The 446,640-nt window shown below is 43.8% G+C and overlaps 10 protein-coding genes and 3 long non-coding RNA genes across 44 annotated transcripts; 6 read left to right on the top strand and 7 right to left on the bottom strand.

Annotated features, from left to right (window-relative positions):
- The first annotated feature begins 40,747 nt into the window (after nucleotides 1-40,747).
- LOC137844410 (uncharacterized) lies at nucleotides 40,748-45,554 on the top strand. Its single transcript, XR_011089894.1, has 2 exons — nucleotides 40,748-43,577; nucleotides 44,050-45,554. It is a non-coding gene; the product is annotated as an uncharacterized lncRNA (long non-coding RNA).
- Nucleotides 45,555-85,609: 40,055 nt separating this feature from the next.
- On the bottom strand, nucleotides 85,610-87,760 carry FAM181B (family with sequence similarity 181 member B). Its single transcript, XM_068660696.1, has one exon. It carries the CDS (start codon nucleotides 87,660-87,662, stop codon nucleotides 86,577-86,579), a length of 1,086 nt encoding a protein of 361 aa, XP_068516797.1. The 5' UTR covers nucleotides 87,663-87,760; the 3' UTR covers nucleotides 85,610-86,576.
- Nucleotides 87,761-110,973: 23,213 nt separating this feature from the next.
- PRCP (prolylcarboxypeptidase) lies at nucleotides 110,974-142,328 on the bottom strand. Its single transcript, XM_068659853.1, has 9 exons — nucleotides 142,061-142,328; nucleotides 126,193-126,333; nucleotides 125,009-125,110; nucleotides 124,522-124,703; nucleotides 123,599-123,756; nucleotides 122,487-122,659; nucleotides 121,909-122,073; nucleotides 120,341-120,528; nucleotides 110,974-113,074 (listed from the first exon to the last, which is right to left on the bottom strand). The coding sequence occupies exons 1-9, from the start codon at nucleotides 142,196-142,198 to the stop codon at nucleotides 112,870-112,872; spliced, it is 1,452 nt and encodes a 483-aa protein (XP_068515954.1). The 5' UTR covers nucleotides 142,199-142,328; the 3' UTR covers nucleotides 110,974-112,869.
- A 280-nt stretch (nucleotides 142,329-142,608) lies between these two features.
- DDIAS (DNA damage induced apoptosis suppressor) lies at nucleotides 142,609-152,236 on the top strand. Of its 2 annotated transcripts, none has more exons than XM_068658646.1 (5): nucleotides 142,609-142,961; nucleotides 144,612-144,740; nucleotides 145,660-145,821; nucleotides 147,584-147,701; nucleotides 149,561-152,236. In XM_068658646.1, the coding sequence occupies exons 2-5, from the start codon at nucleotides 144,628-144,630 to the stop codon at nucleotides 152,003-152,005; spliced, it is 2,838 nt and encodes a 945-aa protein (XP_068514747.1). In that variant the 5' UTR covers nucleotides 142,609-142,961; nucleotides 144,612-144,627; the 3' UTR covers nucleotides 152,006-152,236. The 2 variants fall into 2 exon arrangements, with proteins under 2 accessions (XP_068514747.1, XP_068514820.1); XM_068658719.1 differs by lacking the exon at nucleotides 142,609-142,961 and adding an exon at nucleotides 142,994-143,079.
- Nucleotides 152,237-155,598: 3,362 nt separating this feature from the next.
- On the bottom strand, nucleotides 155,599-203,192 carry RAB30 (RAB30, member RAS oncogene family). 4 transcript variants are annotated; one of them, XR_011089839.1, is made up of 6 exons: nucleotides 202,832-203,192; nucleotides 170,332-170,432; nucleotides 168,772-168,855; nucleotides 164,925-165,108; nucleotides 161,345-162,840; nucleotides 155,599-156,392 (listed from the first exon to the last, which is right to left on the bottom strand). XR_011089839.1 is itself a non-coding variant. In XM_068660176.1 (5 exons), the coding sequence occupies exons 2-5, from the start codon at nucleotides 170,422-170,424 to the stop codon at nucleotides 162,590-162,592; spliced, it is 612 nt and encodes a 203-aa protein (XP_068516277.1). In that variant the 5' UTR covers nucleotides 170,425-170,432; nucleotides 202,832-203,192; the 3' UTR covers nucleotides 160,865-162,589. The 4 variants fall into 4 exon arrangements, 3 of the variants coding, with proteins under 3 accessions (XP_068516277.1, XP_068516512.1, XP_068516377.1); XM_068660176.1 differs by lacking the exon at nucleotides 155,599-156,392 and having other exon boundaries at nucleotides 160,865-162,840; XM_068660411.1 differs by lacking the exons at nucleotides 155,599-156,392; nucleotides 202,832-203,192 and adding an exon at nucleotides 173,825-173,966 and having other exon boundaries at nucleotides 160,865-162,840.
- Nucleotides 203,193-203,195: 3 nt separating this feature from the next.
- LOC137844272 (uncharacterized) lies at nucleotides 203,196-215,889 on the top strand. Its single transcript, XR_011089863.1, has 2 exons — nucleotides 203,196-203,688; nucleotides 204,202-215,889. It is a non-coding gene; the product is annotated as an uncharacterized lncRNA (long non-coding RNA).
- A 10,448-nt stretch (nucleotides 215,890-226,337) lies between these two features.
- LOC137844317 (uncharacterized) lies at nucleotides 226,338-230,559 on the bottom strand. Its single transcript, XR_011089882.1, has 2 exons — nucleotides 227,348-230,559; nucleotides 226,338-227,093 (listed from the first exon to the last, which is right to left on the bottom strand). It is a non-coding gene; the product is annotated as an uncharacterized lncRNA (long non-coding RNA).
- Nucleotides 230,560-230,753: 194 nt separating this feature from the next.
- On the top strand, nucleotides 230,754-251,932 carry PCF11 (PCF11 cleavage and polyadenylation factor subunit). Of its 2 annotated transcripts, none has more exons than XM_068658522.1 (16): nucleotides 230,754-231,317; nucleotides 236,230-236,355; nucleotides 238,599-238,787; nucleotides 239,182-239,373; nucleotides 240,219-241,327; nucleotides 241,591-241,780; nucleotides 241,871-242,513; nucleotides 242,596-244,037; nucleotides 245,340-245,427; nucleotides 246,215-246,334; nucleotides 246,906-247,008; nucleotides 247,659-247,842; nucleotides 248,300-248,455; nucleotides 249,470-249,562; nucleotides 250,209-250,244; nucleotides 250,838-251,932. In XM_068658522.1, exons 1-16 carry the CDS (start codon nucleotides 231,126-231,128, stop codon nucleotides 251,045-251,047), a joined length of 5,073 nt encoding a protein of 1,690 aa, XP_068514623.1. In that variant the 5' UTR covers nucleotides 230,754-231,125; the 3' UTR covers nucleotides 251,048-251,932. The 2 variants fall into 2 exon arrangements, with proteins under 2 accessions (XP_068514623.1, XP_068514540.1); XM_068658439.1 differs by having other exon boundaries at nucleotides 230,755-231,317; nucleotides 246,903-247,008.
- Nucleotides 251,933-252,103: 171 nt separating this feature from the next.
- Nucleotides 252,104-272,457, top strand: ANKRD42 (ankyrin repeat domain 42). 12 transcript variants are annotated; one of them, XM_068658911.1, is made up of 14 exons: nucleotides 252,128-253,237; nucleotides 254,461-254,700; nucleotides 254,848-255,001; nucleotides 256,046-256,209; nucleotides 257,792-257,899; nucleotides 258,213-258,332; nucleotides 258,954-259,089; nucleotides 261,907-262,107; nucleotides 263,137-263,262; nucleotides 265,444-265,549; nucleotides 266,171-266,346; nucleotides 266,748-266,874; nucleotides 269,124-269,265; nucleotides 271,593-272,457. In XM_068658911.1, the coding sequence occupies exons 3-14, from the start codon at nucleotides 254,983-254,985 to the stop codon at nucleotides 271,686-271,688; spliced, it is 1,521 nt and encodes a 506-aa protein (XP_068515012.1). In that variant the 5' UTR covers nucleotides 252,128-253,237; nucleotides 254,461-254,700; nucleotides 254,848-254,982; the 3' UTR covers nucleotides 271,689-272,457. The 12 variants fall into 12 exon arrangements, with proteins under 12 accessions (XP_068515827.1, XP_068515737.1, XP_068515669.1 ...); XM_068659001.1 differs by lacking the exons at nucleotides 254,461-254,700; nucleotides 271,593-272,457 and adding an exon at nucleotides 269,566-270,304 and having other exon boundaries at nucleotides 252,123-253,237; XM_068658828.1 differs by lacking the exon at nucleotides 254,461-254,700.
- A 2,568-nt stretch (nucleotides 272,458-275,025) lies between these two features.
- On the bottom strand, nucleotides 275,026-281,709 carry CCDC89 (coiled-coil domain containing 89). Its single transcript, XM_068657197.1, has 2 exons — nucleotides 278,426-281,709; nucleotides 275,026-277,798 (listed from the first exon to the last, which is right to left on the bottom strand). Exon 2 carries the CDS (start codon nucleotides 277,785-277,787, stop codon nucleotides 276,723-276,725), a length of 1,065 nt encoding a protein of 354 aa, XP_068513298.1. The 5' UTR covers nucleotides 277,788-277,798; nucleotides 278,426-281,709; the 3' UTR covers nucleotides 275,026-276,722.
- Nucleotides 281,710-281,854: 145 nt separating this feature from the next.
- SYTL2 (synaptotagmin like 2) lies at nucleotides 281,855-338,331 on the bottom strand. 13 transcript variants are annotated; one of them, XM_068658149.1, is made up of 21 exons: nucleotides 338,138-338,283; nucleotides 329,683-329,834; nucleotides 324,921-325,342; nucleotides 314,273-314,421; nucleotides 310,761-310,896; nucleotides 304,986-305,058; nucleotides 304,307-304,406; nucleotides 302,423-303,301; nucleotides 301,614-301,685; nucleotides 295,786-295,887; nucleotides 294,736-294,789; nucleotides 293,507-293,554; nucleotides 292,126-292,220; nucleotides 288,743-288,862; nucleotides 287,504-287,673; nucleotides 287,028-287,130; nucleotides 286,449-286,619; nucleotides 286,093-286,171; nucleotides 285,074-285,173; nucleotides 284,098-284,303; nucleotides 281,855-283,093 (listed from the first exon to the last, which is right to left on the bottom strand). In XM_068658149.1, the coding sequence occupies exons 3-21, from the start codon at nucleotides 325,019-325,021 to the stop codon at nucleotides 282,948-282,950; spliced, it is 2,904 nt and encodes a 967-aa protein (XP_068514250.1). In that variant the 5' UTR covers nucleotides 325,022-325,342; nucleotides 329,683-329,834; nucleotides 338,138-338,283; the 3' UTR covers nucleotides 281,855-282,947. The 13 variants fall into 13 exon arrangements, with proteins under 13 accessions (XP_068514250.1, XP_068514330.1, XP_068514081.1 ...); XM_068658229.1 differs by having other exon boundaries at nucleotides 338,177-338,281; XM_068657980.1 differs by lacking the exon at nucleotides 329,683-329,834 and having other exon boundaries at nucleotides 338,177-338,331.
- CCDC83 (coiled-coil domain containing 83) lies at nucleotides 316,283-361,890 on the top strand. 2 transcript variants are annotated; one of them, XM_068659979.1, is made up of 12 exons: nucleotides 316,283-316,724; nucleotides 343,476-343,598; nucleotides 344,803-344,917; nucleotides 348,696-348,780; nucleotides 350,659-350,827; nucleotides 351,513-351,680; nucleotides 354,414-354,505; nucleotides 355,370-355,438; nucleotides 357,398-357,519; nucleotides 358,563-358,648; nucleotides 360,085-360,266; nucleotides 361,630-361,890. In XM_068659979.1, the coding sequence occupies exons 3-12, from the start codon at nucleotides 344,835-344,837 to the stop codon at nucleotides 361,813-361,815; spliced, it is 1,242 nt and encodes a 413-aa protein (XP_068516080.1). In that variant the 5' UTR covers nucleotides 316,283-316,724; nucleotides 343,476-343,598; nucleotides 344,803-344,834; the 3' UTR covers nucleotides 361,816-361,890. The 2 variants fall into 2 exon arrangements, with proteins under 2 accessions (XP_068516080.1, XP_068516156.1); XM_068660055.1 differs by lacking the exon at nucleotides 316,283-316,724 and adding an exon at nucleotides 341,421-341,512.
- Nucleotides 361,891-371,809: 9,919 nt separating this feature from the next.
- On the bottom strand, nucleotides 371,810-436,554 carry PICALM (phosphatidylinositol binding clathrin assembly protein). Of its 3 annotated transcripts, XM_068656921.1 has the most exons (21): nucleotides 436,130-436,554; nucleotides 408,372-408,514; nucleotides 406,188-406,263; nucleotides 404,785-404,887; nucleotides 402,637-402,730; nucleotides 402,011-402,122; nucleotides 400,579-400,685; nucleotides 399,421-399,462; nucleotides 398,617-398,702; nucleotides 397,259-397,382; nucleotides 396,785-396,921; nucleotides 394,550-394,650; nucleotides 384,938-385,045; nucleotides 383,897-384,028; nucleotides 383,776-383,806; nucleotides 383,239-383,338; nucleotides 381,775-381,798; nucleotides 379,540-379,599; nucleotides 377,749-377,853; nucleotides 374,106-374,208; nucleotides 371,810-373,191 (listed from the first exon to the last, which is right to left on the bottom strand). In XM_068656921.1, the coding sequence occupies exons 1-20, from the start codon at nucleotides 436,257-436,259 to the stop codon at nucleotides 374,116-374,118; spliced, it is 1,908 nt and encodes a 635-aa protein (XP_068513022.1). In that variant the 5' UTR covers nucleotides 436,260-436,554; the 3' UTR covers nucleotides 371,810-373,191; nucleotides 374,106-374,115. The 3 variants fall into 3 exon arrangements, with proteins under 3 accessions (XP_068513022.1, XP_068513086.1, XP_068513171.1); XM_068656985.1 differs by lacking the exon at nucleotides 381,775-381,798; XM_068657070.1 differs by lacking the exon at nucleotides 374,106-374,208 and having other exon boundaries at nucleotides 436,130-436,552.
- Between the last annotated feature and the right edge of the window lie 10,086 nt (nucleotides 436,555-446,640).

Raw genomic sequence — 446,640 nt, 5'->3', positions numbered from 1 at the left:
ACTTTTCCCTGCTCTGGGGGGACCGAGCTGGAAAGAGGGATGCTGCCTGATGTTGTTGTTTTGGATCGAGGCGATAATAAAGATAACAATAAGTGGTGGCTGGAGAAGCAGATCTGGGAGCTTGGTGGGAGGACATCAGCAGTGTCCTGGGGGGGCTGCTGCTGCATGCATGGTGCATGTAGCATGGTGCAGGTAGCATTGTGCATGTGGCCATGAGCTCCCAAAAATATGCCAAATAAATAGGCAGAATCATAGTGTCCTCTAGGGGAATAAGGATGCCACCTTACCCAATCCTCCAACCTTTCTCTTCACAAGTTATTCCAGTGACAAGTAATTACCATTTTAGAGCTAATTACACCTTTATACCATGGCTGTTGGGCAAGCTATTGCATTGAAGAACAGAGGGCAGTGACAGCAGCAAATATCAAAGTCCACCACACTGATGAGAAAGCCAAGCTGCAGCTGCCCTATCGGCATGTGGATTTGTGCATGGCCAGGGGTGACACTGGATGGCCACAGGGGAGCCAGGGCAGGGAGGTGGCAGTGGGACAAGTGAGCTGTCCCTGTTAGGCTCACAGAGATGTTTTGTGGAGCTACGTGGTGGGGGTCAAGGAGCTCAGCAAAAACAGTGCATCCGTGTCACTGCCGTGGTGATGGGTACAGGAGCATGCTCCGCTTAGTGCAACTTGTGACCAAGAGCTGATGGAGATTTCAGAATGGAACTGGAGGATATTTTCTTGACAAAATAGGAAATTATTTTTTTCAGTTTCCTACTTTTTCATTTTTCTTACTCTCACTTACTCTTTTTTTTTTTTTTAAAGCAAAAGTATATTAATGTGTATGGTGGGTGGAAAACTGGAAAATGTGGGTAAAATTGTAAAAAGTTCCTTAAGTATTTGGGGATTTTGATGTGTCATTAAAGAGATATATATATTTATATTTCTTCATTTTGATTTGCTTTAGTTGGAAGGGGTTGTACCTGAATAAGCATGCCATGTTCTCCTTTGAGTATCACAGCCCTGAATACCATTACCATCATGGCTTGCACCTGAATTTAGGCAATATTCCCTGAGTTACAACAGAAACTGGTAGGCTAATCAACACCTTCATGGGGGTGAGCCTCAAGGTTTGGCCCAGCATGAAACAACAAATGGATAAAATATCCTTCTCTTTGGGGCTCATCCTCAAGGCAGAATTTTATTTTCATGGTCATTGCTAACCAAAGTAGTGCTCAATCTAGTTCCTCCCCAAGGTATCCACTATGGCCTGTGACTGTCAGTTGTCTTTGTGCTCTGTGCCATGTTATTCAATACTCAGTGTATTTTGCATTTAGATCAGTTAAAATGCCAGATATTTCTCTGATGACATCATTTACCCCAACAGAGTAGCCTGGGAAGCAGAAAATATAAAAGACAGGAAGGGAAGAATGTTGTGCATAGGGTAGATAATGTCACAAAAGAGATCAGATGGGAAGAAACTTGCTATGTGGAAGACCTAAAAAATGCACAGTTGTGAGGAAGAAGGCTCAGATCCCTTCTTTCTTTCTCCAGTGCAGCAAAGGAGGAGGTCAGTCTGTCTGGGTTCAAGTTTGGCAGCTGCTGATCTGGTGCTGGACCATCTGACACAGTGATCAGATGTTGTTTGCAAAGCCTGCATAAATTAAACTCCATGTACACCAAAAAAAAAAAAAAAAAAAAAATTAAACGGGATCCCTTGGTGCCAGAAGCTCCTCTTATCGCTTTGTAGCCTGTTTGCTTTCCCTGGCAGATAATCACCACGACTAGCAGTTATCTGACACAGCCAATTTTGCCACCAAAATCTGTTTTCTGACCTTAACTGACTATTCACAAAAATGACAGTGCCCCTCCCAACACACAATATAATGCTAACAAAGTCCTCGAACCTTCCTGGGAAATGGGTTTCGGGAACACTTCATAAATTCAAACTAAGATACAGAGAGTGCTCCAGAGAGCTGGATGGAGGGGCTGAGTACCTTTTATTTCTCCATATTATTATTTGCGGTGGTTTCCTTCATCTGATTTGTCTCTTTTTGCCATTGTGTGTTATGTCTTCACAAACAGAAGAGTTTGTGCAATTGGATGGCCAAGTTGGAGAAGGAGTGTCCTGCCATGCTCTTCATGCTGATTTGACTCCTGCTCTTTCTTTCTCTGCTTTCTAACATGATTTGAGAAGTCTGTAAGCTAGGAAAAGATGGTGCAAGAGTTTGTTTGCCAATATGGTGAAGGTACCAGGGAATTGATCTGCATTCAAATGAACCTGGCAAGATCAAAAAAGGAGAGTTTTATCTTTGAGCACCTCCTGAAGCTGTTTGCCTGGGGCCACACATGATCCTGGCCCCAGGCAAGGTGATGAGATCTGGGACTGAGACCAGGGAAGGAAGAAAGACTGGGGCAGTTGCACACGGGTTTGCCTGGGGCTCTTAGACCCTTCATTACCAAATATCTAATCTAAAGGACTCTGCTGCCCATTTACTGACCTGTGCTTCCACAGAAGTCCATTCAAGTCATGCTCTTGTGGGATAAACTGGGCAGGAGGGCAACGAGCACTCACTGGCTTGATACAGGAACCTTTAAATCCAGTGATTTATTTAAGCACTCGAGAGTTAGCATGTCTTTCTCAAGAACTGAATTAATATGGTAGATATGTCCATTCCTTCCAAAAACCTGTTTTTTGTTTCTCTTTGGATCCTTCTGCCCTGGTTCTCCTTCTGATGTTTCCTACATGAAGCCCATACCGTCCCATGATCTCACACCACACTTCTAAGGAAAATCCACTAAGGAAATCCTCTTCTAAGGAAAATAGTGAGTCTGAGCTCTGTGTTCACATTGCAGTGGTCCAGATCTAGTGAAGAGCAGAGCTGAAGGCCCAGAACTGCGGAGTGTTGGCTTAAAGATGGTCCCTTGTGGGAATAACCACCGCCCTCCAAGCAGGACCAAATAAACTGCCTCAGGGCAAACCTGAGTGCACAACATTTGTATTTCGATACCTTGTTTGTAAAGGGTGCCAGGCTCAGAACTGGTTCAAGTCATTGGCAAAAGTGACCATCCTGCTCATGTGTGAGGGCACTTTTGTAGCCTGTGTCTCTTCATCCCTCAGGGTTTCTCAGTTGTTTCTCTTCTTTCTCCATGTGCTGCCACTTCAAGACCGAATTTTGCCTATATTGATGACCCTTCTCACCCAAGCTGAATGGATTCTTCATGTTCCTATTCAAATCCCTATGAACATTCCATTTCATAGCCCCAGAGCCAATAATTAAATCTCCTTCCAAGAGAATAATATTTTGCCTTTAATTTTTCTAGAGCATCCAGCCGTACACAGGGGGCTTACCAGATCTGCAGCTTTCCAAGGCAAAGCTGTAGTGCCTGCATGTTCTTGGCATGAGGCTAATCACAGATATTTTGAGATCTTATTAAGGTTATTTAAGTTTGTTATGTTTCTGGGAGTGGGAGAGATTAGACAACATGGAGAATCCACAGTGTGATGTCCTGCATTTTCTCTTTCAAGTTTTGGTCCCAGCCCAGCCTAAACTTGCAATGAACAGTTACCAGCTGAGAATTTGCCCCCTCAGAAAGGAGAGTGGTGATCTCCAAGTAGCAAAGAAGCATTTTCAGGACGTTTTGGGCAACTGTCTTGCACTGTTTTGATGACTGTAGCTCCTAAGGAAGGTGAGCAGTGTTGGCAGGTGTCCTGACTTTATGTATCTGGGTGGGTTTAGTTGAATTAGGTTGATCGTGGGGATTCTCCTTCTGATCAGTGGGAAAACAAGCAGTCACAAGGCAGGATTCAGCTCTAAAGCAGATCACTAAACTGGGACAGAAAAGTTGTACTGGAACTGCCTGTTCCTCTCCATCAACAAGGCAAGGAGCCTGTCCTCCAGCTGGGACTGCCTCAGGAGCACCAAGAAGAAGAGCAAAAAGGTAAAAGCTTCATAAATCCTTATGGAAACCCAAGCCCCTCGAAGGGCACTGTCACAATCCACCTGGTGCCTTGTGGGGACCCCATGAGGCTGGCAGTGCCAGCAGCCCTGACACGTGTGGCAGTTTGGACATGTTAAGCAGGAGTGGCCGTGTTCCCACTGCCGGGTGCTTAGGGATGTGATAGTGTGCCAGAGGGTCTGCAGGGGCTGAGGGGGGAAAAACCCCTGGTGCAGAATTTAAAATGTGCTCTAACCTTTTCTGCAAACTGAAAGCAAGAAAAATGCTCATAAAACTACTCTTTGTGCACAGAAAGAAGTCCGTTTTTATACTGTTGCTAAGTTCCTTATTGTTTTCTGGCTGTTTTTTGTGTTTCTGTGGCAGCCTTTTCTGTGGGCCTCTTTCAGTGACTTAGCTATATTGGCCTGCAGATAATTAGATCAGTGCTATCATTTTCACTGTCCTTTTTCCTTTGGGGCTATTTGCATGATAATGGCAGTTTGTGCTACTCTCTCTTGGTCCCCCTCTCCCTTTTAACAAGGCACCATTTCTAAACATGAAATAATTCAGGGGGCAATCTGTGAGTGGCTCTGTTAAGAAAAGACTGAAAACATCTGGTTAAGAAAGTATTTCTGGTAACAAAAATGGAACATTATCAGCTATGGCTTTCCAAACAATTTTTTTTTTTTTTTTTTTTTTTTTTTTACAGTATTTTCAGTCTGTGTGTATTTGCTGTATGCAAACATAGCAGAATGCTCCCACTCTGGGTATATATGTGTATACAATGATTTATTGTGTATATAATGATTTATTATGTATTTATCTAGATAAATTATGGGTAAGTGAGTCATTAGGATTTCTGTCTTAAACTCCTAATAGACATTTAAAAGGCTTCTCTGTGCCACCAAATGACTTTGAACCCTTCCTGCTGTGAACGAAGATTTCTGTCCAGCAAGAAAGATGTGCCCAAATCTCGCCCTGTGAGTAATCCCATTGAGGTTAAGCCGGGTGGATGACGTTAGGCACTGGCTTGCATTCTGCTGATTTAGGGTGTAGGACTTCCTGTGCAAGATCATATCTGGGTGTAGGGTCGGTCAAATAAACACTGTTTGGGAGCAGGGACTGCTGTCATCCCTAACTGGTGCAGACTGGTACCCATCTCAGCTTGTACTTGCTGGAGATGCAATGGGCCACATGTCTGCAGACTGTGCTGCATCAACAGAAAGGTTATTTTTGCTGAAAAAAAGGGAATCTTGGGCCCAGTTCCTGCTCCTGAAATGATTAAACTCACTGCAGACATACCTCAGCAGGGTAGAAAATAAATGGTGAATAAAATAAAAGGAGTTAACAAAATTGGTGTTCGTATCAGGAAACCAGGGAATTCATTGGAAATAAGACCTGGGTTTGTCTCTCAGAGAAGCTACTGGGGGAGGGGGTGCAGGAGGGGATTAATGAGACCTGGATTTACCCGCAGCAGTCTTGTGTTGTCTGTCCTGTTCCCAAGGGACCCATCTGCTGACGGATCTTCATATCATCCTGGACCAGCTCCAGTCCTCTTTGGAGTAGACCAGTCCTGCAGTGGATGGCAGGTGAGACTGTGAACAGAAAATCATATTAGTCTGTTTAGTTAAGCAAGTAAAAAAAAAGTCTTATATGAAGGTGTTTGCTAAGGGAAATTACCTTTCTAAGGGTCAGTTTTCAATAGGTGCAACTGGAAAGAGTTTTGATAGTGTGTTCAATTAAAAATAAGGCAATCAAAAATTCCACAATGTCTTTTTCTTAAAAAATAAAAAAAAATCTTGGAAAGAAACAGAACTTAACCGTTTAAACACTGGGACACAGTGCTGACCAACATCCAAAGATGTCCCCACAGCACAGGGGACGAGAGTGACCGAGAAGGAGTGGAAGAGAAGCGCTGTAGACTGACCATAACCCCCATTCCCCCATTCCCCTGCACTGATCGGGGGGAGGAGGTGGAAGAGGGTGGATGGGGGGGATAGGTGCTTTTGGTTTCTTTCCTTTGTTGCTCGCTTTTCTAGCTGGTTAGTAATAGGCAATAAATCTTAATGTCTCCCTATGCTGAGTCTGTTTTGCCAGTCACAATAATTACTGCGAGATCTCCATGTCCTTATCTCAACCCTTGAGCCCTTTTCATTGTATTTTCTCCCTGTTCCTCTTTTTCAGGAGGGGGAGTGAGGGAGTGGTTGTGGTGGAGCTTGGCTGCCCACCTGAGTAAAACCACCACACTGTGTAAGGAGAAAAGCAAGGCAGAGTACACATACCCACACTTCAGGTCACATAGCAATCCAGGTGGCCATACTGTGACCTGTGTTGTTTATGCATGTATCTCTACTCCTTGCTATTTTTCCCCTAAAATATTGTTCCTTTCAGGGAAAGGGTTACATACTGCTTTTTCTATTTAATCATCAACTTGGTGATGAGCTTGAGACCTTCAGAAGCTGCTTAGAGAACCAAAATTTTATATCAAACTTTGACTTAAAAGTTGGACATGCAAAATCTACAGATCCAAAGGTAGATGCAGGGATAAAACTGTATGGAAACTGACTGTTAGATCAATAAAACTCACACATACTTTGTTGTTGTTAGTATTAAAAGTCCATGCAATGGCCAATTGTACAAATTGTCAACTGCCAATTGTAGAAAACTGGAGAGCAGCTAAAACTGAGCCATATGAGGAAGTTAATAAGAGTAAATTTACTCAATATATGATGAAGAGTTTTGAGATACATGGTCTTAGTTCCCAGTATGATGCCTGGGAGCTACTTAATAAATGTTTAACCTGACTTAACAACTGCATGTGTGAATATTTTTGTGTGGCTAAACTTCCAAATAATAAATACAATTACTTTTTATAAAATGAACTTTTTTTAAAAAGGTTTTTTTTTTTTTTTTTTGTTAAGAAATAGCTTCCTCGGAGAACTGAGTCCAATCTTTGTTAGCCAAAATATGGTCTTGAATCTAAGTTCCTCACATTGGCGTGAGTGTCTGCCTGTAATGTGCAGTGGAGGTTCGCTATTAGGCTTTGTGCATGGCAGCAAGGTCATTTGTGAACCTCATTCACTGGAAACAGGGAAATGTCAGAGAAACTATTTAAACATGTATCATTTCTCTCTTCACACCTAGTCTCTACTTTTCATCTGCAGTCTCTTCCCTTGTACTCACATTTTTCTTTCAGCACAAGTAGCAAAACAGATGGGCTCACAGGTCATGGGGAATTTATGCTGTTTCAAACATGTGTTACTGGACACAAGATCCTTCTTTTCCTATTGTTCAGTGAATGGGACTAGATAAAGCACTACACTTCCCTGATACAATTGCAGTTTTTTTTCCTGGCTTCATCCCTGATGAATTACTTGTATTTTGAAAATATGTTCTTAAATATATCTCAGATTTTTCCCTGCATTTCCTTTGGTGAAGCTTGGTTCTTTTGGGCTACTTTTTATTTATTTAATGTTCAGGAAAGGTCTGATTTTATTTAACATGCAAGTGCAATTTACCCCACCCCCCCAGTCTTAATGGCATTGCAACCACATGTACTGCACTATATATTTATTGTAATACTCCTCCCAGCTTTCATTGTATTCATCGTGTCTAGTTTATTTCTAGTCACTATATCCACATTACCCTTTTCCTGTGGCCTGAGTGGCTTTTGAGCATATTCCGTAAGGAAGCAATTCTGTATTACTCTTATAATCATGCTTACTTGATAGTTTTTCCCACTAACATTTTCCTAGGAAATGTCTAGGTAATTGAACTCCTACACTGGATCATTACGCTGGATTCGATACAGACTTCCTTCATCTGTAAAAACATTTCCTGATATGCTTTCTCATCCTCTCCTGAAAGTCTCTGGCAAGGTCCAAGGACTAACTTTTTCCATATCGCATTCTTCAGTTTACTTCAAATAGTCCCTGTTGTGTCAGCCAAAATCCTAGTGTCATTTATTTCTGTTTATTCAGTATTCTCCCTGTACGCAAATTACTCCCTCCCTCATTACTTTTGTTTTACCTCACCCATCCGCAAACTTTATACCTTGGTAATTTTATCTCCCAGTTGATAGCTTGATTTAACCAAGTCTCTGTCATTCCAATGTAATCATAATTTTCCCTCAACATATGTTTCTAATACAGCAATCTTGTTACATATGTTTCTAGCATTTGTAAAACACATTCATCCTGTTCTTTGTCCTTTATGTTCACTTTTTTTTTTTGAATGTGTAGAAAGAAAGGGTTTCCACATTGACTTAATTTACAAATTCAGTGCCCCTTTCTCTAACCATTAAAGTCCTTATCTTTTTTGTCTGTATGAACTCTGGCTTCTGAGCAATAAAAGAAAATTAAGACTCTTTAAATTACTTTTCTCATCTCAGTCTGAAAGTGTTTCTGCAAAGTCAATCTCTTTTGATTTTGAAGGGTTGTTAACCCTTCTCTTTAGGTAAGAGACCTCAAACTTCTCTTCACAGAGGATTTTGAACCAGTATACCAGTAGTTAGCCTATAAGATCAATCCTTTGCCTCCTTTATTCAGATTGCCCTTTGAAAGTTACTTAAATGGTAGACCCACGTGATTAGTTCTTTCTATGTCAAGCAGACAGTCATGCTGTCGGTCTTCTCTGGGTGCCAATACCTTCAGTGTGGACTAAAATTCCTGGAAGCTTTCTGACACCCTTTCAGTATTTTGAACTTTTGTCTGGTTGAGAATTGGAATATTGATTTACTTGTCTGGGTTGCTTATACCACGTGTCCCCCCCCCCCCTTTTTTTTTTCTTCATTGTTCTCCTTTTCTGATAAAGATAGGGTGATACAGAAGAGTTTGGATGCTTATCAATCAAAAATAAATCTAATTTTGGAAATGGAAAAAAATCACTTATCTATCTGTAAATGGCAGAGAGCTGCTCTCTAGCTATCTTGCAGCTGCCCATGGAAAGTACAAATCTGGGCTCAGAGGACTGAAATAATTACACCCTGTTCTGGTTTGAACCAGTCTAATCTTCACTCCAGCTGCTTCTGCCTAAACACAGGGCAGCACCTTAACTATCCAAATGGCTGATTAAATTATAGATTTACCACTTTTCCTAATCTGTGAAAAGCACAGTTCAAAAATATGCGTTTCTTAGTTGAATAAAGCCTGAAGAAAAAGTGATTCTTCTGTAATTCAGATTTACAGCTTCGCTCTTCCTTTCCTCCTTTCTCACTTTCACTATGTCCTATTGTCAGCTGTTCCTCTCCAGTTGCCTTATTTTACAGTTATTGCTTCCCACTTCTTTTTATATATTTACCTATAACCCATGTCTACATCTGCACACCAACCTTCTCTTGTCTAGCTAACCTGAGACATATTTCACTGCAGTTCTGTGAGCTGCATTAACTATTATGATTCTGCCAGCTGATGAAGATTGACCTGTTGTAGAGGGAGTGAAAAACTGGAATGTCGTTTCATTCTTCCTGTCAGTAAAACACCTGCTTCTAAGCCTTCCATTAAGAAAAATAATAATAAAAAAAGTCAACCATATTATATTACAGTAAAACTACACAGTGCAGGGAGATTGATTTAGGCAATATGTGTTTATCCAGATTGGAATATACTTCGAAGTCTGAGGGTGAGGGCCTCATACTTCAAAGAGCTCTAAGGATTTATGGAACAGATTGTAAGCCTGAGAGTGCCGTGTGAACCCATCAGCGTGGACAGATCTTGGAATCTAGATGTTCGTGTTTGACACATGATTGAACACATGAAACATAAATAACACTGATCCCTGTTTGTAGGAGATGAGCCTTTGATGAGTGGAAGTAGTTATATTTTGCTGTATCATGTGATAGAGAGCATGGGAAGGAGTGCATCACTAATTAGCGATTCAGAACTGACTGATAGATAGGGTGGACCTTGCTAGCTCTTGTGTAATCTGTTTGCTACTTGGAGAACTCCTTTCTGCAGTGAGATACATTTTCCTCAGAACTAAATGGAATCTAATTGTTTGTGGGCTGAAATAAGAACAAATTGAGATATAGGAAGAACTATGTCTAGATCAGCAGAGCAATGAAGAAGTCCAAGAGAGGAAAAAGGTAATTCAGAATGCAAGTGAATGCATGTAGGAGAATAAACTAAACAAAATTACACAAAACTATTGTAGAAATAGATTAAGAATATAGACATAAAAGATAAGTAATAGAGAGTGAAAACATGATTACACCAAGAAAACTGTGTTTAAAAACATGCATTTACCTAACTTACTACTTTAACTTGCAAAATAACATGGCATCAGTGCCAAAGATTACTTTACTACTGTTAGCTTGTGCAGCACTAAAAGCATAATCACGTCAATTGCTTATTTGCATGATTTTTCATATTTCTAAGAGTTGATATGGAAATGATCCGTTATGTATCAGTACAATTTCTGAACACTTGAAAAGAGATACTGTGGCTTACCCTTCAGAAAAGAATCTCCAGGATAATAGTCTGCTGGCTTTTACTTTCTATCATCAAAGGAGAGAAGTGGGGGTAAGATGATATTCTGAGGGTGTGTTTATTTCTAATATATTAGATGACTAATGATTGTATACGTGAAATGTTATATGCATACTTTTAAACTTGATACAAGCTGCTTATAAGGAACCATATGATCTCATCTCATTCAAAAGCTAAGTGGTCTTGGACATTACGATCACGCATTTGGTCAAAATCTCCTGTCACCCCATTGAGCTAAATAGTAACAGAGGGAGCTTAGCACCTTCCATAAGAGTTGTGGGTATTTAACAGGATCAAGCCAAGAATGTGCAAGAGGTGAATTGAGAATGAGGTGTCGCCATGAACCAGGAAATATCCATGGCTGTCTTTCTCGTTCTATACACAGCTTTTCAGAATAAACTCATATAAATCAGGATGGCAATATGAGGTAAAAATTGACCTAAGGTATGATTATATGGTTACATATTACTGTCAGTTAGCACTGCACGTTTTCCTGTGGGGAGAAGTTAGCTAGTAATGTCCTGGTTTAATGAAAACTATCACACTCACTTTGGAATATTCAAATGTTCTGCAAACACCAGTATAGACATTTAGAACAAATACAGATTTTCTTCAAAGTTTAGTTAATATTCCATGTAGGCTGCTTGCCATGATGACTAATGTACTGCAACCTTGCTGTTATGCATTAAACATCATGAAAATGTACATCTGCACTGGATTTTTTTCTTTCCTTTGTTTCTAAAATGCTGAGTTCTGCTAAAAAAATTGGATAGAAATCAAATATAAGAAGCTTAGCCAACTTTAGTAAAATAATATCAGAGTTATATTATCGCTTAATGAAACAAGTATAGAAGGCTGATTGATTTATGGAACAATTTTTTGCACCATTACCTAACTTGATTGTGTACAAATAGTTTCCTATATTCACAACCATCTTGTCCCTGCATTTCTTTTAGTATGTGCATTTCAAAAGCCAATGTCTTTGGATAAAGGACTGAAAGATCTGAAGTTTTCAGCTGAATGATGTTCATGACATATGAAGCTGTTTACTGAACTTCATACATTTTAACACTTTTCTGTAAGGATGACAGACAAATAGATTCCTCTTTCCTGATATGAGTAGTATCTCTTTGGAACAGAGGGAAACTTCTATATCTAGTCTAAGTTGTACAGTTGTGATATGTTATGTTTTCTTTCCCTAGGAATTGTTGTGTCTTCTTTTCAACAGACTGTGTGTTGTTCTACCCATACATTTATCTTGTCTCCATCCACAAAGACTTTGAACTGTAACTTCAAGAGGTTATTGTTTTAAATAGCATTTCAACTGACTCCTGATTCCTTCTCTTCTGGTTTTAGATCTCATGAAGTAATATTGTCACAAGGATTCACAGCAAAGCAGTGTTTTTTCTCTCAAGGAGCACAGTGTGACCGTCACTTAGTTGAGTATCAGACATTCAGACACTCATGCAGTGCAAGCAAAACATGTATGTCTAGCTCCTAACTTACATCCCTGAATCTGTGTTCATATTCCAACCACTTGCTGATCTACTTTCTCAGCAATTTTCAGAGCAGCCACCTCTGGAATGTTGGGTGAGCGTACAGGAGGAGGGTCATGGTCTTGCTCTTCACTTCGGAGACATTTTCTCAAGATGGTCTGAGAAATGACAAAATGTGACTTGAGCACCTTCCTATTACATTATTTAGGTAACCAGCACACATTATATTGACATGTGACTTAAGCATTAGAACAGAAGAAAAAATAATCAGAGGTCAAGACCTGGGAAATTAGGCTTTAGTTAACTACATCTCCTTCAACATAATCTTTGGATGCTCAAAGGCTTTGATTCTGTTCAGAACACATGCTGTTCTCTTGGGAGTATAATAACATAATGGAAAGAAGCTTTTTGAAGGGAAAAAATCCCATGTGCTGCTATGCATGACTGAATATAAAATGTCTGTTCTCAAGAAGTTATATTCAAGCCATTCAATTACAACACATCCCGTGATTTTGATGAAGGTTTTCTTATGCAGGCAGATGTTTGAAATAATGGATTTTCGTGTATTTTTCCATTTTCAGTATTCTAAGAAATCTAATTTGGAAAAGGAACCTCCTGCACTGGCTGATTTCCTCTCCATGGGGGTCTAAGTGTAATTGATACTGTACTCTGGTACAACAACAATCAGGCTGTTTTCAGCCTCAGATCTTGCACATCTAAGTGAGAGAAGGAAATATTTAAATGAGGGGGATGGAGACTGTGATCATATAAATATTTAAATATAATAGGCCAAAATAATTTCTAGTGTAATTATATGGTTATTACATTGGTTACATCTATAATTCAAAAATTAATCTGATAAGTACTAGTCTTAGTTGAGCTAAAGCAGAAATTATCTGGTGTTAGAAAGTATCGAAGTAAACACAATCTGAATTGCATACTAGAGAGCACTACAGTAGATGCTTCTGCTCTGATACCTTAGACCAGTTTAGACACAGAAGAAAGAGTACGATAAATACGGCATGGCTGGGACACTGGGTGCAAATGAGAGAATAAAACAGCACATCTACCTTTTCAGGCATGTCACCCTTACAGTGTATTTCCTGCATGCAAGTTCCTTTTGGCATAAGTGACTCCATGGAAACCTGGTCTTACTGCTTCTGAATGCTCAGGGACCATCCACCCAGTCTTTGAAATGTAGGAAGCCAACACAAAGCACAGAAGAAACATTTGTGTTATTTGCTGTTAAAAATTAAGCATTCAAAACAATTTTGATGCAACCATCACCAGCAGTTTGATAAGTGATTCACAGAAAGCAGTCTGAAGCCATCTCCTCTTCACAGAAAGAAGCAGTAACACTTGGGCATTTTGTTCAACAAAGACAGAGATACCTGACTCTGTGTACCACAAAATCTAGTCATTAGGGCCTCCTTCAACATTAACTTAATGACTTAATTGGCACCTTTTAAAGAAAAGAAAAATCTGCTGATACTTTTTCCACCTAGTGAAATGAAACTAAACTAAACCAAAACAAAATGACAGGATCTGCAGAGGTAGAAGTCCCTCAGAGAACACATCTGGCAACAGAGACAATCAGGAAGATTTCTTTGGAGAACTCTGTTTGGAAGAGTATTCAGGGACAAGAGTTTGTGGTGAATGACTATCAGCAACCACAACTGCTAGCTGAAGATGATCCAGCCATTTCCAAAGTATCTTCTCATTCACTGGAGGGCAGGGCTCTCTATTCCTCCGAAAAGGGTCCTCGATGCAACTGTTTTGCCAAATATTTTATTCTGTTGGACCAGAACCTTTGCTCATGTAGACCTAGTCAAAGGCACCAAGTCATGTTTCAGTCTTGTTCTGGAGTCTCAAAGCAGTATTTACTAGACCTGCACAATATTAAGCTGATGTTTTCAGTGGAATCTTTGAGTTAGAATTATTAATCGCGAAATATTATTAACATAGTGACTTCTCAGAAAGTATTTTGCACACTTCAGTGAGACAAGGAAAGGTAGACCCCTAAGTCAGAATGATATTTATGTTCAAGGAACCAGGGCAGCAGCTGGAAAACTGAAAAAGTTTGAAAAGTAGCACGGAAACCTTGGTAAACTGGTATGTTTTTCAAGCACTCACACTTCACCTAAGCTAACAGGTGAACTTTATATTCAGTCATGCATAGCAGCACACTCTTTATAAAATAGGTAGTACATATTGTATCTTTAAGGACAAGAACAGTGGACACATAAAGGACTATAAATACGGTCAGGCAGCTTTAGGAAATCTATGTAATAAGCATTACCAAAATCAGTCTTGGAACAAATAAAGATCTCGCAATAGGTTCTCTGCATTGGTAGTATCAGTTTCTAAACAATGTTGTGCCTCCTGGGATTTAATGAATGGATGCACTGTATATTGTCTTAGAAACCAAGCAGAGGCGGAACTGACTGATCTTGATAAAATAAGCATTGAATAAATGTAAGGAAGAGATTGTCAGTAGGACTTACGGGGATATATGATTAAAATATATTATCTTCTGAAACGTAACAGCTCAAAGTTGTCATAAGTGGGGGCGAGAAGACAATGTCAAAAGATCCAAGTGAAAAACAGTTACTTAAGCATTTCAGTGTGTATTGAAAAAAACATAGAATTTTGGACAATAAAGGTCTCTGAGCCAGGCCTCAGATATCAGTAAAACAGGCTTATAGTGCCTAATAAATTTATAGAAATACCAGTAAATGGCATGAAAATTGTAAGAATCTAAATGTTTTAATTTTACCTCATTTGCATATGAATTTTAATTCCTGTTTGGTCTCCCACAATATATTACATTGCTGTCTGCAGAAGCAGGGTAGGTTGGTCATCAGACAGCAGATACTAAATAAAGGCTTGGTTATGTCAAGCATGAAATACATTATTGGCATTCAATTGTTTGCAGTCTTGATTTTTCTAAAATTCATCTTTCTGCTGAGGAATCAGCAATTACATTTCAAGCCATTTGAGGTGAAATGGGGCCTCACGTGGCATGACTCTTCCATGGTAAGTTAAAATGATTCATTGGTGTTCATGTCCACATTCTATTACTTTCTTCTCACAGTGCTTTCTGAGAGTGAAATCTTTATCTCCTCTGTCCTTGCATTTTCTCTTGAATCTACCAAATATAATGATAATGTAGGCAGTAAATTTTATTTTTCTTTCAAATGTGTCTTGCTTCAAATGCACAATAACCTCTATTTTGACCACATAAAACCTGTTAAAAAGCCCCAAACTAAAATCTTACCTAATAACACTTAATACTTGCAACAACACTTCTTTTCTTTGCCTTTGAATAACAATTAATCTAAACACTAGAGCTAAATCCAAAATAAAACCATCACTCCATCACCACAGGTTAAGCTGTTGCATAGATGACCTTGAGATATTTTTTTTTGAGAAGGTAATACATAGACTGAAATTGTTGATGTTCTTATGGCCATGTGATGCTGCGATACTTCACAGGCTGTTTTTACCAATTTCTCCCCTTCCAGTTGTCCTTAGTTTTTATTCAAAGAGTCTCTGCTGTTCATCTCAGTTGTTATATCTACATTTTACCAATTATCTTTGCTTATCAGCTTTTGCTCCTTTTTTTCAGATTGCCAGACTCTTCATTCTTAGAATTTCCAGATCGGTGGGCCATATCAATAGTCCTTAGTCAGTAGCATTATAGAGCTATGTATGAGATCAGTTTTAATGTTGTTCTAGCCTTTCTGTTTTTTAGTTTTTCTCTCCTAACCACTTAACCAGGCTGAAGTTGCCTGGGGCTACTAAGTATTTGTTGATTAATATAACCCCTTTATTTTTAAGTCCGTCACATTTTGACCTGTTTGGAGATTCAGGCCTCTGACTTCACTTACTGAGTGTTTTAAAACGTGAATGGCTTTGAAGCCACTCCCTGTGAATGCTACAGCCTGGACAGGGGAACATGCAAGGTCTCAAGTCGGTGCTGTACAGCACTGACAATTTTTAAGCTTGAATGTTGGACTGGCTGTTTGTGTAGACATGGCTTCAAATATTCCTTGTCAGCACAATGATATCCCTTTTGTGTTGACCCTTAGTCTATTAAATAGCCCTCCACCTTCTCATTTCCTCCAAGAGTCCTTTGTATACGTAATGACTGGATAAGTTTTTTTTTTTCTTTTCCTGTGGTGGTGTTTTTTTTTCCCTCTCTATTTTCTGATCCAAATAAGACAGATGAAAATTGTTTCCTTTTTTTTTTTTTTGGTCACCATTACAATGATCATATAATATCCTCAGATGTCTGTTCCGTTATTTCTTCGTAAAAAATGGTTTGGATTTTGTTAGCACAGTGATAACGGTTGAAAAAACACTGAAAGTGATTAATCATTCATTAGACGTCCTTAGCTACATTTATTTTTCTTAATACTTTTCCCATGTATGGAAATTCAGGTGTCAAATATACATTTTTTTTTTTCTACCAGCATTTCTGCCAACTCAGAGGGGATCAGGAGAGGGTTCATTGCTACATGGCAGATAACTCTATTCCCTAATAATCTGTTCTCTCTGCTTGTTCTTTCACTGCTCTGTTCTGTTTATTCCGCTATTATTGCATTACATTTCTCCTCTGTCTAATAATCCTGTGGGACAGAACCTGCTCATATTCTTACATACAGCCTGCAAATTAAAGAAGCAAGAAGCAATTTCCACAAACATGTAATGTTCAATATTGTGGTAGCTGGGAATTTAAAAGTATCTGAGGCTTTGTTTGTTCACTTCAATTCACTTAATTAAACTAAAAGGAATGAAAGAGTAAAGAAAAACAAACTACGTGATGCAGCAGGCATAAAAGTAGGAAGTAAAACAAAACAAAATGAAGCAAAGCCCTGCTCAGAAGTGGCATTGTGGTTCCCAGAAACATTCACTACGCTAAATGCTTATTTCTGCTCCGGCAGAGGCGGCAAATTTAGTCCCATATAACTGGGACTTCAGTCCCATATAACTACTCAAGAAACCTCCTACGGATATTAATAATGACTGCTAACAATAATAGTTGTCCAGAGAGGCTTTTTTTTATATTTTTTAAATATAAAATTTGAACCCACATATTAGCCCTTCAGGTGTATGACGAGTCATATCTCTGCATAAACACTTGATTTGATGGCACATAGGTGTTTGCTTACAATTGTGTATTCTAATGATACAAACACATTTGCACATGCTTGGCTTAAAATGTTTTCAGGTTCAATTACCCAGCTTACACCATGCAATGAACCAGTGACAGTAAACACCTGGTATTTAACAGTGATGTTAGGGTCAAAGCTTCCACTGACTTCAGTAGATGTGATAGTGCTGCTCTTCCCAAGCTCCAGGTAAGACAGACCACTCTGACTTATCCTGAACTACTCCTGTAGATCAAGGAACATTTTATGATACCAATTCCAAAGGGAACAGAAAAAACATATTATATGTCTTGTTACTAAGTCTAGAACTGCATCAGAGTTCTCGTCAGGGAGACTATGGAAAATATCAGGTCTTTTACACAGACTTTGCTCAGGAGTTTGTGGGAGAACTTTGCTTGTACCAAATCCTGTGCTGCATTTGTAAGGATTCTGTGGTTTAAAATGCCTCTGACTTGCACAGAATCATAGAATCATCTAGTTTGAAAGAGACCTCCAAGATCACCTAGTGCGACCTCTGACCTAACACTAACAAGTCCTGGACTAAACCATATCACTAAGCTCTACATCTAAATGTCTTTTAAAGACCTCCAGGGATGGTGACTCCACCACTTCCCTGGGCAACCCATTCCAATGCCTAACAACCCTTTCAGTAAAGAAGTTCTTCCTAATACCCAACCTAAACCTCCCTTGGCACAACTTTAGCCCGTTCCCCCTCATCCTGTCACCAGGCACGTGGGAGAACAGACCAACCCCCACCTCGCTACAGCCTCCTTTGAAGCACCTGTAGAGTGTGATAAGGTTGCCCATGAGCCTTCTCTTCTCCAGGCTGCACAATCCCAGCTCCCTCCTCCCTCAGCTGCTCCTTGTAAGACTTGTTCTCCAGACCCCTCACCAGCTTCTTTGTCCTTCTCTGGACTCAGTCGAGCAACTCGATGTCCTTGTAGTGAGGGGCCCAAAACTGAACACAGAACTCAAGGTGCAGCCTCACCAGAGCCGAGTACATGGGGACAATCACTTCCCTAGACCTGCTGGCCACACTGCTTCTTATACAAGCCAGGATGCCGTTGGCCTTCTTGGCCACCTGAGCACACTGCTGGCTCATATTCAGCCGACTGTCCACCATCACTCCCAGGTCCTTCTCTGCCTGGCAGCTTTCCAACCACTCATCTCCCAGTCTGTAGCTCTGCATGGGGTTATTGCACCCCAGGTGCAGGACCCGGCACTTGGCCTTATTGAACTTCATACAGTTGACCTCAGCCCATCGGTGCAGCCTATCCAGATCCTCCTGCAGAGCCTTCCTACCCTCGAGCAGATTGACACACGCACCTAACTTGGTGTCATCTGCGAACTTACTGAGGGTGCACTCAATCTCCTCATCCAGATCATCGATAAAGATATTAAAGAGGACTGGCCCCAGTACTGAGCCCTGGGGGACACCACTAGTGACTGGCCTCCAATTGGCTTTAACTCCAGTGAAATTTAACTGGATTACAACAGCAGGCATGCTTCTAGCCACACATGCCTTTTTCCAGACAGAAAGCTGAAGAACATAGCAAACCACAGCCTGCTGCACCCTGAGGGGCAAGGGCAGAGCAAACCCCAGGCTGGCACAGCCAGGAGCGTCCCTGCAGAGAGCTGCACCGTCCCTGACAGCAGTTTTGTTCAGGGGAACCTGGGGCCAGGTAGGACAGCCTCAGGTGTGCCTCCGACTGTGCACTGCAACCTCTCTCACCTCCAGATTGGTCACACTTTCCCCCTCTTTTTCTTGGGGAAGAAACGTCTGACTCCTTTTATGTGTTTGGTATTTGTGGGTAGGGAAAGGAGGAGAAAATACAGGGTGCTCTGTGTACAAATGCCTTCTCTTCCTTATGGGGAGGCAGCAGGCCATCCAGGCAGTGTTCCATCTATTACAACTGCCTGCTTTATTCTAACCTGGTTCTCTGCAAGAACACGGGCTGAAGTTCCCAACGACCTGATGTGCTCATGCAGCAACATGGAAGCTGCTCTGCAAGCTCTGTGCATTTACTTATGGTCAAACGAAGCCAAATGCCACTTTGTCCTTGTAAGTGACCAACGAAGGTCACTGATGTCTGTCGCTGGGACTGGGGACCCACTGCATGGGGAACTCCACTGGCTTCAGATGAGCCCTCCTACACGACGTCAGGCAGAATTCTGACCCAAAATTGGACTGATTTCGGTCACGCTGAGACTAAAGGTCAGACTGATCTTAACGATGTTCTTCAGAGTTTCCTTTAGGAGTATCTTTTCTGTTAAGGGAAGTGTCCCTGCAAGTGGTGTATAAAATTGACACCACTTCATCTGCTTTTATTTTTAGTAGAGTTTTGGGGTTTCTTATCTTTTCCTCAACTTTGCTCTTTAGCCGAAATAAAGTTCATTTCAATGAACTTATTTTGCTTTTGCTGAGTAGCTGCTCTTGCAATTGCTGCTCCAGATACTTGATTCCCCTTTCCAGAATCAGAACCTGTGGCTTTGGGCTTTTCAATGATTATTTTTTATTTATTTCTTCTTGTGTTGGGCAGGAACAGACTTGTCACCCTGTACGGTGATGAGGACAAGCAGGAGGCTCCCCTCTGCTGGCCTCTCCTCTTTCATCCGCACGCACAGGCAGCGACGGGACCGAACTGGGGCATGCTCCTGGCCTCTTTCCCTCAGCAGGGAGCTCTCAGAGCTCTTCAGGGCAGGCAGCACAGCCCCAGACAGACCCCAGCATGCTCCCCCAGACTGCTGCCCTGGAATTAATGCCCCGCCCATGCCACAGCAGGCAGGGTGTGCCCCATGTCACAAGGCATTGGGGACGGCCTTGGTGCGGAATGTTGTCCCCAGCGGCGGTTGGGCGGTTGGGCAGGCTGGTAATGGCTGCCCGTGCTGACGGGGAGGCTGCTCGGCTGCCTGCTCCTCCTGCTGCAGCCTCCGCTCCAGGCACAAACTCAACCAGAGGAATTCAGCTTCTCTTTCCTCTCTCTTCAGGCCCTCACCTCAAATGGCTCTCAGCGCCCTGCAGGACACTGAGTGAGGCGATCGAGTGCACACTCCTAGTCAATCCTTTTCAGCACTGTGCCGGACAATGGTCCACGCACTACGAAAGAGGTAAGATTGCCCCAAACCACACTCGCCATGGTCCACAGGAAGCAGGAAGGTGAAGTGATCTGGGCAGGACAGGAGTGACAGCTACATTGGGCTGAAGGGACACAGACAGCCTCGGTGAGTCGCAAGAGAGACTTGAGCAACGCAAGTAGGGGCTGCCCATGGTCACAGGGGGATGCTGCTCAATTTCGTGCTTTTCCTCTTTCTTTCTTTCAGAAACGGCAGAATCCTGGCCTCTCTGCCCTCGAGCACTCAGCTGGAAGGAAGAGCCAACGCTCTCCAGGAAAGGTAAGATCGGCCCAACCCAGAGCCACCAGGTTCTGTTAGCAAGCAGGACGGTGACATGATCGGGGTAGGACGGGAGTGACTGCTGGATCAGGATGTTGGAACACGGAGAGCGTGGGTGAGTCATTGGAGACCGTCAGGCACAGAAGTAGGGGCAGCCTGTGGTCTCCTGGGGGATGCTGCTCGGTTTGGTGTTTCTCCTTTTGCAGCCAGATTCCCACAGCGATGGGACCAAAGCACAGCACGCTCCTGGCCACTCTCCCCCTGAGAAATCAGGTGGAAGAAGAGCTGCCAACACTCTCCAGGACAGGTAAGATGTCCCGAAGCTAGGCCCAGCAGGCTGAAACAGCAAGCAGGATGGTGAGACGCTCGGGCCAGGAGGGCAGTGAGCGCTTCATGAGGACGACGGGCCACGGACAGCCTGGGTGAGTCGCTAGCTGCTCTTGAGCAGAGAGGCAGGGGCTGCCCATAGTCCCAGGGGTTTGCTGCTTAGTTTGGTGCTTTCTCTCTTTCAGGCAGAAAAGGCGAATGCTGGCCTCTGTCCTCGAGCACTCAGCTGGAAGGAAGAGCTGCCAATGCTCTCCAGGACAGGTAAGATCGGCTGAACCCACAGCCACCAGGTGCTGTTAGCAAGCAGGACGGTGACATGATCGGGCCAGGACGGGAGTGACTGCTGGATCAGGATGTCGGAACAAGGAGAGCGTGGGTGAGTCGTTGGAGACAGTCGGGCATAGAAGTAGGGGCAGCCTGTAGTCTCAGGTGGATGCTGCTGCGTTTGGTGGCATGCTCCTGGCCTCTTTCCTTCAGCAGGGAGCTCTCAGAGATTTCAGGGTAGGCAGCACATCCCGAGACAGACCCCAGCATGCTCCCCCAGACTGCTGCCCCGGAATTAATGCCCTGCCCATGCCACAGCAGGCAGGGTGTGCCCCATGTCACAAGGCGTTGGGGACGGCCTTGGTGCGGAATGTTGTCCCCAGCGGCGGTTGGGCGGTTGGGCAGGCTGGTAATGGCTGCCCGTGCTGACGGGGAGGCTGCTCGGCTGCCTGCTCCTCCTGCTGCAGCCTCCGCTCCAGGCACAAACTCAACCAGAGGAATTCAGCTTCTCTTTCCTCTCTCTATTCAGGCCCTCACCTCAAATGGCTCTCAGCGCCCTGCAGGACACTGAGTGAGGCGATCGAGTGCACACTCCTAGTCAATCCTTTTCAGCACTGTGCCGGACAATGGTCCACGCACTACGAAAGAGGTAAGATTGCCCCAAACCACACTCGCCATGGTCCACAGGAAGCAGGAAGGTGAAGTGATCTGGGCAGGACAGGAGTGACAGCTACATTGGGCTGAAGGGACTCAGACAGCCTCGGTGAGTCGCAAGAGAGACTTGAGCAACGCAAGTAGGGGCTGCCCATGGTCACAGGGGGATGCTGCTCCATTTCGTGCTTTTCCTCTTTCTTTCTTTCAGAAACGGCAGAATCCTGGCCTCTCTGCCCTCGAGCACTCAGCTGGAAGGAAGAGCTCGCAACGGTCTCCAGGACAGGTAAGATTGCCCCATCCCACACCCACCAGGCTGTAACTGCAAGCAGGACGGTGACCTGATCGGGCCAGGATGGCAGTGAGCGCTCCATGAGGACGATGGGACATGGACAGCCTGGGTGAGTTGATAGATCCTCTTGAGGAGAGAGGCAGGGGCTGCCCGTGGTCACAGGGAGGTGCTGCTTTGTTTTGTGCTTCTTGTCTTTCAGCCAGACACACACAGCGATGAGAGCAGAGCACGGCAAAGTTGTGTCCTCTCTGCCCTGGAGCACTCATCTGGGAGGAAGAGCTGCCAACGCTCTCCAGGACAGGTAAGATTTCCCCAAAGCAAACCCACCAGGTTCTAACAGCAAGGAGGACGGTGACATGATCGGGGTAGGACGGGAGTGACTGCTGGATCAGGATGTCGGAACAAGGAGAGCGTGGGTGAGTCGTTGGAGACCCTCGGGCGTAGAAGTAGGGGCAGCCTGTGGTCTCCTGGGGGATGCTGCTGCGTTTGGTGCTTTTTGTCTTTCAGACAGAAACATACCTAGCGATGAGAGCGGACCATGGCACACTCCTGGCCACTCTCCCGTTGAGAAATCAGGTGGAAGGAAGAGGTGCCAAGGCTCTCCAGGACAGGTAAGATTGCCCCAACGCACAGCCCCGATTGTCCACAGCAAGCAGGAAGCTGATGGAATGGGGGCAGGACGGCAGCGAATGCTGCATCAGGAAGACGGGCCACAGACAGCCTGGGTGAGTCGCTAGCTACTCTTGAGCAGAGAGGCAGGGGCTGCCCATAGTCCCAGGGGTTTGCTGCTTAGTTTGGTGCTTTCTCTCTTTCAGGCAGAAAAGGCGAATGCTGGCCTCTGTCCTCGAGCACTCAGCTGGAAGGAAGAGCTGCCAACGCTCTCCAGGACAGGTATGATCGGCCCAACCCAGAGCCACCAGGTTCTGTTAGCAAGCAGGACGGTGACATGATCGGGCCAGGACGGGAGTGACTGCTGGATCAGGATGTCGGAACACGGAGAGCGTGGGTGAGTCGTTGGAGACCGTCGGGCACAGAAGTAGGGGCAGCCTGTGGTCTCCTGGAGGATGCTGCTCCGTTTGGTGTTTCTCCTTTTGCAGCCAGATTCCCACAGCGATGGGACCAAAGCACAGCACGCTCCTGGCCACTCTCCCCCTGAGAAATCAGGTGGAAGAAGAGCTGCCAACACTCTCCAGGACAGGTAAGATGTCCCGAAGCTACGCCCAGCAGGCTGTAACAGCAAGCAGGATGGTGAGACGCTCGGGCCAGGAGGGCAGTGAGCGCTCCATGAGGACGACGGGCCACGGACAGCCTGGGTGAGTCGCTAGCTACTCTTGAGCAGAGAGGCAGGGGCTGCCCATAGTCCCAGAGGTTTGCTGCTTAGTTTGGTGCTTTCTCTCTTTCAGCCAGAAAAGGCAGAATGCTGGCCTCTCTCCATGAGGATGACGGAACAGTGATAGCCTCGGTGAGTCGCTGGAGACCCTCTTGCACAGCGGCAGGGGCTGCCCGTGTTCACAGAGGGATGCTGCTCTGTTTGGTGCTTCTTCTCTTTCAGCCAGAATCACACGGCCGTTGGAGCAGAGCACGGCACAACCTTGGCCGCTCTCCTCTTGAAAAGTCATCTGGGAGGAAGAGTTGCCAACGCTCTCCAGGACAGGTAAGATTGCCCCAAAGCAAACCCACCAGGTTCTAACAGCAAGGAGGACGGTGACATGATCGGGGTAGGACGGGAGTGACTGCTGCATCAGGATGTCGGAACAAGGAGAGCGTGGGTGAGTCGTTGGAGACCCTCGGGCGTAGAAGTAGGGGCAGCCTGTGGTCTCCTGGGGGATGCTGCTGCGTTTGGTGCTTTTTGTCTTTCAGACAGAAACATACCTAGCGATGAGAGCGGACCATGGCACACTCCTGGCCACTCTCCCGTTGAGAAATCAGCTGGAAGGAAGAGGTGCCAAGGCTCTCCAGGACAGGTAAGATTGCCCCAACGCACAGCCCCGATTGTCCACAGCAAGCAGGAAGCTGATGGAATGGGGGCAGGACGGCAGCGAATGCTGCATCAGGAAGACGGGCCACAGACAGCCTGGGTGAGTCGCTAGCTACTCTTGAGCAGAGAGGCAGGGGCTGCCCATAGTCCCAGGGGTTTGCTGCTTAGTTTGGTGCTTTCTCTCTTTCAGGCAGAAAAGGCGAATGCTGGCCTCTGTCCTCGAGCACTCAGCTGGAAGTAAGAGCTGCCAACGCTCTCCAGGACAGGTATGATCGGCCCAACCCAGAGCCACCAGGTTCTGTTAGCAAGCAGGACGGTGACATGATCGGGCCAGGACGGGAGTGACTGCTGGATCAGGATGTCGGAACACGGAGAGCGTGCGTGAGTCGTTGGAGACCGTCGGGCACAGAAATAGGGGCAGCCAGTGGTCTCCTAGAGGATGCTGCTCGGTTTGGTGTTTCTCCTTTTGCAGCCAGATTCCCACAGCGATGGGACCAAAGCACAGCACGCTCCTGGCCACTCTCCCCCTGAGAAATCAGGTGGAAGAAGAGCTGCCAACACTCTCCAGGACAGGTAAGATGTCCCGAAGCTACGCCCAGCAGGCTGTAACAGCAAGCAGGATGGTGAGACGCTCGGGCCAGGAGGGCAGTGAGCGCTCCATGAGGACGACGGGCCACGGACAGCCTGGGTGAGTCGCTAGCTACTCTTGAGCAGAGAGGCAGGGGCTGCCCATAGTCCCAGGGGTTTGCTGCTTAGTTTGGTGCTTTCTCTCTTTCAGCCAGAAAAGGCAGAATGCTGGCCTCTCTCCATGAGGATGACGGAACAATGATAGCCTCGGTGAGTCGCTGGAGACCCTCGGGCACAGCGGCAGGGGCTGCCCGTGTTCACAGAGGGATGCTGCTCCGTTTGGTGCTTCTTCTCTTTCAGGCAGAATCACACGGCCGTTGGAGCAGAGCACGGCACAACCTTGGCCGCTCTCCTCTTGAGAAGTCATCTGGGAGGAAGAGTTGCCAACGCTCTCCAGGACAGGTAAGATTGCCCCATCCCACACCCACCAGGCTGTAACTGCAAGCAGGACGGTGACCTGATCGGGCCAGGATGGCAGTGAGCGCTCCATGAGGACGATGGGACATGGACAGCCTGGGTGAGTTGATAGATCCTCTTGAGGAGAGAGGCAGGGGCTGCCCGTGGTCACAGGAAGGTGCTGCTTTGTTTTGTGCTTCTTGTCTTTCAGCCAGACACACACAGCGATGAGAGCAGAGCACGGCAAAGTTGTGTCCTCTCTGCCCTGGAGCACTCATCTGGGAGGAAGAGCTGCCAACGCTCTCCAGGACAGGTAAGATTGCCCCAAACCAAACCCACCAGGTTCTAACAGCAAGGAGGACGGTGACATGATCGGGGTAGGACGGGAGTGACTGCTGGATCAGGATGTCGGAACAAGGAGAGCGTGGGTGAGTCGTTGGAGACCCTCGGGCGTAGAAGTAGGGGCAGCCTGTGGTCTCCTGGGGGATGCTGCTGCGTTTGGTGCTTTTTGTCTTTCAGACAGAAACATACCTAGCGATGAGAGCGGACCATGGCACACTCCTAGCCACTCTCCCGTTGAGAAATCAGCTGGAAGGAAGAGTTGCCAACGCTCTCCAGGACAGGTAAGATTGCCCCATCCCACACCCACCAGGCTGTAACTGCAAGCAGGACGGTGACCTGATCGGGCCAGGATGGCAGTGAGCGCTCCATGAGGACGATGGGACATGGACAGCCTGGGTGAGTTGATAGATCCTCTTGAGGAGAGAGGCAGGGGCTGCCCGTGGTCACAGGGAGGTGCTGCTTTGTTTTGTGCTTCTTCTCTTTCAGCCAGACACACACAGCGATGAGAGCAGAGCACGGCAAAGTTGTGTCCTCTCTGCCCTGGAGCACTCATCTGGGAGGAAGAGCTGCCAACGCTCTCCAGGACAGGTAAGATTGCCCCAAAGCAAACCCACCAGGTTCTAACAGCAAGGAGGACGGTGACATGATCGGGGTAGGACGGGAGTGACTGCTGGATCAGGATGTCGGAACAAGGAGAGCGTGGGTGAGTCGTTGGAGACCCTCGGGCGTAGAAGTAGGGGCAGCCTGTGGTCTCCTGGGGGATGCTGCTGCGTTTGGTGCTTTTTGTCTTTCAGACAGAAACATACCTAGCGATGAGAGCGGACCATGGCACACTCCTGGCCACTCTCCCGTTGAGAAATCAGCTGGAAGGAAGAGGTGCCAAGGCTCTCCAGGACAGGTAAGATTGCCCCAACGCACAGCCCCGATTGTCCACAGCAAGCAGGAAGCTGATGGAATGGGGGCAGGACGGCAGCGAATGCTGCATCAGGAAGACGGGCCACAGACAGCCTGGGTGAGTCGCTAGCTACTCTTGAGCAGAGAGGCAGGGGCTGCCCATAGTCCCAGGGGTTTGCTGCTTAGTTTGGTGCTTTCTCTCTTTCAGGCAGAAAAGGCGAATGCTGGCCTCTGTCCTCGAGCACTCAGCTGGAAGTAAGAGCTGCCAACGCTCTCCAGGACAGGTATGATCGGCCCAACCCAGAGCCACCAGGTTCTGTTAGCAAGCAGGACGGTGACATGATCGGGCCAGGACGGGAGTGACTGCTGGATCAGGATGTCGGAACACGGAGAGCGTGGGTGAGTCGTTGGAGACCGTCGGGCACAGAAATAGGGGCAGCCAGTGGTCTCCTAGAGGATGCTGCTCAGTTTGGTGTTTCTCCTTTTGCAGCCAGATTCCCACAGCGATGGGACCAAAGCACAGCACGCTCCTGGCCACTCTCCCCCTGAGAAATCAGGTGGAAGAAGAGCTGCCAACACTCTCCAGGACAGGTAAGATGTCCCGAAGCTAGGCCCAGCAGGCTGTAACAGCAAGCAGGATGGTGAGACGCTCGGGCCAGGAGGGCAGTGAGCGCTCCATGAGGACGACGGGCCACGGACAGCCTGGGTGAGTCGCTAGCTACTCTTGAGCAGAGAGGCAGGGGCTGCCCATAGTCCCAGGGGTTTGCTGCTTAGTTTGGTGCTTTCTCTCTTTCAGCCAGAAAAGGCAGAATGCTGGCCTCTCTCCCTGAGGCTGACGGAACAGTGATAGCCTCGGTGAGTCGCTGGAGACCCTCGGGCACAGCGGCAGGGGCTGCCCGTGGTCACAGGGAGGTGCTGCTTTGTTTTGTGCTTCTTGTCTTTCAGCCAGACACACACAGCGATGAGAGCAGAGCACGGCAAAGTTGTGTCCTCTCTGCCCTGGAGCACTCATCTGGGAGGAAGAGCTGCCAACGCTCTCCAGGACAGGTAAGATTTCCCCAAAGCAAACCCACCAGGTTCTAACAGCAAGGAGGACGGTGACATGATCGGGGTAGGACGGGAGTGACTGCTGGATCAGGATGTCGGAACAAGGAGAGCGTGGGTGAGTCGTTGGAGACCCTCGGGCGTAGAAGTAGGGGCAGCCTGTGGTCTCAGGTGGATGCTGCTGCGTTTGGTGGCATGCTCCTGGCCTCTTTCCTTCAGCAGGGAGCTCTCAGAGCTCTTCAGGGCAGGCAGCACAGTCCCAGACAGACCCCAGCATGCTCCCCCAGACTGCTGCTCTTGAATTAATGCCCCGCCCATGCCACAGCAGGCAGGGTGTGCCCCATGTCACAAGGCATTGGGGACGGCCTTGGTGCGGAATGTTGTCCCCAGCGGCGGTTGGGCGGTTGGGCAGGCTGGTAATGGCTGCCCGTGCTGACGGGGAGGCTGCTCGGCTGCCTGCTCCTCCTGCTGCAGCCTCCGCTCCAGGCACAAACTCAACCAGAGGAATTCAGCTTCTCTTTCCTCTCTCTATTCAGGCCCTCACCTCAAATGGCTCTCAGCGCCCTGCAGGACACTGAGTGAGGCGATCGAGTGCACACTCCTAGTCAATCCTTTTCAGCACTGTGCCGGACAATGGTCCACGCACTACGAAAGAGGTAAGATTGCCCCAAACCACACTCGCCATGGTCCACAGGAAGCAGGAAGGTGAAGTGATCTGGGCAGGACAGGAGTGACAGCTACATTGGGCTGAAGGGACACAGACAGCCTCGGTGAGTCGCAAGAGAGACTTGAGCAACGCAAGTAGGGGCTGCCCATGGTCACAGGGGGATGCTGCTCCATTTCGTGCTTTTCCTCTTTCTTTCTTTCAGAAACGGCAGAATCCTGGCCTCTCTGCCCTCGAGCACTCAGCTGGAAGGAAGAGCTGCCAACGCTCTCCAGGACAGGTAAGATTGCCCCAAACCAAACCCACCAGGTTCTAACAGCAAGGAGGACGGTGACCTGATCGGGGTAGGACGGGAGTGACTGCTGGATCAGGATGTCGGAACAAGGAGAGCGTGGGTGAGTCGTTGGAGACCCTCGGGCGTAGAAGTAGGGGCAGCCTGTGGTCTCCTGGGGGATGCTGCTGCGTTTGGTGCTTTTTGTCTTTCAGACAGAAACATACCTAGCGATGAGAGGGGACCATGGCACACTCCTGGCCACTCTCCCGTTGAGAAATCAGCTGGAAGGAAGAGGTGCCAAGGCTCTCCAGGACAGGTAAGATTGCCCCAACGCACAGCCCCGATTGTCCACAGCCAGCAGGAAGCTGATGGAATGGGGGCAGGACGGCAGCGAATGCTGCATCAGGAAGACGGGCCACAGACAGCCTGGGTGAGTCGCTAGCTACTCTTGAGCAGAGAGGCAGGGGCTGCCCATAGTCCCAGGGGTTTGCTGCTTAGTTTGGTGCTTTCTCTCTTTCAGGCAGAGAAGGCGAATGCTGGCCTCTGTCCTCGAGCACTCAGCTGGAAGGAAGAGCTGCCACCGCTCTCCAGGACAGGTATGATCTGCCCAACCCACAGCCACCAGGTTCTAAGAGCAAGGAGGACGGTGACCTGATCGGGCCAGGATGGCAGTGAGCGCTCCATGAGGACGATAGGATATGGACAGCCTGGGTGAGTTGATAGATCCTCTTGAGGAGAGAGGCAGGGGCTGCCCGTGGTCACAGGAAGGCGCTGCTTTGTTTTGTGCTTCTTGTCTTTCAGCCAGACACACACAGCGATGAGAGCAGAGCACGGCAAAGTTGTGTCCTCTCTACCCTGGAGCACTCATCTGGGAGGAAGAGCTGCCAACGCTCTCCAGGACAGGTAAGATTGCCCCAAACCAAACCCACCAGTTTCTAACAGCAAGGAGGACGGTGACATGATCGGGGTAGGACGGGAGTGACTGCTGGATCAGGATGTCGGAACAAGGAGAGCGTGGGTGAGTCGTTGGAGACCCTCGGGCATAGAAGTAGGGGCAGCCTGTGGTCTCCTGGGGGATGCTGCTGCGTTTGGTGCTTTTTGTCTTTCAGACAGAAACATACCTAGCGATGAGAGCGGACCATGGCACACTCCTGGCCACTCTCCCGTTGAGAAATCAGCTGGAAGGAAGAGGTGCCAAGGCTCTCCAGGACAGGTAAGATTGCCCCAACGCACAGCCCCGATTGTCCACAGCAAGCAGGAAGCTGATGGAATGGGGGCAGGACGGCAGCGAATGCTGCATCAGGAAGACGGGCCACAGACAGCCTGGGTGAGTCGCTAGCTACTCTTGAGCAGAGAGGCAGGGGCTGCCCATAGTCCCAGGGGTTTGCTGCTTAGTTTGGTGCTTTCTCTCTTTCAGGCAGAAAAGGCGAATGCTGGCCTCTGTCCTTGAGCACTCAGCTGGAAGTTGAGCCAACGCTCTCCAGGACAGGTATGATCGGCCCAACCCAGAGCCACCAGGTTCTGTTAGCAAGCAGGACGGTGACATGATCGGGCCAGGACGGGAGTGACTGCTGGATCAGGATGTCGGAACACGGAGAGCGTGGGTGAGTCGTTGGAGACCGTCGGGCACAGAAGTAGGGGCAGCCTGTGGTCTCCTGGAGGATGCTGCTCCGTTTGGTGTTTCTCCTTTTGCAGCCAGATTCCCACAGCGATGGGACCAAAGCACAGCACGCTCCTTGCCACTCTCCCCCTGAGAAATCAGGTGGAAGAAGAGCTGCCAACACTCTCCAGGACAGGTAAGATGTCCCGAAGCTACGCCCAGCAGGCTGTAACAGCAAGCAGGATGGTGAGACGCTCGGGCCAGGAGGGCAGTGAGCGCTCCATGAGGACGACGGGCCACGGACAGCCTGGGTGAGTCGCTAGCTACTCTTGAGCAGAGAGGCAGGGGCTGCCCATAGTCCCAGGGGTTTGCTGCTTAGTTTGGTGCTTTCTCTCTTTCAGCCAGAAAAGGCAGAATGCTGGCCTCTCTCCCTGAGGATGACGGAACAATGATAGCCTCGGTGAGTCGCTGGAGACCCTCGGGCACAGCGGCAGGGGCTGCCCGTGTTCACAGAGGGATGCTGCTCCGTTTGGTGCTTCTTCTCTTTCAGGCAGAATCACACGGCCGTTGGAGCAGAGCACGGCACAACCTTGGCCGCTCTCCTCTTGAGAAGTCATCTGGGAGGAAGAGTTGCCAACGCTCTCCAGGACAGGTAAGATTGCCCCAAAGCAAACCCACCAGGTTCTAACAGCAAGGAGGACGGTGACATGATCGGGGTAGGACGGGAGTGACTGCTGCATCAGGATGTCGGAACAAGGAGAGCGTGGGTGAGTCGTTGGAGACCCTTGGGCGTAGAAGTAGGGGCAGCCTGTGGTCTCAGGTGGATGCTGCTGCGTTTGGTGGCATGCTCCTGGCCTCTTTCCTTCAGCAGGGAGCTCTCAGAGCTCTTCAGGGCAGGCAGCACAGTCCCAGACAGACCCCAGCATGCTCCCCCAGACTGCTGCTCCTGAATTAATGCCCCGCCCATGCCACAGCAGGTAGGGTGTGCCCCATGTCACAAGGCATTGGGGACGGCCTTGGTGCGGAATGTTGTCCCCAGCGGCGGTTGGGCGGTTGGGCAGGCTGGTAATGGCTGCCCGTGCTGACGGGGAGGCTGCTCGGCTGCCTGCTCCTCCTGCTGCAGCCTCCGCTCCAGGCACAAACTCAACCAGAGGAATTCAGCTTCTCTTTCCTCTCTCTTCAGGCCCTCACCTCAAATGGCTCTCAGCGCCCTGCAGGACACTGAGTGAGGCGATCGAGTGCACACTCCTAGTCAATCCTTTTCAGCACTGTGCCAGACAATGGTCCACGCACTACGAAAGAGGTAAGATTGCCCCAAACCACACTCGCCATGGTCCACAGGAAGCAGGAAGGTGAAGTGATCTGGGCAGGACAGGAGTGACAGCTACATTGGGCTGAAGGGACACAGACAGCCTCGGTGAGTCGCAAGAGAGACTTGAGCAACGCAAGTAGGGGCTGCCCATGGTCACAGGGGGATGCTGCTCCATTTCGTGCTTTTCCTCTTTCTTTCTTTCAGAAACGGCAGAATCCTGGCCTCTCTGCCCTCGAGCACTCAGCTGGAAGGAAGAGCTCGCAACGCTCTCCAGGACAGGTAAGATTGCCCCAAACCAAACCCACCAGGTTCTAACAGCAAGGAGGACGGTGACATGATCGGGCCAGGACGGGAGTGACTGCTGGATCAGGATGTCGGAACAAGGAGAGCGTGGGTGAGTCGTTGGAGACCCTCGGGCGTAGAAGTAGGGGCAGCCTGTGGTCTCCTGGGGGATGCTGCTGCGTTTGGTGCTTTTTGTCTTTCAGACAGAAACATACCTAGCGATGAGAGGGGACCATGGCACACTCCTGGCCACTCTCCCGTTGAGAAATCAGCTGGAAGGAAGAGGTGCCAAGGCTCTCCAGGACAGGTAAGATTGCCCCAACGCACAGCCCCGATTGTCCACAGCAAGCAGGAAGCTGATGGAATGGGGGCAGGACGGCAGCGAATGCTGCATCAGGAAGACGGGCCACGGACAGCCTGGGTGAGTCGCTAGCTACTCTTGAGCAGAGAGGCAGGGGCTGCCCATAGTCCCAGGGGTTTGCTGCTTAGTTTGGTGCTTTCTCTCTTTCAGGCAGAAAAGGCGAATGCTGGCCTCTGTCCTCGAGCACTCAGCTGGAAGTTGAGCCAACGCTCTCCAGGACAGGTATGAATACCAGGACAGGTATTCGCTGCAGGAGGGCAGCGAATGCTGCATCAGGAAGACGGGCCACAGACAGCCTGGGTGAGTCGCTAGCTACTCTTGAGCAGAGAGGCAGGGGCTGCCCATAGTCCCAGGGGTTTGCTGCTTAGTTTGGTGCTTTCTCTCTTTCAGGCAGAAAAGGCGAATGCTGGCCTCTGTCCTCGAGCACTCAGCTGGAAGTTGAGCCAACGCTCTCCAGGACAGGTATGATCGGCCCAACCCAGAGCCACCAGGTTCTGTTAGCAAGCAGGACGGTGACATGATCGGGCCAGGACGGGAGTGACTGCTGGATCAGGATGTTGGAACACGGAGAGCGTGGGTGAGTCGTTGGAGACCGTCGGGCACAGAAGTAGTGGCAGCCTGTGGTCTCCTGGAGGATGCTGCTCCGTTTGGTGTTTCTCCTTTTGCAGCCAGATTCCCACAGCGATGGGACCAAAGCACAGCACGCTCCTGGCCACTCTCCCCCTGAGAAATCAGGTGGAAGAAGAGCTGCCAACACTCTCCAGGACAGGTAAGATGTCCCGAAGCTAGGCCCAGCAGGCTGTAACAGCAAGCAGGATGGTGAGACGCTCGGGCCAGGAGGGCAGTGAGCGCTCCATGAGGACGACGGGCCACGGACAGCCTGGGTGAATCGCTAGCTACTCTTGAGCAGAGAGGCAGGGGCTGCTAATAGTCCCAGGGGTTTGCTGCTTAGTTTGGTGCTTTCTCTCTTTCAGCCAGAAAAGGCAGAATGCTGGCCTCTCTCCCTGAGGATGACGGAACAATGATAGCCTCGGTGAGTCGCTGGAGACCCTCGGGCACAGCGGCAGGGGCTGCCCGTGTTCACAGAGGGATGCTGCTCCGTTTGGTGCTTCTTCTCTTTCAGGCAGAATCACACGGCCGTTGGAGCAGAGCACGGCACAACCTTGGCCGCTCTCCTCTTGAGAAGTCATCTGGGAGGAAGAGTTGCCAACGCTCTCCAGGACAGGTAAGATTGCCCCAACCCACACCCACCAGGCTGTAACTGCAAGCAGGACGGTGACCTGATCGGGCCAGGATGGCAGTGAGCGCTCCATGAGGACGATGGGACATGGACAGCCTGGGTGAGTTGATAGATCCTCTTGAGGAGAGAGGCAGGGGCTGCCCGTGGTCACAGGGAGGTGCTGCTTTGTTTTGTGCTTCTTCTCTTTCAGCCAGACACACACAGCGATGAGAGCAGAGCACGGCAAAGTTGTGTCCTCTCTGCCCTGGAGCACTCATCTGGGAGGAAGAGCTGCCAACGCTCTCCAGGACAGGTAAGATTGCCCCAAACCAAACCCACCAGGTTCTAACAGCAAGGAGGACGGTGACATGATCGGGCCAGGACGGGAGTGACTGCTGGATCAGGATGTCGGAACAAGGAGAGCGTGGGTGAGTCGTTGGAGACCCTCGGGCGTAGAAGTAGGGGCAGCCTGTGGTCTCCTGGGGGATGCTGCTGCGTTTGGTGCTTTTTGTCTTTCAGACAGAAACATACCTAGCGATGAGAGCGGACCATGGCACACTCCTGGCCACTCTCCCGTTGAGAAATCAGCTGGAAGGAAGAGGTGCCAAGGCTCTCCAGGACAGGTAAGATTGCCCCAACGCACAGCCCCGATTGTCCACAGCAAGCAGGAAGCTGATGGAATGGGGGCAGGAGGGCAGCGAATGCTGCATCAGGAAGACGGGCCACAGACAGCCTGGGTGAGTCGCTAGCTACTCTTGAGCAGAGAGGCAGGGGCTGCCCATAGTCCCAGGGGTTTGCTGCTTAGTTTGGTGCTTTCTCTCTTTCAGGCAGAAAAGGCGAATGCTGGCCTCTGTCCTCGAGCACTCAGCTGGAAGTTGAGCCAACGCTCTCCAGGACAGGTATGATCGGCCCAACCCAGAGCCACCAGGTTCTGTTAGCAAGCAGGACGGTGACATGATCGGGCCAGGACGGGAGTGACTGCTGGATCAGGATGTCGGAACAAGGAGAGCGTGGGTGAGTCGTTGGAGACCCTCGGGCGTAGATTTAGGGGCAGCCTGTGGTCTCCTGGGGGATGCTGCTGCGTTTGGTGCTTTTTGTCTTTCAGACAGAAACATACCTAGCGATGAGAGCGGACCATGGCACACTCCTGGCCACTCTCCCGTTGAGAAATCAGCTGGAAGGAAGAGGTGCCAAGGCTCTCCAGGACAGGTAAGATTGCCCCAACGCACAGCCCCGATTGTCCACAGCAAGCAGGAAGCTGATGGAATGGGGGCAGGACGGCAGCGAATGCTCATCAGGAAGACGGGCCACAGACAGCCTGGGTGAGTCGCTAGCTACTCTTGAGCAGAGAGGCAGGGGCTGCCCATAGTCCCAGGGGTTTGCTGCTTAGTTTGGTGCTTTCTCTCTTTCAGGCAGAAAAGGCGAATGCTGGCCTCTGTCCTCGAGCACTCAGCTGGAAGTTGAGCCAACGCTCTCCAGGACAGGTATGATCGGCCCAACCCAGAGCCACCAGGTTCTATTAGCAAGCAGGACAGTGACATGATCGAGCCAGGATGGGAGTGACTGCTGGATCAGGATGTTGGAACACGGAGAGCGTGGGTGAGTCGTTGGAGACCGTCGGGCACAGAAGTAGGGGCAGCCTGTGGTCTCCTGGAGGATGCTGCTCCGTTTGGTGTTTCTCCTTTTGCAGCCAGATTCCCACAGCGATGGGACCAAAGCACAGCACGCTCCTGGCCACTCTCCCCCTGAGAAATCAGGTGGAAGAAGAGCTGCCAACACTCTCCAGGACAGGTAAGATGTCCCGAAGCTAGGCCCAGCAGGCTGTAACAGCAAGCAGGATGGTGAGACGCTCGGGCCAGGAGGGCAGTGAGCGCTCCATGAGGACGACGGGCCACGGACAGCCTGGGTGAATCGCTAGCTACTCTTGAGCAGAGAGGCAGGGGCTGTCCATAGTCCCAGGGGTTTGCTGCTTAGTTTGGTGCTTTCTCTCTTTCAGCCAGAAAAGGCAGAATGCTGGCCTCTCTCCCTGAGGATGACGGAACAATGATAGCCTCGGTGAGTCGCTGGAGACCCTCGGGCACAGCGGCAGGGGCTGCCCGTGTTCACAGAGGGATGCTGCTCCGTTTGGTGCTTCTTCTCTTTCAGGCAGAATCACACGGCCGTTGGAGCAGAGCACGGCACAACCTTGGCCGCTCTCCTCTTGAGAAGTCATCTGGGAGGAAGAGTTGCCAACGCTCTCCAGGACAGGTAAGATTGCCCCAAAGCAAACCCACCAGGTTCTAACAGCAAGGAGGACGGTGACATGATCGGGGTAGGACAGGAGTGACTGCTGGATCAGGATGTCGGAACAAGGAGAGCGTGGGTGAGTCGTTGGAGACCCTCGGGCGTAGAAGTAGGGGCAGCCTGTGGTCTCAGGTGGATGCTGCTGCGTTTGGTGGCATGCTCCTGGCCTCTTTCCTTCAGCAGGGAGCTCTCAGTGCTCTTCAGGGCAGGCAGCACAGCCCCAGACAGACCCCAGCATGCTCCCCCAGACTGCTGCTCCTGAATTAATGCCCCGCCCATGCCACAGCAGGCAGGGTGTGCCCCATGTCACAAGGCACTGGGGACGGCCTTGGTGCGGAATGTTGTCCCCAGCGGCGGTTGGGCGGTTGGGCAGGCTGGTAATGGCTGCCCGTGCTGACGGGGAGGCTGCTCGGCTGCCTGCTCCTCCTGCTGCAGCCTCCGCTCCAGGCACAAACTCAACCAGAGGAATTCAGCTTCTCTTTCCTCTCTCTTCAGGCCCTCACCTCAAATGGCTCTCAGCGCCCTGCAGGACACTGAGTGAGGCGATCGAGTGCACACTCCTAGTCAATCCTTTTCAGCACTGTGCCGGACAATGGTCCACGCACTACGAAAGAGGTAAGATTGCCCCAAACCACACTCGCCATGGTCCACAGGAAGCAGGAAGGTGAAGTGATCTGGGCAGGACAGGAGTGACAGCTACATTGGGCTGAAGGGACACAGACAGCCTCGGTGAGTCGCAAGAGAGACTTGAGCAACGCAAGTAGGGGCTGCCCATGGTCACAGGGGGATGCTGCTCCATTTCGTGCTTTTCCTCTTTCTTTCTTTCAGAAACGGCAGAATCCTGGCCTCTCTGCCCTCGAGCACTCAGCTGGAAGGAAGAGCTCGCAACGGTCTCCAGGACAGGTAAGATTGCCCCAAAGCAAACCCACCAGGTTCTAACAGCAAGGAGGACGGTGACCTGATCGGGGTAGGACGGGAGTGACTGCTGGATCAGGATGTCGGAACAAGGAGAGCGTGGGTGAGTCGTTGGAGACCCTCGGGCATAGAAGTAGGGGCAGCCTGTGGTCTCCTGGGGGATGCTGCTGCGTTTGGTGCTTTTTGTCTTTCAGACAGAAACATACCTAGCGATGAGAGCGGACCATGGCACACTCCTGGCCACTCTCCCGTTGAGAAATCAGCTGGAAGGAAGAGGTGCCAAGGCTCTCCAGGACAGGTAAGATTGCCCCAACGCACAGCCCCGATTGTCCACAGCAAGCAGGAAGCTGATGGAATGGGGGCAGGACGGCAGCGAATGCTGCATCAGGAAGACGGGCCACAGACAGCCTGGGTGAGTCGCTAGCTACTCTTGAGCAGAGAGGCAGGGGCTGCCCATAGTCCCAGGGGTTTGCTGCTTAGTTTGGTGCTTTCTCTCTTTCAGGCAGAAAAGGCGAATGCTGGCCTCTGTCCTTGAGCACTCAGCTGGAAGGAAGAGCTGCCAATGCTCTCCAGGACAGGTATGATCTGCCCAACCCACAGCCACCAGGTTCTATTAGCAAGCAGGACGGTGACATGATCGGGCCAGGACGGGAGTGACTGCTGGATCAGGATGTTGGAACACGGAGAGCGTGGGTGAGTCGTTGGAGACCGTCGGGCACAGAAGTAGGGGCAGCCTGTGGTCTCCTGGAGGATGCTGCTCCGTTTGGTGTTTCTCCTTTTGCAGCCAGATTCCCACAGCGATGGGACCAAAGCACAGCACGCTCCTGGCCACTCTCCCCCTGAGAAATCAGGTGGAAGAAGAGCTGCCAACACTCTCCAGGACAGGTAAGATGTCCCGAAGCTAGGCCCAGCAGGCTGTAACAGCAAGCAGGATGGTGAGACGCTCGGGCCAGGAGGGCAGTGAGCGCTCCATGAGGACGACGGGCCACGGACAGCCTGGGTGAATCGCTAGCTACTCTTGAGCAGAGAGGCAGGGGCTGCCCATAGTCCCAGGGGTTTGCTGCTTAGTTTGGTGCTTTCTCTCTTTCAGCCAGAAAAGGCAGAATGCTGGCCTCTCTCCCTGAGGATGACGGAACAATGATAGCCTCGGTGAGTCGCTGGAGACCCTCGGGCACAGCGGCAGGGGCTGCCCGTGTTCACAGAGGGATGCTGCTCCGTTTGGTGCTTCTTCTCTTTCAGGCAGAATCACACGGCCGTTGGAGCAGAGCACGGCACAACCTTGGCCACTCTCCTCTTGAGAAGTCATCTGGGAGGAAGAGTTGCCAATGCTCTCCAGGACAGGTAAGATTGCCCCAACCCACACCCACCAGGCTGTAACTGCAAGCAGGACGGTGACCTGATCGGGCCAGGATGGCAGTGAGCGCTCCATGAGGACGATGGGACATGGACAGCCTGGGTGAGTTGATAGATCCTCTTGAGGAGAGAGGCAGGGGCTGCCCGTGGTCACAGGGAGGTGCTGCTTTGTTTTGTGCTTCTTCTCTTTCAGCCAGACACACACAGCGATGAGAGCAGAGCACGGCAAAGTTGTGTCCTCTCTGCCCTGGAGCACTCATCTGGGAGGAAGAGCTGCCAACGCTCTCCAGGACAGGTAAGATTGCCCCAAAGCAAACCCACCAGGTTCTAACAGCAAGGAGGACGGTGACATGATCGGGGTAGGACGGGAGTGACTGCTGGATCAGGATGTCGGAACAAGGAGAGCGTGGGTGAGTCGTTGGAGACCCTCGGGCGTAGAAGTAGGGGCAGCCTGTGGTCTCCTGGGGGATGCTGCTGCGTTTGGTGCTTTTTGTCTTTCAGACAGAAACATACCTAGTGTGAGGAATGTTTTAACAATTCCAATTCGTGTCCATAAATTCGTGTCCATAAATTCGTGTCCATAAAGAATAATTCTGTTTGAATCCTGTCTGCCTGGGCCCTGCACTGGCAATTTAGTTCTTGAACCACAGATGCAGTGTGTCCCAGTCTCCCCCTCATTCCAGTCAATTTATCAAGTCTTCAGAAAACACTCCTTAAATTTGTGAACCTGTTTGCTTTTGTTATTCCGGACTTCTATTTCTAACAGTTACAGCCTTTTTTCCTGTCTTCTTCGAGATTAACTTAACACTGCTATAGATGTGTCTGTGAATGGCTGGGGAAGAATGTTTTAATTACTCGTGAAGCGTCAAATAAGAAAGCTGTTTGTGTTTGATGTCTGGGAGTTTTAGAACAACTGATAACAACTAGTGACTGTTATGAAATACTATGTGGATCCTTGGTATCTGGCCAGGGGGGCCAAGAGATTAAGAGGAAGAAAAAAGAAGCTGAAGGACGGTTGGGAGACAAGACCTGCGGAGAGTGTACAGAGAGTGTTCCATAAACTTGGAATAGTGCCGAGTAAGTACAAAGGGTGAGAGGAAGACTACGAGCCTTCAGCATGAAAGACCCCTAGAGACCCCCAGAGGAGACTGATGCGCATGCTCCAGTAGGAGGGACTGGACCCCGGAAGCTAATTATAATAATCTACTTTTTTAGAAGTAGTAATGAATATGTATTAGTCTAGGTGCATAAAAATCAGCTGCTTGATGTAACTGGTGTGCGTCCTGGTGGAGCAGAGACTCCCGGTGCACCCAGCGCTGTTTGCTTACCTCTATTCCTTTATATTCTTTTAATAAATCCTATTTTTTTATTTAATCCTAATTTGAATCCTGAGCCATTTATAACAATTTGGGGGCTCGTCCGGGATGGCTATAGTTCCTGAATTCTGATTTAATCTAGGAGAGGCGCCCCACCATTTGGTGGCTCCTGTTTGAGTCAGATCGGGACTAATGCCATCCTGAACCTGAATAAAGGTAAGCAAAGAATTTGATTTTTTTTGAGCTCCCTTGTTGCCGGCTGTTTTTTGCCCGTAATTCTGCGCGCGAAGATCCGGACGAAGACGACAGAGTCGTTTGGATACCGTTCGGTTGGATTCCGGTGTCCGGAATCGAACCGGATGAAGACGACAGTCGTTTGGATACCGTCTGGTTCGATCCCAGACGAAGACAGCAGAGACGCTGGTGGATACCGTCCGATTGGAGTCTGGACGAAGACGACTGATTCGTAAGATACCGTCCGGTTGGGTAAGGGTACGGTTGCCATTTTTTGTGTGTGTGAGTGTAACTGAGACTTCTAAAGTCAGCGTGGAGGTCTTTTTGTTTTCTCACTGGTTCTAATCTCCTGTCGGGGGGGCTGGGCTGGTGAGAAGAGGGATACGTGGGTGGGTGATAGGTCCTAAACCCCCTGCAAGACACTCTCACTGGGCAGCCAAGGGCTGTGGGAATTGCCACTAGTAAAATTCCCGGATGGGTCAGATAAAATCGAAGACCAAGGACCAGAAAGGGAGCAAATTACCAGATATATGACCAAAAAGTCCATTATGAATAATTATTAGAAATTGGAACAATAGGGGCCCCAGGAAATTAAAGAGTAAATTAAAAATGATCCAGTATTTTATGATAGAACGACCAAAAGAACCCTTAAGACCCCCTGTATTTTGATCCACGGAGGACGGGGTCTGTCAGGCTTTGAACATTAATAGTAGAATACCCGTGGATCCAGAAAAGAGCAAGCTGAAACATTGGAATTAGAAATTAGAGAGCAATTGATTAAGAATGAATATGTGCTACATTTGTGCCTGTGCTGCACTTATACCACCAGATAACAGGAGCCTCTCGGGCCCCGAGAACCAGATTAAAAACCTCATGGTTCAGAGTTTAACCGAGGTGTCTGAAATAAGGAGGAGTGTTCACAAAGGGACAGGTTATGCATATGTATAGGAATGTTTATGTATATGTAACTTCTTACTAAAGCAATTTGTCACGTTAGGCCTGCACGACTTTGGGGGGACTACCCGCCCCGTGCTGCACGGAACTGAGTAAACATACCTACTTTACAATCCTACTGATTGTGGAGTCAGCTTTCTGTGAGTCATTTTGGTGAGCCAGGCAGGAGACACTCTGCTCGGCTGTGGGATCGGCTGCAGCGTGGACGCCCCTAGGTGCACCCTGAGCGTTTTGCTCGGAGGGGACTCCACTCTCAGCTGCTCACCGCAGGAGCAAAGATCTCCTGAAACTGCAGACAAACGGTATGTTTTCAGCTGCTGGAGGGATACTAACTGGAGTGTTAATAATTGTATGTGTTTTTATGTATGTATTTTGTGTTGAAAGTATTTGTGTAAATGTAAGGGTTTGAAACAAAGTGTTACAAGTCACTTCACGAAGAACACAGTCAGAGACAATACTTATTTGGTTGGTTATCATTCTAAATTATATTCCTGTGGTATGAATGAGATGTGCTGGAGGCCTCCGTGTGCGAGTGTGCTGTGTGAGTGAGACGCAGCGTTGCTGCAAAGCGAGTGCAGAGTTCCGATCCGTGGTTCTGTACTCTCCGCAAGGGGAGTGGGCAGAGACAAACAAAGTGCTTGACAGACTGAAAAGAAGTGCTGTTTTATCCAAGTTTTGAGGTTTTGAGTGGTGGTGCCTAATATATGGGCCCGGTGTATCTTGTGTATCTTGTGTATCCTATTTTTGCTCTTAAATGTTTTGACTGTGACAAGAAAAAGGCAGGAGCATGATATGACATGCTTCCTGCAACATATGAGGCCCGCACAGGCCGAGACCTGGACTCACTGAGACCCAGACTCGCTGAGACCTGAACAGGCCGAGAGACCTGAGCGGCGCCGAGAGACCGGAGCGGCGCTGGGAGGCCCGAGACACTACAGAGGGACTACCGCTGGACGGAGAGAGCCCTGAGAGATGCTGCAGAGCCACGGACGGCTCTGAGAGACACAGAATAGACCTGACAGAAGCTGCAAAACGCGGGGAAATTGAAGTAATTGCAGAACATCCGAGATCGAGTTGCTACGGGAGACCAGAGGCGTCAGTGGACACCGGTAGCTGACCCTCAGCGTGTGGCGAGTCCGCACATAGCAGAGGGGCGGACATCAGGACCCTGCAGCCTGTCTGACATAACCATGGAGGCAGCGGCAGCAGCGGCTGTGCTGCTTCACTCTGGCATTCTTTTTATAAAAGGTTTATCTTGCAAAAAAAAGACTATTCGTCCCCAGATCGGTGTTATAACTATTACTAATGACGACTTAGCTCTATCGCAGGGCAGGAGTGCAGAGACGCAGATTACACTACCAAATGACCACCGGCAGGCTCTTTCACTAACCTAACGTTGCAGCTGGCACTGCCTGCAGCCGTATAGCAGACGTTACACTCTCTTTCCTAACTAGTAATCATGTGTCTCATCCATTTGTGGTGAATGGCCAGTGACAAAAAGAAAAGGGGGGAGACAAAGACAGAAACGGTACAAGGAGGATGCCACTGACACTAACAGCATGGGTAATAGGAGTAGTATAAGTGACACAGGTGACGGTGCAGGGCACTCTGCCTGCTGCTCGCCCTCACCTGACTGTGCACTGCTGCCAACGGTGCTAGAGTAAAATGTGAAGACTGCTTAGATGGCAGTGATGAGAGTGCTTGTGTGAAGAAGATATGTGAAAAAGATGTGTGCTGAATCTGACTTTGTGTGCAACAGTGGTCAGTGTGTGCCAAACAGATGGCAGTGTGATGGGGATTCGGATTGTGAAGATGGGTCTGACGAAAGTGCTGAGCTGTGTCATATGAGAACATGCCAGGTAAATGAAATCAGCTGTGGTCAGCTGTGGTCCTCAGTCGACCCAGTGTATCCCAGTGTCGTGGAAATGTGATGGTGAAAGAGACTGTGACAGTGGAGAAGATGAAGAGAATTGTGGCAATGTGACTTGTAGTGCAGCAGAGTTCACATGCAGTAGTGGACAATGTATTTCCAAAAGCTTTGTCTGCAATGGTCAAGGTGGTCAAGGTGACTGCTCCGACCACTCGGATGAATCTTTGGAGCAGTGTGGCTGCCAGCCTGCACCTCTGGTGAAGTGTTCTGTGAGTGAGGTGCAGTGCGGCTCAGGTGAATGTATCCACAAGAAGTGGTGATGTGACAGAGATCCTTATTGCAAGGATGGAAGTGATGAAATTAACTGCCCTTCCTGGACCAGTTCAGATGTGAAGGTGGGGTCCATAGGAGTAGGCAGTGCAGTGGTGTGAGAGACTGTCTGGATGGCACTGATGAAGCAAACTGTAACAATGTTATTCAGTGCTCTGGACCTGGCAAATTCAAGTGCAGATCAATTAAGTGTGTAACCAGCAGAGAGACTGCAAGGACTGGGGTGATGAGCCCCTGAAGGAATGCAACATAAATGAATGTGACTGTCCAGCTGGGTTTGACTTTGTAGAAAAGAGAAACTGTGGAATTGATGAATGTCAAAACCCTGGTATCTGTAGTCAAATCTGTATCAACCTGAAAGGTGGCTACAAATGTGAACGTAGCCGTGGCTATCAGATGAATCCTGCTACAGGAACTGGGAAAGGGCCATACTGGTACAAAAACACAAATAACACCTGTGATTACAATGACGCTGCTAAGCAGGGTTTAGGGGTTCATAACATGGAGACAAGGGGTAACAACTACAGTGTTTGGAACAATTGTACAGCTTTGGCCTTACCTCCTGATGTGCTTCTGATTTGTGGGGATGGGGCCTGGCAAGGTATCGCTGCAAATGCCATCAGATGTCCATGTTACTTAGATAAACTCATTGTATTTGCTCCTAGCTTGTTACAGTTGCGTGAGATCACCAGACATAAATGGGCATTGCTTGCATCGGATTGCAATGATAATGTTGAATTGTGTGGGGTTGCAGCTAGAGCAGCATTGGCAATTTTAGTGCTTGGAGTGGCATCTGCGGCCGCACGTAACAACTTAGAAAAATTGGTATGCTGGGCCAAGAAGCAAGCCTATGCCATGACAGAGATACTTGAGGAGATGTTACCAGATCAAAATAGTCTGCGACATGCGCTCTTACAGGATCAAGCTGCTATTGACTTTTTGCTTTTGGCTCAAGGGCATGGGTGTGAGGGACTGTACCTTGTTTTACTGACTACTGAAACAGCTGTGAGAACCGCAGAAAGGGACCCATGCATCCAGAATAAAAGGACCAGTAACTACTGAAACTTGGAGGGTTGAGTCCACTCCTGGGAAACTGAAACTCAAGCTAAGGAAGAACTAATATTCTGGCAACGAGGCTCTGCATGAATTAAGGATGCCAAATAAAGGGGACAAGCCTGAAGGGAGGAAAGGGAGAAGGCAAGACCAGGGCAGGACCCTCCACTGCGGTGTGTATGGTCTACCGAGGGAAGCAACCCCTATGGGTATTGACTGCCGAGTGAGAGGGCCTCGACTGGACTTCTCCCCCACTAAGGTCAGGTTGTCCTGAGAAAATAACATAAGACCCTTTTTTTTTAACCTATATAAAATTGTGATTCGTTTTCCAGGAGCTGGATCACCCTGACAGGCCGAACGGTAACACAAGCCTGAATCAACCCTGAAGGTGTTTGCCTATTATGATCCAGATACGTGGACAGAAGACAGATCGTGGGACTATAGGACCCCAGTATATATACTTAATAGAATAATTAGGTTATTAGCTGTAATAGAAATAGTTATAAAGATGAGAACTGCTTTGTATCAAAATTGCCTAGCTTTGGATTATTTACTAGCACAAGAAGGAGAAGTCTGTGGAAAATTTAGCTTTAGTAATTGCTGTTTAAAGATTGATAAAAAGGGTAGTAGCTAATACTCTTCCTAGTAGCTGATAGAATGTTATGTTCTGGTTTAGGATGAGAAGAATGTTAATAATATGCTGATGTTTTAATTGTTTTTAATTGTTACAGAGCAGTGCTTACATCAAGCCAAGGACCAAGCCAAATTCAGCTTCTCACTGTCCTGCTAGCAGGCAGGCTGGGAGGAGGGCCGGACTGCTCGGGGTTAGGTTGGGCATCGGACAGCAGGTGGTGAGCAATTGCATTGTGCATCACTTGTTTCATACACATTATTACTAGTAGTACTATTATAATCATTATTGTTATTATTATTATTATTGTTATTATCTTCTTGTTTTTATCTCAACTCACAGGCTTCACTTTCCCATTTCTCTCTCCCATCCCAGAGAAGGAGAGGGGGGAGGTGAGCGAGCAAACACAAACCTGAAAGGATATGGAATGGGATTTATTTTCATTTATTTTCATTTATTTTTATTTTCATGGCTGCCTGGTGGACCATGGGTTAAAAGAGTGTTATTTTTATTGTTATGTGGTGTAAAGATGTTATTGTTTATACCTTGTATGATACCTTGTCTTACATTATTAATACACCGGGTAATAAATAGTACATTGGTAATAACTTCATTAAAAAAAGAAGGGAATATGTTAATTATGATGCTTAAGGATTGGACCCTCCAAGAACAAACTGATGAAATCCAATTATTAATAACAGAAGAGACACGAATTGGGGATATTAAAAAGAAGATAAGGGATTGTGAGGAATGTTTTAACAATTCCAATTCGTGTCCATAAATTCGTGTCCATAAATTCGTGTCCATAAAGAATAATTCTGTTTGAATCCTGTCTGCCTGGGCCCTGCACTGGCAATTTAGTTCTTGAACCACAGATGCAGTGTGTCCCAGTCTCCCCCTCATTCCAGTCAATTTATCAAGTCTTCAGAAAACACTCCTTAAATTTGTGAACCTGTTTGCTTTTGTTATTCCGGACTTCTATTTCTAACAGTTACAGCCTTTTTTCCTGTCTTCTTCGAGATTAACTTAACACTGCTATAGATGTGTCTGTGAATGGCTGGGGAAGAATGTTTTAATTACTCGTGAAGCGTCAAATAAGAAAGCTGTTTGTGTTTGATGTCTGGGAGTTTTAGAACAACTGATAACAACTAGTGACTGTTATGAAATACTATGTGGATCCTTGGTATCTGGCCAGGGGGGCCAAGAGATTAAGAGGAAGAAAAAAGAAGCTGAAGGACGGTTGGGAGACAAGACCTGCGGAGAGTGTACAGAGAGTGTTCCATAAACTTGGAATAGTGCCGAGTAAGTACAAAGGGTGAGAGGAAGACTACGAGCCTTCAGCATGAAAGACCCCTAGAGACCCCCAGAGGAGACTGATGCGCATGCTCCAGTAGGAGGGACTGGACCCCGGAAGCTAATTATAATAATCTACTTTTTTAGAAGTAGTAATGAATATGTATTAGTCTAGGTGCATAAAAATCAGCTGCTTGATGTAACTGGTGTGCGTCCTGGTGGAGCAGAGACTCCCGGTGCACCCAGCGCTGTTTGCTTACCTCTATTCCTTTATATTCTTTTAATAAATCCTATTTTTTTATTTAATCCTAATTTGAATCCTGAGCCATTTATAACACTAGCGATGAGAGCGGACCATGGCACACTCCTGGCCACTCTCCCGTTGAGAAATCAGCTGGAAGGAAGAGGTGCCAAGGCTCTCCAGGACAGGTAAGATTGCCCCAACGCACAGCCCCGATTGTCCACAGCAAGCAGGAAGCTGATGGAATGGGGGCAGGACGGCAGCGAATGCTGCATCAGGAAGACGGGCCACAGACAGCCTGGGTGAGTCGCTAGCTACTCTTGAGCAGAGAGGCAGGGGCTGCCCATAGTCCCAGGGGTTTGCTGCTTAGTTTGGTGCTTTCTCTCTTTCAGGCAGAAAAGGCGAATGCTGGCCTCTGTCCTCGAGCACTCAGCTGGAAGTTGAGCCAACGCTCTCCAGGACAGGTATGATCGGCCCAACCCAGAGCCACCAGGTTCTGTTAGCAAGCAGGACGGTGACATGATCGGGCCAGGACGGGAGTGACTGCTGGATCAGGATGTCGGAACAAGGAGAGCGTGGGTGAGTCGTTGGAGACCCTCGGGCGTAGAAGTAGGGGCAGCCTGTGGTCTCCTGGGGGATGCTGCTGCATTTGGTGCTTTTTGTCTTTCAGACAGAAACATACCTAGCGATGAGAGCGGACCATGGCACACTCCTGGCCACTCTCCCGTTGAGAAATCAGGTGGAAGGAAGAGGTGCCAAGGCTCTCCAGGACAGGTAAGATTGCCCCAACGCACAGCCCCGATTGTCCACAGCAAGCAGGAAGCTGATGGAATGGGGGCAGGACGGCAGCGAATGCTGCATCAGGAAGACGGGCCACAGACAGCCTGGGTGAGTCGCTAGCTACTCTTGAGCAGAGAGGCAGGGGCTGCCCATAGTCCCAGGGGTTTGCTGCTTAGTTTGGTGCTTTCTCTCTTTCAGGCAGAAAAGGCGAATGCTGGCCTCTGTCCTCGAGCACTCAGCTGGAAGTAAGAGCTGCCAACGCTCTCCAGGACAGGTATGATCTGCCCAACCCAGAGCCACCAGGTTCTATTAGCAAGCAGGACAGTGACATGATCGAGCCAGGATGGGAGTGACTGCTGGATCAGGATGTTGGAACACGGAGAGCGTGGGTGAGTCATTGGAGAACGTCGGGCACAGAAGTAGGGGCAGCCTGTGGTCTCCTGGGGGATGCTGCTCCGTTTGGTGTTTCTCCTTTTGCAGCCAGATTCCCACAGCGATGGGACCAAAGCACAGCACGCTCCTGGCCACTCTCCCCCTGAGAAATCAGGTGGAAGAAGAGCTGCCAACACTCTCCAGGACAGGTAAGATGTCCCGAAGCTAGGCCCAGCAGGCTGTAACAGCAAGCAGGATGGTGAGACTCTCGGGCCAGGAGGGCAGTGAGCGCTCCTTGAGGGCGACGGGCCACGGACAGCCTGGGTGAATCGCTAGCTACTCTTGAGCAGAAAGGCAGGGGCTGCCCATAGTCCCAGGGGTTTGCTGCTTAGTTTGGTGCTTTCTCTCTTTCAGCCAGAAAAGGCAGAATGCTGGCCTCTCTCCCTGAGGATGACGGAACAATGATAGCCTCGGTGAGTCGCTGGAGACCCTCGGGCACAGCGGCAGGGGCTGCCCGTGTTCACAGAGGGATGCTGCTCCGTTTGGTGCTTCTTCTCTTTCAGGCAGAATCACACGGCCGTTGGAGCAGAGCACGGCACAACCTTGGCCACTCTCCTCTTGAGAAGTCATCTGGGAGGAAGAGTTGCCAATGCTCTCCAGGACAGGTAAGATTGCCCCAACCCACACCCACCAGGCTGTAACTGCAAGCAGGACGGTGACCTGATCGGGCCAGGATGGCAGTGAGCGCTCCATGAGGACGATGGGACATGGACAGCCTGGGTGAGTTGATAGATCCTCTTGAGGAGAGAGGCAGGGGCTGCCCGTGGTCACAGGGAGGTGCTGCTTTGTTTTGTGCTTCTTCTCTTTCAGCCAGACACACACAGCGATGAGAGCAGAGCACGGCAAAGTTGTGTCCTCTCTGCCCTGGAGCACTCATCTGGGAGGAAGAGCTGCCAACGCTCTCCAGGACAGGTAAGATTGCCCCAAAGCAAACCCACCAGGTTCTAACAGCAAGGAGGACGGTGACATGATCGGGGTAGGACGGGAGTGACTGCTGGATCAGGATGTCGGAACAAGGAGAGCGTGGGTGAGTCGTTGGAGACCCTCGGGCGTAGAAGTAGGGGCAGCCTGTGGTCTCCTGGGGGATGCTGCTGCGTTTGGTGCTTTTTGTCTTTCAGACAGAAACATACCTAGCGATGAGAGCGGACCATGGCACACTCCTGGCCACTCTCCCGTTGAGAAATCAGCTGGAAGGAAGAGGTGCCAAGGCTCTCCAGGACAGGTAAGATTGCCCCAACGCACAGCCCCGATTGTCCACAGCAAGCAGGAAGCTGATGGAATGGGGGCAGGACGGCAGCGAATGCTCATCAGGAAGACGGGCCACAGACAGCCTGGGTGAGTCGCTAGCTACTCTTGAGCAGAGAGGCAGGGGCTGCCCATAGTCCCAGGGGTTTGCTGCTTAGTTTGGTGCTTTCTCTCTTTCAGCCAGAAAAGGCAGAATGCTCTCCTCTCTCCCTGAGGATGACGGAACAGTGTGGTGGTTTTACCGTACTGGGCAGCTAAACCCCACAACCGCTCTCTCACTCCCCCTCCTTTAGATGAGGAGGGGGAGAAGTAAAGCAAAGAACAACTCACGGGTTGAGATAAGGATAATTTAATTAAAGGGAAATAATTATAATAATTAAATAAAGACTACCATGAACTAACAATTTAACTAAGGGGAAAATAAAAAGGGAAAGGGGAAAGGGAGGGGAAAAAAAAGGAAAATAAAAAGAAGGGAGGAAAACAAATAAACAAAATAAATGAAGGCTATATGGAAGTGCAGAGGAAAGAAATTACTCTCTACTTCCCACAAATGAGCGATGATTGACCACGTCCTTGAAGCAAGGCCTCAACGCACGCAGCCGGTGTTCGAGAGGAGGACCGACGTCTTCCAAACGAGAGCCCACCCCTCCCCTCTTCTTCCTGTTTCCACCTTTTATTGCTGAGTGTGACATCACATGGTATGGAATATCCCTTTGATTGGTTTAGGCCAGCTGCCCTAGTGATGTTTCTCTCCTCACCTTTTGCCCACCCCCTAAGAGGGTTAGAGAAAGGCCTAATACTGTGCCACTGCTGCTCAGCAGTAGACACAACACTGGTGTGATAACACTGCTGTTCCAGCTACAACTGCAGAGTACGGCACTGTATGGGCTGCTGCTGGGAAAGTTAACATTCCAGCCAGACCCAATACAACCTCCACCCCTTATTCCATAACATTTGTGTCACACTCAGATCCCCATACTTTAGCATACAAGCATCCTCATCATTATTCCTTGTCTTTTAACAGGACAAGGATTTAATAGGACAAGATTGATAGGCAGGTGTATCTTCTCATTCCATAGGTCTTTCTTGGAAAACGTTCATAAGAACTGTTGATGATTAGGTCTTCATCTGCCAAAGTGGCCACTCAAGGCAGGTGGAGTTGGATGTCTGGACGCGAGCACCAGCTTAGCTCAAGTCCTTGTTGCACTGCCCGGCTCCTTGCAACGTTGACCTGTCGTTGATCCTACAGCATCTTCCTACAACATATAACTTAGATTACAGATTAGTTTTCTCTCAGTGTCAAATCTCCTTGAGGCACACACTTGATATCCCCATTCCTTTGCATGACCCACCAGGTATACCCTGGTCCTTGGGCGAAGACAATCCCACGAGTGGGTTTGCCTTTTCCCGAGGCAGGAGCAACCCACACTGCCTTCCCCATCCACCTTCCTACATGCACTACGGGAACTTTAGCTCCTTTCACAGTGTGTAGGGGTTTTGTTTCGGCAGGACCAGCACGGCTGTCAGACCCCCTATTGTTAACTAGCCAAGTGGCTTCTGGTAGATTTGTGTCCCATTGTTTCCATGTCCCAGCACCTAATGCTCGTAACATAGTCTTTAACAGTCCATCGTATCTCTCAACCTTCCCAGAGGCTTGTGGGTGATAAGGGATGTGGTATACCCACTCAATACCATGCCTCTTTGCCCAGGAGGTAACAAGATTGTTTCGAAAATGACTCCCATTGTCAGACTCAATTCTCTCTGGTGTACCATGACGCCACAATACTTGTCTTTCCAGGCCCAAGATAGTATTTCGGGCCGTGGCATGGTTTACAGGGTATGTTTCCAACCACCCAGTAGTTGCTTCTACCATGGTGAGTATGTACCGTTTGCCTTGGCGGGTTTTTGGAAGTGGTCCAATATAGTCAATTTGCCAGGCCTCACCATATTGAAACCCTAGCCATCTCCCCCTGTTCCAGGGAGATTTTACCTTCATGGCTTTCTTGATTGCAGCACAGGTCTCACACTCATGGGTAACCTGTGTGATGGCTTCAATGGTCAAGTCCACCCCTCGATCACGAGCCCATCTGTAAGTGGCATCCCTCCCCCGATGTCCTGATGTTTCATGGGCCCATCGAGCTACAAACAGCTCACCCTTACGTTCCCAGTCTAGGTCCACCTGAGCCACTTCAATTTTCGAAGCTCGATCCACTTCTTCGTTGTTCCGATGTTCTACAGTAGCGCGACTCTTGGGCATGTGGGCATCTACATGACGTACTTTAACATCCAGGTTTCCTACCCGGGCAGCAATATCTTGCCACAGGGTAGCAGCCCAGATAGGTTTACCTCTGCGCTGCCAGTTGCTCTCTTTCCATTGCTGCAGCCACCCCCACAGAGCATTTGCCACCATCCATGAGTCAGTATAAAGATACAATACTGGCCAATTTTCTCTTTCGGCGATATCTAGGGCTAGTTGTATGGCTTTTACTTCTGCATACTGACTCGACTCACCTTCCCCTTCCATGGCCTCCACAACTCGTCGTGTGGGATTCCACACAGCAGCTTTCCATTTCCGATGACTCCCTATCACACGGCAGGATCCGTCAGTAAACAACGCATACCGCTTTCTGTCCTCTGGCAACTCATTGTATGGTGGTGCCTCTTCAGCACGGGTTACCTCTTCTGTTGGTACTCCGAAATCTCTACCTTCCGGCCAGTCCATAATCTCTTCCAGGATTCCTGGGCGATTGGGTTTTCCCATTCGAGCCCGCTGTGTAATTAGCGCTATCCACTTACTCCATGTAGCATCAGTTGCATGGTGTGTAGTGGGAATTTTCTCTTTGAACATCCAATGTAACACAGGTAACCGCGGTGCCAAGAGGAGCTGTGCCTCTGTACCCACAACTTCTGAAGCAGCTCGAACACCCTCATATGCTGTGAGTATTTCTTTTTCAGTTGGGGTGTAATTGGCTTCTGATCCTCGATAGCCCCGACTCCAGAAGCCCAGAGGTCGGCCTCGGGTTTCTTCTGGGGTTTTCTGCCAAAGGCTCCAGGTGAGTCCATGCTCCCCAGCTGCAGTGTACAGTATATTTTGCACAGCTGGTCCAGTACGGACAGGCCCAAGGGCTACTGCACGAGCTATTTCTTGTTTGATTTGTTCAAATGCCTGTTGTTGCTCAGGGCCCCACTCGAAATAGTTTCTCTTTCGAGTCACTCGATATAGAGGATTCACAAGCTGACTATAGCCTGGCACATGCATTCTCCAGAATCCCACGAGGCCTAGGAAAGCTTGCGTTTCTTTTTTGCTAGTTGGCGGAGACATTGCTGTTATTTTATTGATCACATCCATTGGAATATGGCGACGTCCATCCTGCCATTTTACCCCCAAGAACTGGATTTCCTGTGCAGGCCCCTTGACCTTGCTCTGTTTAATGGCAAAACCAGCTTTCAGGAGAATTTGGATTATTTTCTTCCCTTTCTCGAAAACTTCTTCTGCTGTGTTGCCCCACACGAGGATGTCGTCAATGTACTGAAGGTGCTCAGGGGCTCCCCCTTGCTCCAGTGCAGACTGGATCAGTCCATGGCAAATGGTAGGGCTGTGTTTCCACCCCTGGGGCAGCCGATTCCAGGTGTATTGGATGCCCCTCCAAGTGAAAGCAAACTGCGGCCTGCATGCTGCTGCCAAAGGGATGGAGAAAAATGCATTAGCAATATCAATTGTGGCGTACCACTTGGCTGCCTTTGACTCTAGTTCGTACTGAAGTTCCAGCATGTCCGGCACTGCAGCACTCAGTGGTGGCGTGACTTCATTCAGGCCGCGGTAGTCCACTGTTAGCCTCCACTCGCCATTAGACTTTCGTACTGGCCATATAGGACTATTAAAGGGTGAGCGAGTCTTGCTGATTACTCCCTGACTCTCCAGTCGGTGAATCAACTCATGGATGGGAATCAGGGAGTCTCGGTTGGTGCGATATTGCCGTCGGTGCACCGTTGTAGTAGCAATTGGTACCTGTTGTTCTTTAACCTTCAGCAATCCTACAACAGAAGGGTCTTCTGAAAGGCCAGGCAAGGTAGACAGCTGCCTAATCTTTTCTGTGCTCAAAGCAGCTATGCCAAAAGCCCACCGGTATCCTTTTGGATCCTTGAAGTACCCTCTCTTGAGATAGTCTATGCCAAGGATACATGGAGCCTCTGGGCCAGTCACAATGGGATGCTTTTGCCACTCATTCCCAGTTAGACTCACTTCAGCTTCCAGTACAGATAGTTGTTGGGATCCCCCTGTCACTCCGGAGATACAGGTGAGTTCTGTCCCTTGGTAGCCTGATGGCATTATGGTACATTGTGCGCCAGTGTCCACTAAAGCTTTGTATTCTTGTGGTTCTGATGTTCCAGGCCATCGGATCCACACAGTCCAATAAATCCGGTTATCCCTCTCCTCTACCTGGCCAGAGGCAGGGCCCCTCTAGTCCTGGCTGGAGCATCTGCCACTTAATTCTTGCAAATGAGAGGTAGAGGTCTCTTCATCAGGGTCAAGAATAACATCAGCTCTTCTACTGCCTCTGGGGTACTGCCCCATGGAAACTGGAGCAGCATTTCTCTTAGGAACCCCTCTTCTTGCTGCTGTATTTCCTTTCAGTTCACGTACCCGAGCAGCTAGGGTTGAAGTAGGTACACCATCCCATTTCCTCATATCTTCCCCATGGTCACGCAGAAAAAACCACAAGGTGCCACGTGGTGTACGTCTTGGGTACTCTCTCTCTTGAGCGCGCGAATGCTGATTCTTAGTGGCTGAAGTATCACTCTGTCTAAATGAGGGGGAATATACTCGTTCCACTCGTTCCACGAGCTTGTCAAGTCCTTTTGACAGTTTCTCCACAGCTGAGACACTGGACTGTAGCGGAGCAGAGAGATTGTCTTCATATTTTTGAAGCTGGCAGGACATATCATACAATGTTGGTCCCATCCCCTCATCCCAGTTAATTGATGCCAGGGTACTGGCATGTGCTGGTGGTGCACTCCGCACAAATCTACGCCACATGGATGTTGTGCACTGGACTTCATCGGGGTCTTGAGGTGTCTGGGCATTGTCCAAATCACTATAAATCATCTCCCGCACAGCTAATTCCCGCAGATGCTGGAGACCTTTATCTATAGTGGTCCACTTGCCTATTTGATATACAATATCTTCCTTATGGGGATATCTTTCTCTCACAGCCACCAGGAGTCGTCTCCAGAGGCTGAGGGCCTGTGCTCCTCTCCCGATTACTTTGTCGATTACCCTTTCTCTAGAGAGGGATCCCAGCTGCTTGGCTTCATTGCCTTCTAATTGTAGGCTATTGGCCCCAGCATCCCATCATCGAAGCAGCCAAGTGAGGATGTGTTCACCTGGGCGTCGACCATAATCCTTTCGTATTTCTCGCATCTCACTCAGGGATAAGGATCGAGTGATTTCTGATTCCTTTATGATTTCTGTCTCGTCTTCCTGCTGTTTTTGTGATGGCCCTGCTTTAGAGGTGCCTGCCATTTCCCCTTCTTCCTCCTCCTTAGGAGAGCCTTCTTCCCTTACTAAACGAGCTGACCTCCGTTTCCATTTTTTTGACTTGACTATGGGGGCGACTGATACCATAGTTGGTTGGTCTTTTGGGTCAGCCACATCGTGTGTTACTTGGTCATCATATTCAGAGACTTCCTCCCTCTCTTCAAGTTGCTGGATGATGTTAAACAGTGTTTGATAGGAATAAGCCAGGACCTAGCACAATGCTGCAAGCTGTCGTTCTCCGGCATTATCAGGGTCAGGACATACAACTCTCAAACATTCTACTAATTTTTTAGGATTTAGCACTTGCTCAGGGGTGAAGTTCAAAACTATTGGAGGAGACACTCGTGACAGGTATCTGCTAACATCATCCAACACACCTAGCCACTCACCACAAGACTGTTTCGGGACAGATTCCCAAGTAAGTTTTCTAAACAATCGACTAATCTTAGAGAGAAAATGAAACTGGTTGTTCAGAATTAGAAATAGCAATACATGGGTTACAGATGGATCTTCAAAATACTCCCAAACGGTTGTAATTAGCCCACTGTGAAAGGAGGGAAAGGTACCATTCTTAATATTATTAATAAACTGGTGTCCAGATGAGAAAAGGAAGGCAGTGTAGTTCTGAATATTCTCTGAAAGATAGTTTCCATGGGACCCAAATGATAACAGTGCAGAGCCTGAATTCCAGATTAAAACCAAGGTCAGTGCTTGGCAGCACAGCGAATTAAAAAAAGTGAACACAGATTGTAGCACTTTGTCGGATCGGATATATAGGAGAAAGGAGAATATGACACGGATTGCATGACATAGGAACAAAGCTATTATTATTAACAGGGCAATGTACATGGTTACTAGCAAGCAAGTGTGTTAGTTATATGCGTTTAATCAATTCTATTGTTATCTCAACCCTTCGAGCCCCACGTTGGGCGCCAAAAAGGACTGTGGTGGTTTTACCGTACTGGGCAGCTAAACCCCACAACCGCTCTCTCACTCCCCCTCCTTTAGATGAGGAGGGGGAGAAGTAAAGCAAAGAACAACTCACGGGTTGAGATAAGGATAATTTAATTAAAGGGAAATAATTATAATAATTAAATAAAGACTACCATGAACTAACAATTTAACTAAGGGGAAAATAAAAAGGGAAAGGGGAAAGGGAGGGGAAAAAAAAGGAAAATAAAAAGAAGGGAGGAAAACAAATAAACAAAATAAATGAAGGCTATATGGAAGTGCAGAGGAAAGAAATTACTCTCTACTTCCCACAAATGAGCGATGATTGACCACGTCCTTGAAGCAAGGCCTCAACGCACGCAGCCGGTGTTCAAGAGGAGGACCGACGTCTTCCAAACGAGAGCCCACCCCTCCCCTCTTCTTCCTGTTTCCACCTTTTATTGCTGAGTGTGACATCACATGGTATGGAATATCCCTTTGATTGGTTTAGGCCAGCTGCCCTAGTGATGTTTCTCTCCTCACCTTTTGCCCACCCCCTAAGAGGGTTAGAGAAAGGCCTAATACTGTGCCACTGCTGCTCAGCAGCAGACACAACGCTGGTGTGATAACGCTGCTGTTCCAGCTACAACTGCAGAGTACGGCACTGTATGGGCTGCTGCTGGGAAAGTTAACATTCCAGCCAGACCCAATACAGTCCCCTTTTCCCGAAGGGGTCTTTCAAGCTTCAAGATCACAGTTCCCGAATATGGTGGGGCTATTCTTGAACCCCTGTGGTAACACTGACCAAGTAAGCTGAGTTTTCCATCCTCTATTATTATTTTCCCACTCAAAGGCAAAGAGTTTCTGGTTTTCAGTTGCCACGGGCAGGCAGAAAAGGGCATCCTTTAAATCTAGTACCATGAACCAAACTTGACTGTTTTTCTCATTTTGTAATTCCCATCCTTTTTCCCATTTTAAATTTCAAGCATTGCAAAAAATGCCTTTTCCTGTTGGCCAGTTGCTCCTATTACATTTACGGACTAATTAACACAGAGAAAGAAGCGCCCGTAACCAACAAAAAATTCAAGCTTCACTTCTTCATTCCCTAGCTTTATTTCAATCAGTGGACCTGCCAGGGTAGATGCCCCAGGTCCCCATCATTCCTGACTGTTGTAAGTTTATCCTGCAAACTAAGACAATTTCTTTCCGAAATCAGGGGCTGATTGCCCTGGAAAGAGGCTAACCAATTGCCTCTGTTTGTTTTCTGAAGCCAGGTCCAGTTTTTTGTTTTTTTATTATTATTTTTCTCTTTGAAAGTTCAGTCCCATTAGCAATCTGAGCTCACACATGAACTCAGGTTGTTTTAAGAGTTAGCTGCTTTTTTGTTTCCATGTCAACTCTCTGGGACCCATCAGGGTCCCTCTGCCCCAGAGGGCTCACACCCGTGATTTTGAGATCTCAGCCTCGGGCTGAGGCAGACCTATTAACATTCCTACATCCTCTTTCCCCGCTCATTGGACTTCAAACAGCTTTGTCAGATACTACATGCCACACCTTTAACACCTTCAACAACCCTTTTAGCACTTCCTGTATCTTTCTCCAGCCTGTACTTTTCTAATGCCAGCACCAAAAGCTCAGTCAGGGGCCAACTTAATTCCATACCTTTTCCCTCCAAGATACTGAAACAACATATCAATATACAACATCTCATCCCATTTTCCTTCTCTCCTCAAAAACATTAATTGCAAGATAGTGTTATAGTCGATTGATCCGTAAAGTGGCCATTTAGCTTATATAGTGGCCACCATTGATTGCAATACTTAGTGAAAGTCCTCTTGCTTTGCGCTGCCCCAGGCGTTTGGAGCTCTGTCTTTCAGAGATTCTCTTCCTCCAGACAAGCAGTCAGCAAGACAGCTCTGTAGCAATGCTGGAGGGTCCAGCAGAGGCCCAGAGGTGACTGCCCTCCTGTGCAGGCCTGTGTAGTTACTTTGCTCCTTGCTTCTTTTCCGTTAGGTGTATCCCGTTTTCTTTTCCTGAATTATGCCTGTCTGTTCTTGGACACCGGCATTCCTCGGGACACGGTGCAGCGCCGCATTCAAGAGACCCTGCTCTTTCTCTCTTGCACCCTTAGAAAGAAGCAGGCTGTTGATTTCGTCTTCAAGGACATTGGCCATCTGGTGTTCCACAAGGGCTGAGTCCAAATGCAGTTTTCCACCGACTGCGTTCCTCAGCACACCATGGCAGAGCAGCAGGATCATGACTTCAGCTTTAAGGCCACTGGCTGTGTGGTTCTCTGGAAACCTGTCTCAGTGTAAGTTTCTGAGGGCTTCAACACTGCTCAGGGTTCTTGGGAAGTCCCGAGGCCATCCAGAAGGACTTGCGGTGGGTGTGACTTATCTCCTGTCTGAGGCAGTTGAGTCTCACCTACGCACAAAGTCAGGCAATGTTATACCTGGGTGTGCATGCTAGCCGAGCAGCTTCTGTTGTTTCTAAGGAAGGGAGGAAGGTTTGTTTTTTTTTGCCTGAGCAGCCTGAAGGTTAGCTGATTTTGCTGTGAAGGGGATCCTGTCCTGGATGGGATCTCACCCAGGGCTGCTTCTCTTGCAGAGGCGAGGGATGATGCGTTCAGCCACATCTGGCCCTCTCACAGATGAGCTCTGGTAGCATAGTTATCTTTCCCAAGTGAGTATGCTTGCTTCTGTGGCCCCTGACTGACCACATAGAATCTGGAGGGGTTGGAGATGAACAGCTCCTCAGACAGCCCGGGGGACATAGAGAAAATGAACAAGGGAGTAGTAGTGAGGATGGAGAAAGACACTAAGAGCAGGCAGTGTGAGAGCTGGCTCCTGGCAGTGCTTGCAGGTCCAGCTTTTGCTCTACCTATAAAAATGTCGTCCCATTAACCTGCATCTTTTCTCACTTTGACCCATCTGATTCTCTTACTCACCCCACTGCAGGGGAGTGAGCGAGCAGCTGTGGGGCTCATTTTATAACCTATTGGGGTTAACTGACAGGAGATGGCAGCAGTGTTCGGGGCTGAGTTCATGAGATGAGGACAGGTCTAAGGAAACCTCAGTTTTGGGGTGTCTTGCTGAAAAAGGCAAGTATTTGTGAGTATGTCTCCATCAACCTAGAACCTTCCTCCTTTCTCTTCCCTTCCTTAGGCTGAGTGAGAAGACTTGCATATGGAACGAATGTGAAAGGTGCTGGCATGTACAAGCTAAATATTACTGAATAAAGACAGTGGTAACCAGCCTCAGCCGTGCTGCATATGAGCTGTGAGAAACGGGAAGAGAAGAGCTGGCAGCTGTCTCCTCTGTTCTTTCCCATTTCTGGCTGGGAGCACGAGAAGCCCATCGGGACAGTGTTTGCAGGGGCCATGACAATTTTGCTGGGCTAGGGGAAGCCTCCGCTCCTACGGGTGGAGAAGAGACAGAGAGAGATGGAGGCCAGGAGTGCTGCCATCCTGTGCAGCAGCCACCTCATGTTCCCAACTCTCATGCACCTCCCAGATGATGGTGAGCCCGACAGGAGTTGCCTCAAGAAAAAGCACCCGCACAGCCCTCTCGAGCCACAGTTTCTTGTGGGAAGAGAGAGGGAGGGTCTCGGGACATGGGCACCAGTCCACACGGCCACCAGGGCTGTGCTGCAGGAGCAGGCTGGCTTGCAGCATGACCTCTCTTTCCCTTGCTTTTCAGGGATTGTGAAAGTTTGGGATGCAGTATCCCACTACATCCCAGCAACGCCTAGCACCTTCTGGCCGGTAGCGGCTCCTGGAAACGTCCCTCTCCGTGCTGTTGGCACCCTGATGGCTGCGTTGGTGGTTGACTTCTCCTCTTGGCAGCTGGCGCGGCTGCAGGTGCAGAGCAGCAGCAGGGCATCAGTGCTGGAGGGTCCAGCCGCTGCCCAAACGGGACTGCCCTCCTCTGCAGGCCTGTCTTAGTTCCTTTGCTCCTTGCTTCTTTTCCCTCAGGTGTACCTCCAGCTGCTGTCCTGAATTATGCCTGGCTGTTCTTGCACACCAGCATTCCTAGGGACACCATGCAGTGCTGCCTTCAGGAGACCCTGCTCTTTCTCTCCTACAGCCTTGCAAAGAAGCAGGGTGTGGACTTCATCTTCAAGGACATTGGCCGTCTGGTCTTCTGCAAGAGCAGAGTCCAAAGGCAATTTTCCACAGACTTTGTTCACAGCCTAAGTAACAACGTCCAGCTGCTGAAATCTCAGATGAATGACCAAGTGACAGGACCAAGAGAAGAGCTGTGGGCATCCCTGGGAAGACTGCAGAGGATCTTCTGATCTCCTGCGTTTTGGAAGGAGGCTGTGCTCCGGGCTCTTGGGACAGGCAGAGGTGGCGATCTTCAGAGCCCACCCGAGAGGTTTCTTCTCCGTTGCTGCAGCTGCCTTTAGTGCGGAGTGTGCGGGTGAGGAAACATCTGGAGAAGAGACAGGAGGACAGTTCTTAAACACACGCAGCCTTGACCAATATATACAAGCACAGTCCTCCTGCACCAAAGATACACCAGCAGACGAGCCAGCAACGTGCCAGAAACAAGAGCCGTCCCAGGGACTCTTGGATGGGCCTGTTCAGAGCAGCGAGCAGGAGCAAGGGCTAGGAAAACGCAGGGGGGCTGGCTGGTCCTGGGCCACCCCTCCCCTTGGGTGCTGGTGCGGGGGGAAGGCAGGGGCTTGCCCATCACCCGCTCAGGCCCTAACCTACACCTCTCTGTCTCCCACAGGCATCCGTGACCTCACACAAGCCCCGGCACACCAGCCACGGCCCGCCCACATCAGGAGACAGGCGCTTCGGGCTCTGCACAGTGCTTTGTGCTGCAGCTTCATCGCAGAAGAGTGGGAGTAGCAGCGCCCAGCTGCCAGCACCAGGAGGGCGCTCGGAGCTGTACGCTGACATCACTGATAGGAACAGGACAGTGCCCCAGGAATTCAGATGCCCCACCACACCCTGCCCCCAGCCTCAGCTCAGCTGCGGCTGAGAATTCTGCTGTGAATAAAATCTCAGGCAGAGTTTTGCCCCCAGTGCTCCTCTCTGTGTCATTGATCTCAGGAGAAAGAGTGGTGCAGGCCATGCCAACCTGGCGCCCTGGGCCTCTCACAGTCATAGAATTATAGAACCATGGAATCGTTTAGGTTGGAAAGCACCTCAAAGATCATCACGTCCAACCGTTATATACACATAGCAACTGGCAACGCTCCTCCTGTGAGGCTGAATGTACCATGCCAGTTCTCGTGGGCGAGGAATGTTCTAGCATGTCGCAGGAAGCACGACCGAAAGCACAACAGACACCAGTATGGTCAGAACATGCTCCATTCTATTGCCCGAATAGCCTAACTTTTATAGTGAACTTAGCAGGGGCGGATCGTGTCTCACACAAGATTATTGGTCAAAAGCACTCAGACAAACAACTACAAGAAAACAACCCCACCTGCAAGAAAACAAGCCCCTTGTGATTAACTGTCAGGTGGACCTTGTCCTTGAAGCCAGATGCTGGTAACAATGTTTTTCTAAATTCCTCAATTGGGCGATGTGGGAACACTGTCATGGGAACTTCTCATAGTTGCCCTGGTAGCTTGGTTTTCTCAGCTGCAGCAAGCCATGGGATTTTTGCTGTTTCAAAAAATCCTTCAACAATACCCCCCCCCTTTTTTTTTTCTTTTTTTTTTCTTTTTCTTTGAGCAAACCAAGCCTGATGTAACAGTTTTGCAAGTAACCCTTTAACCACATTTATTACAATACAACACGCAATGATGATTAACACCACAACAAACAGAATCCTTAATCCCTCTTTGACTAATCTCAGTAACCACCTATGCATCGTTTCAAACAAATCAGTGAACCATTGATTGAAAGGATTGATATCATATTGAATCTTTCTCATGTGCTCTTTCAGGAAAATAATGGATTTGTGAATTGATTCATTATGATCAAAAAGGTTTAAACAGCACATTCCATCAAAGTCCTCACACCCATGCCTTTGAGCCAAAAGCAAGAAGTCAATAGCAGCTTGATCCTGTAAAAGCACATGTTGCAGACTGTTTTGATCTGGTAACACCTCCTCAAGTATCTCTGTCGCGGCATGGGCTTGCTTCTTGGCGCAGCATAACAATTTTTCTAAGTTATTAAGTGCGGCCGCAGAGGCCACTTCGGCACTAAAATTGCCAATACCTCTCTAGCTGCAACACCAAGCAAGTCAACATTATCATTGCAATCCGGTGTGAGCAATGCTCATTTATGTCTGGTGATCTCACGCAACTGCGACAAGCTAGGAGCAAATATAATGAGTTTATCTAAGCAACATGGACCTCCGATAGCATTTGTAGGGATACCTTGCCAAGCCCTATCCCTGCAAATCAGAAAAAACGTCAGGAGGTAAGGCCATAGCTGTATAATTGTTCCAAACACTACAGTTGTTACCCCTTGTCTCCGTGCCATAAACCCCTAAACCCTGCCTAGCAGTGTCATTGTAATCACAGGTGTTATTTGTATTTCTGTACCGGTATGGCCCTTTCCAAGTTCCTGTAGCAGGATCTCGGTAATTCATTCTTATTTGTGGTAACACATTTGGTGCTGCTATATTTATTGTTTGAAAATGAATACTTGCAGGAGGGTCTTCTTGGTCCCTAGTCAAACATAAGTGATTGAAGACAGCCAATGCCTTGGACAACCGTTCATCGATGTTCTTGATCTCTTTTAATCTCACTAGTTGTTCCTTTCAAACCTGATGTGACGCTAGCAAGACCTTGCAGTCTTGTGTCTTGGTGAAGGATGAGGATGACATTTTGCAGGAAGAACACACGGGTTGGTGAGAGGTTAGTTACTACGGAAACACCCGAGTATGGTCAAGACGGTACTAGGGCTTCTCCCGCCCAAAAGGTGGCCCAGCTGCGGTGCATTTACACTAATGCACACAGTATGGGTAACAAACAGGAGGAGCTGGAGGCCATGGTGCTAGAAGGAAACTATGACGTAGCTGCCATCACGGAAACCTGGTGGGATGATTCCCATGACTGGAGTGCGGCTGTTGATGGCTACAAACTGTTCAGAAGGGATAGGCGAGGAAGGAGGGCAGGAGGAGTTGCCCTCTGTGTTAGGAAGTGGATAGATTGTGAAGAGCTCTGCCTGAGAAACAGCCATGACCAGGTTGAGAGCTTGTGGCTGAAAATCAAGGATCGGTCCAGTAAAGGACATCCAGTGGCTGGGGTCTGCTACAGGCCACCTGATCAGGGGGAGTCTGTTGACGAGGCCTTCTTGCTTCAGCTGCAAGAACTGTCGCGCTCGCAAGCTCTTGTCCTGATGGGGGATTTCAACCACCCGGATATCTGCTGGGGGTCTGCTGGTGGCAGCAGCACGGTGGGTTCCAGACAATCCAGGAGATTCCTGGATTCTGTTGAGGATAACTTCCCAATCCAGGCAATAGACGGACCGACCCGAGGTGAAGCCTTACTAGACCTGGTGCTCACCAACGTGGAAGAGAGCACTAGAGAGGTTAAGACTGGAGGCTGCCTGAGATGTAGCGACTATGCCCTGGTGGAGTTGTGATCTTGAGGACTATGGATCTGGCAAAAAACAGAGTCACGACCCTGAACTTCAGGAGAGCAAACCTCCAGCTGCTTAAGGAATTACTGGCTGGGATCCCCTGGGAAACTCTCCTGAAGGGTGTAGGAACGGAACAGAGCTGGTGGTTCTTTAAGGACACGCTTCCGAGAGTGCACGAGCTCTCCATCCCCCAGCAGAAGAAATCGAGCAGAGGAGGCGGGTGACTGGCATGGCTGAGCAAGGACCTGCAGCTGCAACTGAGGGAAAGGAGGGAAATGTACAGGAAGTAGAAGCAGGGTTGAGTAGCCTGGCAGGAATACAGGCATGTCGTCTGAATGTGTAGAGATGGGATCAGGAAAGCCAAGGATCAGATGGAGCTGAACTCGGCACGGGACATGAAAAATAGCAAGAAGGGGTTCTACAGATACATAGGTAGGAGGAGACAGGCCAAGGAGAGTGTTCCCCCATTGATAAATGAGACGGGAAAGCTGGCCTCCTCAGACATGGAGAAAGCTGAGGTACTCAATAAGTGCTTTGCTTCCGTCTTCACTGGTGGTCAAGTTTCCTATGTCTGTCAGTACCCTGAAGCTCCAGGAGAGGGTGAGAGGAGCAGACTCCATCCCACTGTGACAGTGGAACAAGTCTGGGACCGCCTAATGAAATGGGATGTGTATAGAGAGGTGGCTGACGTGGTTGCCGAGCTGCTCTCCATCATATTTGAAAAATCATGGCTGTCAGGTGAGGTCCCTGGTGACTGGAAAACATGACTCCCATTTTTGAGAAAGGCCTGCAAGGAAGACCTGGGGAGCTACGGGCCGGTGAGCCTCACCTGTGTGCCTGGGAAGATCATGGAGCAGATCCTCCTGGAAGACATGCTAAGGCATGCACGAGATAAAGAGGTGATCCAAGACAGCCAGCACGGCTTTGTCCTGTCACGGAATCGTCCACACCCAGGCTCAGTTCTATATTATAAATAGATATTATATATATGTATATATGTAATATATACATATAAATATATAATATTATATCATATAAATATATTATATTGTATTATCTATATTATCTATAATATATAAATATTATATATTATTTATAATATTATATATTATAATACATAATTATTACAATAATTAATTTTATTATATAATTATTTATTAATATAATTATATATTCTATAGTTATTATATATAATATATATACTAATATATAAATATTATATATTATCTATAATATATAAATATTATAGTTAAAATCTATATATTTACAAATAGTTTTGAGACCAGTCAAATTCGCCCCTTTTGATGTACATACATACAGCAATTAGCATTAATTACAATACGTGCTCCTCCTGTGAGGCTAGTAATAAATTGAATACCATTTGTTTCTGGACTACTATTTTTGTCAAGCTTGTAACCTCCTCTTGTAGTGCCTGAACTGCATGCAGAGTCTTATTTTCTAGTATGAGAAACTAAGTTGTATTTTTGCAGTAGAACATGTTTTTGAAGTAGAATGTGTTTTTGCAGTAGAAAAATAACCTCGTGTATTGAAGGGTAGTTGTGTAGTCATAACAAAGAGAATTCCACGTAGGTAAGTGGACAGTAAAAGGCCTCACTGTTCCAAAATAAGATAGAAGCTTGAGAAAAACTGGATGAGCAGTGTGAGAAAAAAAAAAAATAAATAAAAAATAAAAAAAAAATCACAAGTTCTCTAAACATAAGAAAGGAGAAATTAAAGGTTTAATAAAAAAAAAAAAAAGTGCATATATAGTATAGAAGAGCATTGAGTAGCTTGTGAACCTGTAGTTCTAAGCCAATGAGGAAAAGAGGGAAGGTGATCAGGTGTCAGGTAATAGGGAATAGAAGGTTATGATATGTTTATTATAATGTGCTCCTATTTTGCAGGACGCCCGCCATTGCAATCATGAATGAAATAGCTTAACGGAAGGTTCTGTCTGAAGAAAATTATTGAGATTTTTCTCAGACTGTTTCTACAATTAGTGAAATTTCCTGTTTTATTTCCCTAGAGGACTATCTGGAGTCCTCTTAATTCTCAATGGGGTCTCAATAGAGCTTTGGCTTTGTGTAGGCACTCTGTCCTTCAGAGTGCCTACAGTCAAAGGCCTCTGGCTGCCCGGACATGGGAGGAATCCTGGCTCTGGCTGCTGCTAAGATTCACTGCCAGGGCTGCCTGATGGGCATCCAAGATCAAACATTGTCTCTGCTGAACTGCAGGGAGTCTACCACTCCCAAGTTCATCCAGAGTGGGAGTCAATCCCTGGTTCCCCAGCCTCTTCCAGGAACCACAGGCCTTTCTCCAGGAAGTGTGCAGCTCACCCAGCAGTGTGGACTGGGTGACTGCAGCAGAAGAAGCTGAAAACCCAACAAGTGCCTCTCTTGGCTCATTGGACACTGCACCATCAGCTGCTTCCCTGGCAGAAGGTCCAGAGGAAGAGAGGCACAGCACGCATCTCACCACATCATCACCAGTAGAGAGCAGGCCAGCAAGTCTTCCATTAGACCCTGCTTGTGAAGATGAGGGGTACAGAGCGCTTCCCCCCACACCAGTGTCTCAAGACTCAAAGCCATCATCATGTCCCATCCCCAGTGAGTACAGCACTGGGGCAATAGTTGAGAGCCAGGGACATGCCCAATATGCTTTCAGTGTCTCTGACAAAGATCTGCATGAAACAGCCAAGATCTGCAGTCCTACACCATGCTGTAGCCATCATCCAGGGAGCCACGAGCAAGGCACCAACTGCTCCCTTGGCCACAGGGCCCAGGGTGCCTCCTCCCACAACAGAGCCCATAGACTGTACATCCTCAGCCTCTGCCTTGGCTGGAGGCCCTGTGGGAGAGGCCAGCAAAGCCCCTGTTGTTGCAGAAGCAATGCCACATGAAGGAGAAGTGGCTTCTCCCTGGCCTGGAGACCCTGTGTGGGAGGCCAGTGAAGCCCCTCATGCTGAATCCGCAGCTTCAGCATCCTCTGCGAGAACCCACAGGCCTGTCCCCAGGAAGTGTGCAGCTCACCCAGCAGCGTGGACAGGGAGGCTGCAGCACAAGAAACAGAACCCCCAACAAGTGCCTCTCTTGGCTCTCTAGACCATTTGTTCCAACCATCTCCCAGAGGCTGATGTTTGATATAAACAGATTTTTCTTTTTCCCTGACCAACCAACTCCTTCAGAATCTTGCTCTCAGGCGATGTCCATCCTTGCAGCAGGGTTGCAGTATTGGTCAGAAAAAGCCCTGACTGCCCTGGGACTGCTGCAAGCAGGCTGTCTGTCTTGTGAACCTCAAGATCCCTTCCCACCGGCCTTTCCATGACTTGCATCAAGGACCCTGAAAATTTCAGTGCTATTCTTGATTTGCACTGCTTTACATCATATTTGCACCACATTGTATTATGGTGGTTGAGTGAGGAACCTTGTCATGCTGTTGGAGCAGGGACCTCCAAGGAGCACCTCCAAGATCCATCTGCTCCCTGGATTTTTGAGACCCTCCTTTGCTGCTCTGGTTTTCCCCCATCTGTCAGTGACACCTGTCTAATTCTGAAGACAGAGAAGGACTTTTCATTTTTTTGTTTTATTTCTTTTTCATTGCAGAAGTGAAAAGGGGGGTTGTATCTCAGCAGAGGGGTGCTGAGTGCCTGCCCACCACCCAGGGAGGGATGAGCAAGGCACTGCCTTCTCCCTCAGCTGCAGGGACCCTGTGGGAGAAACCAGCAAAGCCCTTCTTGCCTAAGCAGCAGCAGCAGCAGAAGTGGCTTCTCCTTTGACTGCAGAGCCTCTCAGGGAGGACTGCATGGATCTTCTCAGCCCAGCAGCAGCTGAGGAAAGAGGAGCAGTGGCTTCTCCCTTGGTTCCTGGGCACCAGGTAAGCACAGCACACATGGTGGGCACGAGGCCCTCAGGAAGCTTTGCAGCACCCACAGAAACATCACAGGGAGGCACAGAACCGTGTCCCATTGTGAGAAAAATCTCAATAAATATTTTCAGTCAGGGTCTTCTGTGAAGCTATTTTATTCACCGTTGCAATGGTGGGCCTCTTGCAAGCAGGAGCACACACTAAAGTATACCATAACCTTATATTCCCTATTACCCGACACCTGACCTCTCCCGTTTCCTCATGGACTGAGTACTATGGGTTTACAAACTACTCGACGCCTTTCTATACCATATATGTACAATTTTCTTTGACCAACCTTTAATTTCTCTTTTTCCTATGTTTTTCTTCATCTCTCATGACTAGAGGTTATATTTGTTTCTACTTCCCGTTATATTTGTTTCTACTCATTTTGCGCAGCTCATCCTGTTTTTCTTAGCTATCCTCCCCACTGCTTTGCTACAGCCATGCCTGCACAATCACTTTTGAATATGCAAGGTTAGTGTAATTCTCCTCTGCAAAAACACCTGCTATTACAAAAACACAACTTTGTTTCTCACAATTCCCCCCTCTTCTTTTCTTATTCCTCTTGTTGTTTCTGCATCTCTTCACATCCTCCATTCTTGATGTTTTCCAATATTAGGGTGCAATATTTTTCTTCCAGTGTCACGGGTCATAACAGATATGCAATGCCTTTATCTTTATAATACCAACAAAGAGCTGTATGAGCCAATTCCATTCAGGTAACCACAAAAGTCAGTTATTCCCAAATGTTTCTAAATCCCCAGGAAGTGTCATCTTGAGCCACTCTGTATAGGATCTTGTTTCTTTCCCAAATATTTTTGAGAGCAGTCAAATTTGTCCCGTTTGATCTACATACATACAGCAACTAGCATTAATTACAGTATATGCTCTCCTGTGAAGCTGATAATAAATCAAATATCATTTGGTTCTGGAGTACTATTTTTGACAAACTTGTTACCTCCTCTTGTAGTGCATAGACTGCATGCAGAGTGTTATTTTCTAGTTCTACAATGAGTGAAATTCACTGTTTCATTTTACTGGAGGATTATCTGGAGTCCTCTTGATTCTGTGTGGGGTCTCAAGGGAGCTTTGGCTTTGTTGGTCTTCAATAATAGTTACATTTGGAATTATTGCCCCCAGGGTGCAAGCTCCCTTCCAGCCTAGCGGCAACACCTTCCTGGATTTATTGCCACATATCCAGTACCAACACTCTAATTCTGTGTAATTCAATCCCTTTTATGCAATAATTCATTAAGAATTCTCCTAAGGAGAAGCTGACAGTTTACAATAGTTAGTTTCAATGGTTTTAACCTTAAAAGCATTTGTAAAGGCTCATGCTTTGATTGGCCAAGTTGAAGAACTAGAATTTTATTGGTCTCCCCCACAGGGAGAAGAGGCTAACAAAGTGTCTTCTTGTTGGTCTGTGGGTCCTGGCAGGGGCTGGAGAACCTGGGGTTGATCCAGAATTTGAGGCAGATGATTTCTTCATCTTCATGCCATCTCAGAGGACTCCTTTATTTCTTGCCCCAGCAGTGGCTTGTCCCATCCTCACCACTCTCCTGTCTGGGTTTGACATTTAGCTGTCTCTTTTGCACTTGCTTCTCACCCCTGCCTGGGCTAGCTGGTACATGGGCTCTGCCAGCAGCCTTTGTCTCTGGCAGCTGATGCCAACTTGGTGACTGCACATTGGGCTTGGCAGCCCAGGATCAGTGGGCCATGACACCTGTGACATGGCATTGGCAGCTTTGTTGCCATCCCCAGGGCATGGCTGAAAGGGGATTTTAGGGATTTGCTTTCCAGGGACTGGGAAAGTTGGGGACGCAGTATCCCACCACATGCACAGGCAGTTCGCACTGAACAAGGTGGGCTTTGCAGCCTTGTCCTCCCCTCGTACCCTGCTCCTTCCTGCAGCTGCCACCCCACAGCCCACCTCCTCAAGCAAAAGAAACACCCCAGCAGTAGCTTGCAAACTGTAGATGTGCCAGGGGCCTCTTGCTGCTCTGGCAATATGCACAAAAGAAGAGCCCAGCTACAGCAGAAGGATGGGATCTGTACTGTCTGGTGCTTGTGTGTTGCCTATGGCCAGATTGGGCAAGCCAGTGTAATACACCATAAATGTTTGCTCATTTTCTTTTGTATTGTAAAAACAAGGAGTTCTGTTTGAGGAGCGGGAGTTGCACAAGCTCCCTACTGACGCTGTATAATGCTTGGCTAGACACTATGAAATTCTTTTGCTTAATGTAACAAAAAAGAGAGCCCCCTCCCCTTCCCTCTTTCTGCATCTCAGTTGTCTCTTTTGTTTAAAGACACTGCTGCAAAGCTCATGTAACCACCTCCTGATAAGTTGCTAAACTAGTGTATCAACATCCTGCCTTCCTGTCTCACGCTGGGCCAACATGACCAAATAAAGAAAAGAAGTTGAACCACAATGACGAGGAAGACTACGGCCTTCATCTTCACGACCACCAGAGGGACAGAGACGACCCCCTAGCAACAGTGCGCGCAGTCGCAGAACATACCCGGACGTGCTGCGTAATCCCGGAATTACCAAGATATAAAAAGGGACCCTGGCGGGGGTGAGGCGCGTGCCGTTGGCAGAGCCGAGACTCCCCGGCCGCCCAGCACTGTTTTGCTTGCTGTTTGCTTACTCAATAAATTCCTTTCTATGATTAATACAATGCTCTCTGAAAATTAATTAAGGGGGCAGCTTATAACAGCCAGCATGTAGCTGGTGCTGGTACTCAAGGCTTTCCCTATTAGTTGGGAACCCCGTGGAGGGATTTTACTGAGCTGAGGGTGTCAGCTCTGCTCTTCCTAGCCCAGCTCCACGTTAGAGGGCAAAAAGGAGGGAGCTGGGAAGCTCCCAGACACTGAGGCCATCTCCAGGGCTCTCCAGAGTGACGCCGTCTGGCACCTTCCCATGAGCAGTGGCCAAAGCACAAGGGCCCATCTTCTTTGTTGGGGAAGCCCCGCGCTGCATTTCCAGTGCCAGAAATGCTTAAATACTGCTCCTCCTTTCTTGCTTTTCAGCGTGTCTTAGTACCTGGGCTGGGTGCCTCCTTCCTTATTAAACTGGGGCTGGCCATGGGGGGCTTTGAGCTCCTCCATGTAAAGAAGCCTGTCTTTCATCTCTCAAGAGTATTTTGCCTGTCTTCACAGAATCCCACATAAGAAAGAAATATTTCCTGTTTCTTTCTTATGTGAATTCTTGCCCTTAGCTTCAAAGGCGAGAGCTGGAACCTCTCATGCTGCCTTTCTAAAAGAAAGAAGGCTGCATTGAAACTGCCCTGAGCATGGGGAAACCCTGCTGGGAAGCCTACCATGCTGCCAAGTGACTGCTCCACCTTTTGCTCTTCAGTCTAAACATGATCCTTGTTTGTGCTTCCCCCCTGGAGCAGAAGATGGAGATGGAAAAGCAGAAGCCACAGACAGACAGTCCTTCCTCTCTGGGGCTTGTGGATCTAAAAAGTACAGGTCTGCAGAAGGCAACAGCAGAGCTGAAGCAGCAGTATGTCCTAATCCCTCATCGTGCAGAGAAGAAGGCTGAGGCAGCTTCTCTGGATGAGACATGCCTCCTGCTGACACATGCCGGCTGTTCACACACCATAGTCTCTCTCCAGCCACACTCCAGGCCGATGGTTGAGGCCGAGCTGTTCCAGACTGCCAGGGGAAAGGAGCCTTCTCCCATGTGGGGCTGCAGTGGAGCTGGAGGAGGCAACCTGGGCTCTTGTCCTCATCTCTCGCCCCTCTGTGAAGAAGACTGAGCTAACTCCTCTGGACGAGTCAAGCTGAAGGCACAGGTGGAAAAGCAGAGGCTGCACACAGACAGTGCTTCTTCCTCCATGGCACTTGTGGAACTGAAAAAGAAGTCTCAGCAGATGGAACCAGTGGATATGAAGCAGCCTCATCCCTCACCTCCCAAAGAAGGCTGAGGCAGCTCCTCTGGACAAGTCAAGTGCCAAGTAAGTCTGGGCCAGCTCCCACAAAGGCCGGGAAAAGCTGAGCTGCAGCAGGCTGCCCGAGGGATTCAGCATGTGGGTTGCTCAGCTCTGGGCTTTGGCTCTCCATCCCCTGGCTGCTTCAGGGAGGGAATGACCATGGAGAGGCTCTGACTCCTGCCATCCCGCTGCACACTTGAAGTCCTAAAGCTCCCTGCAGCTGACAGTCACATACCTACAGTGGAAGGAGACTGTACTCCCTGCTCCTGGGGCTGGGGCCAGGCAGAGGTGAGGACATTCAGAGCCTACATGAGTCTTGCTCTTTGAGCTACCCTTCAGTGTGGAGTGTGCGAGTGAGAAAAGTGCTGGAGAAGATAAAGGAGGCCATGCAGGAAGACAGGAGCAAGAACAGAGGTTTGGACATCCCCGGGAAGATTGCATGAATACCCACTGTTTTCTGCATACTCATATATTTACAAGGATTCTTGAAAGGTGATTACAGGGATTCTTGAGAGGTACCTTCATATCTATTTTACCATTAAATTATTTCATGTGCACCTACATTAGGAGACTCCACTGGTTGTCACATTTTAGAGTACACTGATCACATGTACTTTTTCATGTTTAACAAGGGACCCCTGTACCTGAGAATTGTCAGAACTACAAATATGACCATTGAGGCTTTTATGTACTAGAAAAAAAGACAATTATATTCTCAGCATATGATGATCAGGTTGTTAGTGGAAATTATTTTCACTAGCACGTACCTAAAGCAAGTCACTCAATTTATCTGAATTACTCTGCTTTCCCAACAGAAACCAGAGCCCCAGTGAAGTTTTGACCATCATTGGGGGTGCAGAATTCAAAGCAAGTCACTTGAGGACAGTAGAGGACTTTTATCACAAAATCACAGAAACACAGAATTTCTAGGTTGGAAGAGACCTCAAGATCATCGAGTCCAACCTCTGACCTAACACTAACAAGTCCTCCACTAAACCATATAACTAAGCTCTACATCTGAACAGCTTTTAAAGACCTACAGGGATGGTGACTCCACCACTTCCCTGGGCAGCCCGTTCCAATGTCTAACAATCCTTTCGGTAAAGAAGTTCTTCCTAACATCCAACCTAAAACTCCCCTGATGCAACTTAAACCCATTCCCCCTCATCCTGTCACCAGGCATGTGGGAGAATAGACCAATCCCCACCTCGTTACAGCCTCCTTTGAGGTACCTGTAGAGAGCAATAAGGTCGCCCCTGAGCCTCCTCTTCTCCAGGCTGAACAAGCCCAGCTCCCTCAGCCGCTCCTCATAGGACTTGTTCTCCAGGCCCCTCAACAGCTTTGTCGCCCTTCTCTGGACTTGCTTGAGCACCTCGATGTCCTTCTTGTAGCGAGGGGCCCAAAACTGAACACAGTACTCGAGGTGCGGCCTCACCAGAGCTGAGTACAAGGGGACAATCACTTCCCTAGACCTGCTGGCCACACTGCTTCTTATACAAGCCAGGATCCTGTTGGCCTCCGTGGCCACCTGAACACCTCAGCTGGCTCATATTCAGCCAACTATCAACCTTCACTCCCAGGTCCTTCTGTGCCAGGCAGCTTTCCAACCACTCATCTCCCAGCCTGTAGCTCTGCTTGGGGTTATTGCGCCCCAGGTGCAGGACCCGGCACTTCGCCTTGTTGAACTTCATGCAGTTGACCTCAGCCCATCGGTGCAGCCTATCCAGATCCTCCTGCAGAGCCTTCCTACCCTCGAGCAGATTGACACACGCACCTAGCTTGGTGTCATCTGCAAACTTACTGAGGGTGCACTCAATGCCCTCATCCAGATCATCAATAAAGATATTAAAGAGGACTGTCCCCAGTACTGAGCCCTGGGGAATGCCACTAGTGACCAGCCTCCAACTGGATTTGACTCCATTTACCACAACTCTTTGGGCCCGGCTATCCATCCAGTTTCTAACCCAACAAAGCGTACGCCAGTCCAAGCCAAGAGCAGCCAGTTTCTTGAGGAGAATGCTGTGGGAAATGGTGTCAAAAGCCTTGCTGAAGTCAAGGTAGACCGCATCCACAGCCTTTCCCTCATCCACCCAGCATGTCATTTTGTCGTAGAAGGAGATCAGGTTCGTCAAGCAGGACCTGCCTTCCATAAACCCATGCTGACTGGGCCTGATCGCCTGCTTGCCCTGCAAGTGCTGCGTGATGACTCTCAAGATAATCTGCTCCATGAGCTTCCCTGGCACTGAGGTCAAACTGACAGGCCTGTAGTTCGCCAGGTCTGCCCTCCAGCCCTTCTTGTAGATGGGCGTCACGTTTGCTAGCCACCAGTCAACTGGGACCTCCCCCGATAGCCAGGACTGCTGATAAATGATGGATAGTGGCTTGGCCAGCTCCTCTGCCAGTTCTCTCAGTACCCTTGGGTGGATCCCATCTGGCCCCATCGACTTGTTCACATCCAAGTGCCGTACCAGGTCACCAACCACTTCTTCGTGGATAGTGAAGGCCACATCCTGCTCCCCATCCCCTTCCACCAGCTCAGGGTACTGGGTATCCAGAGAACAACCGGTATTGCCGCTAAAGACTGAGGCAAAGAAGCCATTAAGCACCTCAGCCTTTTCCTCATCTTTTGTAACTAGGTTTCCCCTACATCCAGTAAAGGATAGAGATTCTCCTTCGTCCTCCGTTTTGCATTGATGTATTTGTAAAAAGATTTTTTGTTGTCTTTAATGGCAGTAGCTAGATTGAGCTCCAGATGAGCTTTGGCCTTTCTAATTTTGTACCTGCACAGCCTCGCAACATCCTTATAGTCCTCCTCAGTGGCCTGCCCTTTTTTCCAAAGATTATAAACCCTCTTTTTTCTCCTAAGCTCAAGCTGCAACTCTCTGTTGAGCCAGGCTGGTCTTCCATGCTGGCTCGTCTTTGGGCATGTGGGGACGGACCACTCCTGTGCCATTAAGATTTCCTTCTTGAAGAGCACCCAGCCTTCCAGGACTCCTCTGCCCTTCAGAACCACCTCCCAAGGGACTCTACTAACCAGTGTCCTGAGCAGCTCAAAGTCAGCCCTCCAGAAGTCCAATATAGCAGTTTTACTGGTCTCCTTCCTGGCCTCGCCAAGAATAGTGAACTCCACCATTTCATGGTCACTCTGCCCAAGACAGCTTCCAACCACCACATCTCCCACCAGTCCTTCTCTGTTTGTGAAGAGAAGGTCTAGCGGGGCACCACCCCTGGTAGGCTCACTAACCAGCTGCGTCAAGAAGCTATCTTCCACGCTCTCCAGAAACCTCCTAGATTGCTTTCTCTGGGCTGTGTTGTGTTTCCAGGATATGTCAGGGAAGTTGAAGTCCCCCACGAGAACAAGTGCCAACGATTTTGCAACTTCTGTCAGCTGCCTGTAGAACTCCTCATCCGTCTCCTCATCCTGGTTCTGCGGTCTATAACAGACCCCAACAAGGATGCTAGCAATAACGTTTGACTTACTGTCAGTGGTAGATCACAGTTTGCCAGGGTTTTAAGCAGTGGCATTTAATATTTTTTTGACTAATCTAGTAAAAGAAAAACCTTCTGTTTAGTGACACTTCACTGAAACCCGAAATTGCTGTGTAACTGCCATACAGGATACCTTAACTAGTAGAACAGATCATATCAGTCCAGGAAAAACAGAAGTAGACTATTGTGGGAATTTGAGCTTCTGGCTATGTGTTCTGTGTTCTAATTTAAAATAAGGATATTAATAGTAGATCATGTTGGATTTCTTTGTTTACTCCCACTTTTTCTAACAGCAACAGATTAAGTCCTCTATTCCTAAGTTCTTCCTTTTTTCTTCCTTTGAAAAAATAATGAAGTGTCTTGAAACCAGTAGTAAAACAGCATAAATACAGGAAAAATATACCAATACATGTAATAATATGGCAGTGTTGATATCTATTTCAAGCCCAGAAAGGATCATTATGGCATTCTAACACAACGCTAAACCTAGCAATTGATTGATGTCTGAACTACCTCTGCAGGAAAAGCCCTTCACTTCCCTTTGTGAACTTTCCTGAGACTCACGTCTCTCCTCCTGTTTAACAAAATTGTATCTTATTTGTAAATTCTACTGGTCTGGGTTAGTCAAGTAGAGTAATCCAGGTTGTCCCATAAGTTAACATGCTCCTCCTTCCATGGCAGGGCCCATCTATCGGCAAAGCCAGTGCATTGCTCGAAGCAGGCTGCAGCTGGTCCTCAGCATCCGAGAGCCAGCCCATGACTCAGACAGCCAAAAGGTGTCTGCACATTATAGTAAAAATAAATTGTATGAAGGTCAGAACCATGTTTCTTTGGTGTTCTTTTTAATTCAGCCATTGTGCCTAGTGTTTCTGTCAGAATGAAATGCAGGCTATCTTACCATCACATTAGTGCTTATCATAACAGGCATGTTCTTAAGCACACATCGCAAATTAAACCTCTACCCTTCGAGTTGTTCTCTGAGGTTTCTTTGTCACAAGCCTTGGCTTCATGTGCAAATCAGATAAATTTGTTTTGCTAGAATTTCAAGGATGTGCTGACCTTTTTGTCCTGAAAGGAAAATATTGATAAAATCACTAATTAATGATTGACTTTGAATCACTTGTCCCAGATATGTGGATAAACAAAGAAGCTAAAGGTCTAGCTATTAAACAGGAAATAAAGGTTTTTCTTTGTAGAGCAAGCTTGGCTGTTAAAATACCTAAAATGGTGGTAATTGATTTATATTCAATTATTTCAGTGCACAGAAGCAATTATAGCCAATCCTTAAAGCCTAGTTCTACTGTGAAGTTTAACTACACTAAAAAAGATGCTGTATTTGTTACCCGCTGATAAAAAGGGATGGTAGGAGGATGGAATTTTACTTTTATTTATAATTCACACTCAATTTTGTCTATCTGATCTTTGCTTTTTATGCATTGAGAACAATCACAGAATCATTTGGGTTGGAAGAGACCTCCAAGATCTCCTAGTCCAACCTCTGACCTGATACTAACAAGTCCTCCACTAAACCACTAAACCATATCACTAAGCTCTACATCTAAACAGCTTTTAAAGACCTACAGGGATGGTGACTCCACCACTGCCCTGGGCAGCCTGTTCCAATGCCTAACAATCCTTTCGGTAAAGAAGTTCTTCCTAACATCCAACCTAAAACTCCCCTGATGCAACTTAAACCCATTCCCCCTCATCCTGTCACCAGGCATGTGGGAGAATAGACCAACCCCCACCTCACTACAGCCTCCTTTGAGGTACCTGTAGAGAGCGATAAGGTCGCCCCTGAGCCTCCTCTTCTCCAGGCTGAACAAGCCCAGCTCCCTCAGCCGCTCCTCATAGGACTTGTTCTCCAGGCCCCTCAACAGCTTTGTCGCCCTTCTCTGGACTTGCTTGAGCACCTCCATGTCCTTCTTGTAGCGAGGGGCCCAAAACTGAACACAGTACTCAAGGTGCGGCCTCACAAGAGCTGAGTACAGGGGGACAATCACTTCCCTAGACCTGCTGGCCACACTGCTTCTTATACAAGCCAGGATCCTGTTGGCCTCCGTGGCCACCTGAATACCTCAGCTGCCTCATATTCAGCCAACTATCAACCATCACTCCCAGGTCCTTCTCTGCCAGGCAGCTTTCCAACCACTCATCTCCCAGCCTGTAGCTCTGCTTGGGGTTGTTTACTCCAGACCTAATGAATTTAGCTGACAAATCAATGACAGGGAAGAGTGCTAGAACTTGAAGAAGGATAATTGTAATATAGACTGGTAATATTCAAATGAAATTTGTCTGAGTCCAGCTTGATTCACAGTCACCAAGGCTGAATTCGTATAGCCAGCAGTCATGACAATAAACTGTGTTTTCATACATACTTCCTTCAGATTGTTTTGAAAAAGCTGAGATTTCCTGCAATCACACAAATTCATCATTAATCACATTTTTAACTTTTTGAAGAAAAGAGCATATTTCAAGCACCAAATAAGCATTCCAGATAGCTTATAAGTTGAACATATCAGAGACCTGGGAGGAGAAGGAAATATTATTGTGGATGTCATACCAAGGGAGGTTCCAGAGCAACTCTCAAGGCCATCTTGAAGCATTGTTTTGGCCACGCTGGAGACCTGAACACAGCACAGGCTCAAGCTCTTCACCATCAGGTCTGGATGACTGCTTGCAGGAAGTGCCATTTCTGCTAAATGACATCAATGGAGGGATCATGGAGATCAGTTCATACAAACTTATTCTTTACGTTTTAGTAACAATCAATATCACTGTTTGCAATTAAGAAAATGAGGAAGACAACAAAATCTGTGTCACTGCCTCTTCAATGCTGCCACCCCTGGTCCAGACAACCTTGGACAGGTTTCTTTACCTTTGAAAAACAAATTAAAATTATTCATGGAGTTTTCACTACTGTGCAGGCACACAGAGTTTTAAGAAATGGGCCTATACCTTTTATAAAGCTAAGCAAAATTATGCTCATCTGCTACTCAAGAAACAGCAGTATTCCCTATCTACAGTTTCTCATAAAGTATTCTTATTGTTGCCCCATCTTAGGTTTAACTCAATACCACCCCACAAGCTGATTTGCTTAGCTGAGCTTTGGCCAAAACCGCTGAGCTGAACAACCCCCCAATTCACTCCAAACCCTCCATGAAGATGCACTCAGGCAAAGATCACAGGCTGAAATAACAGAGGCAGAGGTTGTGGTGGTTCCACTCGAGTGGGCAGCCGAGCTCCACCACAGCCGCTCTCTCACTCCCCCTCCTCAAAGAGGAATGGGGAGAAAATATGATGAAAGGGGCTCAAAGGTTGAGATAAGGACGAGAAAATCACACAGTAATTATTGTAACGGGCAAAACAGACTTGGCATAGGGAGACAGTAAGATTTATTGCTTATTACTAACAAGCTAGAGAAGTGAGAAACGAAGGAAAGAAACCAAAAGCACCTTCCCCCCCCATCCACCCTCTTCCACCTCCTCCCCCCGAGCGGTGCAGGGAAACGGGGGAATGGGGGTTATGGTCAGTCTACGGCGCTTCTTCTCTGCCGCTCCTTCTCGGTCACTCTCGTCCCCTGTGCTGTGGGGTCCCACCCACAGGATGCAGTCCTTGATGAACTGATCCGGCGTGGGCTTCCCACAGGCAGCAGCTCTTCCAGAACTGCTCCAGATATGGGTCCGTACCACGAGGTCCATCCCTCAGGAGAAAACTGCTCCAACCTGGCTCCCCCACGGGCAGCAGCTCCTGCCAGGTCACCTGCTCCTGCGTGGGCTCCTCTCCACAGGCTACAGGTCTGGCCCGGAATCTGCTCCGGCAGGGGTCTTCCACAGGCGGCAGCCTTCGTCAGTGCAGGGCCACCTGCTCCACCGTGGTCTCCTCCACGGGCTGCAGCGTGGAACCCTGCTCCACCGTGGTACTCCATGGGCTGCAGGGGGACATCCTGCTTCACCATGGTCCTCACCACAGGCTGCAGGGGACTTCTGCTCCAGCACCTGGAGCACCTCTCCCCCTCCTTCTTCACTGACCTTGGCACCTGCAAGGCTGTTCCTCACTCCTCTCACTCTCCCAGCTGCTGTGTGTGGCACAGCATTTTTTTTCCCTTTCTTTCCCTGTCTTTTCCCTGCTCTCACAGAGGCGCAAAACAACATCGCGTATTGGTTCAACTCTGGTCAGCAGTGGGGCCCTTACCAAATATGGGGCAGCTTCTAGATCCTTCTCACAGAAACCACCCCTATGTTACCAAAACCACCCCCTGTTACCAAAACCTTGCCATGTAAACCCACTACAGAGGTGCAGTTCTCTTCAGCGCACACTGCCAAGGGATGGCACCTGTAGTCGAGGTCGGCTGCCTCGGAGCTGGCACAGCCGCAGCTGCAGCACCCGACCATGCATTTGGGGGGATCTCGGGCCCTTGCTTCTCCAGGAGTGGTCTGGGACAGCAGCACAACCAGGCAGCACCTGCTGGCTCTCACAAGAGAAGCTGACGGAGAGTGGGCATTGCCAGGGCAACAGTGACTGCACCCAGGCCCTCTGCCTAGAAAAAACCTCCAGGAGGGTGATGACGCATTGCTGCCCACCAGGCACCGGGAAGGGTGACCAGCACATGAGAACCACCCTCAGCATGCTGCAGTGGTGGGTGTGGGAGCTCGTGCAGCAGGGCACAGGGAGTCTGTCCCTCCTCCCTTTTGAGTCCATCCTATCTACTGGCGGTCTCTATGACCACAATTTTTGCAATGGTCTCCACCTGGCAGAGAGCTTGACCCAAAAAGACCGTGGCAACACAAACAGAGGGCCTGCCCAGAACCATGGCTGTACAGGACTCTGGTTGCAGGGAGTGCCAGAACCTGCTGCTGCCAGGGGAAGGCAGCAGGTATTCCACCAGTGTGAGGTGCGAACAGGTGAAAGATCTGGTTCAGAGCTGAAAGAGCAGGTTGAGAGACTGAGGGCCATCAGGGTTCTGTGAGCAGGAGATTGACCGGTGGAGTAGCTTTCTGGAGTGCCAGAGGGAAAGGTGCCAGGAAAATACCCCACAACTGGTGGTGGACCCCTTCCCCTGTCCCTGTCAGGCAGAGGAGGGGGACCTGAAGGATGAGGAGGGTTGGGAGAGGGTCCCTGCTCAGCATCATGGGCAAACCCCCGCTCTGCTTCCTTTGTGTCCCCAGGTCCCTCTAAGTGTTGTGTTTGTAGCATTGGACATTGAAGGGGAGGTAAAAGGGGAGTTGCATAAAAGTTCCCCAAAGAGGTTATCAGTTGACTCCATGCATTCAGACTGCCTCTACCAGGAAAGAAAGAAGGGTGGTTGTGTTAGGCAACTCCCTTCTCAGAGGAACAGAGGACCCCATTTGCAGACAAGACCTGAACCGTAGGGAAGTGTGCTGCCTACCTGGGGCCCAGATCAGGGACATAACTAGAAAACTCTCAGAGCTGGTTCACCCCACTTATTACTACCCATTACAGTGATGAAATCACTCAGAGAAGCCTGCAAACTATGAAAAGAAATTTCAAGGGTTTAGAGCGAATAGCTAAAGGAGTGGGAGCACAAATGGTGTTTTGTTCTATACCTTCTGGGGAGCTGAAGGACACGGAGTGGGCTAGGAAAACACAGGTAATGATTAATTGAGTGAGAGGCTGGTGTCAAGACAGGAACTTTGGATTCTTTAACCATGGGACAGTTTACTTGACCCCTGGCCTATTGACAATGGATGAAACTCACTTGTCTCAAATGGGAAATGAATCCTAGCTCAGCAGCTAGCAGAACTCATCAAGAGAGCTTTAAACCAGCTATGACAGGGGAGGGGCATAAAACAGGGCTCACCAGAGAAGTGCCTGGGGGAACAATGCTGAAGCTGGGGGTGAGACAGATATCTCATCTGAAGTGCATCTCTGCCAATGCACGCAGCATGGCCAACAAACAGGAGGAGCTGGAAGCGATTGTGCTGAAGAACCAGTCCAGGAGGTTTCTAGTGTGTAGAAGATAGCTTTCTGACACAGCTGGTTCAAGAGCCTACCAGGGGAGGTGTCCCACTAGACCTGCTCTTCACTAACAGAAAAAGACCGGTGGGAGATGTGAAAGTTGGGGACTATCTTGGGCAGAGTGATCGTGAAATTGTAGAATTTTCTATTCTTGGTGATATCAAAAGGGTAACTAGCAAAACTGCTATCTTGAACTTCCAGAGGGCAGACTTTGACCTGCTCAGGATACTTGTTGCAGGGGTCCCTTGGGAGTCACTCCTGAAGGACAAAGGGATCCAGGAAGCCTGGACGCTCCTCAAGACAGAAATCTTAAAGGCACAGGAGCAGGCTGCTCCTGTGTCCCATAAGGCAAGCTGGAGGGGAAGAAGACTGGCGTGGATGAACCGGGAACTATTGTTGAGACTCCAGGAGAAATAGAGAGTCTATGTGCTCAGGAAGAAAGGACAGGCTACTTGGGGCGACTACAAAGAATTTGCTAAGATATGCAGAGAGGAAGTTAGAAAGGCAAAAGCCCAGCTTGAATTCAGATTGGCCACTGCAGTAAAAGAGGACAAGAAATCCTTTTACAAATATATTAACAGCAAGGGAAGAACCAAGGAAAACTTCCATCCTCTACTTGATGCATCAGGGAATGAGATCACTGCGGATAAGGAAAAGGCTGAGGTTCTCAACGCCTTCTTTACATGTCTTTAATAGTCAGATCAGTTATCCTCAGGGTACTCAATACCCTGACCTGGAATTCCCAGGAACACCCTGTGATTCAGGTAGAGAATCACCCCCTGTGATCCAGGAAGAGACAGTTAGAGTCCTGCTCCTCCATCTGTAATGTCACAAGTCCATGGGACCAGATGGGCTCCACCCGAGGGTGCTCAGGGGGCTGGCAGAGGTGATTGCCAAGATGCTTTCCACCATCCACCAGTGTTCCTGGCTATCTGGAGAGGTCCCAGACATTTGGAGGCTTACCGACATGACTCCCATCTCCAAGAAGGGATTAGGCCCAGCCAGCACAGGTTCATGAAAGGCAGGTCATGCTGGCCACCTAGAGATGTAGTCTACTTAGACTTCAGCAAAGCCTTTGACACAGTCTCCCACAGTGTTCTCCTGGGGAAACCACACATGGCCTTGACAGGTATATTCTTCTCTGGTAAAGAACTGGCTGTAGGGTCGTGCCCAGCATGTAGTGGTTAATGGAGTTAATTCCAGCTGGCATCCCATTACAAGTGGTGTCCCCCAGGAGTCAGTACTGGGGCCTATATCTTGTTTAATGTCTTTATTGATGACCTAGAAGAAGGGATTGAGTGTACCCTCGGTAAGTTTGCAGATGACACCAAGTTGGGAGATAGTGTCAATCTGCCTAAGGGTTGGCCCTTCAGAGGGATCTGGATAGGCTGGACTGCTGGGCTGAGGTGAATGGGATGACGTTCAACAAGGCCAAATGCCAGGTCCTGCACTTTGGCCACAATAACCCCATGCAACGCTATGGGCTTGGGGCAGATTGGCTAGAAGACTATGAAGAGGAAAAGGACCTGGGAGTGTTGATCAATGCTCAGCTGAACATGAGCCAGCAATGTGCCCAGGTGGCCAAGAAGGCCAATGGCATCCTGGCCTGTATTAGAAATAGCGTAGCCACCAGGACCAGGGAGGTGATCATCCCCCAGTACTCAGCTTTGAAGAGGCCACACCGAGTACTGTGCTCATTTTTGGGCCCCTCACAACAAGAGAGATATCGAGGCCCTGGAGCATGTCCAGAGAAGGACAACAAAACTGATGAAGGGTCTGGAGCACAAGTCTTATGAGGAGCAGCTGAGGGAGCTGGGATTGTTTAGTCTGGAGAAGAGCAGGTTCAGAGGAGACATCATTGCACTCTACAACTTCCTGAAGGGAGGTTGTAATGAGGAGGGGGTCCACCTCTTCTCCCAGATAACTAAAGATAGGACTCAAGAATATGACCACAAGTTGCACCTGGGGAGATTTAGATTAGATATCAGGAAAAACTTTTTTCTCTCAAAGATTGGTCGGGCACTGGAATGGCCTGCCCAGGGAGGTGGTGGAGTCACCATCCCTCACAGTGTTCAAGAACACCTGGATGAGCTGCTATGAGATATGATTTAGTAGCTTAGTGGGTATTATTGGTGATAGGAGGATGGTTGGACTAGATGATCTTGTAGGTCCTTTCCAACCTTGTGTTTCTATGATTCTATGGCAAAGAGGTGGTATAGCAAATGCGCTCAGTTATCTGCCACAGCAGCATTTGTCAGAATTTGTTCAGAGCCCACAGACTGATCAACAATTAGCTGCAAAGGCTAGAACAGTCTGAAATGCCCAACAGGAGACATCCTGACACACAAAACATGCACTAACAGGAACATCAGAGCACTTCAGAACCAAGATGGAATCCTGTCCTTCTTCCCTCTCTTATTACAGTCCAATCCACATTTTATGTCCCAGGGATACCAGAACAGGAGGAGCACACAGGGTAAAGTATTTAATTGTATCTGCCTTTGAAGAGAGCACAGGGTAAATTGTGTAGTTGTAGCTGCCTTTGAGGAGATCACAGAGATTTCATAATCAGACATGATTTCCCCCATCTCAGAGAAGGACTAGTGAAGGGTTGTTTAGGAGAAGAGCTGCATGTTCCTTAAGTCCTGCATTTGCCAATTCAAGCAATGAAAAATGCAATTAAAAAGCAATTGAAATGTTCTTAGTGATGGATCTATGATATACAGACAGACATGAGTCTGTGGGCTACAGCCAAAACAACCAAGAAAGATAAGGCTTTGACAATACATTTCCTTTTATAGGAAGGGATCTAAAACACATAAAAGGCTAAAACCCCACAGTCTAGTGGAATACTTCTCTGACAGTGAGGGAGGGGAGTCACCAAGGATAATCAAAGTTACAGTGAGGTATTAAAAAACATAACAAAATTGGAAATAAAAGTTCTCCCCTCACCTTTTAGTAATGATCTGTCAGTGTTTACCCACACAGATTTTGGAAGGGATCACTGCTTATAACATACGTCTTTTTTTTTTTTTTTTTTTTTTTGCTCTTACATAAATGCATTACAAATAACATTGGATTTTAAATAAGCATTTACCAATCTTTTAAAAAAAAAAAAGAGATGAGTTATTTGTAGAGAAGGTAAGCTGTAGTCTCTTGAGTAAACCTAAAGACATTCCAAATTCCTGTTTCAGATAGTCAGGCTTGTAGGCTTGAACAACTCATGTTGCCACCTTTGTTGCTTGCATGTCTGCAGAATTACCTTCAGTTTTTGCACTGTTGACAAAAGCAGTTTATTCACAAAGTCATAACGCAAACAAACTTTACAATAAACTTCTGTATCTTTACTAACATTGTTTGAACAACTACATAAGCTCATCAAAGATGACTTCTTATTATCGGGGTCAGACTGTATTAGAACAACCCCAAGCTCAGGTTCTTAGCAGGTTAGTAAGCCAGTTTCAAAAGTCCATCCAAGAAAATGAGAGAATATTTCAGTTTTCTTGAAGGGGTACAAACTGTTTAAGTCACAAAATAGTGAGATGCAGCAATAGCCATTCATTGTGAACCCTTTGCTATTTGTCAATAAAACACCATTCAAGAAAGGTGTGATTCCCTCATTTTAAAAGAGAGAAAAGCACTCTTTTTATTCTGCTTTTATCATCTTGACTGCATAGGAAGTTATTAAGATGTGTACATTTTCATTTTCCCACCAAAAAAAAAAAAAATGCAGTAAAAGCAGGTAATATGTGTAAAATTCACCAGCAACAAAATTGTATTTAGAATATCTGAGAAACTCAGTGAAAACTTTGTAGAATTAAATATTGCAATAGTCTGAACTTGATCTGACAAACCAAAACCCAATTTCAAAGAACAAACTTATTTTAAGACAGAAATAATTAAATATGACAAGATTTCATTCTTAGGGACAGACTCCTTGGAAAAGTGCACCAGATAAACCAAATTATCCCGCTCAATTCCAAAAGGTTTTATTCTTACAGGTGCTTAAAAAAATACAGAAAGCTATTTCCCAAGGGCATTTACAAGTGAGACTCCTATGTGACATTTTCTGTGCCCGCACTATTCAAACTGGGAGAAAAAAGAAAAAAAAAAAAGCTCCCACATGCACAAAAAAGCTGCAGTTCCGCTAGATGGCAACCCTGGGTCTGGTAAGGGTTCCCTCGCCTCCTCTGCAGCACAGAGAGGAGCTCCAGCACCTCTCAGGAGTTGCACAGAAGTCTTTTGTTTGGCCTGTGCTGTGGGAAAAGCTGTGGGAGCAGCCCAGCCATTGTGAGCTCCTTCCCCGAGCTTCCCTCACCACTTACTCCTCAAATACATCCTCTAGCAGAAATGCAGCAGTACTGCAAGGTTTAACAATGCTATTTGTTATTATTATTTATTTTATATTTTTCCAGTGTAAGCACCTATAAACTGAAAACCCCGTTTAATGAACTATTACAGGACACAGGCTAAGCTGAAGCAATATCTGCAGCTGCTGCTCAGTCAGGCTGGTTCCTGGAGATGCCCCAACTTCTGGCAAGTCCATCAAGAACTGCTCTGATCTGGGCAGCAGATGGAGCAGGCTGCCACACTGGTTTTACACCAGCTCAGCTCTACTGACACCCACAGAACTGCTTCTCCCTCTTGTCTGAGACAAAATTGAACCCAAGAAGACTGATGCCGTGCTCCTGAGCATCCCTGAACACCATCTACAAGGGAGCAGAGCACCCAACAAGTGAGAAACACTGGCAGATCAGATTTGTGCTACTTTACAGCTACCTAAAATAAAAGGGTGGGACTTGTGGTGAACCACGCTATTCAGGTTTGCAGAGTCTACCTAGCATATCCCTGAGTCTATTCCTGAAGATCAATTTGAGACTTTTTTTCAAGCGAAGTCCCACTGAAGTCTGTGAAACAGCTGAGAGATTCGGATGACTCTAAGGTTTTCAGGACTAGGTCCCTGACTGAGACCTATTTGCACGCTGAGCTTGTGAAATGAATACATTGCTTGGTGAAACCCTAAATGAAAAAAGGCGTTATTTTTCCCTTGACAGAACATTGCATTATAAACTTCCCCTTCATCTGCTTGGCCTCCTGCAAGCACAGATCTGATATGCACAGCTCAGGTGAGAAAGCTGAACAGTAAGGTCTGTTAGCAAACACCATCGAGCCACAATACTCCCAACAGCTCCTGCTAATATGTGCTACAAATTCATACTTGCAGTGATGAGAAAAAAAAAAAAAAAAAAAAACTCTCCAACCAAAATACCCTCCCAGTAAGTCTTTCTGGACAATCTAAGATGTAGTTATACATAAGCTATGTTTGGACCTGGCAGCATGCTGATCACAAATGCAAACTCGCACTCTCTTCCCTGGGAGATCTGCCAAGGACGGAAGACAGCGGGACGGAATCCATGGGGTACGACATTGTCCAGTCAACCAAACCAGCAGCGGGGCAGGATTAACCTAATTTGTAGCTACCTTGGCTGGACTGGCTGCCCATTGTTCCTCATACATGCTCTCATGAAGCTTAGTTAAATAAACTACTGCAGAATTATACTTGAAAAGTGTGTTTCCTTAACAGCACACAGCTGGGCTCAGTCCAGATAATGGATGCTGGAGTATCATGGCTGTTCATCCATCATGGTTCCTTTCCATAAAGCTTGTACAGATCTTGGGCAACTTTTGGGAAGGAAAGAAATGGTGTAAGTTACACGTACATTACAGTTCTTGCTATTAAAAAGTAAAATTAAGGCAATTTCAGATACAAATTATCTCAAGGTTTATTTCCATATCTTGTTTCACTTCTCTGTATATCTCAACTTCTTGAGCCTAAGTCTCTTAAATCTGGCTTGATGAATGAATAAAAAAAAATAAAAAATAATAATAATTAAAAAAAAAAAAAGCTTTACCTTTCACGTCTTGTAAAGATAGAAGGCACATGGATTTATCACCACCAAGGGTAAAACTCAGGCTTATCCATATGTGAATCCCGTTTCAAAAACAAACAATCAGCTTGGGACTGGCAGGGAGCCAAGCTGCAGGATTGCCTTTTAAGACTTGCATCTCAATAGGAAACCTCCAAGTATTTTGATCTGTTTTTATAACTGTAACAATTTTCATCCCCTGGCTTTAGTAAGGTATTATCAGTCCCTTCTTTCTAGTAAATTAAAGAAACAGTCGCTACAAATGAAGGCAAAACAAGCACGGGTCGCTGTGGATAAAATACAGTGTTTCAAAAGATTTAGGAAAGACAATAACCACTGCCTGTCTTAACTGCTGCCAAGAAACACTTAGAGAGGATGGACATGCAATGAAAAACACGGGAACACTGCATTTCAACAGCAGTAAGAACCACAGGTCTTAGATCTACTGTGTAGCTTTATTTTTATAGGACCTATCATAAACTCTTTTACATAACTTAAACAATTATCAAATAATCTCCTGTACACAATGAGACTGAGCCACATTGCTTTCCGAGCTTTGACACATTCCTGAAAGAAATCCAACAGTCTGTAGGAATCACATAGCTGGAGCAGCTACAGTACAGTTTTGTCCAGAACTTATGCTGTCTGTTAACTTAAATTGCTGTTTGCAAGATCCTGCAAGACATCGTTAAATTTCAGGACACCTAAGATTTGGTAGCAGCATTTGTTTTCAAATTTTGCTTCATTGAATTTTTTTTACTCGCCTTTTGTGTCCTCAGCTGAAAATCTGCCAGCACTCAGGATGCACACACTGCTGTGAAAGACGTTAAACACACCACAAGAGTTGACTGAGTTTTACTTCCAAACTGAAATCAATTACAAGTGGTCATGGCTGCTTTCAAGGAGAGCAGACCCCATTGCAATGTCACGCCGGACACGTAAATCAAGTCGCGTCTGCCTACAGTAACACAAAACCTGACCCCTAATGAACGCTAACGCACTGTAGTCACTGTGCACTATAAAAACACCTGAAGGAATCGAGTATTTCACGTTTTTATTGGCACACCGCAGCATCTCCCAGGCTGCAGGAGGAGGAGGCGACTTGCCAGGCACTGAGACATCCCAGATCCCAGTGCTCTTCCAACAGGAGCTGTGGCCAGCTTTCAGGGGGCTGGCAGGGTGAGCGCAGCCCCCAGCCACTCCAAGGTGGTGGAACCCAACTCTTCCCTCACCACCGTGAGCATCCACTGGGTCCCATCCTGAGCCCTCACCCAGGACTCAGCCACCCCATGGGAGGTGGGCTCGCCCGCTCCCTCCTTCCCCCTGCGTTACGGTCCGTGTTCGAGGCCCAGGGGGCCAAGCCCACCAGCCTTGCCCTACAGGCCGGAGTAGGTGGCCCGGTGGTAGCCGGTGCTGTAGTCGTAGGGCACCTGTGGCGGGGCCAAGGGGCACTCAGGGAAGAAGGAGCCGAAGGTCTCGCTGCCGGACTCCGCTCCACCGGAGTAGAGCGGGCGTAGCGCCTCGGGAGGAGATTTTTTTGGGGGGCTGCAGGGCCCGGCCGGGCTCCAGGGCGGCTCGGGATACAGCAGCCCACCCAACAGCGGGTGGTGGGCGGCGGGCAGCGAAGGCAGCGGAGCCTCGTAGAGGCCGTGCTCCAGCCCCAGCTCGGCGGGCAGGCGGGCGGCGGGGAAGGCGTCCTGCGGGGCGGCGTGCTCAGGCAGCAGCGCTCCGTAGTCGGGGCCCAGCAGCTCAAAAAACTCGGCTGCCTCCGCCCCACCGCCTTTCTCCGTCTCCTTGGAGGCCGGCGGAGGCCCGCGGGGCGGCAGAGCCGGCTCGGTGAAGAAGGAGGGCGGCAGGTTGCGGGCCCGCAGAGGCACCTTCCGAGGGCCACCCGCAGCCGCCGACCCTCCGCTGCTTCCTCCTCCTCCTCCTCCTCCCGCCGCCCCGCAGCCGCTCGCCGAGCCCCTTCCCGGCTGCAGGGAGCCGAAAAGGGCCGCCAGGCTCTTGCTCTGGAGGCTGCTGGCCGCCGTCGAGGCTTCCCGGCGAGGTGGCGGCGGCTGCTTGGCCGGGCAAGCGGCGGCGGCCGGGGAGGAGGAGGAGGAGGAGGAGGAGGAGGAGGAGGAGGAGGGCGGCGGGGCGGCGGCGGCGATGATGCCGGTGCAACGCTTGATCTGCTTCTGCAGGTATTTCCTGTGGTTCACCTTCCTCTTCGACTTCACCGGCTTGTCCAGCGCCAGCTTGATGTTGCTGGAGGCCGAGTCGATGAAGCTCAGCAGGTCCCTGGTGGCTTCCTTAAAGTCCCCCGCCTCGCCGCCGCCGCCGCCGCCGCCGCCACCTCCTCCTCCTCCTCCTCCGCCCTCGTAGCCCTTCTCCAGGTCGGCATAGCCCAGCAGGCCGCCGGCGGGGAAGCAGAAGGAGAGGAGGTGGTGGTGGGGGCTGAGCAGGGCGGCTGGCACGGCCATGGCCGGCCGCGGGGCGCCGCCGCGCCGAGCTCCGCAGGGCAGCGCCGGGCTGCGGGCGGCGGCGGCGGGGAAAAGGCGGCGGCCGGGGGAGGAGGAGGAGGAGGAGGAGGAGGCGGAGGAGGTGGAGGAGCAGGAGGAGAAGGAGGGCTCAGGCGCGGGGCTGGCCCCGGACCCTCCCCGCCTCCCCGCTGTGAGCACGGGAGCCGGGCCGGGCTGCGCGCTCCCGGCCGGGGACAGCGGCGGCGGGGTGGGAACACGGGCGTCAGCTCCTGGACAGGTGCATCGCTGCCCCCCTCCCCCCCCCCCCCGGGTACACAGATCACAAACACCCCCCCAAAGCATGTACACAGCACCCCCAGATCACAAAGCCCTCCCCGGGCCAGCAGCACAGCACGGCCAGGTCACACAGCATCCCCCAGACCACCCCCTCCGGGCCAGCTCTGGGATGCCCATCACCACCCCAAGCACCGTCCCCACTCCTGCAGCCACGGCCCCGCTGGCACAAAATGTGGGATCGTGCCCGGCACCGTCCGTCAGGGTCTGGAGATGCACTCCGGCTGTGGCACCAGGCGGGACGAGGGCACGGCGCCAGCCTGAATTAGTTTGCAGTGAGTTTTCTTCCAAGCATAGTTATGCACTTGTCTTGGGATAATCCAGCGCTGTGATTCGGGAGAGATTTTAACAACTGCTTATTTATGTATGCTTCAAGAAGCGTTTGGGCAATGCTCTCAGGCGCATGCTTTGATTCTTAGGTAGTCCTGTGTGGAGCCAGGAGGTGGAGTCGATGACCCTTGTGGGTCCCTGACAACTCAGGAAATGTTGTCATTCTAAGTGCTTAGTGAGACAGCCCTATAAATCTTTCATATTCCAGGTACATGGAGAAAAAAAAAAAAAAAAAAAAAAAAAAAAAAAAAAAAAAAAAAAAAAAACTTTTACCTTTAGAAAATTGCACATGTATTTTTAATGATGCAGAATAGCATCATACCCTGTGAGGTACAGATTTATCTTTAGTGATTTTGTATGTCCAAATATGAACAAAGACACATATCTGATTTTGACTGAAATGAAGTGAGTTTTCTTGGGATGCACCAATTCATTAGAAACACAGCAGGAAGGACAAACCAGAAAGCAAAACTTTGTGGAAGAAAAGGGAAGCAGGCTGCTTCCTCAGAATGTACTTAGTGGTGAAAAGAAAAAATCAGCCAAATTCACCCCACTGTTATTTCAAACACTGATTGAATGCAAAACAAACAAGCATTGGAATGAGAAAAGAGGGGAAAACACATATTTCATGTGAGAAAAAAAGGCTCAATATCCTCTACAAAACAAAAATGCCGATTTTCTCAGTCTCTCACGCAGTGCCTCGCAGCAGCAGACCTTGCTCACAGCGAGTTTCTGAGCTGACTGAAAACACTCAGATTATTTCCAAAGGTCCAGTCCTAGCTTGGTGGTAATGTTTGGCTGCAACTGAAATCTTCTCATGGGAAGGATCCATCTCTGCTTCAGAGGAGGAGCAGCCCAGCATCAGCAACAGCTCTTTCCCAAAGCATGGGCTCATACTGAGTTTCTGGCCATGCAAACACATCTGGGAGCTCTGTGTTGGGTATTGGCCACATCTCAGCAGGTCTCAGCAGCAGCGCATCTGGGACAGGCTCACAAAGCCGGCTCCATGTTCTGCAGGAGCCTCCCTGAGCCTCTTTTTGAGGGGAGTTGCCCTGAGTGCAACTGTGTAATTGAAGCAAAAAAAAAAAAATCATATAGAGAGCTATGGGAAATCTATATATCTCTACATATAAGAATGTCTACATAAGGGGTGGATTTAAACTGCTTAGCTGGAGTACAACCGACACGGATTAGCTGCCCTCGGGTCCTGTCAAGCCCTGTCAAGCTTTGCAGCCTGCTCTGAGCTCCCTTATTGATGGGGAAATGTAAAGAACAACATATACATCCCCTGCCTTCTCCACTGCATAGTTTTACATCCACTTTGAGGCTGCTCCAAATTGCACAAGGACCTGGAAAACAGGCATCTCTATCTCCCCAGTTTGGGGCCATCTGGCCAATGTGAGCCAACACAGTAACAGCAGCAGTGGGGTTGTCCTCAAGTTTTTAGCTGCTTCGGCATTACAGCAACGATATTTCATAGCAGCTCTAAAGGGGGTTGCTAATGAGGCTGGGTGGTATTATATGCAGAGTGGCTAAATATCCGGTGGCTTAGAGAAAGAAGCTGAAAGCCCTGGCTTGTCTTCTGTAAAGCTGAATTCATTCAATTAAACAGCTTTGAGAGCTCAGATACGGTTTAGTGGGAGACTTTATTACCTCCTAAAAATTGGAGAGTATTAAAACAATTGTCAGGCATGCAAAGCAAACTTTGCATTCATTCGTGCTAAGCGGCCAAATTTACATATTCTAGACCAGATCTGGAGATTTAGAAAGCTTTCATAATTGCATTAAACATGCTTATTCTCTGTGTTCTCTCAAGCAGAGCTGATTACCCCAAGTTGGGCAATGCCTGGAGGGAAATTTGCTAAGCCACATGATGTCAACAACTTGCAAAGAAGCCTAATTTTTTTCCAAGGAAATAGCCGTTTGGTTATTCCTGCAAAACGTCTCTTTTGCCCTTCAGCCATATGAGCCAATGCTTGTCTTCTGCCTGCGCTTGCTCAGGATTGCGCTGCTCAGCCTGAGCATGGTGGCAAGCACTGAAGCTTCCTCTGTGGGCTGGGATTAGACATGGAAATGCTTGGACCAGATGTCCAGGTCCCTCCGCTCGCTCCTGGGGGAGTGAACTGGCTGCAGTCCCCCAGCCCACACCTCTATCCTACTGGGAAGCATTCAGTGCTCAGTAAGGGGCTCCACTGCTGTTTTCTTGCCCTCTTTCACATAGGAGATGTATCTGTCTTGTTCTGATTTCTTGTTCATCCTCACATAGGTAGCAGCAGCATCTTGAGAGGCTTTGAGAATTAAACCAAGGCTTTACAGGCAGCAGACCTGGCTCCCATAGTGACACATTCTCAGCCTGAACTGAAGGGAGCAGGGTCATACAATGCTCACTGGCTCAGGCGTTGCACAGCCCACAAATCCAGCTCTTAGCCACAAAATCAAGCCTTTAGTGAGGAGAACAATTTGTTATCCCTATGGGCTGAGTGGGCCAGAAAAGAGAGATTGTCTTAGGCAGCAGAGGCGTTAGCAAGCAAGCAAGCCTTGCCCAGCATTACAGTGTCAGCTCTGCACTGGAGGCACTTGCAGAAGCAGTGCCCTCCCAATGCTCATGGCACCACCTCGGGGTCCAAACCCAGAGTAAATCCACCACAACACAGGGATAGGTGTGAGATCCAGCCCGAAGGAAACATCTCATGCCAAGAACATGGGCAAGGAACAACCCCTGCTTCACCCCGTCACCAGCCAAACCCTCCCTGGGGGAAGGCAAACCAAGCCCCTAATCTCCAGTGCTCCTTTTCCCTTCACCGCAGCATTGGTAAGGCAGCATGAAAGCAGGACCATCTCTGTGGCAGGGGAAGGAGGACTTTTTTTCCTGCTTGGTTGTACAGGCCCATATGGTTATGAAGTTATGGGAAAGTCTCGCTTCCCAAACAGGTGTCACTATCCGAAACCTACAGTCTCATTTCCTGATCGTGTCTTAATCTGCGAGTTGGTTGTGCAAGTTGATTTCTTGCACATTCTTATATCAGTGGGAATTTCTGCCCTTCCCTGACAAGTATTATAGGCAGCCTTTGACATACAGCCCTACAGGACCTAAATAGGCTGCTATTCTTTCCCTACACTGAAAGGGAGCTTTGTGCCAGGGATTCATTAAACTGCACTGCACAGCCCTTCATAAATGGGCTCAATAATGAACAGTCGATTTAACTGGAAAAGCTGCTGGAGCTGTTAAATTAAAGGGAAATAAAGTGCACTTCAGGCTCAGTCTGCCAGAAGAAAATGTTGACCTAAAAAAAATCTTCATTTTACTGAATCTCTGCAAACAGGCTAAAATCCTCAGGAAGTTAATACTGACAACAGTTAGAGAAATTTTAAAACATACCAGTTTGCTTCCCTGCTAATAAAGAAAGAAAAACTAACAATAAAACATTTAGTAAAATCAGAAGTGGGGATGAAGGGGCATATTCCACGTAAGCCAGGAAGAGTGAATATATCTTCCTAAATTTAGTGTATGTGCATAGATATAAAGCGGTGTGGCTCACCCAGTCCTTACCTGCCTTAAATCACTACATACTGTAGAAAGTCTCGGCTTCATAAGATGCTATTTTATTCAAATTAGTTTATTAGCAGACACAGGAACACAGGCTTGGCACCCTGCAAATGAAGCCCTTTTTACCTCTTGAGGCCTCTGGATGCCCCTCTCTCAGTTTTACCTTCCCTCTCTTCACCTCATTGTGCATTTCATGCTCTCCTGGAATACATTCCTCCACAAAGAAAGGGCAGGGAAGTTTCTGGTCACTCTTCTGGCACTGGTGAGCAGGTACCATGTGTTCCTGTCACACTGGGAAGAGCTGTGCAAGGACAAAGGCCAAAACCCCTTGTTGAGGGGATTGGCCCTCCATGGGCCCCCACCCAGGCCATGCTAACTTCTGAGATGCCACTGGAGACTTTAGGATCTCAGCAAAGTGCTTACTGAGATAGATAAGGGTGTCTGAGTTGGGATGAGAGTATTTATATGCTTATCTTAAGCAAACAGAGGGGGAAAAAAAAAAAACCACCCACATGTAAGGATTAGAACTGGTAAAGAAATAGTTGACTTAGGCCCTCTCACCCATTTGACTTTGTATATCCAAGGTTTCCACTGGAACCAAGTGTATAAATTAATCAGTGAGAGATTTATTTCCTGTTTGCCAATATTTTCTGAAATCTTTGGGATTTCTGAAATGTTTGGGCCCAGTCCCGCAGCACCCTGTTCTGGGATCAAGTTGTGTGCCAAACAGATTGGTAGTTTGCCCACGTGAGCAGTGAAGGACTCAGTTGAAACATGGGCCATGCACTGGGGGACTGCATTTAATCTCCTAGATGATTAGAAAAGCCCATCACTCAGCGCAACCTGACTCACCTCCTGGTTTTATGAATGGAAGTCTTTATTTCAGTGAGGTAACTCTCACGTAAAACTGGGGTGGCTTAGTGGTGCATCAACGCTTCCATGGGAGCTATCTTGTCCTTCTTCACCTGAACAGTGTTAAATATGTTTCCACAGCTGTGTCACACACTTTGCATACAATTTCACTTGAGGGAAATGTGTCTATGAGAACACAGTCTGGAAGCTTCAGGGCAAGAAGATGAAACAAAGCACACAATGGAGAAGAGAGATGTCCAAATTCTCCAAATTCACTTTTTGGGGCACTTCCTCTGGAAAAAAAAAAAAACAGCACCAGATTCAAAAGTTTTTTCAGTTTTGTCTTGCTTTGACTGGTTCAGGTTATTGCTGTTTTTCCATTCTTTAAGGTTTCCTTTTAGAGAAAAGTTATGGTTATATTCTTCATAGTGTGGTGACTTTTCTCCAAATCTGCATAATTTTAAAGGTGATGGCAGCAGGCTTTCAGTTCACCTCTGCAGTTGCCTTTAGTGGGTTGAATATTTTTTTTCGTATTTTCTGAAAACATGAGCATTCAGCAAGAGTATTCGCTGTAATGTCTTCTACCTACATTTTGCATAATTATTCATGGGTTGATTACAAATGCCCTGGTATAGGTTAAAATCCCATGAAAGTTGTAAAGCCATTAACTTTATTATCTGCTGCAAAATATTGCATTTTGTAACTTTAAGTGGCTTATTTCTTGAATGCAGAACTTGAATGCATTGTCAGCAGCTTTATGCCACCTCTGTAAGAGCTATGCAAAAAACTTTGCCAATTTAGAAAAATGTTTTAAGGGTTAAAATTGTAATTTCATTTCATTATCTCCTACTCACAGTTCTGCTTTTAGCTACAGGTAGAAATATGCATTAAGAAAACACAGATATTAAAAAAATAAGTAAGAATATAATTTTCATATTATTGAGAAATATTTTTATTTTTCTTCCCTGGCTCCTATGTTGCAGTGTTTTATCTCCACTCAGAAACATTTCTGCAAGTAAATGTGCGTGTTTTGTGATCAAATTCATTCCTTCATGTTTTATCTTTCATGCGGTGCTGCTTGGAAATCCTTTGTTGTGTGGAAATAAGGTGTCAAATCCAAACAAAAAACAGCTAAGGTCCAGCACCATCATTTGCTGCACACTGTCCTTCCATTAAGCACTGTTTGCTTGAGAGCAACCAGTTGAGGTGACTTCATGGCTCCCCGACAGTTTTATGTACATGGTTTGGGGGAGGAAAGAAGCTCCCTGAATCTTACCAATGCAAACAGTGTGTGTTTAGGAAATGTTGCAAAAATAGTCCTTATTTGTGTGCTGCTTGGTTGCCTGTACACAGCCTGGCACCAGTGTCTTCTTATTCATTATTTTACACCCTGAAATAAGGGCCTGGTCCAACTCCCAGTGAAGCCATTCCCATTGAATTTCACTGAGTGAGTCACTGAGAGTCCCAATCTCTCTGCCTGACATTTGGGAATAACCCCTTTTTTTTTTTTTTTTTTGAGCCTGGAAACCCTATGCCAAAATCTTCATATGATGTATGGCATCTTCCCCCTGTATATCTACAAGCTAGGCACAGCTTTTTCTCCCAGGTCTCCCATGGCCTGGGCTCAGCCCTTTCTGCACGTCCAGCTGTCTCTCAGATGATGTTTCAACCATGCTGGAGAGCCCTGACTTGGAGGTGACTTCAGCTACCCGAGACCACAGTAATGCTACTATACAACCTCTTTGTGTCTCTGAAGCACACCTGGTGCAGTATCAGCTCATCCAATGCACCTGCCAAAATATGACCTCAGCCTCTGGAGCTGCTCTGTCACTGCCACGTATACTGGGGCTCAGATACTGAAATGGTGGGAGCCATATGACGCAATGGCATAAAAAAACAGAGCCCAATTATTCACTATATATTAGCATTCACTAAAGAAAACCTTTATTTTCTGGTGTGTTATAATTGTTATGAGATATTTGCATTGCAGGATCATCTTTGGATGTTGGTCAGCACTGTGTCCCAGTGTTTAAATGGTTAAGTTCTGTTTCTTTCCAAGATTTTTTTTTATTTTTTAAGAAAAAGACATTGTGGAATTTTTGATTGCCTTATTTTTAATTGAACACACTATCAAAACTCTTTCCAGTTGCACCTATTGAAAACTGACCCTTAGAAAGGTAATTTCCCTTAGCAAACACCTTCATATAAGACTTTTTTTTTACTTGCTTGACTAAACAGACTAATATGATTTTCTGTTCACAGTCTCACCTGCCATCCACTGCAGGACTGGTCTACTCCAAAGAGGACTGGAGCTGGCCCAGGATGATATGAAGATCCGTCAGCAGATGGGTCCCTTGGGAACAGGACAGACAACACAAGACTGCTGCGGGTAAATCCAGGTCTCATTAATCCCCTCCTGCACCCCCTCCCCCAGTAGCTTCTCTGAGAGACAAACCCAGGCCTTATTTCCAATGAATTCCCTGGTTTCCTGATACGAACACCAATTTTGTTAACTCCTTTTATTTTATTCACCATTTATTTTCTACCCTGCTGAGGTATGTCTGCAGTGAGTTTAATCATTTCAGGAGCAGGAACTGGGCCCAAGATTCCCTTTTTTTCAGCAAAAATAACCTTTCTGTTGATGCAGCACAGTCTGCAGACATGTGGCCCATTGCATCTCCAGCAAGTACAAGCTGAGATGGGTACCAGTCTGCACCAGTTAGGGATGACAGCAGTCCCTGCTCCCAAACAGTGTTTATTTGACCGACCCTACACCCAGATATGATCTTGCACAGAAAGTCCTACACCCTAAATCAGCAGAATGCAAGCCAGTGCCTAACGTCATCCACCCGGCTTAACCTCAATGGGATTACTCACAGGGCGAGATTTGGGCACATCTTTCTTGCTGGACAGAAATCTTCGTTCACAGCAGGAAGGGTTCAAAGTCATTTGGTGGCACAGAGAAGCCTTTTAAATGTCTATTAGGAGTTTAAGACAGAAATCCTAATGACTCACTTACCCATAATTTATCTAGATAAATACATAATAAATCATTATATACACAATAAATCATTGTATACACATATATACCCAGAGTGGGAGCATTCTGCTATGTTTGCATACAGCAAATACACACAGGCTGAAAATACTGTAAAAAAAAAAAAAAAAAAAAAAAAATTGTTTGGAAAGCCATAGCTGATAATGTTCCATTTTTGTTACCAGAAATACTTTCTTAACCAGATGTTTTCAGTCTTTTCTTAACAGAGCCACTCACAGATTGCCCCCTGAATTATTTCATGTTTAGAAATGGTGCCTTGTTAAAAGGGAGAGGGGGACCAAGAGAGAGTAGCACAAACTGCCATTATCATGCAAATAGCCCCAAAGGAAAAAGGACAGTGAAAATGATAGCACTGATCTAATTATCTGCAGGCCAATATAGCTAAGTCACTGAAAGAGGCCCACAGAAAAGGCTGCCACAGAAACACAAAAAACAGCCAGAAAACAATAAGGAACTTAGCAACAGTATAAAAACGGACTTCTTTCTGTGCACAAAGAGTAGTTTTATGAGCATTTTTCTTGCTTTCAGTTTGCAGAAAAGGTTAGAGCACATTTTAAATTCTGCACCAGGGGTTTTTCCCCCCTCAGCCCCTGCAGACCCTCTGGCATACTATCACATCCCTAAGCACCCGGCAGTGGGAACACGGCCACTCCTGCTTAACATGTCCAAACTGCCACACGTGTCAGGGCTGCTGGCACTGCCAGCCTCATGGGGTCCCCACAAGGCACCAGGTGGATTGTGGCAGTGCCCTTCGAGGGGCTTGGGTTTCCATAAGGATTTATGAAGCTTTTACCTTTTTGCTCTTCTTCTTGGTGCTCCTGAGGCAGTCCCAGCTGGAGGACAGGCTCCTTGCCTTGTTGATGGAGAGGAACAGGCAGTTCCAGTACAACTTTTCTGTCCCAGTTTAGTGATCTGCTTTAGAGCTGAATCCTGCCTTGTGACTGCTTGTTTTCCCACTGATCAGAAGGAGAATCCCCACGATCAACCTAATTCAACTAAACCCACCCAGATACATAAAGTCAGGACACCTGCCAACACTGCTCACCTTCCTTAGGAGCTACAGTCATCAAAACAGTGCAAGACAGTTGCCCAAAACGTCCTGAAAATGCTTCTTTGCTACTTGGAGATCACCACTCTCCTTTCTGAGGGGGCAAATTCTCAGCTGGTAACTGTTCATTGCAAGTTTAGGCTGGGCTGGGACCAAAACTTGAAAGAGAAAATGCAGGACATCACACTGTGGATTCTCCATGTTGTCTAATCTCTCCCACTCCCAGAAACATAACAAACTTAAATAACCTTAATAAGATCTCAAAATGTCTGTGATTAGCCTCATGCCAAGAACATGCAGGCACTACAGCTTTGCCTTGGAAAGCTGCAGATCTGGTAAGCCCCCTGTGTACGGCTGGATGCTCTAGAAAAATTAAAGGCAAAATATTATTCTCTTGGAAGGAGATTTAATTATTGGCTCTGGGCCTATGAAATGGAATGTTCATAGGGATTTGAATAGGAACATGAAGAATCCATTCAGCTTGGGTGAGAAGGGTCATCAATATAGGCAAAATTCGGTCTTGAAGTGGCAGCACATGGAGAAAGAAGAGAAACAACTGAGAAACCCTGAGGGATGAAGAGACACAGGCTACAAAAGTGCCCTCACACATGAGCAGGATGGTCACTTTTGCCAATGACTTGAACCAGTTCTGAGCCTGGCACCCTTTACAAACAAGGTATGGAAATACAAATGTTGTGCACTCAGGTTTGCCCTGAGGCAGTTTATTTGGTCCTGCTTGGAGGGCGGTGGTTATTCCCACAAGGGACCATCTTTAAGCCAACACTCCGCAGTTCTGGGCCTTCAGCTCTGCTCTTCACTAGATCTGGACCACTGCAATGTGAACACAGACCTCAGACTCACTATTTTCCTTAGAAGAGGATTTCCTTAGTGGATTTTCCTTAGAAGTGTGGTGTGAGATCATGGGACGGTATGGGCTTCATGTAGGAAACATCAGAAGGAGAACCAGGGCAGAAGGATCCAAAGAGAAACAAAAACCAGGTTTTTGGAAGGAATGGACATATCTGCCATATTAATTCAGTTCTTGAGAAAGACATGCTAACTCTCGAGTGCTTAAATAAATCACTGGATTTAAAGGTTCCTGTATCAAGCCAGTGAGTGCTCGTTGCCCTCCTGCCCAGTTTATCCCACAAGAGCATGACTTGAATGGACTTCTGTGGAAGCACAGGTCAGTAAATGGGCAGCAGAGTCCTTTAGATTAGATATTTGGTAATGAAGGGTCTAAGAGCCCCAGGCAAACCCGTGTGCAACTGCCCCAGTCTTTCTTCCTTCCCTGGTCTCAGTCCCAGATCTCATCACTTTGCCTGGGGCCAGGATCATGTGTGGCCCCAGGCAAACATCTTCAGGAGGTCCTCAAAGATAAAACTCTCCTTTTTTGATCTTGCCAGGTTCATTTGAATGCAGATCAATTCCCTGGTACCTTCACCATATTGGCAAACAAACTCTTGCACCATCTTTTCCTAGCTTACAGACTTCTCAAATCATGTTAGAAAGCAGAGAAAGAAAGAGCAGGAGTCAAATCAGCATGAAGAGCATGGCAGGACACTCCTTCTCCAACTTGGCCATCCAATTGCACAAACTCTTCTGTTTGTGAAGACATAACACACAATGGCAAAAAGAGACAAATCAGATGAAGGAAACCACCGCAAATAATAATATGGAGAAATAAAAGGTACTCAGCCCCTCCATCCAGCTCTCTGGAGCACTCTCTGCATCTTAGTTTGAATTTATGAAGTGTCCCCGAAACCCATCTATTTCCCAGGAAGGTTCGAGGACTTTGTTAGCATTATATTGTGTGTTGGGAGGGGCACTGTCATTTTTGTGAATAGTCAGTTAAGGTCAGAAAACAGATTTTGGTGGCAAAATTGGCTGTGTCAGATAACTGTTAGTCATGGTGATTATCTGCCAGGGAAAGCAAACAGGCTACAAAGCGATAAGAGGAGCTTCTGGCACCAAGGGATCCCGTTTAATTTTTTATTTTTTTTTTTTGGTGTACACGGAGTTTAATTTATGCAGGCTTTGCAAACAACATCTGATCACTGTGTCAGATGGTCCAGCACCAGATCAGCAGCTGCCAAACTTGAACCCAGACAGACTGACCTCCTCCTTTGCTGCACTGGAGAAAGAAAGAAGGGATCTGAGCCTTCTTCCTCACAACTGTGCATTTTTTAGGTCTGCCACATAGCAAGTTTCTTCCCATCTGATTTCTTTTGTGACATTATCTACCCTATGCACAACATTCTTCCCTTCCTGTCTTTTATATTTTCTGCTTCCCAGGCTACTCTGTTGGGGTAAATGATGTCATCAGAGAAATATCTGGCATTTTAACTGATCTAAATGCAAAATACACTGAGTATTGAATAACATGGCACAGAGCACAAAGACAACTGACAGTCACAAGCCATAGTGGATACCTTGGGGAGGAACTAGATTGAGCACTACTTTGGTTAGCAATGACCATGAAAATAAAATTCTGCCTTGAGGATGAGCCCCAAAGAGAAGGATATTTTATCCATTTGTTGTTTCATGCTGGGCCAAACCTTGAGGCTCACCCCCATGAAGGTGTTGATTAGCCTACCAGTTTCTGTTGTAACTCAGGGAATATTGCCTAAATTCAGGTGCAAGCCATGATGGTAATGGTATTCAGGGTTGTGATACTCAAAGGAGAACATGGCATGCTTATTCAGGTACAACCCCTTCCAACTAAAGCAAATCAAAATGAAGAAATATAAATATATATATCTATTTCATGACACATCAAAATCCCCAAATACTTAAGGAACTTTTTACAATTTTACCCACATTTTCCAGTTTTCCACCCACCATACACATTAATATACTTTTGCTTTAAAAAAAAAAAAAAAAGAGTAAGTGAGAGTAAGAAAAATGAAAAAGTAGGAAACTGAAAAAAATAATTTCCTATTTTGTCAAGAAAATATCCTCCAGTTCCATTCTGAAATCTCCATCAGCTCTTGGTCACAAGCTGCACTAAGCGGAGCATGCTCCTGTACCCATCACCACGGCAGTGACACGGATGCACTGTTTTTGCTGAGCTCCTTGACCCCCACCACGTAGCTCCACAAAACATCTCTGTGAGCCTAACAGGGACAGCTCACTTGTCCCACTGCCACCTCCCTGCCCTGGCTCCCCTGTGGCCATCCAGTGTCACCCCTGGCCATGCACAAATCCACATGCCGATAGGGCAGCTGCAGCTTGGCTTTCTCATCAGTGTGGTGGACTTTGATATTTGCTGCTGTCACTGTCCTCTGTTCTTCAATGCAATAGCTTGCCCAACAGCCATGGTATAAAGGTGTAATTAGCTCTAAAATGGTAATTACTTGTCACTGGAATAACTTGTGAAGAGAAAGGTTGGAGGATTGGGTAAGGTGGCATCCTTATTCCCCTAGAGGACACTATGATTCTGCCTATTTTTTTGGCCCAAAGCTGCTGGCATATTTTTGGGAGCTCATGGCCACATGCACAATGCTACCTGCACCATGCTACATGCACCATGCATGCAGCAGCAGCCCCCCCAAGGACACTGCTGATGTCCCCCCACCAAGCTCCCAGATCTGCTTCTCCAGCCACCACTTATTGTTATCTTTATTATCGCCTCGATCCAAAACAACAACATCAGGCAGCATCCCTCTTTCCAGCTCGGTCCCCCCAGAGCAGGGAAAAGTGCCGAATAATCTCCCTGCATTCGGTGTGTGGTCTGGTTTTCCGTGTCCTCCTGCAGACAGTACAGAGACGGGGGTCGCGCAGGTCATCAGAATGCTAATAAGAAATCTGATTGATGAGCCGGTGCCTCGGGGTTGAATGGGATACTTAATTAATGACTTCTGCTCTGCTTAAGGAAAAAAAGTTTCCCTCAACTCCCATCCCTCTTTTTCTTTAAAAAAAAAAAAAAAAAAAAAAAAAAGGAACCTCTATAATCCTAAGTTTTCCAAACAGCATAAAGGGAACTTCAAAGACAGACATGGCCAGTTTTTATGTGTCGGGTTGGTTCACTGATTCTTTCCTTTCTTTGTTTACAAGGGCAGCCAGGCTTGATTCCAAGGCTGAAAAATAAAAGGCCACATTGTTCAACCAGATTCTGGATTTTTACAAGAAATTTCCTCTTTCCCAGTAGGGCAATTAACTGCTTCATCTCTGGGTTCATGAGCACCAAACCGCACCATTGGCCCTGTGAAAAGCTGCAGTGGTCGGTTCCTGCCAAAATGCGGCTCTGCTTCGGAAACAAGACGTACTGTGGAGATGCTATTGTCTCACTAAAAGCTAACTGGGAGCCAGGATTGTGTTTTGTAGGGAAATAAAAGCCTGTGAGGGAAAATACCTGGTAGGCACTTAGCTTAGGAACATCAGGCTGTGCATTCAGAGCGATTCCAATGGGATTTCAGACCAGCAATTAGCAATGGGAAAACAGCAACAGTTTCAAACGATCTCTTCCGGATTGATTTGGAGGGTTATTTCATGCTAACTGAATAGCAGCAGGAAAGAAAATGAAAAGAAAAGGAAAAAAAAAAAAAAAAAAAAAAAAAGGAAACCCACACAAATGAATTTTTTAACTCTGAGGTCTTTTTTAGGACATGGCTCAGCTGCAGCATTCAGCGCAGAGCAGGCTGCTTGGCATCAGTGCTGGGCTGCTGGAGGGGGACGGAGGGTGACACATCAGGTCTGGGTGGCTCCTAATGTCCATCCTTCACCACGGGCAGCTCGGGCCATCCCCAAGCCCCTAGCACAGCATGTCCTCAACCCTCTTGGTGGAGCTGAGCAGGGAAGGAAGCGGCTTCCCCATGCATTGGGACAGGGCAGGCGCTTCCCAGCCTTTTGCCAGGGTTTCACCCCACAGTTGGCCTGACCCCATTTGGGGAACATCCTGGTAAGCAGGAGCTGGTGACGTGCTTGCAGTTATGTGCCTTTATAAGAGCTCTGTTGGTGTGAAAGCCGTGGGAGGACGCGATGACTCTGAGCTGGTGGCCGCACGTGATGGTGGTGCTCAGCACGGGCAGGCAGGATCTGCTGGGCTGCTGGAGAGCTGTTTGGATGCTGCAGCATAGATCTTGTTTGCAGCTTTTCCTTGTGGTTGGTATCACCTGTAGGTCTCCTCAGCTATACCTTTAAATACAATTCAAAATCATCTATTTAAAAAAAAAAAGTAGCATTAAGAATCTGTCTGAAATTTGGGCAGGTAAGAAAATGTGCCAACTCCAGAAGAAATGGCAGGCAAGGTTTTAACCTATCAGCCTAATTTACACACCATCAGCCTAATTTACACACTGCTTGCACTTTTCAAGGAATAGTGCACAAATTTTCGAGGTGACCAGACATCAGATTTGGCCGCAGGGCTTGGAGCACCTGCTACTCTCTCTGGTCAGCGTTTAAAACCCCACTTGGGGGCATTTAGGAGTCCCTCCTTTAGCTATTTTATTACCTGAGTACCACTGCCCTACTTAAAGCCACAGACAAATTCAGAGCCACCTTCCTCCATCCAGACTTGGCTTGCAGCCCGCCGTCATCACCTCCTATTTGATTTTGTCCAGGATACAAACACTGCAAAGCAGAGAGGCAACAAAGCAACAGCATAAAATGCCCAAATATTCTCCGCTGGGATTGGTGTGGCCCACTTGACCATTATTCTAGGATATTCGAGTGAGTGCTGCTTTACTTTTAGCCTGTCAGCACTCTCTGCTGAAGGAGAAAACCTTGTAAAGGGTTAATAAGCAAAGGGGCTTTAACCAAGCTGCAGCAGCGGGAGGAGGAGGAGGCAGAGGTGTGGGAATGGAGCAGGTCTCTGACCCTGCTGCAGACACAAGAGTGAAGGGACCGGGAGGAAAACAAGTGAGCAAAGCCCGCCAGCCGATGGGCAGCCAGGAAAAAAACAAACCAACATTTACACCCAGAGCTGATTTGCATTTGTATCGGGCACTTGGGGAATACGGATAAAACACGCTTTATTTTTCAGTGGGATACAGGGAATATCAGCAGCAACATCTGTGCATAAGCACAAAAGGGAAAATCAAGGTATTTTGGTGATCTTGTTCTTAGGCTGTGATGGTGCAAGCAGCAGGAAAACACATGGCTTGCTCCTTCTTCCTGGGTGCCACCAGCAAGAAAAGCAGCCCAGGCACGGAACCACAGCAGCTTCTGGAGTTGGTGCGTGCATGGGATGCAAGAGTACACGGGGGATGGATGTCACCAGCAATGTATAGCTAAACGGTGAACAAGATGAAGGGCCCAGAGTGTAAGAGGAACATCAGAGTCCTCTGAACTGCCTCTCTGCCTACCAGGCACTGATAGGGTAAAAGCAAAGCCAAAAAAAACCACCCTTGAAATAGAGATCTGGCCAAATGTTGAAAAAGGCCATGAAAAGATGAGCCATTTGTGTCCACTGAAACATTTTGTATGGCCAAGCCTCTTCGCAGGCTGTGGCTGCTCTCCGTGGGTGTAAGACACTGGCTGATCCTTGATAACCCCAGCTCCCAGATGAGATCCCATCCACATGTGTTCTGGCACAGCCTATCCCTCTACGCCCTCAATACGTCCAGTGCTTTGCTTCTGGACTTTTGGGGCTCTCTGGTCTAGTGCCTTTGAAGGTTCTCCCCCTTGGAGGATGAGCAGGCCCACTGGTGTGGCAGTCTGGGGCACTGCCTACTGCTCCATGTGGCCAACAAAATCTCCTCCACCCCTGAGATAACATCCAGGAGAGCTTTGCTGATCTCTGACCCTTCAGATGCCCTCAGGAAGCCTCGTTATTTGCTCCCACAAACTACCTGCTCCTCCACATGAAGAAGAGTCGCCCACAACTCTTTGCTTCCACCCATAAAGACAAGTTCCCTAAGGGAATTTCTTGCTGTTTTGAGATGTTTTGGAGAATGGGGCAGGATGAGAAGGGAGGGATGGAGATTGAGCCCCTGGCTTACTGTGCCGATCAGGTCCCAGGTTGGGCACTACCTTCCTTTTCGGCTGACCCAGTTCAAGCGTTGTGATCACTTATTCCCACGCCACGTCAAAGAGAAGGTTGACATTGTTCACTGGATATTAATTTAAATTATTCTGGGGTGCTTGGAAACCACCTCCCCCCCTGTCAGTCTCCATGGGGACTATCACAGAGGCTGGGAGGTAGAAATGGAGGCGACCGACACACTGATCTTTCTCCCTTCTGCTGCAAACTGCCAGGAGCAATTTTCACTGTCAGAAGGGGAAACACTCAGATTTAGTTGAACGACTCGCTAGGACAAGACAGGCAGATAGACAGATAGATTTTTCACTCGTTAGGGAGCGGTACAATATCCTATTGATACCAGTTTCCATTTGTTCCTTGGGTTCACGCGCTTGTGTTGTGGTTCTTTTCTTCGCACCAACATCCTGCTGCTTGTTGATGGTATTAATAATGCAGCCAGCGGGAGGCTGTGCCCCCTGGGCTCCAGGCTGCCTGAATAATTATTGAATGACACTTGGGTTGTTCTGTAAATTACTTTGTGACCTAGGAATTCAGCAGGTTACTGCTATAACTCAGGCTCTTGCACTTGATTGCACTCACCTCCCGCTGCCCCGACATTTATTAGTCTAGTTTGCGTAGCAAGGACTGACTTAATCTGCTGGGAGGAAAGGTGGGAACCTCTGCTATCCTCCCGCCTGACCCAAGAGGGCCTGGCTTCTGTTAGTGGCCCTGTTCATGGTAAATAAGAATGTGGCACTGGTCATTGCAAGGAAATAGCATCCTTCGCTTCCTTCCCACCCCCTGGGGCACACGGTGAAGGTTGAGAAAGGAGAAGGTTGTCCCTCTCTTTTTGTAGGAGGTATCCTATTTTTTCACATGCATGCTTGCACATACATACACATTCCGTGGAGCTGGGTACCACCGTTCTCCAGCTCTTCTTCCCCATCCCATTTTTTTCTGGGATGGGGCTTCACTGTCAAAGGGTACACAGACTCTTGCAGAAATGACTGAGTTTGTTTTCATCACAGCACTGAGATAGTGCTGACTGAATGACGCTTCTAAAATCAATCACCATGACCTCTGAAAGCCCTGCTGCACTCAGGGCTGTGTGAGCAGAGTGGTGTGGGGCTTCCCCTTGTCCTGCCAGCTGGTCAGAGCTCTGCTGCAGAGCCTACAGCAGGACTCACGTAGGGATGCAGGCAGCAAGAAGCTAGTCAGGAAAGATGTCATTCAGCATCCTTTCAATGTTGCAAATACTGTAGAGAACAAGAGCTTTTAGGAATTGTCCAAGCATATCCTCTATAACAGAGAGAGAAGAAAAAAAAAGAAAAAAAAAAAAGCATTGTTTTCAGGTTTAAAGTTCTTCAGCATTTCTTAGTCTTGCAGATGACACCAAGTTGGAGGAAACAGTCAAAATGCTCAAGGAAGGGCTGTCACTCAGACAATCTGAAGGCAGGAGACAAGAAGAAGCTCATGATGTTCAAGCAGAATAAGCACAAAGTCCTGCCCTTGGGAAGGAAGAGCTCCTTGCAGAAGTGCAGGTGGGCTGAGGAGCAGCTCTGCAGAAGAGGCCTTAGGCCTTCTGGTGGACAATCAGCTGAGCACGGGCCAGCTGTGTGTCCTGGCAGCAAAGACACCTCCTGGGCTGAACATACAGGAGCAGAGCCAGGAGATCCAAGGAGGTATCATGTCCCTCTAGTAGGCTCTTGGTGACCACAAATCAAATACTGCATCTGCTTTGGGATCTCCCACTAGAAGAAAGACATCGATGGATTGGAGTGAGTTCAGGTGAGGCTACCAGGATGGTCAGGGCTGGAGCACTTGTTCTGTGAGAGGATGGGGGAGCTGGGCTTGCTCAGCCTGCAGAAGAGACAGACCTGGGGGCACCTAACAGCAACCCCCAGTGCCTACAGGGGTCATCAAGGACACAGGGCCAGGCTCTGGTGCATGGCAGGGGGATAAGAGACAAGACACGTAAACTGAAACAAGAAATTCAGACTAGATGAGACACTTTTCCACCATGTGGGCAGTGCAGGAGGTTGCCTGTAGAGGCTGCACAAGTTCCTTCCTCGGAGGCTTCCAGGAGCCAGCTGGAGACATCCCTGAGCAGCCTGGTCTGACCCCACAGCTGACCCTGCAGCGAGCAGGACATTGGGCCAGAGACCTGCCAAGGCCCCTCCAACCTGAACCTTCCTGCAATTGCTGACCATGCAGCAGCCTGCTGGGGAGATGCCAAGGCCTCTGCTCTTCCATCCTTGAGAAAATTCCCTCCATGATAGAAGCTGGGACTGGTTCGTAGACTCTGCACTGAGCCCTTGCACGCTGTCTCTCTCCACTGCAGAGAACCCAGCACGACTCCGCAGCCTGGAGTAGACAGACAAGCAAGCAGGGTTAGCTCGGTGCCCATCTCCACAAAGAGGCTACACCAATTTTGAGGCACCTCTTTTCTCTGTATTTCACATGATCATAGAATCACAAAGTGGTTTGGTTTGGAGGGGACTTCAAAGATCACCAAATTCCAACCCCCTGCCATGGGCAGGGACACCTCCCACCAGACCAGGTTGCCCAAAGCCCCATCCAGCCTGGCCTTGAACACCTCCAGGGATGGGGCATCCACAGCTTCTCTGAGGAACCTGTGCCAGGGCCTCACCACCCTCTGAGTGAAGAATTTCTTCCAAATATCTAACCTAAACCTACCCTCTTGTAGTTTAAAGAACTGTTTCTGCAGTGGGTGGCCAAAGGAGGCAGCTCGTTTCACTCCAGCAGAAAAGGGCAGCAGCTCAGCATGCTTTTTCTCCTTATGTGCTGTTTTGAGAGTGTTTGGATAACTAGTTACAAAATACAACCTGTTTGCCCCTGCTATATGGCCAAATCTATGTACTGAACAGCCCCAGAGCAAACACTTGCTTTGGTAAATACTTCAGCAAGGTGAGGGGGGTTCTGTGTATCTTGCTAACCACTGCAGACAACAGGATTGCCTAACATTTCAGAGATCTGTGCACACAGATGGATGCAGGGAGATCACAGATCCACATCCACAGCCCTTCAGACAGCAGAGCAGCTGAGCGATGCCAGGCTGGTGCCAGCTGAGAGCATCCTGCATCCCGCAGCACCTCTCCTTGTGTGTGTACGAACTTTCCAAAGGGTTGATGTAGAAAACGTGCCCCTTGGAGAATTCCCCAAAAGCCAGTGGGTCTGCGTGGGAAGTGTTGTGTTGCTGGCACACAGACCCAGAAAGGGGACAGTGCTTCTGCGTGTCGTGTTGTGGGGACATGGTTTTGCAGGACAGAAAAAGGAGAGCCCCACATTCACATCGCAGTCAAAGGGAGCGGAGGGTGCTCAGCAGCCTGCAGGATGGGCCCAGGGCTGGTTACACCCCCAGCTATTTGAGGAAAATCTTGGCCTCTCACAGCTCCCTGCCTCTCTCCTGTGCCTTTGTGTTCTCTAGAAGGTGAAGCGTAAGGGTATAAAAAGCTGCAAACAGTTCCTACCTCTGGAGACCAGGCATTTACTCAAGAAAGAAAGACCAATTGCTTCCCAGAGCATTGTCCACCCACATTAGAGAAAGGATTAAGCAGATACATTCAGCTATTCTAACAGATTTTCTTTAAACCTTGAATACGCCTCTCACACTCGGTAAGATAATCACATTAGTTTTGTCATTAAAAGATCCCCTTTATAGAAAGTACCTAAACCGCTTAAACCACCCAGAGAGGTCGCATACATTAGAAAACAACAAGACAAACGGAAGGGATTTGCTATCCCCCCTCGTAGTGTTTCGCTGCCCTTGCTTTCTAAACCAGGGGATTGAGCTAAAAGATTGTGCAGATCGTCAGCGCTCCCCAAGGAGCACTTGCTCCCCGCCGAGGGAACACCCCGCTACCGCACGGAGAGCCACGGAGAGCACATTTCCCACTGCAGGGATGCCCACGCCTCATGACCAGAGCACCCCAACAGCCTGCTGATTTTCCTGGGCACCCAAAAAAAGAGGTGACTGCCTTGGGGAGCACAAGTAAGGGCCAGGTTCCTGCTCTTTGCTGCTGTGGGTGTTTGCAGTCCCTGCATCGTGCCCTGGGACAGGTGGGGATCCCAAGCACAAGGCTGCAGAGGGGACAGAGCAGGTCCCCGCTTGGCCAGGGGAATTTGGGCTCCCTCAGATGAGCCCTACAGTCAGCTGATGGCAGCAGAACTCATGCTACAACCAGCAAATTCTTCACTCATCCTACTGCAAGGAATGGCTCTAAAGCACAAGGAGCAATTTCAGATTTGATGTTGATAACGAGACAGGCTGGGGAAAAAGGAAAGGCTGACTCGGGGCGCATAGGCTCACGTCTCAGCACCTAGAGGCAGTGAAATCGAGGAACCAGAATGATGCAGGAGCGCAGGTCACTCATTTCAGTGGAAGTTGCAAGCAGACGCTCAGCATCTTTAAAATGATAAAATAGTTGTCCCAGATGATAAAATGATAAAATGTTTATCCCAGATATCCTCAGTTCCGACCTTTTGCTGTTGCCTTACTGCTCGGGTAACACAAGGTAACACATGTTTTCTGTGAACCTGCATTGCCAAAACAGACTATTTTATTTGTTTAACAATGACAGTCTTAAAGAAGCTGGATTTGTGAGCAGTTATTTTTGTAAAACTAAGGTTGTGATTTAAAAACATACAGGGAAAGATTTTCAAAATATTAAAACAAGTAGTAACACGCTAAACAGATGGCAGTTGCCGCAAATGACAGAGATGGAAGCACAATGGGTTTCAAACAAATTCCTCCAATGACCATTTATAAACTGCTTTTAGGCAGTAAAAATCACATACATAGTTTCAGCTCCAGAAAGATTTATATTTTAAGGAGCAGCTGTTCAGCAGTGCATTTTAAGGAAAATGACAAATGTATTGCTCGCTCAGCTCTGCGAGCACCTACTCTGTTGTTCCAGCAGCACAGATCTCCCCCCACTGCAGTCTTTTAGTACGGTTAATTCCTTCAGCTGGTCAAGACTGAGTGCAAATGCCATCAGTCTAAGCAGTTTCAGATGGTATCTTTAAAAAATATTTTTAATGTATTTTTTATGGTAGTTGGAAGTTTCTCCTACATGCTTGGTGTCACAAACATGTGCCACCTCTTACAGTGGCTGAGGACAGCACAGCAGTGATACACTCCTGGCTCAACAGGGAAGAGAAAAAACTGGCACCCACTGCCTATCAAGAACATTTAAGGCAACTTAGGGGGTCCTTCCCTGAGGTAGTCTCATAGTATGTGGTTCCTCATGTTCTCTCCCAACCCTGTGTTCATGGGACTGATGCCACCCTCCTCACTGTCAGACAGACAAGGATCCCACCACTAGTCCTGGAAGGTGCTAACGTATCTGTCAGGAAGCAGGTCTGTGAGGTACAGAAAGCTCTCTAGGTCATCGATGACTCCTTTTGATTCATTTAGAGGTTAGGTTCAAACAACAAAATAGTCTTTTTAAAAGCAGAAATAGAAAAAAATCCATTTAAGTAAAGCACATTGACATTTATCTGTAACATAGCTGATACACAGCTAGCCTGGGAAGCAAAACTTGCCCTGCATTAACACTTTGTGTACACTTTTCTTCCGATACAGAAATTGCAATCCCGGTTCCCGAAGGGGCTTTCCTTTCTATAGCTTCCTTTGATGACACAATATTTATCTTCAAAGCTGAAATTACCTACAAACACAACATGTAGTGGCCAAAAGGCACTTAGCACCTCCCAAGACACTGCAGCCTCAGCCTCCCCAATGATCTCCGTGAACTGCACAGCCCCGTCCAGCCCAGCAAATGCCTTGGCCCCGCTGTCTGACACTCATCATCGCTGGCACGTGGGAAGCACTTACTTGGTTGGGACTGAAATAAGCTTCCAAAACTAAAACAGTTTATTTTTGTTAACAGCTAACATCCTGACTGCTGTGTGTGTAGCTTGGTGATTTCCTTAACTACTGCTTTCCTGCCGCTCCATCCCAGTTGAGCACAAACACAAACATGTATTTACAGAGCTCCAAATCTGCCATGAGACAAAAGTTTATGTCCTTGCAAAATAAAAGCCAATCCCAGAAACTCACATTTGATTTTTTTTAAATGTATTTTTATTGATACAAACTGCAACTTCACCAGCAAGATTCATGCTTTGGATAAATCTTTTTTTTTTTTTTTTTTTTTTTAATTTTCCTAAATCAGCAGGAAACATAAATTTTAAATTCAAAACATTCAAAGCCAAGTGCCTGAGACAAAGTATACCAATAAGCCTGAGATGAAGTACGGCCCATCACCACATGCCTGGAAAAAGAAATCAGCAATTTCCTAAGGCCCATTTTGTTCTCACCTGCATTTCACAAGCAGGAAAGCTAACATTTAGATGAGGTAGTTAAACATATACAGTCCCTCACTAGCACACATAGAAGTGTGCATAGTTCTTCAGATGAGGTCTGACTGGTTGTTATAATACCTTTAAGGTTTCAACTACTCAAGGAAAAAAAAAAGTAAAAATGAAGAATGATTAATAAAAGCAGGAAGTCAGTCACCTAATTCATAAACTGGTCCAAGCAGTAAAAACCTGATCCAAAGTGCACTGGAATCAGACCATCTCAGACCAAAGCTGAGTGGATAGTAAGATTTAGGGGGAAAATGGACAAAAAACAAACAATTTTTGGCTTTAAATGTAACTTCTCACAATTCAAGGCAGCAGGGTTTTTTTGATTTTTTTTTTTAAGAGAAGTTTCCCTGAAGGCACATTTTTCTGCTTATGAAAGGAGGAATGAAAGCTTAAATTACTTATTCTGATTGAAACTATGAAGTGTTTTCCAAACAACAAACAACAAATTGTTTCCTGAGACAATAAGTTGCTAGCAAGGGAAAGAGAGGAGGAGGAGACATGAGCTGATTAAGACAGACAATGGCTGTTAATTTGGCTGTTCACAGCCCACTGCATGAATATCCCCACATCCTTCTCCACTCAACATATGAGTTTATCCCAGAACTGGCACTCAGAGCAGTCAGTGGGAGCAGTTGGACCAGGCTCTTGCTTGCCCATTTTCAAACCATCTGTAACTCCCAAATTTATGTCTACCCTTGTAAATTCCATTCCTTGCCTTTCAGTTAACTATTACTATGCATTAATTAACACATACAGGTACAATGGTGTTTTTAAGAACTTGACTGTAGCTCCTTTTTTCATAAACATTTAATTTGTCAAAATTAAATTGACAAAAAAATTCAAGGCCACAATGTCATTGCAAAGTACGCAAGAGACTGGCATACATTTACATCACAGTACCAAAAAAAAAAAAAAAGGACTTACTAGAACATAGATTACCAAAAGTTTTCAAGCCAACAGGTTTCAAGCAAGTTCTTACATAGCTCTTCCTCTTCCCCCGTTGTCCTTCTCTCATCTTGCTCTCCATATTCTCTGAAGTAATTACCTTGCTCAAGACAGAGCATGAGAAGTTCAGATTCAGCAAACCTGAACATAAACACTGCTTTTAACACATTAGAGCAAGATGAGGGAATGCCAGGAACTCTGTTGGGAAGAGAAGATGCCCAAGAGTGTATGCAAATATAAGATTTCGGTGTTGGGTTTGGTTTGTTCCCAAAGGGTGAGAGGAGACTAGAAACAGAAAAGGCCACCTGGTGTCTTCAGAAAATACTCAACCATCAGGCACATCATCAAAGCTGAGAAAACTTTTCAACAGAGTTGGAATTTTAAGAGCCTGGGGACAACAAGCCTTGCCCGAGTCTTTCTGAAATGGCGTTGTCCTTTAAACCGCAAAGAAGCCTTTCTGAAGAAGGGCTCCAGTGTGAATGAAGCCAAAGCTGGAAAACGAGGGGACTGCCCCAGCCATTTATTAATGTCAAATATGCTGTCTCATGAATCAGGGCAGTTTGTCTGTTTTGGAAGCCTTACAGAAAGCCCAGTGCACCTGGCTTGTTGAGCTCAGCATCATGCTTTAGGCTGCTCCAAGAGGATAGTTGCATTCTGTGTTTTGAATAGTTTGTCCTGCAAACATTTTTTTTTTTTTTTTTTAAAAAAAAAAGCTTTTATTGAAGAGCCATCAGCAAACAGATCATGCAGAATTTGAACAATACACAGAACGGGGGGGAGGGGGAAACCCACACAAGGCACAGCCCCAATTATTTGTCACTTCATAAGATCTGGCCAGCACAAGTGTCACATTTGATCTTCAAGAGAATAGCTTCAAAAGCTTCCTGATTTGAAAAAAGCTAAATGGTTGTGGGACACACACATACAAAATACACAAAGTTTATTCTTTGGCAACTGTTATCACAGTGGCAGATATTCCAGGATTAGGACGAACAGCAAAGGAAGAAATAAAACCCTGATACAGACTGTGCAGGCTCAGCCAGTTATCGGCAGAGGCAGTCTGGGCCCAGCCCTGACCATTCAACACGGCACAGAATGGAAAAGCTACCAAAGGCAGCTTTGATTAGTAAACTGCCAGAAAATTAAAATATTTATTTTCCAGCACTGATTCCAAAGGGTAGGGGCTGTTCAGTTTCCTTACAAACTGCACAGCCAGTTTTCATCCATGCCTTCACTACCTCTCCATCGAACATCACAGCAAGATGTGACTTCTGTTCCCTCGGTCTCTCTGTGCCCCTGCCATGACAATTTACACCAGCAGAGGATGTCCAAAATTTAATACCACTGAATGCAGTGGGAGTTCGACCATCAGCGTAAACAGCACTGTCATTTAATCCATTCTATACACCAGCAGTCAGGACAGTAACCTAGCGAGCAAGGAAGGCATCAAGCCTAGAAGAGGCACTCTACCCTAAGGTACAGCATTTGGGAAGAACAGAAGAGGAAAGCAAGGCACAGCAGGCAGCTCAATCCATGCGCTTTATCCACTAAAGGTTGTTCTCTGATAACGCCCTCCCATCTGTCTACTGCCTGCTTCTCCCATGGGCACAAGCAATGGCCAGCGCTGCAGCACGGATGAGGAAGCGGGAGTGAAATGTTTTGAGTGTCTGCGATAAGGCCTGGCCCTGCCCCCAGCAAAGCCAGCAGAGGTATAAAGGCCACAATTGTCACAGTACCACTTCAGTGCTCGCGCCTGGCCTTTTCAATCCACTGCTTCATGTAGTGGACTTCCAAGACCCGAGCTTGCTTCACAGATTTGGGGTCACAAGGGTTGCGGCTGCGCAGGTCCAGGTGATGAGCTCCATCTGGGATCATGATAGCCACAAGGGAATCGCTGATGTTCTGGGTCACCCCACCTGCAGACCATGGATCCAGGCCACCATTGCTGTAAGGAAACCATGCTTCATTAGGGTATATTTGCACAGAAGTCAGCAATCCATCCATGCTGACTTTCAACCATACATACCAACAGGAACAGACCTCAGCCTTGCCTCCAAGCCCCGTGCCCACCTCTCTTCAGAGGCCCTCTTGCCAGTTACACAGCTATGAGTAGCTTGAACAAGGCTATGCTGCCATCACCAGTCATCTGCTGATTCCAGTAATAACCTCTAATAGTGTCACAGCCTCTGGAGATATACATGTACACCTACAGCTACCAATCTTTGTCATGAAAAGGTCCAGGACCCCTGTAGGAAGACATGCTCAGTTCCCAAATCAAAGCTTTTTGCTTTCCTTCTTCACAATCTGCTGTAAGCTAATAACCAACCCTTCAGAGCAGAATTTTCAACTTTCAGGAACTTCTACCTTTTGTTCTCAGCTAGGTACCAAACTCTTTCTGTAGAGAAATTCTTGGACCTTTCATTACTCACTTTATTGCTAATAACCAAATTACTATTTAACATTTATCCCACAAAATTCTGTCTCCAACAACTTTCTCTGTGACGGAAAGAACCTGATGCAATTTACTTCTCATCCCCAGGTCCATGAAAGCATTTCTGGCAGTGAAGACCTGGTTCCATATGGTGCCTGTTCTACGGAGCAAGCCAATGGTTGAACTGGGAATAGATTTGCATCTTTTTTTTTTCCCTACCTCTGGACTTAGCCCAGTAATCCCTACTACCTCTTATTTTCCTTTATTTCAGTGTTCTTCCTCATGTGCAGCCCATCTTTCTGCACGAAGAAAGCAACTTCTGTGTACTTAGGAAACTATACACAAACCTAGATCGGTTCCTCGCATAACACACTGACCTGCTCACACAAGGAAACATTAAGTATAGGCTACTGTATGCCAGTTTCCAGAAGGATCTAAGAAATCAAAACACCCTGGGACACAGCTAGAAAAACACTACAGTGGTAGCACTGCAAATCACAGACAAAACAAGTGAAAAAAGTGTTTGTAGAAATACTAAGTAAAAGCCTGATCGAGTCTAATAGTTCGTTTGCTTCTCCAATGAATAAAACAAGAAGCTTGAATCTTCACAGGTCTTATTTTTCAGTGGTTCTAAATATGGCTGCAAGTAAGAGAAACATTTTGTAACTGCAAAACAAGAAGCATACACAGCTGCCCAATAACTATAAAGCATTTGATTTAAAAGGTCGTCTGAATCAGCAGAGCACCTTGGCAACAGGGGGATGAGTTGCTGAGAGACCCAAGATGTGCATGGACTTGGATCTTTTGGTCCCAGTCATGTGGAAACTAAGCATGCTGCAAGAAAACAATCTCTGGCTTTTTTAGGAGCTGCTGGCTGCATCCTCTGCAGCTCCTGCCAAACGATGGCAACAGAGGCACTGACGCACTTTGAAAAGTGATACTTGCTGAGGGGAGGGGGAATGCAGCGCTCACCCCAAAGTCATCCTGAGGCTTAAAGTCTTACAGGACAATGTAATTCAGTACCAACTGGAATGGATTATTTATATGTTAAAGTTAAAAATGCAAGTGAGTAATCAGTTGCCCATCTCGCAAGACAGAAGTTTCCTGATGTATTCAGAAGTAGAAAAAGAATTCAACATTTCCTTTCTAGCAGTGGTCAGGCAAGAACAGCTTCAGAATGATACATTTCAATGCAAAATATCAGCACACTGGTCCTGTTTTCAATTCATCATACTTTCCTGAGAGCATAAACAGGGTCCCACATATCCCCCAGCAAGAAGTCTCCTTTCTGATCATCTCTTTAGAGCCTCCTCAGCCCTCCAGCTCTACCCAGCACCAGAGAGGTATTGCACAATCAGCACTGTTTGTGCATTTCTTTAATATGTACATCCACCATGGTTCTGTTTTCTGAACTTTTCTCACCTTTGTCTTCAGCCAGACATTTTGGCTTTTTTCTGATTTTTTTCCCCTCAAAAAAGTGCTTCTTCTGCAAACAGCTCTAGCATCTCTCAAAACAGAGACCTCACTTTCTGCCTTTCCCTCTCCAGTACAGAACTGGATAGGTGGGCACCTCAATTTCAAAGTCTACAAGCCCAAGTATGATCTGCAGATTGAAAAAAATGAGTTTTTAGACTGTACATAAGTCTGTAGTGTTTGATAAAAGTTGGGGTGTTTCTGAATGCAAGGTACAAGAAATGCAAGCCCAGTTCATCTAAATACATTCAACCTGTCACTTTCCAAGGCTATAGCACAGAAAATTTTCTAAACCTCCCTAAAAGAAAAAGTCTGTTTCTACCAGAGTTTGTGATCTCAAATCAAATTCCCATTCACACCTGGGCCAATTTTGACTACCACTGGTTATTGATGAGATGCTACCAACTGCTCCAAGCTCTCTGCCACTACAAGCACAGAGGGCATTAAAGCATCATTTCCCCTGCTCTGCAGCATTTCCACACCAAGCATGTGCCGCTAAGAGCATCAGGAGTAGAAGCTGCTGGAGAAGAAATGGGAGTTCTGAAAATCCCATCTCCTCAAACCAATGTTTTAATAAAAATGTTCTGCCCAGGATAGGCAAGCAGTATCTGTCTACAGCTTAATTAAGCACTCACATGCTAAGAAAAGCTCAGTAAGGTGTCTCCAAGAAGGTACTGAAGAGGTGCAATGCCTAGACCTCACCACGGGTCTGCAGAGAGATGCATTACTCCTGGAGGGAGGAACAGCAACAAGAGCTGGAGTATCCTAAGCAAATGCCACTGCAGATAAATCCACCCCAGAGTGGTTCCACCCCAGAGTGGTTCTGTTGAGATGCAGTATTCTTCCCTTCCTGTGGGAAACTGCTGTGCAGCAAGTTCCTCAACATTAATGCAGTGCTTTTTACCCCACAAGGAGGCTCATCCTCTGGTAGACATAGGGTGTTTTTTTTGCCTTTTTTTTTTTTGGTAAAGCACTCTGTGGTGTTTGGGGATAAAAGGCTCTTATATAAAATGTACTGTGATGACAATGTGTTTGCTTGAAGAGAAACAACCCAGCTTGAGATCCAAAGCTTTGTGTGTACAGCACTACTTTTTCATTCAGTTGGTTGTTTTCAAACTTTTCTCATTTCAACCTCCTTTGGCTAGCATAAATTCTTAACCACTAGATTTGTTTGCTTGTCTATCGCTTACAAAGCCAATTTCTGCTGTACAGATCTGTAAAGCCTAGGAAATAAACACTGCAAAAGTTAAAATTAGTTAAAAATAGAGAAAAATGACCTAAAGAGAAATTCTACCCTTTTTGGCAATTTTTTTCCTCACTCTAGAGAATATATCCTGCTGGTACAGAAACAGTAAGAATCAAACGAGAGGAAAGCAACAGGCTTTTGGAGCCAGACAGACCAACGTTAACAGATCCAGAGACTAATCCCTAATTCCACTGAGGACTCTTACTTTAAAATACACAGCTGTTTACCAAGTCCAACAGACTAATTCTGATTTTCGTTTTATGTGTTTTTCTCTGAAAAGGCCTTGCACAATGTGAGGCAGAGCACAGAGGAATATATCCAGGAGCTGCCTGCCATGGGCAATCAGTACAGAGTCAGAACTCCTGAGGGCACAGGCTTTGACTGCATTTATTAAAAGCCTCTCTACCACATAACAGCATCACAAACAGCCAGTATTAAGCTGTTCAAAATAAGCATCGCCTCACAGCAGACGTCTAACTGTATAAACCTTCCATTATAGAAAGCTGAGCAGAGTTTAACTTTAAAAATAAGTAATGGTTTTGAGTAGACAGCAAACAGCATTGACTAGTTTTTGTACTAGACAAACATTTTACATTTTGTCCATTTAAAAACATTTTCAGACTTTCAGACAAACTTGAAATCAAAGAGAAAGGGGAACATCACACCAGCCTTCCACAAGGCTATCACCCACAGCAACAACTTCAGTGACCAAGATCCTGTGTTATATCTAGAGCTTGATTAGACTTTCCTTTTATGTGGAAGAGACTGTGCTTTGGCTTCTTAAAAGCTAGGCAGATTTACCAGCATGGGAAACCTGGACTTTGGCCACAAGATAAGAAGGAATCAACAGGGGAAGAAAATTACATTTGGCAGAATCCCAGCCCAGACTCTTCTTTTAGAGCTCCCCAGGCAGTGACAGAACAGTTGGCTTCTTTGGCCACTGTAGATTGACTATTTTACTCTCAAGAGCAATACAAAGCACTCCCATCATTTATTCAGCTGGGAGGCTAGAGACAGATCCTTTTGCTACTCAGTAAGTGGTGGGAGGAATGGGTTAAAAGTACCCAAATACGGCAAATTCCAAAATAGTAGAAATGAAAATTTGGCAGGTCCCCCAGAATTGCCACCGCTGTACCTTCCTAAGGTAAGGGGGACTGACACCCCTCCATTCCTGCAACTATAAAGCAGCAGTCTTGAGGGATTTTGTGTGCATTAGCTCCGGTGGATAGTGGAGCTGAAGTTACTTTAGTACACAGTAATGTGAGTTGTAAAGAAGCTACGTCACAGATCTGTGGATTGGAAGAAATCCCACCCCCACCATCCCAGCTAAGGTTAGTTTAACAGTAGGAAGTTCCACCCTGTTTGCCACAACAGTGTTAACAGATATACTTGTGGTATTAATGTGTTGGCAGGACAAACAGTTGAAACTAAATGGTCATTTTTGCTTCGGAACACTGCAAGGAGGATTTATTATTTCATCTATAATGGCTTTGCATTGATTCCCAAAATGGGATCTTCTTGTGCTGCCCATGCCTACCAAGGTGGTAACTCTAAAACAGTATCACATTACTCAAGAATTACTCAAATTACTCAAACTATTCAGACACAAGAAGTGGGAATTGTTAAAGAAACCATGATTGCTTCTAATAGTCCTATTTGGCCTGTTCAAAAATCAGCACTTGGGGGGATGATTGCAGACTACAGAGAATTGAATGAAGTCACTCCCTCCACTTGCAGTTACGGTCTCCAGACACGATTACTCTCATAGACAAAATTAGTGAAAATTTACAGCCCTGGAATGTGGTGATATATCTTGCTAATGCTTTCTTTTCAATAGCCATTGCTTCACTAAGCCAAGACCAGTTTGCCCTTACCTGGTAACAAAAGCAATATACTTTTCAAATATTGCCTCAGGGATATAAACACAGTCTCTATTTGCCACCAAATGATAGTAGGTGATATAAAGCCATGGTAAGGTACCATTGACATAATGATAAGTAACAATCTGTTGATTACTACAGCATAACTACAAGGAATTAAAGTCCTGCTGGCCACACTTTCTGGTACAAGCCAGAATGCTGCTGCACCTGAGCACACTGCTGGCTCCTACTCAGCTGGCCATCAGCTACTACTCCAGGTCCATTCCCAAAGGGCAGCTTTCCAGCCACCACTCCTCCCCCAGCCTGTGGTGCTGCATGGGGTTGTTGTGCCTCAAGTGCAGGACCCGGCACTTGGCCTTCTTCAACCTCATACAGTTGGCCTCAGCCCATCAATCCAGCCTATCCAGATCCCCCTGCAGAGCCCTCCTACCCTGAAGTAGATCCACACTTGCACCTCTTCTGCTCCCTGTCAGTATCTATCAGCTCAGGGGGCTGAGTACCCAGAGAACTGGTCTTGCTGCTAAAGACTGAGGCAAGGAAGGCATTAAGTTCCTCAGCCTTTTTCTCATCTCTTGTCACTATATATCCCCCCTTATCCAATACAGGATGCAGTTTCTCCATAGTCAGACATCTGGTAAGTTGAAGTCCTCCATGAGAACAAGGGCTAGCTATTGTGAGACTTCTCCTAGCTGTTGTAGAATGTTTTGTCTGCCTCTTTGGCCTGGTTAGGTGGCCTATAACAGACACCCACCAGGACATCTGCCTCACTGGCCTTCCCCCCGATTCTTACCCATAAACATTCAATCCTGTCATCACCATTATTACTCTCAAGGCAATCCAAACACTCCCAAACATCCAGTGCTACTGCACCAGGTAGCACAACAGCATCCAGTTCCTTCTGTTTGTTGCTCATGATGCATGCATTAGTGTAGATGCACTTCAGCTGGGCTAACAACCCCAGCACCTCTTGGAAGGTGTGTGTGTGGAAGCCCCAATTCCTACAGAAACATTCTCAGGCACTTCTGTGATTTCTAACCCATCAATACCCCTTGTCTTTGCTGTGACATGGCTCTTAATCTCCTGCCTCCACTGGGAAAGGGGACCAAAGGACTTTGCTAACACACTGTCCCACAAACATCGGTGTGTCACCCACCAGGTTTGTTTCTAGCAAGTCTGGATTTATCTCATTTTCCCCCTTCAAATCTCCCCTCTTTCTCCCCTCTTGGAGACAGGTCTATCCCATCTGCTGTCAGCAGGCCTGGTATCATGTAGAATGACCCATGGTCAAAAAAAACAAGTTCTGACAGTGACACCAGGCCTGGAACTAGATATTGGTCTGCTGGCTCTTCCTGTTTCTCTCCTCATCACTTACTGTAACTGGAGGAATGGAGGAGAACACTACTTGTGCTCCTGATCCCTTAAACCAGTTTCATGAGGGCAAGAGGGCCTTGGGACTTCGTGTTGGAACTTCATTGCTACCTACCCAAAAAAACAGTAACAGATGGGCCTGCACCAGGGTAGGAAGCTTTCTCTTCCTATCTTTAACCCCAGGGAGGCAGCAGAATTCCCTGTGAAGTGTGTTCAACCTGCATATCAGGCCTTCTGTTCCCTTCAGAGGGGAGTCTCCTATGACAATGACCTGTCTTTTTTAATTTGCTGAAGCTGTTTAACCTTTATGAGGCCTCCAAGCCAAGATGAACTGTCATCCTCAGTATTGTTCAGTTCCACTTACGGAGTCTCATACCTATTGCACATTGGCATCTGGGAAGGCAGGATAGTCACTGAGATGTGCCTGCTGCCCTGGGCAGGAACTTGTCACCATTGCCCCTTACCTTTTAGGCCACTGTGGTCAGCCATTTATTTTCTTCAAGGTTTCCCTTTTTTTCCCCCAGCTTTGGGACTACACTGGTCTTTTGGGCCTGCCTCAGGGAGTAAAGGAAGTGATTCTAGTAGTCTCTCCCTCTCATGCTCCCTGATACTCCCCATCTTACCTCCTCCCAGAGCTGTCACTAAGCAGAGGAGTATCTCAGTGCACCTTCCATGTTTGGAAAGGTAACAAAAATAAATTTACTCTCCACATTTTAGCCATAGGTCTGTGGTTGTTCCTGCTGCCTGCGCCGACCCACACAGTTAGTACTGACAGCCCAAACTGGTGGAAGACAACTCTAAAACAAGGCTCACCTGAAAATGATGTTGCTGTGTGAGCTGATGTTCTTCCCTCCGTACATAGAAAGAACCCAAGAGGGGCGAGGTCTCACTCCCCATAACCTGAAGCATTCTTCTGAAAGTGCATCAAAGTCCCATTTCTGAGGTTCAAACATGTCATTGACACCATCTGTACACATGGGCATCACCATCTCTGTGCAAACCTGGAAGAGAGCAGGGCAACAAGATGCGTTCATGAGACTGTCCCATAACTATGTGTGTAGCATTTAAAAAGCACAAACAGAACAGTTTGGTAATTACCAATCATATCACAACACACGTATCAAGCAAAAGCTTCATCTTCCATGCAAGAACCATTTCCTGACCTTAGCAATACTAGAGAGGAAGAACAAAAAGTTGTAGCCTGGAAGCCACATAAATTAATTGCCATGGTGGGGGCTAACTCAGTCTATTCCTACTTGTGTCTTTCCCTCCAAGCCTTCAGAAGCACGCCATCTGCAACAAGCTGCAGATTGGATGTATTTTTGAGTCCAGCTGCCATATTCTTTGTTACCCACATGGTGTCCCCACTGCCTATCTCAGAGTAACTTCAGAGCCTGCACATCTGGTGCTGTCTGGAGCACAGGAGAAACAGTAGACAGTAGCCATAAGCAGATGGTGACAGCCTGAACACTGATTTTTATACCTTTTTTCTGGCATCGCTAGCTCTTCTCAGCAGAGCAGCTGAACACTAAGTGCTACGTGTGCTTCCTTAGTAAATGAGACAGGAAGCACAGAATGCCCTGGACACCTTAACAAAATTACAGATCCCTGTGGTATGTGAAGGGAAAGGTTGCATCTCAGTGAGCTGCAGGATAAATAGCTTTAGTTGAAAGAAATCAGTATCAACATCTCCTGACATATTTGCACAGACAGTGGGCTTGAAGGGTGCAGTTCAAGGAGAATAGAAAACTAAAATGCTGCTTCTTCATGTTGACTAGAAAGGGATGTACAGAACTGAAACTCTGCAATCAAAGACAACCTAAACCTCCTGGGAAGGTAGCTTCTCTTTCATGCCTTGCCCTCCTCACTACAGTCATACTTGCCTCAAGCTCTCTATCACCAGGAAATAAGTTGCTTTACTATAGTAGTACTTATTTCCTCCCCCCCACCCCCATGTTTTCTACAGAGCAAACATTAGTAGCAATATTTCAACCGGTTACCCTATTTTCCACAGTGATTGCTTGTTTATAGGACTAACAATAAAAATCATGCATAAGAAAGAGTTCAAGTTCTAAACCAGACAGAGAAAGAGATACAGCTTGTGATTTTGTTTAGAGGACATCTGAAAACATGACACATCCTTGATGTGTTGAAATGTTATTGTAATCCCATTAATTTTCAGTTCTAAATCCAACCCTTTTTTATTTTCAAAGACCTGGGTTCTGTTTAAAGCAGTGTATAAACAGGCAGAGTCCTTACTGATGCTTGTGCAGCACAGCCCCATCAATTTATATCTGGTCCAACGTATTGACATGGCGATTCCCATCACCTCTAGTCCAAAAAACCTCACTGAGTTACAAATGAAAGGATAGAGCGCATACCTGATAGTACCAACCCAACTGACCAAGATTCTTTGTCGCAGTCTCAGACATGTCAAAGCATGAAGCTTCCCCTGAATAATTGTAGTAGACATTCACTGCCTGGTAAACATTCTGCAGCAACAGTTTGTCAGAGAGACTGGGATCCTTCAAGAACTTGCAAACTTCCTACAATGAAGAGGAGAGATGGGGTCTCAGTCAGCAAGAAATACAGTTAAATACACAACACCTGACAGGACATCAGTTTCATCTTCAAAGTATATCCAAACCACCACCAGAAAGCATCTGTGATGACATACCCTGAGCATTATCATTAAGCCATATTCCATTTGTGCAGTGCATGTAATGCAAGCAAACAAACTTTACATTTCCCAATTAAAATTCTTGGCTCTTGATACAACCTGTGTCAGTCAACAAACAGCTGATGCACAAGAATGATGCTCATTCCCCTTTTTCAGCCATGTTGGCTATACAGATCCAAAAATACAAGAAAAGATACGGGCAAGAAGAGAATTAAACTAAGTGGAAAAGACTTCAACAGTCCAAGCTTTAATCAATCCTCCAAGACAGTCCTCAATTACCTGTACAGGCCAAGCTGGCAGAGGCTGTAAGAAGTCAGCTTTATAGGGATAGTCCACCATAGCCAAGTCTACCCATGTTTCACTCAGCCAGCTTTTCAACATAGAAGCATCCTGAAGATTTTTTAATGGGCTGCACAAATGAAATGTGTTGGAAAGCCATTGTAAACCTGCATCTTTAATATAAAAAAAATAAAAAGTAATGTATTAATAGTAGCACAACTGACCTATGTTAAGTATTTTCACCAGATCAGTTATACTGAGTGAAGTTACCCCACATGTATACAAGCAGAGCAGATCAAAGTTTAGTCAGCATCTTTAAGCAAAGGGAAACATAACCTGAATGGACGTTATGATAATGTTATCTAAAAAAAGGGATGTACAAGTCACTTGGCATCTTTTTGACAGGAAACATCAGGGCTCTCTTCTTCCAGAAAGAGAAAAGCTTCAAACAAGCTAGCTCAAAGCAATCAGATCTCTCAGGAGTCTCCTTGCCTTTGCTGTCATTATATTATCTGGTCTAGAACCCCTCCAGTTCAGCTTCTCTGACTTGAACAGGTTAACTCAGCATACCAGGATCTCTGTAGGATGCTGAAGTGGCAAGTTTTTTTTGTTTGTTTGTTTTGCTGTTGTTTGTTTTTTTTATACTTTTTTCCCACAAGCCAGAGACCTCATCTGAAATATTCACCTTAGCACTAAAACTAGTGCTATAAAGACTGTAGGAATTTCCTATACTTGATTGCCTCAGTTGGTTGTTAATTTTTTTGTTTGTTTTATAATTTTTAGAAACAAAACATCTGTTCTACTTTGTCAGAAAGGAATACAAACATTGAGGTTCTAGCTCATTAGATCTCAGGAGTGTTTGACCCTGGATTCCAAGACCTGCCACGTGTGAATAAAGCACATGATCCAACAAAACAGACATTCATAAAATAACACTGAACATAATTAACAGGTTTTATTACTGAGAATATGGTTTAACAAAAACTTATCACCACCCACCACCACAAATACATCTACACACTGAAGTTATGATGCAAACTCACTGATTTTATGAAGTCATAACATAATCCTGAACATTATGACCCTTTAAACATATATTGGTGAGGTCTCACCTGTTGAGGAAAGGTGGTTAATTGCACTCCAGGAATTCCGGATACTTTCTGAGCAGCCAGTCCCACTCTTCTTGAAATCATTAGTTACTATAGTGAAGTAAGCACCACAGGGAACCAAATCACCAAACTGCCAGATTGGGGCAGAGGCTGCCAGAGCTCTACAAACAGATATAAAACAGATTTATTTTTTTTTGAGAAACATACGCATCCTGAACCCCTGCAAAGTGAATTTCTATCCTCTGGGCAACGCTTTCCCTACAGTCACTGTTTAAGTAGCATTTATAATTCAGCCAGGCACTCACCCCTTCCTGAATGTTGCAAAATTCTTCTGTAGGCCTGTATGCAAAGGCTGTTGAAGGTTACACGTTTTGGATAGTAGCACAAAGACTCAGTAAATACATTGAGTATAAGTTCAGACAGACATGATTGTTACATGAGAATAAAGTAAGCTTTCTCACTAGGCACTGTACTAATTCAACTGAAGACAGCCCTTGCCCACAAGTAACTGCTCTCTAGCAGAGAAAGGTGAGAAGATTACTATTTGTGTTTGCTAGAGAATAACTAAGGCACTCAAGAGATTACACACCTGCAACAAGTCACTAGAAATTTTAGTGACCCTAGAGAAATTAGGGCAAGAGTTAGTGTTCAGAATTATTACTTAAAGATCTTAATACTCTGAAAGTACACACCATTCTGTACCTGCTGGCCTACAGCTATCATTTTTTGGTAGACAGCACCTAGTCCCAAATTCAGAGTGACTTACCCTGTCCTCCCAAAAGTGAAAAATTCAAGCTGGTTTGAATTACAGTCCTTATCCCACTAACTCAAGTGCAGTGGGATAAGGTTAGCACTTCAGTGCTAACACTTATAGCACTGAAGCAACAAACACCTGCTGGGTGTTTGAGCAGAACAAGTACACTCACCCAACCACCACATGGGGGTATTTCATCCGAAACCAGGCTGCAAGCATCCCTCCATAAGATCCTCCAATAGCTATGACAGGACTGTAACGGGCTCCTGCAATGGTCTCCTTTAAGTATTCAATTAGTACTGCAAAGTCTGCCAGAGCTTGTTCTGATGTCAGGTAGTTCAGATGCTTGGAATCCTGAGGCAAAGAACACAGGTTACATACAGCATGGGAGTGATATCCAGCAGCAATCTTTCTCCCCCTGAATAGATGTTGAGTTGGAGAGCTGCCTGATAAACTAAACATTTGTTACAGGTGTCCTTTGAAGTGCTAAAAGATTCTAGCTTGTTGTTTGTTCATTTAGAATTAGTAATAAAAATAGGATAGTTGTGTGCTTCTAGCACATCTTATTCAGGCAAGCAGTCATTGCACTGACAAGTATAACAGGTAGAATTATTTTGATATAGAACATATGTAAAGAAGAAAGTAAAGACGACACTTACACTGAAAGATTCATTTCCAAATGGCAATGATTCTCCATAATATCTGTGTTCAGCAAATACTAACATGGCATTAAGTTCTTCAGCCACATCCCACATAAAACCCTGGTTGGGGGAAAACACACATTTAAACACAATGAGTTAATCACTTGCAAAGTCTTTACTTTCAATCTACTGTACCTCAAATCTTATTCTTTGATTAGCAAAATATCACTATCAAAATACAACCAGAAAAGCAGACTGCAGTTTGGTTTTAAAGCATCTTTGCAGAAAGAAAATATAGAAGACAAACCCTGAGCTAAGGCAAGTGTACCAAAAAATGCTGCAAAGTATTAAGCAACGTTGTTTTGTGAGTATACTTGGGCAGTCCTGCCAGAACTCCTATGGCAGGATTAACAAGCTTAATCCACAGGACATCAAAAAACACAACAGGAAAAAAGCATGCATTTGAGTTAGGACTGTATTACAGAAAGAAGTGTTTGGCAATAAACAATCTAGAGCACTGAAACACTTATTTTCAACTAATAAATAATTAGGACAACTTATAACTTTTTGACAGAAGCATGTTACCACCCACCAGCTATCACCTGCTGACAAAGCAGTGCGTAAGCAGCCCTCACTTCCCTCAGGCCCAGGACATCACCTCTGTTGTGGCAGTGGACTTTGTATTGAAGTGGCTAAAAACTGCCCACACACTGCATCCTGCATTTGTCAGGAAAGCAAATCTTTTCTATGGATTTTGTGAGGGAACATGCATCATCTCATCTATCCTTGATGTCTGGCCAGATGAATCTCACTTCATACTTTTCTCAGATAAACACAAAACAACCATCAAAACCTCTCATTTCATTCATTTCTGAAGTAATGGTATTAATGCAATGGGTCCAAACTTTTACATCCTTCGGCTGAGGCACCACAGAGTGTTTCCCCTAGAAGATTTCTTCACAGCTCAAGGAAGTGTTCCCCTTTGATTTCTGTGGAGTTCAAATAGGACCCCCAAATCCCCTAAAACTTGTCCTATACTTTTTTCAGCTTACTTTCTCCTGTAGCTGTCATAAAGCCATTGCAAATTTCTCTTTAAATAATGTTCTGATATTGTCCTCCTCCTCCTTCCTTATTTTTCCACTAGCCCACTGCTGGAAAGAAGGACTCTTAATTCAAAAATCAAGGATCTGTTTCATACATACTGTGTTGTTGCAGAACCACGTGATGTCTCCTTCATTGCCTGTATAGAACAGTATCGGTCCATTGTCTTTCTTCCAGTGCTGATCTGCTATCAGGTATCGCTGCTGGAACGTAAGGTTTTCATCAAAGCCAAAGTGATCGATCTGTCAAAAACAAGGAATAACATCACACTCAAAGCTAGAAGTGATCACAGAGTCCACTGTAAGTGCTGACAGTCACTTTGCAGAGGGGAAAAAAAAATGTTTCAATAAGACAAAAAGTGACAGTAAGTTCATTCATATTCTTAGATTCCTAATGCATCAAAATTCTTCAGCCTTATGAGGAAGCCAACAAAAATCACAGGTCTGTACAATGAAGGCAAAATTTAGAGATCAGAACATTTTTATAGTATCATTCTTAACATGATATCCAAATACATTCAGGAGAACAAACAAATCATAACAGATCAAAGTCTAACTTAATAAAAGTTAACAAGCAAAAACAGTCACTGTCCTGCAGTGTTGAACGTCTTAGGAAAATTCATTAATAACCTTACCATTTATTTAAAAAACCTCCCCCTTTCAGCATAAGACTGAATTTTAAAAATATTCCTGTTAGAATGTGTCTTTATTATTCTTAGAAAAACATTAATCCTCTGCAGATAATGTATAATTGACAGATTTTTCAGATAGTTTTTTCAAGTTCTTCTCCTTTTCTCCTTAGAATTTTCAGTAAGTCACATCACTTCTCCAACTCTCCTTCTTTCTACTGCCCTAGAAACACTGGAAGAATATATACACACAACTTGCGACGATAAAGCTAACACTGTGTTTTGACTTAGAAATTTATTCTCAATTCATAAGATCAGTTTTTTCAGTTTTATTCATATTGCTTCGTATGCACTACCCCCCTTGACTCTTCCCCAAGCATTCATCTGTACTGGAAAGTTTATCAAAATAGCTTTTACAAGTTAGCTCCCTGCACCAGCAGGTTCTTATTCTGCAACCAAAACACCCACACAAGCATTTAATCAATTGACTAGCCTCCCCAAGAGCTATGCTGCCTAATTTCCATGTATTCACAAGTCACCACTATTTTTACCCATCAGCTGAAGATGACCTGTACTTCCCCAACTTCGACTTCCATCAGCACAAAGCAGCACCTTTTCCTTTTGTGCTGCTTCCTGCAGATGTCAGGCTGTTGCCATCTGCTGGCTTGAGCATCTCTGCTCACCCAACTGCTTTTACACAGACAACCGCCAAACCTCTCAGATGATCCAGGAACCAGCCTGCCACATTCTGTTTTGAAAATACTTTCAAGTTAAGGTTAAGAAGCAGACCAGGAGCAAATCGAAGCACATGCTGCTAACACAGTGAACTAACTGCTGGGCAGATTTCTCCCGGCAACTCAGGAAAGACAGCCCAACTCCTGACCTGCAGGATCCAGCTAATCCATACCACGTATATACACATTCTTTGCGACAGAGTACAGAAACTTAAGATACACACTGCTGCAAAGTCTTACCAAACTCTCTCAAAGCTCACTCACTCTTGGACCAAAGGATCAGACTTGCTGCTGAAGTGAGAGGGCAGCTGTGCTGTAGCTCACTGAACAGCTGAAGGTCTGTGCATTGTAATCCTGACATGAGACAGGGTCTTCATGCTGAATAAGCTCACTCCAGTGTCTGGTGCTGGACCTAAATAAAGCTATGTTCTACAGTTCTGCTTTGTGGGACAACCCACTACTTAAGCATATGGTGGTTATTTCACTGAATTCAAGTAATGACAACACATGCCAGGCTTATTTCACACAAATAACTTACCTGCTGCTTCTACGTTTGCATGTTACTGTTCCTTTTAAGTTCACTTTCTGTATCAACAATGATTTGTAGCAAGGCAGAACAAATGAAAGTCCTTGGTCCAATTAAAGAGAGATTAGATAAGGCTGAGCTAAAAAAAATACTGCAGTTATTAAACTCCAATACTATTAGGAAGTACAACTCAAGCATCTTTTGTTCTATGTCTGTCTGCAAGAGGGGAAAGCATCTTCCTATTTAACCTTTCTGGTTAGTCTGCTAGTCAGAAATCGTTGCGAAAAACAACATAAGACACGTACCCCATCTGTCTTTTATGGAAGAAATTAAACATCTAACATTGAAATTTGATTATTTTCCTGCAGGAAGCCAGAGTGCAGGAGACTGCACAAAGCATTCAATTTTCCTGACCTATGAAGTTATATACCAAAATCTTCTCAGTGCAGACAGCTTAGTGCACAACAGACAAAAACAGTGGGGGAAAAATTACAATAGGTGAACACATCAGCAACCTTTGGTGAGGCAGGTTGAGGCTATCCAGTGGGCTATTGTGCAGAACTGATTCAAAAGCCCTTCACATCATTCTCATTCCACAGAAACTGTAAGGTCTAGATAGTAATATTCAAATAGAAATGTTTTCCGGAATGATAGATAATACTCCGTACATAAAGGATTTACAACAGTTTACTTATGATGCAACCCATTGGTCTGTTGCCACAAAACTGAAAGAAATCCCAGTGCTTTAGGAATTCTGCCTCTCAGTCATGAGAGGGAGAGAAGTACAGGAACTAAAGCTTCCCTCTGCCAGTTTTAGCGACCATGGTGACTGCAGTAGCACAATTCTCCACCGTGATTCTGAACTATGCTGCAGACCAACTCATTTCCAGTCCCTTTTTCTCCTCCTTCCCTCCACCTATCAAACTTGGATAGCCTCTACAGGTAAACTGCCTTACTGTCCTGTTTCAGTTAGGACAAAGTTAGTTTTCCTCCTAGTAGCTGGTAGGGTGCTATGTTTTGGCTTTTCATGAAGAGTGCTGATAATATGCTGATGTTTTAATTGTTGCAGAGCAGTGCTTACACCAAGCCAAGGTCATTTCAGCTTCTCACTCTGTCCTGCCAACGGGCAGGCTGGGGGTGCAGCAAGAGCTGGGAGGGGACAGACCCAGGACAGCTGACCCAAACTAGCCAAAGGGGTATTCCATCCCATCAGAGGTCATGCTAAACAATATATAAACAATATATATATACACACACACAATAAACAAACAATAGATAGGGGTGGCTAGCCAGGGTAGGAGGGCTGGACTGCTCGGGGTTAGGCTGGGCATCGGTCAGCAGGTGGTGAGCAACTGCATTGTGCATCACTTGTTTCACGTACATTATTAGTAGTACTATTATTGATATTATTATTATTTTCCTGTCTTAAACTGTTTTTATCTCAACTCACAGGCTGCACTTTCCCATTTTTCTCCCCCATTCCAGAGAGGGAGGGGGGAGGGTTGGCGAGCGGCTGTGTGGTGTTCAGCTGCCAGCCAGGTTAAACCACATCACTTACGTTCATAAAAAGTCAAACCACAGACACATGCAGAATCCCAGACAGCACAGACAAGTCCAGACTTCTTCACAAAAATCATAAGTACCTATTACTCAACTGAACAGCAAAAACTCTTACTGCTAGATGATGGGGCTTCTTACCTTGCAGTAACTTGTCTTTGCAGGAATAAGACATAACATGAATAGCAAAGAAAGCCTCATGTTTGTAAAGCAAATGGATGTCACAGCTACCAGTTAGTGCCAAGACATTTAAAGAACTTAGAAGAATCCAGGACTGCAAAATGAAAGTCAGGAACATCCCAAGCAATGCCTCCTCCCAAGAGTAAGGGCTGTCTGAAGATATGTATGAAGTCGGAGAGAAGAAGCACATGAACCACTATGAAATTGTGAAATGGGAGGTTCAGGCACAAAGGGAAAGTTGTAGCCCAGGAACAGCAGATGGAGCTGTCGTGTAGCCAAAGCACTGCAGGATCGCACATGAGAGCTGCCTGGTCTCATTCAGCAGGTGGTTTCTTCCCCCTGCCTTTTTTTTTTTTTTTTTAAAAAAAAAAAGCATGTTAAAAAAACTCCATGTAAAGTGCACCTCAACACAGAGTAACTCTGATCACCCATTCAGATTTTATTAAGATGTTGAACCAGAAAAATTTTTTTCTACTCCTATGCCCAAAAGGAACGTGTACGACAAAAGCAATTTGACTTTCACGATCACACTCAATTGGACACAACAGACCATACCAGCAAAATAAAAGTTTAATATATGGGTACAATACCTTAATTGCTGGTTAACAGTAACATTAGTTAGGGTACATCATCATACATTATTTTTATTTTTTATTATGTTTTCATTATTACAATTACTGCCAGCAGGTCAGCAGCAACTACAAGGCCCAGAGCAGCCAATTTGGCCCTGATTTGAGCAGGTTGCAGGGCCAATCCAGGCTGCATTCAGAGCTCCCTTCCAAACTATTCCAGGATTTATCCAAAGCAGTTACACAGGCTAGAATTTTAAGCTTCTGTAAACGCTACCTGGCAGATTTGGTTAGAATTAAGAAAACAGCCTTTAGCAACAACACAACAGCTGCCTCTTACAAATGGAGCTATGATGTACACACAACACCATCTCTGTCACAGAATCAGATGTTGTAATCAAAGGAAAGACTAGAATAGGAAGAGAAGGAGTGGAAGCAAGAAGTTATAAGTTTAAGGCAAGTTTTTGTCACCTGAGGTAGGCAGGATGTGAAAGCTTTGGAGAGCTACATCTCAGAGGCAAAGAAAGCAAAAGCAACGTTTCAGTTCCACATACAAAAACCCCTGTCAACCTTGTTTCAGTAAGAAGTGGAATCCCCCTGTATTTCCCCCCCCCAATTTGTCCTAGAGGCTGGTGAGAACTTCAGCCTGAAGCCTTGAGCAAGCAGCTTTCATCCTTCAGCACAGGGACTTTCTACAGTGCAGCTCAGGATGAAGAGCTCTCTCCAGACTGGTGTCTGCCTCTCTGCTTTCCGCTCCAAGCATGTGGCACAGTTTTGACCTTACCTTGTACATGCATGTGCCACGTGCTTATGTTGACCTCTCAAAGATGACTTACCTCCTTTATGTGATTTTTTTTTTGTCGTTGTTTTATTTTAGATGTACTTCCCAAAACAAGCTGCCCTGCTATACGCATCTCCCTCAGGGAGGAGACAAAAAAGGCACAGCAGCTGTTTGTTATTGTACAGCTGTTTGTCTGCTTAATGCTCTCCTGGAAATATTATGAACCCATGATACCAAGTGAAGTACAAAGACAAAACAGGACACATGGGATAAAACCCACTTCCTTCTCAGCAGCACCTTAAGGTCATTAAGGACTACAGGGACAGGACAGCACCATTAAGTCTTTTCCAAAAGGGGCTGATTCATAGGGTAGCATCTAACAAAACACATTTAATGTCATCCAGGGTGGTACATCTAACTGGCTTTATGCTTTTGAGATTCTGGAAAGACTGAAAGCATTAAAGCCTTCATAGAGTCACAGAATGTTTTGGGCTGGAAGGGACCCGAAAGCCCATCCATTTCCACCCCCCTGCCATGGGCAGGGACACCCCCCACCAGACCAGGCTGCCCAAAGCCCCATCCAGCCTGGCCTTGAACACCTCCAGGGATGGGGCATCCACAGCTCCTCTGGGCAGCCTGGGACAGGGCCTCCTGGCACAGAATTTCCTCCTAACATCCAACCCCCATCTCCCTTCTTTTAGTTTAAAACCATTCCCCTTGTCCTATCATTATCTGATTGAATAAAGAATTACTCTCCATCTTTTTTGTAAGATGCCTTTAAGTACTGAAAGGCTGCAATGAGGTCTCCCTGGAACCTTTGGCTCACGTTGAGCTTTTCATCCACCAGAACCCGTAAGTCCTTCTCTGCAGGGCTGCTCTGAAAGGGTTCTTCTCCCAGTCTGTGCTTATGTCTGGGATTGCCGAACCCAGGTGCAGCACCCTGCATTTAGACTTGTTGAACCTGGTTAGATTCACATGGGCCCTGTCCAGGTCCCTTTGGATGGCATCCATTCCTTCTGCAACCACTTCCAACTGCACCACTCAGCTTGGCATCACCTCATTTTAACATTGTTTCATAGCTTTCTTTTCCCAAATTTGGTTATCCCATTTGAGATTGAGTCAGTTATTTTACTGGTGAAAAGCCAGAGGATTAAGAGGCATGCTCCACCCTCTAAGAGTTCATGGAGTTGTTTTGAGTGCTCATCCTGTCTGAATTGTTTCCTGAGGACAGGAAGATGCAGGATGGTCTGAGGATATCCTCCTGCGTGAACAGCAGTGTGGGCACCAGCCTCCCTGGGATTTCACTGGTGTGTTTCTATTCATGGCTGTACTCCTGGCAGGCTGTGGGGCTCCTCTCCAGTTCGCTGGCCCTATTCTATTAGCTTTGTTTCCTCTTCTAATCTTTGCTTCCTCCATCTGAGTTGGATGTTCACAAGGGCAGAGACTGCCTTGCCATCTTTGTACAGCATCATATTCAAAGACACCCCAAATTTTCCTACAAGTGCTGCTTGTAAACAAAGTCAAGCTCAAAAACCATGGCAGCACAGGAGTACCACCAGAAATGTGCTCACACACTACTTACCTCCCCATAGCAGTGGAGACACAGTAGCAGAAATGGAATCTAAATAAAACATCAGTTAAAAACTGTATCTCCCTAACATTATTCCCATTGCTTTGCTTCCTCCTGTTGTGTTTTCTGTATTACAGCCTTTGAGGCTTCATCTCATTCACTGCTGGGCAGATTCTCTCAACTCCCAACAGGCTTATTGACTTAACACTACTAGCTTTATTTCCTTATCTTTTTCACCTGATATGCATGGAATGAGGTATTCTGCAAGGTATTCAACAGCTGAGTTCTGCATTCCTTGCTCAGCAGACTGATACTTGGGCAAGGGACAGCTAAGACTGGAGACTAGCACCAGTCCATCAGAATACCTAATTGTTTGACGCTCAGTGGAAGAGCATGCAGATGTGAACTGCACCTTCTTGCATCAGGCTACACTGATCCTCTAATCTGAAAGTCCCAAAAATAACAAAATTGCCTTTCAGAGACAGAATCTTGATGCCATTGTAATCTTTTGTATTCCCCATGATTCAGAAGTCTCATAGCAATTTAGAGGTTTTGGTCCATGGCTTTAGTTTTTATCTAATTTATCACACTTAACATGACACAGACATAACACGCAAGCTTTCTGCCTATTAATTCCAGCTTCCATTTTACTAGTGGTGGTCTAGGAAACTACTTTGTAATTTTTCCATTGCTAGAGTTAGCTCTCAGTCCAAGAAACTCCTCAAAAGCAAATCCTGACTTAAGATCCTTGGATTGGAAGTATCTCCATTGTGATTATGTCCCTGTGAACACGTTACCCTTTGACTGTAATCATGAGTTGTGTATTTTGCTGAAGCTTCCTTTACACTGCAGGAACTGTCTCATCTGCTCTAGGGAGGCTGCAACTGTTTAAGGAAGTCTGCTTTTGGCACTCATTTATCACTTCAGTGATTAAAAAGAAGTGACAAGCAGAGTCTCAGACAGGAACTGTACCCCCTGCCCTGTGTTGCACAGCTTGGATGAAGCACTTAGATGAAACAGACCAAAGAACATTTAAACAGCTACAGGATATGCTGTAGGGAAGCACCAGGCTACTCAGGTCAGCCCTCGTTAGAAATAAACAGTTCCAAAACGCTACATGATGAGGGGTTATTTTTATGTTAGAAACCAGAGCAACCGAATAGAACACAAACAAATTGGTTTTGACTTCCACAAACCATTAGTAGCATCTTACCACAACCCAAACTCCAGATGCCCCAACCACGTAAAGAACACCACCACAGTCACGCTTAGGCTTGGACTATTTGGGTGAGAAATTCTCCAGCAGTGAGTCAGGACATAATTTGTTCCCGTTTCTGAGAGGTCCCAGGCCCCCCACAATTTTCTGCCCCAGACTCCAGGGTGGCAAAGCTCCAGCAGAAGGGAGAGCATGTGATGAGAACAGCTTGGTTCAGCTTTCCTGCTGAAGCCTTAATCAAGCTCTCAATTGCACCCACACCTCACTCTTCTCAAAGCAGTGGGGGCTTGTGCTGCTGATAATCAGTCAGCTACGTGAATTTAAACAAGCTGGCGATAACACACTGATGCTTCCAGTTAAGGCACCAATATCCTGGAGAAATTCTTCCACAGGACAAGGGATGGAGCAAGGGGTAGGGAACAAACAGGTCAGGGCTATATTACCTAAAACATGTGATTTCATAAAGCATTAAGATGCACAACACCAGCACAAATGAAGTTACTCTGGTGAAAGGTCTCTCAGACCCATAACAGGCAAAGGTCTCTCATTTTTTCCCCCCCATCTGCCTGCCAGATGATTACAAATCCATCACAGTTGGAGGACTGACTGCAGAGGGAAAGAAGTTGTACAGAGCCTCTCAATATGTCTCTGATTAAGCAGTACATGACACTGGATATCCAGTTTTGCTGAGAACACCCGACACCTTGAATACAGATAAACATTTAAACAAACCTTCCAAAAATAAATTCAAGACTATTTTGATTTGGTCAAACTAGAACACCTCTACCCCTCCTCCAAGAGAGATAGAACTTTAAAAAAAAATTATTTGGCAATTTAGAAAGTTCAACTCAAGCTGCAACTGTTTTACCTCCCAGACTTGCAGAGCAGCAAAGTGCCGCTCAGTCACTACCGAGTATCTTGAGCAGGGAAGGAAGAAGCATTTTGGAAAACAAAGCACGAAAGCCGCAGTTAGTCATACAGCCCTTGTGCAATACCAAAATGCCACAAGCAATTGCTCCTCTGGCAAGCTTGCAACACATCTGGACAGAAGAACTGCCTACCTGCTGGGCTCCGACACACTGGTAGAGGGGCTGATGGGGAGATAGCTGCAGTCAGGGAATTCGCACCCTTGGCTCTCTGCAGGTCAATAGGTTTCCTATAAATTGCTCTACTTCCAAGCAGAAACACACAGGTCTCTTGTTCCAGCTGTTACAGAAGTGCTCCAGTAGCTGAGAAGGTCTACGAAGCGGATGAGTACTTACCAAGTCTCCACACCAGTAGAATTAACTCCCACAACTGACCTGGACTTATGCTTTTCTCATGGCAAAGACATGTCTTTCCCTTCTAAACAGAGGCCCTCAGATTTTAGCTGAAAAATATTTTTCTATTTCCATTTTTATTTCTCAAAAAGAGGCAAGAACATCTTTTCACAAACTACCCCTTTCAGAACAGACCCTGAACCAGAGACATTTGCAAAAAGCAATTTGCCATCAGCTTGTAGGACAGGAGCCTCTGCTTACAAGTTGAAGGAACTCTACATTTTACCCCGGTAACTGTGACTTGAAGGAATGAGAACTGTACATTTGTAGGTGGTCAGCTATTTATCACTGTGGAAGAGTGGAGAAAAGTCAGCATTTCCAGAGCAGCATGTGGCTTTGAAGAGCTTTTGTTCAAAGACTCCATTTTCAGGTAGCCAGGCAGTAAGGAGAAGCAAGCTGCTGGTTTGAGGCATAAATCAAACGTTTTGTTAATGTTAGTTTTGCTTTCACCCACTTCCTTTAATTCAGCCTGGCCTCAGTCCAAGTCCAGCTGAAGTCAAAGAGTTCAATACCCGCCACTTTCTGTTCCTGTTGTCTTGATGGGAAGTTTCTGCATGCAAACTGCCATCTCAGCCTACCTCCTACCTTCTCAGTTCCTTTGTCAATGCTTTTAGAAAGTTTTTGTTGCATCATGTTGAAGCAAAAAAAAAAAAAAGAGACAAATTTACTCTTTAGAAGTAGAATAAATTAACCAGAAATGAAAGAAGATGCACCAAGTGAGTCCATATCAGCAGTCAGAGGTAGAAGCTACAGCAGTGTACCACAGCTCCCTGCGAACTCACATCCCATGCAGGCAGGCCCTTTGCTGGCCACCCTCCTCTCTTCTGAAGTGATCTCTTTGATCTTGCTCCACCATCACCTTTTCCAGATGAGGTGATCTTCACTTAACCACTCTCAGCCAGGCTGATGCAAGGACAAGCTTGTATATAAGGTTTATGCTGTGACCGAGTAACTGAATAAAGGAAACATCTGTTAAGTCACTCTGACAATAGAAACAACAGCCCAAAAGAGTGCATGGCTTTTTGCTCACTGTGTGCATTTAGAGAGCTGCCACCACAGTGCAGCACCACTTAAGAGTACCAATGCCACTTGGCAGTAGCGCTGTAACTGCACTGAGGACCAGCTTTGCCACGTATTTTAGGGCTGAACCAAGCCTAGAGGTCAGTGCCAAAAAATTTAAAGAAAGAAAATTAACTCCTTACTCCACAGGCAAGGAAGACTGTCTACAAACTGTTCTGAAAAGAAACAGCATTCCCATTCTTTCATCCACATTTAATTCTGACTTCAAGGGCGTACAAAACAAAAAAGTTAATAATTTTACAAGTGTATGGAAGATCACTGATGGCAGCCTGGTTTTCCCATTAATTTCTCACCAACATTCACTGCCCTAGCTATAAAAACCTACATATTCCAGAACATATGAAGTAAAGAAAATTAAGGTGTTTCTCCAGTTTTTGAAGACTTAAAGAAATAATCTAATCTAGTGCCAGAAGTAATCTACTCTCACCTGTTTGGCACATGTTACAAATTATCTGTACTGTCTCTGACTATGCTTTTGGCTGTTTTGATGGCCTTGATCTCTTCAAAGTATCCATGCAGAACACATGAGCATTGAATTCTGCTTTGAACTTCATTTCCACCCCCCTCTCCCTCAAAAGCAAGAAACACAGCTGGCAGCTCAGGCAATGGGTGCAAGTTAAAGTAACTTCAACAAAGCTAACAGAATTTCTTTCTGCTGCTTACTACTTCAGCCACGTGCCATTTTGTTTAGTCTTTAGTTCTTCAGGCTTTCTTTAATAAAAAGCCTTACAGAAGTATTTCAGCCTTTCTTACTGCAGCTTTTTAATGTTTAAAGCTAGAGATAAAAGTGCTTATTTTCAGACAGAGCAGTGATTATTGATGCTTTTCGTAGCCTTCAGAATTAACTTCTCACTCAAAGGAAGAGACTGCAAGTTGTGAGGAAATTAAGTGTTTCCTGCTTAATTTGAGAAGCTGATGCCTGCATTGTGACCCACAGATAAGCAGTGCATAAAAATAAAAATGCACTGACGAGCTTTAACAAGTACTTCCCTGCTTTCCTGTCCACTGAATAAGAGCTATTGTTTTGCTTATAGAGCTGGTTTATAGCTTACAGCTCGTGTTTTAAATCACACTATGATATCACAGAGCAAGAGCTGCCAAGTGCTCTTGAACTCCTTGATGAGTAAAACATATACGCCAAGTAATTCACCTCAAAGACAAACATCAGCATCACTTCTCTGACCACTGACATAACTACTAATGGGTACCAAGGGGCCACGTAAAAAGCACTTTGTTTTTTCCTTCACCAGAAGTGGAAGGTGCTCTTGCATTGTGTTGCCAGACTGGAAAAACAAACCCTTCTTAACCATTCCTGCCATGTGTTACTATTCTGAGACACCACCCTGAGTCACCATAAACTGCCGAAAAATTTACTTACCACAATTAAAGCTATTAAACCAGATTGAAATCAGCTTTATAAGGAAATTTGAGGCCTAAAGTTAAAAATTACTCCATTAGCATTACAGCAACTTGTACAGCACCAGTATATGTACGTATGAATATACTTCATGCCACTCATTTGCACACAATATTAAAAAAACTTTAAAAGACTGTATTAAACTGGATTAAAAGATAGTTTGTTCCTTAATTGTAAGCTTCCTTCTTGCGGATACAGTAGATGCAACATTCAATGCAAAACTGCACCTTTGGTTTGGATTCAATCAAGATAGCACTGTCAGAGAGGTGATCCAGTCTCTTGACCTCACTTCCCTTACACTGCTCATTCATACAGTTACCTGAAGGCCTTTTTTTTTTTTTTGCTGTAGCACTGATATTCAGAGCAGGAAAATTCTAGGATTCACAGGTTTCCCCTAAATTGGTCCTTCCCATAAAACAGAAAGGACCGCATCAGGTCTTCTTCCTTCGCTGACAGGTGTTCTTTTGCCTGTTGCTGTCCTTCTCAACTTTTATTTTCTTACCTGAAAATTTGCATTCAAGTTTTCACACACTTTCTAAATTTGCTTCTGATTTTTGCACCTTCAATCAAAGCTTTCATTTTCTATGCCTCAAAACTTCAGTCTGTAACACAAAATAGGGCATTAAAGAAACATGATAGAGCTAGAAGAAATCAAACTGCATTACTTCTCAAACTTTAGGAGGTTCCTTTTACATATACACAATGTGAAGCACGGATAAGTTTTAGAGCACAGAGATTGGCATATGAGTTTGCTAAGCTATGACATAGTGATGTGTATGACATCTAGAAAATGATTAAAAGCAACCAGAGCTCATCTTCTGGAAATGGCCACATCACTGACGTGTTAGTACCAATGATAATCAGTTGAAGGACCATGCTCAGGAACTCGCTGAACAAGAGTTTATTTGTACACGGTCGCTGGTTCTTAGACCAATTCACAACTGTTTACAGAGTGAGTGACGTGCACACAAAGTAGGATTGTGCAGAAGAGCCCCACCACCACATTAAGTCTTGCACAACCACCAATTATCATACGGAGTGAAGAGACATCACTGTTTTCTGAGGAGGCAGGCTATCACCGAGACGCCGTTAATGCAGCTCTGCATTTAGAGCAACAAACTTTTTGTTGTTGTTTTCCCCCCAACACTAGTGATTGAAGACAGAAATGATGCAGATGCAAGACAAGGCTCCCTAAAGGTCAGAAAAAGCAGCCTGACTCCAGACACTCCCCACTGTGGGATTATTTCTACTTGGGTAAAGAGGAGACAGCCCTCAGGTGCCTCAAAGCCCTTTCTGTTAGTTGTCATTGTTGTCACTGACACAGCTGCTTACAGAGGCCATTCAGAGCAGTCTTGTGCTTGCAGCTCCATACATCCTACACACCTCTCAGTGAAGGTCAGTTTTACATGGATTGATTTAACACACACGCCTCAATTCTGAGAGCAAGATACGAAAGCAGAAGCAAGCACCATCTTGTCTACAGAAGTCTCAACAGTCAATCACAAAAGCTAAAAAGGGGACTAACTCCCCCGTGACAGGTATGGTTTGCTGGTATAAAGATGTGGGTGATGGCAGTTCCTCCTACAAGGGCTGTGTACCAGCCCATGGCAGCATCAGGTACCTTTAGATCAGGTAATGTCACTCACGCATTGGAGAAGTAGAGAGCTTAAAGGCAACCTTTACTTACTGAAGGGGAAAAAAGTCACACCCCCAAGCCAAAATAATACGGAACACCAAGGACAAACAGTTCAGTACATCTGACACGCAAGCTGAGGTCCCAGTCACACTGACATGGGCATCGTGTGACTTATTTCTCCCGTTCTAGACTTTAGCCCTGCTGTCAGGGGTGTCAGACATTTAAAGTGGCAAACAGAAGGAAGTTTAGCCTAAACTACTCTCAAGCTGAACTCTGACCCTGTTTCTCCCCCGTTTTTCTGAAAGCAGACACATACCAGACTCATCACAGACTCAGACATCAGTAAGTGCTGACGCTGACCCCTCAAGCAATGTCCTAGGTCTCCAGGCTTCCACGACAAGCAGCTCTGATTAGGAACTGTAACTCCACAAGGAAATTTCCAGCTTTTGCAATTCTGTTCTGTAGTGTACAATGTTAATGAACTGTTCACAGTGCTCAAGAGGTAACTTGCTAAGCAACAGGATTCATGCAAGCTATCTAGATAGACTTTTCAAAATTGTCTTTCATGGAAATATTGAATATTTAAAGACTATTCAAATAATTTTGCTTTTTAACAGAAGTGTAAATGTTTCCTTTGTGACAGCATAATAGTTTGCCATATTGCAAAAACATTTTTATATTGTTTATATTTATATAAACCGATAACAGAAAAGCTATAATCAAAACAGCAACTTTAACTATGGAAGAACAGAGGCTGATGATTCAAGCCCTACGCAACTTTCATGTAAACAAACATCATCAGCCCTCAGAGGTGGCAAAGTATCACCACCCCTATTTAATATGGTAATCACAGTATTTATGTTCCACTACAGAATCATAATGTAATTACAAATTCCCAGACAGCTGTGCTCAGCACACGTTTCATAAAGGCTGGAGAGCTGCCTGTTAGTTCTGCACGCCGTGCCACTGATAAAAAAAGTTTTACGCCTCCATGTGATTAGACCTTTTATGCTAGCCCTACATCTTTCAGGTGACAGGCAACAACATCCAAATCTGATGATAGGAAAACACCCAAACACCCAAAACGTGAATAGGCACACATCTCCCACCATGTGCTGTGATATTTGTAAGCCTTTGGGCAGCAAAGTCGAGGATTTCAGAACCTGTCAGCAGGATCCAATTGCCACAGCAGGTACTCATAGCCAACAGGATTTGCTTAAGGTAAGGGAAGAAGAAAAACAAGGATGAGGTTGAAGGGATCGAGATCTGGCATCACCTTTACAACAGTGCCACTGGGATTTCCCCTTCCCTCCTCTCAAAATGTATTTACCTCCCCAAATCCACAGATCCCAGGCACATGGCAGCTCCAAAAGGAGACATCTCCAAAATGGGATGAGGACAGAGGTGTGAACATGGTGACAGAGGGCAGATCAGGCCACAGGATGACTACCACTGATATGATGGCAGCAACGCGTAACAGCCGGTGTGCTACAACTGGGTGTCACACAGCGAGATACACCACAGAGCTGATATCCTGGCCAACACCAACACGCACTGCAGAAGGCATCTGCAGTATGAGGTAAAGGGCTAGCAGGAGAGCTGGTGAAGGGACTCAAGCCTCCAATCGCTCCCTGAGCAACTTGAAAGTGTTCATTAGGTGGAGATGTTCTCAACCCTCAGGAATTCCATAGGTTTTACAGGCAGACCCCTGGAAGAAGACCACTCACAAGCAGAAACAGACCACAGTAGTATAATCTCAGTGCATGGATGCACCCTTAAATGCAGCACACTCACCTCTCAACTCTAACGAGGAGAACTTTGACTCTAAAATTATCTTGTATCTAATTCAGGATGACCTTATGCAGCTTACCTGTTTTCTTCAACTCTGTTCTCTCTGAAAGCATATCCCTCCCATTTTCATCTTCCCATGAAGAGTTCACCATCTCCAACACTGAGATGTTCAATCCCCACGCCACCACACAAGATGTGGTGCCTGTGCATTAAATATCTCCCTCCCACAGCTCTCCCGTTTAGACCAAGGCACGAGACTCAGAACCAGGCTGCATGCTGCCTCCAACCACAGCCAGACAGTGGCAGAAGTGTCTTCTCCTCTCACCACACCTCCAGGCAAGAGGATCCATTACCTCCCCAACAAAGTCTGGGATAGCGAAGGTCAAGATGCAAACCTTCCCTGATGCATCAGGAGAAACTGGTGACTGCTTTGGGAAAACTTAAGGGGAAAAAAATGTTTTTGAGGTTTCTGCAAGGGGACTGCACCAGCGTTTGTTATCAAAGATCACAGTGACTTCTGCTCTGTGCACATGCTAAGGATTTCACAAACACATTGAGTTCGAACCACCAGCAAAATAAAGCTGAGGTTAGTAACAAGAATCAGATTCCCATTTTAAAGAAACAAATCACCCAGGGGGTGTATGCAGGTATCACTGGAGGTGCAGCTGACCAAGCCACAGCAGGGCAGGCACCTTGTGGCTGCAGCCAGCTGCTTCGCCTACAGGAGGAACACGCAACAAGAACCTTACCTGAGGAATTCAGCACCGCAGCGCTCAGAAAGCTACAAAAACACGCTAATTAGCTAGATTAGGCACTGAAGAGCAGCAAACACCCCTCGATCCCCATGGAAACGACCCGGCTGAGGACCCAGCCCTCTGCCAAGCCCCGCCAGGCTTCCCCTCAGCCAGAGCAGCGCCCGGGCAGGGAGGGAAGGGATATTTTACTGCAAAACCCGCAGCTCCTACCTGCTGCGAGAGGTAACGCGTCAGGTAAGGGGCTGGAGACGGCGGCGGGGCACCCCGGCGGCGGCGGGGCGCCAGTAAGGCACTGAGCTGGCCGAGGAAAAGGAGAAGCAGCAGGAGGGGGAGGAGGAGGCGCGGCATGGCGAGGCCTTGGGGTGCTGCCCGCCGCCCCGCCGCTTTATGGCGGCCCCACCGCCCCCTCCCCTGCCGGTGCCGGCAGGAGCCGGCGGAGGGGTGTGTCCACGCCTGCGCCCCGCGCGGGGCGCTCTGAGGGACTGTGCCGGAAGGGGAGGGGTTTCCGCTTCGGTGGGCGGGCACTGAGGGGGTTGGGCGGCTGCGATTGGTTGAGATGAACGCGGACGGCGCGCGCGCCCTCTCGCGGTTGGCCGGCCGCCGTGGCGGGCGTGAAGTGGGAGGGGCTGGGTGGCACGTGCGGTCGGCAATCCTCGCATGTCATTGGGTGGAGCCGGGGGAGGTCTCACGCCGCGCTGCGCCGCCATTGGCTGAGCGCATCCTCGTCCCCGCCCTTAGCAACGGCCCTTGGCAACCACCCGCACTTCCGCCTTCTCCTCAGGGGCCGCGCCAGGCCCTGAGGCGGCGGGGACCGGGCCGGGGCCCCCGCGGCGGGGGGTAGGGGGCCTGGGGGGGGGTGCGGGGAGCCCTCCGGCTCCCTCCGGCTCCCTCCGGCTCCCTCCGGCTCCCTCCGGCTCCCTCCGGCTCCCTCCGGCTCCCTCCGGCTCCCTCCGGCTCCCTCCGGCTCCCTCCGGCTCCCTCCGGCTCCCTCCGGCTCCCTCCGGCCCTTGGTGTCCTCTGGGAGCTGGAGGCGGCGGCTGCGCTAGGGTAAAAGCAGCGGTGCGAGCCCTGGGAGCCGCCAGGGGGCAGCGGGCGCCCGTGGAAAGCGGCGGTGAGGAGCGGCGGGGGGGGGGTGGGGCAGGAGCTGGGGGTCGTTTTTTTGTGGTAGAAAACTGCCCGTCTGTGTGCAAATGTAGCTGTGCGGTGACATGAATAGAGGTGCTCAGTAGGTGAGTGGGCAATAGAAGGCCTCGCTGTTCCAAATGAGGTAGAAGCTAGAGGAAAACAGGGTGAGCAGCGTGAGTACGGTAAAAATAATGAAGATCACAAGTTCTCAAAACATAAGAAATGAGAAATGAAAACAGGGAAAAAGGAGAAATTAAAGGCATGATTTAAAGAGAAAAAACGTACATATATGTTATAGAAAAACATTGAGTATACTCAATATTAAAAGTTATAAATATTAAATAAAATAAAAATAGTACTCAGCCAGTGAGGAAAGAGGGGAGGTGATCAGGTGTGGGCTAATAGGAAATAAAAGGTTATGATTTGTTTGCATAAAATATGCTCCTGATTGACAGGACGCTCGGCATTACAATCGCAAATAAAATAGCTTCACGGAAGATCCTGTCTGAAGAGAATTATTGAGAGTTTTCTCACAGTATGAAAGGCCAGAAAACCTTATGCGTTTGGGCTGTGTTCGCTTCCAGCCTTCTGGTGGACGTTATTTATACCATAGAAAGCGTTACTGGGATTGAGCCCCTTGCTCTAAAGGGGTCTCCTAACATAACCCGTGGAAAAATACAATTTTTCTATGCTTTAATTCCGAATTTTCAGCAGAATACTTAAAATATTTGCTGTACTTTCAGGAATCTCTTTAGTTCTTTCAATAAAAAGTTCAGATAGGTAGGAGCATGCTTTGTTTATATAGTTCTGAGTTGAAAAGCAATTGGAATGTGGAGCATCTGCTGATTGATCTAAATCCACCTTTGGGGGTGCTTCTGTTACTTCTTTTTATTACTTCTTTATGCAGTGTTGCTGTGTTTTATTCATACTGTGTGGTGGTGTCTTGTACTGCAAGTAAAACAAAAGAGTTCTATTTAAGCACAAATTGAATATGGGCACCACTTAATCTGTCAAATGAGTTCCTGCTAATTTATGTTCTGAAGAGAAATGTTTCATTTTGGTTGACCCTCCAGTAAAGCTTTTGCCTTTTATTGCATTTTTTTTTTTTCTCCAGGCCTTTCTGGCATAGGGAATATTTGGTTATCTGATTTTGTTTTTTCTCTGAACTACTCAGAATAATGACTTCAGTCACTCACATTTTTCTAGTATGTGTGTTACAGTTCTTGTTTTTACCAGAATGCTGAGAACAGTGCCCCTAAGGGCCAAGGAATTGGCCAAGACTTGAACTATTTTGTAGCAAAGTATGAACACAATGTCAGTGTTGATTATAAAACAACTTTTAACTTACAAAAGCCATATTCAAGTCTCCTTTATCTCCTTAGCCCTCGACTTCCCTGAGGGAGTTATGGGGTGAAGAAGTGGAATTCACTTCCTATTCTGGGTTTGTTCTGCAGTATACATCGAAAGGAGATTTATAAATAATTATTACTGTAATAAATGTGCTTTTTCAAAGAAGGATTTATAAAGCCGTGTTTACATCAGCTGTAGAGAACATTTTGGTAGCTAACATTGGAACTCTCTGATTAACATTTCATAAAACCAGAAGTAATTAAACATTTTGACTTGGCTGTTTCAGATGATTCTGTGAGCACATGAACAAAGCGAGAAGACTCCTGGCTGCCTCTGTAATTTCTGTCCAGAACTCCTGCTTCATTTATCCTGCTTGTCAGAGCTGCTTTTCTAGGCTGGTGCTGAACCCCAAGAGGTACGTGCTGTAAGCTGTTCCATCCCGCTGGCTGTTTGCTGTCAGAGGCCTTGCAGGTCTCTGATTGCTGAGCACAAAGTTACCACTAACTACTCAGAGAAATAAATGATAACTAACAAATATCTGAAATTAACACCATTTGGATTTCTTTAAAGTCCTGTAACAGTTTAGAGATCATTAAGAATCAAGAGTTACATTGTGCCACGTGAAGTCAAAGGACTGTTCAGGAGAATGCAGATGTGTGTTAACATCTTCCACCTGCATCCATTGCACTTCGATTCTTTGGTGCTGTTCTGAAGTTAGAATGCATTATTTCTTCTTATTCTGTGTGTTCAATGCATGATGTAATTCAGTATGATTCTTCCACTTGCTGTGTGTCCAGGTAGAGATGAGCTTTCCTTTTTTTCCTCCCACTGTTAATGTCAAACAGATGACACAACAAATCAATGAGTATCAGCACAGAATGGAAGGAGCTGGCTTTGCAAAGGAAGGATATCTGCTGTTTGACATGCTGAAGTCAAAGATACAACAGTGCTGTTTCCTGATGATTTTTTTAATCTAGGTTTTATACTAAACTTCAGAAAAAAAAAATCCCAGAAGACAGCAAAACGCAAACAGACAGAGGTGCCAAGGAGTTCAGAATCCCCCAAAGGTCATTCAAAGCCCGCTGTGTCTCTCCAGCTTGACAACAGACTAGCATTTAATCCACCTACCAAGGAAGCCAGAGTGATACAGGCCCCTTGCTGAGCTTATGTTAATATTCATACCTCAGGGGGTAAAGACCAAGAAATAATCTTATAATTTGCAATGGAATATTAAGTGCATTATTCTAGTGGCATTTAAACTGCAGATAAGTTCTTAGCTCCGCAGTGAAGTTCATGTGTTCAATTTGGTTTTTATTATTTTCCTGTCTTGTCAGGTTTAACTGTCCAAAGTGTGGCTGCACAGGTGAAGTTAAAGATGCAGGGTACAGATATAGATTGTCCCTGAAGATTGCTGACACAAATGATTTGTTTGACATTACTGTGTTTGGAAGTTGCTTAGATCCATTCTTTGGTGTCACTGCAGGAAATCTGCAAAGGTAAGGAATGCGTTTCTTCTGCCTATATAACTACTGCTTTTTTGTCAACCTCAAAAAAAAACAAATGAGACGAGCTTGGATTGTGGGGAGACAAATGGGGAAAAAAGCTGTTAAAACACTCCCTTCAAGCTTTTCCCTGGTACCCATCACCTTGAGAAAATGGTTGAGTTTGGTTTCCTGCTGAAATCTTGAAATTTTGATATGTATTACTTTTATGTAAGAAATCTCTGCTTTTCTGCTGAAGATACATTAGAGCAAGTCTGGAGGAGGCCACAAGGATGATCAGAGGGATGGAGCACCTCTCCTGTGAAGACAGGCTGAGGGGGTTGGGGTTGTTCAGCCTGGAGAAGAGAAGGCTCAGGGGAGACCTCGCAGCAGCCTGCCAGTACCTAAAGAGGGCTACAGGAAAGCTGGGGAGGGACTCTGTCAGGGGGTGCAGTGATAGGACAAGGGGGAATAGTTTTAAATTACAAGAGAGTAGGTTTAGATTAGATACAAGGAAGAAATTCTTCCCTCAGAGGGCGGTGAGGCACTGGCACAGGTTGCCCAGAGGATCTGTGGATGCCCCATCCCTGGAGGTGTTCAAGGCCAGTTGGGCAACCTGGTCTGGTGGGAGTTGTCCCTGCCCATGGCAGGGGGTTGGGACTTGGTGGGCTTTAAGGTCCCTTCCAACCCAAACCATTCTGTGATTTCTGTGATTTCCATTACTTAGATGGTACTAAGTGAGTTTCACCATTTAGTTGGGCCCTTGGGTGGATCCTTCCACCTAAATTTGAGATGATGTAATTTTCTTCATCTAATGGCAAATTACGAAGTAAGTTGACTTTTTTCAGAAATGTAAACATATTTTCAAATCTTACGGCAAAATTAAGTCTTAAGGTAAAAAGAGCCTGTCAGGTTTGTGGGGTTGTTCATTTATTTTTGGTGTTCGGATTGGGGTTTTTGGTTGTTTTTTTTTTGGTTAGTTTGTTTTTCTTGTCAAATTTTTTTTTGGTTTGGTTTTGGAAGGGATGGATTTTTGGTTGTGTTGTTGTTGTATTTTGTTCTTATTGTTAGGATTAAGAAAAAAATGCCTCTTACAGCTTTTTTATTAATGAGACCAGATTTTCCTTTAGCATTGAGGGATTTCTAAGAAAGGCTGTTAATCCTTAGAGCCTGACCACCCACATTAAAAGCTTCAGACTTTCTGATACATCAAACTGCAATGATAAGATATTTAGATACGTTCCCTTTTTCTTTTTCTGTTTTTATTTTCCACTGATTGATGTTATCATCGGGTCAAAGATAACTCTTTTTAAATCCTGTATTAACAACATTAAAAATACTCTTATGGGAGTCATTCTCCACTAGACCGCTGTACTACTGTGAACTGTGAAAAGCAAAACTACTTGCATGGCTTAATATGGATGCTGCCATTGCTGTAAAGATGCAGGCAGAAAGGATGTGTAAGTAACAGCAGCATACATGGCAGCATTATAATCTGTAAATCATGGTGCTGATCCAAAAACTGGAGCCACGCAAGGAACACCCAAGTGTTGTATGCATATTAAACCTATATGAAGTATTGTTTACTTTTATTTCACTGTAACAAATTAAGTGAACTAAACAATTAATTTTAGAGGCTCACGATTTCCTGTGTTCTTTCTGTTTAGTTTAAGCTACCACAGTATCTTCTCTTTAGTCTGTTCTACCAACACGACAGCTGAACTGCTGTGTAAATCTTACTGCATCAATGCATTATTTCTGTATGTTTTTACTCCAGGTGTATTGAAGACTTTAATCAGCTGTCAGGAGAAACAAACAGAGATCCATCTCCAAGAGTGTTAGTTGAAGCAGTTGAAAGCTGTTTCATTGGAAAAAGATTTATATTTGGAGTGAAGGTAATTTTTAATCCATATTACATTCTTATAATGAGTTTTTTCATTAAGTTGTAGCCAGCTGGGGGTATAGACTTATCAAGACATTTTTTTCAGAATGTCAGTATCCTGAGGAGAAAATTTGGGGCTAGAATATGTGAATGATTCTGCTCCTCTTCCTCAAATTCTTCTGTTATTTTAAATGAGTCACATTCAAAAGCCATCTTGAATGGCAGTAGTCAGCTTGACAGCTTGTCAGGGCTGCTTTTCAGAGAGGCTGAGCAATGCCAGCTCCTGTGTATGTCAGTAACAGCTTGGAATCTGTATTTAAAAAAAAAAAAAAAAAAAAGCATATACAGTTCAAGCATGAAACAGACTGCCTTTGCAAGCCTTGCCTTACCTTTCCCATGCTGCATAGTCTTCTGGTTTCTGAAATGTAGGGAGATGCACACATCCCCTTGCAACATTTTGACCTTTCTGGATTTAAGAGTGTTTAAAAATGCTGATAAAGTACAGCTGCTGAATATACGCATCTGTGCTTTGCCTGTGTGCTTAACAGACCCCGAAATATTAGCTGTTTGTAATATTTCCATGGGAAATGTCTTTTAAGTTCTCTTAAAATGCTGCTTTTGAGGGTCATTCATATTTTGAAGTCTGCTGACAAAATCTTACCTGGCTCAGGTGTTTTTCCTCACCCACAAAACTTGTATCTCAGCCGAGATTTTCTTCATGTTGTGTCTTATGCAATGGAAATTGGAGAACCTTGTGGATTAACTTTATTGAGCTAGAACCATTCACCAGCTCTCTAGGTTTAATACCTTTACAAATATGAGTAATCCTTCTGTATATCAACAGCCTTGTTGCTGCTTTTGCACACACAATGCCTGAACACGTATGCAAAGACCATTTGCTCAGCCTGTAGCTACAGACATTTCTATATCATTTTGTTCAGCTGTGCCTACAGTTGCACTCTCCCAGACATAATTCAAAATCAACACAATATACTTTTTTAAAAAATACGGAGAGGGATGTATAAACATACATATGTATTTTAAGACTTATATAGAAAGTCATTGTGCTTGGCTAACAGTCTTCAATTTCAATCTTTGCACCCTGCATGGATTCAGGGAATAGAAGGGTGGATGAATTTGAAGACAACTATATTTGCTTTTGTCCTCTCTGGTATTGTCAGACCTTCAGGGGGAGATAAAAGAAGGTTTATCCACTTCTCAAAACATTAGATGCTCCCTCTGCTTTTAATATCATTTTCTACCCGTTGTTTCTTTGGAGAGTGGAGCAGGTGTTACAAGGAATTGCTGCTGAAACTCCTTTGAAATACTACTCTCTAAATATATCTGAGAAGATAACGGTTGTAAATTACTCCATGAAATGGAAATATCGCATAGAAAATAACATGCTGGCTTTGGTAGCTGAGCTGCCAAGTCAGGTAGCTGGTACCAGAGTGCTTCACTTCAAGTACTACCCAGTGCCTCCTAGACAAAAGAAAAGCATTGGCATCAGGCAGCTCACCAGTTGCACAGAACTGTACTGGAGGAAGCTGTGGAGCACCCAGTGCCCTAATGGGAGGAAGAAAATTTCTGGGAAGTTCTTGCTTAGAATTCTTGGTTGTTTTTCCAGCTCCAAAACTCTGCATAATTGCAGCAAGCAAAGTGCCTCTCACTGTGATGCCCTTTATAGCCCTTGCCAGTTCTTATTTCCCAGGGAGTGCTGCTTTGTGTGACAGACTGTTTTGTCTTCTCTTTGCTGCAGATTCTGACCTAAAAGGGATACCTAAATTTAAGCCTGACTTAAAAGGCGTGCCTTAATTATTTTCTTTTGTCTTAAACCAGAGCATTATACTAATTTTTCCTTTCCCCCCTCAGGGTTGTGCAAGTGAGGATGGAGGGTGTTCTTTTGCCAGCAGCATCTTGCAAAACTGTTCCAGAATTAACAGAGGTACAAAAACCCTTACAGCTTGCCAGATCTTCCTGCCAAATGCTGCTGTTACTGGCTTTACTGTTATCACCTACTTCCATCGACTCCTGCAGTCCAGGAAATTCGGGAACCATAATAACAGCTCACACTTACCTGATTCATTGTCACCTCCAATAGATGAACCTGTCGGCGAGCTCAGCAGCTTGTCTAGCTGGAACAGAAACTCCTGTTTTGTTCAGTCTAGTGGCGGAGAAAGTTTTTTAGGGTGCTGGCAGCAGTCCTTCAGCCTGACTTCATCTGTTGCTTGGGTAACAGCGGAAGACTTTCCCACTCTGGAAGTGGGAAAGCTGGTGAGTGAACAGCATGAAGAAGAGGGAAGGCCTGTCTCTGCAGAATCGTGCAGTGTAAGCCTTAACAATCAAACTCTTTGGGAGTCACAGTGTTGCAGCTCTTCAGTGAGGGAAGAGAATAAAGAGGAGGAGGATGAATTAAATTCACAGCCTAGTCAGACTGACAGAATCTCTGCGACTGATAAATTAGAGAGAATTTCCTTCTCAGGGACTAACTGTTCACCTCCAAACAATTCCAGGTTGTTAAAAAATCCCTCAGAGTTTGGAGTAAAAAGCATTTACCCAAAGACTAGTATTGGAAATGATTCTTACAAAGAAAAATCCCCAAACTCCCTTTTTTACAACAGACGTACCTCAACTTCTAATCATGTAAATGTAACTAGAGTGTCTCAGACAGATTCTGTGCTTTGGGAGGAGCTCCCGTTCTCAGAAAGTCTGAATGAATTTTTAGCCAGAATAGAAGGTGAGAGCTTTGTAACTCCACCCAGTCTTGAGGCAGGCCAACGTACCGCCCTTGAAAGCAGCAAGTTGAGTGTAAATCTTAACAAATCATGTCCCAGGCAAGCCCCAGGAGCTGGTGGTTTACCTGAAGGGAGCATATCAGGGAGGTTCTTGCCACCAGCAGAGAAAGATATTTGGGAGAGTATATCATTTGCTTGGCAGCAGTCAAATCCAAATTCTGAGAGTGATGAGGTGTCACAACATGAGTCTTTCTGTAGCATTTCATCTTCAGCTGACAAGGAACGGGGGGCATCTTGCGTTATACCTAGCTCTCATCTACTTACTCCATCACAGTCCTTACTGGTTACATCAGAGTATTCTGCTTCCAAAAGAAACAGACAGCCCAAAGAAGCAGATACTGAAATTTCAAAGTCAGCTTGTCCTTTTATCAATCTGCAGCGTGCTGCTGAACGTGAAGAAAGCTTCTGTTTACAAAGAAGCAAGAGGGCTACCTGCATGCAGTCTGTGCGTGATAGCTGTTTAGCTGGTAGTGGAAATAAAGAAAATTGTTCTTATGAAGCAAACCAAAGAAAAGATCTTACATTCACAGGGATACGGAACTCTGATCCAGCAACTCCCAACAACACAAGGAGGATGTATGAAAGAGAATTAAAAACATCGACAGAACTGCAAGAAAATGCTTTCAAAAGTATAAATAAGAGAGAGATGATACAGAACAGTAGCTGCCCTGAAGGCAGCTACAATGCTTCTGCTGATCTCTTTGATACAAGTGAGGTAGCAAAAACTGTAGAGTTCTTAAATAAGTCATGTAACTCTTTGATACAGGAAGGTAGGTTGACAGGAAAGGTCACAACTCCTGAACTGGGGCTTTTTCCTTTGGATGTTCACTGTAACAGTTTAAAACACACCCCTTCCCTACATAGGTCCCCTCTTGCTTTTCGTAAGCACAGTACACCAGTAGCGTACTCCTTTTATGATTCAGAATGCAATTCAGTTAGTGCTCAAGACTTTGTTCCTTATTCTGAGTCAACTCCTGTGGCAAAACCTGTCCAAAAACTGTGGCCTTTGGGGGAACAAAGCTCTCTTGTCACTTTATTCACCCCTAAAAATCCTGCTAAAGTCCATTCCAAATGCAAGCGATCAAGGTCTTCCTTTCAAAACACTCTGTTACAGCAGCTTACTGGCAAGTTAGTGAAACGTCAGAAGCTGTGTAACGGGGAAGAAAAAGAAAGTAATAGCTCTGTTTCACAGCTGTTCCAAAACAGCCAGTTGCCTGCCGACTTTGAAGAGTGGATCCCAATTTCTGGAAGCAAAGAGAACAGTGAAAAAGATGCATGCTTCAGAAGTGAGGGGTTAAACTCTGAGAATACAGCTGGGATTCTAGCAACTCCTGTGTCTGCAGGTACCACCAAGGCCTTGTTTTTAAATGATTCAATCCTGGAAACTTGTTCCTCTTCAGAAGGAAAGAATCATCTCTCACGTGCAAATTATTCAGGGGTTATATTGGAAGGGGCAACAGGCTGGTCTCCTGAGTTGTTCTTCCAAGCACAGAGCCCCTTTTTCTGTAAGCCAAAACAGTAAAAAATGATTATTTTATGCTGTGTTATTTTAAATTATTTTTAAGATTTTTTTTTTAGAATGACTCATATAAAGAAAAGAGATGTTTAAAAACCATTTTTATACACTTTTAGGCATATGTCTTCCTAAGATTATTTTCAGAACTTTGTACCATAGAGATGGGGAAAAGAGAATTCTGCTGTTAGTTTATTTTACTGTAAATTAAAACATGCAATAAACACTTATGTAAATGTGTGAGTGTTTAATAATCTCACTTTTTCACGTACAAATAGGTGAAGTATTCTCTGGTTCACTATTGTCTCGTCCTCGCTAGAAGAGCCCCTGAGTCCGTGTCCCTTCCAGGTTCTTACTGGATGACTCTGGGGATCGATCTGAGATCGAACACACAGCTTCTGCAGTCGAGCAGGATATTGGTGAGCTGCGCCCCAAGAGCACAGGCGTGCTGAGACTGCAGCAGTCCTGCAGGCTGTGTGGAGACAACAGTTTCTCATGGCTACACAGTGAGTCTGCATAGGTAAATAGGCTACAAAAAAGTTCTTCCATAGCTGTTGGTGGTTGTTTTCTTCCTGTTGTTGTTGTCCATTTCCCTATTTGTCCTTTCCCCCCGCCTTACAGTTCAGGAAATTGAGGCACAGGTTCGGATTTGTCCAGTATTAAGAAAGCCTGAAGCCTAGTTCTGGATATAACTGAAAGACCCTAGGCAGCAAACCATTTTTTCTCCTTGCTGTCCGAGATACTCGAGCACAGCCCAGAATTTCTTCCTGGTGTTTGAGGCTGCTGCAACAGTAGGTGGCAGTGCAAGAGGCTAGGCTGGGCTGGGTAGCCAAAGCCCAGATCTCTGTGGTCCCTGGGTCCTAAGCATAAATGGAAGAAAAGAAACATCCAGTTATTGATGAAAATGATGAATATGATGGGGGGAGGGGGGGGAAGGCAGAATTAAAGGTAGTTAGATGAGATGACTAAAATAATGACGAACATCGTACCTGTGAGTGGGGTCACTTGTTAAGTGCTGTGCCAGTGATGCCAACCTAAACCACTGTGGCAGATTGCAGCAGTGACATGCTCTGACACACAGCCCCCTGCGCAGGACTTCCTGACCCGTCTGAAGCGCCATGCCAGTACCAGAAGAGGACAGATAGTTGTTATATGCTGGTGGTGAGTTGCCCAGCTGAGCTGCAGGCCTGCACTTTGCAGCAAGTCAGAGCCCCAGAACTGCTCTGTGGTTGCTCCAGGACAGTGCAGGGCTGTAGGGTGAGCCAGCCTAGGTCTGTGTGTGCCTGCGTTTACTGATGTTCAAATAAAATCCTATACAATGAGTCTGTTAAGGGGAAGTGGAAAGGGAGTAAGAAATGCAGCCTACTTGGAGATGGTAAATCTGAATTTATGTCTTCTGTGGAAGAAATAAAGGGAAAGACAGCATTACGCACATTGACATCACTGAGTACAGGAAGGATCTGTTGAAAGGTTTTTTAAGAGATTGGTGCCCTAACCAATAAAGCACATGATTAATTAAAACTACAGTCTCCCACATAAGATGAGACTGGTGCCACTGGCTCTTAAAGCACTCGCTTGTGATGAGCTGGACAAACACCCAGCTGGACAAAAACCCTATCGTGGGGGTTTGATCTCATCTGAGTGATATGCCAGACCTGATGCATCTAGCACTAAAACACTGCCAGAACTTCTACGTTGTATACCTGACCATGCCTTGACACGAATGAAGCGTTTCATCCAAAGTAAGTGCTTTTATTCAGTGGCAAATTTATCCCTGTACTACACTTAGAAGTAGTTTCATACAAGCTGATATGATGCAATTATGGGGGGGGGGGGAATAATTAAAAAAAAAAAATAAAATAAAATCAAACAGCATATTTAACACTGAAGGTAATTAACAGAACATCTGAAAAAAAAAAAAAAAAAAAAAAACACCAAGTTTGTGATTGATTCCCTAACCTTAGAAAGACATAAATGGAGATTAGATTTTAAATTAGAGGGGACTGTCTGTAAGATAGTATTGACATTCACGCAGGGCAGTCCTGTTTTATGCAAGAGGACTGCACCAGTAAGACCAAAAAGTACTGGTGTGTGACAAATGCTGGTCAGTGAGCTGACATCTGGGCAGAGTTCCCCAGGTGCTCTAGAGGAAGGATTTGTACACGAGAGGATGAAGGCAGGCAGCAAGTTGTGTTGTTTCCACTCTTGCAGCCTGTGGGGCTTGCATTTCTCCCCCTGTGCAGGTTGTTCCCTTTTTGTTGGGAGCCTTTGTGCTCCTGCAGTGTTTCCAGCCCCATCTACATGTAGCAAAGCCTGGCACAAGCTTCCTTCTGTAGCGTGACTTTGCTGCTACACCTTCCAGTCTAATCTATTCTGTTCTGTTCTACTTATCAAGGAGAAGGTTGCACATCCCAGAGGTTGTGTGGTTCTTGCAAGGAGGAGCAGCCCCTCCAGCCCACGGAGCAGCACGTATGTCCCTGCAGTCCTGGGCTGGGCCAGTAACAAATCCTGCACACGCAGACTTTCTCCGTACCCCAGCTCATCTCTTACTCTCCCCAGGAGGAAGCTGGCCGGGCTTCTCCAGCCGTCTTCCCCACAGGGAGCACACTCCAGCCCTCACCTCTTTCAGTAAATGCTTGGTTCCCAAACTGTCTGAGCTTCAAGGATGTTTTCTTCCCCTCCCTTTGCCCAGTTCCTGCTTAGAAGCACGCAGGGACCTTTCCCTCTGCAAATACCTTTTCCTGTTTTAGTGCTGACTCAGAGTGCCAGCTTCCTGGGGAAACGCAGAACAGATGGTCCGGCCCTCATGGCAGACATTTACTGAGGAAAGACTTTCAAGGTCGGTGGAAGAGGCAATAAAAGACACATGGTGTCTTCAAGCTTCACAGCTCATTTCTCACCGTAAGTGTTAGCAGAAGGGAGGAAATCTGATCTCCAGGATGTCAGAGCACAAACTTTATATACGGACCAAAAGGCTTAAAATGGGAGATCTCCTGTTTGGATCCCAACCCCAGAGAAAGGCAGATCATTAGGGAAGTCCAGCAGAAGAAGCTGTCTGCTGTGGGCATGAAGAGCATCTTGAATGCTGAAGAGAACTAGAATCAAAAAAAAAAAAAAAAAGACAAAAAAAGACAGTAGGGCAAAGAATATGAACCAACTCAAGCATCATCCAAACATCACCTTCATCCACACAGCCCTAGCATCCTGCTAGGACAAGAGTTTAACCAGCTACAGGTTTCAATACCCTGGAGTGAGGATGCTCCAGGATGTTCCCTCTGTGAAATACCACCCTCTGCTGACTGCAATTTGCATTTCTTTGGCATTTCCAACATGGCTATGAAGTCTCTGGTTGTGATTTTTTTTTTCTTTTGCTCTAGTGCAAATGGACAGTGCTCCCATGGACAACAGCTCTGCCTCTGCTCTTGCTACCCTGAACCCAAGCAGAAAGTCCTCAGCAGCCATCCAGCTGTAAGTCCAAATTAAATCACATCCTCCTAAAGGAATCAGTTTGTCTGATGTTAAAGGCAACTTTGCTTTGCAGATCAAATTGAAACAAAACTCAAACCTCACAATCAAGCAAATCAGATGCTTTAAACGCCAGCTGGAAAGGATTAAACATTTATTTACATACAGATACATATGTAAGCAAGTTCTAAGTATAAAAAGGACATTACAAATAAACATGAAGCATCATACATTCATCATCCTGGTCATCCAAAATACATTCCTTTCACAACCCCACTGTACCACACTTGACAACAGGAACTTAAAAAAAAAAAAAAAAAAAAAAACAGGTCCAATGCTTCTGACAGTCTATGGTTCACAGGGTTCACAGTTTGGCGATTTGCTAACACCTACACCCTTTCCAAAGACAGCACTATCCCAGCAACTCGAGATAAATGGTCTGACCAAATGTAGGGCATTTTCTCCACTGAAACAGTTGTGCTTGATCATCACAAAACATGTCCGCTCCTCATCCTTTTGGCCATGTGTTTAGGACACTTAAGCAACCAGGGTTCTTGCTAGAATTCTGTACATTGTGCTAAATTCACAGTTGTTGGGGAAAAACACAGCAGGTCTTTGCAAAACAGCTGAAAGTGTGGGAAAAACTCCAGTCCAGGATATTCCTTTAATGCTGTGACTTCACTGGCATGGAAGTTGCAAACAAAATGCTGCTTTTAGTGCCTAAGCAAGCTTCTAAACTACAATTCAAGCTACAGATGATGGTATAAAATGTACTTTGTTTGTGGTGTAAAAAGAATTACGTGCTTCAGTATTGATTTGTTAGTAATCAAAGCTGAGAGTAATTCAGTTTCTCTTCTGTGGAAATGAAAACACCTTTATAACTTTTCTAAAAATTATCACAGCTTTTCAGGAAAGAGGAAACATTTTAGACCTGAAAAAAAAAAATAAACGTAAGACTGAGTACGGAGAACTTGTCAGTTAGATAACATTACAAAGGGAAACAAGCCAGTAAACATAAAATTAAAATGCCTACTCAATGTATTAATGAATTCAAATGGGATCTGGGTGAGTCTTTCTGTATAGATCAAAGGCAGTTGGGGAAAAAAAAAAAAAAACTCATAATCTGAAAATTCACAGAAGAGCCAAATGTGTGCAGCAGAACAGAGTGAAGTGGAAATAAAAGAGGAGCAGAAAGAGGCTTGTCCCATATTGACAGCTGAGTGACTGCAGCTGCTCCAGTCCCAGGGGGTTTATTTATTTATTTTTCTTTTGTAAACAGCTGTGGGGAGTGAAATGGATGTGACATATCTGCAGTGCATCTTGTTGTGCTAAAAAATATGGCACATTTTAAACTATTCCTCTAAAACCCAGTGAGAGACTTGTTGCTCAAAGCCAGCATAGCACCAAGCAGTGGTGTTCCCCACTCCCCTCATTAAATGGCCTTTTCTCCCCCAAAATATTGGCTTAGGAAGTTGTTATTTTTTTCCTTCAGTGCTATGTGGAAGCCCGTGCTAAGGCTTTCTTCCAAACAGCTTGCAAGAGTGGAGGCAACAGCAGTGCCTGAAATCACCACCGCCCTCCCTGTCATAAACCAAACATTTCATCCTCACTCCATTAAAACGTCAAAACAATGTTCCCCACTCCTCCACTCCCCTCTCCATAAAGGCTCAGCTGCTGGGGATGCTGTGGCTGCTGCATTTACTACAGCTTATGCCCGCAGTGTAACCCAGAGCCTGGGTGATACCAGAGCACTCCCCAGGCAGAGCATCCCAATCCTGGAGCATCTCCCCACGAGGAGAGCAGCGTCCGCCTGCGTGTTGGTGACGTACTCGCCTGCACCATCCACCCCTGATTCTTCACACCTGAATCTCTCCTGCTGGTCCCACAAAAAGGAAACTCCTCACAGGCTGCACTGGCTGAGAATAGGCTTGTTGAACTAGTTAGGTTTATGCTTTCCCAATAAGAAAGTCAGGGTGGCCCAGATGACAAGCCATGGATGCTGATGTAAACTGCATCTTCTCAGAATCATGGGATCACAGAATATCCCAAGCTGGAAGGGACCCTCAAGGATCATCAAGTCCGACCCCAGGCTCCACACAGCACCACCAAAAGATCAGGCCCTATGTCTCAGAGCATTGTCCAAACACTTCTTGAACTTGGGCAGGCTCAGCGCCATGACCACTGCCCTGGGGAACCTGTCCCAGTGCGCAACCACCCTAACCCTACTTCTAACAACCCATCTTCCCTGGAGAACCTTTTAGCACAGCTGAAAGTGTGACTCACACAAGCCATGTCATGTCCCTAGGCACCAAGGCTGGACTCCAGAAGATGCTCAGCAGGGACAACTCCGTGGTGCCCTCAGAAGCATGCATGTCCTTGGGAGCGGTGTCCCAAGATAAGCAGTGGAAAAAGCATTGGCAAAGGTGGCATCTGCTGCTTCAGCTGAAGACTCGGTTATTTAATTATAGCACTAACCAGAGCTAAAATTATCTTCTGAACTTGCTGGAAAAGGAGAACGGCTTCAAAGAATGTGATCACATCCAGGAAGTGCTAATAGCTAGATATTAATGTGAAAACAGCATCAGAGAACAGCACGGCCAGCTCCTGTTTATCCACAGCTGGGAGAACTGAGCTCTTAACCCTGGCAGTACTCTTAAAACCAGAACAACCTTTCCCTGACAGCATTTACTCATTGTTGTCTCGGTTTCAGCTATATCTGGGTTTTCTTTGCCCAGTTACCCAGCTGACTGTGCTCAGAGGGGCACGTAACGTGACATTTGCTCTGGATCTGTGACTCCCAGTTTGTAGGGGGGAAAAAAGAAAAAAAAAAAAACACAACCACACCCTTAACTCCCATGGCATAGTTTTCACTTCTGCTTTAAGTTACAGCTCATTCACACGAGGGGAAAAGGTGCGATTGCATCCACGGGTGATGACAGCCGGCCACCTATCTGGGCTGGATATAGCGCAAAGGCGGCTTTGGGTCAGTTCAGCTTGGTGGTGAGCAAGGCAGCAGGCTGATGTGGGAGTCTGGCATCTCAGCCAGCACAATTACCCTGTCGTCTGTTCTTCCAGCCAAGATAAATCCTAAACAGAGGCAGATGGGAGATCTGTAACCTTTACGGGACATTCAGCTACAGTTCAAGGGGGTGATCAGATTTCGAAGACACAATGGGTTCCAGTTTGGGCTGCTTTCTTCGGGATGCACTCATCACCCATGGGAGATCAAGCAAGCAGCTCCCCACCGCTCAGCCTCAGTTGATACGAGCAAAGAGAAGCTGGCTTCAAGAGCCATGTTCATTCAAAAAGCTTATAAAAGATCTGAGGAAGAAAACATTTTGATATTAACACCTTTCACTGGGCTGTCACTATTAGAATTGCCCAGAGCATTTCCTTTGGCTCCAATGAGTTTTCTTGTGAGCCCTAATGTACATCAGTTTTTGGGAGAGTTCCCACGCTTGCTCACCGGGAATACAAAGTGTCCTCTAGAAACACATTCTCTAACTGAATAAACCCAAAAAGGTCTTCTGCTTGGTAGATGTTGGTAGGAGCAGCACGTGTAAGGGAATGGGGTACTTTGACACTGCAGGTGACAATACAGGAGTCTCAGGTAAGACTCAAATTCATAATTATTAAAATCCAGAGCAATCAAAAGCTAAGTCATAGATGCATTTTGTAAAAGGATGGGATTGAGGAAATCCCGAGGGAATATAACCATCTCTTTATGTTGCATCTTCAGCTCCACCCAGCCATCTTTCCCCTGGCACAAAGGGCTGTACACGGTACACACTGCTGGGAGAGGCTTTCTGGGACTGCGTCTCCAGTCCCATCCGACCATGATGGCACCACAGCCCCCCAAAGGGCAGCACATCCCATATGTTTGCTTGGCATATTTTAATTGGTGGAGAATTTCACCTGTTTTCCAAGTGAATTCAGTCTCTGACTACAGAAATTATGTAAGCTCAACATCTCAGCATGATTTACGGACAGTTCTTCAATGCTGGAAAGGCAAGACAAGCAGAAAAACAGCTGATACAAAACCCAGAGGGTCTGACCATAACCAATTGCATCCCTTGTAAGCAAAATCTCGGGCAAGCCTGTTGTCCCACGTGTGCGCACCGACAATGCTTCTGCATCACGAATTCCAACTTTCCCTCTTTTCAAATCACTGTCTGCTGCATCAACCTCAGCCTGCTGCTATTATTACTGATGCTGAAGGAATTCAATAGCCATTAACCGCTAAACGTAGACTAGCAGGAGCCCGCTGTTACCGATACAGATATTTCCAAAAAGACAAACAGCACCAGCAGGCTCACAGATTGTAACGGCTGTTTCACACGTTCTACAGCAAAGAACAAAGTGTCTTGTCTGACAATTCATGACATGTGGTTTTCATTAAATAATGATCACAGAGCCACTTAGCATTCAGCACAAATATGTATCCAACTGCATACTCCAACAACTTACCTGTAGATCAAATTGAGATTTCAGTATTAGAGGTAGGAAGAGGCACCCAGTGTCCCCTTCTTCTATAGAGTTCATAATTTCACATTTTCTATCATAACTCTCTTGGAGGAAAGTTTGGACATCTTTTTTTTTCTTTTTTTTCTTTTTTTTCTTTTTTTTTCTTTTTTCCCCAGCACTTGCTCTCTGATTGGGAACCCAAATAAGAACAGAAGGGAATCACAGCTTGTGCCAGCAAACTTGCGTTGCAAACATCTAACACAAAATACTCCTGCAAGTACCTCACAAACAGTGCGCAGAAGCACAGAACATTTAGTGTTTTACCCCAGATCATCTCAATCTACCAGTAAGAGCTTTGACAAATTAAATATGAGTAACATTGATTTTTAACTCAAGTGTTACCCTATGTGCAACGCCCCGAGTCTTGCTCTAAACAACCTCAAAGCTGTGCAGAACCAGCTGTGTCAGGGTCAGGTTGTCTTCACGAGCTCACATCAGGCTGCATTTGGCAATCTGGGGAATGCTCAAGGAAGACAACGCTCTCCAGCACAGGCTGTACCACACAATCCAGAACAGCAGAAGCCACCAAATCCCACACGTTTCTAAATCCTCTAGGTTACATCATGAGCAGAGACCAAAAAGGACCCTGACAGGCCAGTGCGTCAGATGACATTTCCCCAACATCTAACGCTTACAGCAGCACTTTGCAAAGTGTTACCTAAATGACAAGCAAGATTTGTACCACAATTTCTACATCTTCATTTTTAGCACTAGTCACAAACGAAGTGACCTAAAAATAGCAAGAAAATATTAAAAATTGACATATGATACACCAGTCCCTCCTCTCTCAAAGACACGTGGAGTCAGCTCACCATTGCAGATCAAAGGCACGCCATGATACAGCCCAAGGAAGTCTTTTCAGGAAAATGTGAAAAAGCATTTTAAAATGCTACTTTTTTATTATTATTATTGTTTTCAGGATGAACTTACTGGCAACTTTTATGTCAATACAAAAGTTCTGTTAATAATCTCCAGTAAATACCAAATGATATTAAGGTGATTAACTTTAAATTACATCATATCACAGTCACGTAACTGCCAGGAGAGATTTATCCAGATCAGCTAAACTGAACTCAAACTTCTAAAACTCATTTTCCATGAGTGCATTCACTATCTCTCAATTTTGCTTTAATGTCAGTGTGTAAATTTACAATGCATTATTCGCATATGGCACTAGAGGTGTAGTAATAAATTCCATAATGCTTCCACTTCAGGGGTTTTGTAGAAAGAAATTGCCTAAGAGTTACACATACAGTGGAGTCTGAGATTAAGAGTACAAAGCATCGAGTAAATTAAATGACTCTACAGCCCTGAATGTGAAACCTACTCAAGCAGAGAGGAGAGAGGCCAAGAAGATACCTTCAAGAGCTCCTCAGAGAACAGTTCCATAAGGTGATTGCTGGATGGGTCAGACACAAAATGATGCCACCTGCAACCTGCTGCTATTTCCACTTCACGTAAGGAAAAAAAAAAAAAAAAAAAAAAGAAAAGAAAAACTTCTGCAAAATTGTATGCCTGCCTTTCAACAGGAACTGTATCTACAAGCTTTATTTTTATCCCAGACATATTGCAGGCTGCCACTTCAAACTGTGCTCTCTTTGAACCCTTATGCACAATCAGTGCACACAAAAGATTTTGGTCGTGCCTGGTGCATTTTTTCAATTCCACCAATAACTTTTCCCAAGGTTAATTTTTCACTTTAGGACAATACTGATTAGAAGTGGGACAGTTCATTTTCTTATTTATTTATTTATTTATTTTATTTCTGGGAAGTCCTTTCATCCTGTGTTGGATATCAAAGAAGCACAGTCCTTTCTCACTATGTTCAAGCCTAGAAAAAGAGGTAATGGGATTTTAATGAACAGTGCTTATTAGCGTTCTTTTCCTAATCAGTCTAAGTTACACATTCAGAGGACAGCAATGTAGTAAGACTACGCTTGGTCTATGGAATATTTGCTGAACTGCTAGCACCAAAGGAAGCAATGGAGCTGTAGCCTTGTCTTCTCAAATCCTTGTCTGAAAATGTTGACATATAACTTCTCTTTTTTTTTTTTTTAATTCCATGTTTATGAAAGTGCCTATAGATGAGAGACGTAACACTATTTCAAACACCAGTCCTCCATGAAGACACGTGGGCAGACACTATGTACACGTCCTAAGAATTCACTTGGCTGGCAGTCTAGATGATTGCCAGTGTAGTCCAGGTTCAGTACTCATTGTTGTGTTGTTTTTTTTCTTTTACAAAGGACCAAACACATTGTTCTGTAAGAGAGATCTTAAACTCTTCAGTGTCTTCTCCAAGAGAGGTTGATCTCATCACCTGCAGAAGGAAATGCTCACATTCTGCATTACACGAACCACTTGTCCAACTCTCCTTTTTCCTTTCCCACTCCAGAAACTGCAAGAAAAAATTAAATTTAAACCATGTTATATTCTGCTACGTTGCCATGCAGCTGGAGCTGTCAGCCTGCCATGCTTCTAGGTCTGCAACCTGACTCAGGGGAAGTCAGATGGGTCAAAGTGGCAGGAATTCCCTCCGAGGAGATAAATCCCGGCAAAAAATCCTGTGGGCCCATGGCGGATGGAGAATCACATGCCAGCTCTTTAATTAAAATTACAGCAAGTCAAATAGCTGATACTTTTCCCCTCTCCTGGTAAGGGGGATGAGACATTGTTCACAAGGGTGTTCTGCCGTGCCTCGCTGATCAGCCGGCAGGCTAAGTCCAGGAAGAGTTTTTCCACATTATCCGATTCTTTCGCTGAGGTTTCCAGATAGTACATGTCCTGTGCTTCGGAGAACTCTGCAGCTCTTTGCTGGGAGACTTCCCTCTTATCGGCTAAATCAATCTTATTACCTGCATTGAGGGAAAATTGTAGAAAGGGAATTAATTTGACTTCCAAAACAAAAGAAACAGAAGTTGATACAGGACGAAGGAGAGTTTGGTGCTGTACGTATGCATGGGTAGGGCTTTCGATGTGAAACTCAGTGCTTGCTCTCCCCTCCAAATAATGGATTCTCTGATACACAGGCCAGGTTCATTTAATATCAGCTCACTTAACGGAACATGCCCTGTGAACATTCAAGTCCGTCAGCTTTAATTTAGTATCAGTGCATCTGTTTGCTGCTATCAACTGACATTAAAGAATTTCCATTCTAATACCTATTGAAAATTCTCCTGCTCTGGCTCTGAGGAGCACTTAAAATGTCAATTATAGCACGTGAGACACTAAGTGTGATATTTCTCATGTCGTTACAAGCTTTAAAGGCAGTCTGGTGCAGAAGGCTGCTTTCCTATCTTAATTAAATATCCCTGCGACTGATTTGGCTGCTGAGGCTGAAGCACAGACGGGCTCGGGGGCACTCACAGAGCGAGGTGGGGCAAGGAACCAGCCCCCTCCTTCAGAGAGCTCATTTTAGCAGGGAGTTGATTAATGCCTCCAGCAACCATCTGATATGATTACAGCCTATTACAGGCCACTTCACTTCAAACGTGATGTCTTTGCCATAAATTAATCTTACAAAGAAGGTAACAGAGCAGGGCCTGTGATAACAAGGGGCTGTGTCCAGGGACTCATCAGGTTCAGGAGGAAATCCCTCCTGGCCTTGTGTCTGGAGCTGGTGTGAGAACCATCAGGAGAAGACTGCACTAGCAAACCATTTCCCATTGCCCTTCTTTCATCCAATATTCCCCTTCTTTCCTGATGAAGCAATTTCTTGGACCCACTGTATCCACTGCAGTTACTCTTTCTAAACAAATTCTCACTCAACGTAAGTAAGCACTTTATAGGTGTTACCATGATTAAAGTGTGTGCTGTGGAAGTTATTTATATTTTATGCTGTAGATGCTAATAATTAACTTAATGTTCCCTAAAAAATCTTATGTACATTTGTTAGTCATTTATTATGTATTTCTGAGCCATTTGTACATGTGCCATACTCTTCTTCTGGAGTGTAGTGAGTTTCTTGTATGGCAGCTCCTTAAATCCCAAGACTCACCTGCAATACCACTGGGGCACGTAAAGCTCAAAAGACCTTTAAAGACACCTTAAACATGTTTTGTAATCCTCTAGATTTTTCTTTTAAACAGCAAACTATTAAAGGAAATAATGACACTGCAATAGGAAACTTTCCAGCTTTCCCCAACTTATTTTTCTGTTGTTCTTTGTATATTCTTGGGCCTTTAAAAGCCAAGTCCTGACTATCAGATACTGAGAGCAGAGCACACAGAAGCACGGGTAAGCAAAATAACCTTCACCTCGCATATAGCAGACAGATGGCCTGGGGTCTGTTTTAGCTTGAGTTGAAGCTGCTAGATTAACATGGCATTCAGTATTTATTTTTAGGTTTCCTAAAATCCAGGCAAAAATAACCAGTTTTCCAGCTCTGTCTTACCCATGAATGCTAAGATCCACAGAGCCATTGCATCCTGGTCTGCTTCCCACATCTTGTCCCACTTAAGCCGAGACTCCAGGTGTCCACAGCTATGGGGTGCATCAACCCACAGCCATCACCAGCTTGAGCAGATCCTCATATATTTGTGGAGATCTGAGCTGGGAGTCACAAGGGATAAGTCTGCATTCTTAGCTCTGCCATGATCAGTGCTTCAGTCCCCTATGGGACCAGCCCAAGGGAAGTATCCACCTCTGCACTCAACAGCCTTAAGGCTTGAGATGGGACCAGATTTGAGAAGCAGCTAGGGTGCCCTGAACATCTCCATCAGCATGGTGGGGTTGTCTGCAGGAGGAATGGTCCAAGCGGGTGTGTTTAAGGCACCAGCTGCACCCACACACGGTTACAGCTCTGCTTTATTTGCACCAGTTTGAGCCTCCTGCATCTCCACGTCACACAGATACCGCTTCTTCCTCCCCCCAACACCTCCATCTGTCACCAAGTGCCCACCATCGCTGCACCACCCCGCCAGGGAGGCCCCTGACTTACCCACTAGCACAGTGATGACCTTATTGCTGGCGTACTGCTCGATTTCTCGCAGCCACTCGGGGAGGCATCGGAAGGACTCCTCGCAGGTGATGTCGTAGGTGAGTATCAAGGCGTTGGCGCTGCGGTAGTAACTCTGCGTTATGGACCGGAACCGCTCCTGTCCTGCCGTGTCCCAGATCTGCAGCTTTTGGCACAACGAGGGGGAGCAGGGAGAGGAGAAAAAAAATCATTTTAAGTTTTTTTTTGCTTTGGTAGAAGCACTGTTTTGACCTAAATGCCTCCAGGGTACAACCACTGCTGGGAAAACACTTAGCTCTTCTCCCGTTTGGCTTTCCATCCCCCAACATTTTTTGCTTGTTTGTTTCCATTTCTGCCTTTGCAAATTGAAATGCAAGGCACAAAGTCAGCTGGCATTGCTGCCGACTTCCCCAGCAAGCTGCAGGTCCATCAGTGTTCACGGGACTTGCAGCATCTCCCTTGGCCGGAGCTGCTGGCCTGGAATTACAGCACAGGCACCAGAGGCAGGAGGTCTCCTCTCTCCTCCTTGCCCTGCAGTCCAACCCACAGCAAGGTCTGTCCCAGAAGGAATAAGGAAGCCACTCCTGTAGCTCCCAAGGTTAGTTAGTTATCCCGAGATGAAGCACTGAAGGGTGGAAACCACAGGAGTGGACAAAGCTCAGGTTTGCAGCTGGAGGCTCATCCAAGGACTCCGACACGTTTCCTCTGCAAAACTTCAGACATCCCGCCCAGCTGCTTGCCGCCTTCCTTCCTGATGTGTAGAAGTGGCTGGCAGGTCCCTAACTATAGCTAAGAGGTCATGAGCTTAACCGCTGTTTGGCAAACTCCCTGGGTCCAGAAAAAACAACATTCATTTCCCAATATGAAACAAACACGTACCGTTTTTGTAACAACCATCTGACAGCTTTTGGTGGCTCATCAAAACCACAACTTTTCAAAAAGCAGGCAAAGAAAAGCATCCAAAAAGAAAATATTTCAGCATAGAAGAGCATTTCTCTGCTTCAGCTTTTATTTTTTAAGCACCCCTCCCTGGAACTTAGTATGCGAAAGGCTGATTTCTAGCCAGAATCCTGTGTACTTTGGGAAGAACAAGTTAAAAGTATTTGAAATTTTTTCCGTATTTACAGCTACCCATAACAGAGCAAGCCTTGTTCTTGCCCAGTTCCAATGTCAAACTATGTCAGCTACTCATCATAAATATGTGAGATTGAAACAAGAGCCCCCATTAGCAGCTTTCAGATGTGGGGTATGATTCTGAAAAAGTACATTTTTGCAGAGGAAGGAATTTGCTGCTGGCTCCCAGCTCCTGGCACCTTTGAGCTTAATTTCTCAGCATAGCTGTGTTTAAATAGCTGAATATGGCACCTGCAGTTAAGGGCCACACGAAACCATGTGTGACATTACTTGCATACAAAATTTAGATAACAAACGAGTTCTGTTCAAAACAAACCAGCCTACAAACTTCAGTGGATAGAAAAATTACAGATAATTTTGCTGCTGTTGTTGTGCAGCTATTTCCCAGGAAAAATATATACAGCTTTGTCTAGTGGCTAACTCTAGTTTGCATTTCATTTATTGAAAAGATCTCTGGCAGATTAAAACTTGATGTGACCATGCTTTTCCACCGCTTTAATGTAAGGGACTTTGAAATCAAACAGGGGAGAGGGTTTGTTGCTGGCCAGGCCTGTGACTCTACCTGCAGAAAACAGTTACCTGGATGTTAATTTTCTAGGAGCCAGATGATTCTTTCCTCTCCCCCAGCATTTTCAGGTATGTTTAGCTTTCTGCACATGGACATTTCCACCAAGTGCAGTAAGAGTACAGGTACATGCAGCAGAGCCTTGTGTTTGTAGCAGTGAGGATGCTTATCTTTGACTGGCACTATAATTACTATCGAATGTGTGTAGCCTCTCAGTACATACATTGCACATATTTTTGGTTTTGTTAGAAATGATCACACACATATATATAAATAAAATAAAATGCAAAGGGCTGTCTCAGTTTATCTGCCAGCGAGTCTTAGTAGCCACTCATATCTGAAATGGCTTGCACAGAACTCTCATGCTAGCAAGGCTCTCTCCTCTGACTTTCAAATGCAATTTTAAAGCTAGAAAGTATTTTTCCCAGAAATTCATTCACACACACACGTATTTTTTAAATCTTAAAACCTCCTTGGTGAATGGCTCTGCTCTGACCCTGGATCCCAATGCCATACAGGAGATGCTGCCCGGCACTGCTTGGCACTGTTCCATGAGCTGGTGCCTTGTTTGACTGAGATGTCATTTTTTCCCCTCTCAGCTCTGAGTCATCCCTGCTTTTCCCACTTATTAAATGTTTACTCTCACTGGCGCTGCTTGCTCAGAAAGTTTCAGCTACAAGCTCAGTCCTTGCCTGCACCAGTGCAAGAGACAGAAAGGAATCATTTTGCCTTTCAGACTCTATAAGACTTGTTCAAATACCAAAATGTGTCCTACTAAGCTTCTTCCCACACTGCTCTCATTGTGGCTCTCCAACTTACTCCAGTGGTGGGCATTGGGAGTGGGCTTTTAAGGCTGTCCTCCACCTGCTCAGGCTGCAAGGCCTTTTGGTCAAGGACCATCACTTGCCATAGCAAACGTACAGCTCTTCACACAGCAACTTGTGCAGCAGGGTGGCAGCCTCTTGATATGCTTTTAAAATCTGATTTCCATCTGATTTTCTACTCAAAAAGCCTCTGCACTGAAACACAGGTGGAAAGAAAATACAGGGCTAAAAATCTGCGCAAGTCCACTGCTTCCATCCCATCACTTGCACACCCTTAAAAATGAGTCTCTGTTCACCCAGCCACTGTCACACTGCTGCCATTCTCCCACCTGCTCATCACTAGAGAAGATGAAGGCATCAAAAAAATGTTGTTTTTTCACTTCAATGCCCATGGGTTTAATGCAGGAAAAACAATTCCAGGTGTCAGGGACCCTGTACACCTTGACATCAGAGGCTCATTCTCTTCTCCCAACTCTCAAATGCCACAATAGCTCTGGTGAAAGCTCTGCTAATGACTTAAGTGGTGCCAGCCAACATCTCTGAGCACTAGAACTGAACCATGGATCCTGGGCCGTGTGTTATGGCCCAGACAAACTAGCTCCCTGCCAAGCAATCCCCAAGCTAGGGGACAAGGAGTTTCCCAGTGATGATTTGGTTGCAACCACCCTATCTTGGAAGCTGAAAGAGTCAATAGTGAGACACTGCCCAACACAGGTTGAGTAAAACCCATTGACCAAAGCACCAGCAAGCATAACATATATTCTTTCAGGTCTATAACTCAACAGAAGTGGGAAACAAGCCTTCATTCTGCAGAACCACACCATCCCAGGAACCGGCCATCTCAGGAGCAGGAGAAAACCTTTATCAGGCACATCCCAGTGGGAACTCAACAGATTCCATCTTACCAGCAGTGCAGTAAATGGAAGCTGCATTGAAATGTTTCTTTGTGCTTTCTCAACCCCTGCCAGGCGCCATCTCTGTGCCTTCTGAGCAAGAACAGAGCTTTGCAAGATCTCACAGAACCACAGAATGGTTTGGGTTGGAAGGCACTTTAAAGATCACCTAATTACAAGCCCCTGCCATGGACAAGGACACCTCCCACCACACCAGGTTGCTCCAAGCCCCATCCAAGCTGGCCTTGAACACTTCCAGGGATGGGGCATCTCCCCTTTCCATGCTCCTGATGGTGCATTTTCGAAGACATGACAGGCAGCTCTGGACCTTCCAGCAGCAGGCATGCTGCAGCAAGAAACCCAAACTACAGTGCCACCGTATGAGTTTATACTGAAAACCATCAGGTTCCTACCTTTACTTTTTCACCATTTATCTCCACGGTTTTAATCATAAAGTCAACTCCAATCGTGGCACCTTGGCCTGGTGGGAAAAGCCCCTGAAAGAAAACACAGTTTTGTTAAACAAGTTGTGTAGCAAGGAAAACTTCCCTCTGGGTGCCCATCCTTACTTTTTCCCATCCCTACTCCTCTCTTGCTCCCTAGACAGGAGAACACCTCTAAAGGAATTGCACTGAAAGACGTGCCCGCTTCCTTCACCACACAAAGCAGGGGGGACAGAGTCCAGGGCAGGTTCTGCACACTGATCCGTCTCCACAGCATCCATCAGAAGAAGCCACAAAATCCACTACCATCTCCTTGTTATGAGAAAAGGAAAACGTATGAAGTGAAAACGGAGAGAGGAAAAACCCTTCTGCTTCTGTGCACTCAGAAGAGGCAGGGGAAAGGCAGGTTGGGTCCCTCTGATCCAATTCTCCATCGCCTTGAAAGAGATGAGAGCCTTCCCTCTGCCCTCTGCCACAGTGAGGAAAGGGATCCCCAGGGCACTCCCAGCAGCTCCTGAGTGGCCAGATCCTGCCCTGGCAGGCAGTGCTCGATTTTGAGAAAGGAGCAACAGCCAACTGAACGAAAACAAGCAGAGCTTTCTGATTTCTGGTGTCCCAGCCTGCAAAGCCGTGTTGTTTTTCGGGCACATCCATCCCCTGTAGCAGCAGCAGCGTTGCCGAAGCACAGGCAGCAGTGGCGGCTGCAGACTTGGTGGTTAACCCTTTGGGACTAACCAGCTTCATTGCCAGCAGCTGGTACAGGCAGAGAGCATGTTTAACATCACTACAGTTTTAAAACTTAAACTGATGATTCCCAGTAGGGATTGCAACAACAGCAACAAAAGAAACATAACTTGCATTTTATAGTACACCATGCAAACTCTTCTCTGAGCCCAAATCACAGGTGCCTAGTCCTCTTCCTGCTGTTCTGTTACACGGAAGAAGGGAAAACAGTCCTCAAACCTTTGGATTTGATTCATTTTCCCCAATCAGGCAGATATGGGCTCAGCTGGCCCCCACTGTTACTGCAAGCTTTTCAGGATCCGCTGTACGTAAAGCCACAAACACAGGGAGCACAGAATTTTCCCAGGCAGTGCAACATCTCATTTTGCTGCCAGAATCACACTCCACTGCTTCAAACCATCATTAAACGCCCCTGGTAACGTTTCAGGTGCAATCCCTGGCCTGATGTTTAACAGAAGACCCTGGGCTGACAGCCCAGGACCCGGATTATTTAATCATCTACTAATGGACAACACAAGAGAGAGCTCAGTACAGCAGCAGGCTGGTCCACCCTGGAGGGATGGGATGAGAGTTCCATAGGAAATGCAACAGGAGGTCCTAATAAACCAGAACCCCAGGAAAGCCACGCACAGCACTAGTTACTGATGCAGTGCTCATGCTGGTACTTCAGTACAGATGACACAGATGCTGCAAGCATGGATAATAAAAGCCTGTGGAGCGCGGGTGCTGGTGGAGACCACCGTGCTCCCACGCAATGCCCCACGTCTGGCAGGTGCCCGACCTTACCTGCGTGAAGCGTCGGACCAAGCAGGTCTTCCCCACACCAGCGTTGCCAATTAAAACAATTTTGAAGAGGAAATCATAATCTTCCATACTCATTTACGCAGCTGCAAGAGAGAGAGGAGGTGAGACAGCGTGAACCAAGGGCAGCAGTGGCCAAAGCTGCGTCTCCCACGCTGAACGTCCAGCTCTGCCACAGGACAGCTCTGATTTTTGACTCCCTCCCGCTAGAGAAATGTCCTTTCATTCCCACTGAACTTTATTCCTCCAACTATCAGCACAAAGGTCTTCCCAGCACGCGTGTGGCTCCCCAGATAAGGGACAAGAGCCCCTCCCACCCCGCCCCAGTGGCAACACGCAGGCAGAGTCCACCTGGGCCAGCAACGTCAGCCACTGCACAGCCGCGACCAGTTTTTGGCTTTTGTGCCATCCCACAAGTCATCGATGCTGCATTTCAGCAGAGCAGGGATGGGGGAGGACACGGGTGTAGAACAAACAGGGCAATTGGTTAGAAATAAAAGCAGTGGTGTTTGCTGTAAAGAAAAGTTCATTTGCTACAATATTAGTAGGGAGTGGGGGTAACAGTTTGGCTGAAGTATGTTAACAGAGGGCTTTAAAAAAAAGAAGAAATAATTCATACTGCTAATAATGTTGCAATTATGATGATTTTTTTTTTTTTTAATTTTGTGAGGATAGCTTGGTATAGAAATATCAAATGGGAAGAGAAAACAGGAGGTTCAGGGGAACCCAGCACACACACATCCTGTGCAACCCCCTTGCCAGGATGCACAGACTGGCTTTTTGGCAATGTGTCAGGACACAGGCAGCATTGCCTACATGGGGGAAGACCTGTCAGGCTTCCTTCAGCCCCATAAAGCACAGAGAAGGCCAAGCAGACCCATGCAGCTTGCTGCAGCTGGGCAAGGAGCGAGGGATGCACCTCCATCTCCACAGCACCCAAGGGTGCTGCAGGCACTGTGGCCAGAGGAGGGAGTTGTAGCCATCGAGACAGGCAGAAGAGATTCGGTCAGAGATTTGGGACAGACAGAAAACCCACAGTACTAAGGGACGTGGTTTTGTGATGGGACTCGGCAGGTCAGGTGGACAGTTGGACTTGATGATCTTGAAGGTCGTTTGCAACTGAGGTGACTCCATGATTCTGATTCTATGACAAGGGAGCAGAAGGGCAGTGTCCCAGAGCGGTTGTGTCCAAGAAAATACTGGTGTTAAAGACCTGTCCTCAGGACTGGTCTGGAGTAATGGCATAGGGCAGTAAAGAGACAGATCCATGAGCCATCAGTTGGGATATCTGAGCACGGTACCTAACCTACCAGCACATACAGATTATGGATGAGGAGACAGAGCCAAAGCTGGGAAGCACAGAAGATGGAGGGCGGTGAGGAAAAGGCAAAAATACGGGGAAAAATAGTATTAGGGAATTGCTATCCCCAGTCAAGCCCCAGATTGGTCACAGAGTTGGGTCAACCCAACAGAGCACACCAAAACAGCTCTCCAAGCACCACCAAGCACCTGATGGACCTGAAGGCAAAAGAGGGGTAACACTGATGCAACTGCTTGGTGTCTATGTGACCCTTGACCTCTCCAGGAGCCTAAAAAAAGGCTAACCTCACCAATCAGTGACTAATGACCTGCATCACGTTGGCAGGCGGTCAGAAGGGATGCAGCTGAGTCACTACAGGGATGCCTCATCGCTGAGCTGGAGATGCAGTCACCTGCATGGTGCCCCCACACAGCAGCAGCTGGAGCAGCTCTGAGGATGCTTCAACCTCGCAGGAGCAGGACCCTAAAAGAGCAGGCTTTAAAAATGCTCTGGTTTGTTTTCTGGGACTGTTATGCTGTGTGATAGCTTTGTACTTCCCATGCCTGGCTTTCCCTGGATGATAAAGACAGTCTTAAGAACATGCTGATGGTACTTATAATCAAGGCTAAATGTTAATGCACGGCTTCAAGCTTTCAGACAAGCCAACATGAAGAAAAATGCGATCATCTACTAAAAGCTATTTCAAGACTAACGAGACTTGCTCAGCACTAGATAATTATCCCTGGGATTCTTCAAATCCCAGAGGGCATTGCTTCCCTGGAGCAATTTCATTTATATTACTTGTACCCTAAACAATCCAACATTCAAATTTATCTTCTCAGGAAGCTTAAAAATAAACTTCCTCTGCAGATCTTTGAGCTCAGAAACACTAAATGGCTCAGACATACCCTAGAGTTATGTCTGATCCCCTTCATTAGGCTCCAAGACTAATCATATGTGATAACGACCCCAAACTGGAACTGAAAGAGAAGCCAGGGACATAAAGCAAACGGTGCAACGATGAGATGAAATGCCGGAGCTAAAGCAACATAAAAAGGGTACAGTGGAAGTGGGGGCATGGGACGGGAGGGGGGAAAGTAAAGGAGGGGTAATTTGGAGGGAGAGCAGGCAGCCGAAGCTGACCATTGCTGCCCTATCACCCCCAGCCACAAAAACTGCTGTTCCTCCCTCGTGCATGCCCACAGCCGCAGACAGGCAGCCCCGAACAGAAAGGCATTGCATCAGTTACCGTTACGAAATCGCCTCCTTCGCAACTCAGCCTTTCAGCCAAGTGACCTTTCCTGCTGACTCAGCCTCCCGCAGCCCTCCCGCTCCCCGGGGAAGATGTGTCTCAACCTCTGCCCGCTCTCTGCGCTCCTGCTGGGAATGCGGGTCTCAGCAATACATCACACGTCACTTCTTTTTTTTTTTTAAAAGGATATTATTTTCTTCTTTTTTCTTTTTATTTTTCTCCCTTTTTTCTTCTCTGTTTTTTTTTTTTGTGCTTCTAGGCACGGGGCTCTGCCTTGCATCAGGACACTGCTTTAGGGCGCTGGGGCCGCAGCTGCCTGTCCCACCCTTTGGCACAGACAAAACCCTGCAGCAAGGGCAGGGAACAGGATGCCCACCCATGCCTCAGCAACCCTTCACCACCAGAACATTTGTTTAAACCACCACTCTCATCAGAAACTGGGCCAGCTATGGCACAGAGACATGCTCTAGCTTGCGGCAGGACAGAAAACCAAGTTTCATGTTTTTTGTTTTTTTTTTCTTTTTTTTTCCCGGAGGCAGTTTGTACATCTCGCACCCCAGCCAAGCCCCAGCCGCTTGTGCCTGCCATGTGCTGCTCCCACCACTTGCAGGTCAGGCACGGATCTCAAAATGAAGGAGTTTTGCAGGGTTTTATTTAACCGGGGTCACTGCTCTGCTCCATTTCAGCACTCAGCCCCTCACGTGGATTTCGTAGGGCAGGAACAAGTGGCCAGGATGGATGACTCGAAGCTGGGTGACCACATATTTAATCCTAATTCAACCAAAAGGCTGTTGAGATCCCTCCGTAACGAAAGCGCACAGCAGGGATGGGTGCTTTCACCCCTCCTTCCCCCTCTGCAAGCTCCCACAAGCAAGCTGACACGGAGACACCCAGAAAAGGACACGCAGAAGCCACGGGCTGCCTACCCTGTGCAGTGAGCACCGGTGAGATCCAGCAGTCCTTCCCCCTTCACCCAGAGCCCCAGTGAGAGAAACTCTCCTGTAAGCGTGGTCAGCAGGACCTGGCCTTTTGCTTTACCTTGCTGTGGGCTCTAAATGTGAAAGCACAGCTGATAGAGAAGGGAAATACACCCCCACCTGCTTCTGATCACCACATGCCACAAGGCAAGGAGCTTATCTGCAGCAAAGACATGCTTTACAGAACACAGGCTTGATTTAATTTATTCCCCACATGATGTCCTCTCCCTGCATTTGTTCTGTTCACCTATTAGTTCTTCCTGTTCCAATTCAGTTTACTTCACAGTGTTTCCCATTGCCCTCCCTACCATCTGAAGTATTTTTCTTCTTTTTGCAGTGATTTTTCACCCATTACCTCAGATGGGCACAGAGGGTTCCTCATCTCTGAATGGCTTTGACCGTGGCGTGCTCAATCTCTTTGAGGAACAAATAAGCAGCAAAAACATGAGGCAGAGGTTTAAAAACTATCTGGGAGATGCTAATGGCTTTAGAGTGATCAAGTTCTCCTTCAAATGGATGAAATTCCTACCCTGCCTGTCCCACACCATTTTTTTACTGGTGAGTCTTTGTAGTCACTGCACAGAACACAAGTATGAATGAGGTTTTCAGTTGGTGAAGAAATCCCTGGCACTTTTCTCTCAACTCCTTTGCTTGAAGAAGAATTTTCACCTCTAGGCTTGACAAGAGCAGGTTCTAGGACAATGGTTTTGCCTCAGCTGTTTTGGCCCACGAAGCCAAAAGTGAAGTGGGAGACTTCAAAAGAGCAAGCCTGTCTTGGTCAGCCACAAGGTGTGCCAACCTCTGCCTGCAACCTCTCCCTGAAGATTACCAGATAACGCGTCCTCAGGAAACATGAACAGCCTTCATCTGAAGTCAAAAATCTTTTATGTCTTAGAGAATGTTTCAACACCTTTGTTTTAGAAAAGCAAAACAGAAATAACTTCTTGTTTCTTCATCCCCACAACATTTCAGTCCCTTCTGAGTTGCAGAGGCTGGTGAGTCCGTGGAACCACGGTTCCAGCTTTGTAGGGCCAGGTAACAACCAGAGCAAGGAGCACATTGCAGAGCACGGCATCATCATCTCTCCCTACCACTTCCACTTGTGGATTTTCAGTTCCTACAGCCTGCAGGGGTGTCAGAGACATGGGTATGTTCAGCAGCGGTCAGGGGACCACTGTCTCCAAATCCGAGCAGGCTTAGTGCAGCCAGCTGATGCAGATCCACGCATGGTGTTTGGTCATGCATGGCTATCCACAGCCTAGGGTTCAATCCCCACTGCAAGGGCTTCTCCCCGTTTAGGGATAACGAGTGAAACTGAAGCACTATGTTAAGCCAGGCACTGCACTAATATGCATCCCAGCCTTATCCCACCTCACATCCTCACAACACACATTTACCGATTAGACACAGAGAAGAATCTGAAGCCTCTTCCACCTGCTGTATCTATCTAGTAGGCCAGGGTGGGTTTTGATGTATTTACACAACTCAAAGAAGAAAGATTTTCTGCTCTTCATCATCCAACAGCTATAAACAAAAATAAATTTACCTAAACAACTGAAGTTCAAACAGTAACTGTTTTGTATACAGATATTACATTGAAGGCACATGCCATATGACCCAGAAAATTCATCACTAAGGCTAAGATTTCAAGCAGAAAATTATTCCTTGCAGGCCAGAAAATTGCAGGGGACTCAGCTCTGGACATGCTACTGCATTACGTAAGGCAGGATAAAATATTTTCATTTCCAGAGCACCTGCCAACCCAAGCAGCATGTGCCTGCCAAGCATGAGCCCAGCTCATGCCCTTCTGAGAAGCAGCAGCCTGGACTTCCTCCCACCCCCTTGCCCAAGTTCCTCACTCCTTCTTTTCACAAGGTTTAATTTTTTTCCACCCAAACAGAAAGAATTAAGAGAGACTTCATCCCCATTCAAACCTGGATCAGCACAGCCCTACTCTATGCTCTCTCTGCAGAGGCAAAGCCACTTGCAGGCGGGATCCGTGCTCTCATTTAGGTAGGATATTAAAATTCCAGGGCCGTTTTTCCTAATTCTACAGAAAAAGATTTATCGCTTACACATAGGGCTGCACGGTCTGGCATTTCTCATCTCCTCCCACCACACTTTCTGTTCCAGGGGAGCAGCATGCAGCTGCCTGCACACTGGCAACCCTAAAGGTGTCTCTTCATCAAGGCTAGTCCCTCGCAGGAAGGGAGAAGGTTTCAAATGCAGAAATGCCGTACTTTTAAGTGTGATTTCCCATGCAGAAACACAGATTAATTTAGTCCATGAGCCACCTACTACACCCAGCACGTCCAGGGTGCGTGGGGCTTACAGTGCACTCACACCGCCACTGACAAATTCAGGGTCAGTAAGTCCATCTCACCCTTCCAGGAGACACTGAACTACTATAAAAGTAGTGCAGGGAAAATTGGGGGGTTGCTGCCCTGCATGCTGCACCCTCATCAGCATTGGCTGACATCTGCTAGCCATCCAGAAGTCTAGACAAATATTGGGGAGAAAAAAAAAAAATCGGCAAATTGCATCCAAGGCTTCCAGCTGGAAAAAGCAGCGTATTGTGAAAACCTCAGCCCTACACAAAGTTATTTGGACAGATTGCTGGCCTTAAGCCTCTGCTCAGGATATTTCTTTTGCAGAAACAAAGTGAGCTAAGTGGCACAGTGGCTAGTTCTTGCGTCTCACAGAGCCGTTTCTATACATAATAGAAAAGCTAAAGCTGAGGGGCTTGCATCAAGGACTGCACAGAGCACACAGGCTTTCCCCTACCTCTTTTGCCACCAGGTAAAATTTGGAGCTCAGGGAACTACTTCAGTCAGGTCATGGTTTATATGTTGCTTCTCCATAAGCCAGCAGGTAAATCCAGCACCAGTATCATTCATTCCCACATGCCCATTTCTAGTGCTCTTCAGCACTGGGAATGGCCACAGAGGTGCAAGATACCACACACTGACAATAAGTTATATTCCATCAAATGTATTTGAGGACTGACCTGTTAATCAGTGATAATGTTACTCACATAGACAAACTCTCTAATTTCTGCATTACTTAGGAAAAATCTCACATGCACATTACCTGAAAAAAATAACAAATAGAAAATCCATTTCTTTAGGACTGAAAAAAAAAAAGTGCTGACGTGCACATCCACCATTCCAAAAACCAAGCTGTGTACTACACAGCAACACATTTTTGCATGGAAGAGATTAAAGAATCAACCATCACAGCAGACAGGCTGACTTCCAAGTGTGGAAAACTGCACTGCCAGAAATACAGCCAAAAATGCTGTTTTATCCACTCAAAAACAAGTCTTTTCCCAAACGAAAAAAAAATACAAAATGATTTTTATTTTTTCTAAGCTACAGCCAAGCATTAACTGAAATGTGCCTTGCATGGAAAAGCCAGAAAAGTTTTTTAAGTCCAGCCTACTGCAACTGGGAGCTGTATTTTAAGCAGATGCCCCCCACCACAGCTGAACCAGAGGGAGAAGCAGCAACACCAGCTACGTGTGGCAACTCCAAAGGAGGAATGATTCATCTTTGATGCCGAAGAAAAGTTTGTGTGTGTCAACTGGGTAAAATGCAAAGAAGTCTCATGATGTGTGAGTTCGCGGGGTTGGCATGGTTTCAGTGATGTCGCAGTTGTACGTGGAGATATCTTGGCGCTGGGTGACAGGGTTCTGATAAACATTTGCTAGATTAGACTGACACCACCATTTTTGATAAGATAAGGGAAAAGCTATCATAAATATAGGATTTGGATATTTACCAGAACATCATGACTCATATGAGGTTTCAAATGCGGAAGTAGCATAGCTGTATGTCATTAACCAATGACATAAGATGTACCGTGAAATATGAATGTGTACAATAGATGTTTGGGGTTATAAATGCTTGTCCAAGAAAACTTGAGTTTTAACTATAATGATGTATCTTACTGCTGTTGATCACTGGGCTTTGTTTGTGTCAGAGACCATGATATGAGATTTTTTTTTCAAAAAAATGCTAATAAGATTTTGTTTTGTAAGAATGCTTTTTTAATTTAAAAAGAGGAGTTATTTCCACCTCTTGCTTTCTGCTCAAGTCAACTTGTGATTTACTGGCATTTACGTCACTTCATCAAACCTAGCAGAAGTAACAAGGAATTAAGCCTCATCTAATCTTGCTTTCATGTGGCTGAGATCAGTGTCCGCAGGGCTGTGCACCCTGTGGCACCCAGGCACCCTGAGGCCTGGACTGTGGGGTCCACATGGCACCAAGCTCCTGTGTTGTGCTGTTCCACGCTGTGCTATGTCATGCCACATAACTGGTGAGGACATGCTGGGCCAGCACAATGGCATCCCATGGTTTCAGGTGTTCCATAGACCTACTGGCAATGCTTTGCCTAATGCAGCCCATTTCCACAGCCTGTTAAGGTCCCTCTGGAAGGTAGCACGACCCTCTGTCAGTGACTCATCCCAGTTTTGTGTCATTTGCAAACTTTTTGAGGGCACACTTTGCCCCATCATCTAGATCATCAGTGAGGATGTTGAACAGAACTGGATCCAGTACCAACCCCTTAGATACTCCACTTGTCACAGGCCTCACACTAGACTTTGCTCCACTGATGCCACCCTCTAGGCTTGGTCATCCAGCCAGTTTTCAATCCCCCAAGCTGTCTGCCCATCCAGCCCATACATCAACAGTTTGTCTATGAGGATCTTATGGGGCACAATTTCAAAGACCCTACTGAAGTCTATGAGGACAATATCCACTGCTCCCCTATCACCTACCAGGCCAGTTATTTCGTCACAGAAACTTATCAAGTTGATCGAGCATGACTTCCACCTGGTGAATCCCATGCTGACTACTACTGATAATTTTCTTGTCCTACATGTGCTCGGAAATGGTTTCTAACATCAGTGCTCCATCATCATCCCAAGGATCAAGGTGAGGCAGACCAGCCTGTCATTTCTTGGTTCCTTATTCTTGCCCTTCCTGAATGTAGAATTGTTTGTATTTCTCCTGTCCTCAGGCACTTCTCCAAGTCACCATGAACAACCAAAGATTATTGAGTAGCTTTGCAATGACATCTGCCAGCTCCCTCAGCACTCTTGGGTGCATCCCATCAGCATCCATGGACTTCTGTATGTCCACTTTGCTTATTATATTCCCTGCCCTGATCCTCTTCCTCTAAGGGTACATATTCTTTACTCCAGACTTTCTCCTGGTCTTCCTGAAGGTGGTTCTGCTAGTAAAGACTGAGGCAAAAAAGATGTTCAGTAGCTCAGCTCACATTTGGTTTTGTCATTAGAAGAAGAAAGAAAAAAAAAAAAAAAAGCTTTGTATATGGAGGAGATACTTTGGAAATATGGAAATAACTATTGAACATAGAATCACAGAATCATAGAATATCCTGAGTTGGAAGGGACCCACAAAGATCATCAAGTCCAACTCCTGGCTCCACACTGGATCACTCAGAAATAAAGCCATATGTCTCAGAGTGTTGTCCAAATACTTCTGGAACTCCAGCAGGCTTGGTGCCATGACCACTGCCCTGGGGAGCCTGTCCCAGTGCCTGACCACCCTCTGGGTGCAGAACCTTTCCCTAACCCCCAGCCTGACCCTCCCCTGTCCTAGCTCCATGCCATTCCCTCGGGTCCTGTCGCTGTCCCCAGAGAGCAGAGCTCAGCACCTTCCCCTCTGCTCCCCTTGTGAGGGAGCTGCAGGGCGCCATGAGGCCTCCCCTTGGCCTGCTCTGCTCTGGGCTGAACAAACCAAGGGACGTCAGCCGCTCCTCATAAGTCTTCCCCTCTAGACCCTTCCCCATTTTTGTAGACCTCCTTTGGACACTCTAACAGTTTTATGTCCTTCTTATACTGTGGCACCAAAAACTGCACACAGTACTTGAAGTGAAGATACAACAGCACAGCCTCAAGGACGACAATTCACTGACCACCTAGCAATGCTGTCCCTGATGCACCCCAGGGTGCAGTTGGCTCTTTTGGCTGTCAGGGCACACTGTTGGCTCACGTTCAACTTGCTGGCAACCAGAACCTCCAGATCCTTTTCTGTGAGGCTGCTCTCCAGCCTCTCATCCCCTACTCTGTATGTACAGCCAGGGTTGCCCCTTCCCAGGTGCAGAATCCAGCACTTGCTCGTTAAACTTCATGCAGCTGGTGATTGCCCAGCACTCTAGACTGTCAAGATCTCTCTGCAAGGACTCTACACCCATGTCTGAGGGCTTCACACCTTGAGCCCAAGTAACAGCACAGACAGCAAATCCCACATTTATGGCAAACCAGGGTCTTCTAACAGTACAAGCACCTATGGTGAGAAATGCAGATGACAGGGTGGTCATACACCAATAGGGGCTGCAGCCCCAGGATGATGTTGTGAGAACACTGCTCACCTGCTTCAGCACCAAGTCACTGCTCACACAAAATAATCGCTGAGCAATGAGAAACACATGGTGCTGCAAAACTTTCATGTGTATCACCACAACCAAAAATGGGTAGAAATAAAGTATTTACACTGCTTACACAGTGACTAGGCCCCAAGGCGATATGTCTGTGAACCAGATTGACAAATACATGCCACAGAGATGTCCACCTCAGGGTGGCAACAGGACCTTGATCTCTACTGAGAGTGAGCCCCACCAAACCTCCGCTAATGGGCATGAAGTAACGGTTCAGCAACACTGACAGCAAGATCATAGAATCACAAAATAGTTTGGGTTGGAAGGGACCTTAAAGCCCATCAGTTCCAACCCCCTGCCATGGACAGGGACGCCTGCCACCAGACCAGGTTGCTCAAAGTCCCATCCAGCCTGGCCTTGAACATCTTCAGGGATGGGGCATCCACAGCTCCTCTGGGCAGCCTGTGCCAGTGCCTCACCACCCATTGTGGTGATGTGGCATCACTAAAGGCTTTGGTAACAAAAAGAGAAATTGCGGCTTATGATGGGGCAATAATTAATGTGGGTGAATGGTAAAGGATCTTTGCCTATTTGAGGCAATCAAAAAGCTAACTGTTATATTAAAATGAAAGTTTGCTGCTTGTTCAAAATGGACAACAGTATCCACAAATATATATATGTGTACGTATATAGGCTTCTGGATTGGTGGCTTGGGGCAGATATATCAGACTTACAAGCAACATTTCCAAAATATAATAATAAATCAGCAATACCAGCAGTAAAGGGAAGAATTGATAAGCAAGATGAAAATCATTCTTGACGTCATACTTCATCCATTAAGTTGATCTTATTAATATTCTGTCAGACTCACCTCCTGAGGAACAGACACAGTACCTGTTAATCATCTCTGCCACGTACAGTCTGCGTCCTGTTTCACCAAATTTCCAAAGAGAAGATGCATGCCCTTCCACTACAGTTACATGCTCTTGTGCTAGTTCTCTTAAAACAGTAAGAATCAAAGCCGAGACTGCAAAAAACAAGACACTGCAGCTGTAATGTGCATGCACTGTAGAAACTGATGAAGGGACGAAGGGAGGAAGATAGATCACAATCCTCTGGAAATAAATAAATCACATCCTTCTTATTTGGACAGATAATGTTTCAATGAGGATCTCAATCCTTAAACAGCACCTCTCATATGTTTTAAATCACAGTCTGAAGCACAGTAACAAAGTCTTCCCAAGCCAATTGAAGAGGTTTTTTTTTCCAGGAAGAAGCACAAAATTATTAGGGCAATTATTAGCAGCATGCAGGTAAGTTGCCTTAAGTGGGTCATCTGCATATGGATTTTGTGAGGCAGCATCTCCTTGAGGACCAAGGGAGAGGCTAGCATCTCCAGGGCTATGTGCTGCTCTGCTGCTGCCTTGGCACATGGCCTCAGGCAGGCCATTTAGCTGCCCAGCACTTCCATGTACCCAGAGGTAGGAGAGAACAAGGCAATTACAAGAAGGATTTCAGAAAGCAGTAGCATTTGCCACTTTGCAGCACTTTACCTTGAAGATGCAAGAGTCTCAGATGAGGTGTAAGAGCAGGCAAGTCAAAAGGCACTTAAAAATAAACCATCTGTGTTTGTTTCTGTCTCGTTTGTCCCAGCCCTCAGCATTTGTACAGTGCTAAGAGAAACCTCCTGAGTGCCATTGCCCGGCAAAGAGCAATTCAAGAGTACAGCCTATTATTGCAGAGCAGGGTTGTTAAAAAAAAGTTTTATTTTGTTTTGTGTTTAACAAACACTTGCATGAGGATACAAAGCAGTAATGTTTCAAGCAGAGGCTTCTTTCTCAGCCACACACTCGTCACAAGCCAGCCACACTGCGTTACGCATCTGTGCAACCATAATGGGAAAAGTGGCAACTTGCAGCCAAGACCTTTGTCTTTAAGGAATTCTGCCTTTGTTAGGCACTTTAAAGGAAAAATTCTCTTCCAGAAATTAATACTTTTTGAAAATGAAGTGATGGAGGAGTACCATAAAACAGTTAAGAGCTACAGACCCCTGTGAAGATGGCAGAGGAAATGCCATAGCATCAGCTAACAGAGACAATTAATAAAATCCTATTATTTCCATAAGGAAAACACCTTTTACCTGTAGCATCATATATGCTTGTGCGTTGGAAGACGCAGAAGGGCACACACAAACATTTCTTCCTCGTAACAAAACCATGCCACCAGTACAAGTGTTTTCCCCTCTAAAAAATGCTGTCATTTGACAGCAAACCTTCAGCTGAGCTGACAGGGAATATGCAGGCAGCTGCACTTCTGCAAGGAAAGGCGCCAGAACATTTTTAACTGCAGGAATCTGCCAGAGCAGCAGATGTTTCATGAAAACAAATTGTTCAGAGGGAGGAGAAAAGGGGAAATAACAGAGACTTGGGTGTAGCTTCATGACTGGTTTAAGTTGATCTAAGCCCTGCTGCCTCCAAGGGAAGGTCCCCAGCTATTCCCAGCCCTGCCAGCTGGGACCTGTTCCAGATGGGAAAGAATTTGGGGATGGGAGAGCAGAATTAGATTTTACTTGGCTCAGATCTCGGGTGTAGGTGACTGCAGGGCCCCAGATGCAGGGGAGGCAGCAGGAGCCCAGGACAAAGGACAGGCAGCAGTTCCTGCTGGCCCAAATAGCCTGAAGCAAAGTGCAAAACTGCAACTTTAGTGAAAACCCAAAAAGCTTGGCTAGAAGAAGTGCAGTCCTGATCCCTATCCTGCAACGATGCATGTATATGCACAGCAATGCAGGTAAAATATACTTCCCATATGGAAAGTCATAGAATCAGTCATTTAGGTTGGAAAAGAGCTTCAGGATCATTAAGTTCAACCATCAACCTGCCACACCACTCAACTATGTCCCTTAGTGCCATGTCCACATGTCCCTTAAATACCTCCAGAGATGGGGACTCCACCATTTCTCTGAGCAGCCTGTTCCGATGCCTGAAGTAATGGCAGGTTATGAACTATTGCATCTATTCATCATTTCAGGATTTGTTGCAAATTAACAAAAAAGCCTGCTCCAATTATACTTGCAATATAGTTTTGTTTTCAGTGGAGCAGCTCCCAGATGGAAAAGGGGGAACAAAACAGGACTGATACACAAAACCATCCCAACTCTGCAGGTAATGGCCATACAGGCACCCCCAGAATTTCATTTCTATAGAAAAGTATTTTTATCATCACTACTATGTCTGTAATGGTAATTTCTCATCAAGATGGCTCCTGTGTAAGGGCTTTATAAGGATATCATCAGTCTCTTCAAACAGTAAGGAATGGACTTCATGATGTTGAAGGTCTTTTCCAGCCTAGACTACAATTCTGTTTTCATGTTCTGGCAAAATTTTAGCTCACATACTAACACGTAGGCAACTTTCAATTCCCCTTATAGTTGGTTAAAGTACTTTTTGCATGTCCTAAACCGCTGCCAAAGTATAGTTTCCCATGTAGGGTGGCTGGCTACAATTCAAGAGTCTGTGCGGGTTAAAAATGACACTAAAAGAAATCCCCAAAAGCAAAAAAGCAGCTCTTGGTGGAAGCTTTCTGCTCAAGGTCTCCTACCTCTGCAGAGACATTACTCAAATAGCTTACCTAAAGGCCTGAAATCTGTGCAGGGATGACGGGGGGGGGGGGGGGGGGGGGGGGGGAGTGTTCCAGAGGCAAGATCCTTTAGATTTATTATTTAGAGGTGGTACAGCAAGTGGTACCTTGAGGCCCACAAAAAAAATGCTTTGCATATGCATGATGTGCATGCACACATTAAACTACAGCGCTGGTCACAGCAGTCTCTAGCCCACATAAATCACGTCCTCACCTCTGCTCACCTCTGCTCCCTGCTCAGCTTCTCCATGTCTCCAGCCACCCAGGTTAATAAATTATTGCAGAGATTTGCTGATAGAGATTTGCATTTGTAGAGAACAAGAAGGAGCAACTGCAGCTTCTGCAGCACTGATGCTCACCCTTCTGATGCTGTCCACATACAACAGCCCTATGACACAGCCCAAGATCTTCCAATGCCCAGCACACGCACACCCTTTGCTCAGAAATATATTCCTATCACACACATAATCTCTCAGGGCTTTTCCAATATAGACATTGCTGGGCTACACATCAAAATTCAGAACTTGTCCTTTACTCATCCAGATCTGGCAGTGGCTGACTTGAGTTTTGACCTCTTCAGGGCTAATATTAGGAAGCAGGAAATTATTTCCTTTTGTTTACCTAGAGCAAACAGACAGCCCTCCTTAGGCACCGATGCCCACACGACGCGTGCAGCCTGGGAAGTGCTTGCTGTCACCCAGCTACAGAACTCGCACGCACACAGCTTCATGGTCATGGAGAAGCTGGATGCATGTCAGCTCTGTATTTGTGACCACTTATTTTTATTCCTTAGCAACAGAGCTGCTCTCAGTTTTCTTTTTTCTTTTATTTTTTTTTTCAGTGTCAAATCTATATTTGGCACCCTGGGGAAAGTCCTGACAGAAGATAGCAATTTTTAAAAGAGAGGATAAATGCCGGCACTCGAGCCTGCTGACAGTAACACCAGCCCTAGGCTTTAGGTTCACGTGAAGTGTTCAGAACTGGAGCCAGGGGATCCAAGGTCCAAACCTTGCATGGATTTCCGTGGCAGTAGGACTAGGCACCGAATGCTGTGCGTGTCCATTCACTCTTTATATTTTCAGAAACCTTTCCCCAGCATAAGAATGAGACGATATTTATTGGGTCATAAAGTCTCTCTCTGATCTGTCTGTATGACACATAAAAAGCATCCCCAAGGCTTAGGTCTCTGGACCTCACCACTGTTCCGCAGCATTCCTAGGTCCCATGGTGGTTTTTGTCCTGCAGCAGCCAGGACACCATTAAGAATACCAGAGTGTCAGGAAAGAGCAAAAAAAATGATGCTTCAGTACAAAATAGTAATTCTGAACTAAGACACTGTTCATAACATGAATCACGGAAATATCAATATCCCCCGGCTCACTCAGGCTCCCAAGTAAACGTGCAAATTAAATCCTGCCTAATCTACATGAGAAAAACAAATAACACCTGATGTTTCCCAACTCTGCTGGCAACATGGCCCTTAAAAAAAAAAAAAAAAAAAAAAAAAGATTTAATCATAGGAAGGATAGAGAAATCACGTGGCTCTGCAGTTTCATTGGTTGTCATGGCAAAAGAAAATCCCTGACTCTCCAACTTGTGTGTTTTGGAGGAGAGGAGACAACAGAAATGCCTTTTTTCATGGCTAGAAGGGAATGTTTTCCTAATAACTGCTCGTGAACTCGAGACATTCAGCGAACCCTGCACCACCAGCAATGCACACATTTCATCAGAGCAGATTTGCTGAATAGAGGCAGGAGCTAATTTGGCTGTAACTTCAGGAGCAGGGCCCCAGAGAGCCGGCTCCTTCCAGCCGTGCTCGCTGCCTTTTGTTCTTGGGCTGCACGCTACAAGCCTGGGAAGCGCAGGATGCCCACACAGGAGCTTTACGTCACCGATTTTCACCACCACGGCTTCTTCTGCTGGTTTTATGTGCAGCCCTTCCCCTCCTGCGAGCCTTCCTCTGCAATCCCAGGCTCCGGCTCTTTTGTCTGGGAGGAACAACAGGACCCTAAGGAATCGTGTTTGTTATAAGCTGCTGGAAGCGATGCTCCTCTGTGGGTTAGGCTTTTTCCTGCCACATTTCCCACCCCCATCCGCCGGGATTGCAAAAGTTGCACAACCGCGCCCTGGAAAGCAGTCCCTTCACTAATGAAAACCACAAGCGCCTGCGCTTAAACTCTCCGAAAAGCGGCTAGGGTACAACACTGCAGCATCGCACTCAAACTCACTGAGTACATATACTGAGGGCCACATCCGAGCAAAGCAATGGGCACTGGGGGGTTGTTCGCCCTGCGGATCCTTCACAGCTACAACAAACCACACCAGGCCATGCTTCAGCCTGACACTGAGCTGAGATCAGGGGTGCCCTAGCAAATTAGCTCAAGGCAATGGGATGTACAAGGGTAACTAGTTTGGATCCTTCATCTTTTATATATGTGGTAAAAGGAAGGCGTTCCCTCATCTTCCTTCTCCCTGACCAAGGACAGGCTGTGTTTGCAGAGCTGCAGATCAGACCCTGCAGCATGAACATCCAAAAAAAAAAAAAACCTCATTTTGCATCCAGGATGGGATAAACAGATTTCCACAATATTTTTTCAGCTCAGAAACACTGGATTGTGTAACAAAAGACTCACACATTAACCCTTACCCACACCACAGTGCTGCAATTTTGAGGTTGCTAGAGTTATTGCAATTACAGCCACGACAAGGAGAATCAGCACTTTCACCCAGAAAATAAGCCAAAAGCACAGACAACAGGGCTTTCCAGGTCAGGGAGCTGCAGCCCGTGGAGCGGAGCCCATGCAGGAGCAGGGGATCTGGGGGGAGCTGCTGCCCGTGGGGGACCCGTGCTGCAGCAGTGTGCTCCTGGGGGATGGACCCCATGGGACGGAGCCGTGTGGGAGCAGTTCCTGAAGAGCTGCAGCCTGTGGGCAGCCTCTACAGGCTCAATTCGGGAAGGATGGCATCCCATGGGAGGGACCCCACAGGGAGCAGGGGCAGAGAGTGACCGTGAAGGAGCAGTGGAGATAAAGTGTCAGGGACGGACTGCAGCCCCCACTGACCTGCACTGCTCAGGAGGTGGAAGAGGATGCATATGAGGAAAGGTGTTTGTAGTTTGCTTTTAGTTCTCACATCCCTAGTCTGTTTGTAATAGGCACTAAATTGTATTAATCTACCTTATGCTGAGTTTGTTTTGCCCGTGACAGTAACTGGTCAGCAATCTCCCTGTCCTCACCTCAGCCATGGAGCCCTTTCTATTATATTTTCTCCCCCTCTTCCTTTTGGGATGTGGAGTGGGAGAGCAGTGTGGTGGTGCTCAGCTGCCCTGTGGTGTGAAACCACCACAAAGGGCTGCTGCCCTCTGGCCATCTGGGGTGCAGAGCTTTCCTGAACTGCTGTGTGAGGGGGTGGATACTGGGAGGGACAGGCAAAGGACAAAACACAGGCAAAAAGGGAGTTAAAGGTAGGCTGAGAAGAAAAAAGGAAATCAAAGAACACCAAAGCAAGTTAAAAGAATTGTCTGTAAGTTGCTGTGTTGCAGAGGGCTGACGCTGGGACACCACCCAATTTTAGTCCGTTAAGGATGTTGCAGAGAAAATGTTTTTCATCCTGGCTAGGAGACTTTGTCCTGACACTAATACCAGCTAGTCACATTCAGGAGCTCACGATCTTGACACACAATCCTGAAAGAAAAGTGTGGTTTAAATAAGTCACAGAAAAAAAAAGGCTGCCATTATCAGCTTCTTAAATACACATACACTTTGACATTTTTCTTTAGGATATGGCTTATCAGAGGAAATGGCAGGAGACAAACAGACTGTGCTTGTGCCTTTGTGTGGGTATGTAACATCTCGCATTGATTCCTTCTTTGCCGTTCCCTAACTTGATACAAAATTATTTGGACTGCCACCATTTGTTCCTTAACAGAACGGGCTGTCTACCCAATAACAATAATTGTAACTCAAAGCTGAACATAAGGCATTTTCATTTAACAAAACACAGTTTTCCCTCTTAACGTTTCAATTTGCCATTTAATTCCACGAAACAGAAGGGCAGCCTTGCTGTCCCCAGCCCACTCCCACGCAGTGTCAGGCCATGCACAAGCGCCAGCTCAAGCTGCAGAGCAAGCTGCCATGAGCTGTGGACAGCTTTCACGTCTGATGCAGCATCCCTGAAGCAAAGAAAGAACTGCTCTTGAAGCATTGCCCTGAAGTGGCACCGTAAGACCAAACTCACCCACTCCGTAATGTTCTGTGTAAGGGACTTTTCCAGAAGTATCACCTTAAAAGTTAACTTTGAAAGCAGATTTACAAAGTCAGTGTTATTCTCCCCAACTTCTCTCTCTCAGTTATAAGGGAATTTGCAAAGACTTGCACTAATTTATTGTAGTGAGGCAATTCTAGCAAAAAAAAAAAAAAAAAGCAAATTCCAGCTTTGAAACACCTTTTCAAACTCCTCTGCTTTTCCTTTTTTTAGCTCCTTTCCAAGGGATGACCCTAAACGCCAACTATTTTAATGACTGACATCTTTACCACTAATAGCTCCCTTTTAGCACAAATGTAATAGTCGCCTGCAGAACTGAAATGTAATCAGCTTGAAGAACTGGATAGACACATGATAAAAAGCAAAAGTGGTAACAGAGCTTGAAAACTGTGTTCATCAAGACTGGGATATTTGCTTAGCTGGCAGTACCCAGAATTGCTAGAGATTATGGTTAAAAGAAACACATTTTAATTCTAAAATCTAAGTTTACAAGGGAAAAAAAAAAAAAGTGGTGGAAAGAAACTGTAAGGCAGTTTTGGTTATAGTTATAAAAAAAAAAAAAAAGGTTTCAGGGTGCAAAGACAGGATCTTGGATAAAGATGCCTCGCAGAGGCTGTTGGAGCACCGCAAGCATGGCTGGCACCTCTGCAGAGAGGAGCGTCAGCACCTGGTGCAGCATGGCCAAAACAAGAGAAATGCAGCCAGGAGGGGGCAAGGATGAAATGGCAAAACGTGTCCCTAATCCCTGACAGACACAGCCAGATACCTACAGAGACAAGGTCAAGAGCCTTAGGGTCACCTCTGCCAAAAATTAGAAAATATTTCATTGTTAAAATTACAAAGGCCATGTATATTCTGGTGAAATTGTGCATCAGACCCAGGAATCTGAATTCAACCGGGCATAAAACGGGTTAGAGTACAGATCTCCATGCCAATCCGAACAGGAGTCACCACTTCCCACAGCTGAGCCATGCATCTGTAATAAACCACGCTCTTGTAAATTCCAAATAAGCTTTGGGTTTGCTGTCAAAAGCACAAAACAGCCTAGGGGAATCGTGGAAATTTAGGCATTAAGTGTCAAGTACCCCATTTGTGGTGCAACACAAGCAGACAGGTTTAAGCACCATTTTGGCATCGAGATGTGGGCTGGCTTGTGGCAAAAAACAAATGCTCCACATCAAAAAAAAAAAGAAAGAAAGCGGCAATGAAATAATTAAAAAAAAAAAAAAAAAAGTCTTTTTGTAGCCTTTGCAGTGAAGAACTTTATTTCCAGCGAAGAAATCTGGGTTTTCACTGCGTGCTCTCTAATCCGCTGCCTGGGTTGCTGGCTCTGTTTCTGCTGCTCTGCAGTGGCCTCATGCCCTGCATGGGGTGAAGGCTGGCAGCTCCAGGTTCCCACTTAAATTGGTTCGAGTTTCTTCTCTTGGCATCCAACAGCCTCTCTTCCCCCTCCATGAAATTGGGTTAGCACAGAGGGAGGCTTCCCAGGTAGGACTACAGGAGTTGCAGATAATGAAGATCACAGAAAGCACCATTTGTATATTTATTAAACAGTCAGTGAAGACAGCACATGCTCTTTGGAGTAGGTCTGTGTCATCTTGTGTTTGCCCCAAAGGCAGCAAAATAAAGCCCAAGCATGGCTATGAACATCATCTTCTTCACACTTAGCATAAATGCATTTTTAGGACAATCCAGATCTGTCCTAAATGAGTGTTGTATGCTGTAATGAATGTGTACGAAGCCACGATTAAAAATATAATATTGCACTGAGGTTAAATTATTCATTCATCGTGTATTACAACAACCAGCAAGTCAAACATGAAAGTCACTCAATCATCAGCTTGGTTCTTTAAGAAAACAAGAGCAGTGCTACAGATCCCACACATGTGGCTTCCCTACCTCACACACTCAGCTTTTCCTTCTTGCTCCTGGTGTTTGCTGCTTGGCTCTATTTTGGCTTGCACGATGCGAGCTTTATATATACCAGGCTCTACAGAAGGTTGTACAGATTCCAACAACATAAAAATGAGTTCTGCTTTGAAATAATATATTATAATTTGGTGGGGGCTACCATGTTGAAAGAGGAAAGTCTGGGAAGTCTGACTTACGACTCAAAAAAATCACTCAGCATTTAACTCCTGTGAGGAGCATAAAAGCACGCTTTCCACCACGCACATGTGCCCACACGTACATCCTTTAGACTTCAAAGAAAGAACAAGTTGTGCACAACCAGTATGTGCATTTTTCCTGTTTCTTCCTTCTTAAAAGTAACTTCTAATCTGGGTAGGGGTAACACTCAAGCCAGGCTGATGACCTCACTGTACTCCTTACTACATAAAAATCCCTTAGTAAGCATTATTTTCCACCTCAGGGCTATCGCTACACACAGGCAAGATGAGAAAAAAGTAACAGATGAAGGGACATCAGGAGAGCAGGGAGTTTGGAGGGATTTGAAGAAGCGTCATAACATGCATTTTTGATATTCACAGGGATTTCTGTAACTGTTCAGAGCGAGTCCTTCCCACGTAAAAGCAGGAGTGGTGGGGAGTACCATGGCTTTGCCAGCTATGGTCAAAACAACCATTAGGAGTTTGTCCCTTTTTAAGAAGAAAAATGACCTCAGCCACACAGTGAGGTATGTAACACTGGGAACCATTTCAGGCTTAGGATAAAATACAAGATGTTCCTTTTTAAAATCGTAAGTTTGAGGGTAAAACATCTTAGACAAAGCCCTCTAAGCCAAACTAACTTCACAAGATAGCCTGTACACCAGCACTTCACTGCAGTTACTGAGAATAACCCACATTTCCAGCAACATGCTCACCTTACACATGAGAAACCCAGCTAGTTTCAGTGTGTAACATTTTCCAATGCGTCCTTCTGTGGCACATCACACATTAAGACCCAATTAATACATCCTCACCGTTGAAAGGGCATGCAAATTACGAGCTCTTCCTTCCTAGGAGGAGATAGATGCTGATTATGGGAAGGTGTTCTCCGGGATAATTCTCTTCCTAAATCACGCCGATTGCCTTGTCTATTTGAAAGGTGCATTTGAAATATCAGAAGAAAAAGGCCCTAATTATTAGCAATATCTGAACAGCTATCCATCAAAGTTGATTCCATACCGGACACGTTATCTTTTTCTGCACTGCACTGCTTGAATCCCCATAACACCTTTCCAGACAAAGTGCCATTAACATGCAAATGAAAAGTTCACGCTCCTCCTTCGTTCAGAGCACAACCAGCAGGTCCTACTCGAGATGGTACACAATTAAAGTCATAAGCAGAGGTAATGAAAGGATCAAAATAAGACAGGTTGGTTATACATGTCACAGTAATGCTTGCAAATCAGCCTCTCCTCTAATTACCACAGTATTTCTAGGAGGGATCAATTGCAGCAATATGGATGAATGAGATCCTAAAGCTGAAAAATGTACTGGATTAAACATTAATGCAGTCATTGACTGTCATCACTACATATATTCAATGGGGTCTAGGGTTTAGCAAAATATAGAATTTATTGGGTTTTAAATATCTAGAAAGACCAGAATCCATGACTCAGAGGCTTTCAGAGTCCCAGCGACACAATATACCAAAAATATAAACTCAGCCAGCAGGCTATAATTACTGTGTTTTGTTTTTATTGTAAAGATCAGTGTAAGCATATAACTGGGAGGCACAGGCAGGAAGCCAAGCCTCAAGCTCTGCTCTATCGACTAATGTGGTCTCCATTAGCCCAGGGGTAATGGTGCTCCAAACAGAAATACTGGTTTGCCGGGACCAAGCCTAAAGATACAATGCAAGCTCTTCTCCATAACAAGGTGAGTTTTGGATGAACACTGCCAAACAAGCACCTGAAGTCAACAAGCTCCCCTTTCATTAGAAGTGTTATGCACACCTAACTCCATGTTGTAAGGAAAGCAGGCTTTAGCAATCACCTAACCTGGCTGGCCAGCAGGCTCAGAATTCCCTGAAGGAAAGACTGTTTCAGCAAAAATTACAAAAATAATCCAATTTCTATAAGTTTTTTGACCAACCAGCACCTAGGAGGAGGCCAAATGAGTGTTTGCACTGTAGTGAAGGTGCACAATCCCTTACCCTTGCCATTTCTGTTTGGCTGCAGCTGCCTGGTTGCTCAGGACACTCATCCCTGTCCAGCAAGAGCACACACAACAGCCACACATTTCTTCCCCACATATTCCCATCGTAGCTCCTTCCAGACATCACTACTAATTTGCATTATCTACTTTCTGAACCTCTTTGGCTTGGTTTTTAGTGGTTCTGAGCCTCTGAAGCTACAGCACTTCCTGAAGTGCTCAAAACCTCTCTGAAAAGTGTTCTCACATGGCATCCACAGAAGCTGATGAATCTCTTGTTAATAAATCGTTTGACAGCTTGAACCTTTTGTCAAGTCTTTAAAAGCAGTAACACGTGATACAGCCATGGAAGACTACACTGTGGCACTGTTTCTTCTTACCTACCTTTGAGGAGCTTACTGAAACGTCCACGTTAGTTTTATAAAAGGTCTGGACTCCTTATCTCATCTGTGAATAAGACAAGCATTTCAGAGCACTTCCAAATCTCTTTCCAGTAACAGTGTTTGGCATCTACAACAACATTTAACTTCAGATAACCCATCCTAGGTGTCTCCAACTCAGGGAAGAAGGCGAGGCTCCATCACTCAGGGAACAAACCTAACTGAACTTAACAAGCCCCTTAGCCAACATCTTTGCTAAGGGATTTGCACTTTGTAAAAGGATTTAGGGTTAATGGGAACTTCAGTTGGAGTGCAAATTGCTTGGGCTTGGCTTTCAACTTTTTTAGATGAACAAACAGCAAGTGACTGTGCCTTCTGTCTCCGTAAGAGGACATGATATGTGCAGTCATCCAGGCTGAGGAATCCCTGAAATAACACTGTTGTACCGCAGTATTTGAATGCAGATCTCCAGAAAAGCACGTGCTCTGCAAGAAGGAGCCCCCTGAGAGCAAACAGTGCTCTTTCTGCTTGAATGGAATTGAACCCAAATCACAGCACAGTGGGACTGCAACAAAAATGCCTCGTTTCGCATGACAGTCACTTGAGCTCTAGGAATCACAGATCATCTCAAAGCTATAATTCACAATTCGGGTAGTACTAGTTTGTCTCCTTATTTGCCTGCCTGTGCCATCCCCACCGCATGCAGCATTATTCCTCTTTTGCTCTCCTCTCACACACAGCTGCCAACTGTGTTACAATACCCATCACGCAGCACCTCGCCAAGAGCTGGTGGCTGCAAAGGCAATAGTTACACCATGGCTCGCATGACAGCTTATAAAATTCTTTGGAGTTCTTCCAAAGGAAAAGCCTTGCATAAATCGGAGTTATTATTGTCATCTACAGTCTGAGTCCAGTTAAGAATTTGCTAGTGCTCGGTGTGGAGACTGTGGATGTCTGAAATACTGATCAATGCTGAGCTATAAACTTCATTAACATTGCCTGTAACACTTTTCATCAGCAGCAAACAATAAATCACTGATGAATATTCAAGGCATCCCTCTGAGGTTATCTCCATTTTACAGATGGAGGCAACCGAGAGACAGAAAGTTTGGGAATGCCTTGCCTCTAACCATAAAGCAGTTGGATGCAGAATTCAACCATCTTGCCTTCAAAGTCCTTCTAGAGAAAGATGCAAATTATATACAGATTTCCTCGCAGTGAAACAGAAGAGACTGCATTCCCTAAATAACTAATGGTATTTATTCCCCATGCACTGGTTACCTTTGCTACTGTAGCACCTCCACGATACAGGTAATTCCATATTCTCACAGTATGAAATGGGGACTATCAGAAAAAACGCCCTATGTCAAAGACTTCACCACTGGTAATAAGATCTGAGTGATAAATAAAACACAAGAATGGCCAAAAAGAAATGAATGACTCAAACCCTGCATCAGAGGCAGAGCCAGGCATGGACAATCCCTCCAGACTACCAGACACAGACATTCATTAACTAAGCATCACCCGGCATCGCACAGGAGGTATTTACGGCATTCTGGCATCTCCGAGAACTGATGTCATCAAGCAAAACCAAGGAATATTGTGAAAGATGTGTTAACACGATGGAAAGAATTTTGTATGCAGTTTCACACATTTTTCAGCAAGGCGTTTGACATTGAAGCGGGATGCCCTGGTTACTGACGGCTACTCTACGAGCTGATGCAGCACGCTCGCCGCCGCGATGACTGACAGCTGAAGTAAACAAACAATAATTCACGCCAGGTTTTTCCTCCCTGTGGCGACAGCTTTTGTAAAGCTGCACAACTTAATGAGACACGTTATTTAATATTTATTTCACAATCAGCCTCCTTTACCCTAACAGAATTAGCCTCAGCCCACAGTGAATGTATTCCTTGGTTGTTTACTTGAACAAGTCAATACTCAATTAATTTTGAATTTCTTCAGTTCTGAGTTTCTAACTAGAGGGGATTTGTTTTAAAAACTTTTTTTTTTAATTAAATACCAGCTGTATTTAAATTAAATACCATACGTATGGATGCAAAGTGAACTAGTTTGGGGGCACTGTCCCAAGAAAATTAACTTGGAAAAAGAAAATCACAGAATCACAGGGGTTGGAAGGGACCTCGAGAGATCATTGAGTCCAATCCCAAATCATAACATTAACATTAAGACTTGCTTTAAGCAGGTAGTTTCTTGATCTAGAGGCACACCAGGTTAGAGACAACACTGATATAAATGGGATGGCCACTGACAAAAGATTTTAGGTTTATGATGTATATGGCAAAATGATTAATGGTGAAAGCACAAATGTGTCTGACAGTGCAGCAACTCCACGAGGAGCTTTAAAAACTCCCTGGGCTTTTTTCATGGCTGCAGCAGAAAGTTCAGGCATGGCCACCACGCAACAGGGCAGGGAAAAGCACAAACATCCCAGCAGACACTTGTCAGAGGCTGTGTATTCGAAGACACTTTAGTAACTGCTTTCTGGTGCCATGTGGGGACTGACTACCTGTGCAGTCAAGCGCAAATGCACCAACACGATTTTTCTGCAGGACTGTGATAACAGAACTGCTACTTAAAATATATATATATATATATATATATGTATACGCACACACATAAAGAGAAGAAATAAGAAATATAAAATGAGAAGAAAAAGATTTCCTAATATAGGACAACTCTATACATTAACAAAATTAGTTTCTGAGGTTTACAAACCTAATGAAAACATCAAGAATTACCTAAAGATCACAGTATTGATATACTTACAATTGTTTTCCAGTTTTGGGGGGAGGTAGAAGAGACCAGATGTGGGGTTACTGACTGTGAAAAGGCACAGCTCGATCCTGCACCAGGTACATGCTATATCCATACAAGGAATGGTCAGTACATGGCAGCATCCAAGAACCCAAGAAGAAACCTCATTCCTACAGATACCACAGAGCAGTTTCCAACCAAGCCACACACTCACGGTTCTCCCTAAGTAGGTCAAGCGCAAATCCGTTAGCCTGAATTTTAAGACCTCAACTCCAGAGTTCCCATTCAGCTGCTGAAATTAGAGAGTTAACAGAAATCTGGGTTTATCTGGGGGTTTCAACATGTGCGCACACACACGTCCATCTCTCTGAGTAAAATGCTACTACCATATTTTTGAAATGCGAGTACTGGTAGCTGGAAGAAAATGGGCACGGTTCCCTTTTTAGAAGGAACAAATTGTTCAGAACAAGGACAAATGCAATAGAGAAATCAGGCACCGGCTTCACTTCTGATGTTTTAGGCTTCTGGTACGTGCAATTCAGATACAGCCTCTGCAGGATTTATCTTTATATGCACACCCCCAGGGTTGTTCAAGAATTGCCCCATAACAACATAATACTCTCAAGAGCAAGTATTTCCAGTGGGATTTGAATATTATCAGATGCATATGTAAGAAATTAGAGGGTACCACGATCTTGTTGGTTACAGTATGGGGAGACTCTGGAGGCCGCTATTGCCGCAGGGCTGGTGGAACCGAGGATGGCGCAGACATTGGCTTTACTCGAGCAGATTTTAGATAGAGGACATGGAATTAGCTGCAAGCTGTGTTAAAATGACCCCTTTCTAGTGAAATCTCTTTTCTGTAGTCGTGCCACAGAACCAGAGGGATTTTAGGGAAGAGGAGCAAAGCCCAAAGCCATCGTCACACAGGTTGAACTTTCAGCCTATAAAACCCATCCGTACCGTGAGGTGACCGGTCCTACGGGAAACCAAATGCTGGGAACAGCCTTCCCCCAGTGTCCTTGGGAGCCCAGAGATGTTTGTCAACCCCAAGCCTGCCCCTGCTGCCTTGCGAAAGCTACAGATCACTTCAGTCTTTGCTGAGATTTTAATTAAACTCATTACCGCAGGTTTATCGAAGTTAATACCTTTTCTCCACAGGACATGACGCACCACAGACGTCAGGGAAGATGCACGAATAAAATGCCTGTTGTTTCTCTTAATCTCCCTCTTGATGCACAAAAATTAACCGATATCCCCACAGCAATTTCAGGATGAAGGACAGAGGCTACCTGATTCTCACATCCAAATATTTTATTCATCTCCAAATGGAATAATCTGATTTCTCTCGAGATTCTAAATAAGCCAGTAAAGCTTTCTCAACCCTAGGTTTATTTTTTCAGGTATTTGAATTAATAGCTATAGAGCAAGAACAAACAAAAGGATTATTTTCTTCAAGTGGTAGTCTCTACTTCTCTTTCGATCAGGTTCAGCAGCCATTGTAATAAATCCTGAAGCTCCTGAGCTAGAGAAGGTAAAAACTCCCTTTGTCATCAGAAAGCAACAGGAAAATAAGCCAACAAAGAGCTCTGTTTGCAGCATGGAGACCCCTAACTGGATATCTTGAGGCTACTAACAGGAAATCAGGTTGTCCAAGAAATAAGTTTATATACAAGTTTGTCTTACTGTGTTTTTAAGAAAGGATGTTCTTTGAAATAAATATCCTCAGTGCTGCATCCACAAGCGTCACAAGTACACCATGCATTAGACCTGGGAAGCACAAAAGATAGCCCCACAGAGAACTTCTCACTAATTAGAAATGAAGCTGGCTCCCTTTATAAACTTGTTAGATAAAAAGCTTTGACTGATCTATTTTCCATTACTGAGTTCAGGCAATGAAATTTAAATCACAGAGAAGCGCTAATGATTATTTTTCAAGTCAGCTTTTTATTACTGAAAGCATTCTCTGCAACACAGCAAAACCAAAATCTGGGCGTCTAGAAACATGACTTCTTTTCTAATCTCGGCAACCTTTCCACTTGTTCTTTGACTGTAAATCTGAACGTTGGCATTCACCTTCAAAACAAAGGCACTGGTCTAAATCCTTAACACGGATGGATCTTGGCTTCTACCGCAGTTCCCATCACTTTGGTATCTACGGGTGAATGGTTATTCAGAGCAGAAGAGCGATTGCTAGAAAGACAGGAGGGCTCAACAAGTTCCCATGCCTTACAATTCACCCAACACAGGGCAGAGTGTAGGGGGACCAGTTTGCTAATCAGACACACATCCTTCTTTCCACCCAACATCTTTAGCAGCCCATTCCCTATTGGTGTCACATTTTCTGCAGCTAAGAGTCACTGTTTCTGCCCATTCACAGCATTCCCCAGATTCATTTGTGGTCGGGGAGTACCCAAAGCTCCCCAGGGCTATTGCTGAGCATCACTACCTAGAAATGCAGTGGGAGGGTGGCTGCAGTGGAGTGGGTGGCAAAGAAAGGCTCAGGCAGAGGAAAATCCTCCACTGGAGAAAGCGGATGGGCACAAGCACGTCAACAGTCCCCTTTGAGCCAGTGCCATCTCAGTAGGGCCAGCCCAGCTGAGACAGCCCTTACAACCAGCTGGCTGCTCTGAGAAGCGGCTGCATCCTTCCACAGCCAGGCAAAGGGGCAATCCCAGCTGCTCCTTTCCTTCCATGGGTGCACAGATCAGCCAAAAATACCTGAAAGCACATGGACTGATCACGTACAGGCTCTCACATCCCAACAAACCAGTGCCAAAGCTCAGCACCATCCCACAGGACCAGGATCCGTGATGATTCCCTTGTGAGAATAACAGGATGGATTTGTATCGAGAAATACTCCCACTTTAAATGCACACACACTGCCCTTCGAGCAACTGATTTTTCGCTGAATGCACAATCAAAAAGCACAATTTTGGTTTCTGTGACTTTATTGCAGATGAGGAGCAGCCCAAGGCAGCCGTGGGTCAGGCTGCTGGGGCCCTGCATCGTGTTCCTCTCTTCGTGGACAGCATCTCTAGCAGGCCTGAGTTACCCAGGCGCTATTTGGCTTCTGTACACTTTGGCATCTCTAACATCTTTTTTTTTTTCCTCCTTCCTTTTCTAAACTCACCCTGCAGGATACAGTCTTTTGGGAAACCATGTGCAAGCTCATCTTTTTTCATGCCAGCACAGCTTTCCTTCTCCTTCCTCTTCTGTCTTTTCAAGGTCTAAAAGAAAACACCATTCAGATACTTAAAGGTTACAGTTAGCTTTTACTTCATCAGTGCCTTAAAAAGGAAGTATTTCTTCCAGAGGGAGAGTAAGTAAGTAGGGTATTCACAGATCTTGAACAGGACAGTAGCAAATTTCAGTGGAACTCCATACAGCTTGAGCAATATAAAAATCTTACTGAAGGTTTCTTCCTCTGTTTGTACAAGTATTCCCTAATTATCTCTGGAAAGTAATAGCTAGGTTAGTTTAAACAGGTGGTTTAAATTTTGCCTGAAGTACATCAGGGAACAGTCCACGTCTGCACAAAGAGAAGTGGGAGAGCAGTAACTCCGGGCGAGACAGGATGACAAACAGCAATTAACTCTCAAGCTGTTTGCAGCCTCTATAACTATCTAGAGCTCAATGCAACAAAGCTCTCCAATGATTTTTATCTATGCAGGGCAAAGTCAAATGACACTACAACACACATCTCACTAATACCTTGCTTTTGCCCTATATTCAGGGCCAACCCTAAATAGCACGGATGAGTTATGAAACTACTATAACAGTGACATACTTTCACGGGGTCTTCATTCTGTCTAAATATTGACAAGGGACATGTTCATCCCTGTTCTGCCCTAATTAATTCAACATATTAGCACCTAAGAAATGTTTGACCCAACTCCCTCAATTGAAATTCATAATTTAAGCAGAAGCTGACCAAAAGGTACCGGGATTGCATGGCAAACAGGACAGGACAGTTGTCTCACACTGTAAGAGAGCCATTAAAAATAAAATGAAGATTTAGTCAGTTATTGACAGAATCAATGGGGGGGGCAGGAAGCTAAATGACTTGCTGCAAAATGAAATCACAGGAACTGAAGAGTAAATCAAAGCACTGCCTGAGGTCATGTAATCTGTCCTCCAGCCAGAGGTGGGCTGGTGCTGAGCATCTCTGCCCCAAGCCCTGTCCAAACGGGTGGATGTTTTTAGCATTGGAAACCCACCTGTAATACAAAAGATGATTTTATTGCCTACCAAGTCTCCTGCCCTGAAGTTTTGCAAGCATTCATGCAAGCCTTCTGGTTTAAACAGCCTCATCACTGCTAGGTACACCTACCCAGTGTGCTTCTGCCATGCCAATCCCACTACTGCAATGAATCTCAAACTTTCCTATTGCCTGGGCAGTTGTTTAGCAAAGTGCACAAACCAGCCCCTACCACAAATTTTCTCACTCCTGTCTTTGTACTTGCTGACAGCAAGGCTTGCACTCACGCTGCTGGTCCTGCCCTAAAAAAAAATAAGACTTTTTTTTTTTAATTAGAAAATGAATTTATCTAATTCCCAGCTATAACAATTTCTTGCTTGGCTATATTTCATGTAAAAATAAGAAAAGGGGGGAAAAAAAGTTGCTGGTGAAGCACTTGCTCAGCCCCTGCACAGGGCCCTCCTCACCCACCCGCTGCTTCTCCAGGAACTCCAACTTCCTCACCAGGCCCTGACTCCCAGCTAGAAAATCCACAGCCTCCCATTGTTCTGTAGCAAAGACTTAAAAAAGACTTAAAAGACAGCAAGTCTGCTGCAGCTCTGGGTCTCCCCAAGTTCCTCACATCTCCCCAGCCCTTTGGTCCTCCAAACATAAGGCTGGGAGACACCACAGCCTCCAGGGAGGCTCGCACCTCTCTGTGCAGCAGCTCTGGGCTGTGGATGATGTTAGTGATAAAGCCAGTTTTGCCTTTTACCAGTACACCAGCCAATGACACCAAATGCAGTTTGATCCAGAAATGAACTAAAACCAACCAGCCAAAAAAAAAACTGGATAGGGTACAGCCAAGAGAACAATCTAGCCCTGAAGCCCTTTTCAGATGCTGGACACAAATAAGAAATTAAGGGGGAAAAATAAAATAGAGGAAATTTTTAGTGCTGCCTTGCTGGAAGAGTCCCTCTGCTTCCAGCAATTGGCATCTTGGGGGCTTCCTGAAGCACAGCGAATGCAAACATTGCATTTAGCTCCTTGCAGGATCAGGACACAAATTACTCAGGAGGAAGGGCCACTTCGCTCGTCTTTGTGGTGTCGCTGGAATCACTCATCTCATGAGCGATTTGCAGCTTTTGATCCATTTTTTTCCCTCAATTTCTGTCGCTGCAAAGCAAATTTTCATCTTATTAATAGTGTAGATTTCTGGACTACATCTTTAATCCACTTATTGCTGTAGTATCACATAGCTTGAAAATGCTAGCACACAAAACAACGCTGCTAGAAGTCTTCCTAAATTCAAGAGACCTAATAATTGGAGTAGTGATTAGACAAGCATAAATAGCAATACGCATGGAATGACACACAGGTATATAAAGATGAAAGCAGAATGAAATGGTGACATCACAAAAATGTCATTGCTTTTAAACTACAAAAATCCCTGGCCACGGACATCCTGTTCCTTCTCTACACCGTCTGCATCACTATTTCCCAGCACAATTCCCAGGCAAATTATCACTTCATTTCCAGTGCCTTCACTTCACAGCTACCAAAATTGCTGCTATAAAACTTCTCCTTTTACAGCCAGGAAGGGAAACCCTGGATCAGATTGCCGGTTCCCTCCCTTATAAAATAAAGGGGAAAATGCTATTCCAGGAAATAAATACATTAAAAAAAAAAAATAGCTAAACAAAGGCACCTCCTGCACACACTGGTGTTCTTCCCCTTTGAGTCTGTACCAGAGAGGAAGGAAAATGAAGCGATGAAAGGGATGCCAGGAGGGGGGGGGGGGATGCTGCGTGCGTCCCTCGGGAGCTCACTGCAAGAAGGGAGGCTACGAAGTGCTGCTCAGGGGCACCCCAAGCCCAGAGTGTTTACAAGCGGGTGCTGGACCCAAACAGGGAGGCTCATTGTCCCCGCTGCACTCATGTCACCCATCCCCAGAGCTGCAGCTCAGGGACAGCCTGCCAGAGGACACCCAGTGCCAACTACACGAGGGAAGGGCAGAAGCAAATACGCAGGAGAAAGGAGGAAAAAAATAAAATATTAAATACCCGCTCAGCTCTACGCTCTCTTCCTGCCCTCGGGACAGGCTCCAAGGAGTTTTAGGGTGGATTCAGTTTAAAGGGCACGGAGAGATGCGAGGAGCAGCACCCCTCTGCCCTCGCCCCTTTTCCAGCCACCAGTACCAAGGCAGAGGTCTGTGCTCCGCAAGGGGCTGCAGAAATACGAGAGGGGAAAGCACCCTGATGTCATGCTAGGGAAAATGCCTCGGATCTTGCACCAATATCGCAGCAGCGGTCACGCGAAGATCCCAGAGAGAGCAAGGAGCAAGCAAAGCTGCACCACGGCAGAGATTTGCTGGGGCACAAAGTTTTTCAGAAGTTCAAAATATCTGCCCTTATCGCGTTTCTGAACAGAAGGGAAAAGAAAAAAAAAAAAAAATCATTCAACAGTTTGTGAGTTGAAATAAAACATCAGGCTGTCCAACTGACAGCTTTGAAAATCTGCACTCCTGACACGGCTCAGAGAAAAAAAAAACAAAAACGAAAAAGCCACTCGCAGACGGATGCACAGCTCCACCGGACCCCTCTTTATGGGCAAGGACTTGGGAATGAGGGGGACAAACAGGAGAAACCCCAAGGCAACGCACACCAGCAACCACAAGCCCCATCCTTTATAAAAATAATAATAATAATAATAAAAAAACCTTATGTGACTTTTTGAAAAGCTTTTATTTTTTCCCCATCTCAGCAGCAAAGTACAGCGAAGAAAAGCCCACCCCATTGATTTTTCACCGCTGCACCGTATGGGATGCAAACAGGGCAGGGTCCCCCAGCATCCCGGTACCCGGCACGAACCATCCCGCATCGCCCCCAAAGGACCGGGGAGGGGTCCGCTAATCAGTGCTCTAATTAGGCTTTTTTTTAAAGAAAAAAAAAAAAAATTGCTTTTTTTTTTTTTTCAATAGCAGTAACCCGGGAGAGCCGGCACAGCACAGCCCCGCGTTGGGAAACGCGCCGTGCGGGTAAAGGTATTGGGGTGCGAATAAAAAAAAAAGGAGAAATGAAATAAAATAGAAGAGAATAACTAAAATAAAATAGAATAATTAAAAGAACAATTAAAATAAGACAGAATAATTAAAATAGAAGAGAACAAAATAGAAGAGAACCGGATAGAATAAAACAAGAGCAGAACTCACCTGGTTCGGGATTTTTCCTCCCCCTCCACGACCACAAAACCAGGCGGGAGCCGGGCGCTGCTCCCCGGCGGTGGGGTGGTTTTGTGTTTTTTTTTTTGGGGGGGGGGGATGTGGTGCAGCCCCCCGGGGGTCGGTGCCGGGCGCCCCCCGGTGCTGTGCTCCCCCCCCGGGGCTGGGGGCCGGGCTGCGAGCACCCCACAGGGCGCCGACCCCCCCCGGACCCCCCTGCGGTGCCCCGCGGCTCCCCGGGCTGGGCGCGCAGCCACCCCCGGGGCAGCCCCCCCCCTCTTATTATATATATATATATATTTTTTCCCCGTTATGCACGCAGCGAGGCACTCCCCCCCTCAAAGGCTCGGTGCGGGAGGACCCCCCCGAGGGGCTGGGCGCGAGGGAACCCCCCCGAGGGGCTCGGTGCGAGGCCGCCCCCGGTGCCGGGGCTGCAGGAGCGGAGCCCCCCCCCTCGGGCCCCCCCCTCCCCTCCCGGCAGGGGGAGGCGGTGCCAGCGGAGCACAATGCCCGGGCGATGACATCACCCCTCTCCCCCATTGGCCGAAGCCGGCCCGCAGCGCAGGCTTCTGGGAGTTGTAGTCACCCTCGCTATTCCCTCCTATAGGGAGGGGGTGAAGGCGGACTCGCTTTCCCGGCAGGCCCCGCGCCGCGCAGCCGCATGGAGGAGGAGGAGGGGGGCGGTGGCGGGCGCCATGTTGGTGGCGTGAGGGTGGTGGCGGTGCGGGAGGGGAGCCGGGCTAAGATGTCGGAAAGGGGGGCGGAGGGGGGGCGCTGGGTGCCTTCTGAGCAGGGGGAGGCTCCGCGAGCCCTCCGCGGCGGGGCCCTGAGGAGCGACGCCCGCTGAGGTGGGTGTGAGGGGGGAGCCTGGGAGCTGGAGGCAGCTCGGTGAGGTGAGGTGGGGTTGGGGCATTTTGGGGGGGGGGGGGGTTGGGAGGTGTTTTGGGGGGGTGGTGGTGGAGGCCGCCTGGGGTTGTGCAGGAAGGCGGCGTGGCTCTGGGATAAGGGCTGAGTGCTGGGCTGTGGTGCAGGAGTCACGGCACCTGGCGTGGGGCGAAGCGCAGGGGGTGGTTTGAGGAGCCTCGGGGTGGTTGCAGGGGACGCGGCCTTGTCACGCAGCTGGCGGTGCCCTGAGCTGCCGCCGCCGCTGGGCTCTTGCAGGGGTCGGGCTGGTTGTGGCCGTGCTGGCGGTTCGGGGGGCGGAAATAAGTGGCAGAGTGTGCCCAGCAGGAGGAGCTGTGCCGCCTCCCAAGGGCAGCTCTCCTCACTGCCGTACGCACGGAATGGGTAAGGTGGTGTTAAGGCCTCTCTGTGTGGCCTGGAAGTAGCCCAGTTAATGTGTTTCCCTGTCTTCTTATCAGGGCTTAAGGAGCTGACCGGTTCCAGGTGCTGTCTTGGGTTCAGCATACTCGCTGCCTGGCTTGGAGGATGCCAGCTAGATTTTTTTTAATGGCTGTAGAATTTCCTGTACTGACAATAAGCTCTGCTTGTGCTGTTCTTTGTGAGAGAATAGAAAATTAGCCATTTATCAAATGAGAAGCTCATCTCTGGTAAGGGGACTGGAGTTCTCTTGTTATTGCTGAAATGATTTTTTCTCTAAACTGGGAGGAAAGGCAATGATGTATTGTATGGTTTGTGAAATTATATGGTTTTTAATTACAGCTCATTCCTGTGAAATAAAGTTCTTTATTACTTCAAGAGGACACTCCATTGAAAGGAGTTGAAGAGTTTTGTAGGCTCCCTGCAAGAGTGAGCCTAAGTCGAATAATGGTGTAGGTCAGGAAAAAGGATTTAAAAGGTTTTATTTCTAAAATACTTTGGCCCCTCCTGGAGGTAAGTACAATGCGTTTGCTCAGGGTAATACCTCACAGTAACTATGCAGGTATGGAAGTTGTTTGCCTAAGGGTACATCCAGATGGTGGAGGAAGGGTGTCATGAGATATAATTCCTAACCACATCATTAAACCTAAATGTTGGAGTCTTTCAGGATTTGTTGATACTACAGCAATGCGTGCCATTCTTCCATCTCTTTAAATCCAGATCCATCTAGTTAAAGAATCTGAACTAATTCCTAGCTTTTCCCATCCTCTTGCAAAAGACCAGGTGTCTTTGGAGGTGCGCCTTACATAGTTCTCCCTACCCCAGTTTATCCCTTTTGCCATCTTCATCACTGAAGGAAAGGAGAATATAATGCTCTGTTGGCGCTATAACTTTCAGTAGTAGTTGTAAACATCTGAAGAATCCTGAATTACAGGCATCCCCGCCTTTGTCTTCTTTCTCTGTGCCGCTGTGGCAGTTGTGCCATGGAAAAAAAAAGGCAGTGGCATGATGATATGTTACAACAGTTGCTCTCTTTAAACTTCAAACCTGTGCTTATATCTGTGTAGCTGATGCCAAATAATAATGGTAAGTATTGCAATGTCTTCTCTATAACCGGCAGAAAACATGGATGTGAAATCCTCATCCAAGGTTCAAATATATACTTTTAAACTGGTTTAGAAACAATTCCACTGGCATTGGCCCTTCTCTTTCTGTCCTTCCTCTCTGATCCAATGCTGCTGCTCAGGGCAGAAAGCAAGGATGCATCCTGCTTTACAAGTAAAATTACTTCACTATTTTACTATTCTTCGTTATCTGAAGGTGCTGCAGATGTCTCAGCTAAGAGTTGCTTTAGGAGATTGAAATGTAGAAATAAAGAATTAATGTAAGAAAGTACCCAGATGAATACATGATGCAGCAGACAAGTAAAATACTCCTGTGTTGTATGGTTTACTTTCATGATTCTGGGGTGGTCTAATATTTGTCACCATGAATTTTACTGATCACAACTTGCAAGAGTTTTTAATCGTAAAACCTTTGTTGTCTCAAATTTAGATACTTTTTGTACAGTGTTTGTTTGAAAATGATCGTGTCTGCTTACCTTCTGACTCAACAGGTCCTAATTGCAAGATCTGCAACAAGCTTATAACCCTTATAGCCACGCTGTGGAAATAAGTGTTGTCGCTGTTGTCACAGTGTTTCACACCAGAAGACTTAAGGTGACAATAGAATCAAATGCCTGCCTTTGCCATTTCTAGAATGCATGGGTATACTCTGGTTTAATAGTTTATGAAAGCTTGTTCAAGTCTCTGAAAGGTGCCGAGCCTGCTAAGCTGCCATGGTTGTTTATACTTCAGTTATTTTGTCAAAATTCTACACGATAGGAGCTACAACTCCCATGTTAGAAAAATGATTTTGGTCACAGTAAACTCAGGTAAGCAACTACTCAGTGCCCTGAAATAGGGAGAAGCAGTTGGAAGTCCCAGAAGATGGGTAAAGAAGACATAGAAGGATAAGTAGGAATGTGTGATGCCTGTTCGCTGTTTTTCTTAAAGAAGAAATTAATGCATTTTCATACATGGAAACTTCCTATCTCAGCTTTCATTCTGAAAGGTTCTTTCTCTTCCTTAAAACCTAAAGGATTTGCATGCTATAAATTCAACCTTCCCTGGATAGTATGCAAAAACGGGTCTACAGTCTGTATGAGAAATACACAGGTCTACAAGATGAAGCGTGAAGTTGGTCCTATATAACTTCAGCCATCAAACCTGCTGGGTGGAAACATTTTCATGTGCACTCAAACAGGAAGTGGAGGATGGTTTCTAAAGGTAACTGATAAAATCTGTACTAGTCTTGGCACTTAAAAAAAAAAAAAATCAATTCTCTTACTATCCCAGCTACAAAACTTAGTTGTCCACAGTTCCCATGGGGAAAGGGGTTAAGCTGAAGAGTCACAGCCAGATTACTTGCTTTAGAGCTTATGAGGAAAGGGGGGTAAAGACTTTCAAATTACTGCTCTGATTTTGGGGTTTAAGCAGTTGCTGTGAGCTTTCTTGTTTGTAATGATCTCCAACAGAGCTGCATCCTGAAGAGTTTACAGCTGCAGGGTGAGAGAGTGGATTGAGCTGGGCATAGCAGGTAAAAACTATATGGTGTTACTGTTCTCAAGAATCTTAATGGTAACTCAGGAAAATAATCTTAAATACATTATTTATTCTACTTTGTTCTTAAACAGAACTTGAAAAGGCACAGGTAAGAGCAGAAGGATTCTGTACCTCAAGTGTTCATAAATTATGGGGACACAGTTAAATATCCAGGAGACCCTAGAATTCCTGCATTAACTTTTTTTTATTTTTCAGTGCAAGAAGAGTGCTTTGAGAGCAGTTGAGAACCTCTTCAGGTGTCCTAAGCATGTTCTCCAACTGAAACGTGGCAGCAGTTCAATAGCAGTTACACAACAGAAGGGGGTTTGCACAGTACTGCAAGTCCTGGATTCATAGGAACTGGTTTTAGTAGAGAGAAGACCTCAGGTTTCTCCAGAACTTTTAACTCCTGTGAACGTAAATGAGGACTCATCCGCAGTACTGAAGAGGAAACTTACTCCTACTGTTGACACTGGACAGGAGGATTAGGATAGGGGACTTATTTCATTCTAGGCAGAGCGCTGCCTTTGAAAAACTGCAGGCAGTCCTAAGTACAGGAGATTCCAGTTGTGGGAAAATCCCCCTTGGGAGGGCACACTAACAACCAGGAGAACTTGGTAAACAAGGGAAACACAAGTTAAGCATGCTGCTTCTCAGCTAAGTGCAGGCATTTCTCTTCAGGTGATGTGACTTAAGGTGTCCTTTGAAGACCACAGAGTTACTGCCAGACTACATTCCCATTTCTCTTAAGAACTTAAATGCAGTTGCACAGTCCAGGGCCACCCAAGTAGTTTTAGTCTCGGTCAAGTGAGAGAATACTTATTGATTTAAAAATAAGAGTACTTTTTGGTCCCCTTGAGTCCTGCAGAGCTATTGGAGCGGTGCACTGAAGGTAAGCTTTCCCCACCCACATGTTGCAAGAGACTGGCACACAGATCACTTGGGGGTCCAGGGCTGAACATAAAGCCTTTGGCTGGCTGTGATCTAGCTGTCATGTACCCAACAAGCACACCTCAGCAATTCCACGTGGAACGAGAAAGTTAACACTGGGGCTGCACTGGTTCAGATGTGCTCTGTGTGCGCACTGTGCTCATTGGCACAACACTTGATTTCATACTGTGTTGCATAAAGCACGCAGAGTATCATGCTGAGGTTACACTGAGTACAGACCCTGCTCTCATGCCAGTAATCCTGGGAAGGTCTATTTTTGTTGTGTAGTGGTAAACCTGGGTTTGTAAATGATACTGGCTCACTCAGGTGCCAGTGTGCCTGTCCATGCCAGAGCAGTACTCCATGAGCTGGCAAATCCTTAAGCATGGTACTAGTTTTCAGTTATTTAAAAAAAAATAAAAGGGAGGGGAGGTATGAGGGGGTTAGGCAGGGATTTTTTTTTCTGATGGGTGACACCAAATTTAAAAGCTGACTAAAAATATCTCTTTGGGAAAGTACATTTTAGGAAAATATAAATGCTGTGATTAGGGTAATGTGACCCACCGGTTATGGCCATTGTCCAGCACGGTTCCTCATCCCTGGTTGTGTATAGTTTTTTGTTTTGTTTTGTGGTTTACGTGAAAAAGCACGTTGGACATAGGGAGACTGTGAAAACTATAACCATAGGTAAAAATGTCACAGCTGCTTTTTTGTTAAATCACACACCATTTATTTTCTAAGAAAGTCCTGCAACTAAATTGCTGGAGTCCCAGGTTATGCGTGTGTTCCCACTTCTCTGGCTACTTAGGTGCAATGGCACAAAATTACTCCTTGCTTTCTACACAATTCAGTTTAAAATACAAGTCTTTCCAGTGTGAGTACTGTGCAGCAGTATCATTGGAGCATTCCTTAACATGCACAAGCCGTTTCCATGTCGGTATGTAACACTGCAGTGTGAAAAAGCACCCAGCTGCAGGGATGGTGCCATTTGATAGTGTCTCCTGTGCTGGAATTCCCTGGTTTTACTCCCCTTGCCTTGGACTCTGGTGACTGGTGTTTTTCTGAACTTTTTCTGTGTGTTCTCGCTCTATCATGTACCTGATTATTTTTTGTTTGTTTTTGCCATTTCTCTGCAAATACCTTTTCATGGAAAACGGGGAACAACAGTAAGTACCTAGGTTCCTGGCCAAGTTTCCATTTGCATGGTTTCACTTGCTCCATTCTGCCAAGTTACATGCAGTGTCCGAAGGATATAATTTAGTGGACTGCTGGTAAGAAGCTAACCTTTACATCTTGGCCCCAGCCCACGTAGGTCAGGTTTATACAAGCCTGCTTCCTTAGGATGAATCCAGTGGCTAGTCTTTTACAGCCTTTGGTTTTCTGTTGCACTGCTTTATGACAAAATAATGTTATGCTGCTCTTGCAGACCCTTAAAAAGGGGTAATGTTGGGGGTGATTGCATTATACCTGCTGAGTTGCACAGCCCAGAATCTTCTGAGCATTGCTCTTCTATTTACACAAGACCTCGGGCTCTCAAGTGTCCTAACTGCTCAGGTTCTGGGTTCATCTGTACCAGGGTGGCTTTGTATCCAGCAGAGCCTTTTGGGGCATGCATTCCCAGAAGGTCCACAACCCGAGCTTTGCATTCTCAGAAAATGTAGCTGTGTGATGTGGGCTTGGTGGCACGGCTCATTTAAGGTGCTTGCTGTTATCTTTTGCCCCTTGCACTCCTGTTCCACAGTACACGGTTCCCTGGCATGCCAACGCTGCCATCTGTAGCGGCACAGAGATTAGTCAGGATGTTATGTGCCCTGCCCTGTGTGCTTTTCTTTGGCCTGGAGTGGAAGCAGGAGGGGTTTGTAGTTCTGTGGCTCTTTTTTAAACCTGGATCAGGTCAGTGAGGTGGTTGAGAGCATTTCAAACACGGCAGTAAAAATCAGCGATCAGGTGCACAGCAGAAGTTGGCCTTTGGGCTGGTTGCTGAAGCTTCTATCTCATTAAACCATGTACCTAAAGATGCAGTTCATTTTGTGGGGGAGGAGCAGCACCGTGTCCCTTGTGTATGATTGCTATTGTTAACTGTGTTTTTTCTGCTTTAGGTCCCTGATACAGGACGCAGCCAAATGTTTGCTGCATGTAGCCTTCTGACTAGGGAGTGGCAGCTTGAGAAACCCCGATGCCTGTAAGTGTAGGGGGAGAAGAGATTTAGAGATGTGGAGGAGTTTTCCCAAAGTGTTGCCTTTTATAACTGCTACGGAGAGTACTAACTTCTTACCTTATAATGTAAGTATCTCTCACGGTTAAGGAGTTCTGTCGCCCCTGCACACCTAGCCAAATACACCTCTTATATTTAATGACAGAGTAGATCTACACAAAGAATTAAGTACTGAAATGATTCACGTGATAGATGTTTTTCATGTCAATATTTTCCAGTGGTCCTGATAAAAGTGAATCAGTTTCATTACAGTGGACGTCTTTACTATGTAAATACGATTTACTGCCTCCACTCTGGTAATGGTGAATCTTATCCTCTGGTGAGCCTGTCTCTCAAAGTGAGCCTGGTGAGGATGACGCAGTGGCAGCCATTTCAGAATGAAATGTGCAGTGGTTTTACTGTTATGGTTCTGCTTTAGTCAATGTCAGCTATAATAGTAATTGCATCCCTAAAGAGATTATTGCTGCTGTTAAACTTTCTGGAAAAACAAATAGGTAGAGGCAGATGCAGTCCTCATGTGAATTGGCCGGAGGGTGTTGCACAGCCAAGTGGGTACTGCATCTCATGTGAGATGAAGGACATCGGTGCTTTATGAGTCTGTGGCAGTGAAGTCCATTGACCTCCCTGCAAATTCCTGCCTGCTGAAAGCTCCTCTTGCCTCTTGGTTTTGTGAGTGGAGCAACTACTGGCCTAATGCTTCCCGCTGGAAACAAGCAGGTAAGGAAAGGGAGTTGATTTAGTGGGTACCCTGAACCAATGAAAATGAATTATTTTGTTTACTCTTAATTTATAAATATTACTCACATATTTATAAACCAATGTATCATATTGTAAATATTCATAAATGTGGACATAATATATGTGTATATATTTGTATAATATGTATCACCCATATTTATAGGTATATAAGACTGCAGTTTATACGTATATAAATCAATAAGCCAGGGGAATCAAGGAAAAATAGAGAAGTGTGTTGCCAACGGGATCCTGGGATGGAGCAGCTGTTCCTGTTGAGAACAAGTCAAAGGTGACAGTCTGGTCCCAGGTAAGTATGGCTTGTGCAAATTTTCTTGTTTTGTTAAAATTTCTAATTATTTCTCTCTTTCCAGCTCTCATCCTTCAGCAGGTTCTTTGGCTGTGGGTTAACCTTGTCAGGAATATCAAGGCATGTGACATGCTTGGCCACAGAAGTCGGTACGTGTGGGGTCTCTCACAAGTTCCTGTCAACACTTCAGCAGTGCAGCTCTCCAGAATGGATAACGTTGCTGCCATTCATTCTGAGTGGCATCATGGTCTCTTTTACATGGGTTTTACACTATCTCAGTTATCTCAACCTTTTGCTACAGTCAGTTTTTCATTATCTGAAGGTAAATTTAGGTACAAGTCATGACAGGCAAGGTCCTGGCTTGGAATATGCCTGCCTTCCTGTAGCACTCAGTCACACTCTGGTATGGGTGGATTTTCCTCTTAGGTACAGTCAATTTGCCAGTCTTATTCCTCCCAAAGCCATTATGCAGCTGAATTTTCTATCTTTTCCAGTTCTTTATCTGCACAGCTTCCAGGTAATGTGTACCTTTGGGGCACAGTGGGATGGCTACCCCGGGCTTCCCCAAAATTACTGCTCAGCAGTCAGGCAGTGATATAAATACAAGATGTTATTTTGCTCGTGCCCACCAACCATGAATGGTTTTTTGATTTGTCACCACTTAATTTCTAAGTAACACCCAGGTTATCCAAACTTTGTTCTCCCTGCCATATGCAGCACCATGCACTCTGTATTCACTCTGTAGGTTACACCCTGATACTGGTAATACTGGTGGCTACAGAATTCCAGCTATTACATCCCGTCATTAGAAGAAAGGAGGGGAAAAATAAATCTTTCCCTTTTCTTTTAGGATTCCCTGACTGGCTCCAGAGCTGGTGCATGAGGTTGTGAGCAGCTGCTGCCCTCTGTCCTGTTTTCTCCTGCCCTGGATGGTGGGACAGCAGCACCCTATGGTGAGGGGGCACCACTCTCACAAGCTGCTCCCGTCTCTGTCTGAACAGGCATGGTGCTTCTGTCCCTGTCTGTTCCTAGGTCTGTGTCCCCCTTCCTGAAGCTCACTTCTTTTACTGTTTGAAAACAGCTCTTCTAACGAATATGACCCTTTTAGCACATGCAGTCCTTAGGTACAGGAGGGCTTGAATGTGTCTTGGCATGCCACCAGAAGACTTTTTTTTCATGGGTGACTGAAGAAATCTGCTCTTCCATATATAGTTTGTAACAGAGGGGACATGAATGTGGACAAAACCAAAGAAATACCTTTGTAGAGACTTGATGAGCTTGCAACATGAAGATGGGCCTAACCTTTTTCAAAGGGTCCTTCAGAGGAAGTGTTAGGTGAGGGGAGGGGAGAAACTTCTGACCTATTTCTACTTTCTAGTGAATGTTTGAGCAAAATAATAGCTAGAGAAGCCCTGCATGTTATGTGTAGTAATCAATTAGAGCAAGGGCTGGATGCAGCTGCAATGGGAGGGAACGGCACGGTTCCCCCATCACAGAACCATGGCACCCATAACACTAATGGGCAGGGAGACAGGCTTGGTCCCTCCACCTCTCACTCAGGTCACACATCTGAAGCCTTCAAATACTACATGGTGCTGCAAAATGCAAGTCAGAGGTGTTTTGAAGTTGGAGAGGCTACTCTAGCTGCTGGGCTGTTGTACTGGTGGGCCTCCAGCAGAGGGGAGCTCTAAGAGTGTTCAGGCATTGCTTTAGTGCTTTAGTGTTTGCTTTTCCAGAATCACAGAATGGCTTGGGCTGGAAGGGACATAAAAGATCACGTAGTTCCAAACCCCCTGCCCTGGGCAGAGATGCCACCCACGAGATCAGATTGCCCCAGGCCATGTCCAACCTCGCCTTGAACATCTCCGGGGATGGGGCATCTCCACAACCTCTCTGGGCAGCCTGTGCCAGGGCCTCACCACCCTCTGAGTGAAGAATTTCCTCCTACTCTCAAATCTAAATCTCCCCTCTTTTAGTTTAAAGTTATCCCCCTTGTCCTATCGTTATCTGTGTGAGCAAAGAGTCACTCCATCTTTTTTTTTTTTTTTTTTTTTAAGCCCCCCATAAGTACTGAAAGGCTGCAATGAGATCTCCCTGGAGCCTTCTCTTCTCCAGGTTGAACAACCCCAGCTCTCTCAGCCTTCCTTCACAGGAGAGGTGTTCCAGCCCCTTGATCATCCTTGTGGCCCTCCTCTGGACCTGCTCTGACAGCCCCACATTCTTGTGCTGGAGGCCCCAGACCTGGATGCATTACTCCAGGTGGGGCCTCACAAGGGCAGAGCAGAGGGGGACAATCACCTCCCTCCACCTGCTGGCTGCTCCTCTGTTGGTGCAGCCCAGAACACAGTTGGCCTTCTGGGCTGCAAGCATGCACTGCCAGCTCATGTCAAGCTTTCTGTCCACCAGAACCCCAAGTCCTTCTCTGCAGGGCTGCTCTCAGTGATTTTTTCTCCCAGTCTGTACTCTGGGCCAGGATTGCCCTGTTCCAGGTGCAGCAGCCTGAATATGGAATCTTTCCGTTGTTATCATAGAATCATCTAAGTTGGAAAAGACCTTCAAGATCACCAAGTCCCATTACTAAACCACATCCCTTAGTGCCACATCCACACATTTCCTAAATACCTCCAGGGTTGGGTATTCACACGGTCTCTGTGAAGAAATCCTCGCTAATGTCCAAACTAAGCCTCCCGTTGAGAACTTCCAGTTGCATCCTATCGCTTGACATCTAACTAAGCAGCCCAAATTCCCCCAGCTGCTCCTCATAAGTCTTATTTTCCAGTCCCTTCACCAGTTACATTGCTCTTTCTGCACATGCTCAATCTGTTCCACATCCTTGCAGGGCAGGCCCAAAACTGAGCACGAAATTCAAGGTGCAGTCTCACCAGGGCAGCATGCAAGGGGACGATCACTTCCCTAGTCCTGTTGGCCACACTAGTTCTAATCCAGGCCAGAATGCCATTGGTCTTCTTGGTCACCTGGGCATGCTGCTGGCTCGTGTTCATAGATGTTCTTCCAGACAAGAATAGCCAAATATCATAATATAGGAAGAGAGATTTGAGATGTTGTTACCATTGATTAGTAACTTTCAGTCCAGGACCAAAATACATGGAAGAAATAACTGAATACGTTGTAAGTGTTCTAGCATTTATTATGGATTGAAACTAAAACACTTACTGGGTTTGTGTGTAGAGTGAAACAGATTCATCTCACCAGAATTCAGGCATGCAACAGATGCCCAGCCCTTGCCTAGACCTTGCTTACAATCCATGGAGGGGACAGTGTACATCACAAGGGTTATCCATCCAATCCCTCTTTTCTTGATTTGGGAATCTAAGTTTGCAGAACACAGGCTAGCCAGAGCCTGATCCCAAACATTATTTGTGCATATATAATTATTCTCATGTGTAGTCCCCTATTTTTGACAGTTAATGACTAGACAGTTAATTATGTGAGTAACTATTATGCAGGAATGGGCTCAATTCTCATTGCTTGTGTTACAGAGAGACTAATTTGTCTCTGGAGATGTCTGTTCCTCCAACAGAGGAACTACAGAGGGAGCAGAGGCTAGAGCAGTTCATAGGTAGACTTCTAACCTACACACGTAGCTTAGGTAAATCTAACCCATCATGTCTACCGCTTATGTTACTAATATTGGGTAATACCTGCTTCATCTCTAAAGGTCTGTAGGTACTTATCAGATTTTATGGGATCTGATTTCACAGCTGATGGCATAAGGTATAACAGTTACTTATATAATTAGTAGGTAGCCAATAGCTTTTCTAAAATCAGAAGAATTCCACATGGGAGCAATTGCATGTGTGTAGGTAGGTTAGGGTGTTGTTGGCTGGAGATCTGTTAGGAAGCACTACATAAAAACAGTCACTGTAAGCGATGATGGAAAATGTATCGTGTTCTAATATATAGTGATTCTGTATTACATGTTCTGTTGGGAACTCTCCTACACAATAATTGTTTTTAACAAAAACTGAAAAAAAGTGTTTGAAAAAAAATCAAAAATTCCTGTCCTTGATTTCAGGACAGTCATTTACTACTCAGGACCTGTATTTTCAAAACTGAAATTTTCAAAACTCCTATCAGTTTGCAGAAACAGAGCAAACTAGTGACCAACTCAAGCAAAAGACTTCCATGGTCCAATCCAAGATTTCCATGGCATTTGCCATAAATGGCTACAAAGAGCAGATAATTTCTGTCTACCCTTTCCACAAAATATAGGCAATATCAAAAACACGAGTAGGATTTACATCCTCCTCTTCTGCAGGAATAAACCCTTTTGAACCAGTTTCCAAAACTGTGTCCACAGCACAAGAAGTGTGATTTATTTGAAGGCAGAGAAACACCACAAGAATGACTAAAGGATTAGAGGAACACGGTTGGGAAGATAAGACAAGGTTATTACAGGTATGGGGACATATTCATGGCATCAGCATATACTGTGGCTCTTCCAGAACAGTTTCCAGTCTACACAAGACTGTATAGAGCTATCTGCATGGTTTTAAGTGTGATCAGCACTTGAGCTCTGTTTTGAGTTAATAATATGGAAAACCTGCTGTGTGATTCCTTGCCGTAATGACCTGTTAGTATACACATGGGCTTTCAGGCTATGAAAATGACCCATGATTTATAAAATATCTTCTTCCTGTTTGCAGTGATGCAGTAAAATACTGAGTCATCTCTAACCCTTTAGCTTTCCCTGTACAGGGTTGTTCTTGTTTGCTATGTCTCCTACTGTTTGGGTTGATGATAACGCACAGCAGTTTTCACTTGAACTAGTTCCAGTGGTATCACTTCTGGATGAATTATTACCCTTTCTTAGGGAAAAAATTTTGAGTTACATCACTGTTGATTTGAATTACAATAAAATACAAAACAATGAGCAGTCTGTGTAGTTTTGATGAAATTATTGAGCTTTGACTTGGGGGATTAATTACCTGCATTCACTGCAAGCTCTATTTTTTGATTCCCTAAAGCAAGGTTAAATTATGTCAGTATTATAGTCCTTATCTTTTCCACAGAGGAGGCTCTGATTTGCTTTTATTTTTCCCTGTGATGACCAATCCATGTATACAGATAGATAAGTACAGGAAGGTCAAGGTCTAGTCTCATCTTGATGAGAATGTTTCTTGCTTTGTTTAAACAAAGCCAAGCTGTAAAGAAAGTATGCCCTAGATCTCTGTTTCAGATCTACTGTTATCAAGACTCACATCAAGAATTCATTCCATTCTGAAATTATATCCCTTACTCTTACAATCTAGTTCAACTCCTAGAATGGTTTGGGTTCCATCTACTAAAATAGTTTTTTTGTTTGTTTGTTTGTTTTTCTAGTAACAAAACCCTGTCATCCAAAATTCTATTTGTCTATGAATTTGTCCATCACCTTACAGATCATGGTCCCTTATGAAGATCTTTTCAGCCGTCTACACAAACGGCTCTGATTTTCTAGGACTTGCACTGATTTGTTTGTATGTCCTAACTCTATGCCTTAAGCATGTCATGGCAGCAACCACTCCTGTCCTCATCTTTTCCAACATAATATGGGCAACTTCCCATTTTGCATATCGACTTGAAGTGGCTTCTTGCCCAACAGATTGCTTTGCATGGCATGCCAAGGCACCTAATTCTCTTCCTACAGTGTAATGAGCCCAGGGGCCCAAGTTCTGGCTTTAGCTAGAATGTGGCTATGCAATGCTCCACCAGACTGTATTTCTGACGTTTGGAGCAAGTCCCTAATGCCACTGAAATCTCAGCAGTGTGCTATCTGACCCTTCAGTGGGTCAGATCTGACCCTATCTGACCCCTACTCCTTCAGTGGAGTAGGTGTGTGAAAACCGAACGTAAATCCTTTCATCAGGCTAGCGCAGTTGGGAATTGTATCCCTTGTCTACAGATTATAGTGCAAGTTTGAATAAAGCGTGATGGTAGCTCCCATTTCTCATTCAGAGCTTAGTTTAGTTTAGCTTTGTCTGAAAACATTCACAGTGGCCGTGCTGTCTGATGAGTGTGCTGACAAAAAGCTGGAGACCGCAGAGGTTTGTTGTTGATTCCTTCCTGCCACCAAGACATTCCTGCTCATCTCTTGCCCGGTGTCACAAGCAACTTATTGGTCTTGCCTATCACTGGGTTCAGCTGCTTCAGAGCAAATTCCCGTATGAGCTGTGCCACTGTAAAGTCATCACACCTTCCTACAACCAAGTCTTTTTCGGATATTTTCCCCCAGAGAAAGAGGAAAGAAGATGGAACAACCAAAATGACAGAATGAGGTAAAAGAGCCAGCAATTTTCCAGATTTGAAAGGCAGTGCCTCTGGATCCCCACAATTTGCAATTGCTTTGTCAAGACATAGAATTTTTCAAAATCTTTGGCAAGGGAAACATGCATGTGACATGTTGTTTCTCCTCGTGGAACATTTTAATGGCTATGTTCAGCTCTCCCAGTGGGATCTTACTTTCTTAGAGCAGGAATTTGTCACCACTTACTTGACTCGGATGAACTCTCTGCCAAAATCAACAAGGAAGGAATTGGCAGGACGGACGTTAGCAATAGGGAAATTGTGACATGTTTGAAGAGAACACAGGCTCGGAGGAGGAGCTACTTCTGTTTCAAAATGCAACTTCTTATCTTCAAAACAAGCTTTACTCTTTCATGCAGATGTCTCGCCCCTGCCTTGCAGCAATGCTAGGATGTTTTATCTTGTGAAAAGCCAAGGGAAAGAGATCTTACTACAGTGAAAATACCTACTCACATGCTATTTAAACACCGGTCATTCTATTCAGCTGAACTAAAACAAGCATTACAGTCAGGTGGGACTGTGATGATTAGAAGTCTCAGCAGTTATTACAGGGTTTGTTTTTCTACTGAATCAACACATGCTGCAGACTCTAAGCTGAAGGGAGGGAGGACATACTTGTACAACAGCAGACAAAAATACCACTCATTACCCTTCTGCTTACCGGCCAGGGGTGACTTGGGACAGACGAGTCTGTCTTCCAGGAGAAATCAGCAGTGCAAAAGCTGAGTGGATGAAAAATCCCAGTTCTTAACACACAAAGATGAAACTTAAAGCAGTAGAGATGCTAAGCAGTGTGCAGAGCGCTGGTATTTCTCAGAAATTTAACTGAAGACAAGTGCCCAAGAGCCCAAGAGCTGACTTCAGGTGGCAGTGAAGCTGCAATCTTCTCCTCAGTTGCCCCTGAAACACCCCAACCAAAATTAATAGTGTTCTATGTCTGTACAAGGCTGAATAGTCACTCACACACAAAGAGGAATATGTAGGGGGCTTTTAAAAAAGTTGATAACTAGGAGAAGAAAACTTGAATTGTTGAGCTATGAGTGGAATGTCCTCTTCTAAAATGCCAAACAGCCGTGTGTTTTTTAGGCCAAAAGCTAACCAGATGAGCTATGAGCTCTTGTAACTTCTTCTGTTCCTTCACAGTAAAAATCCAGAGTGCTTTTAAAATGCTGAGAACACAGCAGCAATTGAAAAGAAGGGGTGTGAGGAAAGGCTGTAGCGAGTAAATGTTAAATATTTTTATAAAGCCAAATGGATGCTGATGGTGGTCTTGCATTTGCAATCTCAGCCAAAAGCCAGTGGTAAGTTTTCTCAACCAAGACCTTTATACACTCTGCCTTTCAGACTGGTGGAAGAACACCTGGCCTGGTAAAATCCAAGAGTGGCTTTAAGGAGAGAGGGAGGAATAACTTAAACAGCTGCTTGAATGTCTTATTTTCAGCTTTGTTGCAGTGAAAGCATGTCTCACTGCCAGCGTGTGCAGTGCACGTGTACGTGTGAGGCTGTTCCTACCATTGCTGTTACTGGATCTGTGCACTACAGGATCACCATGCACATGGGTTTTGTTCCAGCTAGGTGTGGGCACATGACTGCATTTCTCCTGAATCACTCCAAATCTCAGCTTTGGAGTTCAAAGGAGTTTTGCCACAGCTGGCACCTGATCTGACATAAAGTGATGGTGTCACAGAGAGACAGTTGCTGTAATTTCATTAAGTGTCTCGGTACAAAATTAAATTTAAAAACTTTTGAAATTTGAACTGCATGAATAAGGGCTGTGTCTGCACCTTGGGTGGTGGAGCTATGTGGTGTGGATTGTAGCATATCTGGTCTGGTAGAAGGGACCCCCATGTCACGCTTATTGTGCTACCTAGCCATAGGCAGAGAGGAGGAGGGTGAGCCTTGTCTTTTATAGCTGCTGAGAATGGAAAGCCATCCCTGGTAGTGAAAAAGCCAGTGCTATTTGAAAACTGCTGTTGGAGATGATTTAACCATCATCTGCATGTTAAATCTCTGTAAAGATCCTGCATTATTGCATAAAGTAATGACAAAGAGCAACATCAAACTGCTACCATGTATTAACAGTGAGATTTAAACGAGATGTGGCACAGGCATTTGTATAACTGTACATTGCTGAGCTGAGCCAGGGTACAACTATTGTCTGCTCGGATCTTTTAACTGGCCCGAGACCAAAATATACTCTTAATACCCAACAGACTCCAATGCCCATTAATGACAGGGTCCTCCAGTGAAATGTTAACCACATCAGTAAACAATTAGCTAAATATGTGCTGGGTTCTTCTGGTTAAAAGAAAACTAGACCTTCATTAAATTCTAAGATAAGGGTAGAAAAATAATTTTCTTTATGTAATCTGGTTATCTGCCATATCTGCTTGTAGACTGGACAATTTGGACCTGTTAATTTATTGACATAACTGAAATTGCAGTCTATGTTATATAAAATACAGGTCATTGCTTTGTTTTTGTTTTTGTTTTAATCAGTTTGGTGAAATTAAAAGTAAATCAGGTAAGCAATGCACTTTGTGAGATCTCTGTTTGTGCACTCTCCCTTTGCGTGCAGTCCAAACAAGGAACACAAGATCTGTTTTACTTCATCATGTTGCAACCTGGCTCATGGACTCAGAAAGCAGACAGCAGCTCTGGTGTGAAATCTCGAGCCTCTTCTTGCTTCTGCCTCCAGAGCGACTGCCTACGTCCCTCACACTGCGCAGGCTGCAACATCCCCGAAAACAAAGACCAGCAGAGTTATCCATCTCACCGTACTCAGAACGTAGCTCGTTATCAAGTATAAATATGCATATGTGGATGTGCTTGAACACCTTTATTCACCTGCATAAATCAACACAAGACACACAACTGCCAAATGTATTCACCTATAATGAACACCTACCTGGATACACAGCTGGTTTGAAACAAGACCAAGCAGGCGATTATGTAGAGCAATAACCAACCTCTGCAAAGCAGAACAGCCACAGCCATTTGGCCTACTTTTTCAACCTGCAGAAGTGGTACCTCTTCTGCTCATGTCTATACATTTCCTCTACATATTTCTGTTCATTGCTATGTATTGTGTTCCTTTGAAGATTTATTTAGAAACTTTGTGTTTCTGTTCTACCTCATTGGAAGGATTCTCTATTTAAAATAAAAGTATTTTTATGTTCTAATAAAAATCTACTTTCTAGAGTTAAAAGCTTTATGCTCTTGGACATTTGTTTCAAGGGGAAACTGGAGGTAAGTCCACCTCAGATATCTGCTGATTCTACCATGGTGCTAATATCATTACATATGTTTATTACCTCCAAAATAAACTTGCCTGTCTTTAGATGTCTTGCAGCATTATAATGTGAATTCATTACTTAAAAGCTGGAAACAGTGTTGTGCTGCCCAGTGCTTAGTGTATTGATTTGCACATTTATAAAGCAAGAGCAAATTGCACAATGTAGTGATTTGAATTTAAACCCATTGCTAAACTTTGGCCTGGAAGCATCAAATTGCACTTATGATCATTCATATTTACATAAGCTGAGTGCAGAGGTAAAGAGTACTATAAGGGCAAGGCAGAGGAGAAAGACTCAAAAAGCACTTCCCTAGTGCTGGGTTGAATTGGTGTGCATTAATCAGTCTGATTTTTGCACTTGTAAACACTAGGGTTTTTGCAAAATTTGCTGCATGGGGCCCTTTGCAACAGGTGCAGGGCTTGACCACAGCATATTTGCTTCCCCTATATCTATTAATGTGCCACTGTGTAATTTTTGCAGTGTTTCACATAGCGTGGATTAAACAAATAGGAACACGTGCCTCCCTATTCCTTCTGCAGTAGCAGCAAGGGGGGAGGAAGGGCAAAAGAAGAAGCGAGTATTTCTGCTGGCAGAAATTATAAACAGCTACAGAACACCCAAAGAGCTTTTCTTTGAACAACATACTGATGTGTCTGTCTACTGCTGAGTCCCACTGCACTATAACAACTCCTGTATACACATAAGTACACACATACGTATATACAGAATATCTAGGGTAGGTTTTCTTATGAAGATAGTTTCTGTCTCCTTACACAGCACTGAAATAGTTAGTGACAGAATATATGCCTTTCACCCTTTGTCTACATGTATATACACAGCTATGCCAAACTCCCCAAACACTGTAAACCTTACTCAAGGCATGAACTGACTGCGACTGGGTGAGGAACCCGACCTGATTCTTGCCTCCCTGGGCACACCTCCACCCAGTGATCCTCATGGTATATCCCAACCTACCAGATGCTCCCAATGCAAAGAGAGCACCTCCTTAATTCATTATGGATTGTTTATGATTGGCAAGTTGAATAACACTTACTGGAAGCCTTTTATTGAACAAGCACAGTGCTGCAGACAGACAGGGATATTAGGCAGCTCTATGTTCCTTTCCTTCTATAGCACGTAGATAAACTGTTGGAATATTTTCCTTGCTTGCAACTCAGTCAAATGGATTGTAAAAGCACTTGGGAATTAGCCCAGGATTTTTTATGATGGTCTTGAAGAAGAACACTGTGAGTACTTCTTTAAACATCCCAGCTCAGGTCAGTGAGTGAATTGCTTTTCTTAGTGCCTATGGAGTCCTTAAAAAGATCCCACTTCAGTTTGGCATTACTGGGGACTGGCTGGAGAGGCGCAGGCTTTAGGCGCCACCAGTATGTGAAGCAGACACTGTGCCTTTATTTGTCTTGTGGCCTTGGGGAGCAGGCTGTGAGGCACAGATCTGCTGCAAGGCCCCTCTTTCAGGGCCATACGCCCTGTCCTCTCCGTGTCCCGCACCAATGTGCCAGTATAGCACCGGTGTGGTGCATGGGGTCAAGGTGCTGGTTCACCTCCCTGTGCAGGAGCCCTCAGGCAGGTAAGCTGGGCCTTGCCTTCACCTGCCCCATCCCTCCCACCCCCCAGGCACTTTGAACCTCCTCAAAACCTTTGCAGCACAGCCAGGGTGGCTCCTCTTCGCATATTGCGATAACTACTCTACTAAAGCCAAACCAGGATTTTCAGTTTGTTCTTTTTTTTTTTTTTTTTTTTTTTTTTTAATCCAAAAACCTCTGGATGGTGGCATGTGAATGCAACCACAAAGCTTTGGAGATCCTCTGGAGGTGGATGTGGACAGGGCATTGCACCTTGGAAGTCCTCAAGAGCAACATAACAGGTGTGTAAGGATGTCCTTCTGCTCATTCTGGCCTTTTGTAAGATGAAGCTATGTGTCATATGCTTAATATTAAATGGACTAAACAGGTCACTTGGTTCCTCTTTAATTCTTTTAATCTTCTTATGAGATACAAAATAGGATTAGGTCAGAAACTGTTTTTTAATATAAAGGGTTGGCAGGGGGTTACTTGCTTTGCTGTTTTGGGATGTCGAAAGCTGTCCCTTAGGAAGACTATTCTCCCTAGCAGGTTTATGCCTCCTTACTCAATATCCATGAAGATTCCTGGGAGTCAATTACAATCATAGCAGCAGGAAGAGTCAGACTGCAGTTAAACCTTCCAGCCCCCACACAGTAACAGGAAAATCCTGTTTGAAGAATAAGGGAAGAGCCTATTCTACACCACAAGAGATAACGTGCGGATAAAGCTGCCATCCCTCCACCCTCTACATGGCTACCAGGCTGTAAATGACCGCAGAGTCCGACCCAATGGGTGTTTTCACATTTTTTTATGTTCATTTATACAAGGAGGGCTGCCCAAGATGGGATTAGGAGAGATGGGTTTCTTAGAAGCTTTTACCCGTTTGAGCTAGCAATAGTTTTGCTTAATGACCATACAAGCTCAAATCACTGCAGAAATAATTGTTTTGTAGCCCACGCTTTTTTATTTTTTGTCTAGACTGAAAACCAGGGAGGGACAAGAACTGTTGGTAGGGAGATGAACAGCAGCACAAGCCACCCAGTATAGGAGTGGGAAAAGAGAGTGTGTCTGTTATGGCTCTGCTCAGGGTCCCATGAGTGTTGATGCTGCTGGCACATAGCTGTGTTGAGTAAGTACATCTACTACATCCCGAGGGCAGATTTTCCCAGGAGAGGTGCTGGAAACTTTTGCAACACTGTGCGTGGTCTCAAGTTGCACTGGGGGGGGGGGGGGGTTCAGCCTGGATTTCAGGATGAATTTTTTCACTGAGAGGGTGGTCAAACGTTGGGCTGCCCAGGGAAGCCATGGAGTTTCTGTCCCTGGAGGTATTTCAAGAGACGCGTGGATGTGGCCCTGAGGGACACAGCTTAGGGATGGGACTTTGTAGGTCAGGCTGACAGCTGGACTTGGTGATCTTGAAGGTCTTTTCCAACCTGAATGTTTCTGTGGTTCCATACACCAACAATGTAAAGCTAGTGTTGGTCGAACAGTGTAAGTAGGACCCCTATAACTGACACTTCCCAGCATATAGGCAAATTAGTAGGGATTTTTAGCCAAGAATCACAACTTTTTTTCCCAGAAAAACACCCTGAGGTGCAACATCAAATTCACAGAGCTTCCTTCTAATCTGAGGAGCCACAAAGAACAAACACCACCCATCTTATCTGCTGACTTCAGGGAAAACTGCTTTGCATCTCACTGCCAAACCATGCACTTTCTGGTAGATAGTGTTCTTCTGTTAAATTAAAGAGAATCTTAAACTTTGTTTTTACTTAGGAAAAATACACATACATATACATTTAAATATTTTCCAAATTTCTGCAGACATTTTAATTTCTTTATCCTTTTTAATTTTTTTTTACAGTAGCGTCAAAGTGATTAGAAATTGGCAACAAAAATTTATCTGAAAAAAAAAAATCAAAACAATCAAAAGCCTTGTTTGGGTAAGAAGACACTTGGAGAGGAAAAAAAGCACTAAAGATGGCCAATTCATTAGGGCTTTTCTCTCACACAACATTCCTGTAAGCAAAGCAGTTGAAATGTCTTTAAGGTTGGTGCTAGACTGTTGTATAACTGTTCTCAGAAGATATTTATCAGTGATTCACTGGCAGAACAGAGTTATCTACCTGCAGGGGTCTTTCTTGGGTCTCCTTCTACCTTCTATACACAAATAAAGGAACTGCTCTTTGTTTTCGGGTCTATATTTATTTATTTATTTATTTTTCCCCAAGGGATTTTAAAGTGTTGGGCAAAGATCAGATGCTTCTCTGCTAGTCAGATGCTCTTCACGGAGAGCACGTGGTTGCGCTGGCTGTGTGTTCATTATGTAAATGACTTCCAGTTTTTCCAGTGGGTTAATGTAAGGCAAGTGTCTATAATACCATCAATGAGGAGTTAGATCTGATGGATTTGGTCCTGGCAAGTAATAAGTTAAAGGCCAGTCATCTTCAATTTGGAGTATATAAAAGGTTGTTTCTGAGCATTTGGAAAATAACAAGAAGAGGAATAGCAACTACCATGAAATTGTATCAGGTAAAAATAACAATCAAAATTCTTTCTATGAATGACTTAGAAGATTCATAAATAAGCAAAAAGAAATAGATATCAGATATCTGGACTTCAGTAAAATATTTGTCTCATGATGCATTCACATAATCTAGCTAAAATACCTACAGGGTCAGTACAACGTGGCTTCATTCCTTGTCAAGATAGAGAAGTGGCTACAGGGGTCTAGCCTACCTATGGGTTTGTTTAATGTTTTCACTAAAAGTATGGATGACGGAATAGAAAACGCATGTACAAAAATTGCTGATAGTGCAAAACTGCAAAGACTGTGAGTATCATGGAGGATGGTTTGAATTCACTATACTCTCAACACTTGGAGCAATGCTTTGAAGAATGAAACTCAGTAGGGACCAGTTCAAAATCGGACACTCAGGCATGAATGATCAGTGGCACTACTACAGGATGAGAAGGAGATGGGGAGGCAGTTGTTTTTTCTCAAAGGATCAAGAAAATAAAATGGATCACAGCAAGCATCTATCATTCCTCATACCCTGCCACTGCTTTTGGTGCCAGAAATAGCACACGCATTGATCCCAGTGGCTGGAACAGGTCTTTACACTGACGTGGATCCATAGGCTGCTGATGTTTGGAGGGGAGACCAGAAAGAGAAATCCAGAGCATTTCAAGCTCTGTATAGTTTGCTTCACAGAGCTGGCAGGTTAAAAATATTTTGCAAAGGGGACTTAGGAAAAGCAGATACATTCCCCCAAACAAACAAGCAGACAAAAACAAACAAAAAACTTCACAACCTTTAGAAAGCTGATGCAATGCACAGAAATGCCAAAAAAAAAAAAAAAAAGATCCCACAGCCAGATGCAGGTGTGATCAGGAACGGGAAGGCAGGAGGGGCTGCACATTTGGGTGGCAGCCCCCAGCACCCACAACCTCCAACAGATGCAGCTGACTACAAAAGATGACAAATGATATCTAACAGCTTTTTTTCTTTTTTTTTTTCTTTTTTTTTTTTTTATATAGAGATTACATATTATAGACCATAGAGTGTGATTATTATCAGACTGCACTGAAACATAACAGAAAGGTTGGTCAATGATTTTAGCAGATGTCAAGCTAGCTACAGTCACATTAAACACAGATACAACCTAAATACTATTTCACTACACGAATTTTACTCACAAGGTTCTCAGGTGACTGAATTGCAAAAGGTGGATGAGAACTTGGATTGCCCAAACACTGCTGCAGATTCTCCCATGTTCATTGGCATCTATCCCAAATTCATTGAAACCAGCTGCAAAAGTGGAGGTTGTTGCTGCAGGAGGAAGAGCTGAACTCCCAGATCAGAAGAGCAGAAGCTGAGCTGGGGGGGGGGTAGGTGGATGAAACACTGGACTGATCGCCTGCACGTGACTGTGCTTTATCAGTCAGGAAACCAGCTGCCTCCTTGGCTGTGGTGCTGCAGCAAAGGGTAACTGGAAGCATGTGATGTGATGTGATAGGGACAGTTCTGGTTCAAAGAAGAGCTTCTCCCGTTATCTTTCAGAAAAAAAAAAAAAAAAAAAACAACTGTTGATCATCTTGCTCCTCTCCTAAAAACAAAAAATAGGCTCTGAGTCAAAACATTTTGAAAATGCATCTTAGTAAATACACCTTTAATTCTGAGCTCTGTGTTCCAGCTAATCACAGCTGCTTTCCTTGGAGCCATTAGTCTGCTTGCAGGGAAGGCAAGGAGAGCAGGCCAGCAAAAATGTGAATTATTTATGTTCCTGCTGAAAGCACGAGTCTTGTCACTAGAGCCTTGCTTGATTGAATGGATCTGTAGAGACAGTTTCTGTAGCAACCCAGAACCTCACCCAGCAAAATGTCACCCAGGCAGTCACAGGTAGCTCAGAACAGTAATAAATACATGCCTGGGTAGCTGCAGATGACACAGATGTGCCAAAGTAAAATATATCTGGGTTTTGAGTCCTTCATTCTCCCAAGACCCAAGAAGATGCCATTTCAGACCTACTAGGGTACTGGTAACAACCCAGCTGTGACAACACAGGGTTTTGAAAGGTTACACAAGCCTTTGTGGGAACTCAGAAAGTCTTTAGCATCTGCTCAGGCAGTTGCTTACCATAGAAGCTGCTTTGGTCAGGCTCTTACAGGTAGTCCAGCTAGCTGGAGTTGGCAGAAAGAAAGATGTGGTTATCCATCACAATGCCAGGTGTTATGTATGCATACCAGGCACTGGGTTTGATAATGTTGTCCAAAATGTCTCAGAGGTTGGGTTTTTATGCCACTTCATTTAGTGTATATTGACAAAGGCAGGGATATGCGGATTCAACAGTTTTTCCCCTGTCGTTAGCCTTTGATCTTGTCCTGTTGCTGTTTGCAGCCTGCCTGCCCTCCTGTAAAGACAAACCCATCACAATTAAAAGGTTACAAATTACAAGCTGTCAGGACTATCTTGCAAAGCTTGGCTACAGGTTAGAATAGACGTACAGGTCTAGACATACTAAACATCTTTTTCAGTCAGTATTTGAATTTTTCCTAATTATCAACATATCAAATTGTCTGTTACTGAATATATTCATGTTGACTTCATTTTTGAGGCTGTGAAATACAGATCACTTTAGAAAAAATCCAATACGCAGAATTTCACCTGTACTGCAATGTTAGCAGATGGTTCCTTCACCATGCATCTCCAGTGGAGTCCTGTCCACCACCAGACACTATAAGAGCAAGCCAAAAGTTTGTTATGCTTTCCAGGGTCTGCATTTCCAACGTTTTCTACCGTTTGACCTTACAAACAAAACTAGACTCTCTGCATCCAGAGTAACTGGAGTGCTTAGCTCTGAAGAGGAGATAATCCAGTTATAAAAAGCTTATGGTTAGTTGGTCAGAGGTCACCAAGGTACAACTCTGAACGTGAATAAAAGTGTGAGAAGCTGCATGAGTCCTGCATGACCTGGACAAAGAGTGATCGGACTGGCAGGGCTGGGAGGCAGGGTTTATATTTAAAGGTTTTGCTGACTTGGCAACACCAGGATTAAAACAACATTCAATAATCAATACGTTTGCTGGCAAAATCCTGTCAATGTACTTTCAAGAAAAACATCCGTTGCTGTTTTGATATAAGCAATATATAGTAATATATTGTAGTCATCTAAACTTGATCCTGTCTAGGAGGCTTTACGAGCTCTTCCACTGTAGCTGTGCTGGCAAACTTTCCAGTCGAGACTGCTGTGCAAATGAAGTACTGAAGAGCGTGATGCTCATGACAGCAGAGCTGCTTCTGAGGCTTGAGGAGGGAGTAAAACTTTTCACCCTTCGGGAGGAACCACAAAGAAACACTGTCTGCTTCCTTAAGTGAATCTCGGCTGGAGAACAAAGGACTTCAGCTGTGTACAGTGAGGTAATTTACATCTCATTAAAACAATCTTTAAAAATCTACACTGTGTTTGTTTCTTTTGTATCTGTGTTTTTCTTTCTTAAACATGTGAAAAACGTGTGTTTTTTTTTTTCTTCACTAGAATAAAAGCAAGAACATTTCTATGTGCCTAGAAATTTTTTTTTCTATACTTGTCTAGCTCTAAAACAGTTCAAAGGAATTTTATTAAACTTCCCAGAAAAATTCAGCTCAAGCATAACCACAAGGAGAAGCATTTTCAAGCACAACTATAGATAGTTGGGAATGTAATAAATTCTTGAAGGCTACTTACCCTGATATATTTTTTGACATAGCACTATACCATCACAATTATCCCACAAGATTAATTATCATTTGCTGGTGCATGTGCTACAACTAGGTTTATTCTAAATGCTTTTTGGTGAGTGTATACCAGCAAAAAACTCCATCTGTACAGAAAGACTTTAACCAACATCCATGCCAACTGGGATAGGAAGAGGTGGAACACATTTGTCCCAGAAGCATTTTTGAACGATTTCAGCAAAGCTATGCTGTGATGGGATATGCTTTTACAAGGTGGCTTCAAAAATGCAGGTAATGACGCATGCTTTTGCAGGTGTGGATAAATCCACACTCTGGCCTTACTGTTGGCATGGCAATTTCCATAGTGATATACAACTTTTAGGCAGCCCAACGATAGACTCAATGTGGGTTTCTGTACCACTCCTAATGAGCTGTGCCACTAATCTCTTGCAGCATGGAGTGTTCCCACAACTCGTTAGCATGGGGCCTCACGGGCTAACAGTCAGTAGACCTCAAGGAGGTACTAGTGGCTGCGTACTACAACCAGTAAAGACAAACTAATAACACGCTCAAATACTGGATGCGCTCAGGCATGCAGGGCGTGCGTGAATTCAGGGATCCTAGGGGCATGCTCCGGAGGGCTGATAACTGCTTCACCTCACACCAGCCTCCGTTGATTGCTGACTTAAAAACAGCAAATCTGCTTTTGAGGGTGGCCTTGGTCTACATGACATCCTCATCAAAGCAGTTGTGCTTGTTTTCTTGGTTTTACTCCAGTAATTAGTATGAGGGAGCTTTCTAACTTACAAATATAGTACTTTGGGGAGGAGCTCAATTTCCTCACCCCCACATTTTTCCCCTAGGAGCTGAACGCTATATACTGTTTTTGCCAAATAAACTGAGTTTACATGCTTGTCACAGGCAGCGTGTCTTCAAATAGCTGGCTAACATTTACACTGAGAAAAAGCCTTGCAGTCCTAGCTTCAGTTGGACGGAAACAAAAACTTTAGTTTCATTTTCTGGTCATATGATGGCACACTGCAAAGGAGAAGTGGTGTGTGCAACGTACAGCATTTCGAGGTGTACCGGAACAAACACAAATGTCCAATTAAACAGGCAGATTCAAGACGCCAGTGCGTTTCCTGCTCCCTCTTTCCCATTTTGAAGGTCTCATTTTTCAGAAAAGGATGCAAACACCGAGGTAGAAACTAAAACGTGCATTTATGAGATAAAAGGGCAATCAGCTGTTTTTACCACAGACCTGCCAGGTCTCAACTTTTGCTGTCTTTCTGCTGCACTTGCAGACATCCTTTAAAAACGATTTTGTGACAGGACCGTTTTGCAAGTGTACTTTAATTTGCAAGTATATGTTAACGAAGCATTTGCCCATGGCCTCCTTTGCCCTGCTGACGGCTCCTCACAGTTAATAAGTAATGTGAAGAGAAGGAAGAACTGGACCTTAAACACATTAAGAACTGAGTGTTATCATTTTTGGACAAATATCATGATAAAAGAGCAGGTTTTGCTACCTCCAAACCTTGGGTTTGCAAACCCCAAACACTGCTCCTTGACGCCTTGAGTGGGACAACTGAACTAAGAAGAAACGTCTCCTAATTTCTGACCTAAACCCTGCCTGTTTTTTAGGTGTGATTGGCACAAGGACCTAAACCCCTGTTTTTTTGGGGGGGTGACTGGGACAATGACCTAAATCCCTGTTTTTTAGGGGTAAAAAGGCACAAGGCAGGCGGACGGGGGATGGAGCAGGGGTGGCTGCCTCCCTCCCGATGAGGGAAGGGAATTCCCGGGCCGCACAAATCCCCTGGGTTCCATCGCCACAAGCTGCCCGTTAGGGGACGAGGCGGGTGCGGAGTGGGGCGGGGCCCTGCGGGGCCACCAGGCCGCGGCCTCTCCCCGGGGCCTAGGCCGCAGGGGTGGTGGCGGGTAGGCCGCGTTGCTATGGCAACCACGAGCCAATAGAGAACGCGGCGCGGGTGGGGCCTCGCCGGGAGCGCAAATCAGCATCGAGGGCCGGGAGGAAGAGGCGGGACCGAGCGCGGGGGCCCAATCGGAGCAAGGGGCGGAAAGGGAAGGCGGGAGGAGAGGGCCGAGGGAGCCGTGAGCGAAGCGGGTAGGGAAGCGCGGCCAATCGCGAGCCGCCCTTCAGGGGGCGAGCGCGGGCCTTGAGCGCATCAACCAATCAGCGGAGAGAAAGGGCGTTCCCAACCGCCCGAAGGCGGCCGTTCTTCCGGGCGGACCAATCCCCGCGCGAGCCGGGGGCCCGCCAGCCAATCGGGAGGCGGTGAGGGAACAAAAGGGGCTTTCCAAGCCGCCGGCCCCTTTCCGCTCAGCGCAATTTCACATGACGCAACGGTTGGAGGAAGAGGGCCGCGGGCCGTAGCCGCCGCCATTTTGTGAGCGCCCGGGAACGGAGCCGGCGGCCGGCCGAGCGGAGGCGCGGCGGCACCCGCGGCACCGGCACCAGCACCTCAAGCAGCGCCGGCGGCGGCGGCGGCGGGAGGGAGCCGCGGCCCGAAGGATGCGGTAGAGGAAGCCCAGCGGCAGCGGCGGGGGGGGCGGCATCGCTCGGCGGCGGAGGCGGCGGCAGCATAAAAAAAAAAAAAAAAAAAAGAGAGAGAGAAAAAAAAAAAAAAAAAGAAAGGGGGGAGATCTCGCGGGGAGGGGGCTGTCTGTCGGTCGGTGGGGGTCGGGGCGCCCCGGTCGGAGGAACATGTCGGCCCCGCCGGAGGGCAGCGCTGGTAGCAGCGAGGCCCGGGAGGACGCGTGTCGCGATTACCAGTCGTCGCTGGAGGACCTGACGTTCAACAGCAAGCCGCACATCAACATGCTGACCATCCTGGCTGAGGAGAACGTGCCCTTCGCCAAGGACATCGTCTCCCTGATCGAGGCGCAAATCGCCAAGGTTTTTATATTCCACCGACTCCTACTCCTACCTATACTGCTGGGGGGATAAACCGGCCCCGGGGGCTGAGGGATAGGGGCGGCCTCCGGGGAGGGGGTGGGGGGGGGGAAAGGAGGAGAAGGGTGTGGGGGAGATGGCCCGAGGAGGGGTGGAGGGGTGAAGCTGACCCGGAGGAGGAGGAAAGGGGGGAGATGAGGGCCTGGAGGAGGGGAATTAGGGCAGGAGAGGGGGAGGAGGAGGGGCCGAGGAAGGGTGGGGGCGGTTGGGCTGAGGGCTCGCAGGCAAACAGGGAGAGGGGTGGGCTAGGTAGGGGTGAGCAGCGAGGGCATGGCTTTCCCGGAAAACAGGAAGCCTGGAGTTTTTTTATTATTATTTATTACTGGGGAGAAGATCAGGACTTGGGGTCGCTGCGAGGGGAGCGGGGCTCAGGCGGGGTCAGGGAGCACGGGAGCTCGTCCTAAGCACCGCGGGGCTTCAGTAACAAGGCTGCTGCTTCCCCCCAAACCCCATCCACCCCAAAGAAAAACCATAGGGAGCAGGGGACTCGAGGGAGGGGAAGGGCCCCCCCAGCACCCAGCCACAGAGGAGGGGTGTCGGTAGCAGGGGGGGGAGGGTTTGGGACTTGCCCCCACTAAAAGCCGCTGGGGGGGGGGGGGGGAGGGAAAAAAAAAAAAAGAAAAATAAAGAGGGCAAAGCGTGGCTGGCGAGCGGAGGAACCCCGTGGAAATAAATAGCAGGCAGCACAACATGGCGGCCCGGCAGTGACTGGGCAGCAGCACCTCGCCCTCCTCCATGGGTTTCCCCCTTCCCCGGAGCCAGCGTTGAGTGTCTGGAAGCTGGTGGTATAGTCCCCAGGCCTTGCATTTAAGCGATTTTCTACCCTTAGATGAGTACCGCGATTAGTAGGGAGGGCCTGGGCGGGAGATATTGTGGAGTTGTTTCTTTTTATTTTCTGAGTAGTTCGAAGGAACGGAAATAAGATGGAGTTTGTAGCACGGGAGTTGTCCGCTTTAGAAGGACTAAATTTAACCATTAAGTATCGCTTTAAGCATCATTTTAAGTATAAAATACATTTAAGTATATTATAGTTCAGAAGATAAGGTTATTTTCCCAGTGTGGTCCCTATGGGATATTAACTGGGGGGTGTGGGGGGAGGCACGACACTTATCTGTCAGAAAAGTTTGTGGGTGAAAGGTGATCATCTGCTCCTGGTAGAGAAGTGTGTGCGTGGTGGTGATGGGGGTTGTTTTGCTCTGCCTGCTTAGAGAAACTTAGAGAAAATTATGTGGGCTTGGGATGACCTGTTTGGATTTCAGGTGATCTGTGCCCAGAGTAAAAGCTAGTATTGTGTGTGGATCTAATTCATCGTGGCTAGAGAAGTTTATCGGTTGAGGATGGGGAAGAAGTAATTCTCCCTGACTGTAGAAACTGCAGCAGCCTGTAGGATCCTAACATGGCGTCTGAAAGGCACATGATATAAAAAGAAGGGAAAGAGGAGGCTCCCTCTGAGCCCAGCCCAGGCAGTTGCTGACATCAGTCAGCCACAGCACATGGATGGGGGTTTGCCGCACCTTTTTACCAGGACCTTTTTATAAGAAAAGCGTTCTTCTTTCAGTCCGCCCCGATTCCTGCCAGTCACCCCTCCCCCGTTGTGTCCCTTGCTCCCTCTGATACCAGGTGTTCGTAGGCTTTTTTTCCTTTTGGCTTTAAATCATGGTTTATAATGGTGAGAATTGTACTATCTAATGACGGGGAGGGAAGGATCTCTTACGTTATTTAATCTATCTTTCTATCAATGCAGGATGGCTCTTTAGTGTTCCACAGACCTCTTCCAGTCTAGTTTTAAATGCTGCCAGTGGCCAAGTTTTGCCATTCCTTGGGGAGGTGACCTCAATCTAATAGATCTCACCATTATATCTCCTAAAGGGCAGTGGATGTATATAACGTAACTTGTGATAATATCAATGCTGTCAAATTTCTTCATTTCTGGGTGATTTAGAGCCTGCCCTGAAGTGTGTTTTTAAAGATGTCTTAAATCCTGTATCAATGGATAGTTTTGCCTAGTTACTGTTTGTGACTGTGGTTTATTCAAGGCAAGTTCTTAGTTGTTTTTGGGAAAGTGATCTCCTTTACTAAGCCACTTTTAAAAAGTGTTGCCTGGAGACAGTTTGTTTAGTGTAAAACTTGAGTGGTCTGCTTTACAATTTAATAAATGGTTCTGAAATGTGTGACTGGTATTATAAAATCTGTAAATAAAAAGTGTGAAATATGTATTTGTCTTTTTATTTACCATTGTATAGTGCAGAATTTGTTTCCAAGACCCATTCTGTATACAAGGTTATTTTTTAAACAAATTTTTTCACAAGTTTGTGACTTGGGGTTCAATTACCAGATATGATTTTTTTAAAGGTTGAAACCTTTGAGGAAACTAATAATAATAATAAAAAAAAAGCCACACATTTCCAACAATAGCTTTCATACATTTTTTGAAAGAACAGTGGGAATTATGTGATGAAGTTTTTAATATCAAGCTGAGAAACACAGAGTTAGCATTCTTCTGTGTTCTGGTGGTTATGTGGAGCCTCCCTGCCTTTTGGTTAGCGTCATGTGGGTCTCTTTCTTGCTAGGGGATGCTGTGTAGATCGCCTAAAAACAAAATACATTCAAATCTGGGACTCTGTTGTGTGGTTATTGGAATGTGTGCTAGATAGCTTGACATAATAAACATTTCCAGAAGTGAAGGCTTAAATATTTAAGTCCTGGTTCTTAAAATGTAACACCTGAGTAGCATATCTTTGAAGCAGGAGACCCTGCTGAACTTGTGATTCTGTGTCATATTTTGAAGTAGGCGTCCTCACTAGATTCAGTGTTTCCCTGTATGTTTGTTTTTAAACAGTCTGATGGGTAATGAAGGTGACAGTTAAACTTGCTACCGTGCCTTTGCTACTAAGTGAATGCCTTTGCTACTAAGTGAATGCCCCAGCGTCTCAAACTCTAAACTTAGTGGAGGGTAGTGAGCTACTTCCATGCGCTGGTGAAATGGAAGAATATAGTGTGCTATGCCAGTAGCTCTTGGGCATTGGTGCTGCTGAGACAGTTCTTTGTTTCCCTAAAAGCTGACTTTGAAAGTCAGAAACTCTGCGCTTTTTTTTTTTTTTAATAAAGGAAGGCATTCAGAACTTAGTGTTTTTAATGTGCCATTGTGTAGGCTGCATTAAAGAAGAAACCAGTATTTCACAGCCATTTTAATATTAATAGTTTTACAGCCAGGGTTGGAGCGTTGAGGCTAGAGAGGTGCCCTTATTCTAACCACTTGCATAGTAGCTTGTTTACAGCTCAGTATTAAGTCAGTATGCTCAGCTCTGTGGTAATACAAGTGGTGTAAAATATTTTTATGTACCACAATTAATTGTAGGTAGCTTAACTGCACTTTTCTTTCCACATCCAAAAAATGCCACCTGCCTATTACGTTTTTCAGTATGCTCAGAGGCAGTGATCCCCCCCCAGTTAACAAGAAACCAACCTTTCCAATGTAAGTTTCAGGCCATGGTAAATTAATACACATGTAGGGGTGAGGAAACAATGTGATTTACCCCTATAAAAGTACTGTTGCCCTTCTGTGAACCACCTTAATGGGGAAGGAAGAATTGTAAAGCAAGAGCACTTCACACACTTGTCTGGACAATGGGGCTGTGAAGTAAGGCACTAACAGGGTAGCCTGTCCTGTTTAAAATGAGTGGTGAAGTTATTCTGGTTTCATCCTGAGTTTACTGGATGGTGAATGGGACTTAAAAGTTGGAGTGGATGCTCCTCTAAGGGGATCGCGGTCAACACGCAGCTTGTGGTGTTGTCTTTCACGTTGTCCTCTTCAACAAGTCTGTGTACTTGCTGGTGCTTTCTGGAACTTTGCTGCGCCTTCTGCTTGTGAAAGCCCATGGTGGGCATTAAAAACACCTTGATTTGGGCCAGTAGTGCTTGGTGTACATTAGAAGTTGCTGTAGCAGTCCAGTGTCACCACACTTCTAACACACAAACTTGCTACAAGTTTTGAATGTGGATTTAAAAACAAACAAACAAAAAACCAAACCAAGCTGCCTCTTGTAGCAAAGATGTGTCCAGAATATGAAGACTCCCGTCTGTGAAAATCATGGTTGCAGTTCCTGAGCTTCTCTGTGTCTTTACCGGGTCGACTTGATGATTGAGTTCTGTCTGGATTTAGAACTTTGTTCTTACTGCACATCTAACTGAAAACCTGACTGTTGCTATCAACAAGTGTCAAGAAAGAATGGGACTCGTTGCTCTGTTCGTTTGGATTACAATGCAATAGTTGCGACCTATTCTACGTGTAGTATATAAAAAGACTGTGATACTCAACATATAATCTACGGCTGCAGAAGTTCACTAATTTGGGCTGTTTGCCGGAAGTCTGACTTGTGTTCTGTGAAATCCCAAAAAGCAAGCATTCAGGAGGTCCGAATTATAAACAATTTTTAGAAGTTCCTTGAAGTTCTAACAATGTTTTCCTGCTAACTTAAAATTACTTTCTCAAGTGGGTTTTGAGAGGTTACACTCAGTACACTAGCAGTAATACTGTCTTTTGGGCTTATTTTTTTCTTTTTTCCTTTTTTTTTTTTTTTTTTCCCCAAAGCTTTGAGACAAACAGAATAACCTAAGGTGTTCCTTTTTTTTTTTTCCTGTGATAGACCCACTGCATTGTACTTTGAACTGAGTATTGATTTTCCAAATTAAGTTTTTGTATATAAAAAAAAAAAATCCCAAGCAAATCCCTTGGTGTTTATAGTGGCAACCAAAATGAGAGGTCTGTATTTCTGGGATTGGTAATCCCTTTATTTAAATAGCTTAAAATATGTTTTGTTGTACTAAACTTCTCAGTTTCTTCTTATTACTCCAGGCTCCTGCATCAGAGAAGCTCCCTGTTATGTACCTTATGGATTCCATTGTCAAGAATGTGGGAAGAGAGTATCTTACTGCATTTACTAAAAACCTAGTTGCAACATTTATTTGTGTATTTGAAAAGGTATATATGCTTTCAGAAAAGTTCTGTATTCTAAGCAATATTGTTCCTGGTAAAATAAATACCTGCTTTCAGTTTTGGGTTTTCTTGGGTGGTAAACCATAAGAATTAATCGGTTTTTATTAATCTCAGTATGTATCTATAATGTGGATGGGTATTTCTGTTGTAAGTTAAGTTAGCCAAAAATATAAAGTCTTACTTAATTTGGTTCCTATACTTCTGTAATTTTTCTATCCAGGCAAGATTTTTCTAATTTGTTTTGGTTACTGTTACCTGGATGGAGTTTTTGTAATGTACAGAGCAATTAATTATGAATTGATTTTTTTTTTAAGATAGTAAATAGCCTTTATGTCAGGAGTATACTGAGAATCAGTTTCACAGAGATTTCTCAGAGCTCTCTTCCCGCTCCTGTAGTTAGATTTGTCTGATGTACATAATTTTTGATGTACAAAATGAGTGTGTGAACTATGGAGAATATCACTAACACCTGCTACTCTTTTGGTGGTCTGTGATTTAAATATTAAATATATATATGTGGGGGAGAAGGCCCTAAGAGTGTATTGCTGTTACATTACAAATACATTCTAATTTAATTCAAACTGCCACATTTTTTTTTCTCAGTTTTTAACCACAGAAAAGTAATTGCTTATTCTTCAGTGAGGAAGGCAAATCCAAGTCCATTTTTTGAAAGATTGGACTTAAAAGGCTTTATGTTGGATCTGAAATGAAGGGTTAACTTCTGTGGTATGCTGTATGCTCTAAGAATGCAGTGTCTCATATGAATGAGATGAGTGGAGCTTTGCATATTTATTTTTACATACCAGGGAGTATCTGTGATCCTAGTATGTTTTCTATACGGTTTTCACATGTATAATGCATGGCTAAATAAGGAATAGATTTTAATAATGACCACAGAAAATTTAAACTCCTGTGTGTAGTGTAGCTAGATAGACATTCACTTGTTTTTCCAGTATTAGGTTGTGTTCTTCACTGAGTTGCATTTAAATTTCTTGCAGCTGAAGCTCTGGATAATAACTGATTTTCTGAGTTTGGTAGCGTAACTGTCTACTAAGCAAACTAGAGCCATTGAATTTGTATTAATTGTGTAGAGTGGCAGTCACTTCAGATAACTTAATTGATGGTATTACAAGGTGGAATTCTAGTTACTGACATTGTTAAAAGCATTTGTTTTATCAGTAAATGGTCACTAAGGTATCTTTAAACACGTAATGAAATCAGAAACTTGCTCAGTCACTACAGCACCTGTCGTGGTCTACTTCGTACCCACTCATTGAAAATTGTATAGATGCATCCTCCCACTCCCTGTAGCTACGTATGAATTATTTTTGTTGATACACCCTCCCTCTTCAAAGAACCTCTGAACTTTCTGAACTTCTGGACAGTATGTCTTGCTGTAAAATGTTAACACACAACTGCAGCAACAAAGGGTCTCCCGGGTCAATACTTCATGATTGAATTAGAATATTCACAGTAGGACAGCTTTTGTCTTCCAGTGTTTTAAATTTATTTAAATTAACTACTTGAGTTATGAGATGAACAGAATTTTGCTTTGATGTAAATTTCTGACTTACCTGCCAGGAGATGATTCAATGTAATTGTGAAGAGAGAAAAAATGGGAGGCAGTACTGCAAATATGCTTGATTTGTGGCTCAGATAGTTCTACTGCAAAATCAGACCTGAAATGTAGTTGAGTTCATTTTAGCTAATATACATTTTGTTGGATTTGTTAGGGAAAAAAGCAAAAACCTTCAGCGATTAAACAGCTGAACAAAACACCTTTTCTGTTCAGAAAATTCGTTGTTCTCTGACTTGTTTGCCATTGATCTATGCCATTCAGCACAAACACTTGAATAATGTATCATCTCAGAGGCTGCTGCCTTTCGATATTTTTGTTACTGTATTTTCTTTTTCACAGAAATTGGCCAAGTAAAGTGAGAATTTTGGTAATGGAAAAGTTGAAAGAAAATTCTCAGAGAAATGGTAATACGCAATAAAACTTTCAAATGGCCTTGAAATGACAATTCCACATCTGAGTTTGTTACCGATTCTGTTGGTGTAGATGTAAAAATCTGCTTTGCTTATAAGTTCTGTATAGCCAGTTCATGGTGTTAAAATGATAAAACTGATAAGAATATTAAACAAATGAAGCCTTAAGTTCTACAGAAAAGTTTTAGAAGTTGTTTTATATTAACTTAACAAGCCATAGAATTGTTTTATTGTTTTAGGTGGATGAAAATACTAGGAAAAGTTTATTTAAATTACGCTCCACATGGGATGATATTTTTCCTTTGAAGAAACTATATGCCCTTGATGTCAGAGTCAACTCATTAGATCCTGCTTGGCCAATTAAACCTCTGCCCCCAAATGTGAATACTTCTAGCATCCATGTGAATCCTAAGTTTTTAAATAAATCGGTAAGTTTTTATTCCTACTGTATGAGCAGATGGTAATATATGTAGTTTTCATTGTTTGTATGCTGTTTTTTTGACAATTTAGTATATTAAGAATGAAGCATCTGATCTTTGTAGACAGGTAAGAGCAATTTCTTAACTAAGAATATTTGATGGGTTTGTTTTTTTGTATTTCAAAACTGAATCCTAGATTTCTGAACATTGATATACTAAATAGCATATTTAAACTTGTCACACCGGGGAATTTCTCACGGAGCAAAAGTTCTTAAAATGTTTTATATTTTGCATTAGAAAAGCAATACACAAAGTCCCAGTGTTGGGTCACAATAACAGAGGAGATAGTTAGCTGATTCCATTAAGATTTTATGTGTAACTTTTTTCTTATGTTTGTTTTTAGCCAGAAGAATCTACTGCACCTACCTCTGCTGTCACTTCTGGTGCCTCTACTCCTCCAGCTGTTCCTGAAATACAGAAGAATTTGACACAAGAGCAACTGATAAGGCAGCAATTGCTTGCAAAGCAAAAACAGTTGTTAGAACTTCAGCAAAAAAAATTAGAGCTGGAGCTGGAACAGACTAAAGCACAGTTGGTGAGTAGGGTAGTTGATGAAATGTCCATACTTGGGTCTCACTTGGATAGCACCTTAGCTATACAGGTAACTGCAGTAAATTACGTTAGAAAAGTGTAGCTCTTGTAGGACTAGAGCAATGCAACTTGTTCTGGTGTTCTAGACCAGTATTTGTTACCTACAAATTGTAAGAATTGCACTCAAAACAGGTTTAAAAGAAGCTTTTGTGTTCTGTTAATAACTTCTCTCCAAAATAATGTGTGTTTGTGATCCTAGTTTTGCACCTCTTCCTGTGATTCACCACAAGACAGACTTTTTCAAATATATTTGCTTTAAAAGGAATAGCATTTCTTTATAGAACAAGGAATTCTGTTCGTTAGCAATACAAAGGCAGTTTCCTCACTGGCTCAGTTTTGTTTAATGCCAACATCTGAAGGTGGTGGTGAAGTTGTGTTTTTTTACATTCATAATAGAAAGTCCACTTGTTATGAGTGTTAATGATAGAAAATAAACATCTTAGAAGTTTAGGAAAAAAAAAATCAGATCTGTCAGTTTAGTTGTCATGAATATGTTGAATATATAGAAAAACTAATGCTGTAATGAGAACATGTGCTTAGGTTATGTATTTTGCTGCATTGACATTGCATTGATTTTGCATTGTAACTTGATCTTCTCTGAAGGTACTGCATTCTTTTAATGCCTGTGATTAGCAATTAATTGGTCATTTTCAGTTAAATGGCTGAATCTTACATAACTACCTTACAAGTGTTTTCTATTTATAGTTTTGTTTTCAAGTCTGAATATGAGTATCTCTGGGTAGGAGTTGTATCATGCAGGTTAATGCTGTTTTTTCCCCCCTGTTTCAGGCTGTTTCTCTTAGCGTTCAACAAGGATCATCTACTATAGCTTCAGTTCCAGCACCTTCCAAGCCACACGTGTCTCAGACACCTCATATGACAGTTAAACCACCTCATCAGACTTCTGTGCAATCCGAAAAAATCAAACCATCCCCAAGTCCTCCACTTCATGATATCAAAATAGTAAATAGGGATCCTCGACTTAATAGGATGGCTCAACATTCTTCTCATGCTAAAGATCAATCTCATAGGAAAGAATTTCCACCAAACACAACCAGTCAGTCCGATACCAAGGCAAGCAAAACATCACAGGCTGAAAAACAAAACTCCACAAAGCAAGAGAAATTGAAAGCAGGTGAAAAAATACAGAAGAAAGAGCTTGATCAGTCAGAAGCAAAATCTAAATCACCATCTCCTTTGAAAAACAAGTTACCCAGTACTAAAGATACTAAAAACCAGGAAAGTGAAAGCACAAAAGTATCTGAAATCAGTAAACGGGATCCAAGACTGAAAAGACATCTTCAGGAAAAGCCAGAGGGCAAGGAGGATGAGGTGAAAGAGAAGAGGAGAAATGTAGAGAAAAAAGAAAAAGAGGAACATAAGACATGTGAACATAGACCAGTAGGCAGCAGAAATAAAGTAGTTAATGGTGTTGTTCAGAAACAAGACACACCTACAGAAGAATCAGAAAAACAGGGTGGAAAACAAGGGAGATCAAGTAACAGAAAACGGTCACGGTCACGCTCTCCTAAGTCACGGTCACCATCTACACATTCTCCAAAAAGAAGAGAGAGGAGATCACCCAAAAGAAGACTCAGAAGCTTATCTCCCACTTCGTCAACTCCTAAAATTGGAAAGATACGTCAGATAGGTCCTAAGCAGTCTCATGTTGAAGAACCCACACAGGCAGCAAGAGATGAAAGAAATTCTAATAAGCGGAACGTGAAACAAGAGGTGCGAGATCCACGGAGAGTGAAAAAAGCCCAAGAAGACAGGCCTCAAGAAACAGCAAGTCAGCATTCTACAAAAGCTTCTCCCGATCCAAAGGAGAATGCAGAAAACTGGCAGGGATCCAAAGCAGGCAAGAGGTGGAAATCTGGTTGGGAAGAAAACAAAAAGTAAGTTACCATCTTTTAAACAGGTTATGTCTGAAGTCAGTGGAAATTCTACTTACTGCTGCCTTCAGTGTAGTCAGATTTTAAGAGGAAATGTTCAGGTTGTCAAAAATTGTCGATGAAGTTTCTTATCTTATTTGTAGTTAGAGAAATTATGCCTACTAAGATGATTGTGATGTTTTGCCATGATCATTTCTAATAGGGATGTAACAGGCATGTCCTGAATAAAGAAATAATTTATATTTTAAATATGTTCCTGTTTTCAGCTCGCAGCAGAGTGAAGAGCACCAAGCACTTGGTAAAGCTCCTCACCAAAGACACCGGGAAAACTGGACTGCTGCTAAAGGAATTTTATCACCCCGAGCACCAAAGCAGCAGCACAGGTTAAGTGTGGATGCCAATTTACAAATTCCCAAAGAATTGACATCTGCAAGCAAGAGAGAATTACTTAAAAAGGTAATGCTAATTAGCTTGTCTTCGTAGAAGAGTCCTGGATGTAGCTCTGCTTTTCTTTTTAGAAATCTAAACTTCAACTTTATGTTACAGGCCAATGATCGCTTAGCATCTGGTGAAATAACTCAAGATGAATTCCTCATGGTAGCTCATCAGATTCGACAGCTGTTCCAGTACCAGGAAGGGAAGCACAGATGTAATGTGTGGGATAGCCCTACAGAGGAGAAATGTGTTTTGAAAAAGAAACCTCTTCTATCTGATGCAGAATTAACATACTACGAACACAAAGCTAAATTAAAAAGAACCCAAGTTCAGCATTCATTATCAAGGCTTGATCTGTTGGATCCCGATGATATTTTGGATTATCATTTACCTGATGCGTTGCTTTCTGGAATAGAATGTGAGCAAGCAAAAGCAAAGCGTGGAGTACAGTTTGACAGAAAAGAGCCATTTGGAGAAAGATCTAGGAGGCATTCTCCTGTAAGTGGCACTAACAGACCTTTTCCTGATAACCTTTCACCGCTTGAGAGTCGACGAAGACTTGAGGAACAAAATGCTACTAAAGGAGCAAGAGGTTCTAAAACATTCGATCCTTATGACAGCTGGGGAGAATCAGAGGAATTTAGAGATGGTCTCAGACAACAGGGAAAAGGCACACCGGAGTTCCAGAAAATAGATGGTGATGCAATCTGCAGATTTGATAATCGTGAAGAAAGACAGCTTCTCGGGCAAGCTGGTATGTTTTTTTGCCTTATTTTGCAGATGTTAAATAATCTCAACGTTTTGGTGGGTGGTTATATGTTGCTTTTTTTTTTCAGGTGTTCGAGAGGAACCAAGATCGCCATTCAGTGAGCGTTTCAAAAGAGCTAGATATGAAGATCTGGAGAAAGCACCATTTCCAGAAAGTCCAGTAGCAAGATTTGGAGGCATTGAAGCCAAGCAGAGAATAAGTGCACTAATGGAAGACAGACCTCTATTCGATGGCTCACCTAGACAACCTCCTGCAAGGGTTGGGGTAGATGGACCGGGAAGTCCTTTTGGTGATGGTCCTGCTGCTGGTTCAGCTTCTCGAATTGATGGGCCACCTGGACAGGCTGCTCTGAGATTTGAGGGGCCGTTGGTCGGAGCAGGTGCATCACAGTTCGATGGACCGCTGGCGGGGGCAGGGGGAGCAGGAGCCCTGAGATTTGAGGGGCCACCAGGGCAGCTGGCAGGGGCTCTCAGATTTGAAGGACCCCCAGGACAGGTTGGAGGAGGAGGTCCACTGAGGTTTGAGGGACCTCTTGGGCCTTTGCGCTTTGAGGGTCCTGCAGGCCAGCCTGTAGGTGGTCCTAGATTTGAAGGACCTGGAGTTGGTCTCAGGTTTGATGGACCCCGTGGTCAGCCTTCAGGTGGTCTCAGGTTTGAGGGACCCCATGGTCAACCTCTGGGGCCTCGAGGTCAACCAGGGGGTGGTCTCAGGTTTGAGGGACCCCATGGTCAGCCCTTGGGGCCTCATGGTCAACCAGGGGGTGGTCTCAGGTTTGAGGGGCCACATTTACAGCCCTTGGGGCCCCATGGTCAACCTGGAGGTGGCCTCAGATTTGAGGGGCCACATGGGCAGCCTATGGGGCCACATGGACCATCAGGGGGTGGGCTCAGGTTTGAGGGGCCACATGGACCTCCAGGTGTAGGTCCTAGGTTGATTGACGGACCAGTACACCAGGGAGCTGGTGGACTTAGATTTGATGGTCCTCTGGGACGGACGGGTCCAAGATTCGATGGCTGTCACGCTGGATTTGATGGTCAGCCTGGACAGCTATCTCTTTTGCAAAGATTTGACGGAATTCATGGACAGCCTGGCCCAAGATTTGAAAGGGCACCTGGCCAGCAGGGACAGGCACGATTCGATACAGCCATACCTCAAAGATTTGATGGTCCTCACCAGCCAGCCTCAAGGTTTGACCTGCCCCTTGGCCTTCAAGGTGCACGGTTCGAAAATGTAGCTAACCATCCTGCCTCAAGATTAGAAATGTCGCCATATGGACAAGGTGGTCCGTTCAGTGATCATCCCAGCCAGGGCTACAATGGACCATCTCATGGGATGCAGTTCCAGAGGCCTGACATATTTGATGGTTCGCCAGGACCAAATTTCAATGGGCCAGCTGGCCCAGGAGCACAGAATTTCTCATTGAGAGCATCTGGACATTATTTTGACGAAAAAAACCTTCAGGGTCCTCAGTATGGAGGCTTCAATAGTATGGCAGTGGGAAGTAATCAGGTAAGAATTATTGTTGTAAATAGTTTGCTTGCAGAAGTATTTATGTGTAGATAATTAGCAGCTTTTCTTTCTCTAAAAAACATATTTTTTTTGAAGAGCTGGCACACTGGGAGACAGTTTCAGACTTAAAATGTCATCCTTATGTAGTATCTGGATGAGTCAAGAAGGGCATGCACTGTTATTCTAAGATTTTATTTTTTTTTAAATTAACAGATCTAATCATTTTGTAGGTGAGAATATGAATGAAATTAGCATTTTTAGTTTGAAAACAAATCTAGGTAATTGGAAGTCTGGCATTTTCATTAAACTTGAACAGGGCGAGCGCTATAAATCATGACTGATGATACAAGTGAATATAAATAATTAATTTTTCTAAAGAGGTGTAGAATTAGGATGGACCAGAAATAATCTTACTGTCTTTTTGGAGATTATAGTGCAGGTGACAAGCCAGTAGTAACAGACACCCATAATTTGGGGGAACTGAGAAAGATGCAGACATTGTTAAATACAGTTTTTGAAAAACAATCTTGGCATCAGCATGCTTTGAGTTTAGTTGTCTTTCCTACTGCCAGTTAGAAATGCTTTCTTCAAAAGGAGAATATAACCGTACATCAATCAAAATGATAACATTTCTTCCAGTAGACCGCAGATTTTAGAGGGTGTTTTTCATTTGGGGTATAACTGAACACAGAGAGTTAACAACAGCAGGTAAAATGTCCGTCTAACCTCAAACAGGATCAAATTTTAATCAATGTAAACCTTTTCTAGTAAATCCAGAAAGCAATTTCAGGAAAAAAAATACAATCTCTAAAATTATTTTTGTGCATGTAGTTTGCTGCAGCTGGGTTGCTGCAACCTTCAGAATGCATTTCATACAGTAAATACTATTTCAGTTATAGAAAAAAATAATAGTGACCTTTATTGATGGTTGTTTATCAGTTTAACTTTTCTGATGAGCTCTGTTTTTGTGAAAAGGATCAACTTGAATTATTGTGCTTGGAAAAACGTGTTTAAAGGCTGGATAAGCAGAAAGAAGAAAAGTTTTTTGTTTTTTTTTTTTTCTTCTTTTCGTTTAAATGTTAGGCAAAGTAAATATGCTTTTTGATTTTTTTTTTTCTGACGGGAAATGAAAACAATGGAAAGGTTACTTAGCCATTTGTGGACCCTTCAATACTGAATTGACATAGTTCACTAATGGAAGGATTTTAATATTTATAACAGTATTGAGAAATTTGTAGAAATTACCCTTATTTTGGAAAAAAAAATACAATTCAAAGAGTGCTTAAATGTTTACTTTTACAGGTTTCGCTCATGTCTGCTCAGCTAGGACCGTATGGCCAAGGTCAGCAGTATTTGCCAAATCCTGGAAGCTTTGTTCAGAACCCTGCAGGTACCAAACAGTTAACTTCCTTTTGTTTCTTTCGGACTGTTCTGTTTGCTAGTGGACACAAAAAAAATAGCTTTCTGGTTTGTGGTGGTGTACTGGGTCTGTGTGGACTAAGGGAAATCCTAGTGAGGTGGCAGTAGATGTTGTTTCTGGAGTACTTTAATCTCGTTAGGGGCTTCCCTCAAACCGTGAAGGCTTTCATTAGTTTTTCATTAACCATATGGCTTTAGTATGTAGTTGTGCTAAAACAAAGCAAAACAAAGTTTTGGTCTGCTTTTCTGATGGCAGAAAGGTACCAGTTTGTAGGTCTGGCTTGCATTTGTCAGGTTGTATAAATTGTCAGGTTGTATAAACTTTCCAAGTGTATGAATTGGTTAGTAAAAATCTTGAAACAAGTCATAAATAATTGAAGTACATTGGTCCTGGTGAAATATTCAAGGATAAAATGAGAAAATACTGTGTTTCAACAAGCAGTATCCAGTAGAAGTCTCTTTACAAGGCTGTGAGCATAGAGAGCACTTCAGAAAACTTGCATTACAAAGGAAGTTGTTGAAAGGGAAGAAGTAAGTCCAAAAATAGATATGAAGCAAACAGTGGATAAATAGTTTGAAATAAACAGTAAAAAAAAAAAAAAGTAAAAAGTAGATAAAGAATTTTATTTTTTTTTTTTAAGTAAAAAAAAGTAATAAAAGACATAAGGAAAAATGTGTTGTCAAATGTGCTGATAGAAGTTGAAGTAAATTCTTGATGTTAACGTTTAGTCTCCTTGAATATCGATATTTTTCTCTAGGAGGCCTTCCACATTCATATCCTGATAACCACCTTGGCCAGCTTGATGTCAATGAATTGTTTGCTAAACTGTTGTCAACAGGAATTCTCAAACTGTCAAAAACTGATTCCACTTCAGCACGTATGTAGATCCATTATATTCTAACTACTTGGGCTATCCATAGCTGAATTGTAAAGCTAAGTGTGAGAACTTTTGAGTTCTTGCATCTGTTTTTGTGTTTGTTTTTTTGAACTGAGCTTTGTAGGAAAGGATTTGGTGTATGTGAAAGTGAATTACTAACTTTCTAAAACGTGTATTACTTCATGTGTATGCTTAAGCGATTTAGAGCAGCCTATTGTGGTTTTGATACCCTGCCTCAGTAACTCGTTCTTGATTATAATCGATGATTCTTGTCAATTTCTGAAATACTTCTGTCTGAATATTGAGGTTTAATGCTGAAAGCTTAGCTGAAACACAGTTTTCCTAAATTGAAATGATGAGTAGCGTACTGTTTTGTGTGTTTTTTAATGTTACAATATGAGACTGACTCAGCTATTATTTATTAATAATATTTATTCATTCATATCATATTTATTAATAAAATAATATTTATTAATTTTTGAGTAAAACAAAAGTAAGGTTCATCAGCACCTTACTTCTTTCTGATAATGTACTGAAATTTTGATGAACTTGCCTTTATTCTTTCTAGAAGTGAATGAAACATCAGCCCAGCCAGCTGCTGAAGAGGAGGATGATGACCAGAGTGATCAAGATGTCCCAGACCTCACAAACTTTACAGTTGAAGAACTCAGACAGTGCGTATAGTAGCATGAGCTTACACTGCAGTAAGAATAATGGCATGGAAGTATCTAAATAGTGGAACCCAAGACAGTTGAGAGCTTTTAAAAGATGTTATGCCATTTTATGACTAAGAGGATCTGCAAGTTTTGCTTGTTACTTCATGACTAAGGATGTGCAGTTTCTGATTGTTGTTAGTCTTGGAGAACTTCAGGAAGGAAAAAGAGGGAAAATGAATGACAGAAAACTTCCCTTTATGCAAATGGCGATGTTGTCATTTAAGCAGCGAGGCTGTGATACAAAATTAAGTCAGTGTTACTTTGTTATTACTAACTTTGCTACTAACTTTGCTTTTTGGTAGTTTGCAAAGCTGAGTCAAATGCTAGTGTTACCATTTTATGCCCTATTAGGTGATGAAGTTAGTAGGCATGACACTACTAATAGTAGCATATTTCTTATGAATAGTTCATATGAGCCTATTATTTATTCAGATGTTTTCAATTAACTGTTACAAAAATCAGGAATAATTAACTATGTTGCATGCCCTAACCTTATATTAGATTCATGCTTTTCTTCTGCTTCTGCAGTCCTACAAATCAACTTCCTGATAAAGTTCCTACCTGTTTCTTTTCATAAAGATGTTAAAATTTTTTTCCCCTTTTTGTAGGCGTTATGATAGTGTTATTAATCGACTATACACTGGAATTCAGTGTTACTCGTGTGGAATGAGATTTACTACTTCACAGACAGATGTTTATGCCGATCATTTAGATTGGCATTATCGCCAGAACCGCACGGAAAAAGATGTTAGCAGAAAAATTACACACAGAAGGTGGTACTACAGTTTAACAGTAAGTAATGCAGCATATGTCTTACTACATTAAAGGCTGGATTCAGTGTTATACTTTATGTATGTACTTTAGGATTGCAGTTGAAATTGCATTCTCACAGGATTTTTCCTATGGTAAACAATGTTGTATTTGATATTTCAAGCAGTTTTTATAAATGCCTGTCAGAACACAAAAGGCAATTATATGATGAACAATAAGCAGCTGGAAGCTGTTGGTACTGCTTTGGTTGCACCGAGAATGGAATAGAAATAGAAGGAAAAGGTTTTCTGAGTAGTGTAGCAGTGTAGCATTGTTGGAAAACATGCACTCTGCTGCATGTTAAAGCATTTTAGTTTCAACGAAGTAAGACCTTCTAAATAAGGTACTTTGGGGATGTCATTTCTCTTTCCCTTAAATTTGTTTTAAATATTTCTGGCTATTTGTAAGTGTCTGAGTATGAATGAAAACTTTTCCTTAGGATTGGATTGAATTTGAAGAAATAGCTGATCTAGAGGAACGTGCAAAAAGCCAATTTTTTGAAAAAGCCCATGAAGAAGTTGTGCTCAAGACACAAGAAGCTGCAAAAGAGAAAGAGTTTCAGAGTGTCCCTGCTGGACCAGCTGGAGCAGTTGAAGTAAGTTTCAGCTTGCCTGCATTACCCTATGGGCAATTAGGTAGAGTGAAGTCTTGCTGTTGGACCTGTATGCAGCCACTTCATAGGTGTTGCGTTTGTGTTTGTGTCAGATAGCATTAATAACCAGTAGTACAAAAACTTACATGCCTATTGGCATGCAGTCTTTTTAGTGAAATCGAAATGGGGGAAAGCATGTCAATTTACTGAATGCGTCCACAGGGGGAGTAAGTTCAGTGAGTTGGAAATGATCCCTTGTGATTTAAGTAATGATTTTTACTGGATTTTTGCTACATTTACGCATTCTTTTTCATTAGATGATAGGCATTAGGACATTAAGTGTTAGGACAAAGAACTATCTGAATCTTCTGACTTGAAAATAATCAACAGATATGTATTTAGGTAGGCAAAATAGTTAAGAAATTAACTACAAATGTTTTATATGGTAAACCTATAAGAAACTAGCTAGTGAGTCATATAGACCTTTGCTTTATTTTTTAAAAGGTACTTGTGCTTGTTATCAGAGTTGACTTACGTATTTTACACAGAAGCATTAAAGGTGTTAATACTTCGTGTAAGAGTTCTCCCTCTAACTTGAAACTCAAAAGTTGAGTTATGGGGAAAAGTGAAGATGATGCCATAAAAAAAATAAAATAAATCTCCATACTGGATTATTTTACCTAAATCCCTGTACTGGATTGTCTTACCTGAGTAAAACAGCATTAGATTGTTAAAGTGTTTTGCAGAGAGTTTCTAGTTGAAAGTGCAAAGCTTGCCTTTCTCAAATGATAACAGCATTCAAGGTCAGATGATTGTTGCTAAATTTACAAACTGTACTCAATTTTTATTAATATTTTCTAAAGTTACTTTTAAAATGTAGAGGAAAGATCATCTTTTAGTCCACTATAGATATCTTAATTTAAAAGAGCGTTATTTAGCTGTTACTTGTCAATTTCCTGAAGTTCATGTGTTTTATTTTAATAATGTCATATGTCTGTTATTTCAATACCTTTTCAGAGCTGTGAAATTTGCCAAGAGCAATTTGAACAATACTGGGACGAGGAAGAGGAAGAGTGGCACCTAAAGAATGCTATACGAGTAGATGAAAAGGTAATCTGATTTTAATACACATGATACTTGTTGATACTTTAAACAAAAAACAAGCTGCGCCCCCCCCCCCCCATCATAGTTAAAAACAAACAAACAAACAAAAAACCTCAGCTGAAGATTTGTAGTTAGAAAGTGAGACAGGAAATTGATCTGTCTCTCCTGAAGGGATTCCCATGGTAGTTTTCCTGACTTCCAAGTACATAAATATCTCAATCTTTGGAAAAGCTTGAAGTCCTGGTACTGTTAGTACAGGCTTGCTATGTTTCCTTCATACTGCTGTGCTAAAAGAAAAATGAAGGTGATCCTTCCTCTCTGCCAGAGGGGTTGAACCAGATGGACCCAGAGGTCCCTTCCAACCTCAAGCATTCTGTGATTGTGCAAATGTTTTTATATGTGGTGTAGGCCTTTGTTCAGTTCTTTCTATATGCAGCTATCCACATTATGTGATTTCCAATACTTAACAGGCTTTTTGTCTGATAACGTTTCCTAAAGATCTTTACCTAGTTACATTTGACACCATAGTTTGCCTACTTGTAACTTTGTTGTTCTAGAGGAATTGTGTGATCCATAATTGACACTGTTCTGTTCATGACCTGTGCACCTACTCTATTCTTAGGCATTTAAATTTACAACTTTTATTTTCCAGATTTACCATCCATCTTGTTATGAAGACTACCAAAATGTAAGTGAACCCTTTTTATTTTTGAAGCATTTTGCTTTCAGTTTGTTCACTGACTTTACAGGGAGCAGATGTCTTCAAAATCCATCTTTCTCTTGCATTTGACCAGACAAAGAATCAAAGGGCGCTGGGCATGGCCAGTTTATAATACAGAAGTTGCTAGGATACATTTCTCATAGTGATGTATCATGACAGCTTGTGTGTCATACATGACTAAAGCAAAACCATTATTTGAAAACACATCATGAATTTGAGTAACATGCATACTCTTAGGAATTTGAAATGGGTGTTTAGTGTGTGTTAAGTTTTTAATGATTTGGGAGTACAGTTCATTTGTGGAGAGATGGGAATATTGTATGGTAATGTGTTAAGCATTTCATTGCTACGTGAATGATACATTTTCAAAATAATTGTGAAAAAGTAATGCTATTAAACAGCGAATTTGCTTTATATGAATCTTGACAAAGTAGAATTTTGGATTTTGAGCGCTTTACTGTCAACATGTTTGCATTTTAGGAAAGACTAAAAGGGAAAAGGATTTAAAAGTGGCTGCTATTGTAATGATGTGTTAATGCTACATTAACATTATTTTGCAGACATCATCATTTGATTGCACACCATCTCCCAGCAAGAATCCTGTAGAAAGTCCTCTAAATATTATGTTGAACATTGTTAAACAAGAAACACAAGAGTCCTGTGACTCGCCTAAAGTCAAAGAAGAACCTGATGACACCCCTCCTGCCTGTGCAGAAGAGAGCACACCTGCATCTACAGATATTAAAACAGAACCTGATGAGTCTGTTTAAATAAACTGAGGTATGTTTTTTTTTTTTTACAGAAAAGCTGCTGTGTTATCTCTGGAAGGCAAATACTTTTTATATGAAATAAAAACATTCAGCTGAGGCAGGGCCTTAGCTACTGTTTGGTTAATAAATACATTTTTGTATTTGTATTTCTTACTGCCTGCACAGTTTCAGGTGTCATTGTGTGAAAGTTCTGTAGATGCGTGAAAATTTAATGGAATGAAATTGTATATGTAAAAATGTACAATTTTCACTTGTGGAAATGTAAATTATAAATAAAAGATATTTTTGCTATATATGGAGTGTAATGTTTATGCACACCATCAAATGAAGACAGTGTTTCTGTAGTTTTTTCAGTTTAAATGGAATTAAAAAGACCTCTGTTTTAGACCTCTTGCTGAATAAGATTCAGGAAAATGAAAGCAAGTAACTTCCTTCAGTTATCTCATAGGTGGGTTATCAAGGGAAGCGATGCAGGAACTTCTCAAGACACAACCCTATATTTTTTCTTTTTAAACTTATTTGAACAAACTTACATATCCAGATATTAAAAATAAAAAGTAACCAAAAAGTTCTGGGTAGAAGGGGAAAATTTAACAAAGGAACCAGAGTGCTTGATTGTGAACACAAGTGCCAACAAACAATTAACAAACCAGGATGCCTGGTAGCTGAGACATTTTAATGACTTTTTTTCCTTTAGTCACACATAAGAATTTAATACAGCTGAACAAACTTTTCTTTACGTTACAGGGGGAAACGAATGTAAGAATGCTCATTTGAAAAATGGTTAAGCGTTTTTTTTTTGTTGTTTATGACTGGACTTAGATGGTAAACCAGATATCCTGAGATGTTAATATTTCTTAAATGTAATAAATAAAATTAAGCATATATTTGTGTAAATCTCTTCCTTTCAGTAATGGGTTTGCGTGGCTGGCATGGTTGTGGGATTGCAAATAAAGATTCATACAATGTTTGTTTGGGATAGTATGTCACCTGCATTTAAGGTTTTATTCACTCTGCTATGTGGGGAGTGCATACTTTTAAAGCTGCTGGGAGTAAGACACAAAACAGTAAGTGAAAGAGTAGTCCTAGTGTATTGCTCTTGTGGTGTGGATACTCAGAAGATCAGAATTAGACTTAGTGTGTGATATAAGTAGAAATAATCAGCTGTAAGTAGAAAATCAGCTGTGAATGTGCTGTTAGTTGCAATGTTCCCAGTTTTCTCACTCAGGTTTCAAGGCATAGGCTGAGACATCCTTGTGCAGTAAGAGGATTGACAGCAACTTTCTAACAAGGATAATTAAGCTCGAAATGGATTTTATTTAGATGTAATTATCAGTGCACACCTGTAAATCTGATTTGGGAATGGGCCTTCAAATGCAGAGTGCTTTTTTGGCCCCATCAAAGGAACCCAGTTTCCCTCCAGGGTATTGGATTCTTCTGGCTAATGGGGCTGAAGAACAGGACTTCTGAACTGCAGGAAAAAAAAAAAAACAAAAGAAAAAAACAAACAACTTGTACCCTGAAACATCTCAGTGCAGAGAGGTTACAAGCACAAGAATTGTGGTTAGTCAGATTATCCCACAGATAAGAGCACAAGCGGTTTGAATAGTTCTTGGTTAATACATGGATGACAGTCTGAGGATGATGATAGTGATTGGTGTGATTGGTTTGTGCCTCTCTTTGGGGAATGCCACAAAGGTGGTAAGCCAGGGCATTGGAAACAAACAAAAACCAACAACAAATAGCTCGGGATACCCTTTTCCTGCCAACCTGCCCAGCGATCCCCAGGCAGCTTTATCCCAGCTCTCACAGAGGAACCGTCCTTTACAGACGGAACATACACCTGCAGCCCAGCATCAGTTACTCCACGCTGCTGCCTCAGGCAGTCCCACACCTCCCCCTTCAGCTGCAGCCCCCTCACAGCGCCCCAGCCCCGAGGCTCCATCCCTCGGTGCCCAAAATGCCTCAGGGCCGCTGAGGTGCCATGGCCGCCGCTCCCGGCCCGCCATTTTCTTGCGGCCCGCCGGGAGCGCGGGCCCTGTGCCCATGGCAACACCGCTGCGACGGTTGGCAGAAGGGGGAGGAAGAGGAGGAGGAGGAGGAGGGCGCAACGAGTGAGGCTGCTTGTGCCGTGAGGGGCTGCCATGCCAACAGCAGCTGCGGCGCTGCCTCCTACTCCGGCTGGTGAAGGTGCTTTGCCCGCAGTTTCCCTTCCCTTCCCTTCCCTTCCCTTCCCTTCCCTTCCCTTCCCTTCCCTTCCCTTCCCTTCCCTTCCCTTCCCTTCCCTTCCCTTCCCTTCCCTTCCCTTCCCTTCCCTTCCCTTCCCTTCCCTTCCCTTCCCTTCCCTTCCCTTCCCTTCCCCCTCAGTTATTTTGCCCGAGGTGCCCCTATCTGTTAACATATCCATTTCACGTGAGGCTCATATAAAATATCAGGCTTGATCGATATTTGCCAAGCATTTGGTAAAAGGTGGCACAGCCCTGAGGTCATCCCCAAACTGGTATTTTTAACCCCCCAGCCCAATAACTGTGCCTTCGCCTACTGTGGGGCTTGGGTCCTTGTTGCCTTGAGCTACTGCTAAGAAGCGTAGCACTGGATTCTTTTTGTGTTAGAGAAATATAGGGAAAACCTAAAACTGACCCTTTTCCCCATGCTGAGTAAATTCTTTAGTGAATTTTGGTCAGGTACTGTTGCCACAATATTTACCTAACTCTACAGGGGAATTTTTCCTTAGTGAATGAGCATTTGATAACAGTTTCAATTTTAAAAAAATGCACTAAAATTATGAAAGATGTCATTCGCTGACTGAACAAATATATTTCGTACAAAATTCTTGTTAACAGCTGTTTGTCAAATTTCAATCGCAGCCTACAGCTTGCTCTTGCTGGCCTGAGTCAAGAAGCTGTGCAGCAGCATTTGGCATCCATCTCCGTGGAGCTGTAGGTCACTGATCCTTCCAGAGGGGGAAAGGAGGCAAAATTCCTTCTGCTGGGGGCTGGGAGTGTGTGTTGCTATTTGTATTACTTCTGGGAAAAAAAAAAAAAAAAAAAAAAAAAAAAAAAAAAAAAAAAAAAAAAAAAAGCTTGAACTTGTTGCACTGGAAAGTCGTGTTAAACACATTAGTACTTTGGCAAGTAGTGTAATTGACCAGATTTCCTCTGATGTAAGGCTGCCTAATTGTGCTGAAGTCTGTAACCCTCACTTGACATAATGAGAAATGACTCCCCTGTGGGAAAATTATGCCCTGGTGATATTTTCTGTTTAAAAAGAAGCAAATAAAAACAACAACAAAACAAAGAACCCGAAATGCAAAATGTAATTATTATTTAAAAACATGAACTAGATTACTTTCTGACGTCCCTTCCAACCTGAATTATTCTCTGTTTCAGTGCTGCTGCTGTTTGTTCTTACAGCATTTTGCATAGTAAGAGTCCCAGCTCCTAACGGAAGCTGCTTTGTGCAGGGCAATGATACAGCCTGTCTCTTGGGCAAGTGGGAGTGAAGTGATGATACACAGCCACAAGATCAAGAAGTGTGTGTTAATCTCCGTCTGTATTACAGCAACAGTTTAACCCCTCTTTTCTTCTCTGTGGCAACCCCAAATCTACTAGAGCACTATAATCCTGCTGCAGATTACATGAAATTAGGCACAGGTAAACTGTGAAGGCTGCTTTTCATCATATTAGCACTTTTTTTACATGTGTCAGTAGCCTTTTCACAGAGCATCTCATTGATATCTAATATTTTTGGTCAGAAAACGCTTAACAGTTTGAACTATTACCACCATTTCTTCTCTACAGGCAGGGAAACTGAGGCACTAATACCTTAAGATCAACCTTTTCCCACATGCTTGATTTGCCGAACAGTAGCCTACTTCTTCAAGACTTCTTAGAGTGTGAAATCTAATCCAAGTGTTAGTGCATTTTGCTGCTGGAATGATGACTACTCTAGAAGGTAATTAATAATTGTTTTGAGTTACTCATACACTTAGCTATCTGTTGTTCAGCCATTAGATCTACTTACATCACTTATTTCTGTTGACCAATTCAGGCAAAGTGCCAAGATGTTGCAAGGGAGTTTGGATATCTGACTCCCAGTGCTCCCAGTTATCCTGTTAATCAGTGAAAAGGCCTGAAGGAGAATACAGTTTATCCCGGTGACAGATACTTTTGTACCACGCTGCCTTTACCTAAGTTCAGAGTTTTATTCCATGCTACTGAAGTCAATGAAAATGCTACTGACTTTGGTGGGGGCAAAACTTTAGGCCAACAAAGCAACCTGTGCCAGAGCAATGCTATAGATACAGCAAGGGAACGACACGGAATGACTAACACATTGTATAAATAATTGTTTTTGTGATGTAGCAGCTTTCATTTTGACATGAGCTTGTAATGAAGCTGATTTGTGCAGCTCAGTCAAGAGCAATTACACGCTATGCTTAATTGGTAAAGGCTCTGGTGCCCTCAACACAGTATGCCATGGTATGCTGAGTCCTCAGGCAGCAGTGGGAGCACGGCCACGTGGAGCACTTGAAAAGTGATGGCTGAGAGCTTGTTCGCCCAAGAGAGAAGCCCCCCTGGTGATGCACTTGAAGATGTGATGGATGAAAGAGTTTGTGATGCCCACAATTTTGGAAGAGAGCCAGTGTTGCGGTGGACCTGCTCCAGTATTTGCATATGTAGATGGAGTAGCTCTGCTTTCCTGCTCTTGCCATGTTTCTTGTCATCTTTCTTCTGGCTCTTATTCATGGCTTCTTTTGGTCCATTTTCTGAGGCTGGAGATGACATGGCTGTTTCACATTTTTGAGTATTGCTTTGTTTCTGACAAACAGAGGCTAAGGATTCCTGCTGATACAAGGCTCACTCTCAGAAGTTACTCTGAACATGTTGGGTTGGTTCCTATAAAGCTGTCACCCTGATGATTCTTAGACTCATCACTTGTTTACTCTCTCTGAAATGTTACTGGACTGGCTAATGCCCTTTTATTATTCCTCACTAGCTGTCAAGAAGCAGCAAAAGTACACTAGTGTACACGAGGCAGTGAAAGCCGGTGATGTAGAACAACTTGCGTCAATGATAAAAAGAGGAGCTAGTATTAACGAGGTGGATTTAGTCCACGAGTTCACACCTTTGCACTGTGCTGCACACTCTGGAAGTCTGGAGGTAAAATATGATGTTGGTGTTCAGACACAGCAATGTTTTTGTGAGTTAATGTTTTCCTTCTTTAGGAGAGGCTGGACACAAAGTCGTTGGCTTTGATCAAGCTAAATTAATAATCTCTGTCTGATTTTCTCAGTAAATATATTCACTGAGAACAGAAGTACAGTTTTTAGTATCTTATTTTGCCTTTCTGAAGTCCCAGCCACAGTTTACATAGTTAACACTGCCAGATTTTACAAAATCGGCGATTTTCTTACTCTGAGAAAAGTGTGCCTTATGGCCTCCCTTCTAGATTTATGACCTTCTTTTGTTTCTGTTGTGTTTCTCCTTCTCTCAGGACACCTAGAAACTCTGCTAGGATGTATACAATGAGAAAATCCTCTAGGACATGTACACATTCTCTAGGCACGAAGGTGATTGAACCAAGTGAGAAGTGACATGAGAGCCTGTTCATTCTGTTTACCAGTGTTCTGTCCTGTGCCTCATTCTCTAGAAACAGTGCTAACACATTTTATTTTAAGAAATAAAAGCATTGAATGTTGATGCAGAAATCAGCAGGTACTTGGTACATGAACGTTTGAATTTCCAAAAGGACCGAGCTGCTGTATTCAGCACAACACTTATCTCCTTGTTACAGTCTTCTTGCATAATATTTTTGCAATCTAACTTTGAAACAGTAAGGTCATGTATAACCATATAAAAATCATGTCCCAAAGGAAAAAATGTAAAATTATTGCTAAACTCAAGAAATGCAGTTCTGTTACTGGAATGAACAGAAACTGTCAAAAAATGCTGATGATCATGCTGTCAACCCTAAAAACAGATTGCTTGCCCACCCTTTTCTACATGTGTAAATTCTGCCACTTCTCATTTGACTCTCCTACTTTGCAGTTAATGTATAAGGCTTTATTGGATTATCTGTCATCTGTTTGTTACTAAGCTCCTTGGTGGAAACAATGAAGGAACCAGAGGTGGAGCTTGGCCTAAAAGAATATATTAAATAATGATAATATATAACAAAACATTTTAACTAGTTCTCTTGCCTTTTTTTTTTATAATTTTTTAAAGCTTTCCATTGAAAGCAATAACTTGTGGTGGAAAAAGGTGAATAAAGCTAAACTAAGCTATGAAAGGATGAGAAGAGAGGTGGGATTACATGCACCCTAAGGAGCTTAATAACTGAAATGAGGCATTACATTTAGTTCATGGTGTTTTTCCTGCCAGTAATTTTAGCTGGAGTTCAAGTGAGCATGTTTGCACCATTTTTCCAATGCTTTTACCTTATGCCATGTGTATGTTCTCACGGATTACATTTTAAATCTGGAAGAGTAAAATGAAGAAGCCATTCTGTAAAACCAGTGCTAGGGTCTGAGTTAGTAGTTATTTCTACTTTTGTGCCCTTGGATGAAGCCTTGAAACTGTCTACCTCACCTGCTAGTCCATGCTCTGAGGTGTCATGTTTCCATAAAGAAGTACTCTGATGCAGTTTTGAAATATAACATCTACTGTTAACTTATAGTTAAAATGTGCCTCAGACACATAGTAAGAATAGTTAAATAACAAGATTTTGGTTTTGGTTGAGCAGTGTCTTCACTGGTTGCTCTGGCACGGAGCTGACATAACACAGGTAACTGTCAGAGGCTGGACTGCAGCTCACCTTGCGGCTATCCGAGGACAGGATGCTTGCATGCAGGTATGTGTAAATATTTACTCTCAAGCAAAAGTAAGGCAGGCTGCAGTTTGGACACAGTCATTATGAAGATCAGCTGAGAGGGCTCCTAATAGAGCTGTGAGTATCTCATCTTCACAACATTAGAGCTGGAACTGAGTTGCTGTTAAAAGCAGTGCACCTATTTGTTCCATCTGCGCAAAAAGATTTATTTTGTGTAGTGACAATGCTTTGACGTTACCCCAGAGTTACCCAGCTGATCATTTTAAGTCATCCTGCTAGGCTATGTTTGCTTTTTCAGCTTGCTTTCTGAACTTAGGCTTTGTGTTTCTTTTAGGCTTTGTTATCAAATGGAGCAAACCTAGAAGCTCGAGACGACCGTGGGTGCACCCCGGCACACTTAGCTGCAGCCCATGGGCAGTCGTACACTTTACAAACCATACTGCAAAGTGGAGCGGTGAGACTTTTACCTGCAGATTCCTAGTGCGGAGTCAAAGTCTGCTGTCCTTTTCCAACAAAACTCATTAGTTTAACTGAGATTTGGGACTGTAGGTTAATCTTTGTTGGCATATTCTTGTTGGCAGGTGTGGGAATTTATTCTTAGGTTAAACTTCTTTCTTTTTTTTTTTTTTTTTTTTTTGAATGTAAGACATGTTAGAGAAATGTTCCAAAAATCTAAAGAGAATCAATAATGTGGAACACCATTTGACAGGGGATGTCACCAAATGAAGATCAGGCACTGAGGTTGTTGTGATTTTTTGTGATTGTACAAATCCTATACAGTAAACGACATAGACTGAAAAAAATACAGATGTATATTTAAGAATAATCATCAACACATCAATAGAAGTATTTCTGAACATCTACCTTTTCTGCATATATTATTTCAATACAACCAAGAAACAGTGAAAAATACCCATCTTGGAATGGGAACTATTTATATGACATGAACTTTGAAAAATATTATTTGATTTGATGGAAATAATTTAACACAATGAACAGCTGGTTCCTGCTTATAAAATTTGTTCCGTGTCTAAGATTTGTAAGTGAATGAATTAACCTGCTGTTTTCATTTCAGAATGCAAATGTTTCAGACAGGAATGACTGGAAGCCTGTTCATTATGCTGCTTTTCATGGTCGCTTGGGGTGTTTGCAGCTTCTTGTTAGATGGGGAGCATGCATAGATGATGTGGATAACAATGGAAACCTTCCAGGTATGTCAGGATAAATCGTATACTTAATCTTTGGATTACAGTTGTTGTGATATATGATAATCTTAGCACACCTTAAGCAAAGGACACCTATCAGCGTTGGTTGGACAAGAGATACTGTTTTGATAGAACAAGGTGTAACAGTTTTAAACTGAAAGAGAGTAGGTTTAGATTAGATATAAGGAAAAAATTCTTCACTCAGACGGTGGTGAGGCACTGGCACAGGCTGCCCAGAGGAGCTGTGGATGCCCCATCCCTGGAGGTGTTCAAGGCCAGGCTGGATGGGGCTTTGGGCAACCTGGTCTGGTGGGAGGTGTCCCTGCCCATGGCAGGGGGGTGGAACTGGGTGGGCTTTAAGGTCCCTTCCAACCCAAACCATTCTGTGATGCTATGCTATAATTTGCTAGTTGGTTCCATGCAATACACATGGTTGCTCTATTTTTATAGCGATGAGGGAATTCATAAAATCCCAAGTAGCTGTCAGTTGGCACCAGCATCCTATTCAGCTCCTGCTGTTCCTTGCAAGGCTCAGAGCTAAGGGTGCTGGAACAGCTCATGTTGGGAGCAGGCTCGTTTTGAGAGGGCAGCATCCCCTGAGCATGTGGTGGAGCACGTGTGCCAGTGGAGGTCACAGGAGGGGAAGGGTAGGTGGGGCAGCAGGCAGGTCCAGCTGCTACCTGCTCTTTGTTGAATGTGTGCCAGCTGTGCCAGTGTGAGCAGATTCTGGCACGTTCATATGCAGGTTTTGGTATCCAAATGTTTCTTAACTAGGTTGGTAAAACCCTTGTTCTCATTAACCTCTGATTTCCTCATCTTGATTTCTGGAATACCAGAATTTCTATATTATCTGCAGTCTGTACTCTTTTCGTAATCATGTGCACAGTCACCTTAGCACAAAAAAATGGGCACTCTCTTCATAGTCTCTCCACCATCCCTCTGCCTAGCACACCACTGCCTCAGTCCTCTGTAAGTTGAATGCTGTTGCTCATACCCTTTGTTCCTGTTGCATCCTTTCCCTTTTAACATGTTTTCTTATGGTCAGTCATATTATTTGTTCCAAATAGCATATTTTTCCATCAATAACTTGTTTAGAGGTTTAGAGTTATCCTTTTAAATCTACTTTCAAAATCTTTTATCCTCTATTAAGCACTATTTAACCAGTAAACCAATATCTATGTTTTGTTTTTCAAACGTGGGTTTTGTTGAAGGATGTGAGGCTCTTACATCCCGGTAGGACATGTGGTGTATTGGCTCAAGCGATAAAGGTTTGTGATATTAGGCACCCTGGGGGCAGCATAGAAGGTAGCTTTGTTTGCATTTGGGAACACTTCCCTGATGTCACAATCTAGTATGGAGATATGGTGAATACCAGCACAGTTCCACTTAAATGCTCTGTATATACATGTTAGTAGAAAATTGCTTTTGTTACTCTTCTGACATTTACAGAAGCTGGTTTGTTCAGCCTTTGTTCTGTTTCATTTGATCCTCCTATCATCCAGAGGAAAGAAATTGCTTTGTAATACTCCTAATAAATGATTAACAGGAGTGTTATGCTGTACAGATTAGAGTATTTTCCTCAGCTTCTGAAACAGTCAAGTAAATTTAAATCATTTTTACATAATTCAGCTTCAAGATTAGCTGGCCAGTGCTGTAATAATTACTTGAGTATACTAAAAGGAGTTTACTGAGGTTGCAATTCCATGCTCCTAAAACTTAAGAAATGTAAGACTGCACCTTGTCATAGAATCATATTTGTATTATGGCAGAGGCTTTAATTATGTAAAAAGATACTTTTTTTTTTTTTTTTTTTGAAGAACACTGTCTCATTCAGTGCCCTGAATACTCTGCATTCTTTAATTCAACATTTTGTTTTCTAACTGTATTCAGGTTTTGGCCATGCTTCACTTATTTCTTACCAGTTAAGCCTGTTCTAAATGTAATAATAATTTAATCATAGTGTGACACCTGAATTTTTCACAGACATAGTTCTTCCACTCACTGCTTGGAGAAGAGAGAATAGTGTTAGCTTGATTTTATAACAGGTGAGATGAAACACCGAGAAGTGTGCCTGCAGATCACATACAGCAGTTAAACATTGGGCACTCAGCAACACACAGGTTAAAAGCTGTCTGTAAAAAATTCCTGTATGTGTCTTCCATAGCATCCCACTGAAACTGCAGAAAGACATGGACAGAATCCAACTCTTTTCCATTTTTGCAGAAAGCCTCAAGCTTTTTTGACTGCTTTCTGCATAGGGCATACATTTAATATGATTTCATTCCAAAAGGTGAAGTTTCATCCCTGAGATTCTTGCTTATCTGGAAGAGGATTTGTAAGAGTTGGATCAGTTTTGCACCATCTGACTAATAAACAGAAGTTAACCTTAAGATACCGTTTCTTTTCACTTTGTCACTTTTGTCCATGAGTCCACCTAGGAGAATGAAGTCAGATCAGAGCTGCTGAGCAGTGAGATTTCAGTTCATGGGGAACAGGGCACCCCAGCAGTGCACTCTCCTAGCTAGAGCTCAAAGGTCTCTTGGCAGTGTTGTGTTGTCTCCCGCCGTCAGCTCTGCCAGGGAATTTTATTTGCAGATCCCACCCTTGACAGCTTTCTTCTACCTCCTTTGCATACAGCTGGACTCTATCCTGGATAGGAGCTGAGCATCCCCTGACCAACTGGAGCTGCTCCCTCTTGTTGTGCAGTGTTGGATGGCTCAGGTGCTGGTGGAGGAGCTAGATCTAACTGGTAGCGAGAGCACTGCTTTCTTGGTAGTCAGCAGTGCTTTGCTCTAACCTACTTTGTTTTACTTTGGGCTACAGCACATCTGGCAGCAATGGAAGGACATCTGTACTGCTTTAAGTTCTTGGTCAGTAAAATGGCCAGTGTCATGGACATGCTGAAAGCCAGGAATGACCATGGAGAGACTCCAAGGGACTTGGCTGAGCGCTTCTATAAAGATAATATTCTGCAATATATTAACAGTATGGAAAAAGAGGAGGAGCATCCAGAGACACAGGAAGGTGAGTGTGGATCGAACACTAAAATGTTGTTAAAATTTATACTGTTAAAATAGGTGTCATTTCATAAAACACTTGATTCTGAAAACTTACACGAGAATTGCAACCTTCATATCATCAATGTAAGGAACAGCTACTGCTTTCAATAGTTACTGCACTTACTGATAGCTACAGTCTGGGATTCTCAATGTGATTTTATAAATATCTTAGATTTATAATAATCAAAATAAAACTTGTCGCACTGTTGCGCTATGAATACCAAGTTATGCACGTTCTTAGACTCCAGCAGAAATCCAGAATAGCTGTATAATTTTCATGAATTTTCAGATTTGCCTGCTCGGAATTCTTTACTTATACTGAATAACAGTTCAGCCTGGAAATGTTCTACTAAAATTAAGGTTACTTGTTAACCAGCAGTACTACTGCAGTCAGAACTGCCAAAAGATGCAAGTGTGGCAAGCTTCATAAGGACAACATTCCACAGAGCACAGATATAAGAACTGCTCCTTCACCTTTCTACTTTTTCCAGGCACTTATTTTCCTTATCCACTAGTCTTTTGTCATTATACTTATATATATATATATATATATATATTTTTTTTTTTTTTCAATACTCTCTCTCTCTCTCTAAATATAACTGGAAAAATCCAACTTTCTTTATGAGTAGTTTTTTTTACCAAGAAATAAACTAGTTTATATATTTGGTTAGACTGTGGAATTCAAAATAGGCATATGACTCTAGTTACCACCAGTAATAGAACAGTAACTGTGAAACAAAGGTATTCCAGGTCTTTGAAATTCATCTCCAAGCTGTATAAGATGCCTGTAGCCATAACCGAGACATGTTTAGTCAAGTCTGTGATGAACAGTGCTAGTAATGCAGCTGTGTTTTAACTGATTAAAGATGCGTTAACCTGCCTATGAAATTTCCATGAATAAGTTGTTATGAGAGAAGTAAGCTGTATGAGACAAATATGAACATGTTTAGAGGAATTACTGGTATCTGTTTGGAAACACGTGTTTCGTTTTCAGTTTTAGCTTTCCCAGCCCATAGCGCTGCTTTCAAAGGGGACATTTTGGTACTTAGAAGATTAGTGAAAACTGGAGTAGTCAATATTAATGAGCGGGATGATAAGGGATCCACTCTCATGCACAAAGGTCAGTAATTATGATTTGTGTTTCAGCTTGTTACCGTTCGTTGCTGGCTTGTTTACTTAGTTTTTCAAGTGGCTGCTCATCAGATAAACTTAATGAAAAACAGTGTCTCATTTCCTGAGGGCTTGAAAGGGCAGCCTGAAAAACATATTTTGTGATGCATGTATGTGTAGGTGTCACTTTTAAAACAAGCTGAAGTCAATACAGAAAATTTATACATGCATGAAAAAGAAAACAGCATCTAAACTGAAATTTATTATTTTTTTAATCAGGTGAGATGTCAGTTTTAGAAACATGGGCTAGTCGTTCATAACAGTGATCTGTGTTATGGTCTGGGCCATTATTTGGTGAACATATTGCTACCATGGAGATGTGTTATAAAAAACACAACAAAGTAATTTGCTATACGCTGTGGAGGAAGCTTAACTTCTTGTATCTAACACCTTGATTTGCAGTGGAGTGCTAGCACTACAGAAGAACAGTCCTCTTGTGTCTGGGGTTTTCTTAGTAATGCCTGAAAGATGAATCACAGAGTTGTAGGGGTTGGAAGGGACCTCAAGAGATCAGTGGGTCCAACCCCCCTGCCAAAGCAGGTTCCCTAGAGCAGGCTGCCCAGATAGTCATCCAGATGGGACTTTAATATCTCCAGAGAAGGAGACTCCACAACCTCCCTGGGAAGCCTGTTTCAGTGCTCCGTCACCCTCACCGTGAAGAAGTCCTTTCACATGTTAGTGCGGAACTTCCTGGGCTCCATTTTGTGGCCATTGCCCCTTGTCCTGTCCCCAAAAAACACTGAAAAGAGGATGGCCAAATCCCTCTGTCTCCCACACCTCAGGTATTTATACACATTGATAAGATCCCCTCTCAGTCTTGTCTTCTCAAGGCTGAACAGACCCAGGTCTCTCAGCCTTTCTTCATAGGATGCTCCAGGCCCCATATCATCTTTGTGGCCCTCCACTGGACTCTTTCCAGGTGATCCCTGTCTTTTTTGTACCGGGGAGCCCAGAACTGGACCCAGTACTCCAGGTGAGGCCTGACCAGGGCAGAGTAGAGGGGGAGGATCACCTCCCTTGACCTGCTGGCCACGCTCCTTTTTATGAATGCCAGGATCCCATTGGCCTCCTTGGCCACCAGAGCACATTTCTGGCTCATGGTCAACCTGTCCCATGAAATGGGAGAGAAAAAATAGTGGGAAGTATTCTTGTAATACACTTTTAACACTATTTTCTACAATTCTTTTTGATTAGATAACAATAGATTTTTTAAAAAGATAACTGAAGTTCCCGTTATAAAAAAATATATGAAGGGATTTTAAAAGTGTTTTCTACATTCCTTCCTACTCCTTTTCGTGGAATGTTGCTACTTGTTTCGTCCAATCTTTACATGCAGTGTTGATGAAATGTTGAGGGAAAATTTATGGCTGATTGTCTTTGCATTTCCTTATTTTTTATATATGAAAACAAACATGACAATTATCCAAATGGGTTGCTGTGACAGACAGAATTATTCTTCCCTGAGAAAAAGGGCTGGCTGTTTTCAGCCAGATATGCCAAATACCATCCTGTGAGACATCGTTCCTGGGGACCACACGGCATGGGCAGTAGCTGTGCTAGATCACACAACTAGGCAAAGCCGTTGCGTTGGGCTGCAGCTGAGAGGCATTGCCTTAAGGATGTGGCCCAAAAAGTGTGCCTGTAGCTCCAGCACAAAGCTCCTGTTTCTCTTGTTCTGTGTGAGCCAGCACTGTATGCCATGGATTGGTCCAATCGACCCTGTGTGAGGTGTGGGAGCCCAGAGCCAGGAAAAGATGACAGCACTTTGCTGCAAATGGGTGAGATGCAGACCTCAAAGCAAGAGCATGCGAGGCAGCAGGTATTTGTGTGTCTTGTGCTCAATGCCTGAGACTGCGCAAGTTTAGTTTAGCTCCTCTCCAGCAAGAGTTGCAAGTAAATTTCCAGGACTAGGGGCAGGCACAAAAACACATTGCAGAATCTTCCCTAAAAATGGGCATGCCCATATGACTTGATCATCTAGAAATGCAGGCTTCTCTGAAACAGCATCTCACCTGTGGGGTCTTAATCAACCCACCCTCTGGCACATTGAACTGTGTCAAGAGGGGGATGTATGAGGTTTGAAACACTTCAGCTGAATACAACTGACTTGTGTGCACCTTCCTTTCCCCAGCTGCTGAACAGGGGCACGTCCATTGCTTACAGTGGTTGCTTGAAAGGGGAGCTGACTGTTACATTACAGATGATGCTGGAGAGACTCCAAAGGATGTGGCCAAGAGGTAGCAATACATATCATGTAGCGCAGTCATTTATTTGCTTACTATTTATATATCAATCTCAAGTCAGCTTAGTTGTAATTACTTCTGATTTTCAGTGATGGAGGGAGGAAAAGGTCAAGTCCGTGAATTCCAGTTCTGAGTAACAAGCAAAGCAGTACTGTAGCTGTAAAAGGATTTATGTTTACCTTGTTTTTTCTGAACGTGGCAAGACATAAAGGATGAAAAGTAACTGATTTGCAAAAGGAAGGTCGTAAGCCTGTATGCTCCAACTGCACAAAGTAAATGAGAACTAGAGAAAGCTGTCTGATTTTTTGCATTAATAAAAATAATGCAGTTGCTGATGAGATTCAGTTAAGAAATCCTACACAGGAAAAGATCTCTCTGATGTGGGAGTCATTGCCATAGGATTTCAGTGAGGCAGAGCTCATGCTGGGAGAATACTGCAGAAAGCAGATCAGCTGCTCGTAGTTTGTGTACCAATGCTTCCTGTAACCCTGAAACTCCCTCTTGTAAATGGGAACATGAAGAGTTTCAGAGAGTTTCCATCATATGTGGGGAGCATGGCTATGCTTTTACAGATTACGGGGATGTATCAGTGTAGGTTAACTGTTCTCTCTGCAGATTTGCCCAGCTGGCAGCTGTGGAACTTTTGACACAAAGAACTGGAGACAGTAACTCCAGTGATGAAGAGCTAGATGCAAACAATGCAAAATTTTTTGAAAGACATGGTGTGGAAGGGAGTACGGATAGCAAAGAAGATTTAATCCTGAACAAAGCAGAGAAAAGGAACGCACGCAGTAAGCATTTTCATCACTCCTTATTCAAAAAGGTAGTCTCGAGACATTCTGTTCCTACTTGCACAGTTTCTGCTAACTGATGCGACTTTGTTGCAGGATGAGTTTGGTGACAGGGTATCTGTACTGATGAGTATTCAAACAAATTGTGGAAAATTAGGAAGCATAGTGCAGGACAGTCAGAACGTATCTGTTCCAGTGTTTTAATCTGTGTTGGTGAAACTGCATTGTATTGCTCCTTGTTTCTGGGAGCTGTCTGTTGTGTGGGTGTCAGATACATCTCAGTATCTGCTGAGCAGTGTGATTTCTGTCTTTGTGAGACTTTTCCAGACTATTGGATTTCAGCATGACTGTCTTCAGTTCTCTCTGTGCATTTTACCTACCTGGAGGTCTCTGTCTTACAGTAAGGGCCTATCGCAAGATTCAAGAACTTCAGCATCTTCTAGAAATTGCCTACAGCAACTACAGACAACTGGGAGGAATAACGGAGGAGGAGAAGAAGATGAAAAAAGAACAAAGGGATGTTGAGAAGTAAGGTTAACTTCCTCTGGTAATGTTTAACTCAGCAAGGCCCATTTTAAAGCCTTCTTTAAGGCTACCTTACACTCAAATTGCTTTGGCCATTTTGTCTTTTCCACTTACCAACTTTAGCCAGGCCAAAAAGAAAAGGACTTCAGTGATTTTCCTGGCCATTTCTGGACTTCTGTGACCAGGATCAGCCTTACAGTACAACACAAATTATTATGTGTATGTACTTCTTTTACTTGTGCAGGGCTACCTGTTCTGCCTTCAGGTTTTCCTGCAGTGTATGTGCAGTAGTCTCTACATAAATCCTGACTATGCTTTTTTTTTTTTTTTTTTTTTTTAAAGGATGCTGAATACATGTATGCACTTTAATAAGTCTGAATAGAAGCATTAGTCTTAGCATGGCTTGCATGGAAGTGCATATACAGGAGGAGTTATTTAATGACCTGTTATATTTCTTTGTCAAGAGCAGTGTATTTCTGTGCTCATGAAGACATTAGGTCATTTTCAGACCACAAAAATAGAAATCTCAGCAAACCTCCCTTTGCATGTGAAGCACTTTACATAGTTTCTGCCTAATTCTCAGGGTCTCCATTAAATAAAAGGTTTCTGTTAGATGAGTTAGATGTTTAGATGGGCAGACTGTCTAAGTTTTAAAGAAATGCCTCTATTTCTCTTAAAGATTCAGACCTCAAACAAGAAAGCAACATCCTGTCCCTATTCTATCTGTCAAACCTTTGGTTGCATTTTGTTCTTAATTCTTGTAGACAAGCGTGTCCATGTCCACGTTTGGGCCACTGCAAACCAAACGTGTTACTAGAGCAACATGTTTGCAGCACTGGAAAAGTCACTGTTGACTAACAGCAGAAATGAGAGCTCATTTTGGATACAGCAGCTACTGAAAAGCTGGCAGTGCCTGTTAGAGGGCTCTTGTAAGGGATTTTGCTTTCCATGGCATGTGGGGCTAAACTAGTAAAACAGTAATTGTGAGGGTCTCTGAGGGATGTCATCTGTGGAGGCTAGAGAGCATCCCTAGATCCTGTCTGGCCTTTTGAAACCGAAATACTGCTCCTCAGGATACTGACAGACACCTGTGTATAAACCCCAAGATGCTTGTGTCATATGCTAGAAAACCTCATTATTTAAAAATATTTATCAACAGCATCATTTTACTAGATGAAAAGCAGGAATTGCCACTTGGGAAGGTTGCTCTTTCAGATTTTGCTGTTAGAGGCCTGATGGGAGCTGCTGTGCAGGGCCAGGCTGCATAGCATGGAAACAAATGCCACCGCATGTGTGCCACACCGTGCTGGAGCTGTGCCCCACAAATCCGGAGTGTGCAAGAAGTCACCTTGTTCCCCCAGGCACTGAGTTCCCTGCAAAAGCACAGGTCATTCTTTTAGTGTCAGTAAGGCTGACACAGGCCGGTCGCTTTGGACTGTGAGTCAGGAATGTTTTGGTCTGGGCAATGCAGTAGCTCTTCTGTCAGCTTTTTTTCCTGCCCTGCTATTTGAATCCACATGGCAGACATCTCCCTTTTCCTTTAACCACTATTCTGTCTTTGTAGCTGTGCTAACTCATGCTACAGATGAGAGCCAGCTCAACTCCACATGACTCAGCTGTTGAGGTCAATTGTTGTTATAAGAATATATCTGAATTATGTCTCAGCTAACCAGTTCCAGGAATCTCAGTTAATTTAGTAGCCACTGTGGGGGTGACTGATGAGGACTTGTGCAACTGTTTATCAGCCAGTGCTTCCGCTTTCCTTTAGTCGGTGCCATGCAGGCTGTCATTTGATCATTCCTCATCTGTGGTTAACCCAATCACTTTAGGAAGGATGTGGAGGAACCAGCCATAAATGAAGAAACTGCCCCTGGCCTGTCCAGAAAACCAGTTTTATGCCTGTTCTCTGTTTCCTGCCAACTCTTCTACCTCTTGGGCATTTCTCCCTCTTCAGCAGCTGGAGAAAGACCTGGGTTGCAGCCTGCTCAAAACCCTGGAGCTGGCTCAATGTGTGGGAAAACGTCGCCATCTCGCGGTGGAGATGGTCATGCGCTGAGCACAGCTGATTTGTGGAGAAAGAAAAACAGTACATTCTGAAGCTTTTGCAAAGGGTCTTAAGCCAGGAGCACACTGGAACTGCAGTTTTCTGCTGTGACTAACCTGCTCCTGAAAAAAAAAAAGCCAACACGTGGAGTAGCCAGGACATGCTTGGATGTGCTTTATGCTCCGTTTGTCTCCTTTGCTTTTGGCAGGGCTGTGAAGGAGCTGGAGGCTCAGCTGGAATTCGAGCGAGTCAGGCGGGAGAAGCTGGAGAGCCAGCTGGATGACTACCGTGCTGAGATAAGCCACCTGAGAGAGAGACTGGAGGAAACCTGCAAGCCACCTGCAGCCCTGGTGCGTGCCACCCGAACGGCCCCTTTCCCAGAGTGTGGGACAGAGACTTGTCCCACTGCTTGTGCACATCCATTCTTGCTAAGATTCCACAGCATGGTGCTAGGAAATACCAGAGTAAATGTGTCAGCAGCTTTCAGCTTGGGACACTGAGGGAAGCAGCAGCCTTTGCTGCATCCTGACAGTGTCTCTGCTCTGAAAAGATAGCAGTTTCTCCTTGTGCCCTGGCAGAGAAGCATCTGTATTCTTTCAGGATAGCTCTTCTCCTTGTCATTAGGTTTGTTTTCCTTCCTTTTACTCCAGACTGGCAAGTGAATGGGCAGAGTGCTGTACTGCTGTGTGCAATGACTGATTTCAGCAAGTGGTCTCGTGTCATCTTAATTACCAAGTCCACTGACAGCAAAGCAGATACTGGCATGAACGATTGGTTGACTTAGCAGGCAAAGACAGAAAACGTATAGACACATTTTTCATCACATCTGAGGACAGATCAGAAGTTCACATGCTAAGTTTGGGGACAGGAGAGCTGGCTTTTCAGGTCTCCCTCTGCCACATATAATCTCCCACAAGACAATGTGATAAGTCAATGTCCTGTTTCTCAGATCTTTGCCATGCAGTCCAGCCTTTGGTGAGGCACCTGGGCTCCTGCTGCTACGGCAGGTGGGAAGCGGTGTGCAGTGACACTGCTGGGTTGTCCAAAGATAGAGCCAGTGTGAAAGGTGCACGGCCTGGCTGTTCAATGCTGTTCTTGGACCTTTGTTTACCGGCTGTTTTGGCCATTGCACTGCCTTGGCCATGCAACTGGTTGCTGGTCCTGCTATAACCAGTCTAAAAGTCAGCTGAGGAGTTACTGACAACATGGGGCACTTGGATTTAGGGCCTTCCTCTGCCAAAGAGGGGCCTGAAGATGCGTCCCCAGGGGCTGCTTCAGCCAGCACAGTGTCAGCTCTACTGAGATGGTGCCATAGTCACCCCCCCTGCTTATGGTTGTGTGGCCACTGTAACTCAATATTCACAGATCCAGAGGGAGGGAGGGAGGGAAAACAGGTGTACAGGCTGTTGGGGCAGTCATATGGGATGGGGAAGCTGGTCTGTGCTTCACATGGAACATTTACTTATTTCTTGGAGGAGAAATTGGGTTGCTGGATAAGCACTGATATCTTCAGCCAGGTTTGGATGACAGCCTGGTATTTGGAGCATCTCTACTGGGCAAGGGTCCTTTTCCAAGCGTGATGGGAAAAAATGCTTAGTGAGTGCATTGGGCAGGAAACAGGCAGCTAGAGCTCAGTTTTCCGACTGTTTAAGCCACGTGTGGGTTTAGCCTTCGCTTGAGTAGTTAAATGTGGACTGTGGGACCCTTTGGCTGTACCAAGTCTCCTACTGGATGGCCAGTACAAATGGTGCTTTTGCAGATACCATCCTTCCAGCATGGCCTGCTTACCATCTGCTGAGTCAAATGGCTTTAAAGGACACTGAGACATTTCTAAGAAATTATGAATTGCTTCCAAAAATACCTTTTTTGTTGTTGTTGTTGTTGTTGCTTTGAGGGCTTCTGAGCCACAGAGCAGTCAGGGAATTGCTGTTGTTTTCTTGCAGCTTTCCCTTGGAACTTGCATTACACAGCTTGTTCCATCTCTGTCTACCCCATTCCATGGTTTCTTCCTCCTGCCCTCCCTTGCAGGACTGTTTCTGCACCCCTCCTGCGTACAGTTTCCCCTCTCTGTTACCTGTCCCTGTTTTCCTTGCCACCACATACACACTGTGAAGCTCCCACAGCTGTTTGCTTTCTGTTATGTCCTCAGAGCTGAGCAATTCCCTGCTGCTGCCACCCTCTGGCTGGCCAAGTGCTTTCTCCTTTTGAAAAAAAAAAAAAAAGTCACTTTCTGCTTCCACAGCACACTGTAGGATGTTACCCATTCTACTCACCTGGCAGGTTTAAAAATCTGAGATAACTACGACATAGTGCCCTCATTCCTACGGTGGAGGAGTGGCTGTAGGTAGTTTGCTACCAGTAGCAGTCTGGGAAAGCCCCACTGGCCGTTAATGGTGATCAATCAGATTGACACGTGATTACGTGTCAATAGCTGAGGCAGGAGGCAACTTCTACTGAGGCAGATTTTCAAAAACTGCTGTGACTGCTGTAACCAAGGGACCTTCACATTTTGCCTTGCTGTGACTGCTATCTCATGCCCTGCCACTATATTCTACCCCGGCTTCAGCACAAATACAGTATTCTGTGGTTATTAAAGCCATGGATTTCTAAAGCCTGTCTTGGGAGGTAGCAAGTTTCAGTGATGGCTGTTTAATGGCTGTAACATCCTTTGTTTCAGAAAACTGAAACTATCTCCAATCCTCACAAAGAGAAAAAGAAAGTAAAGAAGAAACCAGCCTGCAACTCTGGCAGAGTGTTTGTGAGACCACGCTGAGGACTGAACATCAGACAAGGGGCTGGAAGACCTGAGGAGGTAGTGGCAATATTTTACACTGTGCAGTGTTTGCGAAGCCCAGTTCCACAGATGTGCTGTGGTTCACTGAATTTCATTAAATACTCTCCTAGTTTTCTGGCATAGAATATACTGTTAGATCACTGCAACAGCATAAAAACCAAACCAAAACAACAAAAATAAAAAAATTAAAAAATAAAAAAACCCCACACTGTCAGACTTCTGTTCCTGTCCAGGTAGTAGTTAAGAGTTTTACAAACTGTAGCATTTGAGAGAAAACTGCAGCCATGTCATGCGACCTCAGTCAGACGCAGCAGCCATGTCATGAGAGAAAACTGCAGCCATGTCATGGGACCTCAGTCAGAGGCAGCAACATGGTCCTGAAGCAGTGTCTGGGGCAAGTACTTGCTGAACTGCGGGGACAGGTGCCAGGCCCCTCACTTTCCACCTTCAAGCCGTTCCTAAATAAGCCCTGAAGCTATTCCTTTGTGAGGTGCCAGATAAACTGCAGCGGTGGGCCCCTGACTCTAAATCAAGGCTGAGGATGTCACTAGGTTACAGGGCATGTTGTGGTTAGAAATAGCAATCCTGACATCCCTGCCTAAAAAAACATTTAATGGCTTTACATATAATACAGATTTTTTTCTCTTATCTGCATGCTATTGTGAAGTTATTTTCCTCTGGAGCTCCCACCATGCATTAACATTTTGGCTGTCTCTGTTCCAATAAATCTTTGTATGATAGACGGTAATTTGCTAGTGCCTCGCCATTTGCCGAGGCGATCGGCTCCGGGGCAGACGCGTTCTGCAGCGGAGCGGGGGATCGGGCCAGGCAGGGCTAACTTTCGGGCATCGAGCCGACTTCAGGGAGCCGCCAGGACCCGGCAGCCCTCGTGAGGGAGGCTGACGAGGCGAAGGCGGAGCCAAAAGCAGCCCCTAGGGAGCGCGGCGAACAGGGCGGGCAAACAGGGCGTGGCGCGGCAGAGGGGAGTGGCGCGGCAGTTAGCGCAGGCAGGGCGAGCAGGAAGGGCGGAGAGCAACGCCCTGCCCACACGAACACCTGTTAACGACAGCCGTTAGCTAGGTGATAATGGTCTCCACCAGGCACGGTGCGCTCTCCAGGAGGTCGGTACACACCCAGACCGACTGCCCGTTAAAGAATGCAGCGGTTCAGGTCACCGGATGCAGGGAGTGTCAGAGCCTGCTGCTGCCATCGGCGGGAGGCAGAGACGCTGCGTGCGTCAGGTGCGAGCAGGTGGATGACCTGATCCGCATGGTGGCGGAGCTCAAGGAGGAGGTGGAGAGGTTGAGGGCCATGAGGGAGTGTGAGCGGGAGATAGACTTGTGGAGTAACTCCCTGCAGGGCCTCAAGGAGAGGTACCGGGGTGAGACACCCCAAATGGGGGTGGACCCCCTGCCGTGTCGCCGCTGACGGAGCCAACTAGGAAAGGTGCCCTCCTAGACCTGTTGCTAGAAAACAGAGAGGGTCTGGTGGGAGATGTGGTGATTGGTGGCCGCCTCGGTCATAGTGACCATGAAGTGGTTGAGTTCAAAATTTACGGTGACAGAAGGAGAAGTGCCACCAAAACCTCATCCCTAGATATGGGGAAAGCGTACTTCAGGCTGCTCGGGGAACTAGTCAGCAAGGTCCCCTGGGAAGCTGCTCTTGAAGGCCTCGATGTCCACCAGTGCTGGTCATTCTTTAAGCGATGCCTCCTAGAAGCACAAGATCAGGCAATTCCTAAATATCGCAAGTCAGGCAGGCGGGGCAGGAGGCCAGCGTGGCTGACCAGGAACATTCTGATGGAGATTAGGCAGAAACAGAGAGTGTTTCGCTACTGGAAGGAGGGCCAGGTGTCATGGAAAGAATACAGGGATGCTGTTCGTGTTTGTAGGGAGAAAATTCGTGTGGCTAAAGCACACCTAGAGTTGAAGCTGGCTGTGTCTGTGAGAGAAAATAAAAAGGGTTTTTTTAGATATGTGAATGGAAAAAGGAGAACTAAAGAATACATAGGGCCGCTCCTTGATAGGGAAGGTCTCCTCACAGACAATGACATAGGCAAAGCAGAGACGCTTAACGCTTTCTTTGCCTCTGTCTTCAATGCCCATGATGGGCTTCGGGACCCAGGGTGCCCCGAGCTGGAGGACCGGGACGGTGGGGATGACAAACTCCCAACCGACCCTGAACGTGTGCGGGATTTGCTACTCCACCTGGATCCCTACAAGTCCATGGGTCCGGATGGGATTCATCCCCGGGTGCTGAAAGAGCTGGTGGACGTCATCGCGGAACCTCTCTCAATTATTTTTCAACGATCCTGGGAGTCTGGAGAGGTCCCGGTAGACTGGAAGCTGGCAAATGTTGTGCCGATTTTCAAGAAGGGTCAGAAAGAAGACCCTAGCAATTACAGGCCTGTCAGTCTCACGTCAGTGCCTGGTAAAATCATGGAGAAGATGGTTCTCGAACTTATTGAGGCGCACCTGGGGGACAAAGCAGTCGTTGGTCCCAGCCAGCATGGGTTTGTGAAGGGTAGGTCCTGCCTAACTAACCTGATTTCCTTTTATGATAAGATCACCCCACCCGTATGGTGGACCAAGGGAAACCAGCTGATGTGATTTTTTTGGACTTCAGCAAGGCTTTTGACACGGTTTCCCATAGGATCCTACTGGACAAAATGTCCACCATACAGCTAAATAAAAACATCATACAATGGGTGAGCAATTGGCTAACGGGCAGGGCCCAAAGGGTTATGGTAAATGGGGCTGCGTCAGGCTGGCGGGCGGTCACTAGTGGGGTCCCTCAAGGCTCCATTTTAGGGCCGGTATTTTCAATATTTTTATAAATGATCTGGATATAGGAATAGAAGGTATTTTGAGCAAGTTTGCTGATGACACCAAACTTGGAGGAGTTGTGGACTCGAATGAGGGTGGAAAGGCCTTGCAGAGGGATCTGGATAGGTTGGAGAGCTGGGCGATCGCCAACCGCATGAAGTTCAATAAGAGCAAGTGCCGGGTCCTGCACCTGGGACGGGGAAACCCTGGCTGCACGTACAGACTGGGCGATGAGACGCTGGAGAGCAGCCTAGAAGAGAGGGATCTGGGGGTCATGGTAGACAACAAGTTGAATATGAGCCAGCAGTGTGCCCTGGCAGCCAGGAGGGCCAACCGTGTCCTGGGGTGCATCAAGCACGGCATCGCTAGTAGGTCAAGGGAGGTGATTGTCCCGCTCTACTCTGCGCTGGTGCGGCCTCACCTCGAGTACTGTGTGCAGTTCTGGGCACCACAGTATAAAAAGGACATGAAACTGTTGGAGAGTGTCCAGAGGAGGGCTACGAAGATGGTGAAAGGCCTGGAGGGGAAGACGTACGAGGAACGGCTGAGGGCACTGGGCCTGTTCAGCCTGGAGAAGAGGAGGCTGAGGGGAGACCTCATCGCAGTCTACAACTTCCTCGTAAGGGGGTGTCGAGAGGCAGGAGACCTTTTCTCCATTAACACCAGTGACAGGACCCGCGGGAACGGGGTTAAGCTGAGGCAGGGGAAATTTAGGCTTGACATAAGGAGGGGGGTCTTCACAGAGAGGGTGGTTGCACACTGGAACAGGCTCCCCAGGGAAGCGGTCACTGCACCGAGCCTGTCTGAATTTAAGAAGAGATTGGACTGTGCACTTAGTCACATGGTCTGAACTTCTGGGTAGACCTGTGCGGTGTCAAGAGTTGGACTTGATGATCCTTAAGGGTCCCTTCCAACTCAGGATATTCTATGATTCTATAAGTGCTCTCGCTGAATTCTGGAAAAATACTGATTCAATACTCCGTTTCATACCTGGGACACAACATACCTTGTTCTCCAACTCAAGTCAAAGGAGGAGCTGTGGCTAGTTCCTGGCTTCCTGCCAGCCTGAACAAACTCCTCGCAAACACTGCCTCCCGCTTTGAAAAGCTCTGAGTTAAGATGGGTCTCGGTTGTACTCTGCCACTATTCCAGCAGCAAGGAACCAGTCACAGCCTGTGCATCACAGGGCTGCCTTTTACTGCTTCCTTAACATACCTGCCTAATACATATACCCTATATACCAATATATATAATATGTATCAATATACAGATATATATTGGTATATGGGGTATATACCAATATATAATATATATCAATATATTAATATATATTTTGATATCAAATATATTGGTATATGATATCAATACCCTATATTGATGGACTTCAGACAACTAAAAGTCTGAACTGCTTCCCAAAGGATGCCAAGACTGGCTGTAGAGATTAAGATAAATTCTAAAAAACAAAACAAAACAAACAAACAAAAAAAAACACTAAATTTATCTTCTCTGTTTACCATTTTTGATGGCAAACGTCAATACTACGTTCAGTTCCACAGACCCCTGCCAATGACCCCCTCCTCTCCCCATCACCCACCATGTACTGTTCCTGGCCTCCTGAGGCCATTGATCAGAGGCACTGTTACTTCTCCACGTCTGTATATCCCATTTAAATTTAGTGAAAAAATGTAGAATCGGCTACTGCCAAGGTGCAGTTTTACACTGTTAATCCATGGGGACTTCTTTAAACTCTTTGTGGGTTTAAAAGTTTACTCTTTAAATACAGCCTATTTGAATAGCCACCATAACTAAGAAATCTGAAGTATTTACAGGCTAACTGGTAGCAAACACAACCCTATAAATAGAAGATTGTTGATGCTCACAGAAAAACTTTACAAGCTTTTGTGAACAGTTTTAAAAACTTTTCCGTGCTAATCCTTCATGTTAAACATCTGACGTGGTTTGGTTAGTGTGACAACGCCTGCTCAGATTTAATGGTGTCGAGCTCTTACTTATGTAAAAGTAACAAAAAAATAACAGGCTACAGAACATTTTTTTTCAGAAGGATTTAAGCTGGTAAGTACATTACAGAGCGACCTGCTGGAAGATGGTTGCATGAAAAGGAACAAAAAGAAGCGCTGTGCTACACCAGAGGCACCTGCTGAGATGAGAAGAGAGCAGAAAGCTGAAGTCACACCTTAAAGTGACGGAGTTTGACGTTGAGCTCTTTCTCTTTGGCCAGTAAATCCATGCTGTGCTTTTTGTAGGCATCAAACTGCAGCGAGAGCTCGCTGTACGCCTGCTTGCTGCTCTCTAGCTCCTGCTGGAGCTCCTGGAGCATCCGATCATAGTTTGCTGCTGCGCCTTTCATAAAGCGCTTTTCTGCTCGCAGCCTGGCCCTCTCCGCGCTCTCCAGCCTCCTCCCCAGCTGCATGATCTCCTGCTGCTTGTCCTGCAGGGCTTTGCCCCTCTCCATGGCCAGGTTCAGCAGCTGCTCTTTCTCCTCGTTTGCCCTCTCCAGCTTGGCCTGCAGCTCGCTGTCCTGAGCCTTCTGCTGGTTCTCTCCGTCCTCTACCCGCGCAGCGACTTGTTGGTGCTCCTCCTGGAGGCACTGCAGCTGCTGCTTCAGCAAATCAACCTCCGAGGCGTGGGCGTTCGCCTGCTGGCTCTGAGCTTCCAGCAGCTCCTTTTCACGCTCCTGGGCTCTGCGACTCTCGTAAGCACATTTCTCATGTAAGGAGTCCAACTGCTGCGAGAGATTTCGGGCCTGGGCAGCGAGCTGGAACACTTCGGCTTCCTTCTCCTGGACGGTTTGGCTGAAGAGAGCCTCGTTCTCCTGCCGCAGGCGCTGATTCTCCTCCCGCAGCTGTGTGTTCTGCTTCTTGTGCTCGTTCTTGAAGTAGATCATTTTCTCGTGGTTGCTGGCCAGGTCCGTGAAGAGCCCCTCCAAGTGCTGGATGCGTTGGCTCTGCACCTTCAGTTTCACGGCGTCCTCCAGCCTCAGCTTCTCCAGCTCCATGTTGAGCTGCTCCAGGCCTTTGCAGCGCTTGCGTGCGTCATCTGCTTTCTTCTTCAGCATGCAGATAAGGCGATGCTGTTCCTCCAGGCGCGCCCGCAGCAGAGCCTTCTCACTCTTCTCCTCTTCAGGGCCTTCGCAGAGCACCTCCAGGCCTTTTGTCAGATCTTCCTCGTCCCTGTCCAACTCTGGATCGCTTGTGGGGCTGCCCATCCCTGCTTCTCTCTCCTTCTGAGCCATGGAGCCACTGTCTGACACAAAGACGAAACATTTTATAGCCAGCAGTTCTCGTAGTGACATTCAGCAGGTTTAGAGTACCCCAAAACTGTGCATCCAACACCACTGCACCACGCTGGGGGACTTTCTCTGCAAGTCCATCACACCACTGGCACAGCAGACGGGGACTCCCCAAACCAACAGCAGCCTGTGCAATCCCACAGACCCCAATTCAAAGTCAGGCAGACTGAAGAGAAGGGTGCCGGACTTTGCAAAAGCAAACAACTGTAGGCTTAGTATTTATGCAAACCTCTTCATTTGCTGATTACTAGCCCTGGTAATTATTCCTCCTCAAAGCACTGTTGTAGCTAGAAGAAGTACTGTTATATTTAGGTAAAAAGCCAGTAAGTGATAAAGCTGTAAGTAGTTCCTTAAGCAATCCTTTTCCTCTGCCTTTATTTTCTCTTACGGATGTGAATTTACATTACATCTGTATAATGCAGGTGCTATTATAGACACAAATAAAACATGGAGGATTAGAACAATCTTCTAATTAATAAGATTCTAATAGTATCTGGCCCATTAAATGTGACTGAATAGCCTTACCCTGAGCTTAGAGATTTAAGAATAAAAAAAGATCATTAAGGACTGGTAATAATTACTGAATGCACTGTGATATAAAGACGGTGCCTGGAGAAGCAGTTCCGTATTTGAGTTTTGATGCTGATTTGCTGGATTATGTTAGGCACTCAGGTTATAAGTCTGGCTCCTCATCTAAAAATAAAGGAAATAGTTGTTAGAGTAGCACCACCATTGTTATCAGTGCCTTATCTCAGATACTACCCAGGCATATGAAAAGTTTGCCTAAAACTGAAGTACAGAGTTTGCGTTCAGACCCAGCCCTGAAGCCACACAGCACCTGGAATAGTGTGCTGATAATCTGGGTTTTGGCTGGAGATGAGGATAGGCCAGGGGCAAAAGTCCTAGAGAAGGGACTAGAGGAAGGATGACAGACAACGTAGAGCAAAAATGAAGGCAAGACAAGGACAGATTGAGAGCTTCATGGGGGTGACCCTCAGCAGGGTCCACTGTGCTGCGCTCCCCTGCTGCTGGTGCCACTTTGGCTCCTGCCAAAACACTCGGCAATACAGGAGAGAGGGAAGGACTAAAAGATTTAGGCCATCCGGTGGAAATGCACCAAAGAGAGGGGTTTAGGGGGAGAAAGGTTTTCTCTCACCAGATGTTTGTTTTCCTCAGCCCATTTGTTGACACTCTGAGTGCGTGGTTACCGTGTCCATGGCGATGCGGGGCTGGATCGCTCACGCCAAGGCTCGTGCCCTCCTCTGGGCTGCTCGGGGCAGTCCCTAAATCATGGAAATAGCTGAGAGTGTTTCTTAGCAAACAAATGCTGCTGATGTTCCCAAAGGCATTCACGTTCAGCAAAGTGAAGAGGATTTCCTCAGGCTTGAAGTCCTGTCTCTCGGCTTGCACCCAGAAAAGATCACAATGGCAGAACACGCGGAAGGGGCACGGGTTAGGAGAGAAGACACAGCCCTCACCCTAAACAACCTGCAATTTTATTCAGCAAGCAAACAAGACATGGAGAGAACAGTACCAAGTCTTTCAAAATGGGTAAAGTCAGAGTGAAGCAGGTCTCAACACTGGCAAAGGCTTGCAGGCTTATTTGCAGAAAGGAGATGGTAGAAAAAGAAATGGGAATTTTCTGAACATAGAGCATGAATGCTGAGCTTGGACTCTGAAGCATCTGGTTTATATTAAGTAAAGGTGGTGTCATGTGAAACACACAGGTATACTGACATAGGTGCACGTCCTGCTGCCACCCATCCAGGCTGAAATCAATTGTAAAATGAAAAAAATAAGAATAAAGGAAAGTGTTGCATTTCTCCCAAACATTTTTCTGGGCAAGGATGAATACACATGAAGACATCCTAGGAGTATAGACACTTTGTTGTAAAGATAACTGGAATTAAGAATCAAAGCACAGCTATTCATTTATCAAACTGCCTTTTAACAACAGCGATGTCTTAATTGTATGCCTTGTTTGGGTTATGGATAACTTTAAAACCTCTGCTTCTGACAGTAAAGATAGAGGAAGTTAGTTTCCTAACATTTTTTTTTTGTAAGCAACTGCATAAAATTTACATTTTTCAATCTGCATTTTATCAATCTGGAACATGCAACTATAATTAGGAATTACTATGAATTTGGTGTAAAGCTCTATTTTATTACAGAAACCATGTCCAGAGGAACATCCATATTGTTTGTTTGTTTTTTAAAGTGTACATTTTGCATGACTTTTATATTTCCAATCCAAAATCCCTCCTGGTTTACGTGATTAGATCCAGCCCTTACCTTAATACATCAACATAATATCCTTTAGCTGGAGGTGAATTTGTAAAGTTTCTGCTCTGTAATTATATCCTATAGCATTCATAGGGTACTTGAAGTACGTTTTCCACTGATAAAGCAGCTTGGTTTGTAATTGTTCATGGCACTGAAGTTCAACTCAGTAAGACAGCTTTGGCTTTTCTTGCACGTTAGAATAAAAGTGAAACAGTAAAAAGCATGGATGCTAAAAATCCTTAAAGATCTTTAAGTTAAAGATTCGTAGCATGATGCAGACTCCATTGAAGGCTGACAGTAATAGCAGCACAACTTTAAATAGCTCGCATTGTTAAGTGTTAATATACTTTTCAGACACTTCTGTGACCATCTCCGCTGACCTCATGTAAATTTGGAAGTCTCACATTTCTGTGGTGTCAGCTATCTTTATATATTGGCCTATGGTAGTCATCATTTCCACATATACTTAAAAAAAAATATTAAAAAGTTGGGGGAGGGCAAGCAAATTTTTGTACTAGAGGGCCTGTTTCAGTCATTTGGCTCTTTTTTTTTTTTTTTAATCCAAACAAGCATGTAATGCTGCTGTGACATTTGCTTGCCATCATACAAATTAAATACAGGGGCAGTGCACAGGTACATCTAATGTTCATGTTCCCATAGTTTTTGGAAATTTCAACTAAGTTTTGATCTATTTAGTGTAGTGCTAAGCAGTGTCTTTAGTGAAAATAACAAAATTCTGCCTCTGTCTGCAGGATGGTGGAGGAATAGCAAGACAGAAGATACTTCACCTGACCAAAAGACAGGAGTGATACTGTCACAAACCAACCATTCTGACAGCAGTTAAGTTTTTAACTACTGAAAACTTGTGCAGCGTGGAACACAGAAGACTACATACACTTGCCTGCAAATCTGGAGCGTCAGCCCCACCCCTTCAGTTGAAGATCCAAAACTTTTGACACAGCACTGCATTTAAGCTTCACAGGAAATAAAATTACAAATTATATATTTGTTAAATTGTAGGTCATGCTTACAGCAACCTACCTTTTAAGGTGAAAACGAAATCCTGTAGACAGTGAATACAAACAGGTGTCTCTGCCAGATGCTTACAAATCTTTTTGTATGAGTAGGGAGAGATGCACATACTTCACTTCAGAACTATCTATTTGGATTTAAATGGTGCAGCAGTGACTTTGCTTCTGTATTCTTAAATAGCCACCTCTGAGAGGGTGGTGTTTTGGAAAAGCAAAAGGGGGATCCGTGCCAGCTCCCAATCTCATCCAAAACACCTGAAGCAGTAAGGGATGGAGACTGACAGCCACTTCTGGCGTTTGTAACCTCCGGACTGCCTGGCTGATGAAAGAGAACACAGGCTCCCAGCAGACTGATTAGCACCTTTTTTCCCCCACTCATGGTGTAAAATAAATACCAAGTAACGCAAGCATTTAAATTTTTATGATAAAATAAAGCAATCCAGTCGGAACTGTGAAGAGCCCTCTTTTCCTCTGTAAGCTTAGGTGCAGGACTTTACCAGCCTCTAGACCTCTGCAGTTACAACAAATCAATGTACGTTTATTTTCAGAAGTTTTTTTTTTATTTTTTTTATTATTTTTTTAATTTTTAATTTTTTATTTTTTTTTAATTTTTTTTATTTTCTGCCTGCATTTCATTGTATTGTATACTCACACCGAGTAGCTAACACAAAACACTGATTTTTAATAAACATCAAATTCTTAATTAGCTTTAATAAGACTGCTTTTATTTAAAAAAAGTAATACATTTTGTATTGTATGCATTTATCTTCCTTCAGTGGTACGCATTTCCACACATGACAAATTCCATTTCACATGCTGCAAAGCTACCTAAACCCAGCCCGCCATCACCCCGTGTTCTCCTAACGGTGGCGCTGAAGAACAGATAAATTACTTTTCGCAAAAATACAAGCTCATAATAGGTATAGGTACAGAAAACGAGTACACTTTACAAAAATAAATACCCAACATTCGTCCTCCATAAAACTGGCAAGTTTAGATCCTTTGGGATAGCATTTGAATGAAAACGTTTGACCTCTGTGACTTCAGCATTTAAAAAGAACATCAATATACTAGCAAGGTAATTAACAAACATAGAAGCAAACTTTATAACCCCAACTTTCCATAGTACATCAGAATCAACAGTCCTCTACACCTTGCAGAGTAAGACATCAACAGTACCATTTCATGTAGTGCTTCTTTCATGACAGAAGCAACTTTCAGATCATAGAAATGTGTAACTACAGACAAAGGGACTTTAAAAAAAAAATCTGCACGCTCATATTCCTAGCTGGAGATCCAATATAGCATGATGAGGATTCAGCCAGAGAAACATGCTAATGAGCATGAACAAAATGCAACCTGTTGCTACCTTACTAATAACAACATCTCACAAACAATCCAAGTATACAGAAATAATTTGCTTGCTTTTCCTTTTCTCCCCCCCCCGCCCCCCCGGCAATTTAGCTTTAAGGAATCAGCAACACTTCAGTTTGGCAACACAAGCATTCAAGTATCACAGCTACCTCTACCTCTGAATTCTCTAAGTATGTTCTTACTTGAATACATTTTCAGTGAATAAGAAATAAAAGCAGCCCTTCAATTTACATAATCATCTTCGGGCTGGATTTTAGTTTGGAATATGAAGTGACATTTGACAGCACAAGAACAGAAGAGCAACAGAACAGAGACTATCAAAAGAGCTGCTGTGTGCCTCTTCCAAGTTTCACCCCCACACCTTTTAATTCCATTCCCAGGTCGTCTTTTTGACACTAGCAATTCAAAAGCCACCTTATTTTGTCAGTTTTGCAACCATTAGCATCCTCAGAGGTATCGTATCTTCTACCCATGTGTTTGGCAAGTTTATCATCTTCTCCCACAGGGCACTTTCATCTGAAGTGGAATCCATCCAGTCTACTGTAGTTCCATAGCTTCTGCCTAGAAAAATGTCAGGTTTGAAGAGAAACATTAGTAACTTAACATGCTGCAGAGCTGAGAGCTGACAATCAAATCTGCCCATCTTCTTAAACTGCTTCACCTTCTCAGGTACAGGAAACCTAAGTGCATTCAAGATCCAGTTCTATGTTTTTATGCTTGAACAATTCTGTCAAATACAATTAATGACAATTTTCCCCACAAACTTCATCTTTTTCCTGTTTTTTTTTCTTGTTATTCTTTTTGTCACTGTCCCAAAGGAAAAGATGTATGTTAATCAACACCCAAGAGGGCTTAAAAATAAAATGTCCACTGATTCTATATTGAAATACGATCTCAAGTACTTAAGTTTCAGTTTGTGATTTACTATCCTCACTTGTACTTTAGGTTATTTCGTAAACCATGCAAGTCATTTTTCCTTGCTTTTGCTTTAAAGGACTCTAAACACTTCCTCACTCCTCAGACCAGAAAGGACAATGAAAGGGACAAAGCAGAATTCCTTGTTTTCCCCCTCATTACATCTACACATCTTCTACTGCCTTTATGCAAAAGCATATTTAAATTTATACTTTTTCCTATCCAAAGTCTTCAAATCTTACCATGCATTCACAATCCATCCTTTTATCTCCACCCAATACCGTCTCTATTCCATATATTTAGTTTTTCCATGCATAAGTTTCTAAGACATTATCAAGATTTTGGGTGCAGCAATAGCATACTCTCATATTGCAAACAGTGCCAGATACAGCATACAGACAGAAAGGTTTATCTCTAATGTTTCTTCTAACTTGATAATAATCCCTAACCCTCATATTACTTCTATTTACATTTTGGAATCTGTGACAATGAACAGATTATTTACTGAATCTACTCTTTAGTAGATAAATGGCTGAAAGGCTTTTCAGTTATCTTTGCAAAACGAGAATAAATAGAAAGGAAAATGGGAAAGAAAAAAAAAAATAAATGTAGTTTGTAAATTAAGAATTCATCTGTTAATTGTCCGGTACCTGTTCCAAGGCCTATCCTGAGACCTCCCAGAAAGTGGTTGGCAAGTTTGTTGTGATCCCAGACTGTGAGTTCTATGCAGGCTTCTTTCAAATCTTCTGGCCTAAAGCCATCATAGACCATGGTATGGTTGAATACTGGGTTTGTAGTTTTTGCCACTGTTCTTGTTTTCTGGCGACTTTTTCTGCTAGTATCTGGAAGAATGGTACTTCAGAAAGAGAAAGCATTGTCAGTTTGCACTTCGACAGCATAACCTGCATTAAACAAACTCCTCAGACAAAAAAAGATTAATGTTCCTTTGCGCGTTACGAAACAACTGAGATTAAGATGCTTTAGTATCACAGAGATGAAATCAATCTTCATGTTCTCGGTCCCTTCCAACAAATGTATCCAGGACGTATCCACCCTTGTGCTTCAAAGAATGGATCGGAAGGGGAAGTCAGGTGGGGAAGAGAGGTACGACTGAGTTTGTTTGCTGGATTACCACTAATGATGCTGAAATCTTTTAGCTACTGCCAGAGATTTCCCAGCTATCTCGCTATCCTCATCACGTATTAAATCTTTTTGTAGAAAGGAAGGAGGAAGAAATACATCTATGCTTCTCACTTCTATCTCCTCCCATGATTTACTAGGCTAAAGCACGCTCTCGCACAAGCTTGTTTTGTTTAAACACAACTTACAGCAAACAAGATCTAACTTAAATTTGTCTAGCACTTCCACCAGGTGGCTAAGCAGACAAAATGAAAGGGTGGTGATTAGCAAGGAATTCCTCCCAGTACATCTTACTTGGTAGCATATAGTTAGCATCTGTAAGTTGCAAGCCCTGCAGGACAATTTGCATTACAGTAAAGGAGAATCAGAAAGTAATTAAGCGTTTTTGTTTTTAATTTAAATATAGAAAACTGAAGGTAAGATTAGAAAACACAGCAGTTGCATTATTAAGCCACCAGGTTCAATGATTTCAACTACAGTTTTTACCACTTGATAAAAGAGTTGAGCCTGTTGCCCCTCAGAGGAGGAAGGTCATGGCATTCCTTCACCCAGATGTGGACCTCACCAGTGGACAGAGTCTTCTTTCCTGTAAAAAGAAATAAAACATCCTGGCTCTGATTAAGCCTTGTAAATCCCCTTTGAAGGTATTTTCTATGTTGCAGCAGTTCCTTTCCATTTTCAGAGGTGATATTTCGCCTAGACTCTCATTATCTCACATTTTAATTGAACATCCCTCTCTACCTTTGAAGCTGCAATCTTCAGCCCATCAAAGTACTGCCAGGCCACCTCATGCATATATTCCAACCACGATTTCTCTTCTCTTACAAGTAAACAAATGCAGGCCACTGGTCTTCTCTTTCCCAGCCTTCTAGATGAAGAGATCAGTTTGTTGTCAGTCTATGCGATGCTGGCCTTTACTACCACTTACACTTTCAAATGAGCTCCTCTGTGCTCTTAATATATTTGATTCTTATTGACTGTCTGGCTGGATTAAAGACCTCGCTTGGCTTCATTGTCAGGCCAGCCAGTTATCAGTTCTCAGACAAGAGTAAATGAACAGGTCGTAGAGCTAAGAAATACTGCTTTCTGGATACTTATTGTTATTTTGTACTTCCAATATTGCTTGAATTTAGTGTGTCGTCATTGTTTATTTAGCAAATCACAGCACCTGCCTGACAATTTCATAATTTCTAAAATTGTTAGAGGGAAAACAGAACCTTGTTCTGTATACAGACTGGATTATAAATCTGAGATTATAACAATCAGGTAATTTCTTCTGTAGTAACATAAAAAGAACAGAAGATCCTAAATTGAACTTTGGATCCTCAACTGAATTAATGACCAGAATGGCCTAATCCTCTAGGAAAAAGTGTTCTATGTTAAAACAAGATGCCTGAATTTGTTGAAAAATGTTATACAGCTGCTTACCACCAATCTCCCCCCTAAACAAAAACAAAACCCCCAAAGGCCTAGCAAATTCAAACAAAGAAGCAATGAATAAATACCTCCAGTAGGCTGTGGAACATACTTGAGGGCTAGTTTCATCTCCCCTCTGTTTTCTAGTTCTAGAGCCATTGTTGAAGTCTGAAATTTAAGAAAAAAACAAACAAGTCTCATACACTGCAGTTCACAGACTGATTTTAAGGTGCAAAGTTTTTCGCAAGAACAAACTCAACTTCTACGTGAGATTTTATATATATATGTGTATAATATATATATATATATTATATATATATATATATATAATAAAATCAATATAAAACCCTCAAAGCACACAAGATAGGAGTAAATAAAAAATGACTTGGTTTTGCAGTTACACAGCAGAAAACACAGAACAGCTAACCCATCCCTAGTAACTTACCCTTGGCTTGAGTGGAAACCAGTTGATCTGCTTGTTGGATTTATCATTCCAGTCCCAAGTTCCTAAATCCAGCTCTACTTCACCAAGGAAGCTATTCCTCCCAAAGGTATCGTTGTGCCAGACAGAGATATTCAGGCTTTGGTTCTTCAGGAGATCCTTCTCAATTTTATACTGCCAGGAGAGAGAAACGGGGAGGAGGAACCAATAAAAAAAAGTTAAGTTAGGTTTTCATCGATGACTGAAAGTGACACAGTAAGAAAACATGTCTGGGTTTATGCAGTCATAACTACTCATTTCATTTCAAAACAAACCTCTTTATGCTTTAATATTTATTTTAAAATGTTTAAGTTCCTAAGTAGCCTGAGTTCGCTTGCAAGAATTATGTAACAATCAATGCTCTCAATGCTATATCCAGAGTAAACCACAGAGCTAACCCATCAGTGAAGGACACAGGCACTCCTATAGAGCAATCCACCTCATCTTAACACAGATGTCTCTTTTGAGATCATCCTGAAGAGTTCAAATTCCTCATACTTCATGCATGCAGTATTTCATGTCTAGTTAGTATTTGATAAATACCCGCAGTATTTCATTATAGACAGGATTAAAAGTTTTCTTTTTCACAGAGGTCTTCCGTTTGCCCAGCTTGTATTTCTCTGGAAGCAGGTAGGTCTTCACATACCTAGAATTTAAAACAGGCTGGTAAGAGGAGCAAGAAAACCCCCTTCCAACTTCTCTTCCACAATACACACACATTTACTTATGAATTAAAACAAATAGACTTAACTGAATTCTCCTTAGTCTGGGAAGTTAAAATTTAAAATAGAATTTCATACTCAAAGTCTGAGCTTCCCAGGTTAACGTATGTACTGATTTATATGGCAGTTTCATGTTCAGTTCAGAGTGGAAGAACACGTAAAGCACGTTATAGCCTCCTTCAGTTATTTGGTTGTTCACCCCATCAGAAGGCAATGGTTGGAATGAAATACAGTCTTCATTTACGCATTAAAAGAGTAACTTCCACCAGAAAAAAAATATTCTGTATTTTTACTTACGGGTCTGAACGCTGTCTCTTGACATCTGCCACTGCCAAGTCTTTACACTGGCAAATAAAAATGTGGAGCTCGTTCAGCTGTTCTACATAATCAATAGCAAACTGAATGTTCCCCTTCACATCAACATTGCCAAAGTCTCCGCTATAGACGCTCATTAAGCTTCCGCTCACCTGCGTCATACAAGAGGAGAAAAACCTGCATCACACAAGGGAAGAAATTTTTTCCAGTCTTTACATTTCATCAAATACTTCCAAGATTAGGGCAGAAGTTATGCTCAGGATTCAGACAATTAAAAAAAAAAGTGTCCCTTTAGATGCAATTATGAAATGTAACAGACAGTGTTAAACAAGCTCTTCAGCAAGCAGGTTAACAAAAAGAAAGAGCGTTATTTGTAAATCTGAAAGGTGTTAGGACAAGTTTTGAACAAAAAAAGAGATGTTTATTGCATTGAGACAGAATAAGTGAAATTACAGGATGCTATGTATCTGGATATTGTGTGTGATCAGATCCTTGAAATATTACTTATATAACTCTTTAGCCAATCTTTGCAGAAAGCAGAGCCTAAAACTTTAGGACAAAAGGCTTTCTGAAAATACCAACGAAGAAATCAACAATGAAGTCTTTACGTGGCTGAGTTGGTGTAAAAATAAAACATATTAGAAAATTAAACCCTGGACAGGCAGAAATAGAAGGATGAACAGTTTTTTTTGTTTTGTTTTCTTATTTATTAATTTTTTTATTTTGATTTATTTATGTATTTATTTTAAATTTCATCATTCATCCCCAAAGTTCTCCCTTCTCTAAGGGCCACGTAAACTAATGACTTCTGGTTAGCTAGATCACTGACTTCATCATACATCCCACATACCAATACCATCTCTTTCTTTCACTTATTTCTCCTGCTACCCCTTAATCCATTCCTAAGGATTTGTTCTGTATAAATTCTCTCCTACTGTCAGCTACAACTTTCATCTCTCAGGGTAAAAGCCTGTTTGTTTAGGGTTTATCAAGTATGCTGCACGGTGGAATCCCAAACACACTCCAGCATATGACTAGAAAACAAGTTTAAAAATCACTTTTTTTTTCTTCCAATTCCATGCAAGGATTCACATAACAGAGAGAGGGAAGGAGGCAGATACCAAGGAAAGAAAGAGGAGAGGAATAAGAAGGGAGCTGAAACAATACTGAAGAGATTAGCAAAAGCAAAGTGTCATTAAAACAAGGCTGTGGTTTACATACAGAGGATAAGGAGGCCATGCCAGAAGAACCGCTAAGATTGGTTAGAGAGCTGGGACTCTTCTTGATTCTGCCAAGGGAATAACTGCTTTCTGATGCTGTATCTGTCTCTCTGTCATCACTCTACAAAAACATCACAGAAAGAGAGCCTGTGTAGGTACTTTGTAGTCACAAGGAACGTTTAAAAAAAAAAAAAAAAGAAAAAAACAGTTTTAATAATGCAGATTGGAACTCAATGAAAACCTGAACTTAAATCCCCTCATATTACAACCTAAGTAATTAGTATTTCTTAGGTTAGGTTATGCATTTAAAGTAAAAACAAACTTGAAAGGGATTTTGTTTTATGGAAATCCTACACTGAAAAAATCAACCTTTTTTGTTTTTCTCTTTTTTTTTTTTTCTTCTCTTAAATTTCAAATACCAATGGAAGGTGCAAAGGTAACTTTAGTCAACTTCTCTACTTTACTATGCAAGTGATAATTCTCAGGTCTTCCATTCATCCCTCTCTGTTACATAGAGAATACCATCAATACCATCAATCTCCATCTTTAAGGTAGGAGTTGGAAGTAGCATGCACGGTACAACAGCACTGGATAAAACAAATGCTTATTTTGCAAGTTAATTTGAAGTTAATTCAAAATCACAGAATCACAGAATTTCTAGGTTGGAAGAGACCTCAAGATCATCGAGTCCAACCTCTAACCTAACACTAACAGTCCCCACTAAACCATATCCCTAAGCTCTACATCTAAACGTCTTTTGAAGACTTCCAGGGATGGTGACTCCACCACCTCCCTGGGCAGCCTGTTCCAGTGCCTAACAACCCTTTCAGTAAAGAAATTCTTCCTAACATCCAACCTAAAACTCCCCTGGCGCAACTTTAGCCCATTCCCCCTCGTCCTGTCACTAGGCACATGGGAGAACAGACCAACCCCCACCTCTCTACAGCCTCCTTTAAGGTATCTGTAGAGAGCAATAAGGTCGCCCCTGAGCCTCCTCTTCTCCAGGCTGAACAAGCCCAGCTCCTTCAGCCGCTCCTCGTAGGACTTGTTCTCCAGGCCCCTCACCAGCTTCGTCGCCCTTCTCTGGACCCTCTCAAGCACCTCGATGTCCTTCTTGTAGCAAGGGGCCCAAAACTGAACACAGTACTCGAGGTGCGGCCTCACCAGAGCCGAGTACAGGGGGACGATCACCTCCCTAGCCCTGCTGGTCACACTGTTTCTGATACAAGCCAGGATGCCGTTGGCCTTCTTGGCCACCTGAGCACACTGCTGGCTCATATTCAGCCGACTGTCCACCATCACTCCCAGGTCCTTCTCTGCCTGGCAGCTCTCCAACCACTCATCTCCCAGCCTGTAGCTCTGCTTGGGGTTATTGCGCCCCAGGTGCAGGACCCGGCACTTGGCCTTGTTGAACTTCATGCAGTTGACCTCAGCCCATCGGTGCAGCCTATCCAGATCAAAATGTTAAAATGTTAAATAAGGATGCTGTTACTATTCAAAAGTAGAGAATCCTTTATTATTTAGGGTATCTCCTTAGTGTAGCAGGAGATACACTATCTTCTGCTAAAAGAGATATACTTCTCCATATTGCCTTTTTAATTAAGAAGTGTTTATTATCAGAAGAAGTGACTATTTTAAAATAATGCCATAACTGAACAAGCATTTAGCAGTGACTGTTAATTTTATGATTACATGGTAGCTCCAGTGCTTATTTCTAACCTGTTATTTCTATCAGGTTTATGTTATGCATTCATCAGTTCTATGCCCCTTACTGGCCCAATGTTACTCAGGTGATAACAAACCCAAAGGCAGTACCAGCATATTCGATATGTGCACACTAGTTTTATGCATATACATTTGATATTTTCATATATGTATATATTAGAAGCATGCAGGTGTGTGTGCCTGTGTGGTTCATCAAGCTCACCGCACAGGAGCTATTACAAGACAGTATTACAAGACAGTAGTATTAGGACTACTTACACACAATTTTAAAGATAAATTTGGGGGGCAGAACAAACAGATTTGGGTACTGACAATTTCTTAGACTATCAAAATGAACTATCCCCAAACTCTTTCCAGTGCAACAAATCAATTGCGTCTAGTTTTTATATACTCATCAGATTGCTTCATTCAAAACTCACATGAACATGCTTAATTGGCTTCCTACAGTGGCTGTAACTGGGAATTCAGATGCCCACCTACTCATTCCTGATTTCTTTGGTGTCCTAGCTCTAAGATTTTGAAATAGCAATCCTTTAACTGGTCTGCGGTGCATGCTAATAACCTTAGAAAAGCTTCCTGTACATTTTTCTCAGCAGAAAGGGCATTGGGATGCTGTAATGTTAGAGAATCTTTAAATAAAGAGGTAAAATTCATGGACAATGAATGGTTTCAAGTTCTGCACTTAAGGTAAGATTAAATCTGTATCACCATATTTCAGCTATTTTATATTTTAGAAGGGTGTAGGTGAAGACAGGACACAGCATATTCCTGATCTTGACCCTTCAGTCATGTCTTTAGAAAAATCTAACAGCATAAGCATAATATTTTGTAACCTCAGCCACGACAATAAGGGCTGAAGTTCATCACTGTTGATTTTAAGAAAAAAAAGAATATTTCCAGTTCTCCTGTTACCTGTGACCAATGCAGATATCTATTTTAGACATTTATATTAGGAGACTGGTGTTTGGTTTAAACACCCCTCTTTGACTGTCTGGGGAGTCACAGACCAGGTGGTTCAGACAGTTTATCACTTCTGAACTTCAGTGTCATTTTAGGGGTCTGGAATGTGGCCTCAGAGCTTATCCCAAGGCCCACATCATGCTCTTAGAAAAACGTAAAAATAATAATAATAATAATAATAATAATAATAATAATAGATTTACAAAGGCTGGAAATTCTGAGACTTCACTAAGAGAATATCATACCTGAGCCTAGATCCTCAAGCAGAACTCCAAGCTAAGCCCCTCTGATCTCAGAGGGTCACCAGATGGCGCTAGCACTTACAATACAAAGTGATCCTGTAGGACTGTAGGCTCTGAACAAAATGAATGTACACATGTACGTTCAGAAGATAAAAGACCTGTTAAAAGGCAGAGTCTGCCTTTGGGAATAACAGCAAGCATTCACTATGCTTCAGTCTCCTCGATAAAACAGTCTGTATGGCTGTGCAGTAGGAATAAAAGTTACTAGAGCTTCTGAAAGGTTAGTCAGCCACAGGTTGTAACAATCAAGATGATCACAAACACTACAAACAACTAAGTCCATGCCGTGATCCAGCAGTAGGCTGACTTGGCAGACCCTGGAAAGCAATATTTGGTAAACGCATAATGCCACAACAATCCGAAGTTTTAGCTACAATACATCAGAGGTGGAACTTGCCTCTTCCTGCAGGAACGATGGTACCGACTTGCTCAGTCCTTTGAGTTTTTCAGGATTGGAAAACAGCTGATCAGGCTGTGGAGGCACTGTGGAGACTCAAGAGCAGCAATTCAAAAGTTTCAAAAGAGTTTGGTACATCAAAAGAGTGCGATTCCATAGCAGGGCACGCGTAGAAACAAACAACTTCAGATGAAATACATGCACATGCAGTTTACACCTTGGATGCAAGGGTTTATTTTTCTCCATGGGACTCAGAGATGCTACTATTAGGAAGGATAATTTAGCTCAACATCTCCTGTAACATGGCCCACAAAACTTTGTCTGGCAGAAGAAAGTGTTCATGTTGCTTGACAGCATGTGACAACAGGGTGCTGAAAGCAAATCCTGATCAAATGTGATAGAACATTTTCATTTTACCTTCTATCTTTTCTTCCTAGAACAAGGATAAGTGCACTCATGTACTAACCTTATTGTAAAGTTCTTGGTAAGAAGATAGTCTACAAGCCAAATTCTGTTATTTCCTAGTCCAATTAATGGCAATAAGAATATTTATGCAAATAAAGCAATGTTTAGATATGAACATGGGAGTTTCAAGTATTCCTAGTTAATTTCAAGATGTGTATTGCATTAACAGTGCAGATTCTTGCAGCACATCTCTTCAAGTTTCATAGAGTATCCCAAGTTGGAAGGAACTGACCCACAAGGATCATCAAGTCCAACTCCTAGCTCCACACAGGACCACCCAAAAATCAGACCCTATGTCTGAGAGCGTTGTCCAAACACTTCTTGAACTCCAGCAGTTCAGAGCCGTAACTGCTGCCCTGGGGAGCCTGTCCCAGTGCCTGAACTTTGCTATACCTTTACTGAAATTCACTATCTATGTTCTTCACTGATTTCATTCTACAAAGCTTACCTGCACAAGCTAAAACAAAAAACCAGTTTGCTGTAAGAGCATGGAAAATTGAGAATCATGGGCTAACACCACTCATATTTAATACTCTACATACTAAAGGTCTTAACACTGGATACACATTGTGAAATGCACCAACACTGAATAACTTATGACACAGAATTATTGGGTGACAAACAGCCAGCCAAAGAAGCACGTATCTGTTGCATAAAATTAAACACTGCACACGCTGGGGTTGTTTGCAAGGTGTTAAGTGAAGCTTTTCCAAAGCTTTTGCAGCTGAAGCTCAAATAATAGTTAACATATAAATTATCGTCAGTACGCAGTTAGATGCAGCTTCCTCATTCAGCAGCTATCTAGTCCAGATGTATAACTTGTCAGCCATTAAATTAAAAAGGAATTTTAATGTATTAGTTTAAATATCAGTGGAGAAACCTCTCCACTGTCTGTTGGAAGAATCCTATTACTCACTTCCTGGTGCATTTTCATTCCTCTCTTGATCCTGATCAGTTTTCAGACCTGCTCAGTGCAGTATTGACAACAGTCATTCAGTGGCACAAACAGCTGTACAATTTTATAACTAACATCATTATCTTTCACATGTGGCAAGTCTTGAATTCTCTAGACCCCATACATTTTTATGTTCTGCATCATTCTCCTCTTTTGAGGAGCTGAATCATAACAAGGGGAACATGAATCTTCAGCAAAACAAAAACACAGGTGATATTTTCAAGAGAATTTGCCTTGTTCTGTCTGTACAGTTATCAATTTGGCTGGATCCATAACTTTTTCCACAACTTCACTCACTAAATTTAACTAGAAAAAGCTGCCCCTTTCAGACAAGTGTCTGCATAATCTATATTGAATGTACAACATATTTCCAAAAAGGCTGTCCATCTGAAGGTAAAATTAAGAATTATATTTAAGATTTGTTAATATATCAGACATGGCATGTATTCTCTTGTTATAGACCACTAACTCTCAAAATACTTTGAAAGCATCTAGAACACAACAAATGCAACTTTACAGAACTATTTTTTTAAACTGTAGTGCCACAATGCAGTAAACAGGAAAGAATTGTGTTATGTTCAATCACATTCAGTGTTACTTGGTGACTTTCCAGCATGTTTATCTTGACACGTCCTTGGAGCATGTTTGCTTTTGTTTTGATTAGCTTTATAATTTCTGAAGGAATATGGAAAAATTTGGCAGTAAGGCACCTGTAATGCACTAACAGATCGATGTTCATCTATTGCCTAAAGTAATTATACTTTGCTGGATTGAAATTTCCTTTTCAACTGATGTATTCTGAAAGGTGTTTTACATGAGCAAAAAATCGTCGTGCATCTTATAATGCAACAGCAGAACAGACAAACATTTAATATTTAATTACACACAGTTTTTCAACTGTGCTAGCGTTCAAAGCTCTCAGTGATTTCAGAAGCTGTTTTATAGACTGAATGACCAAAGATCAAAATAGTACACTGCTGGGTGGCACACAGTTTCTACAGATGCAACAGGTCATAAAAGAAGACTAGTGCTTGAGATAACAAATGCTTTTGTAAAGTTTTCTTATAAGTCACGATGAAGTTAGTCAAGTTTGAAAGAGTAACACAATTCCTGGTTTCTAAAATCTTTCACTAGCAAACACAGAACGTTAAAAAACAATAGATTTGCATGCAAACACGGAAGATATTTACCATCTTCAGCACTAAGAGCTAATTCCTCCTTTGGAATTTTTATTTTTCCTTTATCTGTGCAGGAAAAAAGTAACACGTGGTTAGAAAGCTTGCTGTTCGGAATGATAAAACGGATGGCAGTGGTAATCACAGAATTAAGGACAAAAAAAAAAATACAACCAAACAACAACAACAAACACCAGCAGAGCCACAGGAATGGTTAAATTCAGGAGATGCTTTCAACTTGGACCATTACTTCAATTCTGCATCCAAGCAGCAGTCTCATCTTGACACAGTTTCTACCAGCGTGCTGTTACAACAAGGTTAGTGCATACCTAAAATGTGGGAACTAGTTAGAAGGGAGCAATAGCATAAGTAATATTAGAGGAGTAATTTGCCAACGATAGCCAACATCTTTCAAAATCTACACCTCCACGCTTCAGTTCTCAAACATCAATTCAGTTCATGCTTTCCCCATTAGAAATGAAATAAATATGAAAACAGTGAGGAGCAGCATGAACGGAGACAGGAATAATAACAATAATAAATCATAATCTTAGGATGCTACAGAGGGAGCTCAGGAATGAATGCCAAGTACAATCCTGTCTCATTGCATCCTCAAAGCGAGTTGGGTTATATTAACTGCTAGAATACACAAGTGAAACCACTACATTAAGTCAACTTTTTCATACTTCCACTGTCTACTAATTTGAGCCACGTAAGCAGCCAGAAATGACCAGCAATGGTAGCTCATCACTATTTGAGTGGTTCCAACCAAATATTTTCACTATTGAAAACATTTTAACAACCCCAAACCAGATCATCCCTGACACAGTGCATTTTTGGAAGATGTCTGCTTGTTATACCAGTGCTGTTTCAAAAGGAACACTAAGAACTGAAAACTAATCCATATGAGATGAGAATTCAGTTTTACAATACAAACTCCATACTGCTTAGTGAGAAGCAATGTAAGGCAAAAACACTGCTTGGCAAAGCTGTATGGAAACACAGCATAAGCATGTTTAAGCCAAACTGGGGGTCATGGTAGACACACACAAGCTTTGTGCTCACTTGAGGTGGCTGATGGAATGTCCTCTAGACTTTTGGAAGGCATTTTCCTATCTGCACTCCTTTTCAAAGCCATCAAAACAGGATTTAATTCTTCTTCTGAACCTGTTACGAGACAAAACACATGAACACTGCACACACAGACATGTTTTTTAAACAAGTCACTTAAAAAATACAACATGGATTTCCTTTGGAAATCTTCTGACCTTTAACAAAGACCATGAGTATTCACTCAAAATGCTAAGTAAATCCTAAGGATCAGAGCCAGAAACACATTGTGTTCAGTTATTCCAAAATCAGACATGAGAACAAGACCATAGCCTGGATTTTTAAGGAACTACTAAAACTGACACCTGACCATCTTATCTTAAATTAAAATGGAAATTGGAGTAAAGCCGACCAATTTCAACATTTGAGTTTAGAATCTTTTCTCTCTAAATTTCCTAGGGTATCAATAGAAACACAGAGGTTGGTTGACCTGACCTGTGTTTGTACTGACTAATGACAGAGTTTAAGGCAAATATGGTACTTAATTGTCTAAGAACTAGGTAGGATAAACTCAGATTTAACCATTGTGTTATGAATCAGCACGAATACAAGTTAATAGCTTTGTTTCCCCCCCACCACCCTGTAAATTTGTTCATAACATTTTTTTCTGCCCAGTGAAAGTCGCCTTCTGTTCAATATTAAGTAACACCCACAAATAAAAAAAAAAAAAAAACAAAAAAAAACAAACAAACTGTGGAAGGATTTTGATCCTTGAAATTATCATGCAATTGTCTCCATGAGCAGTTTCAGGACCGACATAGCTCCTCCAGAGTACTCTAAGACCCTCTCTCCTCCCTATCCCATTTTGCTCTCACTGCAGCCAGCCAACCAGGCCTTACAAACAGCAATAGCGTAATCATGGGTAAAAACAAGTTGTTTCATTTTTCCTCATTTGTCTTGCAGAACAGACTTCCAAGCTGATTTCCATCGGAATCTCACTTTCAAAATAAGCTCCAGAGTTTCTTAGCATATGCCAGAAACATCAGATTGCTCAGGTGAGCAAGATCTCAGAAAATTCCCAGTCTCTCATAGACACGGACTAGAGCTTCCAGCTTAACCAAGTAATGAGTCTTGGTAAATAGATTGCTTCATTTATAGGGCCATTTTCTCGTGTAACAGGCAGCAATACTAAATTAAATAGCACAGGGTATTGGTAGTGTCTTTATATGCAGCCATTCCACTGATAAGTATTTATCTTTGAAGTCTAGCTGGTCAAGCTGAAGAATGTCAAGAGTTGGACTTGATGATCCTTAAGGGTCCCTTCCAACTCAGGATATTCTATGATTCTATGATTCTATGAATGAACTCAGTCAGCCACTGATTATTTTTTCCCCCTCTTTTAATCTGGGGTATTTAAAAGAAATACCAGAATTTGAGTGTTATAATGTTATTGATTTGAAAGAGATGACTCAGAGGAAGAAGAAAAGGGCAAGGCATGAAGACTGATGTGATTCATTCATGCTGCTACTCTCCCATGACCTTACCCAAATCTAGTTGATGTTTGTCAAAAAAATCCAATTAAATTTCAATTAATTAGTTCTTCATACCTTTCCAAAACAAATATCCAAAGTATTCAATAAAGCATCAGAGTTTTGTTTAATATATTTCAAGTTAGCTACTAGAAAAGCTGTAGCTTTTTTGTTTAACAACCCATCACCATTAATTTTAGAAATTAGATGGCTCACGAGTTGAACTTTCGGTTCCAGAATGGGAATCAGAGTTTTCGTCTGAAAACCTGGATCCCAAGTTTGAGCTGTAACCATCTTCTTCGTCAGTAACTTCATGCTGAAAGGCCAGGCAGAGTTGAGCTCCTCCCGGCTGGGGGGAATTGCTCTCATCTTTAAGAGGTGTGCTTGTTCTTCTCAATCGCAACAGTTCTTTTGATTCTGAATTGTTTTCAGAGGCATCTGAGGATGTACTTTCATCTGTCCTTCCTCTGGCATTTACCTTGAATGGCTTGTTCACAGCTGTATTAGTCTCTCCTTCCAGGGGAAGAAGATCTATTGGAGGCATGTTTCTCTGTTCTTTTTGATTAAGAGCCCCATTTCTTTTAAGTATATCAGAAGCTTCAGTATCTACTGAAGCCTCAATGTTTTGTTCTGGAGTTCCACTTTTGATAGTTGTCTTCATCCCTGTATAAGTAGTTAATGCATTATGATAAGGCTGTGACATTGTTGTGAACAGAGACTCTTTTTGTAATGGAAACATACAAAAATCCCCAGACTTCTCTTGTTTGTGTACCTCTCGTGATACCTGAGACGAAGCTTCAGATGCTTCTTGAAGGAGTCTTTCTACCGAGCTACTGAAATCTCTGAATTTTGCAATATCTGAAACTGAAGTTCTTTCTATTGTTTCTTCTATTTCTCGAGGGTGATCTCTCTCTTCTTGAGAAGGAGGACACATACTTTGACTGGTTGACATTTTACCATGCATCTTTTCATCCGTGTTCTCCAGCATAGGACCTGGTGTTTCAGAGACCCCTTTCAGTAGCTTTTGCAAGTTAACATCAAGTAGCCTGTATTCAGCCTTGGACAGCGCAGATGTTTCTGTGGTCTCACCACTCTTCTCCGGCAGTGATGCTCCATTGTGTTGGTAGGTCACACTTTTAACTTGCATCTCAGCAGTCCTCTGTAACGTCCTGTCCACACGTTTTGGTTTAGGAGGTGGTGTTTCAGAGGCCTCTTTCAGCAGCTTCTCTAAAGCTGAACTCAAGCCACTAACCTTGGGTGGGGCTACAGACTTTTCTACGGACTCACTGATTTCCTGTAGTGAATCTCCATCACACTGATAGTTGGTGTTTTTAACTTGCATCTCAGCAGTCCCATGTAATGTGTTGTCCACATCTTTTGGTTTAGGAGGTGGCGTTTCAGAGGCCTCCTTTAGCAATTTCTCTAAAGCTGAACTCAAGCCACTGACCTTGGATGGGGCAACAGACCTCTCTATGAACTCACTGACTTCTCGTGGTGACTCTCCATCATGCAGATACGCAGTTCTTTCAACTTGCATCTCAGCAGTCCTTCGTTCTGTGTTGTACACACGTTTTGGTTTAGGAGGTGGTGTTTCAGAGGCCTCCTTCAGCAGCTTTTCTAAAGCTGAACTCAAGCCACTGACCTTGGATGGGGCTACAGACTTCTCTATGTACTCATTGATTTCCTGCAGTGACTCTCCATCATGCTGATAGGTTGTGCTTTTAACTTGCATCTCAGCAGTCCCATGTAATGTGTTGTCCACACGTTTTGGTTTAGGAGGTGGTGTTTCAGAGGCCTCTTTCAGCAGCTTCTCTAAAGCTGAACTCAAGCCACTGACCTTGGGTGGGGCTACAGACTTTTCTACAGACTCACTGATTTCCTGTAGTGAATCTCCATCACACTGATAGTTGGTGTTTTTAACTTGCATCTCAGCAGTCCCATGTAATGTGTTGTCCACATCTTTTGGCTTAGGAGGTGGCGTTTCAGAGGCCTCCTTTAGCAATTTCTCTAAAGCTGAACTCAAGCCACTGACCTTGGATGGGGCAACAGACCTCTCTATGAACTCACTGACTTCTCGTGGTGACTCTCCATCATGCAGATATGCAGTTCTTTCAACTTGCATCTCAGCAGTCCTTCGTTCTGTGTTGTACACTCGTTTTGGTTTAGGAGGTGGTGTTTCAGAGGTCTCCTTCAGCAGCTTCTCTAAAGCTGAGCTCAAACCACTGACTTTGGGTGGGGCAACAGACTTCTCTATGGACTCACTGATTTCCTGCTGTGATTCTCCATCATGCTGATAGGCAGTGCTTTTAACTTGCATCTCAGCTGTCCCGTTTAATGCGCTGTACACACGTTTTGGTTTAGGAGGTGGTGTTTCAGAGGCCTCCTTCTGCAGTTTCTCTAAAGCTGAACTCAAGCCACTAACTTTAGATGGGGCTACAGACTTCTGTATGGACTCACTGATTTCCTGCTGTGATTCTCCATCATGCTGATAGGTCGTGCTTTTAGCTTGCATCTCAGCAGTCCTCTGCAATGTCCTGTCCACACGCCTTGGTTTAGGAGATGGTATTTCAGAGGCCTCCTTCATCAGTTTCTCTAAAGCTGAACTCAAACCACTGACCTTGGGTGGGGCAACAGACCTCTCTGCGGTCTCATTGACCTCTTCAGACTGACTGATATCTTGTTGGCTCGTTGATTCTCCACTACAATTAGTTTGTGATATATTATTCATTGTTTCAGATGCTTTCATCCCTACCCTTAATTCAGGAGGCTGACATACAGAGGTTTCCCTGAGCAGGTTCTGCAAACCAGCCTGCATCTTCTGAGATCCTCTGGGAGGATGTTCTTTTGTTGAAACAATACTCTTTTCTATAGGTTCTTTAACTTCATGCTTGTGAAGACCCATCTGTTCTTGGGGTTGAGAGATAACTGGTTTTTTGACTGGCTGGACAGAGTCTGTGTTTTGTGCATGTGTTACCTTCAAACCTTTTAAGGTAAGCGATCCTAGAGGCAGTTCACATATCACAGAATCTAATTTCTCTGGTTTTTCTCTCTCAGAGGCTTGTGTTTGATGTTGGATTAACACTTGGTTGCTCACATTATCTCTGCCCTTATCTTCCTTTGATTTTCTTTCATGGGTTACTGAAGTATTATTACGAACAGTATTATTTGGCAAAGAAACATCTCCCCTGTCAATGCTACTCTGTAATTTAACTCCAGCATCCCAGAAGTTTCTCAAACTCTGAAACTGTGAAGGATTTGAAATTTGATTTTTGGACTTCTCATTCATTTTTTCTTTTAAAGAAAAAAACTGGAAGTTGGGCTTCTGTTGGGAAGAAGCACCAACTTTTCCTTTAAATGTTTCTTTCCTATCTTTATCTTTAATTTCTGGGGAAGCTGAAGTGGCAGAGACTCTAGGCTTTATGTTACTAGCTTTTGCCAATTTCGTGGGTTCATGAATTTCACTATCAGCTGGAAGCGTTCTTTCTGTTTTTCTAACATCACAGGCTGGTCCAAACTCAAAAGAGTTTTCACGTTCATTTTTTGAAGCCACAATTGCACATCTCAGTTCAGCACTTCTTAATGTATTCTTGCTCTGATCATCCAATCCATAAGGTAGGCGTTCTGCAGTTGGCTTTATTTTGTCACTTTCTCTGAGACCTTTCAATGCACCACTACCTGATGCATTAGTATTGATACCAACTTCTTTCTCTTTGTGACTGGGGATAGTTTTATCCCTTTCCCAAAATGCTCTGATCTCTCTTATTCTTCTTTTTTCTCTTATTGCCTTCTCCGATTCATATTTCTGAGCTGGTAGCTTGTGTTCATGATGCTCCAAGACACGTGATTTTTGATTTTGTTGCTTGATTTCTTGACCTGATTCTTTATCTTTAATTCTTGTACAGTCAGACTCGGTTAGTGATTTGTCATTTTGCTCCTCACTGTCTTTCCCCTGCTTAGGTTTCCTCCTCTCTTTTATCATGTGTTTATCTTCTGAAATTGTTGTGGGTGAAATAGCATTCAGTTGTTTATCCCTTCCAGATGGTAATTCTTCTATAACTTCTGGTTTTCCATCCATGCTAGTTCCGCTGTATTCTGTAGGAAGTACTGCTGCTCCAGTTGCAGAGCCAACTTCTTTGAGCTCTCTGCCTTGTGATCTGGCTGATACAGATTTCCTATCTTCAGTACCAGAACTTCTTTTAAACCAGTCTAAGACTTTTGATACAGATTCATCGGCCACTTTCACAAATCCATCAGCATGTCTGTCAGGCTCGAAAGTCTGTTTAGAAACTTGTTCCTCAACAAGATCGGGCTTACCTTGTTGAAGAGCTGCAGAATTGGTATTTGATACGTCATGTGCTTTTGTCTCAGCAGAAAGCAAATGTTCATCTACAAACATAAACAAACTCATCAGAGTTAGGAATCAGACACAAGACTAAAAATTTTTCAATCTTGAAAAAAATCGCTCAGTTTCTGGTTTTGTGTCTGTTTGAACTCTTAGCAAAAGAAAGAGTTCTCTGTTGGTGTGGTCTTGGAAAGAACCATACTACAGACATGAGTGTGAAAAATAAATTCCTTATCACTAAGATATCCTACTGAAAAGTGATCTTTTCCTAGAAGGTTAGCCCTAATACTTTTGGGAGTGGGAGCAGGTAAGATTGGTTATTCCTATTCTAAAGGAAATGGCTCCAATGAAGTGGGAGAGAGGAAAGAAATAGCATATTTGTGTTTAGTCACATCAGCAAATCAAGTCACAATTGGATTACTACTGAGGACAATCAACTGCAGTACACCAAGAAATCTTCAGTTCCCATCCAGACACATCTATCAGGCTTTATTACAGGAATTTTATCCAAGTGCCACCATGTCACTTTTATCATCCACATTAAAGATGAATAGCCAGGCTCAAATCTGATTAATTCTTAAGAATGCCAATAGGAGATCATCTAAGAATATGTAGCATGTTAGAGAATTAGAATCCAAGTGTTTTAAAAATTCTGCAATATACAGCATGTTACTGTTATTTGTTTCTTAATCGTTAATTTTTAGATACTAACAATTTGAGCATTAATGAACATGGGCTATATGCTATTGCATTCTCTTCCTCACTCCTATTAGTCTCTTACCAGTAGAGTTTTTGAGCAACTTTGATTCACGGCTCAAGGACTGGTTGGATTTATTTTCACACGTCTCATCAACACTCAGTTCTTTATTGCTATTTGATAAGATATTGGTGGAGGTCTTCTGTGGAGTTTCAAGTTTCTTAGGAGTAATGATCTTTGTTTGGACTGTTTCATTAACTAGGAAGACTGACCCATTAGCATCACAAGGACTGGATGCAGGCTTATCTTCCTGTAAACTGTGTGTTTTCACATGTACAGCTGATGAATGGGTTCCCAAAGACTTTACAGTGGAAGTTTGCTTATTCCCAAGTGAATCTGTTCCAATAGGATCATTCTCACTAGTCTTTATTTCACCAGATTCTAACAAATCAAGTTCTCCCGTTTCTTTGCTATGATGTATCCGTGGGCTTTGCAGAGATTCTCTTTTTCCTATGCTAGATGAAAACCTCACTTGTTTTAATTTTTCCAGTGAAATTTGTGTGGACTCTTCCGCTTCTTCTGTAAGAGTGTTCTTCTCAACTTCTCCTTCAAAAATAGTTGTAGTAGGAATACTACTCTTACTCTGAACATCTAACATCTGATTGACACGAACTTCTGAGTCAGTGGAACTGGAACTTGAACTGCGTTTCAGAATGCCCCTGGGAAGTATACCAGTGCCATTAACCCCCTGGGTCCGTTTGGCTGGTTTTGGAACAACATCTTCTCTTTGTGGCACAGAATCTGTTATTTTGTGAACTAATTTTCTAGCTTTTGGGATGGGACGCTTAACTGGTCCTTTCTGTGATTCATCCGTAGGTTCTACAGAAGGCTTCTTAGGTATCTCAGTTTCATCATTCAGTACGTTTGTTTTAGGTTGGCTCTCTATTGAAGGTGACAAAATTTCTGCAAGATGTATACAGAGAAGAAATCATGAGTTTACATGACATTCATCTGCATAAACTCGGGGGTATGACATGCTCCCTACAGATCTAGAATGCAGTGATAATATTGGTTCATTAAAAACACAGCAAAACACAGAAGGAAAATGAACATAAAGTTTGGGTTTGTGTATGACAGGAAGCTTTAACAGATGAAATTCTTCTAGTTGGTTAATATTTCTAGAGTAAGAAAAATTTGATGATACCAAAGATAGGAAGTGCACTGAATTTTTGGTTAGTATAAATCCTGCAAGGGACAAACTTTGCAGGGAAGGGGAGCTTTTGAATACATAAGCATCTCTTCAGGTTCAGAAGACAAACAGCAAGCTACAGAAAATCTATTTTCATTTGTATGTAGGACAGGCTAAAAAGCAGGAATGATCTCTCAGTAGGGATATAAAGATTATTTTTATTTCTAATGTGTAAGCCTCCCTTTTTTCTGTTAAGAAGCTTCATACAGGAGAGTAATTTCCACACATAAACCTGTAAATTAGTCTCAACTGCCTATACTGTGATATATTATCACTTATCTACTTGCAGAGAATATTGGGGAAAAGGCAGGATTTATTTTTATTCTAAAATAAACAGCACTGAGGAAAAAAAAAGATTAAAGACAGTTAGGCTCGACCCTTCTGTTGAGTTCATAGCACCAATTACTGGAAGGTCATGTAGATAGCAATGCCCAACTCCAGGAAGTTTTTATGTTCTCTACTAGTGATTCAGGACAAAACAGTCTTTTCAGATAGAGTGCTTAATGCTGACAAAAATGCAGGTGAAAAAAGAATCAAAACCCATTTACATGTGTGAAACAGCTGTTTTCTCAAATATATTCATGTTTTATCTTAGGTTTGAAATGAACTCAAATAGAACAGTTATCAAAATCCATTTTATCCTACAATGAGAAGCAACAAAAGTAAAAATTTCCATATCCACCACCAAGAAATTCAGTCATGTTAAACATAATATTTACCCTTCTTTGATAGCTGAGGTAGAATGTCTGGTCTGTTTTCTGATTCTCCACTGCTCAAGTTATCACCTGATACAGTGGAATTAAATGGATTTCTCCTTTGCTAAAAAAAGGAATGAACATTATAATTGGAGTCAAGTTACTTATCAGTACAGTTTTGGCAGAATACATGATAGTGCAGTGATTTCCTCTGCCTCACTACCCTGTTGGCTGAGTCTAAAAGCATGCTTCCTAAGCTGGAGACATGACAAGAAACCTAAACAGCATGAACCATGGAACTATCAGAAATGCTAGTGACAGCCTAATCCTGTTCCTCCTAAAGTCACCAACATCAGGGAGAAACCACCACTTAAAGACATTTGACAATCCCAAATTGTTGCAAGTTACAAGAAATTCTCTCTACTTCTGTACTTTAGAGATAGTAGAAGATAGCAAGACATTTCTTTTCAGTGGCTAAAGGAGATGGAAATAATGTCAAGCACAGAAAACCAATGATTATAGCCATAAAAGCATATCAGCACTGAACTTTTACTGGTTTCCATTATCTCCCTCCAGAATAAAAAATACTATTTTTTTTCCAACTTATCTTTCTTCCTCAAATATCTAATTATCTTGATCATTCAAGCAAAGAAACACAAAAATATAAAGAGATAACATCTGCTGTGTTCAATACCAATCATACCTTTACTGGCGAGACTGCTGCCTTCACAGATCTTTCCTCTGTTTTGTCTAATCCTGAAGTTACTGTTTTAGAACTGCAAGGAAACAACATATAACAACTTCAGCAAACTGGGTGTCATTTTAAGCCTTTTTAAAAATGCAAAACAGATATTCAGTTGCACATACTCAAATACGACCTCTTGGCACCTAGCTTTCTCTTCAGTGTTCTCATCAGATTTAGAATCAAACCTTGTCCTTCCCATATCAAGGGGATGACCTTGGTGATTTATTTCCTTGCAACAATTTCTTTGCTTGTTAAAGAATTCAGTGCAACTTCTACTTGCCAGGACAGGAACAGCGTTTTTGATATCTTTTATACTTTTGAGCAAGCTTTTTAAGTAAATATAACCATTCTCCAAACAGTACCAGTATTACCACTATTCTTGTCCTACATTTGTACTTCTAGGACTGAAACCAAAGTGGATAAAATTGCTAAGTAAAAGAGAGCTTTGCAAAGTGTCCAAGCCAGAAAAATCAGGGGAACTCCCTGAGCACTATAGCAAAGATCTGACATGCCACAGACAAGAGCAGATTCCCTCAGAGGGAGGCCTTACAAGCTATTCCTTCAATTAAGATGTTATCAAACCACAGATTTTGCAAATAAATTATTAATTGTCATCCTGACTAAGTATACCCCAAGGAAGAAGAACTTAAACAGCCAGAAGAAACAGTTCCTATATTATATCAAAAATTAGTTCGTGACTATTTGCAAAAGGATTTTTTTTTCCCACAAAACAATCAGATTTTGTTTATATTTTCAGTCTAAAAGATCTCTCTGATCACGTAACTGGCAACAGTCTGCCCTGCTGGGTAGAGAGCAACACTCCCAGGTTCTCCAGGTTTCAGCACTGTTAACCTCAAAACTGAAGAAAAAATGGCTGGTGGGCACCTGGACAGCTAAGAACATCTGAAAAGTGACATCACTCCTATTGTAGAGAAACATCATTAAAAGGAAGGTAATTAATGGGCAGCCTGAGCGCAAGGTATTGGTAACAAACATACAAAAACAGTTATCTGAGCTATAACCTCCTCCATCTCTTCCTTGTTCTTCTGGTTCCACACTACCTTTAAGAAATACGCTTGTGTGCATAGTGATACAAACTTCAGGGATGCACTGAACTCATGGGTGAGCAAAATAAATTGTTCTTGTATTTCAGCACTAACCACAGCAGCCTCTCACATGCACATGCCAGCTCTAAAGATTTTTTTTTTTTCTAATCCCAGCTCCTAAATAAGAAAAAGTATAGTTCTCAAAGAGCTTAATACTGAAACTTTTAATTTGTTGTCAAAAACATCATTTCACATTACAGTTTTGATCCTTAGTTCTAAGGCTTTAAAAAGAAATGAAAATACGTGTATTTAAAGAGTCTTTATTCCATTAGGCTGGAGTTTGGGTTCTTGTTTTTATGAGCACTTGAGTTTGTGCTTTTGCTTTTACAAGCTCCTGTACTTTATGTCTCATCTTGACCATCTACTGACCAACAGCACAAACATGATTTTTATTATTTATTTTTTTTTTAAGGTCTAGGTCATGAATGCTTCAACCCTTCCCTTATTTTAAACAAGGGCAATGCTCTTATGTACTCTGGGTGTAGGAAACTTATCAGACATTCTTCTGATTAGTTCTTTTTTTTTTTTTTTAAACAGGTGGAGAGAGAATATTCAAAATGGTTGTGGAACATGGACACAATCCCACAATATTTCAATGCAGTGCTACTTCAGATATACCACAGAAGAATCAAAGAGTTGTTACTTTGGCGTTATATACTGAAAATCCTGAAGGGGAAAAGTGGAAAAAGTGGGCAACAAAAAACCAAGACCCTACAACTGAGTTTCTAGACACAGGGTCTAAACATGGGAATTTACCCACAACCTATACAGATGAGAAAGCCAAAGGGACCCGTGCATTTACAAGGATAATCTAAGAGTGCATGAAGCCAAGCTAATAAATACTGCCCGGCTAAAAAAAGCTGCAGCACTGCAATTCTGCAAAACAAAGTGCTGAAAACACAGTGCAGACCCAAACCTGTGCAGGCACTGGTAGCACTGGACAGGAACCAAGAGGCAATGAGGTCAAAGCAGGAGCAAAGGCAGAGGAAGGGGTTAGAGATTTGCGTGCACTGCCTGACATGTCTGCTCAGAAGTGGCCTCACATTCAGGCAAATAATCTTCCTGAGCTCGTTCTAAAGGGTTAGGAATCTGGTGCAGAAGTTCCTGTCTGGAAGGAGTAAAGCCGGTGCAATTTAACAGTACTGCATAAATGGCCTTATCTAGGTATCTCAGCACCCCTACTATTCCAGAAAAGTTACATGGATCTTAAGACTTAAGGGTTTTATTTAATTTTTCACCTTGCAGAACTTTAGGACCCACACTTGCCACCTGTTCAGTATAGTGGACTGAGTACTTTCTACCCCGGGGAAGAAAAACCCCTACAAATTTTAATTTGAAAGAGAAAACCCCTTTAACAGTGCCCTTTTTCAAGAATCAGCATATAGACAGATGGTTACACTGAGCAGAGGTAATATTGACAGTCTGAGTCACACTATCCAAACTCATTCCGTACAAGGTTACACCTGCAAAAGACATTTCACACAACTGGCCTGGTATGCGAGACAGGCACCTTGGGATGCAACGCCCACAAAAAAAACAAGTGGTCATAGCTTTGTTACAGGAGTTTGACATTTAGGGCCTGGGCTTGGAGCTCACCGTGCTAGTTTTAAGATTATTATTGTGGGCTGATTACATCTAATATCGCAGCACCCTGACAAAACAGCAACTGAGCTGGCCCCAGGGATGAATTTGAGCCTCAGAAGCATGCAAATGTAGATCTACTAGAACTGAGCTAACATTCAGTTAGAAGCTGTTTGCTTTAATAGGATCCAGAACAAAAGGGATCTACCACATATTTTCAGGTCCCAGTCCTGAGGTTAGCAGCTGCTTACTTTGTACAAAGTCTGCAAAGCCAGCGATGGCCTGAAGCCCATTCTTTTAAGGGGAAGGAAAGGGAGGGAAGAAAAGCAAAAACAAACCTAAAAATAAAATTCCCACAAACATACCCTTAATGTAGCACTTGAAAAACATATTAAAGGCCCAAGTGCTTGAACCACAGGTAGCATTTGAACACTAGAAGCTGGTAACTCACTTCAGGCAATACCAACATCTAAAGTAATACTTGATTTCGTTCCCTTCTTTCCAGCCATTTTGAGACTATTGTGCTGCAAGAGGAAGAGTCAACAGAAATTGTGGCTCTGCTATTCTGAAGTCTGAATCAAATACCCCTTCTTCCCCCCAACAGGTAGGGCCTCTGCTTTCCTAGGATCGTTCTTCCCTCTCAATTTCAGTCAGCTGCTGCCATTAGATGCAGGTACAGCCAGGTCAGACCAGGCTCTTCAAAAGTCCAGGATCAAGAGAACAGAAAGGAGGAATTATTTAGGAACGTATGGCACCTCCTGCAATCTCCCAGCTGTACCATTGCATAGACTAACCTCAGCTGCAGTGAAATAAGCCTCTATTGAAATCATAAGCACTGAATTACACATAGACTTGCCACATTGGCTTACCAAATGTGAAATGCTGGAGCAAGCAAATAATCTGAGACATCTAATTGAGTATGCATGCAAAGTGAGGGCAAGTAAGTGCCCAGCCCACATGTTACAGATCCCTTCCTCAGGTCTGCTTCCAGCTGCATCATGAAGCCTAGACTACAGGAGCTTGCTTTAGGGGGAACATCCTGAGCAGACATAAATAAGGCACACAGGTTGGCAGTCAGCACAACTGGGAGCAGAGGGCAGGAGAGGGTCCTGGATAATAGCTATCACAATTCACGTGGGTGTGACCTGAAGTAAGTCACTAAAGCACCTTAAGTTAAAGATCACAATCAAGTTGGTCACATTCTAAACAGTCTACATGCTCTTAAACCTCACTATGCTTTTTTGTTTTTTTTTTTTTTTTTTTTTTTGAAGAAGCTGCCCTAGCAGTTTATGAAGTTTATTACTCTCTGATCAGTCACAAAATCTGTGAAGTTTTAATGGTACAAATATGAAGCTGGACTTCTTTTACAGTTTCATCTCCTTTCCCTGATGTGGAAGATGACATGCAAAATATTGTAAAAATATACTGAACAGCAGCATGCCTTCTGCTGTTCATAAAGAAATAATTCCATAGTCTTGTGAAGGTAAAAGCCACTGTAAATAACCTACACTGGGTAAAAACTAACACTGCCAGCATTATCAGTCAACTTGGAAGGGGACGCTAAGCTCTTTCTTATGCTACGCAAACTTAATTATCATTACCATACAACTCCACTTTTTGGGAAGTCTATAGACAAAGCAATTTAGTTGATATTTCAGGACAATTTCAGACACAGGTAGGGCAGATACCCCTCTGAGTTCACTGATAATGAAATGTAAAGGATAAGAAAGACCAGCAAAGCAAGCCAGAGTTGTTAAGATTTACACCAACCTTTGGTGCCATTCATCATGAACGTGTATGCCCAGTTTGCAGACCACGAAAGTGAAAGATGGAACTGCTACTAGATACTGTGCAAGCGCATAGGAGGAGAGAAGCCTTGCTGCAAAGAAAAAACAAAGGACGTACAGAGAAGGATGAAGACGACAGACAAAAAGGTGAAAGCTTACAGAACCAATCAATGGCACAGAAGTAAAACTAGAAGTAAAAGGAGTCATCCTAAAAGGAACTCTTGCTCTTACCTCACTGTGTTCACTGGAAGCATAAACGATAGTTGTATTTGTTATACCCTAGTTCTTGTTTCCTCAATAGGGTTGAGGACCTGGCTGTTTAAAGACATTAATTTTCATGTGCTAGGAGACTCCCTAACTAGGAAATCGCCATTTGTTTTCAAACGCAACCTTTTTGAAAGCTTTCCACACAGCAAATTAACATATAGGCATTCTAGAGAGGAAATGTTTCTTTCAGAAGTCAATTCAGGATATTTCTAAGCAATATGAAGCTGTTCGGAATGTTTATGGACTTGAGCTAGAGTGATTAAATACCAAATCCTCCTTAGCTCAGAAATAACTCATCCAGCTTTACTGCAACAGCTGTAGACATTAAGTCATACGCAAGCTGTCTTGCCTTACTCTGAATGGAAGACTACCTTGCAGAGAGACATTCCTTGGTAGAATCACATTTATTTGCCTCAAAAATATATATATAGTTCTCATTCTTTCCACCTGAAGTACATTTGGCCTCCTTACAAAAGTGTAAGAGGTCTTAAAACACACACCAGGGAAAATTCCATCCCAAAGCAATTTTTCAATCTGATTCTTTGTATGGTCTAAGTTTAAAATTCAGGCTGAATCAATAGTCTGGTCTCCCTGAGTGAATAGATGCAGAGGTTTCTGTCCCCATATTAGTAAGGGGACTGTAGAGGACCGATCACAGCCTGCTACTAGTCTAACCTGAAAATCCTGGTCCCACTTCTGGAGCAAGACAAAATTGTGACATGAGGAACCTGCGTGGGACCATTTCACACAGCACTGGCAGCTTTCTCCTTGCAGATGTAACCTACAGAGAGCTGCACTCGAATACAGACCATCTAACAGTGCACAACTACGATCTGTCAGCCTTCCATACATATTGATTCCTTGGGCCACTCTGAGGAAATAGTTGAGGATCTCTGAAATAAGAGGGAAGGACAACGTTTTGGGAGGAACTTACAGCTCAGGCATTTCACCAGTCCTGATGTACACATTCTGTGATTGAACAGACACCTTACCTTGAACTAGACTTCAGTTCTTCTTCTTCCTGATGTTCCACGATGCCATGGAGTTCTGGTTGCACAAAGACTTCTTTATTCACATTGCTCACCCAGCTGTTCTTTGCTTTGTTTGATTTGCTCTGACTCACTTCAGCTACAACATGGAAGAAGAAGATTGTTATTTCCCACGCGTTCATACAGTATTTCACAACAAGCAAAGAGAAGTAGTTACACGGGGTCTTACATCTCTCTCAGAAGTCCACTACACTTGAATTATGTACAGAATTAGATCTGGTGCCTTCTGAAGAATATATATTTTAATACTACTATAAATTCCACATAGTGCAGTTGGCACTACGGGGGAAGGGATGCCAGCCAGAGGGACCTGGATATCCTTGAGAGGTGGACCCACACAAACCTCATGAAGTTCAAAAAGGCCAAGTGCAAGGCACCAAACACGAATACGGGCTGGGTGGAGATTGGATTGAAAACAGCCATGAGGAGAAGGACTTGAAGGGGTTGGTGGACAAAAAGCTTGTCATGAGCTAGCAACATGCACTCAGAAAGCCATCTGCATCCTGGACCACACCAAAAACAGGTTAAGGGAGGTGATTCTCCCTGCTCTGCTGAGACCCCCCAGGGAGTCCTGCATTCAGCCCTGGGGCCTGCCGCACAAGAAGTACAGGGACCTGTTAGAGGAAGTCCAGAGGAGGGCCATGAGGATGATGAGAGGGCTGGAGCACCTCTCCTGTGAAGACAGGCTGAGGGAGCTGGAGATGTTCAGCCTGGAGAAGAAAAGGGAGACCTCACACTCACAGTGTCCTAAAGGGACCTACAGGAAAGCTGGGCAGGGACTCTGTCAGGAGTTGCAGTGATAGGACAAGGGGGAATGGTTTAAACTACAAGAGGATAGGTTTAGATTAGCTGTAAGGAAGAAATTCTTTACTCAGAGGGTGGTGAGGCGCTGGCACAGGCTGCCCAAAGAAGCTGTGGATGCCCCATCCCTGGAGGTGTTCAAGGCCAGGCTGGATGGGGCTTTGAGCAACCTGGTCTGGTGGGAGGTGTCCCTGCCCATGGCAGGGGTTGGAACTGGGTGGGCTTTAAGGTCCCTTCCAACCCAAACCATTCTACAATTTTAAGTTTCCTACAACAATCCTGTTAAAGACTGACCCCGTACTTCTTGCAGCTAGATAAACATTAAAAATTCAACCTCTGTAAGCTGAAGAAACAAAAACCAACTACGCCACAGGAAATTGAAAATAAAGTTGAGGTTCAGTAAATCAAGTCAACTATTCCTTTTCTACAGCAGTAAACTGCAAACTGGTCATAATTTTAATTTAAGCAGGTGGCTAATCTTTTATGGTTTAGATATTAATAATTTTGCAGTATGAAAAATTAAGCAAGATTTCCATTCTTTTTTTTCGTCATCCATAGCTACAAGCAAAAATATCTTGGTATGTGATTGAGTCAGTGAAGCCAAGCATTGCACATAGCTCTGAATGTAACACTGTGCCTTAGTTCAAGTAATAAGATTGGGAGTAGTTAACTTTCCTTCAAGATATGGCTTTGAGTGCTTTCCTTTAAGCTATATGTAAGGGTTACTGTAAACTGTAGCTGGAGTTTTACAGCTGATTTTTATAACCTTCAGAAGTCCACACTAGGCAAAACCACAGAAAAACTCTGCACTGACCTCCTATGAATTTGTGCCTTCTGTTTCAGGCCTTTCCTTGTTAAGGTAAAGTCCCAAATCTGCCAGATAGTAATCACAGCTGACTACACTGCTGCTATCCAAACTTATCTCTAGGAATATAGGTATTGAGAAGGTGTAATAGAGCATTATTTTCTTTTGTCTAATCTGGCTAAGTTTTAGTTAAAAAAACTATAGAAAGTAGTAAACCGTAGTCCTCCACCACTATTGAGAAGCATCATACTTGCCTCATTAGCACACACAAATCCCTTAATAGAGCTTAAAATTACACATTTCAGTACAACTGAATGAATGTATGTATGTAAAATCCTTTTAGTCAAAAGGATTTGGTAGAACAACAGGAGGGCAAGAGGGGACATGTGCCTCAGAAATAAAATTGCTTCCTGTACAAAGAACAACAAAAGAGATCAGTACTCTTCAGGCTAAAAAAAAAAAGCCAGGTGCTGGAGAGATTTATAAGACAACTATAAAATCCCATATACTATTTTACCTATGCTTCTGTGAACACAGGTTGACTACTCGCTTTCTTTCCCAGGCATAACATTAATGGTGATTAGCTCAAATCCTGAAAAATCCCACTTATGTGGGAAATCTTTATTCCAAAAGGCCTCGAGACAGGACATGGTGAGTGTAAAAGAGGCACAACTTTAAAGAACTTCTTAGACAAGTTAATAATAAAAAAAAATATCTAGAAATACCTCCTCTGATTCAAAATTTCTTTGGTGCAAGTGGCTGCAGGCTGGTCTTGGAGGCTACACATGCCGCCAGGCATTCAGAGGAAGGATGCAGGTAAGAAAAGCTTTTGGCTTAGTCCAGTGGAGCAGCTCTTATGTTCTCTTTGTTTTGTTTCTCCTGAAACACTATACTGCATTTACTTTTGATGTTACATACATTATATCCCCAAATTTGATTGATTTCTTTTTTTTTTTTTTTTTAAGGTTTAAAAGTACAAAATTAAATCTCTGAGGTCTCAAGCAAATCATCCAAAATCTGGAAAATCCATACTGAAGTGGGAACACCCTCAGTCTGATTCTTCACCTGTTCTAGGGTAACTCAGAGGGCCTCAAGAATGCAATCCAGGACTGCAGAAGGCTTTTAGTCCTATGCATAAACACAAGCCTGTCCCTTCTGATAGCAGTCATCACATCCTTCTTCCTATTGGAGAGTCCAACAATGTGCCAGCAAGATGACTAAGGGACTGGAACATCTTTTTTTTTAAATCAGGAAAGACTGGAAGAGCTGGGGCTTTCTAGCCTGGAGAAGAGATGGCTTAGGGGAACCTTATTGACATCTGTAAATACCTGCAGGGAAGGTATAAAGACAGAGCCAGGCTCTTCTCAGTGGTGCCCAGTGCCAGGACAACAGGCAGTGGGCACAAACTGGAGCACAGGAGGTTCTGTCTAAACATCAGGAAGCATTTCTGTGCTGGGTGGGTGATGGAGCACAGGCACAGGTTGCCCAGAGGGGCTGTGGGGTCTCCTCTTTGGAGAGAGGATCTTCAAAAGCCACCTGGACACAGCCCTGGGCAGCCTGCTCTGGGTGTCCCTGCTTGAGCAGAGGTTGGACCAGGTGGACGCAGAGGTGCCTTCCGACCTCAACCACTCTGTGATCACACTGAATTCTCTCTTTGTACATAGCATTGCTTGAGTGGAAAACTCCCACTGTAAAATTACATACAAAACCCCCCATTTGAATCATTTTCTGTTCATAACATTTACACACTCTTCTTGTATTTTAAATACAACAGTGTCAGAAGTTAATTAACTAAGAGATTCATCTCCGTGCCAGCCTTTCCACAACCAAACATAAGCCAGATGCTTACCAACAGCGGCAGGCTTCCTTCGCATGGAAGCTCGGATAATATCTGCTCCATGGATCTTATCTCTGTGCCTCTTTGACTTGGCTTCATAAAACCACTGTCCGCTCATGTTCTTTAGCTGAACATCGTCTTTGATTTTCTCTGGTAAATGCCTGGAGGGAGGAAAAGATTGAAAAATGACAGAGACATGCACAGACTACTTATCTGTATGAAAAGAAGGGAAATATGAAATATGATGTAGATACATGTACACAGGTTCCCACCAGTACTGAATGCAAGATAACAGGTGGGGGAAGGAAGTGGCAAAAAGTACTAAGTAATAAAATATTTTCTGCTGCTTTGTCTTTCTGCCTTTTAAGACTCAAAACACCTCTTGCAGAAATCAGGAGATTACAAGGAGATGAAATAATCAAAGCCTGGATGGATCTGTTCCAGTGCAGTGCTCTGGAAGTGCTTAGGTGTGGGTTTTTTGTTTATGGATTTGGATTGTTTGTTGTTGCTTTTGCTTGTTTGATTGTTTTCAAGCTGTCTCAGCATGCTATTTCCCTCTTCTAACCAGTTACTTCCCTTGTTTGATTACGAGTTATGATTATGAGAGATGACAATGAGCTGGGGAGGGAAAAGCCTCAGCCCTGCTACCCTCAGAGCATCCGTTAAAGGAGCTCTTCAAGAAAATGTTTTGCTCTGATCGACTTACAAGCTGAGCCAGCCCTGGAAAAGCCTCCAGTAACTGCAGATTGTGACTTCTGCCTCCGAAGGCCCGTTGTCCCAAGGTTAAGGCTGAGATAAGCTATCAGGGCAGCACAGGACAGCTGTGCCAAAGGCGAGTTCAGGGCTGTTTTGAGGCTCAGATGCTTTGTCAAGCTGTTCATGCGGTATTGCTACCTCTACACACACCCTCCAGAAGTGTACTGGACAGACAGTTCCAGTTTTTGTTAAGTTTTATGTGAATGCAAGAAGTTACAGAGGAAGGCAGCAGGGTCACCCTGCTTTTTCAGGTCATACTTTTAACGGATTTGCAGTTTCAGAGATCATTTCCTTTCCTTGTTAGGTACATAACACGTGAGTCATTTGTCTTATATGTGGCCTGGAGACCAACCCACAGACCAGGAAAGTTGCTATGCAGATTTAGAGGGTACTTTCTCAAGAGAGGAAAAATAATAAAAATAAAATCGGGATTCACATGCTTTCTCCATTCGTGACGCTTCAGGAAATAAGCTAAAAACAAAGCTGAAGAGAAAACAATTCTGCAAGTTCTCAGAAACATTAAGGCTAAACACGTGTCACGTTGCTACGGGATGGTGTTATCCTTTGCAGGTCTGATGGCCAAGGTCACTGCCAGCTTTGTAGTGCTGGTGTGTTTAGGTCACGAAACTTCCTGTCCACTCACCCAGCTACAATCACAGTCCTTTTACTGGATGTCACAGATCAGACTGCCAAGCACAGACAGGGATTCCTTACAGAAAAAGGGCACTGAGCCAGTCCCAACCCTGACACGAAGAGGCCCTTCTCACCTGCTGCTCAGCCCCTCCTTCAGCCTACTAGGGCAAGAAATCAGTGTTTATTTGAATGCCCAGCTAGAGCAGGATTTGAATACTTGAACTTCTCTTGGAAAGCAGCTGTCAACAGTCAGTCCCTCCTCTGCAGATGTAAGAGCAGCTTCTCTGCCTTGAATCACCTACATCCCACTGAGGTTGCCAGCAGCCAAGGCCACCATTGGCTTTTTCAGTGCCAGGATTCAGCATTACTGGGCAATGTAAAATTTGGCCTTCCCTCTTGCCTATAACTGTGCTTCATCCAAGCCAGAACATGCTTTTCTCATCCACTGCAAGTCTTCCACGTTGGAAAAGGAGCCCAGCTGTAGCTTCCCCCTGTCCTCAGGCAGACGTTGCTCAGCTGTGAGGCAACTCCTCGCTGCTCAGCCTGTCTGGGTTCACAAACATCAGGAGGAATGGAGGAACTTGTACACAGATGATCGCTTCCCCCTTTCACCTTCTTTCCCAAGTGTGTTATTCACCTTCTCAGAACAGATGCTCCTTTAGGCTAGGGCCTGGCTTTTCAGCTATTTGCACAGCCCGCAGGCCAGCAGAGCCCTGACCCCAGCTGGCGCTGCGGGGCTGGATGAGAACACGTTCCAAGTGAGGTTCTCGAGTGGAAAGGGACTGAGTCACAGGAGAAGCATTCAACGGCCTCCCTCTGCTTGATTCAGCCCTTCTAGCCTGGGCATTGCTCACTTTTCACCTCTGTATGCAACCACTGGAACCAGGGTGTGGCAGGAAGCCTATACGAGCCCAGCAGATCCCTACAGAAGCAGGGTTTGCACCATTTCAGCTGGCAGGGAATGGAGGATGCTGTGCTCCCACCCCTGCTTGCTGCCCACAGAAGTCAGCATGCCTGAACTCCACCAGCTTAGCCGGCCTCCCGGACCTTGGGAGGTAACTGTGCTAGCACAGAGGTAAGCGTGGCCTCAATTTACCCTGCACTTTCTGTACAAGTTACGTGTCTGGCTGGCAGAGCTTGCATTTTTAAGATGTGATGGAAGCTGACCACAACAGACTTAGGAATTTATTTCTTTTGCCTTCTCACCTGCATAGTCTGAGCACTTTTGACCTTGGTTAGACTGTCTTATCTCTCCTCTCATCAAGAAAAGCATACAGCCTCTCAGTCTCACCTTCTGGGGAATTAAAGCAACAAATACTAGCTATTCCCAGCCATTTACCAGCCACAAATAAAAAGGCAGACTTCCAATAAGAGAAATACAGTTAGTTTTAGCTCTTGGCAGGAAAAAAAAAAGCTTTGGGAAGTCTACGTTCACCAACACATCACAGACTCATTGCAAAAACAAATGCTGAGGTTACAAGTGACAATTTTTACAACACAATTTGAGTTCTCAAGCTCTGCTGTGAGCAAGCCTCAGCAGTTAAAAAAATCTGATTGTACTGTGTGTGCCTGTTTCACTGCTGCGCACAGGATTTAGGTTGTGGTTTACCTTTAAAGGAATTGTGCAGAAGCCAGACTGCAACCACGGTTTTCCACGGCTACGTAACTGGAAGCCACAGAACTGGAAGCCAAGGGCTGATCCTGCGCCAGCTCCTCTGTCAAGAGAAAGGCTGACCAACGTGGCATTACCTCGTTTTCCTCCCGGTGAGGAAAGGACTAGCTGGAACCCAGATTAGGATTCAGATTGCAGGCTCCATCTGCCGAGTTTGCAATTAGGAAAAAACGCAGTAATGACTTCACATAACGTATGCATTTGTTGTAGAGCTCCTTGGTGGTCTCTCAACGTGCCAGGTACCCTGTGCTGCAGTTTTCAGAGTGAAACAGCCTGAAGATATTATAAAGCTAGCTCCTGTCTCTACTACAGAGAGGTTAAACTCGAGAGTGAAGGTATGCAAGTCAAAAAGAATTCACTCTAACACCCTCTTTTAAAACAAGACTTGAGTTTACCCATTACTTAGCAGGCTTTTCCCACTGTGTCTTGGCAAAACATTTTTGATGGCAAGACAACAAACTCCTCTTCCCACCTGGGCATGAAGTGTGTGCGGAATTACTCTGATTTTTGCATGCAAAGCAACTGTCAGGCACTCTGCAGGCAAAGCCTACCCATCATGTATAAAATGGGTTGTCTCTCCCCACCTCTGGAACATCTGATAGCAGGCTAAACCACATGGTACCACCACTGCAAGGCAGGAAATCTGCTCCGATACAATCAGCCCGCGTCAACCCTGCTATCAGCAAATCCACACCATTTATCTTGCGCTTTGTAGGCTGGTGTGAGAGCTTACTGCCTGGTAAAGCAAAGCGATAATGACCTCGGGGGTTTTGTTTGTTTGTTTTTTGCCATTATTGTTGTTTGTTTGTTTTTTTTTTTTTAAATAACAATATCCAACAATACGTACCTGATATCTACGTACCATATCTAATACTGCTCAGCTAGACCTCCTCAGCATCTCTTCACTCCTTCCCCTTTTCCCTCTTGGTGGTTACAAACCACCAGAGAAATTGCAAGAGGTGACAACTCAGAAGAAATCAGGGTCTGTGTTTGGCTCTAAGCAACAGATTTGGTTACTATTAATTAGTATTTAGTTATATTATTTATTACTAGTGTCTCTCACACTCTATTCTGAACTTATGATAAAAGCACCCCAGTGCCCAGTGGCAAAACAAATGTTTCTTAAATCCTGACACCACCAACTTGTCTATAAATCCACTTCAAAAGCCTTCCTCTTACAAATGAAATACCAAATGAGTAGAGAAAAAGGAAGGAGAGAGACTTTTCAGGAATTTACCCTCACTTCTATTTGCTGCAATCATAACCAAAAACCCTAAACCAACAAAAAGAAAAGGGATTTAGGTTCTGTGTTTGGAAGCTGATCCAAACAAGCCATTTTTATGCTTTTTGCAGGACCACTCATGCAGCGACAGGAGTAAAAGAATATTAGACAAGACACCCTGTCAGGCCTGGTGATTTTTTTTTTCCTTCTTCTATGAGAAGGCTAAACAGCCATAAAAGGCTTACAAGTCGAAAGGAGTAACTGTACACACCACAATCTGCACAAACATGCCACTCTGCCCATATCTCAATAAGGCACAGAGATAGAGAACTCTGGCATTTGGTAGAGAACTACACCCAGAACTTTTATAACGGCCAAGCCTGAGTGAGGAATAGGGATTTTTCTTTTTGCATAGCAGCTACCTGTGTATAATTTTCAAAAAAATAAATCCTTATTTGATTGGTATAAATAATGCAATGTAATTTTAAACTGGTTGAAGGCCGCAGTAAGAAAACACAGGAAACCAGTGAGGTTAGATCACCTTTCCCCATCCCTGTGATGATACCTCATCAGCAACACCTCCTCAATTCTTGCTTTTGGGGTTTCCCTGTGTGGCAATGTTCTGGGTAATTTGAAGTAGGCAGGGACATGAGGAGAAGGCAGCCTAGTTCTGTTCATGGCACGCACGTTCTTCTGTTTTAATACAGCCAGACTTTTGGATAGGCACAAGTCTACTGGTGATACCCTGATGAAAATCTCAGCCACCTTCTTGCTGTGGGATCCTTGGAGGAGTAAATTGGCTATAGTCAGCACAGATCCTTGTGGCTAAAGAGACAAACTTATTCTGAAGTAGGAGAGGAAAACAAATTCAGACCTGGAGCATCAGAATGGCTGAACTACACACTTGTGAGACAAGCCTGATTTTGAAGAGAAAGGAGTGAAAGCTGGCAACTCTGGAGTCACTCACTGAAATGTGTTTTGGAACCGAAACAACAATCCCAGCTTCTATGCTAAACATCTTTTTGTGAAACTTACAGGCCAGATTAACCCTGCTACGCAGCATTTCCCTCCTAAAAGGTGCCAACGCCTGGGACACCAAACTAACATCTTGTCCCTGTATTTCATTTAAATTATATATACGTTATGCACTGAATGCCAAGTCCTTTATTCTTGTATGCTTTTCTACCACATCTCCTTCAGTCAACACATTTATTCTCCTACTATCAGTAGCACTGTTAAGCTCAAAATAAGCTTCATTACACAAGTAATACACGATAAATCATGTAGATACTGACTAAGCAGACAAACAAAGACAATTTTCTCAGGCATTCCTTACTTTATACAAGCCTGACTTCATTCCATTCGGGAAATCTGTAGCAGGACTGTTGAGGTTGCAGAGCAGAGGGCAGGCGTTTAAGGTCTGCCAGCCCTCGTGGTTTCTGTTAGCTTCCACCTGCCTCATTTCTCTTACAGCCTTCCACTGTTTGGTCAGCCTGTTTGCTTTCAAGGATTTGCATTGAAGCTTGCAGTGGCCTCGCCTCCCTCTTCATACACAACCCAAATAAACCTGCCAGGGAAAACAAACCTTGAACCCTTCTCAAGAAAGGAGCAGCTGTCCTGTGACAAGATATCTGTGACAAGAGCCAGCCTGGGACAGCAGTACAAGATGACCTGAATCTGAGGAGGAGAGGTTGCTCTATGTACCTGTATTCTCTCACAGGATTTGTCCAAACACCACATTCTTAGTATGTCACAGGCATTAAGAACAGATGTATAAAGCCTAAAAAACAACCCTGACCAAATGACAGATGACAGGACTTACACAGCAACTGTAAATGAGCAACGAACCTGCATTATTGGAATTGATGCTGTGTTGAAGACTGGATTTCAGACCAGATACAGCATCAAGACCATTTAATCTAAAGACAAAAGTTTCAGTTTGGCACTCATTTGGTCACATCTGATGTGAAAAAAGTCACATTTTGGGTTAAAAAATGCCCACAAGGCAAGATAATTCCAGAAGAGAGGAACTTGTACTCTTTCCCCAGACAGATGCATCTTGTAGCTCCAGCAGGAACTTGCTCATGTCACTTTATTCAGGTACTTACGTACTCAAGAAAGCAGCAACTGTCGGTGCTGCTTGAGAGCTTTAATAACAGCAAAAGGTCTCAGAATCATGCTCACTAATCAGTAAGGCTGTTAAAAGTAATTGGAGGTCCCTAGTAGAACCAACAGATCCAGATATATGATTTCAGTACAAATTAGAAAAATAGCATGAATTTCAATTAATAACTATTATTATCTTCCATTTTTTCTCTACTATGTCTGAGAAGTGAGAGCAAATTCTGTCTGACAATTCTGTCTCTCTGTATTTTCAGAGAAAGAGTGCAAGCAACCTATCCATTAGTATCTTACAATAGGTCAATATATGGAGGTTTTTTATCACTAACACTGGAATTACTCACATAATAAAAAATCTCCTTGTTGGCACAAGATTACGTCCTAAGAAATGCAATAATTAAATTCACTGCGAAGCAAGTTTGGTTTTGTTTCGTATGTTTTTAGTTGCACTTATTATTACTAGATTAGTTTGAATCAAAATCCACTGAGGCCTAGGGTGACATCAGTCCCCTGAGAGAAACCCCAGAGTTACGTTACTAGACAGGACGCCTCTGGCAGGATCCTAACACATCCTTAGATATAAATGTAGAGAAACTGAAAGCACGTACAGGTGACAGCATCGATCCAGAACCCAAGAAGGCTTTCCAAAAACCTTAGTGTGGATGATGACCAGCCTAAGATACCTCGAACGTACAAGGTGTCCCCCTGTCCACTCATCAGGACAGAACGGAGAGCATGTACAAACACACTGCGCTCTTGCCTCACCTGTGAGCCACATGGCTCTTCCAAATGTTATTTTTCCAATAATTTACAGATACCCAAGCTTTTATCATGAAGTAGTCCAAATATAATGTAAAGGGATTTATAAGAAAAAAGGTAGTGAGATGAACATCTTTTGCAGAGACTTAACTTTAAAAATAACCCCTAGCTATTCTTAAAACATTTGGAAAACACACCCTGGAGGCAGAGCAGCAAAAACAGGTAATTCTTTTCAGAAGACAGATGATTAGTTTTGACAGCACCTGAAAAACATCATCTCCAGGTTCTTTTGTCTCTAACCAGCTCTTTAAACTTGAACTGGTCCTCATGTTCAAAACCATCTCCACTGAGAACTGTCCCTGGAGGTCTTTAAAAGACGTTTAGACGGTTTAGTGGAGGACTTGTTAGTGTTAGGTCAGAGGTTGGACTCGGTGATCTTGGAGGTCTCTTCCAACCTAGATGATTCTGTGATTCTCTGTTAAGCACACCCTCAAAATTCGTTATACCGATCAGAAAAGCACTTCTGAAACTTTTCAGAATGAGTCCTGATGACAGTCACTGAAAGTCACTTTCACGTTAGTCTGGTTCCACCAAGGCTAACAGCTCGTGCTAATACCTTACATACCTCCCATCCTTCAAAACAAATATACAGAGAAAATCCACTTCCTTCTGACAGCCTGCAACACAAGGAGCGTTGCCTTGCAAAGCAACTGAGTAAGAGGTCTGCTAAGGCTGAACAGGAAGAAAAACCAACTTCTACAAGGGTTTCCACATTCCCACTGACCTGTAGGAGAAAGCAAGGGCACGTAATGCCCAACAGAACCAGAGATCTGGAGGTTTCTCTCAGTGACAGCCAGTGCCATACCCCCTGATGCATTACAGGGCGCTCTGCAGTCACCACCCTCCTCACAAACAGCTCCTCATCAGCATTTCCCTATTGTGAGCCTCCCTCACTTACACAAGGAGCAAATAACCCCAACCACAGCCCACAACAGTGCTTCCAGGAGCTTCTGGGGGAAAGGAGAAAGAAAGAAAGAAAGAAGGGGGGAAAGGAGAAGTGCAAGGCTGGCAACGCCTCTTGGGGTAATGGAGCAAAGAGAGGCTTCTCATCCTAGGCAAAAAAGAGGATGAAGAATCCACTGATTTCTTTGCATCACACCTCTTGTAGTCAGATTTCTCCATCAGCCTTTTGTCCATGAGAAGCATCAATATCTGTTTTCTTTTGGGAGAGACCTTGGCAGAGGTAAAAGGGAAGCAGGGATGCTGTTCCCCAAACCACCAGCATAACTCTGAGCACCACAGAAGCAGCTGCAGGACGGGGTGAGCATCCGTTACAGCACACGACAAGCCAGGAATCAAAGCTGACGGCCTGAAGAGGCTGCGTGGGCAACTTTGACTTTCAGCCACACAGCAGCAGAAGCTGTGAGCAGGGAAAGGGCTCATCAGGCGATTTGTAAAATTCCACTAAGGTGGTGCTCAAAGAGGATTTTGTCATGTTACCGGTTTGTCAACACTCCAGAAAGACAGCACACAGGCTCCATAGATGGAACGGGTTATTACAACACCCTTCGAGCCTCAGAATTTCTTTCTAGAGGGGAAAAAGATCACATGAAAAGGCTTCCATTATACATACATACAAACAGCACTTTGTCAGGCTGTGATACTTGGATAACGACATTCGATCCCAGCTCTTAAGAGTCCTCCAGGTGTGCAAGGCTGTAGAATTCAAACCAAAATATTACATCTCCTTGGCTGGAGAGCTAACTGACGGAGCGTTTTAACATATACCATATATAAAAAACAAGCTCCGTGTGCCACATCTACGCAGGAAAATCGGTTTCAGATGTAAGCTTCCAGAAGTTATAATATTCAGAAACCAGAGGAGACACTCAGTTGTAGAAACATGCTGATTACAGGCTACTGCAACCTGCAGGCCTTTGCATTTTCCACCACACCCTCTCAAGCTACAAGTAACAAATGGCACAAGCCAAGTTCCACAGACAAAAATAGTCGTTGACAGTGTTTTTGCAGACCACAACTAAGAGCGTCCTTTTAGATTTGCTGCTCCAGGAGGATTCCTTTTCCCAGATATTTTCAAACTCATGGCTGCAATTACTTCTGAGAGCTTTCAGACCTGGCACCGTGGTGCCATTCCAACAGTAAAGCCAGTATTTTCCTGCCTGGAGTAAAGAAACGAAAATACCCCTTCTGCTACAATTAAGTCCCTTCTCTGCTTTTTGAAATAGGAGACAAGTTTATGTGGCAAAAACATCTCCCTCTCAAGTTGCATTAAAAAAAATTGGGAAAATAGGAACATTGCTAGTAAGGATTTGACCTCCAGCCTCCAGTGAAGCACATGCCTTGAGCAAAGATGCCTTTCTAACCAGAAGCTACTTGTTTCTCCTTTAATGTTCTCAGGAGAAGAACAGTAGGAGGAATAAGCTAATAACTTGCTGTGTGCAGCTGACCAAAAGCCACCAAGACTGTACAAGCGTACTTAGCAAAATAAACACTGCTTTTGGAGCAAGTGGCAGGCTGCTGTTTCGTTTCCTTTTGGGATATACCTACACAGATGCCAATCGTCAAAGAATGTTTCTCTGCAGACAAGCAGCATCATGGTTGTCGTGGTTCTACAATGGTTAAGAGTAACTTCAAAAGATTTAATTAGGGAATACATCTCTCCATCGAGAACATCACAATTTAAAAGAATCCTAGAGAAGATTCCTGAATCGATGAGAGAAAATCCAGCCTCAGCACAGAGCTGTAAATATCAGTTTGTGTTACAGCACCTTGATCTGTCAGTGTGTAAGGTTCCTTTGTTGTTGGGCCTTTTTTGCATTTTGGGTACTGAGTCTGACTGGAGAAAAAAAGAAAATTAAAAAGACTAACTGCCAAAATCCTCATTCGTGAGCAGTTATCTGCCTGTGTTAGCTGAAACCATCATTAAGCTGCTGTTTGTACCAGCGTGGGTGACTTTCCCAAAGTCCAGCCATCGAGGCAATGCTGCTTTCAACGAACGCATCTCTATTCGTGGCAATTACCCTGCCAGTAGCTCCAGGAAAACCTCCCAGCACACAAAACACTCCGCAGTACACGCAGTACAGCTTCCCAAACAATCCATTGCTCCTTCTGTGACACCACAACACAAACAGGGAGCAATTTTCTACATGAGCCATGGCCTGCAAGGACTTCTTTTGGCAACGAAGCATAGTGTCAGTACCTCCTCTGGACTGTTACACCAACGCTCCAGGTATTTGAAGTGTAACTCCTTCACTCAGGCATTTTGCTGACTACACCTACCCTGACTTCTTTTGTTTGGGGCTCTAGTGCTCTTTTTATTTGGCAAATACCCCCACTTATTACACACTGGCTCAGGTTGCAGGTTTTGATACTTGCAAACTAAATTCTTTCCAAGGAAACCAACACAGGAGTTCTGTTCAGGTGCATACCAACTGTGTAGGACACCCCAGGATGTCCTGGGAAGACAAGTCCCTTACCTGACTCTCTCCTCTTCAGCTTTTTTTAGCTCTGCGTCCCGTTGCAGCACCTTCATTATTGCCTCTTGCTCCTCCTCTGTTAGGAAGCTCAGGTCAATCATCTTGGTGGGCGTAGGTAGGGTTAAGCCTCCAGAACGATCTTAAATCCTGCTGAGGCTAGTCTTGGAGTCCCTTTTAAGGGTATAGAAAAGTCTTTTTCAGCAGGCCCTGAGAAAACTGGACCCCGTTACAGTCTGTGATTTAAAAAGCCACAGTTTTGGTTTTGTTGCTGTGGAGTAAGCACATGCTTCCCTAGATGAGATATTTTTGGGAAGGTGCCTCATTGCTGCTTGCCATTACAACGATGTCTTCTCAGCTCTGCTTGCTGCAGTAAGAGGTCATTGATCCAGCACATCCAGTGTTTAGGAGCAGCCTAATCATTCCTAAAAGAGAGACAAGGAAGAACAAGCTGTAAACATCAGGGAAGTTGTTTACGTATGTTTTTTTTAATTAAAAGAAACGAGTTTTTCAGTGTGATTAAACCACTTTGTGAAGTTCAAATGGTCACTTCAAGTCAAACTCGTTTCACAGGCCTCCTGAACAAGGTGGTCACAACAATATATTCCTCTTCAATATACTGACTCACGCTGAAACGCAGAACCAAGCAAAATTTACAAATAGGTGCATTTTAAGCTGTCCTTTCAGTCAGCAGAACAACTCAGAAGGAAGGAGAAAAAAAATAAAAAAAGAACACTGAGGGCTAGAAGTTGAGGGTTTGTATAAAGAGACTGCCCAAATTCCAGGAACAGAAACCAAGTAAACAAAAACCACTAACAAAGCAACAACAACACAACCAACAACACCCTAACACTTGAGCTAAAACTCCCAAGCTTGCCATGCTGGTTTCCTTATCGTTAGCACATTTCTAGGACACCATTTTTGGCAGGTCACCAACCTAAGATAGCAGAAGAACCATCCCATAAGGACAAGCCATTGAACTTTTGGACCCTACTCCACTCCTACCACGCTGTGCGCGCCTTGCCCTCCACACCTATCTTCCCACTCCGAGTCTTCAAAGACTCCTTCCTCCTTCCAGGAGATCAGAAAGGCAGCAGTCATCACAAGCCCCGGAGGAAAAATCCTGAGGAAGTCATCAGAAGGCTGCCAAACACAACATGTTGCAGCAGCGAGATGGGAGGAGGCTGGGAATGCATCAGAGGAATTTGTGTGCTCCAATTCAAGTCGTAGGGAGCGTGTTCTCCAGCGACTGCAACGCCTCTTTCTGTGGGATTTTGTCTTGTCTGTAACAGAAGCGTTTATCACAAACATTTCTCACTTCTACTCAGAACAACAAGAAGCAATTTTAAGAGATTCATTCTTTAAATTCCTCCCAAATGGGAATTCTACGACACATTTTTGACCAAAATACACTTTCTCTCAAAACAAACACTCCTCCTGCAGGGTCAGATACCACATTTACAAAGTCAGGATCCTTACAGCACCACTTGAAAACTTCTGGAAGCTGTTGTGAGTTGCTGGAGAACAGCTGTCATCCTGACCTGCCATGTGAGGCTCAGGAGGAATGGATGCATTTCCAGAAGATGTGTATTAAAGTTTGAATCACTTCCCTTTCCTTTGTACCAGCCCCCGCCTTGGGAAGGAAAGTCAGAGTATCTACGGATGCTACAGGCTGCAACACGGCTGAATTTACAAGATTTGACTTTTACTCACAACATCTTACTACTGAAAGTGTATAATTCTGTTAGGAATGCGATCCCATGAAGGCCACCGTGCTGCAGAACATCTGTAATAAAAGCAAAATAGTTTCTACATAAACATCCTGACTATGTGGAATCAGGAATCACGCAGTAACACAGACCTCACTGCTTTGCCCAAACCAAACCACGTCCTTAAGCAGGAATTTCAAATGCTGCTTTGACTGTGCCTGCTCCTGAGTCTGTGAATGTTCAACCAAGAGGTCAGAACAAGGTGTTGGCACTGGCACCACACGAAGGGAAACATCATCTCTAAAGGCAACAGCATTTTGTACAGATGCAGAATGAAGCTGTGAGTAGGTTGATGGTCATGCCCCCCTCGCCCTGAAGAAGCCCCACAGCTTTCTGCCCGTGGTTGTGTTTGGCTGCTACATGAATCTTCTCTGTGATTCTCATTGGGATTTTGTTCCGTGAAGTCAACGTAACAGTATCTCAAACACCCTGCCATCAGCAACTCTGGCCTTTTTGAAGCAGATTCAGAAAATAATGACTTATCCTCTAATTAGCCAGAAGTAAGAAGTGCTCACTACAGAGCCACAAACACACACAACTCTGACTTTGTTCAGAACCCACAACAGGTACGGCTGTCAGCCTTGACCATCGCATGCAAGCTTTCCACAGCAGCTGATAAAACACCCAGCATCTGCAGGGCTGCACAAAAACCCTGCTGCCTGGCTGGCATGTGCACACCTGTCACAGGCCCAGAAACCCACGTTGCAACCACAACCTGGGCAGCTCTGACTTGGAATCACAAAGGATCTCTTTTCCTTGTCAGTCAGGCAAGCTGCTTGCAGCAAGTCCATGAAGCCTGTAAGGAAGCTGCCGCAGAAGTAGCACCTTTGTCTTCAAAGGAAGCTGATAGAGGAGAGTTACATCTATCAGTTTAACCCAAAACTCTAAAAGAAACAGCAGGGCAGCCTTTACAAACCAGGCCTGGGGGAGATCAAAGCAAGGCCCGCTGCTACGAACCCTCCCACATACCATCATTCTGCAGAGCAGTTTCCACAACTAGCTTCATGTTCCCACTTCATTTTCGGGATGTCCTTCAAACAATTCACCTCTCACCCAGTAAAGGGAATGGGATAAAGCTCCTGGACTAAACACAAGCTTCACAGTGCCATGTTTTGCTAAGTTTAACACATCGTGCCTGACTTTATCGGGTCATGATCTCCTCCCAGCTCCTCAGAGAAGAGCCCTGTATGAATTCCATTCCACATACCCACTTGCATTCATCCTGTATGTAGATTTGCATGGCATTGCATGAGTTGGTTTTGCTCCTATACTAGGTTAGGACAAAAAGCTTCCCAAGTCTTAAACTGCAGCCCAGATCCTTTAGGTTCCTTTGCAAAGATAACAACATGATGCTTCAGTTAAGGCATGTCTGAGTAGCTGAAAAACTGGCCCCTAATCTCTCCAGATAACCAGCTGGTGAAAAAAAAAAAAAAAAACATTATTTTTTTCCCCCCTTTTAATGTGCATCATCCATACAGCGCAAACTGTATCACATTTCACCGTGATAACAAGTCTTTAGTCACTGGAAGCAGGCCAGTCACAAACTGAAGGCAGGACGGATTTCAGTTTAAACAAGACAAAACCCTCTTTCTGTGCGGGGCGTACCTGGGCAGCCTCGGGAGAACCACTGCTTACACAGCAAGGCTGGCTTTCTGCAGAGGGCTGTAAGCACTGCTTCCAAGCACAGACAGTAAAAAAGCAAAACAAACAAAAAAAACACACAACTGCTGGCTTTGAATGGAGTACCTGTTATAGGTCAAAGGCCAAATCTCAAATTCAATGCCTCTCTCCACTCCAAGTCATCCACCACCACCCCGAGCTTAATTCTTCTGCTTTCCTTTTTCTTCTTCTTCCCCTCTTTTTCCACAAACTTTTTCTTAAATCCCCTGTACGTGCTGAAAAGATTTGAGAGGTCTCAGCATTTTCTTTGGAGCCACTGTTATGGGAAGTTCTCCTTTGGCTGGAAAGCTTTCAGAATCAAGTTCCATATACGACTGAAACATCCCACAGCAGACTGATTAAATCATAGAAATCAACAAACACCACAGTGACTGATTTCTGGAGAAAAGCAGTCATCTTACACTGTAGACTAGCATTTATGAGTCTTGATATATTTAGCTTTTTTTCCCCCTCAAATCCAAGTGAAACCACACCAAACTGCTCCCTTTCATAAAAGTTTTCTACTCCCTGTAATAAACGGGAATCTGAAATCATGTTTTCTGTAACTCCTGCATGAAAGCTTTTGTTTTGGCAATTAAAAAAAAAAAAAAAAAAAGGCCTGAGATGCAGTGTTTTTCTCCCCACCCTCAACTCTTAAGTTGCTCACAACTTCCAAGTGCTCTAGCCCTGGCAACCATCCAGAAATTGTCTTCTAAATGTTTCCCAGAACCTCCTGAAGTGGTTTTGTGTCTCGATGCCTTTAAGTTAGGCTTTACATTTTTCTTGTACACAAGTCATAAGAGACCGACAACCTCATTTGCCCTGCACCGAGCCTTATTTTTTCCCCTACTTTCTCCCCAGTAGGAAAAAGGGAATCTGAATTCAAATACTGTTTATGAGCTACCATATTAAGAGGTACCACAATTATAGCCCTGTTGTTAAGTCTTTACTCCGTGCATACATATGGGATGAAATGAGGGAGAGGCAAGGAAGAGGCCGGAGTAGTTTGCCACGACTGACATTAAGTCATCGCCAGGATCAGAAACCAACCAGCGCAGACCCAGTCAGCCATTCCATCCAAATCAACAACACTTCCTTTTGCGTGCAGCAGCCTCATAACATCTTACATTTACATTGCAAAGTTGCTTTTCAAGGGCTCCTCAAGCTGCTAACGCTTTGCTTGGGAGAAGCTGTCTTGCATCCAGCACCTTCTCACACGAGGAAGGCGGTGACAGCCAACCCTACGCTTTCCGCTGCTTTTTGCACCCTGGTTTGTGCCAGCTCCTTCAGGTGAAGGCACAATTACCCCGCAGGCCTGGCTGACCAACAACTCTCACCTTCATCATCTTCACGCCATAAGAAATTCAGTTTCAAGCATCCTACTGGCTCTTAACTGTAAGCGGATTTGGTTTCCTGACTAATTCTTCTCCAACACACCAGCGCTGGCAGCTTGGGGGAGCTGGAAGTCCAGACACAAGGCAACAGGAAGCTGAGGAAGACAGATAAACAGAATCGTGCAGCCCAATTTGCATCTGCAGACAAACTCCTTATTCTCAGAAAAGGGGTGACTGTATTTGTCCTCAACACACATGCTCAGGAAATAATTCATCCTTTATTTTTGGAACGAGGAAGCCCACAACACTAGGAGAAACAAGAGCTTTGCAGGACTGGCTGCCATCACCCTGGGGAGTAACATCAGGCAGTAATGGGAAAGAGTTTTTTACTTTAAGGAAAAAAAAAAAAATCACACTTTCCTGAACAACTTTATTCTCCACTAACTTTTATCCAACACAGTCACAAGTAATGCAGCACCATCCTGGGTTCAGGGAGTATAATTTCTCTAAATACATGATGCAAATCCCTTGGAAGGAGAACAACTCATTAAGCTAAACGCCAGCGCTGGCACAAGCACAAGTAGTTTAAGACAGTCATGAAGATACTTGTGCAGGAGGTCAGAACACTACAGAGTTAACTTTGGGTAACGGAGGAAGAAAACCTTCTAACTTTTAAAAGGGACTTAAGTTTTCATTCAAGACTTTAAAACATGGTTGGCTCTACTGGAATAAGCCTGAACTTCAGCACGCAGGAGGAGGCCTGTTGCCATTTTCATTCTTGAGGGGGCAGAAGAGAAGAGATCTCCCAGTCAGATATGCATATCTGCAGCCAATCCAACTGCTCTTTCAGGAGGTGCTATCGGAGTGTTTAAGATGATAACAGCCACATGTACAACATAGATCAGATTTCCAGCAGACCCAGAGATTAACTTAAAGGGCTGTGTTTGCCAACATGTATGTTTAGTCAGTGGGAGGCAGGGAGGCTTTTATCTAGCTGGTTGTGAAGCAGGTGGTGGCAGTGGTATGGGGAGCTTTGCAGAAATAGGGAGTATCTGCAATAAAAAATTGCCCTTACAAACACAGAAATGATTTATTTTACTCCAATAATAAACCTACATGCTCCCCTGTAGGATACTCATTACTATACAGTTAAGGGACTTATCTGCAGTTATAGTACCAGGCAACTACTCAAAATAGCACAACAGGAAGCCAAAAAAAGGACACAGCACAAACCTTGCTCACACCTTACCCTCGCTCACCAGTATCAAGATGACTCCAGTTGGTTTTAACCTGCAAACTAGCTGCAACCCTGAAGTATTCTCTCCGATGGCCTTATAATAATTATATAATAATTTTCCAGAACATTTAGCATTACTCATTGCTGGGTTTATAGCAAATACAACTGGAGTAATGCAAGCACTTGAGAGAAGCTCCACTTTTCTCCAGTAATACCTGCATTGGTGGTCCACGCTGCTCTGCCTGTGATTTACTTTTTTGGGGGTAAGATGTCAAGGCCACCATTGCGTTGATATTACACGGGCAATTGTTCTGGTTTACGTAAAATTTACTCCGAACAAAAGAGCAAAGCATTAACAACATGAATTAAAAAAAGCTAACAACTGAAAATTGGAAGAGGAAAGAACAATTTGTTTTGGTTGTGGCCTAATCCCTTTATTAAGGCATGGCAGCTTGCCACTTCTTTTCATAGGGCTCGGATATTGGCAGCAGTGCCTAGGAAAGAGAATCTCTCTACCTACCACGGCATACAGTCATTAGGCCAGTGGTTTCAAAAAGATGTGGTCTCTGGAACAGGAGGTTCATAAGTTAAAGAGGAACCCAAGAGAAACACACCTAAATTGTTCTTTTCCCTGTGACCATAGTTCAGCAGATTAACCAGAGATGCCAAGCCGTTCACTGTAAACTGTCAAAGTTATAAAACTACGCAAAGAACTTGAGTTCTTTACTGAGCAGCTTCAGAATTACAGGTATTCCTGCAAGCTAACATCCACAACCTCAGTATCTCTCATTATATATTGAGGTTCTCCAATTCTGGTTGTATTTCCTTACATGTTATACCATTGACACTGGCATAATATATTGTTTGAACTAATAATTCCTTTGTAAGGCACTGTGTTGTGTGTTTATCTAGCTTTATGTGCAGAAGGATGTTGTGAGAAACAGTACCAAAAGCTCTGCTGAAATCCAGAAGGATTACATCAGCAGTCTTCCCTTAGTCAGCTAGGTGAGTAACTCTGTCATAAAAAGCAATTAAGTTCATTAAGCAGGACTTTCCCCTTGAGAACCCATGCTGGCTCTGACCAACAACTGCGTTGTCTTTCAGGTGTTTTTCAACAACCCCCAAAATAATCTCCATAATTTTACCAGGCAGTGATGTGAGACTGACAGGCCTGTAACTACCCAGGTCTTCTTTCTTGCCCTTATTGAGAAATGGGACAAGGTTTGACAGCTTCCAGTTGACTGAGATTTCTCCAGATTCCCCAAAACCTTGAAAAATAATTGAGAGGGGTCTCGTGACAGCATCAGCCAGCTCTCTGAGCACCCTGGGAGGAATCTGATGGGGCTCCATAGACTTATCTGTGTCCAGCTGGAGCAGCAAATCCTGCACAAGTTCAGAGTCAGCTGGAAAGTTATTCTCACACTCAGTTGTCCAACTTGGGGCTCTGGGGGTCCCAGGGCCCACCATCAGTGCTGAAAAGAGGTAAAGAAGGGATTAAACGTCTCTGCTTTGTCTATGTCCCTGATTGTGAGGTGACCAACCTCACCAAGTAACAGAATGATGTTATTATGGGACCTCATGGGTCAGTATCTGTTGCAGCTCAGCGAGCAGGGGCTCTTTGCCTACCCTCACTCCTCATTCAAGTCGAGTTTACCAGCTGTGGAAGTCCATAGTTGCACAAGGACTGTGACCATCACTGATGCACTGATTTTTCTCCACTATGTTTCTAAAACCAGGAACTTCAGGCTGCCTCTTTTATGCATCACAGAATTGCTCTAAAGTGCTCTCAGCTGCTAAGGTCACCAGTGGTGTAGCACATCTCCTGTTCAGGAGGACACACCATAGAGCCTTGTGGTACAGCTGGAACACAAAGCTGCCAAATCATGAGGGCAACTTTTTCACCATCTTTGCCTGCCCCAAGGCAGGCTACTGACCTCACAGCTTCACCAGCGCAGCTCTGCCAGTAGCCCAGCTCAAGCCTGAGATCACGCAGAACTCTGCAACAGATGCTCTGCTCTCAGACACCATTAACCATATAAAGAAGCAGCTGCAGAAGGCCAAGTCAGCCCTGACTCACCCAAAACTCCCCATTTCATTTGTCACTCTAGCCCCCCTACTTTTCAGGCACCAGCCTTGTTACTGTAGCTACGGCTTGGTTTAATTGATGACTACTGTGTGCGAACAGCCAGCAAACAAACCAAGCCCTTTGGCTGTCCTTCTCAGGAGCTGGCGGACTAACCACAAACCTCGGACACTGCTCAGGCACATTTCTAAGCTTAAAATTACCTACCTAACAACTGATGTAATCTGAAGGCTACTGAGAAAGCTTGCGTCAGTTAATCCAGTCCCCGCTGGAAGACACACACGTGCCTAAAAACAGGCTTTTACACAGAATCCAGTTACCAGGAGAAATCAGGTGCCAGCAGAAAAAGACTGGTCTTTAGGAGTCCTGCAGCCATAGAAGCAAAAAGCGAGCTAAGGCAAGAGGTGGCAGAGAAGAAACATGTTAGAGACATTTTCAGATAAGATAGAAATGTAATTGATTAAAGAAAAGTTAGCCTACAGTCCGCAAACTGTGTACAGCCAGAATCAGGTCTCACCCCAATCACAAAAAATAACTCAAGCTTTGCAATGAAATTTTTAATAGAAGCACAGAATGGTTTGAGTGGAATAAATCTTAAAGATCATCTAGTTCCAACCTCCCTGTCACAGGTACAGATACCTTCCACTAGGGTGGAAGATTACTGGGTTTTTGCCAGTTGTTTTTGCATAGATGCATAAAAAAGCTTGCTGTAGATCCCTGTTAAGAGGAAAAAAGTCACTCATCAGCCAGCTAGAACATCATCGTGCACTGGAAATCAGCATAACATAAATATTCCACTTGCTCCCTCAATCCTTCTGGCTAAGGATTTGAAACCAGCCAGCAGCATTGTCAGCCCTCCTTAATAGAGATATTAAATTGCCGGAATAACAGGAAGTCTATCAGCCATGAAAGCTTCACTCATAAGACAGCCCAGCCCGGCAGTGCAAACAATCACGTGCAAAACCCTGTCTTTTCCCGAGCTGGTACGAGTTTCACAGAGTGCCTGCAGGCAGCCCCAAACTGAGCACTCAGGAGGATGGCTCTGGGCAGCTGGCACTGCGATACGAGAAGCCTGGAAGGGCAGAGCAGGAGCTGAACTGCTCAAGTTGCTGCACATGGGAGGTGAGGAGCAGTGAAGAGCTTCTGCAGCAGCCTGCCATAGCACTGGATGGGGAACAATGTCAAACTGCACCGCCTGAATGGGATTTGTCACAGAAAGGCTGCTGAACAGCACATGGATGGGAAAGAGGGAGACAAAGGCTGTCATGGAAACCGTTTCACAGGTAGAGTTAGAAAAATCCAGGGTTTAGTTTTTGAGTATAAAGCCTGTCCCTGAACAACAGGATTCAGTTTTGCAGGAGTGGCTCATTCTTGAAGAGGAGAGCAATGCAAGGCATGAACTTTCTCCTGCCCAATGCCTACAGCACACTCCCAAGAAGCCCAAAACCCAAATCCAAGAGGATTCAAACTCACATCCCCTTGTTTAGGAAGATATGACAGTCTATGATTTCCTTTACTTCACTTTTAACCCTCCCTGGGGCTGCACTACTGAGGATTAAGCTGAATGATTACTGAAGTTCTGTTGCAACCTTGCGAGCAGGAACAAGCACCCAAGTCTATTTCCCTGCAGTTGGGCCACCACGTCACAGACTGAGCTGTCCCTCCTGACTGCCATCCTCACGCTGCCAGCCCTGCCCCGTTCTGCTGGGAGATTCATTTCTAATCCAGGTCTCTCCACCTCCAGAGAAGTCCTCTATTCACTACGAAACAAGAAAAGCATAATGACATTTCCACTGACAAATTATTACATGCTACAAAAAAAAAAAAACAACCAACAAAACCCCAAACAGCAAAACCCACAGCAGAGAAAATGGGATGAGTATTCCTAGGTGGAGCACAGGCAACCTGCAAATTCAGCAAAGACCATGGCAAATTTGTGTGGGCAGGAGCACAATAGAGGGCCAAGGGCTCACTGATTCAGGTTGTTTGTTAGGTTTCTGCCTATGACTTCAACACACACCTTTTGCTTAAGGAGCCCAAAGTGCAATCACACACCTTTCCGGACCTCACCCTTAATTCTTCATAACTGATGTCCCATTTTTAATGCTATTTCTGAAGGACATAAATTGTTTAAACTTGATAGATAAGAAAAGCATGGGGGGGGAAGTTTTAAGATTTAAAAAGCTGATTGTTTCAGCCATTTCTAACACAGAAACCTTCAAATATTCTGATCTGCTTCTGGAGCTCCAGTTACACAGCTGAGATTACATTGACTAACTGTAGTTCCCCCAGCCTGCACAGGAGTAAGTCACCGACAGCTTATCAGTCAGAATCAGGCTGTTGGTAACACTGGGCAATTCCACGTTGAGTTTATCGATATTCAGTTTGGTCCTTTCACAGAACAAAAGCACCTGGTAGCAAGTCTAGAGCATTGTTCTTCTGGCTACTCTGCAAATCTCCTTTGTTCTTACTTTTATTTATATACATAAATGCACACAGACAGAGAAGTAGAAATGTAAGATTTCCTTGAGTGGGGGAGAGAAAAGAAGAAAAATTTTCTTTGTAGTATAAGTCTTAAAAAGTATAAGGAATACAGCAAGGTGGAAGAAGCCTTGCTCCCCCCAAAGTTGTGCATATATGGTATATATGCACAGAACACCAAGCAGAATTTAATTCAAAATTAGTCTGGTATTTCCCAGATAAAAGGCCATAAAATAAGAAGGGATGAAAAAGGAGTTTCATTTCCCCCTCACCACTCTCTCCCCGTTGTCACTCTGCAATAAGCAGTCAGGTTACGTGTGGCCCAGCAGCTTTACACCATGAGGTAAGAATCTAGCACAGCCAGTTGCTGTACCCAAGTGAATTTGAATGACTCCCAACCACAAGAACGAAGCATGAATAAGTCTGTTGAAATGAGCTGTCAGTCATTTCATGCCCCCAAAAGCTAAAGAACTAGAGGCTGCTCAAACAGCAAATGCCACAGCATTGGTTTGACATACAGGAAAGCATAAGTGTTTGAGCACTGGGAGACAAAACAATTTAAGGAACCTCCTTAAATTGACTTTTAGCAACCTAAATCTAACTTTAAATACGAAGAACTGCTGGACTTGGAGCACCAGAAAATTACCTTCTCCTTTTAACATTTTTTTAATTTAAGTCAGTCATATTGAATTAAGAGCACTTACTGTACAGAGAAAAATTCTTTACAATGGTGCAAAACAAGTCGCTACTGAATGAACTAAAGACTGACTTCCGCAGGCAGAACCCTCTTTTAATTAAAGAAAAATACAATTAAACATTTTTCCTGCTGAGTGACTAAGACTTACTTTTCAGTTTCCCTGCAAATAACGTTTTATTGGTAGGATTTTGTCTGATGTTTCTCATCACCGTTGGCAAAGCAGATACCTTTCTGTCACGAGCACACTATGATAGTATAGAAAACAAGCAACTCCTTGGACTTCTCCCACTGGTTAGCTTCCTGGTTAATCTTTCTTTCTAGATGTAACAGCTAATACCTGTCTTTCTGTGAAAGCATCAGAGGGTTCCTCCAAGTGCTAAACTGGAGCAGTTCTTCCACCTGGGAATCCAGCAAGTGCTGCCTGCAGAATAAGAGCTTATTCCAGAAAATGTAACTGTTCATGGTCCCTACCTAGTACTTCAGCAAAGAGACAAATTCACGTTCCTGTCATTCATCTTTGAAGGAAAAGGAGTGTCATTTATTTTGGTCTTCATCAGCGTTGGTAAATAATGATGATCTGTTTCACTGAATTTTAAAAGCCTGACAGCGAAACCGATGCTACATTATTCTGGGCTGCAAGAGGAAGTAAGTTTCCTTCACATGGGACTGGTCCAATGCCAGGTTTGGAAAATTCCAAGACATGCTTTGTAGCCAAAGCAGAGGCCTGATGCACCCATAAAGAAGAAGCAGACTAAGCAAGATGCCTTAGCGTTGCCTTGCTTTAAACCCAAACATAAGCACATTAAAACATGGTAATGGGTAACATCATACATGCATCTTATAACACTGTAACACCACTAGCAGTATTTTATAACACAGGTATGCATAAATATACAAAAGCACATAACTGCCAACAGAGGAACAGGGACTTGGGATATATTTGCCCAAGAAGTGCACAGGAAAATATGTTCAAATAGAATTTGCAAGATAAGAGCAAAGGATGTAGAGCAAGCAGGAAAGATGTGTGGTGAGAGCAAAACAGACCTGCAGAACAGAGAGGAGATAGGTCTGATAGAACCAGAACAAGCCTGCAAAATGAATAAGATGCCAGCAAAATCAAGGTAAGCCCTACTTCCCAAAATAATATGAACTATGTCAAAAGCAGATGAGCTCACACCCTTTTCTTCCAGGGAGGAAGCAAGGTGCGTAAGACATTAAGCAAAAAAGATGGTAATTAATGAAAATCACAAAATTCTCACTTTGATTCCAGCGCCTCCTGTCAAAGAGCTCTCAAGCACCTTACATTGACCTCAGCAACTAAAACCATCGAGACCTGTAATTACCAGCTTTAAATACAGGGCAACAGTTCCAGAGCGCTGGATATTCATCACTTCACAGTTTTAAATCTCCTCTCCTTACAGCTCTGAGAAAGCTCAGAAATAATCACAAGGGTATTTGACGATCTGCCCCCAGATTTACGCGACCTTCATCCTGCTGCGATGATCCTATAAAAGAGATCCATAACCAAGATCCTTCTACTCACAGAACCGAGTGCCTCAGATTTTAGGGCCAGGTCAATCCCTGCAAGTCCCTCTAGAGAGGGACAAGATGCAATGAACTGTTTCAAAGGGAAAGAGTTTATTATTTCCACAGAGGCCACTAGCATCCCTCCAGGAGGACCTGAGAGCCCTCTCTGAGCGAAGAAAGCCCTCTATTTAGGAAAGCGGGCTCCTACAGAGCTAGGTCCGGGGAAGTTGGCACAGTTACTCACCGCCCACGGCCACAAGGAGGTCTCAGCACACAGGGACAAGGTTTCCCTTCTCCACACCGGCCCTCAGCCACAACCCTCGCCACCCAAACCCCTCAGGCAAAGCTCTGACTCCGGACCCCACCGGGCGCCCACAAAATCCCTCCGGGCAGCCCCAACGGGGCACCCCAGCGCCTTTTTCCCGTAGTTTACCCCAAGCTCTCCGGTTAGGAGCTGCCCGGTTTCCCTCACCCCTGCCAGCAGCTGCTTTCCCCGCTTGTCTGAGGTGAGGGAGGCGGCGGCGAGAGGCGAGGCAGCCCCGGCCGGCAGCCGCCGCGCCAATGGCGGCGCCGAGTCCCCTCAGAGCAGGGCGGCTCCGCCGGCTCCGGCCCGCCCTCACGGGGCTGGGCTCGGCTTTGGGGCACCTGTGGGCACCGCAAGGGCGGCTGGAGGAAGCGGGGAGGGTGTCAGGGCTGTGGGGAGACCGTCACGGGTGTGGGGAGGGTGTTCTGGGTGCGGGGACTGCTCCGGGTGCGGGAGGTGGGAGGGAGTTTTGGGAGTGGGTTTGAGAGGGCACTGCTGAGGGTTGTGGCTCTGCAGCTGGAAAGAGGGTATTTCTCATCGAGTCCACACAAATCACATCGAGTTTGGCTCGACTGGCTGCCTGGAGGGAAAATGATCTGCATTTCACTTTATCTGGTAGTGGGTAAGCTGAGAGGCGACAAGATACGCCTGTTTGCAGTAGATATATGCAGCGATAATGAAGGTTTCAGTCATCTGTTTGTCCAGGAAGCCGCTCTAAGTGGTTTTCTGTTTAATTGGTGGCACAAAATACACACGCCACCATTTGGTAGGATGATCCAGCAGGACTTTTCCTCTGAACTGAGCCTTGTTTGGCTATCGAAGTGCCAAGATGAAGCTGGAGTCCCTCTGGGATCAGGCCGACAGCACCAACTCCCTGTCTTTCAGACAGCCCTCGAGGTGCTGCTTTTGCCTTACATACGATCTTCCCAAGCCATTTGTTTTATATTTTTAATCCTGTTTGGGGACACCTGGAAAATGTCAGTCCCTGGAGTGCTGAAAGTAGAGCCTGCACTGCCAAGCCTGCAAGGTTGCTCAGGGTGTGCTCTGGCCATGCTCACAGGACCCCACTTTTCAATGACTTCCCTCTTGCGGCCACAGTTTGCATCGATTCACTCCCCAAATCCTCCGTAATCAACATTGTGTTCCTAGTCATCATAAAGCCTTGAATTTCACCTGCTACTCTAAATTAGGTATGGTGAAATAATTTAATGCTTATTAGAAAAAAAAAAAAAAAAGGCAGCATTTTTATCACAAGTCAGTAAATTACATGTATTTTCAATTTCAGCTGTTTTATGTGGGGCTTCCTGTCAACAAAAAATAGGGAATAGAGCATGCTTTATGCATTATCTGATAATACCCTGGATTTTAAATGGGGCTTCCTTTCAGTTCACATGGATCAGAGTGAACTGGAGACCTTGTGAAAGCTTAAAACTCAGTTACTCCCTCTAATAATCTCCATTCAAGTGCCTCTTAACCACACACCCTGTTTATTTAGATAAATGCAGTGTACTAAGCTGCATTTATTCAAACCCACGCTGAACTCCAGCTCTGCACACATCGAGAAACACAGCTTGGTACATTCACTAGAAGTGGGGGCCCTTTTGACATTCTCGGTACGTGTAATGCATTTGTCTATTGTGTTGAATATCTTTTTTTACCCCTCTGATCGCCGTCCCAAAGTGGGAAGAGGAAGGCAGTGGCGAGTCTGAGCCTTTTCAGAGCAGACACACTTGTTTCAGCCTGCAGCTGTGAGTACGCCTGGCCCCTGCCGGATGGAGCTGGAACTGATGGGTCTGGTGCACCCAGCATCCCAAGCAATCCCCCTTTAATCAAAAGGTTTTGACACAGGGTTCACGGAAAACCATAAATCAATGGGATTATATATGCATGGGCTGTCCCAGCTCAGGCCAGTTGCATGTTTATATGTTTTCAATAAAGAGAAAACAGAAAATACCTGAATGACATGTGAGGCCCCTCAGACTGATTCCTCAGTAACCTAAAATGTTAAGAGCCTGCAACCAGTACACAGCCTTTCCCCACAGTTTTTCTGCCCTGGGGTAGTAGATCTGAAAAGTCTGCTTTTTGTATAAATGTTGAGTGGCTGTTTTTCATGTGAATTGAGCCTGAGCACTCTCAAGGTGGCAGTGAGAAGATGAAAACTAGTGCTGGAATGACATGCTCTACCAACGCTCCTTTCAATCTTAGCCAGACTTATTCTCAGCACAAAGAAAAGATATACGCATGCTTTTGATTGCAGTATAATACAAAGTGTTATGACCTCTTTAGGGAAAAACAACAACAAAACTGCGGGTATTTTTGTGCCTTGATGTTCCTATCAGATTCAGAAAGTGGATCGTTCTTCTGTTACCCCCTTCAATTCAACAAATCTTTTTCTCTAGCCATTTTCCAAAGCAGAAAGGAAGGTATCTCCTCTGAATGAAACATAAAGAAGTGCTGTGGTGTGGTTACAGAACAGCAGGTATTAGTTGAAGAGCCATAACATCCAGTGAAGCAAAGCATCTAACTGATAGAGCTTTCCTTCCTCCAGCTTCATCCAGAGAGAATCTGTCTCCTTTGCACACTCAGCTGCTAAAAAGTGAACTAATGTGAATCACACCTAACTCGGGTCATAAAATCCTAGAATCTTTAAGGTTGGAAAAGATCTCTGAGATCATCTTACCTCTGTCATCTTACTGACAGAAGGCATTGCTTTACATCTTTAAAAGCAAAGTCTTCAAAAACTTTTTTAAAACCTTAAAAAAAAAATCCTTTAAAATGTAACAATAAAATGTACACACTAAGTGTAAACTGTGAAAGGAAACAGGTAGTGTGGGTAAATTGACTGTATATGGTGCTCTCTGTGGTAAGAGATTGGCTTGATAATCATGATCATAAAATAGATGTCTTTAGCAATCAAGTGCATACAGCTAGGGCCTTAAAGTTTTGCTGTTCTTTTGCTCTGAGATGAAACAAGCACAAGGCTTGCTGCCATGAACGAGGGTGTCTTTGAACTGGAGCTGTGATGCAGCATCGCTCTGAAATGCCCAGTCCAGCTGATGATGGGACGCTTCATGTGCTGCTTGATTTCTAGGAGCTGAGAAGGAGGCTTTCCTCAGGGACTGAAGACAAACTTCTTTTCCCTCCCAACACTTTCATTCCCCTGTTTTCAGCCCTGGTGCTTATTTCTAGCATCCACGCTGGCTTCTTAACCATGCCTCCCCCATCCACCGCCCTCCCTCAGCTCCAGGGGGGACGGCCAGGGGGACCATCCCCGATGGCGGGGTAGGGGCAGGAGAACGGCTGCCCTCCACTTTCAAGCCCTGAAGAAGCCCCTACAAGCCATCCTGCCCCGGGACGAGCCAGGAGAGCTTTCCTCCTGTCAGGATTTTGGCCGCTTTCTTTCCCCGCGTGCCCGCTCCCCGCCAGGGGACGCCGCCGCTCCTCAGAACTCCCTCATGACGCGGGGGCCTCCGTTGTCCCAGCAACCGCCGGTGGCGCCGCGGGGTAGGCGCTGCCCGACCGCCGCCGGGTTTGGGGACACCGGGGGGCTTGGAGGGGACTTTGGGGACCGGCAGCCGTCCGAAAAGGTGGCTGAGGCGTTGTGTGGGTGCCGCCGAGCCCCTAGGGCTGAGCGGGTGCCGGGGCTGGGGGAGCGGTGGTGGTTTGCACAGCCCCGCGGGGCGGCCCCGGGCCGTGAGGGGGTTTTGGGGTGAGGGGGGTGTGAGGGAAGGGGCTGAGGGCGCTGGGATGGTTTTGAGGGGCCGGGGAGGGGATTGTGGTAGTTGGTGGTGGGGTCTGCTGGGAACGCAGCTGTTTGGGGTAGAATCCTAGAGTCATAAAGGTTGGAAAAGCCCTCCCAGATCATCTGGCCCCACCACCCCCTACCACCAATGTCACCCACTAAACCATATCCCCAAGCTCCATATCCAACCTCTCCTTGACCACCCCCAGGGACGGTGACCCCACCCCCTCCCAATGCCTAACCGCTTTTTCTGGGAAGAAATGTCTCCTCATTTCCAACCCGAACCTCCCCTGGCACAATTTGAGGCCATTCCCTCTGGTCCAAGTCACCTGGGAGAACAGGCTGACCCCAAGCTCCCCACACCTTCCTTTCAGGTAGTTGTACAGAGCAATAAGATCTTTCCTGAGCCTCCTCCAGATACATACAGTGAGTACAAATGCCGCTGCGAGCGGTGGTGATGACAGTGAGTTTGTATCAGTGGTGAGCTTACATGTAGGTGGTCACTGCAATGAGCATCTGGGAGCCATGGCACTTGGGTGGCAGTGTATGGGACCTGCTTCCTTCGAAGAATGAAGTGGCAGCATTAGTTGGTGATCGAAAACACGCTGCTGACAACAGTTTGGGTCTACCAAGAGCCCTGATTTATTTGCTTGGGAGAAGAAAAATAGATCTTGCCTTCTCCAAATGGTTTCCTGCTGGTTTAAAGTCTGTGGTCCATTCTCTGTCCCCCTAAACATGTTTTCTTCTCTCTCATCTGTGTGTATTTTCTGTGGCTTGCAAAATAGAGAAAATCTGTCATTATCGTATGTTTTTCACCTTATTCTACAGCTTGGAGGCTTGCTGCTCCCTCCACAGGAAGAAGTTCATAAAAACTTTGTTTGAGCTCACCTAGGTCTTGAGTTCCAGAAACCAAACCTTTCCAAAGTACTGCTGCTCTGTTTTCAGTTTGCATCCAATTTTAAGCAAGGGATTCGATTATCCCTTTAGTAGAAGAGACAGAGATCATTTTAAAAAATAAAGTTAGGAATTTCTGCAATGATCTTCCATTTCTGAGGAAAACCCACAAAATTTATGTTCAAAGTAGAATCAATACCACCCAGTTAATTCTGCACTGGAGATGGCTGCTAGATTATTTTTTATAAGTAAATACATATCCTACACTTGTGGATCTGATCTGGAAATTTTAAAGAGCTTCAGGGGAGTTCAGCACCTAACTCCTTGTCTCAGTGAGATTTTTTCTTAGTTCACTTTGTTTCTTGAAAATCTCAGTCTGAATGTTCTAACTTGAATGTTGTAACAATTTTTAAAGGTTTCATAAAAATATTGTATTGAATAAACCGAAGCCAAATGAATCAATATCTGTAAAAGTCGCATTTGAATGTTGAAGAATTATATGGCTTCAGACTTGAGTGGCTGCTCAGATACAAAAGGATTTTTTCTTGGATAATAAATGTTAATAGTTTTTACCCCAGTTATGGTGATACTGTGATGCAGGCATGATTGTAATGAAGTTCAACAATAGAAATCTTTTACTCATATGTAGCAACCATTAAAACTTTGAGCTGGGACACTTTGGAAATTCAAGGTATTGCTGGTGGGAGTACGATTTTTCCAGGTTTCTATGAATGGAATTAGCTCTGTTTGTGACTTAAATAATCAGGTGTTGCAGAGACTGTGATGGACTGCTTTACACAATTGTCCCTAAGAGTGTGAATTTGTCTTCAGCAGCGGAACAGACAGAATCTGCACAAAATTTCCAACAGAGTAGGAATAAAATTCTTCTGGAGAAAACATTATGAAGAAGGTATTCCATGGGCTGGGGAGCTGCGTATTGACCTAGACCCCAAGGTATGTTTTCCCTTTCTTTCATTTGTAGAGCTGCCCCACAGTGAACATTTCTATTACAGGCCTTTCTGCTGTATACACTGCAGCAAAGCGGCTGTTCTCAGCACGCTCACTTGTTTCACCAGCAGGCATCAGCTACTCATCTAGGTTAGAAAGCAATTTTGTATGCAGCAAGCTGACCTTGCCTTGCTTCAGGGTATGGTGAATGTATTGAGAAGGCATGTGCTGGTGTATGGATTCGAGTGCATGTGTCAATAGTTGGTTTAACTTCATTCCCTTGATTTTCGATCAATTTGGCAGGCTTGCTGTGTTACTTTCCACTATTTTTTTCCTGTTTCCTTGTGCTCATTGTAATGAGCTGGACCATCCTGCTGCATCCACCCTGCTGCGTATTTACTTCCCATAAAAAATTGTTTCAATCTTGTCTATCTGAGTGATAACAGAGAGTTCAGAACTTGAGCAGAAAAGCAGTTTAAAATAAAAACAGGTTATGTATTATGTTTCTATTCATTTGGTATAAAATTTTGTACATTATATGAACTAAACTGAATTTAACATTTGATGATGTGACTGCTAAAAGTGAGAAATCTTTGTAAGTGCCCTTTTCTTACAACTTTTTATTTTATATAATATATGCTACCAGTTCCATTACAGAACTATTCATTGTCAGTTGAATTCTGAGGCCGGTAGTTGTGACAACATACCCAGGGAATACTGCTGACACAGATATCCCTTCAGAGAGTGGTTTTGTTCCAGCTCTGACAATGAAAACTGATATCAGAGTTGCAGTGAATGGCAAATATTCATAGTGCTAGGAGAACAGAAGGAGAGGGAAAGAGATGCATATTAACAAGTGAACTTGATAAAACAAGCCTGACAAAGAAACAGAGACAAAGGACTGTAAAAGAAACAACTGCTTGTTTGATTTGCAAGAATGTAAAACAACCCACAGTGAGGGATGCAGTAAGTAACTAGTGACAGAGGCCCCTGTTCCCAAACATCTCTGTGCAGGACAGCACTTCAGGATGTCCCCAGAACAGGGACCTGAGTTCTGACACGGGCAGGATTGTTGCTGTCAACAAAGCATCTTTTTTTGTTTATGTTAGAATCGTTCAGCAGCCTTTGACATTTGTAAAATAAGACATTTTCTGGATCGTTTTTTTCTCATTTTGTTTCTTCCTTTCTGCTTGCCCTGTCCTCCTTTTAGATCTAGCTTCCAGCAGAAATACAGCAAAAAACATGGAAGAGAAGAAGAAAGAGGAGAAACCAGAAGAGCAACTTTTAGAAGAATACACTTTCCAGAAAGCCTTACTGGAATTTCAGTAGGTTTAATATATTTAACTTTTCACTTACATAGAATATATGATATGAAAGCAGACAGCAAAGAGAAGTATCCAATTCAGAACTTGAACTGATCACCATATCGGCTATGGCAATTTTGCACTGTAATTTTTTTTCTTATTTTGAGTTTTCAGGGCTATTTTAGAAATCTGCACTTTTTCAAGTGCTATACTATTCCTGTAAGAAATCTTTTAAGTGGATCAGAAATAATTTTGTGTCGTTAGGATAAAACTTAGGACAACGAGTTTTAATAAAAGCTAAAAATGTTTTTGTCTGTTAGTAGCAGATGGTTTGATCTGCATGCTCTGAGAGTGCAAGATCACATTTGATTGTATTTTCTGGAATTCCCTGGTGCTCACAGAGGTATGTAGTTACTAGCCACAACCTCAAGACCTCCGGTTTGTTCCTCTGGTGCAGCTGAGAGTGGAGCACAAAGGAAAGTGCTATGTGCAGTCGACCTTCAGAATAAAATCCTGGCTTTATGCAGAGGTTCTGAGCTGCTCCAGACTGTTCCAAAATCTCTAAAATGACCCTCACTGTAGGGAATCGTCCGAAGAAAAGCCATCACCATTTTTCAGTCCCACGTCTTGTATGAAAAGTTCTTGCCAGTAAGTTACCTGTATAGCAGGAAAAGAAAACCCTGCTACAACCAGTATCTGATGCAATGTCTTATTTCACTGAACTCAGGCTCCTCTGCTGCACCAATACATATTTCCAAGTCATGTTCTCATTGTGCTCTACCTAACGCAAGAGTTTTTTTAAAAATACTGAAGAGCATTATTAAAATTAGCTTGGAGCAAGCTTTTTATCAGGAACAACCAGTCACTGCTTTCTGTTATTTACTTATGTTGATCCAAAGGAAACAGGATCAGTCATGATAGAACTATAAAATTATAACAAAACAAACCATGGACCTTATTAGTTCTCAGAGTCCCCACACAGCCAAATAACCTAGAAATTATTTTCCAAACAGTAGTTGTCAGAAGCACAGCTGAGCAAAGCACTGTCCTCAGCTTCTAACGGAGGATGTAGGTGTTTAGTGCCAGGACAGACTCCATATACATTGCACAAACTAAGTGATAAAACTGTGGACCCAAAACAGGAACCTTACTCACGTAATAGTAACTCTACCCTCAACTTCTTACCTCAGTGTGTAAAATCACGGTTTTATAGAGGATCACAGGAAAAATCTCATTGTAAGCTTACACAGGGAGGAAAAATTGATTTTGACCAACTTTTTGACTTTGAAAATAATGGAGAAGAACTTTAAAGCTTTTCTAAAATCAAGCAGAGAACAGAAAGAGGTAAGGGGAATATTCCAGGAAGTTATGTAATAGTCCAGTTGATTTGATCTCCAATCTCTTGGGAAGATGATTGAAAGGACTAAAATTAAGCTCTGTGATTTTTATCAGAGAAAGAATTTGAAAGGGAAAAACCTCAGCATACAACAATTACAATCAGTTTTTAAGGAGCAAGGAGCCCTACCTCAGTGTAGGAATGAAAAGCAGGGTGAGCAAATGGAAGAGCAACCACGTGCAGTTCTGGTGACACCTATAGGAGTTTACAGGATGTGGGGTTTTCTGTTTCAGTTTATAACTGAAATACAAATTCAGTTTATAACAGAATACAAACTTCCACAGTGAAACAGACCAAGTTTAGCTGAATCCTATCACAAACAATATCTTCCAAAAAATGCCAAGAAAAATATTTTGCTTAGAAATAAGCAAACTGTATTACTAGGCTGAGGGGAAAAACTGGTTTCTGGTAAAGTTATTGTTGTGCTTATTCAGATATCCAAGCAAACAACTCATTTATCTGAAGAGTCTTCCTCTGCAATGTGTTGTACTGACACATGATGTTTAGTTTCTGAAACAATAGTAGAGGAAAAAGGAAAAAAAAATAGTTTTCTTTCTGTCTTTCTCCTTCCCTCTCTCCCCCTCCTACTTTGCTCTCTCCTTACCTCTCTTTCTCTGATACTTTCCTTGTCTCTGTCATCTATAACTTCTCTGTACTGCTGTATTGTGCAAAGCAGCCTAATAATACAAGCAAATGTCCTTCACATTCTTCCTTAGGAATTTTCAAGCATAGAATATTTATTTAACTTCCACTCCCGCATTTTATTTTGCACATTGAAGAATGGCTGCTGTTAACAGTGAGTTTATTATTTTGTATTTTCAGTACTGTTCTCTAGTTTGGGATTGGATTGGAACAGCAGTCCTGTGAATTCCTTACCCTAGTAACATCGTATAGATGACTGACAAAACTATTATGATACCAGAGAGGAGAGGTTTTGTTGGTTTTTTTTTTTGGTAGAGGATGAAATATTTCAACTAGCATGCAGAGCTGAGAAAAATAGTACCAAAGGAATCATCAATCTAGCTGTTCTGTGGCTTCCTGAATCTGACAAATACCATGGAAAAAATCTTCAGAGGAAAGTTCCAACGTGTAGTAGACAAAATAGCATATATTTGTTCTTCTCATAGGTATTTTTGACATTAACAAAGTGACATATATAATTCCACTTCATGGAAAATCTTAAAGTAGCAGAAATTAAGATCTGCATCAGTATTCAAAACACGAAAATTGTTTAATGTGGCAGGTGATTTAGGAGATCACAGTGTGTGGCTGTTCTTGGTCTTGTTCAAGCTGTCACCTTTGTCTGATAAGTAATGTATTTTTGCCGTAGCCATCACCTCCATGTCCCTCCATGTAGCCCCTCTAACTAATATCCTTGTACTTAGTGGGAAACCTGAAGCACACCTTGGAGCACACTGAGAGCAGAGCAGGCAAATCTAGTAACCTCCAACTTACATGACTCACTCCCAGAGTGATCCAATTTTAGCCAGGAAAATGTGACATTCTTTTAAATATATATATTTTGGTAGAGACAAAACAAAACTAAACAAACAAACAAAAAAGAAACAATAACAGTTGAAACAGTAAAAGATACTGTGATAATTGTACCACGTCTATTGTGCTGCATGGTGAATGAATTTCAGGAAGATGTCGGAAGATTACAGAGAACTTTGCAAAAAGACACCATTTCCAGTCCAACATTTCTCATTCTAGAAGAGAGATCATTAGAAAAAAACATTTCTTCAGCATCTGGGGCAAAGAGAATCACAAGTGGTCTATGAAAATTGTGAAAGCAGTGTGCTAGTTCTTTGAAAAAAATGTGTAGATTTACTTACAGAACTACTGCATTCCCCATTCCCTTAGCACTTCTTAGAGTTATTTAACAAGTTCTTACAGTAAACTTAAGTTCTTGGTGAAAAAAGCAGTTGAAGGCTCACCAAATCAAAATTTTGGAAGAATTGGATGCCATTTAAGGCTCCAGTTTGGGATTCACCTGGCCTATCTCTTAGTGAGCTGTCTAGGCTTCCTATATAGTGAGTGGTGAGTAATAATTATTTATAGAGCACAAATTATCTTACCTTAAAAGAGATGTGGACAATAGGTTATCTGAGCCACAGTCAGAAAGGAAAGAACCTGCTTCTTCCTCTCTAGTAGCCACTCTGGTAGCCAAAGGGATGGAGTAAGCAGGGAGTCTGCTTCTCACTATCAGCACAAGATCCAAACTGACACGAAGGTCCAGATCTATATGGGAAGGCATTTCTTTCTGTGCCGTGAGTAGCCCCAAATTAATGAATCAATATCATACAAAAAATACATCCAAGTCACACTGATGTCTCATCTAGCTTAAACATTCCTTTTTCTTGCTTTTGAAAGGATTTCTCTTTCTTTATTCTTTCCCCACAGAATTGAAACCAAAGAAGCAGCAATTGATCAGGTTTTGTGTAACCTGAAACAAGTGGAAGAGAAGAACAAAGAATATCATGAAAGAGTAAGTGACTGTACATCCTTCTCCTACCATATTTCTTCCTCCCACCACATTTTATACATGGTATTTTAACTCACAGATTCAATTTTGTTTTTTTTTTTTTAATCCAAGTACTACATTTACTATGACTAGACATTGCAGTGAGTCTGTTGGAGTCAGTTAAACTAGAGTTAGTGAATCACTTCATAAGGTGAGAAGTTAAAAGTTGTTATAAAACGTAGGTGTTCTAAATACAACCATGCAAAAAAAAAAAAAAAAGAGATGCAGGAATAGAAATGCAGATTTGGGCACAGGAGTTTAGTTAAAGTGAGTTCAGTGAAGGTGATTTCCAATCTATATGAAGTACTCAGTAACTACCTACGTATTTACTATTACTCTGCCCACCTTTCACTAGGTAACTTTACTGTAGTATGTTCAGATTTGCTTTCTCAAACAATCCTGCAAATATTCCTCAAGGAGGTAAAGAATACAGCTTCAGCATAAAGAAGAAGAAACAGCATTATCTGATTTTCGTTGGTAGTATTAGCAGATCTGACTACGTATACAGGTTTGCTGACCTTCTGTGGTTCACTTCCGAGGTAATGAAATTGCAGTTTCAGATTGTCACAAATTGTGAGAGTTTAATTATTCTTTCAAATTTAATTGCAATCAAAAATGAACAAAAAAAAAGAGCGTCACACTGTTGTCTAGCTTTAATTTTTGGCACTGCTTGATGAAGAGACCCTTTCTTGTTGGTTAACATTGCGTTACGAGGATTATTTTTTAAACAAAGTTAAATAACCTTGTTAAGATAAAGGTTATAATCACACCTGAGTGACACGTATACATAACGGTCTAAGTATGGCACCTGAGAAATGAGACCAGTGGGCTTTGAAATATATATATTTGACTATATATATAAAGTCATTTAATGAAAGGAATTAAAATCTCTCAAAAATGCTTAAACTGGATCAGGTGATCAAATAATGCTGCCTCTTGCACTTCCCAGAGCAGTTAAACATTAAACAACCAACATCTCTATGTCCTTCCCATGCCTGGTTGTTCCTTTGCTTTAAAAAATACCCATCTGTTTGGTGTTCGTTTCAGACTTGAAGACTTCATGGTCCCTCAAGGACTTCTTCATACTTTAGACGGTACAAAGTACTTCAGGGCATTCTCGTAGTGCTATTTGGGGTCCCTTCTCTTTGGGCTGCAGCTCTTCGGGCTCCCTTCTTTGTTTCCTGCTTAATGTTTCCAAGCAGTTTACAGTTAATCCTTTTGAAAGTGGGGAATGTTTGAGACTCTCTACTGCATTATTATTGTTGCAGTTTGGTTGGTGTGGTTGTTTGCTCCTCCTTGGTGTTCTTTGGGAGCAAACATACACAGTCCGTAATTTCATTTGAGTGTCACTTACAAGGTTGATGGCAAGGGGACACAATCACAGTTGTGGAATTGGTAGGTATAACTAATTCCAGCTTTGGCAACTCTCTCTGCTGTGGTTATAGGCAAGTGACTTGATTGATGACATTTCCACATGAAGGTGGTAAATTGTCATGAAGAATGTTGAAGTGAAGAACTAAATAACTTGTGAATGGGAACAATGTTATTTACCCACCAGGAGCTTTCTTTCCAGGCAATGGAAGGCTATTCATGTGCTGCACCGAGTAGGGCAGTCATTTGTTTCTCATTTCCTTGTGGTAATGGACTTGAAGTTATTGAGAAACTTCTGAGACTTGCAAATCTCCTCTCCCCTCCGTCCTTTTCAAAACATGAAGAATAGCTGAGTGGTTTTGCAGTGTGTCCTGGCACCGGTACAGATCTGACTTTTCTTCGTTGCTTAAATTTGTAACTTTGAGAACCAATTTGAAAATATTTCAATATAAGCCCTTCCAACTCTCATAGAACAACCGTCTGAAGGAAGAACAGCAGGCACACATCAGGCGTATACTCAGAAAAATAGAAGAAAAGGAGAAAGAGCAAGATGAAAAGGCGGTTGTAACTAGGGATGACGTGGAAGAGTCACTGCAAGCCACATGGCAGTACACTAAGGACAAGGAACAGCTTCTGAAAGGTACCTTGTGAGTTGCAGAAGCATGGTTTGTAATTTACATGCTTGGAATTAAATACTTCTTTGCAATTTAAATAGAGATTCAGTGTCTTTGTTACATAAAAAGCATACAGCTTTTCCTCCCTGAATTTAATTGTGGAGAACCTATAAGTAAATCTGTTATTTAAGTCAAATTAAAATTCAAAAGAAGTGGGTCTTTTATAGAAACAGACCTGGTATATTAGACTGTTTTATTCCTTCCACGTGACATGTATTACCGTGCAAGTACAGAGGCTTCATATTTTCCATTGTATTGAAATTCATGGAAGCTTTATACACTGGCTCCACTGGAAGATAAAAAAAATTAAAAATGATGGCAGCAAAAATGACTGGGTTTGGTTGTAGAAAGCTGTGGCTGCCATCCCCATGATTCTCAATCAGAGTGAAATCACGTGTCTTTACTTGCAAAATGCCAGTGAGCACTGTTGTCTCCTTGGCAGAATAAGATCTGGCTGTTTTCAGCAACGATGGTGGCCCTTGACACTGTGTCATCATGTTGTAGTGTGCTGTAATGCAGAAGAGTCCCCTCTCTTTCCCTAATCTCACAGAAAGTGCCTTTTTAAAGAAATTGAGGAACTCATAAGAATTATGAACTATCAGCTCAAGAAATTGGTAACAAACTTGTCTTCTGGTGCCCTCATTTCACTAGACCTGCGCTCCCGAATTGAAGAAACTGACCAACAACTTTCAGCAAAGCAGAGTGAGAGGGATTACTGGTTGGAGTACAAAAACGTGGGAAGTAAAACACACGCCAACAAGATTAAGAATCTGGAAAAAGACATCCAGGAAGTCAAAGATGACCTTCACAGGGCTACAGGTCAGTTTACAGCTAGTGTAATGCACATTACTTGCATTAATTAATTAAATTATAAACTTAGTTTGAGGCCAAGTTATAGTCATTGCTGACAACTTTTCAAAACTGTGTGCCTAAGCAGGGCTGCGTAATCCTCCTGTAAGACAGAACGCTATCTCCATGAAAGTCACTTTGTTAACAAAATTAATAAAGTTACAGAAATGATGAGCATTTAAAGAAATTGATAACCTTCTCTTCTGACTATTTTCTTGTAAAACACAGGCAACCTGTTTTTTAAAAATGTTGCTGTGACGGCCAGAAGTTTGTTTTTTTTTAATAGGTTTATGCGTGTTTAGATCTCCTACACACATGGCTCCCTTAGCACTCCTATTTGAAAATGTTGACTCTGCTCTCGTTGCTTCTCGTCACGCTTGAAGCACTTTGCATGTTGAAAACTTCTTTGACAGGCTCGTGGTATGAGCTCATTCTTGGAACACCATCCTTTGAATCGAGCACGCTGGTTTAAATTCAGGACTAGAGGGAGCTGTACAGCCAGTGGTTTGAACTTGGCCTCCTGGTTGCATAGTCTCATGCGTGAGGCCCTGCAAAACTGCCAGCACAGACATACACAGATCCTGGGAACCGTTTCAACACTGACACAACAGGGGAATTAATTTAAGAGCTCATGTATTCTGGTGCCGAGTGCTTTATGAACCCATTAGATCTCTTTACTACTGCACTATTTTAAAATCATGTAAATGTTTTGCTGGTATGTAACCCGTGCCGCTAACAGGAGAAGGATGTCCTGGTTTTCTCCCTTTACGACCCTCTCAGTATGCATGACTCCAGCCAAGCAGCTGGTAGTAACAGGCAGTGACACTGCTCTGACAGTCTCCCTATATTCCGTGCCAACCATTACCAGGCACCAGCTACTGCGGATACGAGCCAGCCAGCTATCTTTTTTTGTCTTGTGAAACATATTTTATCACGATTAAGATCTGCATTACACTTTCTGCGTTGCCAGATAGCCAGCCCATCAGAGATCAAGATCTGTATTCAAAGAGAGGTCGGTGTTTTGCATTGTGTGCTTTCCCTGTTCTCAATCAGTTGAAAACTTTTGCTATACAGCTGCTGGTATACGGAAAGAAAAAGAGAATAGGCTCTTATATAGAATGCCAGAACGATCCAATAGCAACATTCAGTCTGACCTCCTGCATAGCAGGGGCTACAGAGCCAAAAATGTGTGACTAAACAGAAGTGTGTTTGTAGAGAGGCTGTCACAGAGGTACCTACAGCAGTTGCCTAATTAACATCCTGCAAAATGATGCTGCCAGCACGGGATGTTAGCATACTTTTTACCCAGCTTCCTGAAATCAAACTTGTGGCTGGGGAGTACTGTCTATACAGAATTTACATCCAACAAATTCTCAGTGTGATGCTGCAGCAAATTGGGCTTGTTCAGCTCTCACCCTTCTAACAGGCTCAGGGAATAAGCACAGGTAGGGAGGTTCCTGTTTTTTTTAGGTACCTGACACTGGCATAGCTTTTGTGGTGTGGACATTTTAAACAAAATCACTGGAGGGTAGAGGCAGCAAAAGAAAGCCTAACATTTACATGAGGTCTGCAGAAAACAATGCTGCAGTGAGACTGAGGGTAAATATCCTCCCTAGAAAAAAACGAGCATGTCTGAACAGTTCCTCCTTTGCTTAGTCTCCCAATACATCTCAGATTGTTTTGCTGTCTGAAAGAATGAAGAGGTGATTTAATTACAGTATGTAAGCACTTCCCACTTCATTCTGCCAAGTCCAGATGGCGGATTGATTAAGGTAGGCCAGGTTCCACCATGCTAAATTAGGAACTAATGCACAACTAATGCACCTTTCTTATTTGACTGCCTTTGATTCCACAGCGGGTCCATGACCAGACACTCATTTACAGCCAGGTCAGCAGCAGACTGTCTGCAACACAAGTGCAGAGCTAGGCAGAATTTCAAGCTTCTGGAACAAGTGTGAATTGCCTTCCTTCAAAGAAATTTGCTACAATCTCATTAATTCTTTCACAAGGAGAACATACCAAGCAGCGCCGGGCTATTTAGTACAGCACAAAAACAACTGAAGGGAAGGATGAAATAATTAAACAGCAAGAGAACAGAACTTGAAGTCAAAGCCATTCAGTTAGATACAAGACATACTTTCTAAATAAGGACCACAAGTAACAATGAAAGCAAATAACTGAGGCAATTGCCACCTTCTCTGTTTTGTCCTGTTGTCAAGTTGGAACCCTCCTGGAAAGCTTAGATAAGTCAGAAAATGTATTAGGTCCAGTATAATGATAACTGAAAAAATGCTGCCATAAAATGATCTAATATGCTTCTATATCTAAAGCCTAAGCTTTCTAAGCACATCTCTTGCATAACTCCGGGAGCAGTGCTATTAAGAGAGTCAAAATGTAGTGGTAAGATACAAATATCTTAGCGGAGAACTACTCAGTTTAGTAGCTGTTGTAGTTACCAGCAGAAAATTGCAAGCTACTTCAGATTTCTAGTTTTTTAGTTAACTCTACTGTCCTTTGGGTTTAGGAGGACATTTTCGATGGACAAGTTAGATGCTCCATGGGACAGGATTCAGTGCATGTGGGGGGGGTGGCTGACAAGTTCCTCCTTAGGAACAACGTGTCATGTATCTAATTGGTGTCAGAAGACATTGATGTTACATAATGATGTCTGTTTTTTGTTTTTTTTCTTTTTTTTCTTTGAAGAATATTATAGAAAGGCTTTGAAAGCAGTGAAAGAAGAAAATGACAGACTAGTTGAGCTGTACACGAAGAAAAGTAAGGAACAGGCGCCAGAGGTATCCCTTCTGTCTTTTTTCAAAATACCAACTGCATCATAGCTATGATTTACGTACTCTGCATTAATCTTAACTGGAATTAAGACGTGGAACTTTTCTAACAAAGTGAGAGCAAAATAATCCGGTAGTACTCTTACTGAATATGGCTTAGCTTATTACTAATGACATAACCTTTTTTTTTAGTATCAGACCATCAGTGAGTAGATATGGGGCATTTTACAAGAGTAGTTGTGGGAAACAGGGGCACAGGTAGTGCTTGTTCAAAAACATGTCACCTTTGCTGTCATTTTAATTTTTATGTTTACATAGAGATCAAAAAAACATGTCGTGTGAGAACCTAATCTAAAGGACTTCATGATTACAGTGATCTGCGTTGGTATCTTCCCTCCCAGTTGTTCCTTTCCTCTCACTGACATCAATAATTAAATAGCAGTGATGGCTCATTAGCACAGAGCTCTCCGTGGTTCTGTCACTTGTCATAGATCAGTGCTGCCTTGGTTGTGATTTGGCTTGTCTTTTTTTTTAATAGCAAAAGATTTGATACCTTGCAAACAGGAAAATTTGAACAGTAGTGGGAACTCAGCAGAAATTGATAGACAAAAAAGAAAATTTGCTAACTCAAATATAGGAAACTATAAAATACTGGTAAATTGCTTGTTGTATATAAAGCACACTGGGCTGGGTGATGGAGAAGAAACAGCTGGCGCTGTGGGCTAAATCTGCTCGTAATCCCTCAGGGGATGTTACAGGCTGTCTTGTGGATGTTTCTTAATTATTTCCTGCTAAAGAGCAGAAGGTTCTTTTTAGTATACAGCACTGTCAAAGTCCTGCTTTCAGAGATGGTCTTAAATTGTGTTTTCCCAGAGTGCTGTAAGATACTTAGACAAAAGCAGCATCAGAGAAATTGAAGAGAACGAGTGGCTGAAAGAAGAGGTAAGAGGATCACTTGCTCTCAGTTTATCATGGCAGTTCAGGTTTGAAATGCAGTGGCCTAAAATCATGGCTGTCTCCAGTGACCAGACTCCGAAGACTTTAATGGGAGAGATGAAAAGAGTTTTGGAGAAGGGGGCTTTGGGCAGCTTTAAATGGGAGATAATAAAGAAACCCTGGAGATTAGGACACCAAAGAGAGGAAAATCAAAATTGCAGAAAGTTGTAATTGGTTCCTTGATAGCTCCTATATTGTTCTTTAATGGCAACTTAGAGTTAAATATTGGATATATGTAACTTTTTGTGTCCAGGAAAACCCTTTTTGTGAGACAAATTAATGAAATTGATTTTTCCATGGTTAAAGTTTGATATTGTGTTATTCCAGTCAATGCAGATTCTTCGTTGCAATCAAATCTAAACAAGAGACTGGAGGAAGGAAATGCCCTTCCCCATCACTGCAAGCTCACAGTTTAGAACTGAGCAGGATTTTGGGGGAAATTAATAAATGGATTTACAGTTTTTCAGTGCCAGATCAACAAACCCTTCTCCCTTCTACCTACTAGTTTGAGGCACCACAGCTTTTGAGGCAATGAGGTAGTGGTCAGCAGAAGGGAACGAGTGTTTTAATCTGCATTTGAACATGCAGGCGCTTGAATTTAATCGTCCTATCACGGAATGCATATATAAAGCTGGAGGACGCCCTTCCCTTCTTCTGTCTCACAAATTTTACACATTATTAGGCAGTGTCAACAGAGGAGATCCAATCTGGAGTAGTCTTTCGTGCTGACAGGCCCTCTTCTCAGACTTGAGGGCTGTGGGTTTCTTTCCTCTCAGCTAGAAGTTTGCAGTGTTATGAATTAGCTTCTTTTGTTATTAGTTTCCTATGGTATGAGTTAGTGCTCTGAATTATTGTGGAAAACAAAACTATTATCACTGGCTTCTCCAATCCTCTGAATTCATCCATTCATTTCCTTGGCTTTTCTTACACAGATGGAATGTTTTCCTCCAGGCTGATGTTTATATGGAGCTGACAGACTCTTCCAGTATATTGTTTTAGGGAGATAAAGATTTCAGTTTTGTCCCAGTCCAAATTTTTTTTTTCCAGTTTCGACACTGAACTGAAAAATGAGTTACCAACACAGACCTAAAATAATTACCTCAACATTTGAATGAATTTGAAGAATACAGTCACAATTTTCCAAGGTTACTGTGTCACACCAACAGGATACAAAGCTGCATCACCTTATTATGCCAAGACACATTCCCTTACTGGTTAATGACTTGCCATTTTCACCTTTTTTAACCCCTGGGAGAAACGGGAAGTAGCTTTTCACTGCATATTTGGATGATTATAGCTGGGTGAATTTGGCCTAGGTGACAACAGAAGCATTCAGGTCACTGAGTACTGTTTTCATACACGTGTTTAAAGCTATGATTCTGGGGGAGGTTTCCATCCCATAGTGCTTTCCACTTCGCAGTGGAGGAGGTAAGAACTTGCTTGTTCTTCAGGAAAATGAAGAGAAACTGTGGGAACTGAGTAGCTGGTATCCTGTTGTTAATATAACTTTATTGCAATATGGGGTGACTACCAGTCCAAAAGAAAGCAAAACCTGGGGTTTAGACAATGTTGTGGCTAACCTGGACTGAAAGCATCACTAATTCTGGGTAAGAAGGTTTTATGGAATTAGAAAAGGAACACTTGCTCAGCAAGAGCCCAAATTTGTCTCTGCAAAGGTTTTTCTCTCTCAACGGTCTGGTGTGAAACTGAAAAAAATGCAAGATCCAGAGTTTCTCTCTCCCAGAACTGTTTGGCCACACGAGAAGAGTCTGCTGTCAGGGCTTTTTTCCTAGGAATACATTATTGACTATTTTACTAGGAAAGCTTTCCAATATGTGTATAGTCCCACTAAAATTACTTTTTTTTTTTATTTTTTTATTTTATTTTTTTTTTTATTGCCAAAAGGTTAAAGTGTACCGAAAGAAAGTGAGAGATTTGAAAGCCTCTATTCAGCTTCTAGAAGAAGAAAATATAAATTTAGTGACAAAACTGATTGATGGCAAACTTCGGAATCTGAAAGTACCCAGGTAAAATGATGCCTTTACAGACTCAGAAATGATTATGACTTTTAAAAACAATGCCTACTCCTGCCTCTAAAGCTATTGGGGCTCTCAAACAACAAAAACAAAGTAATTTTCTAGTTGTGGGGAGGCAGAATTTGGCTACATGGGGGACTTGTATCTTTGAAGGATGACGGTGACATGTAACCTCCTAAATACCAAAATTCAGGGAAGAAGCTGTTTGTTTTTTTTTAATAACCTACAAAGACCCAGCCACACTCTCTTTCTTCTGATGGAGACACAACTGGGGCCTGGAAATAATTTCTTTCTGTCGTAATTGTCTCAGACCAAGTGCTGAGTAATAGATTTTTCCTTTATTGTTAGCAAATTTTTAAAGGATGTGAGGATTAATATGCAAATATATGGGGTTTTGCAACCTCCAGTGAAACAGATGGCATGTAGTACTGAGCTGAAGTAAGGAAGAGGCCTTGGGATGTGTCTCTTTGTAGAGGTGTCTATAATATAAGTTCCTTTTGTATTGAAATAATTGAACTTGTTTCCCAGAGAATGATTAATTTAGCTGCAAAATGTCATCACCAATGATATCAAAAGCACAGAGTAACAATGGGAATGCCTCCTCTTCTTTCCCTAGTGCCAGCTCAGTGATTTCAGCCCTATTGCACAAAAAAGTTCAGTGTCTTAAGTCAGAAGTGAACATTTTTCTCTCCTCTCCAAACTTTGGACTGCTTTTAAGAAAGAGCTGCCAGCTGCGGTTTGAATCTTGGCCTGACTGGAGACTATAACATTTGTTTTCTTTTAGTCTCATGGACATAGTTGAACTAAAGCTCTGAGAACAAAAAAGAGCAGCGTAGAGCCACTAAGCTACCTGGCTGCCTCCGTTGCATTTTTGAACCATTGCACCATCCTGCCTTTGTGGTTAAGCAGCAAATGGCTTTCAGAAATGGCACTCTCTCCCCACCCCAAAAGATTGCACAGGGTGATTTAGAGAGAAAAGTCAGACCTCTAATGTGAGTTTCACTTTTGTTGTTGTTGTTTTCTTAATTTTATAGGCATTTGTGTCTTACTCAGGCGGCTGGCTTGCAAGGTGAATTCTCCCAGGATGAAATTAAAGCCGTAGAGCCCAGAGAGTACTCAGGTAATGCACGTGGCAGCAGCTTGTAAGAACTGATCAGTCACTGAACGTTGAAAAACTTTTTATTGCTTAAGGTTTCCCTGAACTGCCTGTTTTACATGGTGAGCACTTAATTTCCCACTACAATAATGACAAACTGGAGTTTGGGTTAGGAGGAGACAACACCGTCTGTAATAGTTTGAAAATTGAAATCAGTGTTGAGGTTGTTAAATGCAGTTACCTTTATACAGCTAGCCAGGAGCGTGGTCAGTAGGATCAGCCACCTTTCACAAAGATGCTTCATATCTTAATCAGTTCTTACCTGATCCGTGTCATCATGACTTTGTTATCATATCGTGTCCCAGAGAGGACACACTGGCTTTTACTTCACATGTGCACACACCTTGCAGTCATTCAGCACATTGAGGCACACCAAAATTAATTTTAAATGAATCCCTAGTGACAGCAGATGAAGATGCGTGGAGCTCAGCCTGAACTGAAAATCTTGGTCAGCAGCACTGAACTCTGGGCCGAATATACCCTGGTAGGCATGCCCAGGAATAATATATCCTGTTAGGAAAGAAAGAACCACGTTGGTGTGTTTACCACTCAGAGTGGTTTGTATGGATACCTTAGTATCACATTTTCATTTGCATCTTTTTGTGAGCAGAAGGAAGAGAGAAAAAAAGAAAGACTAAATTAAATTGAAAAGGTAAGTTGCAGAAATTGAAGTTGTGAATATGTGAAAAAGTCTGTTGAAGTTGTGAATCTGAGAAGTTCTGATCAGTTCCAGCCATGTATGGGCCTTTGGGGAACCACCAGGCACCAGCAAACATTGACTAAGAGTTTGGAATTATATTCGTGTTTGAACAGTTCGGCTGTTACCTGTGCTGTACCTTCACCTAATTAAGTATCTCTTGTTCCAGTAAGCTGGGATCGAGTCACTGTCCCAGACCAACCTAAAACTTGACAGCCCATGTCCAGAACTGTCTACCATCACAAGAACTGTTCAACAGCAAATGTGAGCAGTGCAGGGGAGTTACAGGTAGACTAGCTGTGTCTCAGAAACTTGCATATGTGTGCATAGAGATACATACGCTGATATAGAAATAAAAGTTTTTGCTGTTTTCCTGTTTTTTAGCTATTCATGGCTATGCAGGATATAAGCTGAACTAATAAAAGCTATTTTTTCCCTGTCCCATAGGCCCATCACTTCTTAATTTCAGTCAATTTCAGTCCCTGATCTTGATCAGAAGTTGTGAGCAGAAATAAACATAGAAAACTCAGTGAGAAAAACCAACATTTGGCTTGGATTGCCAATTAAAAATCCTGCCAAGCGTTTATGGCATGGCACTGGCCAAGCCACAGTAAAGATTGCAGGCACTGCTCATACTGAGTACTAATTCTGATCTTCATAAAGTTTTAACAGTTACATGCACATTATTATTCTCTTTTAAAAGCAAAGACAGATGGAGAGGAAAGCCTCAAAAGTGCTGCAGTGCCCTGTCAAAAGAGAAAATCCTCTCCAAAGATTCAGTCTGAAACAGAGGACGGGAAGCCTCAAGACAGCGATGAGGAGCTGCAGGAAAAATCATTGACTCCACTTCTTAACAGCTTGTATGAAGTTGAACAAGATTTCCAGGTATGAGTTCAAGTAATCGGGTCTTTCACTGACACAAATGGATTTCAGTATGGAGCGTGAACTGCCAGGAGTGTTTTTATTCCTGGTGGTGTTACAGAAAAAAAAAAACAAAACAACTGGACAGGGTTTAGTCCTCAAAAGAGGTGATGGTACCTGCTCCAGGAGATCCTCGATTGCAAAAAGCTGCTTTCTGCTTCCATCCAATATTGCACACTTGAGTTATGAGAACTTGAACACGTTTGTAAATAAGACAATTACTTTTGGAAAATATATTGTTATTCCACGTCACGGATTTCTACTGCAAATTCAAGAAGTGATGTGGAAGTGGTACAGACTGCAAGGCTTGCTGTGCAGAGATAAATCTCCATGTTTCCTTTCCCTTGAATATTGTATTTAAACACAATAATGATACTTTTTGCTTTTTTTAAACAAACAACTATTTCTAGAAATTTGGCATTAATTTAATAACCTGCAACTTGCGTTCAGAGAAGTCATCCTGTTGCTTTGATCAGAGACTGCCTTAGGGAACAGCTCTGTCCTGAAGAGTCATTGCATGGAAAAGCTGAACGTTTCACAAACAAACAAAATCTGTCCAGGTGCTTGCTTCCTTGCAGCTGTTGCCTCAGGAGAGGAACACTAGCTTTGCTTCTTCTCTCCTGCTGTTAGCGCTGTAGAGCCCACCCTACTGAGAGACACAGGTGCTACTGGCATTCCTGTATTTCACAAAAATTAAGGTGTAACTGCAAACAGTGGTGTTGCAACTAGCAGGAAAGCATTTACTGAACTTGATTCAAGACCTTGTGCTGTAGGGTTCCTTCTTCTCCCTAGCCTTAGCTGTACAATCCTGCTGCTGCCTCTAGGGAACTGTAGTGCGCATCTGCCTCTTCTGTAGCTGGTTCTCTCACTGTCCCAGCAGCAAAGCCTGCCTTTGTTTGTTTTGTTTCTTCCCCTTGAATTAGTTTGACTCACCTGAACTGAGTCAGAGGCCTAGAGAAGGCCAGAGCCAGCACAAACATGGTGCAAGCACCAAGCTGGACTTGGATCTCTCTCTTTTGGCAGTACTGAACTGTTGGATTCGTTTAATCCTTCTCACGGAACTAAACTTGGGAGCAGAATTTGGGCTGCAGAGAAAACATTATTGGTGAAAACACGCAGAAAAAGAGAGCAGCAGGGCTGCATCCTCCTAGGATCAGCTGGCCTGTAGATTAACCCACTAACACTGAAATTACTGAACACGGCAGCCCCAGGACAACACTCGTGGAGTTGCTTTTAAGAGGAAAGATGCTGTTTGTTTTGTTTAGTTTGTTGTCGAAGAGCTGCCTCTTTTCTCTGCAACTGCAGAAAGATATTTTTTCTTCTTAAGGAATACTTAAAACTGGGTCCTCTGGAGTCAAAGCTAATGTGTGTGATTGGAAGAGCCATGCCTATTCACAAGGAGCCAGAAGAAATGCCAGGCAGGAGCCCCACGGAAGGTGGCTCTACGGCTAAATCCAACAGGCACATCACAGCTGAGATGATCAAAGCCTTGACTAAGGAACAGGTTGGTTAAAAAAAAAAAAAAAAGAGAAGCTGTGCTGTTAACAGACATGTAACACTCTCGGTTCATTAAATATTTGCTCTGTCGTTCAAAGAGTGTGTGGACTTTGTGGTTACTATTTTTGAGTGTCTGAATCATCCCCACATAGAAGTTTAATTAGGGACATGCCCAGATGGCGAACTGAATGGCTGTTTTCCTTCGACTTGGAGGTATCGCTGGGGCATATCTTGGGCTTCTCAGTCCAAACAACTGCACGTGTGGCTAAGAAGTTCTTCTGAGTTCTTGGCCATTTGCCGAGGCGATCGGCTCCGGGGCAGACGCGTTCTGCAGCGGAGCGGGGGATCGGGCCAGGCAGGGCTAACTTTCGGGCATCGAGCCGACTTCAGGGAGCCGCCAGGAGCCGGCAGCCCTCGTGAGGGAGGCTGACGAGGCGAAGGCGGAGCCAGCAGCGTCAGAAGGGAGTGGCGCGGCAGTTAGCGCAGGCAGGGCGAGCAGGAAGGGCGGAGAGCTACCCCCTCCCATACGAACACCTGTTAACGACAGTCTTTAGCTAGGCGATAATGGTCTCCACCAGGCACGGTGCGCTCTCCAGGAGGTCGGTACACACCCAGACCGAGTACCCGCTAAAGAATGCAGCGGTTCAGGTCACGGGATGCAGGGAGTGTCAGAGCCTGCTGCTGCCATCGGCGGGAGGCAGAGACGCTGCGTGCGTGAGGTGCGAGCAGGTGGATGACCTGATCCGCATGGTGGCGGAGCTCAAGGAGGAGGTGGAGAGGCTGAGGGCCATCAGGGAGTGTGAGCGGGAGATAGACTTGTGGAGTAACTCCCTGCAGGGCCTCAAGGAGAGGTACCGGGGTGAGACACCCCAAATGGGGGTGGACCCCCTGCCCTGTCGCCGTCGGGCAGAGGGAGGGGATCTGGGAGTTGAGGAGGAATGGAGACAGGTCTCTGCTCGACATCGCAGGCGATGCCCTCCTCTTCCGGCCCCACCTTCCCAGGTGCCCTTACAAAACAGGTTTGAGGCCCTGGAGATTGAGAGATCAACAGCAACTGAGGAAGAGGTAGCAAGTGTTCCCAGGAGGATTCCTAGGGCGAGGAGGTCGACTCCACGCATCAGGACTGCCTCCACCAAGAACGAAAGAAGGGTGATTGTTGTGGGAGACTCTGTCCTTAGGGGAACAGAGGGTCCTATTTGTCGGCCTGACCCTACCCGTAGGGAAGTCTGCTGCCTCCCTGGGGCCAGGGTCAGGGACGTTGCCAAGAAAGTCAAGCGCCTGGTACGGCCCACTGACTACTACCCGCTACTGGTCTTTCAGGCTGGTAGCGATGAAGTAGCAAAGAGAAGTCCGAAGGCGATCAAAAGAGACTTTAGGGATTTGGGGCGACTACTTAGAGGTTCAGGCGCGCAGGTTGTGTTTGCCTCTGTCCTTCCGATAGGGGGGATGGAAGCTGAAAGGTGTGCTGTTCGCATAAACTCGTGGCTTCGAGACTGGTGTGACCGGCAGAACTTTGGGTTCTTTGATCACGGGAAGGTCTATGCTACACCGGGCCTGATGGCACCGGATGGGAAGGGCCTCTCTCGGAGAGGGGAAAGGATCTTTGGTCAGGAGTTGGCAGGGCTGATAGATAGGGCTTTAAACTAGAGTCGAAGGGGGAAGGGGCTAAAACCAGGCACGCCGGTGAAGACCTAAGGGATGGTACGCTAGAATCAGAGGGGCTGTGTGCCAGTGAGGTCCTTCGGTTCGATCCACAAGGTGCTGAGTGTAAGGAGACGCACCTGAAATGCTTCTACACGAACGCACGCAGTATGAGGAATAAAATGGATGAGCTAGAAGTACTGGCCCAGTCCCGCAACTACGACATCATCGGCATAAGCGAAACCTGGTGGGATGAGTCCTGTGACTGGGGTGTTGCGATAGACGGTTACAGGCTCTTCAGGAGGGACAGGCAGGGTAGGCGAGGTGGTGGGGTGGCGATGTATGTGAAGCAGGGGCTGGACTGTGTGGAACTCCAGGTCGGCGATGGCAAAGTTGAGAGCCTCTGGGTAAGGATCAAGGGACGAACGAATAAAGGGGATGTCGTTGTGGGAGTCTATTACAGACCGCCTGGCCAGGACGATAGCGCCGATAAATTATTCTTTACAGAACTAAGAGAGGCCTCGAGATTAACTCCCCTTGTCCTTATGGGGGACTTCAACTTGCCAGACGTTAACTGGGAGTGCCACACGGCTGACACGAGCAAGTCCAGGAGGTTCATGAAGCACCTAGATGATAACTTCTTGGTGCAGGTGCTAACGGAGCCAACTAGGAAAGGTGCCCTCCTAGACCTGTTGCTAGAAAACAGAGAGGGTCTGGTGGGAGATGTGGTGATTGGTGGCCGCCTCGGTCATAGCGACCATGAAGTGGTTGAGTTCAAAATTTACGGTGACAGAAGGAGAAGTGCCACCAAAACCTCATCCCTAGATATGGGGAAGGCGGACTTCAGGCTGCTCGGGGAACTAGTCAGCAAGGTCCCCTGGGAAGCTGCTCTTGAAGGCCTTGATGTCCACCAGTGCTGGTCACTCTTTAAGCGATGCCTCCTAGAAGCACAAGATCAGGCAATTGCTAAATATCGTAAGTCAGGCAGGCGTGGCAGGAGGCCGGCGTGGCTGACCAGGAACATTCTGATGGAGATTAGGCGGAAACAGAGAGTGTTTCGCTACTGGAAGGAGGGCCAGGTGACATGGAAAGAATACAGGGATGCTGTTCGTGTCTGTAGGAAGAAAATTCGTGTGGCTAAAGCACATCTAGAGTTGAAGCTGGCTGTGTCTGTGAGAGAAAATAAAAAGGGTTTTTTTAGATATGTGAATGGAAAAAGGAGAACTAAAGAATACATAGGGCCGCTCCTTGATAGGGAAGGTCTTCTCACAGACGATGACATAGGCAAAGCAGAGACGCTTAACGCCTTCTTTGCCTCTGTCTTCAATGCCGATGATGGGCTTCGGGACCCAGGGTGCCCCGAGCTGGAGGACCGGGACGGTGGGGATGACAAACTCCCAACCGACCCTGAACGTGTGCGGGATCTGCTACTCCACCTGGATCCCTACAAGTCCATGGGTCCGGATGGGATTCATCCCCGGGTGCTGAAGGAGCTGGCGGACGTCATCGCGGAACCTCTCTCAATTATTTTTCAACGATCCTGGGAGTCTGGAGAGGTCCCGGTAGACTGGAAGCTGGCAAATGTTGTGCCGATTTTCAAGAAGGGTCAGAAAGAAGACCCTAGCAATTACAGGCCTGTCAGTCTCACGTCAGTGCCTGGTAAAATCATGGAGAAGATGGTTCTCGAACTTATTGAGGCGCACCTGGGGGACAAAGCAGTCATTGGTCCCAGCCAGCATGGGTTTGTGAAGGGTAGGTCCTGCCTAACTAACCTGATTTCCTTTTATGATAAGATCACCCGTATGGTGGACCAAGGGAAACCAGCTGATGTGATTTTTTTGGACTTCAGCAAGGCTTTTGACACGGTTTCCCATAGGATCCTACTGGACAAAATGTCCACCATACAGCTAAATAAAAACATCATAAGATGGGTGAGCAATTGGCTAACGGGCAGGGCCCAAAGGGTTATGGTAAATGGGGCTGCGTCAGGCTGGCGGGCGGTCACCAGTGGGGTCCCTCAAGGCTCCATTTTAGGGCCGGTACTTTTCAATATTTTTATAAACGATCTGGATGTAGGAATAGAAGGCATTTTGAGCAAGTTTGCTGATGACACCAAACTTGGAGGAGTTGTGGACTCTGTTGAGGGTGGAAAGGCCTTGCAGAGGGATCTGGATAGGTTGGAGAGCTGGGCGATCGCCAACCGCATGAAGTTCAATAAGAGCAAGTGCCGGGTCCTGCACCTGGGACGGGGAAACCCTGGCTGCACGTACAGACTGGGCGATGAGACGCTGGAGAGCAGCCTAGAAGAGAGGGATCTGGGGGTCGTGGTAGACAGCAAGTTGAATATGAGCCAGCAGTGTGCCCTGGCAGCCAGGAGGGCCAACCGTGTCCTGGGGTGCATCAAGCACGGCATCGCTAGTAGGTCGAGGGAGGTGATTGTCCCGCTCTACTCTGCGCTGGTGCGGCCTCACCTCGAGTACTGTGTGCAGTTCTGGGCACCACAGTATAAAAAGGACATGAAACTGTTGGAGAGTGTCCAGAGGAGGGCTACGAAGATGGTGAAAGGCCTGGAGGGGAAGACGTACGAGGAACGGCTGAGGGCACTGGGCCTGTTCAGCCTGGAGAAGAGGAGGCTGAGGGGAGACCTCATCGCAGTCTACAACTTCCTCGTAAGGGGGTGTCGAGAGGCAGGAGACCTTTTCTCCATTAACACCAGTGACAGGACCCGCGGGAACGGAGTTAAGCTGAGGCAGGGGAAGTTTAGGCTTGACATCAGGAGGGGGTTCTTCACGGCGAGGGTGGTTGCACACTGGAACAGGCTCCCCAGGGAAGTGGTCACTGCACCGAGCCTGTCTGAATTTAAGAAGAGATTGGACTGTGCACTTAGTCACATGGTCTGAACTTGGGTAGACCTGTGTGGTGTCAAGAGTTGGACTTGATGATCCTTAAGGGTCCCTTCCAACTCAGGATATTCTATGATTCTATGATTCTCAGTCCAAACAACTGCACGTGTGGCTAAGAAGTTCTTATGAGAAGTTATATCTGAGGTATTATGAGCTGAGCTTTTGTGATCCCTACTTGCTGTGTGTCAAATGTGGAATTCCAGCTCAAGCTGACACTGAACGCAGGCTGCCATAAAATACTGAACTGCTACAAAACACTTAATTCTTTGCTAAATCAGAACCCAGTTTACCCAAACACAATTCAGATATTGCTGGAAATTCAATGTTTGAATGCATTTTATCTGTCTGCGTGAAAAACTCCACTGAAACATATTGCAATTACTACAAGTTAATTTTCAAATTTCAAAGGCATAATTTCAAAGCATAAAAATCATTGAAATCTTTCAATTTGTTACAGAATTGGCCAAGTATGTGGGGTAAGCCTTTATTTTTGTTCTGTGGCTGGTCTCTCTGGACATGTATCTCAGCACACTGAGTCAGGGATTTTTTTCCCATTCTCATTGCACATCGTGGACGCCCTGTCTGGAGCAGACAATGCAGTTACTTCCCCAAAGGCACACATAGGAAATGCACGGGTCTAAAACCTCTTTAGAAACTTGTGCCAGCATTAAATAGTCCAATTTAAACTCTTGAGGGGTTAATCAGGTACTTGGAAAAAAGCTTTTTTGGAATAAATAACCAACCAACCTATAGCCATGCAGTGTCTCTGTTTATCCCACACTTCAGCACAAACATTTGGCATTCTCCAGGTGAGCTCAGCCGTTCCTGCCCAGCAGGTGTCTCCCTGAGCTGGAGGTGAGAGGAGCTGGCTGCAGCTCTTTGCAGACACAGACCGGAGGAGTCTTCATCTCAAACCCAACCTCACGTTGGGTGGGCATGTGGTGAGCCACGTAGTGAGCAATTAATGGAGTTTGGCCGTGTCTCTGCTGTAACCCAGCTGAGTTACAGCACAGGCTGAGGTGGCTCCTAACACTGATGAGCCCAAAGTGGATCCTGACTCACGAGGTGCCAACGTTTTAAGCACAGCAGCAGCCCCTCCGTGGCTACGCCGCCTCTCTTTGAGCGCAAGCTGCATGAGACGGCGTGCTTGAAAGCGGGATTAGTTCTGCTCAGGGGTTAGTCTGGCTTTTTGTATAGTCACGGAATTAGAATATGGCTTTGCTGTTCGAGAAAAGCCTCGCCTTCTTCCCACCACTCCCCCGAGGGCATTTACACGCTTCTCCAGGCGTCTCCGTGCTTATGCCCATCATCCACACCACAGCGTAGGGCAACATAAACACGTACCTCAGAAAAAAAAAATGGCTTTGCAGCTCAAAATCACCATTTAGATTTTAACCGTAAGTGCCTGCGTGGGCGAGAGGGAGTTAAAAAGAAATGTGAAACATGTTAATTAGGGTGCAAGCCGCGGGGAGCCTGCACAGGCCAGAAGCAACAGCCCGTAGCAAAACCTAGTCAAGTGTCTCAAATCCCCTTGGCTTCTATGGGCTTAGCATTAGGGCAAGTGGGAGGCTTTTATGGGGGAACAGCAAGGTCCTCAGCATCTGGATTTGATAATTTGTTAGTGCCAAAAATCCTCAGAAATGAGCAAGGTGTTGTAAAACAGAGGAGCTGATCAGCACACTCTGGCAGCACGGCTACCACCTCCAACTCCTGCTTAAACAACGGGAGATGGGGTTCACTGTACCAGTTGGTGCAACACTTACACAGGACCATCCTGAAATTCCCTGCGTGCTGGAATATTTTCCTTTTACTGTGGTTACAAGCATAGGACACCAGTTGGACTATGCGATGCAAGGTTTTTTTTTATTAAAACTGCAATTTTCTTAGCATTGTGTGCTTGGGGAGAGTTGGGACAGATGGACACATTTCTGCAATGAATTTGAATTTTAAAATTCAAGAGCTGTGAGCAGCACCCAGCTGCAGGTAGTCACGTGGAAATCAAAGCAGGTTTGATAGAAATGAAGTCTGTGTGCTTGAACTACCAAACATCATCCACCAAATGGCTGAAAACACGAAGTAGAGTGGTGTGTGCTGCTAAGCTGTGCTCATGGAAGTGATTTCAGATGCTTACCTCAGCGTATGGCTGGTTTGAACCCTCTCTGAGCAATTTCCCTGTCGGGGCAAGCAACTGGAGCACCGTGCTTTGCAGCCCGAGCTGCGGGGAACGTGGGTGTTCGGAGAGGCTCGCAGCCTCCCGTGCAGCCGGGTTATATAACGCGGCGATCCCTCCGCAGGTGCAGACCTGCAGGTTTGGAGAAACGAGGGCAGGAGACTTGTTCTGCAGCATTTGTTCTCGTTTGCCTGCTTTCCGAGAGAGAAGGTATTCAACGGAAAGGATTCTGCGGGCAGCAAGGAGCCAGCCAGAGTAAGGGCAGAAACTGATGGGCCGAAAAATTTCGCTGTAGTGACAGACCAGGACCAGAGAACTGAGTATCATCAGCACCTAACACCACCGATGTTTTAAAGCTGGTTGTTCCTCTGAAAAAGGCTTTCCCTTGGCTTTTGAGCCACTGTAGGGATAAAGATGTGTCTTTGTACCCCCACACATCAGAGCTCGTGCTCTGCAGACGACTGCACCGCATGTTGTTTTAGGACACAGCACAGTAACGAGATGCCAGCAGCTGTTCCCATGCTCAGCCCACAGAACAGCTCCATAAAATAACTGGGATTTGACATGCGCTGGTCTTTTCCTCACCTTTAGTGGTAAAAGAGCAACAAGAAGCTAAAATGGTATCAAGTATCGCTTCTTGGGAAAACAATACTTGGGGAATTGCTGGGACTGGCACGGGGACGTTCAGCAGTTATCGCTGAGCAGAGCAGAGATCTGTGCTATGGAAATAAGCCGGAGACCTCACTCTGCTCGTACGCTGCAGGAGACAGAGCAAGGGGTTTGCACCCAACCCATTTTCACTGCCACCATCAGCAGAACAGCTCAGGAAGTTGCCTTTTCCAAGGCTTTTCCGTCTTCGCCTCAGGAAACTTCATCAGCAGAGAAGCAAGAAAAGCAGCAAGCGCTTTTTACTCAGCTAATAGAGTGATTTATTATCTCGGGCAAAGCATCTCCCCCAAGTGAAATGGAAGGAGTTGTTTGCTCAGCCTTCGGACACAAAAGGGCAACGCTGCTGCCACCCTGCTCGGCGCCGGGGGAACCCCTTGAGACATCTCCTGGCACTCGCTCTGAGGGAGGCAGGACACAGGACCAGCCCCTTCCCTTCGTTCTCCTGTTTTAACACAGAAAACATCGAGAACTCACAGATTTGTCTTGTTGGGCAAGTTCAGTGAGGGAAGCCAAGGCCGTTTGTGCTCTCCTCGCTGCAGCACGCGGGAGCTGCAAGGGTCAAGCCAGAGGCCTGCCAACAGACCAAGGAGAAAGCTCTTATTTACATATGCTCTCATTAACATACTTTTTTCTTCCATATTCAGCACATTTCTAAACCACCCATCGCATTCCCTAGTCAATCTCCAGCTCCCATCAGCATTTACAATCTCTCTATCATCTCTCCCAGTGCTTTGGCACCTGATTCTCACTTTTCTGCCACAATCTCAATAACATCACAGCCTTCAAGCTAAAATTTGCTTACATCTCTCCCAGGCTTCCTCCAGGCTCTGCAAACACATCCTGTTCATCTACCAGAGGCAGGATTTCACCCCATACTCCCTTTTTTTGCTGAAGGGCTGTCATGTTCAGGAGGCATTTGAACAGTGCCCTCAGGAGCGTGCCTGAGCTTTTGGTTAGCTCTGAAGGGGTCAGGCGGTTGGACTCGATGTCTCCCAACCGACTGAACGGTTCCATTTAACAGAAGCAGAATTGAGGTTGCCAGCTGAACAAGCTGCATCCACGCTTTTAGAAAAGCTGTGAGGTTACAGCTGTTCAGGTTCTTGTTGTGGCAACAATAAAAGTCTCAGGAACCAAGTCCAACAGTTCTAATTATACAAATCTCAGATGAAAAATGTTGATTTTTCATCCTAGTTTTCTTCACAAAGTTCTAAAAAGAGCTCCAGCCCTCAAACCAAGCCCTGCTTCCTCCACTGCTTGCTAAGCACAGGAAGCTTTCTCAGACAGTTTGCTCTTCTAGATTATACAACCTTTGAACTCAGTTTTGAAGAGAATCAGGTTTTCACATTCCCCTGTTAATGAAAATGTGCAGTAATTCAAAAAGAAACATGTCTGAGCTGTGATTTTTCAATTAAGATACAACTGAGTGTTATTCCAGCAATAATGAAAGCAAACATACTTATTAGGAACAACTTAAATGGGAAAATAATCCTCAGAAAATTCTCAAGCCTTTTTTTTTTCTCCTTCCCTGAAGAGTAAAACTAAAATCAAAGTTTATTAGCAAGGCCTCCAACAAGAAGTTTTTGCCTGGACAGCATCTGTGTTCTATAACGCAACAGCTGTGAGTTACCAGCAGAGGATAACAGTCAGCCCTACAGAAGAGCCTTTTTTGAGACCAGGAGTTTGCAACCTCAGGCTCACAGCCCCCCAGAGGGGCTCTAAGGAATCAAAAAGGTCTAAATTCAACAAAACACACCGAAAATACTGCATAGAGCATTGGTCCTAAAAAGAAGGTTGGTGTTTATCAGACCCCACCACACTGGGATATGGAGTTAGGAATAATGCCTCTGAATGATTCTTTCCCTGGTTAGCCAGGACACAAACATCCACCTTTTTTTCTTTTCCATCTAACCTCGACTCAGATATAATCCACATTTCTGATGTTCTAACTGCAAGCAAAAACTGAAAAGAAATTGTTCTTAGGTGCCATGCTCCCAGACTGAAAGCCTCATTGTAGGGAGGTGAGGATTTAGGTAAGTTGTGTACGAAACTCACCAGATCTAAGCTTGTACATTACATACTCTGAAACGGATTCAATGGTTTTATTTGTGCTTTTAGAAAGAAATCCTAAACTACTGATCATTTTAAGACGTACAGTTATACACCTTCAGGACAAGTTTCAGGTAGTTGAGAAGAAGTTCCACTTCCATCAGAACCCCATGATGAAAACCAGCATCTAAAGCAGACAGTGGCACAAGCAGCTGCTCAAACCTTCTCCAGCATTAGCTATCTTGGAGTAGATACCTAAATAATTTTTGGTGTATTTCTGTTTCTTGCCTGGTTATAAACAGCATGAGTTTACTGCCATAGTATTTTGAAAGACTAGAAGATGGGGAAACATCTTCTTAAGGAATCAGCTGTTGCTGCGACAACTCCTTACGATGAACCCAGGCCCTCTGCTACGGCACCACCGGGAAGACGTCGCACAGATCGTGGCATTCACGGCGTGGTGCACGGCCTGCAATAGAAGCTGCACGTGTGAAATACGTTTGGTATTTTATTAAGTAAACAATGCAAGTATCAGTGCACATTTGTAAGCAGCAAAAAAAGAAAAGCACCTCAGACGTTCATACCGTAACAAAATTCTGTGGAAGCTGCATTTTATTTGAAAATCCACCCATCTTTGCTAACATACATTTTAATATTTTAAACAAAAATAGAATCTGCAGAGACAATGCAGCAAGTATGCTTTAATTCATGTACAGAATTGCTTTCATATCACTGACTATCCTTCTGAAGGCCCCTCTGCACCCAGAAGTAATGATGTATTTACACAACGCACCGATCAACAGTGCTGCTTTAATTCTTCATTATCTAAATTCCCACTAGACGTACACAAGGAAGCTACCTCCCGCTTTTAACTCTTAAAAGGTACGTGATCAGAAACATGGCACTTGCCAACTGAAAAGGCTTCCCCCCCACCTCACGATACCTCAATTTTTTAGTTTTTATTTTATTTTGTACAGAAAAGAAGGAAAGTCTTAAAGTGAAAGCAATTCCTCACATTCATTTTGGAAAGGCCTTATAATGTCAAATGTAAAAATAATGACATGCCAAGCACAAAGCAATAAAGTTCCTTCCCAATGCACTAATGCTGAATTAAAAATGTAGTGCTTCTTCTAGTCAGTTAACTGTTCCCTTGCAAAATCCTAGGCACAGAATTGACTATAAGGATTAATGCATTTTACAGCTCTTCCCTAATTCCCATATATACTGAGAATTCATTAGATTCAGACCTTTAAAATATTTAGTGCTCTGTATGTCAGCTGAAAAGCATTCTGAATCAGATTCATTCTTTGTGGATAAAAATCAGACATACTGTATACATCCATACTCATTTCCATAAGGAGTTTTTTTTTTGATACAATATTAATGTTAAATTGATAATCATAAATAAATACAAACAATAATACATAAGGAATGTCTACTGCAAACTGAATATATAATTTTTTTTAAAAAAAGTTAATTTCCATTACTGCTGTGCCTACATTTGTGAGGACTGAAGAAAAGGTAACTGCAAAATTAAGAGTTAGGATTTGACCCTCCCCTCCCCGGAGTCTTGTTTCGAGTTACGGTAAAGGACACATCTCCATTCCCGACAGCATTTCCAAACACCAATCTCAATTTCCCGAATAAAGGCTTCTCTTTGTACGTTACCGATTATGGATATTATTAGAAGCTGAAAGTATTGACGTGTTAGTCACCAGGACAAAAGAACAGATCTCAGTCTTTATTGATGTCAATTCTTGGCTTTGTGTTGTGTGTTGATGCTTTCCGATGGAGCTGTCCCAGGTTCCTTCATTGGTCTTCATCGTGTCACGGCATCACTTAGTGGAAGAGGAGAGTTTGACAGACTGAAGTTCAGTTTTTCCTGGAGTGGGGGCTTACTGGTGAGCACATCTTTTTGGAAACGTTCTTTCTCTTCCATCTAACCCAGTTACATAAACTGAATCTGGAAAGATGAAAAACCTTTGCATTAACATCCAGCATCCCCAGAAGCGGGATTTTACTACAAGCTTGTGTTTTTTTCAAAAGTTTCCATTCCCCATATGCCCAAGATAGCCACAGTTCTGAAGTTAGAATAGAAGTTCACCAAGAAATAAGAACAGATGAGGACATTGTCCAACTATACCAGCCTTCAGAACACCTGCTTGCATTGAGTTGTTCCGTCCAACAACACCACACCCGATTTATCCACAGGACCTCGCCACCAGCAGCACGGTGACACGGATCAGCGCGGCCGCACAGCGAGCTCAAGGCCAAGTTTGCTTTGCTCCAGAGGAAGCACCCAAGGATGAACACACCACGCCGTGCACTACCAGCCTACTCTTTGCACCGTGTGTTCTTACATTATTTTAAGGTTTCACTCATTCTTGCTCCCACCCCCCCCAATAACAACAAGAACACAAGAATCCCATGGCACGTCCCTACCGAAACGCAGCCCCTACACACTTGGAGCCCAGCACCTGGCTGAGCAGTCGGCGAAGGGCATGAGCAGACCGTCAGAAGCAGTCAGGTGCGTGCTGCTAACCCTGAGCCCTCAACATCTTCCTGCTGTTTGTGTACCTGTGAACAGGGGGCAGAACCAGGCTGGTCTCCCTAGCAAGTGCTGCATGCCCTGGCTCCCGCAGTGCAGAAGGGAACTAGCAAACTATTTCCAGTGGGCTGAAGCAAAAAAACACTGCTCTGCTTGATGGGGCCCTTGAACTGCCAAGGATACTGAGATTCCCAGCCACTTCCACAATGCTTCCAACTCGACTGGTTTTTATTAGCGTTTTCTTAAACCACTTCTAGCCATAAAGCATGGATTAGAGCTTTCATTTCTACGTCACAAAACCAGCATCTCCCCAGAATAATGGACAATACCTAAGTTGTTCTACAAGAAATCCTGGAGAGAGAGCTCTGCAAAGGGGTCCTTTCCTGAGGCTCTGTGAGGACTCTGACTGGAAGGGCTGGATGCTGCAGACAGCTAGTAGGAAAGACGACAGAGAAAGGGAAAGAAAAAGAAAAAAAGGTCTCAGAATGACAGAATATGAAAGCTGAACGTGTAATGAAAGGACAAGGGGAGGTTAAGAGGCAAACCTGGTAGAAACCAACTACTAAACCAAGGTTTTGGTCACATGGAAAACAGAAAGCCTCGGCATGGTTGGAGTAATGCGGAAACGAGCCAGAGGTGTCCCTCCAGAAAGGAAACTTGAAGGGGTATTTTCCAAACAAGCAGATAACCTTGCACCCTCCCAGTTTTCTTTGAAAGAAGATACAAAACCTGACACTGCTGGGGAACGTCAGCGCCCTGCCTGCTTCCCAGGGAAAGCTGTTGAACCGTGCCCAGCAGTCACCTGGGTATCTTTCTCCTGAAGAAATAGCTCTCAACATCTTTTCCCCTTAAAGTATGAGGCACGATGGAAAGCACCTAACAGATCATTCTTAACTTGGGGCCTAAAAGGAGAACATGGGATATATTCTTGGGAAATAGGGAAGAGTTTCTCAACTGCTGCTGTTTAAGTGCAAACCAAAGACCACAAGTCCATGCCCTTACAAAAATCCCACTGGACAGCCACGTATTTAAAGCACCCCACTACCAACTCAGCCATACAAAGTACAGAACTGACAGGTAGGGATGCTGTCTTTTCAGCAGCCACTGCTGGAAGGAGCCAATAATCCCCAAGCTGCAATGGCAGGAGTATTTGTTATTTGTTTTCTTGATTTTTTTAAGCTCTTTTTCCCTTTCTTAGCGCTTTCCCAGTTAAAAATGGTGCTTTTTAACAATATGCTTACAGAGCTTGCCTGTTTTTGCTGTTACAAATTAACAGCCAGCTTTCTCCACTTCCAACTCCACCACTTCACTCATAACCAAGTCACAAGTGACCAGCACACACCCACACTCTGTACCCAGTGCAGAATCCCCTGTATGGAGGCGTATTTCCTTCGGAGCCCCTGAGGGTCTTCACAAATACGTGTAACAGGGAACACGCTTACAGGAACTGCTTGTAGCAGTGCCTGGAGTGTAAATTTTGCCATTGCAAAATCACATTTCTCACATAATTTTTTCAGAAACCACCTAGGGAGAAGTTCTTTTAGGATCGATATGCTCTACCAGGACTGAAACCTACCTCCTTCCTGAAAGCCTGCTACCAATGTGGCACCCTGACCCAGTCCCCACAGACAGGTTATGGAAGAGCCATGAGACAGGATGGGAAATGCTCAAGAAGCAGTTTCAGGGTGTCAGAAGCTCTCCTTTCCAACACAGTTCTTACCTCTGGAAAGCTGCAGCTCCCACCCACCCCAACACCACTCTCCAGGATTTGAAGCAGGCTAACGATACCAATGACAAGTCTATCAGTCCTAACTCCAGCAGGGGATGCCCACTGCAACTCCATTTCATGTCACATCCTTTCTCTTCGTGATCAAATGACTTGAAGCTGCATAATAAAAATCCCGTTAAATTGGTATTAATTGGAAATTTACCAAATTATGTCCAAAGAAATGGCCCAGTTTGAAAGCAGTGTGGAAGACTGGTAGGTTTAGAGCTCTGCCATTTGTGTAACATCAGCATGGAACCAGAAATAGAGGTGAAATTTCAAGAAGTCTGTTCACATCAAATACTTACTAGATGGCCCAGCTAAATTCAGACAAGAAAGTAACTCAGAATTATTTTAACAAGACTCTAATTATTAAAAAGGAAGCCCAAAACCAGTGTAAAATATAGTCAGACAAAGTTTTCTACATGTATTGCCTCTATCTAGAATACTGCTTATAAATATAACTAAAACCAGAATGTACCACAGCAGTTTTTTAGCAAAAGCATTTAAGAACAACAGCACTGGCCATTGGTTCCTCTAGCACTAACAGGTCTAGAGCTGGATTTCCCCTCCTTACTGCCTCGTGTTCGTGCCATTTGAAATGCAAGGCTCTGTGTGGGACCAGACCCAAAGCCTCACCTCCATCACCTTCTGCTTTACTGAAGTCAAATTTCTGAAAACTCAGCACCTGCAAGTAACACACACTGTCTGAATGAAAATCCTTCCTGGTCATTTGGTAAGCGCAGAGTCAAAGGGCGTGTTTTCAACCAAATTCATTTCTGCAGGAACCAAGCATGCTGTCAGATAAGCACAATAAACATAACTCTACACACCTCACTTGTGATTAATTCCTCCTTTTCCTGTTATGACAGCCAGCTGGGATTCAACCCAGACCAAGCCCTGCAATGTCAAATGAGGCAGGAAGGCTCAACCCACCTATTTAGACCCACCTACCTGTTTATAAGTGAATTAGACAGGCCTGCCTAATTAGGCAGGTCAAACATTTTTTCCATGAAATACATAAAACCCCAAGCAAAAGTTGCTGAACCACTTGCCTGAAGTGACAATGAATGTACAAATCTGCTTTTAGAAGTCCAAAAGAAAGTGGATTGCAAACACCATTTCTAGATGAAGAAACCTAACAGTGGCTCTTTCACAGAAAGCCTTTAAAAAAATAAATCTACCCACATAACTCTAAAATGAGAAGAGGTTGGATACTGTCCACTGGAAGCATAAAACAGCTTTTCCTGTTAAGGATCAGACTAAGGCACTGGAGAAAATTGAGGCTTTTTTTTTTTTTTCTGTTGAGTCTGTTCCCTCCACACTCCAGAGGCCCCAAAACACACACCCACCCACAAGTATGAGTGCTTCACCTAAATGAAGAAATACCTGCATGTTTCTGAACCTACAAAGACAAAGCTTTGATCTTACTCTATAGTAAGATCAAAATACAATCCCAATATATTACATATTTTTTAAAAATAGAATCATGAAGTACAGCGTGAACTTTAAGAAGCATGTGACTGGCAAGTAAAAACATGCAGCATTAATACTGGAGTTCCAATCTTCCAACTAAACTTGGCTCCACCTTACTACACTTATTAAATATAAGTATCTCAATAAATTCTCAATGATCTCACTATTTTCTGAAAATAGTATGGAGTTATCCACCGTTTGTTCCCCCCCACGTTCTTCCCTCTTCCCCTATTTCTTGGTCCAAGTCCAGGCAATCTTCCCAGTGACAGAAGTTTGCAAAACAAACAAGAAAAGGGAAGAATTCAGGAGCAGCAAGGATAGTCTGCTACTGTCAGTGTTTAGAGTATCCCTTCATCACATCATTTATTGCAGTTTGTTAGGTAATGGATCTATACAGAACATTACATGAGAACCTAAAAAAACAGGAACACTTAGCATCTCACTTACAGGGAAATACCAGAGTGGTTTGCAGCTATTGAATATCTTTACTATACTGTAAACAAAGGAAAACCTCAGTCATACTTCCAGAAGAACAATGGCGTAAGACATCACCTGCTTTGTTTTTGTAAAACAAACTTGATGCCATCACCCTGGACAGAAGACTCAATCCTCACATGAACTAACATGCTTGTGCAATGCATTTGTCCAACACGAGATACTGAAATACCTTTAAAGAAACTGACCCAGCTATAATTTGTTCCTTTTGAGTTTGGAATTTTGAATATACACACCTGTGCTCCTGGTACAGGGCCGAAAGGGTTTGGTGGTCTCATGACGGGCTGACTGTATATTAAAGTTGGCTGTGTCATTACTGGAATACCTCCCATCTGTGATGGCTGAAAAAAAAATCAGGACAATATTAAGTCATACGTAGCATTAACATATTTCAACTAATTAAGAAGAGAAAGGAAGATGGTAAGTGCATGAAAAGCCTTGGTCATATTTGATATGTGCAGTCATATAAAACATTTCTACATTATTCCACAAATACAGGTTACTAGTAAGAAACAGCATTGTTAAGGAATATTCACAGTAACAACAAAGCCCATTTAATCTCTTGCTGCACAGATCTGAAACACTGAAATACTTGTTTAAACACAGCATTTGTGCTGCTTGTCTTGCCCCTAAAGCTGAAGTCTGACAACACTTCCTAGTACATGCCTCCAAAAGTGTAAGAGTGATTTTACAGAGCTGGTGGAGTTCAGGAAAAATTAAAAACTGAGATCTATGCATAAAGTTAACAGTAAGTCATTTTGTAATCAAAGTCTAAAGTGTTCCGAGAGTCTGGCTGAGTCAAATTAAGAATTTAACCTATAATAATGGTTTTAGGAGCATATTAATGCTCTTAAGAAAAACTAAAGACTAGCTTGTAAAACAGGTCAACATTTATGAGATTTCTCACAGTAAATGTCTTGAGTCAAGCATGAATGAGCCCGAGTGACTTTTGGGATGTGTCCTAAGGCCGATCAGTCATTCTGTAACAGCCCATCTCATCCATCTGCTCAGATGTTGCATGTTTTTAAATAAGTAACAGCAACTCAGAACAACAGAGCTACGACTACTATTAATTCTAGTTGCCATTTCCTACTGGCATTTAAAGCTGCTTTATGCAAGATTACTTTCTAAAGATGATACCTTCCCCAGCTGCTCAATCAGAATCACCAAGAAAATGCTTCTTGTACCTGCAGTGTCAGCTTGTGTTGACCAAGTTTGAAGGGGATGGGTAATGGAGAACACAAGACCCTCCAGAACACCGTTTGTCACACTGGCTGTTTACTTACTGAAGGCATAGGAATTATAAATCATGAATCAAATTTGAATATATGATGAAGCATTACAGCTTTTTCTATTGTACAAATCAGGGAGCCACTGAGCAAAATAATTGTTCCAGGAAAACTCCCTCAGAACTGTGCTATATCAGTACAAGCACACTAATAAAGAAGAGTTAAAGCACATCATTTCAGAAGTGTTCTTCATTCCAACTTGAAAATAACACTGAACAACTTTGCAGAGCAACAAGCAGCGAAGTCAGGTCTGTATCAAAAGACTTGTGGTACACAGCAGCAAGAGCTGCAATTCTCAAGCAACACCATGACACAGTGCCACAACCTCACAGGTTTATAGCATCATCCATTCAGATACCTTTTGCTGAGGTTGGGAGCACGGACCTGGGGATGGTTTCAGTTCAGTAATAAAACACTCCTGTTGCGAGTGTGGCTATACTTACATGATATATCTATTCCTACACCAACAGAGCCCAACAAGAACACAGTGTCTTAATTTAAACAAAAAACAACCAAGTAAAGTAAGAAAGGCCTGAATTTCATGTAAAAAGACACTATACTCACGCAGAAAACCAGGTTTTTAATGATCTGGTGAAGAATAAGGGGCTGAAATTCAGTCTTCAGGGAAGTAGTTCACAAAAAAATCACCGCTACTGCAATAAGCTGTTAAACTGCAATAAGCAATGAAATCCTAACAGAGTGTCTGACTTCTGCTGGAGTTACAGCAGCTGTACTTACCATCCCATAGCCCATCATTCCTGTCGGTGTTGTGGCAGGGTATGCCATGACGGGTGGTGCCTGAAGGGACAAACAGGGGTGAAATGAGAGGAGGAGCCCAGCTGCACGCTGCTAACGCTGCAGCGCTTGGCACATCATGAATATAGCAAAGAGCAATTATGCACTTATTAGAAGTTGCAGTCTTGAGTTAAAATGTACCCAAACTATTGGAGATAGAGTATCTAAGCTAAAGCTTCTAGATGACCTTGATAATTTTATAATTAAATATTTGCTTTCGAACTGTTTGAATTCTGGCTGACTAAACTGCAAGCTACCATTTTCCTGGCTTTCTTCGCTTTCTCTTTAAAGAACAAAGTATGATAAACAGAAATTTTAGAGGGAAGATTCAGAATTTTTTTTTGAATCCCATGAAGTAAATGTTTATATTTCAAAATCAGAAGTAACAGTGCACAGAGGATCTTAAGAGAGAATTTTAAGGATCAAAAGGCCAAATTCCCATTGCTTTTGCGGACATTACAGGAATTCTCCTCTTTTTAGCCAAGGGATTTTCCTACCATGTTCCAGTATAAATTCAATTTTAACATCTAAGGATTGGGATGGTAACTTAACTGGCTTTTCTTGTCTCTTGTTCAGTCTCAAAGTAAATCTAGGCAACAGGGTGATTAGTTCTAAAGCTACAGTGGGATCATTCACTAAAGCAGACAGAACTCCAAAAATAATTTGATTTACGTCTACGTAGAAGATGTGAATCTGCACCTTACATTCCCTCTCACTCACCCACTGAGTGCACTCAATTTGAATAGGTTAAAAATCCCCTTAATACTTTATAGATGTGCTTATATTACCCGTAACCCACTCGTAACTTTTGTGAAGTTACAAGAATGCTGTCAACAGGAAAAAATTGGGATGAAGCTACTGTTTATAAACAACTTGGCAACATATACAGAAAAACAGCTGACAACTCTTAGAAAGTAGAAAAATATTTTAAAGACAGCTCTTCATATCAGAACCTCTTTGTTTTTTCAGTTTCATGGGCCACTTTTGAAATTAGTATAAACTCTTACAAGGACAAAAAATGTTTTGTTGTTTTTCTGGACTACAAATTGTGCTTATAAGTATTCAGATAGCTTGCTGTCTAACCTCTCCACCTCCTGTCAGCTTCTCTTAAGAAAAAGTTTAATTTCCATGTCCTGTGCTGTGGGGAGTACTGTTCACGATGAGACAAAGACCATACACATCTCAGTGCACGGGAGATTGTTAATACAGAAAAAAGGGAATCAGCAAAATATCCATAATTCTGCACTAATTACAGCAGACAAGTGGTAACCTAACAAATAAGGCATCAGCAATGCTGCTTCTGGAGTCAGTTCTGAAGTATCAGCTGCCTGCTCACGTACAGTGGCTGGTGTCACTGGCATTTCAATCGTCACCAGGACAGATTTCCCCAATCAAGAATCATCTACACTGCCTACTACCCAGGTACTCCACACAGCAGGAAAGGCTGCCCTGAAGGGTTTTGTTTGCCTGTTTTTTTGTTTTATTGCTTCCTTTTTTTTTTTTTTTTTTTTTTTTTGCTTACGCACTTACAAACATGCTGACTAAATTTGTTTTGTGAGTGCTCAAGTATAGACCTACCACCTTTTATTAGTTACCCTGCAATGAAAACAGGATACAGGGAAAGACCAATATTTACATTTAAAAACCTCTGAAAGGAAAAGAAACTGCATTCCTCAGACAGCAAGCACAGGTTACTGCTTGCCCACTGTAAACTGTCAGCGTGGATGTTCTTTTTTTATAGGAGCATTGATGGCATATTGGTCTCTCCCCACTAAAAAAAAATTCAAGATCTACCATAAACGTGGATAAAGTGCCAAGTATAACAGAAGCCCGTGAGATTTCATGCAGTTATTCAAACACAAACACCTTATCTTCATTCAAAAGTCACCAAGTGCATTAAAGGCAGCACAGACACACACCCCAGCTCTCTGGCAGCAAATGGTACAGTTTAAAGCAAGGAAAAAAATCTCGGTACTTCCCATGCCATCATTCGAGTCAAGAGCCTGCAGAACACCTATGAAGTTTGTGTATGCTAGGAGAAGCTCAATTTTTTGGCACACCAAGGATTTTAAAATGAGAAATGTGTAAATAGCAAGAAGGTTATGAGATTCTGCAACAGCAGTGGTTAATATCAGCATGCCAGTTGATTGCAAAAAGGCTGTGGGTTGTTTCACTTACGTATTGTGGAAAATGCATGCCATTCTGTATTTCCCAGGGAGAACAATTACATAATGCAATAACACTGGATTAGAAGCAAATACTTACACAACGGAATATACACAGATAGCATTTTAGTTCACAAATACATTAAATGTCTACCCCAACACATTCTTGTAATTCAAGTCATTTAATGAGACAACGTACATCTGTGATACTGTCACCAGTAGGTTCGTCACTAGTTTGCATAGTCCATTTATTTGATATATGCCTTTTTTCTGAAGGCAAGAAAGCCTTATTTTCAAAAGCATATTTATTTAGCAAGCAGCAGCAACTCCACAATAAATAGACCAGCACTGGAAGACAAACTTTCTTCTAGATTATTTCTAGTTTCCTCTTTTTTTTTTTTTTTAATGTTAACAGAACAGTTTCACAGGATAAGTGTCTCAAAAGTGTCTCTAAGGAATAAAAGCCGTTAAGTTTAATGACTTATCACAAGAAGATGTACACACAGGACACAAGTTATTCAACAGATCCAAGCACACACGTAAACTTAAACCACCAGTCGTTAAAGCAGGTGAGGAGTCCCAGTTTCTTCAATCCCTACAGTAAGGCCCACAAATATTTCTGTCTACGTGACTGAGCTGGAAATGGGCACCCACTAGGGAAGATCTGGTGGATCCAGAGAGAGACTCTTTCCTAATCCACGATGTTTTATTATTATCCTGTGGCTTCAACCTTCCCCAGTCAGTTACAGCTGCAATAAATCCTCAGGGACTTTTTGCTACCTGTTCTGTCAGTTCTCCAGGTCATTCGTGAAGGGTGAGTAGGATTCACATACAAAAGTGTTCATTAGCATATAAACTTGGTTTTGGACACATTAGTCAAGAAACCTTGCCCTACACGCTATCCAACCCCCTTGCCAACACTACATGCTAGAATAAACACTAAAAATAGACGTCACCAAAACTGACATGCATTAAAAACGATTGCACACATCAGGGCAGGAAAGCAGTAGTTACATACATTGAGAAAGCTATAGCCTGCGTTGCTGCACAGACACCTGTGCAAGTACCCCAGGATTAATCTTCCAGCCTATTCTCACCCCCAGAGCACGCTACATGTTGTAACATTAGACGTGCTTGACGTATGGATGCACCTAAGAACACACTTTCCACACTTCTACTTATCCAGACTGTAAAGTGCCCTCCCACATCACCTCAATTCACAGCTTTATGTCAGTTTAGTGAAACACGAAGCCACGAGACAGACTGGTCAAATACTAATTAATGATGAACTTGCATGTCACACTGCAACTCATTTACTAGAACTGCACAGCTGACAAAAACAAAATCCAAAACACACATCTCAAACTGACTTCTTCAATTTTCTACTGCAACTACAGGTCACTTCCAAATTTCAGTTATTTATCAGTCCACATACCTAATTACACAGAACTCTATTTTAAAATGAGCATTTGCTTACCAACGTCGGAGCGTTCCACGCAGTTGTAGGTGCAATCTTGGGTTGCCAGTTGGAACCACCTGTTAGTTTCTTTTCACCTGGCTGAGTCCAGTTTACATCACTTCAAATAAATTTGTAAATGGTTAGAAAACAATGGATTTGCTTACAGAATTCCCTCAGGCAAGTACCATTTCCTCTTTGAAATGTGACTTTCATTCAGCAAAGGAGTTGAAGAAAGGTCTCACAACAACTTGCTTTTGGTAGGAAAAGCAAAGTAAGGTCTCTAGCTTGAGCCACTTCAGCTTTATCTAAGCTCAGTCAAGTTCCCTTGTTGACACCTTGCCTGATATTATCACTGCCATTACTACTCCACCTACAATCACCTTCAACCAGCTTTCAACAATTCATTGCATCTCATATGAGAAATGCAGCCCTATCATCCCAAGCATGCTCTGAAGGTTAACACAATATTGTTATAGAAAGATTTGAACCTGTACTTCCATAAAATATCGCTACCAAGAAAATCAAAATGTTCAACTTTTGATTAGGCATACTCACTTTTTAGCAGTTCCATTTCCAATGCCCAAATCTGTCACAAAGTAGGAAAAAAACACTACTGAAATTCCATTCACTTAGAAGAATTAAATAAGCATTTATATGCAAGTCATTCAATACTTACTGCCTACAAGGTTGGCTAAAGATGAATCCAGATCATCTGACACTAACTTGTTCGGTGGTACTTTGGCAACTGGAAGACTCTGGTTTTGGGAGGCCACTGTTGGTTTTAGGAGACCACCTAATTCATCAAAGCCTATGAATGATAAGCAAAATAAGCAATTTGAGTCACAGGCCTCCTGTGAACGTTCAGTTAAGTAGACAGCAAGTTCAACACAAAAGCTAAAATACAAACTTTAACCTAGTGATACTACAAAGTATAAGAAGTAGAAGACTACTATGCCTATGGACAAAGGAGATATTTAGTACAGGAAGGAGATTTTACTCTACTAGTTTTACTTATGTGACATCTATTTTACATGAAATGGATTCACAATGACTAAAGCAATGGAAATGTAAAACAAAATTAAGAATATCTAGAAGATTACAATCTTATCAAAATATGTATTTTTGTTTTTAAGCAGATCACTGGTTTGGCCAAAACTAATCCAATACCAAAAGAATCCAATGTCAAAAGACCAGAAAGTATTTACTTTCCAGATGCTCAAAAGAACATATGATTACAATCCAAATTAACTGTTTTGATTATTTTCAGGGAATGATCATAGAAGATAAATCATCTCCACATCCAAATATAATACATCAGTAAATAAGTGTTAAGAAATGTGTTGCACGAAAAGAAGCAACATTAACTCTACTTCTTATGACTGTGGTCCAAGTGCAATCTTACGTTGACAACACAAATGAAAAAGGCTGTTCACTGTGTGAAGTTTTAATGCACAAAAGCTTTAAGTGTAGGAAATAAATGTAAACATTTCATCAGAATGCATGCAGAAATAGCATGTAAGGAACAAGTTTTTTGATCGTCCAAGAAAGAGCTGGATGAAAAATGCTGTTATTGACCTTTTAAAGCCCGCCTTTTTTTTTTTTTTTCAGCTGGAACATTGTCACAGCAGTATGAGTAAAAACAGATTAAGAGATTTATACTTCACCAATAAATAAAATGTTAAAGGACATATGCCATCTATTTTAGTACATGTCTTACCACCAGAATCTAGGACAACATTAGAAGATTTGTTTCCAAACACAGACTCAAAGTCAACATTAAGGCCAGCTGATGGCTGTGGTTGAGCAACAGGGGACGGAGTGAACCCTGTGGGGAAAAAGAAGGAAGTTTAATGTTTTTGTGAAGTATATTTCCCATAAATTTACCTTCTTATGCAAGATAAGCCAAACAAAGACGTAGATTATTTAAGTACTGCAGAAAGATTAGGAATACCTCAAATACCCAGATTATACCCTGACATCAAGAAGCATATAGGGAAAGAGCTAAAAGCAGTTTAAAGATATTCCTAAAAAAAAAAAAAAAAAGCTTCTCTCAAAATATAGGGCACATAGGCCATGGCAGACCTTCGCCCCATTGCTAAATCTCTGCCCTATTTGTAACATCTTTCCTTTTTTACAAACTACTTACAATAGATGTATTAAGAAATAATCATTGTGCTTTTGCAGGCAATGCAAGTGGCTGGATACAGAATCTGTTTCAAAATCAGCTGCCTGCAGAATGCTCTCTTCATCTTTTGTGATAGCTGAGCTCCTCTCAGATACAACCAGAGCAAAATCCATACTATCCCAAGATGCCTGACTTGTAACCTCTCAGTTAGAGGCTCCTAATACTAACATTTTTATAACGCTTGCTTTGTTATATTTGAGAACACATTAATTACTTCATTTGTCTCCTCTCGTGTACCTATAAAGCAGATACAGTTTGCTTGTTAAGTGTTCTCCAAATACATATATTTTTTTCAATGCTTAGAAAGTTTATCACAGCACAAAGTATTGAGATTTTGGGGCAGTATTACATAAAGTTGATGGCTCAATAATATGAAAGTGAGTGCTGAGCTGTTTCTAAACTCACATTTCTGATGTTACATATACCACACATGCAAGCCCGTGCATACATGTGTGCCTCTACATCTCGACATTCAGGCAGTTACAGAAGTAGTTATTCCTTTTGTGTGAAAAGCACCAAGGGATGCAATGCCAGCGTGAAAACCAACTTTTCTGTTAGAGAACAGAAAATTTGATGATACAGAGAAATAAAAGGAAAGGGTGACAAATAATTTAGTAATAAAACATCTCCATGAACTGATGTGTCAGATTTCATGTTGTTTGCTGTGACAGCTCATTTCAATCTTACTGTTCTCCTGAAATAAGTGAGCTTTCACCTAACAATTAGTAACTATGTGGTGCTATCCTTGTACAGAAACTTCACAGACTAGACTGATTTGGATCACCTTTTCTTCTTATTTGTTTTAAAGGAACATACAAGTCAAAGGCATCCACTGCTAAGAAATTATACAGCTTATATTAAAAACAAACCAAAGGAAAATTTTGACCAGCATACAGCAACACAAGGGCAGCAGTAATGTGGGAGAGGATAGAGGGTAAATAACAAACCAAAATGAGTATCTTTGTGACAAGTATACCGTCAGGTTGTAACAAGCCATTTCAGAGACTCTGAACTGCAGATAGGAATTCCTTTGATGGGATGTCCTGCAACTCTTAAAATCGAGCCTGTACCAATAAAAAATGTGACTTCAAATAGCTCTGATTTTTCTTTAAGAAAATGGGCTTAACTGGTACAAGCTAAACCTCCTGCTCTCACATTTTAGGATGTTTCAAGCTACGTAAAGCTAAGCAAGAAGACAAAACGTTACATGGGACTCCTTTGAGTCAGGCTCTGAGAAGATCTAATCCTACTCTTGGTAGGAACCATCAGTCCAGGGCACGTTGTCTAACCTACACATTGGGAAAGGTACAAAGGCCAGACAGAGCTCCTTTAAGAGAGTAAAACAAGACTTGACAGGAACTAATTATTCTATTTTTTGGATATGGAACAAAGGAAACAGTGACATGGAGGATTTAACCTTTCATTAAATGACTCCAGTTGGTTTCTATGTAAAGACAGTAAAACAAAACGTAACTTTATGTGCTTAAGAATTAACTCTCCCACAAAACATTCACTGAAGGTATTCCTAAACCTGGCATTGCAGCAATGTGAACACTCTTTCCGCCTGGTTTAGATGGATTATCTGTCAAAGTCCACAGCCTGGTTAACAACTGTCAGCAAGGTATTCCTGAAATAGCATCAGTGCCAAGTCACTATGCTGACACTACACAGCTGCCCAAGTGATTAGATGGTAATTTAATGCAGCAAAGACCTCTTGCATGTTTTGTTGCAAACCTTTGTTCTAGTTTAGTGCACTGCTTATGAGCAGGATATCAACCGAAGTGGCAGAAGCAGCAACATCCCAGTCTCTTTGTCTTCAAAACAGTGAGGCTGAGTTAGATGAGAAGGTATTTAAAATGTGGAAGCCTTTCATGTGGTGTGCGACACCATGGGAACTACAGGAAATCCTGAAATGGGGAGATACTCATTTCTCATACTAAATACTTAGCACGAGCTGAAAATAGATAAATCACTTGTGACAACACATCTAGCTTAAGCACTACTACATGAATCAAAGTTGGAGGCAAAGTAATAACACACTTCTGTAGCCAATGATATACCTACTAGCTCTAGGCACACAACACATTCACATTTCCGTGCTCGTGGTAAGGCTGAATCCCATTACCTACCTCCAAATAGACCAGCTACAGAAGAAGGCTCATTGCGGAAATGAGAAGCATTAGGGTAAGCTTGAGGACCACAAAAAGAGTCTGATAAGGCATGGCACACAAAAGAGAGAAAGCCAGGAAAGGAGAAGAAGGAGAGTTACAGAAAGAGAACCAAGATATACTCAATTTGCTATTCAGAAGTTTAATTTCAGGTTAGCCTATAAACCCACATATAATCTAATAACATAGAAATAACACAATGAAATTAATACACACAAGACATACAAGAAACAAGTTTTCATTGTCTATAACACTAAAGGGAAGAAGAACGGTTTCAACACCACAGCTATGTTAGGATAAACACATTTTTCTTTTCTTTTCAAGCAAATGCCATGTTTTACACCCTTGGGAAAAAAAACAAGTGTAAAAGCTTCAAGGCATTTTTTTTAATATACCTGACGTATAATGATACAGCCCAACAGTGGATTCATATTTGGTTGCCACAAAGGGATTTAGTTCAGTAAATGGATTGTAATGATCTAAAGAATCAGAAAGAATTATTTTAAATCCACGTTCACATTAATGTAGCACCTTGCCTGTGCTACCACTAAAGCTGCATCTACATTTCACTGAGCAATCTGCCAGGAAGTCACACTTTGGATCGAGACACGACTTTACAGAATGAGATGCTGGAAGGGAAAGCAGGGTCACAAGGCCATCCATCTCCGGTGACTTCAGGGCTGGAGTGTGATGAATGTGACACCAAACCATCCCCAAGGCCCACCCAGCTGCTCGCTGACAGCCCTGCACTGACACAGCTTTTTGTATGGCTGCAGAACAAATGCACAGGATGTGGTGGAATAACATCCCTAGTGAAAAAGGTGTATTTCAAACAGTCATTCTCCATCCGCCTGCAGCCATACACATTGTCTTGGAAGCATGGGAAAGAGAGATTAGAGAAAGACCAGGTTATTATGCAGGAGTAACAGCTTGAAGTATTTGTAAGCTCCTGCCTTAGCCAGCTAATCTGCCCTGGGAATTCTGGACAGGAGTTTCACAGCACAAGTTCTGCTCTGGAGACTTGCTTCTCTTCCTCTCCCCCCACCAAAAAAAGACAAGACAGAAAACTAGTCAAAATATAGGTGGTATGCCTATCTCTGAAACAATCCTTTGTTTTATCCCTGTTAACAGATGTCAGAGCTACCAAATCTCTCTTATAAGACAGTCTGGATTCTTCTGAGATCTATTCTAGTGGGGTTCAACCTGCAAAAAGAAAGCCCCGTTGGTTCGGTAAGGCTGTCTTTAAACCAAACTTTGCTTAGGAACAGAACTAACGTATAATTAACTGATTTTTACTAAGAAAGCTAAAATTCAAAACGTCATCAATTAGTAAGTACCTGCACCAACAGAAATGGCAGAGGGATTTCTAGTATGACAGCACATTGAATCACCTCTGAACTAAGTTATTCATAGCTTTTAAAAGGTGAGCTCTTAGTCAATTGCCTGGTAGGTAGAGTTTGAGCACAGTATGTACCGAAATGCCCACGGCTTTATCAGTTTTGTTAATGCCAACACAACTGGGGAAAAAACACAGGAGCTTTTTTTTTCAGGGATATTTATAAAGAATATTTCAACATGAGGAACAGAAAGTAGCATTTCCTTTCAATTCTTAGACATATAATTTTACCTTAAAATTCCCAAGCACAAAAAACTGGGTTGAAAGGTACTGAAATGCAACTGCTTTAACTGTAAGTAAGTTTCTTTACATCAAAAAGAAAACCACTTAGGCAGTTAAGCAAGGATACTAACGCTATTTTCATGGCATGGCTATAAAATCAAGTTCTAACATAGCACAAAAGCCCCAAATGACCAGCTTCCAGTTCCTCTAAAGCCCCACAAATATACTTTAGAAACCAGAATACTATTAAAATTTTAGGAAACAGGTAATTAGTTTAAAACGGTACTTTACCAACAAACATTTCATGTGTGGGTGTCCTACTGGTGAAAGTAGAAACATCAGAAGACACAGACAGATGAGCAGCATCGTTAGTTTTTGTAAGGAAAGGATTTAGGTTTGGAATGGCATCATCAACATTATCAACAGTAGCAGAAAAAGGATCTGTCCAATTCCAGAGAGCAAGAGAAAGAAGAAAAGGGAGATGGATTTAGTTATATGTTACTTCCTAGGGATAGGAGAGTAAGAATTCAGAGTAGTCCAGGAAGTATAGTCTTCTCCTGGACATCTCTAGATTTGGGATGACCTAACTAGTATTACCTAATTTTCAAGTTGTCCAGAGCTATCTACTCCCTGCTTGAGAGAAAGGCTACAGGTATTAGCCACTCATGTAATTTTAAAATGAATGAATACCATCTTGGTCTTATACCGTGTGCTTCTTCCATAGTTTTATATGGAGAATTAGTACGTTACTTCTCTTTAAACACAACCAGCTTTTGCCTGCCTCAGACATGCCCTCTTGATGCTTCCAAAAAATTCTCCAGAGCAGTGACTGCCTCCTACCACAACAGAGCCCAGATGGGAAGAAAGGAGTCAATTCTACGGCTGGATTCAACAAAATAAATAAAGAACGTCTCCCAGACCCCAACACTGGAGCTGTTAACCTGCACTTTTGCGTCTCCTGATCTTTAAACTTTGTTTATGGATTTCTTGTTACTGGGCATCATGTAATTCTCGAGAGCTTTACCTGCACTGAGGTAGGCACACGGGGCAGAAGCCTATTCCTTACTGCCAACAGCCATTAGCTGCGAGCAACCAAAAGCCTGCTCTGCTTCAAGGGACAACAGCCAGGAGCAGTGTCAAAGAGACAGCTCCTTACTAAAAACCAACAGACAGCAGTGGGAATAAGGGAAATATAGATCTGTGTGAGTGACTTCCTAGACACAGAAGGGTTTTGAGGTTTCTTCAGGATGCATACAGCATTCCAGGATCCAGCATATAAAAAGAAAAGGGAACACAGCTAGAATGAAATAACTTACTGGCAAAAAGAAGTGAGGCTTAGCTGTCTGGCTTCAAAGTACACGAATCCTTGGTGGAAAACTCAAGAACTCCCTGGTGAGATCAGCAAGAACTGCATCTAGCCCTGTGTATGACTGTTTTATCACATTACCTAGAACTGCAGCTTGCTCTTCTAGACAAAATCACATACAGAAATGTTGGAGTAATAGTTGTAAGAGATTTCTTGAGTGATTCACTGTTTTGGCACATTTTTCTTTTAAACCTAGTTAGACTACAGCTTACCCACAACTCTTGCAAATGCTACAGTGATGTAGGCAGCAGCTTCAAGCTAAGTTATTTTCTCTGCCCAAATCTGACCTTCACGATTCTTAACTATAAATCCTAAATAGCCTGGTATCATGTAGCTTTCAGTCATGTAGGTGCTAAAGAAAATGAAGTCTTTGAATCATTGAATTATTTTTTGCAGGCTTAATACACACTTTCATTTTCTGTAAGCTTGACAACTTAGTAAGACTTGACTTCTCTCCTGGAGTGCCTGGCTACATCACAAGAACAAGCACCTTCAAAGGCCTTTTTATAAATCATTGTTATCAAAAACACAGTGCCCAACAGTGAGTAAAGGATAAGCACCATAAGCTAATATTGTATTTGTTATATACACCAACAATACAAAGCCTTCAAATGTCTTACACCTGTTTTAGACAACCATATTACCACCTAAAGTACTTGTGGATGTGCCAGTCACCTGAAACTGCAGCCTTGCTTGCAGATACTTATAACTGCTGTCTGTTATGAATGCTATTTCGGAATGTGCAGAACAAACAGATCTGACAATAAAACAGATGAGATTATTCTGTAATCAACGCCTGCTTGCTTGTTCTGTTGCTGCTTCACATTGTTCTGATTCTATTGTTTCTCCTTGCAACTGGAAAAATTCCCATTAGATAGAGCAAACTGATTATTTCCACACTGATACATTTGTTGTGCTTCTTAAATTTAGGTACAAATTGGTAACTGGCAAGTATACCAGAACAAATACTGCTAGAGTGGTCTCTGGACAATCCCAATAAACATCTTTGATAAAAACTTCCTTTACTCTTTTTAGCTTTTTTTTTTTTAAATATTGGTTTACAATATTTGTTTGTATCTGCTATCCACTGAAATTAAACATATACTAAATAGGGAAACTGTTAAATACCACCTTCTGTTCCCAAGTGCCGAGACTGCATAAAAACTCGTGTTTTGGCTAGGAAGACCACGCAATGCAATTTTATATTATCAGGATTTTGTCAGAAATGTAACCTGGTTTTAGACTCTCTGCTGGTCTGTCTCATTCTAGCTCTAGCTGGCGTGTTCAAGTCTCAAAACCTGCCAATGCTGTGACACAGGTGACAAAGGTAATTGAAAATTAATTAGGTTGGGGTAATTCACATCCCAGCATATTCAAATTAAAAAAAAAAAATTGCTGTCTCTCCTGACAGCAACACCTAAACATTTCTAGAGCCTAATTTCATCCTTGAATACACATGGCATCTGCTTGTGTCAAGGGAACCACTCTGCGCCTTCAGGCTATCTGAAGGCATTAGTGATTCAAGAGCATTTAAAAAAAAAAAAAAAAGTAATCTAAATTTGGCCAACTTCTGTCTTTAAGTTATCTGTCAAGAAGTATCTTACCTGACATTAAGAATGACAAAGGTTTTCCAGGGGTATCTCTCACAATTTGAAAAAAATAAAACTGAAAACATGCGATTCAGAACCTATTCTTTGGGAGTTTTTAACCTCGTTATTAGCTTTAACATTTTTTCAGGACTACAATGAAAGGCAGCAACCCAAATATAATGCCTCTGTAACAGTTTATCCTTTTATTACAAATCTAAGAGTTGCTGCATGGAAGTCACAATCTTTACCTGACTTGTTCATCTGCATCTGGTTCCATACTCTTCTCAAAGTCACCACATACACCAAATACAAACATCATCATGTCAGAAAATTACCTAAGGGAGGGATGCTGTGCAGTGGTTAGAGCACAGGACTGGAAATAGCTCAGGTCCCATTCTTGGCTCTGCCACTGACTGGCCGTATGACTTCAGGCAAGTCAGTTAATTGCTCAGATTTCCCCATCTGTAAAACGTGGAAAGCACTTCTTATCTACCTCACCTATGTGAAGTGAGTGTTCATGTCTGTAAAGCCACATAGATTCATTTTCTTTTAATGAAAGCTAACAAAAAAACCCTGGTGATCTCAGAGCTTTGACCTAAAACTTCAGCAGAACATCTGTAATTTAATCTTCTAAGTATTTAGAAATGTGCCATTAGTAAGCAGATTATCCATGACTATTACTGAAGACCTTACCAGGAGTAAGGCACAACATTAAACAAACAGACTTCCAGGCTCAATTTCAGGTTATTAATACCAAAAATAATAAAGATAATAATAAAAAAAAAAAACTAGATTGTGAATGACATTCATGAGGAAGGTAACTTTCTTGTCTAATTCCCACCCCTGAGATAATTAGGACAAGCTGAAACAGAAAGTACTACCAAAAGCAAACAAGATGAGCCAAAACATTTCTCTCCATTTCTAAACTTTAAGCCTAATAAGCACTGAAATTTGTAGGCATAGCTTGATATGCTCCCCACTGCATCTTTCTCAAAAGATGCTCTGCTCAGCCAAACTGAAGGACAAGTAAGCTGTGAGGTTTTTTTAAGCTAGCACATATATTACTAGTGCTTCCATCACCCAAAACTGTGCGTTATTTCCCTACAGATGAATACAAAAAGATACAAGACACAAAGCACACAACAAAAGTAAACAGGAAAGTAGAATACATATGCTGTTTGTTACGAAAATAAGTTAGTTAACTGGAAAGATGTTTCGGAAAAGCTATAGCTCAAATAGAAATCGTGATGTAAAGTTTCAGAATAGTATTTTCCAATGCCTATAAAGCTTTTTGACGTAGCACCTCCTACTTTTTTTTTCCACACCATAAAAGAAATTTGTTACAAATCAGATGCTTGTTAAAATGCTTATCTGGAAATAGCCACAGAATAAAATAGTAAGCTATGGAACTAAGTGTCATTTATATAGAAAGCTAAAAAGAAACATTCTGTAAGAGATTTTTAATCCTCCACCAGTATAACCAACAACACAAGCCACCAGCATGTGTTACCTACACAAGAAGTATTCTGTAACATTGCAAAGCAGAAAAGAGAAGAACGGCAACAGCTTTGACCATAACCTTTAAGATTAACTGATCTTGAAGTACCACTCATGATGTACTGGAACACTCCTGCCCTGCCTCCCTGGTTTAAGGGCATGCCTAAATCAGTAATATCATCTAACTTCCCAGTCAGTCCGTCATAGTAATGGGGCAGAATAACAATGTGCATATTCTGAAATAAATTGAAGAGGTTCCCTTCCACAATTTAGCTCTTCAGTTAAAAAAAAAAAAGCTTCGGCTGGATCTCTTTCTTTGATTTAGCCACAGTTAATTTGCTTTTGTAGTTAAATACAAGTTTTTTGCTGCATTTCAAAGAGGTGCTTTGTTTTGTTTTCAAAAACTAGCTTTGGACTGTCTTGCTCTTTAGACACATTTGTCTCACAATTGCCTCATCTAAATTTTTCTGTTATCACTTGCAAAACTGATTTTAACTTCACACCATTTAAAACTTATTTGAAAACTTGCATATTCGAGTTCAGTACATGATACGGTTCAGTATCTGGCACGCATCTTCACAGAAATGACTTCTCACAGCTAAGCTTCTGTAGCTTGCTATGTGACCCTTGAAGACAGCAGTTATAAGGCTGACTCAGCTGGAACTAAAGGAACATTTTTATTAACAACTCTTATGTCAAGACTGCTTGTGATCACCACATGCTCCTATATTACTTTAATCTGTACCTGGATCTGACTTTTCCCCTGCTCCTTTAATCCATTTCTAGCTTGTCTTTGCAAGTTCTCTTCACAAGTTTTTCCTGAAGAAACAGCCCACAGACTAGGGAAACATTTCACAGGAATCTTGCCACAGCAATTAGAACCTTAATCTGAGTCAGGATTCTTACCTCCCCAGGTACTTCCTACTTGCGGAGCAGCAGATATTGGATGTACAGATGGATGAAACGTTGGCTGCAAATCAAGCAGATCATTTGGCAGTTTTGAAGTGCTACAACGACAAATTAATACAACTGTTTGAACTGCACACCATGGTTTTCAATACAAGGCAAACACTAATCATTGCCAACAGTAATGAAAGCTTTGTTACAAATTGGCTGTTACAAAACCGATGCAACAAAGCCATAATCATAAAGCCTGCTGAATTTCATGTTTTCAGTTTTGCAGAAAAGTGTTAATATAGTAAGCAAGTTCTGTTATATCAAATGACTTTTGCCATAGCCAAGACAAAAATAAACAGCTTTTCCATCTTCCTTGCAGTCTAACACCATGGCTAAAACTCTTAAATTCAGTAATCTTCAGCAAAATAAGCTCGTGAAAACCCCACAGTGTGAGATCAGCCTGATGGAACTTACTTTAATGGGTTACACCATCAAAACGTTACACCTGAAACTCCACAATCTATCAGATCTATCTGCTCAGATCTAAACCAAACTGAGATCCAAGAACATCCTACAGAAATGAAAAGTGAAGTCTAAAATACAACTGTTGCAATGACTTCAAGAGTAAACAGGCACAATAAAAGGCATCCTCCAGCAAAGAGTTAATTTCTAAATTAAATTCCTCCTAAAAAAAATGGAGCACTGGTGTTCACCTGGGACTTTTCAGCATGTGAGATGATCCAACATCTGCACACTTGGCTATGGACTGCCTCAGAGTAACTGTGGCGTTCAAGGTTCTTTTGAAATGAGACAGGCAGAGTTTAAGGGTAGAAGGGGCATCCTAGACCTTCATCTCTTCCTGCTGACCCAATTCCTTGTGTCATTCTTACTATTTCACTTCAACAGTGATCAAAATCACATTTTGCCACCACTGCCTCTATTAAAAAGTAGCATGGGCTGGCACAGCACTGTTAAGTGAGCATGAGAGTCAAAGTCATTTTCAAGTAAAGCTTGTTCAGGTCATCAATTCAATGGAAACATTCCATCTAATAGCAAGCAACTGAACTTACAATCCAACAAACCCACTTCATGGCAGCTTCTGTTGTAAAATCTGTTCTTTGCTCATCAGTCATACTGCCAGCAACTGGATTTAGAAATATGAAGCATGTCTAGCCAGATATTTCTATATTTCAGACCTTGTAAGAAGGAAAATCAGGCACTCAAAGTTCCTATTTCAAAGCATGCTGCCATTTCAAATAGTTTGGCCTCTAAAAAGTAATTTAAAAAAAAAAAATCAAGGAAACCTTTCAGTTACGAACACTGACAGATTCTCAAGCTCCTTATACATGATTCAGCTATTTGCTACATATGTGGTGTCAAGTAACTTCCTACAATAGCTTTCTAGTGGGACAGAAGGCTGTAGAAGTGCTGACTCCTTCTAAAGAACTGCAAAGAGCAAAAGGGGGCAAGTAGATTCTTGCATGAGTTCTAATGAAACTAAGCAATTCTTCTTCAGGTTTAGGTTCAAATCCAAAGCAAAAATATGCCTTAGGAGAGTTATTTCCTTCTTCCACACTCATAGCAGCACTGCACCTTCTGATATTATTCGATTTGACAAGTATTTAACAGAATAAAGCTCACAAACTTACTCATACCAGCAGTTCCTGCTAGTCAAAGAGCAGGATTAGCAGGCACTGAGTACTCCTGCACTATCTTTGCAAGTCCTTGCAGACAGATGTTCCAGAGACAACTCAAGACTGTAAAAACCAGCTTCTCTTTTTTCAAACCCTGTTTCAGGCTGTCCTTTTTGTGAAAATCTACCCAGAACATTTGTTACAATTCAACTTCTGAAGATTTAGAAATGCAACATATAAATCCTGTGTTATCTTTAAGACCTCCCATTCTGAACTTTTATTTGACTTTTCCCAAAATAACCTGTAAGGTTCTCTGAGGGCAGGGCATGTGCATTTTACAGTTTCAACTGTCTTGCTTGCCTGACAACAGATACAAGAGCTGTCAGCAGATGGTTCTTATCAAAAATAATTCTGCAAACAGAGGATGAAAAACATTTCTACATTGTTATTTTTAGTGACAGGTCATTTTCCCATCAACTTTACACAAAACATTTCAGTCACTAACGTGCTCTACACCCAAACAACCTTCTCCAACATACGCTCCTCCAAAGTTTAGAGGAAACCCTGGCTGCACGTCATCTCACAGTTAAACAACATCATTGAAGCATACCTGTTTGAAGAGCTAGGGGTAGAAAAAATATCAATGGCTGGTGTAGTCATTATGCTTCCTGCTGCAGTCGACACGGGAGAAGCTGCAGTTGTTAAAGAGGTATGAGGTTTCTTTGCAAGTTCTTTTAGACGTTGCTCCTGTTGGGAAAGTGAGCTGGCATAAGAAATCCAGAAACAACATTTGTGTATATGAATTTAGAGGCAAGCAGAACAAAATCTATAGATTGTTTTTTTAATTATTCCACACAGTAGCGTGTCAGTTACTTAAGATAGTTACAAGAGTCAAATCCTTCAGAAATTGCTTTAACAAACCCTTCACAAGTTGTACAGCATATGTAAGAATCTACTTCCAGTGCTTTGCCACCAGCACCCATTCAGTATCAACAACGCTGGCTTTTCATTCTGCTCCCTCAAGAATCTTAAGCTATCAAATAGAGCACAGAAGTCTTTTCAGTTAAAAGATCTGTATGCTTACCTTTAAAGCTTTCAAGCGAGCCTGTTCCTCCTCTAATGCAGCTTGTTTTTCCCTTTCATCAACTTTTGTCAGAGACAGGCCGGTGCTTGCAAGGGAAGAAACTGCATTGGAAAGGGTGGTAGCCCTGAAGTAATTGGACCGGAGAAAAGCTGGTTGTTAATAGGTGACACGTGATAGAAACATCTGAAGAACACTTTGCCTGTATCCACCCTCCTGCTCAGTCTCCCTTCGAACTCTTTAAAACACTGGTTATATCACTATACAACACAACCTGGTAGGTTTCAATAAGATACATTGTATGAACTTGCAAAATAAAAATAAAAATAGAAATCAATCTATTCTCACATGTTGGATCATGGGTTTAGCTCCCTTAAATGTTTCCCCTCCTAACTCTGTCAGAGAAAGCTTTATTTGAAGCTTTTGCTCTTTCTCTATTGACTTAAAACAGCATTATGTGTAGATACACAGAAATCTCTGATGAACTAGGTTGCAATTCAAACTGTTGCTAATTTAACAGATTTAGTTAAGAAACTATCAGTGCAACTAGTAAAACCCAGATGAAAAGTCTGCAATTTACCATGCTTAACTGTGCGCAAAGATTCAAGTTAAATACTAAACTTCTAAAACAGACTAAAGTAACGCTACAAAAGCTAATAAGACAGTGCTGAAGTCCTAAAATTGTCACCACCATAAACAAGAAGAAGCAAAATGTGCCTTATTATTTGAACACGAAAAACTAAATGCTATTTAATTTTGCAAGTCTTTTCCCCCATCCTCCAGTATCAAGGATTTTATTTAATCAAGTTAGTCGCCTAGAGGATTTCTCTAGATTGTACTTTGTCTTTTAGCAAGCATTCAAAAACCAATGAATACTGTAATCCCCAATTACTTTGAGCATCCATTTTTAATCTAAGGACTTCTGGAAGCATTTTTTCGCTTCTGACAAAAAAAAAAAAACAAAAAAGATTCTCTCTCATCTCGAATCTTAAGCACATTCGTAAATAAATGCTCCATAACTTATAGAAGTCTTAGTTGTTAACAAAATGAGGATTACTGACAGTAATTTTTTTTTAAAAAGTTTCTTCAATAGCTCAAGATGAGATGTTAGAAATTTAACTACTACACATGCGATTCTACAGCAAGGTTTTTCAGCTCCTTAGATGCTATTTCTGTTGACCTGGAAGAAACTGTCTGAAGAGCAAGACATCTGATAACTTGCTATACCATGATAACTAATACAACACAATCTTCACTTCAGCAGAACCTATACAAACTTTAGTTCATAATGGAGTCCCAAAATAATGGGCTTAACATTTGATTTATTTATTATGTTTTTTAAAGGACAAGGGCATAAGCACCTGCTTGCAGCTGTGGAGTCTTTGATTTTCTTTCCTTCTAGAGAAGCTAAATGCTGCTCCAAAGCATCAAGAAGGCTACTTGGTGCCTGGAAAGAGACACAACAGGTAAGAGATAGGAAAAACCTAAGGACAAAGCAAGTCAGTAGTTAAAAGACTTTCAGAGAGTACAGCTCTAAGGCAGCTCGTAACAACTCAAAATACTTATATCACATCTTGGCATCCATTTGATATTTAATTACTTTAAACATCAGGTGATTTAGTCTCTTCACTACATTATTCTGTGTCATAATGACTCACCCGTAAGGTACTGAAATATGTCAAGAGATGTAAAAATTAACAGCTAGGAAACAGTAAACAGAATCAGAAGCAGCCTGTATTTCTGGAGACTTTAAGAGGGAAATTGTTCCTAAAGTCATTTCTATGTGCATGCTCTGCAAACCTTCACAAATTATTTCAACGGGCACGTTGCCAAAAACAAGCTTGCTAAAAATTGTAGCCTCGTAATATCATGTAAGAACTTCATTACGTGAACTCCGAGACAAATTGTGTTATCAAGCATGATGAAAATTACATTGTCTCAAAACTCAATTAGAGTGTGAAATAAACAGCCTATAACATTTTAAAATAGGATCACTGCATATGAAAGCCAGGCTCCGACAGGATTTGGATTTAATCACAAACTTTGAAATAACTCGGTGACAACATATGCAAGAAAGCATAAGTGAATGTTATAATGCCAAATTCTTCTGATTATGCAACCCCAAAACAGACATGTACTGACAAATGCATAATAGCTTTATCTACCTGTGAAAGATCTGGTATGTCTCCTCTGTCAATTCCAACTTGCTGTAATAAAACAAACGAGCTTTAGAATCTGTTTGCATTTGTGACAGGCAGAGATGTTCAAAAAGCAAACAATGTTAAGATGGAATCACGTAAAAAGCATAAATCTGTCCAGATACATTGTAAATATTGACAATCTGAACTCTATAATGGTTGGTTATAGTAAATTCTTTTGCTAAATTCACACAAATTACAGAGATTTTAAACAGATGTGACCTTATAAACAAAACAGAATGAGAATCAAGTGTTTCAAAATGGTAAGGCTGGCGAGTTTTGCCTATCCCACAACTTATGGACCAAGTTGAAACCTACTGATACAGAAATGTAAGTGCTAAAATAAAATAAAGCACCTTCAAAGCTTTTTAAAGAAGCTTTACTTAACTATTGCTGTTTTATAAAATGCACAAACAAAACATTCTGCAGCAGCATGTACACTGTTACAGTAGGAAGATTAGTACTCTATCAACTGAAAGGACAAACAGAACAAAAACAAGCATTACTGCCTAGATTTTTTGCAAAAAAAAGAAGTTATGAATAATAAAGAAAAGTAAAGCACAGCAGCATTCTCAACTGAGAAATTTCCTAATACTAGGACATACAGGAATGCTTCAAAATGCAACAGAATAAATACATTAAATACATATTTTGCAAGGTAACTGATTTTTCTTCAGTAAGCATGCCCATAGGAGTTAGTCAAAAGATCTTAAAAAAAAAAAAATCACAGGTTCACCTACTTATCTCAATTTCTGATTTCCTGAGCTGTTATTTCATCTAAAACTTAGCACGACAGAATTTTGGGTTTCAAACTAGAATACATAGAAAGTAGCAGATCACCTTGCTTACAGCAAGGCTCTTTTCAAGGACTGCTAACAATGTTACGTAACCACAGAAGTTTTAAAATACTGGTTTATCTTTTGCTTAAGGAGGATGTATAAATATAAAAGCATTTTGTCGTCAGGTTTTTCAACACAGTCCTCAAATGAACTGATCACAAGGAAAGAGACTGACAAGATGACAGTTGATGGAAATGAAACTAGACAGGCTGAAAGGAAGCAGTATCTGCTTTACAAGAAAATAAGCACTTTATTTCAACTAGAGGACTCAGTCACTGGGGTTTACCTCTGCAACTTTGAGGAACTCCGAAATCCGTGTCATTCTAGTGAGAAACTTCTTATATATATCAAGACCTTCTTTGCACTGGTTCTTTTTCATATCAAAGTATTTTTCTATAAACAGCAAGAATAGTTGCATTAAATAAAATCAAGCATCCTGCAATGTTCCTGTGTGTATTTCAAAAGTAAAAGCAAATAAAAGAAGGCAAACAGAAAATGCCTGCAGATTTGTTTTGCCATATTAACTGCTGAAGTTGCTATGCCTAAGTCGTATCAAATGACAAAAGCTCCACTGAACACGAGCTAATGACCACCTGGATGCAGTTACACTTTACTTTGCAGGTACTAGATCTCTCTAACATAAGCACCCTGAAGAGGATCATCAGCCCTAAGAATAGGTTATCCAAAGAAATATAAATTCATCCTCCTCATTAAAAAAAAAAAGTTTATGAACTGACAGTCACAAGTCTACACTAATCCAGAAGCCACCTATCAGGCAAGATTGTGGTATTTTCTGCAAGACTGATGTCTCTTTTTATAGCATGGCCTACAACGAGATGCAACAGATTGCAAAACACTGGTGCTGAAAGTGGGAGGTTCTACCCCACCTTCTTGAAATAGTGCTTTCAGGCCTGTTTCTATACTGGGCTTCATTCAAAACATCAATCAAAGCAACTTTATCCAAGTTCTTATCACTGAGGGAAAACAACTTGACAGGGACTCTAAATATATCAGTCCTTCATTGACTGATTCTAGAGTTTACTTTCCATTTTGCCAGCACTAGTAATAGCAGCAATCAGATAGCTTGATCCAATCATAGAATACAACTCGAAGAGGCATATCATCAGGCTACTTTAAACTTAGTTATTTCTAGACTTTGTTTCCCTTTTATCTGCAGCGTGTGAGTGAAAGGACCTGAAGTGGGGAATTATAATTTCCCTTAAAACGTAAGATATGCTTTAGAAACATAACTAACCAATTACTCTAAACAGCCAACATTAAAGCTTCAAAAGCCACTCAATCAATCACTAATACTGTGGCTGTAAACTGGTAACTGACAGCAACCTACTCCATTTAACAATAAACAAAATATGATTGTTTTCTTCGCTCTTCAAAAAAAATTATCAGTACTTTGGCTCATATTTACAAAGCAGTTTAATGAGACAAGCAAAACACTACAAGAAAAAAGAAAATCTTGAATTGGCTTTGCTTTCAAAAATGTACTGATCCCTATATAAAGTGCAGTGAAAAATGCAACCAGACAGAAAATCCGTGGAAATAAATCTGACTTGGGAAAAATAGTATTGCTGTAAAACCAGTAATATTACCATTTCTATTTCTCAAAAAAAAAAAAAAAGAAAAAAAAAGAGCAGATGTTTGCAATTGTATACTGGGCTCCCTCCCCAAAATGTAGCATTGCAGAAAGCAGTTATATTTACCCAAGAGGTTAATAATCCCTTCGTTATACGCAGCAAACAGTCTAATGGCATCTTTGAAGAGAAGCATGAAGGCAGCGTTAATTACACCATTTGTAAGTTCATTGCTATTGACCTAGGAAGATCAGAAAAAAGTTAATTTAACTGAATTGATCCCTTATTGGGCAACTCAGAGCTGAACTTCAGTAGTCTGTCCCAATGCATGCTTTCTGATCATATCATTGGCTGTTACTGGAAGGTAAGCAGTAAATCAACATCTCTCAGCAGGGAACAAATTCAATCATTTTGATAAACATCTGTGTTAACTAATGTTAACATTAATTAACAGAACTGAAGAGAGCACAGAAATAATCAACTTTTACATGAATAAAATTATTATACAATGTGCACAATTAGCACTGATTTAGTATGAAGCATTCTCTCCAGTTAGCATCACTTTTTTTTTTCCAGTTTCTTGAGGTATATCAGTGAACAAAATGCATTTTGCTTTTCAAACTCTGTGGATAAGATGAACAAAAAGGAAAAACATGGAATCAGGTTCAAGACCTTTAATCTTAACCTAATTTACAAGCTTGTAGAGGTTGTACAACAATCAATAGTGTTTGATGTGTACACACTGCTAAACTTACATTGAAATCAAGAAGTGCATCCATTTGATTTTGTATAATCGGTACAGTTTTTAGAAGTTTTTCTGTGCTCATTGTTCTCATCACTCCATCAGCCCTGTTTGTACAAAACAAAAGAAAATCCTTTGAGTGAATTTTGAAAGCAACTGTTAGCGAGAAACAGAATGTGGAAAATAAAACAGGTCAGTGAAAACATTTAAATTCATACGGCCATACAAAGCAGGCATTTTGATGTTTAAAAACGCTGTCTAGCCAATACAGCTGTAATAACTGCAGTGCACAAAAGCCCCAATTTTTATTTGGCCAAAACATGACTCCAAAATGAATATTTATTCTGAGGGAATGAAACTGATATTGCTTAGAAATATAGCAGTTATGACGCATCAGGTAACCAAAAAAACACTCCCAAGGTTTTTTGTTTTTTTTTTTTTCATGAAGCATATTTTTACCTATGCTTTTCCCAGTACCTTGATTGTTTCATGTCACTCTAGATTATTTTCTTTCCAACTGAAAGCAGTAAGAATGAAAAAACAAGCTCGGTAGTATGCTTTTCAAGCTTTTCCAGAAAGATCCAGAGATTACATGACAATTCCTTTTAATGGTGAACCACCAATGTCTGGTTGTTTAATCGCTCAGAATAGACTAAGTGTTATTTTGCTGTCTGTTTGAAAAAAATGCATGAAGTTACTACTAAATATCCAAGAAAAGCAACAGCCAAGGAAGAGGTCGAATCACCTCAGTGACAAGAAACAACTGCTGCCTGTAAGACAAATCAGCCAGCCTTACAGCCCATCTGCATGCACACAGCAAACCAAAGGGTTCCTGGAAGTGCAAGTCTGTGCATCTGCACAGAAAAGGCTGTGGCTGTTCTCCAACCTGGAAGGCAACAGGCAGCTGGCTGTGGTCAGCTTTCTGCTCGAGCAGTTTATTCCCTCCTAACAGCCAACAGCAACTGCAACAAGCCCAGTGTGAAAGGGCACGGGTGCAGTGCCATGGAAAAAAATGAGGTGTGGAACCAACAGATTGCTGTCCCCAAAACAGGTATTTCTCCTAGCTCATAGAAGTACCTCCAGGCACAAGCTAGGGGCTTAATAATTATGCTCTTTAGGCCTAAATAATTCACCTCTTTAGGCCTTAAACATCCCGACTATGAAAAAGAGTGTGCATCTCTAGCAGATCTTCAGCCACCTGACCCCCTCCCACACCTGCTGTGAGGCTAAGAGTTGGTGCTGTTGGGACTCCAATCATCTCTGAAGGCAGAAAGAGTAAAATGAATCCAGGGATTCCCCTTTTACTTTATCATTAGAGTTTAAAACAAAATGGGCTCTACAGTATTAGCAATGATACGTAAGGGATTTGGACAGTGTTCTCAGGCCACTTCCACTGCTGCAAGGCAGTGGCAGATGGTATAATGCTATGGTCAACCCCCACTTAATTTTAAGTTAAATTTTGTGAGTGAATTAAGATTTTTTGCAACACTAAATTATCCTGTTTATGGATGATAAAGGATGTTCATGTAAAACTATGTTTTTTGAACTTTAAAAAACACTGCTTACAGAGGTAACGTACAAAGAAGAAAAGTCTTTTAGCCATGATTAGTACACTTTCTCTGGCCTCTCATGAAGGTGATCTCCTGATAAGTAACATGATGATTATCCAATTACTGGTGCTTTACATTGTTATTTTGCATGCAAAACAGGTACCTAGTCTCAAATAACCGATTTCTCTTGAAGGAGCTCACTTTCAAGGGAAGTTTTTAATTCAGGTAGAGAAAAAGCAACTGCCACAATATCTTCTCAAAAGTATGAGCTGCACTACCTTTACAAAGGCAATCAACTTGCCCCCAAATTTATCAGTTTTTCTTAATATACTTTGATGCATACCATTTTTCATTTCTATATATTAAACTCAAAGTTTACAAGAAGTACAATTACAATAATTGAAGTAAAATATTCTGGCAATATATATTACTAGAAAGTTGATAGTGTGTGTTATGGGGCATATCTAAGCGAGGAAAACAGACATTAGTGTGTAATTTCACAAATATTTTTATGCACACAGCACTAAGCTACAAACAACATATTTCAGCTTTAATTACAGATGTATGTAAGACAAAACCTCAAGACAAGCAAACCAAAAAGCAGTTCTTACCCTCTTTTTACTTTTGTGAAGTCAAAAGCCACCTGTCTATAGGAAACTGCCTTTTCATTCAGATACCTGCTATACCGCCTGATAAATGTTGACATGTCATACCCTGAAAAAAGACGTTTCAGAAACTTATTACTTGCCCAGTCAATTAATAAACAAAAACCTTACTCTAAAAGTTCAAGATACTAACACAAGACAGCTTCGTTATATTTTTGCCTGGTATTCATTAAATTTTTGCCTGGCTTTGCGAGATTAGTTTGTGCTACCAAGAATTGAGTACATCCTTGTATTCAGCAAGTAAACCCAACAGATAATACTGCAAATAGGTAGAAGAACTAAACTATGTAGAAGTTTACACTTCACTTCCTAAGAGAATAACTTTCAAAAGCAAAACAGGATTTTTATGCAAATTTCCTAAAATTAGGAGCGAAATTGCTATAAAAAAAACCTGTATGATGCACTTATGAAGATGTTTGCATCAGCTCCACAAAAGAAGTGGATTGAAGAAAACAAAAGAAGGCATTGAAGGAAACATTAGAACGTGATAGAAATTTTACAAAAATTAAGACAGTGTTGACAGATTAACAGTTATCAAAATATTTCAAAAGGATGCAGGCCAAAAAAAATCTGTTCATAATTTATGCTGGGAGCATGGAAATTGAGACTCAATAAAATGAGGCAATTTGGTAGACCCTTGGCTATGCCTGAGAAGGCAGCTGTCCCTAGGCAATCACCCAACATAGCAGGGTCAGTACACTCCTAGCAAAAATTACAACCAGCAATGCAGAAAGCAAAAAACACCTCATGGAAAAAAAAAAAGTGAAGCTACATGCACGATCAGAACTGCATTGAACTGTAGTGTAGCAGTTTGGAAGAATATTCCAGTTAATAAATCTGAACCAAGTAAAAACTCATTTACCCACAGAATTTAAAGAATTCAAAGGTTATTTCATTCATCTCAAAAATGGATGAAATAGTCTTTAAGCAATTCTGAAATACATTAGGTTGGGTTTTTGTTTTATTGTTTTTGTTTTAACACAGCAGTTTGTGTCTCACTCACATACTGAATCCAATGCACGTATGATGCATTTTGAAATTTAATTTACTAATCAAAATACACCTCTCCAAATGGAGAAGTCTTCTGAGAAATAGCAAGAATACTAATTCAGATCTATGTAACTAAAGATATTAGAAACTTTTACAAGAATTATTTTGAAAAGATGCACCAAATTCCACCAGCATGTAACTTCTGCCATGCCACAACAGCACTCTAAATTAAGAAATGCACTCTGGGGTAAAATACACAGAAAAATTACTTCTTCAATGACAAGGGTCCATCAAAATTACTGACTTGCACTTACTGCCTGCCAGCACACTACTAATTTTTAATGAAAGAGATATCTTACCTTGTAATCCACTTTTGTCTAGGAAATTGCTCAAATTAAACAATGTGTTTCTGGACGCCAGATACTGGATAAAACGCTAGATGAAAGGGAAAAAAGTAAATTATTTTACTATATTACCAGTGAGCTGGAACTGAGGTAACAGTAGTAGAAACTCTTGTTATCCAGGTTATATAAAATTTAGCTTTTAGGCTTTAGAATTGATTTCAAATCTGGAAATTATTACAAAAACTCAGCTGAATTTTCATATGAAGTTATTTCAGTAAAAATAGTAAAAATCTGTGAGTAAATTAAAGTCACAGATACTGCATGAAGGACTGACTGAAAGACTGTTTATTTTAAGCCAGAATACCGTACAGGAAGTTTCTAAAAAACAAACACACAAGTCCTCATTCTGTATGCTCAAAGTTGTTTCACTAACTTCAATTTTAAAACGGTGAATTTAATTTTACCAGTCTGCCATGGAATCTTTACTCAGCACATAATTTTAATAAGTACTTAGCTTAAGTATGTAAATAAGGTAACAGAGGTTTATTTGCTTATAAATTAAGCATTAACTAAACATAATAACCCATATAAAACATTACAGTACCATACTTAGTACATCTCAGGTTAGTTGCACATAATTCCAAACTGTTTCACAAAATAAATGATGTGATTTTCATCTTTTAAAGACATTTCAGATCACTGGCAGCACATCTTCAGTTATCAGGAAAAATAATTTTATGAAACACTCTCTAGAGAGTGGCTACAAATATAATCCAGACAATCATTCACTTGTAATAACATTTTCACTGAGGAAAAACAGTTCTGATTAGTGTAACACGTACTAAATTATTTTCATTAGCATAAATAGATAATAGACTAGAGGAGGGTAATGCACTCAGTACTCAGCCATAAATGAATTCACTTCATAAATGAAGTGAAAGCTGGAGGACCAAACGCTTCTCAACTTTTACAGAGGGATTTACAGATTCTTTATCACCTTCCAGACATTTTCATCAGCACTCAATGATTTCCTTGTTTATTGCTCAAGTAATATTTCTAGCTGTGAAAAGTTTAATCTCGAGAAGCACTCATGCTCATAATTTCTGTAACACACTTGTCAAGTAAAATTTGTTTGGCAGCTTTATTCTTAAAATTTTAAGAACTTCAGACAATGGTTCTGTGAATATCTTTAATTACTGTAAAGTGTATCAGTATCAGTTTAAAATTTGTACCAAGAAGTGCAAGCACAGCAAAAGCATAGAGGCGATTTTGGAAAGTATCAATTAGCCCAACAATGATGCTTAGTGTCAACATGAAAAGTTTGCCCTCTTGTGGCTTACTTAGCTTCAAAGGATAGATCCAGTGTATTTGATCAAGACCAAAAATGCTCTCTCTGCAGCTAACCTGCAAGAGAAACCTGTGCGTGTATGTCAATGTTTGTATTTTTTGCACATATGTATGCAGGCATGCATTTTTTATTTATTTTTAATTTAAACCTCACAACCCAGCCACAGGAAATACAAGAACGCTGAATGCAAACAAAAGTTTTGGTCCTCTCTACAGAATTCTACTTGTAATTTTCTAAAGCTATCCCTCAACTCCAAAATTCACACAGCTTATATTGTACTGCTTGCAGTAACAAGCAATGTTTACAAATACTTTCTAATAAAACCTGACAAGTATAGAAAAGCTTTGCTGTTTTTTAAACATAGAAAATCCAAGCAGCTGCTATGTTTGGAAAATAAAGCCCCATAGGAATTCATGTTGTGGAGCAAACCAAACTTACTGCTTTTTGTTTAAATTGGGGTTTTATTCATTTGTTTAATTGTTCAACAGGATTTGGTGTTACCGTGATGTTCACACTCAAAACCAGCTCCCAAACATGCAGCTCCCTTCACTGCAAAAGGCTGGAAAATGATAGTAGAAATCAGTTGGGAGCTGAGTTTTAAATAACTAAAATAACATCACAGGAAAAGGTACCTCCAGCATTCAAATCTGCATACAGGACAAGCACTACAAACTTCGAATCAGAAAAAAAATAAGTAGGCAAATACAATAAATCTTATGTTCCTGCAAAGTTGGACATAAAACAGGCTGAAATAAAGATTTTCTTTCAAAGATTAGTGGAAGAATTTAGCTGAAATTTATAGGAATGAAGTCTTGTAACCGTTCTCAGAAAAATATCATTTGCTGTATTACCTCATTTCCATACACCATTAGATGATGGGTTGTGATGAGAGATTTGAAGACCACTACCCAGCTACTGTTGGTCGTTCTTTCAAACAAACTGTCCGCCAGCTGTGGGATGTTCACATTCATCTCATTTGTGCACTGGATTAAATCTGCAAAACAGACATTTTTAATTATTATTGCATTTTCTGTGACAGAAGATCAATAACATACTAAAAAATCAGTACGCTAATTTTATAAATGAATATTTCCAACGAAAATGGTGGGACTTTCCAGGGAAATGAATAATTTCTTGAAAAGCACGGTGTCTTTGGTCCACCAGAACCTCATAATACAAGCTCCACTTTCCTCACTGCCAAGATTCCTGGTCCTCCTTTGTTGTTTTTTTTTTTTTTTGTTTTTTTTTTGCAGTTGCCTTAGAAAGTCCTGGAACAGAAGCACCAAAGTAATTTACACTACCTCTAACAACTCCCAGCTTCAAATATCCAACACTTTAATGACCAAATGAATTCTTACTTGCTACTACTTAATGAAGCTTTGCTGGAAGACTAGAATTAATTTTAAGTATGAATCCTCCGATTTTTGGCTTCTAAATGGTCTGGTAAACTCTTGTAGCCATTGGTACAGTGTGAGCAATATGAAATACAAATTGCTTAAGTCTTGATACAATACAATCAACACCTTCAAAAGTGTAACAGAGGAAGTGTCAAATGAAAGAACACACCTCTAGCTATAATCCCAGAAGCTGACAGGTTAACTTAGTTAAAACATGGTTGGTTCTTCTTAACAAATCATGGTTAGGAGCACAGCAGAGGCCACGTTTGGCTAGCTGAAAGAGGATTATCCAATTTTTATTCTGCCTGGATAGACAAGACCTAGTGACTCTTCAAATGGGCATTTAAAAATGTTACCCTGCCTACCTTCCTTCTAGCTTTGCTAGCGTCAGGACTGTCACCAGGAGAAGACAAGGTTGAAAAACCACTGAAATAATAAATAGCAGTCCAGTCACTTAGTTTCAAACACTGATGAATGAAGAGGTGATTTAAGAGCATGACGTTACAGTAACACACACAGAAGCAACTGTTAAGATCCAAGGGTGACATAACACCACTTGCTAGTTCTGAATATGAAGCTTTAACTTTGCTCTCCACAGTTATCAATGACATTTAACTATTATTATCACCCCAAAAATCAGTCACTGGCACTCAGATAGCCTTACCAGTGAGCATCACTCAATAAGGATCAGAAATCAAGCCCCATGCCTGTGTGTGGTCTACTGGAAATTGAACTGGAGACTTTCACCTGAAAGGTTTCATTCACCCTTGAAGGCAAAGCTCTGTCCTGCCATAATCAATCTCTCATTGCAAAGGACAGGAGACAGGCGGGAAGCTTTCTTCAGACACACGAAGCAGACAGCACAGCCACCATAAACTCGGAACCGGTGCTGTCAGGACTGGAAGAGCTGCCATTTACAAGTGTAATTAGTAAAGGAAGCATGCAGGAAATGACTTCCCCATCCAAAACATTTTGAGATGGCAAGATTAGCCCTTCCTTTATCTACAAGTCAAACCAGGATGACTCCAGGCACTCATGACCTCATCTTGAAGTCACGGTTATCTATTACTGGGTGATGACTTTTGGTGTTAAGACAATGCGAGGATATTACTCAGCAAGAGAAGTGCTCTGAACCGGATCATTAAAACCAAGCCCTGCAGCCTCGTCTCCAGGCCCTGCCACCGAAGGAACAACCCGAGCTGTTCTGTGCGAGGCTACCTGGCAGCACCACACATCAAACACACAGGCAGGCATCACGGGATGGCACATTTTGCTCTAAGAGGTGCAACAAATGAGAAATGGAGAACTTCTATGATTAAATTCAACATTTGCAAACTAATTGATAATCCCAAAGAGGTGTCACTTGAAAATCCAGTACCTAAAGTTACCAGAGAAATCCCATCCCTTCATGATGGGATCTTCTGCTGAAAGATGTGCTTAAAAAAAGACTTTGGGATCAGGCTTTAGGATCTGCTGCTGTGTGTAAGAGAAAATGGGCTCTGTGACAGCAGCAGCAGATCATCCCTCACAGGACTGATGAGTGTTTGTGTGAAAAGCATATGAATGAACTTGGGGGTGGGGGAAGAGAGGGCAGGCACGTTAGGGAAGGAGAAACATCAGCCAACTGGGAGAAAACGGGCGAGAAGAGAAGTAAACAGGCAAGTCTGGCCTTGAATGGAAGGAAATGCATTTGCAAATGCAAACAGGGGGAAGAGTGACTGCGAAATAAGTTACCACAAAATAAGTTTAGCAAGATAAGAAGCTTCTTCTTGCATAAAATGCAGGTTGAACAGATGCACAAGTGTGTTCAACAGAAGATATTTTCATCAGCACAGATGCTTAATAGCCTTGTAGGTCCTTCTACACTAAAGTGCCTACGTCAGACGTATTCTGGAAAAGTTAAATCTACCCAAAAGCTTCTTTGGAAGTGTTTGCATGAGGAATGCTCATCAGGTAAAGAAATACACCAGTGATTTGTGTGCTAGGCAGGGCAGGAGAAGCAAGCAGCGAGGTAGCAGGAGGGACACGGCGCCCCGCATCCTGCTGGCTCACCAGGACGAGCGTCACACGCGGTGTTATTTATCCTACCCCACAGAGAGCTCTCATTAAGGGAGGGAACAAATGTATAATTAGTTTCACCGTCCTACGCCTCACACGAGGTGTCTCACACCTGCCCATCAAAACACCAGCTGCGTGTTTGGAAACCCAAGTGCCCAGAGCAGCGGATCTCGGGCCCCAGCACCCAACCCCACGGGCAAGGCACTGAAAGGAAGAGATTTCACCTCGGAAAAGGCCAAAAAAACATAAAACAACCCTCGGTGAAAGAGCGGTGACTTTCAGGGTGATGTTTTGGCTGTGATCTCGTTGTGCAAGGGGCAGACAAGGAGGGTTGATTCCTTACCCCCACTTTTCCAGCTCCAAAAGCATCTCCAACTTCCACGGTGCATGACAGACAGCACGGAAATGTGAAATAACCAGCAGGGATCGTCGCTGCAAGGAGAGCAGCGCTCAGCAACAAGAACTTCAAGTTCAGCTTGTCGCTGGCTGGGACGGGCGTACACAGGAGGCTCAAGCTGCAATTAATGCACGGCCACGGATGCGGCTGGGGACAGACAGGCCACGGGGATGGCCAGGGCTGAAGGAGGTGGCTTGTTCATCTGCACCATGTAAGGTTAAAGGGGTGGGAGCACAGGGAGGGAACATGAAAGCTGTCTTTGATTCACAGCAGGTCCCTGGAAGCAGCAGATGTCACAGCAAAGGAAATCCACAGCACAAAAAGGGGAAAATCTATGCAGTGGAAGCAGTCAGGTACCAGAACCTGTAAGAAACCATGTTTTTAAGCTTACTGCGGTCAAATAGCGGGATGGTTTGTGGACCTTCTGAAGACTTTGTGATTTTCTGCCCAGTCAGTGTAAAGAGAATGAGAAAATGGGCACACAGAACAAAGAAGTGATGTACAAAGTGAGGGGTAGAGTCTGGAAGAGTAGCCCAACATACATGTATTTCAAATAAAGGTTTCAAAGCCTTAAACCTCTACGTAATAAGAGGGTTTGCAGAATTGTTTCACCTACCTACATTCAATCACACACCAAACTTCAGCAAAGCTTTCAAAATTATACAATTTTCTTAGAAGAGGCTTTTTTAACTAGAAAATACCAAATCATTTTTATTACATCAGGTGGAAGTCATCTAGCAGTAAAAACTTGATGTAATTTTTTTTTTTCCTTTTTCAGCAAAGCAAGACCTTTCTAGGGAATCATGACAAAGCTCTGGCCTGCAGACTTTCTACCGACACTGAGGATGTGCAATTGCACCCACACTGAAGCAATTCTATTACTTAAAGCTGCTGAGGTCAGCTGGCACAGCCTGTGCAGCATCGTATTGTAGAGTACCCTGGGTGGGAAAAAGGACGTATTTGCTCTCCCAACCCAGATATCTATAATCTTTACAGCTGCTCGGCCTTCCTTACGGGCCTGAACCCAATGATTCATTGTTTTTACTAAAGCATTACACACCGATAGCTGGTTGTGCACAGCAGTACAAAGGTGAGAGGCACAGCAAGACCGAGGACTCACACCCAAGGAGCAAGCAGCTGTCTGTGCACAAGGCTGCTCTGCTGCAGCGTCTCCAGCACACCAGGCGTGCAGCTGAGGATTAGCCAACACATGGCAAGAGATGGCATGGACCCAACGAGGCAGCCAGGATACACGGTTAAGCATCAAAGGCGGTGCCACAAATTATCCTAGAGAGCACGTGGGCTGTCAAGATGTGCCTCTGACCCAACTAGAGCTGGAGGAGCAGCTGAGGGAATTATTGGGGGTGATTGGCCTGGAGAAGAGGCTCAGGGGAGACCTTATTGCTCTCTACAGCTACCTGAAAGGAAATAGTGGGGAGCTGGGGCAGCCTCTTCTCATAGTTAACTAGTGATAGGACCAGAGGGAATGGCCTCAAGTTGTGTCAGGGGAGGTTCAGGTTGGAAATGAGGAGACGTTTCTGCTCAGAAAGAGCAGTCAGGCACTGGGACAGGTTGCCCAGGGAGGTGGTGGGGTCACTGTCCCTGGGGGTGTTCAAGGAAAGGTTGGACGTGGTGCTTGGGGACATGATTTAGTGGGTGACACTGGTGGCAGGGGGATGGTTGAACCAGATGATCTTGGAGGGCTTTTCCTACCTTAATGATTCTACATTCCTATGACCTCATCTTGCACAAAGCATCCTCAGAAGACAGAGCCATGAACAACTACTTTGCTTCCCCACATAAAGCAGCCCCAGGTTACCTAGGCAAGTTTTTATGAATTTCTTCGTAGAATCTAGCTCATATTAACTCAGTGAGATTAACAACATTTGGCTTGAAAACAGACTTCGCTACCTCCGACCATCAGCTGCAGCAACCTGAACGAGACGACTCGAGGCAAGCCAAAATTACATCATCAGCCACTGTATGTACTCGAGGTATTTCCAGAGGTTTCACTGCACCTCTCATTTTTAATGTTTCTAGGTATTAACATGAAAATATTTCCAAGAATCGGCCCTGCCAGGCCAAAAAGCATGCCCTACACTTCCAGGTACTCCAAAATAGCTCAAGGAACTGTGACAAAAGCTTATTTTGATATCTTCTGCTTTTTCATCTTTGGTATAATGAAAGATGCTATCTAGAGTTAAACACCAAACGCAAATATGCTTGAACATGCTGAATTATTTTGATCAACAATTACTTGCTCAGTTTCTACATCTATAGCTGATTGAATCTGAAATCATGATTGACTGAAAGACTGAAAGCCCCATGACTACTATGGTGAAAGAATTCATCAACTGAGCTTGCTTACAACAAGCTCCTACAAAATACCATTTTTAACTTTTTTTTTTTTTAAATCACGTGGAGATAACTTGGGAAGCTACATCTGAACGAGTGATTTATGGAGCAATAGTTCCAGTAACAGTTGTGATGAAGGACCTCATTATCCCAGTATTAATAAGAGAAGTGAAAATATGGCAATACACGCTTTTTTTTTAAAAAAAAGATTAGCTAAATTTAGCTTATATTTTTTTTTGGCTTATATTTTTTTTCTGAATAAGAGTGCTTAGCTCTTCATTGATGTATATGTGTATATTGCAGTTTTATGAAGCTGACTGGGAAACAACCAGGAACCAGGTGCCTCAGCCTTGGAGAGCTACTCACCCACAGCAGTCAAACCAGCTGCTACTGGAAGAAAAAAAAAAAAAAAAAAAAGCAAGTTGCAAGCCCAGCTAGAAATTCAGGTAGTTTGCACTGCAAGTATTGGCCAACTTCTTTATTTTTTAAAAGCCTGTGAGAAAACAAAGCTCCAAAAGTGGGTTTCAGAAGATGAGCAGGTCAGTTGCCTGTTGCTCCTGTTTAAAGGATCCAAGTTTCCTCCTGAAGCCATCCAGTATGCGAGGGGCATCGCCTGGCTGGCGGATTTCCTCTTGCCCCCTAGGTGGTAGTGCTGTGAAGTCTCCGTGTTCCCTTGCACAGCTTCTCACGGGAGTCAAGCTTGTGTTTGACACTGCCCGCTGGCACAGAAATTGGTGTCACCAGCACAGCATCGCAGCTATGTATGAGATTTAGTACAGAAATGGCCATCTAAACAATGAAAGGGGGAAAAAAACATCCTGCTGCACATTTTAACATTGAAAACTATTTGATTAAACTATAAACTTTTTAAACCATTTGATTTCTGCCTATCCACCAGAAAAGCAACACACAAAAAGCACCAGTGAGGACCAGTCAAGCACAGGGCATGCTAACACCTGAGCTTACACGTCCAGGATACACACACAGCTTCGGGTCCCATAGGAGGCTCCAAATCTCCTCCCATTTCTTCTGTGATCTTCCACAAGCACACACTTGATACAGATGTGCCCAACAACAAGTGCTACAGATGATTAGTTTTCTGATTCTTAATTAAAAGTCCAATAATTTTAAATAGTTTTGTAATTATTGAAGCACCACCCTGGTGATCAAATAGCTCACTTCTTGGTATCATTCTTCTGGGGCAGATGTACGTGTCATACCTGTACTGTACCACAACCCATTGCCAAAGTTTAAAGGTCGTTTTGAAGAGATTGCACGCTTTCCAGATAGCATATGCTTCTTTCGTTCAGGTAACTCAGTGATCAGACAAGGAAAGTACAGTGCCAGGAGGGATACACCTATCATCTCCCACGCATTCAAACTTTCACTAAGAATTCCGAACACCCTGCTCTTCCAAAATAGTGAGGATCTCTTATTCTAAAACACAAACCACCACAAGTTGTAGCACCCCAGGGTAGAAAAAGTGCAATTATCCAACTCCATCAAGTTGTCAGGAAGTTCTCTCCTTTGCCTTCGCACTTCATCTTTAAGGGCAGGAGAGCCAAAAGATACTATTTGGATCCATCACCATATAGGAAATTTAAGCACAAGCCAACTATGCATCAGATCAAGTTTATCTAACTCAAACTTACAGCTACAGCCAAAACACATAGCGAAGGCATATATTCATTTTTTAGATATAAATGGAAATCGAAAACATTCCTTGAATGGATTTAGTGATTATTCCTTTGAAATTATGTCAACATTGAGGAACTGAACAGAACACGATCTATTTAGCATATGGATTAGCCTTCAAACCAAAGAGATAACACACGGGTGACTGACATTCCACTTGCATGAGGAAATGCTCGTGGCTAATCATTAAAGGCAGAGATTGGGACAATGTCTCTGCTTGAAATAATCCTACCCAAGAGCACTCGTTTGCTTAAGATCAATCTTCCTTTTCACCTCCAGCTGTACCAGAGGATTTTAGTTAAACTCTTGAACTAAAGGTTTGAACAGCTATTGATTAAAGATCCCCACCATGGGAGCAGTTTCTCCCAAAACCAAACATCCAAAGCTAAACCATTTGCATTTTATTAGTTTTTAAAATCATATACAATGGGGAAAATTTTGGTGTCTGTACTTAGCCCAACAGTTAAAACAGCAGAGTACAAACTATAGTTTTATAGGACTTCAGTTCAATTCCCTTCTCTAGCTGTCTAGATTTCCATTTTTACAGCTCCCAGGTTATAACCCTTGCTGCTGTGCTGAGCTCTCATTTTCTTATGTTAATATTTTTCACTCTAGGCAAATATTTGATCACTGGAAAAGAGTAAGAAATGTGAAACGTTCCATCAGTTGGTCATCAATCTTAAATGTGATGCAAATGCTGAATATGAGCAGTTATGAAATGGTTTCACAGCTAGGGAATTACAGAGGGCTGGACGAGAATCTCAGCAGAGATGTGACTCCTCCCTTCTGACCATGCACAGCATCGCAGCAGCTAACGGTGTCAACTTTCTAGGAATTTGGTGAAAGAAATCAGAAGTCAGCAAGCTTGCCTTAAAATGGTCTCTAATCTGGAATGATCGGATTTATGCTGTTACTAAGTATGCCACTAGACAAAAAAATATTTCCTTTGATTGTGTTAAGAATACAGCTAAAGCAAGCACTAGTGGTGGTGTAAAATTTATCTTCTATTATTTCTAAACAAATGTTGTATGTTTTGGATTAACACTGCCAGTCCCCTCAGAACAGCTAACATTATCTACATATATATATATCCACGTTGATTTTAAATATCCCCATCACAGGCTCTGGCAGGGTGCACAAGCCTGCCAGATCTTTCCTTTCCAGAAGGACATTATGCAGTAGAGAAAATTGAGGGGAAAAAAAAAAAACAAATGCAGACTGCAGGTACATTAAGGTAGCATTTTGCAGCAAATTTCAAATGAAGTAGAAATCAAATTCAGCCACACAGCATCAATAGTTTCCATAAGTCAGTTTTTATTTTGTCACTTCCTGATCTAAAACTTTCCTTTTAACCCAAGTTTTCACACTTTGTGGAACATTTAATGTAAGACTTCAATTTCTTCACCTCCTATATTTTTTCTAGTTGCTTTGTTTTCTTCAAGTTTCCGTAACAGATCATCGTGCTACCTTGAACAGAAGGTGAGTCAAGATGGCCCCTCGATTTCAAACATTCAGTCCGAAGTATCAACAAGAGTCACTGTCATCAGGGGCTGCTGCTGATAATAACTACTTTGGATCATCGAGGTGTTTTTTAGCTCATCTTGACAAGCTGATTATGAAGGTAAACAATCACTTCCATAGTTCTTAAAGTTCATTCCAATTTTATGCAGGTACAAAAAATTATTTCCCCAAAATTAAGACAAAATGAATAAACAAACTTGAAAAGGCTTCACAAATACATACCAGTTTGCCCGAACACATCATGAATCCCAGCAGAACCCCTCAAAAACAGAACATTTAGCACATACTATTCTTCAGTATTTAAACACTAGAGGATTTAACTGTGCCATAAAAGGATTCTGGACACTTATAGAACACTGGAAACCAGAAATACTAAAGTAAGAACAAAATATGGAGGTCGGCTGATCATTAAGATCTCCTTTGACAGGGTAACAGTTGTGCTGACAGCAAACTCTGCACATTCCAATCTGTCTTAAACCCAGACAATTTAATGTATACATATGGTAAATTTCTAACTCATTTCCCAACTCTTCCATAGCTGATGCCCTTACTTAGTTACAGGAAACAGGGTTAGAAAGTTGCTGGATGTAAATAAATAATTCTCATCAGATAACCAATTTGTCTAAAAGCAATAATCAAAGTAGCTCTTCTGAATGAGAATTAATTCAAGCATGCCATTCTGACAATTCTTTGAAATTGATTTCTTCCTCAACGAGATACATTTGGTAAAAGCAAATGAAGCCTGTGCCAAAACAAGGAAACCCCAAATGACACACTTAAGTGGTCAAGAGAGGAAGAATGAGCCAGTGAGAGAGATTGTTATCTGCCAGAAGGATATTCTATAATCCAGTGTCTTTAATAACTGAGTGAATTCCTCATTTTCACAATTACCAGAAAATATCTGCATTTGCAGTTGAAAACAAAATATTCCGTAAACTGCATTTTTTCTCAACTTAGTTATGGTTCTTCTTTTCCCTGCTATTCTGAATCAATATACTTGTACCAAACTTCTTTACTAGATGGAGTTTTCTACAGCAGACCTCCCAGTGCCTTCATCCAAGTTCCCTCAAGAGCTAGTCAAGGAAATCTAGATGATACATTTCTCCTAACAAAAATTCCAGCTGATGACTCTTCTTCTGCACATCATGTGTTTCTAAGAGCTAGATACGCTGACTCAGGAAACAATCTGTGGAAAGTTAAAGAAATCTGAGAAGAATGACTCTTCTGGGCTTTCCACACTTACAAGGAGCGTGATTAATCTTATTCATATTAGATAAGCAAAATAAAAAAAGGCAGAAGGCAAGTCTAATATAATGTAGAATAACTTGTTCTACAGCCAACAATTTCTATTTTCATTTCATCAAGTTGTATCTTGCCTTTTTTTTTCCCCTCTTTCCAGTTCAAATAGAACTAAACTATTCCCTCTCTAACTAAAACTGTAATTTTCATCTGCAATTCTTGGAAACTGTTTTGTGTTTCTATCAGGAAGCCTGCGAACTCAGCATTACTGCCTCAATATCTGTAACAGTCCAGATTTACTCCTATGGCAGGTCTTGGACTAACCTTTACTTCTTGTGTTTGAGCACTGCAAAAGCTGCCCAAGATACTTTGTGTGAAAGTGGAGTAGAATAGGAGCAGGTTCAGCTGGGTAATTGCTTCCACCAGGACTTCTGAGAAAGATCAGGAGCTTCTACCAGCAAACAAGCATCAATAGATAAAATACAGGAAACAGCTTAAAAAACACTAGGTAAGTCACACTAAAAAAAAAAAAACAGGGAAACTTTTCCCATTAATTCCCATGTACAGGGAGGTTGCGAATTACCATTTTAATCTGATATTTCATATGTTTTTGTAAAGTTCCCCACAGTTACAAACACTGGAAATGGCAAGCCCGACTGAAGCCCTACCAGAATATTGCTTCCTCTATCAATTCTTACCTTTAGACTTACCGAACATCCCGTCACATTACTAAGGCTCACACCAAAACACTGCTTCAGCCACACATGTAAATACAATTGTCTAGCTTCAGGTTTTTTTGTCTCATTAATTGAGAAGCAGTTACAGGCACAATTACACATGATTAACTGTACCATGATGGCACATAAACAAGTTAGAGCAATTTAGAAACTGAATATACCAACACCATGATTCTTCCCTGCTCATCTAACCAGATACATTTCTCCTAGAAAAAACAACATCGATTTTAAGCTGTTCCATTTATCCCGCAAGCATCATCACATTACACTTTTGGACGAGAGATGCTGCTGGTATTCTTTCAAGTTCAACCAGGAGAACTACCTGAATCGCCAGAGCATTAGAGCACAATAAAGGAAACAAGTTACACATCATTAGGCTCAGAGAGTTGAAAAGTAACCGAAGTTGGGCAGCACGTCCAGAGGTCATCCACACCAACCCCCCCCACAAAAAAGCAGGTCCATTTTGACCAGTTTTATGACTCCACCCCTCTTTTTTTTACACGAGGAAAAGGCAATCAAGCTCATCCTAAGCAGTCTTCAAATTAATAGATCCAGCTGAGGTGGCTGCTGCTGCAAGGCAACTCACTCCTCCGCTTCCCCTGCATCACTACCCTGCAAGTGAAGCACAAGCCACAGCTTGATTTACCTAGATCTCAATCCAAGATTAACACCTCATGTAAGTTAAAGGTTTTTTTGTGGGGGAACACAAAACAATTTCATAGCAACAGGTTAGGATAAGTTACACACAGTAGAAAAACCAACAGGGAAGCAGGGGTGAGATTTAAAGTACATTTTGCTTCTGACTCCCTTACCTCACTACCCTTTACATCACTTCACACACTAGCTTCTTTATTTACAAAGCCCCTCATAACCTAGCCTATGACACCAACAAGGGCTGGAAAGGACCTCTGTTAACACACGATTTCCCTTATTCACCCAAGGGACAGTTATCCACAGGATATTTCACGGGACAGCTCTCTGACCTGGAACAGTGGTCCCATTCCTGTCTGTACCTGCAAGCCAGGCAAAGCAATGCTAAGAAAATGGACGACAGAGAATAGCAAGTATTTTCCTTCCAGTGCTTCCTAACTTTCCAGTTATCTTCTTCCTAACTATCCAACCTAACCAGCTGAACTCTTAATTCTCTCCAATTTCACTTTTCCCCTCCAAAATATAGTGCCCCAAACGGTGTACAGCTCCCCAACTGAAGCTTCACAATACCAAAACATAAAGGAAAGCTTCTTGCCCCATACTACACCCCTCTAGGGTCACCCACTTTTACTGCAGCCTAACATTGGTGCTTTACAATGAAAGTGAAAAGAGCCAAAGCCTCTCATAGTGCTCCAGCACTGTCAGATAACCCTTATTTTATACTCAACCTTGACTTCTTCTTCACCCATTTAGGACTCTGTACTTGCAAGCATTTGTGGAGTACTGCTACGATTCCTCAGCGTAACTTTGCCTTCTAATCTTGTCCTGAAGAGCAGCTGCAACAACGCCACCGCATACTGTATGCCAACATACCACTTAGAAGTATCATCTAGCACAAAAGAAACACGTAAGGACATATTCTCCTCTTTAAATGTCTTCCAACTTGATGGCAAACTACACTGTTGTTCCTCAGACATGCAGAAAAACATCGTCAAAAACCACTCTTGTTACGTGTACCCATCGAGAACAATTTTTCTAACAGGAAAGAACTAAGAGTCTATGGGAAAAATCAATAAATTATGTAAAAGGTAATGGTCACCTTCCTGTAATCAATTTTCCAGGTCCTGTCCCTACAATCCCTTTTTGTCTGCTGTTCGCAGGTACTCAAAGTTTCATAGAGAAAGCTGCCAAAGATTTCTGAGATTACTTGAGCTGGAATCAAGAAGTTTGTTTCAGGGGATGTTTACCAGGTCCTGCTAATCTGAATTCAACTAGCTTAAGTATTCCTTAACATGGCTGTGGGTAGGGATCTCTGGAGTGGATGTGCGTACTGACAAAATGTTACTTCAGATGAAGAACCATTAGTGATAAGACATTTTTCCACAGAAACTGTTCTGATGGCATAAACTACATCTCTGTGAGGGATTTTTGGTGGTGTCCAACATGGTCTTGGGTACTTCCAGGGATGAGGCATCCACAATTTCTCTGGGCAGCCTGTGCCAGGGCCTCACCACCCTCTGAGTGAAGGATTTACTAACATCTGGTCTAAATCTCCCCTCTTTTAGTTTAAAACCATTCCCCCTTGTCGTGTCACTGTCTGCCCAAGCAAAAAGACACCCTCCATCCTTTCTATAAGCCCCCTTTAAGTACTGAAAAGCTGCAATGAGCTCACCCCAGAGCCTTCTCTTCTCCAGCCTGCACAGCCCCAGCTCTCTCAGCCTTCTTCAGAGAGGTGCTCCAGTCCTCCAAATAAACATCCCAGATCTGCTAAAACAACTGAACACTTTTGCTCCATGTTCAATTGCGACAGTACCTCTTAAAAGCATTTTATCACAAAATTAGTCCTAAATAACTATTGGTTTCCCCTGCCAAACACCAACACATTATTCCCACTGAAAGCATCCGTAAACTTAGAGCCTTGATCCTATCTTTACAAAAATGTGTAATAATGAGCTTGCGGAACATATTTTAAAGGTGATTCTTGATTACAAGATGAAAACTGTCTGCATCTGCCAGCTCACATGACAACTGCCGCATAAGCAGAACGTTCAAACCCAGCATTTAACCCAAGGTCATCTTTAAACCAAGGAAGAAAAAAATATATTCTTGCGCAGTGATCACATGCACAGTTTTAATGGAGAATAAAATTATGAAGTTATTTGTTCAATGCTGAGGTGGTATTTTCAGAGGGCTGAACTGCAGTTGAGGATGTGCCCACTTCTTTAGGCTCCCATAAGGTAGCCACCTGCTTTCTAGTGTCCTACTGTTTGAGGATACATTAGGTCTGCCATCAGAGGAGTTCTTTTGGATGGGCAGGCTTTGATTTTGAGTAACAGCCATCCACCTCAATACTGGAATATTAAGTGTACACTACAAAATTTACAGTGTGGACAGTTATACAGTGGTTGGAGGGAAGTGGATTGGAGCTGGAACACTCCTATCTTCCTGAAGACCAATTACTTTGAGCAATGTATAGCTTTAACTACTTCCATCTCCTACTGGTAACAGGGAGCTATTCCAAGCCGGCAGACTTTATACACCCAAGTTCATCCTGCAGTTTACCGTAAGGTGCTCAGAGAGGGCAGGACTTTACATTGACAGCATGCCCTTACCTGGTAGCGTGCTATCAGCAGTACACCACTGGAGTCCAACCTACGGGGCCAGAGAAACCATTTTGTACACAGAAGACACACAGCAGGGAAAAAAAGTCCTCACCATGCAGTGCTTCTGCAGCAAGAAGGTAGGATTTAAATATACCTACTGTTTCCTCTGATATTTATGACTCCCGTAATCCTACATTAGAGGAAAGCACACAGAACTCACCTGACTTAGAGCCCAGACACATTTTGTCAGTAAACACCTCCTCCAGCAGTGTTTCTAAGCTTTAAGGATTTCTATTTTTTTTATATATATACAAAGCATTCACACAATTGCAGTTTTGGTGGGTTTTGCTGCAATTTAGGTGTTTGGCTACCTTCTGCATCGTTTTGTTCTGAAGGATGCACCAGGAAACAGTTCTGTAGTGATGATACACCATTGTTTTCTAGCATAGTGTAACTTAAACCACCACTGAATGCCAGCCTGATTTCCTACCACATCTCATTGAAGTGATTTTCAAGCCATAAAATTCTCCCTTTATTTCAGAACCAACCATTCTCATGCAATTAACTTGTTTTTCTTCGTTTTGAGAAGTGTTGCATCCTTTAATTAATTTAATAGGCAAAACCAAAGATGAGAAATAATCAAAGCCATCTGATCTGAGGCTTTCCTCCTTCAATACTTGTCTCATTTCATGGCCTCAAAAGCCTGATTTGCTCCAGCATAGTCGTTTGGGATCTCTCTCATTCTCCTCCCATTCTTAGAACAGACTTTGGAAATTGGATTTCCTTCTAAACGGAATCTAATTCAGAATATCCCATTTCACCTACATGCCTTTGAGACAAAAAGAAACACACATCTGAGTGAAAGGAGCCATGCCCTGCGTTGGCCTGCCTCCATCAGTGCTGAAGCTGCAGATTGAGATGCACAGATCCACCTCCCGATAGCAGAAAGGTCACGGTGAGGCTGAACCTTTCTCTACATCAAAATTTCCCTGTTTCTGGGAAGCACTCATCCACAGCACATCCTCCCAGACTAGATGATGCCTGCAGAACACCAAGTAGTAGCATACCGATGTCCTCAGCAAAGCGGTAATTACACAGCCAAGTAAATTCAGTGTAATTAAAGCTGTGCATTGTAATTGTACAAATATTTCAGTGCACGATAGGATGTCTTTCTTGGCAGCTGTCATCCTCTACAGAGTCCCCAACAGTAAAGAAAGGGTTGTCCAGTTAATTACTAGGGGGAAAAAACAACAAAGCAAACCTCAGACACGATTTTGAGCAAACATGTCTGCTTCTGTCAAGAGTTCATACTAGTTTGTTGCACTAAATAAGCTGGACTATCAGGAGACTCCGATGGTGCAGCACCATCTATTTAGGGCCGTTTGTCACTGCAGAGTATCAGTTAAATGATGCTCTTAACCACTATTAGTGAAACAACAAGAGGCAAATGAACATAATCCATACCAGTGGTCTGTATGTGCTACCAAATCAAGCTCCAGAGCTCAGGACCAATTTTTCCATGTCTTTAAGGAACTTTATCAAGGATTGCATCAACCAAGACCACACTTCTGAAAACCTACTGAGGAAAGACACTGCAGCAGAGCTGTTCAATGTGACAAGCGTTATGAAGAACACACAGAAGTGTTCTATACACGAAGAGCAATACTCTTCATGTACCAACCTCGCAGTTGAACACGCTCTCTGCTGTAGAAATGCCAAAATGGCTTTAGGTAATTTGGGTTCATTTGAACACTGGAAGCACCAGCAGCTGAAAACTTACTGAGCCACCACAAACTTACTGAAGTGGGTGCATTTTCTGTAAGAAACAAAAGCAAGTCAAAGCTATTTAGAAATGTTCTTATTAGTCCTGCTTATTACAAGACCATGCTACACGTTTTTCCTTATAAATAGCACGACTCTTGGAGCAGAACTGCTGAGATGTTCGGCTTCAGCCCAGACTCTCGCTATGAATAAACTTCACACACGTCGTGCCACCCTCCAGATATGCTCCTTTTCCTATTTTAGGTGCAAAGTCTGTATATCCTACTTTTCAGTCGCTCTCACAAAGTACCTACGGCATGCCTCCATGGTGCCCACCTCACTGGCTTAGCTGTTGAAACAGACCTTAAGGGGTCTCGATGAAATCCACAGCTCCAAGTTAAGCACCCCGCAGTGACTCCTCATTAATAGTTTGTAAAAAAAGGACAGAAGCATCTCCTCAAATGCACTCTATTTTTTCTAATGGATATTTGATTAACAGAACTCAGTTGATGACTGAGGAGGAAAGCAATTTCAATTATTTGCCAATCACATAATCCTTTTTCCTAAAGGAAAAGTTCTGACAGCTGATTTCATGTGAACATGCAAAGCTGCTAATAATCAAACTTCAAATATTTGTCCTTCAATGAAAACCAAACACCGAGCTTCAATTTGCTGATGACAAAGCTGGGGGCAGTGGCTGACCTACCAGAGGGACACGCTGATCCAGAGGAACCTCATCAAGCTGGCAGGAACCTTGTGAGGTTCATCAAGAAGTGCAGAGCAGGGTCTTGCCCCTAGGGAGGAACAGCCCCAGGCCATGCTGGGAGCCACCTGGCTGGGCAGCAGCTCTCAGAAAAAGGGCCTGGGGGTCCTGGTGGGCACCGGGCTGAACGTGAGCCAGCAATGCTGCTAAGAAGGCCACAGGAGGTTCGGTCTGGACCTCAGGAAGCACTTCTGTGCTGGGTGGGTGATGGAGCATGACTGTGAGGTGGCACAGAGAGGCTGTGCAACTCCTCCTTCGAGAAAGGATCTTCAGGACTCCAAAGCCAACCTGGATGCAGTGCTGGGCAGCCTGCTCTGGGTGTCCCTGCTCGAACAGGAGCTGGACCAGGTGGACAGAGAAGAAAAATAGTGAAGAAAACTAGTTGGCTTCATAACAAAGCATGGGGACCAAGAGGATAGCATGAAGCCTGAAATGACTTCTAGACGTGAAATTAAGGAATAGTTTGCCTTCCTTCTATTCCTTGTTCTTTCCCCTCAGTCTCACAAGTGATTTCTTCATGTGAAAGGCCATCTACATACCAGTTCTGTATGTATGCCTTCTGTCTACGCTCCTAAGAGGGACTGATCTTCAGTACTGCCATCAGGAATAGGATAAAAATACTTAAAACGTGTACCTGCTTCTTGCATGTCAAGGTATTTGGTGACTTGTGCTACATTCTAGCAATTGTCTATTGGTTAAAATAAGTCTCTACTATCCAAATTACCTATTTCATTCTTAAGCAGCTAAAATTCAAGACATTCAGATCCAGAGGAGTTCTTGCAGCCATTTTAACACAAGCTCCAGCAATTCTACAGCACGTTTCACACTTTGCACATAAAGGAGGTGAACTCATTAAATGAGATTTACCATTGACAGCCACTTTCATACCTTTATTCTTGGGCAGTGCATGATCAGTTTTTGACATGAATTGTTAAGCTGAATGGAGTACGGCAGTTTAAAAGAAAAAAGTCACCTCTCCCCCCATCAATGCACATGTATCTTCATAAAACTGTTTCAAATGAAACTCATGTACTCTAAGTGCCCAGCTCTCCTCTGAAGAGAGGCAGTCAAGGAAAGGAGCAGATAAAATCCTTCAGTCTTTTAATAGAAATGTTGGAAATGCCTGCCTAATTTAGCTTTTACTTCCTTCTTCAATTTAGACTAACATCTCCCATGAGGTATGTGGAGCTCCCTGAGCAAACAAAACTCATTTTGGCTCATCCCAGCACAGCTTCAATGCACATTTAAATAGCACCATTCTACAAGGATGCAACAGCTAAAAGATCAAAACCATCCTTTAAAGCCCATGCCGAAGCTCTTCAGAGTAAAATCACAAAATATATTGTGATATAGGTCAGGGTGGAGCAAAAATAGTTTCAATTGAGACCACAGAATAAAAGGGAAATTGTGTTTTTCTAGCAGTGTACACTAAGCTGTACCGATTTCAATAGATAAAGCAAGGGCCCATACAAAGGGGAGCCCTGCTACAATAGCAGTGTTATATTTGGGCTCCATAAAACCAGACCAGTTCTGCCTTTATCCCCGAATTTCAGAGATTTTTCATGAGCACTTTATTAATGATCATGTGGTTATCGAGTTTCACACAGTTTCAGAGCAAACCTGGAGCTCCAAACCCTCTAAGCTTGAAACCAGAGCAGTAACGGAAGTTGTAAAGTGAAAGAATTCCTCCGGATCCCACAGCTTCCAGACGGGAATTTCTGTATTTACCGTGCACAGAGACGAGTCCGGGTCACAAACAGCCTCTAATATAAACTAAAGCCAAGAGTAGAAGTAAATACCATCTGCCTTTTGGTCCTCAGTAAAAGGGGAGATGACTTCAGACGTCCTATCTTTAAAACAGAGCTGTTTTCTGAAGAAAAGCTCTAATAACGAAATAGCTGGTTAGTTGTTTCATCTGCTTCAAAGTAAGAGTCACACTTTGGTTAGAACCTCAGAGGACTAAAAGGACATGGGGCCATAGTGAAACTAGGTGTTATGGTGCCTTGTGTGTGCCCTGCTACATACCAAGAGGCTGAACACATTCCTATCTACAAAGGCTCCTCATTAACAGTTGTTTTTTTTATAAAAAGGACAAAAGCACCTCCTCAAACGCATTCCTTTATACTTACAGATAATGACATCTGAAGAAAGTCTCCTTGTAAAATAGCAGAGTGTAAACAAAAAGTAAAAAAAAAGCAACAAAACAGAAGAATCAACCCCTAAGAAATGTAAGCTTCAAGTTCATAACAATGCCATTCCCAGCATCCCAAGTTCAATTAACCACGCTGTTCCCTGGCATCTGAGCACAAACACAAAGGCTTCTCTGGATTTCCATCTGCTTACATGCCAAATTAAGCACTGAAACAAACTGCACATATTCCATATTTTTAATGCAAAGTAATCTGCTAGGAAACTGCGTTAGCTTTAATTACGTTTGATAGGCTTAATGACGGTGGTGTTTGTGGCAAAGCATTTTGACTGATCAGATCTGGAAGGAAGTTTCAGCTAGTTCCCTATTAACCATCCAGAACTTGAAAAAAAAGTCTGTGTTCAGCCATCATTTTTCCACAAAGCCCAACGCAGTGTGCTAGTCCTGTGCTTCCAACAGCTTGCAGCTGGCAGTTGTGCATCTTGAGCTTTTCCATCAGACAGCTAATCAAAAGCAGCAGCTTACGACGCGTTTCATAGCCTCGTTAGAAACAACTACAGCCCAGTCATGCAAAAGTGCTCATATTTGGTTTCCATCGACTTTTCTTTCATTGCTATGATTAAAATCCTCCTCACATACTTTTGATGCTCTAGATTTCATTCTGCAATGTTGTACAGTGACGCTCCTGGCTGAAATGCAAGCACTCTGGGGAGAAATAGCTCCTAGTGAGTTTAACAGAGACTAGTGATATAGTAGACACAATTTTATTGAAGGTTAATAAATTCAGATACAGTAATTTGAATAAAAACAGCTAAGTAGAACTTATCTGTGTCAATGAAAGCAAGGCAACATGGAGTGTTACCCTAAGAAGTAATTCAAAATTAAAAACATACCTATGGATTCCAGAACGTGTCTAAACAGTAAACAAACTTTGCTTGTCAAGAGAAAAAGAGAACACAAAGATATTGTTCAGAACGGCATTTTTTCCTGACTGCAACTATTATGATTTTAGCAGTGCTACTTTTAGTTCATGAGTAAACATTAACTGCAGGTAAAATAGCCCAAAGCATGCAAACTGACATCATCACTATTATGTGAATATTAAATGTAAATATTCCTTGTAAGACAGGAGAAAAGGGCAAGGCATTTCATGAGGAAGCTAGACTGAATAGGCTGAATTTCTCTATGTAAAGAAAAGAATTGCTTAGAGATCTACAGATCTATTCTCAGTATGGTGGCTTACCCACCACAATAGTTTAAACAACTTTTAACATTTTACATCAAAAATGAGGTCAGGTCAGGAATACAGAGAGTTGTGGATCAGAGAAATTCATAAAGTTTGAAATAGGTTGCAGTGATGGCTGCAATTATTACAGCAATACAGTAGGGGGAGGAGGGGATAGGGATTTAAAAAAAAAATCGAATTCAAACTCAAGTGTGACCCAATTTCCAATGAAACATCAACCCATTTGTCATCAGAAGAGGAGATACCAGCCAAATAAGCCACATCCAACTGCAGGCAAATTTAGGTGAAATGCTGAGGAGATTTCTGAACATAAGCATTATGGGAAGGGAAGCACTCTATAAAATAAAACTAAACCCAAAATATGCAACTGAAAAGCAAGAGATGTGTACAGAAACTCTCATATCCCCTTCCATCTGTTCGTTATCCGTACCAGAAGAACCCAAATACAGCCAAGAGCAAAGCAAGTCACAAGCAGCCCTTAAGAAAGCCAAATAGCATGAAAGCACCTTTTCCTCCTGTATGGCTACAATGCTACTCCACCTCCTGATATGGCAGCTGCTACCAAAACCATTAAATTATGGATATCTATGAGAGGATTTGCTGCCAGATTAAAGGTACAGACAATCTATAGCACTTTGCATTTGTATGGCCTCACCCCAGTTGCCTGCATGAGGGGAGTGGAGGGGCAGGCGCTGAGCTCTGCTCTCTGGGGACAGCAACAGGACCCGAGGGAACGGCATGGAGCTGGGACAGGGGAGGGTCAGGCTGGGGGTTAGGGGAAGGTTCTGCACCCAGAGGGAGGTCAGGCACTTGGACAGGCTGCCCAGGGCAGTGGTCACAGCACTGAGCTGCTGGAGTTCAAGGAGCCTATGGACAATGCTCTCAGACATAAGGTCTGATTTTTGGGTGGTCCTGTGCGGAGCCAGGAGTTGGACTCTGTGATCCCTGTAGGTCCCTTCCAGCTTGGGACAGTCTATGTTTCTAACAAATCTTTAAAAACATGTTTACTTCCACTGGTAACCTGAGTTTAGGTTAAAACTTGGTATTTTGTCCATAGGGGGTCCTGAAAACCAGTTGACTACTGTAACTGTGGGAAGTTACACATCTAACTTGCTGGTATTCTTGTGCACGGCATTTTTTTGGTTTGGGTTTTTGATTGAAACTAATTGAGGAATGATATGAATGTCATTACTACCCATTTCAAATGGGTAAAACACAGTTTTGGAAGATATTAACATGAAAAAAATGTTACATGTTTACTAGGAAACCGTTAACGGAATTCACAGTTCATGGTTTAAATGTATTAGCTATTATAATCAAAGGTTGCAAACAATAGGAATGGGTTTTGATGTCATAGTACCAAGTTGGCAACTAAAACAGCTGAGCTACGTGCCACTGCAAGTACCATATTTAGAGTAAATATGCGCAATAGCAGAGCACAGTTTCAACCAGTACAAACTTATCACTTCCTACATAAGCAAAGGAATTGCTGCTTCTAGGATGACACCGCTGCTACAGCATGCAGCCTTGGGACCTGAAGGACTGCTTGCTTGGGGGAAGTAATAAAGAATATTTACTGAGGATTTCAAAAGTGTGTTTTCAGGAACATGAGTGGAACGAAAAAAATAAGAGCTTGATGTGGAGAGCTCTTCCTCAGGAAACTAGCACAGGTGTCAAAGAAACCGCAGAGAAGGGCTCAGAATTAGAATAAAACTCACCTTTGTCTATTTATACACAGCATATACAAACATATTGCATGACATGAATTAAAATAAAACCAGAGGATCCCTCCTGGTGCCACTACTATTCCCTCCAGTATGTTTACTTGTGCCTCATACTAAGAGCTGAGGCTCCACATTCATCTTTTGGTGTAGATCTCATTGTTTTACACCTTCTGTTTTGGGGTAGAACTAAAAACAAACAAAAAAAAACACCACTAATTTACTCATGTATAACATTGCAAATGATCCAGATAAGCATTACTTTAATAAAGCTCCTTTAGAAAAATAGCATAGGGATGTTTAGTCAACCTGAAAATCCAGCACATTTGTAAAGTCCTTATGAAACGCTTAACTTAATGAAGTTCTTTTCAGACACTTAAATACAGCTTAGTTCCCCGATTTCTCAAATCTCAATACCCGATTTGTCACATATTACTCATAACTTGGATTTGCCACTCATAGCCATGAGAGTTGCTCAAGTTAACACCGAATTTACTAGCATTATTTTGAGGTTTACAAACTGCCAGCCAATTAATAAAGCTCTATGTGAAGCTAAATTTACTGAGTTTAAGAGCATATCAGTTATTAAAAGTCCATGTTGTTGTGCCTGATCAGAAGCATATTTCATAATGGACATAACTTCTAGAAGGGCAAAAAAAAATATTAAAGCAACATTTTTTAAATCAACATCAATTTCTTCCCTTTCTGCTTGGTTGTTTCTTGTTCATTTCTACTCCAGCACAGACCTAATCAGCAACATGATCTCTCTCCTACCTAAACCTTTACAGGATAACATTCAGCTCCAAATTACACTTACTTTTAAGGTTAAGACTTCACCCAGCAGGAAACCTGAAAGGTTAAGCTCACATACTGATGGATGTAAGAGCAGGGTTTTGACAAAATGAGGTTTTATCAAAGAACTTCTGTAAAGTTGCCACTGCTGCAGCATAAGAGTTTGCTAAGATACTCAGAAGCAAAATCACTTACTTCAGATTATTGCTTTAAACTTGTATTATGAACTACTTGAAAATCTTTAATCACATCCCACTACAGGGCTTCAAGCCTGTATGAAGGAGTCATTTACAATACTCACTTGATTTCTTCTAAAATGCTTTAGGAACTGCAAGGTTTACTAAGGTTTAAGGGCGCGCATATCTGATCAGCAGTAACTGGGCTATGTTTGAAAAAGCAATTGATGTTTGAGTATTAAAAGAGTGAAAAGACTTTAAAGATACCAAGAAGCTTAAACCTAAGAGGGCTGTTAAAAAAATACTGAGCATTCAAATACAAACCATCTCTCTACCTCAGAAAATAGGTGAGTTTTTCAGGGAGGGCAAGATGTCAGGAACATTTTAAAAGTGAATTTTCCCAGCATTCTACCAGCATCATCTGCTACTGTAGTTTAGCGTTCCTATATTTCACATAAAACAGTGTACACAAAGATTTAAATAAAAAAAGCTTTAAGTCCCGGGTTGGATAAGTCACCTCTTTTGTATTATGCAAAAAGAGTGTTACTTTGTCAACTTTTTGTCACTAAGAACAGCTTCAGACTTCCACATCTAGAGACTGAAAGCTGATCTTCAAATTACAAACGAAAGACTGAAATAGATCATTAGATCACAGTCTGAACGGCAGAAGAATGTCTTTCTTGAGCACATCGCTTTTAGAAGATGCAAGAGACAACTGCACCATCAAAAATCGTAGCAAGAGCTATAGCCAAAGTTAGGTGACACCTGAATAACCGCTGCCAACGCAGAGCAGTGGCAGCACGAAGATTCCCGGTAAGCTGATTGCAGGTGTCCTACAGCTTCTCCTTCTTAGTCCCTGCCTCTTACTTCATCTGAAGTAGAATACCGCTTCGGGCTAAGTAAAATAAAACAACAGCTGCAGAACTAAATGGCTATTCTTTCTGCAAATGAGCAGCTGTGGTAGAAAATCGGCCCTCTGGCAATCTAGAGGAGTATGATAGCTCTCGTACGCTACTAAAAGGCATAAATATTGCAAAGGAATTCTAGTAAAAAGTTCGGAAAAGTTGGCCAGGGAAGTAACGCTAAAGGGATCACGGAGGAACTTAGAGAAAAACAAATACTTCAAAAGAAAGTTGTAATAATGTAATTATCTGCATTTGACATAATTATGGTTACACAGAGCAGTTCTAAGCAAAAATAACCATGGACTGCCTCCAGAAATTTAAGTCAGATAGAAAATGGGAAGCAAAGCCATGAGAAACTTCAGGTAATCCTGGCAAAAATAAATAAATAAAATGGATTTGGTAAACTTATACAATGCCATAAAGGGAACATGGATACCTATCTCCACTAGAAAATGCAGCAGTATTTGGAGACCCCAGGAGTTAAGTCGGCACCACTGAAATAGCCCACTTAAGTTTCACTATTCAAAGGCAGATGAGCACTTAAAACAGTGATTTTCCCAGCTTTACCACAAATCTGTGATAGAGGAAAAAGCAGTGATTTCTGGCCCTCAGCTCTGCAAGATCCCCTCTCTTACCCTCATTCAAGAGCAGAAGCTGTCCCCAACACAGGCATAAAGCAAAACTTTAGATGGACTTGTTATTTTTTTGTTCTTGTATCAACCTCTAAGCAAAATCAAACCAGCTGACATGAGGGCCTTGGGAAATAAGTTCCAAACAAGCTCAATTAAGTTTACTTTCACTCACAAAGCTTCTCACAAACACCTGCACAACACAGAGCAGGGCGCTCCTTTACTGCCTTCCTTAAAAATACTCATTTGCTTCCCACTAAGAAGTCAAGGAAGCAGCACTCTGGCATGACTATAGAGAGATTTCCTGTTAAGAATGGATAATTACAGCACTGCAACTTCCTTCCAAGCCATCCAGCCACATTCTCCTTTAAAGAGCGCTACTCCAGTAGCCACAAGCAGACAGGGCTACAACACCGGGCTCGCTCAAAAACCCAGCCCTAACCAGGTTTCACATCAAAGCTGCTGCAACTATACAAACACCTCTGTGCTACCGGGATATCACAGCCCTACAGGTTTTTACTAAATTGACCCAGCAAAAACTCCTAGTTTGTACCAAATGTGTTATCCTGTGGCTTTCCTAACAATTACACACTGCATGTATGGGCACAACTCCCCCCCCCCCCCCCCCCCCTCCCCCCCCCCAACCTGACATGACAGTAGGATTGTAAGAAATCTGGGAACAATTTTTCCAGCACCATTTACATACAGAAAATTTACAGCACTTGTTCTTGGCATCACTGTTCAGCACTGAAGACAACAGACAGCTAGGTATGAAAGAAGTGGCTGTGTAGATCTCCAAGTTAAACTCACAAACTAGTTTTGAGCTATCATTGCTCAGAGAGGTGCAAAAACTGGGACAAAGCGCTAGTGAAACTAGGTTTGCTGTTAAACTAATTTCAGGGACTAAGCTTTGAGAGGTTTCAAGACTATGAAACCTGATTGCTATAAAACAAGTAGTCCATGGTTACCAAAGCAGCACCTAGATTACAAAACGGAGAATCCTTACCCCAGTTAGAAGACTGGACCAAACCAGGAGGATATCCAGAGCATATATGGCCATAAGATGATCAGTGCTACCATACCATAGCCTAAATCCACTTGTAAATTCAGATTTGATTCTTCCTCCCTCAAATTAAACAAGCAACTAAATCTGTAATTGGAGAGGAGGAATGTTCTTTGGAATAGCTTGTCTTTTTTATCATTATGGGCCAAGATTTTTTTTTTTTTTTTTAAACTGTTCAATTATTGTGGCAGTGGTCACTGAGGTAAATACAGAGGCAATAAACAAATACAGAATAGTAGCCATTTAGTTTTGGAACTCCACAGGAGTCAAGATAAATAAAAATAGGAATGGTCCTGAGTACAGGTTCTTATTTTGTATTTCCCCCAGTCATATGAGTTAGTAGTGCAAGGCTGAGCTTCTTAAACGTGCTCATGATGGCTCAAAGCCTAATAAATGAAGTTTCAGAAACAGACCAGTCAGAGACTTTATAATCTGTTTAAGCAATGCATTACACCACATGAAGAAAAACATGCTGTGACCTCAGAAAATGCTAAGACATAAAAAACTAAGACATAATTCCAGGACTCTTCAAAAACTCAGCTCATCAACTTGTTTAGGAGACAGCCTTTAACGAAGTTAAAGCTTAACTGCCATTACTGCAATAAACATTAATTAGAAAAAAGACTTAAGCAGCATGCTGCCTATGGAAAGCTAGTATATTAATTGTTATTCACAATGAGAGGTCAGTATTTTGGATTTATTTAGTGGTAAGGAATTAAACTGTTTATAAAAGGAAAATATGTGCAAATAACAGAGAGGTGGGGCTTGAGTCACAGCTTCTGAAAAAAGCATTCCTTTTTAAGCATACAACCATAAACAGTATGAACAAAGAAAATTTTCAAAATATGGAATTGTGTCATTTCCTGAAGCCAGGACCAGAGACTCCTGACGAACTTATTAAGGGCTGCATGCAAAACCTGACCTATCCAGGAGCTATTTTTATTGTTTGGAAAAAAAGTGACAGCAGCAAAACTAATGAAAAACAAGTTCACATTACTCTGATAAAAGAATTATCTGAGAAAGAGGCTGAATGGGGACTTTTCCCAGTCAAGAGCAGACAGGTCAAGAGCAGACAGGGGAAATACAGAAGTGGGCATCTCACCCAGCAGCTACCAGATGGCTTTCCAAGTAAGCTCAAAGCATGTCAAGCACCCTTCCATGACAGTATCCTAAATGTCTTGATTAGGATGTCCCCCAGCAACCACGTTCTGGACACTGTGGAGTCAACTGGTCAGGTTGATGCTCCTTTTTAAAAGGTTTACATGGTGCAGTCGTTCACAGCTGCTCAGTGCCCTGTTATGAACGTGTGCTTTTTGTACTATTCCAAGCTAAAGCTGACAAAGGTTTCTCCAGAAAGCCTCCCTTCTTCTGTGCAGAATCTAGCAACACTTTCTTCATACATCAGCCATATGACAAGGTGCTTCCTCTATCTCAGACTGTTACACAGAGGCCAAGGATCTCCTCAGCCTTCTGCTCCCCTGAACTGGCAAAAAAAAAAAAAAGCCACTCAGTTAACAATCAGTCTAAAGGCAAGAGGTGAAATGAAAGAGGGAATCCCAGCAATAAAGTGCTGCAGCTGTTCCACTGATATCCTACAAAATGGATCACGTTCCTCTCAGGTACTCACATCAAGTGAGTACCTTTACCCTTCAAGTCAGTCACGTTCTGGTGGAAAAAAACGAATTAACTACAGTGTCCCAGTGTCCCATCTAGTCTTGTCATTTGGACAGAGCAGGGACTCAGAATGCACAAATTCAAGACACACAGAGACTCAGCCTTTTCTTCATACACATGGGTTGTAAGGAAGGGCAGAGCATTCATACAAAGGACATGTATATCCACAGGACTCTCTCCAGTATCCTCCTTTATAGGTGGGGGGTGAGGGAGAGTCCCTAAAGGGCCTAGAATAAACAGATGTGATGCAGTCAAGTATTCAAGCCATAGTCCTATGACTACAGATGACTTCCAGCTCAGTGGAAGACCCACTAATAAGAACTTCAGTGCTCATCATTCTCTTCCCTATCACCTGGATGGCACAGAATTGAGAGGATACCTTTTAAGCCTTCCCACTCTGGAAGCATTTTACTAGAAGCTGAAAAACAGCCTATCCCTGTATGGGATGTTCAGCCCAGGTACTGAAGGTCTGAAGTCCTCTTAGGCCCATCTTCCCCTGAGAAAGAGATGGGCTGGAAAGGATAATGCTAAGAGGAACAGCCTTACAGAGACAGATTAGTCCCTCAAGCACTCATTTCACATCGCAGAATACAGGGAATGGTTGTAAGAACGGCCGAAAAGCAGGGTTTTTTTTTCCACTAACAGACTATTTTGGAAAGAATTAAGATCAGCTATTCCTTCTTGAAACTCCCGCATCTCCTCCACAGAACAGGGGAAGCAGAAGACGAATGAGACCAATTAGCAGGGAAACCACAGCCCATTCCCCCGCTCGGTTCTCCAAGGGGTACGGGGCAAAGCTCGCATTGCCCGGGGTCCTGTGCACGAAGAAAAGCCAACAGGGCCCCTCGATCAGAGCACACACACCCTGAGAAACCTCTCTCTGGCACTCCATCGCCACGTCCTCGCTCCTAACCCCCCCGGGGCACGTCCTATAGCGAAATACACTGGGCTCCTCCACCCAGCGAGGCTGCCCGTCCCCGTGAGGCCGGAGGAAGGAGGGAGGCAGCCCCACAGCGGTCTCCCCGTGCCCGAGGAGGCCGGGCAGCCCCTCAGCCCCCCCCCCCAGCGGATACTCACAGTCCAGGTGCTTCTTCTTGGGCCCCATCACCTCGTGGGTCGTGGCCTTGCAGACGGTTTTCGAGACGGCCGAGCCGGTCACGCTGTGCTGAGCCGCCGTGATGCGGTCGGTGAGGCTTTGGCCGGACATGGTGGAGGGAACGGGGTGGGGGGGGGAGCTGGCGGCGCTGGGACCGAGCGGCGGCTCCGCTGCCTCCCCTCACAGGGGCCGAGCCGGGGGGGAAGGGGGGGGGGAAACGGAGCTGCGCCGGGGAGCCCTCACCCCGCCGCTCCGCCCTCAGGGACGGGCCTGTCACCCGAGCACGGAGCCCTCCTCCTCCTCCTCCCTCCTCTTCCTCCTCCTCCTCCCGCCCCCCTCCCCCTGCCGCCTTCCGCCGTGCCCGGGGCCAGGACAAGGGGGGGACGCGGGCCGGGCGCCGCAGCAAAATGGCGGCGGCTCCTCCTCAGGGCCTCAAGGCGGGAACCGCCCCCGGCACGTGACGCGGCGCCCCGCCCACGTGACACGCCCTCCCCTCAGCCCCCCCCTCCCCTCAGCACCCCCTCCCCTCACCTCCCGCCCGCCCGCTTCCAAGCGCGGTAACGGGGAGGGGGCGGGGTCACGTGGTACAACACTCCCCCTCCTCTGAGGGGACCCCCTCAGCCCCCCCCCTCCCCAATTTCCCCCCTCAGCCCATAGGGACGGCCACAGACCCCCCATTTGTGGGGCACAATCCCCCCTCCAAACTCTATAGGGACGTCTGTGCCCCCCTTCCCATTCCCATCAGACGGGTGGGCTCGCTTTTGGGCTCCCTTTCCCCATTAGACCTCCCCCACCCCACCCTTTTAGGGGAGTTTAAAATGTGAGGCGAGTTGCCCAAAATAAAGTTTTCGCGTCCGTCAGCTCGGTAGAAAGTCCTTCGGTGTCACCTTGGGCAATGAAAAACGCAAGAAAAAAAAAATAAAAAAAATAAAACCTTTCAGCAGCTGCGAGGAGTTGGGAGCTGCCTTCACCTCTCTCCTCGGAGCTACCTGAAAGCCTGCCAAAAAGTTCTCAGATGTACATCGTGGCAAATGTTAATAAATAAATAAATAAATAAACAAACAACATTCTCAAACGCACACCATTTTAATAATTAAAAATATGGTTTTCAGATCTTTCGTGATCAACCTCCCCCTGGTTTACTACTCAGCTCATGCTTCTCAGGGCTCTCAGATTTACTCTGTGGCTTGTTGGGGGTGCAAAGCTGTGTGGTGATTTCCTTCATAAAGTTTGCTACCTGTCCCTTAAGGTGCTTCCTGTAGGCCTGGAACCTATGTGACCCTTATAGATGGGTGGACGATCAGAGAATCATTAGGGTTGGAAAAGACCTCCAAGGTCACCTGGTCCAACCATGCCCCTACTACCAACGTCACCCACTAAGCCAAGTCCCTAAGCACCACGTCTAGCAGCTACTCCAGTTGTTACCCCGTGCGTTGCCAAATTGCCATCACAGCCACCCAAGTGTCTGCAGCATTCATTACGTGTCCCGACAGCGTGCTCCTCTCCTTCCCAAGCATCCTGCAGCGAATAACACAGCAAAACCACAGGATTCCGGCAGGCAAATGTTCTTCCTCTCCTACAAGTGCCTCCCGATGAGCCTTCTTGGAACTGTCACTGCTCCGTGAAGCCATTGAAGTATTTATGAGGCAACTTAAACAGAAGCAGTATACAAACGATGCTCAGCTCCGTCTGCCTGACAGGGCATATAAGTAGGATTATCTCTTTATAATGCGTAATGAAAATCAGTGTCAGATGAAGGACATCTGGTGAAAGCTGGACCCAAATAATGCCATTGCTGTCTATGTGGAAAGCGTGCTTGCATGCATAGGGCTTTCTTCCTTGGTAATGCCAGGCTCTTTGAAGATACTGTCATGTTTGTATCTGAAGATATTGTCATGTCTGCACTTTTTGGCTCCTTCTGAACTGTTTCTGGAGTCCCAAATACCCATGCTGGGGAAAAAATGTGTATATGACAGCAGACTCTGAGATAAGACTGCTGTAACAAAGCTTCGCACAATGAAAATACTAAGACTGCTATGGGCTATTGATACAGCAACACATATCGCTGTGAACACATCATCTTTTTGTATTGTTTTCAAATTATATTGTAAATCAGAGATTACAATAATGTTGACGCTGTTTAAATTTTTCATGCTAACTTCAGCTAGGACCAGGATTTCAACACCCCCCCTTCAAGAGCTCTGCTTGCTACTTGGGAGAGTTCCACGGAATTGGCCTAAGAAATTTGGGCTCCATCAGTTCTTGTCTGATTATGCCCGTTGCTTTCTCCAGGAACAGTGAAACTATCCAAACAGAGGATGCTTGTGACTGTGGGAGTTACTGAGACCAGATTTGGACAAAATATCTCATTCCTAAGGGGACAAAAAGTGACCTCGGTCTTAAAGGTCCAAAACCAAAAATAAATTTAGCCTGACTTTCAGCAGCTCTTCGCTTGCACTGAAATCTCACAGTTTAACCCCACTCAGTTAAAAATTCTACTCTTTTTGTTGTTGTTGTTGTTGTTGTTCTTAAGAAGAAACAAGAGACAGAAGTGTTGGGAGGACTTTTTTTTTAATTTGTTTGTTGCTTTTTATTTGCTTGGGAGGCACTTGATACCATTATAGCGAGGAGCTTGAAGCACTGTGTTAGATAATATCTGAGCACCTCCCAAAGATTTGGAAATTGAAATCAAAATACTAATCTCTTTTCCTTTCCAACCTGAAGAAAACAAGTTTGATTAGTTTATAACTCATTTGTTTTTGTTTGTGTGTCTGGGTGTGCTTGAGAATGAAAGAAGAAAGGAGTACACATTTGAAGAGAAACTAATCCAAAGATATGAGTCCTATATTTAGTGAAGTGGCAAACCTAAACAACATTCTTTTCTCTTGTGAAGAGGTCTTCTAGTGTCTGCATCCAGCTCCTGCGAAAATGCTGCATCTTGCATTCACAAGCTCCCCAAAGTGTCAGTAATTCACTGGCATCCAGCTACCCTGAAAGGACGGGCAAGCTGACAGGGCTGTTTCTCCCAGTGTGTACTGTGCAGTGCTGAAACTCTTGCCTCAGTGTGACCTCTGTAATTTATTATGTATATCACTTTCTTGCAACAGTGTCGTTTCTGCTCTGTGTGGTGCCTGCCACGCTGTAATGTCTGCAGTCCAACTGCGTGCTTTAATGCTCACAGAGCTGCTGGCATCCACACTTTCCTCCACACTTCATACTCTTGCAAATGCTCGGCAAGCTATTAGGAAAGCTGTGGTTTGAGGGGCATTATTAATTGGGTGTAGCTTCAGATTTAAAAGAGGTGTTTTGGCTGAATTTCAGATCTTAGAAATCAGCCCTTCTTGCGTACAAAACTTGTAAGGCACAGAGCTGTGAACGTACTTATAAACTGTAGCAGGTTCATGCTAAGACTTTGAGGGCGTATCAGCAGCAGCAACAACAAAAATCAACAACCATAATCTGGGAAGTGAAAGGGGCTGATGAATAAAACTTGCAGAGGCAAAAAAAAAACAACAATGAAATGGGGCTGGTTCAATGGAGCTGGGTTGGAACGGCTGAGGGAGAAGGTTAAGAGTGACAGTGAAGGGTTGAGGAAGCAATGGGGAGGAAAACCAGAGGCAGTGAAGCCACCTAAATACAATCAGGAAATGCTGTTTCAGTGTTTTATAAATTATTTGGAAACATGCTACAATCTAAACATTTCCTATGACCCATTTCAAGGGTCACAATAGATTCATCTGCTGTTAAGGATTGCAGTATTTTCCCCAACTTTTAAGGAAAGGGAGATGCCAGCCCAGTAATTTAGCATGTTTGAGTTAGAGGTAGAAGATAATGGGAAAGAACAGACTGTAGAAAACGGAAAATACCAGCTCTTTTGCTTCTCAAATGTAGCTAGGTGTGACATATGCCTATCATGGTTCATTTCTAGCGCACCTCTGGGAAACTCCAGAGCAGCTGATCATCTAGAACCAGACAACTTTATAACAGCCTTCCCTAATGGAGGTGGTTTATTAATACAGCCTAAGGTTATTGATGCACTTTCAAACAGCCTGATTTTGCCTGACCTAGCAGAGTGCTGCTCATTTAACTACAGCATAATAATCTCGAAACCATTTTCAAAGAGTTTGGCAAAGATTTCCCAATGTTGCTTTTCTGTGAAAGACATCTAGAGTAACACTCCGTCTTGACTATAATAAAAATTCAATATAATTTGTGTCACCATAGCAACTTCATCGAAGAGTTTTATGGACAATAATTAACTCGCATTTGTAACACCTCTCAGAGGAAGATAAACATATTTCTGAGAAACTGTGATGTAGAAAGGTTATGGTCAAAGTGACACTTCTTAATGGCAAAATGAAATGGAGTAGCCCAGGCATGTGGTTCTCGTTACTCGTTCGTGCTGCCAACATGATCAGGCAGCCAGCAGAGGTATGCAAAGTGGCCAGATCACATTCAGGGGGAGGAGGAGGCATGGCCATTGAGGACTGCTCGAATGGTGTGAAATTTATACCCTTTCCACTGCTCCAAATGTGACAGTTTACACCCACAACATTTCTGTTGTCCACACATAACGTGACGGCCCACCAGCTTTTATTTTTGTTTCTCTTATATCCAGTTCATATGAAATTGTGTTTCTGATCCCTCAGATTTTAAGTACTCGGCTCCTTCCTTTCAGTCCTAGTGATTGTTATTCCATGCTCCATTCATTCCTGCTTCAAATACATCATTCTCTGCTATCTCAATACCACCCTTGAGCCTATCCAAAATGTTCCTGCTGAAATTACCCATTACTCTGCATTCCTCTCACAGCACCTCACATCTAGTTCAAACCTCTTGTCCTTGCAGACAAAGCCAACTTCGTCAAGTCCGTGTTGAATCTGACAACTCTTTTTTGCTTCTCTTCCGTCCTTCTGGAAATGGTGCCAGCTTTGATATTTCTTTCATTGCTCTCACATTTCCTCTTTTGTGCCTCTCTGTGTAAGACCAAGAGCCAACATCCTTCCTCATACATGCTTTTTGGAGCTCTGGAGCTGGTGCCACCTCCTTGTGCAGCTCCAGCTAACTAGTCATCAATGTCCTTTGCTATTCTATTCCCCAAAAGGAAGATTTTGTTAAGGAAGAAAGCAGCTGCCCAAGAGCTAACATAACTTTGACATGGGAAAAGCAGGTAGAAAGGGAGAAAAGCGAGTCAGTATTGGATCACAGGAGGGGAGTGATCAGAACTAATTTTACCTTGTTCACTTAGGAGCAGGATATCTGAGCCAGAGCTCCCATGTAATGTGCAAATCTAGAGCTGAAAAACAAATACGATGCTTCTGAACTCTGTTGTGTGTTACAACACCCTGCTCTCCTTGCCATGGCATCAGCCTTAACACATTGCAAAACCAATCGTGTCATTAACACTCTAAGCAAATGCCTTCAAAACCAGGATGGCTACCTGCAAGACAAATGCATGTAACAAATGCCTTTCGGAGTGTGAGATAGAGAGGAAACAAGCTGCCCTACATTTTGTTCGCACTCTCCAGTGGAAGTGTCAAACACTGACACCTCTGAATACTGAGAGGTGTGCTGTCCTTTGTGTCTGCAATGCGCTGCCCAGCAGCAAGCATTCCTAATGCACTCCTGCTGCTCTTTCCTGAAATCTTTTTTTTTGTTTCACACATCCCTTCTGGGCAGTGGGCATTTCACAGCAACTCACTTGGATGCTCCAAGGGGAAAACAAGCCTTGCAACACAGCCTTACCAGAGTGATAGGTGCACTGATAAACTTCCCTAAATTTATGGGGACTTCTTTCATACAGGAAAAACAAGTGGCCTGGTCCCAGCTAGTGACATTGTCTCCATCCCTTCCCTGTAATTTCGTGTTGAAAAGCTGAGGCCATGCTGCCAAATACTCTTCTCATCATCATTCCAGGCTGGCAGTGTTCATGAGACTTGGCAGGAGATAGCATTTGATAAGAATCCTTCCCTGGGCACTTCTGAGAGGGCACTGTCATTCATTTCACTCCCCTGCCAGTTCACAAGCCCCAAGCCAGCAGGGCGAGTGCAGGAGGAGCCGCATTCCTTTCAGGCTCATGTAACTCGGAAGCGGCTCCTATCATTTTCTTCAGTCACCTCTGAGCCAAAAGCAAGCATAAGGCTCTTCAGCCCCAAAGGAATAGTTTTAAGGAAAGTTATAAGGAAACGAAAATGCAGGGTATGAATGGAACAGCCACTTCAACCTGCTGCCAAGCTATAATTAGTACTTATGGTCACACTCTTGCACACACATACGTGCAGCAGCGCTTAATAGATTCCCTCATTAATTTTGAGGCTCATGTGCTCGTGCTCTATGTCTGGGAAAGCTTTACACCCACATGAATTTTGATGCGGAGCTGAAACAAAAATGTTGATGCTGGCAATGCCAACGCTGCAGAGTAAATAGCTGGGTCCAGCCCTGCCAATGCTGACTTGAATGGGGCTTCTCACCCAGAAGAAAACCTATGTGTGAAAGTATTCTCAGGTCCAGGCCTGCACAGCAAAAGTAAATCCTGGTTGTCTTCCTCAAATGAATAAGCCCATTTATGCCAACAAGTTGGTTTTGAGCCTTGTCTAGGTAGGTTCCACCACCTGGTCTTTGTGTGAGATCTGCGTCTTGCCTACTGGGGTGAGGCAGGCTATCAGCATTTGGCTCTATGCTTCTGGAGTCAGTGGCTGCATTTCCACATGGGCAGGCTTCACGCTGATTAAATCAAAGTGCTGTACTGAAAAGGACACGAACTAAATGCTTCCCGACATCCTGATGGGGTATAAGCTATTCAGAATCATAAAATCGATAGAGGGTTTGTCCTAATTCATTCCAGTACACACAAGCACATAAATGGGAGTGCTTTCCATTCAGTGGAATGAAGGAAATGCATAAAGGAAGAAATGAACTGGATGTTTAAGTTGCTTTGTTTTTTATGATCTGAGAAGCAAAGAATTACAAGTTAATACAGGGGTGACTGTTCTTGCCTTCTCTGTCATCCTGCGTTTCCTAGTTTTATTTCTCAAAGCCCAAAAAGCAATACTTCCTGAGCAGCAGCAGTGCAAGCTTGTCTTGATAATGTGCTTCAGCCATGACCCCTGTCCAGAAGTAATCGGATTATATGTTCTGCTTGTTTCCTCCACCGAGGCCAGGGACAGATGCAGGCCAGATGTGAACGAATTATAGAAACACAGAACAACCATCATGTCGTTTTGGTTGGAAAAGATCTTCAAGATCAACCATCAACCTGGCCTACTGCATCCCATCACTAAACCATGTTCCTAGTGCCATTATAAGCACTATAATGTTCCTAGTGCTCTTATAAGACATCCAAGGATGGGGACTCCACCACTTCCCTTGGCCACCTGCTCCAATGCTTGACTATGCTCTCCATGAAGAAATTCTTCCTAATATCCAATCTAAAACTCCCCTGTCATAACTTGAGGCTGTTTCATTGCACTCAATCCCTTGGTGCCTGAGAAAAGAGACCAACAGCCTCCTTGCTGCAGCCTCCTCTCAGGTAACTGCAGAGAACAGTTACCTGATCATCCTTTTCTCCAGACTGAACAGCCCCAGTTCCTTCAGCAGCTCCTCATAACTCTCATTTTTCAGTCCCTTCACCAGCTTCATTGAACTTCCCTGCACACGCTTGATCAACTCCACGTCCTTCTTGAGGTGAGGGGCCCATACCTGAAAGCAGCGCTCAAGGTGCAGTCCCACCGGTGCCGCATATGAAGGGACAACCACGTTTCTTGTGCTGCTGGCCACACCACTTCTGACATAGGCCAGGATGGCATTGACCTTCTTGGCCTTCGGCCAATGGTGGAAACCCCACAATTCCTTCACAAACTCATGACAGGCAGCCACCTTTCTATAGGCCTCAGGAGAATGATACAGTGGAGGGAGAAACTCAGAAGAATGCATACTCCTGGTTCTGCCTCAAGTTGTGCCTTCCCTTCTGCTCCCCACAGCTTGAGGTACCAGAGAGAAGATGAGGGCTTATGCTGGGAACAAGCGAGTTGCCAACACTGCAACAGAGAAGTGGGACCGGGGCAGCAGTGAAACTAAAATTCCCTGGGTAATCAACCAGTAAATCCGTATCAGTTTGAGGCCATGAGTGAATCTGGCAGCAGTCTTCTGTGACTTCAAATCAGAAGATGTCTACTGTGTTGGAAACTGTGTGATGTGAACCTCTGGCTGGCTGCCGGTGGCAGGCCAGCAAATTCAGTTCCCACAGATCACAGAATCACAGGAATCTTTACTGGTTGTTTTTATCATTTTTATCTGAACACAAGAGCAAGGAGGATCCCTATCTCATTAACACATCCACCTATCCAGCTCCTCTCTTTGGACCATTTTGTGCTTTTGGTTATCAATTAAGCCCTCCCTTGTCTTTTCATACAGTGTCCCTTTTCTTTGGAAAGCCAGACATGTTGGCAGTGCTTGCTACTGTAGCAATAAAGAAGGAATAATGATCCAAAAGAAAGGATTATAGCCTCTCAAATTGCCCTGGGATACTCTCAAGTTCAAGAGTAGCCCTGCATGTGTCAGTGTTCGCTTTTAACATTCTCCAGGAGCCTGTTCATTACTAAAGATTTCATGCATTGCAGCAGCAACCGGGATTTAGGAAGAACTACAAAAGCAATACTGCTGAACATTCTGTGTACCTGTGTTTTTCAGCCCTCACAACCCCCAAAAAACCAGCAAAAGAGAAAGGGCAAAAATGAATATCAGATGCATCGAACTGATTCAGGTTATGTAACCCACTTGGAGGAAATGGGAGAAGATAAGTTGTTTTGTGCAACATTTTGTTGATCTGAAAGATCAGATGCATAAAAGAACATTTAACTAAGAACAGCTGTAAGGAAAGCAGAGCAGTGTAGGCAGGTAAAACCACAAATCAAATACTTCGCAGGTCCATATTTCATCACATGCAGTTATGCTTTCAGATGCCAGGTTCTGTTCCTATTGAATCTATGGCAAAATGCCCACTGACTTCAAACAGAATAGGTTTTGTTCCTGTAAGCTAAGAGTATGGTCAGCAATACCAATGCGGTGTAAAAATAAACCGTGTAGGTGAGAAGTAGGGAGTGGGTACTGCAAATTTAGTGCCTGCCTGACCTTAATGCTTTTATTTTCAAATTAAAAAAACATTTCACGCTCGGGACATTATATCACTCGTATTTTAAGGTCTGGAATATTTCAAAGTCTGACGACTGGACTGCTGAATGCTAATAAACTTTATTTAGTGAGTAATTTAAAAAATGGTTAAACAAAGTGTAAACATCAGAAACATTCTTTTCAAAACAGATTTTTTGGGTACCATGGTAAGTTTTGTCCAGAAAAGGTTTTTAAACCTTGGTGTTGTTTTTATTTATTTATTTTACTCTCTCCTCTGTTCCATCACATTCTGTTTACTGACATTTGTGCAAACCTATATCCTTAAGTCTTATCCTGAAACTGGATTTGATAGATCTTTGTACTTGTTTGGCACCTCCTAGCTTTATGTGTGGGTCCGTGCAGGGATGCTAAAGCGAATGACAGAAAACAAACTGCTGAACTTTTTGCACAATTAACTAATTTTGCATCAAAACAAGTGAGGTTGCCAGCAGTGTATCTGTAGTATTGTAAAATTAGTTAAAAATAGGACAGCTGTATTCTTTAATTAGCGTAGCTGAAAGTTGGCCAAATCGTCTTCGGACACAGCAGGAGCTGTACAGTTTGTCCTGATTTTGTGGGGAACAAAAAATGTAATACTTGGCAGATGAACTAACTACACTAACCCAAAATGTTTTTAAAACATATTCAACTAAATCAAATATGTTGGTTTACCAAAGATTAGACCACATATTTTCACAGAACAGAAGAGCACAGTTTCAAAGCTTGTGGGCTACTGAAAGAAACAAAATCTAGAGAAAGTGATTAGCAGTGATATGAAAAACTTGAGGAAAACTACTTATGTACTGAAATCAGTAAGCGACTTTTGCCACATCCTGGCATTCTTACCGACACAGAGGGACACCATCCACTGGGAACAGTTCTGTTGGTTTGGGAATCAGGTCTTTTATCGCAGACTGAAATCACAGAGTGTTTCAACTGGAATGAGCAATTTCAAATGTTTGGATGTTAAAAGCCACTGCTTTTGATTTCTGCATGCCCAGTTGCTTCAGACAGGTTTCCATGAGGTTAGCTGTATAATATTAACAGGGGATAAGTTGTTTATTAAACAGGAGCAAATATCAATGGAGTAAACACTTATTAGTGTTTACAATGTCTGGCCTAAGATGTAGTCCCGGCCTTTGCATGATGGAACTGCAGAGTCTAACTAAGCAGCTACTTTCTTGTGCAAATTTAAGGGCAGATTTCTAAGGGATGCAAAGCCTTTGCAACTTTGTCATTCTCAAAGCCAAGTCCTTAAATGGAGATACTCTCAAGAGTCATGAAAAACTATGAAGGGCTCTTATGTTGAAAGTTCAGTAAGAAA

This window comes from Anas acuta, chromosome 1 (assembly GCF_963932015.1).
Source record: "Anas acuta chromosome 1, bAnaAcu1.1, whole genome shotgun sequence".
NCBI lineage: Eukaryota > Metazoa > Chordata > Aves > Anseriformes > Anatidae > Anas > Anas acuta.
This window is presented reverse-complemented; position numbering and strand designations above follow the sequence as displayed.

Bases quoted from the DNA above. Each gene is read 5' to 3' on its own strand.
- DDIAS (XM_068658646.1), top strand. From the start codon at position 144,628: ATGAACAAAGCGAGAAGACTCCTGGCTGCCTCTGTAATTTCTGTCCAG. The intron at 145,822-147,583 runs GTAAGGAATGCG...TTTTTACTCCAG, and splicing joins ACTGCAGGAAATCTGCAAAG to GTGTATTGAAGACTTTAATC. The intron at 147,702-149,560 runs GTAATTTTTAAT...TTCCCCCCTCAG, and splicing joins GATTTATATTTGGAGTGAAG to GGTTGTGCAAGTGAGGATGG.
- ANKRD42 (XM_068658828.1), top strand. The intron at 258,333-258,953 runs GTGAGACTTTTA...TTTTCATTTCAG, and splicing joins CCATACTGCAAAGTGGAGCG to AATGCAAATGTTTCAGACAG. The intron at 259,090-261,906 runs GTATGTCAGGAT...TTTGGGCTACAG, and splicing joins TAACAATGGAAACCTTCCAG to CACATCTGGCAGCAATGGAA.
- FAM181B (XM_068660696.1), bottom strand. From the start codon at position 87,662: ATGGCCGTGCCAGCCGCCCTGCTCAGCCCCCACCACCACCTCCTCTCC.
- CCDC83 (XM_068659979.1), top strand. From the start codon at position 344,835: ATGGAAGAGAAGAAGAAAGAGGAGAAACCAGAAGAGCAACTTTTAGAA. The intron at 350,828-351,512 runs GTACCTTGTGAG...TCATTTCACTAG, and splicing joins CAAGGAACAGCTTCTGAAAG to ACCTGCGCTCCCGAATTGAA. The intron at 358,649-360,084 runs GTAATGCACGTG...CTCTTTTAAAAG, and splicing joins AGAGCCCAGAGAGTACTCAG to CAAAGACAGATGGAGAGGAA.
- RAB30 (XM_068660176.1), bottom strand. From the start codon at position 170,424: ATGAGTATGGAAGATTATGATTTCCTCTTCAAAATTGTTTTAATTGGC. The intron at 168,856-170,331 runs GTAAGGTCGGGC...GTTTTCTTTCAG, and splicing joins TGGTCCGACGCTTCACGCAG to GGGCTTTTCCCACCAGGCCA. The intron at 162,841-164,924 runs GTAAGTCAGGGG...CCCTCAATGCAG, and splicing joins GGTCATCACTGTGCTAGTGG to GTAATAAGATTGATTTAGCC.
- PRCP (XM_068659853.1), bottom strand. From the start codon at position 142,198: ATGCCGCGCCTCCTCCTCCCCCTCCTGCTGCTTCTCCTTTTCCTCGGC. The intron at 124,704-125,008 runs GTAAGTGTCGTC...TCTTTGCCTCAG, and splicing joins TTGGAAATGAATCTTTCAGT to GATTCCAAGCATCTGAACTA. The intron at 113,075-120,340 runs GTGAGCCTTGTT...GTTTCCTTACAG, and splicing joins CACAGCAACATCATTTTCAG to CAATGGTGGCCTGGATCCAT.
- SYTL2 (XM_068657331.1), bottom strand. From the start codon at position 301,374: ATGGATGGAAAACCAGAAGTTATAGAAGAATTACCATCTGGAAGGGAT. The intron at 295,888-297,515 runs GTGAGCCATCTA...GTCTCGTAACAG, and splicing joins TGGAACCGAAAGTTCAACTC to GTTCAGAAGAAGAATTAAAT. The intron at 283,094-284,097 runs GTACCGGACAAT...ACATTTTTCTAG, and splicing joins CAGGATAGGCCTTGGAACAG to GCAGAAGCTATGGAACTACA.
- PICALM (XM_068656921.1), bottom strand. From the start codon at position 436,259: ATGTCCGGCCAAAGCCTCACCGACCGCATCACGGCGGCTCAGCACAGC. The intron at 404,888-406,187 runs GTAAGATATCTC...GTCTTTTTTCAG, and splicing joins AGACAAAAGTGGATTACAAG to GGTATGACATGTCAACATTT. The intron at 400,686-402,010 runs GTAAATATAACT...TGCTGTTTATAG, and splicing joins AGGGATTATTAACCTCTTGG to AAAAATACTTTGATATGAAA.
- CCDC89 (XM_068657197.1), bottom strand. From the start codon at position 277,787: ATGGCTCAGAAGGAGAGAGAAGCAGGGATGGGCAGCCCCACAAGCGAT.
- PCF11 (XM_068658439.1), top strand. From the start codon at position 231,126: ATGTCGGCCCCGCCGGAGGGCAGCGCTGGTAGCAGCGAGGCCCGGGAG. The intron at 238,788-239,181 runs GTAAGTTTTTAT...GTTTGTTTTTAG, and splicing joins CTAAGTTTTTAAATAAATCG to CCAGAAGAATCTACTGCACC. The intron at 246,335-246,902 runs GTATGTAGATCC...TATTCTTTCTAG, and splicing joins AACTGATTCCACTTCAGCAC to AAGTGAATGAAACATCAGCC.